This window comes from Rhinolophus hipposideros (genome assembly GCF_964194185.1).
Source record: "Rhinolophus hipposideros genome assembly, chromosome: 3".
NCBI classification, from domain to species: Eukaryota; Metazoa; Chordata; class Mammalia; order Chiroptera; family Rhinolophidae; genus Rhinolophus; species Rhinolophus hipposideros.
In genome coordinates, this window is record NC_138049.1 from 46,115,500 (window position 1) to 46,621,964 (window position 506,465).

At 40.4% G+C, this 506,465-nt stretch overlaps 8 protein-coding genes across 23 annotated transcripts; 4 read left to right on the forward strand and 4 right to left on the reverse strand.

Annotated features, from left to right (window-relative positions):
* Positions 1-92,917: 92,917 nt before the first annotated feature.
* GPR6 (G protein-coupled receptor 6) lies at positions 92,918-94,436 on the reverse strand. Its single transcript, XM_081037870.1, has one exon. The coding sequence runs from the start codon at positions 94,398-94,400 to the stop codon at positions 93,315-93,317; it is 1,086 nt and encodes a 361-aa protein (XP_080893996.1). The 5' UTR covers positions 94,401-94,436; the 3' UTR covers positions 92,918-93,314.
* A 21,900-nt stretch (positions 94,437-116,336) lies between these two features.
* Positions 116,337-116,708, reverse strand: LOC308496177 (small ribosomal subunit protein eS24-like; the record flags this gene model as incomplete). Its single annotated transcript, XM_081044967.1, has 1 exon — positions 116,337-116,708. The coding sequence occupies exon 1, from the start codon at positions 116,691-116,693 to the stop codon at positions 116,337-116,339; it is 357 nt and encodes a 118-aa protein (XP_080901093.1). The 5' UTR covers positions 116,694-116,708.
* A 68,073-nt stretch (positions 116,709-184,781) lies between these two features.
* FIG4 (FIG4 phosphoinositide 5-phosphatase) lies at positions 184,782-293,819 on the reverse strand. The gene is made up of 23 exons (XM_081036901.1): positions 293,535-293,819; positions 282,886-282,984; positions 281,523-281,646; positions 273,094-273,250; positions 272,489-272,539; positions 270,632-270,780; positions 267,579-267,707; positions 265,140-265,240; positions 263,630-263,792; positions 263,119-263,216; positions 256,952-257,085; positions 255,601-255,717; positions 253,726-253,771; positions 252,604-252,752; positions 249,953-250,119; positions 239,870-240,005; positions 234,389-234,447; positions 233,038-233,185; positions 230,396-230,479; positions 228,476-228,671; positions 227,433-227,515; positions 223,524-223,610; positions 184,782-185,641 (listed from the first exon to the last, which is right to left on the reverse strand). Exons 1-23 carry the CDS (start codon positions 293,598-293,600, stop codon positions 185,464-185,466), a joined length of 2,721 nt encoding a protein of 906 aa, XP_080893027.1. The 5' UTR covers positions 293,601-293,819; the 3' UTR covers positions 184,782-185,463.
* A 69-nt stretch (positions 293,820-293,888) lies between these two features.
* On the forward strand, positions 293,889-429,501 carry AK9 (adenylate kinase 9). 2 transcript variants are annotated; one of them, XM_081044575.1, is made up of 41 exons: positions 293,889-293,941; positions 303,309-303,436; positions 304,707-304,770; positions 306,285-306,337; positions 306,440-306,536; positions 312,594-312,706; positions 322,976-323,164; positions 327,321-327,449; positions 332,006-332,080; positions 335,971-336,069; positions 337,753-337,892; positions 337,973-338,153; positions 341,774-341,918; positions 358,631-358,735; positions 358,830-358,928; positions 361,498-361,581; positions 363,009-363,148; positions 367,488-367,644; positions 368,464-368,578; positions 376,735-376,811; positions 379,639-379,779; positions 382,057-382,143; positions 382,611-382,811; positions 383,215-383,336; positions 388,530-388,742; positions 390,327-390,587; positions 391,538-391,662; positions 396,603-396,822; positions 401,399-401,464; positions 410,201-410,413; positions 410,843-411,061; positions 414,606-414,819; positions 419,303-419,504; positions 421,185-421,331; positions 421,436-421,656; positions 424,485-424,681; positions 425,762-425,931; positions 426,152-426,250; positions 426,667-426,769; positions 427,933-428,047; positions 428,791-429,501. In XM_081044575.1, exons 2-41 carry the CDS (start codon positions 303,320-303,322, stop codon positions 428,991-428,993), a joined length of 5,718 nt encoding a protein of 1,905 aa, XP_080900701.1. In that variant the 5' UTR covers positions 293,889-293,941; positions 303,309-303,319; the 3' UTR covers positions 428,994-429,501. The 2 variants fall into 2 exon arrangements, with proteins under 2 accessions (XP_080900701.1, XP_080900700.1); XM_081044574.1 differs by lacking the exons at positions 293,889-293,941; positions 376,735-376,811; positions 379,639-379,779; ... (18 more) ...; positions 427,933-428,047; positions 428,791-429,501 and adding an exon at positions 294,631-294,710 and having other exon boundaries at positions 368,464-368,607.
* A 6,942-nt stretch (positions 429,502-436,443) lies between these two features.
* ZBTB24 (zinc finger and BTB domain containing 24) lies at positions 436,444-455,024 on the forward strand. 3 transcript variants are annotated; one of them, XM_081044495.1, is made up of 7 exons: positions 436,444-436,627; positions 437,300-438,257; positions 440,593-440,760; positions 441,234-441,317; positions 442,000-442,083; positions 451,628-451,709; positions 452,449-455,024. In XM_081044495.1, exons 2-7 carry the CDS (start codon positions 437,303-437,305, stop codon positions 453,164-453,166), a joined length of 2,091 nt encoding a protein of 696 aa, XP_080900621.1. In that variant the 5' UTR covers positions 436,444-436,627; positions 437,300-437,302; the 3' UTR covers positions 453,167-455,024. The 3 variants fall into 3 exon arrangements, with proteins under 3 accessions (XP_080900621.1, XP_080900620.1, XP_080900622.1); XM_081044494.1 differs by having other exon boundaries at positions 436,447-436,627; positions 437,278-438,257; XM_081044496.1 differs by lacking the exon at positions 451,628-451,709 and having other exon boundaries at positions 436,506-436,627; positions 441,234-441,327; positions 452,449-454,777.
* A 6,015-nt stretch (positions 455,025-461,039) lies between these two features.
* MICAL1 (microtubule associated monooxygenase, calponin and LIM domain containing 1) lies at positions 461,040-472,292 on the forward strand. 8 transcript variants are annotated; one of them, XM_081044475.1, is made up of 25 exons: positions 461,051-461,279; positions 462,766-463,077; positions 463,176-463,383; positions 463,639-463,743; positions 464,086-464,190; positions 464,301-464,456; positions 465,054-465,154; positions 465,906-466,163; positions 466,428-466,543; positions 466,745-466,871; positions 467,030-467,108; positions 467,657-467,804; positions 468,221-468,423; positions 468,593-468,681; positions 468,817-468,858; positions 469,081-469,164; positions 469,285-469,441; positions 469,739-469,818; positions 470,115-470,391; positions 470,520-470,620; positions 470,884-470,997; positions 471,124-471,217; positions 471,397-471,496; positions 471,595-471,668; positions 472,016-472,292. In XM_081044475.1, exons 2-25 carry the CDS (start codon positions 462,820-462,822, stop codon positions 472,162-472,164), a joined length of 3,225 nt encoding a protein of 1,074 aa, XP_080900601.1. In that variant the 5' UTR covers positions 461,051-461,279; positions 462,766-462,819; the 3' UTR covers positions 472,165-472,292. The 8 variants fall into 8 exon arrangements, with proteins under 8 accessions (XP_080900605.1, XP_080900601.1, XP_080900603.1 ...); XM_081044477.1 differs by having other exon boundaries at positions 468,221-468,411; positions 472,016-472,285; XM_081044476.1 differs by having other exon boundaries at positions 461,125-461,279; positions 462,769-463,077.
* Positions 472,293-472,408: 116 nt separating this feature from the next.
* SMPD2 (sphingomyelin phosphodiesterase 2) lies at positions 472,409-475,692 on the reverse strand. The gene is made up of 10 exons (XM_081044483.1): positions 475,187-475,692; positions 474,881-474,977; positions 474,681-474,757; positions 474,253-474,346; positions 474,022-474,111; positions 473,718-473,800; positions 473,457-473,589; positions 473,261-473,365; positions 472,928-473,081; positions 472,409-472,833 (listed from the first exon to the last, which is right to left on the reverse strand). The coding sequence occupies exons 1-10, from the start codon at positions 475,234-475,236 to the stop codon at positions 472,445-472,447; spliced, it is 1,272 nt and encodes a 423-aa protein (XP_080900609.1). The 5' UTR covers positions 475,237-475,692; the 3' UTR covers positions 472,409-472,444.
* Positions 475,693-475,734: 42 nt separating this feature from the next.
* PPIL6 (peptidylprolyl isomerase like 6) lies at positions 475,735-503,164 on the forward strand. Of its 6 annotated transcripts, XM_081044579.1 has the most exons (9): positions 475,795-475,939; positions 479,089-479,184; positions 479,342-479,402; positions 482,363-482,551; positions 485,551-485,613; positions 485,721-485,868; positions 488,300-488,356; positions 498,605-498,740; positions 501,183-503,164. In XM_081044579.1, exons 4-9 carry the CDS (start codon positions 482,402-482,404, stop codon positions 501,286-501,288), a joined length of 660 nt encoding a protein of 219 aa, XP_080900705.1. In that variant the 5' UTR covers positions 475,795-475,939; positions 479,089-479,184; positions 479,342-479,402; positions 482,363-482,401; the 3' UTR covers positions 501,289-503,164. The 6 variants fall into 6 exon arrangements, with proteins under 6 accessions (XP_080900702.1, XP_080900703.1, XP_080900705.1 ...); XM_081044576.1 differs by lacking the exon at positions 479,342-479,402 and having other exon boundaries at positions 475,735-475,939; XM_081044577.1 differs by lacking the exons at positions 479,089-479,184; positions 479,342-479,402 and having other exon boundaries at positions 475,744-475,939.
* Positions 503,165-506,465: the final 3,301 nt, after the last annotated feature.

Below are 506,465 nucleotides of genomic sequence, written 5' to 3' on the forward strand. Positions count from 1 at the left end.
GTTATATTTGGAGGTCTGGTGCCAAAAAGTTGTGAGTTTCCTTCTAATGGCATTTAGTATTTTCTCTCTGAAGTAGATGACAATGCTTCTCAGGGTGATTGGGGAGCAGAAGGACTGTCAACATGTTTAAGAAAAGTAAGGTTTGAAGAAGTCATTGTGAAAAATGGGAGACCTTTCCAGGGAAATAGGAAATTGTCGAACAATCTTGAAAATATTGAAATTGGTGACTGTGGATTTTAAAGTGGCTCTCCAGTTTGCAATGTGTGATTTTTTGTTTTTTCCTAGCAGTCAGACGACAATTGCCAGAAAGATAGAGTTGGATTTCGACTGTATTGTGGGATGTAAGGACTATCTCTAGGGAAGACTGTCTGATCTCCTTAGTGTCTTGGTCCCATGATTAAACTCACATGTTGAAGTTGTTCTCATCTACCGTATTTTGCTGTGTATAATGCACACTTTGTTACCCAAATTTGTGAGGGGTAAAATAAGGATGAGTGATATACATGGGTAGTACTAATTCTGTATCTATATATAGTTTTAACTCTTTTATTTATGTTTATGAGTTAAAAGTGTAACTCTAGAAATCTATAACAATATCTGTATGCAAAATAATACCCTGGAATACGATATTTGGTTTTGTTGAATTTAACAGTGAACTTGCAACGATGAAGAGTTCTTGGCTTTCTATGATGCATAAATTTGTTACCGGTACATAAAATTTCTTGTACCTTGTATCTGTTCTTGTGCTTTGTAATTATTTGTTACATAAAATTTCTTGTACCATAATATGTTTAAAAAAATGCTACAATTCCTTTGTAATGCAAAAAGCAAGTACCTACATGTAAACAAACACAAATTTGAATTAAAAAGTTAAAATGAAAGATTTTTTTTCCCCTAAAAGTTTGGGCCAAACACATGGGTGAACATTATACACGGCAAAATACGGTAATTTTCCATAATGCTAGTTTGATCTCCTTTTCTCATTAAGTACACTCCAGTTGGCTCTCCTGGGTTGTCAAGTCATGCAGATGAATCTTCTGTCCTTTTAAGACTACATGCCACCTCCCCTGGGCTCACATCGTCTTGGTTTTCTTGCTACTTCAGTTTATTATGCAGTTCCTCCTTTTTATCCTGTTACACCTGTAGAATATCTGCTCTGTTCCCATTTTAACAGGTTCAACTACCCTTTATTCTGTTACCTTTCAGATCTAGAAATCTTCTGAGGATTCTGTCACAGATAATTCTGCCATGAAGGTTATCTAATTCAGAACAAAGAAGCAGGTAGGGGAGGCTCTTTGGGATTTGACTTTTTATCCCTTTCATGTCTAAGTTATCTCATCTGCCTCATTTTCTTTGTTGGCAGGAATTCATTTTCTTTCGAAGACACTTCTCTCTGCTCAAAAAATAAATACTATGCTTGATTCTGTTAATTTTGTTTTTCAAAACATGTTAAAACGAGGCCAAATATTTAGATTTAATCCTGGATTTGTTAATTTTCCACAGCTCTTTTGGCAATAAACTGTTTCTTTACCTTTAGCCAACTCATCTCAGACGTCTGTGTCTGGCCTCGGGAACCTCAGTAACGGCATCTGGTTACTTCAATGCGAACTGCTTACCATTATGAACAAAATAACTCAACGAGAAGGGCCGACTAACCAAGTACTAAGCCTTCCATCTGATATCAAAGACCAGTCCATTCCTTTTGTTTGGTTGTTTAATCTTTTTTATTGTAAAACATGCATGCGTAAAAGTGCATACAATTTTTAGCTCAGTAATCTACTACAGTGTGAAAACCAGTGTAACCACCATCCAGGCCAAGAAACAAAACATTGTTATGCCTCCAGAAAGCCTCTCTCGTGCTCCCTCCTAATGACCATTCAATTCCTTCCCTCAACTCCAACTCCAACGGCGACCACTCTCCTAATTTATGATTATCACTTCCTTGCTTCCATCTAGACATTTTACTACCTAAGCATGCGTTTCTGAATATAGTAGTTGAATTTAAACTTTACATTAATGGAATCTTTTGGTATGTACTGTCTTGTGTCTGACTTCTCAAAATTTTGTTAGTGAGATTCAACCATGCTGCTATATGTAAGCTGTGCTGTGTTCATTTTCATTGCTTTATCGTTGTCTTCAGTATAACTGTACACAATTTATCTGTTCTACTGTGGATGGATATTTCAGTATGCAGTTTGGGGTTTTTACAAATAATACTGATGTGAACATTTTTTCGTATGTTTCTTATCCCTGTGTGGGTATTTCTGTGAAGTGTATACCAAGAAGTGAAATTGCTAAATCATAGGATATGCATATTTTAGCTTTAGTAGATAATGTGAGACAGTTTTCCAAAGAAGTTGTACCAGCTGACACTTCTACCAGCAGTCTGAGAATTCCTGTTGCTCTACATCCTTGCCAGCCTCTGGTATTATCCTGTTAAATGTTAACGATTCTAGCACATTTGTGACAGGGTCGCATTGTGGTTTAAGTTTTCTTTTCCCTGGTTACTAATGCAGTTGAGCATCTTTTCATGTGTTTATAAGACATATCTTCTCTCTCTCTGTGGTTTGTCTTCTCACTTTAATGATGCTCTTTGAAAAATAAGTCACTAATTTTAATGTCGTCCATTTATCACTCTTTTTTTATGGTTAGTGCTTTTTGTGCCCTGTTTAAGAAATATGTCTCTATGCCAAGGTTGAAAATAAGTCTTCTATATTGTCCTCTAGAGGCTTTGTTTTTTACCTTTCACAGTTAGATTTATAATCCATCTGGAATTGAATTTTGTGTGCCATATGAGGTCAGGGTTAAGTTTCATTTTGTTTTCATATGGGTATCCAATCAGTTAGCACCGTTTATTGAAGACTGACCTTTCCCCACTCCTCTGCAGGGCCAATTTATCAAAAATACATAAACATAGACAAAAATAAGTATACGTATGTATTTATGCTGATATCTGATGATATGATATAACTGTATCATGAGGACAGTACAGACACACACAAATACATGAGTCTATTTGTATACTTTTTTCTGTTCCCTGGTCTATTTTTAACACCAGTATTACAGTTTTTAATGGTTATAGCTTTATAGACAGTATTGATAATCCAAGAAAGCATGCCTGTCCACCATATTGATTTTTAAGACTATCTTTACCATTTTTGGCACTTTGCATTTCTATATAGTTTAGAATCATATTGGCTGCTGACAGAGTGGACATTTAGAGGCAGAGGTAGCTAGATTGGGGAAGCCCATTACATCATCTTCATTTCTGCTCCCGTGCCCACTCTGTTTGTGTGCCCTCATGTAAGTTTTCCTGGCCTTAGCATAGCAGACCTCCATCAACTGAGCGTTTAAATGTCTGTAGAACTCTGTGCCTCTGATGAACGGATCTTTAGTGAGCTCTCAGTTGTTTCTGCAATTCCACAGAAAGAAGGGCCCTTTTTGTAAGCTACCAAACTAAGCTCTCACCCAGAGACTTTTAACTGCTTGTTAACGGCCCTCATGTTCTCATTATCCCTCTGCAAAGCATCATGGTAACTTGGCAATAACCAGCCAAACCCTCTGTCCTTTGAGGCATTGTTCTCTCCATTTCATTCAAGTGCCTGCATCATTACATGTATTAGGGCAGTCTCCTCCCCAGGATGTTTTTCCAGGTCACCATTGGTGCAGTCTTTAGCATTTTGCCCATGACCCTGTGCCAGGGACCATCCATGCCCACACACCAATCAGCATGGCGTTCCTCTTTGCCTACAAGGTCATAAAAATGCCCGTCCAAAACTCCATCCTATCACTTGTGTTCTCAGTCCAGTGCTGCCACCACGTGTGTTAGTGTAGGTCTCCTGAGATGCATATGCCAAGACAGTATTTATTGGGGGGAATACCTCTGAAGGAAAAAAGGGAGTGGGGCCAGAGAAGGCATATGGAGAGCCTTTAGGTGGTGAAAAGAGAGGAGAGAAAAATAGTGTTGGTTGAGAAGTATCTTAGATTGCAGTGTTATTCTAAGAAAATTTTGACCAGGCCTATGGGGAGTCCTCGTGCCAAAGTTACCTGTTAGAGGAATGAGCCAGTATTGCTAACCCTGCTGTGCTTAATCATTGACTAGGGGCAGCATAAGGTAAGCTGGCCTTGGCATGAACATAATAGTAGATCCAGAGGGGCAACAGCGGAGACCTCAGTCAACTATGCTCCCCCCAGCAGGAGATCTGAATGGTGCATTTTTATAGCCAACATAGATTGCTTTGGTGCCTTTGTCAAAATCAAATGAATGTATGAGTGTGAGTCTATTTCCAGGCTCTCTATTCTACTGGTTTGTCTGTCCTGTGCCAATACCCCACAGTTTTGATTACTGGTACCTTTTGTAAGTCTTGGGGTCAGGTACTGTAAACCCTTCAATTTGCTCTTTTTCAAGATTGCTTAAGATATTCTAGGTCCTTTATATTCCCATGTGAATTTTAGAATAAGCTTGCAAATTTGTACAAAAAAATTGGGGGGGGTGAATTTTGTCTAGAATTACATTGAATCTATAGCTCAATTTGGAGAATTGACAACAATATTTAGTCTTCCCATTGATGAGCATGGTCTATCTCTCTAGGTCCTCTTGAATTATTCTCAGCAGCAGTTTGTAGTTTTCAGTACAGAGGTTTTTGTATGTTTTCTGTTAAATTTATTTCTAAAGTATTTTGTTTTTGACAATATTTATTTTTTTCACTTTCCAGTTGTTTGCTGTGAGCATGCAGAAATACAGTTGAGTTTTGTGTATTGACTTTGTGTCCTTCAAACTTGCTAAACTCACTTATTAGTTCTAATAGTTGTTTTGTAGAATTCCTAGAAATCTTTATGTTAACATGTTATCTGTGGATAAAAACAATGTACCTTTTTAAAAATCTACATGCCTTTTGTTTATTTTTCTTGTTTTATTACCCTGGCTGAGACTTCAAGTGCAATGTTGAATATGAGTGGTAAGAGCAGACATCCTTGCTTTGATCCCATCTCTAAGGAGAGAACATTTATTAAGTATAATGTTACCATTAAGTATGATGTTAGCTAACAGGGTTTTTGTAGATGCCTTTTATCAGTTGAAGTTCTCATCCAGTCCAAACTTGCTGAGAGTTTTTATCTTGATTTGGAGTTGCATCTTGTCAGATGCTATTCCTGTATCTGTTGAACTGGTGATATGATTTTTCTCCCTTCTCTTAATGTGATGGATTACATTGATTGATTTTTCAAACATTAAATCAGCCTTCCTAAAATAAGTCTTTGCTTGATCATGATATTTTTTGTATATTGTTAAATTTGATTTGCTAATATTTTATTAAAGATTTTTGTATCACTGTTCAGGAAGGTTAATAGTTCTATTTTTTTGGAATGTCTTTGTCAGATTTTTCATATAGGAAAAGTGGCCTTGAAAAAGTGTTTCCTCTATTTTCTGAAAGAGTTTGTGAAGAATTGTATTTCTTTTTTATTTGTTTGATAAAATGAAACCATCTGGGCTTACAGTTTTCTTTGTGGGGTGGTTTATAATAAGAGATTTAACTTCTTTAATAGATATTGGGTTATTCAGATTTTCAATTGTGTTAATTTCTTCTGTGTTATTGAATTTATTGGCATAAAGTTGTTCATAATATGTCTTTATTGTCCTTTATGTCTTTAAAATCTGTGGTGATATTGTGAGTTTCTTTTTATTTTCCTTGGAATCCAAAGGACTTCTTCAATCTGTAGCTTGACATCATCCGTTTTGGAACATTCTCAGTCATGATTTCTATCAAAAGTTATTCTGGCTTAATTTTTTCGTTTTATCCAGGACTTCCAATTGCCTACATGTTAGACCTCACTGTCTCCTCTTTGTCTCAATCTTTGTTCTCTCTTTCTATTCTTTGTCTGTGTTTAACTTGGATATTTCTCTTAACCTCTTTAGCAAATCATGTAATCTGTGTTTAATCTACTTTTATACCCATTGAATGTGTTGCTAATTTCTGTTATTCTAGAATTTCCAATTTTTATAAGTTGCTAGTTCTCTGTCAGAAATTTTAATCTTGTCTTTTATCTCCTTGAAAATAGCAATGATAGTTATTTTATAGTCTGTTTATCTATATATAATTCCAGTATCTAGAATTAATCTGGATACATCAAATATCCTCTGTTTCTAATATTGGTTATTTCTGTTGATTTTCTTTATGTTGTCTTCTCTCTTTACGCTAGTTATTTGTGATTATAGAAATAATTTGAAGGCTTTAAAAAAATGATATCTCCTTCCAGAGAGGATTTACTTCTGCTACTTCCTGGCCCAGTAATCAATATAGGATTACCTCAATCCGATTTCAGGAATGGAGATATTTCAGGGTTGAATTGCAGTCCTTTCAAAGCATTTTTACTTCTGATTCAAACTTACTCCTAGGGTGCAGCCCTTTAGGGTCCAAATCTGAAGAGAGGAGATTCACCTGACCTCCTATTGGCAGTCACAGATTCTATTTCCTATCCTTCTGGCACCATGAGAATGTCAGAAATTCTGCTTATGTTCTTGATAGCCCCCTCAGGAATCATTAAACTCATCCAAGAGAAAGTAACTGGGCCATCAAATTCCCCAGATTGGAATTTGGAAATTCTTTACTGGAAATCCTGGAAATTCTTTACTATCTTGTTATCTCTCAGATGGTTTCAAGCATATATTTTAGCTGATAATTATTATTATTTTGTCCAGCTTTCTGATTGTTCACAGCAAGAAGGTAGATCTAAATTGCCTGGTATCCCATTGCCAGAAGAGATTGACCAGCCCAATCTCTTTTTTTATTCCTTTATCAAAAAAAGGGAAATTAATGTAAAGGCCATTTTTGGTACTTATGAAAAGTAAAAATTAATAAACATTTTCTGTCTTGAGCATGAGTTACATAAAATGCAGTTTCCAAATTTTAACTGAGTTCTTTAAGCTCACAATTAAACTGCTGTGAAACTGCATGCAGCTGCATTTAAAGACATATCAGAAGAAAAAAGAACTGTGAACAATCCATGTTATTTTTAACTAACAAAAGGAAGTGTTCAAAAGCATAGATACAGAGGCTTACATAAGTGGAGACGGTGCATCCCTGGAGTTTTCTGAAAAATGAGAAAAAGCAGGTGACAAACCTGTCGAATGGTTTCCCATTTACTGCTTTGGGACTTACAGGATGCTATTTGAAGTTATACAACTTGTAAAAACGTCATCATAAATCAAAATTCTCTAGTGGCACCTTACTTTGAAGCCTTTTTGCTTAAGAGAAGAATGTGTTTGTTCGAAGCATTTATTTATACTTCCAATTCTATGATAATTTTGGTAATTGTAGAATTTTTGTTGATTACAAATGGTGCCCTAACAAGGATTGCAGATAATACCCTCTGCCAGAGGAGAGAGACTGTCTTACTCATCCTTCTGCTCAGTTCTTGGTATAATACATGTTTGTTAAAATGAAACATTACTGATCTAGAATCCTTGAGAAATAGATCATTCTAGATAAATCTCCTTTTCCGATAATTAAGGGTTAAAATTGTATGTAATATAAAGGAAGTATTACTATTACTACCATTACCACCACCATCCCACCAACCATCTGTTCTTTTTGTGCCAGACAAGGTCCTAAGTAATTTACATTCTTTATCTCATTTACTCCGCCTAACAACAGGATGAGATCCATTTTGCAGAGGAAGGAGCTGAGGTTCAGAGAAATTGTGACTTGGCCCATGTCTCACAGCTCAGAAGGAGGAATCAAGCCTGGATTTGAATCCAATCTGTCTGACTTCAAAGCCCATGTCCTTAACCACTGTTATTACTGAAAGATACCATGAAATTTTCTACCTTTTTAAAAGGAATATTTTGGACATTATTTCCATTAAAAAAATGATACCAACATAGCACTTATCAGAATGCATTATAATTATTCGTTTGTATTAATGTCTTTTATATTAGACTGAGCATCTTGTTCATTTTTGTGTCCTCTGCCCTCAGTAGAAGCCCTAGCCTCATAGAAGGCCTTCAGTAAACGTTTGTTAAAATAACGAAAGAATGAGTGAATTAGTATGCTTATCATCAGTATTGGTTACTGTGAAGTGCAAAACAGCAGGTACAGATGGAGATTGGTGCATAAAGTTAAAACGGTAGTGTTTCCCTCCTTGTACTTCAGACTTGCTTCTTTTGAAAAAAGTTCCAGGTGTCATTTTTCTTTTTCGCTCATTTATTCCACAAATATTTATTAATAGTTATTATGTGCCAGGCACATATGACTATTATGTGCTTGTAAAGAAAAAGACCACACAGATTTAAAGTAGCTTCCAGTCACTTTCTCATAAAAGAGTGAAGCTAGTACAGCTGCACCTCTTACGAAGGGTAAGAAATACCCTTACCATAGAGAATTTTCTGGCTCTAAATAAAATCCTTTGCTTTACTGTTTTATTATGTCGACTTGTCAGCATGATCCATGCTTCATTAACACAGTGAATAAGCAGATCACCTCTTAGAAGTTTCTATCCACTCTTCCAGTTCACTTCTTTATTAGTTCATGGAGTGAGGAAAAATTGCCTACCATCGCCCCAGTGGTTATTAAACTTGGCTGCACATCAGCTTCATCTAGGGAACTTTTTACAAACTTCTCAGCCATTTTTTCATCAAATATTTCTTCTACCCTGTTTTCTCTCATCTTCTTGGATTCCAATTGCATATACTCTTGATAATTTGATATTGTGTCACAGCTCTTGGATGCTCTGTTTTGTTACCCACCCTCGCATGGCTTCTTTTCTTTGTGTTTCAGTTTGGGTAATTTCTGTTGCCTTATCTTTGAAGTTCACCGATTCTTTCTTTGGCTTTGCTGAATCTACTAATGTCAAAGCCTTCTACAGCTCTAGTACTAGGTTTTTTATTTCTAGCTTTTCCATGTCATTCTTTCTCATCATTTCCATCTCTTTTCTAAAATTTCCCTTCTATTCATGCATGTTGGCTACCTTTTTGATGAGAGCCTTTAACATAGTAATTATTGTTGTTTTAAAATTCCCTGTCTGATATTCCCACCAGAATAGGTACTGTAGGTGGTGTATTTGATGCCTCTTGTCTTCTCTTTTTGTCATAACAGTCCTGAGATAACAGAAAAGTCCAAATCAACATCCTGTTTATAGTTAGATTATTAATAGATACCTTATAATCTTTTGTTGTAGTGGGAGGTATCTTTTTATTACATATTCTAAATGCTGATTTTTTTTCCAAAATATTGGTACCTTTCCGGCAACCTTGCTGATCTTGCCTAATAATTCTAATAGTTATGAATCTCTTGGATTTTCTAGGCCAGGATTGTAAATCTTTGGGAACAGGCACACTGTCTTGTTAACTGTCACGAACACAGTACCAGGACAGAGAAAGTGTCACTAACTGTTTTGTGGAATGGACAGAAGCCCTATGGGATTAAAAAGTAAAATATTCTTGATTTAAAAAAAATAAAAACATCGAACATGAGAGTGTCTCTGTATCTTTGAGATCTTGGGACCGAGAGAGAAGTTTTTTGAGTATTTGAGAAACTAAATTCGATTAGTTTCATTGTGAAATTGGAACCTTCAGTGAGATCTAAGATTCAAAGAAGGGGCAAGATATAAATGGCTGCAACTAATATCTGGGACAAGAAAACACCTCAGAGGAAAGCAGTCCAAAGCAGGGCCAGCCACCAAACTGCCATCCCACAGAGGCAAAAGGAAAGCTCAGAGAGGTGGCCGAGGGAAAGAAACAGACTATACAAGTACGAGAGACCTTTCCCATCCTCCTTGGGAGGTTCCAGCCTCCTTATTTGATAGGGAACTGCCCTCTTCCTCTACCCCTTCTACTTCTTAATCAAACATAAGAGCTTGACCGAGCTATACTTCCCTTCCCATCTGTTCCTATCTACTATTTTCCTAAACAGTCCATTCATCATTAGCTCTATCCTGAAAATGCTTGGGTTATGACTGCTGACCTGCCCTGCGCTACTCATTAGCTTTCTAACTGTTACAGAGAAGGGAGTCTGCTGGCAGACAGTCCTGTGTGATTCTTGTACTCCAGCAAGTCCCTGACCACTCTTTGTCTGGGCCGTTTCTCAGGGTGGTTTTTGTGGTGAGTTACCTTGAGGGATGAGGTAATGTCTCCCTCCTGACCAAGATCCAACTTGCTCTCTTCCTGCTTTGAAACAGCAGGCACCCCATGCTCAGCATTGCTCTCCTGTAACGTGACTTACTGCGCTCCAGGTCCATCGACATCTAGACCCATTCACATCACCCCTGGGGCAGCTGGAGCTCAGGGGACCATTGGGAACCTCTGATACTTTGACTACTGCTTTTGCTATCAATCATAAAGTGTTGTATTTCTTACCCAGTGTCTCATGTCTTCTGTCAGCATCCAGGAAAGCAGCTTCAAGTAGGATGAAATCTCAAACCCTTAACAGTTCTTGACAGACTAACTCTAACCATTCAGCCAATCAGGTTGTTTGGGACTTGCCTCCAATGGGAACCATGAGAAATGATTAAACTTTTCCTCTGCTATCAGCCTCTCTACTTCATTGCAGGAATATTCAGAACCAAGGCTGGAAGAAACACTTTCTTCCCTGGAAATATGGCCATATATAATCTCCTGTAAATAATGAAAGATAATAGCCAATATCAGAACTGGAACTTGTTACAGAGTCTAGGCCTCGGGACTCCTGTGTGCTTGGCTGGAAACTTCACGTCTGCCCTTTTTCCTCTTCTCTCCTCTGACCCTCTCTCTCCCCTAAACTCCAAAATAGGGGTTTTAAGGGTGTGTTGTGTTTTTTTTTTGTACTGTTTTATTTGGAAGTAATTTCAAACTTATGGAAAACTTGCAAGAATAAGGATAATACAAAGAACACCCGACCGGATACCTCTTACCCAGACTTATTTGTTAGTAACATTTTACCTAATTTCCTTTATTATCGTGTGTGTGTGTGTGTGTGTGTGTGTGTGTGTGTGTGTGTGTGTATGTGTTTTCATTTCTTTTTAATGAACCATTTGGGAGTAAGTTAAATACATTCGGCTATTTTAAAATAAGCTTTCATTTTTTTTATTATTAAATTTATTGGGATGACAATTAGTAAATTTACATAGATTTCAGGTGTACAATTCTGTATTACATCATCTATAAATCCCATTGTGTGTTCACCACCCAGAGTCAGTTCTCCTTCCATCACCATATATTTGATCCCCCTTACCCTCATCACCCACCTCCCACCCCCTTACCCTCTGGTAACCACTAAATTATTATCTGTGTCTATGAGTTTTTCTTTCTCATTTGTATTTGTTTGTCTTGTTCTTTTGTTGTTTTTGGTTTATATACCACATATCAGTGAAAGCATAGGGTTCTCTGCTTTTTCTGTCTGACTTATTTCACTTAGCATTATACTCTCAAGATCCATCCATGTTGTCACAAATGCTCCTATATCATCTTTCCTTAACGCCGAATAGTATTCCATTGTGTATATATACCACAACTTCTTTTTTTTTCACTTTTTTTTATATTATTATTATTTTTTTATTAGTTTCAGGTGTACAAGACAAAGTAATACTTAGACGTTCATCATTTATATCCCTCACACTGTGAACCCCCCTACCCCCATCTACTATCCCTCCGACCTCACACTGAGCCATCGCATTATATATATAAAATTATAGTTGGCATTCATTAATGTTTAGCTTCTGGTGTACAATGCCATGATCAGGTATCCACAGTATCCCTGAGGTGTTCTAACCACAACTTCTTTATCCATTCATCTATTGAAGGACATTTTGGTTGTTTCCATGTCTTGGCCACCGTAAACAAAGCTGCAATGAACATTGGAGTACACATGTCTTTATAGAGAAATGTTTTCAGATTTTTTGGGTAGATACCCAGGAGAGCGATTGCTGGGTCATATGGTAATTCTATTCGTAATTTCTTGAGGAACCTCCACACTGCCTTCCATAGCGGCTGCACCAGTCTGCATTCCCACCAACAGTGTATGAGGGTTCCTTTTTCTCCACAGCCTCTCCAACACTTGTTACTATTTGTCTTGTTGATCATAGCCATTCTGACTGGGGTGAGGTGATATCTCATTGTGGTTTCCATTTGCATTTCTCTGATGATTAGCGATGTTGAGCATTTTTTCATATGTCTATTTGCCATTTGTATATCCTCTCTGGAGAAATGTCTCTTCAGGTCCTCTGTCCATTTTTCAATTGGGTTGTTTGTTTTTTTGTTGTTGAGTTTCGTGAGTTCCTTGTATATTTTGGATATTAGCCCCTTATCAGAGGCACTGTTTGCAAAAATCTTCTCCCATTCAGTTGGTTGCTTCATTATTTTGTCAATAGTTTCTTTTGCTGTGCAGAAGCTTTTAAGTTTCATATAATCCCATTCGTTTATTTTAGTTTTTACTTCCATTGCCTTTGGAGTCAAATTCATAAAATGCTCTTTGAACCCAAGGTCCATAAGTTTAGTACGTATGTTTTCTTCGATGCAGTTTATTATGTCAGGTCTTATGAAAATAAGCTTACATTTGAGGTCCACCTTTTCCCAAATTCCATTCCACCATGAGTAATGTTAACCTGAAGTTGCTAGGTACTCAGAATGCTTTTATTATCTTGAGAACTTAATAAGGAACGTGATGATTGAGAGTTTGGGTATCTAATAGTTCTCCAATAAAATGACTATTTTCACTCACAGGAATATTATGATACTTTATATCATAGTTCCACACACACATATATATATAATAATATGTTGTCTTCAAAGCATGATTTTTAGAGGTACCATTAAATTTTTAAAATTTCATTCCCTCTTTAGGGTAAGATATAATTTAAAGTTTCTCGGTTTCTACTGTTATTTGGAATGTATGATTTTTAAGTATTTACTTAATAATTTTCTCAACTATTTTTTATGTTTGTGACGTATGATTTGTATTAGAAAGCTACACCAAAGGAATTCTGACTATCTCAGATTGAAAACATTTTGCAAATGCTAACACTCCACAAATATTATTAATTACAGCTTATAGTGACTGCACATGGTACCAATCTTATGTGTAGAAAAAAGAAAAGTATCTTAAAAAAAGGTACACGTGAACCAGTTAATAACAGATTTTTTAATTATCTGGGCTTCTGTGCACATGGTGTTGGCACCATTCTCATCCCTGGTAAATAAGGCAGCAGATATTCTCTGAATATTTCAATGAAAAAATTCAAAAATTCAGGACTAATATTAATGGTGGTTATACTTCATTAAAATATGATTTTATTATTGGCCTATGGATTTATAATCCATAGGATTTATAATACTGAGACCTCAGGATTTATAATACTGAGACCTGAAGAGATATAAGCAGAAATCATAGCCGGTTTGCTTATCCCCGTTTAAAACTTCAGTGCCAGATCGACATTAATTCCACAGTTAGTTTTAAGAAAGAAAGTAGCTGGTTTTAATTAGGATTGAAGTTTCCCACTGTGACTTGTGCATGGAACAAGAGAGAGTGTCACATTAACTTAAAATGACAGAGGGATTTCTATCTTCCTAAGAAAATAGAACCAGCAACTTCTTACCAGAGTTTCACGTTGTGGGAAGGCAAATAATAAATGATTATATCAAAATTTCAGCTACCTTTAATAAAGTTACATATATATACATATACATATATATGTACATATATACATATATATATATTTGAACTACTTTGTTACAGCAAAAGCTGGAAGGCATTTTCTTTTTATGTAATACATAAAAATTTCAAAATACATAATAAACACCCACATACCCTCTATCTATCTTAAGAAATATACAATAAGCAATGCAATTGAAGCTACTTGTGTTCTTCCTGCCAGTTGTAACTACTAACACGAATTTAGTATGTTTGTTATTTCCATGCATTTATTTAAATTTTTATTACTTACGTGTATATATATATGAATATATATACTTGTATTCATACTTATTTTTATGCATATATATGTATATGTAAGGATATCTCCCCCCAAAATATATGAGTGTGTGTGTGTGTGTGTGTGTGAATTCCTAAGAACTATACAGCATTGTTGTGCATAGCTTTCAAACTTTGTATTCATGGTAGACTAGATACTTCTGCAGCTTTCTTGTTTCTTTAACAATATGTTTGTGCATTTTATCTAGTATAATACGTGACTCTAGCTCATTCAGTCTCACTGCCAGAGTATTCCAAGGTGGGAATAGAGTATAACTAATTTATTTTCCTGTTGATGACATTGACTCAGTTGAACCATATAAAATTTCTGTTTTCCCAGGAAAAGAAGATTAGCTTTCTGACTTGCTAACGTGTACATGAATGATGAGACTCATGAAGGATGGCTTTCCCTGATATGCCTTAGCTATTCCAAGGACAGAGGCAGGGAATGCAGTGACAAGCGGGCTTTTCAGAGAAGATGTGGGTGTAGAAATACACTCCTGGGAACCAGAGTGAGGTCATTTTGAATAGAGGGAGAGGCTAGGGGCACTCAGCTCACTGCTGGAAGAACCCTGACATCAGGACAGGGGAGAATGAACACGAAGGCTGGCATGTGCCAATGGAGACGGTTGCCTCTGATTAGTACATTAGGTAAGGAGCTGGGGACCTAGGGCCAGGAGAAAAAGGCATGTTGGTAATTTTCTAGGAGCGCCCAGAGGACAGCAGGCACTTGGCCTAGAGAGCTAGGAAAGCAGGCCCAGGCAGGGAAATATCCTGCTTCTCAGAAACAAGGACAGCCTGTCTGAAAGGAGGAAACCTAGCATGGGGTTAAATAGCCCTCAGGGTAGGCAAACAACTCCTTGCTCTCCTGCTTCCACCTCCAAGGGCTGAAAACTAGGAGAGGGATTCACAGGGTGGTCTGAACAAGACAGTTTAATCTGTGTCAACCTTTTGAGTTACATAAGATTTACCTTGCACTGCAGTAAAGATTGCAACCAACAATAATCATGCTAAGTCACAGGGAAGGGGGAAAGCATAGGGGTTCAGCTATGAAAGAAGAAAGAAGAGAAATCTCATACAGGAGAAGACTGTTTAGGTGAAATTTACCTTGTCCCTGTTTTGGGGAGGTTGTGGGGAGAAGGACTTCTGAATAGCAGTGAAAGTAAACCAAAGCAAATGATTAGACCTTGACAAAAGGGCAAGAGTTTGGGGGAAAGAGAAGGCATGTCATGGGACTTAGGTTTTATCACAAGGGAAAAAATACGTTCAAGATAATCATAATTAAGGAAGGGAACATGTAATGCTTTTTAAAAATTATTATTAAAATTTATTGGGGTGACAATTGTTAGTAAAGTTACATAGGTAATGCCTTTTTTTTTAGTTGAAGAAACATTCAGATTCTTAAAAATCTTATAGGCGAAATGCCAATTATGCAAGTATAAAAATATAGAACACTTGGATGAAATTTGCCAAAACGTCTCTAGATCATAAAAGGTTCATATTTTTTTTTTTACAGATAGTATGCATTTTCTACATAAAAACATTTATTTCAAAAGTAATATTTATTTTTAAAAACCGTATTTTAGAGTTTTAAAAAAAAAAATCTACAGAAGACCACACTGATCCTTGGGTGAGAATCACCAGCTAGGGCCAGCTGTGTGTAGGGTGTGTGTGTGAAGAGAGAGAGAGAGAGAGAGAGAGAGAGAGAGAGAGAGAGAGAGAGAGTTTACTTTTGATACTGTCCATTCTCTCCTTCCAGAATAGATGATACTGTCCATTCTCTCCTTCCAGAATAGATTTCCCACCTCACTCCCAAGGCAGCCTCCATCTCATCCCACCCTTATTACTGCAGCGTTACCTCTTCCGTCCTAGGCTGTGCAATGCTGGCGATTTTGCAGGCCCTGACCTCACTGTGTCCCACCTGTGAAGCTTCATCCTTCTCTCACCAACAGGATCTACCAGTTCTCTTCCATGTCCCCAGGGGGCTTAGACACTAGCAGTAAGCTAACAAGCTAATCACCCAAAAGATTTGTCACTAATCATTTATTTTATTACTGATAGGATCTTTAGCAGGACAATATTAAAGAGTGGAAAGGCTGAAACCAAAAGAATGATAATTTAACAGGTGATTTGGCAGTTTCAAGTAAGTTTTAGGCCAAGGTTTCCTGGATGCCTGTCAACTCACACCCAAGAGCTTAGGTTGTGGATTGATTACACGGCTTTATGTGTTTTGGTTATCTTGTGATTTTAATCCTGAGAGAGCCTGTAAACACTATCTCAACAAACACAGCTGTAGAGGAAGGAACACGGTGAAATTGCCAGCTGGGCAATTTCAGCCCTACTGTTGCATGTTATGTGACCCTGAAGAACTATTTGTCTTTGGTAAAACTCATATTGTCCTAGATATGGCCTTTTGAGATCTTTAGATAAATGAAATTGTGCCAGGTATTCCATTATCCATATGAGATCTAGTCTTTCTAGAAATAAGATAAAAGAACTATTAAAGATTGGGTAACAGAGAATTGGATAAGAAACACAGCCTTCTCTGCACTGGTTTAAAGGTAAAATACTCCAGTTTCTTGGAAAGTTGATTGAAGGAAGAAAATATATACTATGTATGTAAATTTATTTAATATATTCTCCTAACATGAGCTACCTTTCAGACATAGTTTATGTGCTTCTGTAATTCATCAACAAGATTTATTAGACCTCTAACATTGGTATTTGATTCAGCCTTATATTTTCAGCAGGAAATGATTTGTCTTCTCAAAGAAAATATGCAATCTCTGGAGTTCTTTCAAGTATGGCCTATTTCCACACCTAAAAATAATGCTATCAAAGTGAATTTTTTATCAACTGCCTTACAAACTGTCTTGAGTTTATATGTGGCTTTAATTTTGATGTTCATTCGCTAAGCTAAAAAGTGAAAGTACTAAACGTACTATGTTTCTTTACTGGGGTCTTGCTGAACTCCACAAAGATAGAAATTGTTCAAAACAATATGGAATACAAAATTTCCTTCTGTGGTATTTTAGAAAAACCTACCTTAGTTAAATGCCAAAACACAGAATGTAGTATCTAAATTATAATACTTACAAATAAAATATTGTCAACCACCCAATTTAAATTCTCAAGAATACTGTTACTTTTTAACAGATCAACAAACATTAATAATTATGTGACAGGCATTTTATAGAGAGTGAAATCACCCATCATGAATATTCAACAAATATTTGTTACAGTGCCACAGAGCAATAATAATAAAACATCATAATGAAAAAGACCCATTCATTATCTTTCCAGATGTTCCTAAGTCCTCAATGGTGTCAATTTCTCCAAACCCTGAGGTATCACAGATCTGCCTTCCATTGAGATGATATATTCAGATATATTCGTAGCACCTTTAGTTGAAGAATCTAATATTAACCTGTCACCTCTTTAAAAGAGGTGTATACACTTTGGCATATACATTTAAAAAAAAAAAGCAAAAACATGGATTATATATATTCCTACATGGTAACTTTTAACTGCATGTCTCCATTGTCAGGCGTGCTTGCTTGAGGCGGAAGTGAAAAGTTATTGGCTGAGTTCAGTTGTAACTGGATCTCCTGCCAGTGGACAGTGTGACCATGAAGGGATATAACAAGGGTTTATGTTTGCCCTGAAGGGCATTGAGAATTTAAAAACAACTCTAAAGAGGCCCCTGACATCTCTGCCACTTAGTATGTGGCCTAACTGCTATAGTCCCGTGCCACATGTAAATGCCATTACTAGACCTTGCAACACCAGGTTAAAGAAAGACTCAAAATGGTTAAAGAAAGAAAGAAGCTAGATACTGCTTTTTTCCCCCTTTGGTCACATTTTAGCAAACACATTAATTGCAAAATAGAATACCTGCAAAATCTGAAGTAATATGAAATGCTTCAGTAAAAACACTAGCAGCCAATCCTCAGATGGCATTAACTATATGCCATATACTGTTCTAAATGCTTTACATGTATTATGTCATTTCATCCTCACAACCACGCTGTAGGGTATTAATATGGCCCGCATTCTACAGAATCCCAGGCACAGCAGGTTACATAAAAGTCTTGAGGTCTCCTAGGTAATGATTTGCAGAGCTAGGACTGAACCCAAATAGCCTAGCTTCAGAGCCCATGCTCTCCATCATGAGACCATTGTGCTTCTTACAGTGGGAACATTTCCGATGTCAGTTGCCTGGAGGAAGTGAGGCAGTAAGTGTCTCCTCTAGCTGGACCGCTGGTAAACCCCACTGGATTGGAATTGGTGACTGTTGTATGCATGCATTATTGAGTTCCTGGCTCTGGTCTGAGTATCCTTGCTCACGATAACGGATCAGCTGTTTCAGTTGCATTCAACTTCACTGGGGAGGTGGGGAATTGTCTTTTCAGAAGAGCAATGTGTCTCCACTAAAGCTTTGGATGTTGTAGTGGAGTTTTGTTCTTCTTCAACATGACATTAAACATTACATAATCCCAGTAAGGGAAGACCTATATGGACCACAGAAAATCCCAGCAAAACCAACTGTCAGGAAATGGGGAAGAAATTTATTTAACCTTTATTGTTATCTTTAAAAAAAAAAAAAAGAATGGCTAGAAACTAACTTTGTACTTCACATGATAATAGGCCAAAAGCTCCATCAGCAGGCAATAGTCTGTTCAGGCAAGAAAAGCTTTGAAATTAAGTGGTCCCAATAGAACAGAATTAGCCTAGAACAGAATCAATGGTGTGACTTGAGGACTAGCAGCTCATCTAAAAAATTAACCCTAGGACCTAGTAATGCCACTGTTGTAGGTGCATTCGTTTTTATCTTAAGGCTTTATTTCTTCATGCATATCCTTTTAAAATGTAGCACCCCTGGGAGAGGGCACGGCTTTTGCCTTTATCAGCCCACACCTGATACTGTTCATCACTTTAGCAAGGGTTAGATGACAGGCAGCCAAGTGGAAGAATGGCCCCTGGAATCAGGCAGAAGAGTGCAGTAGAAAAGGTGCAGAGGGGTCGGAGACAAACTTCATTACCTCACAGATTTTCCCATGCCTGGCTCTCCTCCGAAATTTGATGAGTACAGTATTCAACCTAGAAAAAAATAAGGCTTTTGAGAGCCCGTTACAAAGAATGCCTGTTTAACAGTGATCCTACCATTCTTCTCGTTGCTTGAGTTTAAAACCTTGGATTCTAAGGCGTAGAGAGTTGTGCACTCCTTTCTCTCCATTCCCTGAACCAAGTCAGTTATCAAGTCGCGTCTCATTTCTTTGCATTGTCTCTTCTATTTACCCCTTCCTTTGACTTCCAACTTTTAACATCATAGCTTAGACCCTTGTCATTTGCCTGAATGGCGAAGTGAAAGGTTACTCAGGGTGAGCATGGATCATACATTCCTCTGAGATGTATAATTCCCAAATGAGGTCAGGAAGCCTCTGAATGGTCTGCTATTCATAAACATTGTTTCACCTTGACTGTACATTCAGGGCCACTTTGCAGGGAGAGGCACTTTCACAAAGAAAGGACAGAAAGAAAATCCTGAATAGGGTGAAAGACCCAAGAGGCTGAAAGGGGTCAGGGACTCCGGAGGGGAGGGAGGGACACTGAGACTTGAAGAGCTCCACCCTCCGGACAGAAGAGAAAGGAAACGAGCAGGACACTCTAGGTACTACTGAGCAAGGAACTCAGAAATATGATCATGACGACTTTTTAGGTTTTGGATCCTCTGTATGAGCCCTTTTCATTCCCCTTAAAAAATATTCAAAAGGACAAGAGCCTGCACTTAATTTTGGAGATAAAAGAAAGGATAAAAAAAGAAGTTTCTGATCCATCCATACACAAAATATTTGCTTTTATATACATAAACCACCATCTCTGCAAAGACATCCCAGGAACTGGAAACTGGTGGCTCGAGGGAGGAAAACTGAGAAGCTCAGAGGTGGGGAATTAGGGACCCTCATTTTTTATTGGTGTGCCTTTCAAATGTTGTAATGTGTGGATAAAATATCTTTTCAAAATGAACAATAAAGTAGGGAGAGAACACTATCGAAATACATGCTGCTCCACAAGCTGTTCTATGTGGACTGAGAACTTCAAACAAGAAAGTCAAGTAAACTCCCTGGAGAACTATGAAAAGGAAGAATGGGGTACATGGGAAACGTGTGATTCAGGATTAACCCAACACTGGGAGTTTAAGAAGCCGAAGACCTGGCTCTTTCAAGAAAATACTGTAAAAATCTCTCTCCAATTTATTATGAACATAACAACCTGACAAAGTCCCTAAAACATATCATTCTCCATGTCATGTTTTTGCTGAAATGCCTTCAGTGGTTTTTGAGCTTCCAGTGATTTTGGTGATGGGTGGGTCCCAAATTACGAGATAGTTCTTTTTGTGTTTTTTTTTTTTTTTTTTTTAGTTCCTTGGATGATTCTAATGTATAGCCAGAGTTGAAAATCATTGCCTCTATCTAAAAGCAACCTTAAATTCAAATGTCTGTGGATGGCGTGAAGGAGAACACTGTTTTAGGTCTGAGCACGTGGGAGAAGATGCAGGCACCTCAGCAACAGCCTTCTGTAGACCCATCTTGCCGTGGATTTGTTAGGAAAGAACATCATCACTGACAACCAACAGCATCCGGTGAAACCCAGATTGGATTCTGAATACAAATGCCAAGTAAAATGTTAGTTTAAAAAAAATGGATGGTAAGAAAAGGTTAGGCTTAAGTCTAGCATGAAAATGTATGAATCTAATGCATGGGAGATGCATTCAGGTGCCCCAAACTATTTTAATATGTTCCTGGACAACAGGGGAATAAGGCAGGCCCAGGGTCTAATCAACATTTTGTTGATGGGGAGATGTCCATTGTCCAGAATCCACTGATAGAACAGCCCCAGTAAGTGGCCAAGAAGAGAACTGATGTCAGCTCTACCACTGCCTGGTGACGTGGCTACAGACAAGTCACTCGTTCTCCTGGCCTGAGTCCCTCCAGCTGCTCTATGAGGAAAGGTGTTCTGTGGGTGTCCCTGCTGTGTCTGATCCTGTGGGGGAGCCCTCTCCCACCTCACAGTGGTTGGGAGTGTAGGATCTGGGTGGACAGCCAGGCTTTGCGGCCCAGCTCTGCCACTCACCTGCCCTGTGCGTGACCTTGGGAACATTTCTTAACCTCTCTAAGCTTTGGTTTCCTCACATGTAGAATTGGGATAACAACAGTACCTATTCCATAGTGATGCTGGGAGGATTTAACAAGAAATACACATAAGACACTTAGCACAGTGCCAGACAATAAATAAATGACTGCTGTTGTTATTCCATGTATAAAATTGGAAGGTACCACAGAGTAAGATACAGGCCATCTGGGCCCATGCTCTTGTTAGAGGTGAGGAAACTGTGAGCCAGAGGGGTGACTTGTTCAAGGTCACATATTTCACCTTGTGTGTTTGGGGACTGGGCCGTGCGGGAAGTCCTGGCAGTGCTCGCCACCATTACAGTGTCAGGATAGCACACAGTAATTAGTCTCTGAATGTGGCAACATTAAGGAGCATAGAGGATATACTCCATACCAGTTTTCAAATAAGTCTAATTACTCATTGAGAACAACAGAGAGAAACTTGGTTAAAGGTACTTTTAAGTAGACACCACATAATACTTTGTAGTGAAATAAGTAAAAAGGAAAAAAAATCCAAATAGAAAAGGCACTTGCCCTGAGATATTTGTTTTAATTACTTCTCCTTTTTAAAGGATGCTCGAGGTAATTTCCCCTGTTGGTCTTACGTTTAGCAGTTAATAGTTAGGACTGGTTCCACCATAACACTTCCTTGCTGCCCACTCACAGGGGCAGAAATATCTCATTGAGATCTTGAAAGCCAACTGGAAAGGACAGGGAACACAGACCCGTACCCGCACCCCGTCCCATCCATTGTCTGCTGTGTGACCTCAGCTATGTCACCCAACTTGCCATTGCCTAGCTTTTTAATCCTTAAAAGGATTAAACTTCAAGGAGGAACTTCAACCAGTTGGTCTATAAGGCCTCTTCTAGCGAAGAATGGAGAGACCACACAGGGGATTAAGAGCTCAGGGCTGAAATCAAGCCTCGGGTGTTCTCCTGGCTCCTTGTCTTCCTAGCTTTGTAACCTTGGACAGGTCATTTAACCTCTCTGTGCTCTGGTTTTCTCATCCACGAAATGAGATTGCGAAAGACACTACCTTAAAGGATCGGCGCAAGGATTCCACAAGTGAATGTCAAGTTTGCAGCAAATAGTTACTGCTCAGTACATGGTAGTTATTATTAAACATTCTGCAATTCTATTATGATACGGAAGGAATTTGTTTACGTAAGCAACTAGACGAATTCCTCTGAGAGAGACCCCTGAATTGGGAGGGTGCCTGGGTGAGCCAACTTGGGGCAGGCGAGCCCACAGAACACAGGGTGGGAGGAACAGTCTGTATTTGCTCTTGGAGGAGAGGAGTGTATATCTCCCTTGAGGGGAGAAATCTCTTCTAGTTCCCCAATCCTACTGTTCTAATTCTATCCACTTTCCTCTGTTAGCTAAATTTATGAAAACTCTTTTATACCAGAGACATGGGAAAGGTCTTTTTATATCAGTGCTATGGTTTGACCCCAGATGTTTTTAATTCTCTGGCAGAATAAGTTCGTTTCCCACCAGATCTGTTCAAGGAGGCAGGTCATTTAGCCACGCAATCAAAAGTAGTTTAAAAACCGTTAAACCAATACATGTCACAGCCAATGTGTTCTTCAAATGTACAGTTGTTCTCTTTATTTATATATTTATTCATTCATTTACGAATGTTTGCTGATCACCCACCATGTGCCAGGCACTGTTCTGAGTCCTGGAGGGGCAGGGGGGAGAAACAGTGAACTACAAGAAAAAGTCCCTATCTGTAAGAACCTCACAATCTACCAAGGGAGACAAATTCCTATGATAGTAAACACTATTAGTGTGGCAAAGAAAAAAAAAATAAAGCAAGATAAAGGGATAGAATGGAATGTGGCGGTGGGGGTAAGTAAAATATGCAGGGAGGGGCTCTAAGGAGAGAGCAGAAACTTGGCTGGAGGGGATGAGCCATTCCAGGTGTTCCAGGCAGAGGTGACAGAAACAGCAAAGAGAACCAGTATGTCAGGAGCAGAGCGAGCCCAAGTGGGGGTGGGCGAAGAGGAGGTTGGAGAGGTGGGTGCCCTTGATCATGCGGGGCCCAACTCTGGCTTTTATTCTCAATGTGACTGGAGAGTCACACTGGAGAGTTTTGAGCAAGGTAGTGATGGGAGCTGATGTGTGTTTTTAAACGATTCTGGCTGCCATGTGGAGAATAGGCTGTAGGAAAGAGCAAGGGAAAAGCAGAGAACTCGGGAGGCCAGGGGTGCGATCCACGTGAGAGATGACGGTGGCTGGATGGGAGCAAAGAGCGCTGTGGGGGGCTCATATTTGTGATGTACTTGATGGTGGAACCAACCGCCGACCACGGGGCGGCTGTCTGGGGTGTGCTGTGTGGTGCCTGCTAGACATCCATGTGGACATACTGAGATGGAGGTGGCTACGTCTGTCCGGAGTCCAAGATCAGCAGCTATAAAGCTGAAGAGTCACCGGCATGCAGATGGAGTGAGCACTGATGCTAATGCGGTCTCGTAGCGGTGGAGGTAAAGGAGAGGGAAGGGCTTCCAAGGCTTGGTCAGTAGAGTTGAGAAGGAGAAGGAAGATCTTGTGCAGGGGAGTGAACAAGAGCAGCCAGCAAGGTCAGAGGGGAACAAGGAGTGTGTTCTCCGGAAGTCAAGTGCAGGAAATATTGCAGGACAGAGGTAGCAATCAACTGAGCCCGCTGCTGTGGTGAGAAGAGTAAGCTGAGCCTGAGTCCCTGTAACGTACAGCTCACCAGGCCCAATTTAATGTGAGGGCTACTTCCCCTCTGCCCAGTTCAGAGACCATGTCACTAAAGGTCACGGGGAACCTGGAGTGGGGAACCTTTGTCTAACCATATTTGAGGAGCTCCTTTTGCTCCAGGCTTTTACATGCCAACTATAAGGATCTGAGGAGAAGAAATGAGCTCCCTGTAAGGGTTTAACTGTCTGCAATATGCTAACAGGTAAACATGTTTAACGACAAGGCCGCAACTACAAAAATCTGTCTAATAGGTGGTGGGGTTCTGGTGTTAACTCCAGTCCTTCCTCCCTGTGGAATGGGTGAAGCCTTCTGAGGGAAATACCCTGACCCTCTCTGGGTCCTGTTGTCTTGGTTCTTGAGAGTGTGCTGATCTTCTGTGTCCCATGACAGCTTACATCAGAATTGTCACAACTGGGCTGATGTATCCGTGACAAAGAATTCTCATTCTGTGGGCGAGCGTTCAAAATCCATTGTTCCTCAATTGCAGTACTCTTTCTTGTTCTCTACTTCATAGACCCACGTGGTGCCAGAACTTACGGAGGTTTGCTTTCCTTCGTGTGCCCTTTGGGTCGCTGGCCTGCCGTGTCTCCTGAATGGTTTCCCTCTCCCTGCGGTGTGACAGTGGGAGGGCTGACAGGCCTACCTGAGTTTTGGCACAGAAAGAACAACTTCTAAAGCAAGTTGCTATAGTTACCAAGTCTTTCCCCATGGCACAGCAGTCACTGACTATGCTCTTTTTTGTGTTGTTCTGTCAGACGTTCTCCTTGGGTACAGCAGCTTGGGGTTTTGTTATTAAGCATTCATGCCCACTTACGCGTGGGCTACACAGAGTGAGGAGCACAGTGACGCTGTTATGGGGAGCACACGCATACATCCACATGCCCACGCATGCATTTTCAAGTTTGACATGCCTTAAATCACACATGGTTTTCAGCTAGGATTCCTTGCACTGAATCTACTTCAGAAGATTTTCTCACAATGGTAACAGATTGTAGATGGAATCGTTTTGTACATGCCAGAGAAATGTTTGCTTCTATGTTTCTGAACACAAAGTACGCACATTTCCGCAATTCCTTTCCCAGTAATTCTTTTGTATCTCTAGGAGAAAAAACACACAGAATAGAAGTTGATTGTAGATGAAATGATTCATTCATGAGCATTTTTGAAAGTTAATGTTTCAAATCAGACCCAGTGTTGAGCTTTTTGCGTTGTTTGTACAGGACAGTAATTACTAGAAATTGTGACATTTGGAGACTAATTGAGCTCCTCTCTTATCTGACAGGCACAAATGTTCTAAGTAGAAATGTGGAAAACTCACGCAGTGGGTGATGAACATTACACAGCCTTTGTCCTCACCAGCTCTCAAGGAAAACACACACACAGACCACAGACCAGAGCTGTAGTTAGTTCAGCGTCACAGTGCAGGTGTGGCGACAGAGCCGTGATCCTGGATCTCCCTTCCCATGGCTTCCTAGCCCCATCCTCTCTTTCGTCTCCTGTCTTTCTTCGCAGGCTACCTTACCTGACCAGACGCAATCACTTCTGGGAGTCAATAGGCCACGGCCCACTCTCTGAGCTGACTTTCTGGCTGGAGATTCTTTGCTTTGTGTTTCCCTGTGGGCTGCATTGCTGCAGTGGGGCTGTTGGTGGCAGCCCTGGCTCTTTGACTCCTATCACTCCTGCCTTCCAGCAGTTGATTTGGGGATCACTTCCTCTGTATGAAGGTGTTAGTCCTAAACATGGATTGAAGCCTTTCCCTGTACCCGCCTCTGAGTATGCCAGGCTGGGTTGCCCACAGGAAGGCCAGCCTGGGGATTGCATAAACTACAGCATGGAAAAGTGACTTGGAATAAAAAAAAGATAGCAGCTGTGTCTCTCTCTTCCACAGGGGTGGGCTTCTGTCAACTCTTTCTTACTGAGAAGTTCACAAACCACAGGTGTGATGCTGCACTTCGGGACAGGTTTCCCCAGAGACAGGCCCAATCAGAGCAAGTGCAGCAGGAGGAGGGGAGGTACCTGAGCTGGCTAGCACCTTGAAAGTCCCTCAGGGCTATATAAAGGCCCACAGCCCGTGTCCCCCAGCCCCTCACCCCCAGGGAAGCCGTCTTTCCTCCTGGACTTGCACCCTCCGAGCAGAATGGAGCCCCTCTGTCACTCTCCTATCCAGACCACACGCCCTGTTTTTACCTACTCACTATTTCCAAACTATCTGCCACAGGCCCCTATGCTCCCTCCCCATCTAGGAAGGGTGGTGTGAGACCCAGATTTCAAAGCCCTGAAGAAGAGAAGGAAAAGACTAAATTGGTGTCCTTTGAACCATCGCTTCTGTCTCCCGGCCCAGGAAGGCCTGCAGGCTCTGCTTTGGGCCTCCCGCCCAGCCCTGCGGCCCAGACGCTCTCTAGGCAGGAGACATGCCAAGTATGGGATTCGCCGCATTTATTGATCTTCTCTCAGTGACGGCTGTCCTGCACTACCTGTTTTTCAATGTCTGAAAACCATTATTCCATATGTCTTGTCTGTTTTGGTAGGTGTTTAAAGCAGGGGCTCTCTCTGGTCCCTGTTACTTCATTGTGGCCAGAAGCAAAATCCTCTTCTTTACGAAACGTGTACTTTTCTATTGGATTCCATGACCTGACATTCCCCTACTGTGTCTTCTGCTCTAGAAGCTTCTCTTAGTCTCTCTTGCAGACTCAAGTTTCCTCCAGTCAGCTCGTCCTCCATCACCACAGCCCTCTTCTCTCTGCCCACTCTGGAAGTGCTCCCTGGGTGAACTCGTCCGTGCCCGGGGCTTTGGTAATCACCTAAATCACCAATTATACTCCTATCCCAGATCTCCTGGGACAGATATCCAACTGCCTCTTTGATTACACAACTTGAATGTCTCTAAATACCTCAAACTAAAAATGTCTGAAATGTATTCAGTCTTTCCTCAGACGTAACCCTCTTCTTCCTATAGAACCAGTTATGAAATCAAAACCCATGTATCTTCCTTAACACGTCCCTTTCCCTCACCCCCATGTCAAATCCACTGCCAACTCTTCTTCACAAAGATCTCTGAGACCTTTTCCCTCCTTTCCATTTGTACTGCTCTCACTCTGGTCCAAGTGCTAATCATAATTGGTCTCCACCATCTCTTCCTATTTTGTTCTCTGCTTCAACCAACGGTGATTTTTTAAAAAAATGCAACCTGATTATTTCACATGCCTGCTTCCAATGCTTTAAAGACTTTCTATTTTTCTGCCGTTCTGGCCCCTCTCTTGCCTCGGCTCACAGCACACAGCTTTCAGTCTCCCCCCTGGCCTTTCAGTTCTCACAGGCCCACACACTCTCTGGCCCCGGCTGTCCCCTTAGCCTGGAGTGGCCGGCGTCCACTTTGCCAGCTCCTCCTTCAGAGTCAGCCCAGCCTCCGCGTCTTAGGGAAACCTGCCTCAGTTCGTTCCCATGTTACATGCTGTCACGGTGCCACATGCCTACCTTTCTTGGTCCTTGGTACAAGTATTGCTTTACTTCTATTTGTCCAGTTCTGTGATTGGTGTTAGTTTTCCTCCTTATACTTGGTAAGTTCCGTGATTGGGATTTTTTTAGATTATTTGTTTTTAAATTTATTTTTAAGTTATCATGGACATACAGTATTATATTAGTTTCAAGTACACAAGGTGTGATCAAAACATACAGTGAAAGTTTAAATTAAAAAAATTATTACAGTAAGAGACACTTTGCCATTAATCCCCCTCAGAAAACTCTCCCTCGCTTCAAACACACTTATCCCATCATTCTTGCCACTTTCTGAAGCAGTTCTGGAAGTCCTCTTTCGTGAGCGTCTTTAGTTGTGCTGTTGTGGCTGGCTCGGTGTCCTGAATCTATTCAAAATGTTTACCTTTCATGGTCATTTTGACTTTGAAGACGAGCCAGAAGTTGCAAGGTGTCAAATCCAATGAATAAGGGGGATGGGGATACACCGTAATGTTTTTATTTGACAGAAAGTGCCGTACCTGAAGTGATGTGTGACAATGTAGACTTTCCACATAATATACTGTGATGGTTTTTAAATTGATCTTTCTCCTCACCATCATGTTTCCAGTCTGATGCCCGTCTTGGCTCCAGGTTGGGACTCCAGGAAGATCCTGCCGAGCACATGTGTGAAATGGTGGGTGTCCAGGAAGCGCAGGAGCAGCCCAGCCCTACAGCCCTGGGAGGGGCCCTGCAGAGCAAGTGCACAGACTTGGGGTACACGGACCACAGCTGCTCCTCCACAAAGACTAGGAGCAGGCGGACTAGCCCCCTGCGGAGGCTGGGGTACCCACAAACTGCTGTGCTTCTGACATTGATAGTGTCCTCTCTGCTATGAAAATGGCAGAACTCTTTTAAGCTTTTAAGGTGATCCACTCAACTTTCTTGTTCTGCCAAAATTTTAAGCCCGGCTTTCCCTGGCTGCAGTTTCGTCCACTGAGCAATAGCACAGCTGTCCCAGGCCCCCCGCCTTCTCCTCATCTGCTCTGATACTTTTCCCGGTGAGAGAGAAACACCAAGAAAGCATGGGGGCTGAGCCGGGGCCAGGTCTCAGGGGGCCGTGGAGTCACGCAAGAGTCCCTCAGTAATTCCGCATAAACTGAGCAACACAGTTTGTGCACATGAGCACCTCATGGTTAGAAATCCAGCAACAGGTTCTCAGCATTTTTTCCTTTATGCCAGAGCCCAGCAAGGTCTTGCTGCGGGAGAGCCGCAGGCCCTCTGTGCGGTGTGGGGTTCAACTCACAGCTCAGGGTGCCTTTGTGGCGTCAGGCAGGCTCAGCGTTTCTGCTACAACACGAACAGGAGCAGCTCTTTAAAAGGTTTTAGGCAAGGGCCAAATAGGTTTACACTTAGAAAACACTTCAGCCTGCAGTAGGTTAATGTGGGCAGGAGGGGGAGGGCGAGTGAGAGAGTATGTTACAATGAAGGCCTCAGAAGGACGGTTATAGCTGTGCTCCGACAGTAGATGGCATGTGTTCTTAAAGCATGCATCAGCTCCTGATTCTGCCTTGGAAACTGAAAACCAGCACTCCTCTAGCTCCGATCTTTTCAGAAATGGGGGCAGAGGACAAGAAGTGGGAGACAGGGCATGTGGAGGAGACCTCATGGGGGCAGCCATTTCTGGAGCTTGGTTGGCGGCCCCTCCTCCTCAGGACTCTGAAGGGGAAACACAACCTTAGCTCTGAGGCGAATGCCTTCAGCCAGAGCCCCCTCTCCCCGCCCTGGAGCCTGGCACTCTGTTGCTGAAATTGCAAAGGCATTTGAAACATACCTCTGTGGCTCTGGTTCCTCACTCCTCTTTGGGAAGTTTTGACATGAAAAAGATGGTAACCCTGGTGCAAAGTGTGTGTGTGTGTGTGTGTGTGTGTGTGTGTGTGTGAAAGAGAGAGAGAGAGAGAGAGAGAGAGAGAGAGAGAGAGAGAGAGAGAGACAGAAACTACAGGTTTGGGGCATCATGCCTGGTAGGGAGGACCTGGGAGCTAACAGTTGAGTGAATTACTCCACATTCCTGCCAGAATGAGGACCAGAATCCCTCAGACCAAGAAGGCTTGGGGAACAGAAAGATTTTGTAATCAAACATCAAGTTTCTCATTTACCCAAGTTACTTCAGCAACTAGAGCCTTAGTTTCCATGTCTATAAAATGTGAATATATGTTATGTATCTCTTGGGCTTGTCTTAGGAAACAGACTTTGAGGCAGAGATCTGTGTGTAAGAAGTTCCTTGAAGAGTGCCCTCCAGGGCCAACATGTGTAGGGGAAGGAAAAGAAGCAGGAGAAAGAGCTTTTGTGTTTCAAATTTGTTTAGGGAGAGTAGACAGGATGGTCCCAGACTACTGGGGATGAAGGCCTGTTTGGAGACAAGGAAATGGAAATGGTCTTGATTTTAAAGGAAAGGGGAGAGAAATTCCCTACAACAGAGAGAATATTAGTAGACATGGATTCTGATTTGGGAGGGTTGGTCTCATCCCACTTCTATTTAGCACCCCCAGAAGATGGGTTGTGCATTTCAGGGGAGGGAGATTGTACATTTTCAGTTGTTGCTTTGAAAAGTCTCTGAGAAAACCCCCTGGGCTGGTGCCTGGCAGAGAAGCAGCAAAACTGCCTCTAACTAAAGACTGCATAGAGTCTCCAAAGAGAGGCCAGTAGGATTGAAAAGTAGATACTCTTTCCAGAACATTCTAGGCTGCATATGAGGTCTACAATTAAGTTTGAGAACTTGTTGCAACTATGTTGCAAACCTTTTTTTGGATATCAGAGGGATCATTCATTATGAATTTGTACCAACAGGACAAATAGTTAACCAAGTTTACTATTTGGAAGTGCTGAAAAGGCTGCGTAAAAAAGTTAGATGACCTGAACTTTTTGCCAACAATTCATGGCTCTTGCATCATGACAATGCACCAGCTCAAACGGCACCGTTTGTGAGGCAGCAGTGAAGAGACCAATTGGAGAAAAGCCTTTTAAAGTCTGTCCTGCAGCTCTCTATATTAATTTAGTATAATCTTGATTCCAAAGACAGAAGATAAAGAAAATTATAGACTCATTTCTATTATAAACATAGATATATAAGCAGAAAGTAAAATATTCACTGAATACAGTGAATATTTATACTTTATTAAAAATATAATACATCAAAATCAAGTGAGATTTATTCCAGGAATAAAAGGATAGCTCAGTATCAGAAAATTCTGTAATTCCCCACATTCCACACATATAAAGAAGAATTATATAATTATCGCAATCTTTGTAGAAAAAGCTTTTGAAAAGGATCAATACCTATTTGTAATAAAAACTCTTATAAAACTAGGAATAGAAAGAAACTTCCTGAAATTGATGAAAAGCTTATACATACTTGTACTTATACATAATGGAGAAACTTTAGATGCAGTTCCTTCAAGATACAGATTTTAATACTGCTAACATTTCTAATACCCTTAACACTGTCTTACAGAGTACTAGAGGTTTTTTCCCTTTGAGAAGGAAAAAAAAAAATGTGTGTAAAGATTGAAAGGGAAGAGTTGACGCTTTCATTATTTTTTAGTAGATATAATTATCTTTCTAGAAAAATCAACAGGTATAATAAATTATTAGTAATAAAGATTCAACAATGTTGGTGAGTAAAGATCAACCTATAAAAATTAATAGCATCTCTTATACTGTATAATCAAAATTAAGGCGCCATTCATAATAGAAACAAAAAACTATAAAGTATCTAAGAATTCACTCGACCATGTCTATGTGACACATCTGTGGAGGAAACTTTAAAACTGTCATAAACACCATAGAATACATAAGTAAATAGAAAGTCCATTCTATTGGGTGGGATGATATGATATTATAAGGATGTCAGTTATTCCTCAAATTAAGCTATAAATCAAATGCAATTTCAATCAACATCCCAGCTTAACTTTTTGGAACTTATTTAACTTACTATACATTTACATGAAAGAATAAAGATTCATGACTAACCAACCTTAAAAAAGAAAGTAAGAATAAGGGAGGAGTCTAATACTATTCGATGCTGACATACTACAAAGCCATTATTAATTTTTTAAAGTGTAATTTTGTAGTAAGAACAGACAAAAAGATCAGTGGAACAGAATGGAGAGCTCAGAGACAAATCCAAGCGTATGTAGAAACAAAGGACAGAGCTGATACTACAAATCAGTAGAGAAAGGACACATTATTTAGTAAAAGGGTGTTGGGAAATCTGCTTCACTATATAGAGAAAAATAAAATCGGATCATGTCCAATGCCACTGGGGAATGGATGGGAGATGAACTAACAACCAAAGACAGGAAGCATACTAAGTCGAACAATAACAGGACAGCATAGCCTAGTGTTGTAAATAATTTAAAGTAACTATTGTCCTCTGTAGGGTTTTTACTTATATCCATCATATTTTTTATGCTGATGTATAAACTCACTGACTCTTATTTTGTTCTCTGGAGAAAATGCTAAACCTCTCTATGAACACCAATGCGTTTGACTTTTGGTTTCGGTCACTCCACTGTTTTGAGACTGAGGTGACTAGTGTTTGGGACCGAGCCTGGCCCCCTGGAAGGCAGAGCAGCACCCCCACCCGCCTGCACAGACTGCTGATCTTGAAGGCTTTTCTGTGTGTCTAGATCCATGAATAAAATGCAAAGTGCTTTGCGAAGGGAATTCTTAGTAAATGCAGCCTGGCCCATCCTCTGGATGTGAGCATTAGTCGGAAGGCAGCCAGCAGCTGGACGAACGAGCAGAGGGAGAGAGGATTAGGAGGGGAGAAGGAAACTGAACAGCCAGTGAAAACACACTGCTGCCTCCTCACAATTTTTTCTGAGGCCGGTTGTCTCTCACTGAGCTTCAGTGGCATGTGAAGTGCCCTGTCCGGCGGCTGTGGTTGCCCCTTAGTCAGGTCGTTGTGTAGGTGACATTAATCTTTTCACAGATTCTCTGGGACTCTCCTTCAGCTCCTCTGTATCTTATTTCCTTGGAGTGACAGCTCTGGCAAGTCACACTGAGGTTTGGTGGGTGCTGAGGGGAGCTCCCTGGAACCCCAGATTGCACTGCTCTTCACGCATCTGGTATTCAGCTTGCTTGCCTACTCGGTCTCAGCCCTGATGAGAGATTTTGGTTTGAGATGTACTGCTCCCCCAGCTCCTTGCTCAGCCTTATCTGCACCATCATGTTTACTTCTGCCTGGTCCTGGCTCCCAGACTCTTCTCTCACTTTCCTGGTTTTGCAATAATAAACTACGCGACTCCCCTTTCTCCCACGCTGTTTACTGCCTCAGCAGAACCCTGGAGACTCTCCCAAGGCTTCTTCAGGTGTATGGGTGTAGAAAAACACAACTTTGTATGTACTTTTTTGCAGATTGTTAAAATAATAACTTTTATATTATGAATGCCATTTTATGCTCTGTAGAAATAACTAGGAAAAGTCTGTGTGTGTTTTAGAATTCATCAGTTGTGAATGTGAGTTCACTTGGCAGAGGTCTGCTGGGGCTGGCACGTGCCAATCGTGCACACCCAAGTCTGCACTCAGTCCCATCACAGTAGCTTGAACTTGGCCATAGTAGGAATATTGATACCAGGGAAACTGGCAATGGCTATATACATCAGGGCTTCCTGCCCCCAGAGCGGGCTGTCAAATACCAGCATACCACTGCTTTGGGAGCTGCAGGGAGTGCTTAACAGAGTAGGAGAGAAAAGACAGAAACTATGAAAAAGAAACTCTCCTTCAGGAGAATATGTCTCAAATTCTCAAGTCACCAAGTGAGTCTTAACTAAGAAAAGAGATTTGCTCTTGGCGAGTGTGGCTAACAAATCATTCTGACTCTGAAGACTGGAGTCTGAGGCATAGAATAACCAAGCCCGGTTCTGGGAGAGTACACCTGAGAAAGCGTTAGCTGAAATACCTAAGGACGTTTTAAAAATAATGGATGTGTTAGCAAGAGCACTGGTATTTTGAATATTTTACAATATAAGGTTCTTAGTGTACTGCCATAATTTACAATTGACTTTCTTATTTTAGCAAATGTGTAACTTATATATCTATTTTTAAGATGTAACAAATCAGGACTACCCATATACTTCTGATCTCCCTTAGTTCTTCCATTTCTGTGGCTGATCGTCTGACCCACAAGGCCCTGTTTTACCAGGAGTGGGAAAAGTCCTAACTGGTACCACAAACACTCAAAGCCCACGGGCCAGGTACACAGGTGTCCTGGGCAGTAAGGAGGGATCTTGTGTGCCGCCAGCCAGTGGTTGTAAGCTCCTGTGGGTCTCTGGGTGATGGGCCCAGGGGTTCCTCGTGTGAGGGGAGATCGGGAGGAAGCAGCAGCCAAGGGTGGTTTGGGCACAGCCTACCCTCTATTTGAGAAGATGGGAAACCATTTGGATACAGGTGGGGAGGACAGACGCACAGCATTTCTGCAGTCACTGTCCCGCTTCGAGGCACCCCTTGCTCCGGCCGATGAAGTGTTGCCACGTGGTAATGACACCCTGGGGAAGGCCTCCCAGGAAGCTCTTTCTATTGATTTTCTCTAAGTAGGACTTATACAATGTAATTTTTGATGTTAGCCTTAGTTCAGAAAATTCACTTGTAATGTCCTTGCCATTACGTGTTATGAGATGCCTGGAACCATATGGTGGTGGTGCCCGAAGTCTCCACTTTCCCAACCACCAGAAGGCCTGTGGTGTGAACGGACTTGCCCAGCCCCACAGATCATTGGCGGTCATGCAAGGACAGAGCCCAGACTCTGGGTTGGAAGTTCAAGACTCCTTTCCTCCTCCGAGCCACACAGCTTTCATGTAAGCATAGGACATGTTATTCATGTTATTCAGCACCTGGTTATTCAGAGGTGACTTGGAGCATATGGCATTGGTATTGCTCCGTAAGCCTATTGACGAGTTGTTTGTGTGACAATGGACACACTGGGCAGAAGCATAAGACATTGCATTGTCTAAGTATTCAGCACTGGTATGAGCTAGATTGCTTTTATGAACCGTGCCCGCGGACATTTGTGCTCTAACAGTCACTCTGGGCGATCAACAGGTGGCAGTATTTCCCTGCCCTGTAGCGCCCTGCCAGGCTGCTCCGGGGAGGACTATTGCTGCCAGGCGGAGAGGATGAGCTAGTGCCTGGCAGTGCCCCCTGGGGCGCCCTGGGCTTACCTGCCAACACCCTGATAAGAGGGGTCACCTGGCAAACACCCTCATCCCAAATAACCTGCCCTCATCTCTAAGGGGAAAGAGTTGGGAAGCAGTGCTGACCAGATTGGGCTTAGCTGGATTGTTCCTTCAAGGGTAATTTCTAAAATACTCGGAAATACTTCTTTTCCATTCGCTTTTCATTGAAAAGCACAGTGGGGCCTGCTTGAAGTAGGAGGTGAGCTATGCAGAGGTATTCTCAGTGACAGTGGGTCCAGGGTGCGCCAGTCTGGTAATCGGGATGGAACCAGCAGGGTCAGTGGGCTAGAGAGATGGAACAGTCAGGCGCAAATGCAGGCAGGAGGGCAGGCCACACCCACCACCCAGACTGCTGTGTCCTGCTTGCGTGCCCCCACCCAAGATAAAAATAGCAGTAACAACAGTAAGCATTTTTGTGGTCTTACTATGTGCCAGGCATTGTTATACGCTTTTCATGTGAACTGTTTCATTTATTTCTTACAACCACCTGTGTCCTAGGTACTATTATTATATCCATTTGACAGATGAGGAAACTGAGTTTCAGAGCTAGAAACCTAACCATGTAATTAGTAACTAAGTCTGAACGTGAACCGGAAACCCAGGGAGTCTGATTCCACGCTCTGCCAGTGGTTAACTCCAGCTGTCCCGAGCAGGGGGACCTTCGGCCCCGTGGAGCCCAGGCTGGCTGCATTTGTCCTGGGCAGCCCTGTGTCTTTAGGAAGAGTGGTGTTGTCTGATGGAGGAGGAATTCTGTGGAGTCAGACGCTGGTACCACAGCCTGGCTGCCACAGGGCGGCTCTGCCCTATCCAGGGATGGCTCGCAATTCACACCTGGACTGAGATGGTTCATCTGGTGCTTCATTGTTGGGAATGATAACAGTTCTTGCGGTTTCACCGAATAGCAGGGGTCAATACCAGAGTGAAAGCAGCCTGGATGTCCTCTCATGGACAGTCTCTCAGGGCTCTACGGGAGCTCTGCCATTGGAGGGATCCACGGGGGAAACACAGCCTAGGCTATGGTTTAGCGTAAAAACCGAAACCCCTCATTTGAAGTTTGAGGGATGTTTGTGAAGTTCTGCAGGCCGAGGAGTGGCATTCTCTGACAGGCACTGATGGGCAGCAAACTCACAGTGACCAGTCTGCACCAAAACACCTCACCCTGGTATTTGGATTGTTTCTGTGACTTCTTCTACTCCACAGAATGTGGTTTAGACCTTCGTTCATTCAGTCCTTTTGAAAGCATTTACTGACACCTGCTATGCCCCAGGCTCTGTGCTCTGAATGGGAATCATCATCATCATCAGCAGCAGCAGCAGCAGCAGCTAACATTTATTGAATGCTTATCATATACCAAGTCCTGTGTCAAGGACCTTTTAACTCAGGAAGTGAGGTCTCTCTGCATTCTTAGTGGGTGGCTAGGGTCTCTCTTACATTCACCAAAGCCTATGAGGGAGGCACTAGTGGTGTCCTCATTTACATGGGGAGACATCGAGGCACAGAGAGGTTAAGTAACCTTCCCAAGGTCTGAGGGCAGTGCATGGAGTCATAGACTCCAGGTGTTGGCCTTAAGCCGTGTAACCATCTGGCACAGTGGTAACAAAACAGCCCAGGGCCGGAGGAGTTAGAGCTTAGAGAAGCTGAGGCCCTCAGATAATTAATAACAACCTTATCGATTATTAAGATGTGTTGGGGAGAACAGCAGCTTTGGAGTTAGACACATCTGCCACTTTCTAGCTGTGGGGCCTAGGCTTAGCGTGCCTTCTCTGAGACTTGATTTCCTCACATATGGAGATATGGTGATAAGGCCTGTTTGAAAAGGTTGTTGCGAGGACTCCGTGATGTGGTTTATGCGAAGGGTCCTCGTACTGTGCCTGGCAGAGAGCAGCTTCCTGCCTGGTCTCCCCCTTCTCTAGTTGTGGGAGCCAGACTCTCCTTCCCCCACCAGTGTTTGACATGAGCAATTGACATGTCTTTTTCTTTTTTTTTTTTTCTTTATTGGGGAACAGTGTGTACTTCCAGGACTTTTTTCCAAGTCAAGTTGTTGTCCTTTCAATCTTAGTTGTGGAAGGTGCCGTTCAGCTTCAAGTTGTCCTTTCAGTCTTAGTTGTGGAGGGCACAGCTCAGCTCCAGGTCCAGTTGCTGTTGCTAGTTGCAGGGGGCGCAGCCCACCATCCCTTGCGGGAGTCGAACCAGCAACCTTGTGGTTGAGAGGACGTGCTCCAACCAACTGAACCATCCGGGAGCTCAGCGGCAGCTCAGCTCAAGGTGCCATGCTCAATCTTAGTTGCAGGGGGCGCTGCCCACGATCCCTTGCTGGACTCGAGGAACCAAACTGCGGGACTCGAGGAATTGGCCTTGCGGTTGAGAGCCCACTGGCCCATGTGGGAATCGAACCGGCAGCCTTCGGAGTTAGGAGCACGGAGCTTCAACCGCCTGAGCCACCGGGCCGGCCCGACATTTATTTTTCAGTCTTCCATAAAGAGCCATGCAAACATGACTTGAAGACTTGTCTCCTACTCACCTCCTGAGAGTGCCACTCGAGTTTTCCTATGTAGAAATTCTAGAGCCAAGATGGTCACGTTAGGTAAGGGTAGGAATCTCCTGGCTGCTGCCCAGGAAAGCTTCTCCAATTACAAACCAGGCTTTGGCCAAACACCTGGCCCAGGTACTCTGCACATCCACGTGTCCTCAACTCCTTGAGGACCCACAACACATTTACCTGGTCAGTGCTATATCCCCCAGACCTAGGCCAGAATGAGAGGAGAGTGATAAGAGCAGAACTTTATTTAGCATTTTATGATGTGCTAAGTACCATTCTAAGCACTCTTACGAATTTATTCTACTTTAAGTCTTCCAACAACATATGAGAGATGCCACGATTCTCCAAGTGAGGTCACCAGAGCACCTTCACCAGAATCACAGAACGCAGGCTTCTAGGGGCCACTCGAGGTCTGCAGCAGGAGCTCTGATTATATTTTAGTCAGGTTTCTTCCAGCTTCACGACTCTTCATCTGGGGTGGGGCCTTGACGCTGCATCTTTAATGAGGTACCCAGGTACTTCTCTTACAAAGGAATGTGCCTTATCCTTCCACAAGTGAGGACGTTTCTCTCTATCTGTGTAACTCTGTATTACTTATGAACCCAAAGCTTGTCTGTGCTCAGTTGCCTTCTTATACATGACAGCTGTTGCGGATTACAGCAGGGAGAATGTCACAGCTGTCGTTACGTGGTGGACATCTTTCTGTTGGATTCACATTTTTTCCGTGGTGACTCCTTGCCAGGGCTCCATTCAGGTTTTGTGAAGTTTACCTAATTTTGGAGGCTTTTTTAGAAACAAAAACACACATTACAAAACTGTGGATAAGAGTGAATATTTATTTAGAATGAGAAAAGAAATCACAAACAAATCAGAAATACCACAAATATAAAATTCAAACGACATGTTGTTCTTATTAATTAACTCTCTGAAATACTCTTATAATACTTTATTCCCTTCTCTTTTTGTTTGCATACTCTTTGATCACTTCTTCACATGATAATGACTTATAATTTTTTTATGGCGAAAAGAAAAAGATACTTTATTTTCCCTCAAACCTGTATGAGCGAAATTTGTTTTTCATGATTATATTTTAGTAAGGTTTCTTCCAGCTTCACTACTCTTCATTGGCAACGTCACGAAATGTTCGGGTTTATTGTCAACTGTCTGCAAACTGCCATCACGTTTCTTTCGTACATGAGCTGTAAGAACTGCATGAACTTTCCACACACTTGCTTCTGGCTTCATATTTTCCACACCTTCATCCTCCATCACTATGCCACACTTCCCAAACATGACCAGGTTGCTACACAGCCTCTGGCCTTACACCCTTGTGTCAGGAGGATGGATGAGAACTCCCAGTGGGCGGTGGGAGATTTTCTGGCAGCCATCCTCTGGACAGCTGGCAGTAGCTTAGCAACACATGGACCACATAAGATGTCCCATTAAATCCAAGTTAAATGTACCCCTTACTCAATTTCTCCTTAACCGGATGCCCAGAATGTTTTCCATCACTCTACAAGAGTGTGATGGAGGGGGTGTCAGAGGGGAAAGAATCTTCATTGATTGAGGTTAAAATATCTTGAGTCTACACAATTTACAAAGACACAGGACATGTGAAGACTCTGCTAGGGCTCTATGCGGAATCTTGAAGTCAGACGTCCTGGCATCGAGGCTCATTATCCTCAGCAATAATCCACCTCTGCCAGCACCAAGTTTGCAGAAAAGAAGCAAGAACTCTTTCTGCCGAGACTCTAGTTAGCAACTGTGCTAGAGACGCATGTGGCAGGGACGGGTCTATGTGTGGCTCCCTCTGCACTGGGACAGCTCTCGGTTCGGCCTCAGGCCCCAGAACAGAGAAGCCCGGACCTGCCTTTAACTTCCCACCTCCTTTGCTAACATACAGGAAATACAGGCCTTAGATTTTCTAATTATAAACACAGCTTCGGAAGTGATTGTTTCCCATTCTGGTGATTTCCACCCCAAGGAGCAGAAAGGTAAACTCTGTTTCTCTCTTGGTCCAAAGTAAGAGTGTGTGGGAGGAGGGGAGTTGGGGTGCAATGTTGTGTGTGGGCTGACGCTACGGCATTCCATTTGGATGGCTCTGGTCGTGTGAGTGGCTTCTTGGGAAAGCTCCATGTCTCAGGAAATTAATTCCTGTCAAGTTTGAGGTGATAATAGGACAAAATCTGGCAGTGTTTGAAGGTACTGAGAAAACAATGAGACAGTAGAGAGAATTTCTTCCCTTGTCTCTGCCAAGCCAAATATGTAGGTCAGCACTAACAACCTGGTTTAATAGGGAAATTGGGGTTCAAGTCGTCACAAGGAGACTTTCTGGTTAGGCCTTCAGTATTACTTTTTATGTTTTCATGGGGCTGCAAATTTGCCAGTGGAGATGAAAGGTCAAGGCTGGCTGATCTGTAAGGACTCTTCCAGTACTAATTGTCTGTCATTACTGTTTTTGGCTTAAAGCACAAGCTCTCCATAGGGCAAGGACACTTGGGGGGGCCAGTACACCATGCTACTGTGTTTATTCACAACACTGAGGATTTGTTCATCTGCTAGTTCCCACAGACTTGGTATCTGGGATTATCAAGAAGGAGATTAGCCTTGTATAGTGTGATGGAGATCATGAGTGAGAATTCAGAGGCTGTCCTCCCCCACTCCCCTTTTAAGTAACAAGAAGGTCCTAGCATCAAGATGAGAAGCAACCTAAAAGGGTGAGGTGAGGGAAAGGTGTCACAGAGAAATTTCAGTTGCTTCATGGGCTGGTCTAGGCTGACCTGGAATCCCACGAATAACATACAGCTACCTGTTCTCGGAACCCTCCTGAAGAGGAAAGGAAGTGATATATGTTTTCAAGATCTGGTGCTAATGTGACTGTGTTTTCAGCACTCGAGGGTGGTAGCAGTAATGTAATGGCCACTCAAGAGTGCCACGCTTATGTCTTTTTCTTCTCTCCCTCCCTCTGCCCCCTCCTTTCATCTTTCTTTCCTTCCTCAAATATCCACTGAGCCATAGTCACTCTTGGAGACAGAGCGAACAACCGTAGAAGATGTCCCTGTCTTCAAGGGCTTGCATTCTAGTGAGGGGAGATTCACAAACCAACTATTATCTAATATGTTAGTAATTACACTGGGTGTTTATCTTGAATCTGCCTATCAACTCTATAAGTAGCGTTTATTATTCCCATTTTACCAACAAGGAATTAATACCTAGGATAGTGTCTGAAAGCCTGTACTATTTTGTAGAATGAATAAACTAGCGAACAAGTAAATGAATAGAGGCAGCAAGGATTTAAGTGGCTGATCCAAGTCCACATAGCTCATAAGTGACATAGCCTTTCACTGGCTCCAAACTTGCACTCTGTTTGGCCTTCCAATTTGGGAGTTAGGCGGTTCCTTTTCCTCTGGTTCTGGAAACAAAGGCAGATAGGCTTCTCCCTGCTGAGCTCATCAATGCTTTTACCCTTTGTTTGTCTTTCTCCTTTCTTCTTCTGTTAATCTCTCCTCCCTTCTTCTCTCCCATTCCCCTTCCATGTCCTCTTCCTGTCTGCTAAGGCATGGCTACCCTTCCCAGGGGCCTTTGGGCCTGTAGAATCAGCTGTCCCCTGGAGAGCGGTGTGAGGTGAGGAGGGAGCTAAGGAGAAGAGGGGAGAATCAGTCATCTTTACCTTGGCCCCACACACCCAGGGAAAGAGTTTCACGCAGGACTGGTGAATGTTGATAAAACAGTCCATTTTGAGAAAACTCTTGTTATGGGCTGAAACGTTTCTCCCTAAATTCCTATGTCAAAGTTCTTATTCCCCAGAACCTCAGAATGTGACTATATTGGAAAATTAGACTTTTATATTTTTTATTTATTAAATTTTTTTTTTCAATTACAATTGACAATATTATATTAGTCTCAGGTACACGACATAGTGATTAGACATTTACATAACTTAAGTGATAACCCCGATAAGTCTAGTACCCATCTGACACCACACATAGTCATTACATTGGAAAATAAGACCTTAAAAGAGGTGATTAGATTAAAATGAGGTCGTTAGGGTTATAGGCCTATTTCAGTCTGACTGGTGTCTTTAGACACCAATTGGGATCCACAGAGAGACACTTAGCGCGTGCATGTACAGAGGCGATGACCACTCTGAAGGTGCAGGAAAGGGCGCCACCTGCAGGCCAAGGAGAGAGGCCTCAGGAGAAACCCAATCTGCTGACTGTGATTTTGGACTCCCAACCTCTAGAACTGAGAGAAAAGAATTGTCTGTTGTTGAAGCCACTCACTCTGTGGTATTTTGTAATGGCAACCCTAGCAAACGAATACAACTCTTATCCTCAAAATACTCCTCTATAGAGTTAGATGCCTAAGAAAATGACCACTCACACCCTTTTGAGGCAGGCAGTCAAGCCAAGCAGTTTTTACAAATTTCATGCACTGGGAACCAGTCATTTCTCATCCGAGCTACCAATGACTACATTAGTGTTGCTCAGACTTTAGCCTCATCAGAATTCCCAGCAGGGCTTGATACAACTGAGGTAGCTGAACGTGGGTCCCTGAGTTTCTGATTCAGTAGGTCAGGGAGGGGCCTGAGAATCTGCATTTCCGACAAGTTCCTTGGTGATGCTGCTGTCATGGGACTGTACTTGGAGAACCAGTGGATTATATTTTAATTCTTTGATTCATTTTTTTCAAGTGGCTTCTGCTGGTTTAAAACTTCTGGGAGGACACTGAGGAAGTCTTCTTCCCTGTGCTCTCTAATGAGGAGTGGGGACTTTGAGTCAGGAAACGTGGTTGGGTGGTCTGGGCCCCCCTTTGGAGACCTTTCTCAGTCTTCCTGGCCCTGCTCGCCAGGGAAGGCTGATGGGAATCGCAGTCATCTGCAAGGGCAGGACGGCCGCATTTGGAGGCTAAGGTGAGAGGGTAAATGGCTGGCAGCATGCATGACTATTCTGAGGTCTACAATTTGTGTAACTGGAACACAGAGTCCTAACCCCCCCAGGACAAGAAAAGGATTTGGGTCAATGGGAGGTTGAAAATGGAACTAAAGTGAACCCGAGGAGCTTCACTCACGTGAAGCAGAACTCACTTGGCCTCCCCGTGGACAGTGTGAAATAGGAAATAATTAAATTTTGTCTGGTGCTTGTGCAACCTGCAGGGTTGGGACGTGCACTCAGGAAGTGCTGGGAACCGCTGCTAGAAGTGGTCGTGTCCGTTTCATAAAATCCCTGACTAATTGAAAGAGCTGCTTATTCCCACCTCCACTCCCCGCCTCCATAAAAAACAAAAAAATACAACAACAACCCAACTCACAGTGGTCATTTTTTAAAAAACTCAGAGGTGCACTTGGGTGCTGCCATTGAGTCTTTCACTGGTGAGGAATTCAATACCACCCCCGTCGTTTTCCTCTCCCCAGAGGAAGCCACTTCTGGCCTGTTCGCTTTCAGGCCTTTTCTATGCATTTGGCTTATCTGCCACCTTCAGAAGATCTTGGCTGGATTTCTTGAAGGCATTGGCCATGTCTTGTCCCTGTTGGTGGACCTGGCACATGTTATTTATTCAATAAACATGAATGTGAGATAGGGTGGGGCCTCCAAGAAAACCATTAACTGCCAATCAGAGACAAAGGATCAGTAAATCAAGATGAGACAAGAAGAGCATCCAGAGCTGGCCAAAACCACGATGCTGACAAAAGTCACCTCCAGCCACATTATCCGGTCATTACATCTCCCACCAGTGCCATGACACTTCTGGAGAGGACCATATAAGGACAAAAAAAGGGTATATCCCCAATTCCCAGAAAAACCCATCCCTTCCAGGAACTAATAGGAATATTCCTCCCCCATGTTCTCATACTGAAAGCTTAACAATACAAACCACAGCCATAGGGAGGAGGGGCTGGCTCTCTCTCGGAGGCCACCTCTGCCCTACCTGTAGAGTAGGTCTGCATTCAATAAACGAATTTCACTTTATTTCCTGGCGCACTTGAATGCTTTCCTTTGGGAAGCCAAGGACCCTCTTTTCTTGTAACTAATTGAGTAAAATAATAAATAAGTGAACTGATTAATTATCTGTGGGGAAGGTGGGAAAGAGGTGGACAGCTAAGAGGCGGGGAACCATAGATACTTGTCCCAACTGAAGTTAATGTTGATGTTAATTCCCTCAAAAACTAAACACCTGACTATCTGCATAGTGTTTCGCAGGGCACAAAGCATATTCTCATGGAAGAAGTTAACTGCCACCTCCAGGTCTCTCAGAGCCCTTGTCACCAACTTAAACCTGGTCTAAAACATACCCCGTGTGTGTTCCAGCTTTGAGCGTGGCTCTCTCTGGAGCAGGCATGAGCTCCGCCTTCCTTCACGTGTGTGCCTTTTGGGGATGCAGCCTCCTGGTGACCTGGAAGACGAGAGCTGAACTCTCAACAGCTACTCTCTTCTCTCTATATCTCCGTCTCCAGCAGTGGATTCAGAGATTTGGAGATTTCTGACCCAACCTCCAGTGGCCTGGATGTTTGATGTCTAAACAATGGACACTTTTGAAAGGTCCCTCTCTGTTGTTGTGTGTGTACGCATGTGTGTGTGAGTGTGTGTGTGTGTGTGTGTGTGGTTTGTTATTTTTCCGGCCTGCTTCCTATTGTCCCCACGGCCTTCTGAGAACTTCAGGTTAAAAATGCTGACTCCATCACGTGTTCTCCTGGGTTCTTTTCAAATGTACAGACTGTCCAGGGTGGAACCCATTTCCCGCTTTGCTTCTTTTTCCAGGTTTGCTGCCCCTTTCATGAATAAAAGTTGCACATAGTTAGTATTAACTTGTGCTGGTTTCGCTTGAAGGCAAGCATTCAGTGAAAGTGGCTGAGACTGTTTTGCATTTTAAAAGTAATAACACCAATGTGTGCTGCCCCAGTTTGCTTTCCTATTTTTACTTCAAAGTGAGACAGGAGCTTGTTTTACCCCCAGGGTCTCCATACAGAAGGGCTAAAAGGGGGAAAACCAGGACGGGTGCAAAGCTACAAGATTCCTAATGTCTGCTCTCTGAGGTCTGAGTCCCTCTAGCCCCTTTCAGTTGGTTCCCCAAAGACAAAGAAAGCTGCAGCACTTCAAGGCTCCCTCCCCCCGCAACTAAGGCATAGACAATAACCAAGTCTGGGCACAGCTTCTCATTTAACCTCAGTTGAGCACTGAGGAAGACAACTGGTGGGTGTCAGGAATCAGGAGCCTAGGCTAGGCCCTGGGCTATGCTGCCTCTTCTACGCAGCCCCCCCCCCCCGATTGCCCATTCCTCCTTTCTCCTCTCTGCCCCCAGAATGCTTTACCTGCTCCTTCATTAGAGTATTTACTGTGCGTTATCCAGAGTTGTGGATATTTGTTACGTGTCCTATCTATCCTTGAAAATCTCTTAAAAGTGAGGACTGAGTCACCAGGGCAGAGGTTCACAGCATGGTAGGTGCCCGAAGTTCGTTGAATTGAAATGAATTTTAAAGTTTAAATTCTCACTATTTCAAATGATCTTCACAGCCAGTTCCAGGTGGTGCCCTGTCCTCAGTTCCAAAGGACACAGGAGTTTAGGGGATGGAGGAGAGCTCCCTGAGGCCTGGGGGTGTCTGTATGTGGGGTGGGGGTGGAGGGCCGGCCTCACCTCAGGGTCTTCATCATTTGCTCAGAGTGGACCCACTCTGGGACTGTCTGCCCAGCAGATTTTCTTTCCTTTCCTGTCCTTATTGAGAGCGAGGCTCCGTCCTTGCCCTTTCCAGCTTCTGCCACGTGCTGAGGGAGGCTTCAGACAGCACAGTTCTGTTTTTAGATTTTGCCTCACGTGTGTTCAGCTAACTTAATGAGCTCTCTATAGGAGTAGCTTTCTTGAGAGACCGTTGCTAAGGGCCAGTCACATGTTTCTCACCGCGTTGTGATGGAAACGTGATTAGCGGCTGATCCCAGCTCAGCGGAACTTGCTGGAGTGTCTGGTTAGAGTGGCCTCTTCTGTGGGAGCCTGTGGGATTTCACAGGCCAAGAGATGTAACCCTGCAATTACGGCAAATGGGCAAAGGTGATAAAATGCCAGGAAGTGGAGATTCTGGAAGGCTTCAGATCCATGAGGTTGACGGGATATGTCCATGTCAACTGTTTTGCCCAAGTGCCACCTGCGGTGGGCACCAAGTGAGCAGGACCTATGTGGCCCCTGTCTTCCAGCAGCATGTAAGCTGGTTGGGGAAGTGAAAATAGACAGAAATGATTACTTGGCAATCTGGGGCTGCCCAGCACTAAGTCATGAGGTCAGAGGGTCCCAGAAGAAAAAGAGTATGGGGGGAGCACTTGTGCACTGGAGTGGTCAGGAAAGGTATCCTTGAACTAGAAGGTAAGGGTCACCCAGGAGGGCTGATGGAGCAGCATGAATTGGGGCTGGATTCAGGAGGAGCCCCTGGCAAAATGACGGCCATGGTCACCATTCATTGACCACCCTCTCTAGGCCAGACCGCCTTCTAGGTGTTTCCTCTTTCTGTCCTCACAACCACTGAAAAGTTGGTGCTCTTGTCCAGATTTTACGGGTGAGAACTGAGGCCCAGAGAGGTTATACACACTGTTCATAGTCACACAGCTGGTAAGTGGCAGTCTGGAGTTAATCCCTAGTTGTCCTCACTCCACAACATAGGTTGGAACCAAGGAGAAATGTGGGTGAGCTACCTGACAGAGGTAGAGGTCTGGGTTGAGGTGCTGAAGGTGGCAAGTAAGAGTGTGGAGTGACAGGCAGCCTGAGGGACTTGGCCTGGATCCTGTGGGTCAGGGGTCACCAGAGGAGGGGTGTACACGTCACATGAGCCACACGAAAATTCTTGTATTGGTGAGTGTATATATTAGACATGTACTGGTAGGTTATATACTTCATAAAGCACAAAAAATATACAGTAAGTCCTCACTTAATGTGGTCAATAAGTTCTGTGACTTGAAGCAAAAGATGTACTATTATGAAACTAGGTTTACAGACACATAGACCAATGGAATAGAACTGAGAACCCAGAAATACAACCACATAAATATGGACAGATACTTTTTGACAAAGAAGCTAAAAACATACAATGGAGGAAAGACAGCCTCTTCAATAAATGGTGCTGGGAGAATTGGATAGCCACGTGCAAAAGAATGAAACTGGTCTGCTATCTGTCACCATGTACCAAAATTAATTCAAAATGGATCAAATACTTAAGCATAAAACCTGACACAATAAGCTGCATAGAAGAAAACATAGGTACTAAACTTATGGACCTTGGGTTCAAAGAGCATTTTATGAATTTGACTCCAAAGGCAATGGAAGTAAAAGCTAAAATAAAAGTATGGGACTATATGAAACTTAAAAGCTTCTGCACAGCAAAAGAAACCATCGACAAAATAAAGAGGCAACCAACTGAATGGGAGAAGATTTTTGCAAATAGTGCCTCCGATAAAGGGCTAATATCCAAAATATACAAGGAACTCATGAAGCTCAACAACAAAAAAACAAACAACCCAATTGAAAAACGGGCAGAGGACCAGAAGAGACATTTCTCCAAAGAGGACATAGAAATGGCAAATAGACATATGAAAAAATGCTCAACATCGCTAATCATCAGATAAATGCAAATGAAAACCACAATGAGATATCACCTCACCCCAGTCAGAATGGCTATCATCAACAAGACAAATAGTAACAAGTGTTGGAGAGGCTGTGGAGAAAAAGGAACCCTCATACACTGTTGGTGGGAATGTGGACTGGTGCAGCCGCTATGGAAGGCAGTGTGGAGGTTCCTCAAAAAATTACGAATAGAATTACCATATGACCCAGCAATCCCTCTCCTGGGTATCTACCCCAAAAATTTGAAAACATTTATACATAAAGACATGTGTGCTCCAATGTTCATTGTAGCTTCGTTTACAGTGGCCAAGGCATGGAAACAACCGCAATGTCCTTCGATAGATGAATGGATAAAGAAGTTGTGGTACATATACACAATGGAATACTATTCAGCGGTAAGAAAAGATATAGGAACATTTGTGACAACATGGATCGATCTTGAGAGTATAATGCTAAGCTAAATAAGTCAGACAGAAAAAGCAAGGAACCATATGATTTCACTGATATGTGGTATATAAGCCCCAAACAACAAAAGAACAAGACAAACAAATGAGAAACAAAAACTCATAGACACAGACAATAGTTTAGTGGTTACCAGAGGGTAAGGGGGGTGGGGGAGTGGGAGATGAGGGTAAGGGGGATCAAATATATGGTGATGGAAGGAGAACTGACTCTGGGTGGTGAACACACAATGGGATTTATAGATGATGTAATACAGAATTGTACACCTGAAATCTATGTAATTTCACTAACAATTGTCACCCCAATAAATTTTAAAAAATAAATAAACTTGGTTTATCACAAGTTAATTATCATAAATAATAGTTAAGTTTTTACAGCATCTCATCAATGAGATCATTATATCTCATTTCTATCTTGGCCAGATTCATGGCTCTGTGTGTCTTCGGAAATAAGCACAGAGCTATCATAGAGGAGCTGTGAGTTATACTTAGACAAAGGGCGTCTACAAAAAGTCCTACAACTCACAACATACCTAATGATGAACATCAACACTTTTCCCCTACTACAAAGAAGAAAGCAAAGATTTCTAATTTCACAATGGATTCAGTATTCTACTGGAGACCCTGTTAGCCAATAAGGCAAGAAAAAGAAATAAAAGCCATGCAGAGTCACAAAGTAAAGCTGTCTTTATTTGCAAATGACTTCATCATGTATGCAGGTTATCTTAAAGAATCAACAGAAATAACACCATTTATTTATTTACAATAGTATACACAAGATGAAATACTTTGGTATAAATTTCAAAAGGCATCCAAACCCTCTAGACAGAAAATTAAGAAACATTGCTGAGAGAAACTGAAAAACATTTACATAAAGGAGAACTATGCCATTTTAGTGGATTAGAAGCTTTTGTATTAAGATGTGAGTTTTCCCCAAACTGATAAATAGAGTCAATGCAAATCAAATCGAAATTCCAGCAGGCATTTTCAAAAATAGAAATTAATAAGCTGGTTCTAAATTGTATATAAAAATATGGAATGACTTTGAATAGTCAAAACTATTTTGAAAAAAAAATTGGAGATTTTATACTCTCTGACTACAAGACTTACTGTACAGCTAGTTATCAAAACAGTGTGATATTAGCATAAAAATAGTTATACCCATTATTGAGACAGAATACTCAAAAATAGATCCACACAGATGGTCACTTGATTTTCAATAAATATGCTAATGCAACTCAATGGGCAAAGGATAGTCTTTTCAACAGATGATTCTGGTATCCATTTGGAAAAAAACAAACCTACAATCTTATGTCATACCTATGCAAAAATTAATTCAAAATGGATCACAGATCTAAACATAAAAGCTAAAATTTTTAAACTTCTGAAAGGAAACATAGGAGAATATCTTTGTGACTTCGGGGTAGACAATGACATCCTAGGACACAAAAATTACACATCATTAAAAAATTGGTGTATTGGACTTATTCAAAATGAAAAGCTCTGCTCTTCAAAAAAGATATTAAGAAAATGAAAAGCCACAAACTGCAATAAAATATTCACTAATTTATGTATTTTATACAATAAATTTTATATAGAAATATGTTTTATGTATTTATTATATATTTCATATAAAGAATATATAAATAAAATATTTCTATTTGTATTCACAAATACATCTATTATTAAATATAAATATATATATATGTGAATCTATCTATCATTATCTATCTGTCTATCTATCTATCTAATCATCTATCATCAGAAAAGGTTTGTACTCAGAATATATGAAGAACTCAATAATAAGACAAATGATCCAATGAAAAAGTGGGCACAAGATTTGAACAAGCATTTCACAAAAGAAGATATACAAAAGGCCGGTAAGCACATGAAAAATGCTCAAAATTATTAGTCATCAAAAAAATACAAATTAAATCTCCAATGAAATACCATAACACACTCTCTAAAATGTTTAAAATGTAAAAAGACTGACAATATTAAATGTTAATAAGGATTTGAAACTACTTGCTGGAGGGAGTGTAAAATGGCATAATCATTTTGGAGAACAGTTTGGCAGTTTCTTATGAAGTTAAAATACACTTAACATATGACCCAGCAATTCTAGTCCTGGGTATTTACTCAAGAGAAATAAAAATATATATCCATGAAAAGATTTTTTAAGCAAATGTTTCTAGCAGCTGTGTTTATGAGAGCTCCAAACTGGAAACATCCCGAATGTCCATCAACAGATGATTGAATAAACAAAATGTGAAGGATCCATACAATGGAATATTACTCATCAATAAAAATAATCAAGCTACTGATACATATCAGTGAAATCACATTACATCCGTCTTTCTCTGTCTGACACTCCACTCAGCACAATACCCTCCAGGTCCATCCAGGCCACAGCACATGGCAAGAACCCATTCCCTTCCTTGACTAAGCGATATTCTATTGTATATATGCATCACCTCCTTTTTATCCACTCTTCCATCAAAGGACACTAGGCTGCCTCCACATCTTGGCCATTGTAAACAATGCTGTAATGAACATGTGTATGCACATGTCCTCTTAAAGTAGCAATTTGGGTTTCTTCAGATAAATGTCTAGAAGTGGGATTACTGGGTCCTTCTTTGTCTTTTGTTATAGCTTTTGTTTTAAAATATTTTTTGTCTGGTATAAGTATTGCTACTCCAGCTTTTTCCCCCTTTTGTTTCCATTTTTTTGAATTATCTTTTTCCATCCCTTTACTGTTCATCTGTGTGTGTGTGTCTTTCAATCTGAAGTGGGGCTCTTGTAGGCAGCATATGTAAGGGTCTTGTTTTCTTATTCATACAGGCCTCCTATGTCTTGAATGGAACATTTAATTCATTTACATAGGAAGTAATTGTTGATACACATGTAGCTATTGCTATTTTATAATTCATAATTTTGATTTTTTTTTCCATTATAAAGAAGTCCATCTAACGTTCCTTTTAATACTGGTTTGGGGGTGATGAACTTCTTTAGCATTTTTTTGTCTGGGAAGCACTTTATCTGTTCTTTGATTCAAAATGATAGCTTTGCTTGGGCAGAGTAGTCATGGATATAGGTCCTTGCTTTTCACATTGAATATCACATTGAATATTTTGTGCCAATCCCTTCTGGCCTAAAAAGTTTCTGTTGAGAAATCAGCTGACAATCTTATGGGGGCTCCCTTATAAGTTACTAGTTGTCTTCTTCCTGCTGCTTTTAGGATTCTCTTTTTATCTTTAACCTTTGCCATTCTAATTATAATGTGTCTCAGTGTGGGCCTGTTTGGGTTCATCTTGTTTGGGACTCTGCATTTCCTGGGCTTGTATATTTCCTTCACTAGGTTAGGGAAGTTTTCAGTCATTATTTCTTTAAATATGTTCTCAATCCCTTGCTCTCTCTCTTCTCCTTGTGGTACCCTTGTGATGTGAATGTTGTTATGCTTGATGTTGTTCCAGAGGTTTCTTAAACTATCCTCTTTTTTTTTTCTTTTTGCTGTTCTGATTGAGTATTTTCTGCAACCTTGTTTTCCAATTTGCTGATTTGATCCTCTGCTTCATCTAGTCTGCTGGTGATTCCTTCTAGTACATTTTTTCATTTCAGTTACTATATTCTTCATTTCTGACTGGTTATTTTTTATGGTTTCTATGTCCTTTTTTATGCTTGCTCTCTCTTTGTTGAAGTTCTCACTAGATTACTTGAGTATCCTAAGAACGATTGTTTTGAAGTCTGTATCTGGTAGGTTGCTAGACTCCATTTTGTTTAGTTCTTTTTCTGGATTTTTCTCTTGTTCTTTCATTTAGGATGCATGTCTTTGTTTCTTCATTCTGGCTGTCTTCCTGTGTTTGTTTCTATGTATTAAGCACATAGATCTGCTATGCCTTCCAGTCTTGGCTGGGTGGCCTTATGTAGTAGGTGCCCTGTAGGGCCCTGGCACAATCTCCCTGGTCACCTGTTCCAGGTGCTCCAGGAGTGTCCCTTGTGTGGGTTGTGTGTGCCCTTCTGTTACAGTTGTGACTTTATTGCTATTGGCATGTTAGTGAGTGGGTTTGCCCCTCAGGCTGATTGGCTGTGGGGTTTGGGTCCATCCACAGCTTAAAGGCTGCTGTGCATGGGGCTTACCCTACTGAGTAGGATTCACCCCCAACAGGCTCTGGTGCCTGTTGAGACCACCCTTTGGATGTGCCACTTGTGGGGCTAATTGGGTGATGCTCTGCTGTGGTCTGAAGCCAGCCTCCAAGTATGGCTTCTGGGACCTCTTGGAAGGACTCCGGTGCAGGCCAAGGTCACCCACTGCCTGTTACTGGCCAGGAACCACCTGGTAGGAGCTACAAACTGATCTGCAGTTGTTCGCTGCTTGTGCTAAATCTGGAGGCATGTGGGAGACGCCATGCGTTGAACCAAAGACGTCTGCCACCAGTACCAGGCCTGGGCTTACGTCACAAAAAGCCAGGATACCTGGAGGCCTGCTGCCACCTGCCAGCTTCCATAAGGTTCAGCCCCTGATAAAGCCTCGTGCTGTATTCAAGTTGGGTGAGGCAAAGTCTCAGGGAGTCACCAGAGTTGGAAGAGTTGTGGTCACAGGTTAATGTAGATTCTGGTTTGGTGCCAGTACTGAGCCTGGAGCTACACAGCAAAAGTCTCAGAGCACACTGAGGCCAGTCGTTGCCCACCTGGGGCCCTCAGACTCTGATCGTTCTCTAAGAAAGTGCAATGCGGGAGGGGCTGGCTGCTCTCAAGAACGTGCCTCCAGCATTGGGAGAGTGAGGTGGGGTGTGTCCCAGTGAGTCAGCAGGGCAGAGCAGTGGAGCTCACCTACCAATCAGATTCAGATTTGGCTGTAAGCATCCAGGGCAAACACAACGCAGTTAAGATGGCGTCTGCCTGCTGGCTGCATGGGAGGAGGACGCCTCACAGGGAAAGTGGTGACTGTCCTCCAGCCCTTGCCTCAATGTCACACACCTCAGTCTGCTCCCCATAAACCTCTGACACTCCCGCACTCACTGTCCCTCTGCTGGAGCCTAAGTTGAGTGCCTGCATGTGGGCCTGGGAGTGGGCCGTTTAAGAGGTCGCCTAGGTTCCCTGCAGCCTTCTGTCCCACCTGGATGGCCAAATCCCCACTGTTTTTCACAGCCAGTTGTGGGGCTCCTCTTCTCTGCACTAGTACTCTGGGCTGGGGAGCCTGGTGTGGGGGGAGCTGGTGTCCCTCACTCCGGGGGGAACCAATGAGGCCAAGGTATCACTCCTGATTTTTTTTTTTTTAAGTCGTGAGCAGTTTATTAGAAGAAAAAGTACACTTCAAAAACGGGCCTGAGCAGAAGCAGTGGCTCAAGGCCATTATTAGAAGAGAAAGTACACTGGAAACGGTTTGGTGCGGGCCCATGAGCAAAGGTATGGCTCAAAAAGGCCCGCTCCTGATTCTTAACCACCACACACAGGTGTGGGGCCTTGCTGCTCCTCTACCACTCCTATCAGTCTCAACGTGGCTTCTTTATATCTTTAGTTATCAAACTTGTGTTCAGCCAGACTTGAGCTGGTTCTCCAGGTTGACTGTTCTATAATTTAGTTGTAATTTCAATGTGTTCATGGAAGGACATGGCCCGCGTTCATCTACTCTTCCATCTTGGATCTTCTGGTAAATGTCAGTGCAGTTAAATTCCTTAGAGCAGGATTTCTTAAAGCATTTCTTATCAGGGAGCAAGTCAGGAACCCAAGATGGCCAAGGCACCCGTCTCCAACTGTACATGTTTTTGTCAGTTACCTGTTGCTTTTACTCATTAAGTCACATTTAAATATCTGTGGAACTACTTTTCTGGGCTTCTCTTTAAGAATATGTTTTGTTTGGTTAAAATTAGTTAATAATGATAATAATTAATATATGAGTACTGCTTCCCTTGGGTCAAGTACAGTGTGAGCGCTTCATTTGCACTATTTCATTTCATCTTGGCCACAATTCTATCAGGTAGAATTTTATTACCCACAATGAAAGAATAATTGGCATTTTATCCATTACTTAGCAGTCCTCTCAGACCCTATTTCCAAGTTCAGGGCTTATACAGTACCCTTCCACATTTATGTCTTTCATAAAGCCTTTTTGTTGTCTTTATACAGGTCTCATACATGGAATGTGAGGCTTATTTCTATGTACATTCCATGTTTTGTTGCTATTGTGAATGGAGCCCTTCCTGCTGAGGCTACAGCACAGTATTCCTTTGGTAATGGGTACCCAGTAGCATTTTAAAAATCTATTTTAATTTCCATAAATTAACAAGCCCATGCCAGGGGCAGAACCCACTCCTGCATAACTCAGGCTTTGTCACTTTCCTTTCATGCCTACATGGGTATGAACACAAATTATGTTCCTTTCCCACTATCTCATTTTATGGGAAAAGTGGGTTTCCTGGCCAGTGTGAATAGAAAACTGGGAAGGGTGTGGAGCAGTGGGGAGGGAGAGGAATGGTATTTTTACACCAAATCTATAAAGTGCTACAGGCACCTCCTGCTTAAAAAAGCAGTGGGGGTCCATGGACCCAAACCACAGAGGAAGGAATGAGGTATTTTGTACCTGCTCTAGGCTAATTCCTTGCTAGTATTCTGCGTACAACCACTGATATTTAGCTGGAAGAGTCATTCAGGCAGTAGTATTTATTGATTCCCCATTCTGGTACTCTAGGGACCACAATGTAAGTGCAAGTACTGCTCCCTACCCCCCCATTAAGGAATGGAAGTCATTAGGACTCCGTAGTTTTCTCTCTCTAGGAAGAGAATGGATCTTAATGAACAGTCTGGAGCATCAACAGCTCTTTTGACACGTCCCAAGAAGACTATTCATGATAAAATGAGTATGTTTTATAGCAGAAATCTTCTATCGTATTATATGCAAAAGAGCAATCAGGAGCCGTGAATGGGCAGCACATGAATCATATGCCTTTCACGGAAGCCAAGACTACATGGGGCAAAGCTCACCCATATCACCCCCAAAATTCCAAAAGAACGAAAACACAGGTTCCCCACACCTTGTGGCAAGCATTACACACCGACCATGTGGAGATGCTGTTCTGCTCTGGTCTCTGTCATTAACTAGCAGTGTAACCATGGGCACGTCAGTTAATTTGGATGAGTCTGTTTCTTCAGTTGTAAAACTGTAAGGAATTTGTTAATAATACAAGAAGTGATAACAACAACATCAGCCCAAGTGCCTGACTGGTAGGCGTTTTCCTATATCTACTTTCAGATACACTGATGTTTTATTTATTTGTTTGTTTGTGGATTACAATTAAAGTATAGTTGATATACAATATTATACCAGTTTCAGGTATAGTATATTATATAACTTACAAAGTGATCACCACGATAAGTCTAGTAACCATCTGTCATCATGCAAAGTTATGGTATTATTGACTGTACGCTGAAAACGGGGGGGGGTACCAAAAATGTATATAAGTGGACACTTTGGTCAACGTTGCTCAAGCAGTAGTTCGCCATAATCAGAAGTGTCTGGACGCTGATGGTACCACTTTGAGCACCTCTTGTAACTGCAGAAGTCAAACGTGACTTGTATTCATCTTTTGTTATTGGTATATATAGAGTATTACAATTTTAATACAGTTTTCCTTTCTTAAAATGTGTATACATTTTTTTGGGCACCCTCTGTATTACATCCCTATGCAATACATTACATCCCTGTGACTTATTTATTTTATAAAGGGAAGTATAAATTAGTAGCCAAAACAATTTTAAATTGAAAAAATGATTTTGATGAAAAAGAACAAATTTGAAGTTCTTTATTTACATTGCATGATTTTATGACTTAATATAATGTTACACTAATCAGGACAATGCAAACAGAGCTATATAGAAAGATGTGTAGTTTTGACTATCAGTGTAACAAGCATTCAGAGAAAGGAAAACTGTGCGGGCCGAGGCAGAGAAATCTTCATGGCTCAGAAGCGACAGGGAACTGGAGGATACATACCCCAGATTTAAATCTGCAGATCTGAAGTACTTGATAGTATTACAAGGTGTGTTAGTCTGTGTTCTCCAGAGAAACAGAACCAATAGAATATAGATATATGTGTATGTATATAAATATAGTTATAGAGGCTGAAAAGTTTCAAGGTCTGCAGATGGCAAGCTGGAGACCCAAGAGAGCTGATGGTGTAAATTCTAGTCTGAGTCTGAAAGCAGAAGAAGACAGCTCAAAGACAACGAGTTCTCTCTATACTCAGCCTTTTGTATTTTACTCAAGCCTTCAACAGATTGGATGAGGCCCGCTCAGACTGGGGAAGGAAATCTTCTTTCCTCAGTCTACGGAGTCAGGTGTTAATCTCGTGTAGAAACACCCTCACAGACACACCCAGAATAATGTTTAGCTAGATATCTGGGCATCCTGGGACCTAATCAATTTGACACATAAAATTAACCATCACAGAAATTAAACAGAAATGAAAGGAGACCTAAATAAATGGAGATATATACCATACTTGGGGATGTCTCCACCTTGGAAAAAGTTGATTCTATGGGTCTGGAATGGGACCAAGGAAGTATTCTTTTAATAAGTTCCCCAAGTGATTCTGACATGCAGGTACGGTTAACTGTGGTTCTTAACCAGGACGCTTAAACAATGTGGTAGGCAGTGCTGGGGGAAGGATTCCTGTACAGGTGAGGGGATGTAATGCCCACCTGAGGGCTAGTGAGCTCTCACACTGATTAGAGAGGAGAGAGAAGGAAACGAGAGTGTCAGGGAGGAGCAGCAGGTGAGTAGTAATCATTTTTGAAATGTCTGTATTTTATGATTCTTTGACATCTTGGGACTTTGCTAATCCTGGAGAGACTGCCCCTCTCAGAGCTAGTTAATTCTTAGAGAGCGTAAACAACTGGTCTATAAGCATGCCAGTTATATGTAAATCAGCCAATCCAAAGTCCATACCCCCAACGCCCAACCACTTCCTTCATCTAACTCTCACAGACCAAGCCAGTATTCTGTCTGCCCTAAGTCACCCCACTGCCAGGCACTGGACAACTGGGGGCGACCGTTATAACCCAGAGCATGCTGAAATGATTTAAACTAGCCAGTCCTAAACTGCTTCCCTTGCCTGTCTATTCCTTTCTGCACATAAAGCCCTTTACCTATGCTTTCCCTTCACTCCTCCTGCCTCCTGACCAAACCTGGTGCTTCCCCAGGTGGCCCCATGTGGTGTGCCATGTGTCCTGCTTCTAGGGATCTGTGAATAGGAACATCGTCCTTTGTGACAGTCATTTCCATGTCTGTGTGTCTTACCACACCTGGTTAAAACTAATCCCAGATACTTTTTAAGACAAGGTACCTATAGAATAACAGGGAGGGAACTGAGTGTTTCATTGCTAACCCTTTGTTTTGCTTTTTGTCTTCATGAGCTCTGTGGATAGGAGAGAACTTTCCCAACACAGACAGCCAGACTCAGGGCTGGCCCCAAGAGCCATTATCTCTGTGGGCCATGGCCATAAAGGCGGGCTCCTGTTGGAGTATGCGGCACATGTACCCAGCCAGACCCCTTGTTAGCTTTGTTGATATTATAATGCAAGTGCTGAATTTGAAAAAGTGCCATAGAGAAGCTGTGCACAATTCTGTACGCAGCTGAGGCCCTTGTGGCTGCTCTGAAAGGCAAGAGACAGACTCTCAACAAGAGCTAAAGATAGCAGGAGGGCACACTTTTGATTTTGTACATGGAGCCAATATTATTAGGTGACCAATTTAGTACAAATATAAGGTAATCTCGGGCTTTTGTGACAATGAGTGCATTAGGCTTGATGCCATTGGCTCAGAAGTTGTCTTTTGCCAAAGCCTCAAAGAGGGACATTAGGGCTGCTTGTTTGATGTAGGAACAAAAGCATCTATTCTATTCTATATGGTAGATTGTTGAAGGTCACTAAGATTATGATTTCTCCTCTCTCCTTCCCTCTACTCCATTTTTCAAATGATTTCAAGCTGATGTTCAGTGAATATGGTTTTGATCTATGTTTTTATTTTTATAGTCTAATTTTTAAATAACTAATTACATGTGTTCTCCCTAATATGTTTGGTTTGCTTCTATAGGATATCTCTGCTAGAATAGGAGATAGTTCCTTGGAGATAAAGAACTGTGAAACGCAGAGTGCTTAGACGTGAGTAATGTGTAGATTGGGGACAGTTTGCAGAGTTTAGATGGTAGCTGTAGATGGTGAGCTGAAAGTCATTCCAAGCTTACAAATGAGTTCTCATTTGTAAGAAGTTCTAAAAGATAACCAAAGTTTTTGTTACTATTATTATTTAGATGTTGCCTCAAATGTGTTTTACATTCTCTGCTTCCCAGAAGCGTACAGAAAAACATTGTATAGAATGTTACTTCTTGAGAAGTTTTATCTGTTTCATCAATTCTTTCCATTGCACTTTTGCTAAAAAAAAGGAAATGGTAACTTTGGTGTTTACCGACTCTCTTTTTCACTGTGAAATTTCTCAGCATTTGTAGTACGAATTCTAGCCCTTCCCAAACTCTACTCAATTTAGTAGGTCTAACAAGACTAGAAGGAGGGATTTTTCAGGTTGAGGGTGCCAAGCGAACTCTGGCATTCTCTTCCGAGTTTAGTTATCAGAAACCAAGCCTCTTCCATCCTGCTCCTCCCTTCCGACCTTTACGAAGTCTGGCTGTGCCTCACCATCCTCCCTCCTGAGCTCCATGCTCTCGCCCCAGCACTCACCTCCCTCCCAAACCCAGCTCTGCACTTTTAGTCATTTCCTGCCAATCTCCATGTTAATGTCCCTGGAGACTGGCTGTGTTTTCGTGATTGTCAATCTTTAACAAATGGGAAACTACACCTGACTTATCCTTCAACAAAGAAACCTGAGGTAGAAGAGGTAGGGTTGGGGTCCTGCCCCAGGAAAGGTCTGGCCATTCACCGAGCTCAGAACTACAGTCTACTTTGTCCTAGAATAAAGGGAGCACCAGAAACACCCTCAGACAGGACACCAGGAACTTGGTGGGGAGGCTGAATGGGCCATGGACTTCAGAATAGGAGAGACTGTTCTGTTTTTCATCTGAATTGGAAGGGGCTAATGAGAAGCAGCCAGGCTCCATGGAGGGGATAATGCCACACTTCAGATGCTGGGCTAGAGGAGAATCCAAGATTCAGAGTTGCAGTCTTCTGATGGCTGCAGTGAGCACACTAGAAAAACCCAACAGACATAAGTATGGGATGGGGGTAATGTAGGCTCCCAACACCTTAAATGTATTTGGGGAACACTCATGTCCTGTCAGAAGTAGATAGGTCTCCTATTAAAAATAGTTCTCTGATCAAATCCATTTGGGGGAAATGATCAAATGAAGTTCAACAGGTTTCTTGATTGCAGAAATTCTCAGAGCCTTTAACAAGTTAATATGCATTATAGAAGTTCAGTGCACTATCCATTGCTCCATGGGGCCACCTGTTAATGTGCATTATAAAGGGGCCCAGTACACAATGTTTCCCGAAGTTACCTTTGGTCATGTAACTACCAAAATCATTCTGCCCCCCAATCTCTCTCTCTCTTTCTCTCTCTCTCCCCCTCTCTCTCTCTCTCTCTCTCTCTCTCTTTCTCTCTTTCCATATATATATTGCTGTGGAATGCTAGAATTATATGGAAAAATAAGTGAAACACTACCTGCCCCCATTACTATTAAATAAATACATGGTGAAGGATTTACTAGAATCCAGAACTGGGGAGTTCCTGGAAAGCAGCGAAGAAGATAGGATAGAGTCCCCATGCAGGCCAGATGGTCCAAAGCTGGGAGCAAGGGCTTTTTTGAGGGCAGCAGGACTTTAACAAGGTTGCCTGATTGGTAGGTGCCCCCTGAGCATGTGCACACAGACTCAACAACACACCCAGCCAGGGTGCTTGATGAGCAGAAGTGCCTCATGGCCCAGGCGGGTAATAGATTCTGGAAGGAATTAAGGACCCCTCGGAGAAAGAGTGAAGGCATCTCCAACAGCTTTCCTCGTTTTGCAGGCCACAAAGTCTCTTTAGTCTTCAAGTCAGTTATCTTTTAGGACCTCTTTCCCAGAAAGGCAGGTGGTGCAGGGGATAGCATGTGGACTCGAGAGAGAGAAGACAGGGTGAGGTCCTGGTACCCCCTCTTCCAGCCAGGTGACCTTCAGTGACCCTCCATTTCCTCATCTCTGGAGGGAGTGAGGGAGGACCCACTCTCCCAAGGTTCTTGTGTGGAATAAATCGAGCATGCCCATCTGTGACTGAATGTCATAACTGAAAAGCACAGTTTGAAGGTTGGACAATTACAAGGAATCATCGCCCTGCGGGAAGTGGGTGGAGGGCAGATCGGGGTGGGAAGTGCTGGAGTGATGAATGTGTTTGCATGAGACCTCGGCTCACCCTTTGGGTGGCGCTCACGAGAGTGAGTCACCTGCTGGCTGGGCCTGGGTGACTAGGGCTCAGGTGAAACCATTTTCTGTCCTTGGTGCATGTTTGTCTATTTCTCTTCCTCAAACAGTCCCTGCTGCACCTCCAACTCAGCAGTCCTTGGCAAGGAGGCAGGACTCAACTGCCAGGTGCTCACGATCAGGGTCACTGGGGTAGGGAGTGACTTAGCTAATCGTTCTGCAACTTCAGGGCAACCTGCTAAAACAGAATTTCTGAGTCCGCAAACATTTGCATTTCTAATGAGTTCCCAGGTGATACTGATTTTGTTGGTCCCAGACTTGCTTTGGGAACCACTGCGTTGGGCTGGCCAGAAGGGAGAGGCTAGAGAGGCCTCACTGGAGGTTTTAAAGATTCAAGCTGTCTGGTGGCCTTGGACCCGCTCCTGGAAACCCCACGGACTCCACATTTCTGCTAGTGCTGATGGAATGGGTCAGTGGGGTCCACTGTGCCTTATGTGAGGATGGGGGAGGGTCTTGAATGTTCAGCCCACAGTCACCCAGCCCCCTTGCCCGCTAGGAATTATGGTAGCGCAGTCCATTGCCACCGCATTGTATACTTTTTCTCAAAGGAGAAAGCAGATGCATGCATCGTTTTCAATTTGGAACATTAGTCAAGGTCTGACTCAGGATGCTGCTTTTTGGCTTGGTCGGTTTTCAGGTCTTGCTTTTGTGGGCTGAGGGCATTTTGCTGAGTGCCAGCTGTGGTCTGTGACCGGAAAAAGCCCTTCAGCTAGCAGATGGGCTCCTGCGGTGGGGGTTACAGCTGGACAATCTAGTAATTGCTTCCGGTCCCCACCCCCAAGTCTGCCCTTGGCCCCTCAACATGCGTGTTGCCAAGTTACCTGCCAGTGCTTGCTTCTCACCATCCTGTCCTCTCAGTAGCTGGCCTGGCTGTTCCATCCCTTCTGGGGTCACTGAGCAGCTGCTGTCCTCATTCGGGCACCATTTTCACATCACTGACCTACCCAAATGCAGAGTCAGCTCCTTGTGCTGATTCTCATGTAACTTTTCCTTACCTCACCTCTCTATTTTTCCACTCATTCTGTTTGGATTCTCCCTTTCCATGCACAAAGGCCTGGGGTTCAATTTTCCTCCAGGTTTTATTACATGGGAGTGATGTCAAGCCCTGTGAAACTTGCTTCATATGAAACAATAATCCTTACCCATCTCATAAAGGTGTTCTTCATCTAACTCTGTGGGTTTGTTTCCCGTCAAAAACTTAGCAACTTATGAAAACTGGTTTTTAAAGGCTTTTTTAAAAAATAAAAAAAGCTTTACTGAGATATAATTCACATAAAATACAATTCACCCAATTAAAGTATACAATTCAATGGTTTTTAGTGTATTCACAGATCTGTATAACCATCAGCACAGTCAATTTTAAAACACTTTCATCACCTCAAAAAAAAGATCCTTAGTTATCATCTCCTTATCCCCCCATCTACTCATCCTCCCAACCCTAAGCAACCACAAATCTACTTTCTCTGTAGATTTGCCTGTTCTGGAAATGAAATCATATAACATGTAGTCTTTTGTGACTGGCTTCTTTCACTTAGCATAATGTTTTTAAAGTCCATGTATCCGTAACATGTATTAGTACTTTATTCCTTTTGCTGCTGAATATTCCACTGAATGGATATAATGCATGTTTTAAATTCGTTCATCAGCTGATGGACATTTGGATTTTTTTCACCTGTTAAGATTTTATAGACTCTTAAGAAGCTGGAATTGAAATGAGCTTTTGAGACCGGAATCCCAACCATTTATTTTACAGATGAAGAGCCAAGGGCTCTGGGAAGTCAAGACTTTTATCGAAGTTCAAGTCCACAACTCCCCGACAGAGCTAGAAATGGAATCCCTGCCATCTGACTTCCAGGTTGGTGCACATCCCCTTTCTGTGGAAACAGATCTATTAGAGAAACTTGAAAATTATTCACTGTGTGTCCCAAAGCAGTTCTTGGAAGAAGGATATAGGTATTACTGGAGAGAGAGCGTCTATTGTCATGTAATGCTTCTTCATTTTTTACTTGTCAAAGGCCCCCAAATGGTGTTATGAAGACAAAGTACATTTTGGATAGAGTCAGATAGGCCTCTTCTTGCTGTGGCTTCCAGATGTTTCCCCCAAGGGTACCTCTCATGGTCTCTGTGCCCTGCTCTGCTCTGGGCTTCACTACCTCTTCTCCTCCTGTCCACCCTGGCCACTGTCACCCTCCCTTCCAACAAGCTCACCCCACCCTCAGGATATCTCAGGTATTCTGAAATAGGAAAATAGCACTTTTTTTTCTCCCACAGAAGGTCAGGGAATCCTGGTTTTACTCTGACAGAGTTTCAGAGCGGAAGGAACAATTAATTGAAGATGAGAAACAAGCTGTTTCTTGGGGGGAAATTGCACTGGGTAATTTTCCTTTTCCTTCTACCAGCTATGAGAAAACCAGATCAGTGAGCCACAGAAGTGACCCAGTTCACACTGAGTAACCTAATGACACACAGGAAAGCAGGACCGGGTTATTCTGTATTAATGTGAAATCATGCGGTTTAGAATAAAGAGGACAGGATCCATTTACACAAGTACCCTCCACTGATGACTAACAAGAAATCCAAAGGTGTTAGTCGTTATTTTTACAGGAAGAAAGAAAGTGAAAATGAAATAAGACCTTTAAAAACCCTGGGGACATTTAGAAATTCTGATTAGGTATTCTGAAGAGAGATGGAAAATTTGCATGTCTGGAAGTTCGCAGGTGACCCCTGAGACTGCCAGGCAGGGGCTGCGCTTTGAGAACCACCATTTTAAAGATTTTCCAGCCTTTGGTTTTCCCTTTGTCATTTCTGAGATTTCCTTTTTTCTTCCCCAATAACAATATACTAGGGAAAGCAAAGAACGTGCCCCTTTCTTTGGACTGGCTCCATAAAATCATCCACAAACACCTCTTTTTTTTTTTTTTTCCAAAAGGGCCTCATTGCATGCAAAACAATTTCAAAAGAACTGTTACCAAAATGTTTGTAGTAGGATCAGCACCAAGGGAATAACGTTGCAGCCTCTGCTAGAATTTGGATATAAAGGTTGTCTGGATGATATTAATACAAAATAAAAGAAACACCCCAGTCCTATTATCTTGTAGTTCCTGCTTATGTTTAGTCAGCACCTTCTATACTTCTCCTGAAGTTCCTAGAGAGCAGGGGCTGCATATGCTGATTGATTTCTACTCTCCTGTCTTCTGGCACCTTCCTCTGAACTCAAAGCAAAAGGGAGAGGTTGGATATGTGGTTCAGGGAAGGTGGGGAAAGGACCGTTCCTTTTTTCTTTGCAGTTCACTGGATGTTTCCTTTCCCTTAACCCAAATATACTAGGAAAGAATGTGTTTGTTGACAGCATTGAAAGAACTTTTATTTCTGTTAAAACTCAGAAAACTTAGCATTAGTTCCTTCATTCAAAGAGGGTAAAGGAAAACCCACAGAACAGATACTTTCCCTTCTGCCTTAGAGGCCTCAATAGCATGAGGTTACAGATGAGTCCAGGGCTCACAGAGGGGGTCCGCCTTTTTGTTCCCGGGGGACCTTTGGACAGGAATATACTGCAAACGACCTTGACCAAAAAATTTTTTTAACCCTATTAAAACAAAAAGCTTCATGGAAAGAATGCCACAACTTCCAACAGGAATATATTTTGGACTGAAAAGGTGAAAATGTGACCAGTGTCCCCTTTTCACCCCCACATACACCCATTGGTGGCACAGGGTGGTCCTTGGGTGAGCCTCAGCAGTCACACTGCCTCTGATTTGAGACTTCACTGGCTTCACGTTTCTTAAAGGGCTTGTCAGCGCCTTCCCAGCAGGAGGTGTTCACCTCTGAAGAGAACTGAAGGTGGGGGAGGCTTTGTTGGCGATGCAGCTGTCACATCCTATTAGTGCAGGGGTGGGTCTCGCCGGGTACAGAGGTGTGTCAGTTATAGACAGAAAGTGCCTAATTAAGCTTGATAGAATTCTGACGCTTTCTTGGCAGGATAATTTGTTCGTCAAGTAAAAAGTCTTTTGGAAGCTGGTCACATGGAATGTGGAACTCTGGCGTTCGAGCCTAGGTATCTTTCACAAGTGGCCCTGGGAACTCAGGGGCTGATTTGATTTAGAGCAATCGTAAGGTCTCCCAGAAAGACCCACTTTTCCCTTTGGCTTCCAGTTTTGTATACCTGGGTTTGAATGCGAAAAAGGATGAAAATGAAGACAGACTTTCCCCCCAAATCATTTGAGAATTTGAACCACGTGCATTGATTTAGTTCTTTCCTGTTTATTTTCTCAAAATAATTATTTTGTATTGTGAACTCTAACTCACATATGCAAAAGTATACCAAACACACAAATACAGTCCAGGGAACAATTGAAAGTTAATACCAGTGTATCCAATATTGGCAGAGACTTTTGAACTTTGTCATACAAGTGTACTCAAACAATATGCATTCTTCTGTGTATGGCTTCTTTCATGTTTGTAAGATTCATGCATGTTGCATGTAGCAGTAGTTTTTCATTTTCATTGCTGTGTAGAATTCTATACTATGACTAGACCTCAACTTTTCCATTCTACTGTTGATAGACATTATGGTTGTTTCCACTTTTTTGATTATTACCAATAGTGCTGCTGTGAACATTCTTGCACATGTCTGCATAGCGGAAGCATTTGAGAGAATTACAATGCCGTGGCTGAACCTTAGAAAATTCCAATTCTATGGCAATAAAAATGGCTGAGGTGCAGGGTGTGCATATGTCCGACTTTAGTAGGTGATGCAAAAATATTTTCCAAAGAAATGGTAACAACCAATCACCCAATGAGGTAGCTGTGTTCAGGATCTGACATCTTTCATCACAAGTCATGCCATTTTAAGATAACCACCACCAGGTGATCACTGACAACATGGCTCAAGGTGTATATGAACATTCTTGCTCAGTAAGAAGACTTAGCTCTGTCTGCTTTTAACTACAGGTTTTTAGAAATGTCTCCAGAAGAACTTGCTGGAATGGCTTTGTTACAATAAGCAACTAGGGGGAAAAAAGGTGTAATTTGATGCTTCACCTAGGATTAAAAATGTCTTTCAGTGGCTTTCTAGAATTTGGCCATAAGCAAATTTATATTTTTCTATAGGCCGATTAAAAAAAAAATATCCTGTTTCGAGTTGCAACAGATCTAGGGTAGAAAAAAATACACATATCTGTCAACATGGTATTGTGTAACACTGTGTGGACACTGCTGGACCCTTTAAACCCTTAATGGACATTTTCTCATGACAAAGTTTTTGAGATAAAAAGCAGTAGAACTCAGGGCATACGTGGTTCCTGTGAGAGTTGTCACTCATGTGGGGAAAAGACAATAGGGGGCGCTCCTCTCCCCCATACTCTTTCCTAACAGATCCAGATGTTAGTATTGGCATGGATTAATTTGCACAACAGCCCTGTGCAGGAAGCCAAAAAGATTCATTCCCCCTGCACACACACTGTCCCAACTGTATGGACAGTTCCAACAACTGAATACCAACATCAAACAAAAAAAACACCACTTCTGAGTTGTTAAGGAAATTATGCTTTTTTCCTCTGTATCATTTTGAATGAGAAAGATTGAAGATTTGTCCTTTGGCACCCTTGCATGCTACCAGCAATTTCTCAGTAATAGCACTTAGAACCTCCACATGAGCTTTTGGCGTGTGGCTGTATGTGCTAGTCTTCCAGCTGGCATTTTAATCTGAGACTGTACACCAGCCAAGGTGGGGAAGAAATCCAAAAGGCAGCTTATAGAGAAAAAGGAGGGGAAGTAGGAGGAGGAGGAGGATTTGTCAGGTGGTGGAAGGATACCTCGGAAGGCTTTCAATGAATCATTGTATTGACCATGTGACCCCAACACTGGGATCTGAAAGACCACGATGGGATCTTTTCCAGTGCTGGGAAGATGCTGAGCAATCAGGTTGTTAAGAACATCCTGGTGTATATGAAGGCCACACCACTGTCATAGATAAATTGAGCTCTCACATTCTCAAAAGAGAAGGTTACTAGTTTCCCCAAATAGGCTGTCAAACTAAAGAACTACTTTGAAATATTTAGCAAACTCCATTTGGGCTAGAGTGATTAGAGTAAAATCCACCAACAGTGTGTATGAACAGCTTTGGGAGGTGGTGTCCGTGCAGGGTTTCAGAGGATGATGCCTGGATGGAGCCCTCGTGCGACCACTTCCTAGCTTGGGTGACTTTGGGGAATCACTTAACTACTTTCTGCCGCAGTTTCCTGAGTAACACCTGCTTTATAGGGTTGATGTGGGCATTAAACAATAAAGCTTGTGCCTCAGACATACATAAGCGCTCAATAAATATAAGTGATTTCAATGTGAAAGCAAGGATGCCAAGACCTACGGAGGTCTTGGTCATAATCTAAGGGATGGCTTTTCGGGATTACACAGCCTGGGCCCCTCAGAGTCCAGTTCATTGATAAAGCAGGACCCAAGTGACCTGTAAATACTGTACTGTTTCTGGCATCTTGTTGAGATACCCCAAACACCCATGGCTTCTCGGGTCATCACCCCTGTGGCTGCCTGCTGCTAGGGATGTGGCCAAACCCATCCCAAGGCTAGTGAGACTCTGGACCTGCTATCCCTCAGGAAAAGGGATCCCAACCATCTTCCCTCTGAACCAGGGGCCTCTCTCTTCCTCCTCTGAACTCTTATCTCTTTAATTTCTATAATTTTGAATCTTTTCTCTTGCTTTGCTATGACTTGCTTTGTTACTCATTCATTTATTTAAAAATATTTATTGGTCACTAACCATGTTCCAAACACAGTGATACACACTGCGTCTATTGTAGTGGGCTTTGCATTTCTGTGAGGGAGAAAAATAAAATCCCAGCTAACAGAAAAAGAAAATTATGATAAATGATGAGAAGTATTATAGTATGAAGGCAGCCAGCAAGGGATTGTGAAAGAGAGAGAATAACAAAAGAGGAAAGGAAAATGGAAGCTAACTAAGGGATTTCCATGTAGGAGAACCTTATAAAGAGACGTATTTTCATACCACCCTAAAAATTTACTTTGTAGGACTGGGGCGGAGGTTGGGAATTTAAATATTTAAGAAGCTCTGCCCAAGACTAGGATATGTAGGTTAAGAATACAAAGAGCCTTGCGGCTTAGACCCCAGCCTGCCTTACTAAAGCATATGCCGGTTTTCCTCTAATACTCAGGTCATTCTTGGAAAGCTTTGGACTCCCAGAACACCTAACTCAAGAGAAAAGAGCTCCTTCTCCCACTAACAACCTATTTGTTGCTAAGGGCAATTTCTTCTTCAAGGGAAATAGCATCCATCCATCAGGCCCTCACCAGGTTTCAGCACAACACCATCAAGCCCACATTCAGACAAGGCATCCTCGTGTCATCGTAACCCAAAGCCCAGAGTGCCCCAACCTCCTCCCTTTAGAAAAATTGCCATCCAGGCTCCACTCACTGGGTGGGCTGCTGCTGTTTGCTCCTGAGGCTGGTGAAGCAGTCTGTTCATGTGATACAACAGGATCAGCACTTGAGTGGCTGCTTTTCTTAGATAATAATGTAATGGAAGCTCTTGTTCAAACCTTGGTTTTGGAATGAGACAAATGCAGGTTAGAAACTCCCTGTGAATTTCAAACCTGCTCTGAGCCTATTTCTTCCTGTATAAGATAGGCATGGAAACAGGCATGGGATCATCTGGGGGAGTTTCAAAAAAATACTGCTGCCTGGATTACACCTCTAGAGATTCTGAGTTACTTGGTCTGGGGTTTGACTGGGCATTAGGAGCTTTAAGAGGGCTCCAGGTAATTCTGTCTGCAGCCCAGGTGACAACCACTGATCTAAAGCTCTTGGCTGGTGCCTGACCCCTTAAGTGGACATTCCAGAAGGCGTTATGGGGGGCCTGGGAATAGAACTGACAGTCAATGCTTCACAAATAACTTTCAGTATTACAAATAGTATCTCTGACCTGTATGCTTAACACTCATTTTCTAGGCCATTCTCAATGATTCTTGAGGGAACTTTGTTCATCAGTGACCACATTTACTAACTCTTCATTGCTCCCATTGATTAATCTTTTAAATGTTCCCAAACTTCTGTAATGAGTGTTACCTTATTGATAAGACACATTGCAAGTCTCAGAGGCACAGAGAAGGTGGGGACCAGGATGTAGACAGCAGTGAATTCTCAACACACAGTTAGTGCCTTGCACTGATAGCTGTTTGATAATGTTGCGTGCAGAAAACAAAAGTCATTATAATTCCTTATTTCAGGTTAACTTGGTTTGAAATGAATTCCCACTGTTTCACTGATCCCTGAGCCCTCAGGCTGAAATGGTCCTGCTGGGAGCATGCCTAGCCCGGCTGTTACCCAAGCAGGTCAAGCTCCAACAGCCTGAAAACTAACAGGAGAATTTTGGCCAAGTGGGATTCAATCTACACACTGATTGAGTGTACTGATGAGGTAATATTCCCGATTGTGGTACCCCAGGAGAACACTTTTTTCTCCAACTTTTTAGCTTTTGCATGGCCAAAGCCATCTTTGGAGATGTGACCCCTTTTGCTCTGGTTTAGCAAGGAAATCACTTCTACTTTTGGATTCTGAGACTTTGATTGATGACAGGTGATGACAAAGAGGACCGCAGACTACTTTCCAGCAGAGAGTCTTTCTACGTGAGGGGTATTAGAGCAACTGTACTTACATGTGCACAGTTACAACGTACGGACTCCTCCTTCCATACCACACACAATCTGAGGAGCCATGAAGTGAGAATTTGAAGTGGATGTCACTGAGGAAAAGCAAAATTCTTAGTGGGGCAACTTTTCTGATCGTAACCACATTTCAATCAAAAGCAAATCTAACAGTCTGTGTATAAATAGGAAAGTTTCTCATCATGAGCTTGAGTGATGTGAGCCACCTGAACAAAGAGGTCTCATGACAAGGTGTTTGCCTTTTTTATGCAAATACAAGATAAATATTCATGAAGCTTTATTTTAGGGAGAGAAATTTTAAATGGCAAAACTAATTTAAGTTTTATTTCACATGTGCACAAATATCTTAAATCCTTTTGGGAACAAGGTAGGGGTATAATTATACATTCTTAAATGTGCAAGTGTAGGTGTGCTTGTACATATATGCCTTTTTTAGTGAGAATCAGGTATTGAATCATGGTCAATTCTCATCCAATGAGGGGCCTGATGGCTTGGAAAATCACAGAACCACTGTTACATGGAAATCTCATAGTGTTCACCCATGCATTCCTCGGGCCTAATTATATTTGGATGGCAGGTGGGCTGAAGTTGCCCAGGGACCACCCAATACTGTAGAAAGGGAGCCCCACTCACTCTGAGAACTGACTCAGCTAGCAGGTCTGAGACTCGCTGCTAGCCTGAACCGTGTGAACCATCTAGAGATGTCTGCTGTAGAGACTCTGGAGTGTCCTTTAAAAAACAAGGCTAACTAACTACAACTCAGTTTCACTTCTCCTTTTCTTATGCGAATCTAGTAATCAGTCTTGTTTTCTTTTAACTGTCTTCAACATAGTTTTTCTGTTTTCCTTTTCATTATGGGAAATGTCAAACATACCAAAAGTAGAGACAAGAGTATTATGGACTCAGATACTCATGAGTACCCATATCCTTATCTCCCAGCTTTCAGCAATTATCAGCTCCTGGCCCATCTTTCTCATCCATAACACTTGACCTCCACTCCAGATTAATTCAAAGCAAATCCCAGATATAACAATATGGAGTCAAATCTTTTTGTTTTTTTAAATCAATCTTTTAGAAATCAAAAGTATTAACCAATTATCTAGTTATAAACTATCGGATTGAGCAAACCCAGTTGCTAGAGGAAACAAAATAATTACTTTCCTGACTTTAGCTATTTTTTCCTAAATAGAAAAATAATTTAACTTCTTTTTCCTAAACTAAGGAGTCAGATATAACCGCTGTTTACAAACTCTTCTGAACATAAAGTAGGAAGATGCTAAACCAACTTTAAATTAGAAAATGTTAAATACTAACCCTAACCTTCTGGATCTATGTAATTGCATCTATGTAATTCCAGGTCTTTGGTTACCTTATGAGACACATGCAAACTTCTCCTGTGTCTGCAAGCTGTTTTTCATCTATTGGTTTGTGATTTACAAAATGTGAAAATTGTTTTCCCAGTGTTTTTAAATAAGACTATAAGAGAAAAATTAGGATAATTAGCAAACATTCATGAAGCTTTTGTAAATTTGCCTGGGTGTTGAATATATTGGAGAGCATTTCTCAGTTGAAAGTGGTGTTTAATCTTTTGAATTTAACAAAGAAAGGCTTTTAAATATAATTCATATCTTGAATTGTCATAAATGGTGATTGTGCCTTTAAAAAAAGCTTTTAGTTTTATTTGAATAATTTTCAAACTACCCAGTCATCACTGATTTAATTGTAATATAATGCACAGAGAAAAACAGAAAAAAATTCTCGTTAACTTGTATAAACTGAGGTGGTGAGCCTGAATTTTAAATGTATTTTTTAAAATGCTTTTTTCTTTTTTTTTTTTAAGTATTTTCAGGTACATAAACTAAAACTGATATTGAAATATTTCCACATTAAGAGTAATGAACAGAAAATACATCTTTGAGTAGCTTCTTTTGCATAGAAGCATTTCAAAGGACTTTATTTACATTGTTTTGATAAGCAGACTAAATATATCTCTCTGAAGTCTTATTTATGTTATTAGTTTTCTTCAAAACCCTTTCTTTGTAGACTATACAAGGGCAAAGTTTTACTCATTCTAGCTGGGATAAAATTATCAAAAATTCTGAAAGAGTAGAATGCAAATTCATGAAAATGTAATTTACAAAAACATCATAGCTGTTTTTCTGGATATCAGAGAGTAAGTCATTTAGAGGAGCCAAGTTTTCTGGGTGGTTGAGGCTTTACCCTTCCAAGCAAATTTTGAGGAAGAAAAATTTTTATGAAACTTTTTCTCAACTAACCCATATGCTTTCCTGTTTCCTTAAGGAAAGCTGACCACACATCATTTGTCCTTTTCTAAGTGATGCAAAGCTACCTCTTTGAACAGCAGTTATTTCATGGCTGTGCAGAGGACTGTGAATGGGGCCTGGGATATTGTTTATCTGCTCAAATCAAGTCTCAGAAAGTGTGCCCGTGGGCGAGTGTGTCTGCTGTTGAGATTTCATCACCCTCCGCTTGGTCCTCACTAGCGCTGCGGTCACTGTGTCCACCTATAGGAAATGACTCTACTCCACAGGCCCCAACTTCTAACTCGACCCTTCTCCTATCTCCTCGGGAAATCATAAGATCTCATTTATTAGAAAGATGTCTAAAGTAAAGCAGTGTGGCTCTGTGCGAAGGCCTGATGGGCTCTCCTGTGAATGGAGTGCAGGGCGCTAAATGGGAGTCTTTAGTGCTTCCTGTTTTGGAGGCGGTTCCTGCTCACTTCTTAGCTCTTCACTGCATCCGGATAGGTAAGGGCTGAGGCAGCTGTGTTCCACGCCAGTGTGCTATCCTTGTATTTACCACCTTGTGGTTCTTCTGGAGACTAACAGAAAGGATGCTGATTAGAATCTTTCCTTTATCACACATGATAGAGGGCATGTATGGAAGATGATGTAGTGATGGTTAGAAATTCTGAGGCCTTGGAATAAAATAGATTGATTACTAACCAAGTCAAGATGACCCAACTTAATCCTTATTTTAATTTTAAAACATATTTTATCACTTTGAAAAATTCTTGCTTTCATAGCTATGAGACAAATGCTGATTTTATTTCAAAATTTCATCTCTGTCAGAAAAATTGATGAAGCTATTAAAAGCTATTAAAATAGATGAGCTCTCTAATTTGAGCACATTTTTTGCCACATTATAGTATAGCTATCACACGACAGATATTAAAATATTTGTATTAACTAAAAAATGTGTTCTCTATATTTTCAAAAGTTTTATTAATTTTAACCGAATAGAGAATACTGGTACACATCGTGTACTAGGATGAGTAATACCTGCTGCCTCCCAAACTTCATGTCCTAATCCCCGGAACCTGTGAATGTTACTTTTCTTGGCTAAAGGGAATTTGCTGTTGTTATTAAGTTAAGGTCTTGAGATAGGGAGATTATTATAGATTGTCTGCGTGGACATGATGTAATCACAAGGGTTCTTTTAAGAGGGAGGCAGGAAGGTCAGAGTCAGACAGAGAAGGCCATGTAATGACAGAAGCAGAGGGAGAAAAGGTGATGTGATGTGAAGCAGTGAGCCAAGGAATGAGGGTTAGAAGATGGAATGAATTTATAGAAGATGGAAAAAACAAGGAATGGATCCTCCCCTAGAACCTGCAGAAGAGACTAGCCCTACTAACTTGAGACCATTGAAATTGACTGTGGACTTCACCTTTAGAACTATAAGAGAACAAATTTATATTGTTTTAAGCCACTAAGTATGTGATGAGTTGTTACAACAACAATAGGAAACTAAAATACACAGGAACTACACTTAAAGGTACTAAAGGCCTTCTGCTTAAAAATAAGCAGATATTACGTAGCTAAACATGAAAATGATGTAGTCAGCTCAGATTTTTCCTCCTTCTTCCTTATTCTTAAACATAACAGTAAATATGAGCTTTCTTGTCATTTTCAATTTCCAAATGAATTCTTAATTTAGAATTAATTAAAAGAAGGAAATGTTCCTTTTAAGCATTTTAGAACCTCCGTGGATAAAAGCTGGTTTTTCTCTTCAGTGGGCTCTTATGTACTATGGCTTCTACTATTTACTGGTATGACTTTCTGTAGAACTCCACCAGCAAGCATATTTTTGAATGACTCACCCTTAGTCCTAAAATGTGTGGTTGTTCTTACAGAGAGATGATTGCGGTGAGCCCATGCTATGCCAGCTCTCGCTATGATGATTAAGAGTTGATTAAGAGTTGACCTTGCTATTGTGTATTAAGAATTCTGGCAGGAAATTGAACTAGAAATTTGGAACAAGAGGCCAAGTACTACATTTGTAACTTTTGTAAGAAGGTCATGGTATTATATTGCCTTTAATAGTAGACAATATATCCTTCATTTTATACTTTCTTTACTATAAATCAATATTTCCATTATTGAAGTAATGTGCCACATCAGACATAATTTGGAATACAGAGAAAATAAAAAGAGAAATCAAACATTGCCCTATCCTAACCACTCAGAATCTGGTGTCTTTTCTTGCAGTGTTTTACCCTCTGCAAACAGAGTTGTTTTGTTTTATTGTAACCCAAATGCTACCAATATACCTATGGTTTGCATCTTTGTTTTAAAACTTAACACTGTGTCATAAACCTGAAAGAGTGCTAGCTTTGAATTTTAAAATATCTTCAAATAAGAATCTGAAGATGCACCATGATTATTTGGTTGTAAGCAACAGAGACTAAGTTTGGCCAGCTTAAGCACATGGGTGATGTATGGAAGGGATAATGAGGAGCCCACATAATGGACAAGAAGATGGAGAACCAGAAAAAGGAAAAGTACATGAATCAGGGTGGCTCTGGGCCTGGAGGCAGCAGGCAGCATTCAGCCTTTCATCCTTGGACACTGTCTCTGGAACGCATGCAGTCTTTCTCCATCCTTGAGGTGATGTACTCAACATTCACATCATGGGAAAGGAATGTGTTGGCTCCGCTTGGGTCCCATGTCCAAATTCTGGGCAAGGAAGGACAGGACACCATGGGAGTCATGAGAAGAGGGAATGGAAGTGAGGTGGCCGCACAAAAAATGGCCAAGTCAAGATGGCCAGGGTGCGAGTGTGGTGCTGAGGGGGAGCAGGTAGAAGGACTCATGATGCCTCATTGTTCACCAAAGTCAGTTCAGTGGATCTTAGAAGCTGGTGGAAGAGGACAACCTTCCCAGGTAGCGCGGAGTGCTCTTTTCTCAGAGGAATGTTTTACATCGCAAGTGTCTTGATACGGGCATTTTGCTTTGTTTTGTTTTAGCAAAACTAGGTTGAACCCCACATCATATTATTATCTTATTTTTTTATATAAATATGAAGTCTTCTAACCACTCTGACAGGAAACTTAATGTTTCTTCAGCTACAGTAGCTGCCTCTGAACATGTAAGGAACTTGGTTGCAGTGTGTCTTTATGTAAATAGTGTTTAGTGGACATGTCGACTATCTCTATGAATATCTGTTATTCATAGAAATTAGAATTAGAAGAACCTGCAGTAACAAGTGAGTTTCTCAGATTCACAGCTGGCCTTTTGGCTGCCCTCTGCCTCTGGGACCACAGAATTTTCTCAGGAGTGTGTGATTTTGCCATAGTGGGTGGTGAGCAGCAGTGTGGTACTGGCTGGGGAGAAGGAACCTGCTATCTTGGAGCTGTAGGCAGCTGGTAATGCACTTCTATTAATGAGTCAAGAGATCAAAGTGAAAAGGATTCAATACCCCTTTTGGTTAAAAGTTGCAAAGATTCTCTTTGCTTTTTAACTAGTTATTTGCTCAGCTGAGCCATCTGCCTATATTGTGATGGGCTGACAACATCTAATGGCATCACCATCTCAGCCACCAGAATGCTCTAGCATCTGCAGCCCTCCCAACTCCACTAGACATCTCTCCGTCATTTAGCATTCATCCAATTAAGCCACTTAACTAGATCATTTTCAAGGCTTCTGGACCAGTTGCCATGGCGGTGTCAAAGAAAGAAGGTATCTCTCATCATGAAGAGGAAGCAAACTCATTCCTTAACCCTAATTTAACATGTATAAGTACCTTTTATATACCAGCCTTGTCGCAGGCCTTGGGAAATGGTGGTGACAAGATGGACAGGGTCCCTCGGACCTAATAGTCTAGCAATGAGAGACAATTTAGAGAAAGAATTGTCATAAAGGGAGAAAAGTGCCAGGGACGCTCAGGGCACTTGGAGAACAGAGTAGGGAGACCTAACTTGGTCTAAAGTGGAGGAACATGTAAGAACCCTGAGGTGTGAAGGACAAATGCGTAAGCTAGGACCTGAGGTATTAGTCCCCAGTTTGGAAGAATGGGGAAGTGAGGAGAGAAGGGTCGAGGCAGGAGGTAACAGTACACACAGAGCCATGGAGATGGACGAGAGCCAGCATATTCAAGAACTAAAAAGTATTTGGCATTGCTGGGGAGAGGAGCTCTATGGGGGAAGCTGGCAGGGATCAAATGATGAAAGGTTTGTCTGGTCATATAAAGGAGTTTGACTTTATTTTAGTGGCAATGGGGGAACCACTGAGGTTTTAAGCAGAGGAGCTGACAAGACTAGCTCATTCTCTGCTCTTCACTTTTCTCTAATGTGCGTGGAGCCCTGTGGTGAATTGCTAGAACATGAAATTTCACCAATTTTCAAAGCATTCTGCTTCAGTTAAAACCAGAAAACACAGAGCAGCCTCTGTATATAGTGAACCCCCTCCCAAGGCATTTAAGCAAGGGGTCCCCTGAAAACTTGAGGAATAAGCTAGTTCTCAGCCAAACCAGAGTCTCTCTGTGTTCCGTCACATAGGATCTTGGCCGGCCAACTGCTCAGAACATGAGTGGCAGGGCGAAAAGAGAACTCAGAATTTATCTCCGTCCAAATCCCTTGTTTTGCAGATGAGCAAGCTGAGGCTCAGAGAGGTGAAAGTCCTCGTCTGAGGTCACACAGCTACTCAAGGGAAGAGCCATGGCTAAGGCCTAAGTTTGACTCCCAGGGTGCCCACTAAGCAGTCCCCAATAAGAAGAAATCACACCCTCTTGATGTATAAGAGCCTTAATGTATAAACCTGCGTCCTGAAGTCTTTAGATAGGTTCAAGTGTCTAGGGCTTCTGTCTTCTCTCAGTCTTTCACCCCAAAGACAGCCAGAGTGATGATTCTGAAGAGCAGAGGGTAGTTGAGGGAGGAGTCTCTGTGCTTCAGGACAGTCTGCAGAGAGGCCTATCTGGAACTCTGGTCCAACCCTTCCCAGTGTGGAAGTGGGAAGAGCGGAAAGCTGAGTTGTGGGAGACGGCTTAGTGGAGTCCGGGTGAAGATGCAGAGAAGGGGTGGGCCATCCCCGCCCTTGTTCCAAAGCCTAGTATATAACATATCCTGGACAACGATTGCAATTCTCTTTGTAATTTTCCACTGCTGTTTCCAGCAATTTCCACAATGTGGAGGTGTCAGGAGTCTGAACATAAGAGAAAAGTAAATTATGATTAAAATAATAAGAACCTCAGATAAGAAGACTGAAGGAGATCAAATATGTCTGGCTCGCTCCTCGGTAGAGCACCAAATGAATGGTGCTGGCCCTACAAGTCAGTGTTCAAAGACAATAATTCAAAGCAGGAAGTTGTAAGAAAAGGAGAAGGAAGAAAGGAGTGAAGGGGAGGGCCAACAGACAGGAGAAGAGGTGAGAGACACCGGAACAACTAACCGCGGTGTTTCCATCCTACCCAAAGAGCAGAGAGAAGTGGCAGAAGGGACCTGAGGGGGAGAGAGAAAACCTGTCACTAGAGCAACCCAGCGCTCTGGGGCATTTAGTGTGGGACAAACAGCCGTCTGACCTCTGAGTGTGCAGCAAAGCCCTGAGTGCAGCACAGGGCCCACGTGGGTGGCAATGGAGGATATAATGGATGCCACTGAGTTGTCTAAATGTTAAGATGGGATGGGATCGGCAAACTGTTTATGTGTAGGTCCAGATCATATTTTAGACTCTGTGGGCCATACAGTAACAACTCTGCTTTTGTAGTGTGAAAGCAACCACAGACAATACGTATATAAGTGAATGAGCTGGCTGTGCTCCAAAACAACTTTATTTGTAAAAACCATGTGCTCTATCTTCTAAGGCAGGAAAATAAGCTAAATATTGCATTAGGAGTTATTTGGTTGCTAGAAACGTAACCTATTTAAGGCTAGTATAGGTAAAGTCAGGTTTTTTGTTTTGTTTTTTATTTTAAGGATTCAACAATTAACCTTTTAGACATCCAAAATGGGAAACAAAATTCAGGACCAGGTACAGAAAGTCAAGGAGATAAACAGAAACTGCTTCTTCCATTTCAGATGGAGTCACATGTCAGCTCCATTCTGATTCATTCTCTCTCTCTCTCTCTCTCTCTCTCTCTCTCTCTCTCTCTCTCTCTCTCTCTCTCGATTCTCCGTTTAATTATCAGTGTAAAAAATAGCTGAAGGTGGTTGAGCCAGTATGGTTCTGACTTTATGTATAAACTTTTAGTTCAAGTGTCCACCACCTTCTAACTGAGCCTTTTAGTGTTCTTATTTCAAATTCTTGGTAGGAAGTATCTGATGGCTCAGTGTGACATAGCGGTCCACCCTTGTCTAATCAGCTGTGGCCAGTGGGGAGCAGTTCATATGGTAAAACTAAGGAGGACAGAGCAGGAAGCAGGGGTATGAGGTGAGACCATAATAACTGGTGTCACTACTGGATCCATTCTGCTATATGGAAAATTCTAAATACTCACACTTCCCTGGTACTGGACAGAGATAAAGCCATTTTGGAGTGCAACATAGGACTACTTAGTCAAATTTAGCAAATGTTTGGTTCACAAATTCTGGGTTAAATGACCCAGTAATTCTGTTCCTCGCTATATATAGTTCAAGGAAATTCCCAGACTGGCCAGTAAGGGGACAGCCCTGGGAATGTTCATTTTTTTAAAAAGTTTATTGGGGTGACAATTGTTAGTAAAATTAGGGAATGTTCATTTTGATACTAATTGTGGTGTTAGGAAGTGGAGGCATTCTGGGTGTCCTTACTGGGAGACTGGACTGTGATGGAAACACACTGTGAGATTCAGCAGTGAAAAGCATCATTTAGAGTCCACATAGCCACACAATAGCTTAAAGGCATGGTGTTGAGAAAAAGATAAGAAGTACAATGTAAGCTAACAAAAAACACCATTAATGTAAGCTTCAAATACATGCATAGAAAACATACATTCTGCAGGAATACATTCAAACAAAATGATATCTATTATAAACATATTAGGGACTTCTGACTATGATGGGCTAACTTGTAATAAATCAATCTTTCCACTGAGAATAACTATAAATTCTGAATGAAATGTATGTTTGAATGTGACTTTATTTAGAAAAAAGGTCTTTGTAGATGCAATTAAGGATCTCGGTAGATGAGGTCATCCTGGGTTATCTGGGTGTACCCTTAATCCAACGACAAATGTCCTTATAAAATATGGAAGAGGAGAAGACACAGAGAGGAGAAGGCCATGTGAAGATGGGAGCAGAGAATGGAGTTATGTAGACACAAATCAAAGAAGGCCTGGGGCCACCAGCAGGTGGAAAGAGGCAAGGAAGGATTCTCCCCTAGAGACTTCAAAGGGAGCTTAGCTCTACAGAAAATTTAATTTTAGACTTCTGCTCTGCAGAACCACGAGAGAATACATTTCTGTTGTTTTAAGCCACCGAGTTTGTTAGGGCAACCTTAGAAAACTAATACAATACTGTTACCATTTCCCAAACAATGCAAAGACTTTATTAATTTTCTCCATCATAGTTTTTTTCTAATTCATAAATTTCTGCCCTAGACAACAAAATGTTATTGTCTTATATGTTAGTTCTTTATATATTTTAAATCCAACAAGACATTATGATTATTGTTTTGTCAGTATTTGATAATTTCATTTAAAAAGCACCTGACTTGCTGAATGACAAGTGGCATGCTGTTGTTTTAATTCACATTCCGTGGGTAACATAATCGAGCAGTTCTTTATCTTCCTTTGTGAAATGGCTTTCATATTTTTGTCAGTTTTCCTATCTGGTTCATTAGCATTTTCTTGATTTCTAAAAATTCTTCATATGTAAGAGTGAAATCCCTTTGTTATATATATTTTAAAAATATTTTCTACAATGTTCTTTTAATTTTGTTTATGTCAGGGTTTGTTTTCTAGCACACATACTTTAATTTCTTATGTACACCTGAGATTTTATTCTTTGCTTTTTAGCTAAGAAAGTCTTCCCCACTCCAGAGGTATCATAGACATGTACTCACTTGTATTTTCTTCTAATTCTTTTTTTTTTAATTAAAGTTTATTGGGGTGACAATTGTTAGTAAAGTTACATAGATTTCAGGTGTACAATTCTGTAATACATCATCTATAAATCCCATTGTGTGTTCACCACCTAGAGTCAGTTCTCCTTCCATCACCATATATTTGATCCCCTTTACCCTCATCTCCCAGCCCTCACCCCCCTTACCTTCTAGTAACCACTAAACTATTGTCTGTGTCAATGAGTTTATGATTCTTCACTTGTTGTCTTGTTCCTTTGTTGTTTTCAGTTTTATATACCACATATCATGAAATCATATGGCTCTCTACTTTTTCTGTCTGACTTATTTCGCACAGCATTACAATCTTGAGATCTATCCAAGTTATCACAAAAGGTACTATTTCATCTTTTCTAACCGCCGAATAGTATTCCATTGTGTATATATACCACAACTTCTTTATCCATTCATCTATCAAAGGACATTTTGGTTGTTTCCATGTCTTGGCCATCGTAAATAAAGCTACAATGAACATTGGAACACACATGTCTTTATGGATAAATGGTTTCAGATTTTTTTGGGTAGATACCCAGGAGAGGGATTGCTGGGTCATATGGTAATTCTATTCTTAATTTGTTGAGGAACCTCCACACTGCCTTCCATAACGGCTGCACCAGTCTGCATTCCCACCAACAGTGTATGAGGATTCCTTTTTCTCCACAGCCTCTCCAACACTTGTTACTATTTGTCTTGTTGATGATAGCCATTCTGACTGGGGTGAGGTGATATCTCATTGTGGTTTTTACTTGCGTTTCTCTGATGATTAGTGATGATGAGCATTTTTTCTTATGTCCATTGGCCATTTGTATGTCCTCTTTGGAGAAATGTCTCTTCAGGTCCTCTGCCCATTTTTTACCTGGGTTGTTTGTTTTTTTGTTGTTGAGTTGTATGAGTTCCTTGTATATTTTGGATATTAGCCCCTTATCAGAGGCACTATTTACAAAAATCTTCTCCCATTCAGTTGGATGCTTCTTTGTTTTGTCGATGGTTTCTTTTGCTCTGCAGAAGCTTTTAAGTTTCATATAGTCCCATTCATTTATCTTAGCTTTTACTTCCCTTGCCTTTGGGGTCAAATTCATAAAATGCTCTTTGAACCCAAGTTCCATAAGTTTAGTACTACGTTTTCTTCTATGCATTTTATTGTTTCAGTTCTTCTGTTTAGGTCTTTGATCCATTTTGAGTTAATTTTGGTATGTGGTGACAGATAGCAGTCCAGTTTCATTCCTTTGCACGTAGCTTTCCAAATTCTCCCAGCACCATTTATTGAAGAGGCTGTCTTCAATAAACATTGTATGTTTTTTGCTTCTTTGTCAAAAATTATCTGTCCATATTTATGTGGGTTTATTTCTGGGTTCTCAATTCTATTTTATTGGTCTATGTGTCTGCTTTTCTGCCAATACCATACTGTTTTGATTATTGTAGCCCTGCAGTACAAGCTAAAGTCAGGCAGTGTGATACCTCTAGCATTGTTCTTTTTTCTTAAGATTGTTTTGGCTGTTCAGGGGTTTTTGTGGTTCCATACAACTCTGATGATTTTTTGTTCTATTTCTTTAAAAAAATGCCATTGGGATTTTGATGGCGATTGCATTAAATCTACATATTGCTTTGTGTAATATGGCCATTTTAACTATGTTGATTCTTCCAATCTATGAACATGGAATGTTTCCATTTCTGTGTGTCTTCTTCACTTAAAAACGTCTTATAGTTTTCATTATATAGGTCTTTCACATCCTTGGTTAAGTTTATTCTTTTTGTTGTAATTGCAAAAGGAATTATTTTTTGTTTTTTTAAATTTCTTTTTCTGAGATTTCGTTGTTAGTATATAGGAATGCAATGGACTTTTGTACGTTGATTTTGTAGCTGGCAACTTTACTGTATTTGTTGATTGTTTCTAATAGCTTTTTGGTGGAGTCTTTAGGGTTTTCTATATATAGCATCATGTCATCTGCAAAGAGTGACAATTTAGCTTCTTCATTCCCAATTTGGATGCCTTTCATTTCTTTCTCTTGCCTGATTGCTCTGGCAAGGACTTCCAATATTATGTTGAAAAGCAGAGGTGATAGGGGACAGCCCTGTCGTGTTCCTGAACGTAGAGCAAAGGGCTTCAGTTTTTCACCATTAATTATGAGATTAGCTGAGTGTTTGTTATATATGACGTGTACTATGTTAAGGTATTTTCCTTCTATACCTATTTTATCATTTGTTTTAATCATAAATGGATGTTGTGTCAAACGCTTTTTCCGAATCTGTTGATACAATCGTATAATTTTTGTCCTTCATTTTGTTTATGTGATGTATCACATTGATAGATTTGCATATGTTGAACCATCTTTGTGTGCCTGGGATGAACCCCACTTGGTCGTACTGTATAATCTTTTTAATGCGTTGTTGCATTCAATTTGCTAGACTTGTTTAGGATTTTTGCATCAGTATTCATCCGAGATATAGGTCGGTAGTTTTCTTTTTTTGTGTTGTCCTTACCCGGTTTTGGTATCAGGGTAATGTTGGCCTCATAAAACGAGTTAGGGAGTACTGTCTGTTTTTAATTTTTTGAAAGACTTTGAGTAGGATTGGTATTAGATCCTCTCTGAATGTTTGATAGAATTCACTAGTGAAGCCATCTGGTCCTGGACTTTTGCTTTTGGGAAGATTTCGGATGACTGATTCAATTTCCTTACTGGTTATCAGTCTATTTAGATTTTCCAATTCTTTGTGATTCAGCCTAGGAAGGCTGTATGTTTCTAAGAATGTGTCCATTTCTTCTGGGTTATTGAATTTGGTGGCATACAGTCCTTCATCATATTCTTAGATGATCCTTTGTATTCTGTGGCATCTTCTAATTTTTAATAGAATAAAATTTTAACTTTTAACTCATTAATGTTTAAGAAATGTAATAAGGGGAGGTAGAAAACTCTTTTGACTCATTGCACTAAAAGATTTACCTAAAGTCCTTAAGATGGCCAACTGTATGATTTTGTTGTTGAAGAAGTTAGTACTAAGTGAGATGCAGAAGAGGTCCTGGACTGAATTAAGGGGTGCAAGAGACTTTGGTTCTATGTTAGGGACCCCCACTGTGAGCCTTGGGTTTGTAGTCAGAAACGAGAGCCTGTCAGGCTGTGCAATCAGCTATATGAGCGCCCTCCTTGTCAGAGGTCAGACCTGGGTCACCAACCTGAACAATATTCAGAGCTCAGTCCAGGCTACATGGGCTGGCACGTAGTCCTGGCCCAGCTGTTTTCCTGGGATGTAAGGAAGGGACATCACTGAGAACAGAGAAAGGGGCAGAGAGAGATGGGGAAGATAGCCAAGAGCACACCTGCGTCTGGATGGCTGACAGGCCTCATGTGATAGGGAAGAAAAAGCACGAGCCCTGGGTAAACTGAGTTCCAGATACTCCGTCTTCCCTATTTACAAGCTACGCAGCTTTGGGTAAGCGACCCACTTTCTCTGAGGCCCAATGTCACTGTCTGAAATCCGAAGGGGTTGGTCGAGATGGTCTCTAAAGTCCCTCCCAGCCCTGACCCTCTCTGATGTTCTGACCCAAACCCCCAGCAGACCCAGTTGGCTCCCTGGACAGGGAAGGTTGCTCCTCTGTGGAGAAGAAGGCAGTCACAAATGGTGACAGGCTCCTGGAGTTAAGTGCAATCTGCAAATTCCAGGCAGGTTTGTTTTCACGTGCATAATGCATGGTGTGGCTGTTTTGGTTCCAGCCAGTTCAGTGACACCTGTCACACACTGATTAAATGACTCAGCAACAAAAGATAATGTTATCAGCTCTCAGCCATTTCAGTAATAAAGTAGATGTGCGTTCAAAGTGGTGGAAATGTGATTTATCAACATGTTATGAAACATGATTATTTAGCCGTCTTTACCTTCTGCCATTGTTTTCATAAGCACCTTCCCCCCCTTTTTTCTTAAGCACCTTTGTGTAAAATATTTGCAAAACACAAATTTAACAGACTTCTCAGAATGCTGTCTCATGCTTATTTTACTGTGCGTTCCCATTAATAATAGTAATAAAGACATCTCAGGGGCAATTATTCTTTTAATACAAGGCTCACTTAAATATTACAGTAACACTCCACTACCAGGCACTGTAATCATTCTTGGATTTGGTTACACTATGACTTAAACTGTCACACACAGGCTCCCAAGACATGGCTGTCACTTGCACTCTCAAATGGCCTGTAATACGTAGACTCTTTCCCCCAAACGTGCCATGCCCTGAATGATAAGTAACTACTCAGAGAATTCATGCAGTGACTATAGGCCCTGCTTCTCCCTTCCTTCCACATGCATGTCTCTGTTCCAATAATGAGTTCATCTAGCCATGCTCGGGCGGGGAATGTTGGCTCTGCAGGTTATGTACATCCCTGGAGTGGATCCTAACAAATTCCTTTCCGATACTGCTTTTCCTAGACAATAACCCAGTTCTGCAGAGGACCCCTGAACACAAACTACTACTTGACATGTAGGATATCCTCTTAGCAAGTGAGCCCTCGCAAGTCACAAGTACAGGGTGTGTGTGTGTGTGTGTGTGTGTGTGTGTGTGTGTGTGTGTTAGAGACAGAGAGACAATGTGTGTGTCTGCTGGTTAGTTTTTTGTTTTTCTTTACAAGGAATCTAGTGTGGGGAAAGCAGAAATGATATGATCAATATTGATGTTATTCTGCTCAGGTATTCCTAAATATGAAGGTTCGTTTTGAAAATGAAAAATCAATGTTGTATAGCAAATATATACCTGTCACTTTCAGTCCATTGGGGAAAATGGGTCCAGTACTGATTCCGATTGCTCTTTTGGAGGTAAATCTTAAATATTTATTGAACAATGTTATATAAAATCATGTTATATTCATATTACTTTCAGAACAGTAGCTAAAGATACAGAAATGGCACTTTTTGAGATTTGCAGATTGTTGAAAACGGTTAACATGTAAAATATTTTATGGGTGCAAAGAGGGAAACTTAAAAAGCAAAATGCACTTAAGGCTCTAAAATCTTGACTATGTACAGTTCAGCATTTATAAAGCCTGCGGAATAACAACAGCAACAGCAGTACTAATAGCAGCAAAGGCATATATAGTGCTACCACATGCCAGGCTCTATTGGAACTTTATATATTAACTCAGTTAATCCTTACAACAACCCTCGAAGGTAGTTACTGTTATGATTCCCCACTGTACAGATGAGAATTTGCTCAAGGTCTCATAGCTAGTTAAAAAGTCAGAGGATACTGTAAGATATACTTATACTTATACACACACTGTATAGTGTAAGATACTTCTCTCTCCGTCTTCCTTTTCACTTCCTTAAGTGGCAGGAGTGCTGATCCAACTGGTCCACCTAGTAAGTAGCTGACTTTATATTCCCTCCCTCCTGGGTGGTGTGGAAGGGACAGCACTGTCCCTTGTCTGGAGGACTGTCCAGTTCCTTCTGGCTATACTCTGAGGCAGCCAGGGCCAGGCTAACTGGCCACTGGGTCTCTCTCTCTCTCTCTCTCTCTCTCTCTCTCTCTCTCTCTCTCTCTCTCTCTCTCTCTCATTCTGATTCTCTTTCCCCAGGTCTGGACATTTGATGTTGGTTTGGCTTGTTTTGTACCCACCAATGGCAAAATCTAAGACCTGGGTTTGAGTATTGAGGGCTTAAATTGGGCAAAGCAAGTCAAGCTTTGGACTGAGGTTCTTCAGCTGTGCTGGCTTAAGGGGAAAGGACAGTGTATATGACGCAGCCCAGCTTTCAAGGAGGCTGTGCATTGAGGTCCCGTGCCAAAGCCAAAGCAAACTTCCTCCTTCCTTCTCTCCCTTCAACTACTGTTAATTTTGACTGGACATTTTCCCTCACCATTTCCCTAAAGGATTTAGTAAGGGTGTAGGTAGAGTTCAGATATTTCTGGATCCTCTGAGAACCATCAATTAGCATTTTTTACCTCAACTTTTCCCACACAATCTCAACAACATACCCAGCTACATGGACTTGGGATTGTATGTCTGTTTGTGGAGAAGGGTTTGTGCTAAGCTCACAGTTCTCCCCTCCAGTGTGACCAGGGACAAAAATCTGACCGAGATTGGAAATTCAGGTTCCTTTCTGGAACTGCACTTCCTATCCACTCACCTCAAGTCCTAACTGTTTTACACTGCTTTTGGCCAAATGAACTGTTTCATTAACATGCCCCATAACAGACCCATAACACGTTTTATTACAGGACCATAAACCTCTGTGCAGTTTTAAATAATTGAAAATTTTAGTTTGAATCCTGCATATCTCTTCTCTATTTGTTCAGTTTCAGATAGCAAAGACAATGTATTGGTTCCTGAAGCCATGAATAGTAAAATATTTTCAAATTCATCCATTTCTGATTCACCTTTCTTTCTGAGCCCTCAGGAATGACATTTCCCCACCCGCTTGTAGCTAGCTGTAGTTATGTGACAAGTGCTACCCAGTGGGCTGGGAGTACAAGTGCCATTTATGGGCCAAAGCATTTTGTTGCTGGTGTGTGACCCTCCAGAGCTCCCTTCCCCTGCCCCAGTGATTACAGAGAAGATGGGGTCTATATTGATGCAGAGAGAAGAGTTGCCTTGGAAAGTTGCCCAGGCAGTGCAGTTAACATTGTACAAGTGAGAAATCTTCATTGTGTTAAGCCACTATGATTTTGGGGGGTTGTTTGTTACTGCAGCATAACTTAACCTATTCTAACTAATAAGCCATGTCATATTGGAACTTCACATTTTAAGTACATATAGTACTATTTATAGTTAACTGTTATTCTATTACGATTCTTTCTTTGACACTTTACTTATTTATGACAACTTTATCAAGGTATAATTGACATATAATGAATTGTACATATTTAAAGTGTACAAGTTGATGAGTTTTGACATATGTATACACCTGTGAAATCATCATCCCAATTAAGATAATGAACTTATCCATCATCCCAAAAAATTTCCTCGTGCCCCTTTGTGACCCCTGCCTCTCTCTCTTTCCCATCCCTCTTCTCCCAGTTTCAACCATTGATCTATTTTCTGTTGCTATACATTTTCAAGAATTTATATAAATGGAATCTTACAATTTATATAAATGGAATCTTACAATATGTTTTCTTTTTGCCTGGCTTCTTCCACTCAGCATAATTAGTTTTCGACTTATCCATGTCAATGCGTGTATCAGTAGTTCATTTCTTTTACTTTCTGAGTAGCAGTCTATTGGAAGAATCACCACAATTTGTGTATTAACTTGCTTATTGATGGATATTTGTGTTATTTCCAATTTTCAGCCATTACAGGTAAAGCTGCTATGAACATTCATGTGCAAGTCTTTACATGGACAAATGCTTTAATTTTTTGAGGGGATGGTAAATATTTAGGAGTGGAATGGCAAGTTCATATGATAGAAATGTTTACCTGCTTAAGAAACCACCAAACTATTTTCCAAAGTATTTGTAGCATTTTATATTCCTACCATCAGTGTAAGAGAATTCCAATTGCTCTAATCCTTGAAATGCTTGGTACGGTCTGAACTTTAATTTTTTTTTTAATTAAAGGTTATTGGGGTGACAATTGTTAGTAAAGTTACATAGAATTCAGGTGTACACTTCTGTAACACATTATCTATATCTCAAATTGTGTGTTCACCACCCAGAGTCAGCTCTCTTTCCATCACCATATATCAGACCCCATTTACTCTCTTCTAGAGACCCCTCCCCCTTACCTTCTGGTAACCCCTAAACTATTTTCTATGAGTTCCTTCATTTGTCTTATTCTTTTGTTGTTTTCAGTTTTATATACCACATATCAGTGAAATCATATGGTCTTCTGCTATTTCTGTCTGACTTATTTCTCTTAGCATTATAATCTCAAGATCCATCCATGTTGTCACAAATGGTACTATTTCATCTTTTCTTGCCGATGAATAGTATTTCATTGTGTTTATATACCAAAACTTCTTTATCCATTCATCTATCGAAGGACATTTTGGTTGTTTCCATGTCTTGGCTACCATAAATAAAGCTACAAGGAACATTGGAGCACACATGTCTTTATGGATGAATGATTTCAGGTTTTGGGGGTAGATACCCAGGAGAGGGATTGTTGCGTCATGTGGTAATTCTATTCTTAACTTTTTGAGGAACCTCCACACTGCCTTCCATAGCGGCTGCACCAGTCTGCATTCCCACCAACAGTGTATGAGGGTTCTTTTTTCTCCACAGCCTCTCCAACACTTGTTACTATTTGTCTTGTTGATGATAGCCATTCTAACTGGGGTGAGGTGATATCTCATTGTGGTTTTTATTTGCATTTCTCTGATGATTAGTGATGTTGAGCATTTTTTCATATGTCTATTGGCCATTTGTATGTCCTCTTTGGAGAATGAACTTTAATTTGTTTTTTTTAAGATTTTTTTTTATTTTTATTGGGGAAGGGAAACAGGACTTTATTGGGGAATAGTTTTTATTTCCAGGACTTTTTTTCCAAGTCAAGTTGTCCTTTCAGTCTTAGTTGTGGAGGGCACAGCTCAGCTCCAGCTCAGTTGCCATTGTTAGTTGCAAGGGATGCAGCCCACCATCCCTTGCGGGAGTCGAACGGCTACCTTGTGGTTGAGAGCCCACTGGCCCATGTGGGAATTGAACCGGCAGCCTTTGGCATTAGGAACATGGAGCTCTACCGGCTGAGCCACCGGGCCGGCCCTGATGAACTTTAATTTTGATTAAATTACTATACTATCCCAAATTCACAGTTTTGTTCCCAATGTCATCAACTTAGGTTCTTTATACTTCTTGCAATAGTCTCTTAACTGGCACTCCTCCTTCAGATAAATTGTGGTTGTCAGATAGGAACTCTGTGAACTTCCTCCCACCACCTATAAACTTAGCTCTATCAGTACCCATCATTCCTACCTTGCCTCCTGTCAGAACAGGGGAGCTGTGTCTTCACCCCCTCCTGTCAAAGTTCCTTTCTCCCCCAACACCGTGCCCTGGACCCCATTCTCCTCTTGTGAAGGCTCACTCTGTCAGGCATCTTTTTCTCTCTGCTATCTTCCACTTTCCCAATGATATGGTACTTGTTCCTCAGTCTAATAATATATTCAATTCTTGCCCATCTTTTAAAAACAAAACAAAATAAAGACTATCTTGTGACCCGTATTTTCTTTAAGCTACCACCCAATCTGTCTCTTTCCATGTAAAGTTAAATTTATTGGGGGAAAAAAATTGGAAAATTTCCATTTTCTCCTCAATCCACTGCAATCTAGCGTTTATCCCACTCTCTATTGAATGTGTTCTCACTTAGCTCACCAGTGACCAACATGTTCCTAAATCTAATACTTCCCAAATTTTCATTCACTCGACCTTTGGGTAGCCTTTACACACTTGATCACTTCCTTCTTTACACTTTCCTTCTGGCTTCTCTGGGTGCTTCTGCTTTGTCTCCTTTTCTCTTTCGCTTTCCTTCACTGTACTCCCATATGTTATTCTGTCCAGGCTGTGACTTTGGCCTTTCTCATTCCCTTCCACGGCTTCACTTCCACCTTAAGGTCAATGACTACTGAAATTATGACTCCATTCCAGCCATCCTTGTAAACTCCAAAGCCACAGAGCCAGCTGCCTTCACTTGGATATCCCGTGGATCCTGGCATTGAATACATACGAAGTCTCACAGTTAAGTTTACAAACTTGTTTCAATGATGGTGCTAACCTTTTTTGACATCAGAGGGATTATTCATTATGAATTTGTACCAACCAGACAAAGAGTTAACCAAGTTTACGATCTGGAAGTGCGGAAAAGGCTGCGTGAAAAAGTTGGATGACCTGAATTTTTCGCCGACAATTCATGGCTCTTGCATCACGACAATGCACCAGCTCACACGGCACTGTCTGTGAGGGAGTTTTTAGCCAGTAAACAAATAACTGTATTGGAACACCCTCCCTACTCACCTGATCTGGCCCCCAATGACTTCTTTCTTTCCCTAAAGATAAAGGAAATATTGAAAGGAAGACATTTTGATGACATTCAGGACATCAAGGTTAATACAGCAACAGCTCCGAAGGCCATTCCAGAAAAAGAGTTCCAAAATTGCTTTGAAGTGTGAACTAGGCACTGGTGTTGGTGTGTAGCTTCCCAAGGGGAGGACTTTGAAGGTGACCATAGTGATATTCTGCAATGAGTTACATAGCACTTTTTCTAGGATGAGTTCATGAACTTAACTGTCAGACCTCGTATAAAACTTGCTTCACCACCCTCTTCCTCAAATCTGCCTTTCCTCCTATGTTCTCATCTCTGTGAATATAGAATTGTGTGGCCAACTGAATGCCCTTGACCTCTAAGCTGTTCCCCAACCCCCATCATCATTTACTTAGTTAGAGACACTACATCTTTGAGAGCTCTTGAGTCCATCTCCTCCCCACCCCTTAGCTGAGGCTGGCACCTCTCACCTGGATTGCTGCAACCGGCCTCCAAAATGCCTTTTGGCTTCCAGTCTTTCTCACCTGCAGTTCATTCCCAGGCAGTGATCTGGTTCCTGCCTACCTCTCCAGGCTCATCTCCTGCTACTTCCTCTCTATGCTCCAAATCTTACAAGCTCCAGCCATACTGAATAGCCTGCATTTCTTTGAATGGGCCACGCTTTTGTGCTTCCTGCTTTCCCCTTGGACTGGAGAACCCTCCTTCAATGTTCTTTGTCTTACAAATTTCTTTTGTCTTTTAGATTCAGCTCAGTTTTGCCTCCCTAATGGAGTCTTCCACTGGATTAGCCTGACTCTCCTATGGGATCTTTCCCATTCTGTGTATACCTTTGTCATTGCACTTTCATCAGTACTACTCTGGAAGCTGTAACTGTTAGCTTATGTGGCAAAAGAGTTTGTAGATGTGATTAAGTTAAGAATCCTGAGATGAGGAGGTTATCCTAGATTATCTGGGCAGGCCCTAAATGTAATCTCAAGTGTCCTTATAAGAGTCAAAGGCAGAGGGAGATTGGACTTGAAGGCAATGGAACCACTTAGGCAAGATAATACACTGCTGGCTTTAAAGATGGAGGAAGCGTCCACTGGACAAGGAATGCAATTCTAAAATCTGAAAAAGGAAAACAAACAAATTCCCCTCCTGAGAGCCACTGGAGGGAGTGCAGCCCTGTTGACATCTTGATTTCAGCCATGAAATTTGTTTCAAACTGATCTGATAACTGTAAGAGAATAAATGTATATTGTTTTAAGCTACCAAGTTTGTGGTCATTTGTTACAGCAGCAATTGGAAACTAATACCCTGGGCCTTCTCTAGCTGTGCTCCTTCTCTTGGGGTGAAGAGTCTATGTCCTCATATCTAGACCAGGCACCAGGTAACCAGGATTCTGGAATCCCTCATTTAAGAAATTCTTACTCAAAGCCGATTTCCAGAACCTAAATATCTCTTTCCTAAGTCTGTCCTTTTGAGACAGACTGCACTGCTGGTAGGTTCATGCAAGGGTCTGAAGGGTAGTTAAAGGAGCCACTGTTTGTGGGGGTGAGCTGCTGTAGAGATAACAGACTGAAGGGCACAAAACTTGAAGCCAGGAGAGCAGAGAGAAGGTATTACGGTAATTCAGGCAAGAGCTGACAGTAGTGGTGGAAATGGTGAAAAGTGGCTGGACTCTGGATGTGCTTTGAAAAGAAAGGCAGTGGGCTTTACTGACAATTTGGATGGGAGTTATGAGAGAAAGAGAGGGTAAGTGTAATTCCATGGTTTCTGGCCTGAACAACAAGAAAAATGACATTGCATTCACTGAGATAGTAAAGAAGGGAGAGAGAACAGATTTAAGGGTAAAGATAAGTGGCCCAATTGTAAACGCATTCCATTTAAGATGCCCGTTAGACAGACAGGAAAATGGGTAGGCAGTTGGACATTTGAGTGAATCTTGCCTTTCTCAAAGACTGTATGCTTCTAGCAACTAGAATAGGGTATTGAAATAGGAGATTCTTAATATTTGATGGGCCAAATGAGTATGTGACATTTCTCCATAGAAATGTTTCAAGGTTTACCCACAGTTTTCTATCCTCACATCTCTGGTTGGTTAATAATATCAGGCCTATTGATTAGACAGCCTGGCCAACTGCATAAACCAGGGATATTAACAATCTGGTTGTTTAGTATCTTCTTGTTCTTGGCTCTCTCAAACATTTTGATTATGACGAGGGCTGATATTGAATATTAATACCCAGTGGATCAAAGTCAGATCCATGTCTTATTATCCTAGTGTTGAACTTAATTTACCGATTGTAAGAAAATTTGTCCTGTAATTATAGAATGTATAGTAATATTGACTTCTTTGTTCCATCTCTGAAATTATCTTCTTTTCCACTCCTCACCCCCATGTTTGGAAAAGTTTGCTGCCAGAGCTGTTGTTATTTCAGTCTGCTTGAATGCATTCTGGATACTCATGGGGACTGAAAGAGTGTCTGATGATGGTGAATAGTCTATGAAGGTTAGTTATTGAGAAAATGTTAATTTGACGAATGACTAATAATGCTGATCTTCCTGGCTCTGAATTTACAGACACAATAAAACTATATGTCTATAAAACTTAGTATGTTTTATAATATTAAAAAGGTCTCAGCTCTGTTGAAAGATGTTGAGGACTAGATTGCTCATGCATTTTTTCTTATGCCTTTTCTATAGTCACACTTTCCCCCCCCACTTCCCCGATCCTGAAGTTTCTCTTGTCAAGCTCACGAATGACTTGTACAGTAAAAAAAAAACTCTGTAGTCATTGTTTTTGATCCTCATTTTAGTGATCCTCTCAGCAGTATTTGACCCAGTTGACTGCTCTCTTCTTAAACACTTCCTTTATTTGGATCATTGTCTCTCTTGGTGTGATGGTTAATTTTATGTGTCAACTTGACTTGGCCGCAGGGTTCCCAGACATTTGGTGAAACCTTATTCTGTGGTGTCTGTGAGGGTGCTTCTGGATGGGATTAACATTTAACTCAGTAGACTGAATAAAGCAGATTGCCTTCCCTAATGTAGGTGGGCCTCATCCACTCTATTAATGACCAGAAAAGAACAAACGGGCTGAGTAAGAGGGAACTCCTGCTGCCTGAATGGCTTGAGCTGAAACATTGGTCTTTTCCTGCCTTTGGTCTTGAATTAAAACATCAGCTCTTCTTGGTTCTTGAGCCCATGGGCTCACCTGGTTCTTAGGCCTTTGAACTCAGACTGGAACTATACCATCCGCTCTCCTGCATCTCCTACAGATTTGGGGATTTCTCAACCTTCATAATTGCATGCCAATTCTTTATAATGAGTTTCTTTATATATATATATATATATATTGTTTATTTGCTTGTAGGCCACCTCCTCCACCAGAATGTAACACTATGAGCACAGAATATTCCCATCCCTGAAACTGTGACTAGCAGATAGTAGGCACTCAATAAATATTTGTGGACTATATGTTTGCTTGTATGTATTTTTCTAAGGCCTAAGACTAGGCCTAAGCACTACTTGTGCTTATGTGCATATTTCTTTATGGGTGCTCAAAGCATCTCTACAAATGTTACCTTATTTATCCCCATCCTGTAAGAAGGAGAGGAGGGGAACCATTTAACTATGACTCACACCCATTGGTGGAAGGGGACGTGTAGTCCTTGAAGATCTTAATGCCCTGTGTTTTGAAGATAAGAGTGCCTCAAGAGGGGCCACTGGGCATAACCTCACTTGCCTCATGAGCACAATATATCTTGGAATCCTGTCTTGGAAGAATTTATTTATTTTGTAAGGCCGTGCATTTGGCTACAAGACCTGGTCAGCAACAATATACTCAGTCAATATAAATTTTCAACATTTAAATTTCTTTGCCAACTGGAAAAACTACAATTAAAAGTTGTGGTTTCAGGATTCACAAGTGCACATGTGGTATGATGAAGGAATGGTTTTAGACACCCTTTGGAACTTGTCTTCTGAACCCAGTAATTAAGGAAATAGATTATCACACCAATAACCTTTCAGTGTCCTGTGAATACTGTTACATGAATCTATGACTTTCTTCTTGCCCCCTTTATTAGCTAGATTAGGTATTTCAGTGACAATTTATGAACAAAAATGCATGTGATTTCTTTTACATTAAGATTTTCTCAGGAGGGAGATGATACATAATAAACCTTTAAAGTAGATGCACTAATACTTCAAGTCTTAAATAGTTCTATAGTCAGTCACGAGCCAAAAATCATATTTTTATAATGTGTTTATTTGTGTACAAAATATGTTGTAATTTACTGATGCATGTGCAGCAAAATATTCTATTACATACAATAAAAATACACCTTTTCCTCCCCTGCCCCTGCCCTTGGAAATAGCAACACTGTTTTGGCAATTCAGCAGCTAAAAGTGAAATGACATCGTAAAGCAGTAGTGGGATGTGTTCACTTGACAAATGTGATGTATAATTTGAGTATACAAGCATGTCTTCCTTAGTTTTTCTCACAGAACAGGAAATTCCACATCCTGAACACCTCCAGAAGATACAAATAATTTGTATATATATGTACACATGTATACACTGTATATGTAAAGTGCCACCAAGCCTCTGTCCTTGTGAGTTTGCTGTGTGCATGTGTGTTCTCTTCCCAAAGTCAGATTCACGCTGTCGGCATCTCAGAGTACACCAGCAGGCACCTAGAAGCTCACCAAAGGCCAGCTTGTTCGGGGGGTGGTGTTGGTGAGAGGACAGACGGAGCCTTCAGACCTCACTGGGGGACCTGGAGCGGAAGGGCACTTTGGACTGGAAACAGCCACAGAACAGGAGCCACAGGGCGCGCTGGATCTCCTGGTTGCGGAAGGCATAGATGACAGGATTGATCATGGAGTTGTAGGTGGCAGGCAGCAGGGTGGCGTAGGTGTAGACGGCCGGGTCCTCGCGGCTGCCCACCACGCAGTAGATGGCGAAGGGCAGCCAGCTGACACCGAAAGTACCCAGCACCACTGCCAGCGTACCCACGCCCTTTCTGGTGGCCGCGAGGTGGGGGGGCGCCAAGCAGTGCTGCTGCAGCGCGATCTGGTGAGCGTGGCGCCAGACCACCTGGCAGATGCGCACGTACAAGTGCAGCATGACGCCGAAGACCGCGAAGAAGGTGGCGGAGAGCAGCGCCACGTGGCTGCGCGTCAGTGGGCGCACCACGCTGCAGGCGGCACGCTCTGCCAGGCAGTTCCAGCCGAGCACCGGCAGCAGCCCGAGGCCTAGGGACACCGTCCAGGTGGCGGCGAGCAGAAGGTGCACGCCCAACAGGGTCCGGCGCGAGTAGTAGGTGAGTGCGTTGTACAGGGACAGATAGCGGTCCACGGTGATGGCCAGCAGGCTGCTGACTGAGGCAGCGAAGGAGGACACGAGGAAGCCCACGGTGAGCAGGCTCACTGTGTCCGAGGGCACCACGTACTGGAACACGAAATGCAGGATCAGCCCACAGCCCGCCAGGAGATCTGCGGTGGCCAGGCTGCCCACCAGCACAAACATGGGTGTGCGTAGCGCCGGCGTGGACGCGATGAGCGCCACGACCAGCGCGTTTTCTCCTGCGATCACTGTCCCCGACACGCACAGCAGCACGTCCCATGGGTTCACCGCTGACAGGAGCAGCCCAGGCGGCCCGGTGGCCATCTGCGAAGACAGCTCCAGAGACCCGTTAGCCGTGCCGCTGGCTCCCAGCGCAGCCGCAGCCGCTGCAGGGGGCCCCCATTCACCGGTGTCCCGCGCCCCTACTGCTGTGGCCGCTCTCTCGGCTGCCACTGCCACCACCTGGGACTCGTTGAGCGAGGAGGCGCTGGCGTTCATCGCGGCAGGACACTGCACCCTGAATGGAGAGGGAGAGCAAGCGTCAGGTGTGCGGTGCCGGCTGCCAGGGAACTACCCCGGGCTCAGGGGTCCCGCTCGTCTTGGCCGGCCCGCCCTGGATTCCAAAGCAGACGGAGGAAGCAGCGGTTAAGTGACAGCCCCAAAGAAATAAATACCTGTTGAATGAGTGAGTGAATGAAATGCACACGGGTGTCCTCACGGATATGTGAGGTTTTGCACAGATATGCACACAGATAACATGCGCTCACATGCACACAGATCTATCCTGGAAGTTTGCCTGCATTTACTTGCGCATCGAGCTGGGGGTGTCAGGCCCGCCGGGGCTCTGCCCGGGGGACTCAGGGCGCTCTCTTACCCTGGGCAGCAGAGTCGCTGTCCGCAGTGCTGAAAGCGGAGTTTCAGCGCTCGGAAGCCCAGCAGGCCCTAGAAGCCACGGAGACCTCTAGAAAGGGGCCTTGGAAGAAGAGAAGTTGGGGTGCGTGTGTAGGGGGAGGTTGTGGGGCCAAGCTTGGCTGCATTTCTCCAGCTTCAGGAAGGACTCATCCCCTGGCCATCCTCACTCCTTCCCCTCTCCACACCCTCAAAGTTCCTCTCCGGAGCCCAAATGCTCACCTAGGGAGTCAGGGCTTCAGAAAGTCTCTGGTCATGAGCGCTGTGGCTGGGCGCCAGGCTGCGAGCCGGGCGCAGACAGAGCAGATGCCTGCGAAGCGGCCGGGCCGGCGGAGAGAAGCGCGGGGCGCTTGTGGCTGGGAGGGCGCCGCGGAGAGTGGGAGACAGTCGGTGGCAGCAAAGGCGGTTACGAGCAGCGCGCCCGCTGGAGATTGACAGGCAGGGCGTGCTGACGTCAGGCTCCTGGCTGCACAGTCGCTGTCCCCGCCCGCCCACCACTACCACCTCCTTTCCCGTCTCCCTTTCCCCAAATGATGTCTCACAGGGGTCAAGGAGGGAGGAGAAGCTGGAGCGGCCGCCTCCGGGCAAGAACCTCCAGGAATGGGATGAGGGAAAGAGACAGAGAGGGAGAAAGGAGTGAAGAAGACTCGGGCCGGGCGGGCGAGGAGGGTAAGCTGAGAGGGAAGTGAGCTGGCAGGGAAATGGGGAGTGGTGAGTTGCCTTGGACAGGCAGCAAAGCCCAGGGTCAAAGGTAACTGAGGGGGTCAGGTCCAATAAGAAGCCGAGGAGCGGGCGGAGGTTGGGGCAGTGGGTCTGAAGGTAGTTGTTACCTTTAGAAACGGTAGTAGTGCTTTGGGGGACGAAATGAACCGGGGGTGGGGTGGGCGTGGAGGGATGAGCTTTTTTTTAAATGGTGTGGAACAGAAGGCTGAGCAAAGTCAAAGAAGATATGCAGAGTTGTGGGGAACGGAGAGAAGATGGGACGTTTGCGGAAAAAAATCTCTTCTTTTGAAGGTTACCTGGGCAATTCCTCTCTCCCTTCCTTCCTGTCTCTCCCACTCTCTCTCTTGAACTCTGCACAGCAGGTTTCACCGTGATCTTCCCATCCCAGCCCAATGTTTCCCCATTTCAGTATCCGATAGTGCCTTTGGAGCTTGCTCTTTAATTAAAGACCAGGTCTGTGTCTTGTTAGAAAATAAGAAAACAGCAAAATGTGATTTACTTTGCTGGCAACAGACTTTGCCCTGTTAATTAGTACCCTATAAAGCAAATTACAGGATGAAAATAGTGATAACTCAGCTGCACAGACTTCAGTAGGCAGGAGTTTTATTTTCAGCCCAGATAAATCATCCTTTTTGGTTTAACGGTGTTTTATCAGTAAAATATAAATATTAAACTTCTTTGTTTTAATCAACCAGAATCTCCAATAGCTAGCTGTACTTGGGCAAAAGCTCAAAAACTGAAAGAGTTGACTGCATCTAGGGCTCTAAAATAAATAATTGCACATTGGTGTGATGACATTATACCAAGGGCAGAGTCATGATTTTAGGGGCCGCGTGCTCTGGGCAAAGTGAAAAACAGACATTTGTTATTGATGTTTACCCCCTTATTTCTCCATGAATCCCTTCTCCCACCACCTGGCTTTGCTTTGTCTTTAGCCCCAGAGGTCTAAAAAGGAAAAAAATATATATACCCAACTGTCTATAGGCTGGGGTGGGAGGTGTATTTTCACCCTGGCCTGCTCCATGTAAACATGGTCTCGAAGTCCAGTCTATGCCTGCCCTCCTGCCTCAGTGCAGCTGAACTTAACTAGAGAAAAGAAGGGAAACTGTAAAACTGTTCAATTCTTTCCTGCGATAGACAACGTTAGACCATAAAACGAGTTTACACACAATGAGTTTATAAAATTCTCACACAACCATTTTCATGAACCCCAGAATTGGCTGAAGTCCTAAGTTTCTGAAAAGAGCCACTTGGATTTCAGTAAAAGATTGTCATTAAAAGGCAAGAATGTTATTTCAGAGCTGTCAAGCCACTATCATAACATGTTAATCACGAATTTTCCTATCAAATAAAGGTCCAAGGGGAGGAGAATCCTCCCTAATGTTTAAATGTGTTACATTTTTACATGCAACAATGCAGCAGAAAAGTGTGGGATTAAAGCTGAACCAACAGAGATCCTATGATTTGGTCATCCTTGGGCTTTCACTATTGACAAGAATGGATTTTTCACTGTTTTCAGGAAGAGGACAACACATGTAGAATCATGTTCATAAATGCTCATTGAGGATTTGTAGACTGTCTTTGCATTATGCCAGTCTGTGGTAATCTCTTTCAGATGATAGACTGGATCCTGAGAACAGACAGTACACAAACGAGTTTCAAGCTCCTCGTTGTTTTCCCCATGCCCACCCATCCCTGGGAGGCAGAAGATGGGAAAGAAGAAAGATGTGTGGTCATTGGTTATGAATGGGTATGAGATGAACTTCTTTGCCTGCTCCTCACAAGTACCTGCCCTTCCAGAAGCCTTCTAGAATGTTCTATGGTTCAGCCTGTAAACCATACGACTTTTTCCACTCCCAGCCTAGCATTTGGGAAGATTGACACCTGACCCAAGGCAAGACAAGACCAGGCATCCTTTGCTGTTAACCAAATTCCACATCTTGAAAATTTGAGCTAAGAGACATTGTGACAGTAGACAGTCAGTGTTAGGCTCTGGACCTGATAGACCATGGTTAACTAGGGTTGGAGCATTCATGTTGAGCCTCATGTGAAATAAGTAACCAAAGGGAGTCAGTTGCGATGAAAGAATGAAGCAGATGTGCAGAGAGGAACAGAGATGGAGATAAATGACTGAGAGATGGAAGGAATGACCTCAGTACCTGAGTGTCTGGCTCCTGGCTCTGGAAGTTGTTCATCTAAGTAATCATAAAATCTTTTTACCAGCAGTGAAACTCCTGAAATAGTGGATTGGAGTTTGGAATAATTACAATAAAGGAATTTTACCAACAATCCAGCTTCAAGTCACTTAGTGTAATTTCAGATTTAAGGCACTAACTAGACCTCTTCTGCAGACCTTTTGTTTGTTACACTCACACACAGTCTTCTATATGGCATAAGATGCAGGCTAACACTTGGTTCTCTCTTGGCCAAGTGTTAAGATTAACTCAGTGGCTGCATCAGGAACTCTATACCTTGGTTGCCTTTGACTCTCTATTTTGCGATAGATCTCAGGATACCTCAGCATCTGCTCTGTTATAAATTCATAGTCACTTTCCAGGTGTGTCCTTTTCTGGCCCAGATCTTTTCAAATCAATTCTATTTTACAAATCAGCTGCAGTCAGCCTAGCTGTCTAGACCTTATAAAGCTATGTTGGAAAGACTAGCAATTCTGGACTCTCTGAGGATCTGCAGATATTCATACATAAGCACACATACACACACACACACACACACACACACTCTACTTGATTCTATCTTTTAAAAAATATATTGGCATGACATTGATTAATAAAACTATATAGGTTTCAAGTATACAGCTCTATAATACATCATTGTAGATTGCATTGTGTGCTCACCACCCGAAGTGAAATCTCCTTCCATCACCATCTATTTGATCCCCTTTGCCTTGTCTTCCACCCCGCACCCCCATTACCCTCTGGTGACAACCATGCTATTATCTGTGTCTATAAGATTTTGTCTTTTTTGTTCATTTGTTGCTTTCAGTTTTATATCCCACATGTGAGTGAAAAATCATACATTTTTTACTTTTTCTTTCTGACTTATTTCACTTAGCATGATAATCTCAAGATCCATTCATGTTGTCGCAAATGGCAGTATTTCATGTTTTCTTATGACTGAGTAGTATTCCATTGTATATATATACCACATCTTCTTTATCCAATCATCTATCGAAGAGCGTTTTGGTTGTTTCCATGTCTTGGCCATTGTGATTAATACTGCAATGAACATAGAGGTACATTTATCTTTTGAATAAATATTTTCAATTTTTTTGAGTAGCTACCAGGAAGAGGGATTGCTGGGTCATATGGTAACTCTATTCTTAATTTTTTGAAGAACCACTATGGAAAGCATTGCAGAGTTTCCTCTACTTGGTTCTTAGAGACAAACAATTCAGTTTCCTACTGGGAAATAGAATATAAGTCAATTTGGCGGTACACAGATACTTGCACTAACAGCTCAGGAAGAGAGCAGATGCTGAGTGAGATGTATAAAGCTGTTACTAAGAAAGATTGCTGTTGAAAAGGGCAAGAATCACAAAGGGCCATTGTATTCTCTACATTATTTGTCCAGATGCAGGATGCTGGATGGAGTGTAATCTTTTGGGGATACCTGCTGAGACAGATGAATTATATTCAAAATCTCTTTTTTTTCCTGCTTCCGCCTGTCCCCAAGTTCTCACCCTCCGGCATAAGTGGTGTGTCACAATGTCCAAGACACCTACTTCCTTAGCATGTCCAAGCATTCTGGATGGTCATGCTTAATGCCAGGTGAACCGTGTTCATTCACTCCAAAGGGCTGTTATCCTAGGAAGTTGGTATCACCTGATATTTCCACCAAAGTTAGAAAAGCAGCAGACCACCATTATTGTCATTACATGTCCACAAGATGGAGAACATTGTGGAGTGCAGTTGAATTTTTTTTTAAACTGAATTGTTGGTGAGCAACATTTTTTTTTTACATGAGAAAAAATTAGGAAAAATATGTCCTTTTCCATAAAAAGTGAAAACTTTATTGAGTTTCATGGAGAAATGGATACTCTTAGAATTTAGATTACTGACTTACTAAATAAGAGAATGATAAAACGGGTCCTACTGGTATATTTGAAAAGTAACGCAGAGGCAGTCTTCTAATCTGCCATGCCCTGCGTTTTCAAAGTGCTTAGAATTTCACACAGCAGGTTCATACTCATTGTCTCATTTTGTTCTTTGAAACAATTACATGGAGTTTAGAGGTTTTTTTCTTTAGAGATGGGACAACAGAAGTTTAGAGAGGTGAAGTGAGTTGTTCAGAGACACACAGGACACCAGCAGGTACATTGTGCTCAAGATATTGACCGTCTCGTGGGAAAGCAAAGCAAACATCGATGGTATGTGTGCAAAGCAATGTAGATTCCAAAACTCAAAGAGGCTTTGGATAGATTTTTACAAAATGGTGGAAGTTGAGTTTTATGACTTCAATATTACTGTGAGCAGTAGTGTATAGAGGATCGTTTTCTGTCTTGTGAGCTGCTTTTCAAATGTATTGTAAATATATTAAAGGGAATTTTGAAAGAAAAACATTCACCCATATTCTCATCAGCTAACCAGGATGGCTTTTCTTTTCTAGACTGTAAACCTCTTAAAGGGAAGGGCAAGTTCTAATTAATCTTTCCATCTATATGGTCTGGAGCAGAGTAGATGCTCAATAAATGTCTATTGAATGACTATTTCAAAAAAAAAAAAGAATGACTATTTCCAGGATTTATCCACATATATATGTATTTCCCATAGGTAGATTGTGTAGTATGCATGTACAATATATACAGTGTACAACTTAAGTTTTCACTTCATAATAAAGGGTATGTTCTCAATATTTTTACATGTTGCATTTAATTGTTTTTATACTTTTGCCTAGTCACTTATTCATTCAATGAATATTTATTGAGCACCTACTACATGCTAGACATTGTGCTAGAAAATGAAGCCAAAGTATGTGCCTGTCCTCACAAACAAGTAAAAGATTCTATAATAATAGTGTGGTACATGTTATAAAAGAGGTGACCATAGGAGTAATAAAACACTCATGAGAAGACTCTCACCCAAACTGGAGGAGTCAGAGAAGCCCTCTTGCAGGGGATGATGCCCAAGCTATAATCTTGAAGGATGAGTAATGGTTACCTAGGTAAGGCAGACATAGAAGTGTTCCAGGCAGAGATCTGCATGTAAAAATGCATGAAGTCAAGGGAGCCTGGTCTAGGTTATTTGGACTGTGGGTAGATAATTGTGGCTGACATGTCAGACAAAAGGGAGGAACAGAGATACACCAGGTAGGTGGGGCCAACTCAGGAAGGTCCTCCTATACCATGGCAGAAGTTGGGTTTTATCCTGAAGGTAATGGGGAGTCAGTGACAGATTTTCTTAAGCAAGCGTGGTTGATATAATCAGACTTGGGTCCCTCTTAGAACTTAAAAACCCCATCAACAACTATATGAATGGATTAGAGAAGGGCAAGAGTAGAGTCAGGCAGACCTATTAGAAGGCTGTCACAGTGATTTATACAGGGGACTCTGAAGGCTTAATGGGATAGTGATGGCAGGACTTGGAGAAGTTGATGGATCCTTCTGATGTTTTGGACATTATATTATTTAAAGCACTCTAGCTGCTGCAAAAGATAGTTCTTCAAATCTTGGTGGCATAATATACTAGAGGATTGTTCCTTATTCACATGAAATTCAAAACGGTTTTTCCGACTGGCAGACAGCCTTCAACATAAGCAGTCTAGGGACCCGCTGCTTCCATCTCATAATTCTACTCGCTTCTAGGACCTCAGAATTTTCAGCAATCACCATTTCAGCATTCCACCACTTTGGAGATTGGGAAATGATGGGGGGATTCCACTTGGAGTATTTTATGGGATATGCCTGGAAGTGGGAAGGTAGAAAGACACAGATAATGGGAGAGAAGATATCAAGGGTGACTTCCAGTTTCAGGTGTGACCGGGAGGGGGATGGGAATGAGGCGGAAGGGTTAATGCAATATTGAGCTTGAAGTAGGGCGTCCAGGCGCAAATCTTCAGTGGGATGTTGAATAGAGGGGTTGTTCTAAACTCAGCAGAGAGTCTAGACTGGAAAAGTAGATTAGGTTATCATGCGATGATATAATAATAATAAGGCTACTATTCATTGAATATGTACAATTTACTAAGGTACCCTATGGGGTGGATCCTATTATTATCCTCATTTTATAGAAGAGAAAATGAAGATTAGAGGAGAAAGTAACTTTGCCACATGGTTAGAAAGTGAGAGTCAGAATGTGAACCCCATTTGTCTGATGCCATTTGAATGGAGTTGATGAATCTAAGTGAAGAGGACAGTCCCTTTTGGATTACAGGCTTTACGGGCTGGGTGGAGGAAGAAGCAGTCACAGAGGCTGCTGAGAAAGGCAGAAGGAGAGGCAGGACATAGCATACATATCAGGGAAATCCAGCCTTGGAGAGGAGAGAGTGGAGTGTGGAAATTAAAGGCAGGGTGAGTTTCAGGAGAAGGAGAGCCAAATTATACCCTGAGAGGTCAAATGAGATTAGGTCAAGGAAAAAAATTAGCTGAACTTAGCTACGAATAGGTTCAGCAACTTATTGGTGACTTTAATGGCAGCAGCCAGGCTGAAGTGAATGGGCTATAAATGAAGGGTGAGAGAAGGGGTTGCAGATGTCTCTATCAAGAACTCTGGCCTGAAGGGCAGAGAAAAACAGGGCAGTCGCTCAATAGAGATGAGGGTTCAAGGGAGAGCTTTTCCTGAAAAATGGAAAGGATTTGAAGGGGCAGAGATGGCTGAGAGGGTAAGGTTGATTTCAGAAACCATAGCGATTTGAGGGGGTGAGATGGTAGGGAAAAAAGAAGGAGGGGGTCTAGAAGACAGGTGGAGAGATTAACCTGAGAAAGGGATGAGGCAGGAAGGCTAAGGAGTGCCGGTGGGCCATACATGTGAATTTTTAAGTGGGAAGCCAGGAAATCCAAAGATTGCCTTTTAATTCATTGTGAAATTTGGAGATTGAGGAAGTCAGCTAATAGACTGTAGACGGTGGTGTCTCTACAGTTAGTGTTTTGATGGCTGCACAGCATGGAGAATAAGGAGCAACATTTAATGTCCCATTTTCCTACTGTTAGACACTTAGGTTGTTTATATGTTTGCTACTATGGATAACTCGACAAAGACTATTTTCATGCACATAATTATTTTTATTTTTATAATTATTTTGACATGAAAATTGTCAGCCAAAGGGCAGAAGCATTTTCATGGCTCTTGAAATGCACTGCTAAATTGCTTTTCAAAATGACTGTAATAATTTACAATGTCAGCGGCACTCTGTGTGCATATGAGTTTCTCGGCAGCTTTTATAGCACTGGGTTTTATTATTTTAAAATGTTCTTTCAATTCAAAGGGCATAAGTGGTACCTCATTAATGATTTAAAGCATGCTTATTTGATTACCACTAAGGTTGACCATTTGTCTCTCTTTCTTAAAACACTTTGAATTTTCTCTTATCTGTGAGGACTCAATGCTATTTTTATGTAGGTGATGAAGTGTACTGTAGATATTCATTTTTTGTACATCAGACTTGAGGGAAAATTTCCCCATTTTTTCCTTTTTTAACTTTAGTTTTGATTGTTCAGGAGTATTGGATTTTTATAAAGTTGATTTTTAAACGATAACATATACTTCAACTTCTAGACTGAGAAGCACATACATGGCTTTCAAAGAGAGTTTTTTCTGTCATTTATTAGAGAGAAGACAGAGATCTTCTGGGGAGACGAAAGGTTCTGGGAGAGGACCGGGTCCTGAAGCAGCCTGCAGTCTCCTCTGACTGTCAAAACCCCAACTCTGGCCAAGGCCTGTACCATTTACCTGAGGAGGGTGTAATGAGGGCAGCAGAGCCTTTGGGCAGCGCGGGGAGACCATGGCTCTCAAGTTCTGGCACAGAGCTCCCCAGAGAAGTCAGAGAGTGGAACCTCAGCTGCAAGGGAGGCCAAGAGGTTCTGAGCCTTGGAATTGCCCAGCTCAACGGCAGCAAGGCACAGACCAGTCCTGGGCAAGGGGCATCCAGTTAGCACACAACCCACTGCAAAATCTGGGTAGGAAAGAAGCCCAAAACAGAGGGAAGGGGACGTGGGGGAGGAAGGTCACATCAGCTTAATCCCTTGCCATGGATCAGACACAGTGCAAGGAACTTTCCATGCATGATCTATCCTTATTCACACCTGCCACTGTGGTATTTAATACTTCCATTTAACACACAAGGAAACAAGGACTCAAAGGGGTTAAATAACGTTCACTGCTATGCAGCTTATAAGAGATACAGCGTCTTTTGGGTTATCAAAGTCTCACTTCCTTAAAAAAGGTAGTGGCTCTGAAAAGGGGACCTGAGGTGTCATGAGCTTCAATGCAATGTGTGGCCTGGGGAGCCAGGAAGCAGTGGGGGCAACAAGCAGACTTTGGAAGGTGCTGCAAGTCAAGTAAGTAGAGGAGTTCGGATTTGGGGCAAGAGGAAAGAGGAACCCGGGGAGGATTCTGAGCAGAGAGTTGATTTGAACTGATGGTTTAGGAAGACAGCGGGGAGTGGAGAGCGCTAAGCAGGCTGTTTTTTTGTGACACACTTGTGGGCATCAAGTAGATAAAGCAGACCTATTAAATGAGCACCAGCGGGAGCTGATATTTCGGAGTCGCAGCTAAGATAAGTCACCACTCTGCAAGCTCATCTGCAATGTAATCCCCTGGTCTTTTGAGAAGGATTCTAAAACCTAGGAGAGGTTGCTAAGGCAATAAAGCCCTAAGTATCATAAACAGCAGAATCCATAAAATAATTTCCCCAAAATATCCTGAGCTCAGTGATCCAGCCAGCAGCATTTGAGGGTGTGGCTGGAGATGGGGAGGAAGCCAGCACGGTCTGCCCTCTCCTCCTGCCTCCGCGCTTCCTTCCTGCATGAGTCCTCCCCACACTGCGTTCTTGTTCTCGTTCTCGGGGTGTCTACAGCCCCATGTGTCCCTTCAGCCAAGGACCGATGCTCTCGTAGATATGCAAGCCCTCCCAGCGTTTTCCTTGATGTAGATTTACATCCCTACCCTGAACCCAAAATTGAATGCTGCTGCAGGCCAGGCTAATTTATCTGAGTGATTTGTATGACAGACATAGTTTATTAAATGAAGGTGGATTCGATTTTTTTTGAGCTTTGAAAAAAGATATCTACATAAAGTCATAAAAAGACAATTCATAAAATGAAAACTCAAAACAGTGTATACACAGTGATTCTGCTGTATACGGTACAAACTTATTTTGTAAAATAAATTATATATATATACACCCTGTTTCCCCGAAAATAAGACCTAGCTGGACCATCAGCTCTAATGCATATATAAGACCCAGTATTATATTATATTGTATCATATTACATTACATTACATTACATTACATTATATTATATTATACTATATTATATTATACAAGACCCGGTCTTATATTATAGTAAAATAAGACTGGGTCTTATATTAATTTTTGTTCCAAAAGATGCATTAGAGCCAATGGTCTGGCTAGGTCTTATTTTCAGGAAAACACGGTATGTATGTATACGCAACACATCAAAATGTTAACAGTGATTACCTCTGAGTGAAGGTTATTTTTACACTTTTTAAAAAAATGTGTGACAGAAACCAATTGCTATCTTCCAATATCCATTTTCCCTTTATTCCATAGTAATGGAACCTCCAATTTTAGCTGGGCCCATGGGCATCTAGAATAAATAGCATATTTCTAGGTCTTCCTTGCAGTGAGTTGTGGTCATGTAACTGTTCTGATCAGTGAAACATAAGTGGATATGTTGTATGGTAGCTTCCAGAAAGTGTCCTTGAAAGGAAGGGGCATGCCCTTCTTTTCTTTATTCCTTTTTGCTTGCTGGAATGTGAGCATGATGGCTGGAGCTGGAGCAGCTTTCTTAGGCCCTGAAGTGGAAGCCATATGTTAAAGATGTCAGAGCAAAAATAGAGAGGAAGCCTGGGTCCTTGATAATCATACCAGCTCTGGACATGTTATGAGCTGCATGAGAATTATTTTTTCTCTTTTGTCTTCTTTAAGTCTGTACTATTTTGTGTTTTCTGTCACTTAACAGCTGAACCAAATCCTAGATAACATTTGTATCTTTTTTAAAGCCATGAAATACATAGTGAGTATATTGAGAGTTCAAGTTCAAGTCCTGTACATGGGACAATTTTTCTAGCTGCAAAATTCATCTTTGAAACCACTTGTCCCAAGTTTCACGAATATCTGCTCTCATACTCTGTTCAAACAAATTGCATCAAATCAGCACTTAACACTGTTCAGTTTTTTGTAGAAAGGACACACTGATCCATCCCTTGTCTATGGACTTCTTGATTTTAATTCCAAAGGCTTCACAATTCTCCTGGAGAGAAGGTATTAAGGTGGCTCCATTATAAAGATTTTGTGATATTTGTAGTAGCTTTTTAGGTTATTAGAGACCTGTAATTTGAGGCAAAACCAAAGTTGAGATGGTGTAGGTAGCCCTTTCTTTACCCAAGTGAGCTACTTCTATCAACATATTGAGACTGAGACGTGTGAGGCCCAAGAGAAAAGTCAGAGTGTGTGTCTGCATGGTGCAGCTGTGCAAGCTTCCTGTGGCTATGTGGCACCCATGTGTAGTTCGGCAGTACACACATGTTTGTGAGGTGTTCGCGTGTTCATGCGTGTTTTGTGGACATGTGTTTGTTGAGCCTATGTGCTGTGTGTATGTGCTCCTGTGCCACATAGGAGTGTGTGTGTACATGCATATTATATAGGTGTATGTTTGTAGTGTCTGGGTGTGTGAGCACGTGCTTGCACACACACGTGTGTAGCAGTGTTATGTAACAGTGACAGAGGAGGTGTCTTGTGTTCCTGGGTCCTAAAGAAGTTTGCAGTTGATTTAGAAGCCATGCTGAAATCAGTCAGGTGGGCGCACCAGACCCCCGCCCCTCCTCCACATAGATTTCTAGACACAGGCATCCCCATTCATTTCTAATAAATCATGCAGTGTTTACATTTGGCTATCTAAACTGCAGGCGAGCACCAGCAATTTAATTTTAAGTTGGCTTGAATTCAGCTGGTAATTCTGCTTTCGCTTCTTCAAATGACTCAAAGTCATTTTTTTAAAGTTAATTTTCCCCAGGCATTTGCTTATGCTGTGAAGGGAAAATTTTCCCGAAACATGAGGAATACTTAAAATAACAAAATAAAGGGGAGATACCAGATGAAGAAATACAGATGTCAATGAAACCTGATGTTGACATTTCAGCTATTCTCACACAGTTGGTGTGAAAACTATTCTTTGGCACCCCACACGTCACCACTATCTCCCCTCCCCACACAGAATCCATCATCTTTTGCTTTTTGGTCCACTTTCTCCCATGTCTGTCATTCCCAAGCGGGTCTGGGTTTACAGGGACCCTCTAAAAGGGGGGGGGGGACCCATTCCTGTGGGAGTATTTACAGATTACATCTCTACGCACGTAGAAATTCCTGACTCCACAGAATCATATTGCCCTTGTGAAGCTTTTCTCACACCGAAACGAAGGTGCCCATGGCCTTGGAGGTCCTGAGGAGAGAATGTAATACCCCTGACTGTTTCTACGCTGTGTTGGGGTACGGCCAGGCCGTGCCTAGGTGGCGCTGTGGAGCACTTGCTGGGAGGTGTCCTTGCTCCACTGGCATGAGGAGGAAGTAGGGACCGGCAGGAAGGCGCTTGCAGAGTTTTTAGAGCTTTCTGTCCCTCCTGGCTGGTGTTAGCCATATCTAAGGATGTGCCTGGACTGCAAACATGGAATCATTAGCCATTATGGCCATTATGCACATAACCCTATGAAGAAGAGACTATTTCCATATTTTAAACTGAGGTTGGAGGTCCCTTGTTCCAAGGTTACAGGCCTAGTAAGTCTAATTGTTGGGCTCTGAACCCCGGCAGTTTGGTTTCAGAACTCTGTTCTTAGCCATGACTCCTTCCTGAATACTTGCAACACAGACCACGCAGGAGCCAGGCGGAGGTGGGGGTTGCAAGTCTATTGCAACATAGACTTGATACCTGCCCTGAGAGGCTTAGCTCGTGAGTGAGCAGGACCAACCTCCCAGTATCTCAGTGTGACATTGTTCATCTTCATAGAAGTGATCTCATGAAGTGAAGAAAGTTCTTTGTCTTTTGGAAAAAGTGTTTAAAATGTTGACTGGTAGTATAGGAGAAACATGGCCCCCTAGAGAGAACTTACTCAGCTCTCCCAAGTAATGAGAGAATTCATTTGGACATCCTATGGGTTCTACTTTCAAAAGAGAACCAGAAACTGACCACGCTTCACCTCTTCCATGGCTAACCCTTGACTACTCTCATTCTATTCTCAGACAGGATAGAATGCAATTCTATTGCAGACAGAGTGAAGCTTTTATAAGGTAAAATTTAGATTCTTCCCCTCCTCTGCTCAAAAGTCTCAGTGACTCTTTCCTGTGAGGCCTTGCAGTGGCCATGCGGGCCCTAAAAGATTTGCCTCCCTCTTGTCCGTTTCTAAACACAGCTACTGCTTTCCTTTATCCTAACTCGACTCCGTGGGACTGGAGTGGAGTTAGGGTAAAGGAAAGCAGTAGCTTTTTCTTCCCCCAACACACCAGACATACTCTCAACCCAGGGCTTTGGTACTGGCCAGTCCCTCTGCCTGAAATGCTCTTCGCATAGACGTCATGAGCACCTCCCTCACTTCCTTCAAGGCTTTGCTCAAAGTCATTGAGACCCACTGTGACTAATCTGTTTAAACTTGCGACTTGCACCCTTCACCCTTTGCTTTCCCCTTTTCTACCTTTTCCCCATGGTCCTTATGAGCTATAATGTGCTATATAATTTAGTTATTTATTATGTTACTGCTTACTGTCTACTCCCCCCCTTCACATACACAAATATAAGTTCTTTGAGGGCAGGATCCCTGTATTGTTCACTAATGTATTCTAAGCTCCTAGTACAGGGCCTGATATATGCTACGTGCTCAATAAATATTTACTGAGTGAATGAAGGGGGAATCTGCAGCCTGCAGACATTCTCCTCTGTGGAGATTTCAGGAAGCCTGTCAGGGTTCAGTTGAGTGGTGGTCCAAAGTCAGCAACAGGGGAGGGCCGACAGTTTCCTGGGTTCTAGTGGGAGGCCCTGTGTGCTCTGCACACAGGCTTTGGCTGAACCATCACTGCATCTGTGCAAAAGAGAAGGGCTTTATCACAGACCCACACTGCATGCGGATACTTTTGGAAATAAACGTACTAAGAACAGGACACCGTGGGGAAATGCCATTTCGTCTTACTCACACAGACTGCCTCATATGACGGAATATATGTCAAAAATGTAGTGCAGGGCTTAGCACATTTGAAGTGGCCCATAAAGGTCAGTGGCTGTCATGGTATTCATCTGCCGGGAAATAAGGGAAGCCTGGTCATTGCTGTGAGCTGTGCTTCTGTTCTTCCAAAGTAGCTCCCTTTCTGCCTCCTGACCTGGGAGCTACGCTTGGGCTCAGTAGCCAACTACTGTCTAGGAAGCGCCTGAAGCTGAAATGCACATATATAAACTTACCAGTCTGCTGAGGATGTTGCACTCTGCTGAGGAACACATGTGGGACCAGGAGGCAAGATTGGGGAGGTACATCACCTCTCGGAGACCAAGAAGATCATTGAGTAAATCACTCTCTGGTCCAGGGGTCTTCTAACAGCCTGAAGGACTGTATGAAAAGTGAGCCAATTTCTTCAGCATCCATAAATTCCACCACTTAGAAATATCCCTCGCTCCAGACCTTCTCTAGATATCAGAACAAACATCTTGGTAGGCCATTCAGCTTGACCTTTTCCTAGATGCTTGCTTCATTTGTTGGCACAGGTTCAGCTCTGGGGTAACAGGAGTAGCAGAGGGTTCCATTTCCATGATGTTTCCTGTTGATTCTTTTTCTTTTCTTTTCTTTTCTTTCTTTCTTTCTTTTTTTTTTTTTGGCTTAAGACACAAATGTATACAAATGTATTACCTTGCAGGTCTGTAGGTTAGAAGTCTCACTGGGCTAGAGTCAAGGTGTCTGCAGGGCTGACATTCTTTGTAGAGGCTCTAAGGACGTATCTGTTTCCTTGTCTTTTCCAGCTTCTAGAGTCTCCCCCATATTCCTTGACTCCTGGACCCTCCCTCCAGCTTTAAGACCCGCAATGACTCATCCTTTTGACCTTTCTTTCATAGTCACATCACCCACTGACTAGAGTCACAAACATTTCTCTGCTTTTAAGGATTCCTGGGATCAGATGGGGCCCATCTCGATAATCCAGGATACTCTCCCCTATCTCAAAGACCCTAACCTAAATTACATCTTCAAAGTCCTTTTTGCCATCTAAAGTAACATATGTTCAGGTTGTGGGGATTGGGACATAGATATTTTAGGGACAAATAGTCTACCTGCTACCACCATTAAGGTTATGATTAAAATTATCTCTATGTGTATGCAAGGCTATGTACCCCAATTTCAACTCTTATTTTCTCCAAATTTGGCCTTTTTTCGTTACCCCTTGATAGGGTTTTAGAAGACATTGTTAATTGATTTTGTACAGAATCCTCCTATTTTGACAACTCTGGCATCTTCTACTGGGGGGAATGTGACATCTGTCCTCAATTTAGTGTCACTGGGGTTCACCAAGTGCAAAGATGAGAGGTACCAGCCAGTCCTGAGTGGCAGGGGAAGATCTTATATCAGTTAGAAACAGCATGGGGGCCTGGCACATGGTATCCAGTCACCTTCCGGATTTGTGATCTAGAATGAGCGCCTTCCAGGCAACCCACCTAGTGAAGGGCAAGTCTAAACAAGGGGAAGGCAAAGTCTGCTTCAGTCTGTCCACCCTTATGCTGAATAGACATGGAGAAAAGGCACTGATAGATGTCTGATTAGTAAGGTAGGTAACTCTTAATGACTCACTCCTGATACGTGTCTGGAGAAAACTGTGTAAGATTTGAGGAGGGAATCTGTCCGTCAGGTGCCCACATGGCTCAGAAACATAAAATTGTTAGTTTGCTGCCTTGGGTCAGAGCAGATGCTGAATAAAGGAGTTCAGGAAAATGGATACAGAAGGAACAAGAAGGAAGGGCAGGGCTGTAGCTGTCAGTCCCCGGATGGAAGTGGGAAACAGTGAAAAGCATCAGTAAAGACTGAGATGGTCTCTGAGAGGCACAGAATCTGCTGAGAAACTGAAAGTTCCTCCAGGAGTCCTAGAAGCCCGTTCCTCTCCTTTTGAAACTTGGAACAAATAGGCCTAGTAGAATTCTCAGCATTTCCACCTCCCACCCTGTTTCTGAAGGAGGCACTGACTTTCTCAAAAGTTGATTTCAATGACGAGTTGTATGATAACACACCAACTCTCTGGCAAACTCTATCAATAACCCAGCCCACTGATGCCTCACATTTTATGCACAGCAGTTCTGACCTCTTTAAACACAGGCAAGCCCCTTACTAGAACCTACTTTTAATTTCATCACTAGAAGAATAAGCTTTGATCTTTTTTTGAAACTGCCTTTTAGAAAGCAAAGGAAGGGACTGTGACCATGCTCAGAAAGGACAGTTGGCCTCCTGACAGCAAGGACGATCACACTCTCATAACCAGAAACTTAAACTCCGAGAACAGCATGGGCTGAGGCTTCAGTGGAGCAGCAAATGGCTCTTTGCTCCCAGTATCTCCGCAGGGCTTCCTGTCCTTAGCACAGCATTCACTCTTGCAACGAGGACGACCCAAACTCATTAAGGAAAGGTTAATTTAAATGAAGCCCTTGCTTTCTAAAGAGGCTGAAAAAATGTGTCATGTGTTGTAGAGCTCTCCACCAAGTATGGTTAATATAAACATATTTCAGGGCTGAAAGCTACTAAGAAACTCAGCTGCCCAGAATGCCATGTTTCCTGAGGGCATCTCAGGATCAGGGCTTTTCTGCCTGAAGTGGAGGTGAGCAGAGGTGTGCACAAGTGTGGTTGTTGAAGCCAGCAAATTCTTCTGATTCCTGAAGTACTCTCTGAAGTATTGGAAGATATTCTCAAGCTACAGAAGTTTCACCCTCTATGGACCTAAAAGTCTACCTGTTAACCATGGTTCTGCCTTCTCTTCTCATCTCATTTCATCTTGTCTCAACTCATCTCATCTTATCTCTCTGATTCATTCATTCATTCAATTTTGAGTGTCTACTGTGTGTCGGGTAGTATTCTAGTGCTGTGGATATATAAAAATAACAAAAATCCCTCCCTTTCTGGAGCTTATATTGTAGTGAGGGAAGACAGGCAATAAATAAAATCAGTAGGTAAATTACACAGTATATTATTCATAGAAAGCGATAAATTCTATGAAGAAAAAAAATGACAGAGAGAGGGACGTCTAAGCTTACAATGCTAAGTAGAGTGATCAAGTGGCTTCACTGAGAAGGTGATATTTGAGCAAAAATCTAAGAGGTGGGGAAGGAGCAACTATCTCAGAGAAGAACATTCCAGAGAATAAAAATTGCAACGGCCCAGAGGCAGGGAAATTCCTTGTGTGTTGAGGAAAAAAGCAAAGAAGGCCAGTGTGGCTAGAGAATAGAGGGAGGTAAGGGGAAAAGCTCAGAGTTTTAAGTGGTGGATTGCATTGGCCTTAAAGCCATTGTGAAGGCTTTTTCTATTAGTGAGATGGAAGCCTTTGGAAGGTTTTGCAAGAGAAGGGATGGACTTATATTGTAAAAGGATCACTCTAAAAAAAAAAAAGGATCACTCTGGCTTCCGTATTGAGGAGGAAAGAATAAAAGCAGACTACTGTAATAACACAGGCACAAGATGAGTGCTAAGGCTAAGCTGAGAGCAGTGCGACAGGGGTCCCTAGATACGTCATTTGAAGGAAGGAAATGCCAAGAAAACTGAGTACAAGTTATGAGAGATTTGTAAGTCTGGAGTTTAGGGAAGGGGTCTGTCCTGGAGATACACATTTGGGAATCATCTGCTTGTAGATCAGATCATATTTAAAGAGCAGAGAGATGAGAAGGAAAGAGCAAGGGAGACTGAGAAGGAGGAACCTGTGAAGCAGAAAGAAAAGTGGGAGAGTGTGCTGTGCTTGAAGTCCAGGAGAGGAAATGTTTCAAGGGGGAAATGGTCAACTACTGTACATCAAATGTGTTGGGTAAGACGAGGACTGAGAACGGACTACTGGGAGAAAGGAGTTCATTTGAGACTTTGACAACCAGTCACCAGCTGGTGATTCTTTCTCCAAGTTACCTCTCAAATCAGCCCCTCATGCTGATCCTTTTCTTCCTTGTTTCAAGATCCCATCTTCTCTTGCTCTAAAGTTGCTTCAACCCCTTAATGAGCTCTGCCTCAGTCTAGACCTGTACTTTCTATTACATCAACCGTTAGTTACATGCAGCGGCAGCTGTGGAGCACTTAGACATGTGGCCAGTCTGAATATGCTGTAAGCACATACTGGGTTTTGAAGACTGAAGGGGAAAAATATCTCATTAATAGTTTTTTAGTATTGATTCATGTTAAAATAATAGTTTAAGATTTTTGAGTTAAATAAAATATATTATTAAGGTTAATTATACCCGAGTTTTTCATTACATATTTTTTTTAATTACAGTTTATTGGGGTGACAATTGTTAGTAAAGTTACATAGATTTCAGGTGTACAATTCTGTATTACATCGTCTATAAATCCCATTGTGTGTTCACCACCCAGAGTCAGTTCTCCTTCCATCACCATATATTTGATCCCCTTTACCCTCATCACCCACCCCCACCCCTTTTTTAAACGTGGTTACTAGAAAATTTTAAATTATATGTACGTGGCTTGTATTTGTGGCTTGCGTTATATTTCTAGTGGATAGTGCTGGGGTATAGATCATTTTTTCCTTTCCACCCAAAATCATCTTCAATAACTTTCCACTGCAATTAACATAAAACACCACGCCTTTAACGTAAGTCTCTGAGTGTTGGACCCTGCCGACCCCCTCACCTCCAGGCACTCTCTTCTTTCTTGTCTGTGCTCAGGCCACACGTACATGTGGAATCTAAATAACAGAATAAACGAACAAAAAAACAGAAATAGACTCATAGATACAGGGAAAATAAAACTGAGGTTGCTAGATGGGAGGGGGTTGGGATGGGGAAGAAGGTAAAGGGATTAGAAAGTACAAATTAGTAGTCATAACATAGTCATGGGGATATGAAATACAGTTTGGGGAATATAATCAATAATGTTGTAAAGATCATGTAGGGTGCCAGATGGGCACTGGACTTATCAGGGGAAATCACTTCATAGACTGTGTAGATGGCTGACCAGTGTGCTATACACCTGAAGCTGAATAATATTAAATGTCAATATATATATATATATATATATATATATATATATATATATATATATGTATGTATATATATATATATACACACACATATACATATACATATACATATACATGTAATGTAATATAGTCACGGGATGTGGAGTACAGCATAGGGAATAGAGTCAATGGAATTGTAAAGCTATATTCAATGTCAGAGGGGTAGTAGATTGGGGAGGTTACCACTTTGTGAGGGGTGTAAATGTCTAACTATTACATTTTTTTGTACACCTGAAACAATAAAAACAAAAAAAAAAGAGGAAGAAGAAGAAGAAGGTACAGAGATTTCCCATATGCCCCTTGCCCCCACACATGCATAGACTCCTCCATTATCAACATCCCCCACCAGGGTGGTACATTTGCTACAATTGTGAACTCACATGGACACCCAAAGTCCACAGTTTACATTAGGATTCACTCTTGGTGGTGTACATTCTATATGTTTGGACAGCTGTATAATGACATGAATCTACCCTTATGGTATCATATGAAATAGTCTCTCTGTCCTAAAAAATCCCCTGTGCTCCATCTATTCACCCTTCCTCTCTCCAGATCTCTGGAAACCATTGATTTCTTCACTGTGGGAATTTTGACTAAGACTGTACTGACTCTATCGATCAATTTGGGGAGAACTGACATCTTAACAATATTGAATCTTCCAATCCATTAACATGATTGATTTAAGTCTCCTTTAATTTCTCTCAACAATGTTTGGTAGTTTCCAGATTGTAAGGTTTTCAATTTATTCCTAAGTATGTTATGGTTTTTGATGCTATTTTAAATGGTATTTAAAATTTTTATTTCCCATTTTTTTTCTAACTAGAATATAAAAAAGAAACAACTGATTTGTGACTTATTGATCTTGTATTCTGCAACCCGGCTAAATTTACTTATTAGTTCTAGTAATTTTTTGTAGATTCCTTAAGATTACCTATAATCACAATCATGTTGTCTTTGAATAAAGATTTACTTACTCCTTTTTGATGTCCTTGTTATGTATTTCTTTTTATTTCCCTATTGCACTGGCTAGGACCTCTAGTAAAGTGTTGAATTGTAGTGATAAAAGTGGACATTCTTTCTGTTCTCAGTCATAATGGAACACATTCTATATTTCTTCATTAAGTATGGTGTCAGCTTTACCAAATTGAGGAAGCTTCCTTATTTTCTTAGTTTTCAAAGTTTTTATAATGAATCAGTGTTAAAATTTTCCAAATGGTTTTTCTCCATTTATTTAAGTAATCATAATTTTCTCCATATTTTACTAATGTGGTAGATTAATTGATTTGTTTTTGAGTGTTAAACCACCTTTCTGTCTTGGGGATTAACCCCCCTTGGTTATGGTAGACAGTTTTCATATATTGCTGGGTTTTAGTTACTAATAGTTTTCTGTATGCATTTTTGCATCTCTGTTCGTAGGGAGTATTGATCTGTAATATTCTTTTCTTATAATGTCCTTATTAGATTTTTGTATCAGGATTATGAAGGTGTCACAAAATAAATTGAAAAATGTTTCCTCCTCTCTGTTTCCTGATGGATTTTGTTTGTATAATGTTAGTAACATTAATAGAATTTACCAGTGAACTTATCTGGGATAATTTTCTTAGTGGAAAGGTCTGTAATTGCAAACTCAATTTCCTTAAAATAGAAGATATTCATTTTTAAAAATAAATTTCTTCCTGTGTCAGTTTTGGGAAATATTATACAATTTATCCATTTAATCTAACTTGTCAAATTTAGTGACATAAAATGTCATAAAATGTTTACATTATCCTTTGCTTGCAGGGTCTTTAGTGGTGTCCCATCTTTTATTCCTTATACTAGAAATTTGTCTTCTCTCTCTCTCTCTCTCTCTCTCTCTCTCTCTCTCTCTCTCTCTCTCTCTCTCTCCCTCTCTCCCTCTCTCCCTCTCTCTCCCTCTCTCCCTCTCCCTCTCCCTCTCCCTCCCTCTCTCTCTCTTTCTCTCTCTCTCTATCTCTGTCTCTATCTATGTGTGTCTTCATCTCTATCTCTCTCAATCTCTCTCTCCCTCCCTTTTCCTCATCAGTCTTCTGGAGGTTTACTAATTTTATAAAACTTGTCAAAGAATTACCTTTGACTTTGATAATTTCACTATGGTTTGTCAGTTTATTTTCTCTCTTACTGTTTTTATTCTACTTTCTTATATTTTTGGTTTAATTAGATGGTTTTTCTGAATTCTTCAATGGAGACTTAGATTATTTTTATTTATTTATTCTTTATTACTTTTTTAATTTTTTTTTGTTTTTTTCACATAAAAGTACTTAATTTATTAGTCCTCTCATGAAAAATCTGCTCAATCACCAGTCACTGACGAATCTTTACTCCTTCTGTTGTCCAATCTCCACCTCACTTCTTGCCAGCACCAACATTGGCCTCTGCAGTCCCCCTAACTTTCTTCATTCTGTTCTTGCGTTCCTTTCGCTGTTTTCTTGAGGTCTTTTTCTTCTCATACAGGCCATGTCTTGCAGGTCTATGTTTGGGTTCATTTTTCTTTGCATAATCCAGGGAATCATAAATCATGCCAAAGCCAGTTGTCTTGCCACCACCGAAATGGGTTCTGAATCCAAATACAAAGATGACATCTGGTGTGGTCTTGTACATTTTGGCTAGTTTTTCCCTGATTTCTGTCTTAGGTACTGTTGCCTTCCCAGGGTGAAGGACGTCGAGGACCATCTGTTTCCGTTGAAGTAGTCTATTGGTCATGAACTTCCTGGTCCGAATAGTTATTGTCGTTCATGATGGCAGCGGGCCTTCCTTAGATTATTTTTAGATTATTGATTTTAAAGCTTTCGTCTTTTCCAATATAAGTATTTAAAGCTATAAATTTCTCTGTAAGTGCTGTTTTGGTATGTTTTTTTCAGTAGATTTAAAATATTTTCTAATTTCTCTTGTGATTTCTTCTTTGGTCCAGAGGAAAGGGATATGTTATTTAAAAGGGTGTTGCTTAATTTTCAAATATTTAGGAAGAGTTTCTAGATATATTATTGGTAATAATTTTTAATGTAATTTTGTTGTGGTAGGAAAATATACTCTGTTATGGGGTCATTCCTTTGAAATTTACTGAAACTTACTTTATAACCTGGCAATTGATGTATTTTATTAAAGATTTCACATTCACTTCAGAGAATGCATATTCTGCAGTGGTTCATTGTAAGGTCTGTAAATGTCAATTTGGTTAAGTTGATTGCTAGAATTGTTTAATTATTTCACATCCTTGCTGACCTTTAGTCTACTTGTTCTACTAATTACTTGGAGAGGAGTGTAAAAAATTCCAACTATAATTGCAAATCTGTCTATTTCTCTTTAGTTTTATCAGCTTTTGTTCTATGTATTTTAAAGCTCTGTTATTTAAGTACATGTCCGTTTAAGGCTATTATGTCTCCTTCATGAAATATCCCATTGTTCGTTATGAAATGTTTCTCTTTATCTGTTGTTACTCACTTGTCTTGAAATCTACTATTTGGTAGGGCTGCCATAACAAAGTACCAAAGACTTGGCGGTTTAAACAACAGAAATTTATTTTCTCTCTATTCTGGAGACTACAAGTCTCAGATCAAGATGTTGGGAAGCTGGTCTCTTCTGAGGCATCTGTTTTTGGCTTGTAGATGGCTATCTTCTCCCTGTGTCTTCACAGGTCTTCCCTCTGTATACGTCTGTCCTAATCTCCTTGTACGACTCCAGTCAGATTGGATTAGGGCCCCCTAACTGACCTCACTTTAACTTAATTACCAGAGTCTATCTCTGAGTGCGGTTATATTCTGAGGTACTGGAAGTTAGGACTTCCACATAGGATTTTCGGGAGAACAAAGGTGATGCAACTCAACTCACAATGTCTCTTTTGTTTGATATTAACATAACCATACCATCTTTCTTATGCTATACTATTTGTATGGCATATTTTTTTCCATCCTTTTATTTTCAACCGTTCTTGGTCTTTGATTTCAAAATGTATCTCTTATGAAGAGCATATACTTGTATTTTGCTATTTTAATCCATTCTGACAGTCTTTGATTTTTAATTGGAATATTTGACTTTTTAACATTTCATGTCCCTATTGATATGATTGGGTTTGAGTCAGTCGTCTTGGTATTAACTTTCTATGCCCATTTTGTATTTGTGCCTTTGCACTTTTCTGCCTACTTTTGGGTTTTAGCTATACCTTCTTAGATTATCTTCTTAATGGTTGCTTGGGGGTTTTAAACATGCATCCATAACTTATCACAGACTACTTAGAATTAGTGTTGTTTCATGTCACTTATAATGTAAGAACTTCACAATAGAATATTCTATTTATTCCTCCTTCTGTTCTTTTGTGTTATTATCATATATTAACTTGTGTTTTAAACCCCATAAAAATATAATTTTTTTCTTTAAAAAGTCAGTTAATTGTCTTTTAAAGAAGTTAGGAAAATAAAAAAGGGTAGTCTTTTACATTTACTTACATATTTGCCATTTCCAGTAATTTTCATTCCTTCTTGTAGATCTGACTTTTCATCTGATATAATTTCCTTTCAGTCTAAAGAACTTCCTTTAGCATTCCTTATAGCACAGTTCTGTTGGCACTTAATTCTCTCAGACTTATTTTTCTGAAAACTAGCTGAGACTTTCCTTTCATTATCCTTCTGGCCTCCATTATTTCCTATGAGAAGTCAGTCAGTATTCTTATCATTGTTCGTCTGTATATCTTATAATAACTTTTCTTCTGGTTCTTTTTTCCTTTTTTTTTTTTTTTTAGTTTCAGGTGTACAAAACAATGTAACAGTAAGCCATCTCACCCCTCACAAAGTAATAACCCCTCTCCCCCAATCTATTGCCCCTCTGACATCATATATATCTATTACAATTCCATTGACTCTATTCACTATTCTGTACTTCATATCTCGTGACTATATATATATATATATATATATATATATATATATTAAATTATAGTTGACATACAGTATTATTCAACATCAGCTTCAGGTGTACAGTGCAGTGATCAGGCATCTTCACCATCCATGAAGTGGTCTCCCTAATGGGACAAGTGTCCATTCGTTGCCCTACAAAAGTTTTACATTATTGATTATATTCCCCAAACTTTCATATGCTTGTGGCAATCTTGTGGTTACCGACTGTGCTTTCTAATCCCCTCATCTTCTCCCTCTTCCCCCCTCCCATCTAGCAACCCTCAGTTTTTCCTCTATATATCTCTGACACTATTTCTGATTACTTTGCTCATTTATTCAGTTCTTTAGATTCCACATATGAGTAAGATCATATGGTGTTTGTCTTTCTCTGTCTGACTTATTTCACTTAGCATAATGTTCTCTAAGTCCATCTATATTGTTGCAAATGGTAAGATTTCATTCTTCTTTATGGCTGTAATACTCCATTGTATAAATGTACCACAGTTTTTTAATCCAGTTGTCTACTGATGGCATTTTGGTTGTTTCCAAAGTGTTGGCTATTGTGAATAGTGCTGCAATAAACATAAGGGTGCATTAATTTTTTTGAATTAGTGTCTTGGATTTATCTGGATAGATACGTAAGAGTGGAATTGCTGGGTCATAAGGTAGTTTCATTTTCAGTTTTTTGAGATACCTCCATACTGTTATCCATAGTAGCTGCACCAATCTGCAATCCTACCAAAAGTGCACAGGGGTTCCCTTTTCTCCACATCCTCACCAGCACTTGTTTGTTGATTTATTAATGATAGCCATTCTGACCGGAGTGAGGTGGTATCTCATTGTGGTTTTTATTTGCATCTCTCTAATGATTAATGAGGTTGAGCATTTTTTCATATGTCTGTTGGCCATCTGTATGTCCTCTTTAGAAAAATGTCTCTTCATGTCCTCTGCCCATTTTTTAATTGGGTTGTTTGTTTTTTTAGTGTTGAGTTTAATGAGTTTTTTTTTTATATAAATTTTGGATATTAACCCCTTATCAGATGTATTATTGACAAATATCTTCTCCCATTCAGTAGGATGCCTTTTTGTTTTATTGATGGTTTCCTTTGCTATGAAAAAAACATTGTGTTTTTTATTTATTTATTGGGGAATATTGAGGAACAGTGTGTTTTTCTAGGACCCATCATCTCTAAGTTAAGTCTTTGTTTTTACTCTAGTTGTGGAGGGCGCAGCTCACTGGCCCATGTGGGAATCGAACCAGCGTCCTTAGTGTTATGAGTCCTGTGGTCTAACCCACTGAGCCAACCTGCTGCCCATGAAAAAACTTTTAGTTTGATGTAATCCCATATGTTTATTTTTCTCATTTACTTCCCTTGCCTGAGGGGATATATCAGTAAAAATATTACTGAAGGTAATGTCTGCAAATTTACTCCCTTTATTTTCTTCTAAGAGTTTTATGGTTTCAGGTTGTACATTTTCTGGCTGTTTTTAAAGTTTTCTCTTTATCTTTGATTTCAAGAGTTTTATTCATATATGCTTAGGTGTGATATTTTTGTTGTTTTATCGTAGTCAATTAATATAAAGTCAAAGAATAAAGAAAATCACATTTATAGTGTATCTACTTTGTGACAAATACCACGTAATACACTGATATATAAATGATCTTTTTTAGTCATATGCTTGGATTAACTACATCTCCCTGATGAGGGACTGAAGATAGAAATTCTGCATCTAGCCATGACAGAGTGACTGATAACAAACTTATCTTCTAGCCGTAAACAGTACAATTAGGCTAGATATATGAAACAACTATATGCAGGCATTAGTCAACAGATACCACAACTTCGTGCTCACTGGGAGAAGTGAAACACCCAAAGTCAGCTCCACATGCCACCTCTCCCCTCTCCTCTCCCTACTTTCTGCCTAGGTACTTCTAGATCTTTGTGTAGAGAGGGAGAAGCCAAGTGGAAAGCTACAATTTTACTGTGTGGTGGAGGCAGAGATCAGATTTGGGGGCTGCTGAGGGGTCTCTAACATGTGGGAAGAGACACACAACAGGAGTTCCCCTTGGGTCCTGGCCATGGAGTGCTGGAGGGTGCAGCGTGTAGGGTGAGACATCATGAGGCCTGAAGAGGCAGGTGCTTTTGGGCTGAGGGTTGAGTGCTAGGAGATCTAGGAGTCTGGGCCCAGCAGAACAGAGAAAACTGACTAAGAACCACAGCATACAACTGAGACCTAAGAAAGGCTACATCTTAACAAAAAAGACCACACCCAGGGATAAAGACTCTGCCCTAAGAAAAGGTACAAATCTGAAAGAGACATGGCTATTTCTCAAACTCAGTTGTTCTCCTAGACTGCTCTTCTTCCTCTTTCTCTGTACACAATACTACTAATAATAGCCCACATTCAAGGGGTGCTTAGTCTGTGCCAGGTAGGCTGTTCTGAGTGTTTTACTTTTGTTGATTTAATTGATCATCCCAGCAACCCTGTGAGGCAAGTAGTATTTTTATCTCTATTTCACAGATGTGAGAACTGAGATACTAAGAGATTAAGCAACTTGTCCAATGCTAACAGTCAATAAGTAGCAGATGATGGGACTTGACTTCATGTGAGCTGACTCCAATGTCCACAATCTTAACCCCAACCCTCAATACTTCAATTTTCCCTCAGTTGTTACTTACAGGCTGAAAAATCTATCCTGTCTGACCCTCTTCTCTTCCTAGCCTGTTGCAATCTTGGGTCAGACTTTCCTCATCCCTTGCCAGATTTTTTTTTTTATTAGTTTCAAGTGCACAAGACAAAGCAATACTTAGACGTTTATCATTTATATCCTTCACACTGTGTGAACCCCCCTCCTCCCATCCACTATCCCTCTGACATCGCACTGAGCCATTACATTTCCACTGTCTCTATTCCTAATGCTGTACTCCGCTTCTTGTAAGTATATACATATATGTATATATATAGCCTAGATTTTTATAATGATCTTCCTATAGATTTCCCTGCTTCTGTATTTAATCACAGAGCTTTTTCTAAATTGCAAATCTGATTATACAAAATCTTTGTTTTTCTGCTCAAAATCTTTTAATGATAGCATCTAAGGTCAGTTATGATCTGGTGTCCACCTCTCTACCTAGAATTTTCCCAGCATTCTCTTTCTTTCTGTCCCTCATTCTTTTTTCACCTTTAATAAGGTATAATTGACAAATAAAATATATTTTAAGTGTACAATGTGATTTGATGTATGTATACATTGTGAACAGATTCCCATGATACTTAGTTGATACATATGTATTTTGTATCATATAAATGATGATATTTATATGATATTTATATATCATATATTTATATGATATTTATATATGATATTTATATCACCTCATATATTTACCTTTTTTGTGTGTGAGAACACTTATGTTCTACTCTCTTAGCAAATTTCAATTATACAATACAGTATTATCAACTATAGACACCAAGTTATACATTAGATTCTCAGACTTTATCTTATAACTGAAAGTTTGTACCTTTTTATCAAATTCTCCCCATTCTCCACCTCCTTCAGCCCCTGTTTTATTCTGTTTCTATGAGTTCACCCTTCTCTCCTTTAGTCTTTACCACTCCAGCGATACACACCTCTTTGTAGTTTAAAAAATCATGTTATTTCGTGCCTCTGAGCTTCTGCCAATGTTGTTCCTTCCACCTCAAATACGTTTCCTTTACTTGTCAGCCTAGCAACCTCACCTCCTCTCTGAAGCTTGTTCAAGCTTCTCCCAGGCACAATATAACCTTTCATCCCCCACAGGGGGTGGGCATGCACCCCCAAGCAAAGAACATGACAGATCTCTGGTCTCTGGTTATCGCACCCTGGATCAGGGCTATGTTTGACTTATTGTCCAGCACATAGTAGGCACACAACAAATGCTTCTGCGGTGAACAGCCAGCTCCTAGCACTAGCTGAAGGATGTTATGCTGTCCTCCCCTCAGGTGGGCAGGAAGGAGAGTGAAGGGCATCTTGAGAAGCCCAAATACACCAGGAAAAGAGAGAAACATGATGGCAGAATGTCCTTTCGGTTGCACAGCCTCCGGGTAGCCAGGCCAGCTGTATCAGCAGATAAAGAGCCCTTTATCTAGGCTAGCATCCTCACAAGAACCAGGGATTTTTCTTTGTTTTTAGACAAAGCTGAGATTCCACTTAAGCGTTTCATTGTTCTCTGCCTGCCTCCTTTGCCCATTTATCCCCACCTCCCATCATCTTTATCTCTGAAAGGAGAGTTCACAATACCTAACTCATCACAAAGAGATCAGCAATACTTTGGGGGGCGGGGGGAACTCCTTGGCCCTGATGCCTGTGAGCAGAGGAGCAGTGACCCCAGCACCCAACTCTTGCCCATGGTGCACGACTGAATAGCTTTGTTAACAGATGTGCAACTGGGCCGCTACCCACCTTCCCACTTGACCTTGCCAGAAAACTGTCAGTAGGATAGCTTTTGTTTTTGCCATTTAATATTTTGTTTTCCTCTTTAAATAATTTTTACCAAGATCCTGAGAAGGTGGTTGTTTGACCAACATGCAGCTTTGGGGAGGGAGGGGTGGAAATCAGTAGACCCACCCTGCTGACCAGTGTCAGGGCAGGAGCTTTCGCCAGGGCTTTCCCGGACCAGTTTGATTAAAGCTGGGTTGTCCTGCAATGGGCAGCCATGGACTCAAGCTGCTTCCTGCAGAGAGAAGCCAGCCTGTTGTCTGGCTCCACAAGAAAGTTCCAAATTCCCCTGACTGCTCCAGCCTAGGTCAGGTACACCATTACACTGCCTCTCGTACTTTGTGTTAGATTGGTGCAAAAGTAATTGTGGGTTTCGCAATTACTAAAAAAGGTTTTTTTAACCTTTTAAACCGCAATTACTTTTGCACCAACCTAATACTTTTCCTTCACAGAACTACCTGGTAGTGTGCAAGAGTGTGCAAGATATATTTGAGGGAGTCTCTTATTAATAGTTACCTCCTCCACTGGACTGTGAGCTCCCTGAGGAAAGAATGTATCTATTGTATCCAGACCCCAACCCAATGCTGAGACACAGCATTTGTTGAATGAATGAATGAATGAATGAATATTGTTGAGTAGCTCTTAGCAGTTCTTGGAAGAAAAAGGGTTTTTATGAAATATTTTGACCATGATGTATTGTCCCTCTTTCACCAGCATGACACTGATTGACACAAGGCTACTTCTGAGCTGCTTGTGCAGGAATAGAGGTGGTTGATATGACACTCGCGTGCTCAGTCTAAGCCAGCCAGTTTTCCCATCTTTGTTGTGGACTGTGCCTGGCATCATGGCAGGGACATGTGCCCCCTCAACATACATAGGTTGCCCCCCTAACCCTCAATGGGACTGTATTTGGGAGTAGAGCCCTTAAAGAGGTGAGTAAAATTAAATGAGTCCTATGACCTAAATCAGTGAAATGAGGTCCTAATCTAATGGGACTGAAATGGCCATGTGAGGACACAGTGAGCAGGCGGCCATTTGCAAGGCAAGGAGATTGGCCTCAGGAGAAACCAACCCTGCTCACACCTTGATCTTGGACATGCAGCCTCCAGACCTGTGAGAAAATATATTTCTGGTGTTTAAGTCACATAGTCTGTATTACTTTTTATGGCAGCCCTAGAATATGCACACAGGCCCTGACTGAAAATAAATGAGGAGTACGGAAATGTAAGGGATAGAATCATTGCTTTTGTGGGGTCTGAAGGACTTTGAGGAAGAGGTAGTATTGAAGCTGGTCTTCAGGACATGAAAGGACTTTAGCAGATGACGATGAGCACCTCCCAGGTGCCAAGCACAGCTGGAGGCTCTCTTTGTGTGACCTCCCTCGGGGCTGATGACATCCCTGGGAGGTCTTTCATGCCCATTTTCCAGATGAGGAAATGGAGGCTAACTGAGGTTAAGTAGTTTGTCTATGGTAATGCCATTAATAAGTAACAGAATTGGAATTTGAACCCAGGACTACTTTAGACCAAAGCTGCAGCCCTTTCCATTACACCAGCCACAGTGTGTATTAGATGATAATAATGCCAGTAATACCACACCCACAACAGCTATGAGCCTGGCTGGCATGCACATGTTACGTACATCATGTAACGTCATCATCTCCCAAAAAGGAAAGGAGAGAGATACTCTGAATATCCTTATCTTACAAATTCCAAAAACAGGCACAGAAAGACTTCATAAAACTCTTTCAGAATCGTACACCTAGTGAGTGATGGAGCTAGGAATTGAATCCAGGCGCATTTCAGAATCCACGTGCTTAACCAACTCATTTAATTTTTCTCAGATGTGCACACACGTGGGAGTTGGGGAATGAGACAGAGGGCATTCCGAGTGGGCACTGAATGTTGCTACTTTTATAGTTTTCATGCCAAAATCTTTTAGGACATTGATTGATTGGCAAGAGTCTGTGTGAGCAATAACAATAGGAACAATCAGCAATGATAAATACAGCCAAATGTTTGCTTTCTCTGGGGCAAACCAATTAGGGTCAGAACAGTATGTCCACCTCAATCGCCTCTGCACCCTTGAATGGGCACAGCACCGCTGGTGGTTCTGGGATTGAAGCATCTGTGAGCTGAGACCAGAGGTGGGTGCTTCAGTAACTGACAACCCCTAAGGTTGCTGCAGGTTCTTGGGCCCTTCATCTCACAGCATGTTTGCTACAAACTCAGTGTACTTGGCATCCCTCAGTCTGGGACTGAGAACCATGGTTGGAGGCCTTGAGTCCCAGGAATCTGTGGTTTGGGGCAGGCTGAGGCTCAGTCTCGCTCCTGCAGGCAGCAGGCAGCCTCTCCCCAACTCAGCAGCCTGTGAGGTGGTAAAGGTGCAGGATGGCCCTCTTTTGGCCCTGGTGCCTTCACGGCCCTGTCACTGTGTGTTAAAGGTGAACCTTTACCTGATGGAAACTTCTGGGCTCCATCACTTGTTAAAGGTGAACCTTCAGGGCTCCATCACTGTGTGTTAAAGATGAATAGTCAGGGCTCCATCACTGTGTGTTATAGGTGAACTTTCAGGCTCCGTCATTATGTGTTAAAGGTGGGCGTGTGTAGGACAGACAAAGCTTGGCTTCGCTCAGTGCCCAGAGTTCCCTCAGAAACTGGCCCAGGGCCTCCCTAACTTGCTATTTCTTCTCTCCTCCCCAGCAGTATTCACAGGAGCCCAGGTGGTTGCTAAACAACAAGCCATCTTGGCATCCTCCTTCCGGTTTCTAGACCTCTCCACAGGGCATACCCCTGTCTGGATGCCCATCTTCCTTGCAGCAGAATTAGCTAGACCTGGACCAGAGATTCTGCAGTTCTCCTGTGGGAAACCTAGGTCCTCCCTCTAAGAAAAGACAGTCACTGCCTCTTGGGAACCTTCACCTTCCACTGTTGTTAGTGTTCCCATTTTATAACATTAAAAATGTGTGTATTCCTTATGGAAAGATTTATTAGCTCAGGGGTTATCTGGAAGTTTTCCTCTCCTTCTCTCTCATGCTGTTACTTTCTGGTCATTTTCTTCTGGGGTTCAGAGGCCTTTGGTACAAAAGAATAACCTACATGCCATGATTTTGTTGCTGCTGGATTTGGAGTGAAGGGGCCAGAGCATACCACCCCAAAATATGCCTCTTTGGCATAAGAATTATTTTGAGCTGAAGGCAATTGAGGAATAGCAGAGGTAGTAAAAGCTCAAAAAGCAGAACATTAGTTTCCCTTTTGTAAAGGAACTTTACATTTATAAAGGAAATTGCAGAGTATAAAGTTGTCTCCTCTCCCACAGCTGGAAAAGGAGACTCTTACTAACTCTTATCAGTGGAGAAGGCACTGACTTAAATCTGCTGGGCACACCTTACTCAACAACCTTTGTTAATCACATTGTTCTTGGTCATCTTCCCATAACTTGCCTCCCTTGCTCAAAAGCCCCAACCCCTCTTCCTTTGTCTAGCCTCTTCTCCACACTTTGTTGACATTTGGGGTGGTATATATATAAGCCCCCAAATTCTAAATGCCTCCTTGGGCCACATTTTTCTTTGTGAACTCCCGTGCATACATACATAATTAAATGTTTCCTCTCTTGTTAATCTGTTTTTAAATAGGTTTTATTCGCAGCCTCCAGTCATAGAAACTATGCAGGTAGAAGAAGAGTTTTTTTCCTCCCCTACAGTTTTGGCAACTAGAAAGCAACAAGTGAGACCCCCACTTGCTCTGGAGGCTGGAGCTGAAATCCTGGGATGTCTGACAAAAGGTAAAAACTCTTACTACCGTGTTTTCCTGAAAATAAGACCGGATTGTACATTAATTTTTGCTCCAAAAGACGCCTTAGGGCTTATGTTCAGGGGATGTCATCCTGAAAAATCATGCTAGGGCTTATTTTCCGGTGAGGTCTTATTTTCAGGGAAACACGGTAAGTCAGCATCTCAGATTTCTGCCTGTAGAGTTGACAGAGGGCATTTAAGAATATTTTTGTATTTTCTTTTCCAAATTTGGATTAATAGGATAAAAACATTGGTAAGATTCATTATCTGCAATGTGATGCTTATGAATTTGGTTTAGACTGCTCATTGGTTCTTTTTTTAAAATTAAAGTTTATTGAGGTAACAATTGTTAGTAAAGTTACATAGGTTTCAAGTGTGCAATTCTGTAATACATCATCTATATATCGTGTTGTGTGTTCACCACCCAGAGTCAGTTCTCCTTCCATCACCATATATTTGATCCCTTTTACCTTCCTCCTACCATCTCCTCCCCGCCTTACCCTCTGTAACCACTAAACTATTGTCTATGTGTTTTTGTTTCTTCATTTGTTTGTCTTGTTTCTTTGTGGTTTTCAGTTTTATATACCACATATCAGTGAAGTTATATGGTTCTCTACTTTTTCTGTCTGACTTATTTCGCTTAGCATCATCATCTCAAGGTCCATCCATCCATGTTGTCACAAATGACAGTATTTCATCTTTTCTTACAGCAGAGTAATATTCCATTGTGTGTATACACCACATCTTCTTTGTCTATCTTCATCTATCAAATTTTGGTTGTTTCTATGTCTTGGCCACTGTAAACAAAGCTGCAATGAACATCGGAGCACATATATCTTTATGGATAAATGTTTTCAGATTTTTTGGTAGATACCCAGGAGAGGGATTGCTGGATCATATGGTAATTCTATTCGTAATTATTTGAGGAACCTCCACACTGCCTTCCATAGCGGCTGCACCAGTCTGCATTCCCACCAACAGTGTATGAGGGTTCCTTTTTCTCCACAGCCTCTCCAACACTTGTTATTATTTGTCTTGTTGGTGATAGTCAATCTAACTGGAGTGAGGTGATGTGGTTTTTATTTGCATTTCTCTGATGATTTGTGATGTTGAGTATTTTTTCATATACCTATTGGCCATTTGTATGTCCTCTTTGGAGAAATATCTATTCAGGTCTTCTGCCCATTTTTTAATTGGGTTGTTTGTTTTTTGTTGTTGAGTTGTATAAGTTTCTTATATATTTTGGATATTAGCCTTTTACCAGAGGCATTGTTTGCAAACATTTTCTCCCATTTGATTGGTTACTTCTTTGTTTGGTCGATGGTTCTTTTGGTGTGCAGAAGCTTTTTGGTTTGATGATGGTTCTTGAGCCTTTCCTTCCCAGGGGCAGTCGCTGCTTTCCAGGTTGTCTTCCTCTCTGCCCTGAGAGCTCGGTTTGGCTTTCCACCTGCCAGGCCAGGGCACAGGTTGGTTGGCCTATGTTTGTAGATGACCAACTATCAGAGGGGGCCCTGAGAATCTGCAGATGATGGACAGAAATGTGAATTGTACCCCCTTGCAGCTGACATCCTATTGACTGTGGCCAGCTCTCAGAAGTTTCATCTAAGCCTTTTTTTTTGGCTGTCTTTGGGAGTTCCTCTGGATCATCAGGGCCATGTCTTTTGCATTGTGTTTGGAAATGCCTTTTGTGTCCGTGGTTAAGCTATAAAAAGGCTTATTGGATTTGTTTTTGAGGAATAGGTATATCTTTGGTTAAAAAAAAAAAAGCCCCAAATTTCTTTCTTTTTTTGTCTAGTCTCTTTTCCACTTGCCCTTTGGGGTGGTATATGAGTCCCCATATTCTAACTGCCTCTGCACATAATTAAAGCTGTTTCTTTCCCTTGTTAATCTGTCTTTTGTCATTTAATTTCCACGGCCCCAGCTGAAGAATCTAGGAGGGTAGGGGAAAATATTTTTCACTTCCCCAACAGGAGGCAATGTGTTATTGATTGAGCAAGCATAGCTTTCTGAGTTCTGTGGGCAAAGATGAATAGGGTGCAGACTTAAGAAGTAAAATATTAAATAATGCCCCACTCACCACCACCGCTGCATTTTCATTCTTCAAGAAAAGGAGGCGTGGGCAATTCCATCAGAATGCCCACAAAGTCTGCCCACTGCTGCTTCATTCCTCTGCAGTCTGCTTTATTCACTGGACTGTCCCTTTGGATTTCAAACCTTGTTTACACAACTCTGGTAAAACTTATACGCAGGAAAAGACTAACCAAAATGTCAGTGAACCAAAAACGTGCTATGAAACAGGCTTTTAAAAGCCAAACTGGAAGATTTCCATCAAATATCCCCAAACATGTTCATGCATCTTTTCTGGCTGGATTCCACCCAACACATGCCCCTCAACCATCCCCCAAAAAACAACATCCTTTGGTATCCACCTCTTGTCGCCCTCCCAGTGTTACCAAACTAAAGAGGGTTTGTTTGCCTGTGCACATCAAAGCCAAATGAGACACACAGAGGGATTTGCAGCAAAGAAAGGAAGGCTTTATTTAAGGCAATGGTGCCAAGCCCAGAGACACAGGTGCTCAAAGACCTGGCTCCCCAATGGAGGCCCTCTAGAGGATAGGTTCCGTAGGGGGAAATCGTTCATCATGGTAGCTAAGGGGATTTGGATCATGGGCTCCACTGATTGGTCAGGGCTAGGGTAGGGGCCAGTTGATCGTTGCATGAGTTCCTGATGCCAGTTATGGCATCATTCTGTTTGGTTTCAAGGGCATATGGCCAGGAGGGTGGTAAGGTCATTTGGCCTCCATGGGTCCAAGGCTAACACACACCTGAGGTCAAGATGTTATCTTTAGTTTGACCAAAACTCCGTTTCTGTGGTCAACAGACCTGAGGCCTTGTTCCCAAGACTGTTTGATGTTGACCGGGATCTGATGTCCTAAGTGCTTAATGATTAAGGGAGTAGATGTGCAGGATGTGCAGAGGTGGAAGGATCAGGAAAGAAAGCAAGCAAGTGAGTCACAGTGCTGTCAGACTAGACAAGGCCCATTTGAATCAAAGAGAAAGAAAAGAGAAAATGTCATTTTCAAGAAGTGAAGCTTTTGCATGGTTACACTGACCCATCAAGGAAGCTCTCGCCTCCCCATATTCTTTGTTTCTATCTGGAAAGTCTGTCCTCCTGAAGGAGGTATGAGCTGAGGAATGAGAGGAGGAGAACCAGCATCTATGAAGGGACCACCACTGGCCAGGCACTGCCCTTGGTGCTTTCTCTACTTTTTGCAGTAAATCCTTACAATAATCCTATAACGTTTAACCCAGTTTTAGGAATGAGGAAGCTAAAACGCAGAGATTAAGGGATTTGTTCACTGTCATACAGCTGGCAAAACCCCCAGTGGACTTCCCCTGTTCCTCAACCAGTTCTTTCTACTCAGGGTAGAGTCCACAGAGCAACAGAGCCTTGCTAATCGTCACTATGCCATGACTATCTCCGTGGTCAAGCATGAAAACCTACGTTTGTAGGGTGGCAGCCGGAGCTTTAAGTCCAGGTGCTAAGACAATTAGCCGGCAAACAAAACAGAACTGACCAGAGAACCCAGAATAAGCCAGAGGCTTAAGAAAAGCCAGCAGGAAGTAAGCAGGTTTCATCCTCTCCCATCCTTGGATGTCCTTGGCAGAATTTGGAAATGCGGCCTTGAAAACCCTGGCTGTGTTTTCTGAACTGGTAGATCTGAAAGCTAAGTGGAGATTAAAGTATGCTCAAGATCACGATCATTTTCCTTTACAAAATGAGGAAAGAACTTGCCTGCTGCATTTAGTGATCCAGCTAAAGCAGCCGACCTAAACTGCCATCTTCTTGTTGCTATAGGAACAATTGCCTACACATTTTCTGAAACACTCAGGCCCTGGTAAACGCTGCCATTGTTAATGCATGTGCTTCCACTGGTTCAAGTGGAAAAAGAATGGCCAGGGGGTCACCTACCAAAGACAAAAACTGAAGACCTCCTTGTCAATGTGAAAACAAATTGACAATCTCAATTCTAACCACAAGGGCACCTGCAAACTCTGTCCTGTGCTCCATTCAAACTTTCCCCTCAGGCTTGTTTCCTAGGTGAGCAATGACTGGTGAAGGAGGTGCTGGTGGTTTAGTTCAAGGAACGCATCCTGGTGACTGTAACTCATTCCAGGGGCCTTGGTTCAATACAAGCACTAAGGAGCTACAGATGAAGTGTGGTGTGTGCACACACTCAGTCACACTACACACACACACACACACACACACACACACAGCCCCTGTTTGATTGTTGTTGTGATCCACTGTGTTCCTCTCCTGGCCGTCACGTCACATTTGGTCAGCAGAAATCTATGAGACCTTAGGACTCAGGCAAATGTTGCTTCTCTCTGCATTGAACTCCATAGTCTGCACACTATTCCTATTGTGCATTGGTGTTCAGGACATTTAATTTTTTTAAAGGAAGATGAGGACATTTTTTCAAGGTGGAATTTTCCATGTGGAGGCAGCCTCAACATAAGTGGAAAGGGGGCTGGAGTAAGACTCGGAAGACTTGCCCTGCCACTAATCTAGCTATGGGAACTTGAGCAAGTCATCTGGCCCAACTGGATGACATTTTTCTCATCTATAAAAAAGGATGATCAAGCCTTCTTCATAGAAAAGTTCAATCCATTAAGTAGATTGATTGATTCATTCAGTAGTTGTCTAGGGCTGAGGATATTTTAACTAAGCGTGAGACAAGGTCCCTGGTCTCATTCTAATGTGGATAAATAAATAGGAAAAATAATAAATAGGGGGTAAGTAGTATGCAGATGAATAACCAGGGGAGTATGAGAGGGACCAGACAATTACTTTATAATGGGGGGCAGGGTGGGAAGGGGTCAGAACAGGTATATGTGAAGAAGTGACATTTAAGCTGAGATCTGAATGACAACAAAGAACCAGCCATGCCAAGATGACAGGAAAAGTCAATCAGTCTAAGGGACATGTAGTTCAAAGGCTCTGCTATAGGAACAAACTTGGAGTGTTCAAGGAATTGAAAAAGGATGACGTAGCTGGAGCATGGTGGATGAAGGGGAGAGGAGGCAGGGAACAGCCCCTGTAGCCCTTTGTAAACACAGGTTGTGAATTGGGATTTTATTCTAAGAGAGATAGGAAGCCATGGGAATGTTTTGAGAAAGAATGAGAAGTCATGATTTGATTTTTCTTTCTATAAGATTTCTTCAGTCACTCTTATGAAAATGGATTGGAAATAAGAAAACCATTTAGAAGGCTATTGCACTAGTCCAGGCCAAAGATGATGGTAGCTGGTCTAGGATGATGGGAGAGAGAGGGAGAGAAATGGATGCTTCCAGGCTGTGTGTTGCAGATACTGTCAATGAGTCTTGCTGATGGATTGGATATGTGGAGAAAAGAATAATAGAAGATAGGTCAGGATTTTGGTTTGATTAGGTGGTTGAGTAAAATGGGGAAGCTTTGGGAAGGAATAGGTTTAGTGGGAGCAAGAATTCTATTTTATTTTAGATATGTTAGGTTTGTAACGTCTGAAATATCCAAGGAGAGATGCTGTCTAGGCAGTTGCTATAGGAGTCTAAAGTTCAGAGGCAAATTGGAGCTGGAGATAGAAATGAGGAATTCATCGTGTCTTCATCAAGACGTATTGGAAGGCATGGGACCCTATGAAGCCACCTAAGGGAAGAGAGGATGTGCAGGGAATGAACCCTGGAGCTCACTGACAGTCAGACGACGTTGAGGGAAAGAATTCAGTAAAAGAGACTGAGTGACAGTGGTCACTGTGGTCAGAAGCAAAGCAGAAGCATGTGGTGTCCCTGAAGACAAGAGAAGAAGAGTGTCTGACCAGAAGGAGTGAGTGGCCAACTAAGAGGCCAGGTAATAAGTATAGAAAAGTGACCCTGCATTTGACAATATGGAGACAGTCTCATCAAGCAGTTGCGTGCAATGAAAAAGTGCTTCGAAAACCACAAAGGGCTGTCAGTGCTACTCCAAAGGAGCATTCATGCAACAGAGGAACCTGGGGAGAGCTTTCTCAAAACACACATGCCTGGACCTCAGGCCCTGATCAACCGAATCCATGTCTTCGGAGTGTTTGTAAAGCCTCTGATGCAGCCCTAATTAAGAGCCACGTTATTATCCAATTGTAAGTTATTGTTACCATTATCTCCATGTCCCACTCCCAAATTTATTCTGGGTCACTTTCACCCTTTCTATAGATGTCTTATGAGCATCACTGTGGGAGGGCAGGTATATTCTTATCATCAGACACATTGATAATGTATAACAATCATATTATACAGTGACCCCACTAATACTTCACATGAAAGACTTCTTTGCATTGTCCAAATACCCTTGGAACTCTGAAACCAACAACCGCAGAGTTCACAGTACATGTGGCTGAGAGAGTTCTCTGAACTAGTTTATGAAATATCCCTGCTCAAACATGAGTTCCAGTTGGTTTAGATGAGAAAATTGGTAGGTAACAAAAAATGTCCCAAGAGTCACCTTTCCAGGCACAGCAAACAGGTCTTTTTCCACCCATGGCAGGTAGCCACTGGGGATCTCTCGAAGGCTTGCTCATTAGTCCTCTTCTCTTCCTCCAGCTCTGTGACCTTTCATTTTAGGGGCTATGGATACATTAGAAGATGTGGACAGGGAAGAATAGCGAAGGGACCATTTTTTAAAGATCTCATAAGCACTTTATTGATTTAAAAATATAATTTTGAAAGTCACAAATAATTGTATGACAATTGCTTTGAGGAGGCTGCAGAGCCCCGGGGAGTTGATTATGAACACATTATTATGTCCATCACCACACAAATAATCGAATGGCCTTCTTCTCACATTCATACACCTGGATATGACTCAGGAGCGCTGTCACAGATGCCTGCTCTGCTGTGATATCTTTATTAATGAGCAAGAAGCAGAAGTAAATATTGTGCTAATTAAATCTACTGTGGATACTAATCTAGAAAACACAGCTAGCCGGGGGGAAGCACAGATGCCACACTAATTCACTCTGAGCTTTTAAGTATATAGAATCAGAATAACAAAATTAGTTTTGACAATAGAGGATGAAAATAAGAGAAAAAACACCCTAGATGCACAGATTATTGGAAAGATAACAGGAAAAAGGCAATAGCAATTATTACCATTATAACTCACCAAGAACACAGAGTTAGCATGGCCTTGCCCACACATTGGAACTCCAAAGAAGACTGGAATATTAGTTGGAAAATTAATTTTCAAAGACAGTAAAGAAGAAGGCAGATGATTTGAGACCATATTACAGAAGGAGAGTGGGTTGGGGTCCAATTGGTTGGGTCTTACTAGAAGTAGAGGCCAGTTGAAGTAGCCTACCTTATGGGAGAAGTTAAGGGGCAATTGAGGAAAAGGAAGATTGATGTAGGACCTCTTTCCTTCAGGGTCCTGGGGATAAGTGCTCAATAGGAGTCTGATTGGGCAGAGGTTGATATTAATATATGGTGATTATGCCCAAGAAGGAAAGGGCAGAAATGCCTTCAACCCCTTGGGGACATCAGCCAATTTTCACCTTTTCCTCCTTTTTTCCAAAGCTGCTTGGACCCTTAATATTTCTCACCTTTTCTGTTAGGCCTGGCTTCAAGAATGACTGTGGAGAAAATTCACAGGAACCCAAAGAATTAAAACCTCTGGTCTGCCCCTGGCTGTACCTGCTAGGTCCAATAAAATAGCAGGCCCACCTGATAAGCACAGAACAGTTTAAGGAGAGGTGAGGATATCAGCTGTGAAGTGAACCACTGTGCCCAACCTCCTTGGACCTGGGGTGGGGACCATGAGAAAGACCCGAACCCTTCCTAGTAAAGAGCCACATTCATTTACTCAGTGTAATTCTATACACATTTATTGGGCAACTGCTACTGCCAAGGTATGTGTCAACATCTTAGGACATGAGGAAGCAGGAAGAATAGATACATCAACAAATCATGTCAACATTGGTACATAAACTCTATAACTTGTCTGTATCCTAAGGGTGTTGTGGCACTGAGGGGAGTACAAACTCTTCATCACGAGGGCCTGAGGGCTGTCAGGGAAGGTTCATTAGAGAAGACACTAAAACTGGGTTCTGAAAACCAAGTAGGAGAGTTGCCCAGAACATGTGTTAGCAGAGAAAGAAAGGCTGGGAGAGAAAGGAAAGAAGGGAGGAGAGGGGTACTCCAGAGAGTGGGAATAACGTGTGCAAAGGCACAGAGGCATCACATGGCAAGGTATGCTAAGGAGGCCACAGGCTTTTCGAGCAGCTGGAATTTAAGGGGCACAAGACAGACATTACTAGTGTTTAATAGTATCTGGTTCTCCTTTCTTTCCAGAACTCATGAGAGACTACCCTCCCCACCTGCTTTATAAGGATATGGGGCCATACAGTAGCTCTGGCCAATGAAATGTAAGTGGAAGTGACATATGCCACCTCCATGCTTAGGTAGTGGAAGCCTCCTGGGTGTCTCTAGTCTTGCTTCTCCTCTGCCATGAAAGACTTAAAGGATCTGTTTTGAGACAACAGAGCCATAGGCAGGAGGTTTGGGCGCACGGAGTTCTCTCTGTGCTAAATGGTTTGAATACTCTGGGCCATGAAGAGATGTGAAAGGTGCTTTAAACATGGGAGTGACAAGATCAGGTTTGGCGGCTGGATAGAAGGGTGTGAATCACGGCAGACAGACCAGTTAGGAGATAATTGAAGCAGTTGAGTAACTGAAGGCTTGAACTAAAGCCATGGCAGTGAGATGGGGAAATGTTAATATGGTAAAATTATGAGGACTTAGTAGCTTACATGACTGGAGAAGAAGAGAAGGAAGAATGAATTTAGAATGACTTTTTGGTCTTTGGCTTGGGTGGCTGCATTATGGATAATTTCATTATTAACCAGTATGCAGGACAGTGGACAGGTTTGGGTGACAGATTATTTATTGCCTTCTTCCCTGTCAATTTCCTCAAAAGCTTAGAGTTATATCCAGTAAAAGTTTCAGTGCACGGGTTCTAGCTTCCAAGTTCTTCCTTCACAACGTTTTCCAGCCACAGCTTGGGCCCAGTGCCACAATTACAAGAATTTCTAATGAGTCTTTCATGGCCCTGCTGTCCTACTGATGGAGAAAACTGTCAAAATATCACTCCAGAGGGTTGGGATGTGAAATCAGGCTCTAACCAGCCTTCACATGGCACACTTGTGGCTTCTGATGAAGTCATACCACTAGGAACAGCAAATAGTAACAATCCAGACTATAAAAGTTAGACTACAAAACCTTGGGAGGCACCAGTAACCAGGAGAAGGAGTGCCAGGCATTATCTTTGGCCCAAAGGAGCCACCCAGAATTGTCCTTGTGAAAAGAATCTCCTGGCCAGTGACTTAGGACTTAATGACCATCCAAAGCCATGAGGCAGTGGTTTTTCCAGATGTTACTTTATTACCCACCATTCCCATAGGTCTTTGGAATCCTATGGCTAAATTGGGAAGTCTTGTTATCGTTTGAAACAATCACATGCCAACTCTAAGAATTTTCATACTGCTGTTAATAATAATAATAATAATAATACCAATATTCATTGAATATTGTCCCAAAGTATAGAGGCACCCAGCACGTAGGCTCTGTGGTCAGCTTCTGTACTTATAGGTGGGTGGGTACCTCCTAGTCCTAGGACTGGCTAGCCCAATAAGTACATGGTTCAAATCATATGCCCTGGGGGTTTGTATTGAGAATGGAGGGGTCCTGACTATTTCTAGCTGGGAATGACATGAGGACCAAGAATCCAGTCAGAAATAGGTGCATGGGGAAAGGGACAAGAAGGAAAGGAGGAAAGGTGCAGCTTGTGCTCACATGCATGCCATATGGCTGCAATGGATTGTGGAGCTGCATTGGAGGCTCGCCGATGGAGAGCACTGGCTGGGTGGGCCTGTGTTCCCTGGGTTTCTCAACAGAAGAGGCCTGAATCTGTAGGTGGCTGCACATCAGTGTCTCTGGCTGAGCAGGGCTGGTGAGTGGGGACAAACGATGACCTCGGGGACCTCAATGAGACCAAACCCACAGTGCAGGTGAATTATCCAATACCTTTCTAGGGTCCCGTCCCCAGAATAAGAAATATATGGGAATTGGGGAACGTGAGGACTGCTAGGCTCTTGGAGCTGGCCTTCTGGGGCTTCATCTTCCCATAGGCTTTGGTCCTCAGGGCTGCGGTTAAGAGCACAGGCTGACTTCACTATTTACGTGATGTTTGAAAATGGGCCTGTCGCCTACCCTTTCTGAACCTTGTTTCTCATCTAGAAATTGCAGATAACAAGACCTGCCTCGTAAAATGATTGTTGTATTAAATAAGATATGTACTTCACTCTTACAATTTCCCATATGGTAAGGTGGTCTAAAAAAAATGGAGGATGGGAACCCCCACCTGGGGTAGTTTATAGTGATGAAGAGGAACTAGGAAAGCAAACGCAGGAAGGAACCGGTGGCCATGGATGTGGGTGGTAGGGCCGTTACAGCTCCCATCTCCTCCCAAGTACCAATCTCTAATATAAGCTTTGTCAGAATCAGAATGCAGAAGTACTGACTTACTTGGGGCTTTCGTTCAGTCTCAGTCGCTATCAATAAGTCCCACCTATGTGATGGATTTTGTGCTTAGAAGCATCAGCCCACCAGGTTCAACACAATATAAATATTATTTCTGGCTGCAGAACAAGATCTCGCTGCAGCTCATACAGCTTCTCAAGATCTCTGAGCTACTCTGAGAGGAACATTTCTGCTCATACCCATGGCCCCGATATGTGCTTGTAATGCCAAGCTGGACTGCGATTTGAAAGAGGAGAAGGAAAGCAGGAGGCCCAAGCTAGCTGACAACCTCGCTGATTAGCAAAGCAGTCAAGTTTTCCCAAGATCCAGTGCAGCACATTACCAAGATGTTACTATTCACAAGCAGCCCGGTACACTGTAGACACACAGCAGGCACTTAGTGCACATTAGTTCTGAGCAGTTCAAAATGGCCCTACTGGGAACAGGAATTGGGCAATGTCTACCACAGCTACAGATTCATTTGCCCTTTGATCCACTTCTAGAATTCTACCTCAAAGACACATTGGAAAAATATTAGGTGATATACGAGTATATATATACACACATATATGTATATATACATATATGTGTGTGTATATGTACACACACACACACACACACACACACACACACACATTAAAAAATATTACCATGGGGGAAGAGAGAGAACAGGATGGAAGGAGTTAAGTTGAGTAGTAACTAGATCTCTCTGAATGCACCTTGTTTTATAGTTTGATCTTGGAATCAGTAAATGTTTTATATAATTTTTAATTAGCCAAATAAAAAGAATCCCCTAAAAATGGACAGCAAACTGAAAACAACCTACTTGTATATCTAGCTGATATCTAACTACTCAAAGGAGGCTTATTTCAAATGACATAAACCACAAGATTTTCATTATACACCTCTAGTGAATTCTATCCTCTGTGGCAAAAAGAGCCACAGAGGTATCAAGAAACCTTACTCTGCATTCAATGGTCTTGTTGTAAGTGGTTGATATTACTATTTTGAAAACATAAAATAAAACATATGTTTGCCCTGATCTTCTTTGGAGGGAACCGGGCTTTTCAGTGTAAGGAGGTAAAATATAGACAGATAAATGAATAAAATGAGGACATTTAAACAAAATCTTGGTATTCTTACTTCAAATTGAAAATATCAGTATTAGCTCATGATTTATTTTTCTTTTTCTAAAAATTTGATATTTCTTAGTGATGTCCACTGAAAAGATTGAGAAATAACGATAACTCAATGAGAACGGACACCCTAGCTCCCAGATTGTAGTCTCTAGGTGCCATTTCCTGCTTGAGTTGGAACATCTTGTCACGCCTGAAAGCAAGGAAGCTATCAAAGATTACTGTGATCACATAAAAATGACAGTAGCCAACTTGAAGGAGCCCCCACTTACCAAAGATGAGACAGTTTGATCATCAAAAGAAAAAACAAAACAAACATACTGCAGTGGATTGAAATACATCAAATATGTAAAAGTCTCTGGGTTCATAGCGATACTCCATACCTCCCATACCCCTCCCCTGCTACCATAGTAGGCAAAAACCTTGGTCATCTTTGGAATTGCCAGAGCACCAACTCATTATTCTGAAAATTTACAAATAAGGTAAAAGAATCAAATAGTTATCCTGCCTTTCCTAAACAACCTGTACCTCATGGCAGCCAAATAGTTGCTATGAGGAAGTTCTGTACGGAAGAAACACAGCTAGTAAACACAGTAGGGATGATAAAATTGGGAACTCTACAGTTGGTAAACATTGATAAAAATAGTGGTTCCAGGCAACAGTCACCAATGGCTGCTAAAGCCATTAAGTAAGTTTGGGAATTCTATAAGGTAAGGCACAGGTTGACACCATCTGAATCCCAAACGTAAACGAAGCAGGTGTTATGGGCATCTCAATGTACTACCACTGGAGGTACATGGTGTCACTTATGAAGCATTATTCTACCCGTCCCTTAAAAAACAAAGAACCTGAATGTAATCAAACTCTACATCTAATTCAATTTTCAGGAAATATGGGACATAGAGGAACACCGTGAGTTCAGTGACACCATGAGTAATTGAATAGAAAATATTAAGTACGTGGGAAATTCTACAGGTCAAATGACCCAGTTTGATCCAGAAATAAATGACTCCTTTTAAAAAAGAAGTGGGACAATTACAGATGAAATGACATTTGAGACACGTACCAAATTTAGTGACTCTTGTTCAAAGATACACAGGTGTTAATTAAACTATTCTTTCAACTTTTCTGTAGGGTTGAAAGATTTTCTTTTTTTTTTTTTCTTTTTTCTTTTTTTGGTAAGTCAAAGGGAGAGAAAGACATGTAGGCCAAATGCAGTGTGTGGCTCTGGTTTGGATGCTGATTTGAACAAGCAAATTTAAGAAGATGTATTTGAGGCAACCAGGGAAAATGGAGCATGGGCTTTATTGTGAATTATTGTTAATATTGTTGGGTGTGACGATTGTACTGTGGTCATGTTAAAGTCATTATTCAAAACACAGAATGAAGTAGTAATCACTGAAAACATATGAACATAGAGCTGAGGTCAGAAGGTGACAGGACATGCTGGGTGTTGTCAGAGCTAGTGTTTAGGCTCAGATCCTGGTCCCTCCACTTTTTTTGGGAGAAGCTGAGTGTGTGTTTCTTGGGCTCTCTGAAATTCATTTTGCACCAAATACTCTCTGCTTTGTAGGACCATGAGAATTAAATGAAATAATGTTTATGATAGTGTCTAACATACAGTTGATATTTAACATATATATTTTAATGTAAAGGATTATCCCTTACAGATGGATTTTAATTTAACCAATATCAATATTTTTATCTAGTGACTGTTGATAGATTTTCAAACAATTACTACAGGCTAATGCCTAAGTTATTCCTTACATCACATGAGCCTAGATCACCTATAAAAGGCAGAAATCAAGGCTACTTAAAGAAATGGGCAACCCCACACTGATCATATTGCATAGTGGTCAGATTAAATGAGTTCATATGTGTAAAATGCTTAGAACAGTGCCAGGCTCGTGGTATTATTATATAAGCATTGCTACTTCGACTACTACTACTATCATAAATGATCTAGCAGAATACAAGTTACCTTTAACTTCTGCAAATTCATCCTTTTTCTATTTCTCTGAACTCCCTCTCAGGTACGGAGGTGACAATCTATAAATTGACATATTTTTCCTAGGCTTAGAAAGGATGACTCAATCTCTTAATTCACAGATTCTGCTCTTGTCTTGGGGTTGAGCCATTTTGAGTTTCCATTTTGACTGTATTATCGCTAATGGGTCTTTGGCTTTCCTAGTTAACAACTGCCTGGACCCATCATGATGCGGAAATTGATGGCCCCATGGGGTCCTCCCTCCAGCCTCATCCTGCTGCTCCAGGAGAAGTCTCGTCTTCACTGCAGCCAGTGGTAGTCGGGGATAGAGACAGGAATCCTTTACTACTACACTGAGAAGATCTCAAAGAAGAGCTTGGCTAACTAGCACTCTAGGGATTCTGCCACTTTTGCTAGAGAGGAGATTTCTGTGTTTCACGTTCTCCCCCTCACCATGGGCTGTACGTATGTCTCTGGGAGACACGTAGTCAGTGAGCTGCCCTGTGTGGTCGCTTTGGGCTTGGAGATCCTCCAAACAAGGCATGTGGACTCAGAAATGTGACCTGCATGAGCGCTTTGTGTCATTGGTAAAATGCAGCATCCTAAAACAAACAAGTAAGCCAAAAGACCGATACTTCTGGAGCCACATCCACCTTGGAGTAAAGCAAGTTGTTGTCTTCACCACACCTGAAGTTGCAGAAACTTCGGTCCCCTAGGACCCACTGATGCTTTGGTTATTCCTGGGCTTTCCAGGCCTCGTCTTACACATTTGTTCTCACAATCCCGGCCCTCTTGGCAGAGCGGTGGCCGTCACTGGCCTCTTCTCTCTCTGGGTTCTGACCAGAGCCTGCTGAGAGGCCTCTGATCCTCACGCAAAGGGGGTGGGGGTGGGTCGCAGCGCCACTGCACATCCTCCCCAAGCTCATTTTCCCACTTTCCCTGGCTCCTGTCTCTGATGCCACCTGATCCTCTGATGTTACATTGTTTTAAATTCACAATACAGGTTAGGTGAGAGGTGGTATTCCTGGCGGGTTCCCACCTCGAGAAAGGCAGGCAGGTGAGATGGCTAGATGGCTACATCCAGGGGACACTGGGCCGCATCAGCCAGTGCTGATTGCAGAGGCCAGATTAGGTCTTGGGTTTCAGGGAGAGAGGTCAGTGGGGACTAGTGAAGGACTTTGAAACAACATGAGTTGTTTGAATCTGACCCGAATGGCAAGGAGCACCCCTCTGCTAGAGAAGCCCAGCAGACGCTGGAAGCCTGCAGGGGTTAAAGTTATTTGGCTTAGCAGGGCTGTCTGCCTAGCACCCATTTTCTAGAGATAGTGACATCTCTTACTATGCGGCCCCTCACACACCCATTCATTTCCCAGCTGAAATCACACGACACAAATTCAAATCTCAGGTCTGCCACTTACAGATGTGTCTTTGGACTCGTCATTTATCCTCTCTAAGCTTCAAGTGCCTCACCTGTGTGTATTGTTGTTGTTGTTTATAGTTCCTTATTTTTTTAATTAAAGTTTTTTGGGGTGACAATTGTTAGTAAAGTTATATAGATTTCAGGTGTACAATTCTGTATTACATCATCTATATCTCACATTCTGTGTTCACCATTCAAAGTCAGTTCTCCTTCCATCACCGTATGTTGGATCCCCTTTACCCTCATCTGCCACCTCCCTCCCCCCTCAACCTCTGGTAACCACTAAACTATTATCTATGAGTTTTTTTCTTCATTTGTTTGTCTTGTTCTTTTGTTGTTGTCAGTTTTATATACCACATATCAGTGAAATCATACGGTTCTCTGCTTTTTCTGTCTGACTTATTTCACTTAGCATTATAATCTCAAGATCCATCCATGTTGTCACAAATAGTACTATTTCATCTTTTCTTATGGCCGAATAGTATTCCATTGTGTATATATACCACAACTTCTTTACCCATTCATCTATCGAAGGACACTTTGGTTGTTTCCATGTTTTGGCCACTGTAAACAAAGCTGCAATGAACATCGGAGCACACGTGTCTTTATGGATAAATGGTTTCAGATTTTTTGGGTAGATACCTAGGAGAGGGATTGCTGGGTCATATGGTAATTCTATTCTTAATTTTTTGAGGAACCTCACTGCTTCCATAGTGGCTGCACCAGTCTGCATTCCCACCAACAGTGTATGAGGATTCCTTTTTCTCCACAGCCTCTCCAACACTTGTTACTATTTGTCTTGTTGATGATAGCCATTCTAACTGGGGTGAGGTGATATCTCATTGTGGTTTTTATTTGCATTTCTCTGATGATTTGTGATGTTGAGCATTTTTTCTTATGTCTATTTGCCATTTGTATGTCCTCTTTGGAGAAATGCCTCTTCAGGTCCTCTGCCCATTTTTTAATTGGATTCTTTGTTTTTTGTTGTTGAACTGCATAAGTTCCTTATATATTTTGGATATTAGCCCCTTATCGGAAACATTGTTTGCAAAAATCTTCTCCCATTCAGTTGGTTGTCTCTTTATTTTGTTGATGGTTTCTTTTGCTGTGCAGAAGCTTTTGAGTTTGATATAGTCCCATTCATTTATTTTAGCTTTTATTTCCCTTGCCTTTGGAGTCATATTTATAAAATGCTCTTTGAGCCCAAGGTCCATAAGTTTGGTACCTATGTTTTCATCTATGCAGTTTGTTTCAGGTCTTATGTTTAGGTCTTTGATCCATTTTGAATTAATTTTGGTACATGGTGGCAGATAGCAGTCCAGTTTCATTCTTTTGCATGTGGCTTTCCAATTCTCCTAGCACCATTTATTGAAGAGGCTGTCTTTTCTCCATTGTACATTTTTGGCTTCTTTGTAAAAAGTTATCTGTCCATATTTATGTGCCTTTATTTCTCAGTTCTCAATTCTACTCCATTGGTTTGTGTGTCTGTTTTGCTGCCAATACCATGCTGTTTTGATTATTGTTGCCCTATATATAGTACAAGCTGAGGTCCAGGAGTGTGATACCTCCAGCACTGTTTTTTTCCTTAGGATTGCTTTGGCTATTCAGAGTCTTTTGTGGTTCCATATAAATCTGATGATTTTTTTGTTCTGTTTCTTTGAAAAATGCCATTGGGATTCTGATGGGGATTGCAATATACAGATTTAGTATATTACTTTGGCTGTTAGGATCATTGCATTGTAACTATGTTGATATTTCCAATCCATGAACATGGAATGTCTTTCCATTTCTTTGTGTCTTCTTCAATTTCTTTTAAAAATCTCTTTTAGTTTTCAATATATAGGTCTTTCACATCCTTGGTTAAGTTTATTCCTAGGTATTTTATTCTTTTTGTTGCAATTGCAAAAGGAATTGTTTTTTTATTTCTTTTTCTGAGATTTCATTGTCAGTATATAGAAATGCAATGGACTTTTGTATGTTGATTTTGTAGCCAGCAACTTTACTGTATTCATTTATAGTTTCTAATAGCTTTTTGGTGGATTCTTTAGGGTTTTCTATATATAGCATCATGTCATCTGCAAAGAGTGACAATTTAACTTCTTCATTCCCAATTTGAATGTCTTTTATTTCTTTCTCTTTCCTGATTGCTCTGGCTAGGACTTCTAATACTATGTTGAACAGCAGAGTTGATGGGGTCAGCCCTGTCGTGTTCCTGAATATAGAGCAAAGGGCTTCAGTTTTTCACCATTAATTATGAGATTAGCTGAGGGTTTGTCATATATGGCCTTTATTATGTTAAGGTGTTTTCCTTCTATTCCTATTTTATTAAGTGTTTTAATCATAAATGGATGTTGTATCTTGTCAAATGCTTTTTCTGCATCAATTCATATAATCATGTGATTTTTGTCCTTTATTTTGTTTATGTGATATATCACATTGATGGATTTGCATATCTTGAACCATCCTTGTGCCTCTGGGATGAACCCCACTTGGTTGTGATGAATAATCTTTTTAATACATTGTTACATCGATTTGCTAGAATTTTTTTTAGGATTTTTGCATCTGTATTCATTAGAGATATAGGTCTGTAGTTTTCTTTTTTTGTGTTGTCCTTACCAGGTTTTGGTATCAGACTAATGTTGGCCTCATAAAATGAGTTAGGAAGTGTTGTCTCTTCTCAAAGTTTTTGGAAGACTTTGAGTAGGACAGACTTTTGCTTTTGGGAAGGTTTCGGATGACTGTTCAATTTCCTTACTGGTGATCAGTCTGTTTAGATTTTCCAGTTCTTTATGGTTCAGCCTTGGAAAGCTATATGTTTCTAAGAACTTGTCCATTTCTTCTAGGTTATTGAATTTGGTGGCATATAGTCCTTCATAGTATTCTTGCATGATCCTTTGTATTTCTGTGGTGTCCGTGATAACTTCCCCTCTTTCATTTATGATTTTGTTTATTTGTATATTTTCTCTTTTTATCTTAGTGAGTCTAGCCAAGGGTTTGTCAATCTTATTAATCTTTTCAAAGAACCAGCTCTTTGTCTCATTAATTTTTCCTATTGTCTTTTTGTTCTGTATTTCATTTAGTTCTCTGATTTTTATTATTTCCTTCCTTCTGCTGACTTTGGGTTTCATTTGTTCTTTTTCTAGTTCTCCAAGGTGTAACATGAGGTTGTTTATCTGGGATTTTTCTTGTTTCTTGAGATAGGCCTGTAATGATATAAATTTTCCTGTAAAAACTGCTTTCGCTGCATCCCCAAAATTTTGGTAGGATGCATTTTCATTCTCATTTGTTTCTATGTATCTTTTGATCTTTCCTCTTATTTCGTCTTTGACCCAGTTGTTCTTTAAAAGTATGTTGTTTAATCTCCACATATTTGTGGTTTTTCCTGCTTTCTTTTTGCAGTTGATGTCCAATTTCTAAGCCTTGTGATCAGAGAATATGCCTGATATGATTTCAATCTTTTTAAATTTGCTGAGGTCCCAACATATGGTCTGTTCTTGAAAATGTTCCATGTACACTAGAAAATAATGTATAGTGTGATGTTCTAGGATGAAGTGCTCTATAAATGTCAATTATGTCCATTTCATCTAATGTGTCATTTAGGGCTGCTATTTCGTTATTTATTTTCTGTTTGGATGATTTATCCATAGCTGTCAATGATGTATTTAGATCCCCTAGTATAATTCTTCTGTTTTGGTCAATTTCTCCCATTAGTTATGTTAGTAGTTTTGATGTTCTCTGATTGGGGGCATAAATATTGATGACTGTTATGTCTTCTTGTTGTATAGTCCCCTTTATCATTTTGAAATGTCTATCTTTGTCTCTTGTTACCTTTTTCACCCTGAAGTCTGTTTCATCTGATATCAGTATGACTACTACAACTGATTTTCTCTGGATACCATTTGCTTGGAGTGTTAATTTCCCCCCTTTCACCTTGAGTCTATATTTGTCCTTATGGCTGAGATGTGTCTCTTGGAGGCAGCGTACGGTTCGGTTTAGTTTTTTGATCCAATCTGCTATTCTGTGCCTTTTCATTGGTGAGTTCAGTCCATTTACATTTAGGGTGATTATTGATATATGAGGATTTCCTATCATACTATCTTTGGTTTTCTGGTAAGATGGCATCTCCATTGTTTCTTTGCCTTTTTGTTGTTGTCTATTATTTCAGTGTGGTGGTATTCTATGATTTTCCCATCTCTTTCTTCTTTTATTATGTTATATATTTCAGTTATGGATTTCTTTTTCTTTTTTTTTTTCTTTTTTTTTTTTGAGTGGTTACCATTAAGTTTAGGCTTACTTTCTCCATTCCTGTATTCCGGTTCAGGCTTTTACTCTCCCCCCTTTTATGTTTTTGTTGTTTTGGTGGAATAGCTTCCTTCAGTATTTCTTGTAGTGCAGGTCGTGTATTAGAAAATTCCTTCAGCTTCTGTATTTCTGGAAAGGTTTTTATTCCTCTTTCATATCTAAAGGATATCTTTATAACACGCTTGCACAGAGCCTGGCACATGGTAATTGTTCAATAAATGTATCATCACTACCACCATCAGCATTTTGAGTATCCCCAGAACTGTACACATTTTTATATCTGACATTAATAAAACCCCACATGGTCTATTCTCTGCATGGAGTTACATGTTATCCAGGAGCTAACATTAAATATAAAGATATTGTAACATTTAGTCACATTTCCTGAAGAACATTCCAGAGATTCCAGTCCATGTCCAACCCCAGTCCTTTGCTAACCTCACTTCCATTCTTCATGGTCCCCTCATTGCCCAGCTTCTCCAGAGCCTCTTCCAAGCAGCTTACCACCCCAACTTTCTTGTACATCTGTTAGTCCTCCCTTTTCCTTCCCCTCCATCTGCTGCCTCTTTTTTAACCTCTGCAGCCTCTCTCTTGTAGTCTCTTTGAACTCTGTTCTTCCTCATAAAAGATGTAGGTCAGAGCTGGCTAGCAAAGAGTAAATTCTCAGGCAGCAACCTGGGGGTTTCCCCAATAAATAAAAGTAATGTCACTGGACACGTATGTAGTACCTTAACGTATAGTATCTCTTCCTTCTAATTTAGTTGAGTGGATAAGGCAACATCCTTTTTAGTGGGCAGGTGAGAAAGACAGAAAAGGTCAGATTAAGCAACAGGTACTAAATCTTGGCTTCAGGAAATGTATGACATGGCTGTGCCCTGGGGCCATCATTGATTGGTCTGCAGTGGGAATTTAAGCCCTGTTTTCCATCAGGGACTTTCATGGGAACCCTTGGGCTTAGGACCGAGAGAGTCTTTGGAAGCTAAAGCTGTAGATTGCCAAACTTAGAATTTTTTAAATCACACTTTTTCAACAGTTTTATTATAGTCATGGCTGTTCATTTGTTTGGTTTTTCGTTTGTTTTGTCATGAAGATAAGCCAGTCTGTAGCAAGATATAAGCATGAGGCAGGAGAAATAGAAAAAGCAGGTGAAAAGAGTCCCCTGTCTTCTGGATCCCTCCATCCAGGGGTTCCTGAGGCCCTCAGTGATATTTTTGACCCTTCTTTCCATCATTTCCTCATAGCATAAGTGGATTTGCTGTGCTTCAATCCCTTATAACAGGAGAATCTAACCAGAATCTAACACCCCTAGATTTGAGATGTGGCCTTAGACAGGCACAAAAGCATGCAGGACTCAACTGTAGGCAAGGGACCAGTGCAGCTTAAGTGAGGGATGAGAGTGTGGCATGAGGCAGCTCTGAGCAAGAAAAGGCCTCAAGCTTTCTGGAACATGGAAGTGGTAGCCAGCGGCTCTATCTGTGGTGCTGGAAAAAGCCCACATCCATCTGCAGGCTCAGCAGAAGCCCACATGGAGATGTGTATCGGGGAAGAGCCGGCCTGGGAGGTCAGTGAGAAGCATAGTGTATATTTGGAGCTGGGGCTCAGGCTCTCTCCCCTCTACCTGCCCACCCCAGGCCCTGCTCCAGTCTCTACAGAATCCTCCCTCTTCTTGCCTATCTGCCTTTGCCCCAGCAGTTGGTTCCAGCAAGCATTTCTCCTGCCTGGGGTTTCTTCCCCTGCCTCAGGCCATTGGCAACCCCTCCACCCCCCCAACTTCCACCCCACCCCACACCCCTTCAAAACCTGACTCCAGGATTTTCACCCTGCTTTTCCCAGCCATTGGGTGATCCCTTGGCATTTTCACGGGTGTATCAGGCAGAGGCGCTCATCTGAGGCCAAGCAGGGCAGCCGCAGGTATTACATCCTACACTGGCCTGTGACCTCCTGAACTTACCCCCTGAAACCCTGGGGTCTCCCGAGGGAACCTGCACACCCACTCCTACAGCCACGATCGTCCTACTTGAACGTGAAATTCAAGAGCTGAGCTAGGGAGCTCACTTTTAAAGTAGCTTCCAAATGTTGCTATCTTCAGTTCCGTCTGGGACATGTTGTGAGTAATAGTCATTATTTCGACAGGTGTTATTATTAACTAGAAAGTTTTCAGTGCAGGAAAAATTAGTTTGACAATATGACTGTGTTTAAAGGTTCAGTCAAGCAGTAGCAGCCTGACTACAACTGAGGTCACCATCAGGAGTCACAATAATAACAACAACAACAACATAATGCTACCACGCATATTTTTAGACTTTAGACTTTAGACTTTATTTTTCAGAACAGTTTTAGGTTCATAGCAAAATGGAGTGGAAAGTCCAGTGTTCCCACATTCCATACCCCGCCCCAACCTTCCCCCACTGTCAACGTCCCTCCCAAATGGTACCTTTGTTTCATTGATGAACCTACATAGACACGTCATCACCCCAAGTCCATAGTGTATGTCAGGGTTCACTCTTGGTGTCGGACATTCTATGGGTTTGGACAAATGTATAATGACACGTATCTTCCATTATAGTATTGTACTGAATAATCTTGTTGCCCTAAAAATCCCCTGTGCTCCATCTATTCACCACTCCCTCTCTCCAAACCCCTGGCAACCACTGATCTTTTTACTGTCTCTATATCTTTGTCTTTTATCATACTTGGAACCATACCAAATGTAGACTTTTAAGATTTACTTCTTTCATTTAGTAATTGTGCATTTAAGTTTCCTCCGTGTCTTTTCATGACTTGATAGCTCCTTTTTTTTAGCACTGAATAATACTCCCTTGTCTGGATGGACCAGTTTATTTATCCATTTACTTACTGAAGGACATGTTGGTTGCTTCCAAGTTTTGGCGATTATGAAGAAAGCTGCGATAGCCATCCTTGTGCAGGGTTTTGTGTGGACATGTTTTCAACTCCTTTGCGTAAATACCAAGGAGTGTGATTGCTGGGTCATAAGGCTAGAGTATGTTTAGTTTAATAATATCTTTAATACATATTATCTGGTTTTGTCTTTAGAGTAAATCTCTAGTGTCACTGGGGGGAATCTTAGATTTTGAGATTAGCAAATCGAGACTCCAAGAAGGAAAGTGAATCCCCCTAGGTCACCAGACCTAACTGCTAATCTCCTAACTGGGAAGACAACTTCTTCACTACTGCGAATTGCAGCCCCTGGAAGTCCTTGGCCCTTGTCAGGCAGCCCTCTAGGCTGGCTCTCACTCTCACATGCCTCTCAGGCTGTGGTTGGTCAGGCTGCCTAGAGCGGGGGTTCAGGGAGTCCCACGGCCCCCTCTGTCTCAGGGGTTGCTTGTAGCAGCTCTTGCCTATTGCTCACTGCTCCCTCCCCAACCTACAACCCCACACCCCTCCACCCCAACTTTGGAGGAACAAAGAGACCATCTTCCTCCTCAAAGGCTGGAGGAGCCGCCTGCCCCCCCCCACCCCACACACGGCTCACCATTGGTTCAGACCACAGTTAACACTTAGATAGAAACACCCTTGTCCTGCATCTCAGGGTCCTAAGGGCTGCATCCTCTGTGGGGGCCTGGATGTCCTCTCATCCTGTGAGAACCTGTGACGCGGGGGAGGAAGGCTGAGTAGCAGAGAGGAAATAGTGATCATTGGCCGTTTTGCTCACACTGGATGGCAATAGAAGAGAAGTTTGAGCCTTGTTTCCTCCTTGAAGGACAAGCTACCTGCAACAATAAGCAATCACTTGTCTTGTAGGTTTCTTCCTTTGGGGGGAAAAAAAACTTTTTTGAGGCTCTGTTCTTTTTGCAGTTGTTTGTTTAAAATAATTTCTCCAGAATTGCCTGTTTACACTGCCCTAAATGTAGTACTTTGTGTTTCCTGTACAGTACATCCTCTTCAGGGGACATAGAGAAACCAGGCTAATAAGAACTATGTACATTTTGTTGTTCCCTTCACAAATTTGTGTGTGTGTGTGTGTGTGTGGACAAATTAGAATCTGGGAATTTTCTTTGCTTGTAAGAATGATAGGAAATTGCTAGTGGTGTGATTAGGATTGTCTTTTCACAGTTATGACTGAGATCAATTTATTCAGCCTGAGTAGCTGTAGGAAAATAGAAGGGAAGGGCTGCAAGAGGACACAGACTTTGTTCCTTCTCTGTGTCTTGCTTTCTTCTTATTCCATGCAGTAAGGAGACAGAGGCAAAAGAAGGCAGCTTAAGGGCTTTTTACATTAACCAGGCATCAGGCACACCCGATTCCACAGCTACAGAAATTCCTGTGCTTGGGACCCTGTCACTTCCCAGACTTTGCCTGATCCCATTTGGCAATTGTCTTTTTTTATTGGGCTGTTCATGAATTGTATTCTTTACAATTAAACTGTAAATGTTGTGTGTGTTTGTGTAAAAATATATATCAAGAAAAAACATGAACTTAGCATGAGGATATGTTGATCACCAAGATGAGTGTTTGCAATGTTCCCTTTGAGAAGCCGCTGCAACAGTGATTCAAAACTCCTAGAAAGCAGGTGGGTAAATACACAGCAGGACAGGAACAAGGACTGGCCAACCCTGACAGTGCCAATCAGCCTCAGGGTGAAACATCCTCCCAACATATAAATGTGGCCCTGGGCCTGTCCCTTGGGAGCGGATACATCAGGACCAAGGACACAGGTGTGGGGCTTCAGTGTGTCGGTGCTGGGGGAGCAGGAGAATTAATGGACAACTCTTTCATCCAGGGATTCAGATACCTGTGGACTCAGGGGGCAAAGAAAGGGCTATGCAGGAGAAAGCGAGAGAATGAGTCTAGGAGGCCTTCATGGTGGAGGTGACTTTTCTGTAGGGTTTGAGTGGAGAGAGGTGGTGTAGAGAAGACGGAGAAGTGATGTAGAGAAGAGGACAAGAACTGTGCTAAGGCTGGGCGCTACCAGTGGAGGAGGGGAGGAACGTGCGAAGCCGGCTGGGCTGAAGTGTGGTGCAGGCTGATGATGGTCTTGGGGAAACAAGGTGTCCTAAATGGAGCTGGAGGAGGATGGGGACGGTGAGAGCACTGTCATTCATATTAGGTAAACAATTACTTCCATTTTAGGTAGGCCTCGAATCTCTGCCACTTTACATGCTTTGCAAATGGTGAAGTAAAATCTTACCAATGCTATTGCCATTAGCCAGGTTTTTGTTTTGTTGTCTTTTGTTTTTGTAGAAGCACAGGGGGATTTTCTACATTTCTTCAGTTCCTTTCTCCCACTTAATAAAAAAAATGTGTTGTATTCAACTGTGGCCAGAAATGGAACTCACTGAGTTGAGAATGCTTGCCCTCAACCCCCAGAAAGCTTTAAAATGTCTTTAAAAACCTTTAAAACTATAAGAATAATTCTATAAGAGAGGCTGTCAGGGTGTTCCTATTAGTGAATATTTATTTCAACAGGTATTTATACAAGCTTATAATGCAGGAGGTGCACGGCTGCGTCCTGGGAATGCAGGGCACCCAGGGATTAGAGTGGGCGTCAAGGCAGCTACCTACAGTGGCCAGGACCACACTAGGGAGCGCACGCCAGACGACAGGTGGATCTGAGCATGGAGGGGCCCCCTCTGAGCTGCCCCGACCCCCGTCCTTCCCTGTCTATAAACACACTCCAGGCTCTCCATGCGGGAAAGAAAACTCCTAGTGCTGCCCTTGAAATAGCATCGACTCTTTCTTTAACCCCCAGCCTCTGAGAAATGGAGGTAATGCCCATCATACAGAGTTGCGAGAATAAAATAATTGAATACCCCCAAAGTAGTCATGACAGGGTCTGGCACATGATGAACACCCAGTAAATGTGAGCTATTGTTAGGAGCTCAGATGGAGGAAGGAGTGGGAGGCAAATGCACCTACTCAGTCCATCGGTCTTGAACCAGAACCTATTCTATGTCTACTGGCATAGAAAGAGCACGTATTAAAAAAAAATGTTAAGCAGGTTACAAAATAGTAATTATATTATGATCCCCATTTTTGAAAAAAGAAAGCACATTTTTACATAAAAATTAGTGGAGGTTATGTGCTGGCGTTGTTATGGATTCATGTTGAAGTCCTAACCCCCAGTACCTCAAACTGTAACTATATTTGGAGATAGGGTCTTTAAAGAAGTAATTAAGTTAAAATAGACTAGGTTGGGTCCTAGTCTAGTATAACTGGTGTTCTTATGAGAAGAAATTCAGACACAGGCATGTTCCCACACGGAGGAAGGACCATATGAGGAGAGAGAGGAGGCAGCCATCAGCGAGATACAAAGGAAGACCTCAGAAGATATGAAATCTGCCAACCCTGAAAAAGATATGCTGAAGTCCTAAACCGCAGTACCTATGAATGTGACCTTCTTGGAAATAGGCTCTTTGCAGATGTAATCAAGTTAAGATGAGATGATTAGGGTGGGCTTTAATCCAGTATGACTAGTGTCCATACTAAGAAGAGGCAAACTGGACACAGACACACAAGGAGGATATCATGTGAGGACACGCAGATGTAGAGACACAGAGGAAAGACCCCCTGGAGACAGAATAGAGTTATGCTGCCAAAAGCCAAGGAATGCCTGGGGCCACCAGAAGCTGCAAGACGCAAGGAAGGATCCTCCCCTAGAGTCTTTGGAAAGAGCGTGGCCCTGCCAACACCTCGATTTTGGGTGTCTACGTGACGGTAGCCTACGGATACTAGCACACGGGTTCTGTAGGGTATACGCAGAAACCAACTTAATTTTCTTTCCTCTACGGCTTTCCCTGCGCACACTCTTAGACCATTTATCCCCAGTCACGAATGCAGTCTCAGGCAGATCCCATAGCTTTTTCAGGTCATTGTGAGATATTAAAAGTCCAATTTTGTCTGAAATCAAAAGTTGTGTCCTCATCCCATTTAAAACTTCTCTTTCTAATTGAGGGCTTCACTCAAGCTCGGAATAGGTGGAGCACAGGGGCTATGTAGGGCAGTGAGACTATTCCGTATGATTCTGTAATGGTGGCTCCAGGACATTATGCATTTATCAAAGTCATAGGATGTACAACACAAAGAGTGACAGTATGAACTGTGGACCTTAACTAATGTAACAATAAAAATATATGCTATATCATAAACCTAAGATTCATGTAGGTACATAATAAACATATAAATAGATAATAATCAATATTGGTTCATCAGTTGTAACAAAGGTGCCCCACTAATTCAAGATGTTAATAGGGAAACTGGGGGGGGGGAGTAGAGGGTGGGGTACATGGGAACTCTACTTTCTGCTCAGTTTTTCTGTAAACCTAAAGCTTTTGCGAAAAACAAAGTTGATTAATTTAAAAAAGAGTAAGTCAACTGTTTCAGTGAGTTGACATCTCAAAAAAGGATAATAGATCCAGTATTTGGATGTGGTCTTGGAGTTATAATTAGTGTCCCACTAATTATAATCAGTGGGACATTATTTTTTCTCTAGGACTATTGAGTAACATGACTCCAGGCATTAATTCTATTGTGAAAATATGCACAAATTTGCTATGATTAACTGGGAAGATTTCAAAACCTGCAAGCGTGAAGATAAGTGGTTTCTCTATGAATGTTCAGTTCCTATTGACCGAATGCCAAGACTTGCACCATCTCTGGCCCTCCCCCCGCACACCACCCTCACCCTGGCACAACCTGTTCCTCCTGACAGAAGGACATGGGCTTCTCAGGCTTGTCCTGAAACTTGGGTTCTGTGAGCTTTCCCCTCTTTTTCACGTGCAAGAGAAGAACTACTACAGGATTGCTGAGTTCCCCCCAAAACAGTCTGCTCCCCGCCGAGTGCACTCGCGGCAGGCAGAGAGGTTGTACATTTGCGTGCCTTGCACTGGGCAGCCCTGGCCAGTCCCCAAGCTGAGGGGAAGTCAGAACTCAGAGTGAACTTCCCTAGAAGCTGTCAGACTGGGCCTCGGGGAAAGGTCGGAGAGGGAGGTGGCGGTGCAATCCATGCAGACATTTTGGTCCTGGCTCAGTCAGCCTGCGGAGGAGGGTCCCAGCCCCAGCCCCGGCAGTGCTCACGGTGACACCAGCCAGCAGGAGGTGTGTGGCTCATTTCCGAAGTTTTCAACCCTGACATGCACCGAGCCTTTCCCAACCTTGGGGCTGCTCTCTAAAGACTCCCTGGCCAGCCTGGTTCTCCTTCTTGGCACCCCCCAGCCCCCACGGATAGCTAAGTAGAACTTGATCTTTAGCTTCTTTTGCTTTCTTTTTCCTCAGCTTTTCTGTACCTCTTTTTCACAGCTTTGTAATTTAATAGTTGAAATGATAATTGGGAAGAGGACATCCAAGAAAATTCATTTTACCTGACTGAAATTGACACGTGGCCCACGGCTGGAAAGGGTCTTTTGGCAAGCACGCATGCCCTGACCAGTATGGATCACGGGCCTCCCATGTGTTGGGGTCTGTACGACTTTTGATGCTAAAGACAAAATAGTGGATATGAAAATACTTCCATCCTCAAGAAACTCATGGTTTGTGGGGGAGACAGGTACTCAAGAGGTGCTTACCATGATAATTCTCCAGAACCTCACTTCTTCTTATGTGAAATTCTAGCATATATCTTAGCAATTCCAGCTGTAGTATCTACGCGTTGAATCATTCCCATTGGAGGTAATCAGATTGGGGCAGTGAGAGAGGATGGAGCTTGGGGCAGAGAATGGACAAGGAAGATATTGTGAATGGCAGAGTCGAAATGAAGACATTTCCATTGCAATATTAGGGGAGAAAGCAAGAAAACTGGGAGCCCCCTCTGGAGGGAGAGCAGTGGAGATGTTTACCAGGAAAGCTAAAGAAGAGATGTGCATGAACTTACGGACAGAGCCAAGGCTAAATGACCCTTGGAGGATGGGAGGGAATTGAAACACTTCTATGCAGCTAAGCTTCTCAGTTCTTCAAGTGATTTTGAATTAGTGAGAGCCAGAAGTTGGGAACCAACAATTCCATGTAGAAAATCAGAAAAGCTTTGAACATTTGGGTGGTGAAACAGACAGTAAAGTGAATCCCTTTTATTGAGCAAATAACTGTAAGAAAGTAAAATGTTCATATTGAAGCAATTCATGAATCAGCTGAGGAAGCGAGAGCCTAAAGATTTTTCTCTGAACCCATAGATGTTAATCATACAATGTACATTACCATGAATGCAGAAAGTGTATATGGTATTAACAATCTCTTTATGTAAGATGCCATCTTTATTTTATTTTGATGAATGCAATCGTGTAATAGAGTCACTTGTAACTTCCACCCCTCAATCTACATTTTCATATTAGGTGTTAAACTTCTAATTCTCTAGGGATTTTCTGGTTCTGATGTTACCTAGTTGGAGAGATTTATGGTAGATATTATTGGAAAACAGACACAAGCCCGTGTTGACCTGGTGTCTTCTCAAAGAAGTTATTTTTTTTTTTCTAGGCTGTTCTTGAAAGACGAGATGACATTAGCCAGGAGACTAAGAAGGAGACGTCATAGCCCTTTTCATGTCCATGTCCTCGTGGTCTCCATTAGACCATTCTGCCCTTATCTGGTTGTGCTTCCAATTTAAGAGAGAGCTGAGTAGTGGAGTCAGAGAATCGTAGTTATAATATTAACAAACCACCCCCGAGCTATATAATCTCATGTGATTTACCTCACGAAAGCCCTGGGAGATAAATACAGAGAGCTCAATTTATAAATGAGGAAACTGAGGCCCAAAGAAGCTCAACAACTTGCCTAAAATTGTGATGGAGCCAGGATTCCTCCCAGGTCTTCCGGTACTCAAACCTGTGTACTACGTAGTATCGGTACTGGTTTACTATTACCCTCTGCGTTTCAGAAGGAACATACCGTATTGGCACGGATATGCTCTGTTATGGCCAAAAGGAGACTGGATAACATTTGGACCTATTTTAGACTGAAAAAATCCATTATTTGAAATTAAAAAAAATTTTTTTGACGTAAATGACTCCAATAAATGACAGTAAGCAAGGCAAGTGGGGAAAAGATAGAACCAATACCAGCTTTATATATTTAGAGTAATATTAGTTGAACCAACTCTTACAAACCAACAGCAAGGAAAAGTAAAGAGAGCATCAGAAATCGATAACACAATTTTAGTGTTAGCTGCATTTAAGTGAGACAGCTCTGACTCATTCAACATGTGATATCAGGCCAAGCAGGTTGTAAGGGGTAAAAATGTTTTTTGGGGAAAACTTGGAAAAGGAACGATAACTTTGAAAATACCACATCTTGAAAATTCATCCCTGGGGACAGAGATAAAAGAAATCATAAGGGACCTTCCTGGAACCCTGAGGAATCTGTATTCTTTCTAATTCTTGCATTGCCCTGTGTAGGAAGCAAAGGCCCTATACGAATCTCTGACAACAAATGGAAGATGAATTCTGGGAAGCCAAAAGGGCAGAAAGTCTTAGGGACCAAAACAAGAAGAGACTTTATCGCCCCAGTGCATTCAGGCCCTGCAGGCAAGGAGTGATCTACAGCAGCACAGAGAAAGAAGAAAGTATCTAACTGCCAAGAAAAGGAGGGTCTCTAATGGTTCTTGGTGGTCCAGTCTACAGACCTCAGGAAGGGTCTCCTGTTATATCAATTTAATTAATCCCTTATTACATACAATTTAAACACCTGCCCTATCCTTGGGGTCATTACTTTTTCTTTTCTCCTTCTTTGTATTCTTGATCTAACATCTCTGGAGGACTCCTTTGGTGTCGCTTTTGAGAGACTGGACTGAGTGTTATCTCACATAACTGATGTCGCTGTCCTACCCCAACGGGCGTGCTTTGATCCAGGACTCTCTAGAGCCCTGCAACAGAAGATCAGTGTAGGTGGGGTTTTATTCTGCTTGCATTTGTTGTCACCTTTGGTGGGAAGGATGCGTCATCCAACAATATTCATGAGCTCCTTCCCTAAATTATAAAAATTTCTATTATGATGATTACTTTTCTATTATTTCTCCCTGCAGAATTGCACAAAGCTCATATAATAGAAAAGATGATAAGATGGGCTCTGAGATTCCAGCAGGAGATGGGCTCTGAGGCAAAGGATATGTGCACAGACTTGGTTTATAGCTAAATTGATAGCGAGTTCTGAGGCTGTGTCTTTCAGGTAGAGGGAGCGCTGGAGCGGGAGGAACTCGGGCCTGTTGCTTCCTCAGAGGAACAAGTTTAAGGCATTGCTGGCTCCCAGGGTGCCTTCCAGCTGTAAGGCTGCTGCAAAAGACCACACAACTGAATGGCATCAATAACTGCCTGGGTTATGGTACCCCTGAGCTTAGTGTCCCCACCGTGCCTCTGGCTGACAGACCAGGACAAGTGGGAACCGAGACCAGGGGCCACACAACTCCTTACTTTCTATGCTGGTCAGGCTTCCAATCGACAACACCCTCTTCTTAGACAACTGAGGCCTTGGGTGTCATAAAATAACCAATTTTATTTTAAAATTCATTAGTTTTACCTAGAAAGGGGCAAAGCCACCCACGCTCATGGTTTAGGCTTTTGGGAGACCAGGAGTGATTCATCTCCAGTGTAAAATGAAGTGTTTTACAGGATATGAAATACTGTTGTTCAACAAGGAGAACCCTAGACTGTTTATTCTCCTTCACGTTATTGAATTTTTTTTAATACAAAAGTTATCCATGCTTGTTATTACAAATCAGACAGGGAGGAAGCTGTCCTTTGACGATTGCATCCCCACCTCTACCCCCCAACCCATCGCCATGTGGTAAAGTCTGTCCCTGCCTGCCTTGCCTCCTTTCACACCTTTCCTGAAGTGTGTCCACTCACATCCCAGCGCGCACATTCCAGCACAGCAAACCCCTGCATCTGACTCTTGCGTGGTCCTCTCCCACACTCCCCATTTAAACAGGTTTTGAACGCTCCCTTCATCCTACCTGTATTTCCTCTGTGCTCAGTGTCTTTGGAGTAGCTATTACCCAGTCTGATGGGGAACAGGATGAAGGGTGGTGGGGGAGACACAGCGCGGGTGGACTTTCGTGGTCAGTGCTCTCTGCTTCCTGGGGGCCAGCGGTCAAGTTGAGTGACTGAGTCCCTCTCTGGGCTGAGAGCGTTGAAGATGTGAGGACTGACACAATGAGATACCTGTGTTGATTCACCCTGGTGCAAAAAGCAGAATCTGGAGACTTCTGACCAAGCAGGAGAAGCTGGGGAAAAGATGGTTGTTCCTCTTTGATAACTGATTCTGGAATATTCTGTGACAGTAAGTGGATTATTCAGGATTCTTACTCCTCCTTGACCTCCTGCTGAGAACAGTGTCTTGCTCATTAGCACTTCAGTAGAATCGAGCCCTTGCTGTGAGAAGAGGTGAGAGCAGTCAATTTTGCCATTCATTAGCAACTCTGGACAGATGGTGGTGGGCAGATTGAACCAATTGGCAAAATGAGAATCTTCTTCTCTGTGGACACAGCTATTCCTTCTAGTCCTTTTGCCATCAGCGGGTCACCCAGAGTTGACTGTCTGCTGGTCTCACAGAGCAAAGAGCAAGACAATATTTTTTAGGTATTAGTTATTTTGTATAACCACCGAGTCGCCGGTATTGTGATCCTCGTGTAGGGGGAAGACTGTCGGAGGAATAATATCTCGTGTATAACAGACACACAACCATCCCAGCTGTTGTCTTCCTGTCCTGTGAGGTATTAATAGGCACTGTTCTTACCTAAATGGTAAGTAGGATAGTGATTAAAAATGGTGTAGGCAGCTTTGTGTGGAAGGACAGCACTTTATTCACATGCCCCACAAGGGCCTACTCTGATCAGCCGAACTGGATATTTGTATAGTGTTTTACAGTTTGCAAAGCAATTTGACATATCTTTCAATTCTCTCAACAACTCTGTCAGGTCACAACTTTTCTTGTCTCCATTTCACTGATACTAAAGGTCATGGAAACTAACTGAATTGCCCAAGGTCACATCAAGCGCAGGACCCTTTCCCTGACCCCAAACTATACGGGAATGTACGGGAGCTTAATAAATGGTGAAAAGAAGGGCATCTTTTAACACTGTTTGATGATGTGGAGAATGAAAGGGACACAAGAGTAATCAAGGTGCACCCCTGACTCTAAAGATGAATAGCAAACTTCAGTAACATTGGTTATCAAGGGTGTAGGTGAAGGGTTGAACGAGCTAAATTAAGTAGGAAGAATTTCTTTTTCTTGCTTAGTCGTCTTTGGGGCATTAGCTTGTTTTTATAAAACGTGGTGCCTCGTGCTGTAATATGGATAAACCTTGACGACATTAAACCAAGTGGAATAAGCCAGACATAAAAGGACAAATGTCTGCTTCCACTTATAAGAGGAACCTAAATAGACACATTCCTGGAGACAGAAAGTAGAATACAGATTACTAGGGCCAGGATAGCGGGACTGATGAGCTGTGGTTTAATGGGTGCAGAGTTTCAGTTTGAGATGCTGGAGAAGTTCTGGAGACAGACAGTAGTGATGGTTGCACAACATTGTGAATATACTTAATGCCACTGAATGTACCCTTAAAAATGGTTAAACTGGTAAGTTTTATATTATGTATATTTTACCATAATTTAAAACAATTTTTTTAAATGTGGTACATTAAAAAAATTTTAGTACAAAAAGTTTAATTTGGGGATTCTTCACAAAACATATCTAGGTCAATTTGCCATGTCAATCAGTTGAACTACTTCCTTTTCTGGATGAGTAAACACTTCTATTTAAAAATATTTTTTTCCCCGAGTTTTTTTGTCAATTAGGTGTATTTTTGTTTTGTTTCTGTTTTTAACCTTAGGCAAAAAAAAGCTCTTTTGAACTCATAGAATTACAGGTAGTTTCTCTCAAGGTAATTGTTTCTTCTTTGTTAAGTGATCATTTTTGATATTAAAAAAAGTTGCTATTAGAAAATGAATTGAAATTTCCACATAATTAAAAGCAGCTGTCTCATTAGGATCTTACCAAGTTTGGAGACAAATACCAGAGGAGAAACTAGAGGAACCACAACTTTTGTTTTTGAAAATGAAGTCTGCTTCTTTCATTATTCAATTCCGCGTCTTTGTTCATCTACTGAGCCAATATTGAAACCAGAATGTACAATTTCTATCTGAAATTTTATTCTCCTGTGCAGAATTCTGGGGACAAAATATCAATAAAGACTGTCAGTAAAAAACTATCAAAGATTCGGAAATGAGCAGAAAGCTCCCTGGCTGTCCTTTTGGTGATGTGCTGGGCACTGTCTAGAGACCCTGTCTTTCTAATGACTGGACAGCGTTACAACCCCAGAAAAGAGTGACGATATAAGAGAGGTGGCAGATGAAGGTACAGACACCTATTGCTGAGTGAGGCCAAGCTGGAGGATATGATTCAGGTCTATCAGCCAACAGGCTGGGGACAGCTCTGGGCAGGGCAACCTGTCCCCCCTGCACAACTCAGCTCACAGGAAGTGTGGCTCCCCATCAGAGATCAGTGAGACAGTAAGACTGCACCTCACCAGAGGCCAGGAGGAATAGGCACCAAGAAAGGCTAGGCTTGTGCTCAAGAAAATCCCTCCCGCAGGACGAAAGCCAGGAGAGGGAAAAGGCACTCCCTCTGACACACTCCAGGCAATGGCATGCCCTGCATTTTTCCTCCTCCGTCCCTTCCTGAAAAGCTTCGCTTTTCTGTTTGCTCACTCTTAGTACCAGTTGACATGTCACCTTCCCTAGGAAGACTTTACTGAGTGCTATGTACTGAATTGCGTCCCCCCAGAATTCATGTATTTAAACCCTAATGCTGAAATGATGGTATGAGAGATGGGCCTTTGCAGGTAGTTGTGGTGAGATGAGGTCAGGAGTGTGGGGCCCTCATGAAGGGCTTAGTGCCCTTATAAGATGAGACACCAGAGAGCTGCCTCCTCGCTTGCTCTCCCTCTTCCTGCGCATGCACAAAGAAGTCATGTGAGCACACAGTGAGCAGGCAGCTATCTACAAGCCAGGAGGACAGGCTGCACCAGAGCCCAGCCATGCTGGTGCCCTGATCTCTGGCTGCCAGCCTCCAGAACCGTGAGAAAATAGATTTCTGTCATTCAAGCCACCGAGTCCATAGCTTTTTGTTATGTGGCCTGAATGTAATACACTGAACACATTCCAAATAAAGTTGATCACGTCTTCCTCAGTACTACCTCCTTTTATTAAGCTTTCTTTTTTATTTCTTTTTACCAAAGTCAGACATTCACATATTTAAAAAGTCAAGTGATACTACGAAGTTTATAATAAAAATAGTAGTCTATGGCTTTCCCCCTATCCCTAACTTGAGTCTGGCTCCCCAGGAAAAAGCCTTCTTAACTCTTTCAATTGTTCCTTATGAATTGGGGGCCCATTCAGTGCTTCTAAGTAATTTTTACAGCACTATTCCCTCCCTGACTTATCAATTTTATGCATTAGTTATTGACTTTCTATTATGAGGATTTAGCACTCTTATCACTACCAATTTCCCTCCTTCCAACTTCACAGTTAAGTGATATCACATTTTCAGTTATTAAGTGATTACATTATTTATTTTATTTTTTAATTGAGGTATATTTGGCATAGCATTATGTTGGTTTCAGATATATAACATACGGATTCAATATTTGTATGCACTGTGAAATGGTCACAATAAATCTAGTGACCATTCGTCACTATACATAGTCACAAAAACTTTTTTCTTTCTTTTTCTTGTGATGAGGACTTTTAAGATTTACCTTCTTAACTTTCAAACACACAATGCAATATTGTTAACTATAGTCACCAGCTGTACATTACATCCTGAGGACTCATTTATTTCATAGCTGGAATTTTGTACATTTTGACCACCTACACCCATTTCCCCCCACTCCCCAACTCCCTTGCCTTCTGGCAACCACCAGTCTGTTCTCTATATCAATGAGCCTGCTTTTTGTTTTGTTTTTTAGATTCCACATGTAAATGAGATCATACGGTATGTGTGTTTCTCTGCCTGACTTATGTCACTTAGCATACTGTCCCTTATTTCACTTAGCATAATGCCCCATAACACATTTTTAGTGTTCATTGTTTACATTATTTTGATCATTTAGTTGTCATTTGCTGCCAAGCCAAATACTATGATACAATTCCATTTCTTTCTTTGTACAACTTTGTTTTCCCATAGATAGTTATCAACTTTTCTTTTAGCTTACTGTCACTATCACAGAATCTTCACAAACTCTCCAACAGAAATGTTAAATTCCTCTGAAAGCCATTTTCCACATGATTAAATCATTGAGTTCAGTATTTGTCGCTGCTATCATATTTTTAAATGCCCATGAGTTTTATATCATTCTCCCAATATTTATTTGGTGTTGTTATTGTTCTCACCTGTTGGATTTAATGCTTTATATGCATTATGTACTTGAATCCTCACCACATCTCAGCAAGGTATTTAACCCCACTTTATAACTATAAGAAAACGAAGGTTTAGAGAGGCAAAGGAATTAACTTAAGGTCGCATAGCTGGTATGGGCCAGAGCTGAGTTTTGTGTGTTTTTTTTTAATTGTGATTAAAAGAAACACATAACATGAAATCTACCCTCTTAACAAATTTTAAGTATATAGTACTGTATTGTTAATTATCTGCACATTGTACAGCAAACATTTACAACTTTTTTATCTTATGTGACTGAAATTCAATATCCATTGAACAACTCATCCAATTTCCCTCTCCCTCCAGGCTCTGGAAACCACCATTCTGCTTTCTGCCTCTATTAGTCTGACTACTTTACACACCTCATAAAAGTGGAATCATGCAGTGTTTGTCTTTCTGTGACTGGCTTATCTCACTCAGCATTATGTCCTTAAGTTTCACCCATGTTTCGCATGTGACAGGGTTTCCTTCTTTTTGAAGGCTGGACAATATTCTATTGTATATACTATATAACACATTTTCTTTAACCTTTTATTAGTCTACGGACATTTAGGTTGTTTCCACTCCTTGGTTCCTGTGAATGACATTTTTTTTTTAAATGGCAGACTCTTCTTGGTTTGGAGATGCATTTTTTCTTCAAGGCTATTAATTATAGAAGTGTTTCTTTCTGGTTTTCCGTTTCTGCTGAGTTTGCCTTTTGTTGTTTACTTATTTTGATTTCTATTTTCCATGTTAAACACTTTCCTCAGGTGTTGGAGGAGACTTGGGCTGTTCATTCAACACTAAAAGATTGATTGAAGCTCTGTGTGTGCATTGGGGGAGGGGCTTGTCTATGTATGTGTACAGTTTAGGGTGGGAATCTGTAGGATAACTCAGGGAGCACTTGGGTTTTCTTTCCCTTTTTTCTTTCTTTTTTTTTTTTTTTTTTTTGTTTCAGAAAGCCCAGCTGTCATTATCTGTATATATCTTTTCCTTGAGGCCATTTATTTTCTCCAGAGAAAATCTACTAGTCTCTCCCTGAGGGCTATGGGCCTGGTGTCAGAATTCCTAGGAGTGGGGAACAGGGGCAGAGGGCTGAGAGCCTCGTGGTGCAGATGTCAGCGTTCACTCTCAGAACAGCACTTGGCCTGCTCTCGGCTGCGACTGCAGCCCCTCTTGATCCTGCTGTCCAAAAATAAATCTCCCACTTGGGTGGGGAGGGGTGGCCCCTTAGCTGTTCCAGATGGGCAAGGGACCTGGGATCTAATTTCTTCTTACACAGAATTTCAGCCAAACCTCTTGTTCTTCACTTCACACCTGCCATGACCTCCCACAGTTTCCTATGTCTCCAGTTCTCCTGTAGGCTCGTGGTAGTCAGATTTCTCTACTTCCTGTAGTTCCCATCCTACCAAATCCAATGACGATTCTCATTTGTTATGGTCTCTTCCCCAATTCTCCTTGCCTTTTTCCCCCCAATACTTTCATTTTAGTACATTTTCAGGAGGGAGCAGAGATAAACATTCATGTTCAATTTACCACGCGTAATTGGAAGGTCATCCCAAGCCACTTCTTTAGCTGGTAGATGCTCTGCATCCCACTGATTCATTGTGACTTTTCCACCTTCCTCATGGGCTATGGTTCTCCTGAGGGCAGTGGTCTCTTTGCCTCTTCTGCCTGTAGCATAGAGGGCATGCAATAATTATTCATTCAGTTGAACGAAACTTAATTTACATAGTGGGTGCTACGCATTGGAAAGCTGGATAACAAAGTAAGCAACCACTTAAGGCTTCGTCACTTGCCCATTCTTTATTAAAAATGGTCCTAATGTAAGCAATTTTTCAAGGTTGAAGCAGGAACAGCAAAATCCCTCTCATATAGTACCTTGTTTATTGTATGTACAGCCTTTTTTTTGACTCTTTCAGAGAAGTGCTTATTTTACTTAGAAGTGATTGCTTTTCAAAGGCTGGCAATTCTCATTAGTTACCAGGTGAGTGAATCTAATAAGAAAAGTCTCCTGACTGAGCTGGGAAAAGTAATGGAACAAAATGTAGAGTGGGGATTTTTCCCACCTTGCAAACCAAACAGCTCCTGTGCCATACATAATTGAAAGAAAATTGACATGTATTATCGAAGAAGCATTCTTTTCCATGCACACAGAGAAAACGGGGCACGCAGGGGAGAGACCTCTGAAGGCCAGAAAAGAGCTGAGCTGAAGAGAGCATTTGTTTGCCTCTTCTAGAGATGTACCAGGGAGACCTTTGAAACAGCTTGCATTCGTTCCCTAGGGCTACTGTATCAAATTACCACAAACTGGGTAGCTTATAACAACAGGCTTAGTCTCTCACAGTTCAAGAAGCCAGGACCCCAAAAGCAAGGTGTCAGCAGGGTTGGCTCCTTCTGGAGGCTGTGAGGGAGACTCCATTCCATGCCTGTCTCCGGGCTTCTGGAGGTGGCCAAGAATCCTTGGTGTTCCTTGTAGCTGCGTCTCTCCAATTCCTGCCTGCATCCTCACAGAGATTTCTTCCCACTGTGTATTTCTTTCAACATTTCTCTCTTGTTAAGGACACCAGTCATTGGCTTTAGGGCACATCCTAATCCAGTCCGACGTCATCTTAACTTGATTGTATCTGCAAAGACCCTATTTTCAAATAGGGTCACATTCTAAGGTTCTGCATAGACATGAATCTTTTGGGGACACTATTCGATTTGATACGTGGCCTAAAATCCTTCATCTTCCTGATCCCTACTTCTACTTATAATTTGAGAGACTACATTTGTAATCAAGTACTTTCAAACAATTGATGTAGGAGAAGACACAGGCAACGCCCAGCGAAGGTGCCTGGGCAATGAGGGAGACAGGCTTGTAGGTGAGGCTCCCAGAGGTTCTTTACTTTGGCTGCACATTGGAATCACTCCAGGGTTTTACCCTGCTGTCCCAGCATCAGGTGCTCTTAAAGCACCACAGGTAGTGCCAGTGTGCAGCCCGGATGGAGACCTCTGATCCAGGCACTCTTCTTGCAACACTTGCTGATGAGGCAGCCTTACTTGAGCTCTGCTAATCTCTGCAAAAGCAGGTCCCACATCAAGTGTGCTTTTGCTGATTGCTGAGAACTTAGTATCAGCACCTGTGGGTTTTATTTCTGTTCCTTCATTTGCTTTGAAAAGGAATAGCTTCATCGGTACTGAAAACTCAAAAATTAATTAAAAAAAAAAAACATGTGTAGGGGTATATGGATAAGAGGGAGGTTAACATTTAATTTTACGTTTTAGAAAAAAAAATTGTACTTATCAAAGTAGGATGTGTTTATAGAAATGTGAAAACCCTGAAAAAGCACACAGAAGAAAAGAAAATCACCTATCATTCTTTCCCTCTCAGAAAACAATGGTGTGGCAAATGTTCTAATGATTTTTTTTCTATGCATAAACATACATTGTGTATTTCAGGAATTATGTGGTTTGGAAGCTTGAGCTCTTCATTTAGCAAACATATATCATTAAATGTATGTCAATAAATGATGCATATCAGTAAATACTTCCCATTAAGTAGTCTTCAGATTTCGAATGGCTACATTTTATTCCTTCATAGAGAATATACTGTAATTATTTAACCAATCACTACGAAAGAATGTCATATGGAACTTTTCCTGTTGTCTGATTCCTGGGGCAAAAGCCAGGACAGAGGAGCAGAGGTCCTGCCTATCGCATTATTCTACAAGGGCTCCCAGACCCATTCCCATAGTACCTGACTCACCCCCTCCTTGGCCCCCTGACAATTTCTATAGGCCCAACATGTGGAAATTGGAGGAGGCTTTGGATAGGGAGTTCCTAACCTAGGGAAGACCGCGCCCCTAGCCCCGCATCCAGATGAATGATAGGGTTTGAGAGTATCTGTGAGGAGAGATAGCATCTCACCCCATGAATATTTGCTTAGAGTACAATTGCTGATCTGTGTTCCGTACTGTCTGAGCAGGAGAAAGGAACCGGTTAGGAATAGTGCTGCAAAGAGAGGGAGCTGTCAGCTCTTGGCCCACCCACGTCATCTGGTGTGATAATGGGACATGAGCTGCTGTGGCCAAGTGGGTGCCGCAGAAGGAAGTCAGGATTAGCTGCCTCATTGGCACCCTGTCCTGGAGACAGACCAGCAGCAAGAGACTGTGGGTTTTTTAGTGTGGGCTAGATTTTAGGGGGGAGGATGAGGTCCAATAGAAGCATGTCTGCTGTGTGAGGTAACTACAAGGGGGGGGGTGTCCCACAGACCTCCCGAAGAACCTACCAAATGCTCCACAAGACAGTGAGCTTCTAGCTGTCCAAGACCCAGAGGCCATGCAAGCCAAGACAGGACAACACCAGGGACGAAGATATTTGCCCCCGTTCTATCTCTTCCACCTCTCCCTACACTCTGCTCTGGGGAATCTGGAAACGCAGAGTGAAGGGGAGGAGCAAGCATGAGCGAGCAGCCACGCCCTCTCCCCAAACAGCTCCCCAAGCCTGGGTGCAGGGAGGGCATTGAGTTAGGTGTGAAATACAGAAACTTGGTTGTGTGACTCAATAATAGCCTTTAAAACATGCATGTCACTTGACCCACTTGACCCAACAGATCCTTCTCTAGGAATTTAAGGGAACACTCAGAGACATGTAGGAAGATTTATGTAATAAGAGAATTGCCATACACGAAGAATATTTCCCCACGTCCTGAAAAGCTATAATTTTTATGTTTAAAAAAATCACCAGTTCTTTCAAAAAGACCAGAATTCTGATGGTCTAAGTTTTATAGACATTTGCAATGCCACAGCCCTTATAACACATAGAATCACTCAGAATAAATAAAAAGAGTTTCAGAAAGCTGGCCATTACACAGTGTTGAGGACACGGTTCCAGTTACTATTGCTGTGAAAAACTACCCCCAAATACAGTGGCATAAACAACAGTCCTTTGATTATACTCCTGGGTTTTGGGGTCAGGAATTTGGATAAGGGACAGCATGTCTCTGCTCAGGGTTCTGGGTCTTTAGCTGGGAAATTGAATGGCTGAGGTGTCTCAAACATCTGGGAGCTATGAACATCTGGAGGCTTCTGTATTCACATGGCTGGCACTTAGCAAAAGAGGACTTGAGAGCTGGGACAGTCGAGCAGAACCCTTGTGTGGGGCTTACCTAGGAGCCAGGGCTTCTCACTGTGTGGCCGCTGGGTTCCAAAAGGGAGACTCAGCAGAGTGAGAATTCCGAGGGAGGACCAAGAGGGAAATTGCATGACCGTTTATGATCTAGCCTTGGAGACAAATGGTGTCACTTCCACCACACTCTATTGGTTGGAGAAGTTATAAACCTGCCTATATTCAAGGAAGGATGTCCCCTGTCTCTCAGTAGAAGGCATGTTAAACTGTCATAGACAAACTTCTTAATATTTAATTACAGCGGAGTACAGTTGCCCTTAGAGTCCATTCACGCTTTACACTTTTTCTTCAGTATTAGTGTATATAGGTAGTATAATTTCTCCAACAACAAATATGGTATTCCAATACCCACCAACTGTCCAGCTCTCTGACACCCATTGCATGGCCCACAATTCAATGCAGTTCTGACACTGTGTACCCAGAGTTAGCGCAGACCCCAGTTAAGGGCTCAGCCCCATCAGACTCCCACTCACTTCAGATGCCAGTTGCAACACCAGGGTCACAAGGCGACCCGCACTAATGCCCAACATGGCTACACATTTTGGGGTTCTCATTACCCTCTTTCAAATGTGATAGTTTGCTAGAATGACTCAGAGGACTCAGTGAGGCACCTCACTTCCAGTTTGTGGTTTATTGTACAGGACACACCTCAGGAACAGCTAACAGGAAGAGACGCATAGGGCAGGCCTCCGTGGTGGCGCGGGCACGGAGCTTCCATGTCCTGCCTGGGCCCGCCACCCTTCCAGCACACTGACGTGCTCACCAGCACAGAAGCTTCTCTAGCTTCACTTTTTCAGCATTTTAATCAAGACTTTATTACCTAGACACAGCTGATTAAAGCATTAGCCATTGATGAAATCTCCAGCTCCTCTCCCCTCCACAGATGTTTGGGGTGTGAGGATGGGGACTGCAAGTTCCAACCCTCTAAATTATGTGGTTGTTTTTTCTGGTCATCAGTCCCCCATCCTGAAGCTATTTAGCCACTTCCCCTGCACCTGTGCCCACAGAAGGAAATTCCTATCACTCAGGAAATTCCAAGGGCTTTAGGAGCTGTGTGCCAGGACCCAGGAACACATATTATATATAATATATATATTATAATGCCACAACATAATACTCATTATGTATATGCTGAGCAGGGGCTGGGTGCTAGAAATCTAAAGAGGAAGAAGGTGCAATACCTGCTTTTGAGGAGTTCTGAACCTGGTGGAGAAGACAAAACAGCGTTCTGCAAATATTGTGAAAGAAGCACCTACCAGGCCTCAAAGGAAGAGGGAGTAACTGTGAGCTAGGAAGCGACGCCTTTGGAATTGCTCTTCCACTAAAGAAGAAATTATTGACTTGTTAGCATTCCCCGACTGTTCACAAGACTACCGTAGGGGTTTTGTCATTGGCACACTGCTCATAAAGCGACTGCCTTTCAAGCGACTATAAGAACACGAGGCATTTCCAAGTCAAGCATGGAAAATCTGATAGGGATGAATAGAAACACTCAGCAAGTAGAAATGACCTCTCTCTATATGTTTTTCATAAAATGCAATAGAAATGCAGAAAGGCTCTTGACGTGTGAAGAGCACTTGGTTGTATATTTGGTACATGTAGCACTGTGTACATCTCAGCATTGCATCCCCACGCTGGAGTGCAAAGGAAGGGCCACACCCTGTAGGTCTAAGTCTCTAGAAGTTATTAATTAAGCTAATAAACCACCAAATAAAGTGTGTTTTATCCTCCTGTTTTGACAAATACATCTTCATAACGACTTGGAAGGACCAGGTTGAAATTCAGGATCTCAGCACTATGCCTGACTGTGGTGGGGCAGTGAGCGCCAGCCTGGGGCACCCCATCCTTATTGCTCTACCCTTGGCTCTGTCTCCCACACATATGGACACCCCCCTGCACAGAGCCACCCTCAGCCACCCCTCAGGCCCAGGACACAGTACCAGCATAACTGTCAGCTGTGGAATGATGGCCTGGGGAAGAGGCCCATTCAGGGTCCAGCAGTGAGCTCAGGGACACTGGAGGATGTCTTAGTCTGCTCGGGCATCTATAATACAACAGAATTCTACAGACTGGGTGGCCGAAATAATAGACATTTATTTCTCATGCTTCTGGAGGCCGGGAAGTCCAAGATTAAGGCGTCAGCCTATTCGTGTCTGGTGAGGGCTCTCTTCCTATTTTACAGATGGCCACCTTTCTTGCTATATCCTCACATCATGGAGACAGAGCTCTGATTCTTATCATTTGTCTCTTCTCATGAGAGCACTAATCCCATTATGAGAGCTCTCCATCATGACTAGTTCATTATTTCCCAAAGGTCCCATCTTCTAATACTGTCACATTCGGGATTAGGGTTTCAACATATGAATTTGGGGAACACAAACATTCATTCCACAGCAGGAAGAAAACACTGGGTTCTGGATACCTGGTGCCCAGCCCAGAAGGGGAGGACTCATGGGCTCTGAGCGGGCACTTCTTCTTGACCCTATGGATTGCTGGCCCATGGGGAGAAGTATGGTGGGGTTTGGGCCAGAACTGGGCCCTCTAAAGCTCAGAGACTGGGGTGGGTCCATCTTTCCTGGTCTAAGGGGGTACAACCTGGGCTACCATGTCTCCTGGTTCTCACTGGCTGACCTTCAGAGCAAATTGAGAAGCCAGACATGAGGCTATCTGACAAAGACATGGAGCGATTGTTTAGAAAGCCACATTGCAGGTAGGAAAAGAAAGACTGAGGTCAGGGCCACACATTTCTATCCTAATTCCTGTACTTAACTATTATTTATTGCTGCCACTGTCTTAAAACATAACTGGTTCTCTCTTTCTTTCTTTTGTTTTGTAGTCTCTCACAGAGACAGGGTCATTTATTAAAACTACTGGATTCTAACTTCTTTGAAAGAAGCAACTGGCTGAGAGCCTATTAGTAGTTGTGTGGATCAAGCCATTTTCTTTTTCTCCTACTAAATTTCCTGGGCTCAAACCATCACTCACTGAGTTGGAGACTCTCCAGGTTAGAAGTCACCATACCAAAGCTTCTGTCCTACTCAGACCGTTTGTAGAAGTTTTGATGCTACAGGCAGCAAGAGGTAACATGTCACTCAGTCCTGCCTTTAATCTAGCTCCCTAAATCCCAGGCCAGGCTGCCCTTAGGGGTCCCCTGGGGAACTCAGAAATGCTGGTGCCTAGGCCCAACCCCTGACCAATGAAATCAGAGACTGGGCCAGGTGGTGGTATTTTTATCAGAGCTTCCCAGATGGTTCTCACATGCCGACCCAGCTACTAGGATCAGGAGAGCAGATGCTCTCTCACTGTGCCAAGGAGGACAGTGGCCTGGCCAGGTGAATGTCCCACAGGACCAACTAAGGTGCAAAAGTGCCCTGTCAGCAGTCAGAAGGGGGGTACCACCCTCTCCGCTCTCAGAGAGGGGATTTGCATGAATCTTGGATTGTGACTCAGGCTGGAGCCCAGGGAGTCTTCATGAGCTCCTCTTCCTCCCCGTACTCGCTGCTTTTGGATAAATGAAAACTTAACCCCCCCCCCAAATCACAAAACTGTCCTTAATGGCAGAGAACAAATTACTAAAGAGGAAGAGAAGGAAAAACACCTCTGTGACATAAATAAATCTGGCTCCCACAGAGAGAGCACAGAGCGGATCAGTACCTGAGACAAAGAAGTTTTGTAAGGTTATAGAGACATGCGTGGTAGTGACAAGACAGAAGGTGAAATCCAACTCTTAATGGACCGCCCATTTTTGGAAAAGAAGGACTTGAAGGGAGTACTGAAATCAAAGAGTAGACTCTACACCATAAATGAATGTAAATCCAGCCAATCGCAGAGACTAAAGCCATCTTCTTTTATGAAAACTTCTCCTGGAAGTGAAGAGTGAATTGCTAAACCAGAACTGTCTAGGGCGTAAGATCTCTTCAGTGGCTGGAAGACCAGCCTGTGGATTGTTCTCTGGTCTATGCCTGCCTGTCACATACACACAGGCTGGGAACAGGTGGGGCCACGGCAAGCAGCCACAGGCACGTTTCTCCAGCTGCACTTCTTCTAGAACTAATCTGGCTATGCGCTTACTTGGCACATGTTCCTTGAGGGTCTGTTATATACCAGGTATATGCTAGATGCTGAGGTAGATACAGAGAAAGGAATAATCCCACTGTCGTGTTCCTAGAGGGTTTTCGGACTCTAAGAACACAGACAAAGAGTAATACACGAGAGGTCCTGACTTAGTTCTGAAACACTCTGACTGTGTGATCTGAAAGTCACAGTGTCTCTAGGTCTCAGTTTCCCCATGTGTACATTCAGGGCTTAGGGTGAAGGAGAAGCAAAGCTGCTTCCACTCCACTTTTGATACTCACGTCAAGCTTTTCTCTCTGTCACTATTAATATAAACACTTGCACCAGGTCTCTGAAGTCAGCAGAACAATTCTTCAGGATGGAACCTGAAATTCTACACAGCTGGGTGGTGAACACACAATGGGATTTATAGATGATGTAATACAGAATTGTACACCTGCAATCTATGTAATTTTACTAACAAATGTCACCCCCAATAAATTTAAAAAAAAAAGAAATTCTACACAAAAACTCTATTTCCATAGGTCTCATACAGGCTTGGGGACAAAAAGAACAATTAGAAACAGTGAACCTCTTGCTGTTTTCCATCCCCCCACTTGGGGCGCCCTGGCCCCTCTTCAGAGGAGCCCGTCAGGGTCCCCAGGTGAGTATCGTGTGTTCATGAAAGGAGCCCCTGCGCTCACCCAGCCACAGGGGGCGCCGCAGCCTTACCCTTCTCTCTGCCTGGTGTTGCCCCTACTTCTCCGTCTCCACTATGGCAGCGGAAGCGCTAAGTTCAGAGGCCCCTAAATGGTGGTCTCTTCCGACAGGGGTACAATCGCCGCTGTTCCTGGAGATGCCCCAGGGCCTCTGTCACTGCAGAACAGGCTGGGCCCTTGATGCGATTACTGCGGCTCCCTCTGGGGCTGGGGCTGCTTCTGACCCTTGCTGTCCACCCCTTTAGTTGTTGTGTGGAAACATTTCTTGTGCTGTTTCAAAGGACTGCAGGGGGGAGTCCCTTTCTTTCAACTTTCTATCACATTCTGTTACACTTGTCCAAAGCAGCCCTGCCTTGCCCTAGGATTTGTCCAGAGACACTATAGTTTGGGAATAGTGGTTAAGAGCTCAGGATCCAAGGCCAAAATGCCTGATTTGAGTCCTGGCTCCTCTACTTAGCAGCCAGTTACTTTCTCTGGGCCTCAGTTGCCCTTGCGTCAAAGGGGGATGCTAATATTATTTATTTCAAAGGATTGTTGTGACAGTTAAGGTTGAGTTCTCACCTCTCACATGTTCAGAACAACATTTGGCACATAGTAAGTGCTCAATATATACTTGTATTTGTACACAATTTAAAGATGGCTAGTTCTCAAAGGCTGCAGGCCTCTCATGAAAGAGGCAGAGAGTGTTTATGTCTCCACAAAGCGTTTGTGTTTTTATCTCTAACTCCTGGCACCTGCCTGGCACAGGATCAGCGCTCATTTGGTGAACAAATGAATTAGTGAATAAATGAGTAAAACAAACATGAGCCCAGAGGCTGGATGGAAGAAGGCCATAGTGCTATCACCAGAAACACCCAAAGGCATCGAGTGGGTCCTGGGAGAGGCATGGATGGGACAATAGGAAGAGAACTCTGCTCATTTCACTACCGCCCCTGCCCTCCCCCACACACATCCAGAACACTCCCTCAGTAATGCACCCAACAATAATACCAACTTGGATAAGACATGAATTTGGCTTCACTATGATTGGCTCCCATCCTTCATGAGCCCTGTTCTCCAAGGGTGGAATCAAGTTGTTTTCCTGGGGGAGGGGACAGTTAAGGAGGGCCTGGGTTGGGCACGGGGGCTTTGGGAAGAAATGCCCTCCATCATTTGGGACTTTGAGTTTCTCACAGTCAGTTGTGTGTAAGTTTCACTCTATTTCTGTGCTTTATGTGATAATACAGAAAAAAGTTTTTTATTGACCTAGAATTTGGACAATTGAAGACTGCAGACCGCACTTGCACATATGGCAGAATTTCACGGCATATCTAGCTCCTGTTGCCACTCAGGAATGTGTCCCCTATCCTGTCCAGAGCTAAGTGATCTGGGTGACAAGTTATGACTCCTGAGATGACCAAGACTCATGACCACTCTGCTCAAGAGCCCTGCCCCTCGCCCCTTTCTCTCCCCTTCTTGCCTTTTTCTCCCACCGCAACCACCAGCTGTACTTTTATGCGCTTTATTTCCCCACCCCCTCTGCTGGGAGGTCAGGGACTGGATCCCCCATCCTGGGAATACTACACTGGATCTGGGAAACAGAGGTGTGCTCCATGGGGGAAAGCAACTGGTGGCTCAGGGCCTCAGGAAAAGCGGCAGCAGTAATCCTGCTCTAACGACATTGCCCCCCATATTCAGTGATTCACACACTGTATTATCATTCATTGAAAAACATTAAAACTCATTATCTTCCTCAGAACGAGACTAGAGACTTTAATTATAAGAATCAGGAAAGGCAATGACATTTTCACTATACAGTAATAGTTTTTCCTAAATGAGTCTTACTCATTTGAGCCAGTGCTGTAAGACCACATTTGAAATTTTCTTTTCTAGTGAAGCCGGAGTTGGCAAGTCATTGCCTAAAATCTTGAATGCCCAAGGAGCAATTTGATGTCAGAATCAAACCCCAACTTTTTGTGTAACCTTCTACTCTGGTTGTTTTGCTCTGTTTTCTCTTGTTAATTGTTTGGACCACATAAACTATTCCCCTCAGCGTTGTTCCAAACAGAACTAGATGGCATCTCAACGTTCATCACAAAACCACCTCACTTACAATTCCTCTGAACAGAGGCAGACATAAATAATTTTCAAGTGAAAGATTCAGAGAATCAGACTTGAAGTCTGAGCCTGGTGTGTCTTGGGGGCATGTGGTAGGTACAAATGGCATTCCCAGTGTCTCTTTTCCTTTCCTTTCCACAGAAGAGGCTGCCCAAAAGGCATGGGCACTGGTGCTTGGTGCCACCTGAGGGGTATAGGAATGTCAGGTATTGCAGCATCTGTGTTGGGAAAGCAGCTGTATATTTTGCAGGAAGGTAGCCTTGCACTGGGATTCCCAACTTCTCAGATGGTAGCTGTGATGTGGGAGAAAATCATTGGTACAGTGCAGTGTTAGTTAAAAGCATAACAGATTTTTTTAAAAGGAGCTGTGGAACAGAGCCAGCTTCATGGCAGTGCCACCTGGGCAGGCACACAGGGCCTGGCATTTAGAAGGGCCCCACACTTGGTGAACTGTACTACTGTTGCTGCCTGGAAATTCTTAATAATGTTTGGACAAGGGGATCTGCATTTTCATTTTGCGCAGGGCAAATTACACAGCCGAGTCTTCTCTGGAATCTGACAGAACTGATTTGAACGCTAATCTACACTTATTATTACTACTACCACTTTTACTGTTGTGCAACTCTTACGACTGCTACCTAACATTTGTTAAACCCCTGGCACTGTGCTAAGTGCTTTCCTGGAGTTATTGCATTTAATCCTCACCACAACGCTATATGCTAACTACCAGTTGTACCTTCATTTTACAGATGATAAACTGAGAAATTAAGTTACTTTCTAAACTCGCGTATGGTCCCAAACAGTTTAATTTCAGAGCCTGTGCTCTTAACCACTGTACAATTTGGTCTTACTCGCTTTGTGACTTTGCGTACATTACTCAGCTTCTCTATCCCCAAGGTTTCCTCATTGTGAAATGGGGTTATAGTGGTAAAAACAGAGCAAGTCCACTCCCACACTGAGCCCAGAAACTTAGAGCCAAAACCACCCTTATTGTCTAGTGAACCTGATTTTGTTATCTTCATTAGCAAATCTTTAGCATGTCTTCATTAGCAGGACTTTACTTTTCTAGGACCCTCCTGCCCAGGCAAAATTTTGACTGTTTATTACAGGAACTTCCTGTAAGGCTCATCGACTCTTCTATGGAAAACATCATCAGACAAGATGCTTTGAACCCCTCCAGATCTTCACCTTGCTCTTTCCGCCCATCCTTCACTTCCATATCATGATTCCATATCATGATTCTTACCCAAACCTAACCAGGTTCCTGATGTGAGGACTGCCTTCAACCAAACTTCTAATTCTCAGTCAGTTCTGACCTTACCTTCCCCTGCTCGGAGACCCTGCTCAGATGGAGTTGGTGTGCTCTCCTGGTGCACGAAGGAGTAAACTCATCTTTGTCTTATCCACAGGTTCTGTTGGTGATATTCGGGGAGCCAGCTCCTGACTGTGAGTACAAATCTCAGACCACAAGTCCAGGTACGTGTGAAACACATATCTTTGCTTCTCTGGAACTCCATGTCTATGTTGGTTCCCCAGAGGTAATGGAGACTTACTTTCCGTCACTTTTGTGTGGTTGGGGAGGAAAGACTTTTTCTCTACCCTCTTATGATCTGTGACTGGACCTGAGAATCAAACTGATAAAAGACAGATCAGTAGGAGAAAAGCATATCAATTTTATTTGATGTTGATATTTTTATGTGTGCATGGAGGCCTTCAGATACAAGAAATGAAGACCTAAAGAAGTAGATAGGCCTGAGAGGTTCCACACCATTTTAACGAAGAATGATAAATTATGGAGACAATAAGACAAAGGAAAAAGGGTTTGGGACTGGGGAAGTAGATTGTGGGAGTGACGAGGAAATATATGGGGGAAATTAATGGATGATAAAGGTTATTTTAGTAGATGTGTTTGTATAGACTCATCTCTGAGTCAACTCCCCATTTGCAGTGATAAGAATGTTTTTCTCTTCCTGGTCCAGGGAGGGGACCTTTTCGAGGGAAATTTATGCTCTGCTTTTGGGTAGAAATGGAGAGGTCAGTGAGCCCTTCTTGCATCTGATAATTTTCAATTGTATTTAGCTTAAAATAATCAGTGTGCCAATATTTTGGGGTGGCATGTTCTGATCCCTGCTAGTGTCCTTTCATATTTGCCAGGACTGTGTCCTTGTTTTTACTGTGGGACATGTGGGACAGTGTGCTGGGGAGGGTCTGAGGTGGTCCTCAATCTACTAGAACACCCGTCGCCCCTCTGTAACCCGCTGTTGGTTGGCACAGGTCCCCGCTAGGCCTCCCTGGTTTCCTTCTGGAGGCTGCCCACTTCCATCACTTGATCTGGGCCTTGCGGAAACAGAGTTCAGGGATCTCATTGGGGACGTTCAAGGGCCAGTCTGCCCAGGCAGATCACACGGCCCTTCTCCCTCTGCGGGGCGTCCCGGGGCCTCTGCAAGGAGACCTTGTGTAGTTCCCAGCCGCCTTTTCCTCCCCGGTCCTGACAGCTTAATGCAGGAAAGGAGATGAGTGCACTGAACCCACTCTCCTGCGGGACTCGGCAGTGCCATCCCTGTTCCTTTGGGGAGTCCAAGACACCTCCACCCAAACTCACACTGGCCAGTACTAACTGGGCTCCTTATGGGTCTAGTTCACCATGAGCTTCTTGGTGTTCTGACGAAACCAGAGACGCAAGCGTGTGTTTCCCCCACTTGATGCTACCACGTGGGGCAGACATGCCGACCGGACATGAAATGGCATCGCCACCTCTTCTTAGCACATGGGTTCTCCCCTGGGACCAAGCCTCTGTCCCTAGTCCCTAACCTCGGGACTCCAGAAGGGCCACGTGGTACATTAGCTGCAGAACCTGAAGATTTTAGCGGTGTCTCAGTTCTGGGGCTCCCATATTGGCAAGCACTGGGCTAGGCTGCAGGAGGCCACGGGGGCACCTGCTCCTCGGTGCTGTCTGCCCACGTGGCTTGTTCTGAACCACGTCTGACTTTGGTCACCTGCCCTCCCAGGTGACCACTTCTTTCTTGTCTCTTCCCATTTATGCCTGCATGTGAGTAAAGGAATCATCCTACTGATTCTAGAGCACACTAGATTTCTGAACCCGAGAAGCTGCCCTAGGCCCTACCACCATGTCGCCATTCAGTCTCTGAGCTCTTACCCCAGAGCTCTCCAGAAGCACAGATCCTCTGTTCTGGAATATTGGAACCCACCAGTAGGACTTACCGGTCTCTTCAGCCCTGGAAAAAAAGGCTGGGTTCTGTTCTGGTTGTTTCTGCATAACAAATTACCACCAAATTTAGTGCCTTAGAACAACCGTTATTTTTATGCTTATGGAATCTATGGGTCAGCAATTCACAAAGAGCACATAGGGACACCTTTCCTCTCTCTGCTCTAAGAACTGAAGCCTCAGATAGGCTCGACTACAGCTGAGAGCTGGAATCATCTGGAGTGTTCTTCCCTCACATGCATGGCTGTGGATGGCAGCTGTCAGCAGGGACCTCAGCGGGGGCAGCTGGCCAGGACCTCTCCCCGGACCCCTCGATATGCCCCAGCTTTCTCACAGCATGGCTATGTAGGGCTCCACAAGTGACTGTCTCAGTTCCCAAGCAGAGCTGCATGGCCTTTTAAGAACGATTCTCAGAACCCACATAATGTTGCTGCAACCACGGTCTTCAGCCTGCCCAGACTTAAGGTGAGGGGACATAGACCCCAGCTCCCTTTGGGAAGACTGTCAGTCACATTGTAAGGAGAGCATGTGAGATGGGGGACAGCCCATCTCTCTAGGACCCTCCAAATTGTATTCTTGTTTCGCCATCATCTCTTCCCAGTGTGTGTGTGTGTGTGTGTGTGTATGTTGGGGCAGCAGTGGGGAGGTATCGGGGAAGGCAAAAGAGAATTCCTCCTCTGTTTTTTTTTAAATCCTCAAACAATTTCACAATTCTAGTAGACCTCTCTTTTCTCCCATGTCACTGGCTCATGGAAAGCAACCCAAAAATGCTCCCCTTGTTTCCTTTGCAATTGTTGTGGTTCATAAATAGCCTGGCTGTGGGGAGACAAAAGAGTGAATTATCAGGAGAAAGATTATGCTCCTCAAAATTCTCCCACCACAAGGAAAATTAAAGTGAGAACACATGCAAAGCCCTGGCAGTTAAACTTGTACTGAATCTTGCCTGTCCTTTCTCTGTGGGGACAACCCCATTTCAGGGTGTGGCCTAGCAGGAGAGTTGCTGTTGCTGAGCAGGGTTGACTTGAGGAGAGTGAATTAATATAAACTTGGACTTGCTGGTGGGGATACATAAGTAGTCCTTTAAAAGCATCTGGAGAGAGAAATGCTATTTGCTGAGGCCCTTTATGGCTCTAAAATGCCTCTCTGTCTCTGAGAGAACCCATTCCACTCACCAGCTTCCCGTTGCCCTGAGGGTCACCCTGGCAGCGACACACTTCAGCCCAGACAGTCTGTGTGCGTTGATGGGGAGGCCCGCGTTGGTGGGCATTTGGCTGGTGATTGAGTGCAGAGTGACTGGTGATTTTTCAAACTCAGTCTCTGGGTCTCCAAAGAGTGGAGTCTTCAAAGCATTCCAGCCTGTAAAGTTACAGTGAAGTGCAGGAATAAGTGCAGGAATCTAAGCAAGCCCTGCTGACAAAGAGTCACTTTCCCTCTCTTCAGGTGGGCCAACCTGAAAGAAGGCTGTGGCCAGTGGTCGTGTGTGCACAGGGTTCCTGTCTTGACAACTTTTGTGGATAATTTGTTGCCTGCAGTGCCAACAAAACTCTTACTATCTTCTGCCCTTTCTTCAGAAAGTGGAACTAAAGTCAAGCTCACAGAATGAAAACAATTTTTTCAAAAAATGTGTAGATAGATTAGATGGCTTTGTCGTTGATGGCAAAAGGGAGTTTGCCTAAATCCTTTCACTGGTGAGCTTTCACTCTCTCAGCGCAAGGAAGAGGCATGCGATGGGCTCAGCCTTTGTTGTCCTTACTCATGCTGGAAGCTGAAAATGCAACACCTTTGCTTTTCTGTGGTTTAGACTGTCATGCAGCAATTCCCAACGTTTTGTGATCACAGCATTCTTTCTGATCCTGAAAGGCTTGCTGATAAATGTGAGGGTGCGGAAAGATGGCAATGCCAAACCTGCCAACAATCTCAGCAGCACAGCCCTTACCACAGTGTAGCACAGTGATCTGATTCCCAGCCTCGCCTTCAGCGTGGTTTGAACAGAAAGGCTGCTGCCCAGACACCACTCAAGTGTTCTAGGGCCAAGTTCTCCTACAGTTCAGTATGCGGGAGCTCTCCCGTGCCTGTTTCACGTCACACTGCCCAAGCAGCCCAGTCACCTTCTGTCTCACAACATGGCCCTGCTGTATGGACACTCAGCAGTCGCTAAATGAGTTACACACACCAATTAAAGATCGAGAGCACATTTGTGAAGGGATTCCTGCACCAATGGAGAACCTCTGGATAACGCTTTGTGTTAAGTATTAGCTCTACCTAACCAGCAGAGTGCTGCTGGCCTGGGTGCCCTCCTGTGTGCTCTCGCCCAATGCCCAGTATGTACCACATACGATCACACTTACCATTATGGATCCACAGTGTCCTTTTCTCACCCATCTTCCCTATCAAACCATCAACTCTTTGAGGAAAGCAACTATTTTGCTTGCCAGTGTATTCTCAATCTCTAGCAAAAAGCCTAGCACATAGTAGGGGTTCAGGTCTACTCCTGTAATGGTCTTGCCACATGGCAAGAGATGCCTTTTCCTTTTGGTAACTGGCAGACACACTTGGGGAGAACTGGTCCCTAATTCTACAGTTTCTCTGTGCTTCCATCCTTTCTAACACATGGCCAATGCACCAAAAAAGAAAAAAACAGTTTGTTGAATGAGTTAGCTTAGGAGGCGTGTTTAAGCCAAGGAGTGAATGGATTCATTCATGTTAGTTAGGCAGCCATCTTCTCATCATCTTTGTGGGCCTCAGTTGGAGGAGGATAGGGACCTCTTATGACAGGAAGAGTGACATAGATAGGTGGTGGTTGTGTGGTGGGAGGTGGGAAGGACAACATTCAGAAGATACACTTGTGGGAGAAGTCCCAGTGCTGGGGGAAGGTTACCAGGCAGACAGTGTTTGGCTCAGAAAGTTCCTGGGAGCACTCGTCTCTGGAGATGTCAAGATTTGTGGCGCATTCTTAAGGCTAAGTTTGTCTGATCTAACTGCCGACGTCGCTGCACCCATGGGAAGGGTGCTGTCACACAGCAAGTATATTCCATGGCGATTCCTCCTGTGTTTCTCCAAAGTGACCAGTGGCCGTTTGCTTAAGTGACTGGACACTAGGGAGAGGTAACTAGACATTTCACTCACTCTTAGACACAGATATGAGCTGACAGTGACACCTGGATATGCAGCATGTCATCATGGCCCCCCATCAGAGTGAGGGCTCCCAGGGGCCAGGGAATAAATAGAGACCAGCCCATAGTCCAGCTCACCGTGGACCCACTGGGTCTGTGGTGGTCACTTTCCCAGCCCTTGAGTATATAACGAACTGTCATACTTGGCAGAGGGTGTGACATCCACATGGGATCCTTGGACTGTGGGTTAATAGTTCTGAGAGTGGAGATGACCAAGTGGAAACCTTTCAGAAGGCTCCCTCCTCATGGGCCAACATCATGCATCATAAAATATCACCTCCCAGGGCAAAAGGAGGAAATTAGTGCCACTATGTAAAAACAGAATCGTTTCATATAGCCCTGGATGGGTCCTTGCCCTGGAGTACATTACGTCCCCTGGGTAACGTAGGTGTGGGCATTTCCACTTACAGCCAGTTCTGACCCAGATCCGGAGGAGCCTTTTCACTGTGTCTGCCAACCCTCTGCAAGCTGATTTTGTTTAAAAAAATAATAACAAACTCACCCTGGTAAGTGTATGTAAAATAGAGTCCTTAATGCAAGTAGTAAATTGAGTTTCCTGGATAGACAATTTTTTTTAAATGTAGAAGACTCTCAGAAGGTTTATAGAGACATTTAGTTTTATTATCCCAAAAATTTAAATCTTTGTCCCAAAGATTACATGAGGAAAATATAAAATAGATTGTTTTTTAACATAGGCTTAATTGGCCTGAAATAATGATTAGAAAGGTCATATATTTCCATTTACTAAATGTTTTCTGTGAACAAGCTGACCTGTGAATTTCTCTCTCTGAAGATACAGACAAAATTAAATGTTTTATTGAACTGAATTAAAGATGACTTCATAACCAGAGAAGAGAGATTCATACAGGCTTTTATCACACGTGATTTGCCAACATGTGGCATCTTCTCTCAAATTGATTTTTCAGAGGCATTAGATTTTATTGAGGCAAAGCCAAACCTAACAAAATTTTATCCATATCTCTTAGAGAAAAACAGACCTCTACAGTTAGTTCATCTGGAAGTGAAAAGTTAAACTAATTCTCCACAGTGAAGTGAATAGTAAAAAAAGCACATTAATATAACCTCTAGTCTACCTTGTGAATAGTGTAAAAAAAAGAAAGCATGTTAATATAATTTATAGTGTACTTTCCTCTGCTAAGGAGCAATAGCAAGTAAATATAGATGGAAAAAATCCATATTTAAGAATTTTCAATATTGTCAATACAATTTCTAGTATGTTGCAATGACCAAATCCAACAAAATTGAGGTTTTGGACTAGCTGATCCTTTTGGATGTGATAAATAAAAGCAAAATCTAAAGTTACATAAATCTTTTCTTCTCCAGAAAGACAAGGCATATAGTCTAGACTCAGAACAGTCCAGCTGCTAGCAGGAATATGCCACAGGTTGGGGAGTGAGGGGTTTTAGGGAGGTGCCATCAAACCTCCCTCAGATGTCTTTTAAAACAGAAATAAGTAAACATCTTTCTAAATGAGTTCGACACTCAAAGGCAAGAGGATGATTCAAGTCTCTTGTTTCTGGTCCTGAGCCTCCAGGGTCACAGTGCTGCCAGTCACCCTCAGAGCATTTACTGAGTGTCAGCTAGAGGGGCTCTGGGCTTGAGAGATGCCAGTGAGTGTGGCATGGCTGTGCTCTGACAATGCTGTCTTCTTGGGGAGACAGACACTTCACCCACTCTGCAGAACAGTGTGGGAAGTGCTGCAAGAAGCCAGCATGCGGTAGCACCCAGAGGGGAACGTGTCCAACCGAGGCTCTCTCTTCAAGACCCTTACTGGTGCCACCTGTCCACTGGTAACACTCAAGCCCGTGATCTCTTAGCACAGTAGTTCTCAAAATGTGGCTCAGGGGCCCATGGGAGTTCTCCAGGCTCGCTCAGGGAGTTGGCCAGGTCAAACCACTTTTGTAATGATACTGAGGATTTCGGGATGCACTGTCTTAGCTATTCTGCCACCTTGAGACCAGATGGTAAAATTTATCACCAGCCCAACCACCTCTAAACTACGATGATTGGGGGATAGAGAGAGCGACAAGGGAAGAGAAGGAAACATTGTATTTAAATTATAATTCCCATTTTAAAAGGAAAAATGATGGTGTTGAGGGAGTGCTGGAGTCATTTGCTTTCCAGCAGCAAAGAAAATGCAGATGGAGGTCCTTTCCTGTTTCTGTAACTCACTTGGGAGACCACGGGATTTGTGACTCTCCCCTCAGCATCCAGGCCGTGCTTCTCTTGCTTCTGATCAGCAGCCTGGCTGCTACATACTTTAGCAACTCATATTTCACGGTCCTTCTCTTTATAAACTAATGCTAGTGGTTTAGTTTTGTGATTTTCTTTATGAAAACATCTTCATAAACTATTGAAGTTCAATTTCGGACTATAGTTCTTATTTACCAATTGGATGACAATTACATTGGAGGCCACTTAGATGAATGTATCGAAGAAATGAGCCCATAAAAATATTTTGTGTGTGGGTAGCAAGAGTTAAATGATAGCTTACTGTTCTTTATTAGTAAATGGCCTTCCAGCTTCTGAAAATGAAAAGGGGACTCAAAAGTCTGTTGAAGGAAGTTGCTCATGTGTGGATAGAGAAACCTGAGCTACCGTAGGAGTGTATCAGAACACGTGCAGTTTCCAAAGAGGTGTGGATTCATCACCTCTTCCAAAGGGAGCACATTAAGTCTCCATAAGGAAGTAAAATAGATCATCTTCCTTCAATAAAGGATTCACTTAACCATAAAAATCATCAATTAGCTCTTCTGTTAGAAGAGATTCTGAGAAGTGATATTTATCTCAACAAAACAAATAAAAAATGCCAGGGGGACAAACCAGAAAAAGAGAGTGTGTCTTTAAACTGGTCTTAAAAGAGCAAAACGTGATTTCAAGAAAAGTATGTTTGGGACATTAGACCACCTTCACCTTCTCTGGCCTCTCTAAGCCATTTTATTCTGACCAGACAACACCACATTCCTTTTGCCTATTATTTTGTCATTCTTTAATCCTAATTTTATGATGGCATCAAATCAAAAATGTCTGTTCATTAGGACTTAACTTCTATCTGCAATTAAAAAAAAAATCCCAGAATCTTGGGATTGGAAATACTTTCAAGGTCAGTTAGGCTGGTCAGTTTTCCTTCTCCCATTAGATGGCTTGGTTTTCTTCTTTATTTTGTCTATGAGGAGGGAGAACTGAGACAACTTGTTTTTTTAAAAAAGCAGAGAGATAATGAGATCAAGTCATTTGCATTCAACTATTAGAAAATGCAGAAAGTTGTCCCTATTAAGTTTGACTAAACGGAGAACAAACCATATGTGTACACGAGGAGTCAACTCTGATTGGACACCACATGTAACAGAATTGTACACCACAAAAGTCATGCAGAGTAACGACTTTTTAATGTTTTATTTTGATATAATTTCACATTTATAGAAAAATTGTAAGAATAGTTCAAAGAACTCCTTTTTACTCTTTCTCAGATTTACCAATTACTAATGTTTTGTCCCATTTGTTCTGTTTTTCCTGAATCATTAGCACTTTGGTGACATCTTGTCCTTTTACCCATAAATACTTCAGTGTTTATTTTCTAAGAACAAGGACTTTCAAAGTAATACATTTTAGACCAAAACACAAACTTAACATGAAAATCATCAGAATAAATGAGAAAAATATGTTAACTACAAAGAAAACTACTCCTTTTGCACAAGAGAGGCATTTCGGTCCTGTTGTTCTTCCTGTGATACGCCCAGGCCCTCCCAAGGGCCTGGCACACAGCAAGTGCTCAAGAAATGGCTATTAGTTTCTTAATGTCATGGTATGAGACTATATTGATCACAAATCTAAACAAAGTATGTCTAAAATAAAGCAAAGGCAATGACAGTACAATATTCAGTCATTTCTTTATTACCTATAGTTTATAATTCACCAATTACAAAAAGAGGAGAAACCTTCTGATGTGAAGGACTGACAGGCAATTACCTTTTTTAGATGAGACAAAACAGATTACAACATAAGCAAACTGACTCTGTTGGTCCCCATTAGGGCCACCGTGGGGACCTCCCTTCACAAGTAGCGGTTTCTGATGTATTCTCGGTACACAGAGGTGTCTTCTTTCCCAAGGGGCTGCGTGATACCGTGACTGGCCTGGATGTGGGCCTGGAAGATCTCTGTAGATTTTCTATCTACTCTTGGAGGCTGAACTTCATAGATGTTGTCTTGTGAGAAAGCCGAGATGGGTGTTCTATAAAACAGAAGAGAAGAGAAGGGAAGGTTATGTTAAAGAAATAAAGTGAAGGACCACAGGGAGCGGTGGTCTCCAAGTGTTTGAGAGCTACTGACCTTGAATGAGTGGGCTTAGTAGTAACACGTGGCGGTAGTGACGTCCCCTGGCCCCTCTCAGATGGCTTCCTCCTCTGCCTGGAGGACAGAGCTGGACCAGCACCTGCCCCGGGAGCTTTCCCGGAAGCACAGGCCAGGCGGGCAGCCCTACTCTGTTTCCACAGCCCTGGGCAACCCCGTCTATGCATCCAAATGCCTCCCTCACGTGACCGGAGTCGCTTTAGGTGGGTGCTGGACAGACTTTTTGCTCCTTGTTTTGTATATGGATTTGGTATCCTGTAACTTTACTGAATTCATTTATTAATTCTAACAGCTATCAATAGTCTTTTTTTAAGGAAGACTTAGCAGGAATCAGTGACGTAGAAGATACTAATAATTCCTGTGTCACACATTGATTAGAGGAGTAAATGAGCTTATGTGTAAAGTGCTCACTTAGCATAGCGCCTGGCACACCGTAAGTGCTCAGTAAATGTGAACCATTGTTAATAATGATAGGGGCTTAATTCCTTGTCTGCAATTCTGACATCCGAAAAGTTTTAATAACCTAACGTTACTTTGCTGGTAAAACCTGATCCAATTGAAACTCATTTGGTGGCACATCCTAACCTGGAGTAAAATACTCATCCCATTTCCTGTGAGTATTAGTGTGTTTCATTGTCAGACAAGGTATATGTTCCACTGAGGTGTGCTAACACCCCCAAAATTCTGAATTCTGAAATAGCCTCAGGCTTTAGGATAAGAAGAGATTGTTGATCTGTACTAGGCAGCTTCCTTCTTTTCTGGGATGATTTGAAAAGTGCCCAAGAATCTCTCTATTCAAAAATACCCCGCCATTCCCACCTCACCTAACCTGGTATAGCGCTCAAAATTGCCATCCACCCCTTGGGGAAGGTGCTGTGAAAATGCATCTTGCTGTCTGACATACCCTCTACTCATCAAAGGGTGAGCACCTACTCGTTATTACATCCTTAGCAGGAGGCAGGGCCTCAAGGGATGAGTCAACCAAGTCAGCTGTGATGCAGAGTGAGTCCGCGCGTACAGTGTGGGTGGAAGGTCAGGAAGAGGTCACTGACAGGGGAGGATGGTAAACTAAAAAGATGTGTGGGGCATTGGGAGAGCAATGACGACAACACACTCCACCACTTAGCCCAGGGCTGGCCCTGCCAGGTGGAGGGGAGTTCTCCATTCCCGGGCACCAAGACAACACAGAGAAAGATCTGGAGGATCTATTCTGCTAGGCTGGCACCTAGCCTTGTTCATGTGCATCTTATCAGAGGAGTCAGGAAAGCATGCTGGATGCTGACGTTTGGTTAGCTGGGACTCCTAGGGCTGGGGGACAGAGCCTGCAGTCAGAAGCAGACTTGGACCGCAGACCCAGTTAGATCTGTACTTGGTGCGTCGTCAACATTTCAAGGGACACGAGGAAGTGTAGACACACACGGAAGACAGCAGTCATACACTAACACCCTTGATCCTGATAGGACGTGTTACAATTAAACGTGGGTCTTTCTTACTCTCCCAGAAAACAGTCAAGGCAGCTTCCTGTGTTTGCTTTTATCTAGAACACTAACACATCCTGCCATGGCGGGAGGCTCTGCATTAAGTCACATTAAATAAAATCGCATTAAAATAAAATCAACTAGAGGTGAAATATTCTTTCTGGAAGCCAACCTCAACTGTTTTCACCTCAGGGTAATATATTTCAACTGAAATTTGGTAGATAGTTTATGAAATACTCCCATTTTTTCAAAGCACTCTGATAATTTCAGATAATCTTAGAGAATGTATTCTTCCTTAAGTAAACAAAAAACAAAGGTAAAACGATTTACTCAAAGTTAAAAAAAATTAAAGACCAAGGTGAAAGGATCCTGAGATGTCTGAATCTCACTTTGAATGTCAGCCCGATAGCAGTGCTTTTCTTCAAAATATAGAAGTTAGTTATTGTCATGTCTGTGGCTAACACGTTATAATGGTGAATAATTAGGATGATTAATATATTCCCAATTTTCTCTCACAAAGGCATAGCAACTCTATCGTCATTTACATAATTCCAAGTGAGATGTTAGAATCCTTTAATGATTGATAATATTCAGGGTCAAACCATTTTAACCTGAACCTTTAAAAAGGAGGCTCATTAGCTTTTTAAAGATAATTATCAAAGCACGGCCACAGCCTCACACACCACCTACACCTGTCTAGCATCTTCTCCTTCTCACATCCCTTTCACATGTATTATCTTATTTACTTTTCACACCCATCTTGGAGGCAGGAAGCACAGGGATTGCACCCTTCATTTTATAGATGAGACATTTGAGGTGGGACAGCTTTCAAATGGGACTAATGGTTTCTGTCCTGTCTCTGAAGCCTGACCTTTGCCAGGACCCTTATGAAGGCCTTAATGAAGTCCTCTCTGGCAGAAATCACACCAGACAGCCAACACACGTAGGAAGCTACCATCTGGAATTACACCTTAATGTAACTGAGAAGGGAGCGTGCCAAGTCACCGAGACACTGCTTTATCCTTCAGAGACCTCAGCTGCAGACACGGGCAGGCGGGCTGTGGGAGGTAACAGGACCAGGGCTCCCGACGACGTAAGGCCAGGACAACCACAGGCTGGGCCACAGACTAGCCATTTCCACCCAGGGCCTTGGGTTTCTTGTCAGTAAATCAATCGGGAGTCCTCACCCTGCTTCTGAGTAAATTGCTTTACTGCCCCATGGCATCATGGGAAACCATTACAAACACTCTAACTACGAAATGCCAAACATCAGCCTTCAATGGTAGCAGACTGAGTGGCAGGTAGGTTCAGGGCTCCACCACCACCTCTCTATAGTTGCGAAAAATGTACGGAGTCAGAAAATGCATTGACTACCCCCTTTGTCCTTTTTACTCTTCTAGATTCAAAGTCTATATTAACAAAATTGTGACGTTAAAATGTTTGTTAGTGGATCTGGGCCAGGAAGAAGCTTAAGACATACCCCATGTTGTCGGCAGAGTCAGAAAAAAGAGCAGGAAGAAATGGGTTCACAAAGAAACCTTTGTTTCCTCAGTTTCCTCAGATATCAAAAGCCCGTCACAACGGGCTCCTCATGGTTTTAGGGTAGTGGTTCTCCAACTATGGTCCCCAGACCAGGGCATTCGCATCACCTGGGAACTTGTGAGAAATACAGATTCTCAGGCCTAGTCCAGACTTACTGAATTGGAAACTCTGAGGGCGGGGCCCAGCAACGGTGTTTAACGAGTCCTCCAGGTGATTCTGACACTTGCTAAAGGTGGAGAACCCTTGGTCCAAGGATTGTACAGTATATGCTACATAACGTGTACAGAACGTGCTAAATAAGACCTTATTTGTGGTCAACCAGCAGCACTGAACATTTTAAAGCAAGAACTTTTTTCTTAAATAATATACTACTACTAACCCTACATTGAGAAGGCATAATTAAACATTTAATTATAAAGATAAGCAGCAATATTAGATTCATCACACACTTCCTCATGAGGAGACACTTTTGATTTCCCCATTGGCTTATACATATCCAAGGTGGGAAAGAAATATGCAAACATCCACAGGTTGGCACTTGTCTCAGAAGGCACTGGAAAGAGATGGAGGTAAACCCAGTAACGCTTCCAATACTACACGGAATAGTCTTTTTTATTAGTTTAGGTGGCATCTGTTTTGGGATGTGAAAAACAGTCTTTAAACACTGAATGATATGGAAATTGTGAGACTACTTTCTTTTATTCATTCCAGTAGAAAGAGCTGGATTATGGTTGCACTTTCACGGTGGAAAACAATGGTTCCACATTTCTCTCCTCCTGGCCATAAAGAGGGAATTGTGTTTTTTTTTCAGCTTCTCCTCACAGACCCCAAAGGCACAAGACCTATTGCTCCTAATTCCAATGCTAGTTGTATTTCTGGAGATAAAGCATTACAATTACAAATCTGTAGGCTTATTTCTTTTATCTATAAAACTTAGTTCTATCTTTAAGGAGAGCTCTTATAGTCTTATTTAGAGTAATGCATTTGCCAGTTCATTTATGGGTTGCTTAACCTATATTGCTTACTCAAACACCAAAGATTGATGACACCTAGCCTTAACCGCAGTTCCCATTCATAGAAGAGCAACACTTCGGGCAGAAATTAATTAGATACACCACGTGCTTTTAAAGAAAATTCTTATTCTTGCCCTTTTATACTCTTTCTTAAGTGTGGCATTACTCACTTGGTTAAAATGTGACCATGTCTGATAACAATTGTATCTTATACTTGAATGCAGAACTAATGTTTGAGTTTCTTTTAAAGTTCAATTCCTGTTGAGGATTTTTTCTGACTTACATGTGTTGAGAACCTAATAAACATATTCTGGTTTCACAAGAAAGTTTTATATATATATCAGAAAGTATTTTATATATATGCGTATGTACATACACATATATATAATTAGTTTCAGGTGTACAAAACAATATAATACAGAATAAATGTGGAAACAAAACAGAAATAGACTCAGAGATACAAAGAAAAAAACTGAGGTTGCTAGATGGGAGGGAGTTTGAGGGATGGGGGAGAAGGAGAAGGGATTAGAAAGTACAAATGGGTAGTCACAAAATAGTCACAGGGATGTGAAATGCAGTTTGGGGAAATACAATCCATAATGTTGTAGAGATCACGCAGGGTGCCAGATGGGTACTGGACTTATTAGGGAAACCACTTCATAGACTGTGTAGATGCCTGACCATTATACTGTACACCTGAAGCTCAAGTGGAAAAATATTGAATGTCAACTATAATTAAATATATATGTAACTAAATATATATGTAATTAAATATATATGTACATATATAAATAAATATATATGTAAATATATATAGTCACAAGAAAATATTTAACTCAGATTAAAATCTCTTTAATTTAGTAATGTAGTTGGTGATAGAAAAACTAGACAATATTCATATAATTTCAATAATTTTATATATGTGATACTTTCCCATATGTTAAAATCTTATTATACTTTCTCTATGATTAGCATTTTGGCATGCATCAAACCCCATTTGGCATTTCCAGAAAATTTCGTAATGGCTCTAGTCACAGAATAGGTTTCCCTTCCAGTGGTCCCACCTGTCGCTACACAAACTAAGTATTCTCCCAACAGGGCTGTTTTCACCTCACCAAATCGTTCTTTGTTGGTCATGACTGAATCACAGAATGCAGAGACTATAGAGCTGAGAGGACCTGACCACAGACCTTGGTTAGCCCCTCGATTTGCAGATGACGATCCTCATTAGGGCATTTCTCTCATTCCTTCTACTTCCTAGGAGAAAACTACGTTCACGTCGATCAGATGCTCTGTCTCGGTAACAAAACCTCAGCAAATGCTTGAGTAGCACTAGCCCTTGATGATGAGTCTATGTGTCGTTCTGCCAGTTTGGTCATCTCTACTAGGAAATAATAACCCTTATAATCTAACGGTACACATTAACATGCAACGATGTTCTCTTGCTGTGCCTTCAATATTGCTCAGAGCCTTTTGCCATCCCTTGTGGATGCCATTCGAACATTTTTTTGGTGACCATCCACTGCTTTTCTTTAGTCCCCTTGTTAGGTTGCTTGTGTCTTTACAACAAGGCCCTCAGACGCTGAAGCCTCGTCATGAATCTATTCTACCAAGATGATGCAGTGAGAACGTGCTTGCTTCTTCATGTTAAAAAGATCAACACAATGCTGCACATTACTCACCTTCCTTGCACAAGTATGGACATCTAACTCCGAAATGTAGCTCTCAAACTGCACTTGTCCAATATGGTAGCCACAAGCCACATGTGGCTACTTAAATTAATTAAAATTAAGTAAAATTTAAAATTAGTTTCTCAGCAGCACTGGTCACATGTTTAATGCCTGATAGCCACAGCAGCCCATGGGCACTGTATTAGCGCAGATACAGAATTTTTCCATCATCACAGGAAGTTCTATCGGACAGACTGTTTTAGAACCACTTTCCTGTTATTTTTTCCCTCAGAAATTCTGGGTACTTTTTTTATGTCTTTCTAGGCCCATTACCCTAATGTAATATGTTTCTGCAGAGCATTTATCACTATCCAATCATTTACTTATGTGTTTATTTACTCACTTGGACGTGAACTCCATCTCTGTCACCCCTTTATCCCCAGTGCCCAAAAGAGCACCTGATACATAGTAAGCTCTCAATAATTATTTGCTAAATTATTTGCTAAATGATGTCTGGTTAAGATAGGTGATTTTACCTTGGGTTTCTAAATGCAGAACCTGAATTTAGTGTGATCTGGATTATTCTAGACTATAGGGAAGCTATAGTCTATTTCCCATCACGAGCCTCGCCCTTAGGTTCCTTAGATGGAGCATAGTGAACTAGAAAACTGAGGGAAAGCTGGAGTGCTTTCTAGAGGAGCAAAGCTACCAAAGGGGCTCAAGAAACAAGGGTAAGACAGGAGGGGTGAGTTCTTACCCCTTTACCCCTCTTTAGAGGTGACAAGATGGTGTCTCACAGAGATTAATACATTTACTAAAGGGCTGAAGTCAAGAGAAAAGTGACAATCTTCAAACCACCTCTACTACAATGAAACAAAAGGCAAAATACACCCCCATATTCTGGGATCTTAGAAAGCAGGCTCTGCCTATACTCACTTTTATATAACCTGTCCCACCAATTTCAGTATTGGAAGTTGAGTAAGCACTAAGGGTTACCGGCCGCCTTGCCCCTGCCCCCCGTAGGGCACTTTCACATGTCTTTGGGTAAATATAGGTGTATGATAGACAGAGCAAGGGTGACAGGCTTGAGGGGCAAGCACTTGCCGTGTATTGGGAAACTAAACCATGTTATTAGCTGCTGATGACATTCTAAACATCATCAAGGTAAAGAATAATAATTAATTCCCTTTTACTCCTAAAAGACAAGTTCTCACATACACAAAATGCTATGAATCTGATACACAGCCCCCAGCAAAGTCCAATTATTTCAATCTTATGCCATTAAGAGCTAATGAACGTGACACAAAATAGGAAACAAATCTGACTCCAAATCTCAACAGTTCCGAATCCTTTTAACAGCTGCTATGCTAACGGGATGACTGAACGGTCCCCCAGCCCTGACACTGAAAGGCGGGCTGGAAACTCACAGGCGGGTTAGGATCCATAAAGCGAAGATGGCAATGCCAGTCCCTCTATAAACCACCATTAGAAGGAGCAAAAGGGGTGATGGGAAGGAAGTGAAGGAAATCGTCTATGATGCTGGAACAGAAAATGTTGCAGCTCCTGTGTCTGCATAGAAGGCCCTTCAAAGGCTCGGCAACAAGGAATCTCAACTCCTTAGAGCAGACTAGGTCTTTAAAGATTTTGATAAAAGTGGAACAAGGGAGCATTTTGGTCATCAGGACAGCAAAACTTTTACTGTCTGTGTGTGTTTCTTAGACACGCATCTGCCTTCAGCCTGCAGGGGCGCTGTGAAGGGCACTGCAGTCTCACAAAAGTTGAGGATTTTATGCGTATGCCTAAGCAACATGAACAACACAGAACAATTATTTACAGAACGTACACAATGACCTTAATATAGCTCAAAGAAATTTATGCAGTTGTAATGAATGTCTAAGACTGCTAAACTCTTATCTTTTGAAGACTCATTTGTCATCAGACCCACTAGATGAAAAAACAGTGTATGTATGCGCACACACACGACTGTATGTAATAGATATATTTACCCGTAACATGTAGTTATGGCTATATACACTATTATATACATGTACGCATTTTTTAAACACAATGCTGAGGAAAGGGCAGTATATATGTATTACAACCTTCCCCCACAAAGTGATGTACTTCAAATGAGTCCATGTGAATTCACTGTACAATGCCCATTTTAGTGTGAAGATACTGGCACAGAAGTATATAGCTGATGAGCATCTAGGGTACTGGAGCCAATAAATCTAGATAACACACTGTAACACTTACTATTTTTTAGCCGACCTGGAACATCTTAAAAGGTAACTTTTTATTTATACTGTTATATACTGGGGTGCCAAAAAATGTGTACACATGGCTTGTATTCATCTTTTGTTATTGGTATATGTTGTTACGATTTTAATAGTTTCCTTCTTAAAACATATACATTTTTTGGCACCCGCTGTATCTATGATCAATGCAATACACACTAGAGCCTTAGAAACTGTTACAAGTTTGCCAGAGGGGGCACTGGGGAGAAGGTGGTAGAGCCCTTAGTCCCCGTAGTTCTCCTACATCTGCCTAATCAGGCAGTGCCCATCTGGCAGCAGTACATGTAGAGTTAGGGACATGAAAAAATGACAGGCTACCAGCTATACTTTTATTGCATCTCCCATTAGCTAATGGGAGTATGGCTAGTATACCAAGTACCTTACTCCACTATCCAGGCAGGGTGCTTTCCTCATTCTTGCCTAATGGGGTTTGATCACTGCTAATACATATGGCAGTTGTATGTTCCCATTCTCTCCTTTGTGAATGACAGTTTTCCTTTTCCTTTGCCACCATTATATATTAGGAACAGTCAGTCTTTTTGTTTATAGGTCACTAAATTACACGCCACCTCATCTGGACCAGATAAAGAGAGCTAACACAAAATCCAGAGATCCTGGACTTTGAGTGGAATACAGTAACTTATGGTGGGGGGTGAGGACTGGGTTCTACCTATAGCAAGAAGAGTCCTTGTTGATAACTGGACAACAAGAGGGAGATTTCTCAGTATCCATTTGAACTGCCCTTCTAGCATGCAGAAGCTGAAAAGCAAACAATATCCCAGACTCCCTTGCAATTCAGTTTCAAAACGTGATTTAGAGTCTACCCACCACTTGTACTCACAGGAGGCTTTGATTTGGAACTGAGTCATATGGAAAGAAGCAAGATGTAGGATATGTTTTGCAGACTGTGGCAAAGCTGACATATTCTTGAGTTGGCCACTGCAGTGGCAGCTCCTTGATTATAGCTGAGATGGCTGGTTTTGCAGCCAGAGCTGCTGTGATAGCTTCCTGATCAAGGCACATGTAGCAGCCCCTTTGATATTTTTCCATATGGTTTTGGGAGTTGTTCCTGGAAGCTTGGCGTGTAGTCTCTTTGGCCCTCAGTGATTCTGAAAACCACCTAAAATCCTGTAATAAATCACTGTCTATTTAATCTACCTAGGGTGGATTGTTTTCTGCAACTGAACTCTGATCACCATTGCTAGACAATGAGCAAAGCACATCCAGGTCCAGCTCTCTCTTGCTTTACCCAGAGCAGACAGCCAGGTTCCTACGTGACCCATTCCTAGATGGTTCTAGAAGGAAGAGGATACTTCCAGCCATTGGGCACATACGTGTGTATGTTTGCTGTCCAAGGAGACGGAAGGGATAGTCTACCAAAGCACACTGATGAGTGTTCATGGTGGTACTTTTTATGTTTTGCCCATACCCATTAATATCTTCATTGGTCCAGGTTTGGCAGAATGACACTGTTTTTACATTCTGTCTGAGAACTGTAAAATGAGAATGTAATTGTGTTTTTAAAAGAACTTTTGGTTTTAGAGAAATAAATGATTTTCGGGCTTGAAACAGGTAAAATGCTTCCAATTTACAGTGCAGTTTATAAACCGTATGGATTTCCTCCCATCTATAGGACATAGTATCTATCTTGTTATAGAATGAAATGCAGTTTTTCTCTGTTCCAGCTGTGTTTTTATTACAAACACTGGGGGAGTGGCCAACAGTATTGGGCTCCATTGTTTTGTTGAACATTTCAGCTGTTGTTTAATGAGAGAACACTTAGCTTTGAGCCACAGACCTCAGGGACTGGTTACCTGCACAGCACTAGGTCTGTTCTGCCAATAAAGGGAGGGCTGCACATCAGGGACCTAACAGCTGTTCCCACAGGGCAAAGAAAGAGCCGCACTGCCTAGAGTCCTCCTATTTGCCCTGCCTACGTGCAGCCCTGACTCTCCCCCACGTTAACCAGTCATCTCTCGGACATTTACACTGTGACCTCTGGGAGCCATCTGTCCCTTCTGTACTCAAATATCCTGCAACAGCAGGAGCAAAGGTCTGTCACTCCTTCAAACCTCAGACCAATGGGTTACCGTAGTGGTCACGTGTCTTATCGCCCACATGGAGGCGATGACACCTTACTTATATTCTTCTCGCCCTTTCAGGTATTTTCACATTTTCCTGGATGATTCACAAAGGGCTACCATTGAGTCTACCATGTCACACCATTACATCTCTTGTAACCTGCATCTTTTTTTTTTTTATTTAATTTTTATTGGGGAAAGTTGGGGAACAGTGTGTTTCTCCAGGGCCCATCAGCTCCAAGTCGTTGTCCTTCAATCTAGTTGTGGAGGGCGCAGCTCAGCTCCAAGTCCAGTCGCTGTTTTCAATCTTTAGTTTCAGGGGGTGCAGCCCACCATTCCATGCAGGAATTGAACCAGCAATCCTGTTGCTGAGAGCTCGTGCTCTAACCAACTGAGCCATCTGGCCACCCCGGCATCTTTTTTTTCTAACCTTTAATCTTAGAACCACTTTAGATTTATAAAATTATTGTGCAGAGGTTGGAGTTCCCACATAGCCTACATCCATTTTCTCCTATTAGTAACATCTTCCATTAGCATGGTATATTTGTTGCAAATAACAAGCTGATATTGACACACTTATTAACTAAAATCCAGACTTAGTTTTGACCCAATATCCTTTTTCTGCTCCAGGATCCCATCCAAGATACGTTACATTTAGTCAACATATCTCTTTACGTTTCTCGTGGTGGTGATAGTAGACTTTCCTTGTTTTCGATGACCCTGATTTTTTTAAATAATTTTTTTATTTTTCAATTACAGTTGACTTATAATATTATATTAGTTTCAGGTGTACAATATAGTGATTAGACATTTATATAACTTGTTAAGTGATCACCCCAATAAATCTAGTACCCATCTGACAGCATAGTTACGTGTTACAATATTATTGACTATTCCCTATGCTGTACTTTACATCCTCATGACTATTTTGTAACTACCAATTTTTATTTCTTAATCCCTTTACCTTTTTCACTCATCCCCTAACCTCTCTCCCATCTGGCAACCATCAATATGTTCTCTGTATCTATGAATGTTTCTATTTTGTTTGTTCATTTATTGTTTTTTAGATTTCACATAAAGTGAATCATATGTTATTTGTCTTTCTCTGTCTGACTTGTTTCACTTAGCATAATGCCCTCTAGGTTTGTTCACGTTGTTGCAGATGGCAAGATTTCATTCTTTTTTTAGGCTGAGTAATATTGAGTAATATTGTACATATGTACCACTTCTTCTTTATTCATCTGCTGATGGACACTTAGTTTGCTTCCATATCTTGGCTACTATAAATAATGCTGCAATGAATATACATATGCCTATGTCTTTTTGAATTAGCATTTTGGGTTGCTTTGGATAAATACCCAGAAGTAGGATTACTGGGTCTTTCTATGTCTCTTGTTTCTGTTAAAGTCTATTTTGTCTGGTATAAGCACTGCTAGCCCATCTGTTTTTTTCTTTTTCATTTCTGTTTTCGTGAAATACCTTTTTCCATCCCTTTACTTTCAGTCTGTGCGTGTCTTTCAATCTAAAGGGGGTCTCTTGTAGGCAGCATATGTAAGGGTCTTGTTTTCTTAATCCATTCAGCCACCCCTATGTCTTTTGATTGAAGCATTTAATCCATTTACATTTCAAATAATTATTGATAGATATGTAGTTATTGCCATTTTATTATTCATATTTTTTATCTTTTTTTTTTCTTAAATAAGTCCTTTTAATATTTATTGTAATATTGGTTTGGTGGTGATAAACTCCTTTAGCTTTTTCTTGTGTGAGAATGACCCTGATAGTTTTGAAGAGAACTTAACCTGCATCTTCTCAGAGTTGGCCTTTCCTTTACTAAGAATCAAAGAAAACTGTCTCTCGGAAGGAGCTATCAGTAGGATCATGAGCCTTCAAAACAAATCTTAACTGTCCTGAGTTTTCAGAAAGACTCTGTGACTTCCTGGTCGTCTGTGACAGAGCATTGGGTGAACTGGCCAGTGGATATCCGCACAGCTGCTGAAGGGATTTCTATGGGGGATTCAGTGGAGCAGGGGTTCCCCAACCTGGCTGATCATGACATCCAAACGGAGAATTTTATAAAGCACATATTCCTTGGCCTTAGCCCAGGTGTACTGAATCAGAATCTCTAGCAATAGGGCTTTGAATTCTGTATTTTGTATCCCTTTGAAAAGAAAATAATAATGCTAATTTTGTTTTGAATACAGAAAATTATAAAGAAAACATGGTGCATAATGTCAGTATTATTAATATAAATAAAAGTAAAAATACATAGAAAACTTTAAAGAGTAACCACAAAATCCAAAATGAAAACTGAATGCCTCCCCATAATCTACATATTTAACCATTTTCTAGGGATACTCTGGTTGCTCTCTGTTTTTACTGTTGCCTTTTGTTTGCTTTGGGATTTGTATTTCAATAAGATATTCTGGTATATAAGACATTTGGAACCTACTACTACAGAAGAAACATAGATTCAGCTGTGGGGGAGCAGAACGTCCCTTTCAGTGCTGATGTCCATTATAAAATCATAGAACCCTGCTCCTCCCCAACAAGTCAGCCTAAAGCCATTATTAGATCGGGCAGGGCAAGGAGAAACAGCCGGTGACAGCATGTGGGGAACTGGAGCCCAAGCGGGGTGAGGAGGGCGTCCATGTGGGGCAGCCTGAGCAGGGAGAGGCAGGTGTGGGTATCCATGTGGTGGGGTGACCTGCAGCCCAAGGGATGAGGAGTGCTTTCAGGAGGGTAGGTGTCTCTGCAGTGGGAGTGAGAGCCTGAATGCAGAGCATCTGTGTGAGGAAAGGGGTGGATACGGTGCTTATGGGAGACTGGTTATGTATGGGGGGATTAATAAAATAAATAAATATAATAAGGGTAACAGGAGCCAAGCTTCTCACTGCTGGAGACGGAAGTCACTAATATGGAAAGGGAGGACAGAATAAATGCTGGATACCCTACAATTACTGTTATCAGTATAAATTTATGGATTTAAATCTATCTATCTATCTATCTATCTATCTATCTATCTATCTATCTATCTATCTACCTACCTATCTATCTATACTTACCTATATTTATTTACATTATATTTATAAATACACTTATATTATATACTAAATATTTATGCAGTATATAAATATTAGTGTATACATAGATGTCTGCATACATTTACATATATATGCATATGTAAATGTGTACTTGTCCTATGAATGAGCCTGGGAGCAGCAACACCCCAATGGGAATGGCAAACCCAGTTCCCAGATCTTGGCTTTAATACCATTTTCCACTAAAAAAGAACCAGGGATCCTTAGAGAAATGGCTGATTTCGGGGCTGGGGCAGGCAAAGAACATGATGAGCTTAGAACATCTTGTGCCAGAAATCAAGGAAGTGCTCAAAAAATAATGAGGACATGTCCAAAGAACACAGAAGCTAGGTTAAAGGGACGCTGGTGAAATTGGGGCAATTTGAGCATCCAAATAAATAATGATAGCAACAGATTATTCCCCACTGAACAAAATAGGAAACGAAGATCTCATACTGAGAAAAATACATAAATGAAAAAAATTGAAAGTTTGATGAAGAAAGGGATATTTATATAGTTTCAAAGCATCTTCCACAAAATATTCACTCATTAAAAGAAGAAAGAGCAACTTCACAGTGAAAACACCCAGAAGATACAATACCACTTTAATCAAGGGATTGAAATAAAGATCATTAGTAATGGGACGAATTGAAATTGTGTGGCACCTGATAGGATGCAATGACCAGAACCCACCATCCTTCTGTGATAGTCCTGCCTCTATTCTTATGTACCTTAAGCCAACAAACATTTATTATGTCACAGTTTCTGGGAGTCAGGAATCTGGGACTGGCTCCAGTTCAAGGTCTCTCACAAGGTCGAAGTCAAGATGTTGCCTAGGAAGACAGTCAACTCAAGGATTAACTGGGACTGAAGAGTTCAATGCCAAGTTCACTTCACATAGCTGGTAGGACTCAGTTTCTCACCACCTGTTGATTGGATGCTTCAGTTCCTTGCCATTTGGGCCTATCCATAGGGCTGCTCACAACAGGAAGCTTGCTTCTCCCAGAGCAGGGATCCAAGAGATCACTTTCATAACCTGATCACTTCTGCTATATGCTCTTGATCACAAAAATCAACTCTGGTATAATGTGGGAGGAGACTGCACAGGATGTGAATAACAGGCAGTAAGGCCTTATCTGAAGGCTGGCTACCACACTGCCCGAGATTCATAACCTGAAGATAATCATGACAAACCCAAATCGATGGCCATTCTACAAACAATTGTCCTGTATTTTTCAAAGTGTCAAGGTCATGAAAATCAAGGAAGAATGGGGGAATTATTCCAGAATGAAGGAGACTAAAGAAACATGACAACTAAAAGTAATGTGAGATACTGGACTAGATCCCTTTGGGATTAAAGACCTTATTGAAACAACTGGCAGAAAACTTGAATGGGTTTCAGTAGCTTCATCAGAGGACCAACTGGTAGCAATGTACTGATGTTAACCTCTTGACTTTACCAGACTGTACTGTGACTTTGTAGGAGAATGTTCTTATTTCTAGGTAATACCCACTGGAATGTTAGGGAGAGATAGGATTTCAGGTCTGCAACTTACTCTCAAATGTTTTTCAGGGAGTCTTCTTTGTCCTGTAGTTGCAACTTTTAGATAAATTTGAGATTTTTTTCCAGATTAAAAATGTATATAAATTATAAAGACCTATGAGAGAAATTTAAAATTGTCCAAGTTAAAATAGAAAATCCTAATTCTATTAGGTAGAACTACACGACACTGCTGTTTTTATAGGTCAAAATGTGTGAATATTGGTATTTTGTATTTCATATGGTTCAGAAAATATTGGCAATTTCATATGATTCACCTTAATACAGAAAAATCCCAATGAACTAATCAACATCAAAGACAATGAAATTATGGATGTCAATAAAATGCAGTCAATTCACAGTGCGCATTGAGGATCTCGCTCCTGTAGTTACCCACTCTTTATCCAGAATCCTCAGCGTCAGCCTCTCTTGCAGACCCCTGTCCATCAGCACAGGGAAGCTGCTGTAGTGACTCACATCTTAGAAATAATTTCTTCATTTCATATTCCTCTCCAGTACAGTCCTATTTTTCTGCATCCTTTTACAGCATTTTTTGAAGCTGGTTTCTATTCCCCACGTCCCCTTACTCACTTCCCATTTCTTCCTAAATTCACTCCAAGTGGGTGACCATCCATAAACATTTGCTCATCATGGCCATCAATAACTTGCCGGTTCAGTTTTCTGTATTCAGCACTGCTGCCCACTCCTTTCTAGAAACATGTTCTTCTCTTGGTTTCTGCGAAACCACACTTCTCTTGAGTTTCCTCCTATTTCCCTCTTGGCTTTCATCTTTGCGCCCTACACTTCATCCTCCAGAAAGCACCTAGTCATCTTTTAGAGCTGTAACTCAGAGCATGGCACTCCACTGAAAATCCTCCAGTGGCTTCCTCGGGGACAGAAGACCGGCTAAGCTCCTGAGGGACCTGGCCCCCACTACGCCTGCCTCCTTCCCACAGCACATTCCTCTGGGCCTCTCCTTCAGCCTCTGCTTGCTTCTCAGACCTGCCAAGCTGGTTCCTGCCCTGGTCTTTGTGCACATTCTCCCTGCTTTCTTCCCAAGTCATCTCACGGCAGGCGCCTCCTTTTCATTCAGGTCTCAGCTCAAATGTTAACTCCTCAAAGCGACTTTCCTTCAAAACTTAAATTAAAACAGATCCCAACCTTTAGCAGCCCCGATCACTCTCTCCCATCACCCTGGTGTGTGTTCTTTGGGGCATTGATTCTAATGTAAAATTGCCTTATTTATCAGTTCAATGTTTGTTTGCCTACCCTAAAACATACACCTCCTAAGAGACTTTGTCAGGCTCGTTCTTTATTATATCTCCAGTGTCTCAAAAACAGTGCCTGACGCATAGTAGGGGCTTATAAAATATTTAGTGAATAAACAAATCACCTACTTCTTGTTTCAAACTGCTAATGATCCCAACCATCAGATGTCCCATGGTTGTGATAATGATAATTACAGAATCTTAGAGATGACCTTCCTTTCAAATCTTCTTGTCCAACTTCAGATCCAATGAAGAAACTCTCCACAACATTGCTGATAGGTTATCCAGCCTCAGCTTTAGTATTCTCAGTAATAGGACAACCCATGACTTTTCATAATGGAATGTCTACATGTCATTGTTGATAGCTCTAACTGTTTGAAAGATTTTCACTTCAGCGGCCCTAAATCTTCCTCCCGGTATATTTTGCTTATTGGTACCCAATGTGAAAAAAATCCGTTTCACCTGATAGTGATTCAAGTATTACTTGAGAGAATGATCACATGACTCTTAATTCTCTATTCTGAGATAAATACTCCCAGTTATCTCTATACTTCATGTGACATGAAAAATTAAGCAACACTGCACATGAGAAAGGTCTCCAAAAAATTAGCAGCTTGGTTTAAAAAAACTAAATCCTTTCTAAGCATTTTATCTGAAAAATAAAGTGTGAGAGTGGCCTGGGGTATTCAGAGACCATGGTCTCATTTCCCATGGCTGTCTTTCTGTTCTCTTAACAGCCTGCTTCTCTGCATCACACTCTTTCTGATACTGAGGGGACTGCAACAATCACTGACAGCCAAGCCCACGTGCAGCTTTCCCGAGGACAAAGACTTATATTTTTCAGAATATATCTTTGGGTCTGTGTTCTCACTTGTGAATACATTTAATAAGATGAGAGAGAACTCTCACACTATAACCGTTTGCTAATGAGCATTGTGGCAAGGGCTCTTTGCTGAAGGCATGAAACAGTTTATTCTACGAGTGAAAAAACAGTTTGGATCTTACTCCCCTTTGGGTTTTCAATGTGTGTGGGAGGAGGGAGGAAGAATGTGTGTCGTGGTTAAACAGGCAGCATCCCGATGCATATGTGTGTCCTTCCCGGTGACTTCCAAGTAGAGTAAGCATTCTAAGTATTCCTGAAGGAGCGAGACTGTGAAAAAAGAAACTGACAAGCCAGAGGATGTCTCAGGCAGTGCTCTTGTCCAAGCCCTCATTTTACAGATGAAGGAGCATGGCCCTGACAGGGAAGAACTCAGCGTTCAACAATGCCAGACGTGGGACCAGGCCCCAGGGTTCCCGATTCTTGGGTTTCTTTCCACAGATTCATGCTGCCTCTCTTATTGGGCTCCTGTACACATTTCCAGCTAACTGGGTAAGTAGGAAGGATTTTGTTTTGTTTTCTGTTTAAAAACCGAGTCATTGTGAATGACTTTCTCTCATCCACGTCCCCCAACATGATTATTTTAAGTCAATCACTGCTAGCTCATGGCCCTTGGCAGTGACAAGTTTAGGGACTGGCATGTGACCCAATCCTGGCCCATGAGGCATGAAAAGTCTGCTGGGCAGGTCCCGGGACTCCTTGCTCCTAAGAAGGAGACACAGGGAAAATTTCTTTTTCTCCCTTTGGCACCATTGGGTCTGACTGTGGTACTTGGACCTGCTACGGCCATCTTGCTACCAGTCTGAAGATGAAAGAGCAGAGACATGGAAAAAAACTGGACACTTTATGATCCCAGGAAGCTCCTGAATCAACCAACTCCAGAGCCTGCACTATCAGCAATCTTTCAGTGAAATAAAATTATAAATTATCTTATCGCTCAAATCAATTGGGTAAGATGTTCTGTTATTTGGAGCTGAAAGTATCCAAAGAAGTTCAAACAACTTTTTGAAAGAAATCTTTAAAAAGAAAATATCTGCTGCCTTAATTCTTTAAACAATAAAAATAAATAAATAAACATTTCTTTAAACAGTCAAGAATATCATTCTGGGGGAGGCCAGTTAGCTCAGTTGGTTAGAGCATGGTGCTCATGACACCAAGGTTACCGGTTCGATTCCCACATGGGCCACTGTGAGCTGTGCCCGCCACAACTAGATTGAAACAACTGCTTGACTTGGAGCTGATGGGTCCTGGAAAAACACACTTAAAATAAATAAAAGTTAAAAAAAAAAAAAAGACTATCATTCTGCTGGCCGGAACTGAGTAAAGCTATAATGTATCAATGTCTTGGTTACCTCAGCGCCACACACTGACATAAATGGTTAAATATTCTAGGCCTTTTTAAGTCTTAGAGTCCCCTTACACACTTAAAAACATTATTGAACTTTGGTTTATATGGGTTATATCTACTGATATTTATTGTATGAGAAATTTTGTAAATATTTATTAATTCATTTAAAAATAGTAATAATAAACCCAATAAATATTAACATCACTACCAATCACACCAGTATTGTTCATTATGATGTCTACAAGTTTTCTGATTTTGGCTTGAAACATCCACATTTATCATTAACAAATATTATCAACTGTTTCTCTTGAAGTGAAACGCTTATTTTTTTGTCATAATTATTTAAATTGGTGTTCCGTGAAAAAAGGGGTGAGTTCAAGCTCACAACTTAGACAATTTCACAAGTGCTTTTCCTTGAAACACCATCATATTTTGATATGCAGTGGAAGTGTTTTACATGTATTTCCCATTTTGTCACAAAGAATACTAAAAAGAAATACATTCAAGGGTTGATAGTTAATTTTTACTGCTTCATCAAGGACCTATATAAGTGTAACTGGCCTCCTTTCCTCCCTCCTTCCGCTTCCTCTCTCTCATTCTGCTTTAAGGGTGTAGCAATGAAGAAAATGACTACCAGTATAGTTTGGTGCCTCTACTTTGATCTCATAAACCCAATCAAAGGGTCTTGGAATCCCCAGGAGTTTGCAGACCACATTTTGACACTCATTGCTTCAAGCTTTTTATGTTTATCCTTTTCTTCCTTTGGTGACAACCTGCTAGCTGTCACTGTTTGTTACAGTCCATGCTACCTAGGGGAGGCTCCCCACTTTTAGCTGCACCCAGTAAGACTATGGGTTGGGGAAATTCCAGCTGCCTGAATCAGGCCAGCATGTTATTGGACTTTGGGTTTAAGAACCAAAGAAATGGATTTGAGTCCCAGCTTTATCACTGTATAAGCCCGGGGGACCCTCTCAGTTCAGTGCTGTGATGGTCCAGAGGAAGGACAGTAAGATCAGAATGTAGTCACTCCTTTATCCTTTTAATGCTGTCCTTGTTAGTCTCTTTGGGTATAGTGGGGTGAGTCAGCCTCACTCTTGGGTTTTGAGATTTTCACAATGGTCTCTTGTCTATGGAGAGTTGCTCCTTGGTCTTCTTGTGAGGGAGATTGAATTTGGGAATAACCTATGTCACCATCTTGATCCATGATTTTCTGATTTTCAGTTCCCTGCTACCAAATTGCTGAAGCAATTCAAAAGAATTCTTCAAAAGAATTTCCCCCTATATGTAACTAGCTCTTGGAATCCCTTAATCAACATGTCTAGAATCAAACCAGGATTTCCTGATTTTCATTTGACTGTTGTTTCCAAACACATGAAGCACTAAAAAGGTTTGCTTTGTTTTTATACATAACTTACTCATAGAATCTTATGATTAAAAGAAAAATTATGACTGTTTTATCTCAGTTGCAAAAGATGAAATTTTTTACATTTAAAAAAAATCTTCCCACTCAAATCCACTTTCCATTAGCTTGCAAAACACTCTTTATAAGATGGTTTATATTCCATTAGCAAAGGGTCATGGTTTCTATTCTGTCTGTATGATGTCACCAAAACACAATTAAGCCCCAAAATATCTGAGTAAAATATATCCTGATAAAGGAACTACCAATTTAGCTATTCATCTGTTGAAATAAGCCTAAAAGAGTTTTATTGTTAAAGAAGTATTATTTTGATGTGCAACACTTAAAAAGCACTAATTGATTTTATTTTGACATCGATTAATGAACTTCTAACATAATTATAAGTAGTAAAACAAAACGGTTAAAAAAGTCAGAATAGTCTCAATTCCTCTTTTCTTCCAGATCAGGGCACTTCCCAGGGAGTCTACTTGGGTCTCGCCTCACAGGGATCACTGCTGAAATCTTTGGGTTTTGACCACAGAGAATCAGACAGAAATGAAGAAAGGGGAGGGGTTTACATTAACTAGCACTCAGATTTTGGCAGACCACATTTATCCTTGAAACTACAACTGAAAAGATCCCAGCCAGGGGCTGTTTCCATCCTCAGAGCTGAACTCATGGCCCTGTCTGGCCAGAGAGCTTGGTGTGCAGTGGAAATAAAAGGATGCTAATTAATATCAAAAAAACATATGAATGTGTAACTCTTACCAGTAATAGTAAATATATAGTAAAGTCAGATTCTCTGATGTTGTAATGATGGTGTATAATTCACTAGTTTAAAAGTAACTAATTTAAAAAATAACCATAACTACAATAATTTGCTATTGAATATATAATATAAAAAAGATGTAAATGATAATATCAATACCCTAAAATGTAAGGGGGGAGATGTAAAAGTTGAAGTTTCTATATGCTATTGAAGTTATCAACTAAAAACAGGATATTATAAATATAAGATATTTTATGTAAGCCTCATGGTAACCACAAAGGAAAAACCTGCAGTAGATACACAAAAGATTATGATAAAGGAGTCAAAATATACTGCTATAAAAAGTCATCAAATTACAGAGGAAAACAGCAAGAGAGGAAGCAAGGGACAAAGGATCTACAAAACAGAAAACAATGAACATAATGGCAATCGTAAGTCCTTACCTATCAATTTCTTTAACTATAAATGGATTAAATTCTCTAATCAAAAGACAGAGTGACTGAATAGATTAAAAAACAAGATCCAATGGTATGCTGCCTACAAGAAATTCATTTTAACTTTCAGAACATGTAGAATGAGAATGAAGAGATGAAAAAAAAGATATTTCAAGCAACCGATAACCAAAAGAAAGCATGAGTAGCTATATATTTATATCAGACAAAATAGACTTTAATGGTCAAAAGGACAAAGTCATACAATGATAAAGGAGGCCAATCCATCAAGAAGATATAATAATTGTAAATATGCACCCAATATCGGAGCACCTACATATATAAAGCAAATACTAACAAAACTAAAACGAGAAATAAACAGCAATACAGTAATAGTTGGAGACTTTAACACCCCACTCTCAATAACAGATAGATCATCCAGAGAGAGATTCAGTAACAAAACTGAGAATCTGAACACTATAGTCAGATAGACCTAATAGGCATATACAGAACATTCCATCTAACAGCGGCAGAACTCACATTCTTTTCAAGCACACATGGAACATTTTCTAGAATAGATCATATGTTGGACCATAAAACGAGTCTCAACAAATTCAAGAAGCTTAAAATCATACCAAGTATCTTTTCCAACCATAATGGAATGGATTTAGAAATCAATAACAGGAGAAAGCTGGAAAATTCACAAAGACACATAAATTAAACAATACACTCCTGAACAACCAATGGAGCAAAGAAGAAATTAAAATGGAAGTAAAAATTATTTTGAAACAAATGAGAATGGAAACACAACATACTAAAACTTATGGGATGCAGGAAAACTAGTTACAAGAGGAAGGTTTATAGAGATGAACACATTCATCAAGAAAAAAAAAATCTCAAAAAAACACAAAACCTAACCTTACACCTCAAGGAACAACAAAAATGAACAAACAAAGCCAAGAGTTAGCAGAAGAAAGAAAATAATAAAGATTATAGCAGAAATAATAAAATAGAGAACAGAAAAAATTAAAAAAAGATTAACAAACTAAGGGTTGGTTCTTTGAAAAGATTAAAAAAAAAGATGACCTTTTAGCTAGACTAACCGAGAGAGAGAGAGAGAGAGAGAGAGAGAGAGAGAGAGAGAGAGAGAGAGAGAGAACCCAACTGAATAAAATTATAAATGAAAGAGGAGACATTACAAATGGTACCATAGAAATACAAAGGATTGTAAGAGACAATGATGAGCAATTATATACCAACAAATTGGACAACCTACAAGAACTGGATAAATTCCTAAAAACTTACAACCTATCAAGGCTGAATCATGAAGAAATAGAAATCTGAACAGACTAATAATAAGTAAGGAAATTGAATTGGTAATAAAAAACTTCCCAACAAAACCCAGGACCAGATGGTTTCACTGATTAATTCTACCAAAGATTTAAAGACTTAACACCAATCTTTCTCAAACTCTTCCAACGAACTGAAGAGGAAGAAACACTCAAAATCATTTTATGAGGCCTGTATTATACTGATACCAAAGCTAGATAAGAATATTACAAGAAAAAAAAACTACAGGCCAATATCCTCAATGAATATAGATGCAAAAATTCTCAACAAAATAGTAGCCAATCAACTTCAACAGCACATTAAAGGGGTCATACATCATGATCAAGTGGGATTCACCCCTGGGCTGCAAGGATGGTTCAACATATACAAATCAACAAATGTGATACACTACATTAATAAAATGAGATAAAAATCACATGACCATCTCAATAGATGCAAAAAAATTGAAAAAATTCAACATCCATTCATGATAAAAACTCTCAACAAACTGTGTATAGAAGTGTTCCTCAACCTAATAAAAACAAGATATGACAAGCCCACAGCAAAGATCATATTCAATGGTGAAAAGCTGAAACCTTTTCCTCTAAGATCAGGAACAATACAGAGTTGCCCACTCTCACCACTTCTATTCAATATAGTACTGAAAGTCCTAGCTAGAACAATCAGACAAGAAAAATAAAAGGGATCCAAATCAGAAAGGATGAAATAAAATTATCTCTGTTTGCAGATGACATGATCTTATATATAGAAAATCTCTACAGACTCCACCAAAAAAACTGTTAGAACTAATAAACGAATTCAGTAAATTTGCATGATATAAAATCAAGAAACAAAATTCAATTGCTCTTCTATACACTAACAACAAATTATCTGAAAAAGAAATAAAAAAAAATCCTATTTACAATATAAAAAAGCAATAAAGTACTTAGAAATAAATTTATCAAAAGGTGAAAGATCTGTATAATTAAAACTATAAGACATTGATGAATGAAATTGGAAGAAGACATAAATCTATGGAAAGATAGTCTGTGTTCATGGACTGGAAGAATTAATACTGTTAAAAAGTTCATACTACCCAAAGTAATCTGTAATTACAAGTAATCTATTAATTACAATCTATTAATTATGAACTCCATCAAGATTCTAATGGCATGTTTTACAAAATAGGACAAATAATCCTTATATTTGTATGGACACACAAAAGATCCCAAATAGCCAAAGCACTCTTGAGAAAGAAGAACAAAGCTGGAAGCATCACATATCCTGATTTCAAACTATATTACAAAGCTATAAGAATCAAAACAGTATGGTATTGGCATAAAAAAAGACACAGATCAATGGAACAGAATTGAGAACCCAGAAATAAACCCATGCATATATGGTCAAATAATATTTGACAAGGGAGCCAAGAATACTTGATAGAGAAAGATAATCTATTCAATAAATGATTCTGGGAAAACTGGGTATACACACACAAAAGAATGAAAATGATCCCCCATCTTACACCACACACAAAAATTAACTCAAAATAGATTAAAGATTTAAATGTACAACCTGAGAGCATATAATTCCTAGAAGAAAACAGGGAAAACCTCTTGGAAATTGGTCTTGGCAATGATTTTATGAATATTATAGCAAAAGCATAAGCAACAAAACCAAAAATAAACAGATGGGATTTTATCAAACTAAAAACCTTCTGTGCAGCAAAAGAAATGATCAACAAAATGAAAAGGCAACCTATGGAATGGGAGATAATATTTGCAAATCACATGTCTGATAAAGAGTTATCCAAAATATATAAGGAACTCATACCACTTAATAGAAGAAAAATGAATAATCCAATTACAAAATGGGCAAAGGACTTGAATAGACGTTCTTCCAAAGAAGACATACAAATGGCTAACAGGAACATGAAAAGATGCTCAATATCACTAATCATCGTGGAGATGCAAATCAAAACCACTTCACACCTATTAGAATAGCTATTATCAACAAGATGAGAAAGAACAAGTGCTGGCAAACATGTGAAGAAAAGGGAATCCTGTACACTGCTGGTGGTAATGTAAACTGTGCACCAGTACAGAAGCCAGTATGAAGGTGCCTCAAAATATTAAAAACAGAACTATCATATGATGCAGCAATTCCAATTCTGGGTATTTCTCTGAAGAAAACGAAAACACTAACTTGAAAAGACATATTCACCACATGTTCATTGCAGCATTACTTACAATAGCCAGGATATGGAAACAACCTAAGTGTCCAGAGATGGATTTATGAATAAAGAAGATATGGTATATATGTAATGGCATATTTTTCTGCCATAAAAAGGTAGGAAACCTTGGCATTTGCAACAAAATGGATGGACCTTGACAGCATTATGCTAAGTGAAGTAAGTCAGAGAAAGATAAATCCCATATGATCTCATTAACACATGGAATCGAAAAACAAAACCAAAAAAAATCAATAGAATCAGAGAACAGATTGGTACTTACCAGAGGCAGGGGGTAGGAGATGGGGAAATGGGTAGAGGTGGCCAAAAGGTACAAACTTTCAGTTATAAAAGAAATAAGTTCTGGGTATGTAATGTACAGCATGGTGGCTAAAGTTAATAATATTGTATATTTGCAAGTTGCTAAGGGAGTAGGTTTTATAAGTTTTCATCAGTCATACACATACACACTATGTTAGGGGAGAGAGATGTTAGCTAACCTCACTGTGGAAATCATTTTGCAGTATATACACATATCAAGTCATTACGTTGTACACCTTAAATTTATACATTATAGGTCAATTATATCTCAATAAAGCTGGAAAAAATTAAATTTAAAGAATCATGATTGTATTTTAGCTTGTCCTACTAACATTAACGTATAAATTAACTAATAAGGACAGCAATAGTTTATCATTTGAAAAAATCCTGAGATACCTGCCAAAATCTCTGAGTTGTTACTACATCTAAAATTGAAAATAAACTATAGTGAAATACAACTTACAAATATTTATTATTTGTTTTGCCATTTGCTTCAATTTGTTAACCCTAGCATTTCTTCCTCTTTTTCCCTCACACTTAATTAGTGCATGACATTCCTAGAAGTGGTAATACTACTGAATATCAAATATTACTCATTTGTAATTTATTTGCTGCTTACTGTTACTAGGTATTGTGCAAAGGCCTGAGGATACAAAGGCAGATAAGCCCTGGCCTCAAGTAACTCATCGTCTTTCTTAGATTGGTTTTTGATTAAAACTACCACATGGTGCGTTCTATTTATCAAGAACTTTCAGTTCCCATAAAATTGAGAGGGATAGCATAAGGATGTTATAAAATATGACCAGTCCTTTAATTATGAAGACATAATGCGATTAATTTCCATGGTAGTATTCCTCAGATTTCTTCATGAGACCATAAAGAAAATGAATAATAGTAATATTACAATATTAAACATGAAGAATTACTGATATAACATTAAAGACTATTGAAGCCTATTGGTGAATTTTAAACAAATTAGGACTTCCATGTAACCAAAGGTGTATCTTAACTGAAAAGACTACTCGTGTTTGGTCAAAGAGAATGGCAATGAATATACCATACCTGGACACACATCTTCATTGTGCAAAGAAAAAAAAGGTTGTCAGGAAGCCATGGTGACACAGCACAGGCTCAATAAATGCACCATCTGCCCCCCATCATCCCACTCACCTTCCATACACAAAAATGATCAGAATTTGGTAAAGTAGCAAAATATCAAAAGGTTAAACAGTTTCAACAAAATGTGACTCTTGTGTGTAGAGCAATGAGTAATAGCCCTCGCGTGGCTATAGCCGATTTCCAAACCTGTTCCCACAGGATTAACCTGCTTGCTCATGACAGCGTTTAATAAGCTAAAAATACACTTGGAACTATAACAAATTCTTCCTATCAGTAATTAAAGGATTGTTTTCCCTGTGATCTGACCATGACTCTCCAAGAAATTTAAAGAGCAAGTTAAGAAATTTCACTTACTTGATTTTTAAATCAAGAGCAGAAAAAAAAACACTAAATTACTCACTATCTTTAACGTAAAACATCTTGAGCTCCAGACAAATCATCTTGGAAGTCTTATTACTGTCACAAATGAACCAGCTTAGTCCCCACATTTCATGTCATGCACTGCCAATTCCTGATGACCCACCACCCAATCTAGTCAACCAATCTAGAAAACTCTTGCTCTCACATGTTCCCCACACCCAATCCATTACCTACATGTGGCAGATGGAGCATTTATTTTTTTTTACCAAGCTCTACAGATTCTACATTTACAAAATAACCCCTTTCTTTATTTCAGCTGCCAATAGTACTCCAGTCACTTTGTCCTGATGTTTCCAACAGATATGTTGTTTATTTCATTGCCTCCAATCCACTCGCCATGCTATTTCCAGAAGTGAACTTTCTAAAACACAAATATAAGCCTGTCACTCCCCTGATTAAAGCAGACTTTTAGGATAAGGGTCACACTCTCTCACTTAGCATCTCCGTGTGATCCGTTCCTGTCTGTTATCTCTCGTATCCTCCTTGACTATCCCCTGGCATGAGGCACCGAATTGTGTATGGGTCTCCAAAGTGGTGTCTGGAGCCTCGGCCCTTTGTGTCGGAAGCCATAGAAATCCCCAGGCCTTGCCTAGGCAGAACTTCCTGGTCACAAAACCCAAAGCCCGCGCGCGCCAAACCCAGAGCCCGCGCGCGCCAAACCCAGAGCCCGCGCGCGCCAAACCCAGAGCCTGCCCATTTCCTTGTACCTCATATGGCATCGCCCTGTCCTAGCCTATCAGCCCGCGACAAGTACCTCGCCACCCTATGACATAGCATATCCCACCCCCATCTGACATAGCTATATATATAACCCGCCATCGTAATAAAATTTTGAGGCTTGATCAGATCCCTGTCTTGCCTCCATTCTTCGCGTCTCCTGTCTCCCTTTTTTTTTTCATCCTCAACAGGTTTCTTCCCCTCGTCCCACGTTGCATTGTCCTGCCGGTCGGGACATTTTGGCGCCCAACGTGGGGCCCGAGGTACGAAGATTCTATGAGGACACCTACTCTGGAAACCGCCGCGGCCCCCCCCCCTCCCTGAGCCTCCACGGGCTGGCTTCTTTCGAGCCCACGCAGTTTTCACTCGTGGGACAAGACTCGAGGGCCTCCCCGGCGCGAGTGTGGCTTGTTTCGAGCCCGTAAGGGACAAGACTCGACAGCCCCCTCAGCAGTAAAAAGGCTCGTTTGGAGTTCACGAGGTATTCACCCGTAAGAAAAGACTCCAAGTTTGCCCGACGTTGGAGTAGCCGCCCAGCGAAGGACGAGAGATTGGTGAGTAGGTGATTGACATGGGACAGGAGTTGAGTTCACATGAACTCTTCCTTAAGGGTATTAAGGAATCTCTCAAGATGCGGAGAGTTAAGGCTAGAAAAAAAGATTTACGTGAGTTTTTCAGTTTTGTCTCTGATATCTGCCCCTGGTTCTCCCAAGAAGGAACGATTGATCAAAAATATTGGAAGAGAGTTGGAGACTGTTTTAATGATTACTATCGGGTTTTTGGACCCAACAAGATCCCTGTATCGGCATTCTCATATTGGAATCTGATTAATGATATCCTAAAAATACATTCCTCAGACCCAGATGTTAGAGAGATCTTACAGACAGGGGAAACAGTCCTAAAAGAGAGTTCCCGCCCCCCTTCTGTCTGCCAATCTGTTTCAATAGACATGCCAGAGGAACCTAAAAAACAAGCTGATAATCAGGAAGCCTCTGCCTTAGAGAATCACCCATTAAAAGACCCCCCTAAAATCTACCCTTCCCTTTTGGCCTTTAATAATCAGGACCAGCTCTCCCCAAGAGACCAGATAGATTTAGAGGAACAAGCTGCCCGCTATAATAAAAAAGAAGATCCCTGGGGCCTCGCCGCGCCAACCTTGCGCGCCCCTTCACAAAAAATACATACCCCTCCCCCTTATGTCCCCCCTCAGGAACTCCCAACATTCTATAACCCAGTCTTAAACCCAAACCCACCCCTATTCCCTCAAGACACCCTAGTTCAAAACACCCCATCCTTAACCGATCCCATTAGGCAGGCAAAAATATCTTTAACCCAAGAAATTTCTTCTCTTAGAGAGACACTCCAACAAAAACGCGAACATATGCAACTCCTAAAGGAGCTGCATGCCCTTGAAAAAGAACTTAAAACCTTAATGCCTAACCAAAACCCTGAAAAACCTCAAAAAGGCCCAATACTTAATAAAAAGACCCTAATGACCTTTCCAGTTACCCGCAGCCAAAACCGTGGCCCACCCTCTCAAGAGGATACAATGGAAGAGACTGACAATGAACCCCCCGACTCTCATAATCCCCCCTCGGCCGATGAGGCCTCTGACACAGAAGACCCAGAAGATAACACTCCCAACTCCAATGATCCCACTGGCCAAAAATATCACCGGCTAGGCATCAAACATATTAAAGATTTAAAAGGTGCAGTAAGCTCTTATGGCCCGACAGCGCCCTACACCTTGGCAATTCTTGAAGGTCTCAGTGACCGTTGGCTCACACCCAATGATTGGTTTAAATTAGCTCGTGCCACCCTTTCTGGGGGGGACCACGTCCTCTGGCACACAGAGTTTAAAGAAAACTGCCGAGAGATAGCACAGCGCAATAGTGAAAATAGAACAACAAGATCATGGACTCGGGATAAATTACTAGGAGAAAAACCCTATCATACCAATGAAATCCAGGCAACTTTTCCCCCGGGGCTGTTAGCTCAAATTCAGAACGCTGGTCTCAAGGCGTGGCGCCGCCTACCTCCAAGAGGCTCCGCTACCACCTCCCTGGCAAAGATTCGTCAGGGCCCCGAGGAGCCATATTGTGAGTTTATCAGCAGACTCACCGACGCCGCCGAACGGTTGGTCGGAGAAGGCGAGAACGACAGCGCCTTTGTTAAACATTTAGCCTATGAAAATGCTAACCCCACTTGCCAGGCAACCATTCGCCCCCACCGTGGAGGCAACCTTGCTGACTACATTAAACTATGCTCAGGGGTTGGAGCCTCCCATACCTTGGGACTCGCTATCGGAGCCGCCCTCCGAGACTTTGCCTCAAACAAGCCTCCTAATCAACAATCTAGATTATGTTTCTCCTGTAAACAACCTGGACACTTTAGTCGAGATTGCCCAATAAAAAATAGAGGTCCACAACCCCAAAATTCATCACAGCCCCCACCGACACCCTCCAGACCAATGCCTTCCACCGTGTGCCCAAGATGTCGACGGGGCAAACATTGGGCCTCTGATTGTTATTCTAAAACAGATATTGAAGGTATCCCCCTTTCCAGGAAACCGGGAAACCCCAGTCGGGGCCAGCCCCTGGCCCCTCCATCGGGACACAACCTAGGGGCTGTCAGGTTTGTTCCCCAACAACCAAGTCCTCAGATCCTCCCAGCTCAAGTGTCGGTTCCCTCCACCGGGCTACCCCCGGAAGCGCAGGACTGGACCTCTGTGCCGCCGCCGACTCGATACTAACCCCAGACCAAGGGGTCCAACTCGTTCCCACCACCACGACGGGACCTATGCCCCCGGAAACATTTGGACTTATATTGGGACGGGGCAGCTCTTCCCTCGCCGGCCTGAATATAATCCCAGGAGTCATAGATAATGATTATACAGGACTCATACAACTCTTAGCCTCGGCCCCTCTGGGCCCTGTATCCATAGTAAAAGGCCAAAGGATAGCACAGCTTGTGCTTCTCCCATTAGACACCTCTAATAAACAATATCTGACACCAAAGAGACGGGAGTCCGCCTTCGGCTCCTCAGATGCCTATTGGATACAACAGGTCACTTTAGAGAGGCCACTTTTAACCCTGTACTTAGATGGAAAAAAAATTTCAAGGTTTAATAGACACGGGAGCGGACGCAACAGTCATCTCAGATAGATACTGGCCTTCAACATGGCCCTCTAAAGCCTCATATACCCATCTACAGGGCATAGGACAATCAGCCAATCCCAGACAAAGCTCTAAAATACTCTCATGGGAAGACGAAGAGGGCAATACTGGTAAGGTCCAGCCATATATTATTTCTGGAATTCCCATTAATCTGTGGGGCCGTGATATCCTATCACAACTCAAACTTATCATGTGCAGCCCCAACGAAATAGTTGCTCAACAGATGCTTAACCAAGGCTATCTCCCTGGACAGGGACTGGGAAAAGCTGGTCAAGGGATAAAAAATCCCCTCTCTATAAAGCCCAACCCTAACCGACAAGGATTAGGCAGTCAGGATTTTTCCTAGCGGCCATTGATCCTCCTGCACCCCATGCGGAGAAGATAAAATGGAAAGATAATTCCCCCGTTTGGGTGGACCAATGGCCACTACCTGAGGAAAAGTTGTCCGCAGCTTCTCGGTTAGTGCAGGAACAATTAGCGGCAGGACATATAGAACCAACTACTTCGCCATGGAATACACCCATTTTTGTTATTAAAAAGAAGTCTGGGTCTTGGCGCCTCCTTCAGGATCTCAGAGAAATTAATAAAACCATGTTCTCCATGGGAGCCCTCCAACCAGGCCTCCCTTCCCCGACAGCTATCCCAGCTAACTATCACAAGATTATTATAGACCTTAAAGATTGTTTCTTTACCATTCCTTTACACCCCCTGGACAGAGAGCGTTTCGCATTTAGCCTGCCTGTAACCAACTTCAAGGGTCCTACCCTTAATTTCCTACAACTTGACGCTCAGGGAAAATCGGCTGCCGATCGCTTCTGGCACCAAGAAACAAAAAATCAATATGCTACAGTTATGTGGAAAGATCCATTAACCTCCAAATGGAACGGCCCCGATCCAGTCCTCATTTGGGGACGTGGGTCAGCCTGCATTTATGATTCTCAGGAAGGCGGCGCGCGATGGCTGCCAGAGCGTCTCGTTAAGCCTGTCAACACCCCAAATCCAAATAACACATAAAGACTCCAGGGATATCTTCCCTGAGAAAATCTCTCTCTCTCTTTTCACAGGACATAAAGTTCTTCATGGAGTCCTTCACTTTGACACTCTTCACATTCCTCATCATCCCCGTTTACGGAGGGTTTGGGCCCCCCGTAAGCCGCGAGCAGCTATACAGACAGCTCTATGGCAACCCATGTGACTGCCCGGGAGGCACAGTGCCCAGTGGATACCTCCGTGCCCACACCGAGGAGCCAGCCCCACAAGGACAGGGAGGTATCTGCTTAGCTTTACAGGAACGCTGCTGCTTCTATGCTAACAAGTCTGGGATCGTCCGAGACAAGATCAAAAAACTACAAGAGGACCTAGTAAAAAGACGCAAAGAACTCTTCGAAAACCCACTCTGGACGGGTCTCAACGGACTTCTCCCCTACCTGCTCCCCACCCTTGGCCCCCTCCTATGCATCCTTCTCTTAATAGCCTTCGGGCCATGGGCTTTTAGGCGCATTACTGACCTCATTAAAAACCAAATCGATGCTGTTTTGGCCAAACCAATCCAAATCCATTATCAGCGGCTAGCAACAGGGGACGGCCTCGAAGAAGGCTATCTTGGCTTCCTCCCCACGGGGACGACATAATACTAAGGGTATGTCTACTCCCCCCACGAGTTGGGGAGGGGTATGGGCACCGAGGTGAGTGCAAAGCAAAGCATTTGCAAGGAAAGGGCTCGACTCACAACGGTCGGCTCCCTTTAACTTTCCTGAGAACATACCTGGTTTGCATAGAGGTTGGTATCAAAAAATCTCTACCTCTCCTCCACAAAAAATACCCAAAACCATCCAATAACGAGCTCTGCTCGTTGGAGGAACCAGGCCTCTGTTCCCTCACTCGGTCAAGGCCCACCTCCTTAAAACAAACAAAAAGGGAGGAGATGTCGGAAGCCATAGAAATCCCCAGGCCTTGCCTAGGCAGAACTTCCTGGTCACAAAACCCAAAGCCCGCGCGCGCCAAACCCAGAGCCCGCGCGCGCCAAACCCAGAGCCTGCCCATTTCCTTGTACCTCATATGGCATCGCCCTGTCCTAGCCTATCAGCCCGCGACAAGTACCTCGCCACCCTATGACATAGCATATCCCACCCCCATCTGACATAGCTATATATATAACCCGCCATCGTAATAAAATTTTGAGGCTTGATCAGATCCCTGTCTTGCCTCCATTCTTCGCGTCTCCTGTCTCCCCCTTTTTTTTCATCCTCAACAGGTTTCTTCCCCTCGTCCCACGTTGCATTGTCCTGCCGGTCGGGACACCTTTGCCCTCCTTGCCTTTTTAAGCAGATAACTCCATCTTTCCCTTAGAATTTACCCCAAGTGTTAAGTCTGCCCAGGAATCTGCTTGATTTGGATTCTCCCTGTACTCCTACGACCTCCGCTGCTAAACCTTCGCACCTCGCCAGCCCTGGAATAACTGACTCTCCCCGCAGCGTAAACCCTCAGGCTCGGGGACTACGTCTCATTCCACTCTGCATTGTGAGCACCTAGCCTGGCACACAGTGAGGAGCATTCAGTAAATATCTGTCATTGAATGCCTTTAATGTCTCACCAGTAAGGTAAGTACACCTTACCTTAGAGATCTACGTTCCCGAAAAACAATAAATAGCCCGTTAAGTGGGTACATAACACCTCACGTGAACTGTGAAAGCTCCCATAAAGGGTATGCTCTGCAGTGATCAAAATGAAACAGGCAATACACTAAATTAAAAAAATACATCCAAGTCATTTTAGATACCTTAAATTAATAACATAAGTACCTACAATTAAATTTATATTTATTATTCCTTACATGCTAGAAACCTTTCAGGGTAGTCCTCCCTGAACGTTTCAACACCTTCACCCTGTTTCTTTGAACTTACGTTGTTTAACATGGTACGCAGATGCCATTTTAGATAATATTCAGACAAAGAGGCATGCACTTTATCTATCTAATGGCTTTTTCATTTTGACTTTCAGTTGTAGCTTCCGTGCGTGCTCATCCCAGCTCTCAATTCATTGTAAGTAATGAGCGTGTATTCCCCAAGGTCTGCATTTCTTTTTCCCACTATGGACACACCACAGAAACCTCTCTCATCTCTTCCTGACCCCTTTTCTTCCTGACCTATCTTCTCTTTTTCTAATTAATCCCAACAGGAATCACTCACACATACTTTCATTCAATCAACAAATATTTATTCAGTGTCCAGATTCCAGGAACAGAGCTAAGTTTTTTAATTCGTGTGAATCCAGAAAAGGTTCATTCACATAAATCCAACCTGTGACTGTTCCCCACAGTAAGAAATGTACTTTGCATGGCAAACCAGCACATACATGCTGTATTTATGCATAGAAACAAAACTTCATGAAATAAGACTTAATCGTATACTGCGGGCAAGCACTGCAACTTTCTGTTGGTTTCAGTTCCGTTTTATTTCCTTTCACTGTGTGGGAGGGAGCCTACAACATAAATTTCATGACCCACTAGTAAATCAAGAATTACAGTCTGAAAAGCACTGTCCTAGAATACATAAAGGAAGGAAACTTCTATTTTGGAGAGATTCCTGTATTAAAACAAAACAACAACAAAAAAACAACTGAAAATACCATGGAAGGAATGGAGAAAGGATGGCGAGGGAGAAAGAGGGAAAGAAAAAGAAGTAAAATAAATGGGGGTGGTGGGTGGGGAATGAAACAGAACAAGCTAATTTAGAAATAAAAAAGATATATAGGGAAAGCCAGAGAGGGTTGAAGAAAAAGAGAGCGAAGTAAAGGCCAGAATGAAAGAGGAAGAAAGGCTGTTGAGGTAATTTCTGGGGTGATGGAAGAGGTCAGAGCCTCGTTTCCTGGGGCTGAGGAACTGTCACCTATCATCTCCTGCCTATGGAAGGAATTAGCTGATTAATCATTGATCCTGGCCTCCCAACTGCTCTAATCCTTAAGTCTTTGAAGACTATCTGCGGTGTTTGGGAAAGATAAGAAGAATTACCCATTGAGGAGGAAATTATTTAGCCTTCAGCACAGAGCCCAGAGCATTATCTACAGAGGACTAGATGCAATCAACTAGAGGGGTGTGGGACCCCAGAGAGTGACTTGTATATAGAAAGCACATTATTGAAAATGTTATCGTGAAAAGCAAACAAAGTTGAGTTAGTCATGGCCATTGTGTCACACTCATCAGTGTGACAAGGTGTGCTAATTCTGTGTAAGAACACACTCTCATCTGTGAAACGCTTCCCCTGACGAAGCCCATACCCAGGGGCATTCACTCTAAGGTCAATACATGATTCTTATTATGAGATGCACTCAGGGAATAATTTCAACCTTATGGTCCTGTAACAGTTAACATACTTATTTACCTTATATTACATTTCAGCTCATTCTGCACTGTTAAAATCCTAAGACAGTATTTATCCAAACCCTACGTGTTATATTTTGAACCATTTCTTAGAGGTAATTTCTAAATGAGTGAGACATATTCCTGGAAGAGGTGAGCTACAGAAGAGCAGGCACTAATGATGTGTGTCCTTGTTCTTTTTAACCTACACTGATTGGCCTTTGTTGCTCTGTTAAAAACTCCCAGAGAACTGGTTGGAGTGTAAAATGAGAACAGGTTGGTCTTGAATGAATGCAGTGAATCACTGCCAGGCCGTAAGCACAGCACCCCACCCACCCGGGCACAGCAAGTCCTCCCACTTGGGTCCTTCTCACTCTACGTTTGGTCACAGATGCAAGTGGAAGCAGGACAGAGGGAAAAAAGGCTCAAAACTTGGTGTGCTTACTTTGTTTCTTCTATCAGAAGGCAGTTCGGGAACATCAAAAAGGAAACCAGGAGGGGGCAGAGGGCTTATGAGCAGGAAACAGAATAGGGGAAAAACTAAAAGAAAAGTTCAAGGATGGGGTGAGGGGAGAAGGAGTCACTGGGAGGATGGCGGAAAACCAGGGCGGGCGGGTGAGGTGAGCCTCTAGGGAAGCTCAGGCAGCCTCATACACCCTCTGACAGTAATGAGAGGGTCTGGGGGGCGAGGTGCAGTCCATTTCAACAAGTATTTCCTGAGCACTCAGTCTCAGGTACTGTTTTGGGGGCAGCAGGGAACACCAAACACAGGCTGCCCTCTGGGAACTTATCACCTGCTAGGACAGCAATAACCCTAAGTGGCAGCAGCACCTTTCTGAGGCTGGCTGAACACTGTTCTGAGGCTGGCCGAACAATGTCTGCACCTTGGCGGGAGTCAAGCAAAGCATGCTTGCCCAGGAAGCACGTCTACATTAGGGACGATGCGCTGGGTACGGGACAAGAACAGAGGTGTATGATGGGGGTGCCAAGAGGATGTAGACACATGGTAAGAGATGTTAACACTTTGGTCAGCGTTGCTCAAGCAGTAGTCTGCCATAATTAGAAGTGTCCGGACGCTGATGGTGACCACTTTGAGCACCTCTTGTAATTGCAGAAGTCAAACATGACTTGTATTCATCTTTTGTTATCAGCATATATTAATACCGTTTTTTCCCTTAAAGTGTGCATACAATTTTTTTGGCACCCTCTGTATTTTCTTTGAATATTAACAAAATTAAAGCTCAAGAGAGCAGAGAGAGTATGTCTGCACGTAAAGGTGTCTACAAATCCAGATCATGTCAGAGAACCAAAGGGAGGGCTATTAACACTAATGACAAAGTATTTCTGCCACTGTGGTTACAAAAGCAGCTGGTCACACGAGGCATTTACAGTTTAGTGGTGGAGATCCAGCCTGTCGGGGTTTGAATCTGGGTTCCTTCACTCATTAGCTGTTTGACTTTGGGCAAATTACGTATCTCTCTGTGCTTCAGTTTCTCATGTGCAAAATAAAGGTGATAGCAAGATCTACTTCATAGGGTTATTGTGAGAATGGAGTTAATGCAGGTTAAGCACAGTGCTTACCCAGTGTTTGCTCTGTAAGTGTTGGCTGTTATTTCTCCCTAATCACCACCCATCCACTTAGGAAGTGGTATGAGTCAAAGGGAGGGGTCACACGCAAACAAAGTACAGCTTTGAGTGGGCTTTGACAGCTTTGACAGTGCAGACCCTGACCAGTTTTGGTTTCACACATCCATTTCTGATAAATGTCTTGCAAGAAGACCTTGGGTGAAAATGTCCAGCTCCCCCATCTATTAGGTTGGTGCAAAAATAATTGCAAAAGCCGCAATTGCTTTTGCACCAACCTAATAGGTTTCTGTACTTCCGTTGTTGTATTTACCTCATATTTAGAAAAGGAATATGGTTTGCCTCATAATTTCAAGAAAAATTGGGTAGATTATGAATTATCCAGAGAAGAGTAGCTACGTATGTATATAAACTTAAAATAAACTAATTACCCTTTTAAAATCTACTAGAACCTAAAACATAACAAGATGAGAATCTTGATAATCTCATACAAATCTAACTTCTCTTGGTTTTGGCATAGCTTTGGCAATCTAAAAATGAATAGTTGACATTTTAAGAACTTACAGAGTGGTTTCAATTTAAAGTGCACAACCATGTACAAACACAGACATACACACCCTAAAACAATAACACTCTTGGGCAGTTGCCATGACAACATAACGCAGAGCCTACCAGGCTCTTTGTTATCCTTCTGAAGATGCTGTTCAAAAACACACTCAACTTAGACTCTGCACTAATTAATCGGAAAAGGTTAAAAAAAATTCTAGATCCACATGGTTTTCATATGTCCTAGAGCTCAGGAAAGCAAATACTAAATATTTTAAGAAAACAATTTAAAAGTAATAACTGCAAGATCAATTATGCATCCAAGTAGTCTCAATGTCAAAGGAAACAGGGGAAAAGGTTTTCTTTTAGTTTGTATGCTACATTCATGTCATCTTCTTCTCCTCAGTTGTGCCATACTCCATTAATGGAATAATCCATTTGTATAATACAATTTGGTTAACAGAGTCTCTTATTTTACTAACACATTTAAATACTTTCCTTCTTTGGCCACATCTATTTCAATTCATTGAGGAGCCCATACTTCCATATGCTAATAAGACATAAGGGAATAAAACTGTCTCTAATAGGAGTTTGTATGTGAGTTTTTTTTAAAAAAAGGAAAAACAGGAAAAAATACTGATGGGGAGAGAACAAAGGGATAAATAGCCATTTTGAAGGCTGTGATAAAATATGGTAGAGCTATGATTCAGGATATGAACGTAGTTCTGTTTAAGAATTGACTAAACAGCCATTTAACTTTATAGCAAGTTAAGAACTGGTGAGGGTACATAGCTAAAAGAGACACGCCCATCCCTGCCCTCGAAGGGCTTGTATTAAACTTGAGGGGCCTGTGTGCAGGGTCAGAGCTGTTTTGTCATCCCACCTCTACACAGTGGAGAGCAGAGTTCATGGCAAGAAGCCTCCATCAACTCCAATCCTAATCCAAAGGATGCATTTCAAGTACCGTCAAGGCTCCCAATCTCTTCCCCATCCCTTTGCTCCCCAGTTTTCCTTGGATAGGGTACTAGGAGGAGATGCTATGGTGCTTACACTAATGTGTTGAGAAGATTTTTTTTTTTTTTTTTTAGAAAGTCTTCAAAAAAAGCACTATGAATGGAATGAATACGAAGATTTTTTTTTTTTTTTAAGGTCTAATCTAGTACTTACAATTTTGTAACTCCGTCTGGGCACCTGGAACAGAGCTGCTGGCTGCTCTTGTCTTGTTGATGTTGACTCTGACCCAGCTGGACAAACCTATACATTACAATGGATAAGAAGTAAGCTGAAGAAGAGACTACTTACAATAAGTTCAGTAGATCACACAAAATGGAATGAGCTTTCAAATGACAATACAGTAGCACCTCAGTTTTTGAACGTGTCCGTTGACGAACATTTCGGTTTATGAACGCTGTAAATTTTATGGATCTATGGTATCATTAGATAGTAAAATTCGTGCTAAATTTGCAGTTTTAGGGTTGATTTTAAAGGTCTGGAATGGATTAATCCATTTTGCATTACTTTCTATTGGGAAACCGTGCCTTGGTTTTCAAACATTTCAGAAGTTGAACGATCTTCCGGAATGGATTATGTTCAAAAACCAAGGTATCACAGTAGTATGCTTATTTCGGAAAAGCACACAAGTACTCTATGTAACAAAAGACTTTACTTACAAATGGTTGTCTGACTTTAGAGTGGGTTTGTTAGTCCTAAAGAAGGAGAGATTCTGCAGAACCATGGACATAAGAATGAAGCGAAACGTGTACTTCATTGTATTTCTATCTACTTAAATGCGATACAGAACTGAGCCAAAACGTTCCTAAAGCCAAACAGATGATCTTTCAGGACCTCCCATATCTAAGGGTGACTGTGGCAGGAAACATGGGGAAACATTTGTGGTGAGACACGTGACAGGGACAGGGCAGAATTGGGCTAGGGATCCATCTCCTAAAGTAGGGACACCGCTGAGAACCCAGGAAATGGACTCAGTTTCCTTAGGACCAGAAGAATCCCCAAGTAGACTCCTCTCACTCCTAAGAGTACTCTCAACAAGGTGGAGGGGACTGAGGAGACCATCTGCTGAGCACCACTGTATACCAGCCCTTCTTAGAGAAGACTGGAACAACACTAACCTAGGCTTAAAGCTAAGAGCCAAAGGATATCGCCCAGACCACTCCGCCGGGTCAGAGGATATCTCAGATGGGCCCAGCTATTTCTCAAGCGCAGATCTGTCTAAAGGTGGCCTGTGCTACGTGCGTTCATCTTCACCTCAGGGTTGTAGCTTGTAGTTTTGTTCTAATGTGCCCCTGGGAGGTTACAGGGCAGGATTAAAGGGCTAATTCCCTTTCCACTTTTCTGCTATTTAAAATGTTTTCTTTTGATGACTATGGATATTTTTATAAATTTATTTTTTAATTAGCTTTTTTAAGATCAAACAAAGTGCTGTAGAACTACCAATTCTTAAATCATTACAGTGCTACTGAAAGCTTTTAAAGAGCTTACTTTTACGCAACTTTTTATCTTTATCAAGTGAACATTTTTGATGCATTTTTTGAAAAGAATGTCATGTAATATCTAATATTTGTACAGAACTTTAAACTTACCAAATCATGTACACAATCAGTGTCAGAATTAAAAAAAAAAAGATTTGGTGGGTGTCTGAGGCTTTGCGGAAGTATGTAGAAAAGTTCTGGGTCTGGTCAAGATAGCAAACCAAAGCTATCAGAAAGGATGAGGGCAAAGGAAGGTACAGGGAATAGGGCTCAGCAATTAGAACAAAACCATAAAACCAAGAAATCCTCAGGAGTTTGATGGTGGTTGAGCGTCAATGTAGGAAAACAGGCAGGAGAGCAGGAAGCGGCGAGACAGGCCACAGAAGCCAACTCGAGCTGCATCACTTCCCTGCACCTTTTGTTCTATGGTAGCCCACGTGGGAACTGTGACAGGCTAGCCAGGACAAGGCACCTTCGTTACAAGCACAAAGTTTGGGGGTACCAGCCAAGTGGGTACAGAACTGCAGTGGGAGAGGGCACCTCACAATTTAGGGCAGAACTACATGGGCTCTTGCCCTGCCCTTGAAGCTCTCTCCTCGGATCAGAGGAGGCACTAAGAGAGCCTTGGGCGCAGCGGGGGCAAAAGGGGATGCCAGTCAGTCCCTGATCAGTCTTGGCCACCCCGTGGCACAGCTACCCAGCCCCCAGATCCTGACGGAGGGAGGCTTCCTCTGCCCACAGCAAGGCCCGTGACAGGTCTCAGAGAAGGGAGATGCCCCTACTGCCCAGAGGGGCAGTCTGCCCATAGGAAGGGGCTACTCGCAGAGAGAGGAAGAGATCGCCTGGATCCCAGTCTGCATGATAAGCAGGGGCAGCTGATATTACTAAGAGAATAAAGAGGAAGGTACAGTCTAAGATCACAGCACACCTAAGAAGCACAGGCTAGGTCTCCTGGGTAAGTCACTGCACGGCTCTTTCTGTGCTCTCAGCACATAAAAAGGGATAATAATATCTTTTCAGTCTATTACAGAGCTGTCTGAAAAAACAACTAAAACACGGTAAAGTGTTATACACATCAAAGAAGGAGGTGTTGTTCTTCAGAATATCCAAACCAGAATCTTATTGCAGGACATGGATTCCTTTCAGTCCTGTGGTAACCCCTTCCCCACAGGCCTGCCCTTGTGCGCTTCTTAGATTGTTTCCCAGGGATGTTGTGGCTGAACAAGGCTGTATCTTACTTCTCGAGAAGGTAGAAGTAGAAGTGGGCCTGAGGGGCAGCCTGAGCTATTATACAAAGGGTCCAGGTGAAAGTCATGCCTGAAGTAAGAGGTATGTTTTGCTTAATTAAGATGAGCCAGAATGTCAGTGCTTGACATGTACATTCACGCTCTCTGCGATAAGCAAAGTCATATTATTCAGTCACGAACCCCAGATAACTCGGGCTGCCAGACCGTGCTGCTTACAAAGACCCACTTCAACTAATGAAGAGTTTTTAGCTGCACTGCTGTGACTGCACATCTGTTTGTCCAGGCGGGTGCGGCCGAGTTCTGAATGACTAAACTGGCTTCTCCTAAGACAGTGATGTAATCACACCAGTGCTTCTGCAGTCGGGTATGCTGTGCATTTTTGTATTTTGCATATGAAGCGGGAGATCTTACTAGTTTGAAGTAAAAAGCTAACAATGTCCAGTTCGATGAATTCTGCAAATGAAATACTCTCCTTAGAAAAGAATGGAAGATCAGTGCTCCTTTGTATGATAGAGTTTACCTAAGCCAAACTTACATGAATGAAGTGGGATGGTGTTCACATACAGTAATTAAGTCTGCTCAGTGCATATTCTAGGCCGAGGGGGTGTTTCCAGTGGTCTCGTCAGGTTCTTGAGGATTTCTAAGTAAGGGATTCTTTTGAGAATCTGATAACTATGAATCTTCTCAGATATACAAAATTATGTATATTAGTAATTTCAGGGAATGCCTTTTGGCGGGTCCTGTCCGTTCAGCTAGGTCTACCTAATAAAGGTAGGTAGCATTCTGAATTGGCTTCCTTTTTCCTGCTCAGCCACCACTCCCACCAGCGGCCCAGAAATAAAGCGAATGTAAGGTCCTCAATTGTGAATATCCCAGGTTCAATAATGCAGAAACATATCTGTACTTCAGTCTGCAGCTTATATGTGCGCAGTGAAAACACATGTACGTAGCACTGCTTTTTATCACTGAGGGGCGCTGAGATAGTCTCAGGCAGCAGGCCCTTTAACTCCAAATATAAATCAGCGTTTCCAAATTTGACCTAAACGCTATGACTGTACTCCAAGTGGAATTCATTTCCCTCTGTATTGACTATTTTCAGTTTTTCAAAGTTAAACTCTCAGAGCTTTCACGATCACTCCCAGACATATGCATGTACAGAACAGTGAAAAATTAGAGTAACCCAATGTAATGTGCCCAGCTGAGGCAGAACAAGGTAACATTGTCTTTTTGTTTTAGCTCTCATACTGTAAACAATTATCCTTTTCACAGTCTATAACTAGATGTTATTGTAATAATAATTTGCATTTTTTTCTCTTAATCTCTACATGGAAGTAGTTCACCTTGAATAAATGGAGAGATCTTCTTCTGAGAGGCCATCAAAGAGATTAATTCCATATACCTCTTTCATGGGCTGGACCACATTCTGGGGTTAAAAAAAAAAAAGAACGAGGAAGAATTTTTAGACATCTAGCATATTAATTATGTCCAAAGATGAAGAAAAACGAACCTGTGAATTTTTCAACAAAAGTAATCACAATATTTCTTCAACCTTATTCATTATACTTCTCATTGAAAGATTTTATAAAATCTGATTTCATTTCCACTTAAAATAGTTTATTTTAGGGTAAAAAACTTAAATAATTACCAGTTGCTTTTGTATGATGCAGGCATTGGCAAACTTTTTCTAAAGGTCCAGACAGTAAATATTTTAGGTTCTTTGGGTCATACCATCTCTGCTGCAACTACTCAGCTCTGCTGTTACAGTGCAAAGGCCACCACAGACAACATAAACAAACAGGCATGGCTGGGTGCCAGTAAAACTTTATTTACAAAAACAGGCAGCAGGCTGGATTTGGCCAATCTGGTTGCAGTTTGCTGACTCCTGGAATAATGGATTTAGTTCTTATCACATTTTATTTGCTATCTCTACCTCTAATGACTTTTGGCGAATTCTAGAAATTAAATTTCCCCAAAGCTAGATTCGGTTCTTTTGTTGTTTACATCCCTTTATTTTCCCTTAATATATTGGTTATATCAAATTGAACAGGATGAATTTCCCACTGAAGCTATGCAAAGATTGTGAGCCCAGGTCCAAACCCTGTATTCATTCCAACAACGGGCTGCTTAAAGAGGGATAAAATTCTCTTTAAAATTCTGAAGTGATAAGAATTCACCATTATACCTGGGAGCACAAATGCCAATCTTTTCTCAAAATGAAACCATTTGCAATTCTGTCGATGTATTCGGTGCCTCAACCACCGCACATTGGACAAGTGTGAGTGAGATAATGTCACCTTTTCTCAGCCTTTTAACTGAAAGTAGGATTTTAGAGTTCTTTCCTCAGAGCCTCCCGCTGGCCCACACAAGCTCCTCTCCCACACACCTCGGTCACTTTGGCACTGTCTCCCGTGTCAGTCATCTTCACTGGGGTGGAGCGCTGCGACACAGAGCCCTCCTCTTCCCTGTCGGTCCCAGAGTCATCCTCAGAGCTGCTGGACACAGCCTCCTCGCTGGGGGGTGGCGGGGCGCTGGCTGCCGTTTTCCGCTGTAGTACAGCTTCTTCTCGATTGCTTTTGTTTCTTTGAAAGATCAATATGGAGGTGAAGCATCTTTAAAGCAAACCCTCAACACGCACTGCGCAGCAATCTACCCCAAAGCTTTAGTCCTGGTGAAGCATAAGAAAATGACTGTGAGAAACTGGTTTCTAAGCTCAAGTTTTGCTAATGGGAAAACCTTAATATTTTACCATGTACAGGTACTGACTTTATATGAATTTGAAACCTGTTACAAATTCAGAAAATAAACCAGAATGTGAGTGTAAGCCAGTGCAGAGAAGTCTTCTGACCACTTAGTTACTGTGTCTTCTTTGGTAACTGAAATCAATATTTTCAAAATGTATGGTACAATAATAGACTATTTGTTTGAGGTACTAGTATAATTACCTATAACTTGTAAAAGCTTCAATAGCAAATCCATGTATATTTCCTTCCTTCCTGTGATTTTTATCAATCACAGTATCAGCAGATTATTTGTACAAAAGTAGTAATTAATGAACATAAACTAAATTTTAAAATTTACTGTTATTAGTAGATAACTATATTTGCTGAACATTCCTTCTAACAGTAAGAGATAGATAGGGTGGGGGGGAAGGGAACAGAAAAAATACCCAGACTTATAAAAGAATTTACTTTTATTTTAGTTCCAAATTCGAGAGTAGTAAGAATATTGTGTTTTTTTGATTCAAAAAATATTTTATAGTAATAATTTTGGCTTTTATTAATGTTTAATATTCCACTCTTTTAAAAAAGTTCTCTGCAAGGGATATAAAATACCACAATATTCTGAAATATTCTAGGAAAGGAAAATGTAATACTATCTGACTGTGGGTTGGATAATTTAGAAAATAAATTAGTTTCTACTTTCAACAATTAAAAATTAAAGTTGATAGCATTTCTGTGCCATATACTAATATAGCTGGTCATTTACATATTTGTCCCAGGAACTCCTTAAATTCTAAACTCTTCAGGACATCCTAGGCTTCTGGCCCAGGGCTTAACATATATTATTTAAAGCCACATTTTTAAGCCACAGAAATGGTGTGTCCAAAAAATAGTAATATATATTCCATTGTATAAATCACATGTAGCTAGAATCTAATTAGGGCCCTATACACACTCCTAAGTATAATTAGGACTCAGCACCTACAGTTTGGTCAGGGTCTAGAAGAAATCTTACCATTGCATTTATTCAGGTCAGCGGCAGTAACTGATTCTTATGCTAGAACACAAAACAGTTCACTCCAGTCTCTAAGCATGAAGATGTAAACATGGTTCATCGTGTTCTCCATATTATTGGATATAAGAAAAAAGTCTCCCTCAAAACAATGTTACAGTTATATACAGAAAATCTATTAATCTCTCTATCTGAACATATTTGCTTTAATGTTTCCTCAGGATGCCAACAAAAATAAATATGTTGAATATAAATTTTTACCTAAGTATTTTATGTCGAGGGAAATAGAGGATGCTGAGTTATTCATAGGACATACATTATGCCATCTGTGATATTTCTAATTAAAAATTAAAAAACTCAGCCTGTGGCTGAAATTCCCATAAATTCTACTTTCCACATTGAATACCTTAGTGATCCCAGTGCTACAAGCAAACTACTGTATGGCTGCAAGAAATGGACTGTGTCCCAAACTGTGTGACTTGAAGCCATTAGTTTTTGGTGGAAATTACATTGCAAACGCTATCTTATTTTACATGAATCTTTAAAATTTCATTCTACATGCAAATCTTACCCCAACACTGATTTTCCGGTTTCATCTGGTTTACGCACAGTAAATGGACTTGGATCAATGCCAATGGTCTTAGGCATAAAGTCACTGAAGAAAAGAGAAAACAAATTACATCTGAATCTCTGTCCATCCAGATGATACTGCCTTCCACTCAATTCACATTTGTATACTATTCCTTCTTAGCCCTTGGAGTTCCATATATTCGGAGGCCGATGTTGTGGGGAGCTTGGGTGGTCAGGGCCATAAAACCCTATGAACTAACGGCACTAGGCAACTTCACTGTTATTAGTCTTCACTGTGAATTTTCTTTATGATTATAAATCAGGAATTTAAGATTTTGTGTACTGGAACAGAGTTGATATCTAAATCACTACTAAGATGTATACCCTCTGGTTATGTATTACGATTAGTTTTCAGGTAAAATTAAACTCATAAAACCCACTGACTTTTTAAAACACTAAGCCACTTGGTTTTATGGACAACGTTTTCATTACACTATACCTTCTAAGGAAGCAGACATAATGATAAAAAATACAGTGGCACAAATTAAAGTATCAACATTTACCTCATTAGGCTAAGGTTCATTCATTAAAACACTGGTGGAACACTTCAAATAGAAATTGTTACCACCTACTAAGATAAGTGAAAGCTACTTCCTCACGATGCAAGACCTACCTATCACTGCTGAAGTCAGACCAAACTCCTTACTAGTTGCTAAAAAAAAGCAACAGTTATTGGCAAAGATACTGCTCCAAGTGTGAGTCAATATTACATTTTTTTGAAGGAAAAGAAAGTAATATTGAATCTGACTCAAAATGCCTCTTTATCAGTTTGAAAATGTTGTAAAATGTAAGTGTTGTAAAATGTAAGTGGTTTAATTTTTCTTTCTTTTTGAACATGTAGTTGATCCTCATTATCGGTGAACTCCATATTTGAGAATTTGCTTACTCACTGAAATTTATTTCTAATCCGAACATCAACACTCAGAGCTTTCACCATCCCTCCCAGATGTGTGCATGTGCAAAAGCGTGAACAATTAGAATAAGCCACTGCTCCTGTTCCCAGCTGAGGCAGAACAAGGTGACAGTCTGCCTTTCGGTATTAGCTCTCACGCTGTAAACAAGTATCCTTTCCACAGTCTATATGGTGCCATGGTTTTCACATTTTTGTGCTTTGTGTTGGTGATCTCTGTCTAAAATGGCCCCCAAGCGTAGTGCTGAAGCTGTCTTGTGTTTTAGAGCACAAGACAACTGTGTGTTATACAGAAAATACGTGTGTTAGAGAAGCTTCATTCAGGCAGGAGGCATAGTGCTGTTGCTGTGAGTTCAATGTTAATGAACTGACAATATGTATTAAATAAGGTGTCTTTAAACAGAAACACACAAAACAATGGCTGACGAAAATGTGACCGGTGGCTTTCAGGAACCTAACAGTGTGTTTCCCCTAGGAGTAGGTATTCACTGGTCTCTAATTCAGTGTTTTCAGGAGCTTTATAGAACGTAAGTCTTGTAAATACAGAAAACCCGTGTATACCTGTATGTATGCATATACCTAGCATCATTCATCTTTTGCTGAATTGAAAAATTCTGGAAATGACAATGAGCTTATAGTTAAAACTGCTAAACTTTAACAAGTTTAATTGAAAATCAAGCAAGTAAAAACTCCAAATTTTCCATCTAAAACTGAAGCAAAATGTAGAGTGATTTCTAGGAAATAAAAACCATAAAACGTTTCCACGTGTACCATGTTAAGCTTAGGCATACATATATCACATTTGAAGAAAATTTAAAATATAACAATGTAAACTTCAGCATTAAACATAATAATCAAAGAGTGCTATGCTTGACCTAATTTTCTTATACTAGTTCTATCATTTTCCTAAAAGGCCCCACACCAAAGTCTAAAAGAGACCCAGAAAAATGAAGTTATGTTCAGGGATGATAGACCAGGACGGGGAGAGTCTGGAAGCAAGGTCACATGACTTACGAAAGAAAGAATGGAAGATATTTACCCTGAAAAAAATTACTACTGCTTCCTCCAATATCTGGCAGGCTGACCTATAGAAGAATTAGACTTGCACTGTGCCTAATAAAAATAGTAATATAATGGTAGCCACCCTTTATTAGTTTCCTGTGTCAGGCACATTAGGGACTTGGCATGTGTGTGTATAGTATTTACGTGTGTAGGTGTGTGCGTGTCACGCTCACCCCTCTGTGTAAGAAATGAAGAAACAGAGACTCAAGATACGTTGGATAATTTTCTCAAAGTCACACAGGTAGGCAGTGGCTGGTCTAAGATTCACATCCCGGCCTTTCTAGTACCAAAGACTATGTTTTTTCCCCACAAATTATGTTAGCTCTCAACTTCTATGTTCAATGAAAAAAAAACTGAGTTTACTTCAAATGACAAAGTAGGACCAGTGAGAGGCAGGTTTCAACTGATCAAAGGGCAGCAATTAACTCCAGTTGTCTAACAATAGAAGGGACTCCTTCCTGAAGTGGTGGGCTCCCCATCACAGGAGGTATTCAGGGGCTGAAGCACCACCTGCTTGCAGAACAGATTTCGGGTAAAGTAAGACATGTCTCTATAAACCAGGACAACTGCAGTTCCCAAATCCTTATAGGAGCAGAATGCTCGTGACATACCGTGCAGAACTTGTCATAGCCAAGCAAAAGGTATCATCAAAACTGCTCAGTTCGTACGGTCGGAAGAACTCATTGTGGATGTCAATCTCTTCTTCGTATTTGTGAAATTTCTTCACTATCAACTTCTTTAAGTTCGCAGCACAGATAACTAAGAGAGATACTGCCTGTTACTCTTTCGATTATATCTAGCAAACATGTCGATAATTATCAACTGTTTCCAAACAGCTCACTGAACAAGGTTCCATTTCTGTCTTTGGCACTCAGGAAAGAGACAAAATATATGTGCACAGAATATACAACGTAAAGCCGAGTGTCACAGGCTGTAAGGGGGCAGGAGCAAGGAGTTGTTTTAGAAGTCATATTATTCAGCTCTTTCAGTTCCTTTCTGCTCTTAAATAAGTGCCCTCTGGCCTTGTAGATAAAAATCAAGCAGCTATTTCACTAAATTTTCTTGTATATTTCAAATCCTGTTTATGGCCAATGTTAAACTGTCAAAAGTCCTTTCCTTTCTTCCAGAACCTTCGTAGCAATATGAGTGATCATTTTGCCCAGAATTTTAAGCTTCCAAATACTTTTTAAAAATCAATAATTTATTAAGAACTGAAAATCATTTGCTATCTTCTGACTTCATGACTTCACCACCCAGAGCTGGGATGGTTAACCACGCTACGTGGCGTCCCCAACCGGAGTGTTCCAGACGGACAGTAATCATACTTCCCTTTCACACATAAAAAAATTGGCTTGCCCAAGGTCAGGGGAATCAGAAGCAGAACCAGGGCCAAACCCTATTTAAAACAGAGCAGTTATTTAAATTTGGAAACATCGTTCTAATGTATTGTACATTGGAGAATATTTTTTAATACAAAAATTTTCCTGTCTTTCTGACCAATTAATAAAATTTAATTAAACTTTAGTGACTAAAAGATACTTTTAGAAACACATCTATACCTTTTTTTACTGCTTAGGTGTAGGAAAAGGTTTTATTTCTCCTTGTAAATGGGTCTTCACTTTCTCCCCATTACCACCAAATATCTAGAAATACAATTAGTACTAATTTGAAATGATGAAGTAGTATTTTATATCTACTAAACATGTAAGGGACATAACCTAATAAGTGTAAGACACAATACAAGGCATTGGCCTACTTAGATAAAAGAAGTTTAAAACAATCCCTGCCCTTTAAAAAGCTGTCTAAGATGTCTCAACCCCCTTATAACAGCAACATAACACTGAGTAGCTATTCATTTCTTTCTAACAAAATATTATATGCCAAGAATTTAATACTTCAAGCTCATGTAGGAATAATTCCAAAATGTTAGTATGAAAACTAAAAGAGAAACAGCATACCTACCTTCATCATAAGGCAGTGGTAAATGTTTTATTATCTCTGGTGTCCACCAGTAAGTATAACTATAAAATAAAAAAAAAGAAAGATGGATTAAATGTAAATGTTGGTTTTCTACAATTCACTAGATTAAAGGGATTGTATGATTTATGGTAAGATAGTACCTCATACATCAAAGTTTTTTTTTTTCTTTTTCTTTTTAAAACACGTTTGTGAAGCTTTTGGCATGGTAAGTCTTCAACATGTTAATTACTTTCCCAACCCCTTTCTTGTTTCAACTGTCACAGATCTACAAAAATGCCATGAACACATCTGAGAGTCAAAATGCTCTGATGTACTTTTTGCTAAAACAAGATTTGGGTATACTAAGCCAGATTCTATGAGCTGCTGTTACTTGTCCCCAGGGAGGGGACTGGCACCCGGTGAGTGGCGGGGCCTTGGCTGCCATGATTGGCTTGTATGTAATTATCTGAGATTTAGATTACCTTTTCTACTCTGCTCTATGTGCATGGGTCTGTGTGTATAGTTTCTTAAAACAGTTCAGCAAAATCATGAAGTGAATGGATAGTCCTAAAGAGCAAGTTCGCTCAGAAAATAGTATAAGCCCTGTTTATCTTTCTAAGTATTCATTAGTTGATCAGAGTAATCAAATGAGAGTAAGGCAGGGAATTTCAACGATCTGGATTTCTGCTTGAACACTCATCTGCTCTGAGCAGAGAATCTGAAAGAGCCTTCTTGCTGAACACTGAATTTAATTATAAATCAAATTCTGATGAAGTGGATATTTAAAGAAAAAATGCTATATCAAAGTTCACGAGAACTAGGAAGCGGAATGATGTGTGGTGGCATATCAAAACTTTTTAAAAAACACCTTTTCAAAAGGTTCAGAAAAAAGAGCCTATGGACAGAAATGCTGAGAATATAACTTTAAACAAATGAAAGGCTTTCTAAATATAAAATGCTGACATTATAATCTTGGATAATCCCATTATGAAGAATGGGGGAGTATTTAAATGAAATAGGCAACACAGAGAACTCTCTTTGGAGATGGCAAGCAGAATATGCGTACATAACCAAGCATGATGAAGAAAAGAAATATGAAACAAAATATACCCAGCTTAGTCAATAAAAAGTACATATTATAAAAACGTGTTTTAATTCAGAGTGCACCATGTGGAGAAAAAGAATTACGAGATAATCTTGTATTAGTGATTTGAGACCAGGACGTAATTTTTTTCTAAATAACACTAAACTGTATTTCCTAAGCAAGACAAAGCAACTTAACAATACTTTTTTGGAAGTCCACCTCCTCTAAGTGGGTCTCAGAAGAAAAGAAGCCCAGGAGAAATGTGTGCCCTGGGAAAGAGGAACTGAAATGGATGGAGGATGAGAGCGTGAGAAGACCAAGCCCAGGACTGGGAATCTTCATTACCTCCAGCACCAGGTACATTTACTCAGAGAAAGAACTCCTGCACCAGGACAGAAACCTCCTTTGGGACCAGGGATCAGAGGAGGGAGATGCAAGTTGGTGTCAGTTCTTTCTCTGTGTATGTACAATACCTAGGAAGTCAGCATCTTTTCTCTTTTTCAGTCCCCAGCATTAAGAACGCTCAGTTCCACTGGCTCACATAGAAAGGTTAAGGAGATTAAAAATGACTCTTTAGTTCCCCACGTTAACTTCGGAGCCCTCTGAAATAACATATATGGACTTTAGCAAAGCAATCAATATTTGCGAACAAGACACAGAATATGTGGGCAGGATAACAGTATAGTTAAGTGATAACAATATAGTAAGTTACAGCTGTTGAAATGATTCCAACCAAAAATTATGGAACAATTTTAAGGAATTGTCTGGTGGTATTCCACATGCCAGCTACGCTATTCAGTAATTTTCATCAAAGACTTTTATTAGAATCAAGGTGGCCCGGATGATTAAATGTAAAGAAGCTACAAAGCTACTAAGATGAATAGTTAATAGAAAGGACACACATTTAAATACTTTTTTGGGGAAGCAGTCAAAGCATATATGAGCAGGACAAGAATGCTCAAATGAACACAGCCTGGTATAAATATGGCATGGCAGCACGACATGTTAAAAAGACTTGGGAGTTCTAACAGACAGGAAGGTCTGAGTTAACACTATGATGGAAAGGCTGAAAACAGTTAATGCAATCTTACACTTAATGATAAAAATAGAGTACCAAGGACAGGGGAATAATGGTCCCATAAAAGTTGGCACCAATCAGACCAAACTCTGACTATGATTGGACCCAGGTTTGGACACCAGTTTAAAAAGAACATTGACATCGACTGGAATACATACAGAGGAGAGAATTCTGAATGCTAAAGATACTTGATACCACAGCATATGAGGAACAGCTGAAGAAAGTGGGGCCATTTAACCTGGAGAAGACGAGATTTTGAGAATGTATGAACTTGTCTTCAAATATTTAAAAGATGATCAAGGGGATGAGGAAATCATAAAGGTCTCAGTGGGTTGAACTAAGATTTGTAGGTAAAGTGCAGAGAAGCAGGTCTCAGCATGATATGAGGAAGAATTGTGTAAGTGAACTTTCTGAAACAACTGCCTCCTCAACCAGGCTTGTGCTGGTTGACAAATGAGGACGAGTCAAGCACAGACCAGATGACCTCTCTCTGGGCAGATACAGAAGAAAGTCCCACAGCAGACAGTGAGTGGAGCCAGGAGACCTCCCAACTCTGAGTCAGTGAAATAATTAATGCTTCAGATCTAACAACATCTTGGTGACATTATAAACACTTAGATGATGGATGCCACAACCTAAGTCAGAACAAAGCTTCAAATAGTAGTTTTGAGCCGATCAATAAATGTGGGATTTTGAGTAACAAGTAGTTACCTGTAGGGGACCTGGTTTGGATGAACTCTAGACAGAGCTAGGTTTATTATTCTTTTATCATTTAATAAAAACATTATTTCAGAATAAATCAATGGTAAACACAGTATAGAATACAGGAGGATCACCAAATTTGGAAACAAACAAATACATAATAAAGTTTCTATTTATATTATAATAAGCGATAAAATAATGTTACTTAAGTTTCCAGATTTTATGGCCACCTATATGATTTTTAATAAATGTTACAACTAGGGAATGTGATCTACTTAAAGAATGAAAACAATACTGATATCTATTGGATTTAGTATGTGCTAAGCACTTGTATTATCTCATCTGATTCTCAGAAAAACCTACAAGTTATACACTATTATCTCCGTTTTACCGATGTGGACAGAGAATCAGACCAGTTACATGACTTGCTCACTGTCTCACGGGTAGTAACTGGAGGCAGTCTCTCCATCACCTGACCACTTCAGGGCTGTGTTTATTCTGTGGCAGACCCAGTACTAGGCACTTCCTCACATTTTCTCATTTAATCTGCAAAACAACCTTATGAGGTGTGCATAGTCATCTCCATTTTACAGATGAGAAAACGAGATTTCCAGAAGTTAAGAAGCAGGTCTAAGGTCAAACACTTGCAGAAAATCCGACTCAGCTGCATGCAAGCCTTAAATCCACACTCTTGTCCTGTTAGTGCCTCTGGCTAAATTGTTCATTTCTTCTGAGAATTATACTGCTTTAACTGGCATCAAAATAATCAGTATAGGTGGGTGACACTAGAAAGTCCAAAATAAAACACTGAAATTTATCTTACAGTATTTATAACTACAGTATCAATTTTTGACACGATTAACCAATTTTTGGGATTCTTGATGTTCTGGAGAAAAAAGCAAAAACAACTGAGAGAGAGCCATGTCAGCTACTTCGATAAAACTTTATTTTTAGTAGCAGGCTTGTAGCTGATTCTTATCACCTAACTAGCTGAATAATCTGTCAAAATACATTCTCTTCACACCTCAGTATCCTTTTTTTCTAGAAAATGGGGATGTAACACTAGCTTCTTTTTATTTCCCCAAATAAGCTCTAACACTACCTGCCTTAGTTATGTAACTCAAGGTAAGCAAGTAGTTTAATTTACCCTTGAAAAATACTAGCTAATTTCTGCAGTAGAAAATCAAGTTTTTGTTGTTTCCAACTTGTCTTAATAGTTTCAATACTTAGAAGCAATATAAAATTTCAGAAAATCAAACACATTTACCCATAGTCAATTGTATCACCAAAGCTAAATATAGGTATTTACGCTCATTTCTCCCCAGATAAATGTAATTAGTTCCAAATTTTTTGCTTGTCAGCCAAAATTCACAGAAGCAATCATTTATTAGTATTAAATTTAATGTAAAAACCAGCAGAGCTTCATTTATAGGGAAAGTAAGCTCAAGCATTAAGTTGGTTATTCCAGTAATATGCACATATCAGAACAAATCTGAGAAACTTATGAAGTCTGACACTTCCCTAATATTTTAAATATTCCTGAAGTGACACAGAATTTGGTTTAACAGCTGTAACATCCGCATTTGCTAATTCACCAGTTGTTTGTGGTCTATCCACATAATTAGCACAGACTGTCAATAACCCCTGTAGTGTTTGGGAGGCGTCAGTGCACAAAATAAGGGCTATATCAAACTGGTGCTGCGAGAGAAGAGCATTATGAAAGAACTTGACATTATGGGCCTGTGAACAGAATGGACCAGGCTCCAAACTCATACACATATATAAAAATTGCGCTGATGGGGCAAAACTGATTATATTAGGACATGACTCCTCAATTAAAACCATGAGTGTTCTCATGAAATCCTCACAATAACTCTGTGAGGCGTGTCCTGTCGTTTACACTTTGCAGATGAGGAAAATGAGGCTTAGAGAGGTTAAATACCTTGTCCAATGCCACACAACTGCAGATACTCAACTCTCTGACCCTGAGGCCCACACTATAGGGTGTCCTGTTAAAACACTTCAGGTACACAGTGCATCTCTTTTGAGGACATTAATACTTATTTAACTGTCATCAAAATGACCTGACCTGATGAATAACTCTAAAAAGCCCAAATTGAGTGGTAAAGGTGATGGGAGTGGTATCTGCCACTGAAGTCACTGCGCTGGTTTCCTGTCTTGACTAGTATCTCCAAGAGTTGGTTGTGCTTCGGAGGAAGAAACACTGGAGGAATTCCAAAGCGACGCTGCTTAGACACCACCCTTGAAGACCCAAAAGCTGACTCCTTAAATGTCAAAATTCTTTCGAGTTCCCCGGTGGTAGGAAGCACTCAAAAATGATGGTGATGGTTTGCCTTAGTGAAGGTATAACTTACATTCAATAAGTAAGTCCTGAAACTTTGTATCTTGCGGAAAATGCAAACCACCAATTGTTAAGGACAATTTCCCAAACCTACTCTCAGGGCGTCAACAATACTAAATTCCTCATGGCAAACAGGTAGAAAGGCTGACTACTTCAGTAACATGTAATTATTTCTCAAAACAAAACAAAACAAAACAAAGTTTCATTTTCAAAATAACATCAAATCTGAGTTTACATATAGACTAGGGAGAAAAATACCTCCTTGTTGGTAAAAGCTTCATGGTGTTTTTATGATGCAAATAAAAATCTGTTGGGAGTTCCCAGAGATGAGGTTTCCCTTCTGTGGGATGGAAAACTCCCAAGAAGAGATTAATGGCATCTTGTCTGTCAGCATCTAAAAAGCAAAGATACGCATTTCAGGAAATCCATTACTGACATACGCGACTCAGAAGAACGTTTTCTCAGGAGAATGAGTACAACTGTGATTCCATGGAATACATCTTTGAAAATAACAGTATTTATACTTCAGAAGCCATACACAAACAAATCTAAAACCACGATTTTGAGCAGAGTTTAAAATTTGCTTCAAAATGTTTTCTTTTTGCTCCATACCTCTCATAATATAGAGGATACTGCAAGAAACTTGAATTTTGAGAGGTTCTTAAAAATCTTGAAGAACTGCCATAATACCACAGTGATTTTTAGGATTAAAATATATTCTCACCATTTGTTAGTTTTACTGAAATAAATACATCTCTACATTATTGCAAACACAAGCAGAGATATTAGAGACAAATAAAATAACCCAATTCCTACCCATTATCTGTTGCACATCCTTGAACAAGTTAGTTCACATAGTTTCCACTTTGAATCCTTGAAAAGCTAAGTCTCCATTTCTTTAGCAGAGAATGTGTTTACAACATTTCCTGCTCTCCCGCTCCGCCCCGCTGTGGACCTGGCCCATTCCCTTTTGTGTTTGCTAATAAAGGCAGAACAGGCACACTGATAATAGCCTCATTCTAACCATTCAATCACTCCAAATTACTGACCATGTATGTATATGTTGTATTTCCTCTTCCTCTTCTAATTAAATTTTGGTAAAAATGATGATAAGCTCTGAAGTGGTCTTATAAACTTCCTTTCCCATTCTGCACCGTCTCCCCCCAGCATCCTTTTTTCTTTCCCCTCACTTCCTTCTTTTCATTCTTGTCTCAGAGCTCTAGGTACTCAAGTTTGGGGCAGATATCCACAATATAAATAATGACCTCTTTCTGAAAATGAGCATGGAACTCAAAACATAGCCCAGTACAAATGACTGTTTTTGAAATAACATTATCATAAAATCAATTTTCTTCCAATAGATATTGTGAACACATATACCTGAAATTTAGCAACATTGTTCTCATTGGGCTATTTGGTCATTTCAGCAAAAGCAATAAACGCAATATGGTACACCAAACATGTATTTGAGTTATTAGTATTTTGACAGGAAGTATTCCATTAAAACAGCGTTTTCAGGCTAAAAGTAACATGTAAAAGCAATGTGTTTATATGCTGAATATATTTAGGGGCTTTTTTTGCCATTTGTTGAGAGAAAACATTAAGTATTAAATGATGTAGACATTATCGCATCCTCTTTAAATACAAAAGTAAACATACTGCTTTTATAGTAATTACATTCCTTATGCTTCTTGAATAGCCTTAATGACAGTTACTAACTCATCTATGTGGTACCTCAAAATATCTTAATGCTATCTAGAGAAGCTTTCCATTTTTTAGCCAAGTTTTCAAGGAGTTTCTTTCATCCTTTAAACCTAAGAGTAGCTACCTTTAATTTTTAGCAAGTATGAAAAAATACAGGATGTGAGAAACATAACCAAATAAAGAATAGTCCTTCAAAGGATCATAAAGAAGACTTCTTGAAGGTACTACTATTGTTATAACTTAAAATATATCTATGGAGCTTATGGTCACTAGTTAAGCTTGGACTATAAAGCCAGGCCTAATGAGCCTGAAGATTTTTTCCTGGCTCTTTTGACAGCAAGTGAGACAATCACGCTCAGGAAGTACTTGTGGTATTTTGGATATGGATAGGAGCCTAAAACAGGAAAGTTCTCTGTAGAATAAAATGATTACCTATTTTTGTACTCAATCATGTTTCAAAGGAAAAAAGAATATGCACCAATTCAAACTCCATTCAAACAGCTAAACACTAACCAGTTTTATTATACACTGTATTTAAATAGATCAGGCTTGAATATAACAATTCTTTTTAATCAGCCATAAACTTTATTTTGGAAGTAGAAAATTTGTTATTCTAATATTTTATTAAGTGTGTGATAAAAGGGCCCTGATATCAGTAATGAAAAGGAACATTATTTGACTGTGATAAGAGCTGCTGCGAGGCTGAGTAGATAAAGATAGAAAAGTGACCCCTGGGATCTGGCAATGTGGGAATAGTCGGTGATTTTGACAAGCACATTTTCAGTGGCATGATAGGGCAGTGAAGCAAATGGAGAGAATAGGATTTAAGAGAGGAAACAGGCACGCAAATAATTCTTTCAAGAGGTTTTGCTTATGTAGAGAAATGGGATGTGGGATTAAGGCTAGAAGGAAAGGTGAGATGGAAAACACTAAGGTGTGCTTTCATGCTAATGGAAAAGAGGAAGTAGAGAGGGAGAAACAGACCAGGTACAACAATGAGCACATAATTAATTACAGGACTGCAGGAGGGAAGGGATTTCAGAGCACAGTAGAGGGGACAGGGCCACTTCAACACGATAACACAACACAAGGTAGAAACTATGGGTGTGAGAAGAGCAGGCTCTGCATTTGTTGGTAAGACAAAGCGAGAGTTCACCTCAATGACTTATTTTCTCAACGAAGTACAAAGCAAGGTCATCAGCTGAGATTGGAGTGCTGTAGGATTAGAGAAAGGACAGGTATGAAATGGTCGTTTTGGAGAGTGGGAGCATGAACATACCAGGGAAGTATAGTATAGTAGCTGTCACTGCAGTCAGTTTAAACTGAAAGTAGTAAATTGAAACTTTTTCTTTTGCCACATTTAATTGTGGGAGAGATGGATAGTTGTGTTTTAATCAGAGTTACTAATGCTATTTAAAATGTCATTAAAGCAAAACATGTTTCCAATTGTCCTCTTTCCGCTATTGCCAAACCAAGCTTATTCACTCTAAACATGCTGTTGGAAGAATGACCTTGGTAGGCTATCTCACGCTTCCTGATAAACTGAAATGCTCAGCATGCTCCCTGGCATTTACCTCTTTCAGTGATGGGCAGAAAGAGAAACAGTTCCACTACCTTATAGCACTATCATAATGCTAGATGATATCGTCTTGACAGTTTTCTGTAATTACTGTTTTCTGTACATGGTAAGCTTTAAAGTCTTTACCCTGAGAGCTTTATTTTAAAATCTCTGTTTGAGGAGGCTATGATTCCCCTCCATGCATGCACACACACATGCTTACTACATATAAATTGTACATGTGTGTATATATGTATGTTTGTATGTATAAATACAGATCCATTATCAACTACTGTAGGTATCCTATTTTTTTCTTATAATAGTATTTAAATTCAGTGAGCCTCAGCAAAAAAAAATTCAGGCTTACAAAAATGTAAGCAGAAAGCGCTTAACAAGGTCCTTAAGGCAATTATAATTACAAAGCTCTTCCTAATATCCAAAGTGAATATCTAGGTACCTCTTCTTTCCTTGTTGGTGTCCGTCAACTGATTAGGTAACCAGTTATGTTAGAAATGAAAAGATGCTTCTTAGAGACAAACCTCAGAGCCTGCTAATATGTGAAGCCTTAGAAAGTTTTTAAAATGAGTTCGAAAGGAAGTCAGGTGGGTTGTCCATATAGCATCAATCTATCTATACAAACTAACAATAAAATTCCTAACAACCTAATTTCAAATATCTTCCTGCTTACCTACAGGCATAACATGAGGACATTAATTAAGTTTTAAGTCATCTTGAGTGCTTTAAAGAATATGGTTCTATAAATATGTTATTACATAATATTCATTGTAATTTAAAAATAGGTTGTACACCCCAATGACACCATGCTTCTCAAAATAAAGTCTATTTTAGCACCATTATTCATAAAATAATTCCCGTAAAGTAATTCCCGTCATACTAGTTCCTCTTTCAGTTGTGCATTTAATTTTGCCTTGCCTTTCCACTTGTGCATGTTACTATTTTATAAAATTTTTAGGGCAGCCGGTTAGCTCAGTTTGGTAGAGCGTGTTGCTACGGTACTAACACCAAGGTTGCCGGTTCGATCCCCACATGGGCCACTTTGATCTGCACCCTTCTTTGAAAAGGAAACTTTTTATTAAATTCATTGGAGTGACACTGGTTAGTAAAATTACATAGGTTTCAAGTGCACATTTCTGTAATACATCATCTACATATCGCATTGTATGCTCACCACCTAGTCAGTTCTCCTTCCAACACCATATACTTGACCTCCTTTCCCCTCTTCTACTGCCCTCTTCCCCCCTTACCCACTGGTAGCCTGTTGTCTGTGTCTATGATTTTTTGTTTGTTTGTCTTGTTCGTTTGTTGTTTTCAGTTTTATATCCCACATATGAGTGAAGTCACATGGGTTCTCGACTTTTTCTGTCTGACTTATTTCTCTTAGAATGATAATCTCAAGATCCACCCATGTTGTCACAAATGGCAATACTTCATTTTTCTAATGGTTGAATAATATTCCATTGTATATACTCGTATGTACCACATCTTCTTTATCCAATTATCTATCGAAGGACATGTTGGTTGTTTCCATGTCTTGGCCACCATGAATCATGCTTCAATGAACATAGCGGTGCACATATCTTTACGGATAAATGTTTTCAGATTTTTTTGCGTAGATACCCAAAAGAGGGATTGCTGGGTCGTATGGTAATTCTGTTCTTAATTTTTTGAGGAACCTCCACACTGTTTTCCGTAGTGGCTGTACCAATTTATGTTCCCACCAACAGTGTATGAGAGTTCCTTTTTCTCCACAACGTCTCCAAAACATTATTATTTGTCTTGTTGATAGTAGCCATTCTAACAGGTATGAGGTAGTATCTCATTGTGGCTTTGATTTGCATTTCCCTAATAGCTAATGAAGTTAAGCATTTTTTCATAAATCTGTTGGCCGTTTGTATGTCTTCTTGGGAGAAGCTTCTGTTTAGGTCTTCTGTCCTTTTTTAATTGGATTGTTTGTTTTTTTGTTGTTGAATTGTATGAGTTCTTTATATATTTGGGATATTAGCCCCTTATTGAAAGTGTTGTTTGCAATATCTTCTCCTATCTGGTTGTTTTGTTGATAATTTCATTTGCTGTGTGGAAGTCTTTTAGTTTGATATAGTCCCATTCATTTATTTTTACTTAGACTTCTCTTGCCTTTGAGGTCAATTTCATAAAATCCTCTTTGAACCCAAGGTCCCTAAGTTTAGTACCTATGCTTTCTTCAATGCAATTTATTGTTTCAGGTCTTATGTTTAGGTCTTTGATCTATTTTAATTTTGGTACATGGTGATAGATAGCAGTCTATTTTCATTCTTTTGCACGTGGCTTTCCACTTTTCCCAGCACCATTTACTGAAGTGTCTTTCTTTTCTCCATTGTATGTTTTGGCTCCTTTGGCTAAAATTAACTCCCTATGTATACGTAGGTTTATTTCTGGGATCTCAGTTTTATTCTATTGGTCTGTGTGTCCGTTTTTCTGCGAATACCACGCTGTTTTGATTATTGTCACTTTGTAGTATAAACTGAATTCAGGAAGTGTGATACCGCCAGTCTTGCTCTTTTTCCTCAGGATTGCTTTGGCTATTTGGGGTCTTCTGTGATACCATGCAAATCTGATGATTTTTTTGTTCTATTTCTTTAAAAAATGCCACTAGGATTTTGATGGGGATTGCATTAAATCTGTATATTGCTTTGAGTAATATGGTCATTTTAACTATGTTGATTCTTCCAATCCACGAACATGGAATATCTTTCCATTTCTTTGTGTCCTCTTAATTTTCGGTGTATAGGCCCTACACATCCTTTGTTAAGTTTATTCTTAGGTATTTTATTCTTTTTGTTGCACTTGCAAAAGGTATTCTTTTTTCATTTCTTTTTCTGAAATTTCATTTTTAGTATGTAGAAATGCAATGGATTTTTGTACATTGATTTTGTATCCTGCAACTTTACTGTATTTGTTTATTGCTTCTAATAGCCTTTTGGTGGAGTCCTTAGGGTTTTCTAGATTTTTCCTGCTGTTTTTTGTATTGGTTTTTTTATTTTTTTTGCAGTTGATCTCCAATTTCAAAGCACTGTGGTTGGAGAATATGCTTGGTATGATTTCAATCTTCTTAAATTTGCTGAGGCTAGTTTTGTGTCTGAACATATGGTCTACCCTTGAGAATGTTCCATGTACACTAGTAAAGAATGTTTAGTCTGGTGCTCTAGGATGAAGGGCTCTGTAAATGGCAATTACGTCCGTTTGGTCTAATGTGTTATTTAAGGCTGATATTTCCTTACTGATTTTCTGTTTAGATGCTCTATCCAAAGCTGTCAATGGAGTATTTAGGTCTCCTACTATAACTGTATTGTCCCTTACTATAACTGTGTTTTTATCAGTTTCTCCCTTTAGTTCTTAGTAGTTGCTTTATATACTTTGGTGCTCCCTGATTGGGAGCACATATATGATGAGTGTTATGTCTTCTTGTTGTGCTGTCCCCTTTATCACTATGAAATGTCCATGTTTGTCTCTTGTTACCTTTTTTATCCTGAAATCTGTTTTGTCAGATTTAAGTATGGCTACACCCACTTTTCCCTGGATACCATTTACTTGGAGTATCGTTTTCCACCCTTTCACTTTGAGTCTATATTTGTCCTTGCAGCTGAGATGTGTCTCTTGAAGGCAGCATATGGTTGGGTTTTGTTTTTTTATTAAATCTGCTACTCTATCGTTGTTGTTGGTGAGTTTAGGCCATTTACATTTAAGGTGATTATTGATATATGAGGATTTCCTGTAGTCATTGTATCTTTTGTTTTCTGGTAGCTCAATGTCTCCATTGTTTCTTTGACTTTGTGTTTCTGCCTGTTATTTAACTTTGGTGGTATTCTATGGATTTTTTCCTGTTTCCTCTTTTTTTAATGTTGAGTGTTTTTGTTTTTTTGGGTTTTTTTGAGTGGTTACCACTAAGTTTACAGTATACATTGAGCTTATCCAGAGTAGTACAACGGGCAGAGTAGTACAGTGAATTCTAAAGAAATGATCTGAATAGCCTAAGAGTGCCACTGATAGGCTACATATTATTAGGCTGACACACTTAGTCCTACCAATTTTTCAATTCAGGGAAAAGGGGGAATTTGGTAGGACCTAGGTAATAAATTAACTCATGTATTTATTAATTCATCCCACAAATATTTACTCTGCCACAAGCAAGCCTTGGGGGCACCATAGTGAACAACTGTATATGGAGCTCTCAGGTCTCATTGTGGGGGGTGGGGAAGATATGGAAAACAATTAATTGCATAGTTAATGATTTAACTGTAATTGTGCCAAGTGCTACAAAGAAAAGTACAGAATTCTACAACAAAAATTGGAGAACCGTGCGAGGTCGGAGGGATAGTGGATGGGGGGAGAGGGGTCCACAGTGTGAGGGATATAAATGATGAACGTCTAAGTATTACCTTGTTTTGTACACCTGAAACTAATTAAAAAAAATAAAATGAAATGAAAAATTGGAGAACCTTCCTTGAGAAAGTGAAAGTAGAGTGAGCTGGCTAGGAATTAACTAGAAGAAGCTTGCTTGCAGTCATGTGTTCCAGTGGGTGGAACAGCATATGATTAAGGAGCCTCTGGCAAAAGAAGTATAACTTAGGAACCTATGAGAAGGACGGTCTGTCTGGAGAGTAGCGATGGAGAATGGAGATAGGAGTGAATGCCAGGATGTCAAGGTAGGCAGGGCCAGACCGTGTAGAACCGCTAGGTGTGTCTTGCACTCCTTCCTGCACCCACAAAGTTGCCAACCAGTTTCTGACTCCCCCATAGTGTGTGAATAGGGAAGGTAGTTGGTGTGGTAGAGTCCAAAGTGGCCTCCATGATGTCCACCTCCTGGTCTTCACACCATAGTGTAATACTCTCAGCTATGGGGTGAACTCTGTCTCCCCAAAAATATACATTGAAGTCTTAATCCCCAATACCCATGAAGGTGACCTTATTTGGAAATAGGGTCTTTGCAGATGTAATCAAATTAAGGTGATATCATACTGAATTAGGGTGGGCCCTAATGCAATATGACTGGTGTCCTTATAAGAAGAGGGAAATTTGACAGACACATGAAGGAGGAAGGCCATGTGACAACAGATTGAAGTGCTGCAGCTGCAAGCGTAGGAACGGCAAGGATTGCTGGCAAAACTACCAGAAAGTACGGAGAAGTAAGGATTCTCCCCTACAGGTTTCAGAGGGAGCCTAGCTCGGCTACCAACTTGATTTTGGATTTCTAGCCTCCAGAACTATGAGATGACAAATTTCTATTGTTGTAAGTCACCCAGTTTGTGCTGTTTTGTTATAGCACCCCTAGGAAATGTATACAGATTTCCCTTGTGTGTTGGTGGGATATGACAAAGGGATAGGATGTCACACTTATGGGTATATTATGTTATAGAAGACTGTCTTGCTAGAAGACTCATCCTAGAACTCTTTCCCTTGCTGGATGTGAAGAGGCAAGCTGCTATGAGTCCTACAACACAAAGAACTATAAGGAATTGAATTCCAACAAACACACGAGTGGGACAGTCGCTCTTTCCCTAGTCAGACCTCAAGAAGAGACCACAGCCTGGCTGACATCTTGACTGCAGCTTTATGAGACTCTATGCAGAGAACGCAGTTAAGTTGTGCCTGGACTTCTAACCCACAAAAATCATAAAATAATAAATGCATGTTTTTTAAGCTGCTAAGTTTTTAGTAATTTGTTACACAGCATAGAAAACTAATATTCTTGGACAGTAGCATAGGAAACTGGCTTTGCATTCTCTCTGGGCATGGAAAATGTTGAAAGATGACTCTTGTGGATGCTTTCATGCCTACTTCTGAGGTTCCCATCACTGGGTCTCTCCTGCAGTTCCCTTGCTGTGGGCACATGCATTTTTTCATACTAGTCAGATTCTTGCAACTCCTTCCTTAGGAATCCAGTGATCACCTTATCCTGATTCTTGCTGTTAGGATCCCTCTGGCCAGGACTTAGGCCAACCCCATATCAGCACCCTTCTCCATGAGGCCTAGATCTGGTCACCAGTAAACACTTAACTAGTAAACGCGTGACCCAACCAACTCTAGGAGGGCAGGCCATTGCCAATATGGCAGCCGTCACCTCAGCCCATCCATCTCCTTCAGTCTGCTCCACAGGAGCCCAAAGACAACAGCTCCAACCACAGGATACATTGCACTTGCCCAGTCCTGTGGAAGCCTGTTCTAAGCTTAAAGTGAAAGAGTGGGTGGAGTGACAGTTACTGCATGGCAACAGTTTGCTTCAAAGTATCTCTTTAGCAATCTGCCTTCTTCACATCCTGTAAACATTTTTATCCTTGATCTCGTTCAAGAGCCTAAGACTCACAGAATCAGTCACTGGGCACTTTCTTTGTAAATTCTGTGCATGGGGATTTATCTCACAATCACTTTGGTCTGTGATACCTATTATGTTGGAAATTCCATCAGAATGGAGGCAGGAAAAGTAACATTTTTAACAACCTGTTACTTTTAGTATTCACAAGTCATAAAATAAGAAAATAATGTAGTGTTAATGTTATCATTCATTTCTAACTGTGTTGTTTTGTTGTAGCACCCCTAGGAAACGTACACAGATTTCCCTTGTGTGTTGGTGGGTTATGGTAAAGGGATAGGATTCATTTCCAACATTATTTAAATAAACACAGTGATATTTCTATTCTTAGACAATTGTCAAGATTATGAACTCTATTTAAACAATTATTCAACACACTCAAACACTTTTATCTATATATTGCAAGCAGAAATATAGGAGAGAGAAGTGAAGGAATCAAAGTATTTTGCATTATGTAAAAGTTCCAGTTACGAGTAGCAATATGCAAAAGTGTCCTATTTAAAATACAAAGTTGATTCATTTACTGAACAAATGTCTACTGAGTACCTTCTCAGTGACAGACGATTTTATTTAAACTTTTTAAATATTTAATTTTGAATTTTACTTAGCCAGATAGCTAAAAAAAAAAAAAAAAAAAAAAAAAAAGCATATGTATAAGAAGAAAAATGCACATTGGGATGAGACTTAGAAATGCCTGATGCTCCAGAATTACCTGAAAAAGCATTGCTGTAATATCTAGACAGGGTCTGCATGATGTCTTTTGAGTGCTGTGTCCACGGCGCTATCTTTCTGTAGGTTTTTACACGATGAACAAGTTGAGAACCACCATACTGAAGGGACAAGGTATCCCCATGATCTTCATAGAGTTCCTCAAATAACCTAAGCAAACAAAACACACAGATATTAAATAATTTTAGGAAAAGTATCACACATGTTATTCACTTAGCCACAAACTCAAAATACGTCTTTTATTTTAGGAATTCTCTGAATCTTTCCTTTCAAGAAGATTTGTGAACGTCTTGAATAGAAATGCAAATGCAAAATATATTATATTTTATAGAAATAGTCTAATGAGCAACAAAATCACAGAAAACACTAAAAAAGAAGTGGGGCACCCAAAATATAACCCACCAAAGCCAGACCAAGCTGGTTCTAACTTTATTAAAAGATGCCTACATCCAATCATCTATCGAAGGACACTGGTTGTTTCCATGTCTTGGCCACCATGAATAATGCTGCAATGAACATAGGGTACATATATCTATACAGAAAAAAATGTTTTCAGATTTTTTTTGGATAGATATCCAGAAGAGGGATTCCTGGGTGACATGGTAATTCTATTTTTAATTTTTCTGAGGAACCTCCACATAGTGCCTTCCATAGTGGCTGCACCAATTTACATTCCCACCAGCAGTATATAGGAGTTCCTTTTTCCTTTTTTTCCACAGCCTCTCCGACAGTTGTTATTATAAGTTTCGTTGATAATAGCCTTTCTAACTGGTGTGAGGTAATAGCTCATTGTGGGTTTGATTTGCATTTCCCTAATAGCTAGTGAAATTGAGCACTTTTTCATATATCTGTTAGCTGTTTGTCTTCTAAGGAAAAGTGTCTGTTCAGACCTCCTGCCCATTTTTTAATTGGATTGTTTGTTTTTTTGTTGTAGAGTTATATGAGTTCTTTATATATTTTGGATATTAGCCAAAGTGTCCTTCCATAGATGATTGGATAAAGATGTGGTACATATATACAATGAAATATTACTTGGCCATAAGAGAAGATGAAATACTGCCATTTGTGACAACATGGATGGATCTTGAGATTATCATGCTAAGCGAAATAAGTCAGACAGAAAAAGTCAAGAACCATATGATTTCACTCATATGTGGAGTATAAAACTGAAAACAAACAAACGAACAAGACAAATAAACAAAAAATCATAGACACAGACAACAGTTTAGTGGTTACCTAAGGATAAGGTGGGAAGGGGGCAGTAGATGAGGGTAAAAGGGATCAAATATATGATGATGGAAGGAGAACTGAGTCTGGGTGGTGATCGACAATGCAATATATAGATGATGTATTACACAATTGTACACTTGAAATCTATATAATTTTACTAACCAATATCACCTCAATGCATTTAATAAAAATTAAAAAGAATTACTTCTCAGGATAAAAAAAATTAAAATATAAAAGACGCCTAACTTTCTGCAACCTTCCAGACCAATTTACATCACATGACAGAATTTTCTGTTCTGTTTGAATTGCCTTTTGAAAAAAGGACATGTTCTGATCACAGATAAACCATATTCTTTCCTGAAAATACATGTTTGAAACTAGCGTTTCTTCAAGTGCCTTTTAAAGATTTTCAGTGCAATGATATTTGTGGATCTGACACTTGTAAGCTGATCACTTCCCTTGATTGAGTCTTTCTGACTATCTCAGATGACCGATAATAGCTATCACTGTATTTTCAAGAAATAGTACATCACGGTTTAGGGAATATAATCCATAATGTTGTTGAGATCATGTAGGGTGCCAGATGGGCACTGGACTTATTAGGGAAACCACTTCATAGACTGCATAGATGCCTGACCAAAGCACTGTACACCTGAAGCTGAAGTTGAATAATATTGAATGTTGACTATAATTAAATATATATACAGAGGGTGCCAAAAAAATGTATATACATTTAAGAATGGAAAAAACTGTATTAAATTTATAATACTCAATGTATACTGACAACGAAAGATGAATACAAGTCGTATGTATACATTTTTTTGGCACCCCCGGTATACATTTATATAGTCACAGGATGTGGAGTACAGCATAGGGAATATAGTCAATGGAATTGTAACAGCTATGTATGGTATCAGAAGGGTAGTATATGGGGGGGGAGATATCACTTTGTGAGGGATGTAAATATCTAACTATTACATGGTTTTGTACACCTGAAACTAAAAAAAGAAAGAAAGAAGCAGTACTTTTGCAATGCCATGGATCCAATGGATAGTGAAGAAACTAATGCTTAATGAAGACTCAATCTTTTAATCAATCAATTACTTTTTTTTCCTAATATAGGCTGGATTTGTTTTTCAAACGTCCCACTAGTTTGGATTTATCTAGAGCACTTCAGATTTATCTGAAGAACAGTGTTTACTGATAATTAACACAAACCCAAAAAACATAGCAACAACACATAAGTCTTTAATAGAAATATTTATTAAAGAATTAACTTCAATAATTAGCAACATCATTTCTGAGAAGCTAAAAGTAGAAACGATTTCATAAAATCCTTATGATAATTAATCAGGTTTGCTTTCTGTCATTATCAGCATGCAAAAGGCAGAACATAAGGCTTACCTGACTGCATCTGTATCAAACTGCAGATTCGGTTTGTCAATTAATCCCAAGGAATAGAGCTGATAAGCCAGAGCACATTTTCCCACCATAAACTGTGCTGTGTTGGTGCGATCTAAACAGTCCACACAGTTGGTTCGAAGAACACCAGTCTAAAGAGAAATACCGTAAGATTTTTAATCATTATTCAGTCACCAAAACGACTTCCATACTTAAGATTTATTTTCTTTAAGAAATAGAAGAAAAGCTGTAGGCTTGGTATTATTCTTGAACAAACAATGATGAACACTTCTTAAATTATAAAAGGTCATGTTTGCTGCTCACTTAATATTGCTGTAACAGCATCATTACACTTTCTAGCCTATGTTTGAATTTTCTTCTTTAGTTTAACAAGATAATAAACCACATAGCTAACATTTTCCACATGTATCAATTAGTAAAATACGTGCTTTTTCCCCTGATATATCTCCTTTACTGTACAAACCAAGTATTCAGTGATTGAGACCATATATATCACTGTTACCATGTTTCCCCAAAAATAAGACCTAGCCGGACCATCAGCTCTAATGCGTCTTTTGGAGCAAAAATTAATATAAGACCCAGTCTTATTTTACTATAATATAAGACCAGATCTTATATAAGACTGGGTCTTATTTTACTATAAGACCGGGATAATATAATATAATATAATATAACATAACTAACATAATATAATATAACATGATACCGGGTCTCATATTAATTTTTGCTCCAAAAGACGCGTTAGAGCTGATAGTCCGGCTAGGTCTTATTTTCGGGGAAACATGGTAAGCATAATGAGTAAATATAGTGATCATACCTGGCTCATTGTCCAAAGTCATCCTAACTTATTCTTTTCACATTTCTGTTTATGTTTTTATTTCTATTAATAAAATCTATAATATACAGAAAAAATCTATGGGCCATTATTTTAGCTGCTCATCCTCTGTAGGAGTTAAACACTAGCAGTAAGGGTTTTAAAATTATTCTCAAATGATTAATAATTTTGCATTAAATAAGAAGGATGTCTCTCCATGGTTGCTTTCAGAAACCATCATACACTGTAGATACAGATTCTGTTCATTATTAATATAGTGTCGTCTATACCTGCAGGCGACCAGTGGGAATCACACATCCTCCTAGGTCATTCCACCTGTGTTCAAAAATACATGCTTTAAAAAAAAGTTTTTTTAGAGGTTTCATTTATTTATTTTTAAAGGTTTTTATTAAAATGTAGCTCACATACAATATTATATTTCAGGTGTATAAAAAGTTTTAGTAGCATAATCTATATTCATTTTTGGTACTAGATCTTTATTAAGAATCATATAAAAGTAATAGAGCTAACTGCGCTGAAATCATCAGCTGATTCTGCTCACTTTCCTTCTTTCTGGTAAGTGAACATGCAGATAACTACAATGGTACGCTATCCATGCCCTCCTCAAAGAGAGCCCAGGAAGGCAGCATCCGAACTTGTCCCAGTGCCCCACACCCTGCCATGTGGTCACCCAGGTCCAACCACCATCCCTCTTGCTTGAATTCAAGCTCATTTCTTGCTTCGTTTCTACAGACATGAATAATAATTGCAGGGCATCTTCCTAATCAAATCTTCCAAGCCTTATCCTTCTACCCTCAATATTAGAATTCTCTAGCTCCTCCAGCTTTTCTTCATGGAGCTTTGTCACATTCCTTTGGTTGTTTTTTGTTCTGTTTTCTTAGAAGTATTAGTATGTCCTTCTGTTTCTTGCTGTGTCCTTCGGCTGTTTTTGCAGACTTCCCTTATTATATTCCTACATGTTCTCCACGTGCAAATGACAGCAGGGAGATTCGTTCTAAGTACTACAGAATGACATTGACATTTTATTTTGTTTATTTAACAGAAGATGTAGTGCAGAAGAATTAACATAGCAGGCCTGACTGCTACCCTCAGAAAGGTGGTACATCTCAGAACTTGGGTTCCCACCATTCCCAGAAGAGACAAGAGGGGCTCACTGTGCCTAAACTGCCTGTAGAAATAATACAGTTTTGAAGAATATCCTCTTTCCTTCTGGGAGTCTGGAATTTTGGTATGCGCCAGACAGAGGCTACCTATGGGGCCACCTCTGATAAAAAATCCTGGCACTGAGTCTCTAATAACCTCCCCTGGTTGGCAAGATTTCACACATGCTGTCACAACAAGTTGCTGGGGGAATTAGTGTGTCCTGTGTGACTACTAGGAGGTCTCTGGAAGCTTGCGCCGCGCACTGGCTTTTTCCTTTGCTGATTCTGCTTTGTATCCTTTGACTGTAATAAATCAGAGCCATGAGTACAACATGCCGAGTTCTTTGAGTTCTCTTAATGAATCACTGAGCCTGGGAGCGGTCTCGGGGACCCCTGTCACAGGTGCCCTAAAATTCAAACTGTAACCAAAGGATTACTTCTAAAGACATACATACTAGTAGTTGGTTGTTTTTTGCTCTTTTTTTTTTCAACCACTACAGTTAACTCTGTTAACTGAAAATAAAATGCTAGAAATATATATCGGTTCCTTAAAAGATAAATGAAGCACAAATCTTTGATCTGAAGATACTCAAAGTGGTAGTGAAGATCTGTGAGCAAATAACTATAATACAATGATAAATATCACTGTCATTAAAATGTTAGTATTTAGTCTATAAGGAAAAACCTTTCCTTCTCTTATTTAATACCGAAAAGTAAAATTCATTGCAGAAATTTTTATTTACAAAAGTATTTTACATAATATTTATTCAATGAAGCAAGGGATACAGTCCATGGCTTCCATCGGAAGGTGTACAACCATCTGCGGAAATCTCATGCCCACAGTGAATGCTCGTTACACAGCCCCAGGAGCACCTTGTATTGTCTCCCCATAGGAAAAAATGCGTCTATCTTCCAACTAGTACAAACTGCTCATATTTAGAATATTTTTATCCGTAGAGCAAAATTCTTAATTTATTTTAAGTTTTCAAACACTATACATACTTTTCATCGGGCCGCAAAATGCTACAGTAAGAATCGGGGCGGTTTACAAAGAAACCTGTTTTCTTCACCACACTTTCTGCGATCACATTCAGTCGATCAAGAACATTACACAGCTTGCTGAGGAGAGAAGGAAGAATTAGAAAAGTGAGAAGAACCCAAGTTTTAATTAATATTTATCCTTACATCTAAAGCAAATAAAGTCTACAGTAATGATATTTAGGGATTTAATTTTAAAAATCTCTGGTGTGTACTCAGTTGGGACATTGTAACAATTTTTAGAATATAATGTATACTCAATAACTAACACGATGTGGTGCAAAGAGACACGAAGGGCCTGTAACTTAACATTAACTATTGGCAAGCCTTAATCGTGGCACATTACATCCCTGCAAGAACTTTTCCCAAAGCCTTTCACTCCTCAGGAGTCAAGTCAGTCACGTCAATATGCATTCAGAAAATGACTGTAAAGAGAGCACAGTATACTGCGGGTGGCAGGGGAAGAAAACATTGGACAATAAATTAATATGAATGGCACCGACCGGTAATCAAGCTTGTTATACTCTGGGAAAGTACGTGTGTTGTGTGTGTGTGTATCTAACCACATAAACTGATTTAGAAAAAAGTACGATTTATGCAAAGCAATACAGTAACATTAAAAAGTGAGACCTCAAAATAAACTCAGTGTTTGTATGATGCCTAGTAAATGAACAAAAAGACAATGCAAGGTTAATTAAAGGAAGTTCCTTGGATGCAATGAGCTTTGAATCAGCTCTTGACAAGTGAAAGAGGTAGGAAAGCTCGTTGAGAAGAAAGGAGAGTGAGTGAACAACAGAAACAAAGGCTGCTATGCTGGGGCCAGAGCATAAAGTTTAGTTTTTCTGAAACAGAACAGCCCTAGAAATAAAAAAGTTGTTACATTCTGGAACAGACCAGGTGACAGGGCTTTAACATCACACCTTAGTGTGGATTTACTTTGGATTTACTTCAAACACTCAGGCGTTACTGCAGGTTCCTCCATGAGTGAGATCATCTGCAAGAGGTGTCAGAGAAAGTGACTAAACAGGGAGCTAGAACGAAATCGAAACAAGTGAAAGGAATGCCTTGAAGGAAAAGAAGTGGAGTAGAGATGTTCTTAAATGACTAGATACTACTTCAAAAAGGATTTGCAAATGGTATAAATAGTGGGCAAAAAAAGTTTGGTCAATTAATCTAAGCACTCAAGTTCTACACCAGCAGCAGCACAGCCCGTCAGCAGGTTCCTGAAGGAAATTACCATAGAGATCAGCTTCCTGCCATCTCACATCAGAAGAAAAGGAAAACATCCCGACCAGACATACAAATGTCTACTCGCCTTTTGGTGTACTTGGCCATATCCCAAGGGATGTAAATAATGGTGTGCTCAGGAGGCAAAAACTGGTTGAGATATGTCACAGCAGCTACGAGTTCTTCACTCAGAATTCTCTCATGCTTTCTTTTCTCCCGTTCCTTTATCAAAAATTAAACATTTTCAGTATTCTAATTACCCTCAGTGTTCTAATTACCTTAAATCAGAAGAACAGACTCTTAACATTTTTATTTTTCAGCTAAAACAAGACAAAAACCTAAGTTTTAAATATACAGAAATGAAACCTACCTACCCAAATGAAAATCATATAAATACAAAGAAATAACTATTTCATTGAATTAAAGTCAACATATAATGAACTTTTAAGACTCAGGGAGATCAGGTCTCTTCCCAGTAACCTGCTGCAGCTCCAAGAAACTCAGCTTACCCTACACAGGTCCGGTCTACACAGGCCCACACCCCACTCTGACAGAGGAGAATCCCCAAGGATCAGAAGAAGGGCACCCCCAAGTCCAGTCAGCTACGGACCAGGCAGAAATCAAACGGGTCAATGGATAATCCCCAAACTGGCACTGCAGAGGGTGCTTTCGCAGCCTCTGCATGTTTTAAAATTTGACTCTTGTAAAATATCCTAGGAGGTAGCCAAGGCAGGTCCCTTTTCCCTCTTATGCTGTAGGTGAAAAAACTGAAGTTGAGAGGAGTTCATGTCTACACATTACCTTCTGCCTCCTTGCCTGCTGTACCTCCTTAGATATTACACTGCCTCTCATTCAAGAGGGGCTAGAGCATGACTGGACAGCTGTGTGGCTGGAATGCTGGGTCTGCCCCTTACTGGCCAACTCTCCTAGGTCTCCATGTATTCATCTGTATAATGGGCTAACAATGGTATCTCCCTTACCATTCACAGCATTCATGTGAGGTTTAATTGGGATAAAATATGATCATTTCGTATCACAGCATCTGGCACATGGTAAGTGTTCATAAAAATTAACTATTTTATTGTATCTTGAGCCAACCTTTACTTAGAAACAAAGAAAAACAGTTAATTCAGCAATGTTGACACTGACGTGGTATTGAGACACTATTGCTGGCAGTAAAATAGGTCTTGGTTATTTTCAATTATGGTGATTACTTTTCAGTTGTCATGAATGTAATTGGACAACCACTATGGAAACAAAAAAGGGTGTCAATTTTGCACAGCTGAATAAATCAAATGGAGGGGTTAGATAAGAGCTGATTAAAAACTGTTATATCAGTTTAGGATGAACATATATTTAGCTTACTTTTACATCTGAGAAAATTATATACTGGAATTTTTCTCAAAAACATTTTATTTTTTTAATTACTTGTTCAGTTGCGGTTGACATTCAATATTATTTTATATTAGTTTCAGACGTGCAGCATAGTGGTCAGATAGTGTTGGGAAAACTGGACAGATACATGCAAAAAAAACGAAATTGGACCATCTTCTTATACCATATACAAGAATAAATTCAAAATGGATTAAAGACTTAAATGTAAGACCCGAAACCATACAACTCCTAGAAGAAAATAGACAGTGAACTCTGACACTGCTCTTAGTGATATTTTTTCAAAAGCACTTTCAGTCAAGTAGGGAAACAAACACTTCTTGAAATTCTTGTATCAAATCTGATGTTTTATGAGATGCAGAGAAAAGGTTATTTAATCAACTTTCGATCATCTCTACGTAAGGAATCAGCCATAGTGGATAAGCGTTAGCGGGCTGGTTAGTCAGCCTGCATAGGCTCACAGGCCCCCTTAACCAAACGAAACCTTCACATATACAAGTGATTTTGCGTTTCACCTCAAAGGGTTCGGAGAGCCCTTACTGGCCACCCATGCCCTCCTCTGATGTACAGTGATGCTCATCCCACGTTAACTTCCTATTGATCCCCCAGTAGCAGCATTGAAAGCATACAGATTGGTGCAAAATGTCTGTCAACCAGTGCCTGAGACTTCCACAACTGTGAGGGGCAGGGTTCACAACACAGGGTAAAAAATAAAAGAAACCAAGAAAAGTATTTCACTTTAGTAACCTCATATGGAGGCAGAATAAAAAGCAAATATCCCTCAGTATCATTCTACGCACATTCATTCTTCGACTCTTTAATCTCAAGTTAATGATTTCTTCCAAATGAACTGAATAAACATCTTCCTTTATCCTCTGAATATAATAACTAATGACAAAAACAACAAAAAACATTATTTCCTATTCCTCTAAACAGCAATTTAATCTCTAGACTATTCTCTAGTTAATCTCTAGTTATTGCAGTATTTTTATGAAAATGGACCAATAAACAAGTAGTTTTAAAATCCACTGGCCTTTAAATATTTAAAGAAATGTAGATTTGAGAAATCACATGTATCAAACATTATTTTTTGAATCTGCACATTTAATAGAGAATTATTTCAAACATCGTAGACTGAATCTCCATTTGACCACAGCTTTTAACCACACTGTAAGGACCCTAAAGTATGACGAAGATTCACTAATTTAGGTTGAAGTTTCTATTCCAGAGACACTTTGTAATTTCGTGCTTTAGCAAGAATTTATTTCTATACTAACAAATATCTTATTTTCTACACATTTACTAGAAAAGCGCTCATGAAGGTTTTTGTTCTTAGCGTTTTCCTCCTTTAATTCTTCAATTATGTATATTATAGTAGGCTAAGGTTACAAATTATCCAGCTACATTGCCTTATATTACTCTCACTTGACAGGGAGAGAGACCTGAAAATGAAACTTCTCAAATAATGTGAACAAGTCTAGAAAACGACATAGTTAATATCTGCATGATTTGTTTTACAAAGTTAGTCCCTGATAGGATGCAGTAATTACATAAACCAAAGAGCGACAAAGGAAGGAATGAAGGTGATTGCCTCATTGTCCACGCGCCCCCCTCTTATCTTCCCCCCCTCAGTAGCCTGGCCACTTTCAGGCCATGATCTTCTAACCTCTTGTTTACACACACACACACACACACACACACACACACACGCACACGCACACGCACATGCACACACACTGGCTCCTTTGGACCTGTGCATTCATTAGGTTGGTGCTAAAGTAACTGCGGTTCTTGCAATTATTTTTAACCTGTTAAACCGCAGTTACTTTTGCACCAACCTAGTAGTTCCACAGTCCTCTCCTGGCAACCGGCTCACGGCCTTCATCCGACCCCAGCCTCGGCCTCCACGCGGGACCACTGTCAGTACAGCGAGGTCGTCACTCTCAGCCTCCCGTCTTACATCGAGTCATCATCACGGGTAACTCCTCGGCCTTCCACTTGCCTGTTCAGAGCCTGTTTTATTTTCAGATTGCTTGTTTTAACTACCCCCATCCTACAGGGGCCTCAATCCACTGACCGCCCCACCTTCTCCATCAAGCCCACCCCGTTACTCCCCTTTCTTCTCCAGTTCAGACTTCATGGTCCACTTCAATTATACTATTGCCAATATTCAAAACTCCCTTGATCCTGTCTTTTCTTGTCACACCTGGATGGCAAAACTAAATGAACCCAATTATCTATTTTATCTGTGATTATACCCCTTCAGAAACCCTGCCAGAAGAAGCCAGGCAATAGTAGAATGGTTCCATTTAAGAAATCCTGATTGCCAACCTGAAATTAGCCCGTAGCACTGGCTGGACGTCACTAGTCAACTTACCCTCCCACATACACGAAGACTGTTAACCCTTCTCCACGGCCCTCAAACCTCCACTCTGGGCTGCTGATCTCTCCTCCTACCTTAGGGACAAGGTAAAGCCATCAGCAGGGAGCATGTGGGTGCGCACGCCCTTACTATTCTCTGTCCCCCACTAAAGTAATTCCTCCATCTCTGTTTCCAATTTCCTCCTTTCTTCTTTTCTTGAGTACACGATGCCACTGACCATCCCTTCTCTCTCCTGTTTTCTACCTCTCCTCAAGGATCTCAAATGGATCCTTCCCACAGGCGTTTGAACACATCATTATAACCTCTTAAAAAAAAACTGATAAAAACGCCAACTCTTTCATTTTTCAGTATGCACTCCCGGGAGGAGGGAAAAAGGACTCTGCTCACTGCTACCACTTGCTCGTGTTTATCCCATGCCTTAGTCGGCTTCGGTCAGCGACCTCGGGGTCACTCACACCAGTGAGCATTTTCCCGTTTTCATCTTACTTGACCCATTAGCAGCACTTGCCACTGCTGACCACTTCCTTCCTTCATCATGAAACATGCTTTCTGTTGGTGTTTATAACACAGCACTCACCTGGTTTTCCTCCCACTTTTCTGCTGGGTTTTCCTCTGATTCTTCTATACACTCATTCCACTCTACCTGGACATTAAGAGCTGGAGATTCTCAAGATTGGACCTGAGGTCTTCCCTCTTCTCACCCTCCCCATGGGCTTCCCAGCCTTGCCCAGGCCTCAAATAGCACCTGGACACAGATGAGTCACAAAATCACATCTGGGCTCAGCCCTCTTCTCTGAGCTTCCAGCTCACACTGGCCACCTACTTGCCATCTCCTTTGAGAGGACTCGAGTACACCTCAAAGCCTTTCCCAACCATACTCATCATCTTCCCCCACAGACGAAGGCAGTGTTCCCCATTTTAGCGAACGGATTCCCATCCATCCACCGGAGTAGACCAGAAACCTAGGAATCAAGCCTGACATCATCCTCTCCCTCATCTTACATCCAGCACATCCCCGAGTCTACTGCAGCCATCCACTTCTCTCCATCTCCCCCACACCACCCTAGTGTAAGGCAAAGCACCCCTTTTCTGGATAATTATAGTAGCCTCTTAGGTGGTCTTCCAGAACTGATTTTAGTCTTGTACCAATCCATTTGTTGTCTATGTTGAGGTCAGGAAATTCTGAGCATAAGCCTCTCAACCATGCAGAACCTTCCATGGTTTTCCCTGACTCTCAGGATGAAGACCAGACTCACTAACACATCCCACAAGACTCTGCATTGTCCGTCTGTGACATCTGTTCAGCCTCATCTCACCAAAGCCTCTCTTGCCCTCATCCTTTGGGCCCCAGTCATACAGATACAGGCCTTTCATCCTCAAATGCACCATGTCCGCTCCTGTCTCAGGGACTTTGTACCTGCTGTTCTGAGTTGAATATTATTCTTTTTCTTCTTGGCCTAACTAATGCCTCTTCCTTCAGGCTGCACTGACTCGTCACTTCCTCAGGGAAGACTCTCTCCCGTTGTAAGCGCTCATACCACCATTTACCCTGTCTTGGTCCCTGAGCATTACTTCACCTTCTCCTCTTCTGGACTGTTAGCTCTGTGAAGGCAGGAAGTTTCTATGATTGCCTTCACACAAAGGAAACCTTCAAAAATACTTGTTAAGTGATGGGCTAAATGAACACAGGACTCCTTGGTTTTTCTTTTTTTTTTTTTAAGCAATTGAATTATACTTATAACCAACCTCTCAGAATAATCTGACACTACTAGGTGGTTGGTGGCTGTCACAACAATAACAAAACCCTTGCTTTTCATACTCTCTTGACTGGGGACTGAGAGTCTTTCAGTTCACTTGGCTGCACCATATACAGATACAATTTATCGTCTGGTCTCCCTGCCCTCCACTCTAGGCTTCTGACCTGAGAGCCAACTCATATATACGACCATGGTGACCAGACACTGTACTCTAAAAAGGAAGCATAGAACTGAGGCCATGCCACCACTTTGTCCGCCTGATTCTTGAGACACAGTGGCACCCCAATTTCTGAATCTAGCCTTTAGATCCTATTGCTACATAGTAACTTGCCCAGGAGATCTTCTGATTGTCAAGGGAAGGACTGTACCAAGACTGGGCTGTGGCTGTTTCATCTCCATGCTTCCTTCTCCAGGCGGTCCTGGAAACGAAAGCAGAATTTCACCCATGCCTAGTTTACTCACGTAAATCAGGAGATTGCATCGCTCTCTTCCCTTGGACACATGCCACTGATTCTCCTAGGTATCCAGGGAAGAGGTCACATGCAATCTGAGGCCAAAGGACAGTGGCTCAGACAGTTGACACAGTGAACCATCACAGCATGATAGGTCTGCAAGTCTTCCCTCTGAGAAGAGGTAACACAAGCTTGAGAAACCCTTTTGTGCTGAGGAAGAGGTTGTCCAGTGTGGCTGACCTTCATAACCAGACAGGTGAGCACGTCATACCTTCACTAAATTCAGGATGATGATGGGGGAGCCAAACCTCTGAAGCATCTGGTCAAAGTGAAGGGCAGCCACATGTGCAAATGGATCTGCCTGATCCACTGGGGAGAAAAGAGGAACAAACATCAGAATGAAAATGATAAAGCAAGAATAAAAGGAACATAGAATTTTGTGTAGTTTTTTAATGTTTAAAGATGCCATTCAACGAATCTTCTAGTAGTTTCACTTCCCAGATTCCTCTCGAGCTTATTAGACACTCATTCCACATGTATATATGGAATGTGAATGATTCTTCCATTTCTGATGTGAAATATAAATAATTTACTAGCAGCCAAAATTAAAGCAAAAATATAAAGTTACTGTATAAAAATAACAGAAGTCCCTCTTCCAAATTATCTTTCTCGGACTAAAACTTGATTAACACCTAAGCATTTATGAGATTTCTGTGGCAACAGTCCATTGTCTCTAAATGTGTATGCAGAAAAGCTACTATTGAAAACACTGTCCCACGCACATGTGATCGGTGGTTTAGGCATCATAGTTGAAATGTCCTGAGACCAGTATAAAGGAACTGATCCTCTAACTTGCACATAAGAAGAGTAACTTCCTGCAGTAAAAGACATCACAGAAGCATCGCAGAGTATTTGCTCAGTCTCGACTTCATTTGCAACATCACCCTGAAAAGAAAGGTGCATTTAAATGGATTTTATGTTCTTAGAATTTTTCATGGGAAACATTTCAAGTACGCAAAGAAATTCTAATTCTTATTCTCAATGTTTTAAAAGACGTAAATGTTGATCAATAGTCAATGTGCACATTAGAAAAGGAAAACCATTAAAATGTAATACAGGAAAGCAATTTAAAATAGCAGAGATAAGACTAGAAAAAAATAAAACTAAATAGCTACGAATACAAGTAGCAAGTAGAGAACAGCTTGAGTGATATAAATGGCAGAGATGGAGAGAAAAGAAAAACAATTACATGAAATTATACAGGAGGTTAGGAAGACCAGTGGAATATAAAAATCTGCTTCTGAAGACCAAGAGGGAATGAAAGGACGAGAATGAGATTCAAATAAGGCCTGATACACAGAAGGAAAAAAGGGTCTTGAGGTCACTTTCCCTACAAGAGCATATATGGATCACTGCATAAATTATACAAATGTCTAACCACTGTCTAAGCTGTACTAATATAAAATACTGAATTGTCAACTGTAACTGAAAAAAGTAATTATTAAAAAAAGAGTATATATGGATATGACAAATAATTTTAGAGGCATAAACAATATGTCTGTTTGGTTATCCTTTGAATATGTGAAAGTAAATAATATAGCTACAAAATTCTGATTTTTTTTAAAGCACCAGTTACAGCTATTTTCATTATTGATACAATTCTAGGAACAATGTTGCTATTTTAAGCCAGGATCAAAACCCAATGTCTCACTCAATCTGTCAACTCAATCACACATCTGCTTAAGACTCAAATAGTACCTACTGCAAACAGATGGAACACTCCATGGGGATTACATGGCTGATCGCAGGAAAGATGAATTTTTGTTATTTTCTGGTAGTGAACAGAATAAGGAGTGTCTCTTGAGCCAAACTAAAGCAGAGGGAAGCGGGTAAAGGGTTTCCCATGCTTTGTTCTCCTTAGTCTTATCATGGATGCGTTCCCAACAACTGCTCTCCTCCACTTATTCCTTGGGTGGAGGTGCTTTGCTATTTTAGTCTCTATACTAAATACATACATTTTTTCATGTATTACAGAAAGGGTGAGCCCTCCCAAACATTAGACATTTCATAACTCCCTAAGGCATTATATAACTCATTCTTAGATAGCTGATTCTTTAGAACAACTTGTGAGAAATATGACTAATATATAAGAAGATATTCTGGAAAATTATTCTCTTGATAATGTCCCAAACTAAGACATTCCACCTTCTATTATTCCACTTTGCTTCATCTGTCAGCAAAGCTGATGTAAAAGGTTAAAGTACCAGCAGCACTGTTATTTCTCCATCTTACCTCGCAGTTTGCACCTCTCTTGAGAAAACGGGTCCCAGCAAACTTACTGGATCTTCTAGCTATTAGAGTGACATACACTGGTCGTCCATAGATCAACAACTCTTAGAAATCAAGTTAAAGTTGTTTAGCATTCATGACTGTCACACGAAACCAAGGGGATCATTATACCTTAAATAAACATTTAAACAGATCTTGTGTTTAAAAGCTCCACCCAAGAATGAACAGCACTGAGTCCAACTATTCTTCAAATGGTGCATGTATTTAAGGCAAAAACAGGCTTCCCTAAGGGGTGGTTTCTAAGAATTTCAGAGGAAATGGTAACCAGGTGTAAGGTTACTGACTAAAGGAAGACCTGGTCTCTCCTTATAGACAACTAAAGGATGTAAAGAGGTACAACTAAACCTCCCTTAGTCTTCAAAGAGCATACATCTCTCAAAGAGAACATGTCACCTAACAGGTTATTTAAATTAAAAGCAATATATAATACTGAGCGAATGGAGTGAGTTTAAAACAATCCAAATGTGTCACCTAACTGCAAACACTGAACACTGCACTGTATGTTTAACCAACATACAGCTTATTAGTTCTACCACTTCATTTAACTTTCTAAGCCTGTTTCATCTTCTTATACCATAAAATGGTGTAAGTATTAATAATGTAACTAATTGTATTAGGTGGTTGGGAGGACTAGGTTAGGAAATGTGTGTAAAACTAGTGCCTGGACTGTAGTAAATGTTCAATGGATAGTAATTACTTTTATCATCAAATAGACTTCCAGAATTCATTACATGCTTGATAAACTAGGAGACCAGATTCATCATCTAAACTAATGAGCTTTCAAATTATAATCTATGGTGCTATTCGTTCATAAAAACAAACATTTATTGTGCTCAATATATGCCAGGCCGAGTTAGCTCTTGGCAATACAAAACAGCCTAGAACTACCTTTTAGAAACTGCCTTTAGAAACTGTGCACAGGAATCTCACTGAACTTCATTTCAAACTTCCTTTGTATCTTTATCTAGCCTCTCCTCTCCCTCACTTGCCACCAGGAAGGCAGTACTGGTCCTCTTTAAGGGTAACCTCTCCAAAGTAGTCCTTGAGTCCACTCCTCCCAAATGCTTACAAGAAAGCATATTGATTGATCACATTCACCCACTTACTGGTCTCCAAACAACCACTCTTTTAAAGCTTTCACTATAGGTCTTAAAAAAATCTAAGACACAAAGGAGAATATCAACTAGAAGACATGCTAAGTGCTCAAATGTCGTACTTGATCTCAAAAAGGGACAGGAAAACCCTGAACACCACTTCTAGAAAGTAGACACTTGCATTCCTAAGCCTCATAATAGCACTTCTTTGAAAGGTTTCAACATAGCTACCGTTGTTTCCTGGAAAATAAGGCCTAGCTGGACCATCAGCTCTAAAGCGTCTTTTGGAGCAAAAATTAATATAAGACTGGGTCTTATATAAGACCCAGAGTGTGTTGTGCTGTGTTGTGTTGTGATGTGATGTGATGTTACACCCGGTTGTATATAAGACCCGGTCTTATATTAATGTTTGCTCCAAAAGACGCATTAGAGCTGATTGTCCGGTTAGGTCTTATTTTCGGGGAAACATGGTAGAAATTAATTGGAAAGGAAAAATAGTATTTATAAAATTGACCTCATCTGCTTAACCCAAGGCTACTTCTATTTAATCTATTATGCCCCTTTCCAATTAAAGCCTTTATTACATTATGCCTGAACCACTACAATTTTTTCCTAACTCACATCCCTTGTTCTAGTCTTAATCCAGTTTAAAAATGGCTGTCAACTCAGGGATTACTCAGCTCTGCTTTGTACATGACCCTCTTAAAAAAAAAAAAAAGCTTTCAAAACTTCTTGCACCAAACCCGAAGTCCTTAGTCTGACCACCAAAGCAACCCAGTAACTGGCAATCTGACTCCCCTAGCAGTCTCCTTCCCCTTACACTGTACCTTCCAGGGGTTTTAAACACAAGCCACAAGAACACTCTCGTAAACTGTTCCACCTCTACATGCATAATGCTTCCCCAACCCATGATCTTGCTCCTTACTCGCTGCTAAGGCCTGACTTTTGTTTAGGGCCCAGGCCAAGTTCAACTTTTCCTAGGAGCCTGCCCCATCCTTCCAACCTGTCAGTAATTCTGCTCCCTCTCTCGGGTAAGAATGATATTTACCACCTATACAACTTACTAGGCACATTGCGTCTTCTTCCTTATTACTTATCTTTCGGCATACATAATAGATCTCTTCAAGTGATTTGCATTCCTCTATATTTTTACTACTGGTATCGTGGGTTAAGTTTTCCATGGGTACCTATTATGATAATTATAATCTTATAATTCATCTATAGCTTTCTACAAATTGCTACAGTATAAGTTTAATAATATGTGTCATTTTTTTTTAAAAAAGGATACTTGACTGCCCACAGAATCCATGAATAATATACAGCAGCCAGTCATGATGCACAGTGTTTTTAATTATATCCAGAAGTTCACCATTCCACACATACTTCATGTAAGGCTCACTACAGATCCCAAATACACCTGAAAAATAAAAACTGGATATCAGAAAGATGAAGAAATTGATTGATACTCAACTCATTTTTAAGATCTTAAACTTCCATTTTTAACTTCAAAATAAGATGCCTGGTTAACAGCATTGCCATTTTCAGTGGATATCATTTATATCATTGCCCAGAACACTGTGCTCATTCTGTACAAACACATTTTCTGATCTGTGAATTTTTAACCTAAGAGGAAAGAAAACAAGAGGGAAATTAAGGACTCCTGTACGAATATACAAACAAGGCCAAGAGACAGCACAGAGCAGTCAGTGGCTGGGAGCACTGATCTGGGGTCAGAGTGCTTGGGTTCAAATCCTGGCTCTGCTCTCATCAGCAGGGTGGCAGGTGTGACTAGGACTGTCACTTACTATCTCAGTACCCCTGCTTCCTCACCTGGACCTGGATCGTGTGGTTGTTGTAAAGAAGAAATAAGTTGACAATGCACGTAAAGTGCTTACTGATACTTCCATAAGTAGTAGTTATTAGTGTATCAAGGCTTTTTGTATATAAAGAAATGAATTTTATCGAACATGATTTCAGCATATCTAGATACATTTATTAAACATCAATGAGTTTTATAAAAGTTATATAAAGCGAAAAATGAGTATATTTATAATAATGGTTTAAAAGGTTGTAACAGTTCTGGATAGCAGGCAATCAATACTATGTTTCTTCTCAAAACATATGTTAAGCGTGTTTATATACTATGACAAATACATTTGGTTTGAGTCATAAAAACAGAACCTTCTCTGTCCTTTTAATGTATTACAAAGAGCATGCTTAGTACAGACTCCGATTGGAGTCCTGTCTACGCCACTTACCAGCTCTGTGATCTTTGGCAAGTTACTTAATGTCTCTGAACCTCAATTTTCTAAACTGTAAAGTGATACTGATACAACTACTCACTTCAGAAATATTGTTCAGATTAAACAATATATGCAAAGTAACTAATACACTACCTGACCCAGTAGAGACTTTTTAAAAAATGTATTATTTTATTTTTCTACCTACCCCGATACCTTCTATGTTTCCTGTCAGTTTTCCCCTGTGTGGCAGGAGAATAATGCCCCCCAACACCAAAAAAAGATGTCTAAGTCCTAATCACCAGCACCTATGAATATGTTCCATTACATGATAAGGAAGAATTAAAGTTGCAGATGGAATTAGTGTTGCTAATCAGATGACTTTGGATGAAGAGGTTTATTTGGATTATTCAGGTCGGCCCAATGTAATCAAAGGATCCTTATAAATGAAGAGGAAAAGAGGAGTGTGAGATAGGCAGCCTTTAGAAGATGGAAAGGACAAGAAAATGAATTTTCCACTAAGTTCTGAATAAGGGAAGGCAGCCCTGCCAACACCCAAATTTGAGTCCACTGAGACCTATTTTGGACTTCTGACTTCTGTAAGATAATAGATTTATCTAGTTTTAAGCCACTAAGTTTGTGGTAATTTGTTATAGCAGCTATAAAAACCTAATACACACTGTTCTTCATATCTATCAAGTAGAACTGCTCTAATGATACTACAAAAGTAAGTGGCTTCAGAGGCTTAATTCAGACCCCAGAACAGATATTCAAATTCATATCTGGGATGAAAATTTAGTAATTCTTTTAGCTTTTCCTTTACAAAAGGTGATATTTAGAAGAAATGTTGCAAGCAAATATTCAGGCACACGTTATCTTACCCTCTACCTGTCTCTAGAAGTAGATGTTACAATTCAGGTTCTGAATAAGGGCAAATTTCTGTGATCTAGCTGTTCTGGGGTAGGGAGGGTGCAAGGGGTTTGAGCTACACTTAGCTCAAGTGATAGTCAAGCTAACAAACTGACGCGAGTCCAGGGCAATGACAGAGATGGCATTCAGTTTAAGTAACAGTCTAAATCTTCTGGGGGTGGATCAGAACCTTCGGCAAAAGGGTACCAGAGCACAGCCTCTTCTTGTGTGTCCTACAAGGGCAAAACTTCTGGAACTTTACATTACATCCTACCTCCTGCACCCACATGTTCATCACTATCATTTAAGTTGCATAGAGCAAGGTGCCCAAGATGCTGTTGACTTATTACGCTTCCATACTAAGTCTAATTCAGCTAAACAGCCTTGGCTATAAGTTTGAAATGATTCCATCACATTCACTTTAGCAAGGACTTTGGCTTTAGAGTTCTAGACCAACCCAAAACCTTAGGATAAAGATGCCAGTTCTGCTGTGGAACTGGTTAGTCCAGGATCTCCAGTGTCACCCTAAACTAGTCGCACTGTGGTCCTGCAGTGGTCCTACAGTGGGTCTGACAAAAGCAGGGCCTATGCGGGACCAGGGGGTAAAACTGGGACCAACGTAAGAATAACCTCTGACCCGCTGCACTGGATTCTCTGGGTATTGGCCATGTGGGCTTCATCTCAGGCCTCCGTTTCCTACCTAGTCCTTATTTCCTTAAAAGTGGCATTATACCTACTGAGCAGTTTTTATGGGGGTTAGAGGCATTGTATGTAAATGGCTAGGACACAACAGACAACTCATGGTAATTTTTCTCTAAAACTCATCCCATACTGAGCTGGTCTCTATAAAAGATAATAAGGTGGCAGTAGTGTGTATTCTCCAATACTTAGAAACAAAATTCTCCATTTCAGCTTCACCAAAGTGTAGACCTGAATGTATTCCATAAAAAGTGCATGAAAATTTGCTACAAAATGTCAGCATACCATTTCCTGGCTGGCCTACAAATAAAATCACCCAGTGATTAATCTCTATAAAAATGAATTGGTCAAGTTCATATATCTGAAACAACCTAATGTAAAGACAAAGAGCAACGAGGGATGCAGAAATCTGAGGGAAATGTAAGTGAATTTCATGAGTGCCATTATATGGAAGACACATGAACATACATTAGATGTGCTGAAAACCACCTACCACTTCCACCCTGTGTAATTAATCCTTCATCTTCAAAGATGTCGAAACTCTCCTGGCGAGTCTGGGTCGTTTCTGACTTTAACATTTCCAGGGGCATTCGCAAGACAGTGAGATTATATTGAAGTGAGTGGGACAAATCATAGCTGTAACTGAGAACAGAACTGAAACTTAATAAGAATTACATTAGCAAAACATATTTCAGGGTCTTGGTTCCCATATGGAATTAAAAACTGTGAACTAAATTACTTAGCCCCTGTTACTTTACCTAAAAGCAATGCTGTTCAAGTGAGCAAAACAGTGAGTAAAACAGAGTAAACCATGAATGTAATTGAAAATTCAAAAATCACTGCATGACTTAGGCATCTGCATAGCTAGAAATATAACGTATACAATATAATGTGAATAATCTACGTTCATTGATTTGCAAAGTGCATTTTTTGCTTCACATTAAAATCAATCTAACTTCATGGCCTGTAAAAAAGGGTTACCCTCTCATATATATCTGAATATCATTTACAGATGTTACAGTATCTACTGCAATAGTGCATGATCTGTGCTCCAGTTTACCTATGAACTAAAATGATTGTATTAATTGTTAATAGTGGTACTGTAACTGACTTTGTAATAAAACAGGAATAAGAATACAACACAAGCCATTACAGTGGAACATGTTTTAGGAGAGTGACAGCCACCCAGGAGATTATAACAGTTTGAACAGTCTGTGCAAATAAAATTTTGCCTTTAAACCAAAAGAAACCCTTTACAATTCTGATTCACATACTTAATAATTTTTATAAGTATTTCTCTAGCTACATAGTTTTAGCATATAATTTCAGAAGGTATCTAGATACTTTAGGTTTATACAAATATGTAAAATATTTTAGTCATATTTTACGATGGTTATAATTGTGCCTGAAGACTCCTCCATTATATTTTAATTATTATTTCTTCTTTTATTTGTATAATTTCATTGAAATTTATTTGTTTCATCTGTGAAATTCATTTCACCACATTTGTTTGATAGAGCAATTAATTTACTGCCAACTAAACTGTATTAAGAAGCTGGTTTTTCAATCCCACCTACAAGAGCATCAGAAAAAAGAAAAATACTTAGGAATAAATTTAACCAAGTAGGTAAAAAAATCTGTATGCTAAAAATTATAAGACATTGATGAAATAAACCCAAGAAGACATAAATAAATGGAGAGAAAGCCTGTGTTCATGAAACAGAAGAATTAATATTGCTTCAATGTTCATACTGTCCGAAGTTATCTATAGATTCAGTGCAATCCCTATCAAAATTCCAATGACATTTTTCACAGAAATAGAACAATTCTAAAATTCATTTAGAACCACAAAAGATCCCTAATAGCCAAAGCAATCCTAAGAAAAAAGAACAAAACTGGAGGCATCGCACTTCCTAATTTCAAATTTTATTACAAAGCTACTGCATTCAAAGCAGTATGATACTAGCATAAAAGAAAGACACAAAGAACAATGGGACAGAATTGAGAGTCCCAAAATAAACCCACTCGTATATAGTCAACTAATATTTGACAAGGAAGTCAGAAAGATGCAATGGGGAAAGGGTAGTCTCTTCAATAAATAGTGCTGAAAACACTGGATAACCACCTGCAGAAGAACAAAACTGGACCCCTGTCTTACACCACTCACAAAAATTAACTCAAAATGGAAGAAAGACTTAAATGTGGCACATATACACAATGGAATATTATTTGGCCATTTAAAACAAAGAATACAGGAAATATACTGTGTCCTCTGATTCCGTTTTTATACCCTGTAAAATAATATAAATATTTAAGTGACTGACAGGAGAAAAATTAAGCTCAAACTTACCTAAAGTAAAAATTGCTAGATAGGTCCACATTTTGAAATATTCGTAGATACCTAAAAAACAAATTTTTAAAAAATAAAAGCATATTACATGCATAAAATACTATTATTTTTTATAGCTTACCATAAACTCATATATACATTTATGTTTGTAAATATGTTCATTAAAACTGAGGAATTCAATCCATAACTGGATTAGTGATTTCGCCTGAAGCAATTTCTAAGTCTGTTGATCATCCTTTCAGAGACTCTTAACCTTATAGTTTGACCATTTCCTCATCACTGATTAGGCCACAGAGGGAAAGTCATGCACTTACCTGTGGGGAGGAGCAGGGGCTGGGGGCGGGGGGGGGGGGTACCTGGACTTGGGGAAGACAGAAGTAAATACTGTTCTTGTTTTTACGATGTGCTTTGTAAATGCTTTGAGGTTTGAGAGAAGAGAGTAACAAAAACAACCAAAATACTTGTGGGCCATCATAATTTTAAGTTGGAAAGTGTTTTTAACATAACATTTAAAAAAATAATAATAATAACATTTATAATCTTTCGACTAGCTTTCTAATTACTCTACTACATTAAAAAATATAGTAGTTACCACCAGCACATACCTAGCTTCATCAGGATGAGTAATTCGTACCGAGTCATTGGGTATATAGATCATATTTGTATCTTCAATTTTATATATTGCATGACCTCCAATATCTGCCATCTTCCTCCTTTTTGTTATTAACACAATATAATAGCCTTCTAAAAATCTGACGAAACCTACAGAACAGAAAAGAAAGATAATGTTTCCTAAACTTAGTAATGCTTTTAGATAATATATTTAAAAGCAAAATGATTTTGACACATTTCCTACTTTACTTCTATGATTTATAGTCATATAAATTTTCAGTTGTCTCAGAACCATTCTCTAGAACTATGTAAAAATGACATTTATCTCACTTAAAAATATCACTCTAAACAATTTTATTTCCTTCATTCATTCTTTTACATTAAGTCGCATTCCAAATAGGACTTAAGTGCTATAAGCAAAAATATGTACAAGATTAAGAAGAGTTGTTGTTCAATGAGTATAAGAGTTTCAGTTTTGCAAGATGAAAAGTTCTGGAGATCTGTTGCACAGCAAGGTACAAATAGTTAACACCACTGTACTGTAGTTAAAAATGGCTAAGATTGTAACTTTTATACTATGTTATGTTTTGTACATACATCTGTAAAATAAATCAATATGCATTAGTAACACATATGTAAAAACCACCTAAGTTCTCAGAAACTTATAGTACTGTGCTAACATGCACTGTGAATCTTGAGGAGGGACAAAGATTAAGCACCACCATAGATTTGTTTGATCAAGAAACTTCTTCATCTCCTTTTCAAAAAAAAATTAGCCAATAGATAAATACATATTCTGAGGAACATACTTTGAAATACGTTGCTCAAAAGTAAGAACAAATCTCATGGATTCTTGATTACTAGAGGCAAAACCCAAATTGAGCCAGCTTGCTTTTATTTTATTTATTTATTTATTTATTTATTTATTTAGGTTGTTTCCAGTTTTTATTTATTTATTTGTTTGTTTCAGGTGTACAAAACAATATAATAGTTAGACATTTATCATTTATATCCCTCACACAGTGATAATCCCCCTGCCCCCATCTACTACCCCTCTGACATTGCACACAGCCATTACATTTCCACTGTCTCTATTCCTAATGCTGTATTCTGCTTCTTGTAACCATACACACACACACACACACACACACACACACACCCAAAATCATAGTTGGCATTCATTATTGTTCAGCTTCAGCTTCAGGTGTACAGTGCAGTGATCAGGCATCTACATCATCCCTGAGGTGGTCTCCCAAATGGGACACATGTCCATTGGATACCCTACAAAATCTTTACAACATTATTGATCACATTCCCTAAATTGATTTTCGTATCCCCGTGGCCACCTTGTGGTTACCGACTGTTTTTTAATCCCCTCACCTTCCCCTTTATCCCCACCCCCCTCCCATCTAGCAACCCTCAGTTTTTCCTCTATGTCTCTGAGACTATTTCTGATTAATTCGTTCATTTATTCTTTTCTTTAGATTCTTTTCTCACATATAAGTGAGATCATATCGTATTTGTCTTTGTCTGACTTATTTCACTTAGCATAATGTTCTCTAGGTCCATCTATATTGTTGCAATGGTAAGATTTCATTCTTCTTTATGGCTGCATAATACTCCATTGTATAAATGTACCACAGTTTCTTAATCCAGTTGTCTACCAATGGGCATTTCGGTTGTTTTCATGTCTTGGCTATTGTGTATAGTGCTGCAATAAACATAGGGGTGCATAAATTTTTTTTAATTAGTTTTGGATTTCTCTGGATACCTAGGAGTGGAATTGCTGGGTCACAGGGTAGCTCCATTTTTAGTCTTTTGAGATACCTCCATACTGTTTTCCATAGTGGCTGCACCAATCTGCAATCCCACCAACAGTGCACCAGGGTTCCCTTTTCTCCACATCCGCGCCAGCACTTGTTGTTTGTTGATTTATTGATGAAAGCCATTTTGACAGGGGTGAGATGGTATCTCATTGTGGTTTTTATTTGCATTTCTCTATAGATTAGTGAGGTTGAGCATTTTTTCACATGTCTATTTGCCATCTGTATGTCCTCTTTAGAAAAATGTCTCTTCATGTCCTTTACCCATTTTTCAATTGGGTTGTTTGCTTTTTGGAGTTGAGTTGAGTGAGTTTTTTATAAATTTTGGATATTAACCCCTTATCGGATATATCATTGGCAAATATCTTCTCCCATTCAGTAGAATCTCTTTTGTTTTATTGATGGTTTCTTTTGCTGTGAAAAAACTTTTTAGTTTGATGTAATCCCACATGTTTATTTTTTCTCTTACTTCCTTTGCCCAAGAGGATATATCAGTAAAAATCTTACGCCAGGTAATGTCTGTAAATTTTCTTCCTATATTTTCTTCTAGGAGTTTTATGGTTTCAGATCTTACATTGAAGTCTTTACTCCATTATGAATTTATTCTTGTATATTGTGTAAGGAGGTGGTCCAGCTTCATTTTTGAGCCAGCTTTTAAAAAGGGAATTAATATGAAGGATACTGAGGTGATCAATAACACCAATGGGCAACAATATGATTGGGCTTCAGAAAAAACCTAGTCAAGATACATCTCTGAATGTGCTCCACTCTCATCTCTCTCCATAGACCAGGTTCCTCCACTTCTCTGGATCATGTGGTGGGAAACAAGCTGCTAATAGCTCTAGGCTTTACATCCAAAAGCTTCCCTGGAAAGAAACAACTTTTTTAGCAAGCTCAATTCCAGAATTCCTAGGGAAGTACTTGGATTGGCCCAACATGGATTGGGCGCCCATCCCTCGACCAATCAACTGTAGCCAAGGAATAGAGTAACATTACATTGGAAGCCATTCAATACAATAACTACCGGTAGATGATTTAGGTGGGGCAGGGGGAGTTGGTGCCAGTTCCCAGAAAATAGGTTGATCAAACAAGACAACATATCCAGTAAATAGCATAGTCTTCATGAAACTCCCACAAATATCACTTCTGATAGTTAAGCATTTTATGAATGTTGGAGTATTGGAGTATTACAAAGTTATATTTTATGTCAAATCATTGGAATGCACATGTTCTATACTAGTGATTAAATGAAAGATTGTATGTGTTAATGTTCAGTAACACTAAGTTCTCAGCAACACACTAGTTACCACAGAGCCTTGGTCAAAATTTTCTGGTTCCCAGAACTTTTGCTTTGGGAGTTAAAATTACCTCTCTAGGGGGTAGTGGTGGCGGTGGTTGGCGGTCACTCCCAGAATAGCAACATGAGGAGTTTGGAGACCCTTTCCCCAGTGGAACAACCATAACTGGGGAAAATTATTATTTTTTTAAGTGGAAAGTTTCTGTAAATTGTTCTAATGCAATTTAGCAAACAGAGAAACACTTATTCAAGAAAATCTACTAAACTTTGGTAAAAACAGGTCTGTGGCATTTGAATTACCTGCTTTCCTTCCGTACCTCTCTCCCAGTTCAGTGTGACAGAGTATCTATTCCAGGCAGGTGCAACCAAAAAGATAGTGCTCCCCTTTCTCCGCCCAGTTCTCAGTCTTGGGCCATGGTTTCTGCCCAGGTGGTGCAGACCACCAGAATTCCTCATTCCCTTCAGCTCTGCATTACAGAAGCTCTATTCTAAGCAAGAACTGAGATCTGGGCTCATTTCTTCTACTCAGCTCCTACTCATAGGGTGGAGACTCTACCCCACCATAAATGGTCAAGAATACTGGGTCTCGATCCCCCTCACCCAGCTCACTCATAAGGCTAGTCAGATACAGTCACATACAGCTGACTTCCTATCAGAAATACAGAGGCCAGAAGGCTGTAAGATAACATATCCAAAGCACTGGAAAAAAAAACTGTCAACCAAGAATCTTGTATCTAGTGTAAATATCTTTCAAAACTAACTTTCTTTTGTGCACCTGTGAATATGCTTGTTCTCTCTCTCTCTCTCTCTCTCTCTCTCTCTCTCTCTCTCTCTCTCTCTCTGTTGCTGTCTGTCTGTCTCTCTCAGAGTGTTATATTCTACAAAATCTGAGCTAGTATCCTGGTGCTATGAATTTTTGTTCTAGAATTGACAAATACCCATTGTCTGTGTCTTGTTATTCGTGGCTGACCAAAAAGGAAACCAGTGATTGAATACACTAACATAAATGAGCTGAAATATATTAGAAAGATGCTTCAAGGAGTTTACGCTTCAAGGAGCCACATTACCACGAAAAAAATGCTATTACCAAGGAAAAATACTTATATTTTAGAGCTCCACACAGCACAAAGTACTTTTTAAAAAATGTTCATTTATACTCCTTTGCGTACCTTAGAGACTAGCCCAAAATTCCCTGACTAAAGCTAAAGGATATAGGAATGGGAAGGAAAAAAGATGATGACTATCACAGTAATAGCAAGTTAGGAAGTAGTTATCCTTTTAGAAGGATAAAACTTGCAAAAGTGAGGCTCTCAGAAGCAGCATAAAAACACTCAAAAAGAGAATCTAATTGGGTTTAAGTAATAAATATTTCCAAGACGAATGATTTTCCCTTTTACTCTTGCTATACACTTATTTTTATATAAAAAAATCTGTCATAATTTCTCAACTTGCATTCCAATTGAATTTTAATTTTCATTTTTAGCTGTAAACTAATATCACTCTACCTTTCCCTTTATAATTTGTATAAAGGGAAGTAAATATATTGCACCAAAGAGACTCTTTTCTCCCAGAAAAAAAAAATGCCTTCAGTATATTATATTACAGATGAGAGTATTTTCTCCTTCCTTTTTACTACAAATTGGAAGCGGCACTCTCTTTTTTAAAAGGTCCCTATCAAATACATACAGCCAACAATGAAAACACTTCAGTTTGGCACAGACATCTGCCAAGAGTGTCAGCCTATTCATCACTTTAACACACTGAACATCAAAACAAGTTTTTTCGTCTTCATTCTATGTACTTCTGGAGAGGACCCCGCCAGCCCACCAGGGAAGAACACGATAGCCTGTTTAGGGAGATGGAGTCACCATGCCAGCTAGTCATTATCTTGAAAGCCTAGAGGGAGAACAGCACTCTGGCGGCGAGGTTTGAAAAACCTCCACAAGGTACCCCGAGCTTTTACACAACAGAGCCCTCTGGAACCAAAGGGACTCCCTAACACCAAATCTATTGCTCCCTTGCTAGTCTGAGGCTCACACTTCGATCTGTTGTTTTCATTATTAACTTGGATCTGCAATCAATTTCTAAGTGTACAATTTTAAATAATAACTGAGTCCATTGCTTATTCGGCTTCTTATATAAGAAGTAATAAAACTTATTCTACCACTTTTCTCCAGTGTACTAACAGCTTAAAAGAGGATCCTCTGACAGGTGACACAGGCAGGAAAAAGACAGACCTGACGCTATCGAAAGGGGCTGGGATGGTCTCAACCCCAGCTGAGGTGAGAGTAGCAAGGACTACAGGCCCCCAGTCCCCAACTCCATCGACGTGCCCCTAGACCTGATAAAGCAACTTCTGTGAAAGAGGATTTCCCATCCCATCCAGTGATTTCCCAAACTTCCTGCTGGCCGTCAGATAACAATAGAGCAGGTCGGAAATGGGCAAGGTCGCTACAGGACTGGATCAATCCATGTCTAGGGACGAGTGATAGTCCAGGAACTTCTGGTACCAGCTCGTGAAAAAACTGAAAGTAAAGGTTTAGAAACAATTTCAGATCGCCACAAAATCCGAGCGCATGATCAATGAACATGCCTCAAACAGGGCATAGACTAGTTTGGGTATTATTGAACTTGTGTGATGAGTCACATGTGGTCCAAGGTGCAGACAAGTTCTGGACAGCATGGCTGTATTAGAATACATAAAAGGCATTTCCATAAAAATAATAAATGCTTACTTTGTACATTGCTGTGTTACTTTGCTGGTAGGTCACTCTTTCAGTGACTTCATCTCCAAGAAGAGTCTCGCACCTGAGAGGCCTAATTGCAAAAGTAGCTACTACGACACCTAAGTATGTCACCTTTAAAAGAAACATGGCGACACCTTCAGCCCTTACTCAGAGGTGATTAACCAATACTTACGTATAAAATAAATATCTGATTACAAAGTTCGTTATCAATTGATAAAAATAAAGCTTCTGGCTTTACTAGCTTATTTATCAATAGATTTAAAATGAGGCAAGGAATATTGCTAAAAGCAAATGTGCCAAGGACAATTAAGAGTGACTAACGTACCAGAAACTCAACAGTATAGCAGACTAGGGGCCATTTAATGTAAAGGCAAACTCCCAAATACAACTCCAGAATGCCCAAGGCAACCTATTTTTAAACACTATTCAATAACTGATCTTCACTTTGTTATACTTCATCATCAAAGAAAGCTCAATTTTGAATAATAAACCCTGGCTAATGAGGCAATCAATATTATATATGCCTTAGGAAATTTCTATTTCAAAAAGTTGTAGTAAAGTATCAACATTTAAAGGAATAAGTTTCACCTATTAAGTCACTTAAATTAAGCCTACTGTATTTAAGACACATTTTTTCACTTCCAATTTTTTCTTTAAAATATAAGCACCACTTAAGGTGAAATTTAATATATATGGAATTTATGGAATTTAAACATGTGAACTCATATGACTTACATAGACACGCACACACCCACAAACACTTATCTATTAGACATGTAAGTAACCTCAAGGGACTTTTCAGGACTGAGCAGAAGGTGTAGAAAAGGGGCCAGTCCGAAGGAGATGAAACTAACCATCAACTAACCACACCTGACCTTCCCTGGCAGCCACCTAAGACACCAAATGGACTTACAGGGATTACATATGAAGAGCTCTGAAAGCACACTGAAAAAAACAAACTTCCAATATGGCAGAATATAATCGAAATATCAACAAATACAAAATCACAAAATACAAAGTGTTAATCAGAAAAACTGTTAGGTTGGTGAGAAAATAATTGCGGTTTCAAAGGTTAAAAATAATTGCAACAACACAATTACTTTTGCACCAACCTAATAACATACAACTACCGCATAGTTAGGGCCATATTAATTTTAATATCTGTAGAAAGCAATTGCTCACTCCATGATGCATGCAGTACAGTAGGTTTAAGAAGCACAGAGATAATTTTGTAAGTGTTTAGAACAATAGACTTGAAATACAGCTCTGCCAACAGAGAAGGTGAGATACAATTGCCCTCATTTTCGCTTCCAAGGCCCCACTGGGCCGCACACCACTGCTTGCCAACGTTCCAGGACCCACAGGCTTCTTCATGCCTGTACCTCTGCTGACAGCCCTACTAGAGTTCTCTCCTCTTCTCCCCACATCCATCCAAATCTTGTTCGGCCTTCAGGGTCCAGCCCACGTCTCATCTTCTCCAGGAAATCTTTCCTGGCCATGCCAGATCCAAGTGATCTACCTCTTATGTAACTTCCAACACCATTTAGCTTTTACTACGTAGCTCGGCCCTTAATTACAATCTCGGAGTTCTTTCATGGGCATTGGTTTCTGTCTGCCACCCCAGTCGAATCATCCTAAGACACATAGGAACAAACCCGCAGTACAGCAAAGACAGGTTTACTGACCCTCTGCAGTGAGAGACGAGCACACCAGAGCACTGTGGGGCACGCAAAAAGGCCCCACCTGCCAGACAGCACACTCCTTAACGGCCAAAACCATATCTATCTTTGTTCATGAATAAATAAAGTAACGAAGTTATAGGATTTGAGGGAAGAGTTTAGGTAAAATTGAAATGAAGAGGATCAAACAAAGCAGGACCGTATGTAAAGAGAGGAATATCAAGTCTGGACTGTGAAGCCGAATCAGTGTCCCGTTTCCTTGAAAACAGTGCAGTTAGAACAACGGTAGACTGCTGTGTCCACAAACCCCTTATCTGCAGCTCTGCCTCTGAGTTGTAAATCGAGGCTGCTTCTCTGTGTCAAAGCATCTTGGATCATCCAGGCAGGACGGGGTGTTTTCTCTCACTGACAAAATTTCAAACAGCAAAGTGTCTGATTCTAGAGAACAAAGTTTCTCAATGAGCAAGAATGCATCAGTCATTCACGGAAGGAAGTTAGGACACTTTACAGTGTAGCATGTCCCTGGGAAAAATTCCTGTTAATTTCCAAGCTAGTTTTTCCAGCTGATGAATAGCAGGGCAGATGTTAACAGTCCAAGATCATTCCTCAACAAGCCAAACAGCAGACTCCTTAACGGCCCCCACCATTGTCTCCATTTGTTTGCATCCTCGATGACAGGAGCACAGTGCTGAGTGTACAGCAGATGCTATACAAAGGCTGTTTGACATCTGATTGATGGATAATGAAGTGTTAAACAACCAAAGCTACAGAAAATGGGTTATAAGTATAAAGCATTTATATAGCCTTGCAAAGTATTCTTAAGAAGTCTATGTAGGAAAAAAAAAAAAGGCAGTAAGAGGGAAATACGTTTCTTACCCACAACACCAAAAGCAGAAACAGCTCGAAACAACCCGGAGGAACCTTTCTGTCCCATCTTTGTTCTATTTCCGAGATCCAAGCGGCCAAGAAGTTCTCTCACTTCTTGTGGAGAATACACATGCTAAAAATAAGCAAATTTAATCTGTAAGGTTGTGCTTACTTTTTACATTGATCATTTATTCTTTACTCCTGAAAATTAAAAGAATCATTACAAGAATCATTAGTTATTTCACAGATAAGTATTTAACAGTGCAGGACTAAGCTACAATTTAAAAAAGCCAACAAATTATTTACCATTGGTAATGAAGGGTGGTTATCAGATCACGTTGCTGTACCATAAGACTGTATCAAACCTTATCTCCTGAACCAGAGATTTAAGGGATTCAGCACAAATTTCAAGAAATCTATAAACCCTTTAAAATTTAAAAATAGGCAAAGTTTTTGTTGTATGTGCATTGTTTATAAGAAGGCCCGTAGCTTTTTTCGATTCTCAAAGAGAACCGTGATCAATCACTCCTACCCCCAAATAAATTATTACATTGTATTAATAAAAACTCCCAGTTTGGGGGGTACAAGAGATCACAACACCCAGGAGTACAGGAAATCACAAAATAGAATTTATCTAAAATTATTATAACACAGAAAATTTTGCAAGAGCTTAGTGAAAATTGGTTCCAAGCTGTAGTTACTAGTACATTTGAAAAACCAGGAATCCACATGTTTTCAGAAATATTCACAAATTGGAACTTTAATACAAAGGATAAGTTACATTCTCTCATTTGAAAGAGTTAAAATTAACTGTTCAACACCACCATATTTTGACTAACAGCCTCATGTTTTTGTGCCACCCGAATTAAATCTCGTATTCCTGACTGCGTAATATAACATCTGGATAAAAATACTTTATCATTTTTCTAGTGCATGGTAAGTCATCAGGAGAGATCGTGCAGGTGATTTTTTTAGCAAAATAATAAAGTCTGCAGTAGGGAAGTCCTTTCTGACTTCAAGTAACTTCCTATTAAAGCATAGTAATAAATACTCTCTTGGGTAGATAAAATATTAAGAGTTGTACTGAATTATTAAAATGTCACCTTTAAGAAAATATATTCTTATCCAAAGAGTTTGCTTTGTAAAACAAATCAAACTGAGGAACAAAGTGTCATTCTGGCATGTTACTTGACATCAGTAATTTGTAGAAACCACATTAGAGATTCAAATTCTAGCCAATCATGAAAAATAATTGTAATTGTTAGATGCATGATTAAAAAAATTATGTATCTCTAGAAGGTGTAAGGATATTTCATATCCTTTAAACAAGTACAAAAGTTTATGTTTGTATTCAGGTTTGCAAGATACTTACCTTATCATCAATTATGACCAAATCTTTTGGTTCTGTTCTATCAATTTTCAAAACACGGTATTTTGTTTCTGCATGATTGCTCCCAACCAGAAAGTATCTCTATAAATAAAAAGGAATGTCATTATTTTTTAAGGCATTATGCCTTAGACACATTTAATAATCACTTCAGTTTTTGAAATAAATACATTAATAAAGTGAGATTAATTTTTAAAAGAAACATTTCTGTTAACACTGGCACATTAAAAGAAAGGCTGATTCAAAAGGTCAATTTTAACATTGAAATATTCTTAGTGGTTTCATGATAAGCATGAGTCTGATATCTGAAACATACCCAGTAACTAGGTCAGATGAATTTAATTATATTATATAGAGATTAACCTAACTGATAGGAGACTTTGCCAGGAAGGAGCAGCTCTGGTAAGAATTAGAAAGCTCAGCATATAATTAGAAATGCTCAATTATCACTATTAAAATATTGATAATATATCAAATAAATCTTTACACATTTTCTATAGAAGACTGAAAATGACTTTTATATAGCAATGTAAAAATCCACTCCAAAATCTTATGAAAGTTTAAAATGAGTGTACTTTCTCAAATGGCTTTTTTATAGATAAGCTACAAGAAATAATTAATATTCTTTATTTTCTGAAAGAAACACTTTCTTGGATCATTATACCTGAACATATTAGTCTTCTTATATGAATACCAAGAATAAAGTGAATAATAAAACTGTAGAAAAAGAATAATCTTATATTTATATGAAAATGCATTTAAGAAAACCTAAACAAGATGAATCATTTTAAAATAGCATTTAAGAGAATAAATCTTCATTAGCAAAAATAAGTTACTTAAAGATATTTTCCTTCAGAAATGTCCTTTAAAAAGTGCCACCTCTTCAACATTGCAAATACTGAGAAGACATTGCCACAATCAACTGGCATCTTACCATCTCAGTGGTCAAACGAGATAGAGATACGCAAAGCAATTAAATAAAATTCTCTAGATTAATGGCCAAACTGAAGTGTAAAGACCATAGCAATTCAGAGCAAGAAAGATTAATGTGGATTCCTATCGATGCAGAGAATGTCAGTGGAGTTAGGACCTAAATTGAGCCTTAAAGGATGGGTAAGATTTTAGTAAGATTTTACTGTGTATCAGAATGTAAGCACTTGGTTATATTAGTTTAACACTAAATCTGTAGAAACGACAAGTTTTTTATTAAGTATATATCGGTTAGTAAAGGTCTGATCTAGACTTCCAGGTTATAAAGAACACAACTATATGTTAAAAGATGCTGGGTTAGCTCTATCTCAAGAGGAGGGCTAACCAAAAAACCGAATCCCTCATCTCCTAGGAGAGGTCAAGTCTGGATGACACTACCAGTTATAATGAGGTGGGAGACAAGCAATTGTAATAAAAATTAGTAAACTACTTCCAGACGTCCTGGCACTTCAAGTGACCAGGACTTGATGCATTGGGGATAGAAAGGCAAGGAGACAGAGAGAGGGAGGAGCTCCAAATTCTCAGCCTGGCCTCATCTAATTTCTTCCGAGTCCCTGCCCAGAGGGGAGGGGTAACCAGGTGATAAGGTTAACTTCAGAAGAATGGTTTGCAAACTATACGTATTTGTTAGCAGAAAAGGGAGCCGGCTTCTTGAAGATCTAAGGAAAAACAGTTCCTGGGAGAAGAAGCAGCGAGTGCAAAGACATGAAAGGAAGAAGCTTGGTGTTTTTGTTAGAGGCACAAGATTACAGGTAAGTGAGAAAATGCTCCTAGGACACCTAACACAATGAATAGCATTGGACACAAAGCACTCAATGAGTGTTAGTTTCTTTTCCTCTCCTATACTTTGTAAGATATCAGCGAGTTTATGACATTGAATTTGAGATAAGGGTGGGGGGGACAGTAAAAAAAAGTACCTCAGTGGAAGAAAAGCATGTATAAGACCAGAATGGAACCAGATAATAGAAGGATGTACACATCTGTTAGAATCAGTCTTTGTCCTCAGGAGAGAAGAGCATACAAATCAACAACTGGATGCAATGACAACTTGACAGGAGGGGCACCTAATCCATTCGGGGAGGGTCAGAGCAATCTACCCAAAGAGGCTACTGTGGTCCTGATGTGGAGTGTGGCCTTGAGGGACCTCTAAAATGGGACTCGGTATACTGAGCCACGATAGACAAGGGATACCCACCACGTCCGCCTGTAACAATCCTCTCATCACCGGCCCCACCAAGGCACTTTTATTGACATCTAAATGTAGCACTTACTTCTGAAGGCCGTGTCTAAATTTGTTGGGGGCATGTCTGTCCCCTTCACCTAATTATACGCAGCTCAGGGGACAAGGGCTAACACCCGAACCTCTGTGGTTTTTAATTCCAGCCTAGGGGTACAGCCTGGTTCCACAGGCACTGGGTAAATGGGAGGTGAAAGAACACTGCCCACCACAGACTAATCATTGAATTTGCTGGGTAACTTTCTACAACATCTATAGGAAACCGTAGTTTTTGGGTAAGTACACAGAAAGATGGCTCTTTTGGTCAACCACTCAGTAAGGAAGAACATCACAGCTTTATGGGAGGTAAAATCCCAGAATGAAATTCCTAGAATTTTAATAGATCCTAGGAACTCTGAAGATTAATTGCAGTAAGACTATGATTTGGCAGTTCGTAAAAAAATACACACACACACACACACACACACACATTTCGTGAGATTTGAGCTGTTAGTGGGCAAACGCATTGCTGGCCCTTGGAGCAGATACATAGGAGGGCAGACTTACACCTGCCATTTCCAGACCCCTCCAAAACCTCTAGTAAGCAGGGGAGACAAAGCTAAAATCCACAGAATTTTGAAGCAGATCTGAGTGGGGAGAAAGAAACAGAAAGTGCTATAAATACCTACATTTTCTCTCTTCTAAAGTAGTCTAAGAATCCTAAAAATGTTTTGTGCAGAGAAGAGCGACTTCATATGAAGCCAGTAATGTGGGAAAGAAAACCACAGCCCTCAGCTGTCGTGCCCCAGGCAGAATCACTCTCCTGCAGTGCCCTCTGCTGGGCAGTTGACCATCGACTTTCACACCAAATTTTTAAAAGAGGTAGTAACTTCCAGAAAGCCCTTATTTCTACTCGGTTTAATTTCCTTCCTATTAAATATATCAACTCTATAACTATGTATGTATATCCTTAGACTTTGTTACATTACAACCCATTTGCTTCAAAATGGACTTCAGCATTTGGGGGCTTTAAAAATTGTCCTGAAATATCTTTTCCTTAAATTCTTCTCCACTGATGATATTTTTATATCTTCTTATTTTGAAAAATTTTCCAACCTACAGTGAGATGAACAGAATATACAATAAAAACCTATACACCTTTCACCTAGATTCACCAGTTGTTAACATTTTACTACATTTGTTTACTCCCTTACTCTCTCTAGAGATAAGCTTTTTTCCTTCTGAACCATTTGAAAACGAGTTGCAGGATCATAACACAACACCCCTAAAAACTTCAACTTGTGTTTCCTAAAAACAAGGACATCCTCCTATATAATCATATTATCTATATACAATCCATATTTAAATTTCCCCAAATATCCCTATAATATCCTTTATACCTGGCTTTTTAGAAACCAGAATCCAATCACAGATCATGCATAACATTTGGTTACCGTGTCTTTTAAAAAATCTTTCAATCTAGAATAGTCCCCCTGCCTGTCTTGCATGACCTTTGTCTTGACTGCCTTTGTCTTGCATGTCCTTGGTACATACATGGCATTTAAAGTCAAGGGACTGGCTTAAACCTACTAGGGAGGATGAAGGTGGAGCAGAGCTCAAAAATAGGCTGAGACACTTCATTATTTAGAGGCTGGATATGGAGAAGGAAACAGCTGAGAAGACTGAGAGGAAGAGCCAGTGATTAGGAAAAAACCCAAGACAAGGTTGAGTCATCAAAGCAAAGGGGCATCATTTGGAAAAGGAGGGAGCAGTCAAATCCACAGCAAATGCCGCTGAGAGGTCAAGTAAGATGAGGAGAGAGAAGTGCCCAAAGGATCTGACAACTGAAATTTGCGAGTGGCCTTTCCATGGGAGCGCTGATAGGGGCAAGATCCATGACCCAGCTGGTGGAAGAGCAAATAGATAGTCTTCTGGGTAAAGATGGAAGAGTGACCACCTCTGTTCCTCCCGAAACACTTCACTAAAACTATAATGAAGTAGTTTAATGCCCCAAGAACAAAAGGAAAAGTGAAGGAGATAGCAGCAAAAAAATTATTTAAAACTGAAAAGCATGCCCAAGAAAGCTGAATCCTAACGCTGGCAATGGGAAAGTCAAGAAGCAATCCAACTTACACCACAGAACTTCCAAAAGGTGTCAAAATGTGTGGCATCTCTTATCTCTGGAGGTAGGAATGTAAACTGTCAGAAAACAAGATAAAAAGAAGGTAGCACAAGCTTCTAAAGAGGAAAAACACAAGCTTGAAGCTAAAGATCAAGAATAGAAAAACAGTACAAATTCTCAGTAGCAACACTGCAAGGTGGAAGCCAGGGACACAATTAATACCTTCCAAGTTTTAAGGGAAAATTAATTCCAATCTTTAATTTAACATTAACTCTATCAATCAAACATGAGGATAGCATAAGGACATTTTCAAACCTGCATTGGCTCAAAATAATTTATTGTCCCTGAATCCTTTCTCATGAAGTAACTGGAAGAGGTATTCCACCAAAATGAGGGAATAAAGTCAAGAAAGAGAAAGACACAGGATCTGGGAAGATAAGGAAATCATCACAAGGGCAGCTGTAGGATGATGGTGAATAGGCAGGACAGCAGCTTGCTGCAGCCCTCAGGAGCAAGCAGCCTAGATTCGAGCCATTGCTTCAAGAAGAGGAGACCGAGAAGAGTACCTACCGGAGATTTTAAACATCTGGGAAAATTGAGGTTGAATTCATTGTAAGTACTTAATAAGAGCTAGGGCTTGTAGAAAGAAGGAATGGTCATCTCAAGTACGGGCAGTCTGAAGTTCAAATGGTAAAGATGAAAAAGGAGGGAAATAAAACGCCCAAAAGCAACAGAGAAGGAAAAGGAGCAGTAATTGGCATGTACAGGATTTCCATTGACCCGACTTACGTCAGCTGGACTGCCTGAATGGCCACATACACGCAGGTGCGCATGAATCAGGAGAAAACATTTGCGTGTGTGCTTAGAGATGTGTTGGGGATTAGGGGCTTGGCAGGAGTTGGGGTGCAGAATTAAGATACCAAACAAAAGCTATATTAAAATGCCCATTAAGACAGAAGATGACCTAAGCTGGCTCTCCTCCGAAAGTTAAGCATCGGTATTCAAGAAAACACTTAAAATGTCGATATGTGGCTTTAACAGTGGTTAACTTAGTATAAAGATTCGCATATTTCTAAAATATATACATGAACTCCAAATGGAATACAATAGGTTAAATTTCCGTTTAACAGGAAATTCAGTATCTATTAACATTATTATCTCCTTTTATAATGACAGGCTAATTAATCACTCACTTTTCATTTGAGGGAAGAAAATAAGTCTTCTTGATAGACAAGACATTTTAGGTTGTCTGATAGCTTCAATTAATGTTAAACTTCACTTGAACTTTCAGAATAAAGGTATTATTTTTAAAGATCATCATGAAGTTACTTCTCACTACCTAACAGTATTACAGACCTGCCTCCTCACTTTTTCCAGTAATCCCACAATCAGTAACGCAGCCCTGAAAGGGCCATGGGCCGCTGATAGTCAAAAGGCATGTCTCCAAGTCCACTCTACAGACACAGAGCTTTACTGAGGGGGAAACTTCAATCCCCTGTACCTACAAGTGTGAAACTTTGGCACCTCCAACCACACCTTCCAAATCAGCTATGCTTCTCTCTCCTACTTTATAATCATTTCGTTCCCTGATCCAACCCCTAATCCCGTTCCCTAATGACACAAATTAAGGCTAATATGAAGGCTCATTGAGTAAGCTGCATTCCTCATGATGTGGTTCTTACTTTATTCTATTTTATATGATGGGGTGGGAAGTAGGGAGAAGCTTCCTTAAATCCTTTTGGAACGAGACAGGAATTAAGTACACACTACCTACCTGCCTACCTGCATACATACAACCAGTTTTGAGCCAGTAAGAGTAAAGGTGACACTAACAACGTCACCCCCGCAAAGCACACATGGCAGACACAATAATCTGCCACAGTTCTTTCTATTCAGCTACCAATTTTAAAATCAACTGCTATGCATTCATTTCTTTGTTATGAAATGGTCACTTATTGCAATGGTAAGACCCCCTAGGGCATCACACATGAAGCAAAAGCTATACATTGTAAATCATCTAAGGTAAATTGCAGTTTCACCCAGGAAACCTTGAGGTTGCTGAAACTCCTAGTCGCACTGGGCTGCATGAATGTCAGGGCTGGGTCTGGCCTTAGTTTATCTGTGGGACTGGGTCACAGGGCAGATTAGGGCTAGAGCTAGGTTGCAGGAGCCAAAGGGCAGCATGAAGGTGCTGGTGCCGGGGAGAACAGGTAAGTCTGGGAGGAAGCAGACCCTGCACAAGACCCCAACGACACTTCCTGCATGCCACCTACCTCCCTTTCCTCTCCAAATAGTCCTCAAATTTCACCTCTAAACACAGGTAACAATGATAACCTGAACTTTGCCTCAGGAGCATTCTACTCAACTGTCCTTCTAAATACAGACTCAGGACAAGAGCCACTGATCTTGCCCAATGTCTCTTTTGTTCCTTAATGTGTCCCTAATTCCTTTATAACCAATTAATACACTCCCAGAAATCCAAACAAGAATGCCCATTTCTTTCACGTACTTGCCAACAATGATTTTGGGTCAATCTTTGCCATTCTGACAGGTGAAAAATGGGAATCTATTTTCATTGTATTGCCTTCATTAATAGCAACTTGAATATTTTTTCATATTCATACTTCTTTTTGGCTAATTACCTATTCATGTCCTTGTTCTTTTTTGTCCGGTGTTTTATTTTACAAACTAATCTACACATTTTTTTGCATGTAAGAATATAGTACTTTACTCATCTTTCAGGCTACTACTATTAGGTTGATGCAAAAGTAATTGCCGTTTAAAAGGTTAAAAATAATTGCGGAAACCGCAATTACTTTTCTATCTACCTAATACTGTCTCTGTAGTCTTTTGACTATTTTTTATTTACATTCATAGTTTTAAATGTTTTCTATTAGAAAAGAAAAAAATTAAGTCAATGATCTAAATGTCTACCTTATGAATCTAGAAAAGATGAACTGATTAATTTAAAATTCCTAAGAGGAAGAAAATAAGCTTAAGAGCAAAATTAATTAAATAGAAAACAAACAATAGGAAAAATTAACCAAGACAAAAGTTGGTTCTTTCAAAAGAATAATAAAATTGATAAACACCTAGCAAGATGGATCAAGGAAAAATGAGAGAACAGAAAACACCAATGTCAGAAATGAAAGGAGTTTCACTACAAATCCTAGAGACATCCCAAGGTTAATAAGGGAATAACTTGATGACAATAAATTCAACAATTAAAATGAAATAGGCAAATTTCTTGAAAAACACAATTTATCAGAACTGACTCAAGACCCATGAAAAATCTGCATAGCCCTATATCTGCTCTATAAATTGATTCATTATTAAAATTTGCCCCACAAAGCAACTCCAAGCCCAAATGCTTTTCGTAGTAAATTCTAGCAAACATTTAAAGAAAGAAGCAATAGAAATCTTATACAATCACTTTCAGAAAGTAGGAGAAGGAACACTTCTCAACTCATTTTATGAGGCCAGAGTTACCGATATCAAAATCAGGCAAAGATGTCAAAGAAAATGATAGACCAATATCCTGAACATAAATGTAAGAATCCTTAACAAAATATTAGCAAACAGAATCTAGCAATATATGAAAAACGATAATATAGCGAAGTGGTAGGTAGAAAATGGTACAACTTAGAGATAATAAAAGATGACAGAATGTTGGTAATTTTGAATCTGGGTGATGGATATATAGTTTATTATCTCATTCTGCTTACTTTGTATATGCTTAAAATTTCCATAATAAAAAAGCTAAAAACCAAAAAGACATACAAACCACAAGCCAAATGTTCTAAATTATCTGATGTGTCAGAAATATAATTACTCTGTCAAACTGCTATAAAAGTTTCTAATCATTTACTCAATTTCTATGCACAATTTGTCACAGTCCAGTTGCAAACTATGCCTACCAGCAGTTACTGACCCCTCTCAGTAGCCCTGTCCTAATCTCTCTTTGCCTCATGTTTTTCTTCACCAAATAATAATAGTAGTAGTAGTCGTGGAACAACAATTACCTCTTAGAGGATTTATGAGGACTGAATAATAAAATCTATGTAGACTGCTTTGCAGTGCCTAGCATACAAGTGCTCCATGAGCGTTAGTGATAATTCTCATTAATACAGCTTGCTAGTTTTTTTTTTAATTCCTAGAATCTATTTAGTTGCCAGTAATTTCATGCCTTTTTCTGAATTATTTACATCCCTTAAACTTTGAGCTTCTTAACTCAAAAAAATCTGTTGCTTATATCTTTGCTTAAGTCAAAAATTGACCTACTGGTACTAAAGAAGAAATTGAAGTTCAAAGATTAAATGCAGCAGACATGGCTCAGGAGGTTGCCTTGGCCCCACCATTCCCTGAAACAAAGCAATGGTTCCATAGACAAGTCATTACTGCCAGACCCTTCCTGGCCACGATGGTTTGTCCACCCAGGAGCAGATTCCCAATCCTAGATGAGTCCAATTCCGTCCGTCAGCACTATGCTCTGTCCTTGGTAGCGCTCTTGAGAGGGTTCTCAGACCCTGAGGGGTGTTTCTGTCTTCCCACAGGTTGGAGAGTTAGGCTCCTCCATGATTCTTCTATGCAACAGCTCTTTCAGCATCCTTGTGATAAATTCGCTTTTTATCCCTAAGCTGGCTAGAGTTAGTTTCCACTACTTAGATGGCTGAGGCGTCACAGCTGAGTTCTAGAACATGAATCTCTTTGTGTTAAACTCCCTCCACCAAAATCTATTGAGAGCCTACCTTTTTCAAAGCAATGTACCAGATCTGGGCTAGGAGGACTAGTAAATTTTGACAGGAGAAGAAGGGGTGGGACATTACAAGGAGAGAGAACAGCAGAAAAGGAACTGAAAGAAATACAATTTTGCTGCAAAATAAAGCACATAAAAGTACACAGTTAATCCTCAATAAATGTTTGCTGACTTGATATTAAACTAGGTATAAGATCGGACAGACAAGTTGACGACCAATCATATGTCAAACTAAGGGATTCAGCATTTACTCTCCTCAAAATGGGGGCCACTGAAGGTTTCTGAGCAGAAGAGCCCTATATGAATTGTGCTTTAGAAAGAACATCTCAGCCAGTCCTCACGAATGCTCAGCTTATTAATGAGCTGAAATTTCTGTGTTTTCAGTAGTTTTTATATTTCTAACTAGGAACATTTACCAGCATATTGTACAGAAAACTGAAGGTTTTGCTTTCATGTGAGAATGATAACTTCTGTATGACTCTTCTCAGAGAAAAACTGAAGATATTTGAATATACAGTATGGTAGATAATTTCATCTTCTGGTCTGGATCTCATCAAATGAAGTTGAGTAAAATTAATTTAGGGTCAAAAATGTTTCTACTCTATGATGACCTGAGGCAGACATGATATTAGGACCATGTTATAACTGAGAAACTATTAAGCTAAGTACCTTCTTGTACTCCTCTATCTAATGAAGACAATCCAAGTTCCACCAAATGGGCCTCATAAGACACTCCATAGCATAAGAAAGAGTATTACGCAGGCTTCCAGCATATGCAATCTTGTTATCATGACGTGTAATTTTAAACAGAGCCTAATACACCAATTTAGAAAAGCTATGCTTTATTTTCCAACCACACAAGTGACAAAGTATGTACTGTACTTCTATAAACACCATTCCCTAAATTTTAGGGAACTAGTAAGCTAAACATAAAAACTGATCTGCTATTCGACTAGCAACTATTTACATGGCCATTTGAAGTAATAAAACAAAAGACATGGGTTGGAAAAAAAGCCTATTGAAAAGCAAAATAATTTTATCCAAACAAATCAGCTGTATGTAAACAAAAGAAGTTTCTCTTTCCTTTCAAATAATGAAAACCGAACATGTCAGCAATAAAACTACTGGTAATTAACGTGGATCGTAGTGATGGTATGCCATAGAATAGTAAAACGGGCAAGTTACCGATTCATAGGTCAAAAATACCCGTGCCTGTACTGTAACTAGTGAACTGTGGAACTCTAACAAACTTTCTGAAAGTTAAAAAGAATCCAGTCACTCCTGCAGAACCTCATGAACAGTTTCTGAGATACCACAAGCAGCTGTTTCCAGCACGTGCCAACCGTGGCTTTTAAATGGAAATACGTAGATGCGAAAGCACGGGTGTCCTGGGTGCGACAGCAGGGCAAAGCCCCCCTGAGACATATTCCCCTAGGCTGGGATTAGGGAACTGGAGGATGGGGGTGGGGGGTATGCTGCCTCTGCCCTAAGGCCTCACAGTCACTCGCCCGCCATCCTCCCGCCCGCACCCCGTCGCGTCGGGTACTCACAGCTCTGGTCTCATACAGAACCAGCTTCTGGACCGAGCTGATGATGGGAGCGGCGGCCGTGGGCATGGCCCGAGCAAACGGGGGTCCCCACGAAAGGGCACCAGGCGGCGCGGCCCAGGTTGTGGCAGCCTCCGATTGCCCAAGGAGACCCAGAGAAAAGACACCTCAGACCCTAGACAACTCCTGGGCCCTAAAGATGAAGCTATAGATGACCAGCGACAGCTCAGGTGTTTCCGGATCCCGACGTCCCACCTCCAGGCCAGCCCCGCCCCGCCCCATCGGGGCAGGGCTGGAGGATTTACCATAGAGAGGTAGGGTAGAGGTTCCCAGAACCTGCGTACTGAAGAGGAAGGAAGCGAAGGACGCCATTTTTAGTGCGGGCAGGAGAAAAAAACGGCGGAGGAAAGGTAGCGGATTAATTAAGTCTCTCGTGTATTAGGTCCTTTTTGGAAAGGGGGACTTGGAGCTCTATTACTTCTTTTGAAGTATTTTTCCGAGTTGCAGACAGATCCATTCCCAAGTTGGTCTGTTTTTTTCACTGTTTCCTTCTTCCTTTATTTTCCTGGAAACCTACTTTGTGATGGTGCTTTACTGAGTTGTCGGTGTTTTCCCCTCACGTCTCCTTGTCTGTTTTACCCTTACGAGTCACAAAATCCATATCGTCCGGAGAGTGTGTGGTTCAAGGAATTTTTTTAAAAATCACCAGAAGTTGGAAATTTTGGACTTTGCCACGTATTTGTGCCTGAGGCTAACCGTTCGTAAATCTGGAGGGTAGTGTAGTGCAGTGTAGTGTAACACTGGCTTCGGAGTCAGGCAGTTCTGCGCTAAAATAAGGTGTTTTCCGTTTGACGTTTGGGAACATAAATGGGCAATGGCTGTACCCTCTCTATCGCCTTCCATATTTGTGAAAAGCATTGCATTATAATTATGAATATAAAATTAGATATTCAAGAATACAACTATGAATACAAAAAAGTGAATATTTAAAATAAGAAAATATTTTTTTCTTATTTTAAGCCACCCCCCTTAAAGCCCCGCCCTCGCTGCCACCCCATCCCTGGAGGCCCTGCGCGCAGCACCGCCAGGGGTTGCCTCGGCAACCGCTCAACAAACCCGGGAGTCCCCGGAGGCGGCTGCCGCTGGTCAGTGGGGTCCGCGGGGGTCCGCTGCGACCAGGTAAGTAGGGGTCACAGTCCACTGCCTGGAGGCATTTTGGGATAGATTGAGGGGAATCCCACCTCTTGCAGGGACTTCAGACCAGTTCCTTTTCTTGCATAACTAAACTTGGAGATCTGCGTAAATTTCGCTTTTTAAAAATCACCCTTTCAGCGACTAATGTTTTCATTCCACAAATATTTACTGAGCACCTACTGTGAGAGCATAAAATGTACTGAAGGGGCTGCTAACCTAGCCTAGGCAGAGTGCTAGGTTTCCCAGGAGTTGAGCCTCCTGTAAACTGGACACAACCCCATTGCTAGAGAGTTTTTCAACTACTAAAAACGTGAGGGAATTTTTAAAATTTGTATTAAATTATAGTGTAAACACATAAAATGTAATGTTAGAGATTATATTATATAACAATGTGATATTAGAGATAACATTGTAAATTCAAAATGGAGAAACTACAAAACTTTTGAATATTTTAAATTTTCTTTCACAATTTGATACAACTTTTATTAAGAATTAGGAAGGTGACCGTGTCAATTCTGGCATTTTTCATTGACTTGGATCTTTTAACCGGGAAAAATATTTGGTCCTCTTCTATTTCATAATGGAAACCAGCTCTTCTGAACGTGAGTTAAATATTTGCACAATGTTTTTATTTAGGATAACAATTCTTTTGTTTTGTTTTTATTAGTTTCAGGTGTACAAAACAATGCAATTAGTAGACATTTTACCCCTCACAAACTGGCAACCCCCCTTCCCCAATCTATTGACCCTCTAATTGATTTATCTATTACAATTCCATTGACTCCATTCCCTATGCTGTATTCCATGTCCCGTGACCATATATATATATACATGTATATATGTATATATATATAATTATAGTTGACATACAATATTATTCAGCTTCAGCTTCAGGTGCACAGAGTAGTTGTCAAGCATCTACACCATCCACGAAGTGGTCTCCCTAACAAGACAAGTGCCCATCTGACACCCTACAAAATCTTTACATCATTATTGATTATATTCCCCTAACTCTCTTTCATATCCCCGTGGCCATATTGTAGTTACCAATTTGTGCTTTCTAATCCCTTCCCCTTCTACCTCATCCCCCCCACTCCCTTCTAGCGACCATCACTTTTTCCTCTATATCTCTGAGATTGTTTCTGTTTACTTGGCTCAATTTATTTAGTTCTTTAGATTCCACATATAAGTGAGATCATATGGTATTTGTCTTTCTCTGACTTATTTCACTTAGCATAATGTTCTCTACGTCCATCTATATCGTTGCAAATGGTAAGATTTCATTCTTCTTTTTTTAATTTTAATTTATTAGTTTCAGGTGTACAAGACAAGGTAATACTTAGACGTTCATCATTTATATCCCTCACGCTGTGAACCCCCCTCCCCCCATCCACTATCCCTCCGACCTCACACTGAACCATCACATTATATATATAAAATTATAGTTGGCATTCATTAATGTTTAGCTTCTGGTGTACAATGCCATGATCAGGCATCCGCAGTATCCCTGAGGTGGTCTCCCAAATAGGACGCATGTCCATCGGATACCCAACAAAATCTTTACAACATTATTGAATACGTTCCCCAAATTAATTTTCAAAAAACCCTGAGACCATCTTGTGGTTACCAGCTGCTTCCTAATCCCTTCACCATTCCTCTTATCCCCAACACCCCACCCCACCCCCGCCCATCTAACAACTTTCGGTTTTTTCGATTTCATTCTTCTTTATAGCCCAGTAATACTCTATTATATAAATGTACCACAGTTTCTTAATCCAGTCATCTACCAATAGTTATTTTGGTTGTTTCCAAGTCTCAGCTATTGTAAATAGTGCTGCAATAAACATCGGGGTGCATATATTTTTTCTAATTGGTATCTTGGATTTCTCTAGATAGATACCTAACAGTGGAATTGCTGGGACATAGGTAGTTTCATTTCGTTTTTTGAGATACCTCCATACTGATTTCCATAGTGGCTGCACCAATCTGCAATCCCACCAACAGTGCACCAGAGTTCCCTTTTCTCCACAACTTCGCCAACACTTGTTGTTTGTTGATTTATTGATGATAGCCATTCTGACCTGAGTGAGGTGGTATCTCATTGTGGTTTTTATTTGCATTTCTCTAATGATTAGTGAGGTTGAGCATTTTTCTATATGTCTATTGGCCATCTGCATGTCCTCTTTACAGAAATGTCTCTTCATGTCCTCTGCCCATTTTTTAATTGGGTTGCTCGTTTTTTTGGTGTTGAGCTGAATGAGTGTTTTATAAATTTTGGATATTAACCCCTTATCAGATGTATCATTGACAAATATCTTCTCCCATTCAGTAGGCTGCCTTTTTGTTTTATTGATAGTTGCCTTTGCTGTGAAAATACTTTTGTTTGATGTAATCCCATGTTTATTTTTTCTTTTATTTCCCTTGCCCAAGTAAAAATATTACTCAGAATAATGTCTGTGAATTTACTCCCTATATTTTCTTCTAGGAGTTTTATGGTTTCGGGTCTTACATTTAAGTCTTTAATCCATTTTGAATTTGTTCTCGTATATGGCATAAGGAGGTGGTCCAGTTTCATTTTTTTGCCCATGTCTGTCCATTTTACCCAGCACCATTTATTAAATAGACTGTCTTTACCCCAATGTAAATTCTTGCTTCCATTGTCATAGATTAAATGACCATATATGAATGGGTTAATTTCTGGCCTCTCTATTCTGTTCCATTGATCTGTGTGTCTGTTTTTATGCAAGTACCACACTGTTTTGACCACTATAGCCTTGTAGTATGATTTGATGTCAGGTAGCTTGATAACTCCAACTTTGTTCTATTTCTTAAGATTGCCCTGGCTATTCGAGGTCTTTTATGATTCCATATAGATTTTAGGATTATATGTTCCATTTCTGAGAAAAATGTCACTGGTAGTTTGATAGGAATTGCATTGAATCTATATATTGCCTTAGGTAGTGTTGACGTTTTTAACTATATTAATTCTTCCTATCCATGAATATGGTAGGTGTTGCCATTTATTTGTATCTTCTTTGGTTTCTCTCTTCAGTGTCTTATAATTTTCTGAGTACAGGTCTTTCACTTCTTTGGTTACATTTATTCCTAGGTAAATTATTGTTTTTGAAGCAATTGTAAATGGGATTAATTTCTTGATTTTTCTCTTCTGATAGTTTGCTATATACACATGCAACTGATCTCTGAATATTAATTTTGGTATTATTGGTATATACAGATGCAACTGATATCTGAATATTAATTTTGTATCCTGCTACTTTACAAAATTCGTTTATCAGTTCTAATAGTTTTTTGGTGGAGTCTTTGGAGTCCTCTGTATATAGTATCATGTTATCTGCATATAAAGACACTTTTATTTCCTCCTTTCCAATTTGGATGCCTTTTATTTCTTTTTCTTGTCATATGCTGTGGTTAGAACTTCTAGAACTATGTTGAATAAAAGTGGTGAAAATGGGCAACCCTGTCTTGTTCTTCATCTTAAGGGGAAAGGTTTTAGCCTTTCCCCATTGAATAAGATGTTAGCTGTGGGTATATCATATATATGGCCTTCATTATGTTGAGATATGATTCTTCTATTCCTACTTTGCTAAGAGTTTTTATCATAGATGGCTGCTGGATTTTGTCAAATGCTTTTTCTGCATCTATTGATATGATCATATGATTTTTATTTTTCATGTTGTTAATGTGGTGTATCACATTAATTGATTTGTGGATACTGAACCATCCTTGCATACCAGGAATGAATCTCACTTGATCGTGGTGTGTGATCTTTTTAATGTGTTGCTGAATCCGATTTGCTAGTATTTTGTTGAGGATTTTTGTTTCTGTGTTCTTTAGGGATATAGGCCTGTAGTTTTCTTTTTTAGTAATGTCTTTGCCTGGTTTGAGGATCAGAGTAATAGTGGCCTCGTGAAATGTGCTTGGGAGCCTTCCTTCTTTCTGGATTTTTTGGAATAGTTTAAGGAGAACAGGTGTTAACTCTTTTTTGAATGTTTTATAAAATTCACCTGTGAAACCATCTGATCCAGGACTTCTGCTTATTGGGAACTTGTTGATAGGGTAACAATTCTTAAAATAGCCGTAGAATTCTAGTTTTCCAATATATAGTTTCCAATTATTATGTTATATTATAATTAAGCACTTCCATTTGAATCTTGTCTTAGTTTGGTTCACCCAGAAGCAGATTCTGAGACAAAAAAATTTAAGAGCAATGGTAATATTTTTACTTGGGCAAGGGAAATAAAAGAAAAAATAATCTAACAAACAACAGCAGGGAAGGGAAGGAAGCTACTAAAGGGAATATTATCAAGCAAATTTCTTTGTGGGCTGAGTTCTTTGGGGAATACTTGGATGTATGTGTAAGTTATTTCAAGGGGCAAGGGACCTGGGGAATCTATTTACCAACCCCTACCAGTTATTGGCTGAGACCTGCAATGGCAGAACATTCTCTGGCACTTCAGTCTGCCCTGTGCTCAGACAGAATAGGTTCTGGCAGCCAGAGAGAGGCAAAGAATCACACGTGCCAGCAGTTGGAAGTTGGGCTGGCCATGCATGGAAAAGGTGTATGTCAAATAGATATGGGCAGAGCACTAATAAGATCTCTGTTCCAACCTTTGCACCACTCATATCCACTCCTCCCCCATATTAAGTTCACACCATCCATCACTGATTCTTCAAGGTGGTTTCTGGTCCCAATTTCTAAAGAAGAGGACTCACAAAAATATGATTAGTAAGACAAGCTACAGAATCCACCACACAATTAATCTTAGGTCTGTAACTGACAATTCATTACTTCCCTCCTTTTCCACCCATTCTAAATTTCCCTTATCCTTGGCCAGCACTTCTGGTCTAAGGTGTTTTCCTAGTAAGGTAACCAGCCTTCATCCCTGAGTGGTGTAAGCCTCTGGTTATCATCTCCTTATCAGGTTGTGGTTGCTACAATTATCCATTTACTGGACATGAAAGCATCAAGAGGATCTCAGGGAATCCCAAGTTTAAGACGTACATCGCCCTGCCCCAATTGTGTAGCAGCAACCCTACCTCCACCTGCCAGTGCAGTAACTCTTTAAGGGCATGTGGCACCAAACATGACCAGGTGGCAACAGCATTTTCAGGTTGAGTAAAAATGAAGTGGGTCCCCTAATAGAAGCATCTCTCTCCTCTGTGAAAAACCAGGACCTCCAGTCTAGCAGAACCTCAAGTTGTGAGGAAGGGTGGTATAAATTCCTCCTGTCAATCACTGAGAGTGATGGTGGGAGGGACCACTCCTGCCAAATCCTTGGCTTAAAGCGTATTCCTCATCTTGAAGTACAGTGTCTCAGTCCCACACAATCCCAAACTGCTGCTTTAGCCGTACCTTTAAGAGGCCATTTCAGCATTCAGTTTGAGCAGCATGGGTAGGATCAGTGGATCTCTCTTATCATCTCTCCTTTACTGTAAAGAAGGTCCTTTGATCCAAGGCAATAGTATAGGGGATCCCATGATAAATAAGACCACTCCAACCCCTCAGAAAGTGGTGCTGGCCAAGGCACTGTAGGTAGGGAAGGCAAACCCGTAGTAGGAACACATGTAACCTGTTGTCCTCTCCAAGGTGAAGGGGTCCTGTGCAATCAATTTATCACTGAATGGATGTATTGAGGGCTTGTCCTCTCAGTCTTCGCTGTGGACAGGTAGGACATCCAGTGGTGGTAGTAGCTGGATCAGCCTGCTGAGAGGAAGCCCCGTTGAGCCCATGCATAGCATTGCCTCCATCGCCTCCATCCTGACCACGCCGACTGCATTTATGAGCCATTAGGCAGGCACTGACCACAAAGACTGATTGGCATCCACTGGATAGCCATCCTGCAGACAAGTGCCTGGTTGATGAGTGCCTCCTCTGAGACGGATGCTTTGTGAGAAACAAAGATCCACATATTTTGCCACCACTTGTGTTTTCTATGCTGCATAACAAATTACCAACAATTTAGCAGCTTAAAACAACACACATTTATTTTCTCACAGTTTCCCTGTCCAGGTGTCCTGGTATAGCTTAGCTGGGTCCTCTGTGCAGGGTCTCACAAGGCTGCAATCAAGGTGTTGGCTGGGCTGCATTTTCATCTGGAGGCCCGACTAGGAAAGACTCCACTTCCAAGTTCGTATTGTTGGCAAAGTTTATCTGTTTGTGGTTGAAGGACTGAGGTCCCAGTTTTACTAGCTGTGGGCCGGTGGCTGCTCTCAGCTTCTGGCGGCCACCCACTGTTCCATGCCATATGGTCCTTTTTCTACATGGCAACTTACTTCTTCAGAGCCAACCAGGGAATCTCTCTCCAGTCTACTAAGGTGAAGTCCTATATAACGTAATGTTATCATGGGCGTGACACTCCACCTGCACTCAAAGGAAACGAAGTACACAAGGGTGTAACTCATTAGCGGTCGTCTTAAAGTGCGTTCTCTACTCTACTTTCATAGGTTCACAGGCTTCTTCCTTCAAACTCTTTAACTCTTATCTTCCAATCTTGCTCCTTCCAGGCCCTTGACCAAGTGATTTAGGACCCGCTCCAGGTGACCTAGCCAGGATGTGAAAGCATGAGTCCTGGGAGAGAGCCCATGTACCAATAAACACTTATCCAGTCTACATTCCCCTACCCAGCACCCTCACGATCACCAAGACGCGTTCTCCTGACACATCAGCTCTTTCAGTGCCCAATACCTTTCTTCCTGTCCCAGTGCCTCCCCGTTGGGCTGGGCTGACACTTGACCCCAGTTATTTCTCTAAAAGCTATGAGGGAAGGTGAAAGCAAGTCTTGTGGAGGGCAAGCATTGTCTTCTGAGGCATCTGCTTAAGTCAGGCAAGAAGAGGCTGCTGTCTTCCCGAAATGACCTATTTCCGTTACCAGTAATTACCTGTTTCTGGTAATGCAGAGCATTCAGGGTAATTTGAGGGTTTAAGGCACTTAGGCATCCACCTCGAAAGCCCCATCCCAGGCCTTAGAGCCCTGGTTTTAGTACATAATAGAGATTTTTAGATAAATGTACCATCTCTCTAAAATATTTAGATGCATTTTCCCCTTAGAACTACATTTTATAGTAGTAGTACTTATTTTTGGTGTTAAAAATACTTAAAATTTCAGCCCTTTAGTTCATGAAATCTTCATCTCAAATCTTTTTTAATATACTAGTAATGTTTCTTGCTATGTCTTGTTTTATAATGACATCTTAAAATAATATTAGTATATTAAGCCCATTTACCTGGAAGCATATATCGCCTCAATCCATATTTATTGTTCCATGAACATTGCCCCAGACTACTGGGATATAGTTTTGTTCCATTTTTGAAGTCTGTTTATTAAAGTCTTTTTATAAGGTTTTGTAATTTTTCCATGAAGGGCTTATATATCTTTTGTAATAGTTAATCCTGGTTATTTTATATTTTTGCTGTTAAGGTAAGTCATATTTATCTTTGGTTACATTTTCTAGCTATTTTTTTTTTGGTGTATAGAAATGCAATTGAATTTCATATAATGATTTTGAATCCAGCAAATTGGATTATCTCATTTTTTAATTCTTAAAATTTATCTGTGATTGAGTCTTCTATGTAGGTAATTGTACCAACTGAGAATAATTACAGTTTTCTTTCTTTTATCTTGTTATGACCTTAAAAGGAACATATCGAATATTTAATTATTAAATATAATGTTTGTCTTTTGTTCATATCCTTTATCGGGTTAAAGCAGTTCTAGTCCTAATTGCTAAGAGGCTTTCTTCTATTAATCACTAAAAGGTATTGAATTGTTTCTTACATTTTTCCGTTAAGACAATCATATAGTTTTTCTCCTTTAATTTTTTTAATATAAATTAATTTTCTCATATTGAACCAGCCTTGATTTTCTCAGGAAAACCCAACTTGGTCATGATGTTGTTATCTTTTCTATATATTACTGGATTCAATTTGCTAATATTTTGATTAGGATTTTTAAATCTTGTTGATGAATGAAATTGGCACATAATTTGCTTTTTCACACTCTCTCTGGTCTAAGTATGGAGGTTATATGAGATGCAGAAATTTATGTAGGAAGTCTACACTTTATATTTTCTCTGAAAGAGCCTTTGTAAGATTGGAAGACCTAGCTCTTCAATAACACCATCTGTTTTTTTGTGGGAAGGTATTTAGTTCTTGACTTCATTTCCTTAATGGTTATAGAACTATGCAGGTTTTCTTTTTTTTCTTGAGAAGCTGATTTTTCTAGGAATGTATCAATTTTGTTTAAGTTTTCCAATTTATTTTGTTACTTAAGTAAACAAATATAACTTTGTTTATACTTAAATAAACAAATATAACTTTTTTATGATATCCTCCTATTACCTATAGCTACATCATTATTATCTCCATAGTCCTTTCTCTTTTCTATATCTAATATTGTTAGATGAGTTTAAGTTATTTGCAATTATTGGCAAAATCTATGTGTTTAGTGGTGTAAGATACCTTCTGGGCTTAGTAAATTCACAAGATAGTCTAATACTCCCTATCCTGATTACCTTTTCCAGCTAAATTAGGTGCTTTAATACGCTTACTCTTTCTTGTTATAGTATTTTGCATTATGACTGCTCAAGAAAAGATAGAAGAGCATCCTTTTGTGGATATATTTAATGAAGATGAAGCTGAAAAAGACTTTATGTTGTCTAAACCTGTTTGCTTTATTGTATTTGGGAAACCAGTAAGTTACCTCTTCTAACTTATTTAATATAGTATTTATTTTTAAAATCATAATCTTACATTACCATGCAAGAATGAAAACCACAGTGAGGTAATTTTTTGAGTGTTTGTTAGACTTCCATTGTATAACTTAAATTCTGATACAATATTGGTTATAAATTGATAACTTTCTCTCTTGTACACTATAATTGAGAAGGAACCTAGATTGTATTTTTCTATGCTTTTATATTATGAAGAAATTAACTCATCAAAGCACTGCACCATGACAATTGTTAGTAGTAAGCGATCCAAGGTTATTTCAGACTCAATCTGGATATAAAACTTTCTGTGAAATTTATTGCAAGGTTCTCTGGATATGTGAAGGTAAGTCACTATTGGGACAAATGGGAGGTTCTCCCATTGATATCTGAAGCTACTGAGAGGAAAGGTGTCTCACCTTTGCTCGTAGTGTGTTAGTGGACCTGTGTGTTGTCTTTCCACAAAACAGGAAGAAACCAAAAATGATTGTTAGAAGATAGCTTGCCTTTCTAGGCACTTCTAGTAAGGACCTCTAAATAAGAGCTATTTTCAGCCAGAGAGCTAGTTGGTAGTTACTATTAGAGGAGCTGAACTGCTTAAAGAGTATTTCCAGAATGGCAGAGACTAAGGGCTGGATCCTGTATTTGACTTAATTTTATATGGACCCTGGGGCAGATAACAAGAAATGGTTCCAGTAACTTTCATTATGTTTGTAAAAACATAACAGAATTTAAAAAATGAACAGTGAAAGCAATCAGATGTAAATGTTACACCATGAAAATGATCTTTTATCTTTAAAATATACTTTTCAGAGATATCCATTAAGGACTGTTTTGCTCTTTGGAAGTTAATAAATGGAAGTCTGTTAAAACATTCATGATTATAAACTTTAGGAAGGAAATAAAATCATGAATCTCAATATAATCACAATAATTTGTGTTCAAAATTACAAAATTTGACAATAAAAAGTATATAATACTTGGCATACCATTTTGGTACAGCTTCCTGGTTTCAGGGCTATTTTCTTAACTTAAAAAATTATTTAAATCACTTCACAAAATACGGCAAATGCAACAATTAGTAGAGTAAAATGAAACTACAAATATCTAAGGTCTACCCTTCATTTATTTTGTGGGGAAAAAAATTTACTTGATAATATTGTATCCATCAATAGACGCTTTAAAAATGAGAGTACCTGTTTCACTGGCAAATAGCTGTTGTATTGGGTATTAAATAACATCTTTCTTTTTAAGGGAGTTGGAAAGACAACATTAGCCCAGCAGATAGCACAAACATGGAGATGTATTCGTGTAGAAGGTAAATTTTACTCTTTTCCCCAATATTTTATGCATTCAAACATGCATACAATGTAAAGAATTATACAGTGAACATTCATATACCCATCTACTCACCATCTAGACTCTATGATTGACATTTTGCTGTATTTGCTTTGTCACACATTGCATTCAACACAGTGAATGTTATGTTTATAATAACATCAAACATGTTTTGCATTTCTCTTTACTCCTGGTTTTGTTCATAGAGTTTAGGAGGGTTTATAAAGTGTCTTTGACTCCATTCTACTGCTTCCAATTCTCTGATTTTATAATTTAGAGCTATTGGGGATGTGTGTGTTTGTGGTGTCTCCCTATGAAAAATGAGAAGAGAAGGAACTCGCACAGCTGCTCTTGGGAATATTTTCCATAACTTAATTATCTTCAATGATAAATTTTATTTTTTGTTATTTATAAATTCATTTTAATTCTTTGCAATACATAAGACAAAGATTGATATCTTGATATATAAATATTCTTTTAATCAATAAAACTATGTATGCCCTAATAGAAAACTAAGCAAAGGAATGAATCGTCAGTTCATAAAAGTAGAAACAAAAATAGACATATATAAGAAAAAAGAGTTTAACCTCATTGTTTTTCAAAGAAATGTTAATTAAAGTAGCACTGATCCATATTGTCTATCAAATGGGCAGTGACTTTTAAAATTTTCTACAATTATTGTTGGCAAGAATGCTATGAAATGAGCATTCCACGTGCTATTGCAATCTGATACACTTCTTTAGGGAAAACATAACACATACACACAATTTTTAAATTTTCCTCTTTCTTTGATCAAAAAAATTCATTTGTAAGAAATCTTAAAGAATACCAAATGTTCAATAGAGTATTAGCAGCAAGGGACATAATTGAGCTCCTGGGTCCTCCCCTAGGTCACGGCCCTGTCATTGCTATCCCAGGATATCTCCCACCAAGGGATGGAATAGTTCCTCTTAAAAAGGAGACATGTTATTCAAATTTCAGCCTCAGGATCCCTTTTTCTAATCAATGTTTATCGATTTTAACATTTCCTGATGTCTATTTTCCTTTTATACAATTAATGTGTAAAATTAGTGGGCTCTGGATGTAACTGAAAGGTTATAAAAGTATCTGGACTAATAATACTAGTGTGCACTTTGTGTGATACTTTAAAATTTCCAAATCACTGTGATATACCCAACTTCATTTCATCCTACATTCTCTTGTGTCCCACACAGGGCATATGCACGAAAGTGCAGAGGTGTTTCGGAAATTAGCTTCCCCAAGATCCTTTAGCTAACGGGTGGCAGAGACATGTGCTCTGTGGAATACATTCTGCTGCCTCACACTTTGGTTAGGCTTAAATGACATAATGTGTATAAACGTGCTTTGTAAACTCTAAAGTAATATTATTAACAAATGTTAATCTTTGTTCCCAGTTACAAAGTACGCAAATGTGTTTCTTAATTTTGCAATTCTGATGCCCATTTGTGCTAATATTTTGAATTCATATTTTAGCTTTAACAGTTTTGGAAGAACAAATTGCCAGTGAAACTGAAGCAGGAGTTATGGTAAATAAATCTAAATTTTAAACTTATTATGATTAAAAAAACAACAATTCTGTATTATAGGTATATTATACAGTAATGTGCAATACCTGTGCTTGTTCTTAGTTGCAATCGATGCTGGTCAGTGGGCAAAGCATTCCAGATGAACTTGTCACAAAGCTGATGTTGGAGAAGCTGAACTCCCTCGAAGTTGCCCACTTTGGTATGTTTATTTTTATACGTCAGTGGCTATCAAAGCAGCCTGAGAACTCGTGGTTTGTCTGAGGCACTAATAATTTCTGGAGGTTCTCTTTCTTTTGCCCTAGTACAGATCCCAGAGCCTGAACTCAGTTGAGCAGCTCAGATAGTTTTATTTGCTTGTTTACTTATTTTTATTATTCATATTCTACATTTGTAAAAAAATAAAAATAAAAAGATTAAGTGTATATGATCCGATCTTCTTTTATTTAGTTGGTGCAAAAGTGATTGTGGTTTAAAAGGTTAAAAAATAATTGCAAAAACTGCAATTACTTGTGCACCAACCGAATAGCATTGTGTCATCCAGCAAAAGCATAAAACTCTGCTGCAGTCCTTCTCGCAGTGCTGACCCACTCTGCTGACTGCTTTCCCATTCACCCTGAGTTTTATTATTAAGTCCTGTCAATAGTTAGGTTTCTCGGCATTAATCCACACTTACAAGGCAGGAACGGGAAGTAGAATAGTCCCAGGTTAGCCTGTTCACCCCAATTGCCCACCCTCTGCCTCTGGGCCCAAGAGGTCTCTTGCACTCAGACATTGTGGAGCATGGGCTCTGGACCTAACTGCTCAGAACAAGGACCGCTGGGGCTCAGAGCGATGGAAAAGAAAGGAGCAAACTGTGACATTTGCAAAAGCAGGAAGAAAAGCAAAGATGTGCTTGGGAGGAAATCACCCATCTGAAATAGATTTATTGAATGAAAGAAGAAAAATTTAGAAAGCTGTTTTACATTCTCATTAAATTAAGAGAGGACTTAGTGATTGTTAAAAATATAGGGATAAAAGTAAAGTGCAGTACAGTGAAAACCATGATTGCAAAGCAAATCAATGATCGTAGTAGCCAAAGCAGACTTGTCACTGCAAACTGTATTGATAGAAAGATCTCTCCTGTGTAGGTGATATATAGAATAAACTATATCCATCCATGTATAGACATATGTCTGTATGTCATCTATTATATATGTGTACATATTAATATATTTATATAGATACACTTTATCTATCTACTGATCAGTGATAAAGAGGGTGAACTTGGTAAAAACACCGAGGATGTGGGAGGTTAAATGAGTAAAAAGGACAATCACAGAATTGCAACGTAATACAGAGGGTTCCAAAGAAATGTATACACATTTTAAGAAAGGAAAATTGTATTAAAATTGCAATACTCAATATGTACCGATAACAAAAGATGAATACAAGTCATGTGTATATGTTTTTTTTGGCACCCCCAGTAGAAGACCTCAAAAAACATAATGATTTAAAATGAAGCATGTATAAGGTAAGGAGGCAAATATCTTTTTGTTTATACTTTATCTCCTCTTACCTCTTCAAAAATTTAGAGTGATTTACATGGCTACAAAAAGATGGCATAAATTATGAGTATTGGCAAAAAGAGAAAAGAAAAAAACATGAAAAAATAAACCTACTCAGCTATGCTATGCACAATGTTCATAATCTTTTTTACTTCTTATTATGGAAAATTTCAAACAAAAGGAGAGAGATTGATATAAAATCCACTCCCATGTGTGTCCATCACCCAGTTTCTGCAATGACCACTTTTGTCTAATCTTGTTTCATATATACTTCTACCTACACCCCTCCCCTAACCTACTTTATTTTGAAGCTAATCCATATCATATCAGTTTATCTGTAAATGTTTTGTACATATCTCAGAAAGATATAAGGACTCTTTTTGAACTTAATCTACCAGTTCCCCTATCTCTTTCCATCATCTTGTGTTTTCTTTGTTGAAGAAACTGGTTATTTCTCTTTTAAAGTTTCTACGTTCTGGATTTTGCGATTGCATCCCCTGCCATCATTTAATGAAGTTCTCTGTCTCCTAGACTTCCCTGTATTTCAGTTGGGAGCTGGCAGAGGAAAAGTGGTCTAAATGACTTGTTGAGTCTGAGGGCCCACTCTCAGCGTGCAAGGGCATGGCCACGTTCTAGGCGTACACAACTGAGCCCATTTAAAAACTACAGTGGAGACCCCTTCTGCCCAGCCTCCCCTCACCCATCCTGTAGCATCCCCACTTAGCACTCTGGTAGACACAGTTTGAAAGTCTCTGCTCAGCAAGGATTCCTTCTGATGTTTGGTAGTACTCAGCAGCCTGGCAGATGGGAGAGGAAAAATTGGAAGTTACAGGCTTTCAAAGCAGGGACAGTAACTTGGGCCAGGGGCTGGACTAGGCTGGGTAGTTGATGACTCCAGGATCCCTCAAGGCAGATGTGTGCTGTGGGGGGCACTGCACAGTAGGGCACTGCCAAGTGCAATCTCAGTTTTTTTCTGTACCAGAGTTCTTTTACACTGGGAGCTTCTATCACTATTTAGAAGGAACGTACGCAATCTATAATTACAATCCTTTCATTCATAACCTGTTGTGCTGTGTTGGCCTTGAGCCAAAATCAGCTTCCATGAAGTACATCCTCAGGCAAGAGAAAAATGTGGAGTTAGTTAGACAGCCCTGGTCTGGGCATTCCCTACCCCTAGTGTATCACATTGTGCATGGTCTTGCACGTCATTGATCACCAATGTGTCCACTCGTGCCAAGCTAGCCTGAGGCCAGATGGATTTAAGAACTGGCTGGACACGGAGCTTCCTGATGTCTCTGACTCTCATCACCTCAGTCTGAAAGCAGTAGCATGCCATCTTCAGTTTTGTGGAAATAGGAAATACCTTTTTCTTCCTACTGTGCCAGGAAGAGGGAACAAAGTGATGGTATGGACCCGTTGGTTCCCCCTCGGCAATGGGGTGGATGGTCTTTCAGTTTTTACCTGGTGGGGTGATGCAGGCTGGGGACTAGACTGCACACTGCCGGCTCTGTCTACGATAGTACACGCTCAGACTCCCAGTGAGGAGTGGCGTGGGGTCTGACATGCCTCCATCTTCAGCATGGAGGGCAAGGACTCGGTAATGGTGTCCAGAGGTGTGGGACAGAGAGCAGGAGTCCTCATCTGTGCTTTGTCTTCCCACTCTTGTCTCTGCAATGAGCAGTCTGGTCTGTTTGCAGAGAAGCGTCCCCCTGAGATCTTCCCAGAATCAGGTCTAAGGAACTGTTATTCTACTGTAAATCTTCACGGGCGAGACACACTTAAGTGACATAACTGTCTCTCCCACGTCTTTTCCATAGATGCATTCCTAGGGTTTGGATGTGATGATACCTGGTCATATCTCAGTGGGTAGAGCCCCTAAATCCATCGCGCAGGACATTCAGGCAGCCCAAATAATGGCCTGTCCGGAGAGAGCCAGACTCTGTGGAAACAGCCCCCTCTCCTGCTACCTCCCTCAGGAAAGAGACCAAGTGTGAAACTCATTTAAAGATACACGTACACCTGAGGTTTAGCATATCGCCAGCGGTCACGCTTGGAATGCCTGATAAGGCCTCCAGGCAGTGGCAGTGGTTGTAGTAACCCACATGGTCCTGGAGAGCACAGTAAACAGAACGCCAGGCATCTTTGTGTCATCTGCTTGTGATACACAGATGTCGGACAGCGCTGCCAACAGAGGGACGAGAGGGAGGGATTGTGTTTAGAAGGGGAGGAAATGAACTCTGGAGACTGACAGGTCTCAGGAGTTGTCTGATCAGAAGGGGTGAGCTAGTAAGGGATGAATTCAATCTCGGGCTAGGCCAAGCTGTCCCCTTCACCACAGTCCCCACCATTGTGATGTGTCAGACCGGGGAGGCAGTGCCAGCCATCATGTCCCAGAGGAGGCACTAGCCAAAGTCTTGAAAACAAGTTCAAATAAGATTGTTAATCAGGTGGGGTCTAGATTAACAACAGGAGTCAAACCAAACTAGGGGAGTGCTGAGCTAAGAAAGCAAAAAGCAAGACCAGCAGGAAGAAGCAAGCAGAGACATCTGGCCCAATTCCTAAGACCGTGCCAATGCATGCAGGGCTATATTTTTGCAGGGGCCTCTTGAGCTCACTTAAAGAGTCTCAAATAGGATGAATGCCTTAGGATATCGCCACTATTTTCAAAGTGTTTCAAAGACAACAGCAAGAGCAAATAAGTAAGCCAAGCTGGAAACTAAGGATTATAGCAAGACGGGAAGGAATCATGATTACAGCTTATATATCCAAATCCAAGATAATAGGTCTCCTTTTCTGCCTTTTGCAGTTAAACTACTTAGGATAGCTTCTCTGGACAGTGTCCAACGCATAGTTAGCAGAAATAAAGAGTTTGAGAAAGCTTAGGAGAAACTGGCATAAGCCTCAGCATTTAAAGAGATTTTGGATTACCGTGATAACTGTTGATCTGATTTTTCAAAATAAAAGATTTTGGTCAGCATGTTCTTTCTTAAATGAGGATTTTGAGGTTGGCTTATTAAACACATTCATTCAACTATCAACAGATACTTAGCAGCTCTTATATTATTCTAGGCATTGTATAGGATAGCAGTTCTCAAAACTCCATTACACTTATAAAAATTGTTGAGGTCCCCAAAGAGCTTTTGCTTCCATGGATTACATCTATCAATACTTATCACATTAGAGATTAAAAGTAAGAAATGTTTTAAATATGTGTTTAAAAATAATAAAACTGTTCCATGTTAACATGAACAACACATTTTATAAAAATAATCATTCTTCAAAGCAAAAAAATGTAGTGAGAAGTGTGGTATTGTTTTATAGTTTTGTAAATCTCTTTAATATCTGGTTTAAGAAATTACCTAGCTGGATTCTCACATCAGCTTCTGCTTAATCTATTGTGACACATTGTTTTTGTTGAAGTACATGAAGAAAATCCAGCTTCACACAGAGATGTAGTTGGAACAGGGAGGAATATTTTAATTGTCTTTAGAATAATTGGATGTGGATATTCTTGGTCCTTCACCAAAACTTGACCAATGGAAGTTTCTTAAAGAGTAGTTGCATTGTGGAATCTGAAACCATATTAGTGAACTTTTCAAACTCTGTTCCATTAAAATCTATTGATCTGTCTTGCACTTGGAATGGGTCTTTTACCCATGCATGAGTGTGTGGCATTATGCATTGGTCATTGGCAAAATATTTGTTCACTGAGTTTTATGCACACTTTCCAAAAGTTGGCCCGTTTCATTATACAATATCAAAAAAATCCCATTTGTTAATACCACCACCAATCTCATCAGGATAAGTTTGAAGACTTGGGAAGCTATTACTCTTATGGCAGTGGATACAAGTTTTCCAAAATTATGAATTTTCACTTGAATTTTATAATTAGCAACAAATACTGTCAGTTGTTTCCTTGACATAACAGTCTCACTCCATTCACTTTTTACAAAATTTCTGTCAAGTATTCAAAGCTGAATAACCATAATTTATCTGTCAATTGTTATTCCAAGAAAAAAAAATTCTACTAAAATAGCGGGAAAATTGGTTGAAGGCCTATGAATTCCTACTGAAGGAGTTGAGACTTTATTCTATTAATAAGAAAAAAGTTTATCAAGCAAGACACTGACATAATTAAAGAACTATATTAAGATTAATGTGATGTTGGTTCACAGCGTGGATTTCAATGAGAAGATTTGGGTGTCTGGGTAGGAATGCAACCCAATGGATGTGCTATGCCAAAATTATATTGATAATTTCTTACACTGTGTGAGAGGTGTTTTATCACTCTCTATAACTTACATATATGTTACAGACACATATACCCTGTTATATTATAAAACATTAAGAAAGAAAAATAATTTACCACACAATCCCTATAATGTACCTTTACCATTCATTATATGAGCTTTCCTAATATGAGTTAAAACAATTATTACCATAGAATTTCCTTCTCTAGGCACCTCATGTGCCTAAAATAAATTAATTTGGAGTTTTTAAAGATGTGTCCTTCTAGCCCAATGATTTTATTTATCAGAAAAACACTATTCATAGTTATTTAAAGATTTAAAATTTAAAGATTTTTGGCAGATGATTTTAAGACCTGCACTAGTGTTCATCAATAACTAGATGATTTTTTATAAAGTAATAATAAATCCAAGCTCTCATGTGGGTATTATTATAAAACTTTAAAATTCTATTTTACTCTACAGGTTATATTATCACTGAAATACCATCACTTTCAGAAGATGCCGTGACTATTTTGCAGCAAATGGAATTAATTAAAAATTTAGCTTTGAAACCTGATATTATAATCAATATTAAGGTAAGAATATTAGTTGTTTTTTTTAGTATAGTTAACCAATCTTTTTGATGATAGTGAAATTAAAGGAATGCTTTCAAAAACGTTAACCTGTTAGGGAAATAATAGCTTATGCATCAAACATAGGCACTGAGTTACACTTTCTTATCCTTCTGTGCTTTTGCACCTGCAGCTCTATCTACAGGACACATCTCTTTGCCTCTTCACCGGACTTAACCATAGTCATCCTCTGAAAGTCAGTTCAGGCGTCATGTCCTCAGAACTTGCCCTGATGACCACCCCCTACATACCAGCACACATTAACTAACATTCTCTCTTTCCCTCTCTATCCCTCTGCTTCCCTCTCTCTCCCTCTCTCCTTCCTTCCTTCCCTCCCTTCCTCTCCACCTACCTCTCTCCTTTCCCCACAAACATTAGTACTTACCAGAGAAAGTTAAATACTTCTCTGATGACCATTCATGTTACTCTCTTCTTTCTATCATATTACCTCACTATCTTGTCATTGCCCATTTTCCTTCTGGACTCTGCCTTACTTGAAGCAGGAACCATGTCTTACTCATATAAACAGCAACTAGTACAATAGATGACATAATAGTTTGCCAGTTAAATAAAATGAAAGAACGAACAAATAATTTGGATGTGTGAATGTTAAAGAACATTACTGGATTGATTAAGAATGAAAGCTGAGTGCTGTTCCCAATTCTCTCCTTTTTCGGCTGTTAGAATTTGGTAAGTCACATTTAGGAGTCTCAAGTTCCTCTTTACAAAGACGGTAATAGCTGCCCCATGGGGTTGATAAGCATTCAGAGAGGTGAGGACTACTTGTTTATGTAAAATTGAATGATGAGCTTCTATATTCATACACTGCCCGATTTTCCAACAGGCTTGACAGCTCAGAATAAGTTAGATGGTTCTCAGCTCAGGTGTTAGGGTCAGCTGTGAGGGTGGGGGGGCATTGCCGTGCGGGACTTGGAGCCCCAGCCACAGGTCATGGTCAGAGGCCAATCAAAACCCCTGTGTAATCCTGGGAATGTCACATGTGAGCATGTGTATAATGGAGAGAAGGAAAGAGCAATTACTGAAACCAAATACAAAGTCTAAGCCATGAAAAATATAGACTATATAAGAAATTAAGACCTGGGCCCACAGGCTATACGGCCCCAAGTGCTTGCTAAATTTGAGGCATCAATTTGGTTGTAAGTTGGATCAGCCAAAATGGAAGGGAAAACGTGAGCAGTTATATAAAATTCACATTGTCCATGAAGACAAGCCATTCCTCGGGAAAAACAAAACTCCCACTAAAAATGAGAGAAATGTGTTTTACATGGGTCTTAATGTAAGAGATTGTTAATGTACAGACTGAAGTCTTTTTTTTTTTTAAAGATTTTATTGGGGAAGGGGAACAGGACTTTATTGGGGAACAATGTGTACTTCCAGGACTTTTTTCCAAGTCAAGTTGTTGTCCTTCCAATCTTAGTTGTGGAGGGCGCCGTTCAGCTTCAAGTTGTTGTCCTTTCAGTGTTAGTTGTGGAGGGCGCAGCTCAGCTCCAGGTCCAGTTGCCGTTGCTAGTTGTAGGGGGGCACAGCCCACCATCCCTTGTGGGAAATCGAACTGGCAACCTTATGGTTGAGAGCCCATGCTCCAACCAACTGAGCCATCCGGGAGCTCAGTGGCAGCTCAGCTCAAGGTGCCGTGTTCAGTCATTAGTTGCAGGGGGCGCTGCCCACCATCCCTTCCCTTAAGTATCCATTTCCCTTGCGGGAAATTGAACCTGGCAACCTTGTGGTTGAGAGCCCACTGGCCCATGTGGGAATGAACCGGCAGCCTTCGGAGTTAGGAACACAGAGCTCCAACCGCCTGAGCCACCAGCCGGCCCCGAGAGTAAAGTCTTGAACCCCATTTATGTTATAAGTGAGGTAGTGGGTATCATTTATATTATAAGTGTAACAGTGGGTATCCACAGCAGTTTCTACAGGGTAGCCAGAGTGTAATCACAGGGCCTACCATGAGACAGAACTCAGTATAACACACTTCTCTGATGGTTTGGCCTTAGTTAGGGATAAAGCCTGGAATTTCTAGGGCAGAAGTTCTTAGCCTGGAATCCATGAATCTTTAAGTATCCATGAACCTCCTGAAATTACATGCAAAATTTTATGTGTACATGCATTTTTTCTGAAGCAAAAGCCTATGGCTTTCATCATATTCTAAAAGAGTCTGTACTAAAAAAACACATTAAGAACCAGTGATCTGAGTAGAAAAAAAAATGGCGGCGTGAGGTGAGCCTCTGTAACGCTCCCCTGGAATTTACAACGAATCGGACAACAATAACTCCACAAAGGACTCCTTGCACAGCAGACAGGCAAGACAAAGAGGCCGACTACTGAATTCACCTCCAGGTGGGTGAATCGCGCGAGCGGGGGAGGAGGGAGAGGAGAAGTGCGGAGACGGAGCCGCGCGCGGGCGCAGGACACAGACCTAGCTCAGTGCTCGGAGGCCGCTGCTCCCGGAACTACCGCCGCTGCGGGAGAGGGAAGGACTCGGACTGCTAGGGCTCCGCTTACGGCCCACAGGGCTGAGGGGGCAGCATACAAAACCGCTGAACCCAACGCTCGCTCACGGCAGACCTCAGAGCAAAGACTGAGGGAAGAGGGCTGAAATCGGTGGTTTAAGCCCTCACTGCCGAGCGGAGAGCGGAAGCCTCAGGCACGGAGACTAGCCGCCCCCTCCCTACCCTCCCAGAGCTCGCCCCGCCCCCACCTGCCCGGTGCTAGAAGCAATAAAGTAGCAGTGTCGGATCAAAGGACAGAATATTTGCTGTTCTGAGAACTGTGGACCGCAGACACAGATTCGCAGCTCAACTAGTTCCGGCAAAGGGGAGGGAGCTGTGGAAGCAGGACTGGCTGTGGTGGTGGTCGCCGCCATTGCTCTGGGCCACCTCTCACAACTCACCCCGCCCCTGGCCCCACCTATCTGGGCGGATCCCTGCAGGAGTAAACAGAACTGCTGAAACAAACGGGCTCTGAATCTGGTGCAGAAAGAGCTTTGGAACTCCAAAAGCTCTTCGCATACCTATCAGCCTGTTGCAGAAGACACTCCTGTAGATGTCTAGGAAGAGAAATAGTAAATCAGTGATTGCCATGAATAACCAAGGCAACAAGATAGCTCAGAAAGAAAGTGAAAAGTCTCCAGAAAAGGAACTTAGAGATATGGACCTTTGTGATTTAAATGACAGAGAATTCAAGATAGCAATTCTGAAAAAACTGAACGAGATGCAAGAAAACACAGAAAGGCAGTTTAATGAACTCAGAAACACAATCAAAGAACAACATGAGCATTTTACAAAAGAGATTGAAATCTTGAAAAAGAACCAAATAGAATTTCTGGAGATTAAGAACTCAATAGAAGAAATTAACAATAAAATATCCAGCTTAGGTAGTAGAGTTGACCAGATGGAGGAAAGAATCAGTGACATTGAAGATAGGAACCTGGAATTTACACAGAGGGAAGAAGAAAGAGACTTGAGACTTAAAAGAAATGAAAGAACTCTACAAGAACTTTCTGACTCCATCAGAAAGAGCAATATAAGAATAATGGGTATACCAGAAGGAGAAGAAAGAGGGAAGGGAACAGAGAATATATTCAAACAAATCGTCGATGAGAACTTCCCAAACTTGTGGACAGAACTGGATCCTCGAATCCAAGAAGCAAATAGAACACCTAATTACCTCAATCCCAACAGGCCTTCACCAAGGCACATTGTATTGAAGCTGTCTAAAATCAATGATAAAGAAAGAATCCTCAAGGCAGCCAGGGAAAAGAAGACGGTAACTTACAAAGGAAAGCCCATTAGATTATCATCAGATTTTTCAGCAGAAACTCTACAAGCTAGGAGGGAATGGAACCAAATATTCAAACTATTGAAAGAGAGAAATCATGAGCCAAGAATAATATATCCAGCAAAGATCTCCTTTAGATATGAAGGAGGAATAAAGACCTTTCCAGACATCCAGAAGCTGAGGGAATTTTCTAATACACGACCTGCACTACAAGAAATACTAAAGGAGGCTATTAGACCACCATCAACAGGGACAACTTGTGGCAACCGAAACATAAAAAGGGGGAGCGTAAAGGCCTGAACTGGAATATGGGAATAGAGAAAGTAAGCGTACTGAAGAAACTGGAATACTCTAAATATCAAACTTTCTTTTACATAAACTCAAGGGTAACCACTCAAAAAACATCCAAATCTGAAATATATACTGTAATAAAAGAAGAAACAGAGGGAAACATCATAGAATACTACCACACAGAAATAACAGACAACAACAAAAAGGCAAAGAAACAATGGAGACACAGCCTTACCAAAAAACTAAAGACAGAATGACAGGAAATCCTCACATATCAATAATCACCCTAAATGTAAATGGACTGAACTCACCAATAAAGAGACACAGAGTAGCAGATTGGATCAAAAAACTAAACCCAACCATATGCTGCCTACAAGAGACACATCTCAGCTACAAGGACAAGCATAGACTCAAAGTGAAAGGGTGGAAATTGACACTTCAAGCAAATGGTACCCAGAAAAAATCAGGTGTAGCCATAATGATTTCCGATGAAACAGACTTCAGGGTGAAAAAGATAACAAGAGACAAAGATGGACATTTCATAATGGTAAAGGGGACTATACAACAAGAAGACATAACAGTCATCAATATTTATGCCCCCAATCAGGGAGCACCGAAATATACCAAGCAACTACTAACAGAACTAAAGGGAGAAATTGACCAAAACACAATTATACTAGGGGACTTAAATACATCATTGACAGCTATGGATAGATCATCCAAACAGAAGATAAATAACGAAATCGCAGCCCTAAATGACACATTAGATGAATTGGACATAATTGACATATATAGAGCACTTCATCCTAAAACATCAGACTATACATTCTTTTCTAGTGTACATGGAACATTCTCAAGGATAGACCATATATTGGGACACAAAATCAGCCTCAGCAAATTTAAGAAGATTGAAATCATACCAAGCATATTCTCTGATCACAAAGCTTTGAAATTGGATATCAACTGCAAAAAGAAAGCAGGAAAAAACACAAATACATGGAGATTAAACAACATACTTTTAAAGAACGACTGGGTCAAAGAAGAAATTAGAGGAGAGCTCAAAAGATACATAGAAACAAATGACAATGAAAATACATCTTACCAAAATTTTTGGGATGCCGCGAAAGCAGTTTTAAGAGGGAAATTTATATCATTACAGGCCTATCTCAAGAAACAAGAAATATCCCAAATAAATAACCTCATGTTACACCTTAAAAAACTAGAAAAAGAAGAACAAGCGAAACCCAAGGTCAGCAGAAGAAAGGAAATAACAAAAATCAGAGCAGAACTAAATGAAATAGAGAACAAAAAGACAATAGAAAAAATTAATGTGACAAAAAGCTGGTTCTTTGAAAAGATTAACAAAATCGACAAACCCTTGGCTAGACTCACTAAGATAAAAAGAGAGAAGACACTAATTAACAAAATCAGAAATGAAAAAGGGGAAGTTATCACGGACACCACAGAAATACAAAGGATTATCCAAGAATACTATGAAGGACTATATGCCACCAAATTTAATAACTTAGAAGAAATGGACAAGTTCTTAGAAACATATAGCCTTCCAAGGCTGAATCAGGAAGAACTGGAAAATCTTAACAGGCCAATCACCAGTAACGAAATTGAATCAGTCATCAAAAACCTTCCCAAAATCAAAAGTCCTGGACCAGATGGCTTCACCAGTGAATTCTACCAAACCTTCAAAGAGGATCTAATACCAATCCTGCTCAAACTCTTCCAAAAAATTGAAGAAGAGTCAGTACTCCCTAACTCATTTTATGAGGCCAACATTACCCTGATACCAAAACCTGGTAAGGACAACACAAAAAAAGAAAACTACAGACCTATATCTCTGATGAATACAGATGCTAAAATCCTAAACAAAATTCTAGCAAATCGAATACAACAATGCATTAAAAAGATTATTCATCACGACCAAGTGGGGTTCATCCCCGGGGCACAAGGATGGTTCAACATTCGCAAATCCATCAATGTGATACATCACATAAACAAAATAAAGGACAAAAATCATATGATTCTATCAATTGATGCAGAAAAGGCATTTGATAAGATACAACATCCATTTATGATTAAAACACTTACTAAAATTGGTATAGAAGGAAAATACCTCAACATAATAAAGGCCATATACGACAAGCCCTCAGCTAACCTCATAATTAATGGTGAAAAGCTGAAGCCCTTTGCTCTACGTTCAGGAACACGACAAGGTTGTCCCCTATCACCTCTGCTTTTCAACATAGTGTTGGAAGTCCTCGCCAGAGCTATCAGGCAAGAGAAAGAAATAAAAGGCATCCAAATTGGGAATGAAGAAGTTAAATTGTCACTCTTTGCAGATGACATGATGCTATACATAGAAAACCCTAAAGACTCCACCAAAAAGCTATTAGAAACAATCAATGAATATAGTAAAGTTGCTGGCTACAAAATCAACGTACAAAAGTCCATTGCTTTCCTATATACCAACAATGAAATCTCAGAAAAAGAGATAGAAAAAACAATTCCTTTTGCAATTGCAGCAAAAAGAATAAAATACCTAGGAATAAACTTAACCAAGGATGTGAAGGATTTATATGCTGAAAACTATAAGACATTTTTGAAAGAAATTGAAGAAGACACAAAGAAATGGAAAGACATTCCGTGCTCATGGATTGGAAGAATCAACATAGTTAAAATGGCCATATTACCCAAAGCCATATACAGATTTAATGCAATCCCCATCAAAATCCCAATGGCATTTTTTAAAGAAATAGAACAAAAAATCATCAGATTTGTTTGGAACCACAAAAGACCCCGAATAGCCAAAGCAATATTAAAAAAAAAGAACAATACTGGAGGTATCACACTCCCTGATTTTTCCTTGTACTACAGGGCTACAATAATCAAAACAGCTTGGTATTGGCAGAAAAACAGACACATAGACCAATGGAATAGAATTGAGAACCCAGAAATAAAACCACATAAATATGGACAGATAATTTTTGACAAAGAAGCTAAAAACATACAATGGAGGAAAGACAGCCTCTTCAATAAATGGTGCTGGCAGAATTGGATAGCTACGTGCAAAAGAATGAAACTGGACTGCTACCTGTCACCATGTACCAAAATTAATTCAAAATGGATCAAAGACTTAAGCATAAGACCTGACACAATAAACTGCATTGAAGAAAACATAGGTACTAAACTTATGGACCTTGGGTTCAAAGAGCATTTTATGAATTTGACTCCAAAGGCAATGGAAGTAAAAACTAAAATAAACAAATGGGATTATATGAAACTGAAAAGCTTCTGCACAGCAAAAGAAACTATTGACAAAATAATGAGGCAACCAACTGAATGGGAGAAGATTTTTGCAAACAGTTCCTCTGATAAGGGGCTAATATCCAAAATATACAAGGAACTCATGAAACTCAACAACAAAAAAACAAACAACCCAATTGATAAATGGACAGAGGACCTGAAGAGACATTTCTCCAAAGAGGATATACAAATGGCAAATAGACATATGAAAAAATGCTCAACATCGCTAATCATCAGAGAAATGCAAATGAAAACCACAATGAGATATCACCTCACCCCAGTCAGAATGGCTTTCATCAACAAAACAAATAGTAACAAGTGTTGGAGAGGCTGTGGAGAAAAAGGAACTCTCATACACTGTTGGTGGGAATGCAGACTGGTGCAGCCGCTATGGAAGGCAGTGTGGAGGTTCCTCAAGAAATTACGAATAGAATTACCATATGACCCAGCAATCGCTCTCCTGGGTATCTACCCCAAAAATATAAAAGCATTTCTCTATAGAGACACGTGTACTCCAATGTTCATTGCAGCTTTGTTTACGGTGGCCAAGACATGGAAACAACCAAAATGTCCTTCGATAGATGAATGGATAAAGAAGTTGTGGTACATATACACAATGGAATACTATTCGGCGTTAAGGAAAGATGATATAGGAACATTTGTGACAACATGGATGGATCTCGAGAGAATAATGCTAAGTGAAACAAGTCAGACAGAAAAAGCAGAGAACCCTATGATTTCACTGATATGTGGTATATAGACCAAAAAGAACAAGACAAACAAATGAGAAACAAAAACTCATAGACACAGACAATAATTTAGTGGTTACCAGAGAGTAAGGGGGTGGGGGGTGGGTGATGAGGGTAAAGGGGATCAAATATATGGTGATGGAAGGAGAACTGACTCTGGGTGGTGAACACACAATGGGATTTATAGACGATGTAATACAGAATTGTACACCTGAAATCTATGTAAATTTACTAACAATTGTCACCCCAATAAAATTAATTAAAAAAAAAAAAAGAGTAGAAACAGCATCCACACTAAATCTGTCCGCATTCACTCATCTCTTAAACAATGTTTACTGATGGCCTCACGCGTGCTTGTTGCTAAGTGAGGTTAGGAAGACATTTCCACACCCCCAGAACTAAATATATTATTTCCTCAAGACATATTAACCCTTTTTTAAAAAAATAAAGAAAGAAATAAAAAAAGAAAAAAAAAAAAAGAAAAAAAAGAACCAGTGATCTACAACAGCAGTAATTCTCAGAGTACAGTCCCAGAGCCAACTACGTAGGTAGCTCTCAGAACCTTGTTAGAAATGCAAATGCTTAGGCCCCACCCAGAACCATGAGTCAGAAACTCGAGGGGTGGCGTCCAGCTATCTGTGGAAAAGCTCTCTGGGTGACTGACATCTGCTGAAACGTGAGGACCACTGCTCTGAAGCATGTCCTTCAGGCTCACCCTCTTGTTAATTACTTCCTGTAAGTGGAAACAGGAGACAACTGAAGGGAATCGTCTTTGTCAAGGACCCACAAGTGAGTGTTCTGGCTTGCTGGAGAAGGGAAATACATACACATTTTTAAAATTACCTAAATGGGTTTAGATCTTTTTTGTGAAAATTTGGACACCTACATAAAAGTCTTACCTCAATAAATTCCCATCACATCGCCACATAGAGGTGGCCGGAAGAAATCAGAAAATGAGCAAGGAAGGTTCTTAAGTTTCTTGCTTCTTTATGTGGTACATAAACTGTCGGCATCAGAATCACTGAGGAAGCTTGTTAAAAATGTCTAAACCTCACTCCAGACTTCATAAATCACAAGAGAGAGCAGAAATTTCTATTTATGAGTCTCCATACACGGTTACACCCTAATGTTTGAGAACCACCATGGAACATCATCCAGAGTCTTTTATCCCGCAAATTATTCAGAGCAGAATAATGGAAGTTATCATTAATAATGTGCCACAGAGCCGGGCTCTGAATCAGAAGGCCTGGTCCCACGTCATGTCCCCACTCAGGACGGTGTGATGTGAATCCTCGTGCAGACGAGCCTGATTCTCTATTCTGTGTCTTCACCTACCAGAGCAGTCCTCTGATCGGCAGAATGGCATTAATCGGCATAGTGGGTCATTTCTCTTACAAGATTAGTGTAAGAATAGAATCAAATATTATACATGTGAAAGCACGTTGAAGGAAGAAAATTACTTTTAGACTTTGGTTTGGGCTTTTTTTTTATCATCCAGGCTCAGTTTTCTCATTTACAAAATGAAAAGGTTAGACTAGAAGAGATGACTTTGTAGGTCCCATTCATGACTGCCATTTTATGAAATACTACACTCGAAATGCTCTAAGTGATAGTAAATATTGTAAATACGTGATATTTTTTGTTCTAAATATATGGATATCCCCATTTCCCTCCATTCTCAGCCTTTTCAAACTAGTTTGATGGAATCCTCTTGCAGACTAACCTGATTCTCTTTTCTATTTCTCTAACTCTTTCTGCTATTCTTCACTTGATCTTAGCCAAAAGGCCGAGAAGCGATCTTTTTGCTATTCTTGTAACCCTCTTTTTTCATCTTAAAACTTCTGATATTTTCTCACATGTATTAATTTTGGATAGAGAAAAGTGTTGGCATAGCATAAAAGTCGTGTCTTGTGCCTCTCTTGGCTTGTGATGAAACCTGATACAAAATGACACTGACAATAAATATTGCACTTGCCTAGGGTTTCAAGGAATTTTGGGGTTTGTGTATTGCATAGTGTATGAAGGAAGTAAAGGCATATTTAACATGTTCTAAGTGATTACTAACGTTGTTCCTTAGTGCCGTGATTTTGATTTATGCCAAAGAGTTTCTGGGCAAAGGCAGCACAGTGCTACAGGGCACATATACACAAGAGATCAGTGGGATCCTGAAGTCATTGGGAATCTTAGGAAAAGGAAGAGAGAAGCCCAGAAAGAAGGAAAAGGAGAAGAGGAAGGGGAAGAGGAAGAAGAGCAAGAAGAAGAAGAGGTAATATCCCAGTACCATATACTGCACTTTAAAATTCACAACAATTAAGGTAAATGATGGCATGGATAATAGGAAAATAGCAGATAGGAGAGGAAATGACATTTTCTTTGTGTTTTCATTCAGTCTGGAGGAAATAGCAAACATACTTCATGTTTTTGAGAGCTAGTAGATCATACTCTGGAGGTCATCAAATTTAGCCTCCTTCTCAGATTGGAAGTCCCTCCCCATCCTGATAGCTGATCGGCTTCATTTCATAGCAACACAGTTATTGGCCACCCACTTTGTGTGAAGCACTGTGCAAGTTAGAGTGAGGAGTTAGAGTCATAAAAGACAGAGTATGTTGTGGGGAGCAGGTAGCCCAGCATAATGCGATTTGTGAAGTTAATGTAACCCCGATTCCAAACCGACAAAGAGAGTACATGAAAAGAACTCTATAACTCAATTTCACACATACATGTTGTTACAACAATCCTAAAGTCAATACTAGTAGGCATAATGCAGTAAGGCACCCAAGGAAGCTTCTACCACGATGGAATGAGGACAATTTGAGATTAAGAAATCTGTTAACACGTGGTGGACTGGATTTGGCCCACAGAGGTGGGATGGGCCATAGTTTGCCAGTCCCTACTCTACTGAAATATACCTGTGATTTCTATTATAAATTAATTAATTTATAATTTTATATCATTATAATTTATTATAAATTTATTATAAATAAATATCGTTTCTATTAGGGCCTATACTCCATTAATTTATAGATGGTCACGTTGCAAATCATTTCCCAGGGAGACCAGATAATCCCGCAGGTTACAGGTTTATTGCCCTGTAGGGTATTGAGCAGGCTTGTCACTAATATCACAGTGACTCTGTGTCCTTCAGCTTTGTTATCCTGCTGGCTCCACCACTATTTGGTTCCATGTATTTTTGACATTTGTTCTCTCATTTAAGAGTAAATCTTAAAATTTCTCATCACAAGAAACAAATTGTTTATATGTAATAATGAATAGTAACTAGGCATACTATGGTGATCATTTTTCAATGTGTGCAAATCACGAATCATTATCTTGTACACCTAAAACTGATACAATGTTATATCAATTGTATCTCAATTTAAAAAGCCTGCTAATATAAGAAAGCCTATTTAAAAACATAAAATAACCTTCCCTGTGCAACTATGGCATTAAATAATTGTCAGCATCTACTCCAGATCTGTTTTTTTAAAAAAGAAAGCCTCATAGCGAATAGGAACAAACGTGTATCATTTTAACATGAATGCAGCACACCATCTTAAATCAAAGACAGTGAGAGATAGGGGTCACACTCTCACAGTTGCGGGGGCCACGGTTACGTCAGTGTGTGATGTTGGCCAGGGAAAAGTGAGGATGAGGCAGGCTAGGACGGCGCTGTCCAGTGTGGTAGCCGTTGGCCCCATGTGTCTGTTTAATTAAAATTATAAAAAATTAAAAATTTAGTTACTCAGTAGCGCTAGCCACATTTCCAGTGCTCAGTGACCAAATGTGGCTGTGTCTTCCAAATTGGACAGCATAGATACAGAATGTTTCCATTATTGCAGAAAGTTCCTCTGGACAGCTACAGGGTGTATGCCCTTCTTCAGAGGACAGCTGCCTCTCACCTCCAGCCCAGACAGCTAACTATTGCCACGGGGGAAAGCTGGCCTGCTTTTACCAGTCGTCTGGTTTTTCCAGAGAAGCTGAAATCCGAGTTTTAAAATACGAGTAGTTGGCAATTAATACGAAAATTTTAAAATATCATGTAGGCCAATGCTGGGGGAGTAATTAAATTATGCCTTCAGGCTGGATTAGCCCCCGGGCCCGAGTTTGCTGTGATCCCTGCCTAGTGGCACAGCCATGTTCAGAAGCAAAGCTGCCACCCACCTGGGTGGATGATGGGAAAGTGTTCACCCTTATATTCCCGCAGCTGGAAACAATCTCCCTGAACTGCTATAATAGCTTTGTTAATGTTCTCTTAGCTTCCACTTTCCTCGACCCACCCTATCCCATTCCTTTCTTTACAGAAGCCAGAGCCATTTAAAAAGAAATATATATATATGACCCTCGATGACTTTCTGTTACCTGTAGATGAAAATCCAAACACCCTCACATGGTTAAAAGGCCGTGGACCCAGCCTCTCTGATCTCAGCCCCACCTTTTCTCCCCACTTGCTCCCCACATTCCAGCCACCTTGGCCTTCCAGCTAGTGTTTAACTGTGCTGAACTCAGTCTCACCTCGTCTTTGTGCTTACTGTTTCCTCTCCCCTCTGCTGACCGCACCCTCCTCCAGACTCTCTTCATGTGCTCGCTCATTCCCATCACCCACGTCTCACCCCAGGGATGACATCTCCAGAGACCATTCAGCAAGTGACTCTAACCCAGAAATATACCCCGCCATATATGATTTTAAATGTGCTCGTAGCCACTTTTTTAAAAAAAGTAAAAATAAACAAAAGTAATTTTAATAATTTATTTAAACCAATATATCCAAACTTTTATTTCAACATGTAATCAACTTAAAAATTCTAAGAATGATGCATTTCTTTCATGTGAGCTTTTTGAAATCTGGTGCGCACTTTACACTTGCAGCACGTTCCAGTGTGCTCTTGTCACATTTCTGTTCTCAGTCGGTACGAGTGGCTGGTAGCTACCATTCTGAACAGCACAGGTCACCACTTACCCTGCTTCCTTTTTCTCGTAGCGTTTATCCCTTTCTGAAATTGTGTTATTTGTTTAGTTGCTTATTATCTGTCTGCTCCACTGAAGATAAGCTCTATGCAACAGGGTCTGTATCCCCCGAGCCTGTAGCAGACCTGACGTACGGTAGGTGCTTAATAAGAAGTTGTGTACTGATTCAATTCACGAGAATCCTAGCAAAGCCCTCTGCTAGAGAGAGAAGAATGTTAGCGTCTTTCGGAAAAGACAGTGTGTGTTAAGCCACTTTGAAATGTATAATCTTTGGTCCAGTAATTTTACTTTTAGGAACTACTCTAAGGGAAAATATTAGCAATATAAAGATTTATGTACAAAGTTATTCAGCGAAATGTTATTTATAATCGTGAAAAATGTGAAGCATTCTTGTTGTCCAACTCTAGAATAACGATTAAATAATCATATTTAAGGATGTTAATATATTATTTGACCATTAAAATAGTATTTAAAGCATTTCAAATAAGTTAGTAAATGGCTTATATAATAGATAATGTGGTTCAAACAGTACAAGACATGGATATGTATGCATTGATAAAAACTAGAATTAATAATTAGATAATAAATATAATAATGGGATAATAAATATGATAGTGAACATTTTCCAGGCCTTGGGCTGAGAACTTTTACATGTACTATTCCCTCTGCTTTGAAATGTTCGTTCTCCAGAAATCTGTGTGGCTCTCTCCCTCATTTCCTTCTGGGCTCTCTTCAAACGTTACTTCTTTCATGACTACCTGATTAAAATAGCACTTCTCCCATTACTCTCCATCCCCTCTATCCTGCATTACCTTTCTTCCTCCTGCTTACCACCACCTAACCTGTTATATACCAGGGGTACCAAAAAAATGTATACACATGACTTATATTCATCATTTGTTATCGGTATATATTGAATATTAAAATTTCAACACAGTTTTTTCCTCTCTTAAAATGTGTATGCATTGTTTCTGAAACCCTCTGTATTTATTTGTCTATTGTTTATGTTTTGTCTTCCCGAACTGGAATGTGTGCTCTACATACCCAGCATCTTACTTAGTTTTATTCACTGTAGTATCTCAAGCTCCTAGAAGTACCTGACACATAGTAGGCACCCAGTCAATCTTTACTGAATGAATGAATGAATAAACGAACAAATGAACTAGAAGCTCAGATATTCAGAGAAAATCTAATTTCTTTGTCTCTAAGAATCTGATACTTTCCCCCTGCTCTTCCCTACTTACTGAGGAACAAAAAGAAATGAATAAGTCTCAAAGTCAATTTAAAGTTTTATTTCATCTAATAAAGGGCCTCTCATGGTGTTCAGTGTCTTAAATAAAAATCTTCGGTCTCTGATTTTTCCCTTCTGCCTGCTTCTCAACCCAAAATGGCATGTGGCTTGTAAATTAAATGATCATTGAGATAAAGATATATAAAATCTCTTCTTTTCCATATAGGCATTTATTGCTGAAATGCAGATGGTGGCTGAAATTCTTCAACATCTAGTTCAGAGGCCTGAGGATTATTTGGAAAATGTTGAGAACATTGTTAAACTTTATAAGGACACAATTCTTCCTACTTTAGAAGTAAGAACGAGATATATTGCTGAAAATGGGAATATTGATATGCATTTGTGTTCTGTCACTGTTTAAGTAGCTTTCACATTTATTAATCTGCCTGATTCTGCTCCTTTTGAGCTTGGTAGAATGCTATTAAAAAAGGGTTCCATCCCAAAAAACTGTTTCACAGAACAGTATTATTTTACAAAGCAGCCGTGTTGCTGAAAAGTGATAAATGTGCTGCATATTTCAAAAGCCACTACAGGAATTCACTTATGGTTGCAGGTTGGAAAACCCATGTTAAGAGACTATTTTGTAAAAGCATTTTCAATCTGTAATTATGGGTTTATAAAAACAAATGTACACTTAGGGTGCATGTTTTATTCTAAAAGGAATTGTTAACTTATTTAAATTGCAATCTAAAGAAGAATTATTCCCAGATTGGTTTCTATCATTATCCCATTCAAAGTTGATTATATGTAAACATGATAAGGCCATTATATGTAGTAATAAGAAAGCTTTAAAATATGATTACTAAAAGTCAATATATGAAAAGCATATTTTATACAGCCAAAAATCCAGGGAAGACTGTCAAATTTGTGTTGGAGATTTATTCAACAAACATTTATTAAACTTGGGTATTTGGGCAGACACCAGGCTAAGCAATAGAACTACAAAGACAAATGAAAAACAGTTGTCACATTGCCTCTTCCCTTCTGATAGAGAAATAAAAATAATTTTATTTATGCTGATTTTTAGTGTTACATATTTTAAAGACAAGTAAGTGGATCATTTTCATTCTCATCATCTACTCCCTAAAATGAGAACCAAATTTAATTGTTTTCTTATGTATGACCTTTATTCCTCACTTCCTCCTCTTCTATCCCGGGCCTTTAAACATAGCTTCTAAAGAGTAATTTACATGTCTGTCTATAACATTCTTTCTTTTTTAAATTAAAGTTTTTGGGGGTGACAATTGTTAGTAAAGTTACATAGATTTCAGTTGTACAATTCTGTAATACATCATCTATATCTCACATTGTATGTTTACCACCCAGAATCAGTTCTCTTTCTATCACCATATATTAGATCCCATTTATCCTCTTCTAGAGCCCCCCCTTACCCTCTGGTAACCCCTAAACTATTGTCTAAGTCTATGAGTTTTTGTTCCTTCATTTGTGTTTCTTGTTCTTTTGTTGTTTTTGGTTTATATACCACATATCAGTGAAATCATAGGGTTCTCTGCTTTTTCTGTCTGACTTATTTCGCTTAGCATTATACTCTCAAGATCCATCCATGTTGTCACAAATGTTCCTATATCATCTTTTCTTACCGCCGAATAGTATTCCATTGTGTATATATACCACAACTTCTTTATCCATTCATTTATCAAAGGACATTTTGGTTGTTTCCATGTCTTGTCCGCCATAAATAAAGTTGAAATGAACATTGGAGCACACATGTCTTTATGGATAAATGTTTTCAGATTTTGGGAGAAGATATCCAGGAGAGGGAATGCTGGGTCATGTGATAACTTTTTGAGGAATCTCCACACTGCCTTCCATAGTGGCTGCACCAATCTGCATTCCCACCAACAGTGTATAAGGGTTCTTTTTCTCCACAGCCTCTCCAACACTTGTTACTATTTGTCTTGTTGATGGTAGCCATTCTAAGTGGAGTGAGGTGATATCTCATTGTGGTTTTTATTTGCATTTCTCTGCTGATTAGTGATGTTGAGCATTTTTCCATATGTCTGTTTGCCATTTGTATGTCCTCTTTGGAGAAATGCCTCTTCAGGTCGTCTGCCCATTTTTCAATTGGGTTGTTTATTCGCTTTTGTTGAATTGTATGAGTTCCTTGTATATTTTGGATATTAGCCCCTTATCAGAGGCACTGTTTGCAAAAAATCTTCTCCCATTCAGTTGGTTGCCTCTTTATTTTGTGGATGGTTTCTTTTGCTGTGCAAAAGCTTTTAAGTTTCATGTAGTCCCATTCATTTATTTTAGCTTTTACTTCCATTGCCTTTGGAGTCAAATTCATAAAATGCTCTTTGAACCCAAGGTCCATAAGTTTAGTACCTATGTTTTTTTCTATGCAGTTTATTGTTTCAGGTTTTATGCTAAGTCTTTGATCCATTTTGAATTAATTTTGGTACATGGTGACAGATAGCAATCCAATTTCATTCTTTTGCACATGGCTTTCCAATTCTGCCAGCACAATTTATTGAAGAGACTGTCTTTCCTCCATTGTATGTTTTTTGCTTCTTTGTCAAAAATTATCTGTCCATATTTTTTGTGGGTTTATTTCTGGGTTCTCAGTTCTATTCCATTGGTCTGAGTGTCTGTTTCTCTGCCAATACCATGCTGTATAATGTTCTTTTTTCATTCAGCTAAAATATCCTGCATCATCCTTAAGTGGCTGGCATAGCATAAGAAATAAAACATAATCAAAATCAGATTCAGAAAATTAGAAAACTATGTTCACAAGGGGAAAATAAACAGAGACAGTCTCTTCCAGGATAGGGACCAGCTCTTTCATTTTAGCATCGCCAATACCCAATGCAGTGCCCAAAGTAAATGTTTGTAAATGTTTGACAGATGTTCAGCTGAGCAAGTGATGAGATCACAAAGGAAAACGAAAAATGATAGCTTCAATTTCATTACATATAAGACTTGGAAATAAATTGTTTAAAAAAAACTTCGCTCAAAAGACAACAAGCTGGAAATATATCCACATCAGTTACAAAAAAGTCATAGAATTGATTTTTTTAAACCTGTAAGTTCTCACCCTCCAAGATAAATAGGTCATAAATATGAACAGAGTTCACAGCAGTGAAAGACACAAGAGTAAAAGGTCTCTAGAAAACTGTTCAGTTTCACGAGTTATAAAGAAATACTCATCCAAGTAATGAAGAATCATTTCCATGATCAAATTTTAAAAGATGAACAAAGAATAAGAATTTCTAATGCTAGCAAGAATAGGGTAAAGCAAACACTCATGCATACCCCGTTGAAAGGAACAGAAATCAGTGTGGTCATTTTTTAATAGCTTGTCCATAAGAAGTCCAGGAGTGGAAAACTTCTAGGCCCTGCTGCAAAACATAGATAAGAATTGATTATCCTGGTGCCAACAAAGCAAAAATTTCAAATCCATGAACCTAGACTTTAGGCCTAGGTAACTTGCTTAACAGTAAAACACTTGCCTTATACAGTAATTCCAGGGTACTGGTATGTTTAGAAGGAGGTGGGGGAGAGCCAGAAAAGGTAGGAGCCCGCAGTTCTAGTCTCCTCTGACCTGGCTGAGATATCAAGTCACTTGAGAGACCAAGACCAGCAAAATTCAGTATGCCTCCAAGAGACATAAGGAAAGCAAGTGGGAACAAACTAACCTGCATAGTTTTCTGGTTTATATCCTGCTTCAGGAGTAATCTAAAACCAAGTCCTCATTCTTACCTGTCTTTAAATCCCAACTTGACTCCTGGTTTCACCTGGTGTGTGTATCTTTAGCCTCTGGAGTATTCATACCCTTCGACTTAGTAAGTCCACTCTTCAGAATCTAGCTTGAGGAAAGATTGCTTCCTTGTTCAGAACATGGTTATTTATGGTTAAATAAATAATACTGACATGTTTGTTCAGACTATTGTAATAGGGAGAACCTTCATTAATGAGGAACTTCTCAAAGAAAAGGAAGGGGACCTGGGGTTTTATGGAGGCATGTAAACAAGGGAGCCATTCTCGAATTTTACGGGAATCATGAGGAAGGTTGGAGACAGATCTTATCCGAGTCCTTGAAGAACAGTGGAGATGGGTCTTAGCTCTCACCATTCCTAAGTTTTGGGAACACAGGGCTCAGATAGAGTTCAGCATTGCCAAAGTACAAAAATAAAATCCAGTGGATTTTAGATTTTAATCTTAGAAAAAAAAACAGCATAAGAAAATTTAGATGAATAGAAGTATAATCTTGAGATAGAGAAAATCTAATTTAAGCAAGAAAGGAAATCCAGAAACAATGAAAACATATATTTCATTATAAAAATGTTCTACATTGCAGAAGATAACCATAAACAAAGTCAAAGGATAAATCATCGTCAGGTAAAGCATTTGCCATTCCTATGATAGACAAGGGTTAAAGGCTTTCCGTGAATGTCAGGGAAAACGGACAATGTAATAGAAGACGCACAGAGGTTATAGTTAGGTGGTGGATAGAGGTCTGGATACTGAACCTCCCCTTAGCCAGGGGACTGCAAAGTAAAGTGAACCAGTCCCATTTTTCAACTATCAATTTGACAAATTATTTTATAAATATCTGCAGAGAAACAGATGTCCCAGGACACTTTTCTAATGGGAAGGACTCTAAAACTTTAGTGTGGAGAAAAACTGAAAAAAAGAGAAAAAAAAATGAAATTCATGGTAAGACGACTAGTTTAGGCTTTGGCAAAAGATCTCGTGAACATGAAAATAACATACATCATATCATGTATAAAGCAATTTAGCTTTAAAGATTTTTTTATAGTATATTAAGATTCTGATCTTGCATTTAGTTTTCTTAATTATCCTGCATTAAAAAATTTCTGTTATCTGCAGGAAGTAATGGCTGAACACAATTCCCAGTATCTCATTGAGCTAGATGGAAATAAGCCCCCAGAGGAGCTCTTCACGGTAAGTGTAATGTTCAGTCAGAATATCCCATGGTTTGGAAAATCAAAAAATTGTTGACTGGATTGTACTTATTTTAATAAAACATTGGAAATATATTTACATTTTAAAAACCATTTATTTTTGAAAATTTCATTTTGACACTTAAAAATTTGATGTTGTATTTATTCATTTATCCGTATTTAATTAAAACTACATTTGAATTTAATATCTCTGTATGACAAAAAGTGCCTCAAAGACACTTAAAAGCAAGTAGCAGCCAATAAGCACAATAAGATGCTTAACAAGTGTCATTAGGAAAATGCAAAACAAAACCATAATGAGATACTACTTCACAGTCACTAAGTTGGCTGAAATTAAAAAAAAAAAAGAATCAGGCACTAACAAGTGTTGGCAAGGATGTGGAAAAATTGGAACCTACATACATTGCTCGTGGGATTGTAAAATGGCAGAAGGGCAGAACTAGTCTGGTGAAGAGGGCCATTTGTCTGAAATTATTTTTAAATTGGAACTCTAAGGATGAGTAAGAATTAGACCTAGAAGGCTAGGAGAGGGTAGGGAGGTGGGACAATGGTCCATGTTGAGAGAAGAGTCTGTATGAAGCCCCAGAGGCAGGAAAGAGCACTGTGAGTTCTAGGAACTGAATGTAGGACTGGAACACAGGTAGGGTTTGGGAGAAGAGGGGATGGGACAGGTAGAATCGTGCCAAGGAATAAGCAGGGATTGTAATGATGAGACCTAAACTCTTTAATGTGAGTGAATGGGCAGCCAGTGAAAGGTTTTAAGCCAGAGAATGAAAATGATCCTTCTTGTATTTAAGAAAAGTCACTCAATAGCATAAGGAACATAGTCAATAATATTGCAATAACTATGTACGGTGTCAGATGGGTACTAGATTTCTCAGGGTGATCACCTCGTAAGTTACATGTCTAATCTCTATGTTGTACACCTGAAACGAATATAATATTGCATGTGAAATGCAACTGAAAAATTTTTTAATTACTTTAAAAATAAACTAAAATATGCTTCAGTTTGAAAAAGAAAGATCACTCAGACTGCAGTGCAAAGAAAAAACTGAGGAAAAATAAAATTGGTGGTTAAGAAGACAAGCTCTGGCTTTTGCAGTAGGTCCAGTAAGAGAGGGTGGCCTAACCCAGGGTAGTGACTGAGGGAATGGACAGAAGATGGACGTAAAAGGTATTTAAGAAGTCTGCATGACAGGACTTGATGAGTGGCTTAATGTAGGTGTGAAGGGAGAGAGAAAAGTCAGATATAACGCCCAGATTTCTGGTGTGATGTAATTCATGTAAATGCTGGTAATAGAGAAGCTCTTCGGTGGGAATGTATTCTTGCTAAGACCCTCAGTGAACTTCTCCCGACCAAAGCCACTGTTCATTCTTCAGTCTTGATCTAATTCACCTAGCAGCAGCCTTTGACTTCACTCATTACTTCTGCCTTGTTTCTTCCCTTCTTGTACGCCACACTACTATAGTCCCTTCTGCCTCACTGGACTCTCTCCATGTCTAACCTCTAGAGTTGGAGGATTCCAGAGCTCACTCCTCGTTCATTCTTCTCTGCCTTCCCTCACTGCTTAGGAGGCTGCATCCAGTCCAATGGCTTTCAATACCTTACAACCAGACCTTTCCCATGAATTCTACACTTGTATAATCAACTACTACTCAGTATATCCAATTGGATGTTGTATTGGAAAAACTCCGTTTCCACCTGTGAGTCTTTCTTTACTCTCACACAGAACACTTCACTTCCGACCCTTTTGGTCACCAAATGTGTGGAGGTGTCCCCACCGCAAGCTATCCTCTGTGATACCAGCTGAGTATCCTAAAATTTAACTCAATTCTGAAACTATCTAGTTGGAGATAGTGTCAGGTTCTACAGGTCAAGGGCTCAGTCACACACAACTGTTCCCACCCCACTGCAGGTGCCAATCACAAGTAGTAGGTCCCCAGGTTACCAAAACTTCTCTCCAACTTGGCTACAATTGGAGGTTTCCACGACCCCCTCTTAAGGTTCAATTAATTTGATAGAGTGGCTCTCAGAACTCATGGAAACATGTACTTATATTACCTGTTTATTAAAAGATACGATAAAAGATACAGATGAACAGCCAAATGAAGAGATACGTGGGGCGAGGTCTGAAAGGGTCCCAAGCTCAGGAGCTTCTATCCCCATGGAGTTGGAATGTATCATCCTCCCATTGTGGATGTGTTCACCAACCTGGAAGTTCTCCACACCTTTATTATTGGGATTTTATGGAGGCTTCCTTACGTAGGCATGATTAATTATTAACTCTGTTTCGAGCCCCTTTCCCTTCTCTGGATATTAGGGGGTGGGTCTGAAAATCCCAAGCTTCTCATCATGGCCTGATCTTTCTGGTAACCAGCCCCCATCCTGCAGCCATCCAGGAACTTACCCAGGCTTTCCTCAATAGAACAAAAAGTGCTCGTAGGGCTCTTATCACTTAGGAAATCACAAGGGTTTTAGGAGCCCTCTGTCAGGAATGGATCAGAGACCAAATATTAGAACAACAGATGCTCCTAGTGCTCTTATCACTCAGGAATTTGCAAGGGTTTGGGGACCTCTGTGCCAGACACCAAGGCAGAGACCAATATATATTTTCTATGATCTCACAGATGTCTAATAAGCATCTTAGCTTTAAATGTACGAGATAAAACCCGTGATTCACAATCCCGCCTCAAATACATTCCTCCTATAGTTTTGTCCTCTCAGTAACTGTTAAATCCATCCTTCTGGCTGCTTTTCTCTTTTTCTCACATCCCACATCCAATCCATCAAGTGTATACATCACGCTTCTCTTTCAAAGTATATTCAGAATTTGACCACTTTTTGCAACCTGGGACACACTTTCCTCAAGGAGAAGGCAGAAACTCCGATAGGCCTGGCTGAAACTTGCCAAGCCTGTTAGGGCCCCAGTTGTCTTAGGGCCCTGGCACTTCTGCCCACACTCTATTGGTCAAAACAAGTTGCACGGAAAAGCTGAACACCAGTCGATAGGGAAGTATACTCCACCCAACGTGAACTAGGGAATTAACAAGGGTAGGGAGGGAAGGGTAAATTGTGAGCAAAGAATACAATCTACCACAGATTGCTGTATACCAACAGGACTTTGTCTATCTCACCATCTCTCATCTCAGGCTCTGTTTCAGACTCTTCCACAGAGTGTCTAGGATTGCCTAAGCATTAGTTTCTAATGGCTGCCTTAATAAAGTATCATAAACTAGACAGAGATTTATTCTCTCACAGTTCTAAAGGTTAGAAGTCCAAACTTGAGGTGTTGGCAGGTACATGCTCCCTCCAAAATCTCTAGGGGAGGCTCCATCCTTGCTTCTTCTGGCTTCTGGTACCCCACCCCTCAAGTATCCATTGGCTGTGGCAGCATAACTCCAATATCTGCCTCTGTCGTCATATGGCTGTCTTCCCTCTGCCTAAAGAGGTCCCGTAGAGCAAGACCTCTAAGGACATGGATATTTGGGGACCAGAAGGCAGACTGTTATAGGTTGAATTGTGTTCCCCCAAAAGACTTTGAGGTCCTATCTATCCTCCAATAACTATGAATGTGACCTTATTTGGAAATAGGATCTGTTCAGACGTAATCAAGTTAAGATTCGGTCATAGTGAAGCTGGGTGGGCCCTCATACAATGTGACTGGTGTCCTTATAAGCAAAGAGCCTCAGCTGCGCAGGGAGAAGATAGTTATGTGACAACAAAGGCAGAGATTGGCCAAGGAACACCAAAGATTGCCAGCAAACAACCAGAAGCTAGGAAGAAGCGAGGAAGTATTCCACTCATGAGCTCATCACTTTTTCAGAATATTCAAATGCCAATGTATTTAAAGGTTTGTTCTTTAAATTTAGACAGTTATGGGTCGACTTAAATATCTGAACCTAAGAAGAGCAGCTATTTTAACTAAACTCCAGAGTGCAGAGGAAGAAATGAATGAGGCAATGGAAAATGTAAGTTATTTTTAACTGTTTGAAAGTGTACCTTTTTACTGTATGTTGTTACCTTAATTTGTATCCTATCAGGGTTTAAAAGGAGTTTCAGGATGCCTTTTACAAAAATGGATTTGATTTTTGAAAAGAAGCTATAATATTAGCACAATATTCTAATAAACACTAAATACAATAAAAGTTTTGAAACAAAGAAAAACAATAACAGCAGAACAACCAACCACAAAAATAAAGAGAAAGAAAACAACCAAGGGCACTTAAAAATTTTTGCAGTACCAAAAAAAGCAAAGACATAAAAGCCCACAGCTCTATAAGCATTCATTCATTCCTTCAATGATTCAACCAATTTGTTAGAATAACTGCTGGGTTCCTGTCACTGATGTACCCATATTAGGGATGTGATGGTGATCCATTTAATAATTGCTAAATGCTAGAAGGTCCACAGGGCTTGAGTGTATGTGGTGCTGAAGCAAGGACACACGGGGGCCTTAATTGGAGGATTCGATCTATTCTGGAAGGGAGAAGAGACCAGAGTTCATGCCTCTGCTGTTATTTTCCTGAGGTTTTCAGAAAGCAGCAAACACAAATGCATGTGTTTTCTGCCTTGTTTAACCAGAGGCAGTCCTGATTGTTTTTCAGACTGTATTATCCAACTCATTTAAAAACTCATCTTCTCGTTGCGCCTCAGCACCTGCTAGACATGTGGCTCTGGGGGCTTGATGTTGAGAGAGAAACATTGTCTGCTATTCAACACTTTTCCCAAGTTGGGACAGGAAATGGGATGATAAGGAAAGAGTGGCTGCCTCCTGACTTGACTGGATCATCGGTTGTAGACTCCATGGAGAAGCGGGGTAACCCCACTGAAGAGGTTCTCGGTTTCAAGCAGCTCCCCTAAGCTGACACATTCCTTTCCACTCAGCTGCTTCTCCCAGCCTTCAGTTGGGGACGTTCATGCAGCATCGCTGCACTGTACATGCCTCTTTGCTCTCTGATGCCGCAGCAGTCCCGGCAAAACCATGGCTCCCATTCTATAGCTCCCAATCAAGTCTGGAGCCAGTAATGTGAGATCCTTATCCGAAGGTGGGCGGGAGCCACCTGGACCCTGAAGTTGCCCACCATGCCATCTCTCTCCAGTTCTCTCATCTCCTGCTAAGGTGGTACAAGAACAGTGAACTTTTTAGCCATCTGTTTTCTATAGAGAATTGGTTCTTCACTTCTCTGGAGGTTACCAACAGAAAGGATTGCTGAGGGCAACTTTACATTTTAAGATGAATGAAAGAGCTAAGTAAATGCAAAAAATAATCAATGTCTAACATCTTACTATTTAAAAACTTAAATTGGCGAAGAATCTGGTACATTTTCAAACCTTTTTAATGAGAACTTTTCAGAGTCTGTTTTCTGAAACAGATAATAGAAAACACTCTATCTACTGTATGCTCATTCTACCTTATAATAGAAAATGCTCAGTAAAATTTAAACAAGATCTTATAACAGAAATGGAAACTATTTGTCTATTAAATTTTGGACAAGTACAGAATGGTTGCAATTAAGAAAAAAAGCCAAATTTGCTTTCTAAATGATTTCTTAAGTAGTAAAGCACTATCAAACAAGAAATGAAATACTTACTATTGTTCATTTCAGCAAAACTTATGTCCACATATTTAATGTAGTATTTATTATTAACAGGATGAGCTGTTCCGTACTCTTGCATCTTGTAAACATATTGCACCAAGATACAGATGGCAGAGAAGCAGATGGGGACGGACCTGTCCCGTGAGTTTAAAAGAAGGTAACATTCACCTAGGATTGCCAGACTTTTGTGTAAGGTACGTAAGATTTTTAGAACTTCATTTTTTAACTTGCCCATACCTCTTTTCAGTTGTTTATGATTATGACATATTTTAAGTTTTCTAGGTAAAATATACTGTCTGTCATCAGAAGAAACATTTAAAAAATTTTTATTGAACCCACGTCCCTATCTCCTTCCACCTATGCCAGCACCACCATTTAAAGTATTCATATTTGGACCTCAATCTTCAGGGAAAACAACACTTAGCAATTTGCTTGCAGACCATTACAAAGGAAAGGTAACTATTTGGCTAGCTGGCTAGCTTTCTACCTATCTATAACTAATTACAATTTGTAGGATTTGTACTCAGTTTTCTGAATTTTACACTGTCAGTGGGGTAATTGTTCCACTGGGTTTGGAGTGGGTAAGGCATCCTCCTTGCTGTTGATTGTAGCTTCAGACCATAGCCCCTCCCTGATTCCCAGAAGCCCCCAGATTTAACTGTTACATCATGTAGACGATGCCACCCATTACCTCTCTTGCTTCCACTGGTCTGCCGCTTCCTGGATTATACCCCTCTTGGTTCAGTGTCACTCTCTCCACATTCTCACTCCTGTCATAATTCTTGATAATTTTAGTATCTACAAAGATGACCCTCCCAAGCCCCTGGCCTGTCAATTCATTGACCTCTCCCACCTGCTCTCCACCCTCAGTAAGTGAATTATTTTTAGCTTGGATCTCAGCGGTAGCTGTGGAGGTGGTAAGAAGCGGGTAGACTTGGGATAGCATTTGACGATGGATTGAAATACAAAGGAACTGTATGTATTTGCCAGGTGGCGAGAGTATAGGGTGTGAAAGGAGGAATGGCACAATATGAATGGCGGAAAACGTAGTCAGAGTAACACAGGTCCTGGGAAGGAGTTTGAATTTATTCTAAGTGCTACTGAATTCTTTTAAACACAGGGGTAACATTTTTATTTGCTTTTAACTTTTTTATTGTAAAATATGGCAAACATATAGAAAAGTGAAGCTCACTGAATTATCACAAAACAAACCCTCATGTAACCACCACCCAGGTCAAATATGGAATGTTGCCAGCACTCCAGAAGCCCCCCTCATGCCTCTTCCCAGTACCAGTCCTCTTACTCCTTCCACAGAGGTAACCACTGCCCTGAACTTTATGATATTCACTTCTTTACTTTTCTTTTATGGTTTTACCATGTAAACATACATCCAAATACCATAGGTTAGTTTGGCACCCTTTTCTTTTAACTTTGTAGGCTTAAACAATGTATGTTCTTGGTGCCTGACTTCTTTCACTTAACATTATGATTGTGATATTTACACATTATTTGTGCATGTTGTTGCACATAACTATAGTTTATTCATTTTTTATTGTTCTACTGTATTATATTGATTGAATTATAATTTGTCCATTTGGATGTCAATACAAATTGGGTTAATTCCAGTTTGGGTTATTATGAGTAATATTGCTATAAACATTCTTATACATGTCTGTCAGTGCACATGTGCATATCTTTATAAATATTTTAGAGGTATATCTAGGGGTAAAATTTCTGGCACACAGGGTCATATGCATATGTTCAATTTGTATAGATAATGCCAAACTGTTTTCCAAACTATTCTACTGATTTGCAGTCCTGTCAGCAATGTATGAGAGTTCTGTTATTTCACATTCCTGCCAACTTTTGTTATGGGCAGTCTTTCTGATTTTAGCCATTCTAATAGATTTATCTCACTATGGTTTTAATTTGCATTTCCCTGATAACTAATGAGGTTGAACATTAAATGAACATGTTTATTTATCATTCAGATATTCTCTTTCTGAAGTGTTTGTTCAAGTCTCTTGCCCATTTTTAAATATTTTTTTTTCAATTACAGTTGACATACAGTATTATATTAGTTTCAGATGTACAATACAGTGATAAAACATTTATATAAGTCATGAAGCGATCACCCTGATAAATCTAGTACTCTTCTCACACCATACATACTCATTACAATATTATTGATTATATTCCCTATGCTGTACTTTATATCCCCGTGAATATTTTAGTGAAAAAATGCATCATCCTCTTCATTTAAAGCAAGTCATTAAGTCCTGCCTAAACTGAAGAGGGGGGAATTAGACTCCATCTTCTGAAGGGAGGAGTGTTCAAGGATTTGTGGACATGTTTTAAAACCATCACAACGTGTCAGACAACGTATCATTTTAACACAGAAAGAGTTCTTACAAATCAATATGCAGATGAAGCCCCAATGGAAAAAATAGCAAACAGATGATTTACAAAATAACAGATAAAAATAGCCATTAAACAGAAAGACACCAAAAAACCAGTTATATCTTGTCAATCTCATTATTAGAATTGAAGGATCACTGTTAACACCCAATATTGGTGTGTGACTAAAATGGGGAAAAGGACATTCTCATATACTGCTGGTGAGAGTATAACCATTAGGGAAGGCAATTAGGAATATGTATAAAAGCCTAAAATTCACGTATATCATTTGAACTGGCAATTCTATTTTATAGATTTTCCCTAAAGGAACTATCAGACAAAGATATATACATAACTGTATTCATCATAGTCTAGTTTATGATAGCAAAATCATGTATACTTAAATATATATTATTGGTATTTTAGTTAAATAAATTGTAATATATTCACCTAATACAATACTGTGCATCTACTAAAAAATGATGGTGTAGATATATATTTATTGGCATGGAGTAAAGTAATATAAGCATTTTGAAGAAAAGCCAAAATGGAATCTAGAAGTATGGAAATACATAAACTTAAAAGGCATATAGAAATTGATTTCTAACAATTCAGTATGAAGTATATTATCTACTTGATAATATATATCAGAATATATATAAATTCTAATCTTTTAAATGGGCAAAAGTTGACATTTGCTCAAAGACAGAATATAAGTGAATGACCGATAAGCAAATAAAAAGAAGTTCAAAATTGCTGGTGACTAGGGAAATGTAAATTTAAACTACAATTAGACACTTCTTCAGAACGGTTAAAATTTAAAAGATTCACAAACCAAGTGTTGGTGATGATGTAGGATAACTGCTAGTTCCATACATTGCTGGTAGGGAAATAAAATAGTTCAACTACTTTGGAAATAGTTTAATGGTTTATTGTAAAGTCAAATATACACTTACCATATGACCCAGTAATTCCACTCCTAGATATTTATCCAAGGAAAATGAAAACATACGTCCACAAAAAGATTTCTTCATAAATGTTAATTACTACTTTGTTTATAATAGCCAAAAACTGGAAACAACCCAAATGTCCATCAATAACTAAAAGAATAAGAACTGGTATATTCATATAATAATACTACTCAACAATAAAAACTAACAGATTACTGATACATACAATTACACTGATGGATCTCAAAAACATTATGATAAAGGGGAAAAGCTTGGAAAAGATTACACACTGTATGGTGCCATTTATGTGAAATTCAGAAAACAGAAAGTGGTTGCCAGAAGCCAGGAACTGACTATAAAGAAGCATGAGGGAACTTTGTGGGGTAATATCTTGCTTGTAGTTGTTATTATGTGTATGTATTTGTAAAAACTCATAAAACTGTATACTTGAAGTTGGTACCTTTTTTGTATGTAAATTATACACACAAAATTGACTTTAAAAATATATATGTAACTTGAATATATATTACATGATATATATAAATATATAATCCTACATGAAAAACGTGACTGAATTCTGTGAAAGCAAGTACTCAAAAATCCAGTGAATTCTGAAAATAACATACTTCAAGCAGCACTAAAATTTTTGAGATATAGATATAGATGAACAATGTGTTAAATTTCATGGTAACTTGTGCTTATTTGGTTTTCTCAAATATTCTTTGCAGGTAGTTGACTATGCCAAACTTGTTCAACCGCGTTTTGATGAAGCCCTTGAAACATTGACAAAAAATACTATAGCTGAGGCCACTGAAGCAGCTATTAAAACTGTGAAAGAACGGCTTCTCACAGAACTAGAAGCTGAAAAACAAGGTGACCCATCTTTTTAAAATGTGCTTGTTAAGGTTAAGCCTGGCTACCTGAGGGCAAGGACGTGGTTCACTCGTCTTGATATCTCTGGCACCTGGCGAAGAAATGAGTATACATACACCTGATTCATAAACAGAAAAAATTTCAATTCTAGACTTCTAAGGAAAGGAATCAGAAAGAGCTTCCAAGTTTATATTTCTTTACTTTTATGAGTCAGCTTACTGGCCAGTGACTGAGCAGAACTTGTACCTTTAACTGCACCAATTGTGACACCACCACCAACTCCACCTGACTCATGGAGTTTGCTGTTGTTGCTGCTATTGTTGTTGTTTGGGGCTTCTGTATCAGCTCTGATTGTAAATTATATCTTTCTGTTTGGGGAATATCAATTTTAAATGCAAAATGTTATCAATCGGTGAAACTGGAAGAAGTCTTAGTGGTCAATTGAAACAATTCTCCAACTTTACAGATGAGAAAACTGAGGCACATGGAGGTTAAATGGCTTCCTGCACTGGGCTGGTAGCATAGCTGAGACTTGAACCCTCGTTTCCAAAATCCCAGTGTTCTTTCTTTTTTTTTCTTTTTTTTTATTATTTTTTTAATTTATTGTTAATGAAATTACATAATTTCAGGTGTACAATTCTGTATTACATCATCTATAATTCCCATTGTGTGTTCACCACCCAGAGTCAGTTCTCCTTCCATCACCATATATTTCATCCCCCTTACCCTCATCTCCCTCCCCCCACCCCTTTACTCTCTGGTAACCACTAAACTATTGTCTGTGTCTATGAGTTTTTCTTTCTCATTTGTTTGTCTTGTTCTTTTTGGTTTATATACCACATATCAGTGAAATCATAGGGGTCTCTGCTTTTTCTGTCTGACTTATTTCACTTAGCATTATACTCTCAAGATCCATCCATGTTGTCACAAATGCTCCTATATCATCTTTCCTTAACACCGAATAGTATTCCATTGTGTGTATATACCACACTTCTTTATCCATTCATCTATCGAAGGACATTTTGGTGGTTTCCTTGTCTTGGCCACCGTAAACAAAGCTGCAATGAACATTGGAGCACACGTGTCTTTATGTATAAATGATTTCAAATTCTTTGGGTAGATACCTAGGAGAGGGATTGCTGGGTCATATGGTAATTCTATTCTTAATTTTTTGAGGAACCTCCACACTGCCTTCCATAGCGGCTGCACCAGTCTGCATTCCCACCAACAGTGTATGAGGGTTCCTTTTTCTCCACAGCCTCTCCAACACTTGTTGTTATTTGTCTTGTTGATGATAGCCAGTCTGACTGGGGTGAGGTGATATCTCATTGTGGTTTTTATTTGCATTTCTCTGATGATTAGTGATGTTGAACATTTTTACATATGTCTATTTGCCATTTCTATGTCCTCTTTGGAGAAATGTCTCTTCAGGTCCTCTGCCCATTTTTCAATTGGGTTGTTTGTTTTTTTGTTGTTGAGTTTCATGAGTTCCTTGTATATTTTTGATATTAGACCCTTATTGGAGGAACTGTTTGCAAAAATCTTCTCCCATTCAGTCGGTTGCCTCTTTATTTTGTTGATGGTTTCTTTTGCTGTGCAAAAGATATAGTCCCATTAGTTTATTTTAACTTTTACTTCCATTGCCTTTGGAGTCAAATTCATAAAATGCTCTTTGAACCCAAGGTCTATAAGTTTAGTACCTATGTTTTCTTCTATGCAGTTTATTGTGTCAGGTCTTATGCTTAAGTCTTTGATCCATTTTGAATTAATTTTGGTACATGGTGACAGATAACAGTCCAGTTTCATTCTTTTCCACGTGGCTATCCAATTCTCCCAGTACCATTTATTGAAGAGGCTATCTTTCCTCCATTGTATGTTTTTAGCTTCTTTGTCAAAAATTATCTGTCCATGTTTCTGTGGTTTTATTTCTGGGTTCTCAATTCTATTCCATTGGTCTGTGTGTCTGTTTTTCTGCCAATACCATGCTGTTTTGATTATTGTAGCCCTGCAGTACAAGCTAAAGTCAGGCAGTGTGATACCTCCAGCATTGTTCTTTTTTCTTAAGATTGCTTTGGCTATTCAGGGTCTTTTGTGGTTCCAAACAAATCTGATGATTTTTTGTTCTATTTCTTTAAAAACTGCCATTGGGATTTTGATGGGGATTGCATTAAATCTGTATATTGCTTTGGGTAACATGGCCATTTTAGCTATGTTGATTCTTCCAATCCATGAGCATGGAATGTCTTTCCATTTCTTTGTGTCATCTTCAATTTCTTTCAAAAATGTCTTATAGTTTTCAGCATATAAATCCTTCACATCCTTGGTTAAGTTTATTCCTAGGTATTTTATTCTTTTTGCTGCAATTGCAAAGGGAATTGTTTTTTGTATTTCTTTTTCTGAGATTTCATTGTTAGTATATAGGAGTGCAATGGACTTTTGTACATTCACTTTGTAGCCAGCAACTTTACTGTATTCATTGAATGTTTCTAACAGCTTTTTGGTGGAGTCTTCAGGGTTTTCTACATATAGCATCATGTCATCTGCAAAGAGTGATATTTTAACTTCTTCATTCCCAATTTGGATGCCTTTTATTTCTTTCTCTTGCCTGATGGCTCTGGCAAGGACTTCCAACACTATGTTGAAAAGCAGAGGTGATAGGGGACAGCCCTTTCGTGTTCCTGAACGTCGAGCAAAGGGCTTCAGTTTTTCACCATTAATTATGAGGTTAGCTGAGGGCTTGTCATAGATGGCCTTTATTACGTTAAGGTATTTTCCTTCTATACCTATTTTATTAAGTGTTTTAATCATAAATGGATGTTGTATCTTGTCAAATGCTTTTTCTGCATCAATTGATATAATCATATGATTTTTGTCCTTTATTTTGTTTATGTGATGTATCACATTGATGGATTTGCGGATGTTGAACCATCCTTGTGCCCCAGGGATGAACCCCACTTGGTCATGATGAATAATCTTTTTAATGCATTGTTGTATTCGATTTGCTAGAATTTTGTTTAGGATTTTTGCATCAATATTCATCAGAGATATAGGTCTGTAGTTTTCTTTTTTTGTGTTGTCCTTACCAAGTTTTGGTATCAGGGTAATGTTGGCCTCATAAAATGAGTTAGGGAGTACTGACTCTTCTTCAATTTTTTGGAAGAGTTTGAGCAGGATTGGTATTAGATCCTGTTTGAAGATTTGGTAGAATTCACTAGTGAAGCCATCTGGTCCCAGACTTGTGCTTTTGGGAAGGTTTTGGATAACTGATTCAATTTCTTTACTGGCGATCGGTCTGTTTAGATTTTCCAGTTCTTCATGGTTCAGCCTTGGAAGGCTATATGTTTCTAAGAAGTTGTCCATTTCTTCTAGGTTATTGAATTTGGTGGTATATAGTCCTTCATAGTATTCTTGAAAGATCCTTTGTATTTCTGTGGTGTCTGTGATAACTTCCCCTTTTTCATTTCTGATTTTGTTAATTAGTGTCTTCTCTCTTTTTATCTTAGTGAGTCTAGCCAAGGGTTTGTCAATTTTATTAATTTTTTCAAAGAACCAGCTCTTTGTCACATTAATTTTTTCTATTGTCTTTTTGTTCTCTATTTCATTGAGCTCTGCTCTGATTTTTGTTATTTCCTTTCTTCTGCTGACCTTGTTCTTCTTTTTCTAGTTCTTTTTTTTTTTTTTTTTTTTTTTTTTTTTTTTTTTAATTAATTTTATTGGGGTGACAATTGTTAGTAAATTTACATAGATTTCAGGTGTACAATTCTGTATTACATCGTCTATAAATCCCATTGTGTGTTCACCACCCAGAGTCAGTTCTCCTTCCATCACCATATATTTGATCCCCTTTACCCTCATCACCCACCCCCCACCCCCTTACCCTCTGGTAACCACTAAATTATTGTCTGTGTCTATGAGTTTTTGTTTCTCATTTGTTTGTCTTGTTCTTTTTGGTTTATATACCACATATCAGTGAAATCATAGGGTTCTCTGCTTTTTCTGTCTGACTTATTTCACTTAGCATTATTCTCTCGAGGTCCATCCATGTTGTCACAAATGCTCCTATATCATCTTTCCTTAACGCCGAATAGTATTCCATTGTGTATATGTACCACAACTTCTTTATCCATTCATCTATCGAAGGACATTTTGGTTGTTTCCATGTCTTGGCCACCGTAAACAAAGCTGCAATGAACATTGGAGTACACGTGTCTCTATAGAGAAATGCTTTTATATTTTTGGGGTAGATACCCAGGAGAGCGATTGCTGGGTCATATGGTAATTCTATTCGTAATTTCTTGAGGAACCTCCACACTGCCTTCCATAGCGGCTGCACCAGTCTGCATTCCCACCAACAGTGTATGAGGGTTCCTTTTTCTCCACAGCCTCTCCAACACTTGTTACTATTTGTTTTGTTGATGAAAGCCATTCTGACTGGGGTGAGGTGATATCTCATTGTGGTTTTCATTTGCATTTCTCTGATGATTAGCGATGTTGAGCATTTTTTCATATGTCTATTTGCCATTTGTATATCCTCTTTGGAGAAATGTCTCCTCAGGTCCTCTGTCCATTTTTCAATTGGGTTGTTTGTTTTTTTGTTGTTGAGTTTCATGAGTTCCTTGTATATTTTGGATATTAGCCCCTTATCAGAGGAACTGTTTGCGAAAATCTTCTCCCATTCAGTTGGTTGCCTCATTATTTTGTCAATAGTTTCTTTTGCTGTGCAGAAGCTTTTCAGTTTCATATAATCCCATTTGTTTATTTTAGTTTTTACTTCCATTGCCTTTGGAGTCAAATTCATAAAATGCTCTTTGAACCCAAGGTCCATAAGTTTAGTACCTATGTTTTCTTCAATGCAGTTTATTGTGTCAGGTCTTATGCTTAAGTCTTTGATCCATTTTGAATTAATTTTGGTACATGGTGACAGATAGCAGTCCAGTTTCATTCTTTTGCACGTAGCTATCCAATTCTGCCAGCACCATTTATTGAAGAGGCTGTCTTTCGTCCATTGTATGTTTTTAGCTTCTTTGTCAAAAATTATCTGTCCATATTTATGTGGTTTTATTTCTGGGTTCTCAATTCTATTCCATTGGTCTATGTGTCTGTTTTTCCGCCAATACCAAGCTGTTTTGATTATTGTAGCCCTGTAGTACAAGGAAAAATCAGGGAGTGTGATACCTCCAGTATTGTTCTTTTTTTTTAATATTGCTTTGGCTATTCGGGGTCTTTTGTGGTTCCAAACAAATCTGATGATTTTTTGTTCTATTTCTTTAAAAAATGCCATTGGGATTTTAATGGGGATTGCATTAAATCTGTATATGGCTTTGGGTAATATGGCCATTTTAACTATGTTGATTCTTCCAATCCATGAGCACGGAATGTCTTTCCATTTCTTTGTGTCTTCTTCAATTTCTTTCAAAAATGTCTTATAGTTTTCAGCATATAAATCCTTCACATCCTTGGTTAAGTTTATTCCTAGGTATTTTATTCTTTTTGCTGCAATTGCAAAAGGAATTGTTTTTTCTATCTCTTTTTCTGAGATTTCATTGTTGGTATATAGGAAAGCAATGGACTTTTGTACGTTGATTTTGTAGCCAGCAACTTTACTGTATTCATTGATTGTTTCTAATAGCTTTTTGGTGGAGTCTTTAGGGTTTTCTATATATAGCATCATGTCATCTGCAAAGAGTGACAATTTAACTTCTTCATTCCCAATTTGGATGCCTTTTATTTCTTTCTCTTGCCTGATAGCTCTGGCGAGGACTTCCAACACTATGTTGAAAAGCAGAGGTGATAGGGGACAACCTTGTCGTGTTCCTGAACGTAGAGCAAAGGGCTTCAGCTTTTCACCATTAATTATGAGATTAGCTGAGGGCTTGTCGTATATGGCCTTTATTATGTTGAGGTATTTTCCTTCTATACCAATTTTAGTAAGTGTTTTAATCATAAATGGATGTTGTATCTTATCAAATGCTTTTTCTGCATCAATTGATAGAATCATATGATTTTTGTCCTTTATTTTGTTTATGTGATGTATCACATTGATGGATTTGCGAATGTTGAACCATCCTTGTGCCCCGGGGATGAACCCCACTTGGTCGTGATGAATAATCTTTTTAATGCATTGTTGTATTCGATTTGCTAGAATTTTGTTTAGGATTTTAGCATCTGTATTCATCAGAGATATAGGTCTGTAGTTTTCTTTTTTTGTGTTGTCCTTACCAGGTTTTGGTATCAGGGTAATGTTGGCCTCATAAAATGAGTTAGGGAGTACTGACTGTTCTTCAATTTTTTGGAAGAGTTTGAGCAGGATTGGTATTAGATCCTCTTTGAAGGTTTGGTAGAATTCACTGGTGAAGCCATCTGGTCCAGGACTTTTGATTTTGGGAAGGTTTTTGATGACTGATTCAATTTCGTTACTGGTGATCGGCCTGTTAAGATTTTCCAGTTCTTCATGATTCAGCCTTGGAAGGCTATATGTTTCTAAGAACTTGTCCATTTCTTCTAAGTTATTAAATTTGGTGGCATATAGTCCTTCATAGTATTCTTGGATAATCCTTTGTATTTCTGTGGTGTCCGTGATAACTTCCCCTTTTTCATTTCTGATTTTGTTAATTAGTGTCTTCTCTCTTTTTATCTTAGTGAGTCTAGCCAAGGGTTTGTCGATTTTGTTAATCTTTTCAAAGAACCAGCTTTTTGTCACATTAATTTTTTCTATTGTCTTTTTGTTCTCTATTTCATTTAGTTCTGCTCTGATTTTTGTTATTTCCTTTCTTCTGCTGACCTTGGGTTTCGCTTGTTCTTCTTTTTCTAGTTTTTTAAGGTGTAACATGAGGTTATTTATTTGGGATTTTTCTTGTTTCTTGAGATAGGCCTGTAATGATATAAATTTCCCTCTTAAAACTGCTTTCGCGGCATCCCAAAAATTTTGGTAAGATGTATTTTCATTGTCATTTGTTTCTATGTATCTTTTGAGCTCTCCTCTAATTTCTTCTTTGACCCAGTCGTTCTTTAAAAGTATGTTGTTTAATCTCCATGTATTTGTGTTTTTTCCTGCTTTCTTTTTGCAGTTGATATCCAATTTCAAAGCTTTGTGATCAGAGAATATGCTTGGTATGATTTCAATCTTCTTAAATTTGCTGAGGCTGATTTTGTGTCCCAATATATGGTCTATCCTTGAGAATGTTCCATGTACACTAGAAAAGAATGTATAGTCTGATGTTTTAGGATGAAGTGCTCTATATATATCAATGATGTCCATATCATCTAATGTGTCATTTAGGGCTGCGATTTCATTATTTATCTTCTGTTTGGATGATCTATCCATAGCTGTCAATGATGTATTTAAGTCCCCTAGTATAATTGTGTTTTGGTCAATTTCTCCCTTTAGTTCTGTTAGTAGTTGCTTGGTATATTTCGGTGCTCCCTGATTGGGGGCATAAATATTGATGACTGTTATGTCTTCTTGTTGTATAGTCCCCTTTACCATTATGAAATGTCCATCTTTGTCTCTTGTTATCTTTTTCACCCTGAAGTCTGTTTCATCGGAAATCATTATGGCAACACCTGATTTTCTCTGGGTACCATTTGCTTGGAGTGTCAATTTCCACCCTTTCACTTTGAGTCTATGCTTGTCCTTGTAGCTGAGATGTGTCTCTTGGAGACAGCATATGGTTGGGTTTAGTTTTTTGATCCAATCTGCTACTCTGTGTCTCTTTATTGGTGAGTTCAGTCCATTTACATTTAGGGTGATTATTGATATGTGAGGATTTCCTGTCATTCTGTCTTTAGTTTTCTGGTAAGGCTGTGTCTCCATTGTTTCTTTGCCTTTTTGTTGTTGTCTGTTATTTCTGTGTGGTGGTATTCTATGATGTTTCCCTCTGTTTCTTCTTTTATTACAGTATATATTTCAGATTTGGATGTTTTTTGAGTGGTTACCCTTGAGTTTATGTAAAAGAAAGTTTGATATTTAGAGTATTCCAGTTTCTTCAGTACGCTTACTTTCTCTATTCCCATATTCCAGTTCAGGCCTTTACGCTCCCCCTTTTTCTGTTTTGGTTGCCACAAGTTGTCCCTGTTGATGGTGGTCTAATAGCCTCCTTTAGTATTTCTTGTAGTGCAGGTCGTGTATTAGAAAATTCCCTCAGCTTCTGGATGTCTGGAAAGGTCTTTATTCCTCCTTCATATCTAAAGGAGATCTTTGCTGGATATATTATTCTTGGCTCATGATTTCTCTCTTTCAATAGTTTGAATATTTGGTTCCATTCCCTCCTAGCTTGTAGAGTTTCTGCTGAAAAATCTGATGATAATCTAATGGGCTTTCCTTTGTAAGTTACCGTCTTCTTTTCCCTGGCTGCCTTGAGGATTCTTTCTTTGTCATTGATTTTAGACAGCTTCAATACAATGTGCCTTGGTGAAGGCCTGTTGGGATTGAGGTAATTAGGTGTTCTATTTGCTTCTTGGATTCGAGGATCCAGTTCTGTCCACAAGTTTGGGAAGTTCTCATTGACGATTTGTTTGAATATATTCTCTGTTCCCTTCCCTCTTTCTTCTCCTTCTGGTATGCCCATTATTCTTATATTGCTCTTTCTGATGGAGTCAGAAAGTTCTTGTAGAGTTCTTTCATTTCTTTTAAGTCTCAAGTCTCTTTCTTCTTCCCTCTGTGTAAATTCCAGGTTCCTATCTTCGATGTCACTGATTCTTTCCTCCATCTGGTCAACTCTACTACCTAAGCTGGATATTTTATTGTTAATTTCTTCTATTGAGTTCTTAATCTCCAGAAATTCTATTTGGTTCTTTTTCAAGATTTCAATCTCTTTTGTAAAATGCTCATGGTGTTCTTTGATTGTGTTTCTGAGTTCATTAAACTGCCTTTCTGTGTTTTCTTGCATCTCGTTCAGTTTTTTCAGAATTGCGATCTTGAATTCTCTGTCATTTAAATCACAAAGGTCCATATCTCTAAATTCCTTTTCTGGAGACTTTTCACTTTCTTTCTGAGCTATCTTGTTGCCTTGGTTATTCATGGCAATCACTGATTTACTATTTCTCTTCCTAGACATCTACAGGAGTGTCTTCTGCAACAGGTTGATAGGTATGCGAAGAGCTTTTGGAGTTCCAAAGCTCTTTCTGCACCAGATTCAGAGCCCGTTTGTTTCAGCAGTTCTGTTTACTCCTGCAGGGATCCTCCCAGATAGGTGGGGCCAGGGGCGGGGTGAGTTGTGAGAGGTGGCCCAAAGCAATGGCGGCGACCACCACCACAGCCAGTCCTGCTTCCACAGCTCCCTCCCCTTTGCCGGAACTAGTTGAGCTGCGAATTTGTATCTGCGGTCCACAGTTCTCAGAGCAGCAAATATTCTGTCCTTTGATCCGACACTGCTACTTTATCGCTTCTAGCACCGGGCAGGTGGGGGCGGGGCGAGCTCTGGGAGGGTAGGGAGGGGGCGGCTAGTCTCCGTGCATAAGGCTTCCGTTCTCCGCTCGGCAGTGAGGGCTTAACCCACCGATTTCAGCCCTCTTCCCTCAGTCTTTGCTCCGAGGTCTGCCGTGAGCGAGCGTTGGGTTCAGCGGTTTTGTATGCTGCCCCCTCAGCCCTTTGTGCCGTAAGCGGAGCCCTAGCAGTCCGAGTCCTTCCCTCTCCCGCAGCGGCGGTAGTTCCCGGGAGCAGCGGGCTCCGAGCACTGAGCTAGGTCTGTGTCCTGCGCCCGCGCGGCTCCGTCTCCGCACTTCTCCTCTCCCTCCTCCCCCGCTTGCGCGATTCACCCACCTGGAGGTGAATTCAGTAGTCGGCCTCTTCGTCTTCCCTGTCTGCTGTGCAAGGAGTCCTTTGTGGAGTTATTGTTGTCCGATTCGTTGTAACTTCCAGGGGAGCGTTACAGAGGCTCACCTCACGCCGCCATTTTTCTGAAATTCCTTTTTCTAGTTCTTTAAGGTGTAACATGAGGTTATTTATTTGGGATTTTTCTTATTTCTTGAGATAGGCCTGTAATGACATAAATTTCCCTCTTAAAACTGCTTTCGCTGCATCCCCAAAATTTTGGTAGGATGTATTTTCATTGTCATTTGTTTCTATGTATCTTTTGATATCTCCTCTAATTTCTTCCTTGACCCAGTCGTTCTTTAAAAGTATGTGGTTTGATCTCCATATATTTGTGTTTTTTCCTGCTTTCTTTTCACAGTTGATATCCAATTTCAAAGCCTTGTGATCAGAGAATATGCTTGGTATGATTTCAATCTTCTTAAATTTGCTGAGGCTGCTTTTATGCCCCAATATATGGTCTATCCTTGAGAATGTTCCATGTACACTCGAAAAGAATGTATAATCTGATGTTTTAGGATGAAGTGCTCTATATATATCAATGATGTCCATATCATCTAATGTGTCATTTAGGGCTGCTATTTCATTATTTATTTTCTGTTTGGATGAGCTATCCATAGCTGTCAATGATGTATTTAAGTCCCCTAGTATAATTGTGTTTTGGTCAATTTCTCCCTTTAGTTCTGTTAGTAGTTGCTTGGTATATTTTGGTGCTCCCTTATTGGGGGCATAAATGTTGATGACTGTTATGTCTTCTTGTTGTATAGTCCCCTTTACCATTATGAAATGTCCATCTTTGTCTCTTGTTATCTTTTTCACCCTGAAGTCTGTTTCATCTGATATCATTATGGCTACACCTGATTTTCTCTGGGTACCATTTGCTTGGAGTGTACCATTTGCGTGGAGTGAAATTTCCACCCTTTCACTTTGAGTCTATGCTTGTCCTTGTCGCTGAGATGTGTCTCTTGGAGACAACATATGGTTGGGTTTAGTTTTTTGATCCAATCTGCTACTCTGTGCCTTTTTATTGGTGAGTTCAGTCCATTTACATTTAGGGTGATTATTGATACGTGAGGATTTCCTGTCATTCTATCTTTAGTTTTCTGGTAAGGCTGTGTCTCCATTGTTTCTTTGCCTGTTTGTTTTGTCTATTATTTCTATGTGGTGGTATTCTATGATGTTTCCCTCTGTTTCTTCTTTTATTACAGTATATATTTCAGTTCTGGATTTTTTTTGAGTGATTACCCTTAAGATTATGTAAAAGAAAGTTTGATATTTAGAGTATTCCAGTTTCTTCAGCACGCTTAGTTTCTCCATTCCCATATTCCGGTTCGGGCCTTTACTCTCTTTATGTTTTGGTTGCCACAAATTGTCCCTGTTGATGGTGGTCGAATAGCCTCCTTTGGTATTTCTTGTAGTGCAGGTCGTGTATTAGAAAATTCCCTCAGCTTCTGGATGTCTGGAAAGGTCTTTATTCCTCCTTCATATCTAAAGGATATCTTTGCTGGATATATTATTCTTGGTTCATGATTTCTGTCTTTCAATAGTTTGAATATTTGGTTCCACTCCCTCCTGGCTTGTAGAGTTTCTGCTGAAAAATCTGATGATAACCTAATGGGCTTTCCTTTGTAGGTTACCGTCTTCTTTTCCCTGGCTGCCTTGAGGAGTCTTTCTTTGGTGTTAATTTTCGACAGCTTCAATACAATGTGCCTTGGAGAAGGCCTGTTGGGATTGAGGTAATTAGGTGTTCTATTTGCTTCTTGGATTCGAGGATCCAGTTCTGTCCACAAATTTGGGAAGTTCTCGTTAACAATTTCTTTAAATATATTCTCTGTTCCCTTCTCTCTTTCTTCTCCTTCTGGTATGCCCATTATTCTTATATTGCTCTTTCTGATAGAGTCAGAAAGTTCTTGTAGAGTTCTTTCATTTCTTTTAAGTCTCAAGTCTCTTTCTTCTTCCATCTGTGTAATTTCCAGGTTTCTATCTTCGATGTCACTGATTCTTTCCTCCAGCTGGTCAACTCTACTACCTAAGCTGGTTATTTCATTCTTAATTTCTTCTATTGAGTTCTTAATCTCCAGAAATTCCATTTTGTTCTTTTTGAAAATTTCAATCACTTTCGTAAAATGCTCATGTTGTTCTTTGATTGCGTTTGTGAGTTCATTAAATTGCCTTTCTGTGTTTTCTTGAATCTCTTTGAGGTTTTTCAGAACTGCAATCTTGAATTCTCTATCACTTAAGTCACATATTTCCATATCTTTAAGTTCCTTTTTGGAGACTTTTCACTTTCTTTCTGAACTGTCTTGTTGCCTTGGTTATTCATGGCAATTACTGATTTATTATTTCTCTTCCTAGACATCTACAGGAGTGGCTTCTGCAATAGGTTGATAGGAAGAGGTCTTTCTTTTGTTTTCCAATACTTGTTGGTAGAATGTTTTATTTTCTTTCCAACTGCAGCCATTTTTCTCTCTGACACAGTAGTGCTATGTTTTCTCTGCACTATTCCAGCTTCTCACACAATGGGGGGATTCCCTGGGAGACGAGCCTCTCCTCTGTTAACAGTTCACCTGGGTCATAGGGTGCCACGTCCTTGTGTGGGTGCGGAGAGCTTTTGAAGTTCCAAAGCTCTTTATACACCCGATTCAGAGCCCGTATGTTTCAGCAGTTCTGTTTACTCCTGCAGGGATCTGCCCAGATAGGTGGGGCCAGGGGCGGGGTTAGTTGTGAGAGGTGGCCCAGAGCAATGGCAGCGACCACGGCCACAGCTGGTCCTGCTTTCACAGCTCCCACCCCTTTGCCGGAACTAGTTGGGCTGCGAATCTGTGTCTGCGATCCACAGTTCTCAGAACAGCAAATATCCTGTCCTTTTGATCTGACACTGCTACTTTATCACTTCTAGCACCGGGCAGGTGGGGGTGGGGCGAGCTCTAGGAGGGAAGGGAGGGGGCGGCTAGTCTCAGTGCCTAAGGCTTCTATTCTCCGCTGGGCAATGAGGGCTTAAACAACCGTTTTCAGCCTTCTTCCCTCAGTCTTTGCTCTGAGGTCTCTGCCATGAGCGCTGGGTTCAGCCGTGTTATATGCTGCCCCCTCAGCCCTGTGGGCCATAAGCGGAGCCCTAGCAGTCCGAGTTCTTCCCTCTCCCGCAGCTGCGGTAGTTCCAGGATACAGCGAGCTCGGAGCACTGAGCTAGGTCTGCGTCCTTCGCCCACTCGGCTCCATCTCCGCCTCTGCACTTCTCCCTTCCCTCCCCACCCCCGCGCGATTCGCCCACCTGGAGGTGAATTCAGTAGTGGGCCTCTTTGTCTTGCCTGTCTGCTGTGCAGGGAGTCCTTTGTGGAGTTATTGTTGTCTGATTAGTTGTAAATTCCAGGGCAGCTTTACAGAGGCTCACCTCATGCCGCCATTTTGATGACGTCTCCCAGTGTTCTTTCTACTGACCATTCTGCTGCTTCTGTATTTCACTCTTTGACATACTATTTTAGAAAGACACAAGGGTTTGGGTTTTTTTTCTTCTGTTTTTCTAAAGGAAAAATGAGAGATCTTATTTCATGGCTGTTTTTGAAATTCATTGATTGGCTTTGGTAGAATTTATATCTATAGTTGGTGCCCTTGTAACCAGTCCCATTAGAACATGTGAAAATAGCTTAATCTAAACATTGCCTCTTGGTGGGATACCCTCAGTGCAGCGCTTCCTATACACAAAGCACTTCCTATACACTTCTTTCTCACTTTCTAAGATCTGGATCCAAAATTTGAGATTAACTCCAGCAATTTTAGACTAGCTTCAACCACTACTGTTTGGATTTTCAGAAGCTATGGCAGTGTCCTGTCCTCTAATACGGGCATCACTGCCTCAATTCCAAAATTCTTCTCCAAATGAAGTTTTTCTCATTACAAAAGTAACAATAGATAATATTTATTGGGCACTTACTATATGACAGGGCTATGCTAAATGCATTGCATGCATTGCCCTATATTTAATTCTCATAACACACCTGTGAAGTAGGTATTTTTATCTCTACTTTTAGTAGACTAAGAAACTAAGGCTCAGAACAGTGTAGTAACTTGTCTACAATTGACAGCCAGCAAGTGATTGAGATTCAATTTGATGTCTGTGCTCTTATCCTCTGTCTCAAGTGGTCACAGAAAACTGGAAAGAGCAGATGAAAAAAAGATTCACTCATACTTACTCTCCAGTGATGTCCCCTGTTAAGAATTTGATGCATTCTCCAGCCCTCTTTTTTCTATTCATGTTGTAATGATTAATTGTGATCCTATATGTGCAAAATTGCATTCTCTCATTTTAAAATAATGCTTCTTTCTAATTAATGTGTAATTATTGTAATAAATTGTGTGTTAGATGGGGATGTAAATTCATTATTTCCAAAATGGTAGACCAATTTTACAAATAACATTTACTAAATTATCCATAATTTTACTAGAGATTTGAAATGCCATCGTTAATATTAATTTCATATGTGTGTGAAAATGTGTAAAGTTCTTAATTTTCTAGTCTATTCATTTTTCTAGTACAGCCTTTAATACAAATATAATTATTAAAGCTTTGTGATGCATTTAAAACTAGTAATGCAAGTTTCTTCACAAAACATTTTGTCTTAAAATTATTGCTGAGTATTCTTTCCCTTATTACATAAAATGAATGCTTACTGTGTGCCAGAAGTTGTACTGGGCTTTGGGATACATGTAGAATTTTTTCAAGTTCTATAATACAACAAATCCCAGTGGGATGATTATGTTAACATTAAACAATAATTTGACAAGAATTTGCATCTTTACTATTAAGCCTTCTCATGCAGACAGATGAAATCTCCATTTTTTTGGTATAATAGTTTATCCTTCCTTAACATTTTATAGCTTTCTTCATGTGTTACCTACATTTCTCTTAATAAGTTTATTCCTAGATATTTTGTCATTTTGTTACTATTGAATGTAATCACTTTTATATTTTCTAAGTAGTTATTACCAGCATATTAGAAAACTGTTAAATATTTATACATTTGTTTGTAACTGACCACGTTATTAAACTGACTTTCTAGTTCTGGTAGATTTTTAGTTGAGTCTCTTAACTTTTGCAGATAGCCACTCATATCATTTGAAAAAGCATTATAGTTTCAACTCCTCTTTTCCCATTATTTATGCTTATTTCCTTTCTCGACTAATTATGTGGTAGCAGTTCTAGAATGATGTTAAATAGTGGCAGTGATAGTGGGCCTGTTTAAATGGATTCTTTCCGATGTTTCTCCATAAGGTTATTAAGTATTTTTATCTAGTATGGATGTTGAACACTATCAAATGCCTTCTTGGCATCTATCAAGATGATCAGTTTTTAATCTTTTGACCTATTGATTTGATCAGTTATACTAATGTGTTTTCCAAATTAAACCATTTTTGTAGTTCTGAAATAAACCTTAGTCATTATTCTTATATTTTTTCTTTTGTTTTTTAATCTAGGATTTTTTCTATATTTATAAGTGTAATTGTATATAACATTTTCTTTTTTGTACTGTATTTGTCAGATTTTGCTTTCAAGGTTTCACTAACTTTTTACATAAAGTGGGAAGCTTCCCATCATTTTCTATGCTTGAAACTATTTAAATAGCAAGGAAATTATCTCTTTTTACATGGCAATGTTGAGCTTTTGCTAAGTAAGAACACAGTATTGCCCAATAAATCTGCTTCTCTTTTTTCTCATTAGCCTATAGACAATAGTTCAATATGGTGCCCAAGGGATTACAAAAAAACAATAAAAAGAGCATTGAAATTACATGCCATCCAAATGATCATCCCCAGATGGTCCAGAATTAATTTATATTTTTAGTACATTATCTTCAAAATGAAAAATCAAAATTTTAAAAAATACTCTTATAAGTATAAGACAACCTATAAGCTAAAGCTTGAGAATAATGACCCAGACTACTAAAATGGCTTGTTATTCCCTATTTAAGGCTGGATGAAATGGATTTGTTAATTTATTCAACAACATGCTAGAGTACCTACTTGGTGTTAGATGTGATTCTAGGCACTAGGCTACAGACTTGAAGCTCCTGTCCTTGTGGTAGTTGCATTTTAATAGCGAGTACAGGGGCAAAAACACACAAGAAAACAGAGAAAATGTAAACGGTTATGGGTCAGGCAGTGAGTGCGGTTGGGGTGCTGGAGTGTTAGAATGACGATCCTAACTTCTCCTCTGAAGAGGAGAGAGACATTAAACAGAAAACTAGATTAAAGAGGAAGGTAGCCTGCCTGGCTCCTGGAGGAAGAACAGTGCTCCGTAATGTTTCTTGGAGTCTGTAGTGATTCTTTTCATATCACATTACGGCACAAAATCATAGATTTTAAAGCATTCCACAAATTGCCTTCTCCCACCAGAACATAGAAATAGATGCTATCTCTCATAGGCTGCAAACGTAAAGGCTCTTTCTTTTTCAAATTCACAAATTATTCTAAATCTGACAATAGGGTTAACCTTTCTTAACATTTAAAAAATTGGAACATTTTTGCTAGTGAATTTTACTTCAATATATTTTTAAGAAAAGTTCAGGGGAGAATATTGAGAGTGTTTTTTTTTAACGCAGAAAATTATAGTAATACAGAGGATGGCAGCTAACATGGTGCAGGTTTCCTGTGTGCCAAGCATTTTCTAAGTTAAGTATTAACATCCATTATTGTGTTTAATCCTACACAATGCTTTTGGTTTGATAATCCTCATTTTGGGCAGTAGAAATTGAGGCGAGGAGATCAAATGATTTACCAAAGCCCCGCTGAATGAGTCAGAACTCACACCCAAGTCTTCCTGACATTAAAGCAGAGGATTGAATCACTATACCTGTCTCCTTACCCCAACTATCTTTTGCTAAGACAGCCAATTACTATCTTTCAGCCTCAACTTTAAGACAATTTGAAACAGAATTTGAAATACCAGAGTATGAAAATCTCCCAAGTGATAAAGGCTTAGAAGAGATGCCCTCCTCATTTGATGAAGATGGTAAAGAAATATATTACTGCTGTTATTGGCCAAATCTTTCCTGATATTAATACAAACAGATTAACTGATAAAGCATATTATTCTTTCACTGCAGTGTTTACTCTCGAATCCCAAAGAGAAACCCTTTCAGAGGGCAATGAAGAAGTGAAAGTGAAATCCGTTATCGATCAAGATGCTAAAATTGGTCAAGATGGTAACAAAATGAACTGTTAATGCCACACTTATGGTTCTTATTTTCCATTTATTTCATATTTTATCATGTTTATATTGAAGCTTAAACTATCCCCCTTATTGGAAAGTTCAGGAGAAAAAAGTTAGTTTCTCTCTTACAGATTTAAACTGAACAGCTATAGAACAAAACTAGGTTTACTAGAATGAAGAAGAAAATGTAGAAACAGAGGAGCTTAATATGATTAGAACCACCCTAAATTTTTTAATGTTTCTAAACATAATACAATCATTGTAACAAATTCTTTCTTAAAAGCTTGCTACTTCCTATTGTGTTAGAATCCAGCCATCATAAACCCAGAGTTTTAGCTGTGAAATGTTACATTTAGTGCTCTTTACCGTTATAAAATTTTTCTATTCATATTTTAACCTAATTGAAAGCTAATATGTTTACATATTAACATATGTTTAAATATATTTACATATGTTTAACCTAATTGAATCCTAGTATGTTTACGTTAATAAATGTAAACTATTTTTACCTATTTTTATTTATAATGTAACATTTTTAATTAAATTACTTTATTAGGAAACATTTTAACCCTCATTTTCTTTTTATATTTATTTTTATTAAATTTATTGGGGTGACATTGGTTAGTAAAATTATATGCGTTTCAGGTATGCAATTCTATAATACATCATCTATATATTATATTGTGTGTTCCCAGCCCAGCGTCAGTTCTCCTTCCATCATTTTCAATTACTGTACAATTTCCCTATTTGTAGGTAATAGTTTTAACTAGTTCTTCATGTTGGAAAGAAGTTATTTTTTTGATTTGTTTGCTACTGAAAATAATGCTTCAATGAATTTTTTACTTTAAGTTTTGTCTGCATGTTGACACAAGTGGAGTCACTGATTTAATGAGTAAGAAACTGTAGACAGAGTCAAGTGGCTTTGCATAAAAGTTGTTCCAAACTATGTTCCACTTGTTTCCTCGGTATTCTCTCTTTAAATACTATTTTTAAATTTTTTTAACTGTTTCTCAAGTTTAGAATTTTAATATTTGTTAACCATTTATGTTTCTTCTTTTCTGAGGTGACCTTTTTATTTAACACATTTTTCTAAATTGTTGTATCAGTTATATGGTTCCTGTATAAGCTTTCTATATTAATCACTTACTTTTCATATTCTTTTTCCAAATTGGAGAGTTTCTCCTTTAAATCACCTTGCTGTTTATGAAGTAGAGGAATTTTTTATATTTTTGTAGTCAAATCATTACTTTCCTTTTGTTGATTTCTTTAATTTATTTTCAGGCTTAAAACGTGTTCTCTCAACCGGAGACTTAATATATATTTATATTCTTTTTTTTAATTGGTCCAACCTTTTTGTATTTACTTTTTAAGTGCATCTGTAATTTCTTATGTTATATAACGTAGAGCTGATATTTTTGGTTTGCTCCCTCCTGATTCAGGCAGATGTGTGCTTGCCTGCTGTTTATTTCAAGCCTAGTAGGAATTGAACCGAGCAGACAGAAACTTATGTATGGCACTCTTCTTTCCCCAACATACACACAGGCCGATCCCCACCCATCCACCACACACACACACACACACACATTTTTCACATTTCATAGAAGGACCTTCAATATTACATTTTTGGCCAAGTGACATCTGGGAGCCCCATCGCTGCTGCTGCAGAGTTGCTAGCACCAGGACACTAAGGTCGGCCCTGCCTCATGCTGTCTTTTCCGTCCTTGGGGACAGAGTCTGAGGTAGAAGCAAGTGTCAGTGCTTCTCCCTACTGCTGGAGGGATGCCAGCACTGCCAGTGTTCCCTGGTAGTAGGGCACCCTCTCTGCCCCATGTATCTGAGATAAGCACAACCCTTACCTCTGGGAGCCAGGGCACTGTTAGTTACCTTGGGAAGGGAAAGTTTGAGGTTTGTTTTTTTTTTCAATTTAGACCCACTGGCATTATATGAAACTGAAATTACTCTTGGTTTTGTTATAGGTTAACTAAGTTATTATCTTTATTTTCTACTGCTGATAGATATATGTACCTATTTGATTATTATGGTTATCATTTTAATTTTAAAAATTAAGAAAAGATGAAATAGTGCCATTTGCAACAACATGGATGGATCTTGAGATTATTATACTAAGCGAAATAAGTCAGACAGAAAAACTCAAGAACCATATGATTTTACTGATATGTGGTATATAAAACTGAAAACAAAAAAAAACGATGCAAACAAATAAAGAAACAAAATCTCATAGACAGACAATATTATAGTGGTTACAAGAGGGTAAGAGGAGAGGAGGGTGGTAGATAAGGGTAAAAGGAATCCAATATATGGTGATGGAAGGAGAACTGACTTTGGGTGGTGAACACACAATGTGAGATATAGATAATGTTTTACAGAATTGTACACCTGAAACCTATATAACTTTACTAACAATTGTCACTGCAATAAGCTTTAATTTAAAAACAATTAAGAACATGAGTCCTGGATCCCTGGGCTCATACCATAATCTTCTTTGGGAATCACCTGCAATTCAATGATGTTATTTAGGTGTTGACAATGTTTATTCACAGATGAAAAAGAAACCAGTGAAACGTCTATGATTAAAAGAAGATCTCAGGACATTAGTCAAGATCTAAAGCTGGCTTCAAAAAAAGGTAAATTAATATTTGAGTAATTTGGTTCTCTTAGATTGTGGATCTAAAAAGCACAAATAGTGCTTTCAGACTTTTGGAGGAGAAAGGTCATTTTTTTAAAAAAGCATTGTTAATACCCAACTTACTCTACCTTAAAGGCTACTGTATTGTAAACAGTTGGATGTGCATGAACACAGAAAAAGAACATGTAATATATTGGTTTTATGAAAAAGAACATTGGGAAGACAGGAGATCTATCTTTCTGTTCTGCCATCCCTGGCATGTGGCTACCAAAACAATTTACAGTGTGGCTGCTGGTGCTCCAGCCATCATATCACTGTGCCTAACAGAAGGAAGAAAAGGCAAGGGACAAAACTGGCACTTCCCCCAGCTGAGTGATTCCTCTTTAAAGAGATAGGAGGAAGACTTGCCCCTCAAAAAATTCTGCTGGCATCATATCTATGGGCCATGCAAAAAGCTATAACAGAAATTGGAAGTTGTTTATTTTTTTAAGGTGGGCACAGTGCTGACCCCAACAAAATCAGGGTTCTTTTACTAAGCAAGAGGAGAAGGGACATGTGCAGCTTCTAGCACATTTAGTATCTTTGCCTGGCTATTTCTGCCTCTCCACGCCCCCCTTCCCAAGGCTACAGGAAAACCATAACTTCTTGCCTCTTCCACTCTGGTTGTCCAGGAATTGCCGGATCTCTCCATCACTGAGAACAGACTTCTCATTTCACAGCAGGAAGGGCAGCTGGATGCTGCTCTTCAAAGGCCTGTTGGGGGTTTTCTGGGCTGGGATCAATTGGGCTCTGGCAGGAGACCCTGACACATGGAACCTTGGGGCAGTGCCTCAGGGAGCACAGTAGGAAAGACAGAGAGAGCAGAATCATGTGGAGCTGCCTGTCTCTTGTCTCGTGTACATTGTCATGCTGCCTGTGAGCCCACTCAGCCTTGTAAGGAGACATTCAGCATTCAGTGAGGGTCAGAACCAAGTGTAACACTTGAGAAACCAGCCTACGTCACCCTTTCTTCCATTTCTTCCAACTTGCCTACCTCCTGTCCTCTTCCTGTCCCTTGTCGTCTCATGCTTACAATCGGAAGTGGTCATCTGATCATTCCCTAGACGCTTGTGTTTTAGCTTGACTCCTGGAATTCTTTGGTACCTACCTCTTCTCCCTGGCTTCCTGGTTTTGACTCCTGCCTGACCTGACTTCTCACCTCATTCACTTTCATTCTGATGCACTGGCTTTAAGCCACTTTTCTGATATTTTGTGATTCCTGACCTGACATTTCTTCCCTCATCTGTTTCCTCTTTCTTTTATCAAGTGCTACAGTAACACAAAGATCGTCACGTGTTAACAATCATACTCTATTGCAAATAGAATTGTCCACTAAAGTTATTAATGGTGTTAGTTTATTAACTTATTTTACTTTAAACTCAATAGAAGACTCAATAGAAGAGGTAACTGCAGATCACCCAGAGGTTCTTTCCATGATACAAGAGACTGTGAAAATGACAAAGATTATGAACTTTGAACAGCCATATGAAAAACATGCTGAAATATTAGAGGAAGTCCTAGAAGAGGTAAGAAATCCAGGCTGTTCATTTTTATCATTAATTTAGCAGTAACTGAGAAAGTTAACCTTTTATATATATATGTAATTAATTTAGAGTCTCATTTGATAGTACTGAAATCTATAGCCTTCAAATGCATGTACATTTTCTAGTCAACATTGTTATGTGTAATGTACCCCAGAGAACAGTTGCTTATGCTCTTTGGTAAATTTTCACTTATCAACAGTTATGCGGTATAATTTCATAGCTATGAAATTAATTCTTCATTAACTGTTATTGTCTTTAATTCAGTTCACTTAGTTAAGAGATGGCACGAATGAAGCCAATACCAAAGCTAGATAGTTCATCTATGAGCTAATCAATTGTAAACCAAGACAAATGTTGCTCCATAGATAATTTCATCCAATCGCTGGGAATGTGCATTCATAATGGAGATGGAGAGACACAAGTTATTTTCCAATCTGAAGGGAAAATAAAGCCTCGGATACTATGTCCTACTGATGGCAAATCAGAATGCTTATCTTTTGTTTATGAAGAACAAGATATCCGTAGGGGTCTGCTTTGTATAGAGACCTTGAGTAAGCATTCAGAGCAAAGTCAGAGAACAAATCAGTTTTGGACTCTCAATGAACTTCTCCTATATTTCTGTGTAATTTGAAAATGATGCAATTTACAATTATTATGTGAGAAGAAAAAAAACTATTCCATGAGAGTATAGAACTAGTGTGTTACTCTGTACCACACTGGGTTGTCTCCACGAGCCCCAGGCTATACCCCAGGCGGGTTGCTGCCCTCCTCTGAGCTTCCAGTGGAGATCTTCCAACTTCCTCTGCATCTCGTCAGGTTGTTCTGTCATCACGCTGAGCACCTGCTGTTTGCCCTCTCCTGTGCTACATCCTAGGGATCTGAAGACGAATCATAACTTCCCTTTAAGGAGTTGTCTATCAGGTGGGGGAAGGCTGGCGGATAATCCAATAATTGAATTCTGTGCTTAGTGATAAATAGAATAGTACAAGATGTAGGAATTGCACAAAGGCAGGGGCTGTCAGCTCTACCTAGGACGGGAAACAACGCATCCCGGGGGTGGGGGAGAGAAATGCAAGTGAGGGACATCTGTGGCCCTGTGGAAGTCCCATCCTTGCCCTTCACTGAAAAATTTCTCGATTCACTTCAGAGTTTATTCTGGAGGATACAAATCTACAGGGAGTGCTACTAAAAATGCTTCTGCTAAAGGAACATATGTAATGTTTTTAGACGGTAAACTGTGACTCTGAGATTGTAGGGGAGTTTACATCACATGAGCTTTTGACATCAAAGCTCATATGAGATTGTTTCTCAAGAGAACAGAGACCTGTCATCTTTTTCTACTCTGTGAGTAGGAAACCTATTTTCAAAAAGTAACTAGTTAGTTACTAATTTTTTACATATAAAGACAACATTGTTTGATGTCCTTCTCAAATTAATTTATAGATTGATGCAATTCTAATAAAAATCTCAGTATATTTTGCGAACTGACAAAATAACTCTGCCATTGATTGGGAAGAACCACAAGTTGAGACTAGGTAAGAACAGTTTGGCAAATTATAATAGAGAGAGACTTGCTCTACCAGCTAGCAAAATGTGTTGAAATGCACAGAGAAGGTACAGAAACAGACCTCAGTATAGATAATAAATTGAGTATGTGTTGAAGTTTACATCACAATCCAAAAAGCAAAGGAAGAAATATTTAATACTGTTGATAAAATTAACTATTCGGGGAAACTAATTTAGATTCTCATCTTATATCAAAATTAAAATAAACTTCATATACATTAATTAATTAAATGTAAAAATGGCATGTTTTTAACTAGAAGAAAGTATAGTGATATTGAAATGATCTTAGAATGGTCAAGTACTCGGAGCAAATGCAGTGGACGAGCTGTTAAAGCAAAATCTCAATAGAGGGGATACTTAATAATGATTCTCTGTAAAAAAATTATGAAAATCAAAACTTTAGGGCAAAGATAAAACTGGAGAAAGATTTATAATAAAATGAAATTAATTCCTTAATATAAAGATTTCTTACAAATCAAGGAAAATCTAATATCACAACATAAAAGCAGGCAAAAGATGTAAACAGGTTATTTCATCAAAGAAGAAATATAAATGTTTAATTGAGAATTTTCATATTCAAGTGTCAATAAAAATATGAAAATTAAAAAAATGAGTTACAATTTCTCACCTATAAAATTGGCAAAGATTTTTTTTAAACTTATAACAATTCATACTAGTGAGGCTGTAGTTATATAGTCAGATGGGAGGAGTGAAAATCAATACACACATTTTTGAAGCAATGTGGCAATGTGTATTGAAAGCCTTTAAAACGTTTATTCCTTTATCTTCCTTGACCGAAAAGCCCTTCTAGGAATCCAACCTAAAGAAATATATTGGAATACTATTCTGCCATAAGAAAAGATGAAATAGTACCATTTGCGACAATATGGATGGATCTTGAGATTATAAGGCTAAGTGAAATAAATCAGACAGAAAAAGTAGAGAACCATGTGATTTCACTGATAATATGGTATATAAAACTGAAAACAACAAAAGAACAAGACAAACAAATGAAGAAACAAAAACTCATAGACACAGACACTAGTTTAGTGGTTACCAGAGGGTAAGGGAGCAGAGGGGTGGTAGATGAGGGTAAAGGGGATCAAATATATGGTGATGGAAAGAGAACTGATTCTTGGTGGTGAACACACAATGGGATTTATAGACGATGTAATACAGAATTGTACACCTGAAATCTATGTAACTTTACTAACAATTGTCACCCCAATAAACTTTAATGAAAAATAGATATGTATATATATAAAGAAATATATGTTTGAACAAAGATTTATATACAGATATTCATCACATGATCACAATGTTATGATAAAATTATAAATTATATAAATGTTTAATCTTAAGAGGATAATTGAACAAATTAAGGTTTATTCATTTGATAAAATACTATGATGTCTTTTTTTTTAATTAAATGAGATGGGGAAACCATAATTTATATATTGATATTGCTTTAATCTTCGTATCTTTGAAACTTGGACTGTAAAAGTTTTTATTAACCATTTATATTTTTTCCAGTTTTATTGAGATATAATTGACACAAAACATTGTAGTTGCTTAAGGTGTACAACATAATGATTTGACATTAATGATCTGATATATGCATATATGCAAAATGATCACCACAATAAGTTTAGTTAACATCCATCACCTCACATATTAATAGTTAGTTTTTTATCTGTGTGTGAGAAGAACTTTTAAGATTACTCTCTCCGCATCTTTCAAATATACGGTATAACATTGTTAACTATAGTCGCCGTGCTGTACATTATATCTCCAGGACTTATTCATCTTATAACTGGAAGTTTGTACTTTTTCACCCCCTTTACCTATTTCCCCACCTCTGGCAACCACCAATCTGTTTTCTGTTTCTACGAATTCAGTTTTTCTAGATTCTATGTATGAGTGAAATCATACAATATTTGTCTTTCTCTGAGTTATTTCACTTATATTTCTTCTCTATAACTTTCTTTTTTTACCCCTTAATTCTCTTATGTTACACATTTCGAAGTGTTTAAAATTCATTTTTTTAAAGTTTCCATTCAGATGTAAATTCGTAAAGCACATAATCTGAAATTCTGCATGGGCCAGAGGGTTACATGAGCCCTTTGACTTACTTCTAACATGCTGTGATTACCTGAGGGCACACAAACCCTCAGAATCGTTGTACTGACAGATCCACGTTACTCTTTACTTGTATTGAAGCTATTGCTGTTTGGTTGTTGGTTGGGGTGAGTTTAGCACAACTGAACTGAAAGATTTGTTTTGACCCAGTTCCCTCCACAGCTATTTGTAACTATCTCAGTACCTCTCAGCTCTCTTACTGAGGGCTGAAAATCAAAAGGGAAGTTGTCACTAAAAAAGGCAAGCTGGACCTTGCTACTTGAAGAGTGGTTCATAGACCATTATCACCTGGGAGCACATTAGAAATGCACTCTCGGGTCTCATCCCAGACCTTCTGAATTAGGATCTGAATTCTGTAATACTGAATAACATATAGCAAAAACGTGTGTTGTTATATTTCTTTAACAAAGCCTTTTCCTTTCCATTCTTAATTCTTAAAACTTACAGCTTTCTTGCTTTAAGTTTATCTTTTGAAATTAAGAGGCTCTTTTTTTTCCTTCTGAAAATCAGAAGGACTCAAAAGATAGTTGGTTAAGGTTCACAGAAATGTTTTCTCAAGCTAGCACCCTTTACTTGTCTAGCTATCATGGTAATATCAATGTGTTGTTTTTCACAGGTAGTTGAAGAAAATAAGAACAGGTTTCCTGGTGCCCCAAAATATGGAGGATGGATACTGGACAACTGCCCTATTATAAAAGAACTGTGGACAGTCTTAGTTGAGAAAGGAATTACACCAGATTTAGTAGTTTGCTTATCAAATACAGAAAACAATGGTTGGTAAATATTTATCATGTAAATTTGAAATTGAAGTTTTTATTGATGATATTATTTTTATTTAAAATATAAAATGGGAAAATCTCCACCCTCCATAGGTACAAATACCACCTCAGTAATTCTTTCACGATCCTGAGATACACAAAATAAAGCATCCATCCACCAAGAAGATGGCCAGCATAGTGTGCTGGATCACTGAATGTTCTATCAGGCCTTTAGGATTATTCTTTAGAGCTGAAAATTAGCACCGTCCCCTCCAGTCAGCACTTCTAAATGAAATATATGTAAGGTCGAGGGCAAAGACTATATATTAGCCCTTCTTCACCTCAAATTGAAATCATTAAGTACTTAAAGATAGCAGAACTAAATTTTAATTAGTTTTTTCACTTTGTACAAAACTATAATAATCAAAACAGTATGGAACTGGCATAAAAACGGACACGTAGACCAATGGAACAGAATAGAGAGTCCAGAAATAAACCCCCACCTATATGTCAACTAATCTTTGACACGAGGGCTAAGAATATTCTGTCATTTTGCCTCTTAGGAAAATGTATTTGAAAAGAGTTTCCAAGGTAGAAATATAATATACTGCCTTTTTTCATGTTTTGGTTGTTTATACCATGCCAATATATACTTTTTAAAAAAGATTAAGTTGGTCTCTTAATATTTTAAAGAAACTGGGCTCTGTTTAGATAAACGCTTAAAGGAAAATGTTTAGATATAGGGAGAATTAATTTTTTATTGTTAATTTCCAAAGTACATCTCACTATATTTTATAGAGCATCAAAATTAATATTATTCTCTTTATATTTCAGGAAAGTGTTTACTTAATAGACTGTATTTAGAGAATAAACCTGAAATTGACTCTAAGATATTAGAAAGATTATTAGATGAACTACAAAAGGAAAAAACAAAAGAAGCAGCAGCAAGGTAAAAATCTGCCTGGCATAACAAAGCAGGTTAATTAGTCTTTTATGAAGCTGTTAAATATCTACTTAAGATTTATATTTATGAAATCTCTTTAATATCAAAATGGTGATCTAACTGATCCAATTCTAATTAAGTCTAAGAAAAACAGTAACTTCACAAATAATTCCAGAATGTCTAACGTAGTTGTGTATGTTTTCACAGTCCCATATCAAAGTCATTCTAAAATCAAATGTCTACTCTCAAGAGACACTAAAAAAAGAGAGCATGGATAAGATTTTTTTTCTTTTCACTATATTTATCTGTGACTTAAAAAATTTTGCTAACTAGAATCCACAAATTGAAGAAATAATACGATAAAAACTAAGTGAAAGTGCACTTATGTGATAGGACTAAAATGCAAAGCTTGACTAAGTCCTACATAAGGACTAGACCAGTTATTTACTATAGTCACAGGTTTAACATCAGGACTTTATTCTCCAATCTGGGTACAATGAAGAACTTTTAAAAATATGAACACATACCTGTTTCTTCATGACTGGGGTCAAGAACTCTCAGGTTCTTTTTTTTTTCCTGTTTTTTTTAGTTTCAGATGTACAAAACAATATAATAGTTAGACATTTATCATTTATATCCCTCACACAGTGATAACCTCCCATCCCCCCATCTAATACTCCTCTGACATCACATACAGCCATTACATTGCCACTGTCTCTATTTCTATGCTGTACTCTGCTTCTTGTAACTATATCAAGTTCTTCAGAATGAGAAATAAAGTATAATAAGAAACAGTGACTTAATTTGCTAATTGTTCTTCCTAGCTGAAACATGTTGGATACTTGAAATTTTAATTTGTACACTGGGATTCCTACTTCTCAATGTGACAAAGACTGAGACATTTAAGAACTAAATTTCTTTATGTTAATCCACTAAACCTCCTACAATTAATGATGGCACCTGTACAAGCTTTCTTAAATGCTATTTCATTTTCCCCTTCAGATATTAACAATTTGAGCTGGGATTTAGGAGAGCTCTTTAAACTCTGGAAATTATGAAGCCAGTATCTGGGTTGTTGGAGGGTAGGGGGGAAGATAACTGATAAGTGTGTCAGAGGATTTTTTTTCAGTGTTCATTATTCCTCTAAGTTAGCCATTTCTTTAGGGACTTAACACAAAAATATACAAAGTATAATTTAATTAGATTAATTAATAAGATTGTTTGACATATTGACTAAAAAGTATTATTAATTCAGGTAATACTTGCAAACTGATTGCATTTATTTTTAGCTTTTAAAAGTTTTCTTTCAAATAGAGCTAAATCTTCTAGGATTTAAGGGATTACGTAACTTTTTTCCAGTGTTTGAGAAATAGTCAAATATTTGAGAACAGATGAAGATAATGACATAAGACTAAAACAAAGTTCATGTGATTTCTAGATTGAAAGTCTGCTACATTTTAAATGCATAAAAAATAAATATGTCTATAATTTTTAAAATTTTTATTAAATTTATTGGGATTACATGGGTTACTAAAATTATATAGGTTTCAAGTGGACAGTTCTGTAATACAACATCTATATATTGCATCGTGTGTTCACCACCCAAAGTCTGTTCTCCTTCCATCACCAGATACCTGACCGCCTTTTCCCTCTTCTATCACACCTCACCCCCTTACTCTGGTAACAACTGAACTGTTTTCTGTGTCTGTCATTTTTTTGTTTGTTTGTCTTATTCATTCGTTGCTTCCAGTTTTATATCCCAGATATGAGTGAAGTCATATGGTTCTCGACTTTTTTAGTCTGAATTATTTCCCTTAGCATGATAATCTCAAGATCCGTCCATGTTGTTGCAAATGGCAGTATTTCAAAGATGAAAGCTTATGGCCAAATAATACTCCATTGTGTCTATGTACCACATCTTCTTTATCCAATTATCTATCTAAGGACACTAATTGTTTCCATGTCTTGGCCACCATGAATAGTGCTGCAGTAAACATAGGGGTACATATACCTTTTTGGATGTTTTCAGATTTGGGGGGGAGATGACTCAGAAGAGGTATTGCTGGATCATATGGTAATTCTATTCTTAATTTTTTGAGGAATCTCCATACTGTTTTCCGTAGTAGCTGTACCAATTTACATTCCCACCAACAGTGTATGAGGGTTCCTTTTTCTCCACAACCTCTCCAACACATTATTACTTGTCTTGTTGATAGTAGCCATTCTAACAGGTAAGAGGTAGTATCTCATTGTGGCTTTGATATGCATTTCCCTAATAGCTAATGAAGTTGATCATTTTTTCATGTATCTGTTAGCCGTTTGTATGTCTTCTTGGGAGAAGTGTCTGTTTAGGTCTTCTGCCCTTTTTTTAAATTGAATTGTTTATTTGTTTTTTTTGTTGAGTTGTGTGAGTTCTTGATATATTTGGGATATTAGCCCCTTATCGAAGGTGTTCCTTGCAAATATGTTCTCCCATTCTGTTGGTTGCCATTTGTTTTGTTGATGGTTACTTTTCCTGTGCAAAAGCTCTTTAGTTTGATATAATCCCATTCATTTATTTTTGCTTTTACTTCCCTTGGCTTTGAAGTCAATTTCATACAATCCTCTCTGAACCCAAGTTTAGCACCTATGCTTTCTTCTATACAATTCATTGTTTCAGATCTTATGTTTAGGTCTTTGATCCATTTTGAGTTAATTTTGTTATATGGTGACAGAGAGCAGTCTAGTTTCATTCTTTCGCATGTGGCTTTCCAGTTTTCCCAGCACCATTTATTGAAGTAGCTTTCTTTTCTCCATTGTATGTTTTTGGCTCCTTTGTCTAATATTACCTGCCCATGTATACGAGGTCTGACAATGAAGTTCGCGAACTCATCCTAGAAAAAGTGCTACATACCTCATTGCTGACTATCACTATGATCACTTTTGAAGTACTCCCCTTGGGAAGCTATGCATTGATGCCAGCACCTAATCCACCCTTCAAAGCAATTTTGGAACTCTTTTTCTGGAATGGCCATCAGAGCTGTCATCGTATTACCCATGATGTCCTAAATGTCATCAGGACATTCCTTTCAATATTTCCTTTATCTTTGGGTAAAGAAAGAAGTCATTGGGGGCTAGATCAGGTGAGTAGGGAGGGTGTTCCAATACAATTATTTGTTTACTGGCTAAAAACTCCCTCACAAACAGTGCCATGTGATCTGGTGCATTGTCATGATTCAAGAGCCATGAAGTGTTGGTGAAAAGTGCAAGTTGTCTAACTTTTTCATGCAGCCTTTTCGGCACTTCCAAATAATAAACTTGGTTAACAGTTTGTCCAGTTGGTACAAATTCATAATGAAGAATCCCTCTAATATCAAAAAAGGTTAGCAACATCATTGCAACAAGTTCACGAACTTAATTGTCTGTGTGACTTCGTATACTTTGATGCTCCCTGATTGGGAGCATATATATTGATAAGTGTTGTCCCCTTTATCATTATGAAATGTCCATCTTTGTCTCCTGTTACCTTTTTCATACTGAAGTCTGTTTCGTCTGATATAAGTATGCCTATGTCTGCTTTTCTCTGGATGCCATTTGCTTGGAGTATCATTTTCCACCCTTTCACTTTGAGTCTATATTTGTCTCTTGAAGGGAGCATATTGTTGGGTTTTGTTTTTTAATCAAATCTGCTACTCTGTGCCTTGTTATTCGTGAATTCAGTCTATTTACATTTAGGGTGATTGTTGATATATGAGGGTTTCTGATAGCCATTTTATCTTTTGTTTTCTGGTAGCTCGTTGTCTCCATTGTTTCTTTGCCTTTGTGTTTCTGTTATTTTACTTTAGTGGCATTCTATAATTTATTACCTGTTTCCTCTTTTTTTATGTTATGTGTCTCAGTTCTAGATTTATTTTTGAGTGGTTACCATTAATTTATGTGAAAGAAAGTTTCATATATACAGTAGTCCATTTTCTTCAGCATGCGTCTTATCTCCATTCTCCTTTGCCAATTCAGATCTTTACTCCCTCCCCTTTTATGTTTTTGTTGTCACAAATTATCCCTATTTATGCTGTGAGTTCATTTCTGAGTTGCAGTAGCAAATTGTCTTCTCTTTCTCTCTCATTTTTTTTTTTTTTGGTTTTTATTTCCTTTACCTTTTATGTGTTGTTTAAGTGTATAGTGCCCTGTTCTGTGTAGGGGTTGCCATTTCCTGCTGCTGTCTTTCTATTAGTAATTTTATGTATAGTTTTGTCTTTTTGTTTCAGGTAGAATAACCTCTTTCAGTATTTATTGTAATGCAGGCTTTGTGGTGGAAAATTTCTTCAGCTTCTGTATATCTTTATTCCTCCTTCATATCTAAAGGATAACTTTGCTGGATATATTATTCTTGGCTAATAATTTGTCTCTCTCAATAGTTTGAATATTTGATTACACTCCTTCCTGTTTTTAAGTTTATTTTCTGGATATTTTTCATTTTCTTTTTGAGCTGCCTTGTTAACTTGGTTATTCATGGTAATTGATGAATGATTTCTCTTCCTGGACATCTACAGGAGTGAATTCTGCAGCAGGTTGATATGAACATGTCTCTCTTTTGTTTTCTAGTAGGTAGCGCTCGAGCATTCTATTTTCTCTTGCCCTGTTCCACCTTCTTGCATGGTGGGAGGTTTCCTGGGGAGGTAAGCATCTCCTCTGTGACCAGTTTGCCTTGATCTCAGGGCACCACCCCCCATGGGAGGATGTGGTGGGTGATGGGGTTCTGAGCCCCCAAAATCCCAGTGTTGCCCCCACAGCCAGATGCAGCCTTATGTGCCCCTGCTGGGATCAGCTGCAAAAGTTAGGGGCAGAGTGGGCTCAAGAGAGGTCGCTAGTGTGTTTGTGTCTGTTTTCTTCTGAGTAATGGTGACTGCCTTTAATTTTGTGTTGTTACTGCAAGCAACTGCAGTATTTCAGTGATTTATAGACAAGGTGACCATATTTCTCTATTTGCCTCACCCCTGTATCTCCTCCCTTGTCTCTGGAATTATCCACAGTGTGTGTCTGGTGCTCAGGGTCTATCTCTCCAGTTCTCAGGACTGTAGATATTCTTCAATATCTGATACTGCTACAGTTTTTTTTCTGTGGCCCGCTGCTAGCACTGGGAGGGTGTGGGAGAGGCGAGCTCTGGAAGGGTATGGGGAGACTTCCAGGCTCTATGGCTTTGTTTTCTGCCTGGTAGTGAGGGCTGTTAGATCCCAGTTGTTGCACTTCTATACGCAGTCTTTGCCCGAGGTCTCTGCTCCGGTGGCTGGGTTCAGCCATATTATATGCTGACCACTCAGGCAGGATTGCTGGGGCCAGAGAGAGTGAATCTTCAGTCTAAATCCCCCTATCTCCTGGGACCGCAGTGAGCTCTGGGTCGCATCCCACAGCTCCCATCTCTGTACTTCTCCCTTCTCTCCTCTCCTGTTTGCCCTGATTCGCCTACCATCAGATGTTTCAATGTGGATCTCTCAGGCATATTTGTGTGTTATGTAGGGAATCCTTTGTTGAATTGTAGCTGTTCAACTTGTTGTAACTTCAAGGCGAGATATCAAAGGGGACCCCTCATGCTGCCATGTTTCTGACATCACTCTACATTTATAATTTATTTTTAAAGGAAAAAGAGATCTTTTCTACTTTCTCCCGACTCTACTTTCACCTTGCTTTTACAATATAGAGTTTTCTGAGGTATGTCTATAATCAATTTTTTTACTTCTTTTGATTTTAAATGTTTATATCTTTTTAAACTTCTTAATGTCAAAGACTTGCCCAGATTGAAGCAGGCTTTTCTATGTGTCTGTATGTTCCCTTTTAAATTCAACATGAGTATTTCAGAACAAACTTTTTTTCATATGCTGCAGAAAATGAAATCTGAAATGGAACCAGAAAAAAAAAATGGTCAGCGACTCTTTCAAAGACCTTGCAACTTGGTTAGAAAAGAGATAACAGGATTAAGAATTCCATGTTGGGCCAAATATCTTAAGACACGCCGAATCCTACAGCTTTTCCAGCATCAGTTTCCACATGTGCTAGTCAAATGCAGAATAATTTCTGTCGTCACCATTAGTTAGTCTTTGACCCATCTATCCAAGTGGTTTATCGAAGTATCTAATAACCGGCAGCAAAAGTCTTCCTTGTTCTTGCCAGGTTTAGATTCTTAGCAGCAGTATACCTTATCCAGATTTTGGATGAGGGGAGTCTCACAAAAAAGTCCTGTGTGAACTGCCGATTCATACATGATCAAAATGGGGAAAGAGTTCAGAAACAATGCCCAGTCATCTCAGAGGTCTTGTCACAAACAAAGGGAACTCTGGTTGTTTCCATGTCTTGGCCACCATAAATAAAGCTGCAGTGAACATTGGAGCACACTTGTCTTTATAGATAAATGTTTTCAGATTTTTGGGGTAGATACCCAGGAGAGCGATTGCTGGGTCATATGGAAACAACCAAAATGTCCTTCGATAGATGAATGAATAAAGAAGTAATGGTATATATATATATATATATATATATATATATATATATATATATATATATATACACACACACACACAATGGAATACTATTCGGTGGTAAGAAAAGATGAAATAGGACCATTTGTGACAACATGGATGGATCTTGAGATTATAATGCTAAGCGAAATAAGTCAACCAGAAAAAGTAGACAACCATATGATTTCACACATATGTGGTAATAAACCAAAAACAACAAAAGAACAAGACAAGCAAATGAGAAACAAAAACTCATAGACACACACAATAGTTTAGTGGTTACCAGAGGGTAAGGGGTTTAGAGGGTGGTAGATGAGGGTAAGGGGGATCAAATATATGGTGATGGAAGGAGAACTGACTCTGGGTGGTGAACACACAATGTGATTTATAGAGGATGTCATACAGAATTGTATACCTGAAATTTATGTAACTTTACTAACAATTGTCACCCCAATAAATTTTAATTAAAAAAAAACAAAACAAAGGGAACTCAAATTACATCAAAACTTGAGGCTGAATCACAGGATTCGGAATACAGTGAAAGAACACCCCCTATTAACAAGAAATACATCTGTTGGGAGAAGAGTTCTGATACTGTCTTGTGAAGAGAATATAGTATATAACTAGATTTTCAACGGAAGGGAAGAGGACACAAAGAACACTAAACATGAGAGAATGACAAGCCTATACGGAAGACTATCCCAGAGTGTTCCACTGATATGAATGGGTTCTACTTTACTTAACTAATTAAATACTTGGTACAGTTTTTGGCATTATGTTTTAAAAATGAAATTATTTTTGAAAGAATGCAACACTGTTGTACACGTTCCTTTGTGCAATAGTTCGCTGATTCCTGTGGGCTAAATTCCTAGACATAGAATTTCTATGTCAAAAGTACACACATTTTAATTTTATAAATATTGCCTCTCTCCATCATTTTACTAACTTTCCTTATACCTGTATTCACCATTAAGGCAGGTTGAGTTCTTCATCCCTAAAGAAAAATAGATTTCTTCCAGATATTTAAGTTCCCATATTCCAAATCTCTTTAAATTTCATCATTACTGTGTTAAATCAGAAAATGATTATTCTGATTACAAAGATAAATGTATAAATTTTCTATTTATTCAATACAGAAAATTTTTTAAATGTATAAAAGTTAAATAAAACTAAAAACTCTCGTAATGCCACCATCCAGAGATAATTACTATTATAACAATTTGACTCATTCTCTTCTAGTCTTTTACTCATTTATATATATATATATATATTTAATTACAGAATTGAAACTATTATACATAGTTTGATATTCTACTTTTTTCACTTAACATTATGTTATGAACATTTATCTTTTAATCAAAAAAGGAAATGGCACAATTTCTCCATTTGGCTTTTCAACTTGGAGTTAGACAATCCTTTTTTAATTTTGACAGGTTTCCTAATTAATAGTCAAAGTTTTTCAAAGTGCAGTATTCCAACTTGTCTTTCAAAACAAAAATCCTGAAAATTAACTGACCTCAATATGAGTAAATTAAATATTTACATTGTAAAGTGTAATGAATATTATAAACAATTTACTCTTTTTTTTTTTACCACTATAAGCCTTAAATCCTATAATTTTGTAAAATGTGTGAATTTCCTAAGGTAGTTAAATTTTGAACTTTTTTATTTCAGAAAAGCCAAAGAAGAGGCATTGAGACTAGAAGAAGAAAATCAAAGAATACTGGAAGCTATGAATGAGAAAGGAAAAGGCAAAACACAAATTGATATGACTAATAATTTGTCATTTAATTTTGTATTGTTACTGAAAGCAGCTGCATTATTTCAGTGAATGATTGACAGGCTGACCATATTTCTCTATTTGCCCATGAGAGTTCAGGTTTATGGTTATGGTTCTGATGTATTTCTTTGACCTCCTTTCAATTCTCAAAGTGTTCCAATTTGGACAATAATTTATATGTAGTAATGAATTCGTAAGAAAAAGACTCCTTATACAGATACTTACTCACGCACCCTCTAAGACTGGGTACACAGTAGGACAACATGTGCAGCATGTCTTAAAATAGTTGCCCTTGTCATAGATGACACATAATTGGGATTATTTCAATTCGAAGGATCCTACAGAAGTTGAGAAAACACTCAAACTCTTACTATACCCATTGTCTTTGCACTTAAACTTATAGAAGAACTTACTACTAAAAGTTTCTTTTAAGACTGGAGTTCTTAACCTAGGGTCCAAGGATAGAATTCAAGGGTCTGGTAACTTCAATGAGAAACTAATCATAACTTTATTTTAACTAACCTTTAATTGAAAATTAGGTTTTCCTTAGACTAGAAATTAATATAGGCAAAAAACCACAATAGTATTAGCAGTAACTTGACTTTGTCACTAATAGAAATGAAGATATTTTTACACCATATTAGTTTTATATATCTTATTTATGTATATCCCTATTCCCAAATTGTGGTAGTTATTAAACCAGCTATTAGTTCTTGTTATTTAATGCATTAGTAAAGATGCACAAATTTCTTACAGCACAAGAAAATTTTTGATATCTTTACGACTATTTCAATATAATTGGCTTCTTACATATTTTATTTTATAAGATTGAAAGCATTATTCTAAGAAGGGGTCCATAAGTTTCACCAGACTGCCCAAGGGGTCCATAGCTCAAAAGAGTAGAGTATCTGTTTCAGTTTTCCATTGCTGTGCAAAAAACCACCTCAAAACTGTAAAACAACCACCATTTTTATTATACACATAGTTCTGTGGGTCAGGACTTTAGGCTTATCTCTGTTCCTCAAAAATGTCGATTCTGATTTTAAATAACCATTTTGGAAGTAGATTCTCTGGCGCCACTCAAGCCTTCGGGTAGTGTGGCTCTGATTAACATCTTCCGTATGACTTACGAGAGACGCAGAGCCACAACCATCAATAAGCCACTCCCAAATTCCTGACCCCAGAAATTACAAGGATAATATGTGATTATTGTTGTTTTAACCACTACATTTTGGGGTAATTTATTATGAGGCAATAGATAATAATACAACATATACTTAGTCAAAATCACAGATAGTACAAGCATCATATAACACTTTTCAGTCCATTCCTGACTTACATAGTACTCACATTATTCATTAGGGTTCTAGTAAACAGTATTGGAACTTTTTACAGTTTTCTGCATCATTATATAATTTTTTTTTAATTTGTGTGTTTTACAAAGTACCTACTATACAACTTAAAAATAACTAAATAGGTGCATATTGGAGGTATATGATTTTCTAAATTATTTTTTATTTTTTTATTTTTTATACTCTAGGAGATATTTAGTTGAAAGACATTTTGAGATTCTGGTGTAGAGCACATAACTTCATCCCAAACCCTAATAGGATTCAGCAAATGTTGCTTCTCTCTCCTCTGTGTCCACATAACATTCTTCATATAACACAAAAGATTCATCACATTCTATGTCATATACTCGGAAGGAATATATGTGTTCAGCAGTCCTGGTCAGACCTCGAGATATAATGACACTTCAGGATGCTTTTCTTGGGTGCTTAATCACCCAGATTTAGATAAAAATCCCCGTGCCAGAGGTAGTACACACCACTAGAATGTGATTCTTGGAAGGTACTCACTGGGATTCCCACAATAATCCAGAAAACAAGCTTGTTTTTTTTCTCATATCATCTCTGCATAGAAAGTACCTTGTTTTTCTGTCAATTTCACAAATACTTTAAAGGGTTGGGGAGGTAGATTTTTCTAACACCACCATTTACTCCATCTCCTTCCTGAAAGACTTCCATGCATATATTTCTGATACTGGTTATCAGAAACTACAGAAAACTTGGAGTTACGCTTTTTAAATTTCCATTTTACATATTGGTCAATATACTCTATTACTTATTAGCTGTAAGAAAACAGTCTAGCCAGGTGCTGCCCAATAGAAATATAATGCAAGCCACATATGTAATGATAAATTTTCTAGTAGACACATAAAAAGTAAAAAGAAACAAGTGAAATTAATTATATTTTATTTAGTATGCAATATCCAAGATACTATTTTGACATGTAATCAATGCAAAAATAATTGATATTTTGCATTCTATTTTTCATACTAAATGTAAAATCCATTGTGTATTTTATGCTTACAGCACATCTCAGTTTAAACCAGCCACATTTCAAGCGCTCAATAGTCACACATGGTTAATGGCTACATCTCTGACAGTGCAGGTCTAACCATTCCCTTATTGACTGGACATCGGGGCTGTTTCCACTTTTTTACTGTTATGATATTTGGTACTGCTACAAACAATTCCTCTTTTAAATGTACCCTTCTGCTAGTGCTCCCATAATACTTTGAGCATGACGATAATCCTTACTTACCATTACCATTTTAACAGGTAAAATACATAGATAGTGTATCTCTGCTCTCCCTTCAGTAAACCCCTTGCTCTGGGAGGGCTGGGACCATTCCTTATTCTTTGTTTGGGTCTAAGCACTTATCAGAGTGCCTGGCCCCCAATTAAATGTTTGCTGACCTTATCTGAATGATAATTTATTTTTACTAAAAGCAGAAGAGCCTGAGCCTGAGGCTGAAGAGGTGATTGAAGGTGATGAGACTTTTATTCCTGAAGGGTCTGAGGCCCTTGAGGTAGCCGAGGAGACTGGGGGGTCCTTACCTGAGGAGTTTGAAGTATCCTTGGTCCCTGAATCAGGTTAGATTTGATTGACAGCCATGTCCTTAATTCAACTCATGTCTATTGGTGTGTTTGTGTGTACACGCGTGTGTATATGTTTATCTGTTAATAAAATGGAAGCAGGCTAAGAATGGAAAAAGGAGCCTCCAGATAGCAACCATTTAGTCCAACACATGGTTTGAAGTGCAGTAGGAAGCCAGCTCTGCTCTGCCAGTCCTGACACTCGGGAACAGAGCCAGCTATGTCATTTGTGGGACACATTGTTCAAAAAGTAGGGGAAAGTGCCATTAAAGGTAGGAAAATATAAAACTTTTTCTTCCATAACCTCTCTCTCAACTTATTATGTTTCACTTTTTATTTGCTATTTAATGTCATTCTAAGTAAAGAAAAACTAAGAATTTAAATTATTAGCATGAATTTTACCATTCTTCTTTATATTGTGCAGTGCCATTTTTAAATGAAAATATGAGCATTTAACTCATATGCAGAATCACTGAAATGACACAACTCACATTTCACAGCTCATACATACATAGGTATCTCATTCTCACCAGAACAGAGTCCGTTTTGAGCACAAAACTAAATCAGCTTTTTATTTCACTTCTTAATATGCACATATTCTACCAACACTCTCTACCTTTAACTTACTAATGATTAAGGAAAGACTGAAAGAAAAAGGAACATTGGGTTGCCCTGTCTTTTCTTCCTTCCGGCATCATTTTCAGCCTAGGTATTTAACTACTACAGGAAAGTAACAAGAATCAGAAAGGATATGATGGGATTCCTTGGTCATTCATGTCTCTCGGAGTGCTCTAACCTTTTTTCTACATCTGAAGCAAGTTCTAGTTCCAAGGGAAATCATGGTCTCTGAGGGCTGTCAGCGTCCTCCCCTGCCTGCTGTCACTACTCAGTCACACGCATCGTGGGTCCCCTGGAATTCTGCAATCATGACGGAGCATTAGGAACTCGCATAAGAATGAGATGGGAAGATCTGGCAAACACATATTGTGCATATCTTTGCTTTTATGCATGCTCTGTTGTCTCGTTGAACTCACTTTGGATTTTGCTTACAAAACACAGTTCAAAGATAAAAATTACTAAAATTTTGAAATTGACAACCACAGAGCATTAAACTAAACATGAGGCCATTCTGAGTGAGAGGCTCTGTACAACTGCACAGGTCACACACCCAGGAAGCCAGCCCTGCTGCAGAGGTGCAGTTTGCTGGGTTGAGGCAGGGCAAGAAGGAGTCTGTGGGCAATGAAAGGCACTCTCGGGACCAGAGAGTGGGCTTAAAGCAGCAAGATACAGGGTACCCCACTGTGGAGGGAGTGAGGCTCATAAATGCTTCCAAGCAGAGTTAGTATTGGATTCTAAACTAATGCTACAAACTGAAGGTCTTCAGATACTTGGAACTAGATGCCAGCCTGGAGCAATTCAGAGCTGGAAACCTGCTGTTAACTGGGAAAAGAACCAGGCGTAGGGGGAATTTTCACACTGAGAAATCTCAAATTCAACATAGATCATTTTTACCACAAGGATTGGTATTAGCTCTATGGGACAATAAGAATAAAATTAGATTCCCTTGTGCCAGACAGAGGAGCTAGCAGGGTGAAATACCCATTTTTTTTGAGGCCACACCTCTATTTACCTGTGCTGCCAACCGAAAACCCCATTATTTTCTTTAGGATCTAACCAATTAAGCTGACAATTTTCCCACCCACCTACCTTTTACAAGATAGTCCATAAAATATAAAAAGAAATAAAAGAAACTGACATCCATTAAATATAATACATCAAACATATCCCCAGAGTTCCAGTTTCCACAGTGTCTCACATTTAGTGTTTACTAATGTAACCGATCTAGGGGACAATTTAGTTTTATTGCCTTTTATTTCCTTACTATTTCTCCCAGGGAACCTCCTTTGGATGTTCTAAAGCCAGCATCTTATTCCACTTAGGGTCAGTTCTAGCTCAATGACTGTTATCAATCAGAATTGACTAGCTCAATGACTGTTATCAATCAGAATCGACATGACTGTTATCAATCAGAATTGTATGTTCCATGTGTCAATATTATTCTGGTCAATGTCCTTTAGTTAAGAATATTCTTCATTTTCTTCCTTATACTATTAGGTATTTTTAGGCCATACTTTACCTAACAAGAACTGGATTTTTCAATTAGACATAGTGTATACAATTTAAACTGTATTTGAAATTTTCTTTGTGCCAAAACTCTGATAAAGGAACAATGTTTTAAAATTAAAACACTAACTATTAGATTTCTTTTTTAAGTATCTGAGCCTACTGGGGAAACTACAGTTGGAACAGAAATTCCAAAAGAATCCAAAGAGGACCTAGAAATTAAATTACCTGAAACAGGTTAGCTTATAAAAGTAGTTAGTGCATAAAAGTGTTTTTCATATTCTCCTACAAAGGGTCTAGTCCCTTATTTTAGGCATAGTACTAACTTTCTACTTACTTTTTTCTACATAGTTTGCCAGTTGATGTGTTATATTTATTTAGCTTCTTATATTAAAAATGTATCTAGCCAGCTTATAATACTTTTTCATCAAATTTTATTTTATTAACAGTTAAAATTACTATATGAAATGCACATTAATTAGCCAAATAATTTTATTAATGGGTAATAATTTATCTACAGCCAATACAAGGAATGAAGCATAATTAAAATGTGAATTTATAAATGTACATTATTGCTGAGAACACTAAGTTTATTTCTTTCAAATGTTTTTAAAATATTATAAAGTATAAATTATTTTGGCAATATGGCTAAAGATATCATGTTTGAAGCCTCTTTTTTCTTTCCTTTAACCTTTACTCAAAAGTCACACTACCTGAATTTCCAGAAGATGCTTATCCTGATGTTCCTGAAATGGAACCAATGAAAGAGAAGATTAAATCTTTCAGCTCTGTCTGGAAACCTCTGGAAACAGTAATCACTGAATCTCCCACTCAGATTTTCAACTTGGAGATTGCTGGCAAAACTCCAGAGCAACTACTTCAAAAAGTAGTTGAGACTATGGAAAGTAAGGGCTATAAACCTAACGTTTACTGTCAAGAGCTAGTAATATTATTAAACGTACTGTGAAAGTTTAAAGCTTTTCTTGATGGTCCACGACATACAACATTCAATATATCCAGGGATGATGTTTAAAATATTGAACAACTCCCATAGCACAGGCACCCACCAAACAGAAAAGCGGTGGGGCACAAGCAGCACTGGCCACACTGGCCAGTTGTCACATAAAGCATTTGTAAAGGCTGATTTGCATACGCATTGCAGCTAAGAGATCAGTCATCATGATTCATTTTCTTAATCTTTGACTAGTATGCTAATATAATTTTATCATAAAATTGTGTTTCTCTCTCTCTCTCTCTCTCTCTCTCTCTCTCTCTCTCTCTCTCTCTCTCTCTCTCTCTCTCTCATAGAACCTTTCCAGTATACTGGATGGGAGCTAAGTTTGGAAGATTTTGAAGAGGAAACAGAAGACTATCAGGCTGAAATGGAAGCTGATGAGGAGCTCGGGGAAGAAGATGAGGAAGAGGAAGAGGTATGATTCAGAGATTGGATTTTTTCCAACTCTGTGTTGCAGTGTTTATGGCCCATTTGATCTAACAGATCTTTCAGTCTGTTAGGCTCCCTTAGCTTATAGGTGGTGGTTCTCTCATTTTTTTTCTCTCTGTGGGGTTTCAGATCTATTGCTGGGGTGCTCTCAGTGACGTCATTCTCAAAAATTGTGACAGGCAAAGTGACTGCTCTCTGCATAGGTCAGAAGTGCAGTAGTAGATAGGCCACCTATTTGTTGCTGAGGCCTGGACAAGCCTAGTCGTTTGGAATCCTCGTATTAGCACAGATTCAGAGTCGAGAAGGACTCCTCTCACACATACAGCTCCTTCTTGGTCTTGAGCAGGTCAGAGAGACCACAAACACTCCTGGGTGATAGCTGCTGATGCTAACATTCCCCAGGAAATGTGCAGATCTCTGAAAACAAAATTCCTTTTAGGACTTACCCCCTTAGTTTGGTCCCTCTGATGTTTGTCCCCAGGTACTCATCCCGCCCGTAGTGGTAGAGAGAGCTGCACAGGTTTCTCCCCTCAGATGTGCATGGATACCACCTGCCCCGGCAGTTATTTCACTCTAAGGAGTTGTTAGAGAAAGGAAGGGAGTGTCATCAGATCACCACCTTCCCAGAATCACTTGCTCCAAGGCACGGCACCACCACCATCATCACTGCACACATACCTCACATTCTACTTCTAAAATTTATTTAGGGATAATTTTAGGCCAACCCATTCTAAGGCAATACTGGAGTCAAAAAATATATGCCATTTACAACAATTAACTGTAAAAAATAGGTCAAATGGATCAAGATATAAAAAGCAAATGCTAGCAACAATAAAAGAAATGACATTCTGAATATCAATAAAAGTAGGTAGAATTCAAGGAGATATGCATGTTTTAATGCAAAAAGATATTTTATACTGTAAAAGATAAACAAAACTGGGCACTAGTTAAAGTGCTAAGAACAAATTTTAATCAGTAATAACTATTGCAATAGGGAAAAGAGTCCAGTGTGAGCTGAAATCAACTTTGATTGAGTTGAATGGACATACAGAAGTGAAAGAGAGAATTAAGGAATAAGGAGGGGGGCAAGCAGGAGTGAAAAATTACAAAGCATTAGTCAGTCAGTCAGTCAGTCAGTTTAAAAAACAATTGAGCCAGCTGTGTCTGCTAGGTGGCAGTTATGTAAGTCAGGATTCTCTGCTCCCATAGAGACTAGGAGACAGAGAGCCTGTCCTCAGGTGCTGGCTGGAACAAACAGTCCATTTTTTTGGCAGCCTTGAGTTAGGCAGGCATGAAAAGAGAGTAGGGTCATATGAGGGATGTGGCCTTGATCTCTTAGAAATTATGTTAATGTTCATTAAAGTCTTTTTAAATTTTTTTCCAGCTTTATTGAGAAATAACTGACAAATAACATTGTGTAAGTTTAAAGTTGTACAACCTGATGGTTTGATATATGTGTATATTACAAAATGATCACCACAGTAATGTTAGTTAACACATTCATCATCTCACATAATTACAATTTTTTGTTTGTGTGGTGAGGACATTTAAGATCTACTCTCTTAGCAACTTTAAAGTATATAATACATTACTGTTAACTGTAGTGACCATGCCATACATTGGATCCCTAGAACTTACTCATCTTATAACTAGAAGTTTGTACCTTTTGACCAACATCACCCCATTTCCCCAAAACCCCAATCCCTGGCTACCACTACTCTACTCTCTGTTTCTATGAGTTCGGCTTTCTTAGATTCCACATATAAGTCAGATCATACAGTACTTGTCTTTTTTCTGACTCATTTCACTTAGCATAATGCCATCAAGGATCATCCATGTTGTTGCAAGTTGCAGGATTTCCTTCTTTTTTACGGCTGAATAATATACCATTGTATATAAATATACCCCGTTTTTTTAATCCAGTCACCTGTCACTGTTCAAGTCTACACCCATAAAGAATGAACATTCTCTTTAATGCTCATATAGTAGTTCACAAAGAAAACCACAATGAAGTGTAAAAAGCAGAAATCTTACAGATCACCATCTCTGATCACAATGTAATAAAACAAAAAATTAACCCTGGAAGGCTAGTACTTCGCCATTCCCCCAAAATAAACACTTGAAATTTTAACAATACACATATTTTCTTTCTAAATGGTGGTACGTTAAATAAGAAATCAAAAGTGAAATTACAGACTAATAATTAATGATAATTAAAAGATCACATATAAAAGCTTTGTTGCCTGGCAGACGTAGAAATTAGAGTTGCGAGATTAAAACTTTGAATTTCAGATAAATGAGTAATTTTTTAATGTAAGGTACATACTTATGTATGGTATATACTAGAAACTTTATTTTTTATGTGAAATTCAAATATAACTGGAGAACCGGCATTTTTATTTGCTAAGTCTGACAACCATACTTTAAGAGCATTTCTTTTTTCCCCTTCCACCTTCCCCCACCACACTCGGGTTCAAGCTGTTGTCTCTCAGTCTAGTTGTGCAGGCCACAGCTCCCAGGCCCATGCTGGTATTATGAGTCTTGTGCTCTGCCCCCCCCCCCGCTCCGCCCCCCCCCGCTCCGCCCCCCCCCCTCCGCCCCCCCCCCCCGCCCCCGCTGAGGCAGTCTGTCACCAATCATTGATGGGCCGCTCATGGCAGCTGGCTGCTGGCCACTCACGCTGGCCTTCAATCGCTCCTGGCAGCACACGGCAGCACACGGCAGCCTGCAGCAGCACTCAACAGCACACTCCAACCTCTGGCTATTCCCGGCAGCCCAGCTTCAGGGAGAGCCATTATTCACAATCTTAGTTGTAAAGGGCACAGCTCACTGGCCCATGTGGGAATTGAACTAGTGACCTCGGGCATTAGGGGCATGGCGCTCCAACCACCTGAGCCACTGTGCCCCTAGAGCATTTATTGAAAGACAAGAAAGACTGGAAAAATTAATTGAACATTCAATTCAAGAACCTGGAATAAAGCACCACAAAATAAACCAAAGGAAAAGAGAAAGCAAGAGATAAAAGGCAAAAATTAATGAAATAGGAAAAGAAGGCCAAATTTTAAAAATAGACCTAATTTCAAAAAATGAAAAGTTGGTTCCCTAGCAAGAGCAATAAAATAGACAAATTTCTAACAAGTCAAATTAGGTAAAAAGAAGAAGCAATACATAACATTTGAAACAGAAATTTACCAGTATATAATCAGATTTTAAGAAGAGGGTAATTTTAAATTACAGGAACTTTATACTAATAAATTTTAAATCAAGATGAAAAGGATTGTCAATATACAAATTACTAAAATTTTCTTAGAAATAAAGATAAAAGCTGAACAAACAAAAATAATAGAGGGGAGGTTTAGGTCATGTCAAATATCCCTTCATTGAAGAGATAATTCGTATGTTGTTTTAACTCTTCTACATCATAGAAAAAGGTCAATACTTCCCAGCTCATTATGAAGCTTGCATAATCCCGATACAACATTGAACAAGAGTGTTGCAAGATACTAGTCACAGGGATGTAAAGTAGAGCATAGAGTATATAGTCAGTAATATTGTAACTAGGTATGGTGTTAAACGGATACTAAACTTATCAAGGTGGTCACTTTGTAAGTTATACAAATGTTTGATTATTATGTTGTGTAGCTGAAACTAATATGATATTGAATGACAAAGGTAATTTAAAACACTAACATTTAAAATAAAATTTTGAAATAAGAATGATAATTAAAAAATTAAAAAAGAGCAATACAAGAAAGGTAGAGATTAGTCTCATTTTTTAATCTTTACAGAAAGTTGTTCATTATTTTTGTTTTGGGGAAAAACAGATGCATGTAGTAGAATAATCATATAAAGTATTTCCATTAGTATTTTTAAAAATAATGTATTTGTGCCTAAATATCTATTTTTGTGTGTATATTGTTAATATAGTATTAGAAGGAAAAAGGTAGGTGAGAGGAAATTTTCATTCTTCACGCATTGTGATGTGTTTTGAATAATTTTACAATAAGCATGTATTTTATAACACAGAAAATTATTTTTTAAATGTACTTCCACTGCTTTAAATAAATTACAGGAATCCTTAAAGGCTTTACATATAGCTTCTTTATTTTTCACAATTGAAAATATATTACACATTTCCAATGGACTGAAATAAAATAGTTCCAAATCACTTGATTATATATCCACTTAGTAGGAAACAAAGCAAATCCTGAAACAGCTCTCATCTCATTTTCAGTGGGTAAGAAGTTGTGACCCTGACTCAGCTGTTACTTCTTGGCAGTAATTTTATTTGAGAAACTGACCCTGCACCAGCACACCCTGGAGTTTTTCATGACACCTATGTCTGTAGAGGGCTGGGGACGCCTTGATTCTCGGTGTTGCTTTATTTCCTTTATGAAAATAAAGAAGCTTGAGATGTGAACTTAGATGAATATGAGAAACTGATTTTTTAATTAATTGAAAGAGTATAAGAACTGGTATAAAACATATTGTATAAAACAGATTGTTTTAAAGGTGTATTGTTATGGTTAAATATTATTCAAGTGACCTTATTTTTCTTTTTTTTAATTAAATTTATTGGGGTGACAATTGTTAGTAAATTTACATAGATTTCAGGTGTACAATTCTGTATTACATCGTCTATAAATCCCATTGTGTGTTCACCACCCAGATTCAGTTCTCCTTCCATCACCATATATTTGATCCCCTTTAACCTCATCACCCACCCCCCACCCCCTTACCCTCTGGTAACCACTAAATTATTGTCTGTGTCTATGAGTTTTTGTTTCTCATTTGTTTGTCTTGTTCTTTTTGGTTTATATACCACATATCAGTGAAATCATAGGGTTCTCTGCTTTTTCTGTCTGACTTATTTCACTTAGCATTATACTCTCAAGATCCATCCATGTTGTCACAAATGCTCCTATATCATCTTTCCTTAACGCCGAATAGTATTCCATTGTGTATATATACCACAACTTCTTTATCCATTCATCTATCGAAGGACATTTTGGTTGTTTCCATGTCTTGGCCACCGTAAACAAAGCTGCAATGAACATTGGAGTACACGTGTCTCTATAGAGAAATGCTTTTATATTTTTGGGGTAGATACAAGTGACCTTATTTTTCAATGCCCTGTTTAGTATTAAAATATTTCCCAAATGTTAAATAATATTTCTAGAATGAAGAGAGAGTGAAAGAGAAGAAAAGGCATTTGGGAGATACAAAGCACTTTTGTCCAGTGGTTCTCAAAGAAAACTTCATCCTACAACCAGGCAACATAGAAGAAGCAGCTAAATATCGAGAAAAGATCTACTACTTTTCAAGTCCTGAGGCTAAAGAAAAATTTTTGGAGCATCCTCAGGAGTACGTGGCTCATAACGAACCATTAAAGGTGAGAACCATATTCCTGTCCTAACAATTGTGTGCTTTTGGGGGGACTTAGTACACCCACCATTTTACTTAATAGTGAAGTCCTCAATATGATATAATAATGTAGTGAAAATATCTAAGTTCCACAAACAACTTTTGGGAATATAACCTAAAATAATTATCTGTTTCGATTTGTATGGTTATGCCTTGTGTCAAACTGGCACTTAATATCTGTCTTTGTAGCTGAAATAAAAAGACAGAGTTGAATTCACTGCTTATACATTTATTGAATTTTATTTATATTTTATTTTATTATTACATGTATTTTATTCCTTAAACAGCTATGCCGGTTAGTCTCTTTGAGAAGAGCTGTCTGCTGATCATAAGACAGGATTTAGGGGAAGTATGGGACTTAGGGGTTGGTGGTCTTTCGGTGGGTTGGCATTCAGTGGGTTGACATATAATTATTCAGGTGAGACTGCTGGTGACCTGTTTCACTCAGAGGCATGATTATAGGGGCAAGTCCGTGCCTGATTGCTTGACTCTCAAGAGCAAGGGCTGACACTGATTCAAAGATTGCAAAAGAGTGTTCCCTGAGATGGTGTCCTTGATCAGTTAAACTGTTTTAAAACTGGTTCAAATAGGTATAGAACAATTAATCTTTTCCGAAGTTTGTGGGAACTTTTTTTTAATCCTTACATGTTTATCACCATTGGAACTGTTTTCTACTTTCTTTAAAAAATATTTATTAAAGCCAGACACAAAAGAACAAATACTTTCTGATTCGACTTATACAAGGTACCTACAATAGGTAAATTCATAGGGACAGAAAGTAAAAGCGTGGTTGCCAGGGCCTGGGAGGAGGGGAGAAAAGAAGGTGCTGTTTAATCGGTACAGCGTTCCAGTTTGGGATGATGAGAAAGCTCTGGAGAGAGTGGTGATGGTTACACAGTGTTGTGAATGTAATTAATGCCACTGAATTGTACACTTAAAAATGCTTCAAGTGGTAAGTTTTATGTTATGTATATTTCATCAATAATAAAAGAACATGTGGCAACATTTTATTCATTTTTTTTTTCATTTTTTAAAACAAAGCACACACATAAAAGCATGAGCTTTAGACAAGAGTCCTCATTTTTATGTTTTACTTTTTCTTCCTCTTCCACATGGGTATATATTCTTTCTAGTGTATATAATGTTTTATAATTTTTCACTTATTATATCATAGGAAGTTTGCGTATTTCTACATAGATCACATAATGCTTGATCATTTTGACATACTATTTTAATAAAATTTATTGTTTGACTTTTTATCATGTCAACAAAGTATCTTTTCCATTTTTTTAATTAAAAATTTTTTTTACAAAGCTCATTTTATTTTATTAAAGGCCCTTTGGCACATGATATCCAGGTGATCTTATGGTTGCTGTTGCTCCAATGCAATGAATCCTGATAATTGATACCCTAATGTCGAACATCCTTGAGTTTGTGAAGTGATAATTCAGTCTTAGGGAGGGCAAATAATTAGCCTTATTTGTTTTAATTCCTCAAAACTTCCTTTCCTTCACTCTCCCTTTCCCCACCTCTCCCTGACTGCCCCCCACAGGCTCCTCCATTAAGAATATGCCTTCTGGGCCCCCATGGCTCTGGCAAAACTGTCTGTGGAAGACATTTGGCAGAAAAATTGGGCATTTTTCACATTCAGTTTGAAGAATTTCTTCAAGAAAAACTAATGCTCAAAACTGAAAAGAAAATTGGACCTGAATTTGAGGAAGATGCTGAGGAAGAACAAATTGGAAAACAAGAACTTGAAGAGCTTGCACTTCAGGCCAATGTCACGCTTGAGAAAGAAAATACAAAGAAGCCGGTAGTAATATTAATACTCTCTTTGCAGATAGTTGTGTGTACTGGTATTACTTTTGGAAAGTAGAATATATGCAGTATAAAATGCTAGAAAATTTCTAAGAAGCAGAAAGAATTAGCCCATAAAAGTCATTTAAGAGTCATCCTCCCCATATGTTAGATGCAGAGCTTACTGTTCATCTAGAATATAAATTGAGTTTTATGTGTCTCTAATAAAAATCAGAAAAGCTTTCCCTGACGCGAATGTTATATAGCATTTATTTGAGACTATGTTATTTGATATGTCTCACCTCGACTATAAGGTTTTCCATTATTGTGCTGTCTGTTTTTTTTAAACCATATATCATAAAAATCTGCTCCAGTGCCAATGGAGATCTCAAAATATTAATTTCTAATGACACCTCATAAGAAAGTTTGTATATATCTCTTAGATAGTTTCTATCTGGGGTTGTAAAGAAAAAGTTCTTAATTGTAGCTCACTTTTTAACCATTTCTGTTATAGCTAGACCCTTTTCTTCTCAAATGATCCCCTGTAAATTGACCCAGGTACATATTGTATTTCAGATGGCTGCCTAGCTAGCCCATCCTTTAATTAGGATCTAGGTTAAATAAATAGAAGACAGATGACAAAAATCAGTTAAGCCATACAGATGTGTGATCTAGATTGAACAACATTTTAGCAAAAAATGATGAGACAGATATTCTGAGGCCATGTATGAAAATCAGTTATATTAATCATTAGTAATTCCTCTTAGCTATAGTAGATATAACGTAATATTTAAAACCATATTCAATGTGGGTTTAAAGAAAAGAGCTCAAATTTTAAAAGGTTTACAAGCAGCAGCACAGAAAATAACCTTTGGAAAGCAGATCTCATTTTAATCAACTATATAATATAGTATTGTTTATTAATATAGAATTTAAATTTTTTTGTTTTCTGATTTTTGTTTTTAGCCTCCAGAAGTAAAATTTACAGAAGAAGAAGAAGCAATCAGATTAAATCTAATGGAAAATGAGCTGTTGCCTCCAGAAATTCTTGAAGCAATTCTTTCTGAGTGGTGGTTTAAAGAACCAATACGGTACCTTAATTTACATAGGTTTATACATTTATTGACTTGTATTTGCTTTATTCTCAAAAGTTAAAATTGTAATCCAACATCAATTGAAGAATTTTCTCTTTTATTCTTATGTAAACGATTGATTCTATACATTAAAAACATCTGGGGAATTATTCCAAAATCACTGATGCCAGGGACTCTAACCAAAACAATTAATCAAAACCTTTAGGAGTGTAAGTTTGGGATCCAGGCCCTGGTATTTTTGAGAGCTCTCCGAGAGATTCTAAATTATAGTTTCAGTTGACTGCCCATATTCTAAACCTATGTACACTAATGCTGGGCTGGACCGTTTTCCCTGACACCTTTTAATAATTACCGTGAAAATCACTTAATAGCTGTATATGGTGTTATCCCTTTATCTAAAGCCAGGAACAAGGCTGATGCCAGACAGGACACGTGTAGGAATCTCCAGGTCACCAGAGTTTAAAACTTCACGTCATTTTCCCAACCAGAATCTCCTTATCCACCAGCAGTCAGGGAAATGATATTTACAGTACTAATAGTATATGAACATCGATAAACAAATTTTACGTGCCAGGTACTGTTCTATACATTATTCATATTAATTTGCTAAATCCTTACTACTACCCTGTGGAATAGAAACTTTTATTATCTAATTTTGGAGATAAACTATTTCATAAAGAAATCAAATAAGTAGCTAGCCTCAGTGCTCCTCGGGACTCTCTTTCCCTTAGTCCCTGGCCTTTAGGGACTAAATAAGTAAGTGGATTGTTAGTCATCAACTTTAATTTTAATTTCCTGATCCCTAAATGAGATCAGTAGTTGCAGTGAATTTAGGTAAGTTGCCTACAACAATAGTCGTGAGTTGTTCTTCAATAATTTAGCTCCTGACCTCACACCAGACATTTTCTTAAAAAAAAAAAAAACTTATGGATTGAAGAATCAAAAGTAAAAGGTGAAATTCTGAAAGCCTAAATATAATAGCTGAACATTATGCAACCATTGAAATGTATTATAATGAAGAATTTGTAGTAGCATAAGAAATGTTATATAATGTTAAGTTAGATACAAAGAAGATACAAAGTTATTTGTAATATGGTTGAGAGATGGACACATAAAGAACAAACTGGAAAGAAAGAAAACAAAAATGTCAATATGAGAACGGAATATGAGATTATGGATAACTTTGCCTTTTTTCCTGCTTTTATGTAGTATTTGTCTACTTTTTCTATAGTGAGATTTGTTGCTTTTATAATCAGGAAAAACATCAACATATTTTTAAAAAGCTATTACGCTAGTCTGAAAAGGCGTAAGTGCCTAAACTAAGGTGTAATGTTAGAAACGGAAACTTGCATACAGAAGAGGGTGCACCAGGATTTAGCGACTACATGTGAGAATGAGGGAGCAGTCCAAATGTCTCTGAAGTCTGCCACCTGAACTGTGAGTTAGCAGGAATAGCGGGGTGGAAGGATAACAATGAGTGTGATTTTTGACAGTATGATGCATGTATGATTCCTGAAGGGCAGTCAGAAAGAGAAACTACACCGGTTTTTGAAAATTCCGAATCAAAACTCAGAGGTTGGGTGTAGAGGTAAAGATTTAGAAGGTATTGATTGACAAGGAAGTGACAACTGGAACCGTAGGAATGAAATTGTTCCTCACAGAAAAGATTATGCTGAAGACATCTCCAAAGAAAAGGACATATATTTTATGGATACTATATAGAATTTGCCCATTTAATAAGAGAAAATTTTTTTTTAATTTTTAAAAATTATTTTAGTATTTTATTATTCTCATTTTTTTAAAGTTTCTTGGGGTGACAATTGTTAGTAAAATTACATCGATTTCTACAATTCTGTAAAACATCAGCTATAAATCCCATTGTGTGTTCACCACCCAGAGTCAGTTCTCCTTCCATCACCATATATTTCATCCCCCTTACCCTCATCTCCCACCCCCACCCCCTTACCCTCTGGTAACCACTGAAGTATTGTCTGTGACTAGGAGTTTTTCTTTCTCATTTGTTTGTCTTGTTCTTTTGTTGTTTTTGGTTTATATACCACATATCAGTGAAATCATATGGTTCTCTACTTTTTCTGTCTGACTTATTTCGCTTAGCATTATAATCTCAAGATCCATCCATGTTGTCACAAATGGTGCGATTTCATCTTTTCTTACTGCCAAATAGTATTCCATTGTGTATATATACCACACCTTCTTTATGCATTTATCTATCAAAGGACATTTTGGTTGTTTCCATGTCTTGGCCACTGTAAATAAAGCTGCAATGAACATTGGAGCACACGTGTCTTTATGTATAAATGTTTTCAAATTCTTTGGGTAGATACCCAGGAGAGGGATTGCTGGGTCATATGGTAATTCTATTTGTAATTTTTTGAGGAACCTCCACACTGCCTTCCATAGCGGCTGCACCAGTCTGCATTCCCACCAACAGTGTATGAGGGTTCCTTTTTCTCCACAGCCTCTTCAATACTTGTTACTATTTGTCTTGTTGATGATAGCCATTCTGACTGGGGTGAGGTTATATCTCATTGTGGTTTTTATTTGCATTTCTCTGATGATTAGTGATGTTGAGCATATTTTCATATGTCTATTTGCCATTTATATGTCCTCTTTGGAGAAATGTCTCTTCAGGTCCTCTGCCCATTTTTCAATTGGGTTGTTTGTTTTTTTGGTGTTGAGTTGCATGTGTTCCTTGTATACTTTGGATATTAGCCCTTTATCGGAGGCACTGTTTGCAAAAATCTTCTGCCATTCAGTTGGTTGCCTCTTTATTTTGTTGATGGTTTCTTTTGCTGTGCAGAAGCTTTTAAGTTTGATATAGTCCCATTCATTTATTTTAGCTTTTACTCCATTGCCTTTGGAGTCAAATTCATAAAATGCTCTTTGAACCCAAGGTCCATAAGTTTAGTACCTATGTTTTCTTCTATGCAGTTTATTGTTTCAGGTCTTATGCTTATGTCTTTGATCCATTTTGAATTAATTTTGGTACATTGTGATGGATAGCAGTCCAGTTTCATTCTTTTGCACATGGCTTTCCAATTCTGCCAGCACCATTTATTGAAGAGGCTGTCTTTTCTCCATTGTATGTTTTTTGCTTCTTTGTCAAAAATTATCTGTCCATATTTATGTGGTTTTATTTCTGAGTTCTCAATTCTATTCCATTGGTCTATGTGTCTGTTTTTCTGCCAATACCAAGCAGTTTTGATTATTGTAGCCCTGTAGTACAAGCTAAAGTCAGGGAGTGTGATACTTCTGGTATTGTTCTTTTTTCTTAAGATTGCTTTGGCTATTCGGGGTGTTTTGTGGTTCCAAACAAATCTGATGATTTTTTTGTTCTACTTCTTTAAAAAATGCCATTGGGATTTTTTTTAATTTATTGGGTTGACAATTGTTACTAAAATTACATAGATTTCAGGTGTACAATTCTGTATTACATCATCTATTAATCCCATTGTGTGTTCACCACCCAGAGTCAGTTCTCCTTCCATCACCATATATTTGATCCCCCTTACCCTCATCTCCCACCCCCCACTACCCTTACCCTCTGGTAACCACTAAACTATTGTCTGTGTCGCCATTGGGATTTTGATGGGGATTGCATTAAATCTGTATATTGCTTTGGGTAATATGGCCATTTTAACTATGTTGATTCTTTCAATCCATGAGCATGGAATGTCTTTCCATTTCTTTGTGTCTTCAATTTCTTTCAAAAATGTCTTATAGTTTTCAGTATATAGGTCCTTCACATCCTTGGTTAAGTTTATTCCTAGGTATTTTATTCTTTTTGCTGCAATTGCAAAAGGAATTGTCATTTGTATTTCTTTTTCTGAGATTGCATTGTTAGTATATAGGAATGCAATGGACTTTTGTACGTTGATTTTGTAGCCGGCAACTTTACTGTATTCGTTGATAGTTTCTAATAGCTTTTTGGTGGAGACTTTAGGGTTTTCTATATATAGCATCATGTCATCTGCAAAGAGTGACAATTTAACTTCTTCATTCCCAATTTGGATGCCTTTTATTTCTTACAGAAAACATTTTTAAATGCCAATTAAGGGCTGAAACTGTCAAATGTTCATGAAGGTCCTGTTCATATTAAGAAGAAAACATATTTAAATGCAAATATTTAAACAAACCAAATTTTAAATAAACAGGATAAATTCTCATTCAAAATATTGACTTTGTCAGCTAAACAAAGCCAAGTTCTCAAAGCCTGATTGTTTATAGGTACTCCATAGTGAAAATGTGTTAACATTCCAGTTATTTTCAGGATTCTTAAAGTTTCATCATACTTGATCAAGTTTGATAATCCTATTTGAATAGAATCACCTTACACATATGAACCAGATATATACATTAATAATTGTCATTGTTTACAAGAAGACCTGGGGAAGAGGGTATGAATTGTCTCATGAAAGGAAGCATTGTTAAAAGAAAAACTACTGAAAGGTGGATTCCCACTAAAGATGGGCTAGCTAAGCCCACCTTTACATAAAAAGTGACACGTTCATTTGGCTGGATATTCCTCTCAGGCAAAGAATTTATGCTTTCTTAATGTTTCATCAAATACGAAGACTATTTACAATTAAAGAGAACTTATCTATAGTATAAATATAAGTATAAAATATTATAATTTTAATCTAATTCTATACTTTTGAGAGAAGACACATAATTTTTATACAGACAGAAATATTAAAAGAGGGCTTGTCCGGTGGCTTAGGTGGTTAGAAAAAATATATATATATTAAATATTTTTAAAAAGAAATATTAAAAGAAGAGATACTATAGTAAACTTTAAACTATTCATTGCACATCTTGTATAAAGTTGGAATTTATCGATACTCTTTCATTTTTAAATCAATATTCATAATATAATATTTTGAACAAATAAAGTAAATTATTGAATTTCCACCTAGTTCCACAGGTTTTATATTAGAGGGTTTCCCACGATATCCTGATGAAGTCCAGTTTCTGGGGGAACGTGGATTTTTCCCAGATGCTGCTGTTTTTATACAAGTTGATGATCAAGATGTTTCTGATCGCCTCCTGCCTCCCCTAATTGAAAAGTGGAAACTGAAACAAAAGAAGAAATTAGACAGGAAAAATCTCATCAAAGAAATGAAGGCAAAAATCAAGGTATGTAAAAAAAATATGGGAGTAAATTGGTTGAGCATCTATTCAATTTATAAAGTGGTCTTTAAAAAGATGTAGTTTTCTGATTTTAATACCGCAGTCAATATAAAAACACTTTTCCACAAATATTAAGAGTATTTATAATTAAAGAGTTAAGAATTATTTGAGGCTTATGTGAGTATCAATCAACATGTTAATGCTTCTCTCCCCAAGGCAAATAAAAGTTAAGATGGTAGTAGCACTAAAGTATCCCTGTACCAAACACAGGAGCTAGTGGAAGAGGCAGCAAGTGGAGCAGGCATGAAACACAGAGAATTAAAACTCTCAGTGGCGTTTTCACTAGCTCCTGGAATTGTGACACCACCGTGAAGGCCACATTAGCCTATACTGAAACAGATCCAGATATTAGCTTAGAATGTCTTTTCTAAAACTGTGATGTGAGTAGTATTCCGTACAGTGTTCAGAAGTGTCATAGGGAAGCTAACAATTCTACTTCTAGGAATCTAACAGAAATGAAACATGTCCACATAAATATATGTATATGAATGTTCATAACAACATTATTTATAATAGCCAAAAAGTGGAAACAATACAATGCCCTCAACTGATGAATGAATAAACTAAATCCAGATAGACTGCCCTGGGTTCTGGCCCAAGATGGAAACATAGGAGCCTCCTGAACTCCTCTCATAGACACACTGAAGCTATAGCTATACACAAAGCAATTCCCTCTGAAGGAAACCCAGAAACTAGCTGAGCAAGTTTGTACCTTTTATTCCTACACACTGGGCGAACAAGAAAATATCCATTTCACCCGTATCAAAATATCTGCTGCCCCAAGTTTCAGCTTCCCATCAGCCTGTGTTGACTGCAGTCTCCCCTTTGGGACATTGATGGGTCGTAGCACACTTTCAACTACTGGGAGCCACAAAGAACACAGAAGGTAGCTTGAACAATCACAAAGGTTTGAGAGACAGCCAAGAACTCAGGCCAGGATGATCAATGAGGTCCATCTTCTACACAACACCATTCTGTCAAGACTTGGAGAGGTGTCTGTTTTATCTAATGTGCAGAAACCAACACAGAGAGTCAAAGAAAATGAAGAAACGAAGGGCTATTCCAAAACAAGATAAAACTCCAGAAACAGACCTTACTGAAAAGGAGATAAGTGATTTACCTGACAGAGAGTTTAAAATAATGGTCATAAATATGTTCAGCAAGGTAAGGAGAACAGCACATGAATAAAATGAGAATTTCAAGAAAGAGATAGAAAATATGAGAAAGTACCAAACAGAAATCACGGAGTGGAAGAGTACAATAACTGAACTGAAAAATTCAACAGAGAAAGGTTCAATAGCAAACTAGACACATACATCAATGAAAAAGAATAGAGAGCCTAGAAATAACCCCATACATATGTTGTAGTGGCCGGAACCTGGGAGTTGGGGGAAATACGGAGAGATTGGTATAAGGGTACAAATTTTCAGCTGTTAGATAAATGAGGTCTGAAGATCTGACGTATAGTTGATCACATGGCATTGTACAATTCAAATTTTCTAAAAGAGAACTTAAATGTTGTTACCAAAAAAAAAAACCAGATAAATATGTGAGGTGATGCATGTGTTAATTAACTAAATGGGAGGCGTCCTTTCACAGTGTCTACATATATCAGATCACCACGATGTACACTTTAAATATCTTAACATTTTATAAAACTGATTAAATAAATAAAGTGCTATATCCATATAATGGCTACTACTCAGTATTAAAAGGAAATGAACTGTGGATACACCCTACAACATGGATGATTATCAAAATCATTATGCTAAGTGCAAGACGCCAGGCAAAAAAAGTAGTACATACTACATGATTCATTACATTGATATGACACGTCTTGACATGGCAAATCTATAGATCTGGGCTGGAGTAGAAAGAATAGAGCTTTCGAATCTGGAACTAGGAAGACTAAGATGGCACATGAGAGCAGTGTTCAATTATTTGAAGGGCTTTCATGCTGAAGAGAGCTTGTAGTTCCATGTGGCCTCAAGGGAAGGAACAACCATTGGCAGGAGGAAGGTAAAAAGAGATGTATTTCATTATTAGTAAGAGTTTCCAAAAATAACCAAGATTGAAAGCAGTGAGCTATTTGTCAATAAACGCAGGCTGAATGGACATTTGGCAGGAATGCTGTGGAAAAAACCTTTCTGTAGTGTCAGAGAGCTGATCAGTTAAATCCAATTCTGAGATACTATAACTTAAGTTGCTTAATACATTCTCACAACTCAATCCTCGTTGTAGGCAAAGTGTTAAAAACCATGACGTTCCTCTTCCATCGCGGAGACACAATCGGCAAACTCTTTTTGGAGTTAGCTGGAGGAAATCCCTTCAAGGGCATTGCCATCCATCCCTCTGCTCTACCACACTAAGAGTGCGTGTCCAAGACCACCCCTGTCCCACTCAGAATGGAGGCAAGCTGAGCTCTCAGCCATCCAAAAACTATGAAAGTAAGGGGAGATGTGGAAAGGTAACCAGCTGCACACTGTTCTTGATGACATTCTTCCCTGTTCTGCTGCCTGATCTCTCTGAAGAAAATGGGCCAAAGTGTCTGTCCGCGTGGGAATGGAACAGAAATATAGAAGAGGGACTACCACAGCACATGGTGTGTTACCTCACTGTGGGCTGGGCACCTCTAGACCAGCGCTGTCACGGAGCCCTGTGACGGTGGGACTGTTGTGGCCGGTGCCTTCACCTGCAAACAGTAGCTACGAGCCACACGTGTGAGACTGAGCACTTGAATGGGGTTAGAGAGGCCGAGAACCCAAATACTTAGTTTTACTTAATTTTAATTAATTTTAATATAGTCACAAGTGACTAGTAGCTTCCATATTAGACAGAGCAGCTCTAGGGCAATGAAGCTCCCTCGTGGACATCTCCTGCCCTGAGAACTTGAGGGATATGGGACAGAAGAAAGGAGGTTTCAAGAGCTACTTCATAACCTCATGCATCAGCTCCTGTTCCACACCCACAGCGCTGTCCTCGTTCCCCTCCTTCTCAGCTCACACCCGGCACTCCTGCAGTGACCTCCTACTCTTCCTTCCTGGCTTCATCTCTGGGCCCTCCAGGCCATCTTTCTGGCCACCAGAAGACTGGTCTTCTTAAAACTCTGTTTGGATCTAGCCACCCTGTTAAGGTCTGAACTCCTTCGTCTGGCATTGAAAGCCTACCAATCTTGTTCCAAATCCTCTTTCTAACTCTCTCAGTTGGAACAACTGAGAAATAACTGTAGCACCCAACACGCCTTATGCTTTTCCGTTCCCACATCTGGAAGTTTCTTACACTGCCCTCCACTGGCCACGTGACACTGCATGAGTTAAACGCTCTGACTTCGTCACTCACCTAGAGAGTAGGATAATACTGGCTGCCTGGCAGATACGGCTTATACAGAAAATGAAAGAATATATGTATTGCAGTGCTCAGAACAGTGATGGCATCTGGCAGACATGCAATAATTAGTTGAACTCTACTAAACAACTTAATTTGAGTGAAAGGATCAGAGGAAAAATAGATTCCAAATACATGAGTGTGTTATTGTGCATACTTTGTACTTCCTTATGGTATCTACAGTGGTCTCTGTATGTTACAGAAACACAAAGGAGACTATTTTCACAACTCTGCAGTTAAAGCACCTCTGGTAAAACTCTGGTTTAAAAAAAAGGAATAATAAGAGTTTTTGTAACCTCTCATCCTGTAAAGAGCTATAGAATCTCTGGGAGGGCTCAAAAACAAAGAATTTTATTCCATTCAGTTTTATCATTTTATCTACAAGTATTTGTTGAGTGTCAACAAAACATAAGTTCTCCAGAGTATATATTCACTAATTGCCAGATAAAAGCAGCAGGGTCCTGCTGGTTTAGACCTGAGCCCCCAGAGCACGTCTTCAGGCATCACTCTAATCTCTCAGGACTTAAAGGGACTCCAGTTTGGAGAGCCCTGAGCCAATGAGCCCCCGAATCCAAGTGGGGCTGATTAGTTTTCATGCGAACCTTGGGGACATAGCAAAGGATCCATCGCATTAGATTTAGAGGCCCCTGGAAAGCTCGGAGGACTGCCCATACACCATGTCTGTGAACGTATCCAAAGTACATACACTTTCCCCACTGGTATGCATATTTTTAGGTTTTAGTAGGCTCTTATATTTTATAGTTTGATAAAAGATTAAACATTTCCAACAGGTTGCCTCCAAGTTTTTCCCTGTTTCTCCATGTGCAAAATCCAGCTCTTCACCAAAAGCAAACTAATAAGTAATAAATGTGAGTAGGAATTCCAAAGTTGGTAGAAGAGTGTGTGGCCCCATGTGTTCTTTATCCGTCTGTAGGGAAATGGCTGACCAAGCAGTCTGGAGTTACAAGGATGTCGTAGCATAATAACCACCCTCACATACTGTTTGGAAAAGCTCACCATCCTTCCATCCAAATGTTATTCCCACTGTGGGAAATATGTATATGGGGAATTAAATATACTAATACATAGAAAGTCATTTTATCACTACCCATTAAAAATTTAAATGTCTCTTTAATAGGATGATATGATTTCTAGAAGAAGGGCTGAACTTATAGCCGAGAAAGAGAAAAAAAAGAAAGCGGAGGTAAGACATTTTTTAAAGCAGGACACCCATGTTGTGTGTGTGTGTGTATGCGCATGTGCAGTATAAAATAAAAAAATGCATAGAAAAAAGTCTTGAATGATATACAGTTTATGTAGAAGCAGTGAAAATATATATCACTTTTATTTTCTTTATCCTTTTTGTTATTCCATAAGAGTTTACAATGACTTTTTGTTATTTTTAAAATCAGAAAAATGAACACTCTGAAAGGAAAGAGAACCACTAAAGATGTTTAAATAATCTAATACAAAATATAATACTACATTAAGCTATGCTTTTGGATTTTAATTTTTGCGTTTCACACATTTTTGCTTTTATCAATCTTTGTCCCATGCCACAGGGAGATAGGCTAGGAGCTGGATGTTAAGGAGTAGACAGAGAACCTGTAAAGGTGCGCTGGGACTAAAATGCAGATTATCTCAAGATAAAGAATGGAACGGAGCAGAGCCTGTGAACCCTCAGGCTCATATACTGTGCAGGAGGCTGAGTACAGCTTCTTCTCTCCATCTGCTGATTTTTTTAAAAACATAAACCTTCAAGATAGTGGATTTTGTTTTGTTTAAGGAGGAACTATTCCCACATTTACCTAGCTGACCCAAATGCTGCAGCCAAGCTTGTTTGGGGGTGCAGGAGTTAAAGAGGAGGTGTGACTAGACCAGCTAGTTCTGTAAAGAACCTGAGGCTCATAGTTATACAGTTAGTTGACAAGTAACCCTTGTAACCAAGGCAAATAATACGGTAGTCTCTGCCTTCTTGCATTTCCTTCTAGTTTAAGGCACCATTATAAAATCTTTTTAAGGCTGTCACTTTTTTAATCTGATTTCCATCTGTATAAAAATGTTCAACTCAACAAGGGAAAGGAGAAAAGAGGGATAACAGAAAATAGAGCTCGCTACACCTTCAGCCACGTGTCCCCTGGTGTGGATAGGCTGGGTTTACATACGGAAGACTCTTGATACAATGCAGCTGTAACTGTGGGCCCAAACATTGCAGAAGAGCGGCCAGAACAATTGTTTGTTTGTCCAAACAAAGTATTTATAACCAGAAGTTGATCTAAAACCTAATGGTATTGATTTTCTTTCCAACTCCTTTATAAGAATTTTATAAGATATGTCCTGCTACTGCCTCAGACAAAAAGGACTAAACAAAATGTGGTATCTCAAAGATCACATAGTGTGGTTGTTATAATCAGTTAATGCAACACTAAGTCAAATCCATCCTGACAAAGCAGACCTTGGAGCTTGCTTTCATGAACAGAACCAGGGGCCTTCCCATCATTTGCCTCTTTGTACAGAATATGCAGCTCCAGGACTCACCTCTTTACAACTAATCGGGGAACCCTATGCAGATAAAGCCCTTCCCAGGTTTGTCCCAGGAAGGGCAAAGGCAAGCCCTTCCCTTGTCTTTGCTGGCTGACTGTTTAGCAGCAAATAAAACATTTTAACATTAGAAGTCACTTCAAAGTCTCAAGGTGACTACTTCCATTAATTTCATAGGAAAATGTCGCCATCGTGTGAAACTTTAGTCTCCCAATGTGACTATAGAATATTCTTTTTTTTTTTAATGGAATACTATTCTGCTATAAGAAAAGATGAAATAGTGCCATTTGCGACAACATGGATGGATCTTGAGATTATTATGCTAAGCAAAATAAATCAGACAGAAAAAGTCAAGAACCAATGGCACTATTTCATCCACTCTTATGGCAAAATAGTATTCCATTGTGTATATATACCACAACTTCTTTATCTAATCATCTATCAAAGGACACTGGTTGTTTCCATGTCTTGGCCACTGTGAATAAAGCTGCAATGAACATTGGAGCACATATATCTTTACAGATAAATGTTTTCAAATTTTGGGGATAGATACCCAAGAGAGGGATTGCTGGGTCATATGGTAATTCTACTTTTAATTTTTTGAGGCATCTCCCTACTGCTTTCATAGCAGCTGCACCAATCTGCATTCCCACCAACAGTGTATGAAGGTTTCTTTTTCTCCACAGCTGCTCAAAAACTTGTTATTATTTGTCATGACAACATGGATGGATCTTGAGATTATAATGCTAAGCAAAATAAAGTCAAAAACCATATGATACCACTGACTTGTGGTATATAAAACTGAAAACAACAAGGGAACAAGACAAACAAATGAAGAAACAAAAACTCATAGACACAGACAATAGTTTAGTGGTTACCAGAGGGTCAGTGGGGAGGAGGGTACTAGGTGAGGATAAAGGGTATCAAATACATGGTGATTGAAGGAGAACTGACTCTGGGTGGTGAACACACAATGTGATACGTAGATGATGTAATACAGAATTGTACACCTGAAATCTATGTAACTTTACTAACAATTGTCACCCCAATAAAAGTTAATTATAGAATATTCTATAAGCCAAACCCCCTCATATAGAGATTTACATTGCGTATCTTCATGCTCCTCAGAGGCCTTGCTTCTACTCTTACTCCTCACTCAAGTGTCTTGGCTCTCTTCCTGTCTACTGGCTCCTTCTCTGGTGCCTGCATCCCTTCCATTAGGTGTAGAGTAGCCATGGCCAGGGGAAAACCAGGAGGAGTGAATAGTTAGCAGCGATACATACACTAAGTACTGAGAGGAAGCCAAAGTCAGGATTCAAATGAGGTCGAAACAAGGTTCAGGACCAAGCAGCAGGCCTGGAACATCCCTGAGAGCTTCTAGAGAGAAGGCAGAGTGCACAGGCCCAAAGGCCTATGTGAGAGGACACTTTAGGATGGAACAGCAAGCAGAAGTGTGCGTGGGTGCACAGGTTGGGGATTGACTTTGAAGGCATTGAAAACCAAATAGGTGACAGTAGTGTGTCAGAATCTAGAATTAGAAGGAAGCCTTACTCCCTGGTATAATAAAGGAATCTACTGTCTGAATAGTGAGCATCAGTTTTGGGAAGAGCTTCCAAACTCTAATCGGTCTTTTACTTCTCCTTCTTCCATTTCTTCATTCCTTCCTCTTTCATTTCCTTTCTACTTGTAAGCATTCTGACTATAATCTGTATCACTCTCCTGGCATAACTTCCACCCAGATGCAGAAGTTCCCCCTACCTTCCCCTACAGACAGTCATGACAACGTACCCCAAATCTAGTCCTAATCCTCTGAGCCCATGAATGTTTTTGCTTTCTGTTTGTCTCCTCTCTTTTCTGTTTCCCCTCTCCAGCCTTCTTTGGGATGATTTGAAAGCTCTTTAGAAATCCATTTAAATTATCTGTTGGCTTTTTAGTTGTACCTCTATGCATTATTTTTTGTGGTTGCTTTCAAATTATATACACATTCTTAGATTTTCACACTCTACTTAGAGTTAATATTGTTCCATGTAATGTTACAGAAACCTTGTGACTGGTTAAATCCATTTACACCCACGCCACTCTGCCAACATCCTGTATTGTATGCTCCAGTGGCATGTGTTTTACAACCGAATACATTATAAACCCCACAAGAAAAAAAATATTGTTTTTGTTTTTAAAAGTCATGTGTATTTTAAATATGTCAAGAGGAAACTAAATCCTCTTTTACATTTATCCGGATATTTACCATTTCTGATGTTCTTCCTTTATTCCTCTGGTATGATAGGAGCCAGAGGGATCAGAAGGAAGTGATCATCTGAATTGTTTTCCTCTGCTGCATTCAAGATTCTTTTTCTGTATTTTTGCTTTTCAGTGGTTTGAGTTCTTCATATTTATATAGTTTAGGTTCCACTGAGCTTCTTTACTCTGTAAATTTATATCTTTCACTAAACTTCAGAAAACTTCAGACATAATTTCTTTAAATATTTTTTCTGCCCCATTTGCTCTGTGTTCTCTTTCTGAAAATCCATTACTCATAGGTTAAATCTTTCACTATTCTACATGTCCCTGAAGTGGTTAATTTTTTCAACCCTTTTTTTTCCTCTCTTCTTAAGAAACTTAAGTTGGATAGTTTCTGTTGATCTGTCTTCAAATTCACTGATTCTTCCCTCTCTCTGTCATCTCCATTCTATTTTAAGCCCAACCAATATTTTTTATTTCAAATATTATATTTTTTCCCTCTAAAATTCTCATTTGATTTGTTTTTATATTTTTTTATTTTCCTCCTGAGATTTCCTCTTTTATTATGAGTGTATGTTCCTTTTACTCGTTAATCATAGTGATAATAACTGCTTTAAAGTTTTTGTTTGGTAACTCTAACAGCTGGACTGGGTATTTAATGATTATCTTTCCTTAGGAGAATGGATTACATCTCATGATCCTCATTTAGGATTAAATCCTAAGATTATGAATGTTATGTTGTGGGGATTTTGAATTCTGTTATATGCCTCACGAAAGGGCTGCTTTTTTGTTGTAGCAGGCAATTAACTTGGTAAGACTAAGCCTGCAAACTTTGTGATGCCTGCAGTGGGTGGCAGTTCAGTTTATACTGTTCTCAAACAGCCCATATGTGCAGGTTCAGATATTAGCCAGAGACTTGGACAGTCTTTACAAACTGAATTTGGTGTTCCCTTCTCTAGCTCTCTCAACTCTGGCATCTACTCTCACTCTCCAATGCCCTGGTTGTGCCTCTTTCCCTGGATTGCCCCAGCTGGAAAGACAGCAAGCTTTCTCTGAGAGTTTTAGCCACCTTAGCCACCACCACTCTACTGCAGGCTGCCCTATGATAAAATGCACAAAATCAGAGAACTCACTCTAAACAAATTTTCTCCAAAATTTTACTACTTTCCAAAATCTGCCTTTGTTGACTCTCCAGAGCCCCTTGAATGAGCAAGAAAGATAAAATGTGCATGCGTGTGTGTGTGTGTGTGTGTGTGTGTGTGTTCCATGTTTGTGGTTATTATCAGCTAGAGGCTAAGTGAACTTATTCCTTCATACTAGAGGCACATCTTTGAAACCATGAATTTTAGAGCATGCATCTCCTAACATAAGGACTAAAAGATGCAATATGTCAGGAGGAAAAAGCACTGTTCCAAAAGGTCAATTTGGCATTTACAGAAAAATAAAAACTTTTTTTCCCTAAAAAGAATTGACCTGTGAGTCTCTCAGATCGTCTGCTGTGAAGATTTTGAAGATATTAACCTTAAAAAATTTCAACATTGTACTGAAGGAACTAGCCAAAGCAATATTATAAGAACAATAAATAGCATACATGTTAAAAAAGGTAAGAACTAAAGTCATCATTTGCATATAATGTGATTGTCTAGAAAGTCCAAGAGGTTAATTACATAAAAGTTATTTAAGGTTGCCCCCACCAGCTCCTCATATAACAGTGACATTTGCCCCCATGAAGAAAAATGGTAAATAATTTCTAAAGTAGTTAAATAATCTGCCTAGAAGATGCCAGGTGCCACAGAATGTTGATGGGTGCCCTGAGTTATTTGGGGCAAGATCCAACCTGCCTTACATCTCAAATGAAAGGGTAATACAGCTTTCCCTGTTCACATACCCAGAGCTTGCAGTGGTTCTGAGTTAATCAACTTATTCCTTTGTTCATAAAAATGAATGAACAACCAAGAATTACCATATACTTGAGGAAAAGTATCAGCACGAAGAAGAGCTAATGAACAAACAGAACAGTTGACTCTCAAACAAATAGACCATACAGGGAATATTATTACACATTAAAAATATTTCAGTTTCCCTGAGAAAATTCAAGAATTTGTACCCATAAAACAAGAAGAAGATGTTGTGAAAAAACTGAGAGCAAAAAAGAGTTCATGGAAACTGATAAAGAGTGGTAGCCCCTCTGTCACTATATCTGCGGCTGTAGTGAAAAACGGTTACGTGATTAAAGATGGCAGTGCTGTTTATTGGATTTCCATTTCCATAATTAATCTAATGCGGTTTGTTTGCTATCAGTTTTAGAATCAATTTCTACATGAGGCATTAAATACTTAACTACAGTGACAAGACAGAACTATAATAGTATTGATGACAAAAATTTAGAAACTAAAGAGAGGGAAAAGTGCAAGGAAGAGTAAGGACATCCTCTTGAATCGTGAGGAATCAAAACATACATCTAAAAATTGTAAATAGACATGAATAAATAGATGTTTGGAATAATATTTAAAGTTTCAGACAGTCAAAGGAGAATGAAGAATTAAAAATATGATTAAAACTCGGGAACAGGCAGAAGAGAAAGAAAAGAGGAGTAATATAAGTTAGTTAAATTCCTCATCATCACTAGCAGGAAAGAGAAACCAAATATCGCAAGAGTCAAAAGTGACTACCTTTTACTATTTATTTGGTTACTTTCTAAACTGGTTTCTATTAGAGCAACAACAAAAAAAAAACAACAACAACACATTTTTTAAATGCAAGAATGGCTAAATACAAATAATGAGATGTGTTCTGAGATGGAAAGAACTTTAAATTTATTGCTAAATTATGTTTAAAGCAAGTTCTAGAAAATAGGACAATCTCATTTATACCAGAGGTGCCAAAAATATGTATACACATTTTAAGAGATGGTCCATCGTGCGCAGGCAGTAGTTCACCATGCTCAGAAGTGTCTGGACGTGGATGGTCACCACTTTGAGCACCTCTTGTAATTGCAGAAGTCAACTGTGACTTGTATTCATCTTTTGTTATTGGTATACATTATTACAATTTTAATAGTTTCTTCCTTTCTTAAAATGTGTATACATTTTTTTGGCACCCTCTGTATAATAAAATAAAATGGGTGTGTGTGTGTGTGTGTGTGTGTGTGTGTGTGTGTGTGTGTGTGTAAACAGCTAAAGAATCCCAATCAGGTTGTTAATCCAAATCATTTCCAGGTAGACTAGAAACAAAGATGGGAGTGTGAAGAGAGACTTTTTTACACTATATAATGTTGTATAATTTGATCTTTATAGCAAAACTGAATTTCTTTTTTAAACTTATATAGTTTATTTATTTATTTTAATTAAACAAACAAGTTGGAAGAGCCACTAAGTAGAACCAGAGAGGCGAGCCAAGTCTATCGGGGAATAAGGTGTCCCCAGCTTGTGGCCTCATCCCACCATACTTCCAATAACCCTTAGGAAATCAAATCTCAGGATTAAAAAAAAAATGGAAAAGGAAATAAAATAAGGAAAAGGAAGATGTAGTAAGAGGACCAAATGGTTTCCAAATTCAAATGAAAAAGAACCAGAACTAAAAAACACTATCCCATTGCCAACCTCCTTTTGTAGTGAGAGGAACCTAGACCCAGAGCAAGAACGGGCCCTGTCCTCTCTTCTTCCTCCCTGCACCTTCAAGTTCAAATCCCATCTCCAGGTGCCTTTTTTTTTTATTTATTTTTATTTATTTTTATTTATTAGTTTCAGGTGTACAAGACAAGGTAATACTTAGACGTTCATCATTTATATCCCTCACACTGTGAACCCCCCTCCCCCCATCCACTATCCCTCCGACCTCACACTGAACCATCACATTATATATATAAAATTATAGTTGGCATTCATTAATGTTTAGCTTCTGGTGTACAATGCCATGATCAGGTATCCACAGTATCCCTGAGGTGGTCTCCCAAATAGGACGCATGTCCATCGGATACCCAACAAAATCTTTACAACATTATTGCCTTTTAAACAAAGCGGATTCTAATCAATTAGAAAGATTAGGAAATACCGAGCTAACAGAAGATTGCAGGCAAGAAATAATGAGAGAGCAAACAGTAGAGTGGGACCAAAAAGGAGGGAGTTTTGAGCGTTATTTTGGGGGGCGGAAATATTGGGGAACAGTATGTTTTTCCAGGACCCATCAGCTCAAAATCAAGCTGTTGTTTTCAATCTAGTTGTGGAGGGCGCTGCTCACTGGCCCTCCACATGTGGGAATGGAACCAGTGACCTTGGTCTATTATGAGCACTACGCTCTAACCCACTGAGCCAACCAGAGGCCCCTGAGTGTCATTTCAGATGACAGTCCTGGGAAACTGGATGTGCAGAGATGGAGAGGGAGGAGTTAGGGTAACTCTCAGGTTTCCAACTGGAAAGCAGTGCTCTGAGACAAGGACTACTTCAGGGAGAAGAGTGTGGAGGCAGTGCAGGAGGATCAATATGACAGGGTTCAGTTTTGTGCAAACTGAAACCATATAACACTGAAAGCCATATAACACCACTTATTATCAATATCCTGTCACAGTCTTTAATAATCATTTATGTATCATTCTGGTTTCCTCAGATAGGCTGTAACCTCCTAGAGGGCATATACTAGTCTATTAGTACATGCTTTAAACAAAGTAACATAGTAACTGTAATAACTGTCATTTGCATGCTTACCATGTACCAGACACTTTTCCAAGGGCTTTACATGTATCAACTTATTTAATCTTCCCAACAAACTCGTGAGGTAGGTACTTTTATTATTCCTATTTCACAGTTGAGGAAACTGATCTTGTCCAAGCTAACACAGCTAGTGAGTGCTTTATACTCTTACAGTTACTTTAAATATTTTTACTGAAGACCATCAACAGCATAAGATTCTGACAACCATAGACATAAATAGCATTTAATATCTTATCTCTGTGTTTATATATGGGGTCACAACGGTGGCAGAATCTTGAAGGCATTAAATTTTGGGGTGCCAGATATTTAAAATTTTACTGTGTTGCTAGATGAATGTTGCCGTGCCATAGCAACTAAGATCCAGTGACGCAAAATACTCCAGATGATTAGTTAGCAGTATCATTTGTTACCTATTTTATATGTATAGTAAAAGGAAGTATTTTCTCCCTGAGGTTGTTAGAGAAGATGAAGAACTTAGCGAGGAAGGGGCTGAAGATGATGATGATGATGACGATATTGACAACATCCTCGAAGACGAATTTCCAAAAGATGAGGAAGTGATGAGTGAGGAAGAGGAAGAACAAGAAACTGATGCACTTGAGCGCCTGAAAGGTGAACTGGGAGAAAAATATGAAGCAGAGATGACTAATTTACAAGTAATACAGGTTATTAATTTTCCTTTGTTTTTCATAATTCATAAGTGACATTTGAGAATGAAACGAAAGAAATTTGGTTTACGCCTTGGTTATTTTTTTAACGTTTCAAAAGAAATGTGTGTTTTAGGGCTATATTCCCTTTTATCAGTACTACTTTCAATTATGGAAACAAGTTAATAAATCAAGGGCAGCATGGAAGCCACATACAGTCAAAGGGTTTATTATGTTGGTGCAAAAGTAATTGCTTTGTTTGCAATTATTTTTAACCTTTTAAACCACAGTTACTTTTGTACCAGCCTAATAGCTGCCCACATGCATTCACTCGGAAACTGAAAGATATTTATGCTCTAGACTGACGTAGCAATGTCTGTGTGCTGTGACAGTACTACCACCTTCTTCCCACTAAAACATATTTGGTTTCATGATTTTTCTCATCAGGATGAATTTGACAAGTTTTTAATACCAGTATTTCTCATTAATGGAGCTCGGAAAATTCACATTGTACAATATTTGTTGAACATGAAACTGAAACCACTGGTGGAGAATCGTGCAAGCATTTTTGAGAAATGTTATCCAATATCATCACGCCTTGCCCAGAAAATGCTCAGCGTTACCTATAAATATATAAGCACATTCGGTTATTGGGACCCTGTAAAGGTAACGTCAACAAATGCAGCTGAAAGCATGATAAAAAAAAAGTTCTTTTTTTATTTCTTTTTTTTTTTAATTAAATTTATTGGGGTGACAATTGTTAGTAAATTTACATAGATTTCAGGTGTACAATTCTGTATTACATCATCTATAAATCCCATTGTGTGTTCACCACCCAGAGTCAGTTCTCCTTCCATCACCATATATTTGATCCCCTTTACCCTCATCTCCCACCCCCCACCCCCTTACCCTCTGGTAACCACTAAATTATTGTCTGTGTCTATGAGTTTTTGTTTCTCATTTGTTTGTCTTGTTCTTTTTGGTTTATATACCACATATCAGTGAAATCATAGGGTTCTCTGCTTTGTCTGTCTGACTTATTTCACTTAGCATTATACTCTCAAGATCCATCCATGTTGTCACAAATGCTCCTATATCTGAAAGCATTTCTCTATAGAGACACGTGTACTCCAATGTTCATTGCAGCTTTGTTTACGGTGGTCAAGACATGGAAACAACCAAAATGTCCTTCCATAGATGAATGGATAAAGAAGTTGTGGTATATATGCACAATGGAATACTATTCCGCGTTAAGGAAAGATGATATAGGAGCATTTGTGACAACATGGATGGATCTTGAGAGTATAATGCTTTTTTTATTTCTTTTATTTAAGTATGTCTAAGAAGACGGGGTAATTTCAAAAATAGTAAGCACTGTACAGTATTCTTAGCTAGCTATAACAATATGTGGTTGTTTTGCCTTTCTGAAGTGGGAAAAGTAGTTGAAAGGTTTTCGTTTCTTTTGTCTATTTCTGTAGAGATAATCCAATTCCAACTGGGTTTTAACTTAGTAGCAGAAGAAGATAGTGGAAATATTTTCAAACTAAACATCTAGAGAGCTGAGCTCTGATACTAATTTGCTATGTAATTTTAGGCAAGTCATTTAACCTCTTTGATTCTGTTTCCTCACCTGTAAGATGGAATAATAATGCCACCAAGCCACTGAGATTAAATGTAAGAGTATAAAGCCCTCTAAAAAGTGTGAGACACCTTATAGAATGTGCCATCGATGTTTCTAACAAACTTATTTCTAAGTACTATATTTTGGCAAATACAGTACTTATGTGGACAAACAGATTTAATACCTTCAAATGTGGGATGGTTTTCAACAAATATTAACAAAGAACATACCAGCCACTATTCTAGTTCTTGGAAATAAAATAGCGAACAAGACAGACAAACTTTCTTTTGTCATGGAGCTTATATTCTAGTTGGATTGGCGAGGGAGGATAGGTAATAAATAAGTGAGCGCACAGGTTCTTGTCGGATACTAGTAAGCACTACGTAGACAATAAAAAACTGTCATGTAGTAGTGAGCGGCTCACTCGACCAGCGTACCTTCTCATTCCCATCAGTGATGTGGCACAGAGGAGAAGACCGTAACCTCTGGAGCCAGACTATCTGGGTTCAGAAACACCCCTTACTAGCTAAGTGACCTCGAACAAATCACTTAACTTCTCTGAGCCATTCCCATTTTTGCACTGGGAATACCCATAGTCTCTACCTTACAACATTGTTACAATGATGAAATGAGTTAATCACTGTGAAGTGCTTGCAACACTGCTTGATTTTTTGTACGTACTCAACTAATGTGAGCTATTGTTGTTATTAATATGTATTCCTATTATTGGTCACTGATAAAAAGTATTTTGGAGGATGGGTTCAAAATGGAGCCACGTGCATGTTTCTTGAAACCTCTTTCATGGTTGACATTGACACAATCAGTTTCAGTTCTATTTAATTGTGCTATCTTATTTATCTTAACCATAAGAATCTCAAGAGAAACCTTTTCAAATATCATGCTAAAATATAAAACACCATGGCAGTTGCCTCCACAGAGAACTGGATAGTGAAGCTTGTAATAGAATCACCTGAAAAGCTTGTGAAAAATAGTCATGTCCTACCTAGCCTTCTCTCTGAGATGGGCAAGAGAGAGAAAGAAGCAGGCAAAATCAGTACCCCCTTTAGGGAGAAAGAAAGGGGAGTCCATGTCCAAACATAGTTGGGGTTGTACAAAAGTGCTTTGTGGAGTAATGAGTGCATGGTCATAGGAAAGGTTTAAGCATATAAGAAATCATTTTTCAGGGCTGTTGGGAATTTTTCTGAGTGTCTGACAATTTGGTATTTCTGAGTTGATAACACTGTGGGTATTCTGACCTGCAGAGGAGAAAGGAAGCATGCGAGGTATTTTGGGCAACAGCAGAAACTATTGTAAGGAATTTGAAATGGAACCATTAAATGTTCAGCTTTTTTTGTTGTTGTTGTTAGCAATACGAAGTGTAGGGCAGATATTCCCACCCTCTCCCTGAGCTACTCCTTATCCTTAGCATTTGCTCCCAGCCGTGAACGTCACTCCAGCCCAAGAGTGATGGTCATGATGGTGTTGATAGTACCATTGAAGGATGACAACTGTCCTGGTGTAGTTCTGGGGGAGGAGTGACATTAGCACACTGCTTCACATCTACTCTCTCAAATCCAGGGATGGCTGAGGCTTGGCCATCTGATGCTGTCAAAAAAGATCTTCAAACCTACCATCAGTTAATTACCCAGTTCTCATCATCACCGACACAAAGATGTGGGACTACCCCTCCTACTCCATCCCTTCCCTATACCTTAGGCGGCCTTTTAGTGTATGTTTCTCTTTTGTGGCTGCTGTTAATGTTTATGTGCGTGGAATTTCATTTATATAAAAACATGGAAGACAAGCCAGTGGGATTTGTCCTACCAGGATAGTACACCCTAAAAGATAACCCAGGATCCCACCTGTTTACTCAGGCTGCCATAATAGAATACCACAAACTGGGTGGCTTAAACAATGGAAATTTATTTTGTCACAGTTCTGGAGGCTGCAAATTCAAGACCAGGGTGCCAGCGGGGCGGTTTTCAGGCAAGGCCTCTCTCGCTAGCTTGTAGACAGCCATTTCTCACTGTGTCCTCATATGGTCTTTCCTCTGTGCTCACACTCAGATACGCCTGGTGCCTCTTCCTCTTCTTATAAGGACACCAGTCCTATTGCGGGACACACGCTCCTGACTCATTTAACCTTAATTACCTCCTGAGAAGCCTATCTCCAGATACATTCACTTGGGTGTTAGGGTTTCAACCTATAAATTTTGGGCAGCATGTTTCCATCTGTAACACCACCTTAGGAATGGACCTATTTGTAAAGATAAATAAGCCCATGAATATATCCAAACAACTTTACATTACCTGGCATAAACATTCAGTATACACTAAATACATTATAAAGGAAACAGAAGAACTATAATTGTCATAAACTGAAAGCCACTTAAGAAAGATGACATTAATTACATGTGGGTATAAAATAATTTGTTCTTTTCACACAGTTTTTTAATATCAATATTTGATTACAATTAGTTTCATTCTATAAGAAATATTTATTTTGCAAATTGTTGTTTTTCAAATGTATTGAGGGAAATGATGTATGAAGTAAAGCTAACTTACTAATTTAATTGTGTGTATATTGCAGCTAAGTGAAGGAGAGACCATCAAGCCAGTGGAAAACTCACAGAATCCACTTTATCCTGTAATCCATCGTCAGTATATTTATTTTTTTTCTAGTAAGGAAACTAAAGAAAAATTTATGAAGAACCCAATCAAATATATCCGCCAACCCAAACCTAAGCCTACTATGCCCATTAGGATTGCAATTGTGGGGCCTCCAAAATCTGGGAAAACTACAGGTAGGGTGTGTTTGCGTTTGTTAACCATAAACATAAATGAATCCCCGAAAAGTAGTGCCACTTCTCCAGGAAACCAACTATCAAAATTGATTCAAAAAGAGATAGGAAATCTAAAACAGCCCATAGTCATTGAAGAGGAGGCATTAAAAAATATAGCCCCACTCCAAAACAGCCCAGTATCAAATGGTTTTGGAGGAAAATTATAGCAAACTTTCAAAGGGTTAAAAATTCAAGAGAGATTTCCTATATTTTTATAAGCTTTTCCAGAGCAAGGGAAAAGACAGTATGCTTCCCAATTTATTTTGAGGGTTTTTTTTATTAATGAATATAATCCATATAATCCAAAAGTTATAAAGAGTAAAAATACATTTTTAAATTAGCATAACCTGGATATCAAAACCTAACAAATACAAGAAAGGAAATTACAAACTAGTATTACTTATGAATATAGTCAAATAACAGTATATTAAAATTATATTAGCATAAAAATTATTTTAAAAGATTTTATAAATATACACTAATGTATTAATAGTTTAAAGAGTAAAAATCTATTATCTTAATATTGCTTAAAAGGCATTTGGTAAATGTATTCCTCTAATGGTTGAATTTTGCATAACTTTGGATTGGGTGTGTGGTTTTTTTATAAAGGCAAATAGTCAACATGAACAGTAGATGGTTGAAATGAGGTATTTAAAAAAAATGGGAAAGCAATGGGACTTAATGACTGACTGAATAGAAAATGATGGGGAAAGATGAGGTCAAAGATTAATTTGTCACCAGGAATAATAAAGGAAAGTTTTGTGTTCTACCTCTAGATGAAAAGTTTGTTTTGCCTATTTAAACTTCTTAATATAACAAGACTCTACTGGTCAAACTCTAAATGTTCACAAAGATAATGATATTTCCCAAAGAAAGCAGAACATTGACATTCAAACAACAGCAGCCAAAAAGTGAAAATGGAGATAAAACAATCTGATTTCTAATTTCTTTGTTAAAATACAGGTTAATTTGTTTAACAAAATGTCATATTTAAAAAGCTTAATTATTTTTAGGGCTTTAAAGCAATAGGTTTGACTCCAGCATTTGTGGCAAAGTTGAGACTAAGGGTTCCGTAGCTCTCACAGGGAATTCCCTTTTGAGTGGGGTTAACTGTGGTCAGTTAATCTGCATTCCCCGGGGGTTAGACGGTGTGTGTGTGTGTGTGTGTGTGTGTGTGTCTCTCTCTCTCTCTCTCTCTCTCTCTCTCTCTCTCTCTCTCTCTCCACCCCCCTTCTCTCTTTCTCTTTTCCTCTCTCTCTTTTTTCCTCTCTCCCTCTCTCCCTCTGTGTGTGTGTGTCTGTGTCCTATACACATGCTGTCTCCAGACAGCGATGAGGCAGGGTATATAGACCTCAACAGAACACATCCACATTTTTAAATTAAATTTATTGGGGTGACAGTGGTTAGTAAAATTACATAGATTTCAAGTGTACAATTCTGTAATACATCATTTATAAATCCCATTGTGTGCTCACCACCCAGAGTCAGTTCTCCTTCCATCACCATATATTTGACCCCCTTTACACTCGTCTACTATCCCCCTTCCCCACTTACCTCCGGTAACCACTAAACTATTGTCTGTGTCTATGAGTTTTTGTTTCTTTCTTTCTTTGTCTTATTCCTTTGTTGCTTTCAGTTTTATATCCCACATGAGTAAAATCATATGGTTCTCTACTTTTTCTGTCTGACTTATTTTGCTTAGCATAATCATCTCAAGATCCAACCATGTTGTCACAAATGGCACTATTTCATCTTTCCTTATGGCAAAATAGTATTCAATTGTATATATATATATATATATACCACAACTTCTTTATCCATTTATCTGTCGAAGGACACTTTGGTTGTTTCCATGTCTTGGCCATTGTAAATAATGCTGCAATGAATATCAGAGTACATACATCTTTACAGATAAATGTTTCAGATTTTTTTTGAGTGAATACCTAGGAGAGAGATTGCTAGATCATATGGTAAATCTATTCTTAATTTTTTTGAGGAAACTCCATACTGTTTTCCATAGAGGCTATACCAATTTACATTCCCACCAACAGTGGATGAGGGTTCCTTTTTCTCCACAGCCTCTCCAACACTTGTTTCTGTTTGTCTTGTTGATGATAGCCATTCTAACCAGGGTGAGGTGGTATCTCATTGTGGTTTTTATTTGCGTTTCTCTGATGATTTGTGATGTTGAGCATTTTTTCATACATCTGTTGGCCATTTGTATGTCTTCTTAGGAGAAGTTTCTGTTCATGTCTGCTGCCCATTTTTAAATTGGATTGTGTGTCTTTTTGATGTTGAGTTTTATGAGTTCCTTATATATTTTGGATATTAGCCCCTTATTGGAGGCGTTATTTGCAAATATCTTCTCCCATTCTGTTGGTTGCCTCTTTGTTTTGTTGATGGTTTCTTTTGCTGTGCTGAAGCTTTTTATTTTGATATAGTCCCATTCATTTATTTTAGCTTTTACTTCCCTTGCCTTTGAGGTCTAATTCATAAAATGCTCTTTGAACCCAAGATCCATAAGTTTATTTCTATGCAATTTATCGTTTCAGATCTTATGTTTAGGTCTTTGATAATTGTATGTTTTTGACTCCTTTGTTGAAAATTATCTGTCCATATTTATGTAGGTTTATTTCTGGGTTTTCATTTCTATTCCATTGGTCTGTGTGTCTGTTTTTTTGCCAATACCATGCTGTTTTGATTACTGTAGCCCTATAGCACAAGCTGAAGTCAGGGAGTGTGGTACCTCCAGTGTTGTTCTTTTTTCTTAGGATTGCTTTGGCTATTCGGGGTCTTTCATGGTTCCATACAAATCTGATGATTTTTTGTTCTATTTCTTTAAAAAATGCCATTGGGATGTTGATGGGGATCGCATTAAATCCATATATTGCTTTGGGTAATATGGACATTTTAACTACGTTGATTCTTCCAATCTATGACCACAGAATGTCTTTCCATTTCTTTGTGTCTTCTTCAATTTCTTTTTAAAAATGTCTTACAGTTTTTACTGTACAGGTTCTTTACATCCTTTGTTAGATTTATTCCTAGGTATTTTATTCTTTTTGTTGGATTAGAAAAGGAATTTTTTTTTTCATTTCTTTTTCTGAAATTTCATTGTTAGTATATAGGAATGCAATGGATTTTTATACGTTGACTTTGTAGCCAGCAGCTTTACTGTATTTGTTGATGGTTTCTAATAACTTTTGGTGAGTCTTTAGGGTTTTTCTTATAAACAATCATGTCATCTGCAAAAAGTGACAATGGAACTTCTGCATTCCCAATTTGGATGCCTTTTATTTCTTTTTCTTGCCTGATTGCTCTGGCGAGGACCTCCAACACTATGTTGAATAACAGTGGTGATGGGGGCAACACTGTTTTGTTCCTGAACGTAAAGCAAAAGGCATCATTTTTTCACCATTAGTTTATGATATTAGCTGAAGGTTTGTCATATATGGCCCTTATTAGGTTATAGTATTCTCCTTCTATACCCATTTTATCAAGCGTTTTAATCATAAATGGATGTTGTACCTTGTCAAATGCTTTTTCTGCATCTATTGATAAAAATCATGATTTTTATCTTTTGTTTATGTGATGTATTACATTGATCAATTTGTGTATGTTGAACTATCCTTGTGCCCCGGGGATGAACCCCCCTTGGTCGTGATGTGTAAATTTTTTAATGCATTGTTGTATTTGACTTGCTAGAATTTGTTTAGGATTTTTGCATCTGTGTTCATCAGCGATATGGGTCTGTAATTTTCTGTTTTTGAGAACACACCCACATTTGGTACTAGTTACTGGGAGTCATTGCTTGGTCTCATATAAGACAAGCAGAGGCCAAGGTTAGTCATCTTTCAACCGATGGCAACTTCTTTGTGATCGTGGACAAATCACTCCATTCGACTGGGCTTCAGTTCTCTCATCTATAAAACTGGAATTTCAATATTCATTCTATCCACCTGATAGAATAGTTGAAAATATCAAATATAGTCACAGAAGAAAAAGTGCCTCATAAGTTGTAAATTACTATGAAAATGTCAGGTATGCCATTATAATTTTTAAAAATTTGTTTCCTAGAGGATTAACTGAGTTATTTTGGACATAATACCAAATATTAATAGCACACATCAGATGCCTTGTAAAGCTCTCAAAAAAATTGCTACTTCATACAGAAGGAAAACTTAAATGTTGATTCAGTTATGATAAAACCCCACAGAGTTGGCTTGTGGCCCCAGATCTATCAGCCACATACCTTATGTATTAATAATGATTGATTTTTGACAATATTAATTCAGTAAAATGCAGCAATTTTAATTTTTGAAGTTACTCTTTCAGGAATGTGAAAATTAGTTTGCTGTAGCTTTCAGTTAATGAGAATCTGAAACTAAGGTTCACTGATGAATTTGTGAAATGGAGTAAGTTTAAAGGTTTAATGTTTTTTCAGTTGCCAAAAAAATTTCCAGTGACTATGGCTTGAAGCGTTTGTCTGTAGGAGAAGCCTTGCGTTATGTATTAAACAACCAACCAGACACAGAGCTGGCACTTATGTTAAATTGGCATCTTCAGAAAGGAATGGCAGCACCTGATGAACTGGCTACTGAGTCCTTAGAAATCTCTCTGATGGAAAGTGTATGTAATACTGCAGGGTAAGTGGGTGCAGGGGGTGGGAGGAGGCTTAACTCTTCCAAGAAATTATTCACTGGAACTTAAAACACCTTAAATAGGGTTTACAGCTCTTGGGAAGGGTGGGATCTGCTTCTCAAATTTTGGGCACCCTTATGGTTACATACTCATACTTTAATTTCCTGTCAACCTAAAACTTGGCTCGAACACTCGCATGCCAGACTAGCAAGCAGGCCACTTCACTCCCTGCAGCAACCCCTGAGATGTCCAAAAGTCTCCAGCCTTATACAGCCAACCAAGGAGGCCGCTGTGACTTCCACAGCCCAGCAGAGCTTCTCACTGCCCTGTGCAGTGATGAAGGAATGGCCCTTTCCTGTCCCCCGGATGATACTGGTCCAATGGAGATGCTCTCTCACTGGCCCAGCTCACCCTCCCTTTAATGCCACATCTGTACAGGAGAGCTCTGTGCTTGGGCTGTCGCTTCAGTTACACTCCCCAGCTCACCCACTGCTCCCCCACAGCTACAGGTCACACCTCGTAGTAAAAGCCAGAGACACCTAAGGCTCTGCTCCTGAGCCCAGTTCACTGACAGAATTCCCCTGATTTACTCAAGGTTGTTTGATATTAGGTGCCCCCTTGCCCTTCGCTGCCACTGGTCCTTAATCATGTCCTTGGATAGTTCTAATTTCAGTTATAGGGGAGCAGATTCTGGGGTGTCAGATTATCTTTTTCCCCAGAAATGACCCCAGGACTCATGCAAATTAAGTTACCTCCTCCCTGCCGTTCAGCTTTGCATACAAGAAATCTCAGTAAGTGCAATCTTGGTTTCCTCCCAAAGGTTTCATTTCACCTTAACATCAAGACAGTGACTGCCCATTCACCCTGAATTTCCCTAATCCTGAGGGCCCCTCAAGAACAAACAAGTTGAGCTACTCTCCATTCTAAAACAAATTTAAAAGCAACAACAATGGCACCTCCATACATTCTCTACTGGGCTGGCCTGGCTATATTAACTTCCAGTCCTCTCGACCGTGGAACTTAGAGGTATTTTGTGCCTAAAGACTTGGCTAGAGGGCACAGAGAGAGGGCATCCTGTGACTTGCTCCAAACTAGCCCTTCTTGATGACCGTCAGCCAGTATGCCCAGCTCGCTCCCACCTCAGAGTGTTTCCTGAATTTGGGGGCCACTCCTCCCAGAATTTGCAGACAGCCTTTATTCCTCCTCTCAGTCTAATAGGAACACTCTCATTATCTCCGACTGTTGGACTAACTTCAATTCTCCATCATTTCTGCTCAGAGGCATGAGGTGTCCTGATGGAATGATTCTCTCCCAAATATCACAGGGCTCCTCTCACCAACTCCCCCCTCCCCTTCTACAACCTGGCCTGGACTCCTCAATTGAATAACACAATATTCAAGGTGTTATGTGTCTTATCTATCTCTTGAAATCTTGCCAAAACCTAGCTCTGTGACGCTAAGTGTATGAATCCAGAGCTGTATCTGTATGTTTGCTGCCCTCATCCAGGGTCTTGGGCTGACTGAGATGAAAAATAGAGAGTTAAAGAGGACAAAATGCCAAAAAGATAAATCGAGTTACATAAGAGCATGGGACAACCCCAAAAGAGAGACTAGTTCTGGAAGACAGGAAGGAAGGTCTGAGGAAAAAGAAACCTGAAATGTTTCCTTTGCGTTTCTCCTTGTTAGTGTTATCATTGATGGATACCCTGTAACTAAATCTCAAATGAGTCTCTTGGAAGCCAGGTCGATCATCCCCATGGTCATCTTTGAGTTGGATGTGCCTTCCAAGGAGATTTTCAAAAGATTGCTCCTGGAAAAAAAAAAGGAACAAAGGTAATGGATGTGATGAAAACAGTGATAAAGGAATGAGCTTCAGTCATCCAGAAGAAAGTATGTTTTCAACAGCTTTTGCACTTTCTTTTCTGTTTCTCTATTAGCTTGCCTTACCCATTACACAATAGCACGCAGATTACCGCTGTCAAGAACTCAAATTACCACAAAAATATTGATGCGATCAGGCAATATTACCAAGAACAACAGCAGAACTGGTATGTGATTGATGGATTTCACAGCAAATGGTGGGTATGGAATGAAGTCATGAAGAACATTCAGATGGTGAATAAACACATACAGACATACCTGGAAAAAATAAAAGCAGGTGAGAAGACATTTCACTCTTAAAATAGAATAAAATAAGAATTTAAAGCTACACATGCTTGGCTCATGTTACCATAACTCACTCAATCTGAACATTTGTTCCCACCATTTTAATCTGTATTTGAAACATGTAGTAGTATCCAATTAATGCAGACATGTGTGTTTGTTTTAATAAATGACTGCTGCTACTCAAGCTATCGTGTATTGAGTACCTGTGTGAATCTAGCACATAAAAATAATACATGGTCTTTCACTAGAAGAGGTTATAATGTGTGGAATGCCACTTAAAAAGCTACTTTCAAGAATGGTAGTTATATGAGGTCAGGGGAGTGACACTTGGCAAAATTTTGTTTTGGAATCTAGAATTAAAGTTATTTTTACTACTTACATTCATTAGAGTATTATATAAATGTTGAGTCTATAAAAAAACCTTGAGCACAAAATTCTTTTACTCTATATTTGGAATCCATGAAAGAAAATTTTTGATTATATATTCCTGTAAGTTTACTGATTTTTCTCCAAAAGTACACAAATAGAAGAAAAGTTACCTGCATCTTATACCTCTAAAAAGAGTGATGATGACTCCAAAGAATTTATCTGTAGGGGTCTCACAGACATCTGTTTAATGACTTTGTTTAATTTTGGAAACTATAGAGGAACTATAATAAGGTAGGATAGAGCAACATGAGTGAGAGAATCTTGTACAAGGAAAAATGCAGCGAGGATTCTGATAATAATTGTATCATTGAATCTTGACTTGCTTCATTATTTAGAAATAACAAATATCTCTGGTTCCTGTTTGTCTGTGGATTGGGAATTCATTTCCCCTGTGTATTTAATGCATGAAGATAAGAATGCAAGGGAAGGAAGAATTAAATTTTTAGAAACCTACTCCCAATAAGTTTCGGATAGCATCACACTAGTAAAACATTCCACAGCAGACTTTGAAAGCAAAAATCATGCCTCATTCATTTTCTGTGACCTTATTTCACCCTCCCTGCCTTAGATTGGGTTCCCTGGAAACAGACTAAAAATGAAAAGTTGTGTACAAAAGCTTTACCAGGAAGTAGTCTCAGGAGTAGATTTGCCAGATTTAAAAAATAAAAATACAAGATGCCCAGTTAAATTTGAATTTCAGATAAATAACAAATGATTTTTAGTATATGTACGTCCCAACTATTGCATGGGGGAGTACTGTATTTTATCCGACAGCCCTTATCAGGAGATACGCCTGTGGGGAAGGGCAGTAGAATTAGGCAGAGGGAGAAACTAACCTGCTTTGTAGTGGAAACAGAAGCCTCAGCAAGTCCTATAGGAGAGCACTGGAGCCGGGATGGATTTTCAAAATTTCCCCAATTGAGGGAAGGGGCCGGGCTTTATATCCTCCCAGTGGCTTGTCACTGACCATAAGTCACTCTGGGGGTGTACCCTGTAACAGAGGGGCAATTCCCAGTGCAACTCTGAGCCGTCAACACCAATGTTCCCAACAGCTGGGGGATGGGTGCATGAGCCCTGAGGAGGGATCTGGATGGGGAACCATGGGATCCACTTCATTATTCCATATATACTTGCCTCTCCGCCTTGAATAGTTTAATCTAATTGAAGTGACCTCTTGCTCTTCTGCTTCAACTTCCACCTGACAATCTAGTCTGTACCTGAGTGTGCAAATTTAGTTGAGATTTTTTTCGTTCCACATTTCCTTTTAATGTTACACAAATGATCCTCCCATATCAGGGACCAAGGTTTACTCCAAAGAGATGGAGCAAGGTCAGGGCCAGAAGATTAAAGAGATTCTCCACCTTCTGCCACATTCCAGAATAGAATATATAGACATTGCCAGATGTCATCAAGAATATCCCAAGAATCAGAGAAAGAGGTATTTAAGTGTCATTTAGGACTTGAAATCAGGTGATTTTAAATTTCTAAACCTGTCAGGATTGGTGAGGTTCAGCACATCTGAGCTAAAGAGCAACCTAGGGATATATAGCATGGTAATACTATAGTACCACATAGTATGATATTATAGCACTACACAATACTTTATACTTTATTAATACTATATATTATTATATCATAGTACTGTACATTGTGATACTTTAGAATAATAATATTACACCACTATAGCATTATAGTGGTGTAATATTCTTCGTAGGAAAGCAATATTGGGGCTTCTTAACCTTTTCATCTGTGCCATAAATAACAGTTGAAATTTAGTTGAGATTTTTTTATCTTTATCTTTATTTTTTTAGTTGAAATTAATTTATCTATTACTGCATAACAAATTATTCCAAACCTTAGTAGCTTAAAATCACACACACACACACACACACACACAGTTTCTGTGGATCAGGAATCCAAGCAATAAATAATAGCTAATAATTAAAAACAACCAAACCATTCATTAACAGATAAGTGGTTAAGTAAACTATATGTATATTTACATAATGGAATACTGTGCATCAATTAAAAGGAATTTGGTAAATCATTTGAAAAGATGTCAAAGACCGTAACTAACTGACAAAAACCAGTTGCAGAATAATGTTTCAGTATAGTGGCATAAGTATACAATATGCCAAAATCACACATGTGTACTTGCCAATGTATAGAAAAATGTCTGAAAAGGATGCAAACTCAACAGTGATTACCTCTCAGCAGGGTTTGAAAGGACAGACGTGTGAAAAGAAACTAACTTTTTACTCTATTGTTTAGAATTTTACAACGTATGCATTTGTATAGTGCTTGTGCAATTGAAATTATTTTAATTTAAAAATCATGTTTTCTTTGAAAAATATATATACACATATATAATAGTTAATCTGTTACTAATAGGGAGAGCCGCCTGCATTGACAAGTTATGCATCACACCTCAGGAACTTATTTCTCGCCTGGGCGAATTCGAACAGTTCTGCCCCGTCAGCCTGGCAGAATCCTATGAATTAATTGACTGCTCTGTAACTGAGTCCTTGGAATTTGCAGCAGAGTTCAGAGGGCACTATTATAAAATGAGTTCTCGGGAAAAACTGAATGTAAGTCTGCTCCTCACTCCAAATGTTTACTAGGGAAAGGAAATGCCTGTCTCTGAATTCATCAAATGGGAAGGGGTGGGCGCAGCTGGGAACACACAGGAACTGGGGTCGAGGAGTCCCGGTATTGGAACCTGTGACTCTGGGACCGCTGAGGCAACTCAGAGGCTAGTGCTGAGGCTGCATTCCAGGGCAGATTTTGGCACAAAGCAGAACCTTGTGGGTCAGTGATGGGTGCTCGGCCTAGGCCAGCCTAAGAGTGGGGGGAGACCCATGTGATGAGCCCCAGCAATGGAGGGGATGCTGAGCATCAGGGCTCAGCCCACAGGTGGGCACCTAGGAATTCAGCTTTAAGGGCGCAGAAGGGAAGTCAAAGTCAGTAGGAATAAAGCAAGAGTTGACATGTCTCTGTGCTTTAAGTTTTTTTCTATCATTAGAATGCCCTGTATACCTTATATTTCTGTTTAATGGACTAGAATACAGATTTGTCCTGATATTATAATATCCATAATTTGATGATACAAAAAGTTTGGTAGTGGTAAACTAATCAGATGCCTGTGAACATTTTCTTTTCCTCTCAAGAATTGGGAGTTTTTGATCACTTTATTAAGGAGACATTGCTTTCTTCCTGTTTATTTAAATGGTAATCACAGAATTTTAAAACTGGAAGTGCGAGTAGGGATCATGTATCTTGTCAGCCACCTCCATTTTACAGAGTGATTACTAAAGCTGGAGAAGTCAGCCCACCTGCCAACGGGCATCCTACTAGTTAATTATACTTCAGGACAGGAAGATAAGTGGACAGGTGACTGTACTTTCCAGTGCCTGGCACATAGTAGGAGTTCAACAAATACTTTTTGTATGAACGGATGAGAGACAGCATAGGGGAGACTTTAGATACAACCGCTTGGGAGCGTTACTCTCAGGAAGTTCCAACCAGGGAAGGAGTGATTGTAGTGCTGAGAGCGGCTCTCAAACAGACCTACTGAAAATGGGGGAGTATTAGGAGAGCCTCAGTGAGCTTTTGATTGGCATGGTATTCTTGTTTTAAACGGTCTTGTTGCTGTAATCCTTTCCTCATAGAAATTTTTGGAGAACCCAGAATTCTATGTGCCTCCGTTAGCACCTTATCCACTCCCATCTGCCGACATGATCCCCAAAAGGCTGACGCTGTCAGAGCTGAAGAAACGATTCCCTAGGTGTCCTGAGCTCCAGGGCTACTGTCCTGTGACCTATCAGGATGGAAAACAAAGGCAAGTCCTCAGACTCCTGGAAATACAGGATGATATGTCCACTCAGAATACGGGGTTCATATAACAATCTTAACGTTTTGGTCAAAAGATCACTATTGTTTAACTGGAAAATATTCTATTTTGTCCGTGAGTTGCATAGGTAGAAAAATAAAACATTTTGACATTCTATTTATACAGTACTACATATTAATTATACAATAGATTTCTTTTTTGCTTTCAGATATGAAGCCCTAGTACCTGGTAACATTAAATATGCCATAGAATATCGTGATCGTATATATATTTGTGAGAGTAATGAAAAACTCCAGAAATTTCTGAGGTGAGACCATTCACTAAGTCACAAATATTTCTTGAATATCTTCTAGGTTTAATGCTGCATGCTGAGATTGTGTGTGTGTGTGTGTGTGTGTGTGTGTGTGTGTGTGTGTGTATGTGCACGTGCGCACATAAGGGGTTATTTGGGAGAGTTAGAAGCCTAAGAAGAATAAAGAAAATTTTACATATAGTTGTGAAAAATAAGAAAATTTAGATGAGATGAGCAGAGCTAGGGGCCTATGTGAAGGTGGTGGTCATGAATTTCTAGGAGCCCCCATCTTCCCATTTGTATCATTTTCTCCAGTGGAGGAAAACAGGTGGCGAACTTTATCTTTTAATTGTCTCTTGTGTATCTACATTCCTATGTGCACACAATGGGTATATCTGTGAGCATCCCTCTAATAAACTTTGTGTTCTTAGGTTGCCACTGAAATACTGGAATCAGAAGCTTCCGTACAAACTTCCCCCATTAAAGGAACCGATACATCTTACTAGTCTTCCTTTACCTGGATATCTGGAACAGGTTCAGTGACATAATTTTCTATGTATATACATACATATATATATATATATATACATATATATATATATTAGAAGAGTACAGTGCTCTCTTCTTTAATAATAATTTTATTTTGGTTATGATGAAATTCAAGGCAGAGTTTTCTGATTTTAAGCTGCAAATCCACATTTAACCTGTTTTGTTTATGGGTGGTTGTGAAAGTAAGATGTGTGAAAAGCCCCTGCTTCCATAGCTAGTTCCCAAATGCCTGCACTAAAGTGAAGAGAGAGTAGACTGTCATAAAGTTATTTACACTTGACTTGTAGTTTGGTTTGTATTTTGAATTTCAGTGTCTGTAAAACTTTTCTTAATTTGAAACGTACAGATTCAGTCTCTAAGAAGTTTATTCCCTGCTCAGATTTGTCACTATGACTAAACCACCAAACCCATATTTTGCTCAAAATCCAGATAAAGCTATCTACTCAAGTCATACTTTATTTATCTAAATATAAATCTTTTTAAACATAGTAAAAAATTTTCGGTAGCCAACCAGTATTTTTAATTCTATAAAATAAATGCCCAGGGTACAATTTCAGACCTTTCTCACAAATTCTTACTTTGTTTTCTTCAACTCTCCTAGATGTTTGGCCTTCAATCTGGTTTAATATCAAAAGGCAAGAAGAGGTCCATCCAAAGAGGGGCATTCCCATAAAGGCCAAGTTGTATCAGAAGGGGGGCCTCACACCTTCTTTGCACCCCCCTAGACTCCAGAATCTTGACTGCAGTGGTAACTGTGGTGTCTAGAAGCCCTTGTCACATGGCCAAGGGTCCTGATAGTGGGAGCCAGTCTGGCCAGTTCTGAGCAATAGAAGCAGAGATGGGCCAAGATAATGCAAAGCCCACTGTCCCCTTCTTTCTTTTTAAGTTTTCGTGACATGTCAAATGTATAAAAATAGACAGAATTGTGTAATGAAACCCATCTACCCATTACCTAGCTGGCACTAAGCCAATTTGTAATTTTCATTTTTCTGTATTTTGTCTTTTCTATTGGCTAACGATCTTTATAAGGCCCATTCCCAACCTCAGGAGGCTATTTGAGGCAAAGAATAGCCTCTTTATCTATTTGCCACTAAGAATAGAAACCAAACTAAAATATGCACATGATTTAAATTGTTCCCTACCTGCAGGGTATCGCAACTTCTCTAATTAAAGCAATGAATGCAGCAGGATGCTTAAAGCCCAAATTTCCTTTCTTAAGTATAAAGAGATCTGCACTACTCTACATTGCATTTCATCTAAAAGGTAGGTTTTTTTAATAGTATACCACTCAGAAATAATTTAACATTAATTGTAGGTACAGGAGGTCTGTCAATTAAGTTCGCGAACTCATCCTAGCGAAAGTGCTACACACCTCATTGCTGAATATCACCGCGATCACCTTTGAAGTACTTCCCTTGGGAAGCTATGTACCAATGCCAGCACCTAGTCCACCCTTCAAAGCAATTTGGGAACTCTTTCTGAACTGGCCGTATTACCCTTGAGGTCCTGAATATCATCAAACGTCTTCCTTTCAATATTTCCTTTATCTTCAGGTAAAGGAAGAAAGTCACTGGGGGCCGGATCAGGTGAGTAGATATCTGATATCAAAAAAGGTTAGCAACATCATTGCAACAAGTTCGCGAACTTAATTGTCAGAATTTGGTATGTGATAGATAGGATTGTTGAGCTGGGTTGGTCTTTTGAATGGTTTTGTGTGTGTGTGTGTGTGTGTGTGTAAATATTTTAATGAAAATATCTAAATTTCTAGTTTTTTGGAATATCCAGTTTTTAAAGCAGGGACACTGAATAATATAGTGAGCTCTCAATAATCCATGCCATAAAGGAAGGTGAAAAGCAATTATATCTAAAAATAGAATAATCCCCAAACTTTATTTGGGATTTGGATATCTACTCAGCTCAATCACATACACAGTTCTCTTTCTCTGTAATTTAATGATTCACTAACCTAACAGAAAACATTCACAGTTCTGTGAAATTTTCTACAGCCTTTAATCCCAAAGGTTCTGAATATACAAGAAAAAAGTATAAGAAGAAGATGGAGCAGTTTATGGAGAGATGTGAACTCATTACATACCTGGGTGCCAAGATGACCAGAAAATATAAGGAACCTCAGTTTAGAGCTATTGACTTTGATCATAAATTACGGACATTTGTCTCTCTTAAAAATATAGACCCAATTAATGAATAGTTTGCTTGGGTAACTGCAACCAGAATTTCGAGAGTTATTTAAAAGGCAGAGAAGGAAATAGATTGAAACTCTGATCCTCTCTAATGTACTTTTCCCTCCTGAGTGATGTACCATGGGCCAGACCTCAAATAGACTCAAACATCTGCCATCCAGGAAGGAGTACCCTTCTGTAAGCATGTTTTAAGGTAATTTTAATGTTTCTTGCTCTTGGCCTAAACTTTCATGCTTCAACAAAATGGTTATTCCATTTAGAATTCCATTTAGAATATTTAGATAATTTATTTTACTTAATCTATTTTTCATTTTCCTTTTTAACATTTTCAGTAGAAAAGTCAATCTCTTAAAGAAATTATTCAGTGAATGTTAGAAAGCTTCAAGAAACAAAATTAACATTGATATAAATAAAATAGAAATATTGGTTACACTTTCAAAATAAGGAGCTGTTTGTAAACTTCATGAACATACAATACTTTATCATTTTCCCAACAAAATAAATGGATTTTAAGATAACAAAGTGGCTGCCTCTTTTCTTTTTTTAAAATATTCAAGGAAGTATGCTTTATACATTATTTTATAATTAGAAATTATTTGGAGTTTTTAGAAGGATGAAATTTAGAGCCTTATATGACATTATCCATCAGGAAGTATATGCTAGAAGAAAACTTACTAATGCTTAATGTGACTGAGATTTTAAAAATATGATTATCAATTTTTCAGCAGCAGCAGTATAAGGAATCTAGACTGTGAAGTAGCAATATTGGCTCTTTAAAAAATAAAAATTGTGGGGGTGGCCAGTTAGCCCAGTTGGTTAGAGCGCGGTGCTTTTAACAAGAAGGTTGCCAGTTCGATCCCCACATGGGCCACTGTGAGCTGTGCCCTCCACAACTAGATTGAAACAACTACTTGACCTGGAGCTGATGGGTCCTGGAAAAACACACTTAAATAAATAAAAGTTTAAAAAAGAAGGAAATGAATGTTCTCAAACAAATTTTTTTAAAAAGAATCATTTAAAAATAAAAAATAAAAAAATAAAAATTGTAACCTGTGTAACCTTAGGTAAATCTCAAATTCCCTGAGCCTTTGCTTCTTAATCTCTAAAATGAGTGAGTTAGCTCTTTTTCAGCTTTATTGAGGTTTAATTGACAAATAAAATGATATATACTTACAACGTGAAGATTTTGATGTTGGTATACATTGTGAAATATTTACCACAATCAAGTTAATTAACACATCCATCACCTTACATACTTAGTGTGTCTGTGTGTGTAGTTAATATGCTTAAGAACCACTCTGTTAGTAAATTTAGAGTTCATATTTCAGTATTAACTATAGTCACCATGCTGTACATTAGATCTTCAGAATTTGTTCATCTTATAACTGAAAGTTTGTACCATTTGACCAATATCTCTCCATTTCTCCTGCCCCCAGCCCCTAGCATTCATCATTCTACTGTCTGCTTCTATGAATTTGACCTTTTTTCTTTTTTAGATTTCATGTAAACTTTCCCCTACCTTCAAGGTTCTTTCAGCTGGTCTAATAATTCAATCTACATGAGACAGATTTACAAGAGAAAAATAACCAAATTTAATAACATATGTAGTATGAAAACCGCTCTCATCTGAGAGAGTCAGAAACCCCACATACAAGAGAGGTTCAGGGACAGAAAATTAAAATGATGTATAGATGGCATTTTGAGCTAAGGTAAGGTACCTTGGGGCTGCAAGGGTGAAGAAAGACATTCACAGGACAGTAAGATAAACAGATATGCAGTAAGTAGAAGTTTGCCCTGCCCTATATGAGAGCATAAAAAGTTATTATGGTGATAACACTTACTATGGATGAGGCCCTTGATTTAAATTCTTCTAGATAGCTGGGGTGGGTTGGTGGCAGAAGTTTCTCTCGAGCCTGCAGGCTCTTGGATGCCTTTAGCTCAATCCACATCCCAGAGGCACATCTTGGGGTGACTCGTTCTGAACCACTACAAAGTGAAACCAGGCAGTGTCTGTCTTTCTCTGGCGGCTTCCTTCACTAAGCATGATGCTCTTCAGGTTCATCCATACTGTCCTTGATCCTTGTCATTTCAATCATGTTAATTAAAAACTAGAAGCCTGTTTTACATATATTTTGTATGATGTATTTCATAATAAAATCAAGACATATGAGGCCTAGAAACTGGAGCATTACTGAATTTGTGCTATAAAATCCCTATAAAGATGCCCTGTTGGTATTGAACATTGTCAGTTACCCTCAAATCTCTGTAAATCATGAAGAGCCTTGGACTATAGTTTCTTCCAGCTACAGTTATCAGTCAACCATCACAGCTTGCAGGGATGTTTTTGATGTCCTTCATAATGACAAGGACTTCTACCAACTTCTAATTGCCAGCTGATCATGACCCTCTCCTTCCTTCAAACTCCTGCCAGGTCCTCTATTGACCCAAACCACCCAGAAGCCAGGTAGGTATTGGGCTCTGTTGAAGAAGTCCTTAGGGCCATAGATGGGGAGAAGGGTGGAGATTGGATTCGGAGGGAAAAGAGAAAAGTCTAGATAGCTCTCTTATTTGTCAATATTCACTCTGTAAGTGATCTTATTTGTAATAATTTATAATCTGTACTCTGCTAAATCCAATATCAATATCGCAAATTCTGTTTTCACTTCTGAACTCCAGACCTTTACCTATAACTGCCTACTGTATATATTTACTTGGTTATCTAGCTGACATCTCAAATTTAATATGTCCACCCCACACTTGTTATCCACCCAAATTCTCTTCTTCCAGTTTCCCCCCCGGATCAGTTAATAGTAATATCATACACTCAGTTGATTTGGCTCCAAATCTAGAGATCATTCTTTTCCTCACTTCCCACGTCTACTCTCTCCACAAGTCCTGTCAAAGAGAGTTACTTCCAAAATAAACCATAAGTCTGGGCTCTTCTCATGTTTTGTACTGCTCTCACCTAATCTTTATGCCTCTATTCATGTCCCTCTAAGATCTAGTTTTCATCTAGCACCTGGAGTAGTCTTTAAATACATAAATCAGATTTCATCAGTCCCTTTTAAGATCTTCCAATGCTTTCAATTTCAGTTAAAATAAAATCCAAACTCCTTACTCTTGGCATGTATATAATTAATTTTATATGTCAACTTGGAGGGTATTTTGGATGAGATTAAAATGTAAATTGGTGAACTTTGAATAAGCAGATTGCCCTCCATGTGGGTGGGCCTTATATAATCAGTTGAAGATCTGAATAGAACAAAAGACTGACCTCCATGAGCAAGAGGGAATTCTCCAGCAGCATGCCCTCAGACTTCATCTGTACCATCAGCTCTTCTGGGTCTTAAGTATGTTGGCCTATGCCTGCAGATTTTAGACTTCCCAGCTTCCATAATCATGTAAGCCAATTTCTATAATAAATCTAAATCTCTTTATAGCTCCTATTGGTTCTGTTTCCCTAAAGAACTCTAACACAGTATAAGAGACCTTAAATGATACAGCCCTGCCTAACTTTTCAACATCTCCAATTCTTTTTTATTCCTGCTTTTGGATTGACTAAGGATTTTTTAATTCCATTTTCTCCTTTAAAGTTTTTGAAGTTATGCATGCTCTTTATATCCATTGAGTGACTATCTCTACTCTTAACATGCACACTTAATCTAAAGGTAATCAATATCTCTGTCCTTAAAACACTTAATACCAACCACCAGCTTCCCATCTTAAATGTTATTTTTATTCAATATTTTTTATCTGGTCTACTTGTTTACTATCCAAATTAGACACTTTCTTTTCATAATCCTTGTTGGCTTAGGTTTTCTTCATGTTTTTATTTTTGTTTGTTTGTTTGTTTTGTTTTCTCACTGTTCCTTACATCTCAGACTTTCCTTCTGGGGTTATTTTCCTTTCTATGATAGAGGTTTGTTGGTGTTAATGCTTTGAGTATTTGTCCAAAATTGTGTTGATTTTTCCCTTGTTCCTTATGATAATTTTATGGTATAAAAAATAGAAATAGACAATCTAAATAGGCCTATATCTATAAAGAAATTGAACCAATAAATAATAATTTCACAAAATAGAAAGCACTGGACCCAGATGGGCTCATCAATGAAATTTACCAAACATTTAAGGAAGAAATTATACCAGTTCTCTAGAATCTCTGTCAGAAGATAGATACAGAGGGACTACTTCTTCATTCTATGAGGCCAGCATTATCCTATATCAAAGCCAGACAAAGACATTACAAAAAAACTACAGACCAATATTTCTCATGAACACAGATGCAAAAGTCCTCAACAAAAAAATTAAAATGTTGAATCCAACAAGTATAAAAAGAATTATACATCACAACCAAGAGAGACTTATCCCAGGTATGCAAGGCTGCTTCAACATTCAAAAATCAATTAATGTAATCCATCACATTAACAAGAAAAATCACATGGTCATATTAATAGATGCAGAAAAAGCATTTGACAAAATCCAACACTCATTTTTGACAAAAACTCTCAGTGAACTAGGAGTAGAAGAGAACTTCTTCAACTTGATAAAGAACATTTATAGGAACTTACAGCTTACATCATACCTAATGGTGAGAAATAAGAGGATATTCCACTAAGATCAGATAACAAGGCAAGGATGTCCCCTCTCACTACTCTTTTCAACATCATACTGGAAGTCCTAGCTAATGCAATAAGGCAAGAAAAGGAAATAAAACATATACTGATTCGGAAGGAAGAATAAGACTCTTTGTCTGCAGATAGCATGATTGTCTATGTAGAAAATCCAACATAATCAACAAAAACCCACCTGGAATTAATGAGTGATTATAGCCCAGTTGCAGGATACAAGGTTAATATACAAAAGTCAACTGCTTTCATACATGCCAGCAATGAATGTGGAATTTGAAATTAAAAACACAATACCAGTTACATTAGCACCAAAATAAAATAAATACTTAGGTATAAAGCTAACAAAATATGTACAAAATCTATGTGAGGAAAAGTACACAAAACTCTGATGAATGAAATTAAAGAACTAATAAATGGAGAGATTCTACGTTCATGGATAGGAAGACTCAATATTGTCAAGATGTCAGTTCTTCCCAACTTGATCTACATATTCAATGGAATCCTAATCTTAATCCCAGTAAGCTATTTTGTGAATATCAATAAACTGATTTTAAAGTTTATTTAGAGAGGCAAAGGACGCGAAATAGCCAACACAATATTGAAGGAGAACAAAGTCAGAAAACTGACGCTACCTGACTTCAAGACCTATTATAAAGCTACTGTAATTGAATTGGTGAAAGAATAGACAAATAGGTCAATGGGACAGAAAAGAGACCTCTGAAATATACCTACATAAATATAGTGAACTGATCTTTAACAAAGGAGCAAATGCATTACAATGGAGTAAAGATAGTCTTTTCTACAAATGGTACAGGAACAACTAGACATCCACATGTTAAACAATGAATCTAGACACAGACCTTGCACCCTTCACAATAATTAACTCAAAGTAGATCACAGATCAAAATGTAAAATGCAAAACTATAAAACTCCTGGAAGATAACATGGAGAAAACCTAGATTACTTTTAATATGGCAATGACTTTTTAGATACTACACCAAAGGCATGATTCATTAAAGAAACGATTGATAAGCTGGACTTCATTAAAATGAAAAACTGCCCTGCAAAAGACACTGTCAAGATAAGAAGACAAATCACAGACTGTAAGAAAATACTTGCAAAAGACATATCTGATAAATATTGTTATTCAAAATATACAAAGAATTCTTAAAACTCAGTGAAATAACCCAGTCAAAAATGTTCAAAAGACGTGGACACTTCACTAAAGAAGATATGTAGATGTATAATAAGCATATGAAAAGATGCTCCACATAACATACCATTAGGGAAATGCAAATTAAAACAACAGTGAGATACCTCTACATATCTATCAGAATGGCGCAAATCCAAACCACCAACGACACTAAATGCTGGTAAGGATGAGGAACAACAGGAACTTTGACTCATTGCTGGTGGAAATGCAAAATGGTACAGTCACTTTGGAAGACACCATGACGGTTTCTTACAAGACTAAACACACTCTTACCATATGATCCATCAGTAATACCCATTGGTATCTATCCAAATGAGTTGAAAATTTATGTCCACACAAAAACCTGCACAAAGATACTTATAGCAGTTCTACTCATAATTGCCAAAACTTGAAAGCAACTAAGATGCCTTTCATTAGGTGAATGGATAAACTGTACAGTCCGACAGTGGAATATTACTCAACACTACAAAGAAATAAACTATCAAGCCATGAAAAGACATGGAAGAACCTTAAATGCATATTACTAAGTAAAAGAAGCCAACTGAAAAGGCCACATGCTGTATGATTCCAACTATATGACATTCTAGGAAAGACAAAACTATGGAGACAGAAAGATCAATGGTTTCCAAGGGTTAGCAGGGACAGAAGGATAAATAGGCAGAGCACAGAGGATTTTTAGGACACTGAAACTATTCTATATGATACTATAATGGGGGATACGTGTCATTATACATTTGTCCAAACCATAAAATGTGTGACGCCAAGAGTGAACCCTACTGAACACTATAGACTTGGGGGGTAATGCTGGGTCAATGTAATTCATCAGTTGTATAACAAATGTACCTCTCTGATGCTAAAGGTTGATAGCAGGGGAAGCTGTGCATATGTGGTGCAGAAGGTATATGGGAACTCTGTAGTTCTGCTCAGTTTTGCTGTGAACATAATATTTAAAAGGGGAAAATTGGTGAATTTTGAAAATACCATTTACTGTTGCTGTTTAGAAGTTATCTATAAGTGTAACGGTTTCCTTTAGAGGTAATTAGTATTTTCTTTCTACATTCTTTTAAGATCTCTTTATCTTTGATGTTTTGCAGTTTGACCACAATATATCTAGCTTTGGATTTTTTGTTGTTTAGTCTTCTTGGAATTTGTTATGCTTCCCAAATCTGTAGATTTGTGTTTTGTACCAATTCTGGAAAATTCTCATCATTATCTTTAAATATTGTTTCTCTCATTCTCACTAGTCTTTGCACATAGAATTACAATAGGTTATATTAGCATTAGGTGATGATGATGATGATGAAGGAGCAGGAGGAGGAAAAAGGGGGGAGGAAAAAGAGAAGAATGTAAAGGCGATTTCATTCATTCGTCACACATTCGAGACCTCAATGTGAGCTTCGGCGTCCAAGGTGATAACGCCATTCCTGCCCAACTCCCCCAATTCACTGCAAACACTAGACCCGCCTGGGCTCCCCTGGCGGCTCCGCCGGGGCCTGTGGGCCCCGCCCCGCCCCGCCCCGCCCGGCCCGGCCCCGCCCCGCCCCGCCCCGCCCCGCCCCGCCGGGGGTTGCTCCGTGGGCCACGTGATCCGGCGTCTACGCGCAGGCGGCCTCCAATGCCGCTACTTCCGGGTTGGCAGCAGCTGTGGCGGCGGCGGCCGAAGAGGTGAAGTCAGAACGGCGCAGGAACCGCAGCCTCCGGCCCCACGGAGCTGAAGACCCGCGAGGGCCCGGCGCGGGGGCGCCCGCCAGGCTGTTGGGTGCGCCGGTCGCGATCCAGGGCTCGCCGCGCCTGCAGAGAGGTAGGTGCGCCCGAGCCCGCGGTCCGTGGGTGCGGGACCTGCGGCCGCGTCGACCCCTCCCCAGCCGTCCGCTTCCGGGGCCGGGCCGGGCGGGCGCGCCGCCCCCGCTCCCCGCGCCGAGGGCCCCCAGCGCCGGGAGTCTCCGCTCGCCGCCGCCCGCCGGGGACGGTCCGCGCCGCCCTGGCAAAGCGCGGCTCCGGGCGCCCCACCGTATTATTTAATTATTACTTAACTGCTGCCTCAAAAGTCACTGCACACGTGTACGTTTTCTTCGCCCTTTTCGTATTTGGTTTCGCAGGACAGAATGGCTAATAGTATGGGAAATCGAGGTGTTCGTCCTCCTTCTGGTGTTTGTACAACGATGGAACGTTAGTGCTGGGAAGGACTTGAAGGATGGTTGGTCCCAGTACCTTCATTTTGCGGAGGAGAAAATAGGCCCTGCGAGGGGACGTGGGTGTGGGAAATTCACGCCGCGGGGTAATGGTACACCAGCCGTGAGAACGCAAAGCGAAGTTTTAAGTGTCCTTTTAATTTGAAGTGGTGGGTGGTACATTGCAGTGAGTAGTGTGAAGTGCATAGTAGGTTCTTCGGGGCTGGGATTAACTTTGTTCGTCAGTGCTTCCTCTCCTTCAGTCATTTTCTTATTTCAGGCTTAATCCTTGGCTTCTACAGAAAATGGCAGAAACATCATCAGAGCCTTCTGGGCAGCTTGTTGTGCACTCAGACACGCACAGTGACACTGTGCTGGCCAGTTTGGAGGATCAGAGGAAGAAAGGCTTTCTCTGTGACATCACTCTAATCGTGGAGAATGTGCATTTCCGAGCCCACAAAGCCTTACTGGCCGCCAGCAGCGAATACTTCTCCATGATGTTTGCTGAAGAGGGGGAGATTGGCCAGTCCATTTATATGCTGGAAGGCATGGTAGCCGACACATTTGGTATCCTGCTGGAATTTATTTACACAGGTTGTCTGCAGGCCAGTGAGAAAAGTACAGAACAAATTCTGGCTACTGCTCAGTCCTTAAAAGTCTATGACCTGGTAAAGGCTTACACAGACTTTCAAAATAACCATAGCTCCCCAAAGCCAACGACTTTGAACACGGCTGGTGTTCCCATGGTTGTTATTTCTAATAAGAAAAATGATCCTCCGAAGCGGAAGCGGGGAAGACCAAGAAAAGTCAACAGTTTGCAGGAGGGGAAATCAGAACTGGCTGCAGAGGAAGAAATACAGCTGAGGGTGAACAATTCAGTTCAGAACAGACAAAACTTTGTGGTTAAAGAGGGAGACAATGGGGTACTGCATGAAGAGAGTCCAGCAAAAGAAATGGAAGAGTCTGAGCCTGCTTGTGACCCAGGGAGAGGGGAAGGAATGCCCGCTGAAAAAGATGAGAACTGTGATCCTAAGACCCAGGATGGGCAGGACCACCAGACTCGGTTCAGCAAGCGGAGGATTCAGAGATCCGTCAAGCTCAAAGATTACAAACTTGTTGGGGATGAAGACGACCAGACTTCCACCAAGCGAGTCTGTGGAAGGAGAAAGCGCCCCGTCGGCCATGAGGCCCGTTGTAAAGACTGTGGCAAAGTCTTCAAGTACAATCACTTTTTAGCAATCCACCAGAGGAGCCACACAGGTAATTAGGCTTTCATAGCTTATTGGAATGTGTTTTGGAACAGTAATGATAATAGCTTTCATTTATTGTGCAATTTCTAGGTGATGGCATTGTAATAAAGCTTTTATACATGTGAGATAGGTAACATTATCCCCATTGCACAAACAAGAAGACCAAGTCCTGGAAAGCCTAAGTAACTTGCTCAGGTCATCCATTTATTGACAGAGCTGAAGCCAGGTAGCTGGATTCCAGAACTCTTCTTATTTGGAGGTGTTGGTTCAAGGCTGTAATGTCCAGGTATCAAGCTCTAGCCACATTCTGCTTTCTGACTCTTGAACATTCCTCATCTTGACCATAGCTATACTTTTGCCCAGGTCTGTCTGGACAGCTTTCTCACTCAACCATCCAGCTGTAAATGTCTTCTTTTTGGTCCCTCTAGCCCCACGCTGGCCAAGAGACCCTTCTGTGATGATGGAAATGTCCTCATCATCAGGTATAGTGCTGTCCAGTGTGGTAGCCACTAGCCATATGTGGATTTTGAGTTTGACATGTGGTGAGTGTGACTGAGGAACTGAAATTTTTATTTTAAGTAATTTAAATGGCTACCATATGGGATGGTGCAGCCCTCACCAGCAATCCCTTCCTCGTTTGAACCCTCTCTTACGCTTTTAACGCACTCTGCTTTGGGATCGATTTACTTACCACTTAAATAGTCCTTAACTTAATTGTAAACTTGCATATAGGGACTGGTGCTTAGGCCTGCTGTCATGCAGTAGCTTGCTGTCATCTGACCCAGTAGCAGCACTGTGGTTCTGAACCTGGCTGCACCTTAGAACCACCTGGGGAACTTTTAAAACCTACCAGTGCCTGAGCCCCAACCCCAGAGCTTCTGATTTATTTGTCTGGAGCCTTTGTGGTTTTTAAAAAATAGGTGAAAGCCCTGAATTCTGGTTCTTTGAACAGACACTTGAGAAATATTTGTTGAACTGTAATAAGAGCATAGTTTAAAGAGTTAACTAGTTCTACAAGATTTGTCAAGGAAAAGAGCATGTAGGATCTTCCTTTTTGACCCCAATATTCTGAAATTTTGCAGTGAATCACTTTAGTGGATCTGTTTTCTTCCATTTAGGTGGATACCAGTAAATCCACAGTCTAGAAACTCGTATCTTTCAGTTCCAGAAAGTTTTCTTGAATTATTTCATAGATGATTTCTCCCCTCCATTTTCTCTGTTCCCTCTTTCTGGAACTCCTGCTATTTGGTTGTTGAACCTCCTGGACCCATCCTCTAACTTCCTATCTTTCCTCCTGTTTCCCATCACTTTTTGCTGTACTTTCTGCGAGATTTACATTTATTCTTTCAGCCCTTACAGTTTTTCTATTTCTTCTCATATTTTTTTACTTGTAGATACTCTTTTTTTTCCTCTATATTCTTTTTTTTTTATTAGAGTCCTTTTTTTGTTTCACAATGTAATATCTTACCTCTGTGAGCATGTTAATAACATTTACTTATTAGGTTTTAACACTTTCTTCACCTTGGGCAGTTTCTGTTTTCTGCACGTTGCCTTTTCTCTTCTTGCTTGTTTGGACATCTGTTTCAACTATTAGAGGTCTTCCTTGAACGGTGACTTTAAAAAAAAATCATAGTCATGTAAAAATGGAAACTGTGGGTGTGGCGGGGGCCTGTAAACACTGGCCTTGCTGCAGGTGGCGTGGCTGGCCCCCACTTCCTTGCTAATGTTCTCGTATCTTGAGCTCTTCACATTCCAGGCGAAGACTCTCCACTCTCCCATCTGAAGGCTATAGGCCTGGCTGCCAGTGTCTAGAGCGGGAAAGGGAAGATGGCTGGAAGGAGTATCCAGCATAAACTGACCTGCTCTCCGAGTGGTCATCTCATTCTCCACTATGCTGGGAGACCTCTAATCCCGGGACTCCCAGTCCAGAGACCTTTTGTTTTTTTTACCCTCTACAGAGAACAGTCTCCATCTTCTGTTGGGGATGGGGCCAGTCTCCTGGCTCTGGAACAGGAAACTGCATCTGAGGCGTCTAACTACCTTTGAAATAGACTGTCATTTACCCTCCTTACTCCCATTTTCAGAAATAACAGCTGTCATTAATTCCTGAGCCTTATGGAGGCTCTGTCTTAAAAATTACGTTGTATTTTAGCACTCCTTGCTTCTGGCCTCAGATTTATCGATTCCAGCTTGCAAAATTTTATTGCTGATGCTGTCTCTCCTGTTCATTGGCCTTTTCGATATGTGCCTGTTAAGAGTCATCCCTTTATTGTCTTTAATTTGGAAAGAAACAGAAAGATGTGCAGATTCTTGCTTACTCCAATTTTCTGGGGTTTTTATTTCAGGGGAGCGACCTTTCAAGTGTAACGAGTGTGGGAAAAGCTTTACCCAGAAGCACTCCTTGCAGGTCCACACCCGGATACACACAGGCGAGCGGCCATACACCTGCACTGTGTGTAGCAAGGCTCTCACCACCAAGCACTCGCTGCTGGAGCACATGAGCCTGCACTCAGGTAGCCGGACTGGCACCGGAGGGTCAACCGCCACCAGATTCCCATTTCCGGGGTGGGCATTGTCATGATCTAGATAGTCTCAGTCTGGTGTCATTTCCCATGTAGTATCATTGAAAGGCAGAATTATGCGTCTGTCAGATAGTTCTGCACAGCATTGAGCCTTAAGGTAGGGCTTATAAACAGGCTGCTGGGAGGTCACTGGCACCTGCTGGGAGGTGCAAATGTGTTTTGTTTAACCACCAGAGTTTAGAATTACTTTACTTTGGATACTTTTGGGGGAAACTTAAATTCTCCAGTTCTAACCCAGTCTCCACCAGTCTCTATTGCCTTACATACCTTTGCGCAGTTATGTTAACTGTGGTAAACTGAAGTCATTGGGTTTATAGACAAGTCACTTGTATGATTCGTAGAAAAAGGCCTTCTAGGTCTTTATACTTTTTGCATGTTTTAGTGTTTTGTTTTTTTATTGGCAGGACAGAAGTCTTTTACCTGTGATCAGTGTGGAAAATATTTCAGTCAGAAAAGACAACTAAAGAGCCATTACCGAGTTCATACAGGTACAATAAAGTGAGAAAAAATTTGGATTGGTCGGGGAGAAATGGCAAATACAAGGTATTTCTGAAACATTAGGTTTATGTTGTGGAAGATAAATGAGTATTTAGGGAAAAGTCTTAAAAAGCAATGTAAATGAGATGTTCTTGTGTTATTCTCGCTATCGTGTCATTTGTATTTAATTTTATGCTACAGTTTGATGCCACACACAGAAACCGTACAGAATTGGTATCTTTCAAAAGTGCCACTTGACCAAGAGGACGCCAGTGTATTGGTCGTTTGTGGTGCCTGGACAGAGATGTCACCACCCCGTAGCTGTCTGTCCAGGCTGTCTGCAACCTGATTGCAGCCATTGGCCGTTTTTCTTTCCTGCTAACTGATAAGATAACTGATAAGAAATGAATGGGGGGTTGGGAGCATCACTTGAGATTAACTGGCCACCGTCATACCAGTGCTTCAAGGGAAAAAGGAGATTATATTTGGGGAACTCTTTTATAGTTGTCTCTGGGAAGCAGTAAGTTGCATAGGAAAATACTGTTACCAAATTATTAAAATAATATATTGTTGTTTTTATTAAAGTACCATATTTAAAGTGATTATTTTTCAGGGAAGTGCTTTAACACAGATCACTGAAGAAATGCAGGGAGAGCATATATGCACTGACACTTTTTTTATTGTTGCGACAAGGCCACTCATTACCGGAATGCAACCACTGCCATCGCAAATTCATGGACGTGTCTCAGCTAAAGAAACATCTACGAACACACACAGGTAAAACTCTACCTCATCCTTCCTTTCTAGTGTACTTCATGTTTTCAAGAGAGTGAGGAATGAAGTACTCGGAGTCCCCTCCTGACTGTGTTTATTGTAAATTAGTGGGAATTTTATAAGCAGATCATGCATGTAATGTAAAAGTCTGAGGCAGAATGTTGTCAACATCTGTGGGGAAATCACATCTCTGTAGATTAGCAAAACGGAGATTACTTAGCACTATTCATACAGGGGAATTATTCTAATACACAAGATAGTACAAGTCTGTGTCTGGTTCTGTGTTTTACTCTTAATTTATTTCAGCACTAAAGATTATCAAGATAATTTTTTTAGAAAAGGAAGCAAAATGAAACACCATGGTAACATAGGCACTGAGGACTTTCCACTTTCTCTCCAGGAACCAGTACTTATAATGTAAACATTGCTACTTCCAGAAAAATGAGCTTCAGGGTTAAAGAGGAAACAGGAGTGATTCAGGCAAGTCACATTCTGCGCTTGAGATCAGAAAAGTTAAAATGGGGACCTTTTAGACCTTGGAGTAAAGAGCACTTCAAAATAAACCTGGAGGTCAGCCCAGTGGCTCAGGTGGTTGGAGCCCCATGCTCCTAACGCCAAGGTCCCTGGTTCGATTCCCACATGGGCCAGTGAGCTGCGCCCTTTACCGCTAAGATGGTGAACAACAGCTCTCCCTGGAGCTGGGCTGCCAGGAGCTACTGCGGGCTGCTGTGAGCTGCTGCCGCCATGAGCGGCCAGTGGCCAACATGAGTGGCCGGCAGCCATCATGAGCTGTCATGGGCTTCTGTGTGCTGCCGTGGGCTACCGTGTGCTGCCATGAGCAGCTGGTGGCCTGTGTGAGTGGCCGACAGCCTGCGAGAGCTACCGTGAGCGGCCGACCTACGACTGGCAACCTACTGCCTCGGCCAGGGTTGGGGGGAGCGCAAGGCTCATAACACCAGCATGGGTCAGGGAGCTGTGTCCTACACAACTAGACAATGGTCTGAACCAGAGTGGAAGGGAGAGGCGGGGAGGGGGAAAAAATAAACCTGTTAGATTTTCTAAGAAAAATACTCTAATAGAGGTTAATTATGTAATGATTTTGTTAAATTATCTACTAAAATTCTGTATCAGATCAGTTTATGTTGCTCTGGAAATTTTTTTCAAAAATGCAAGTTTTTTTCCTTAAAGTATCTTGCTTTTTTAAAGTAAATGTCTGATAGGGTATGAGTTTAATGAAGATGAATCTCTATATACAGTCTTTCTGCAGACATTATCATAAATAACTTGTGTGAAATTTAAATCACCCACTGAACACATATTTACTGGGTACCAGGCACTGTTCTAGGACCTGGGGAAACAGCAGTGAATGAGGTGCACAGAACCCCTGCTCTTGAGGGGCTGACTTTGGAACAGGGCAAAGGACAACTGTGTAACGTGTTAGGTGAGGGTAAGTGCAATGAAGAACTAACTGTAGAGGAAGGGGACTGGGAGCAGGAAGGAGAGCTGTCCTTTTATGTGGGGATTGTCTGGGAAGGCCTCGCTGACGAATGCCATGCGGCGTGAGCGAGCCACTGTCCAGGAGAAGAGCTTCCCAGGCGGGGGGAGCAGTAGGCACAAAACCCTGAGACGGGAGAGTTTCTGACGTGCCGGAGAAATGCCAGGAGGCAGAAGCATCTGAGGTAGAGCCAGGAAGTGGGCGTAGGAAGACACGGGCTAGGCGGATGTCAGAGACTGTTGGTGTCCGTGTACGGCCAGGGTTCTCCGCCTCGCTGTGTGCTGCAGTCACCTGAGAAACTTTAAAAAAAGAAAAGGCCTGGTCCTAACCCCAGAGATCTTGATTGAATTGACCTGAGGTAGGGCCTTGGAACTGGTATTTTTAAAAGTTTCCTAGGCAATTCTAATCAACACTCAGGCTTAAGAACGTTCGAGGCCACAGTAAAGACGTGGGGGTTGATTCTGAGAGGTGACTTGGAGGACCGACGTGACATGACTTAGCATTTTAATAGGATCGCTCCAGCCACCATGCGGGGTGGGGTGAGACAGGGTGCAGGCACCCAGAAGGGTGGGAGGGCCCATGGGAAGTTATTGTGACAATCAAGGGCTTGGCGCAGTGTGGCAGCAGTGGAAGTGGTGATGAATGTCCAACTCTGGATATACTCGGAAGGAACTGTCTGCGTGGTTTGCTCCTGATTGGGTGTGAGGGTGAGAGAAAGGGGAGGCAGAGGAAATGGGCAGGATGAAACACGGGGAGACTACAGGAGGAATAAGCCAAGAGTTCTGTTTTGGACATGTGGGGTCTGAGATATCTATTTGACATCAAGTGCAGATGTGGAGGGCGCCAGTGAATATTTGAGTTTGGATTTCATGGGAGACGTGCGAGCACAGAGACAAATTTACGTGCTTCCACATCTCCCTGTAAGTAGCATGTGAAGCTGTGAAGAGAATGCCTAGTGAGGGGTGTCAGTGGAGGAGAGCCGAGGCACCCGGTCTGGAAGGTATTGGTGAGGCTTCTGGTCTTCATGAGATGTAGGCCTTGAAATGGGGTTGAAAGGAACAGAAGTTTTCTCCATAATCCCAGCAAACTCTTCTCCACTCTCTACTTTGAGGAGAAGCAGAAGAGGGAAGTGAAAAATATTTGGTGGGTAAAAAAGCAAGCAAAAGGGACTCTGTGAAGTGGTTCACATGACTTAGAAATAAGAAATCAAACCCATCAAAAATTGGACTCTGAGGGTAGGGGTTATGGCCCACCTGTCTCTAGCACAGAAAATGTGCAGTGTTGTTGCAAGGAGTTGACATGCCACTTCCCTGGACCCCAGGCAGAGTGGAAGGTGGAGGGGAGGGCTGCCCGGCAGAGCTGGCACTCACCTCTGCAGGTAGTGGTGTGAACAGTCCTTACCGGGCAGGGCAGGCTTAAGCGGGCCAGGTCAGGAAGCACTATTGCAACAGTGGGGCCATACGCAGTGGGAAAAACCAAGACTGACATCTCTTAGCTCTTTAAGGACAAGACTATCACTGGGTTAAATGCCCTGTGCCAAACCCAAGAAGTCAGAGATAAGTAAGAAATGCTGTTTTCCCTAAGAGGGCATTTTCAGTGAGGGAGATGGATGTGTTTTAAAATTCAGGCAGGAAAAAAAATTGAGGCAGAGTATCAGACAGACAGGCAGTGCTGGTGAGGTCACCACAGCTTGGGTTCTCGTACCTGGAGCCAGTCAGGTTTACAGGAACCGAGCCAGGCCAAGCCAATCATATGAGCAATAAGCCAGCAAGTGTATTAACAAAGGGACTACGCCTTTCTATTGATCAGAGTACTGCCTTCCTGACATCAGTGTACCTGAAAACCAAGTTAGTGATCAGAAGATTGCTTGGTGACCTGGGGGCAAGTTCAGGGAATTGGCCCAGGCCATGGAGAAGCCTGGTGAGTGACCTCTGACCCCACAGTACAGTCCAGCCCTCCAGTGTCCCTGTCCCTTGCATGGTGTTACATAAACACTAATTCTGCCCACTGGGCTCCCACTTACATGTAGATGCCCTGCCTGGTAACGCATAATCTCATTAATTAAGTCACAGCTTTCATTCACAGCCTCATTTTGTTGGTTTGGATTTGAAGCTTCCTAAATCTCCTCAGCCTTGTGTTTCCAAACCACCCATTAATGTTGCTTGTCCCTATCTTGGTGAGATCTGGGAGCCCCTCACTGTAACATACCCTTACAGAGTCCACGTGTGACCTAGTAAGAGTCTCAGTACGATCCACAGTAGAGGCGTGAACATGGTAACAGAAATGATCCACTTTCCCTGGGAAGATCTGGGAAAGCATCCCAGAGGAAAGACCTGGATCTTGAAGCCAGAGGAAGTGCTGGATGGACAAAAGAAGTGAGAAGAGGCGTTCCCAGCCAGGAACAGAGGGTGCAGAGATATTGAGGAGGTGAGAGGCTAGCATCCGAGGGCCACAGTAAGGAAATGCCACCAGGAACAGCAAAAGTGAGATTGCCAGCAAGGGTGAAGGCAGGTGCGGGGGGGACCTTTGGGCAGAAAGGAGGCATGTTTTGATTTGTGTATTGGAAAGAACTCGGGCAGCCCCAGGAGGATGGACAGAGTGGAATGAGTCAGGTAGCAGGCTCCTGAGGGAAGAAAGATGAAGGCTTTGGGTCCAGAGAGTGGAAGTAAGAGATGTATTTAAGAGATCTGTAGTGACTGCAAACAGGACAAACTGTTCACATCCAAAATACTGAGTGCCCCAGTAGAAAACTGAGCCGGAGACATAAAAGGCACATCATAGAAGACATAGGAATGGCCAGTAGACGTATAAAATAATGTTAACTGCACTAATCATCAAAGAAAAATGTCCACTTACTTTTACCCATTACATTGGCACATATGTGAGGAAATGGGCAACTTTATGTTCTGTTGGTGGGGATATAACTTGGGAGCTTTCTGGAAGGAACTTTGGCAATGTATATCAAAATGTAAACAGCCCAATTGTGAAAAGATGTTGGCGTAAGGATATTCATAAGTAGGATTGTTTATAAGGTCTCAAGCTTAAAAACTACCACAATACCTCAGTGTCCATTAGTAAGAGATTAGTTAGGTAAATTTTGGACAGGATACATAGTGAAACACAGCACATACAATAGTGGTGTGGCTTTATTTGACATTACAGACCAGCATGCTCTGGACAATCTATGGGGAAGGAAGAAACTTTCCTCTATGCTCCTAGGTTCTTACAGCTGGTCTAATTATAGACATGAAACAGGTTAACGAGAAAAAATAGTCCAATTACATACATACATACCAGAACCCCACATACGTGAGAGGCTGAGTGACAAAGGGAAGATGACTTACGTATGACATTCTGAGCCAAAGAATGAGGTAAGTTGCCTTGGGGCTTCAGAAGCGGGGGGGATGGTATGATAATAGAATAATAATAGCAGCTGTTCAGTAATTAGAAGTTTGCCCTGCCCTGTAGATAGGTCCTAAAGAGTTATTTCCGGTGATATCTCCTCTTATGGGCAAGGCCCCTAATTTAAATTCTTTAAGGGAGAAGTGAAAATTTCTCCTTAGTCCACAGGGTCTCAGTTGCCTTCAGCTCAAAATAATTCACGTACCAAGTGGCACATCCTGCAGTGTCCTGTCTGAACCCTTTCAGTCTCACCTTTGAAATTTCCTGAGAAGTTTCACCTTCCAGAAGTTGGGTTGATAGATTGTTCCTTATCTCATTAAACCAGCCTTGTCTTAAAAATAGGTCAGTTCAGTCTAACATTTGTATCTGGCTTCAGGAGACAGTAATGCAGGTGGGCTCCCAAAGTTAGGCCTGTGGTTCGGGCAGTGAGGTATTTACTAAGAGGCATCTGTGAGGAAAAGGAAAATCAATGGTTAATAATTGGAACAGACTAGTCCTAGTTCCTGAGTTCTGAAGGAACCACATTGAGGAGATTGCTAGATGTCGGGTTTGAAACATCTTCAGATGGAGTGGAGGCAGGCAAGTGACAATCTGATAGATTTTCCTAGTCTGCATTTTGAATGTCTCGGTGATCTTTCTACAACAGGCACGACGGTTCTCCATGTACAAGCTTATTGTGGTCATTTCTCTGAAGTTTATGTCAAGTTGTCCCACTTTAGCTTGCCTGGGTTTGGGAAAAAGGCACTTTGAGTTCTCAATTATTCCAAGTCAGGAGGGTGGGAGAAAAAATTGGAAGCATTAGTTTGGAGAGTCATAGTCAGATATAGGGAGGAGCTAGAAGAATTCAGGATCCAGTCCAATTTGCGAATAGGAACAAAACTTCAAAAGACAGTGAACAACACTAGAATTTAATATCCACAAAGGCATATTACTGAAACATAATCTTTTCTCTAAAATCACCCCCATTTTTACCAAACATGAGATAAGTCTAGTTTCAACAAACTCAGCCTGTTATTTAAATAGGAACAGCAAGAACGATAATTAACCTATAGACTCTTTTAAGTCTATTTGTAATTTTATCAATTTTTATATTTCTGTATTATTTCACCAGTGGGTTTTGGTATCATAGTTCATGGATTTCCCATATAAGGGAGTCCTGGAAATTTCTCTTTTCTGTTCCCTGACTGTATTGCCTACTTTGTGTAAAAAGACTTTGGGTCCCTCTCAAGGAGTCAAACCAAGGGACCCTGGTCCTTTTGTCAATCTTTAACTTATTTAGTCGGCCTAACTGCTGCCCCAAGGATTGCTGGTCATGTTTTTCATTATAATTTCTGCCTTGCAGCTATTTTAGTTTCTCAAAGGTAAACAGGATTTGTTTGGGGCCCTTTGATGTTGGTGGGCCAACAGGGGGAGCTTTGGTCCATCCAGCCATTGGCAGTGCTTATTACTGGTGAATCCTTCGTTTGAACTCTGTCGACATCCATTTTATATGTCCCAGGTTTTTTTAATGACCATTTTATATGTCCCAGGTTTTTTAAATAACTAGTCCACCCTGCTGGGACTAGTCCTGTGACTTTCTGTTTTTTTTTTGTTTCACCCCTATCAATGTTTGCTTTATTCACCTGTTTCTTAAAAATTTCTACCTTGTTGAGAAGAATCCCTGGACTCTCCTCTTGGCCTCTCCCATTCTCTTGTTAATTAACCTAATGTTTTTATTTGCATCTGTGAGACCTATGAGAGAAAACAGAGACTACAAAATCGATGTTTTTCTCTTTTTATTATTAAGGGAATTCTTAAGACTAGGTGCTATATTTCTTTGAATCCACTTTTAAAATTTGGTCTTTCCATGGTACCAATAAAACAGCTGTTAGGATGAGAGCTCTAAAAATGTTCGAATTCAGATGTATTTCCAATTGAAAGGATCCACCCTCTCTCTGGCCTTGACAAGTAGTATCTTAACAGTGACTCAAACCAGTAAACCTTTTTGTAGCTTAGTCAAGGGCCACACAAGTGTGTGAAGAATGCAGCCCTCACAAGATCCAGAAAGTTCACTCCCAGAGTACTCTTAAGACATTAAAAAGGCAGGCAGTCAAGCAATGAAGATGAAGATGATAAAGTCCCCTCATGGAATTTCCCTGAGAGCTGGCACAGAGGGACAAAAAGACAAAGAGAGCTGCCCGGAATGGAATCCCCAGTCTCTTTGGCTGCCAAATGTGCTAAGTACACCTTCTGGATGGCAGAGACCAAAGAGGCAAAACCAAGCTCTCAAAACATAGAATAAGACAAATGACGTAACACACAAAACAGTGACCATCTCTGGAAGGAAAGGATCAATAAAGATCCAGAGTACTCACACCACATAATCAAAAATGACTAAACCCAAGGAACTAGTTCCAGAAATATTTTTTCCTCCTAAATTTAGAAAAGGGGGAAAAAAGGCTCTCACCACTGAGCGCTGCAGGTAGAGATCTGGGAGTGTGACTTGACAAGAATTCTTACCTTTGCTGGCTCGTGCGAGGCCCCAGGATTCTTCTGCAGCAGCTTCCGGGTGAGCAGCGGCTGGCCAGTGAAGTATCCTGCTCACAGCGCCAACTGCGAGGGAGGAAGAAACTTGCCTCTACCCTTCCAGGTCTTTTTGTCTGGCTTCACAATCAAACAGACATGAGACAGATTTATAAGCGAGAATGACCAAATTTAATTACATAGGTACATATGGGAACACCACATACGCGAGAGAGGCAGAGACAGAAAGGGAAAACGGGGTAATAATGACATTCAGCTAAGGAAGAGGTAAGGTGCGTGGGGCTTCACAGGGGTGAGAGGTCATGCACAGGATGATAAGAAGTGCAGATATTCAGTAATTAGTAGTTTTCCCTGCCTTATAGATAGGTCATAAAGTTATTTCTCGTGATTACTCTCATTATGGGCAAGGCCCCCAATTTAAATTCTTTAAAGGGGAGGTAAAAGAGTCTCGTGAACCCACAGGCTCTCGATTGCCTTCAGTTCAAAGCAATCCTCATGCCATGCAGAAGCCTGTTCTGAACCCCTTCAGGTATCACAGCATAGAATTGCATACTCATTCACAAAGAGATGTCCGGAAAGATGTTCATCTCAGTGTTACGTAGCTCTCTCATGTGAGGGGAATTTGGAGTGGTTTTTACAAAAATACGTTGTGCTTTTTGCTATTACTCGAGTCTGTTTTGTACAGTGAACACGATTTTTAAAGAAAAACAAACCTATTTCATTCAAAATTAAAATGTATAGAACTGAATTGCCATTGAGCATGAACACAGAGTGAACTAGAGATGTCATGTGACTGTTGGGCCTGGCTGGGGCTTGGATGGTGCTACTATTACCCAAAAAAGTTACTCCAGGTTTGAACTGATGGTGATGGGAAATCAGCTGTGATACCCAACGAGCCCCAAGTAGTTGGTACTGTCAGGCGCTGGGGTGCGAATTTACAAGTCATCAGAGTCGGAGTTGGTAGCATGTACTGCTGAGAAGAGGGTCTAGAAGGGAAACCCTTGAGTTACTTAAACATTTCTGTGGGCCTCCCCTTGGGTGGAACCGTGAGAGTCATATCATATCTCGGCCCCATCCTTTAATCGCTGTTGTCTAATCCTCCTATAAGCAACTTCCTTCTGGCCCCACTGCCACCCAAGCCCTTGTCCCTTCACCCTTCTTTCCTTCCTCTCCATCTGCCTCCTGCACTTCATGGCCCAGACCTCAGCATTTCATGTCTGACTGTTAGGAGTTCCTGCCAAGTGCTACTGCCTCCAGCCCACCCGTCCCAACATTTCCATGTCTATTTTCTCAGTGCTTTTGTCATGTTCTGCTAAAAATGTCCAGAAGTTCCACAGGTCCTCTGCCAGGAATTGATGGCTCTTTGTGGCCTGGGTTGACCTTTTAGCTCCACCTCGGAGTAAATGCTCACTTTACACCTTAGAGTAAATCCTCACTTTGTCCACATCACGCAGTCATTTCCAACACCCAACTTCTGTTCATACTGTTTATCCTAGTGGGGGTGGGCGGACAGATCTGTGACTCCTTGTAGGCCCTGGGCTTTGGCTTTCATGTCTGGATGGGGACCATTAGGGTTTGCACAGGAGGATGAAATGATCTGAATGCATAAAGACAGGGCAGCAGGCGCAGAAGTGGGGAGGCCCACTAGGAGGCTGCTGCAGAGAGGTACTGTCACCCCTGGGCCAGAGGTGGCAGCGGAGGTGGCCGGAAGTGGTCTGATTCTGGGCACATTTGGAATGTAGATATCAGTGTAAATAATATGTAAATCACCCTGGTGCACAGAGGTCCTTAGAAGGTCAGGAGTGCTGCCTAACCTAGGGGTAAGGTAGGAGAGTGGATGCTATGGGAGTAAAGGTGGTGTGTTCCTTTGTTCCCTGCATATACTCGCTTAGCTCCCTGCTTCCGTTTTTAAGTTGAAAGGAAACAACTGCACCCTACACTTCTCTGCATCTTCTTGGCACTTAGCGCACAGTACTTAGGAACGTAGTAGGTGCTTCGTAAGTGCTTACCGCGTTCATGCTTATTAAGGATTCAAGTGGTATTTCTTTTTTATATTGTGAAACTTTGGTGATTTTGGCTTTTTGTTTTATGTTGAATGTATATTTCTAAATATTTTCCTTTTTTTAGGTGAGAAGCCATTTACTTGTGAAATCTGTGGCAAATCTTTCACAGCAAAGAGTTCTCTCCAGACCCACATCAGAATCCATCGGTAAAGATACGTCTCTCACATGGAGCTCTCATTCGGCTTTGGTGTTCAGTAGGGCGACATGTGGTACCTATAAAATCCTTTTCCCCAAATTATTACTGGTAGAATTCAATGTGTACTTTATTATTTTTCAAAATCTTTTCAGTAAAGAAATTCCTCACTTAGGTGGTATCAAGAAAACTGATTCTAGCCAGTGAAAGTTTGTATCCTTGATTTTATTTCTTGAATTTTGTTTTGGGCTAGGGGCCTAAATCGTTAGCCAAAAATAAATGCGTAATTTTTTTGAATAAATATTTTTGTTCACACAACTTACTTCAGATTGCATGTAGTAGATAGATCTTCTGGCAGCATCACAGATAATTAGGGGCTACTCAAATTTTAATGTTGAAATTAGTCATCTGTACTTATTTGGCCATTAGAGTCAAAAAATTGGCTGTGAGAACTAGAAACAAAAAAGAACTCTGTGTTTACTATGTAAATATTTACTTTCTTATCTGAAATAAGTACTAGGGAGCCATAAAATTTTATCACATCTAGTCCAACCCCATCCACCACCCTTAGATACACCCTCCCCTTTTTTTCTTTTTTTTTTAATAGAAACTTACTGAGTTAGTAGAACCCGTGACTTGGGACTCCCGGTCTAGTTAGTTTGCCTGTATTCTTGACTGCTTCTCCCTCAGTAACCAGGAGGTAATAAATAGATCTTTCTGTGTTTAATGGAACACGTTATGTTTTCTTGTAGAGGAGAAAAGCCATACTCGTGCGGCATATGTGGCAAATCTTTCTCTGACTCCAGTGCCAAGAGGAGACACTGCATTCTGCACACGGGCAAGAAGCCCTTCTCCTGCCCAGAGTGCAGTCTGCAGTTCGCTCGCTTAGACAACTTGAAGGCTCACCTGAAAACCCACAGCAAAGAGAAACACATGTCGGATGCCAGCAGCGTTTCCAGCCGTAATAGTGGGGAGGAGGTCAGGAATATCCTTCAGCTGCAGCCCTATCAGCTCTCTACCTCTGGAGAGCCGGAAATTCAGCTTCTTGTCACCGATTCTGTACACAACATCAATTTCATGCCTGGTCCTAGCCAAGGCATCAGCATCGTTGCCACAGAGAGTTCCCAGAACATGACCGCAGACCAGGCCACTAACCTCACCCTGCTCACGCAGCAGCCGGAGCAACTACAGAATTTAATTCTTTCAGCCCAGCAGGAGCAAACAGAACACATTCAGAGCCTCAATATGATTGAAAGCCAGATGGAGCCCTCGCAGACTGAGCCAGTGCACGTAATCACACTCTCCAAGGAAACCTTGGAGCATCTTCACGCCCATCAGGAGCAAACAGGGGCGCTCCACTTAGCAAGTGCTTCCGATCCCGCTCAGCACCTGCAGCTGCCACCGGAGCCTGCGCCACCGCCCAGCCACCAGGTGCCCCAGCCCACACCGCTGAGCCAGGAGCAGAGCTGACCTGGGAACCAGTCTGACTGCTCTGATGGCCTCTGCTCTGTGAGGCAGCTATCACTGATTGTGCGCTGGAAGTCAGGCGTCCTGAAACACGCACTCACAGATGCTTACACAAACAGCTACCTGAGAGTTGTAATCCTTTCCATCCAGGCAGCAAGATGTTTGTGTCATGTCCCGAATATCGTACAGATCGGGATTTAGCATTTCAATATCAAATAGTTTTTGCTTCATCTACTACATCTCGTAAAGACTTGGATGATTGTTCTTTGGGAGTATTAATTTAGACTTTTGTGTAAATACTGAATGTTCACAGCCATAGATTATGGAGTTGCTGACCTTGCCAGTTATATATTTTTTTTATTTTTTAGAGCAAAGGAAGTCATACGAGTATGTTGAATTCGGTAGAAGGGTGGGTTCCACTTCCTAATTTCTCACAGGCAACACGATTGGCTCGACAAGACAAGTCAGACTTCTAGATCTGTACCTGCAGTGATATTTGATCTTCATGAAGAAGTTAGAGCTTTCTTAATTATCCTGGAATAAAAAATTTGTTCAGTGTAATTTGTGTTAAATACACTGTACTGAATTCTAATTGACCTCAGAAAATGTTGATCTGTATATTATGTCTGATAAATTTCTGGAGATGTAATCTATTTTTATTGCAAATACATTAAATCTCACAAAATGAACACATTATTTTAAAAAGTAAATATATTTTCATAATCTTAAAAGTAATTTTGAGCCTCAGAGACTTACTAGCCAGCGTGTCTATAATCGTATTATTTTAAACAGTTGTCAAAAGATTAAATTATGTTTGGGTTAGGTTTTCCAGACCAGCATATTTTATTGAATACGCTTTCTCTCAAGTAAAACTAGTGGAGGATTTTTGAGAAAAGAAGGTGGGCACATTTAGAATACGAGTATGGAAATTAACAATGCTGGTGGAGAGTAGGGGTAATCTGCCCTAAAGTTACTAGGGTATTTGTTTTCTTATTTTAGACATCTTTGATTGCCACCTGAATCAAATTAAATTTGGAGGTTAAAGTAATAGAGAATTTTTCAGGTTTGAGAGAAGATGAAAGCAGTTTTTTTTAGATATTTGCCAAAATATATCTTACTATGTATCATTCACAAAATTTCTAAAATGATTTCTTATATGTATCAACCAAAGTAATATTAAATCAGACCTGACTAGAGCAAAGGTATAATTTTTGCAAATACAGTTAATGCCTTAAATATTATTTCAGGTTCTTGACTTAGTCATTTAAACTATGTACTTTATTCTTAAAATGCAAAGTTTTTACTGGGTTTTCAAAACTTACTGGCCCACATTTTCTCCAGGAGATAAATAGTATTCAAGTAAATAAACATCTAAGTACTCACTGTGGATAGCGGGATCATTATTCAGGTAATATGGCCACTGTAAGTCAAGTTTAGCTTTATGACAGTCTATCTCTGCACTAAGAGAAGTTTAATGTGAACCACATATGTAATTTTAAATTTCTAGCAGCCATATCAAAACAAGAGGTGAAATTCATTTTAATAAAATAGTTTATTTAATCCATTATTTGCCACATAGTATCATTTCAACATGTCATAAATATAAACATGTATTAAGATATTTTACATCCTTTTTTGCGTACTAAGTCTTCAAAGTCTGGTGTGTCTTTGACAGTTACTGCACACTTCTTTTGGGTGCTAATGTGCACCAGACACACTTCATCCGTATTTAGAATTCATGCAGTTTTACAGGTGAAACTGCATATTCAGGTAGTTGCAAACATACTTTTTCAAATAACTAAAATGAGCATGAGTTTTTAAAATATATTAAAATGAAAACCCAGTTCCTGGGTCACACTAGCTGTGTTGCGAGTGCTCAATAGCCACATGTGGCTGGTCGCGCTTGGGTGGCACAGGCCTGTTTCTGGCTTGGGAGCCAGTCTCAGCCATAAATATACCTTCTGGAAGAGTTCTGAGTTATTTGACCAGCTGTCAGAGGGAAACGAGAAAATGATAGCTTTATAAATCCAGCCTCTTCTGGGTCCCACATACACATTCTGCCCCTTTGAATGAAGTGCAGAATTTTAAAGTTCAGTGACTGTACCCAAAGGAAATGTCAATGTACATAAAAAAGTTTCTGCTCTGCCTGAGAAATTTCTGGCTCAGTGTTTCACAACTCACTTTGTACTACAGTTGACAGTTCTTAAAATTGTTTCACAAGTGCAGAAATACAAATTGTACTTCTTAGGAAGTAACAGAATCTTTGCTTCCGGTCTACTGATAAGACCTTTCACTTTTGATGGTGAATCTTTGGTTTTCTCTCAGTAGAGAAAACTACTTGGGAAGATCCAAGCTCCTGCCATCAAAATAAGTCATTCTTGTGTTTGCCCCTGTGTTTCTTGAAACTTCTTTCTGGCTCTGCTCTGTATTTTCTACAGTTGGTTCTTATGTTGTAAGTGTTGTGAGCAACCAGTTAAATACTGCTGAGGAATAGAACAAGATTCTCCTTTTAGATGCTTACATCTCGGTTTTCATAAATTGGAATAATATCTGCCACATATTGAGTCTTTATTCTAGGCCAGGAGCGAAGCCAGGTGCAGTAGTTGTCTCTTAGTGCTTCTCAAATTTCTTCCATGTCATCGTGCACAAAAAGTCAGATTTATACAGCACCCTGCTGTCAAGGACTCCAGTTACCCCTGGCCGTGACTGGTACAGTAGCTTGCTAAGCAGCCATAACAAATACAACAGACCGGGTGACTTAAAAAATACATTTATTTCTCACAATTCTGGAGGCTAAAAGTTCAAGGTGTTGGCAGGACTGGCTTCTGAGATGTCCTGGCCATCCATTCCTCCCTGTGTACATGGCCTCTGTTTGTCCTAATCTTATAAGGATACCAGTCATATTGGATTAGGGCCTCCCCTTAATTCCCACATTTTAATTTAGTTACCTCTTTAAAGACCCTATTTCCAAATACAGTCACGTTCTGAGGTACTAGGGGTTAGAACATCATGAATTTGGGGGGAGAGGGAACACACAAGCCCATAACTGGCATCAGGACTGAGTGGGGAAGCAGTGTCTGGGACACACCCCTTTGAAGTACATCTTATTTCACTTAATCTTCATGACATGACTATGAGGTCAGTAATATTGTGATGACTGTTTTACAGATGAGAACACTGAGGCCCAAACAGATGAAGTCCATTGCCCGAGGGCACACAGTAAGTGGTAGAGCCAGAACTGGGGTTACAGAGGTGGCTGAACCCACGAGGCTGATTACACCAGATGGGCTTACTATCAGTGGTGATTTTGAAATTTTAAGCTGGATTTCTCTTTACATATGATCAGCTTAATACAATAGAACCTTTTTGACTAAATTGAGGGTCTGTGTCTGAAATTTTAGCATTCAATCTAACTTTTAACATAAAATGATAGTAAAAGTTATATAGTCTTTCTCCTGCAAAATGCAATAACTAGCATATTAATAATATTCATATTAGTATTTTACTACTATTGCTTTAAAGCTTAATTGAAATCTATCAATTGGATGAAAGTTACCACAAAAGTGAAAATGTCTTAACTAACATGAACCTCCCTATAAGTGAGCCATTTTGTCAAACTTCTGACAGGATATTTTACATTTAGGACAGATTGGTTTTTGCTACTACCCATTTGTAAGTATTGAGATAAATTTTCATCCTCAGTTTCCAAACCTAAATTAAGCTTAAATTCTTAAGAATTGAAAGAAAACTTTTACTTTTGTAAATATCAGCCTTGGAGGAATAACCCCTTTAAAAATCACCCTTGCCTTCCTTTTGTAAACAGCAGGTTTCAAACAATGACCTCTAAAAGAAGCTGGAATGTCACTGTGATAGCTTATCTTGCTTTCATAGTCTTTACACATAATTAAGCAGCAAACACTTGCATTGACTGGAATATATATATATTAATATGTATATAATATATATAATACATAAAAGTATGATTGTATATATTAATATATATTATATATGTGTATATATTATATATAAATATATATACACACACAGTATCATTCTCATTTAAAACCACACTAGGTGAGCTTTTAAACTAAAGTTCATTCAGTCACATTTTCAACACAAAATGTAGGAACTTGAACATATTTATGTAACATTCACAAGAGATCTTAGCTATTTTTTTTTTTTATGTGAAAAGTGCTATTAGATCCAATGTGACATGTAGAAAGGGAAAAGTTGGAGCAATGGTCAGTTCAGGGAATTTCCTTGGTCTTAAAGCATGGATTTATTATTTATTTTGAATTCTTAATCCATAATATTAGATCCTTTTAAATATGGATTTGAAGATTTTCCAAAGGAATAGTTTGGCTCTTGATTTTTTAGTTCATTCGTTTTACTTTTATCCTTCTTAGATGAAAAGTTAAACAGAAGCTTCCTTAGGCTCAATTAAAGTTAAAAGCAAACCTCTTTTTTTTTTTTAGAGTCACCAAAAACAAAATAATAAAACTCTACATTAACAATAATCCTCCTCTTCTAGTATGATTAAGTGGCTTCTGGACATGAGTAAGTGGCTATAGGACAAATCCTATAATTTTAATGCTTGAAGTACAACAGCACTCTCATGACAAAAATACAGGCAAGTGTTTAAACTGATCATGAACCTATTTGCATTTTTAACTTTTGCAGCCTCCTGGGAGAGGCCCTTGTGTCATGTTGGAGACTATGCAATCATGCTTTGACTTCTGGGGAAGGTACTTGTATGAAAAGCAGCTTATAGAGAGAGAAGTTTGCAGGGAGGAGTAGGAAAGGATGGGGCGCTCACATTGGTTTATGTTTCTTTCATCTTAGCAGCCAAGAGAAAGCTGGGAGTCACCCTTGACAGAGCCCGCCTCACCCCTCACAGCCAATCCATCACTATGTTACATCACTTTCACCTCAAACTCTGTTTGAATCCATCCATTTCTCACATCCCCACTGCTGCACCATGTCCTCTTGCCTGGATTTCTGCCAAGGCCTGACTGGTCCTTTCTACCCACCCACCCCCAACTCGTTTCTACTGGAAGTGGTGATTTGGGCTCAGCATTGTGCCCTTAGCATCAAGCTAGTGACTGGATATTAGCATGGCAAATATGATCACATCTCTGCTCTGTCTCATATCTTTCTGTAGTTTCCCATTGCACTTAAAATCCCCAATCCAGCTTCCTCTTGGGGCCCATTCCCATTCACACTTCCAGCCACACTGGCTTCCTTGCTAGTTTCCACCTCCCACCCCCACAAACACCCAATTTCCTGCCTTACCGCTTTGAGGCAGGCATTTTCTCAGCCTTGAGAGGTTTCTGTCCATATTCTGATGTCTGCTCATTTGTTAGAATTCCGTGTGTCTCACCCCGACCCTCTGACCTCAGTCAAGCTACCCTATCACATCCATTAACAGCACTTTACACTTTGAACTCAGTTCATAATTCTTTTTATGTCAGGAGCCGTGCCTATCTCATCACAGTGCAGCCACAGCTCCGGGCCCAGGACCGTGGATGTGTTGTTTGAACGGACTGACCTACAGGTGAGGGTGGCTTAGACGTGTCACCTACAGCAAGTGCTAGGGACCTAATTTCTGGTGCAAGGCTCAGGAGATGAGACGTTGGGAGATGAGGTAAGGATGGCATTGCGGGAAGACAGCACAGTGTGGATTAAAGGAAAGGGATCCTGTCTTCGTGGCTCAGGTTTTTAACATAGGCCATTGCTGGCAATATGATTTGTAAAAACGTTAGGATTCTTTTAAAATTGATTTTTCAAGTGTCAGCCACTTATTTGATCCAATATGAACTGGCCAGTGCGCTTGTGCCGGTATTTTCAGTTCTATGTACAACACATACTACGGGGATCATGACTCAAGGTTCTAATTAAGAAGAGAAACACTTGTAGATAAACAAAATTTTCTTACAGCTTTCATAGAGGTCATTTTTTTCACTGAAGAAACTATAAATAGAACTTGCTTTGGATCTTTTAGTCTGTACATTTCTTAGAGTCACCAAAATTTAATAACAGGAGTTTAGAATCAAAATGGGCTAAGAAGGTTGATTGATTAAACAATCTCCATTAAGAGACGACAAGACTGAAGCAGGGTGGTTGGTGACCTTTTCAAGGTCCCATTGGGCTAGTATGAAGTAAAGCTGGAATCTGACCAGACCGTCTGATTACAAACCAATACATCCCTCACTACTTTATGCTCCTGTGTGTATCTTTAGTTGGCATAAAGTGAAACTCCAAGTCAGCAGTTTTTTAGTATTGATGAAGGCATTATTGTTCTGTGATCTTTTTTAAAGATAAATGATACCATCTGTCATTCAGAGAGCCACAGAACCCTGTTTGGCTGCAAACGCAAGTCACTGCATCAAGGGCCAGACCCTAGTGGGTCTTTGCAAATGCACCAAGTCAAGCAGCTGGCTGTTTACCACCTGTTAATGAAAGGAAAATGGGATGAGTCTAAGAGCCTGGTAACCCATTTACAAAGGACTTTAGAACTCTTCTTATAATATATATTTAAATATGGATGTATCTGATATCTGGCAAATTCATTTCAAGCCAAATGACTCAAGAGCCAGAATAGGCCCAGCTGGGAGGCTGCCCTAGTTTCCTGAGTGTGACCTGAATGAATTCCCTGCCTCTCTTGGCAGAGCGGGCATTCCCCCTTGCCTCCCTTTCCCTGCCATCTGAGCTCAAGCTGAGAGCAGTGAGTATTCAGGTCTTACTGGGTCTCAAAGGGTTTCCAGATGAAATTCAAAAGTGAGAATGAAGTGACGGGGAGAATAAAGTGCCCATAGGGCACCCAGCTCTTTCTAATCCCTAGCTCTCATGGAGAGCAACCCTCCCATTTACTCCTGTTTTGTTGGTGTTTCTAGTGTAACAGTGTCACTTGCTCTAAACAAGAAACAGCTTCTCCTAATGCCAGCCTTTCATTTGTCACGTTGGATCAGCACCGGTGTGTGGCGTCCAGACAGACCTGGGCCCCGTACCAGCTCTGCCACTCGCCGTGCAACGTGTTGCAGGTCATAGAACCCCTGTGACTGTCAGTTCCCTTTCCAGTAAAGGTGGGACTGTTCTAATCATTGACATTTGGGCAGTACGCAGACACTCAATAAAGGAGAACTGATATTTAGTAGTAACTACATGAATGACCTCGGACTGGTGCTTTCGCAGTCAGTGCTGTTTTCTTATCTGGAATATAAGACCAAAGTCTCTCAAGCCCATGTCAACACTGGCAGTTCTATGGATCCTCACTCCATGGCATTCTTGAATATGGGGAATCTAGCCTCTCCCACACAGCCTCCCACTTCCACCGTTTTTAGTAGTGATCTAACACTACCATCACCACCTTACACCCCAAGACCTTCTAGCCCTCTCACTTCTCATGTCGCTGTGGAAGCTGCAGATTGCGATTTCCAAGGACTTAATCCGTGGCCATTGCCCTCAGTCCAGGTTTGGTGGCTGACTTGTGGCAGGAGAGGGGACCGCAAGATTGGATCCAATGTGGGGCGCCGGGGCGGTGGATCTCCCGTAAGAGCGGTGAAAACAGCGCAGACGTCCGGGCGCCACCAGTGGACCCGCCAGATTCGGCAAACTTCTTGCCCAGCCAGAGCGCCCTCTCCGCCCAGCGCTAGGAGACGGGCTGCGGCGTTGGTACCGGACAGGGGTGGCTGGGCTCGCCCGCCAGGGAAGGGCTAACTTTGCAGGCACAGTCACCAGGATGGAGCCCGAGGCCGCGTGTGAACTACCGAGGACGCGGCGCTTCCGATCCCGGGCTCCCGGGCCTTAGACTCCGGCCCCTAAACGGAACCGGCATCCGCAGCGCCACGCCTTTCGGCGCCACCCAGCAGGCTTGGGCGGGTCCCAGGCAGTCTCAAGCCGGGGAATGCGACGTAATGAGATGCTAATGAGGCACAAATAAAACCTCCTCCGGCGGCACACCCCACGCGGAAGCGCACACCCTGCCGAGCTCCGTGGCCGGGCAGACCCCGCGCGCAGCCGGCACCCCGGCCCCGGCGCCCGCTCCGCTCCTCCACCGCCCCCCCTCCCTCCGCCCCCGCCCGGCAGGAAGTGGCCCCTCGCCGCTTAGAGACGCTGGGTAAGTTGCCAGCTATGAACCAGCTGTGCGCCCCCTGCCCCGCGGGGTACAGGGGTGTTGGGTGTGGGTGCGCTTCTGGGGAAACGTGACCCAGGCGCTCGGGAACCGCTCCTGACCCATCTCCGCTCGCCCCCGCCCTGCCCAGCCCTCCTCCAGACTTTAGGATCCGGAGTGCGAGTAGCCCACACCCCCGCCGCCAGTGGTCCAGCTCCCCTCCATCCTCCCAGACCGCTCCAGCCCTTACACATCCTCTGTTCTGGTGTTTCCAGGCTGGGTCAGCCCTCTCTCCCGGAGGTCTTCTTCCTTCCACTTCCCCACCCCCACAAGACCTTTGCCCTTCCTAATGTTCTGTCCGCCCAGGTCCAGGCGACCTGCAGGAGACGACTTCGTCCCCCGCCTCGCCCTGGCCCGCTGAGCTCCGGCTGGGACTGGTGGGGCGGCCGTGGGGTGGGGAGTGTCGGTCCCGGGGGCGTGCGCCCATCAATACCACGTACCTTCTCTAACTCCCCCAGCCGCAAGCCCATCCAACGTACCCTCTGATGCCTCTCGATCCCAGCGTGAGAAAGCCCCCCTTTGACATCCCTCAATTTGCGTGGGGGCCCAAGCGAGGGAGAGGGGGACAAAGGAGGCCTTGTTTCGGGAAATTCCTGAGAGAGTGCGCCCGAGCACAGGGGATGGAGCGGGTCTTCAATGGGGGTGGGAGGAAGCTGGGAGGGACAAACGCGGTTCTGTCGCTCCCCTTCCCCCCTCCACCCCCCCCCGCCCGCCGGGCCCACTGGAGAAGGCAAGTCACAGGGGAAGTGTTTTGACCACAGTGTGTCAGAAATAGACCTAGTGCTCCCTCACCCAATCAGTTGAAACATACAACATCCTCCTGCTGTTTGTTGAGGTAGTTTTGGTCGTAAAAAGTGGAACCTTCACAGTTAGAGACTATCTCCCCACTCGGTCAGGAGGCAATCATGAGTGCTAAGGAGGAAAACTTTGCCGCTGACATAAGACACACCCCACACGCGAGTGGCACTGAGCTCATCACAGGACACCAGAAGCCGGGAGGTGTGGGGTGAGAGGGGACAGTATGTGTACCCAGCAGCTGGGCTTGCAGGTATTTTGGCCTGTCCCTGTCTGCACCACAAGGAAAGTGCTCCATTTGACCAACCTGCCCTCTCCATGTCTGAGAAAGTGTCCCACGCCCTGCTTTCTGCCCTCAGGGCCCCAGATATGGAGCAGAACTTGGAGATCCCTGAACGGGAAGACTGAGCTGGAGGTTCCCTGGCTTCTCCGGAACCCTCTGTGCCCAGGACTTATGATTTTTCATTTCCAAATTTGGCAGATTTCACTTGGAGTGGAAAGGGAGAGCAGCTGTCTCTGGAGCAGATCAGGACTGGGCTGGGAGAGAGGAGCAGAGCCAATCAGGGGTGGGTCCCAGCTCCCTGGAGACACCAGCCTGTTTTCCTCTCCTCCCCTTCTCTTCCCTCCTTCTCTCCAGCAGTGACGTGCCTCTGCTCAGCTGCTTCCTTCCCCAGAAGCCCCAGGGGCCTCCATGGCCTCACCCACCTCCACCAACCCAGCTCACGCCCACTTTGAGAGCTTCCTGCAGGCCCAGCTGTGTCAGAATGTGCTGAGCAGCTTCCAGGGGCTATGCCAGGCCCTGGGGCTGGAGCCTGGTGGGGGACTGCCCCAGTACCATAAGATCAAGGCCCAGCTCAACTACTGGAGCGCCAAGTCGCTGTGGGCCAAGCTGGACAAGCGAGCAGGCCAGCCTGTCTACCAGCAGGGCCAGGCCTGCACCAGCACCCAGGTAAATACATGGTGCCTGGGATAGGGGATGGAGAGTGGTGGGGAGGGTCAGAGGAGGGAGATGGGGTGCCGTGCCCACATTGCCTTGTGCGTTCACAGTGCCTGGTGGTGGGCGCTGGACCTTGTGGTCTGCGGGCTGCTGTGGAGCTGGCACTGCTGGGGGCCCGTGTGGTGCTGGTAGAAAAGCGCACCAAGTTCTCGCGCCACAATGTGCTCCACCTGTGGCCCTTCACCATCCATGACCTTCGGGGACTTGGCGCCAAGAAGTTCTACGGGCGCTTTTGCACAGGCACCCTGGACCACATCAGTGAGTACCACCTGGTAGCCCAGAGGGGCCGAGAGCCTGGGACTAGAGACCGGCCAGGTGGGGAGCCACTGGGCCAGCCAAGAGCAGGGTGGATAAGATTCACTTCAGCCAGGTGAACTTTAGGACTCAGGTCCCTTATCTGTAAAATGGATCGTTGCATGTGTGAGGCCTTCTCCAGCTCTGACCGGGCCCACTGGTGCTCGAGGAGGCTCTGTGGTCCTGGGGGCCCTGTACCTACTGTCCTCTCCCTTCCAGGTATCCGGCAGCTTCAGCTGCTTTTATTGAAAGTGGCATTACTGCTGGGGGTAGAAATTCACTGGGGTGTCACTTTCACTGGCCTCCAGCCCCCTACCAAAAAGGGTAAGTACTTCTCTGCTCCTGAGAACCCCCATGTGCCAAGGACACTGTGGCCTGTGGAAGAAAAAGGGTGGGTGTGGGAGTCATCTGAGTCTCCCATTTTATAGTGCAGGCTTGTGCAAACCGCTCTGAACTTCATATTGAGCATCTGTAAAATGGGAGTCATATTTCCCTCCCTACTTTCCATGGCTGTTGTGAAGGTATAATTGGATAGACAATGTGTCATGGCTTTCTAAACCCTAAAGGCCTGTAATACATTTACTTCCTGGGAGTACATTTATGTCCTGGGCATATAGGGCTCCTTCAGACTTCCACACCTTGTGCCTCTCACACCCTCTGCCCCAGGGAGTGGCTGGCGTGCCCAGCTCCAGCCCAAACCCCCCGCTCAGCTGGCCAACTATGAATTTGATGTCCTCATCTCGGCTGCTGGAGGAAAATTTGTCCCTGAAGGTGAGTGATCCCTTCCCTAGAAAAAGTCAGCCTCTCAGCCTGCTCCTGGGCCTTTCAAAGCTATTATACTCTTCATCCTCCTGCCACTTCCCACCTTCCCCCGCCTCTAGGCTTCACAGTGCGAGAAATGCGTGGCAAACTGGCCATTGGCATCACGGCCAACTTTGTGAATGGGCGCACAGTGGAAGAAGCACAGGTGCCAGAGATCAGCGGTGTGGCCAGGATCTACAACCAGAGCTTCTTCCAGAGCCTGCTCAAAGCCACAGGTCGGGCCCCTCTCCCAGGGCTCCCTCCCCCTGCCTGACTTGGGGCTGGGTCCTGCCTCTCCAGCCGGCTCAGACCTGTCCTCAGTGCAAGGAATCTTGACCGCAAAGAACTTGTGCCCCCAGGGATTCAGCGAGCACAGCCCCACTTTGCCCCCCCAGCATGACAGGTCTTGGAAATCTCTCACAGGAGGCATGGCATTTTGCTTTGTGCTTCGTTATATATGCTTTAAATGAAAGCCGTACTTTAAGAAGCCCTGTTTACTTTGGCTTTGAAATGCCACGCCCCCTGGAGTGTGCACACCTTAGTTTGAGAAGCCAAGCTGTCGTCTATAAGCATGTGACCATGTGGTTGGTGCACGTCTTCCAGCTGGCTCCCCACCCAAGTTTCCCTCTTTGCTCCCCATCCTCAGGCCTCCTGGGCCTGGGACAGACGGTTCATTGTGCCATCAGAACTCATGGGCCCCTGTGGGGGGGGGCAACCCCTGTAGTCTAAGCGGTGATCCCAGCTTATCAGAGGTCAGGCATGGCTGGGTGTTTGGAGAGGTGACACATAATGAGATACATCTCCTGCCCCTCTGCCTTGCCCTCCCCCCCCAGGCATCGATCTAGAAAACATTGTGTACTACAAGGATGACACCCACTACTTTGTGATGACAGCCAAGAAGCAATGCCTGCTGCGGCTAGGGGTGCTGCGTCAGGTGGGGCCAGGGCCAGGGAGGGAGGCGCTGGGCGGTGGGCCCTGGGGGGTGGAAGCCAGGCCTGGACACAGTCTGTCCTCCAACCCCCACCGGGTGTGGACAGAGCCTGTCCTTTCCTGCCTTTGCCCTGATTTTCCTCCACTTCAACAAGCTCCTCTGCCCTGGGATTTCCATGGCAACCTGAATCATATTCTGGGCTAAACGCCTTATACCAGCCACAGGACTACAAACGTTAAGCCCCACGAGGGCAGGAGTTCTGTCTCTGTCTCTTGCTTGCTAATTATTCTGTGCTTAGAATGGTGTCTGGCATATGGCACGCAACCAATAACTATTTGCTGAATGAACTATCTGAACACCTACTATGTGCTAGGTACCATGTTAAGAGCTTTATATGGATTTTCTCACCTAATTCTCATGAGTACCTTGAGAAGTTAGATGTGTTATCTCTAAATGATGGGGAAACTTAAGTTCTGAGAAGGTCAGTGACTTGTCCAAAGCAAGTGTATGATGACAGTAATGGTTCTGGGCCTCGGGAGCAGGGTGGAGCCCGGGATCCCAGCAGCTAGGTGAGTTCCAAGGAAAGGGCTTGAGCTTGGGAGGAAGACATTCAAATTCTAGGACCAGCTGAGCCTTCCATTGCTGTGTAGTCTGGGGAAGCCCCTTATCAGGGCCCTAGTGTGTGTTCCTTATGTACCCAAGGGGACGGGACTGCCTTATTGATGCCGCTGGTTCTGATCTGTTGGCCATGTAGGACTGGCCAGAGACCGACCGGCTGCTGGGCAGTGCCAATGTGGTGCCCGAGGCTCTGCAGCGCTTTGCCCGGGCAGCTGCTGACTTTGCCACCCATGGCAAGCTTGGGAAGCTGGAATTTGCCCAGGATGCCCATGGGCGACCCGACGTCTCTGCTTTTGACTTCACAAGTATGATGCGGGCCGAGAGCGCTGCTCGTGTGCAGGAGAAGCATGGTGCCTGCCTGCTGCTGGAGCTGGTGGGGGACTGCCTGGTGGAGGTGAGGGGGCCAGGGTTCCCTGAGTGGAGGGAGCAGGAGGGGGAGGAGCTTGCTGGTGCTGCAAGAAACAGGGACTCCTTAAAAGGAGGCTCAGGGGTTCCATAGTTGGGAAGGAGGGGAGAAAAGGGTTTGCTTGTTGTGGGGAAGAGCTGAGGGTTGCTTGGTATGGTATGAGGCCCCCTATGCTATGACCTTGGGGGCATCTGGGCTTGGAACTTCTGGTGGACTCTCACTGACCTACTTCCTACACTTCTGACCCTGTAGCCCTTCTGGCCCCTGGGCACTGGAGTGGCCCGGGGCTTCTTGGCAGCCTTTGATGCCGCCTGGATGGTGAAGCGGTGGGCAGAGGGCGCTGGACCCCTAGAAGTGTTGGCAGAGCGGTGAGGCCTGAGTTAGGTGGGGCGGTTCAGGGCTGAATATATGACAAGGGGCAGGTAAAGGGTGGGGGAGTGCTGGGTAAATAGACAGGGACATGGACAAAAGAGAACAAAAGGAAGGCCTGGCAGTTCTTAGGTGGGTGCTGATGGATGCACTCTGATTTGTGTCCCTGCCCTCCACCTTTATACCCCCTGCCCCTGCAGTGAGAGCCTGTACCAGCTCCTGTCACAGACTACCCCGGAAAACATGCACCGCAACGTGGCCCAGTATGGGCTGGACCCCGCCACCCGCTACCCCAACCTGAACCTTCGGAGTGTGTCCCCCAATCAGGTCAGGCCCTCCCTGGAGCCCCCAGCAGACTTCCCAGGTCAGACCCCCTCCCAGGTCAGGCCTGCCCCTCTGAGTGAGCCCTCCCCAGGCTGGCCCCTCCCCGAGGGCTGTGGGTTTTGTGGGCAGCCTGTCTCTAGGCCTGAAAGGGGCTGCCTTAGGTGCGAGACCTGTATGACGTGGTGGCCAAGGAGCCCGTGCAGAGGAATGACAAGACAGACTCAGGAAAGCTGGCCACAGGTGAGCAGGCCTTTCTCCAGGGCCATGTCCAAAACACTTACCAACTAACAGAAGAGCTGCAGCCTCAGGCCGGAAGGAGGGTACTGGAGCGCTGCTGGATGGTGGGGACGTGTGGGGCGTCCTGGAGAGTGGAGGGGCACGGAGCACTCAGCAGCAGTTGGTTGCTAATCTTTGTGGAAGTTATTTCAGTATTTCAACAGCAGCCACATCCGTAGCAGTTGAATAGCAGCAGTGCTGCCCTGTTCTCAGCTCTTCTGCCTGACCCCTTCCACACGTGTAGACTCCAAACCTGCCTTTTCTTGGAGCCTCTGGGCCTCCCTGGCCCCTCAGTCCATAACCCTCTATGTAGCTAGTGGTGATTTCACTTCATTCTCTCCCCCACCTATTTTTTTTCAAATGAGAAAATAGGGATGAGAGGTACTGCCAACAGTGTTAGGTCGGTGCCCCTCTAGGGGTGGGGCCCTGCCTCCATCTCCCATAGAGACCCCACACCCAGCAACTGGGCTGTGAGCCATGGGGCCTTGGCACAGTACAACCTCCTCTCCCAGGGTCGGTGGGCGCCCAGGAGGACCTGCTACACTGGTGCCAGGAGCAGACCGCTGGGTATCCTGGTGTCCATGTCACCAACCTTTTGTCTTCCTGGGCCGATGGGCTGGCTCTGTGTGCACTGGTGAACCGGCTGCGGCCTGGCCTACTGTGAGTTGCAAATTAGGCCCCGGGGTCCCTGGCAGACCATACCTTTCATGCCTCGGCCCCTCCCTCTGCATCACGTGGTGTGGAATGGTGGGGAGACCTCTGTGTAGGAGTCAGCTCACCCAACAGTCCTAGCGCCACGACTTGCCCAAGTCACGTCACCTCCCTGGTGATAGTATTACTGTCTGACTGCCTGCAGATCTTGTAAGAATCGAATGCATTCAGTAGGGCAGCTTTGTGAGTGGTATAGCCCAAGACCAGAAGGTTGTCATTGGGAGGTGGTGGTGTGGGGGTAGCACAGGAAATAAAAACCCTCATGCCCTCCCCTCCCTTTGCACTTCCCTACCCCCTCTTGCTGTCCCCCTCTGATTGGGTTGGGTTCTAGTCTTCCATTGGCTTCTCTTCCTGATACTGTACAGGGAACCCGCAGAGCTGCAGGGGCTGGGGGCTCTGGAAGCAACTGCTTGGGCATTGAAGATGGCAGAGCGTGAGCTGGGCATCACACCCGTGTTGTCCGCACAGGCAGTGGTGGCAGGAAGTGACCCACTGGGCCTCATCGCCTACCTCAGCCACTTTCACAGTGCCTTCAAGAGCACACCCCCAAATCCAGGTGACCTGGAAGGTAGGCGGGTAGGACAGGTGGAGTGAGGAGGTTGTGTACGCATGTGAGAGAGACAGGGTCCCGTCTGAGGGACAGCCTGAAAGGTGTCCTTTTGGGCCAGAGTGGCAGGCTATTCCAAGGGTACAGTGTTGGCTCCCCATTTGCCCTAACACCCCAATTCTCCCTGCAGGCCCTGTCAGCCAAGGCTTGCCGGGGACCTCCAGTGCTGTACTATTCCTTGGCAAACTGCAGAGGACCCTGCAACGGACCCGAGCTAAGGTGGAGCCTGGGCAGGGTTGGGCCGGGCAGTGGGTTCCTAGTGTGGGTTTCTGGGGTGGTGGGGAAGACGACATTCAGAATGGAGGGGAGGATTGGGGGCTCAGAACCCTATGCTGAGTATATGACTTGTTACAGGAAAATGGGGAGGATGCAGGTGGCAAGAAGCCACGCCTGGAGGTAAATGCTTGCAAGGGCTGGACAGTCCCCTTCCCCTAGGCACTTTATGTCCTATCTCCCCATGTCTTACTCCCCACCCCAGGTCGTCCTGTAACTCCCTATCCAGTCTTTCTTCCTATTCTCCCTCCTCTTTCCTTCCAGCCCTTTCTATTCATCTGTACACATCCACTCCCCAGCTGATCCTGCCTCTCTACCTCTTGGCCTGAGCACTTACCTCCCTAGGTAGAGGCTGAGACCCCAAGTACTGAGGAGCCACCTGTCCCAGAGCCTGGTGTACCCCTGACACCCCCATCACCACACCAGGAGGTGAACATGGGGGCCCTGTCAGCAGGCTTGGGAGGGCAAAGAGGGGAGTTTCAGGGATAGGGAAGGACTTAGCTGCTGGCTGAGACTCCACCTGACTGTGTGGCCTGGGGACTGGTACAGGCCAGTGCCGAGGACCTGTGTGCACTCTGTGGGGAACACCTCTACATCCTGGAACGAGTCTTTGCCGACGGCCGTTTCTACCACCGGAGCTGCTTCTGCTGCCGTATCTGTGAGGCCACCCTGTGGCCAGGTAGCTACGGACAGCACCCAGGAGATGGTAAGTGGGCCCAGGAAGCCTCTAGAGGGACTTTGGACCTGGCCCTACCTGGAGGCAAGTTTGAAGGTGGAAGGGAACTGGGGTGCTGGGCATGAGGAGGAAGCAGGCTCAGGATGGCACTGTCATCCCCTGAGCTCAGATCTTCTGTCTCCTCCAAAGTGCCAAATGTGGGATTCTGAAGCTAGTAGGAATACACCTGAAATCCAGTCCTGTCACCCCCACCTTCCCTGATAAACGGAGTCTCTGGGCATTGGCTGCCCACGTCTGACGTCTCTTTCCCCTCTCCACCCTTCCCAGGACATTTCTACTGCCTCCAGCACCTGCCCCCGCCAGGCCACAAAGAGGATGCTGGCAGCGACAGAGGCCCTGAGAGTCAGGTAAAAGCTGTGCAAGTGTGTGTGGGTTGGGAATGAGTAAAGGGGTCTCTCCAAGCCCCGCAGACTCTGCCGGGGTAACTGAATCTCTTACACTACAATGTAAACTCCATGAAGGCAGGGATTTCTGTCTTGTTTCCCTTATGGCTGTGGCCCATATCTAGAACGCTGCCTGACACTGTCCAGTAAGTGGCCTAAGTGAATGAATTCCAGGGCCCACATTGGTCTCAAGGGGAAGCCTCAACCCCACAAGCCCATACTGGGCCGGTCACTGACCAGACCGCATGGGGCTTTTCCAGGACCTCCCCACGCCAGGTGAGGATGACATGCCACCCAGCCCCCCGACTCCCATGTTCCCCCAGGAGGGGGCCAGTCCTGTTCCAAGCCCCGGCCAGCCCGCCCGTCGGCTCATCCGCCTCTCCAGCCCAGAACGCCAGCGGTTGTCCTCCCTTAACCTGACTCCTGACCCCGAAATGGAGCCTCCACCCAAGCCCCCCCGCAGCTGCTCTGCCTTGGCCCGCCAGGCCCTGGAGGGCAGCTTTGTGGGATGGGGAGTGCAAATCCACAACCCTCAAGGTAACTCTGCCCAGATGTGCTCACCCAGGGTGGGGATGGGCCGATGGTCCTGGGATTCCTGAAGGGGAGTGTTGGGGAATGGAAGGGCGGTTGTGGGGATTTCAAGCCCCGTCTACTTCTCTGCTCAGTTCTTATGGCCATGGAGAAAGAGGAAGAAGGGAGGCCCTCCTCCAGTGAAGAGGAAGAGGAGGAAGAGGAAGATGTGCCTTTGGATTCAGACATGGAACAGGTGAGTGGAAGGTCACCTACTCTGAGCAAGCCAGCAGGCATGCACTAACCACCCCCACCCGGCCACAGGAGGAGCCTGCAGCTGCTCCCTCCTGAGCCCCGATCTTCTCAGGCCCTGATCTTTCACGTCTCTAAGCCTCCATTTATTCTACCAGAAATCACCCCACTTCCAGCCCAGGTTCTTTCTCGTCCCTTCCAAATGAAGCTTCCCCAACCCTTACGCACCAGGCCAGGCCCTACCCGACTGCTCTGACCCTGCTATAGACTCTGTTGACCTTCGCCAAGAACTCAGGCACCATGGACAAGTACCCAACATGGAAGCGGACCCTGCTGCGCCGGGCGAAGGAGGAGGAAATGAAGAGGTTCTGCAAGGCCCAGGTGAGGCCGAGGGGTCCCTGGAGGTCCTGACGGGGTCAGAGTGGTGAAACTGGGGATCAGAGCTCCTCCACGGCCCCGTTCTGGGGCAATCCAAAGACTCCTGGGCCTCTGGTCTTGTACCCTCAGGCCATCCAGCGGCGACTCAATGAGATCGAGGCTGCTCTGAGGGAGCTCGAGGCTGAGGGCATGAAGGTGGAGCTGGCCCTAAGGAACCAGAGCAGTGAGTGGCGGGGCAGGGACACGCTGGGATACCCCTCTGCCTTAGCACTGTGCTCAGCCCCCAGCCGTCCCGGAGGTCACCAGGCTCTGGCCCACAGTGGGTTCCACTCTGTATGCTCAGGACTCCTGGAACCCTGGTTGGAGGCCTCCTGACCATACCCCTTCTTCTTCCTTCTGCAGGTTCCCCAGAACAGCAAAAGGCACTCTGGCTAGAACAGTTGCTGCAGCTCGTTCAGAAGAAGAACAGCCTAGTGTCTGAGGAGGCGGAGCTCATGATCACGTAAGGGACCTGGGGAAGGGAGGCCAGCTTGTGAGCCGGGCCCCTACCGGGTTCCTGAGTACCCTGGACAGTTGTACTTCTACCCCTGCCCTCCACAGGGTACAGGAGCTGAACCTGGAGGACAAACAGTTGCAGCTGGACCAGGAACTACGAAGCTACTTAAACCGGGAAGGTGAGCAGGATGTGGGAAGAGGCAGACATCACGGGGCTGGGGTTCGCATGAGCCTCGTGATCGCAGAGTGACAAAGCAACACGGGCCTCTGCTCAGAGAACCTCTGAGGCATTTCAGGAGGAAGTCAGCGGATTGGGCTCCAAGCCTCTACTCTGCCTTCAGTTCAGGGATGCACGTTTGGGCTTTGATGCAGGATGTGCTAGAAAACCACTTGTGTTGACACACCTGATTTTACAGATGAGAAAACAAAGGCTGGGTAGTAGAAGTCACATAGGCCAGGGTTAGCTTGTGCCGCTCCTGCCTCCCTGCCCAGTTCTCTGTATGTCAGCTTTGTCTCCCGCCTTCAGAAACCCTAAAGACGGCTGCTGATCGGCAGACAGAGGAACAAATCCTAAAGAAGCTGTTGGATGTGGTGAACCAGCGAGATGACCTCATTCGCTTCCAGGAGGCGCGTAGGCTCAGTGAGCTGGCCTCAGGGCCAGGTGCCCAGGGCTAGAAGAGAGTGGACTGCCTGCCTTCTTCCCTACATGGCCACCTCACTCCGGAGCAGTGCCACCCTGCTCATGTGGGCTGCTGGGGAGAGGGCATCACTGTTTACAATAAAATGTGTCTACCACAAACGGCTTAGGCTGCCTGCAGCTGGGAAGTGGAGAGTGTGCAGGGAGAAGAGAAGATATGCAGGAGCCTGAAGGCCTACACTGTGATCATCACACTGATCCTTAGCCCCAGTCACACTGTGTCTACAGGGAAAAAGGCAGAGCCACAAGTGTCAAGCTTTATTGGTCCTCAGCCCTGTTCCCCTCCTGCTGCTCCAGGAGCAGGGCTGGCTGAGACTCTGGCCCCACGTTCTGGGATTCCCTTACCCTTCCCAGCACATGCTGGAGCTCAGCCCGGGCCCTACACAAGCCCTTGGCCTCCTGCATGTGGAACAGGTAGCCTGCACCTGCCCCCAGCACCAGTCCTACACTAGGGGTCCCGAGCAGTACGGTAACTTCCCTGACCCCTCCTCCAGCTGCCAGAGCACACAGCACCGCCAGGAGAAACAGCCCCAGGCCAATCATGTAGCCAGCGAAGCTGGTCCACCAACGAGCTTGAGCCACGCCCAGGTCCAGCTCTGCCCAGGCCTCCTTTAGCACGCTGACCAATGGTGACCTCTCTGCTGGTCCTAGAACAAGGCAGAGCAGCGGGGCAGGAGGGGGAGAGTGGAAGGGCTGTTCTGCGGTGGTGAAGGACCAGGGGAAAAGGTGGGGGTGACTTACCATGGCTAGAGGTGGGGCTGTGCTGGGGTGGGCTGTGTCTCACACACAGAGTAGCCATCAGGGCCTCATGATCAGAGAGGGGGGTGCCACTGTGAGGATCATGGCCTGTAGTAGTTTTGAGAGTCTTACAGGAGATGTAGAACCCAGAAACTGCCTGGGAAAAGGACCAGAGAGAAACTTATGCTTGAGGCTTCTTCCCAGAGAACCAGCTCCTGACTATCCCATCTCCAGTTATCAGTGATCTAAGTCTAGTCTAGCTGGACAAAGGCTCAGCACAGGCTGGTAAGAGATGAAGAGACAGTGGGTAAAGGCATGGTGGGGGAGGGACCTGACCTTATAAAGCACGTAGTCTATACGGATGCCACAGGGAAAGGGCTCCAGCTCCTGCTGGTTGACGTAGCAGTTCTCGGGTACCATTGTACAGCCTTCTTCAGAGCCCTAGGTGAATAGTTGCTTGTGCTAGGATGTGGAGGGAGGAGGAGGGAGAGAAGCTGGGGGTGCAAAGATGAGGACAGAAGCAGGTCCTCACCTTAAAGTCCCGGGTCTCGAGGTAGGCATCACGCAGCCCTGTCCACTCCTTCAGCAGGCGGCAGCCCAGGTCCTTTGGGTGCAAGTTGAGGTCCCCACACAATAGAACCACATCGGCCTTCTTGGATGTGTGTCTGGGAAAACCAGGTAAGTGAGGCAAGAATTCTTCCCTCGCCAGTTCTGCCCTATAAGCGGGGACCTTGGCCACTCCTCAGCCCCTGGACCCCCTCCCACTTCCCTGGTCAAGCCCAGGCTCACACACTGGATGAAATGGGCCAGTTCCCAGGCTTGGGCCACGCGATGTGCTAGGTAGATGTCCTTCTGTCGATTGTACTCGGCATGGAGCTAAGTAAGACAGATGAGATTATAGCACATGAGACTGAGGGTCCCAAGAGCAGCTCAAAATCAAGCTTGTGTCTGTCACTTGGCACGGTACTTGATAAAAAACGGGTGAACCTTGACTACTGACCTTAGGAAATTCTGCCCCCACACCTCTCCCCCAGGCAGCCCATCTCTCCCTCCCAGGACCAGGCTGCCTGTGCCTCAGCACTGCCAGATTCACTCACATGGGTCACGTAGGCATTGAGCACCAGTCCACTTAGATGGAGCACCAGCAGCCCTACAGCCTTCCCACAGAACCAGTCACCATGCTGGAGCTGCAGGAAGGAGGGGGCGGGAATCAGGGCCCTGCTCCCCTCTTTCTGCCCATCCCCTGCAGCCCTAGGAAGGCAGCCTCCTTCAATGGGAGTGGGGGTGGGGTTGGGGTGGGGAAGGGAGGTGGAAGAGGCCCCGTTTACCATGTAGGGGTAGCCATTGAGGGTGTAGACGTGCTGGGTGAGTTCCTGAATTGGGTGTTTGGAGAAGACACAGAGGCCACTGCCAATCATGCCACTGCAAGACAAATCCTGATGAATAGTCAGAAGCAGGGAGCGAAAGACCCAGTCCTCTTCCGTCCCTTCTCGTTTCCCTGCATTTATCAGCTACTCTTTTCTCTGCTGCTGGGACCAGCCCCAGAACACAGGTCAAAGTAATGCCTTTGTGGGATGACAGGGTGACATAATGCGAAGGCTGAGACAGGCTGAAGAGTAGGTAGGATCTTCCTGGTTCCACCCTCTCCCGCTCCCACACCCAGGGCAAGGGTGGAGGGTGCAGACAAGATAGGGAAGGGCTGTCAGCACCATGGTCTCCAGGTCTGAGAACAGGCTTCCAGGCCAGTCCTTCTCACCTCCGGAAGTAGTGTGCTGCTGGGTAGGTGGGCGACAGCTTCTGTCTCAGGTACTGGAAGTCCTTCTCACTCCACACCTGGGGCAAGGGGGAGGATGCTTGTGTAGCCCTTCCCCCAGGGGGAAGGTCTCCTGCACCCCGATCCCCAGCAGCCCCTCCTCCCAGCCAGGCTTCCGCGGCAGTTCCTTCCATGCAGCCCACCTCCTCCAGCAGAGCAAGGTCGAAGCTCTCCACGTTCAGAAAGTCTCCCAGGCGCTTCAAGCGGTCGGCCAGGTGCTTGCTCAGGTAGGGAATGCCCCTGAAGACAGAAGGGCGGGGGACGTGACTGCTGGGGCTGCTCAGCCTTCCAGACCCCACTGGGGCTGGGACCAGGTGTGGGCCTTTGAAGTGCGGGTCCACCCCGCCCCCTGCGACTGTAGGACAGGGGACAGCCCCGGCCCGGATGTGAGGAAACGAAGGGCTGTGCGGGTGCGAATGGCCAAGCCCCCACTTGGCGGGCGTACTCACCAGCAGTTGAGGTTAAATACCCTTAGTCGCAGGGAGAAGTTGGGCTTCATGACGGAGACGCTTCGCGGGGCGCCGGACTGCTCCGCTTCTGCAGGGACTACAGCGACCGGGACGAGCGTGGGCAGGCGGTGCCCCTCCCGGGGCGGAGCGCACAGGTGGTCGGCCCGCCCCTGCGCTCCCCGGTGGGCCGTGGCCTCCAGCCGGCGCCGCTCAGGCCCAGGGCCGACTCCCGCGTTTCCTGGGTAACCGGCCCGCTGGCCCCAAACTGGCTGCCCACCAAGCCGGAAAGGCGATCTGCAGCGAAATCCGGGCGCTGCCGGGAGGCGGGGGCCTCTCGCGAGGGGGCCCGGACGGGCGGCGGGCCGGGTCGAGGAACGCGGGGCGCGATGTCCCCCGTTCCTCCGCCCGGAAGCTCGGCCCTGACCGCGGCCGCCCGCGCGCCCTCGCTGGGCTGACCATCAACAGGCGAAAGGGTCCGGCCACTGCCGCCCGCCGCCGCCCGCCCCGCCCCTAGCCCCGCCCCAGCCCCGCCCCCTCCTGGAAGCGGCGGGGGCGGGGCCGCGCGGTTGGCCTGGCGACACGCAGTGTTTGTGCCCCGAGTAGTTCCCGAGCGCCGCCATGGCGAGCCCGCAGCCGTGCAGGCTGAGGTCGCTCCCGTGCGGCTCGCATTCGCCTCCCGAGCAGCCGCTGCAGGTCAAGGTGGTGGGGCTCTTCAATAGCTCCACTTTGCAGATTGCGAAGAGCACAGCTGAGGTAACTGCCAAGAAACCACAAATGCCGGCGGCCCTTCCTGCTTCCCGCCCGGTGCCTCCTGGTGTCAGGGTTCCATGTTCGGGGAAGGGGTGTCCTGGCTGGGCCGGGCCAGTCTGGTTGGAACCCAGAGGGTAGGGGAAAAGTGCGGGTCCGCGGCGGGCATTCCACTTCAAGAAGGGGCTACCTTTAAAGGGGGACACGAGCGAAAGAAGCGTTCAGAACCTTGCTGTGAATAACGGTAATTCCTCCTCGCTACATATTCACACGTTTTATCTCACATTTTTTAAACTGAAATTATAGATTTTTTAAAAAGTCTATAATTTTTAAAAAGTCATGAAAAAAATGTTTAGGTAAAAGTGTTACCATATAACTAGCTGACTTTTACAAACTCTTTCACTCCAAGTGATTTCTTGAAAACTTCATTCGGGAAGTTGTGTGTGTGTGTGTGTGTGTGTGTGTGTGTGTGTGTGTGTGTGTGTATTTTCCTTTGAATATTCTACCGCAGTCACGGCATTGCAATCGAACTAGGTGCTTACGGAAATTTCTTAATAAATGACCGCTTTGGAGAATATAGACATTTCTTTGTAAGCACGCAGAAAAATAAAAAAGGCAAAACAGTTTAATTGGAAGAATGTGGCCTGGTCAGTAATGTTGCTGCACACGTATAACCCTAATGCAGGGGAAATGTGAAAATCTGTGAAATGTTGAAATGTAAAATTCAGCTGGTCTTTGGGATTTGCTCCAGAAATACTAGTATAAGACTATGCCAACCTTCTCTCCTTCAGAACCCCACTGGACTCCATGACAATACCTTACTCATGGTTATATCTCCCACAGTATCCAGCTAGATACTTGACACAAAATGTTACCAAATAGAAGAAATCTTAAATTCCTACCTTGCCTGCTCCAAATCCACAGAATTAATGAAAAGTTTGTAATGATATCAAATCAGGAAATAGTAACTAATTTTTGAAATAGGTAAGAGTTTACATCATGATGAAAAGAATAAATGACCAAGAAGTCTGTGAAAACAATATATGGATCATCATAGAAATTAAGGGCTATGTTAGCTGGGCTGATGGGATCATCATAGTTTTATGGCCTAAATTGTATTTAATGTGTTTGAGGGATATTTTTTCCCTTGTTTTTCTTAGCTCCTTTTCTGAAGGCACATGCTTTCTGTGCCTGCTCCACATGGTAGAGATGTTGACAATATTTTTCTGTAAAGTCTGGTTATTATTAGGCCTTTGGGGCCTTAGACTCTCCGTCATCACTACTCAACTCTGTCCTGTGCAAAAGCAGCCACAAACAGTATGTAAATGAAAAGTGGTTTTCCAATAAACCTGTATTATGGATACTGAAATTTGACTTGCCTATAATCTCACATGTCATGAAATATGATTCTTTTGATTTTTTTTGAACTGTTTAAAAATCTGAAAATTATTCTTAGCTCTCAAATCTTATAAAAACAGGCCGTGGGCCAGATTTGGCCCCCTGGCCACAATTCGTCAACCCTTGTAGAGGACACTTAGTCAAGGAAACAATGTCTTTATTGTATCAGTAGTGATAACTTTCCCTTCAGCTTTTGCCGACTGTAGCTTTATTTGAATATGAAAACATCGATGTAAATTCAGTTAGTTCTATTTTAATAAAAGATCCTTGAAAATATTCCCAACATGATCATTTGTGAGTAATCCCAGATGCTAATTAAATGACCGATTTAGATTTGTAAAAAGTATTGCACATATTCTAATTTGGATGTAGTCCATTTTAGAACAAACACCAAATTATGAAGAAAGTATGATTAAGTATGCTTCATTTGAAAATTGTTGGATTTATTCGTTGTTCCAGGTGGTCCCTCAGTTAGAAACAGTAACCCTGCACACTCGGCCTACATTGAGCACAGACACTGGAATTGAGAAAAAAAGGGACACATCATCTGTCGCTTGGGGACAGTAGCCTAAGAAGGAAATGGCCAGATTGCTGTTGCCCTCTTCTACTACCCCTGGTCCCAAGGCGAGATACACTCACATCTTGACTTTTCCCCGTTGGAATTTCTGCCCTTGATAAAGCCCGGCCAGTGTCCTCTTAGACCACAACAGAAGCGGCCAGCTGTCACTTTTCCCTGTTGGCGCATCTACTCCCTCAGACCCAGTCAGAAAAGTGAGGCCTAATGGTTGTTGCCTCAACTATTTTCTCTTGCTTTAGAAGGAGGCAAAGTATAACCTTAGCAACCAAAACTTTTTTTTCTTTTTTAACAGGGATTGTTAACCAGTAAGAATTTTCTCTGATTCATAAAGACAAAACAATATATGTTAAACCAAAACATGCTCCGTATCTTAAACCTAAACATATTTCGTATTTACTTCTCTTTCTCTCAAGAGGTATAACCACAATATCCTTTCGGTCATTCTCCATATATCGGTGAATTAAAGCAATAGCATCATTCCTGTCAACCCACTGAGGTTTAGTAAGAGTTTAATTTAGGGAAAAACTGGTTTTGAAAGAATATGGCAGATCACAAAGCTATTGACATAAACTTACTTATTCATTTGTTTATCCAGTTGCTTCTGTATTTCCCCGAAAATAAGACCTAGATGGACAATCAGCTCTAGTGTGTCTTTTGGAGCAAAATTTAATAAACGACCTAGTCTTCTTTTATTGTAATATAAGATCAGGTCTCTAATATAATATAATATAATATAATATAATATAATATAATGTAATGTAGTATAATAAAATAAATATCAGGTATAATAGAATATAATATCAGGTCTTATATTAAAAGACGCATTAGAGCTGATTGTCCGGCTAGGTCTTATTTTCAGAGAAACATGGTATGTGTAAGTGGTCCAGTATATGCCAGATGTTGAGGCCAGTGGGAATCTAGGAAAACTGAGAAGTAGTCTTTGCCCTCAGGAGCTTATTCTCTACAGGTGAGAGACAAATTAGCCAGAGCCACAGTGTGGACTGGGGAGTGACTGAATGGAGGTGAACACGGAGCTGTGGGAGCAGCCCATCTAAGCCAGGCTGTGTGGCCTGGGAACCCATTGTATGAAACTTCCTGGGAACCCATAAAAATCGAGGGAAACGATTTCTACTTTTAAAGAGAACTTACTCTAAAATAATTATTCTACTTTGAAACCTAGAGTCTGAAGATGAATTTTCCATCCAAATTTGAAGATCCTATAATAGTTCCTCTTCAAGAATTTGCATGGGATCAATATCTACAGCAGAAAAAAAGGGTAAAGGATATTCGGGGTGTGGGAAATGAGCAAAGTTTTACCTGAGTTATTTACCTATTGCGTTGTTTTGAAAAAACGGAAGTAGTAATTTTAGTGAAACTAGGTTTCATTTCTAACTTATTTCACTTTTCCTAAATTATTTCAATCATTTCACCAGGCTGATTTTAAGAAAAAGTAAAACATTTACAGAATTTTCTTTTGGAGGGCACGTGATCAAGGTAAGGGTTAAACTCTCAATGCTACTCTTTACCTCTGCTGACCGTTACCATTTTTCCCTGCACATCACTGACTCACACTTCCTGGCACTCAGGTTTCTCTGGCCTGGCACTGTTCTTGGCCCTAGCTCTGGAAGGTTTTGGTGGTGTACAGCACACATACTGTGCGGGGCTTGTGTTGGGCTGTTGCCTAGGGAGCTCTGATGATAGGCACCAAGTTCCCACGGGGTAGCCTTGCTCTAAGAAGCTTCCTTCTCTGCATCGCCCCCAACAGGACCCCTGGAGGACCCCAGGGCTAGCAGTACTTGTCCAGGGATGGCAGATAGGTTTTCCGTTGGATGCCAACCCTGGTTAGTTGGGAAAGCTGCCTGGACCATGTGATATGAAGAATTCTCAGGTGGCATCCTGGCTCAGCAATATCTCGTGTTGCAGAGGGAGGCTGGTGTGGGCTCGTTCTGCTTGTCACCCCGGCCCAGTCCTGTACAGTCCCAGTCCTGGTTTCCCTGCCCCACCCCTCCCCAGTGGCTGGTGAAATCCCATTTCCCCTGACCAGAGAGAGCAGTTTTGATTGTTCTGTGCTTGGTTTGCAGAGGAGACCCTGTGATCTTGTGATTATCACATACATAGTATGGTTTTACCAGAGACCACTGCAATTTCCAATCCCGTGAATGGTGCAAGACCGAGTCAAGAATACCATTTGTTAAGTCTCATACCATTTTCATAGCCATAATACATTTTCATTAGAATTCAAATAGAACCATAACAAACACTTACATATGGTGCTTATTATATGCCAGACACTATTCTAATACTGTGTTTCCCCGAAAATAAGACCGGGTCTTATATTATACCCGGTATTTATTTTATTATGTTACATTACTTTACATTGTATCATAAAGATCTGATCTTATATTAAAATAAAATAAAACCTAATTTTTGCTCCAAAAAACGCCTTAGGGCTTATATTCAGGGGATGTCATCCTGAAAAATCATGGTAGGGTTTATTTTCGTTGGGTCTTATTTTGGGGGAAACACTGTAGTTTCTACATATATTAACTCTAATCCTTACAACTGGGTGACCAATTGTCCTGGTTTGTCTCAGACTGAGGGGTTTCCTTGGATGCAGAAATTTTAATGCTAAAGCTGAGATAGTCCTGGGCAAACCAGGACAGTTGGTCACCCTAACATAAAATGTTTTCTTAATTTTTATCGTCAAACTTACTATTACCATCTACTAGCATCATGCTCTCTCACCTCCAGGACAGCCATAATCTTATGCTTTGGTTTGCACCTGCTCCTCTTACATATTCCCACTGTACTCTTAAAGATTGGTGTGGTTTCCATTCTGCAATTTCCCGTTCTTTTCAGCCTGGATTATTGACCTTGAGATGTTTTATGTTCTCTTCCTCTTGCTTTTTTCATGGGGCCTGAAGGAGACTTTCTAGGTACGTAATTCTTGCTGCTTTTTCCCACCTATTCTTTGTTCCTTATCCTTCCTTCCCTCTTTTACCCTCATGTCCTGGATACCTGTCACCTTAACCTTTCCTTCCTTTTCAGGACAGTATTTTGTCCTTCAGTGTAAGTTGTGTGTTATATGTAATGCTTCTTAGCACAGTTGAAGGGAAAGGCTGACCTTTCTCTTCAGCAGAATATAATGCACCCCTGAGGGATGGCTTCAGGGCTTTTGAAACGCCTTTCTCTCCCTTCTAAAAAAGGCAGCATCATACATCATAGTTCTGGAAAGCCCCAGAAACAATCAAATCTAGCCTGCTATCTTGAGACAAGCAAAGAGGTCACCTCATGTATAGAAGACATGCAGAGACAAGGCATTTACATCTGCTACGTTTCTCCCACCCAGCGAACGAAAATATCCACAATAAACTTTTTCTCCTTTTTTCATAGTTTTGTGTTCTGTAAAGTTAACATTGGTAAATTTAAACAGTCTGGGAAGTATTGACTCATAGACTGTCAGTGATTTACATACAGTTCAGCCTGAACAAGTTTATTCTCATCCTCGAAGCAGGTTTTGGTAAGGGCATGGGAAGTTAGCAACTGAATATGAAATCTGAGAGAGGAGCTGGGTATGGAGCAAGCTGGCAAGCTGACGACAGACTGTTCCCCAAACCAGCGTTTCTCTAAGTGTGGTCCCCAGGCCAGCAGCATCTGCATTTCCTGGATGTAGTTAGACATGCAAATTCTCAGGCCCCTCCTCAGACTCAGAAACTTGGGAAGGGGTCAGGAATCTGTAATTCTGATTGCCCGCTAAAATTGGAGCATAGCTATCCTGAATTATCCGTGGTTTTGCCAGGACTGGCACTGGGTAATAATAAACCAGATCTCCTCAGAAGAGACATTACTCAGTGGCCACAGAAGGGGATTTAGGAGGTTGGCCGTCGGTGTTGTGTGGATGAAAACACTAATGCATCTCATTTTGAAGGGCTTAGAACTTGAAATTGTTGATATGATGAGTTCTTTTCCTCACTGCCCCTGGTGCCAGGAAATCCCTGCTGGCCCTCAGGAGGCATTTCCTCCTGCTGACCTCCCTCCATCAAAAAAGCATTCTTTTCCGTCTTTGGCACTGAAAAACAAGTCTTACTCAGAACCCCTGACCTTTTCACATGTGCGCACAGTAAAATGTGCTTCAGAAATGACGCCAGAGACTGCCTTTTGTTTTCAAGTTAACATAACAAGTTTGCTACACACACAGATTTTTATTACCAGATTACCATCTCTTTCCTATAATTGTACCATTTTAAAGATTACTTCTCTGCCATTTTTTTGCTTTCAGTGATGTCAGATTCTTGAAAATGTTCTCAAAAATTTTTGAGAGCAAATTCTGAAAGATGGCAAAAAATATATTTTTTAAAGATTCAGTCCTGGAATTAAGCCCAAGCTCTGACTTGTGGGTGTAGCAAGTTTTCTTCTTTGTTACATTTTGATGTTGTTGTCATTTTTCTTTACAGGAACTTAGGAATGAAGTCTGGGAATATTCTTCCCATGTCATGTGTTTTATTAATGATCAGCTCCTGGGTGATGCACTCGATCTTCAGAAATGGGCCCACAAGGTGTGGGACATAGTGGATTTTAAGCCCCCTGCACTTTATAATGCGCTGACTGTGGATTATTCTGCTAAATTCTTAAGAGATACCAAGGCAAGTTACATGAATTTTTAAAGAAAAGTAGTGAAATCTTTGATCATTTATATTGATTCAGTGTTAATTACTGATCTAATGAGGGGAATATAAAAGTGTAGGCGACCAGGTTTTAAGTTCTCAATGACCTAATGAGCCAGTTGCAAAAGATTATGACAGAGTTTGACTTGATGGTGTGCAAAGCAGCTTATCTCATAGCAGGCAGGCTGCACAGGGAGAACATTTCTACTGTGCCAACATTTCTACTCCCCTTAGAGGTTTATATGCATTATTATCCTTTTTTAAATATAAATACTCCCCACCCTAGAAGGTTGAGCCTATCATTCATTCATCTTTATGGAATATTTTAATTAACACTTTCTAATACCTAAGTGAGAGCTACTGTGCTAACAGAATGGGAAGTTTGAGTAGTTGACATTTTAAAGCATGACACATGGTTGGTGAGAGCAGGACCAAAAAAGCTATGGCATCAAGGAGGTTTTTGATGGCACTGGACGGTCATGAAGTTTGAGGTCCAGAGAATGAGACAGACATCAGGGTGGGATGGCAATAAAGGTAAAAATACATTGGGATTTTGCTCAGAAACCTTGTAGTAACAACTACCACATACTGAAAAATCACTTCATGCTCATGGTAGCCTAGGCTCATAGAAACATTCAGGGTATTTCTGAGCTGTGCAAAGGCAAATGCCTGTTCCAGTCATCCTTGTTTAATCACTTCCTTGAACAGAGTCTCTGGTAGGTGCTCAGTGAATGTTTGGTTGAAGAAACAATGTACTTGGAAAATGCTAGAAACTCTGGGGTGTAGGGAGGAATTTAATATTCACAACAGTTAATTCCCAAAGGGACGGGAGTCTAGAAGTACATAGTGTGTTCTGGAAATAGCAGGGGACAGCAAGGAGGCCAGAATTAGTGGGGAAACGAGGTTGGGAAAAAGAATATCTGTCGGGATTCTTGGTGCTGTTAATACCAAGCTACCCTGATTAACTTAAGAAGAAAAGGTATTGTATTAAAAGGATATTGGTAACCTCGCAGTTGATGGGAAAGCTGGAGAACCGGCTTTGGAAAACAGGTGGGAACCAAGGGAGGCCTAGCAATAGGAAAACATGGCCAGAATCACACCCCAGAAATGTGTAGCCAGGATCTGCCGTGGGTGCCCACTAGCCTGGGTTTGAATTGCCACTTGCACTAAGAATAACTTCTCAGCTCTTCCTGTGTCTTTGTCACTCCCTAGAGAGACAAGGCCCCAGGCAAGAGCACCTAACCAGTGGAGCCCAGGTCATATCTCCCTACACCCTGGCTCCCACAGGATAGGGAGAATCTGGCCCCTTACGTTCTGTAGAGGGTGCTGGGGCCCTGTCGGAGTTCCCCAAATAGGAAAGGTGTTCAGCTGTTACATAGGAAAAAACCCAAACAGTTCTATCAAAGGTAGGTTGAGCTTACCATCCATTCTGAACCGAAGAGTTAGATTTTGATCAGAAGGAAGCCAACCCAACAGAACTTTTCATAAAGAGTATGACAATTTTTTTTGTTGTTTTGGAAAAACTTTTAGGGCTGTGCAGAAACTGGCTGGAGTGGGAAAAGCCTGGTGGCAGGGCAGGCATTTGGGAAAGCTTTTATGGTAGCATGGTCTAGAGATAATGAGAGCTTGAATTAATTAGTGGCAGTGAGGAGAGAGGACCTAAATTCCAGAGAAAATCTTAGGTTTTGCCCAGCAGATTTTTCTTGCTGAATAAAACCCAAGGATTTGTATACTTCTGGTGTGGATTGATATGCTAGATAATTATGTTTGTGTGTTTGGCTCCTAGGTGACATTATCTTGTGTTGCGTTTATTTGCTCTCTGTTCATTAGAATTTTCAGAATTGTCTAGTTGGGACAACCTCATAAAGACAAAATATCGTTGCACAGGAAATCATGATTTCTAACATATCCTCTTCCCCCCCGCAAGCCTGGGACGTTAACTATATTATACCTCTTATTCTAAAGTTCTAATATTCTTTTATAATTAAGAACTTATAGTACAGAAGCTGAGAGGCACGAACAAATTATAATTACTAGAGATATAATACGTCATTCCTGGATAGCACAATATATTTCAGTCTTTTAAAAAAAGGGTTAAAAGGACATAAAATTAATGATAGTGATACACTTAAAAGTGATTTCATTTACATTTCCTAGATTCTTAAGAAATAGGCCAGGGCAAATTATGTACTTTATTAAATCAGGCGGCATTTTTATATGTGAGAATGGGGTCAGAGATTCAAAGTGGATTCCATTAGATGTGTTCTGCTCCCTAAATGAATGCTCTGTGCTTAAGACTAGTGTTTTCATTTTGGAAGCCTCTTTGTAGAGCTAGACAAGACCTCACATATGTTAGCCGTCTCTACCAGAAAGAATGTCAATTGAAAACAAGAGGTGGGAGCCTCTGGGAACATGAGGACATGATTGAAACAACGCGAAAGCCCAGCATCTCTCTTTCTTATTCCAGGAATTGCACCTCCTATGGATTTAGTGGCTTTATTTTCCCTCTCAGAAAGCCAGATCTGGCTCTGGTTAACTCTAATCTGAGCTATCTCTGAAAATCCAGAACACACAGTAATCAAATCCATGGTACTCACATTGGCTCTTTTCCCAAAATTACTCAAGAAAGAAAAGAATTCCCAGTCTGCCTCTTCTCCCTAGTGTTTCTTTCCACACCTAATTAGCAATGTGGTGGATATCTAGGCCACGTGTGCTCAGTCTCGGGGACAGGTTAATGCTAGTGAAAGCTTTGCTACTGAAGGGTTTTAAAAAGTGTGTTATTTAGGTTGTAAAGACTTGATATAATAAAATGAAACAAACTTCTTTATGTCATTCTTTCAATTTTGGTGTTACATTCTCCACTGTTAATGCTGTTGACATCTTATCCATGAAAATATTATTGTTTAATCTTCGGTCATTTCTAAAATTTTCTTCCAAGACATTGACTTGCATTATCTTTTTCTCCTGAATTTTAATAGCATGATTTTGTGTTCTTGGATATTTCTATTGATTTTAATCCAATTGGAAGATTGATTTTTGAGGTAAGAGGGTCTTTTTTGTTATTGTTTTAATAAGTTGGGAGTGGGAATCTGTAACTGTCAAAATGTCAAAGACTTAATCTTTGAAACCTTTCCTCTTTATTTTGTAGCTATACTGTGATGCATGTCCCAAAACATGTAAAAATTTTCAGGTCTTGTGCACAGGAAAAGCAGGGTTTTCTCAAAGTGGTATCAGGCTCCACTACGCAGGTTCGATTTTTCATCGAGTAGTACAGAATGGTTGGGTACAAGGAGGAGGTGAGTTTGAAATCTTAAATACAACTTAACTGCAACATCAAATCAGAATTCCAAAATGTTGTTTATCTACCTTTATGAAATGTATATAGAATTAGATATAGTTAATATTAGATGTTATATTCATTTAAACGGTGTTTTATATGGCCAAATGATGAATTAAGATATTCATACTCTTTTTAAAAATTTCCTAATTGTTAAATTAACAAATCTAAGGTATGTTAGCAGAAATATCCTGAAATGAAAAGTCATAAGAAAGTAGGATAACATTTTTTTTTAAATCAAAATGTAGTTTTAAATAAGAATACTTAGAAAATACAGTGCTTTCTAGAAACATACTAAAGGTGGGAATTTGAAAGTAGAATAAACGGAAAACAACTATTTCTCACCAAAGATGTTACAACTGAAAAGTAAGATCTAGAGCATTTTGGTCTCTATTTTGCCTTCTTTTCAGGTCAATCCTTTTGTGTTTACATAGGCTAGGTGGCTGATTAACAGCACAAAATTAAATTTTGGAGGCCTTTTGGGAAATACCCCATAAGGAGCCATCAGGCAGCAATTTAAAAATAATTGGCTTCATACAGAAGGAGATTTGCCTGAACTTGATGAAATATGCAGAGGCTTAAATTAATAATGTTTATTTTTCTATAATATGGAACATTCTGAGCCTGCTGAGGAGAGAAATGTAGATTTAATCCAAGAGTGTTATATGGAAATCAGCTCCCCCCCCCCATATATAACAGCCACTAATGAACGAGCAGGACAGACACACTGCTGGCCTTGCACTAAGTGCTCTACCTACCTGAGTCCATTTACTCCTCAGAACTAGCTACCTGGGAGGCACTTACCATTATCCGTGTCCATACACACCAGGAAATAGGCTGGGAACAGGTAACTAACTAATATCAAGATTTAAATCAAAACCCTCTGACTTTAAAGTTTACTTTAACCACTATTATGCATTGCTGAATTTGTTGTCCAAAGTATAGAAATAATACCCAATATACAAGACTGAATTCAAGGGGGTGGGTTATGGCCACAAAAAAGATTAAATACTGATTGATGTCAATGTAGAAAATCACCTGAGAGATCTAAAGCAGAGGGCAAGAGTAATGATGGGCTTTGGACAGTCAGAGCAAAAGAGTGTCACTGGGGTTTAAGTTGTTAGTAGGGGAGGGGAGCCATCTGGGCAGATTTGTCTTAGCAAAACAAACTTTATATCTGAAAGAATCGGCGCCGGGGACCCCCACCATCCCCATTTCTGGATTTTGCCTTCAGCCATTGCAGCATGTTCCTGAGAGGTGCCAAGGGCTCTGGGGTGAATCATGGGGGGAGTGGCAGGGGGAGTAGGGTTGGAGATTTAAGGTTTATCAATTAACTTCTGAACCAGCTTTATGAATAGTATAATTTGAAAGCTACGTGTCCTCTCCTGTGTAAATTCTCTCCACATGCCTGCTGTTGCGTCAGATTTCTTTAAAATAGGACAGACACTTCTTTTATAGATAAATCACTCATAGTGAGTTAAAATGGCAGAGTCCTTCAACAGATACTTATTTCACACCATAGTCAAGGAAGGTAGACTAGAGATTTGAGGAAGTAAAGAGGTACTGGGGCCAGAGGGATTAGGTTGTTGCAAAAGTAATTGCTGTTTTTGCAATTATTTTTAATGTTTTAAACTGCAATTACTTTTGCACCAACCTAATACAAAGACAGACCTTAGAGATCTTCAGTTTCACGAGTTAGCTTTGCTTCCCTTTTAGTGATGGGTAGATAAAAAATAACCTGTACATGGAGGAATTTTATAGTAGGAGCATTGCCTAAGTCAAAATAGGCATATAATGTATATAATGCAAAATAGTCATGTAAATACCTTTTTTTTAAAAAAATCTTCATTATATTACAAAGGAATTTCATTTCCAAAGTATTGGATAAATGAGTTATCACTATAGGGTCCCATGGAATGACAATTTGAACAATAATTCTTTTTAGAGAACCTGTTTTTATTCTTGTTCTAAAAAGATCTTGCTGTTCCTATTTCATCCTCTCAGTTTAATCTTTCCACTTTTCTGAAAAGCAAGATGGACTATGGACTAATTTGTGAAGTAAGCAGAATTTATATGAACACATTTTTAAAAATAGTGACTACAATTATAATTTAGTGTTTCATTATTTCAAAATCTAGCATTATAATTTAACCTACGTCCAAGAGGTATTAGGAAAAAAAATTGAATGTAAAAGTGCTTACAAAATACAAAAGAAAACATTACATAGTAGTAATATTTTCATGGTATAGATGTTGAACAATTAGGTAACTTATTATAGTCATTGGTCTAAGAGGAATCATAATTTAAAGCATTTTTCCCCTGCCATTATTGTACTCTTTTTTTTTTTTTTAGTCTCAGAATTCTAATGTTTATTTATTGTTATTTTTCAGACATAGTAGCTGGAAGAGGAAATGGTGGAGAGTCAATTTATGGACCAACATTTGAAGGTATGTGTCTTTAAAATAAATATATATTAACTGATTATTCAAATTTAACAGGACAGGACAATTTACAGTTCCAAATAAGATAGTGTTTGGGGTAATGTACTTAAAAGTGGGATTTAAAACTGGGGGAGGGAGAAGGCACCCCAGTCCAGTCCCAAACAGCTTTGTACACATTTTTTTTCACCCACCTAATTATATTATTTCTTTAGGTTAAATTCCTAGAATTAGGATTGTAGGGTTAAAGGGAATTGATGTTTTTAAGGCTTGTAATTTGCTATTCTCAGAATTGGTACCTTGATAATCATCCTGTTAAGGCTATCTGGGATCTTGGGAAAATGGTAGTGATGGTGGCATAGTTTTTTTTAATTTAATTTTTTAAAATCTTAACATAAAAACAGTCAAAGGAATTAGAAAAACTGAAAACCCATGGATAACATTTATAACAAAACTAGGTGACAGGCTAGTTACATGAATTCTGAAGTACAAATATGTGAGGACAGACTACCAACAGCCACAAAATCTGCATGGTATTCGCATCTGTGTGGGAAAAAGTAGGGCATCTGAGGGACCTGACAATAATAGAACCCCAAGATAGCTAATGGCTGGTGAGTGCATGGGCCCCTAAGAAGGTTTGAAGTGACTGGAGCAGTCTAACCTCTGTGAACTCTCGAAACTGATCTGAAATGGCTGTTTTCCAGGACAGGCTCACATTAAGGAGGAATTGCTGGGAACTGAGTCAGAATTATGCAGGATATAGGGACAACAGTGATCAAGAGTGAATGGGAACAGAGCAGGAAAGAAGGCAAGCTGCCATATTGCTGAAAAGGCACAAAGGGAGCTTTGTGAAGTTAGAAAAGCTACTTTCCTAAAGCCACACCTGCTTCTCAACATGTAGGAAAAGTAATTTTACATTAAAATGAGCAGCAAAAAGTCATGGTTATTAGAAGATCAAAGAGAATAAGGAACAGAGTAACATCACTACAGATAATGAAAGTGCACTAGAAAGACATGCTCACAAACACACTTCAAAACTCGGACAATTTCAAAACGAGCTAAAAGACATTGAGAAAATGATACAAGACAGGAAAGAACTCATAAATCAGAATTAGAAAAACTCAGATACGAGGTTAAAGAGCGGAGGAAAGAATTAACAGTAAAAGAAAATTTCAGAAATAAACAAACTAGAAGAAACATGAGACCAAATAAACACAACATGTGTCTTAAAAGAAGGAGAAGGTAAAAGGAGTAAGTTTTTAAAAAACAAAAAGAGATGAAAAAAGATAAAAGGGATTTATAATAAAGTGACAGATATTAAAGAAAGAACATAGGGATAACTATCCCTAAAGAAGTAAACCAATACAAAGGAATGGAACGAATACTGAGAAATATTATTGAAGAAAACTTTCCTGAAATAAAAAAAAGATTTGATGCTCTATATTTTGTTTTGGGTGGTGGTTACACAACTATACAAAATTGTCAAAATGCATCAAACTGAACATCTAAGATATATGCATTTTATTATATGTTTATACTTTTAATAACAATTTACGTATGAAAAACTCGAAACCACTTATTGAAAGAGCACACTGCTACTTAACAGTACTGAACCAGAACAAGCAACACTAAGACATGCTTTGGTAACATGATTGGACATTAAAGAAAAAGAAACAGCTAGGCAAAAAGAGCAAGTGATTTACAAGGGAAAGGCAAGTAGATTATCATCATATTCTTTGACATCATATTCTTATGCCAGAAGAAAATGAGGTAATACATTTGTGATGCTCAAAGAAAGGAAATGTGAGCTAAGGATTTTATATCCAGCCAAATGGAATTTGAATTATAAAAGGGCACTCAGCGTTAAGAACACGTAAAACTTCAGGGAATAGTGTTGCCAAGAGTCCTTCCTGAGGAATTGACTGTAGCGTGAATTTCACACAAGCAAAATACAAGAGAGACTTGACATAAGCACTAGTGGCGAGCATTAATTATGTAGTGACTTGTAAAACTAAAGTTTGATGAGGATCAAGAGGGTGAGAGTATGATATGTAATGACTATATGCTTAGTCTAACTAATTTTTAAAAAAGAAAGAAAATGAGGAGAATACATGCAAATAATTTTTAAACTATGTTCAGTAATTATATTGGTGATGGTATTATTAATACTGTTATTCTGAGATTGTTGTATATGTATGTAAAGGGATATTCTAATTTAATTATTTACTGTGTCCTTGAGAATAAGGATTTTCACTGTGTAAGGAAGGAGAGACAGATGAAATAGAGGCTAATAAGTAAAACATTCCATAGTTCTGAATTTGAACTGGAAATATCACTTTAAATTTAAGAAGTATCATATATACCAGGTCTGACAATGAAGTTCAGTGAACTTGTTGCAACGATGTTGCTAACCTTTTTTGACATCAGAAAGATGATTCATTATGAATTAGTACCAACTGGACAAACAGTTCACCAAGTTTACTATTTGGAAGTGCTGAAAAGGCTGCGTGAAAAAGTTAGATGACCTGAACTTTTTGCCAACAATTCATGGCTCTTGCTTCACGACAACGCACCAGCTCACACGGCACTGTCTGTGAGGGAGTTTTTAGCCAGTAAACAAGTAACTGTATTGGAACACCCTCCCTACTCACCTGATCTGGCCCCCAATGACTTCTTTCTTTACCTGAAGATAAAGGAAATATTGAAAGGAAGACATTTGATGATATTTAGGACATCAAGGGTAATGTGACGACAGATCTGATGGCCATTCCAGAAAGAGTTCCAAAATTGTTTGAAGGGTGGACTAGGTGCTGGGGTCACTGCATAGCTTCCCAAGGGGAGTGCTTTGAAAGTGACCATAGTGATATTCAGCAATGAGGTATGTAGCACTTTTTCTGGGATGAGTTTGCGAACTTAATTGTCCGACCTCATATATGTGGCTCTGTTTACTGAATTGGTCTACTAATAAAATGACCAATCCAGTGGTGACAAACTGCTAGTATTTAGATTGTTGTTTTGAAATGTCATTTCTTGCTTAAAGAAACCAGGGCTTCTGGGAGAAATGTCAGATTCCAATTCTGGGACAGGAAATTACAAAATGAACCTGGAACCTCATGTTCAGTCATGCTATCATCAGATAGCAAGAATGCTATTAAAGATTTACGAGGGTCGTGTCAAAGGCCTTAGGAGCCAATTTGAAGAGGTTCTCACTGGCCAAAGATGGAATAATTTGAATAGTAGTTGCAATCGATTGAAACCCAACACATGTTTCAAATCCACCAGTTCATGATGATATTATATTATAAAATAAAGCCTAATTATTTGCCACTGGGGAAATGATAGGAAATGAATTCATCATCTTGAAAACTGATAAATATAGGGAAAGAATCAAGCGTTTATCTTGCCTTCCCTATGTGAACTGGACCAAATTATAGATAAGGGGAAACATTTCATTATAAAAAATTCCACTTATTAATGAAAAGGAAGTAATAGAATTAGAACATCACCATTTTGGTTCCGTCAGTGTAATACCGGTTCTAGGCATTTGCTGCATTAGTATCTTTTACCTTCACTAAAAATAATAGACAGGAACATAATGAGCCTGTGTTGAGAGAACACACTACCACAGGGATAGAACAGGAGTCTGATTCAGCTTCTGAACCCAGCTGCTAAGTTGCAAGAAATACAGCCAGTCCTGCCATCTGTGTTCTTACAGATCTCTGTGCTATGTAAAATCAGGCAATGAAAACCACAGGACTTATGGCAAAAAGTGAGGTAAAAATACTTTCTCAGTGGCACATTAAAAAATAAGATAGTAACCTAATAAAAGCAGTAACACAGTTTTACATATACTATGTGGTCAAGAGACACATAAATACAACAATAAATAGGGCATTCGGCCTTGTAAACTCCCTGACTTTTGCGGAGGTCTCGTGGGAAGAATTGCAACTGGTGAGTGATTTTGAAGTGGTGGAAAAGGGTTCTCTCAAATCGGAGGCAAGTTGCAACACCAGATGTGACTCATAACACGGTGACCTAAGGTAGCAGGTGAGTGTCTGAGGTGTGTGTATTTCTCTGCAGCTCAGATCAGTTCAGCTGGGCGCAGTTTTCTACATTCACCTATGTTTCTCCGAGAGGAAACTGCACATAAGCAGGGGTGGACTTCTTACGCTCACGGCCCTCCCTAACATATCAGTCAAGGTGAAACAAGTGTGCATGTTCAACACAAGTGTTACAGCTGAACTGACAGGACAGAGAACAAATAAGTGTATTGAACTGCACCATGCATGTGCAATGGGCAAGCTCTAGACTAGGAGACACTCTAGAGATTAAATTGTTCAGGCTCATTAACAGATAAAGCGTAAGGAAAAGAAAGGGATAGAGGTAGAACCTATAGATTAAAAGAGATTTAAAAGGCATAACAAGACTAAACTATACTATCTAGAGATGCACACTTGGATGGTATAAGGGAGTATTGAGTACTCGCTTATGTAAAAGTTGGGGATGTGACTTTTGGGGGCAGAGAGAGACTTGATAAGGGACTCCAAGCAAGGCTGTCAAAGTTCTTTCTCTTGGCCTGAGTGGTGGTTAAAAGGGCATTTGCCTTATAATAACTAATAATAACTATACATTCGTGTTCTGTGGCTTTTTGTGTTTGTATTTTCATACAATGAAAAGACTTAAAAAAATAATACTGAACCAATGGCCCAGGTGAAAGGGAAAAGTAAAAGCTAGTTTCCTTGTAAATTCATGTGGAGGCAGCTTTATCAAATGAAACCATGCAAGTGACATCATTCATTTATTTCCTCATAAAACCTTACTACACTCTTAGTGCGGTGGCTATATGGTGCTAGGACCTTTGGAAACAAAGACAATGTGACCAAGTTTCCACCATCAAGCATTTTTGTATTTTTGTGCAGGCAGCTGTGTGAACAGATAAATGACAGGTGCTGTGCCAACTGCTATTACAGAGGAAGAACTGAGTGCTGTAGGATAGGAAAGAACAGCTGTCTAGGAGAGGGGTTGCGGCCCAGCACAGCTTATGAGTTCAGTCTTAAACTGAGTCGGAAAAGATATTCAAAGCTTTCCTGGCATCCTTAATCCCTGAGGGGATTCCATCATACCTCGCTACCCCACAGCTGTGGTCAGATCACCCCAGCTCTTTCAGCTAGGAGGCACAGCCTCAGACTGCACTTGGGCCTTCTGTCCAGGAGGAGACCGATCTCTTAGCCCATCTCTTCACCTGCCCCCTCTGGGCATCTCTGTGCCACCGTTGAATTTCCTTTGCTCCCATCCTTAGACTCTTGTGGGGATTTGGTGTCCAGATGGAGGCCTGGCTGTTGTCTGGGGCTCGGTGAGGCCCAGTGTGTTTAGGGACGCCTCTGTTTTTCAGTTTGTCTGGCAGGGCAGAATTAGAAATTCAGTAATCAATCAAGTAAAAAGGAGAGATGCTCCAGAAAGATGAATGACTATGGAAGAGAGACTGACTGGTACTCAAACCAGCTACAACTTGGGTTTCCCTCCTCCTTTCATCGCCCTGTGGAATGTTAAGACATGGACAGCCAGCACTTCATCCGCATTTCTCTCGTAGGACCCTGTTTCCATGAGATGCAGCATTAAAACTCAGGACGTGTTAAAAACAACTGCAACCACACGACTCACTTTTATTATTAAGCTTAACACAGCGAATTTAAAAGGATAAAAGAAATAATATATGATCTAATTAGATGATTATTTTGTAAGGTGGTTAATCTTTTTAACTTGAGGAAAGTTTTGCTTTGTTTTGAATCACAACTTTTAAAAATTGTGTTCCTAAATCCTATTTTGAATGTTAGAAGATGAATATTAACTCTTTTTTTATTTTTGTCCTTGTATTTTTTGTATAGTAATCCCAACCCTTCCTACTCTCAAAGGCTTGGATGGCTAGGGCTGATTAGAGAGAAAAGATAATTTTATATGAAGAGCAAAAGAAAAAAGTCATATATTTTTTAATACTGTATTCTTGTTACATTAACTAGACCCGTTTCTTAATATTAGCTTGTGCCCTAATTCACAAATGGACACATCACTTAAAATCTATTTGTCTAGGGGCGGCCAGATGGCTCAGTTGGTTAGAACGCGAGCTCTCATGACAAGGTTGCTGGTTCAATTCCCGCATGGGATGGTGGGCTGCGCCCCCTGCAACTAAAGATTGAAAACAATGACTGGACTTGGAGCTGAGCTGCGCCCTCCACAACTAGACTGAAGGACAACGACAATAAAAACAACAACAAAAAACTGTTTGTCTAATTCCCAGATCACCTAGTCTTTAAATGAAAGTGGACATTAATAAAAAGCACAGAGCCTGATGCATTGTCAGTATTCAATGCAACTAAAAGATGTACAAAAGTATTTTTTTTTATTAGAAACAAAACTGAAGATAATATGGTCTGGGTAGCTATTTAAGGGCTATTTATTTTTTTTAATTGTGAGATTTATCCTATATATAGAAGGTGCATATGTGCAATTAAAAGATAATTACAAAGCAAAGCCCCATATTACCATCCTTGTCAAGAAAGGAACACTGCCAGTGTGCCAGAAGCCCCCCATTTGCCCATCCTCATTCATAACTCCATCTCCCTCATAGAGGTAACCACCAGCCTGACTTTTTCCTTGCTTTTTCTGATAGTTTTGCTACCCATGTACGGATCCCTAAATAATATAGTTAAGTTATGCCTAGTTTTGATCTTTTATAAATGAAATCGTACGGTAGGCTTTCTTTATTATCTTCTTTCACTCATCACAGCCTATGAGATTTACCCATGTTATCTATAGCTGCAGTTCTCTCATTTTCACTGCTGTTTAATATTATAAATATACCGTAAGTATTTATCCATTCAAGTGTTTATGAACACTTGGCTATTCATTTCTCATATCACACACAATCAGCATATTTAAATATTTCATTAAAGCAGCAGTTTAAAAACTGCAGTAGATAAGCAAACTTTCATTTACTTTTCTATAGCAAGAAATAGCTGTTATTAAAATATGATGGTAAAATTAGAGCAGTAGGTTTAAAAATTGATATTGCAGGATTCAGGTCAGATGTCTACATGATATAATTGTCCTTAGAAAATTATATGGAAATGTCCCAAATTGTCTGATTATACTTTTGCCAGAGAAAATGCAAGGCAGTTTCCCAGAATGAGCTTTATTTATTTATTTATTTATTTATTTATTTATTATTTATTTATTTATTTATTTAAAGTGTGTTTTTCCAGGACTCATCAGCTCCAAGTCAAGTAGTTGTTTCAATCTAGTTGTGGAGGGGCCTATCAAACTGGCAACCTTGTTAAGAGCACCACTCTCTAACCAACTGTGCTAACCGGCGTCCCACGAGCTTTACTTTAAATAAATTCAGAAACTGATGTTTTCCCCGTAAATTCTTATTTCTATTTCAAACAAATAGTTATTTCACTCACGATGTTGCATGTTACAAATGATTCCAGTTTTAGCCACAGAGCAGTAACTACTACTCTATGTCGTCCTGTAAGTGGCAGAGGCAGGGAGGAACTCTTGAATCATAGACATTGTAGGGAGACGGTTCTGAGTGTCTACCATATCTTTTAAACTTCCTGAACTTTCTTTCATCCTTTATTGAAAGACCATGACCTAAAAATAAAATTTACTAATTATTCTGATTTAGCCAGCACTCAATTTTTTTTCATTTTCTTAATTTTGCCCAGCATTAAAAAAAAAAAATGTTTTTGTTCCTTCTACTTCAAAACTTTTTTGTGTGGATTGTTTAAATTTTTCCTTTCCACTCAGGGCTGCTGATAAAATTAAAATAACTTGTAATAGTTAATTATCCCAGTCGGTCATAGTGGGGGGAAAAGGGAAAAAAAAAAAAAGGTTGTTGATTTAAGAGTCAAGTTTTTTTTTATTGTCCTAAAAAAGTTATTTTGTGAGCAGACTAAATTTAAATTTTCTATGGAACTCAAGAGTGTTAAGTTCAGTACTCAGAACAGAACTCAGAATGCAGTTGGCATTCAATAAATATTTGTTGATTGAACAAAGGTTAAATTAAACCTGGGATTTTCAGTTTCCGTTTTAATATTGTTACTTACGGAAAAAATCTTTCTATTAATATAAATATACTATCAGGGTGGCCATTTTTCAATAAAACTTCTCTAAAGAAAAGATTTTATTTTGATCTCTATTATGCCGTTGGCTCCCATCTTTAAGTGGCAGATATGCTCCTGCATAGCTGAGGGTCCACTTTATTTCCCAGTTGCCATCAGCAATTGCAATTTAAGAAAATCTTATTGACAGTCTTGTAAAGTTTATATGGGAAGGGTCACCACAGGTTGGTATTCTGGGCAAAAGCCCATCAGTACCTGTAGAGAGAGCAGGAAGGGAAGGGGTGGCTCTCCTCAGCCCCCTCCTCCACACCCCACCCATAGATGGGGTGCTTTCCTGGAGCAGGAACAAGCTGAATTCCACCCCAGGACTTTACCTGTGTTTGCACAGTCGCTGAGAGGTTTCCCTCTGCCCTGCCACCACTCCCAGTCTGGAAGCAGCACTGCATAGCCTTCGGTCCTTAAGTACCACAACAACCTTCTGTACTTCCATAATCAGTAACATAGTCATTTATTTTTCACACATTTTTTTTCCAAGTCAACACATTTTAAATGTGTAAGCTAGGAACTACCTAACCCTTTGAAAAACTTTCTTTCTGTCCCTTTATAGCAGTAGTTTTCAAATTGCCCTTTAAAGACTTCCACGAGGATACTGAAGAGGTATCCTGAGGAGATGGGAGGACTCTCAGCCATTTTATCTGTTTTATACGTGGGCTTTCACACGTGGGTACGTGGGTATCACTTTTTGAATAGGTATTATGATTAACTGCTTTAAACGTTCTCCCATAATCACAACTTTTTGGTTGAAGTGTGACAACTCTATACATTTTCTTTTCTGTTACTTACAGAATTTAAGAAAACTTAATCATAATATCTAAGAGCAAGGACAAACACCATTTTGTTAAAACACTTTGAATCTTTGCTTTGGGCATATTTTTACTCCATGTGATTTTCTGTGTAATTAGTGGGTTATTTCTCTCTTCCACTGAAATGAATATGGAGCATCAATGTGATTATATAGACTCCTTTGTACAAAAATGCTTTATTTGCATTTCATAAGCTTTCAAAGGTCTTTATTCAGGTTGCAATTTAAGCCATCACAGATATGGCTTAATTGCTTAGTTGGCATAGCTTTGAAACTTAAAATAAGAATAGTCAGCAATTGCAACTTAAGAAAATCTTATTGACAGTTAATATTCATATCTCTCAATTATTCCCAGAATTTTATAAAGTTACTGAATGAAAACTTTTACTGAATTTCTTTTCCACCCCTTCCATCTGTATTTTTGAGTTTGGAGACAAATCTTATTTTATGATGAAAACGGTGCTTCCTGAAAATTGTACAAAAAAAACAACAACATAACAACAGTGGTTACACTTGTTACACTTTAACTTGTTAACCTTATACCAAAAAAAAATAAAATAGTGATTTCTGTGTTCTGTCTGCAAAATCTTGGTCGATCCCTATAAGGATTGAGATTAAAATTTATTAAAAGACTACTAAAAATAAGTATAAATTCATTTCCTTTCATCATCAACATTTAAGGCCACACATATACCAGATAATGTACTAGGAGGCGTTGGGAGTAAAGCTATAATGAGATAAGACCCCTGCCTTCACACACTAGAGTGGAAACAACCATGTAAACAACATGATAAAGACCATAAAGAAAGTCTGTATAAGATGCAGTGAGGGGAAGGGTCATATCCATGAAAGCCTTCTTAAAGGATGCGTTTTAAATTATTACATTGGTAGTTGAACGAAATACTACTAACAAAACAGCACAATAAAATTTGTTGACTTTTATTCCTAAGCAAAGTGGGTGCTTCCTTTTACATTACTGATTTAAAGTACTTCCTTTTACATAATTAATTTTCTTAGTACATTTGTTTTTAGCAATGGTAATGATAAGCTAAATGTAAGTGCTCAAATAGTTCTAATAAGACTTTACAGCTTATCTTTTTTAACAGCTCAGTTGAGTGAAAGTAATATGAAACATTTAAAATATTTGCAATTTGGAACGTTTTGATAAATATGATTGAGAACCCTTGCTACCAAGTATTCTTTTTGAGCTTTATGTGTTACAATCAATCGAGATCATTGACATATTTTAATGACCTACTGCTTATTCTTTTCTAGATGAAAACTTTGCAGTTCCTCATAATAAAAGGGGAGTTCTTGGAATGGTCAACAAAGGCCGTCACACCAATGGGTCACAATTCTACATCACACTGCAAGCAGCACCCTATCTCGATAAAAAATATGTGGCTTTTGGGTACGTGCATTATATGTTTGCGTCTGTAACATTCACATGTGTAAAACTGGTTCAAAAAGATTTGGATAAGTATTATATGTAGTCTAAGGATAACTACAATAGAATTTAAAAACAAAAGCAATACAAATATAGACATTTATAAGAAGCTTGAGGTCTATTAAAAAAAAAACAGAAACCATTTAGGCACAGCCATTGTAATTGTTTATCCATCCATCCATCCATCCATCCATCCATCCATCCATCCATGCATCCATCCATCCATCCTCTCTATCTTCAGCCTCAAGGATATTACCAATTCTTAATTACCATAAGTAGTACCATAGTGCTTAATGTAGATATATTTAGATGCAGAAGTGGGGTGGAGCCATTTAAGTAATTGTCTAGAACACTGAAGAGGTAGATGAAAACAACCCAAGGTTCAAGTAACCTTTTCTTCCTGAATAATTTAAAATACGGGAATATCTCAGGTAATAATTATTACTAGAATATCATTAACAAGATGCTTATAGGCATGTGGACCTAAAATGGATGATGAATATACTTTTTATCACTTCAGTGTTTCATATCTCTATTTCATTATGAAGTGAATATAAGATGAAGCTTACTTTGTTCCCTGAAATGATGTAAATTGTTAGAATTTTCCTGAATAAGTATTAGATTATTGCAGTTACTTCATAGGGGATAATTGTTGACTCTTCATTCCATGAAGAATTCTCATGCCAGTGTTAATTTTAACCACAAATATCACATGTGGCCATCGAGCACTTGAAATGTGGCTAGTGCACCTGAAGAACTAGATTTTATTTCATTTTAATTAAATTTAAATAGCCACATGTGGCTAGAGGCTACCATATTGGGCAATGAAGGTGTAGAGGAACTCCTAGGATTTTGGAATTTGTTGGAAGATTGGTGCCATTCATCAAGATAGAGAATTCAAGGAGGAGGCTATGGGAGAGATCATTAATTCAGGATTGACAAGTTATGATTCAGAGTAAGATACCTATCTGACAGTGAGGTGGCAACTCCTGAATACCGGAAGTAGCTAGCTATTCAAGCTGGGCAAGGGCTGGAGACATGGCAGCTGAGTTGCAGCCAGACCAGAGTACCACCCCTCCCAGAACCACCTCTGGGCCTTATTTGTTCCCTTCTGCCTCCCTCCTGTCTGCCAAAATTCTGTTAAGTCTTAGGTCAGACACCTCCCCGATTACCAAAACCAAACTGCTTCTGTCCTCTTTGGCACATTGTGAACAGCACGAAGTAGGGACTGGGTCTCACTCATCTTACATCCTAACATCTTGTGGAGAGGTGCACACAGGAGGTGCTCATCCAGTGTTTGTGAATCCAACTTGGAGAACGGGTTTCACATTCTCTTTGGACACAGATGAATCTGTCCATTTATCCTCTGCTCCTCATCCTCAGAATGTACCTTGTGTCCTGCTCTGCATCATGGTTTCTAATCGATTGGGATGGCAAAAAACAGAGCCCAGAGGCAGACAGAGTGATGACTAGAGCATGGTCAGTGTCAGCACCAACTGTGTCCGTGTAAAGGTTCATGACATGGAAACCGCCCCTTCTCCTCAGCCACTGTCTCAACCAAGCATTGGCAGAGGGCACTGGTCCTATGTTTAGGACTGTCTTTTAGTTGAGAGGACCATCAGAAGTTGAACTCCACTCAAGCCACTAGCTCGTGGCCTACGAATGTCCACAGAGATCCAAATTAGCATGGCTTTGAACTGCCTTTTATTCATTTATCCAATGGATGTTGTTTAGATGCCTACTGTGTGCCAGGCATTGTATTAGGCATGAGAGAATCCGAAAAAATCAGAGAAGCATACAAATGAACGTCATATTTAACCCTGGTAACTCCTATACAGGAGAGGAGAGGAGGGGAACTTGACATAAGCAGGGGCTCTGGGACACTTCCCCAAGGAAGTGATGACTGAGCTATGATCTGCAGGAAGGCCAGGAGGTGACCAGGCAGGGAGGTGGTGTGACCAAAAGCAAAGGAGACAGCTGTGGCAGAAAGGGTTCGAGGTGCTACTGAGGGTCTGATAGCCAGTGTGGCTGGAGCAGAGAGAGCAGGGGAGCCTGCTGCAAGACAGCCCTGGAGGGGCGTGGGCAGGCCGGCCATGGGAGAGATGTGTGGACTTTATCATAAGGATAATGGGAAATTATTGAAGTGCTTTAAGCAGGGAGGTGAGATCAGATTTGCATTTTTTTAAGTTCATCCAGTGAGGATAACAGAATGGAAGGGTTTGAGACAGATGCTGGGGAACCATGGCAAAGTGGACACATTTAGAGCTATTTAAGGTATTTATGACAGACGTTAATTTCATTTGTAGGAAATACCCTTAGCTAAGCTAGATACACTCAATTTAGAAATGTGAGCTAAAGGTGAAGATTTATGACTGACTAAATTTTCCATTTTTAATTCTACATTAGGCAGTTGATTGAAGGAACAGAAGTTCTTCAACAACTGGAATTGGTTCCAACAGAGAATGAAAGACCAATACGACAATGTACAATTATTGGCAGTGGAGAGTATTAAGCCTGATTTTCATATCAATATTTTCTGACAATTTATTATGTATCTGATCAGCTGTTTCTAGATTTAATTAAACCTTGCTTGATAAAATTTAATTTGAAAGCTGAGGCAGATGCTGTAGGTTGGCTCTCCCAGCACCCAGGTTCTTCTCCATTTTCCTTTCTTGACTCTGCTGTACAGACAGACTATAAAAGCAAAATACTCAATTTTTCAGCCTCCTTTGCAGCTAGGAGTGGCCACAGGATACCATTCTGGCCGGTAAGACAGGAGCAGTATAGCAGTGGTCCTGCCTTCTCCCCTTCATCCAGTCTTTAATGCAGAGAGGCTGGGGCCAGGAAGGAAAGGCCGAGAGAACTGCAGAGATGTCAGCCCCACCTCTGGAGCTGCCAAACCAATACCAGCCACTGCCTATGTGTGGACTTCTTACTGTATGAGACAAATAGACCCCTGTTTATGTTACTGTTGGTTGAGTAGCCAAAACCATTCTTAGTTAAGCAGCAGCACCTAGTGGCCTTGGAAAATCCTAAAATATTTGTAACAGAATTTTGTTGTTTGTAACTACATTTCTGCCTTGAGAAACTAGGAGAAACAATAGAGAAAAAGAATTTATTGTAAAATTCCATTGTTTATACCCAGCATTCAGGAAAGGGTACACACATTGGCTGTTGTTATAGGACACGAATAGAATGCTTGTCTCTGAGCCATGCCAACCAAGGGTTTGGGTTCTCGTCCCCATGATGGTAACTCCTGAGATATTATTAGGGACCCAGCTTTATAAGCTGCTCTGTAATCGGAGATTCTCAAACTCATGTCACTGCAAGAACTTTGTCAACTAGACTGCTGGACTGTCCTTGACTACTCATTCTCTAGATGTGCATTCATTTAGCACTCTCCCCAGAGGCTGGGCACGAGTCAGTCATTTGGGAATCACAGCAAGACATGAAACTGGTTCAGCCACTGCCTTGTAGTCAATGGAGCGCTTGGCTCTGTTAGTGGTGACTTTGCATGTTGCCGCCACCACCACTGCCATTGGGCTCCTGCTCTGCCCAGAGTCTTGGTGCTTTCCTTGCTCTGAGCAGAGGGTTTGTCTTCAAAGATGATCCTTGAGCCAATCTGATAGAGACAGGTCTGTCATTGAATTGGGTCTTGCCGAAGGTAGGCATATGCTTTCCCCCCCACACACACACTTTTTGAAATGATTATAGAGTCATGGGAAGTTGCAAGAATACGACAGAGCATGCCTGTGTACCATTCACGCAGTTTCCCCAGTGGGCAGACCTTAGACAGCCATGGTAAATACAGAGGCAATTGACCTCGGTATGTGTGTGTGTTGTCATTTTATCATGTGTAGATTTGTGTGGCTGACACCACAATCAAGACACAACTTTTTCGGTGCCACAGAGACCTCCCTGGGGCTACTCCTTTATAGTCATACCTACTCCCCTCACCCCCGACCATCCCTACCTCCTGAAAACTGGCATATATACTTTTTTTGTTGTTAAATAGAAGCTCGTTGCTATATGGCATGTGGTTTTATACTAAAATCTGAGATGGATGAGGAGAATGCACACTACCTTTGTACATTCTCATTCTCTTGTACATGCACATTCTCAACTGACCCAGAGGCAGCGTAGTGTTAAAACGGTGTGTCCTAGAGCCAGACAGCCTGGGTTTCAGTCCTGGCTCTGCCATCTCTAGCTGCATGAACTCAGGCAAGAACTTCACTGTGCCTCTACCTCCTCATCTCAAAACAGCAGTACATACCACACAGGGCTGTTCAAGGAGTCAATAATTTGTTTACAGGACCTACTACAGGTAGGATTGTTCTACTGTAAGTGCGTAAATGTATGCTCAATAAATTACCAGTGGATAACCTTCAGAGTTGCCGAGGTCCTTGTATTTTTAAAAGCTTCTCAATGACTGATTAACAGCCAGACACTAAAGAAGAGCTGCCTCCTCTCCCTCTATGCTGAGCGTTTCAGCCAAGCTGAGTGCGCAGCCGCCAGGTCCTCTCTCTGGGCCTACGGATGGGTTTCTCTGGTCACACTGGTGACATCTCAAAGCGGGGGGAGCTGGACGTATCACGGGGACTCTCCCCAGCTAGTGACGCATGTGATGAATGGAACTGATGCTTTGCAGAGATCCTGGTTAAAACAAATTACAAGCATCAGTCATGTTACAACAAGCAGTGGGGCAATTCTTACTGGCAGTGAACCTGTATCATAAGACGTTAAGCATTTATGTGAAAGAACTGGGGTGTTTGCCTGGGGGTTAGAAACTGATTCCAGCTCCCTTTATTTTTCAGCATAGCTGCAATGTAAAGGTAGAACGCTGCAAACTTTCTAAAGGATGGCAGCAAGTTCATGGTCCCTGTGTTCCCTCTCACTTTCCACTTTCATGCTGTATGGAAACTTGAACCACAGCTCTATATATGCAGTGGTTTTTATTACCCCCACTTAAAGGTACACACAGTGATACTTCTGTATCAGAATGTATTCTGTATTTCAATGATTGGTTTGTTTAAATGTGTTGTTTGGAGAAACTGATTATTACCAAAGACTCAAAAACTTACCCCAATTAACTCCTAATATAAGACTGATTTAACCAAATCGAAAGACTTTGATTTAATTAAACAGAAGGAATTCTAGAATTTTTCAAATCTATGAATATGAGAGTAAAGGCATTCTGACGACTTATACAAAATGTTAGTTATGTGACCTTGTCCTAATTGTTGATATGGCAAAGTCAACTACATATGCTGTATCTTACACTAAAGCCGTGTTAGTAAGCGCTGTATGATATCTGGACGTTTCTCTTCATTTGGGAGAGTTGAGATAAACATTGAAAATTCTATCTAAAGAATTTGTTTGCTCCAACTGCAGTGCCAGTTATTTGTTAATGAATGGTCTGACACCCTCAGGATCCCATACTCTGAGGGTTTACACTTTACACATATTTTAATTAAGTTGTTTAAGTCCCAGCTATCTAGAAATGTGGCAGTCAAATCACTTAACTTTTCACTTTCCTCATTTGTAAAAAGAACAGAGAAGTAAAGAAGCTGTTAGTTCCCTTCTGGTTCTAATCACATTAGTGATTTTCTGAGTAAATTTATAAAATCAGTAACAATACTTTTATTTGTTTCGGCTTCAATTTCATTAGTAAAATGGTGGTACATCTATCTTATAGTGGTTGGAGGTTTAATTGAGATAATGTGAAGACACTTCTTATGATGCTTGACACATGGCAGATATTCAATAAAGTTTAGTTTTCCTTCTGGAATATCAACCCACAAAAGCCAATCAAGAAGACAGAATATCATCATCATCATTTTAAAAAACACCGAGTCCCTGTTATGCTCAGTATTAGCTATTCTAACACCATATTTTCAATTGACTGAATTAATCCATCCTCAAAATTAAAATTGATCTCTATTATACCTGGTGATACTCTCTCCTTTATAGAAACTCGTTTTTAAAACTACGTAGTGATTACGCTGTCTACTACCCTTCCCAACATGGAATCCCAACATAAAACTGGTAAGTCTAGTCAGTTCATATCTCAAATTTTATACATCCTACAAAATAGTCATAACAAACTCAATGGTAACATACAATATAGATGACAAAGTTTGGTATTTGATAGGGGGCTTTGAAAATGTGAGAAATCGTAGATTCTTTTTCTTCAGTGTGCATCAGAAATGCTTGTGCCTCTCAAAACACAGATTCCTAGGCTTCCCCCCAGTTTCTAATTCAGTGGGTCTGGAGTGGGCAGGAGAATTTGCATTGTTAACCTGTTCCACGTGTTGCTGATGCCGCTGGTCTGGAGACCACACGTCAAGAGCCACTGGAATGTATTAATATTAAAGACGTAGACCTAGATGAGAGACCTGTGGCATGCCGGTATGTGGCAGCAGGACGAAAGCTGTAAAACACTCAAGTGTGACGACAGAAGAGAATGAGGAAAGATGATGAACAAGAAACTGATTTTATCCAGGCAGCAGGGAGGTATGCAAACATTGACCAACCAGAAGGGACAGAGACGAGAGGCCTGGTGTAGGGACCTGGAGCTCCCTCCCGGCTGGGTGGGAAGTGAGCCCTCCAGCTGCTGGAGGAGAGGCAACATGGCAGTCTGGGGTCTCGGGGGAAGGACTGGAGACCCTTGGGCTCCCCAGGGCAGCACTCTCTACCAATCAATACAGAATCACTGGAGTATTTTAATAAGAACAATGTCCATTTGGGTGTGTTCTGGCTGAAAATCAGCTCTCCAAGACAAGGTTGGGAGGAGCGCCCCGGATGCCTGGGCACAGGGGGAAGTAGTAGCTAACGCAGGCTATCGGAAAGCTCGAACTTGGGGGTTGTTCCTAAGGAATGAGTTAGAAAAAAAGGCTTCTTTCTGTTTCTTAGAGGACTAAGAAATATCACACAAAAAGCTCTGGCACACCCAGCGTTTAGAGCAGAATGGAAATAAAAGTAAATGCGTCTCACGTGCCAACCTAGAGAATCTAGGCTGGGCTCCACGACTCCTGCACATCCAGGAGTCTTATGTTGTTTGTATCCTAACTTTACATTTCTAAAACAAAAGAATCCCAAAGAAACAAGTTTACAACAATATGTCTTGCTTGATATAATTTTGTGGACGGTTCACTATTAACTGTAGCAATGTAGGACGGCAGACTAGTTCTCCACAAGTAATACTGTAAAGCAATCTTAAACTTTCATAGGTGTACACATGTACACATGGATCTTGTTAAAATACAGATTGTGATTCAGGTCTGAGGTGAGGCCTGAGATTTTGCATTTCTAAGAAATTTTTAGGTGGTATGAATGATGTTCATGAACCACACTCTGAGAAGCAAAAGCAATGGTTTTCAACCTAAGTTGCAGCTTAGAAACACCTGGGGAGCTTTTAAAACTCTTGATGCCCAGGCCTTATTCCAAACAAATTAAATGAGTACCCAGGCATCAGAACTTCCCATGTGGTTCCTATGTTCAGCCAAGGTTGAGAACAACTGCTCTAAAATGTAACGCTCTTCTCTGAAACCCTGGAACAGTTATCAAAGAAATATCCACAAAGTGGAATGCCTCCTAATGAGAACATCTGTAGAATTTTATCAATCCTAATCACCGTGCTAATAGTAAGAATCTGAATATACAGCTTTAGCTTACGATTAATCTTTGATT

What these genes read in the sequence shown, in the direction of transcription:
- GPR6 (XM_081037870.1), bottom strand. Translation starts at nt 94,400, where the DNA reads ATGAACGCCAGCGCCTCCTCGCTCAACGAGTCCCAGGTGGTGGCAGTG.
- FIG4 (XM_081036901.1), bottom strand. Translation starts at nt 293,600, where the DNA reads ATGCCCACGGCCGCCGCTCCCATCATCAGCTCGGTCCAGAAGCTGGTT. An exon ending in TTCTGCTTTTGGTGTTGTGG is followed by an intron (nt 273,251 to 281,522) that starts GTAAGAAACGTA and finishes TCTGTTCTGTAG; the next exon opens with GTTTCGTCAGATTTTTAGAA. An exon ending in CCAGACGGAGTTACAAAATT is followed by an intron (nt 185,642 to 223,523) that starts GTAAGTACTAGA and finishes TCTGTTTTATAG; the next exon opens with AACACCCATCTCGGCTTTCT.
- AK9 (XM_081044575.1), top strand. Translation starts at nt 303,320, where the DNA reads ATGACTGCTCAAGAAAAGATAGAAGAGCATCCTTTTGTGGATATATTT. An exon ending in CTCCTCATTTGATGAAGATG is followed by an intron (nt 358,736 to 358,829) that starts GTAAAGAAATAT and finishes CTTTCACTGCAG; the next exon opens with TGTTTACTCTCGAATCCCAA. An exon ending in AATTAAATTACCTGAAACAG is followed by an intron (nt 382,144 to 382,610) that starts GTTAGCTTATAA and finishes TTTACTCAAAAG; the next exon opens with TCACACTACCTGAATTTCCA.
- ZBTB24 (XM_081044495.1), top strand. Translation starts at nt 437,303, where the DNA reads ATGGCAGAAACATCATCAGAGCCTTCTGGGCAGCTTGTTGTGCACTCA. An exon ending in CCATTACCGAGTTCATACAG is followed by an intron (nt 441,318 to 441,999) that starts GTACAATAAAGT and finishes TGTTGCGACAAG; the next exon opens with GCCACTCATTACCGGAATGC. An exon ending in ACATCTACGAACACACACAG is followed by an intron (nt 442,084 to 451,627) that starts GTAAAACTCTAC and finishes TCCTTTTTTTAG; the next exon opens with GTGAGAAGCCATTTACTTGT.
- MICAL1 (XM_081044475.1), top strand. Translation starts at nt 462,820, where the DNA reads ATGGCCTCACCCACCTCCACCAACCCAGCTCACGCCCACTTTGAGAGC. An exon ending in CGGACAGCACCCAGGAGATG is followed by an intron (nt 469,442 to 469,738) that starts GTAAGTGGGCCC and finishes CACCCTTCCCAG; the next exon opens with GACATTTCTACTGCCTCCAG. An exon ending in GAGGCGGAGCTCATGATCAC is followed by an intron (nt 471,497 to 471,594) that starts GTAAGGGACCTG and finishes TGCCCTCCACAG; the next exon opens with GGTACAGGAGCTGAACCTGG.
- SMPD2 (XM_081044483.1), bottom strand. Translation starts at nt 475,236, where the DNA reads ATGAAGCCCAACTTCTCCCTGCGACTAAGGGTATTTAACCTCAACTGC. An exon ending in ACCTTGCTCTGCTGGAGGAG is followed by an intron (nt 474,758 to 474,880) that starts GTGGGCTGCATG and finishes CCCTTGCCCCAG; the next exon opens with GTGTGGAGTGAGAAGGACTT. An exon ending in CAGCCCCACCTCTAGCCATG is followed by an intron (nt 472,834 to 472,927) that starts GTAAGTCACCCC and finishes GCCTTGTTCTAG; the next exon opens with GACCAGCAGAGAGGTCACCA.
- PPIL6 (XM_081044576.1), top strand. Translation starts at nt 475,805, where the DNA reads ATGGCGAGCCCGCAGCCGTGCAGGCTGAGGTCGCTCCCGTGCGGCTCG. An exon ending in TTGGAAGATTGATTTTTGAG is followed by an intron (nt 485,614 to 485,720) that starts GTAAGAGGGTCT and finishes TTTATTTTGTAG; the next exon opens with CTATACTGTGATGCATGTCC. An exon ending in TTATGGACCAACATTTGAAG is followed by an intron (nt 488,357 to 498,604) that starts GTATGTGTCTTT and finishes ATTCTTTTCTAG; the next exon opens with ATGAAAACTTTGCAGTTCCT.